The sequence below is a fragment of the Trachypithecus francoisi genome, unplaced genomic scaffold (genome assembly GCF_009764315.1).
Source record: "Trachypithecus francoisi isolate TF-2019V2 unplaced genomic scaffold, Tfra_2.0 Lachesis_group1, whole genome shotgun sequence".
Taxonomy (NCBI): Eukaryota; Metazoa; Chordata; class Mammalia; order Primates; family Cercopithecidae; genus Trachypithecus; species Trachypithecus francoisi.
The window spans coordinates 82,750,665-83,259,922 of record NW_022681454.1 but is presented as its reverse complement, the minus strand read 5'-3'; the positions used below and the strand labels follow the sequence as shown (position 1 = coordinate 83,259,922).

At 39.5% G+C, this 509,258-nt stretch overlaps 5 protein-coding genes, 2 long non-coding RNA genes, 1 other non-coding gene and 2 pseudogenes across 17 annotated transcripts; 3 read left to right on the top strand and 7 right to left on the bottom strand.

Moving 5' to 3' along the window:
• Window positions 1-14,024: 14,024 nt before the first annotated feature.
• On the bottom strand, window positions 14,025-56,162 carry CNGA1 (cyclic nucleotide gated channel subunit alpha 1). Its single transcript, XM_033214746.1, has 9 exons — window positions 56,139-56,162; window positions 29,886-30,006; window positions 28,660-28,776; window positions 27,102-27,164; window positions 21,133-21,174; window positions 20,942-21,049; window positions 19,927-20,034; window positions 18,647-18,753; window positions 14,025-15,875 (listed from the first exon to the last, which is right to left on the bottom strand). Exons 2-9 carry the CDS (start codon window positions 30,002-30,004, stop codon window positions 14,467-14,469), a joined length of 2,073 nt encoding a protein of 690 aa, XP_033070637.1. The 5' UTR covers window positions 30,005-30,006; window positions 56,139-56,162; the 3' UTR covers window positions 14,025-14,466.
• A 12,833-nt stretch (window positions 56,163-68,995) lies between these two features.
• On the bottom strand, window positions 68,996-103,389 carry LOC117085648. 3 transcript variants are annotated; one of them, XR_004438032.1, is made up of 5 exons: window positions 103,176-103,389; window positions 93,839-94,066; window positions 93,525-93,686; window positions 87,198-87,361; window positions 84,204-84,263 (listed from the first exon to the last, which is right to left on the bottom strand). It is a non-coding gene; the product is annotated as an uncharacterized LOC117085648 (long non-coding RNA). The 3 variants fall into 3 exon arrangements; XR_004438034.1 differs by lacking the exons at window positions 84,204-84,263; window positions 87,198-87,361 and adding an exon at window positions 68,996-69,054; XR_004438033.1 differs by lacking the exon at window positions 87,198-87,361 and having other exon boundaries at window positions 84,200-84,263.
• A 55-nt stretch (window positions 103,390-103,444) lies between these two features.
• Window positions 103,445-127,927, top strand: NIPAL1 (NIPA like domain containing 1). Its single transcript, XM_033214744.1, has 6 exons — window positions 103,445-103,581; window positions 112,416-112,682; window positions 117,896-117,952; window positions 120,810-120,900; window positions 122,672-122,832; window positions 123,353-127,927. The coding sequence occupies exons 1-6, from the start codon at window positions 103,536-103,538 to the stop codon at window positions 123,961-123,963; spliced, it is 1,233 nt and encodes a 410-aa protein (XP_033070635.1). The 5' UTR covers window positions 103,445-103,535; the 3' UTR covers window positions 123,964-127,927.
• Window positions 127,928-147,573: 19,646 nt separating this feature from the next.
• TXK (TXK tyrosine kinase) lies at window positions 147,574-215,656 on the bottom strand. Of its 2 annotated transcripts, XM_033214743.1 has the most exons (15): window positions 215,526-215,656; window positions 195,804-195,858; window positions 194,648-194,750; window positions 193,751-193,956; window positions 191,976-192,041; window positions 186,274-186,328; window positions 176,658-176,737; window positions 175,605-175,732; window positions 171,257-171,331; window positions 167,637-167,808; window positions 161,183-161,399; window positions 157,677-157,741; window positions 155,263-155,381; window positions 152,900-153,057; window positions 148,482-149,069 (listed from the first exon to the last, which is right to left on the bottom strand). In XM_033214743.1, the coding sequence occupies exons 1-15, from the start codon at window positions 215,539-215,541 to the stop codon at window positions 149,001-149,003; spliced, it is 1,584 nt and encodes a 527-aa protein (XP_033070634.1). In that variant the 5' UTR covers window positions 215,542-215,656; the 3' UTR covers window positions 148,482-149,000. The 2 variants fall into 2 exon arrangements, 1 of the variants encoding a protein (XP_033070634.1); XR_004438029.1 differs by lacking the exons at window positions 155,263-155,381; window positions 215,526-215,656 and having other exon boundaries at window positions 147,574-149,069; window positions 195,804-196,538.
• LOC117086427 lies at window positions 187,467-187,574 on the bottom strand. Its single transcript, XR_004438340.1, has one exon. It is a non-coding gene; the product is annotated as a U6 spliceosomal RNA (small nuclear RNA).
• On the bottom strand, window positions 214,642-217,086 carry LOC117085644 (annotated as a pseudogene). The gene has a single exon (XR_004438030.1). The product of XR_004438030.1 is annotated as a 60S ribosomal protein L37a-like (transcript).
• Window positions 217,087-217,551: 465 nt separating this feature from the next.
• On the bottom strand, window positions 217,552-218,975 carry LOC117085645. Its single transcript, XR_004438031.1, has 2 exons — window positions 218,289-218,975; window positions 217,552-218,165 (listed from the first exon to the last, which is right to left on the bottom strand). It is a non-coding gene; the product is annotated as an uncharacterized LOC117085645 (long non-coding RNA).
• Window positions 218,976-219,296: 321 nt separating this feature from the next.
• On the bottom strand, window positions 219,297-359,445 carry TEC (tec protein tyrosine kinase). Of its 3 annotated transcripts, none has more exons than XM_033214741.1 (18): window positions 359,333-359,445; window positions 310,135-310,320; window positions 261,421-261,525; window positions 256,536-256,617; window positions 255,408-255,536; window positions 253,715-253,755; window positions 252,932-253,104; window positions 248,296-248,361; window positions 239,615-239,669; window positions 233,197-233,276; window positions 231,889-232,022; window positions 228,692-228,766; window positions 227,766-227,937; window positions 227,433-227,649; window positions 223,393-223,457; window positions 220,941-221,059; window positions 220,695-220,852; window positions 219,297-219,542 (listed from the first exon to the last, which is right to left on the bottom strand). In XM_033214741.1, exons 2-18 carry the CDS (start codon window positions 310,270-310,272, stop codon window positions 219,459-219,461), a joined length of 1,893 nt encoding a protein of 630 aa, XP_033070632.1. In that variant the 5' UTR covers window positions 310,273-310,320; window positions 359,333-359,445; the 3' UTR covers window positions 219,297-219,458. The 3 variants fall into 3 exon arrangements, with proteins under 3 accessions (XP_033070632.1, XP_033070633.1, XP_033070631.1); XM_033214742.1 differs by lacking the exon at window positions 359,333-359,445 and adding an exon at window positions 354,249-354,340; XM_033214740.1 differs by lacking the exon at window positions 359,333-359,445 and adding an exon at window positions 332,478-332,541.
• Window positions 359,446-430,097: 70,652 nt separating this feature from the next.
• SLAIN2 (SLAIN motif family member 2) lies at window positions 430,098-501,828 on the top strand. Of its 4 annotated transcripts, XM_033214735.1 has the most exons (10): window positions 430,104-430,895; window positions 452,540-452,688; window positions 457,054-457,149; window positions 460,409-460,573; window positions 462,287-462,445; window positions 465,199-465,558; window positions 466,258-466,395; window positions 477,420-477,497; window positions 497,503-497,821; window positions 498,794-501,828. In XM_033214735.1, the coding sequence occupies exons 1-10, from the start codon at window positions 430,507-430,509 to the stop codon at window positions 498,858-498,860; spliced, it is 1,920 nt and encodes a 639-aa protein (XP_033070626.1). In that variant the 5' UTR covers window positions 430,104-430,506; the 3' UTR covers window positions 498,861-501,828. The 4 variants fall into 4 exon arrangements, with proteins under 4 accessions (XP_033070629.1, XP_033070626.1, XP_033070628.1 ...); XM_033214737.1 differs by lacking the exon at window positions 457,054-457,149; XM_033214736.1 differs by lacking the exon at window positions 477,420-477,497.
• Window positions 491,449-492,011, top strand: LOC117085641 (annotated as a pseudogene).
• Window positions 501,829-509,258: the final 7,430 nt, after the last annotated feature.

Genomic DNA, 509,258 nt, shown 5'->3' with positions numbered 1-509,258 from the left:
GAATTTCCCCCAGAGGAGGAAATGGAAACTATAAGAACCAAGAAAAAGTAATGTATTTGGTGTATTTCAGGAACAGCAGGCAGGCTCATCTGACTGAAAGAGAATGAACAGGCAGAAGAGTTGTAGGCAATTATATTGGAGAGGTAATCAAAAGTCATTCAATAGGCATGACTATGGTGGGAATTTTTTATTTAATTTTAAGCAAGTTGAGGCAAGGCAGTGACACAATCTAATAATGTTTTTAAATGATCACAGTGGTTACTACAGGGTAATGGACCATTGCTGGAAGGAAAGCAAGAGTGAGATTAAAGAGACCTGTTAAGATGCTACTGTACTTGTTTAGGTGAAAGGTGGTGGTTTGGACTAGGAGCAGAAAAGGTGAGTTATGGTCAGATTCAGGTTATATTTTGAAGATTGAGTTGACAACATTTACTGACAGATTAGATATTTATTAGGTATGAGACTAAGAGGCAAAGAAAAGATAACTCAAAGTTTTTCACCTGAAGGAGTGGTAGGTGCCGTTTACTAAGATAGAGAATATTAGGGAAGGAATGGATTGGAGTACAATATCATGAGTTCTGTTTAGGGTGCATCAAGTTCTCACCAAAGGATATATCAAGTATGTAGTTGAATATGCAAGTCTGGAGTTCAGAGGAGAGAGTGGAGATACAAATTTGGCAGTCTTCAACACGTAGACATTATAAAGTGTCATAAGATATATGAGCTCACTTAGGGAGTGAATATGATGGCTACACAATACTTTGATATTTAAAGACCTGACGATTAGGAGAAAGCAAGGGAGATGGACGTTCAGGCAGAGAACTGACCAAAAGCCAAGTGAAGAAAGTATTTCAAGAAAGAGGGAGTGATCATTTCTGTCAAGGGTTACCAAGTGGTCTAGGAAGTCTTGGACTGAGAACTGACCATTAGATTTAGCCATATAGGGGTCATTGGTGACCTTGACGAGAGGCTTCAGTGGAGTGGTAGTAGCAAGTCTTAATTCTATCCGATTCAAGAAAGAACAATAAGGAAAAAATTCTACAAGAACAAATGCCATGAAAGAGTTTTACGAGAAAGGAGAACAAAGAAATGGGGTGTTAACAGGAAACAGAAATGGGGTCAAGTATCTGGTATTAATATTTGAGGCACTGTACACTATTGGGACTATTCCATAGAGAAGGAAAAAATGATAACACATGGGAGGTGGAGCGGAAGATAGTAGAAAAGAGGATCTAGGAACTTTCGCACAAGTGAAAGTTGTAAACTTTCTATAGGAACTTGTAGTATTTGTCCATCTTGATATACTTATCTCAGACATTCTTCAGCCTGGCCCCCATCCTGCATACTGTAGTGGAAAGTCACTAAGATTTAATGTGATCTCCACTGCACTGGAGAATGCTTCTAGTTATTGTCATCAGAGTGCAGAGGCCACATGTCCATTTGGTATGGTTCCTTCAGGTGCAGTGGCTCTTTGTTCAGGGCTGTGTTTTGAGCATGAGACTCTTTTGGAAACTGGAAACTTCAGGTCTGGGGTCCATATTTCTCTTAGCCTTTGTGTTTCTGGACTAGAGTCCCATGTCCCCTCCCCATGACTATTTATTCACATATGGCAAATATCAGCCTTTTAGTTATTCTCTAAACTTTCTGATAAAATATATTCAGAGTTCATGAAGCAGAAGTGCATACAACTATCTATGTTCACATGCCTGGTGATTTTCTACAAATGCAAGAAAATATTTCTTAAAAGTTCTTTCTAATGAAACCAAACCTCTTTGGCATATTTTTGCAATTCCTTACTGGCTACAAAACTCCTTATGTAGGTCTCAATTGCATTTGATTTCTTAGAGCCAACCATTTTTAAAGTATAATTTGAATTATTCTACCCTAAGTGTACTCCAGCAGAATTTATTCACACTGAATTTATCCAATGGAGTTTATCCATACTAAGTAAAGCCCATCCACTGGTATCTGTCCTCTTTAGGCATTGTGAAATTACATGTGAATGGAACAATGGAAATACTGGTAATGTAGATCAATTAATTATCAGGTTTTCTTTTTTTTCAAAGTGAGGAGCTGGAAGTGATTTATTAAATTTTAAAATGAGTGGGGAAAATTATATTCCTATCCTAGAGACCCCCTGATAACAGTGGGCAAAAATGTTCATCCCTTGAGTACAACTGAGTGGCTCATCTATCGTTCTTCCTGTGGAGAGTAAGCAATGATACCACTGGGGGAGATCATGGAACACCATGGATTTTGGTGCCACCAAAATACCTGCACTCCTTGGTATCATGAATCTTTGTGACAAATCCAGGAAGCAGGCTCCTTGCTCTCTGAAGAAATAACTTAAGTAGCTCTTTGGACCAAGTCCAAGGCTGCCTGAAACTCAGCCCAGATAAAACAACAATGAACCTGAGTGGAAAGAGGAGAAGTTGGAATCTTTGTGAGAAACCCAGGAAACAGGCCCCCTGCTCTCTGAAGAAATAACCCAAGTAACTCATTGAACCAAGTCCAAGACTGGCTGAAGCTCAGCCCAGATAAAACAAAAATGAACCTAATTGGAAAGAGGAGAAATTGGCAATCTGACAAGAAATCCAATATCAACTCTTTTAAGAACCAACATTGTCAGGTTCATGAGTAATTTTGTGGTAAACTGCTATTTTCAGAATCCCAAAGGGATACATTGATGAAAAATGCATTCTTTCATCTCTAACCAGTCAGGAAATCAAGAGCCAGACATGAAATGTAATTCTATAAAGCATTGTCCCAAATTTACTCAACATGCACTCTGGCCAGCTTAAAGTAGAAACATATGGATAACAGGCATGTTATTGCCAAGTAGAACCCCATAAGGCATTCAACTTGGTCTGTGTAGAAAGCAATCAAGCCCAATGTCATAGTGAAGTAAGCACTGAACCCAGGGTCAAAAGTCCAGGCTTTGCCACTGAACTAGCTGCGTGAATTTATACTAAACTCTTCTCCTCTTTCTATTTTATTTGAAATAGTTCAAATATACCAAAAATTATAGACAGCAATATACAGTCATCTGTAGCTAGCTTTATCAAATCTTAACATTTGGATCAATTTGCTTCATATTGTTTTAAAAGACATGAAACAGCACAGATAGCTGAAGTGCTAGGTATTTCTCACCCTCCCTCCCATCTCATTGTCCTTCACTCCCACAGAAGCACTGCTCTGATTTCTTGCCTCTGCCATTCTCCTGGCTGACATTAAACTTCTGCATCATATGTACAGATTCATAAACACGATTTAATGCTGTGTTTTTTTTTTTGTAAGTTTTGTATAGGTGATATTGTGTGTACATATAAAAGTCAGCACTGACCAGGTGTGGTGGCTCATGCCTGTAATCCCAGCACTTTGGGAGGTCGAGGCTGGCAGATCGCTTGAGCTCAGCAGTTAAGACCAGTCTGGGCAACATGGTGAAACCCCAACTCTACAAAAATTCAAAAATTAGCCAGGCATGGTGTCGGGTGCCTGTAGTCCCAGCTACTTGGGAGGCTGAGGCAGGAGAATTGCTTGAACCCGGGAGGCAGAGATTGCAGTGAGCTGAGATCATGCGACTGCACTCCAGCCTGGGTGACAGAGCAAGACTTCATCTCAAAAAAAAAAAAAAATTCAGCACAACTGAAAGTGTCAAGAGCAGAGAAGAGACATTGATGTCTAGGTTCCAATAGCAGCAGTGCCACTTTATTTCTGTAGCTCTCATGCAAATTACTTAACTTGCTTGTGCCTGTGTTTCCTTATCTGTTAAACAAGTAACATAATGGAACCTATGTTATAAGTTTTTTGAGGATCAAATGCATTAACATCTCTATAAGGCATTTGAGACAGTCTCTGATACAAACCAAGCACTACCTGAGTATTATCTGTTACTATTCAAATGTTGTATAGTATTCCATTGTATAAACACATTCCAATTTATTTATCTAGTCTCCTTTTGATAGATAGGTTTTGTCCAATTTTTACTGTTATATATGCTCTTGAGAACATGTCTTCTTGTGCATATCTGGCAGATTTTTCTCTAGTGACTATACATAAGAATGAAATTACTGGGTTTGAGTTATTCCCAACTTTGACTCTACAAGATATTAACATATTACTCTGAAAAGTATGGTAAAAATTCCCACTCTTGGCTGGGTGTGGTGGCTGATGCCTGTAATCCCAGCACTTTGGGAGGCCAAGGCGGGCAGATTGTTTGAGCTAAGGAGTTCAAGATCAGCCTGGGCAACATGGTGAAACCCCATCTCTACTAAAAATACAAAAATTAGCCAGGCATGGTGGCCTGCACCTGTAATCCCAGCTACTCTGGTGGCTGAGAAAGGAGAATCACTTGAACCTGGGAAGTTGAGGCTGCAGTGAGCCGAGATCACGCCTCTGCACTCCAGCCTGGATGACAAAGTGATGTTGTGGTCTTTCTGCTTCTTAGCTCAGGTATATCCAAGTTCTTGTCACATGACCAGGAAGAATTTGGCACATGGACACTGGAGAGTGAGTGGAGTAGAATTTATTAAGCAAAAGGAAAGCTCTTAGCAAAGAGGGGATGTGGGATTCTGGGGGTGGTTCCCCTACCCAAAAGTGGGAAGGCCCCCAGCATGGCTGAGCTTGGGGCCTTTTACTGGCTCAGAATAGGGAGTGCATGCTGATTGGTTTGTGAGTATGCAAAAAAGATTAAAGTAAAGACACCACTCAAAGGTGGGCACAATAGTATAGAAAACCAATAGAAAAGGGTAGGTATATGCAAAGTAGGTGAAGGGTGGGGATCAATCAGAGGAAAGCAGGCCAAACGGAAAGACAAGTTCTCAATCCGGTCTGAGGATTCAACTTGCAGCTTGGCTTTCCGGCTTTAAATTGTCTTCAGCTTGGAGGTAGTGTTTCACTGGGGACCTGCCCCTATCTGCCTAGGCATGTGGCTGCCTCCTGCTGCCTTCAGTGAGACTCTGTTTTTTTTTTTTTTAAAAAACTTCCCACTCTCACTCAGTTTCTAATACTCGACATTCTCAACAATCTTGCTGTTGCCTGGCCATCATTTTTGTATTTGTAAAATGAGGATGGGTGGACTAGATGATCTCTGAGGCCTTTCTACATTCTCCATTCCCTTTCCTTGAATTCTCCACTGTCTTTCTTCTTCACCTAAACTAGTTCAGGGAATATCAAACTATTTCTTTTGAGTCTACACACCTGTTGATTCATATTTTATATTCTGAACAGTCTATAAACCTGGGCATCCAATAACACAGTTTCAGTTAACACGAGGAAGAACATTACCTAAATTTACAGTGTCCTAAGTAGGCTTATTTCCAATACTGTTAAATCAGTAGTTTTAAGACTTTTTAAAGCAATGGACTTTTTAAAAATAAAAATGTAAACTTAATTTTAATATAAATGCCGTTCGCTCCATTTTGTCCCCTTTTGTTTATCTATAGTACATGTCTTAAACATCAGTAAGCTTTTTGAGATGTAATTATTATTATTCCCTTGGTGAACTTCCTGAAATTAAGAAATATTCAAATGCTTCAATGTGTCTTATTACTTTACCCATTAAATTTAAATTTTAAATTTTATTTGATCATGTTTTCAGTTCAAACTAGTACATATTTTGCTATACTAAAATATTCTGGAAATACTTGTGTCAGAGAAATATTACTCTTTATTGCCAAAGAGCACTGAGTATACCGCTTGTAATCTCTAAACAGCGTCGGGCTTTCAAGGTTATAATTGTAGACCTACATTGCCACCTAATGGTAGGAAGCTTAATCACATCATATTTTAAGTTGGAAACGCGTTTTTTTTTAATGTATACCAAATGGTAAAGCAGTCTCTTCCTATGAGAACTCTATATTATAATAGAGTTGGCAGAAGAACAGGGTAAACACTCACCAGACACACTGACAAGACTAGGGATTGAATTTCTATTCCCTCACTGATCTCTGAGTCCTACCTCCTCTCAGACACAACTATTAAGGATCTTCAGATTTTATCCTACCCACCTCCCCCTCCTCACTCCTGCCCTTATGCCAAAACTGTTCTAGTCCTCATATGTTAAGATGCTAGTTCTGGACTACCAATTGGAGTCTAGAATCAACTTGGAATACGACTGGTGTCTGGGTTGCTAAAAAGTGAGTTCCTGCTTTGGTATCCACGGTATCCAAGTCAACACTGTTATCACGAATTTCCCTAAAGCTACATGTTTCCTGTCAAAAACAAAACAAAACAAACAAACAAAAAAAAACAAAAAAACTCCCTGATGAAGCTGGAATCCAATTATGAACCTCTGCATTGCACCCCAGGTGTCTGTAAACTAAAGCCCACAGTGCAGGTTAAGCACATCAGATTCCTCTCTACATGGAGGAGTCATGAAAAAAGGAATAGTTGGCTAAATTCTCCTTACCCCAAGACTTTGAGCCAAGAATCAGCCACCTGTAAAATGTAAGCATCAGCAAGACTATCCTTGGCTGTATCTCTAGCCCAGATGAGAGTCAAAGTATTCACCCTAGTCCTGGATGCTGTAATTAGGGATGCTTCTTCTTGGGAGCCAGCTCTGAGCCAGGTATGTAACCCTTATTCTCCCGATATTACCATATCTGCCTGGTATGAGTAGCCAGCAAGCCTCTTTACACTGTCTTAGAGGTTTTTATAACAGGCAAGACATGGCACAAAGAAAAAGAACCAAATGCAGATGAAGGAGAAGTGATAACAAGAATAAGAGGAAAAGGAGAACTCGTGTCAGGCAGAAATACATTATGGTATTATATACAACACACCCACTGCAGTGGGGTCGTGGGGGTGGTTCCCCTACCCAAAGGCAGGAAAAAGTCCCCCAGCATGGAGTTTGGGGCCTTTTATGGGCTCAGAATAGGCAGTGCATGCTGATTGGTTTGTGAGTACACAAAAAAAGATTAAAGTGAAGACACCACTCAAAGGTGGGCACAACAGTGTAGAAGGGTGGGGACATGAACCTGGAAGGCCGAGTTTGCAGTGGAGAAATACTTGCCAACTGATATTGAAGGAACAGCCAAGATGAATGGAAACACAGGACTTCAAAGACAAAATGTATAGTTCAGTGGATATTCTACTGGTATAACAGAATAAAATATTCCATCTGGTGGGGCGGTTCCAAGATGGCTGAATAGGAACAGCTCCAGTCTATAGCTCCCAGGGAGAGCAATGCAGAAGATGGGTGATTTCTGCATTTCCAACTGAGGTACCAGGTTCATCTCACTGGGGTGTGTCGGACAGTGGGTGCAGCCCACCAAGTGAGAGCCCAAGCAGGGCGAGGCATTGCCTCACCCAGGAAGCAAAAGAAGTCAGGGAATTCCCTTTCCTAACCAAGGTAAACCATGACACACAGCACATGGAAAATCGGGTCACTCCCACCCTAATACTATGCTTTTCAAAGGGTATCAGAAAATGGCACACCAAGAGATTATATCCCGTGCCTGGCTCAGAGGGTCCCACTCCCACAAAGCCTCACTCATTGCTAGCACAGCAGTCTGAGATCAAACTGCAAGGCGGCTGCAAGGCTGGGGGAGGGGTGCCCGCCATTGCTGAGGCTTGAGTTAGTAAACAAAGTGGCCTGGAAGCTCAACTGGGTGGAGCCTACCACAGCTCAGAGAGGCCTGCCTGCCTCTGTAGACTTCTGGGGGCAGGGCATAGCCAAACAAAAGGCAGCAGAAACCTCTGCAGATTTAAATGTCCCTGTCTGACAACTTTGAAGAGAGTAGTGGTTCTCCCAGCATGGAGTTTGAGATCTGAGAATGGACAGACTGCCTCCTCAAGTGGGTCCCTGACCCCCAAGTAGCCTAACCAGGAGGCACCCCCAGTAGGGGCAGACTGACACCTCACACGGCCGGGTACACCTCTGAGATGAAGCTTCCGAGAAATGATCAGGCAGCAACATTTGCTGTTCAGGAATATTCGCTGTTCTGCAGCATCCCCTGCTGATACCCAGAGACAGGGTCTGGAGGGAACCTCCAGCAAACTCCAACAGACCTGCAGCTGAGGGTCCTGACTGTTAGAAGGAAAACAAACAGAAAGGACATCCACCCCAAAACCTCATCTGTACCATCATCAAAGACCAAAGGTAGATAAAACCACAAAGATGGGGAAAAAAACAGAGCAAAGAAGCTGAAAATTCTAAAAATCAGAGCGCCTCTCCCCCTCCAAAGGAACACAGCTCCTTGCCAGCAATGGAACAAAGCTGGATGGAGAATGACTTTGACGAGTTCAGAGAAGAAGGCTTCAGATGATCAAACCTCTCCGAGCTAAAGGAGGAATTTGAAACCCATCGCAAAGTGCTAAAAACTTTGAAAAAAGATTAGATGAATGGCTAACTAGAATAACTGGTGTAGAGAAGTCCTTAAATGACCTGATGGAGCTGAAAACCATGACACAAGAACTACATGATGAATGTACAAGCTTCAGTAACCAATTCGATCAACTGGAAGAAAGGGTATCAGTGATTGAAGAACAGATGAATGAAATGAAGCAAGAAGACAAGATTAGAGAAAAAAGAGTAAAAAGAAACAAACAAAGCCTTCAAGAAATATGGGACTATGTGAAAAGACCTAATCTACATCTGATTGGTGTACATGAAAGTGACGGGGAGAATGGAACCAAGTTGGAAATTACTCTGCAGGATATTATCCAGGAGAACTTCCCCAACCTAGCAAGGCAGGCCAACATTCAAATTCAGGAAATACAGAGAACGCCACAAAGAAACTGCTGGAGAAGAGCAACTCCAAGACACATAATTGTCAGATTCACCAAAGTTGAAATGAAGGAAAAAATCTTAAGGGCAGCCAGAGAGAAAGGTCGGGTTACACACAAAGGGAAGCCCATCAGACTAACAGCGGATATCTTGGCAGAAACTCTACAAGCCAGAAGAGAGTGGGGGCCAATATTCAACATTCTTAAAGAAAAGAATTTTCAACCCAGAATTTCATATCCAGCCAAACTAAGCTTCATCAGTGAAGGAGAAATAAAATCCTTTACAGACAAGCAAATGCTTAGAGATTTTGTCACCACCAGGCCTGCCCTACAAGAGATCCTGAAGGAAGCACTAAACATGGAAAGGAACAACAGGTACCAGTCATTGCAAAAACATGTCAAAATGTAAAGTCTATTGATGCTAGAAAGAAACTGCATCAATTAGCGAGCAAAATAACCAGCTAATATCATAATGACAGGATCAAGTTCACACATAACAATATTAACCTTAAAGGTAAATGGGCTAAATGCCCCAATTAAAAGACACAGACTGGCAAATTGGATAAAGAGTCAAGACCCATCAGTCTGCTGTATTCAGGAGACCCATCTCACATGCAGAGACACACATAGGCTCAAAATAAAGAGATAGAGGAAGATCTACCAAGCAAATGGAAAATAAAAAAAGGCAGGGGTTACAATCCTAGTCTCTGATAAAACAGACTTTAAACCATCAAAGATCAAAAGAGACAAAGAAGGCCATTACATAACAGTAAAGGGATCAATTCAACAAGAAGAGCTAACTATTCTAAATATATACGCACCCAATACAGGAGCACCCAGATTCATCAAGCAAGTCCTTAGAGATTTACAAAGACAGTTAGACTCCCACACAATAATAATGGAAGAGTTTAACACCCCACTGTCAACATTAGATCAATGAGACAGAAAGTTAACAAGGATATCCAGGAATTGAACTCAACTCTGGACCAAGTGCACCTAATAGACATCTACAGAACTCTCCAACCCAAATCAACAGAATATACATTCTTCTCAGCACCACATCACACTTATTCCAAAATTGACCACATAGTTGGAAGTAAAACACTCCTCAGCAAATGTAAAACAACAGAAATTATACCAAACTGTTGCTCAGACCACAGTGCAATCAAACTAGAACTCAGGATTAAGAAACTCACTCAAAACCGCTCAACTACATGGAAATTGAACAACCTGCTCCTGAATGAATACTGGTTACAAAACGAAATGAAAGCAGAAATAAAGATGTTCCTTGAAACCAATGAGAACAAAGACACAATGTACCAGAATCTCTGGAAAACATTTAAAGCAGTGTATAGAGGGAAATTTATAGCACTAAATGCCCACAAGAGAAAGCAGGAAAGATCTAAAATCAATACCCTAACATTACAATTAAAAGAACTAGAGAAGCAAGAGCAAGCACATTCAAAAGCTAGCAGAAGGCAAGAAATAACTAAGATCAGAGCAGAACTGAAGGAGATAGAGACACAAAGAAACCTTCAAAAAATCAATGAATCCAGGAGCTGATTTTTTGAAAAGATCAACAAAACAGATAGACTGCTAGCAAGATTAATAAAGAAAAAAAAGAGAAGAATCAAGTGGATGCAATAAAAAAATGATAAAGGGGATATCACCATGAATCCCACAGAAATACAAGCTACCATCAGAGAATACTATAAACACCTCTACCCAAATAAACTAGAAAATCTAGAAGAAATGGACAAATTTCTGGACACATTCACCCTCCCAAGACTAAACCAGGAAGAAGCTGAATCCCTGTATAGACCAATAACAGGCTCTGAAATTGAGGCAATAATTAATAGCCTACCAACCAAAAAAAGTCCAGGACCAGATGGATGCACAGCCAAATTCTACCAGAGTTACAGGGAGGAGCTGGTACCATTCCTTTTGAAGGATTCCAATCAATAGAAAAAGAGGGAATTCTCCCTAACTCATTTTATCAGGCCAGCATCATCCTGAAACCAAAGCCTGGCAGACACACAACAAAAAAAGAGAATTTTAGGACAATATCCCTGATGAACATCCATGTGAAAATCCTCAATAAAATACTGGCAAACTGAATCCAGCAGCACATCAAAAAGCTGACCAAGTGGGCTTCATCCCTGGGATGCAAGGCTGGTTCAACATACATGAATCAATAAACATAATCCAGCATATAAACTGAACCAAAGAGAAAAACCACATGATTATCTCAATAGATGCAGAAAAGGCCTTCGACAAAATTCAACAACGCTTCATGCTAAAAATTCTCAATAAATTCGGTGTTGATGGGACATATCTCAAAATAATAAGAACTATTTATGACAAACCCACAGCCAATATCATACTGAATGGGCAAAAACTGCAAGTATTCCCTTTGAAAACTGGCACAAGACAGGGATGTTTCTCTCACCACTCCTATTCAACATAGTGTTGGAAGTTCTGGCTAGGGCAATCAGGCAGGAGAAAGAAATAAAGGGTATTCAATTAGGAAAAGAGGTAGTCAAATTGTCTCTGTTTGCAGATGACATGATTGTATATTTAGAAAACCCCATCGTCTCAGCCCATAATCTCCTTAAGCTGATAAGCAACTTCAGCAAAGTCTCAGGATACAAAATCAATGTGCAAAAATCACAAGCATTCTAATACATGAATAAAAGACAAACAGAGAGCCAAATCATGACTCCCATTCACAACTGCTTCAAAGAGAATAAAATACCTAGGAATCCAACTTACAAGGGATGTGAAGGACCTCTTCAAGGAGAACTGCAAACCACTGCTCAACGAAATACAAGAGGACACAAACAAATGGAAGAACATACCATGCTCATGGATAGTAAGAATAAATATCGTGAAAATGGCCATACTGCCCAAGGTTATTTATGGATTCAATGCCATCCCCATCAAGCTACCAATGACTTTCTTCACAGAATTGGAAAAATCTACTTTAAAGTTTGTACGGAACCAAAAAAGAGCCTGCATTGCCAGGAAAATCCTAAGTCAAAAGAGCAAAGCTGGAGGCATCATGCTACCTGACTTCAAACTATACTACAAGGCTACAGTAACCAGAACAGCATGGTCCTGGTACCAAAAGAGAGATATAGACCAATGAAAGAGAACAGAGCCCTCAGAAATAATACCACACATCTACAACCATCTTTGACAAACCTGACAAAAACAAGCAATGGGGAAAGGATTCCCTATTTAATAAATGGTGCTGGGAAAACTGGCTAGCCATATGTAGAAGGCTGAAACTGGATCCCTGTCTTATACTTTATACAAAAATTAATTCAAGATGGATTAAAGACTTAAATGTTAGACCTAAAACCATAAAAACCCTAGAAGAGAACCTAGGCAATACCATTCAGGACATAGGCATGGGCAAGGACTTCATGTCTAAAACACCAAAAGTAGTGGCAACAAAAACCAAAATTGACAAACGGGATCTCATTAAACTAAAGAGTTTCTGCACAGCAAAATAAACTACCATCAGAGTGAACAAGCAATGAGAGAAAATTTTTGCAATCTACTCATCTGACAAAGGGCTAATATCCAGAATCTACAAAGAACTTAAACAAATGTACAAGAAGAAAACAAACAACCCCATCAAAAAGTGGGCGAAGGATATGATCAGACACTTCTCAAAAGAAGACATTTATGCAACCAACAGACACATGAAAAAATGCTCATCATCACTGCCCATCAGAGAAATGCAAATCAAAACAACAATGAGATACCATCTCACACCAGTAAGAATCGTGATCATTAAAAAGTCAGGAAACAACAGGTGCTAGAGAGGATATGGAGAAATAGGAACACTTTTACACTGTTGGTGGGATTGTAAACTAGTTCAACCATTGTGGAAGACAGTGTGGCGATTCCTCAAGGATCTAGAACTAGAAATATCATTTGACCCAGCCATCCCATTACTGGGTATATACCCAAAGGATTATAAATCATGCTGCTATAAAGACACATGCACATGTATGTTTCTTGTGCCACTATTCACAATAGCAAACACTTTGAACCAACCCAAATGCCCATCAATGATAGACTGGATTAAGAAAATGTGGCACATATATACCATGGAATACTATGCAGCCATAAAAAAGGATGAGTTCATGTCCTTTGTAGGGACATGAATGAAGCTGAAAACCATCATTCTCAGCAAACTATCGCAAGGACAGAAAACCAAACACTGCATGCTCTCATTCATACATGGGAATTGAACAATGAGAACACTTGGACACAAGAAGGGGAACATGACACACCGGGGCCTGTCCTGGGGTGGGGGGAAGGGGGAGGGATGGATAGCATTAGGAGATATACCTAATGTAAATGACGAGTTAGTGGGTGAAGCACACCAACCTGGCACATGTATACATATGTAACAAACCTGGATGTTGTGCACATATACCCTAGAACTTAAAGTATAAAATAATAATAATAATAAATATATACCATTGGCATACTCTGATCAAGGTCTGTTTAAGTATCTGAAATGTCAAATTATCAAGAGGCTGTTTTTAGTCATGTCATTATAGATAGGGATAGAAATCTTCTAGTGATCTGTGTTAAGAAAGATTTTTTGAGCCACATCTGGGTTCAGCAGAAGCTGGCTGATCAATTAGCAATGTTTTCCACATCCACAGGCTTGCCGGATAGTTTCCTTTTCTTTTCTAAAACATCCTCTCATTAACTCCTTCCTGGTTCTCTACATGCATGCTTCTCAAGCTTTAACATGGATATGAAACACTTGCTCAGATGCAGATTCTGATGCAGTAGGTAGGGGTAGAGCCCATGGTTCTGCATTTCTGAGAAGCTCCCAGGTGATGCTCATGCTGGTCCCCAGAACTTTCAAGTCGCCTTTTTTAACCTTATGACAATTTCCCTTGTTAATTACCCAGAAATATTATTACTTTATCCTTTTTTCTTACTGCTGGTCAGGCAGAGAAGTAAGAAAATAGCCACTGCTGTCAGGTCTTAATAAGCAGAAAAAATTTAAAATTTAATATAAAAGATTCCTAAAACATTCTATGATTTTCAGTGTGATATATCTCTATATTTATATGTGTGTGTATACATATATATATTCATAAAGTCTGATTTATCATGCTTTTATTGGTAAAAAGTTTCTCTCAACCTCTCTTTCTCAGTCCTAGATTACAAAAATGATTGATTTTTCCTTAAAATGACCCTGAAGTTCTGCAAGATCCTAACTCCCTGCTAAATTATCAAATAACTCATTTTCACTACAGTTGCATAATTAATTTTACTTTATTGCAGTCTAATTTTTTAAAATGTTATCCCAAACATGATGTATATGGTAATTCTCAATTACTTCAAATACACTTCACTCAACAATGGAAATGGCATGAAAGTGAGGGATACTTATTCATTTTTATGAAGATTATTACATAAAACGAGCATATATGAAAAAAATCAGAAGATACAGACACTGACAAGTTAATCAGTTTATATCTTTGCACATTAGCAGTTGTGAAAAATCCCAAGATATAAAGCTTTTTTAATCATAGTATCTCTCAGAGAGGGTGTGGGCCTTGTACCTTGCACCAAAGCACACTTTTCTCATAGAAAAATTTCCCAACTGAGTCTTCCTCTTCTTTTAAGTTTTACTTGATGTCAGTCACAAGATCAGAAGGATCATGAGGCGTGTCCCTGTCAATGACCAGCTTTTCAGTTCTATGTAGAGTCAATGGGCCCACTTTCTACTCCAGGTCCCTCAATACTTGAAAATTCTGTGTCAATAAGCGGTTTCAGAAATTTCTCAACCTTGGTTAATCTTTGTTTCAGTTTCTGCTGCATGGACTCATACTCAGCCAAGATTCGGGCAAACCTTGTTTGCAGGCGGTCTACTGACCCCTCCATTCGAGTAACTTTCTCTTCAAGATCTTTAGGATCACTGCCAGCATTTGCAATGCTTAGATCCAGTAGACCATCCTTCATTAAAATCTGCTTCCCTTTCTCTTCCAGCATAGTTTTGGCATCTGGATACTCAGTTAGAGCTTCCATGAGGTCATCTTTTGAGAGACAGAACAGGTCTGAGTAGCCAATACTTTTAATATTGGCAGTTCTTCGATTGCCAGCTTTGCTCCCTTTAATATTAAGAATGCTGATCTCACCAAAGTAGCTGCCGTCGCTCAATACTACAAACTGAGTGACTCCATCATCTGCCACCACAGCGAGTTTGCCTTCCTTGATAATGTACATCTCTCGTCCAATATCCCCTTTCTTGCAAATATAATCTCCAGGACTGTAGACTTGGGGTTGCAATTTCAAGACCAACTCCACCAACAGACCAGCTTCACAATCAGCAAAAATGCGTACCTTTTTTAATGTGTCTAAGTGAACACTGATGGCAATTTCTGCTCTTAGTTTATCAGGTAGATACTTTAAGACTTCTCTCTCATCAACTGTTTTTTTGTTGGTCCACAGGTAGTCAAACCATTTAATAACCCTCTTTTCCATATCTTTGCTTACATTTCGAAAATGCATATATTGCTTGATAGCATCAATTCTTGCTTGAAATTCTGCTCTGGCCGCATTCATGTTGGAAATCATAGAACCTATGTTACCAACGATGGTAGCAAAAATTAGCACTCCAATTAGGAAATCAACCACCACAAAGACATACTCAGAATCTCTCACAGGAGGGGGTGTTTCACCAATGGTAGTCAAAGTCAGTGTAGACCAGTAAAGGCTGTATACGTATTTTCTAGCCAAACGGCCAAATTCAGGATCATTAATATCAGGGTAGACCCATGTATCATTTCCAAATCCAATAGCTTTAGAAATAGAGTAGTACACACATGCATTCCAGTGGATAATGATGACGATGTACATAACAAGGTTGGAAATCCTGAAGATGTTTGGATAGTTTGTCCTTGTTTCTGTTCTCTGGAAGAACTCAAACATACGAGAGATTCGTAATAACCTGTTTAATCTGATTTCTGGATAGTTCCACCCTAACTTAAAATACAGCAAATCAGTTGGTATCAGTGACAGAACATCAAGTTTAAATTGCAAGTTGGATTTATATTTATTTATGAGTTTAAGTTCTTCCTTTACCAGCAGTCCTTGTTCTAGGTAACCTAAAATAAAAAATAAAATAAATTCAGTGTTTCTCCTTTTTATGTAATTGTGAATTTTTGTGAAGTAACTGTCAATTAACTTTGTTGAGGTCAAAAGAAAAATTCATTTTCAATAAATATGACTTTAACAATGTAATAAAATACAAATATCAATCAACCTGTGGCTGTAGAAAATATTCTGCTGCAGAAATAAAAGGTAAAATTTTGGCCAGACAGCTCACATCTGTAATCCCAGTACTTTAGGAGGCTGAGACCCAATATCACTTGAGCCTGGGAGTTCGAGGCTGCAGTGAGCCATGATAGCACTACTGCATTCCAGCCTGGGCAACAGTGAGACCCTGTCTCCCCCGCCAAAAAAAGTAAAATTTTGTAAGTGCAAAAGTGAAAGTGTACGAATCTCTCAAGGTCTATCATCTCCATCCAGGTAAAGCCATTCCTTTTATGAGTAGTGTTCTTGTGATATTGTGAGATAAATATATATATATATATATATATTTGGTCCCTGGCACAGAACTCTTAAAACTCTTGTAATTTCCTAAGCAATATGGTTACTAACTGATTTTTCTTTTTTTTTTTTTTTTTTAGTCAGAGTCTTGCTCTGTCACCCAGGCTGGAGTGCAGTGGTGCAATCTCGTCTTGCTGCAACCTCTGCCTCCCGGGTTCAAGCAATTCCTCTGCCTCAGCCTGAGTAGCTAGGACTACAGGCACGTGCCACCACACCCAGCTAATTTTTGTACTTTAGTAGAGACAGGGTTTCACCATATTGGCCAGGCTGGTCTCTATCTCCTGACCTTGTGATCCACTGGCCTTGGACTTCCAAAGTGCTGGGATTACAGGCATGAGCCACTGAGCCCAGCCCTAAGTCCATCTTTTGTTGTGGTATTTGGTTCTTGACCCCAGTTCCTGAAACAGACTTCTTTATCCCTTGATGTTTCCTGGGTGATAGAAATGTCTTTTGTTCTGGCCAAGTGCAGTGGCTCACACCTATAATCCCAGTGCTTTGGAAGGCTGAGGCAGGAGGATCCCTTGAGTGCAGGAGTTCGAGACTAGCCTAAGTCTCTATGATATTACAAGAAAGAAAGAAAGAAAGAAAGAAAGAAGAAAGAAAGAAAAAAGAAAGAAAGAAAAAGAAAGAAAGAAAGAAAGAAAGAAAGAAAGAAAGAAAGAAGAAAGAAAAGAAAGAAAGAAGGAAGGAAGGAAGGAAGGAAGGAAGGAAGGAAGGAGGAAGGAAGGAAGGAAGGAAGGTGGGCGGGGGGGAGGGAAGGAAGGAAAGAAGGAAAAAAGAAAGAAAGAAAGAAAGAAAGAACTAGGAGGGTGCCACACCCCAGTTCCATGGGGACAAAAGCCCCTGTTCTCATGACTCTTCCCAGCTTTGCCCTATGTATCTCTTCATCTGGCTCTTCATCGGTATCCAGTATCATATCCTTTATTAATATAATAAAGCAGTAAACGTAAGTGTTTTCCTAAGGTCTGTAAGTTGTGCTAGCAAATTACTGGACCCACGAGGGAGCTGTGGGAACCCCAATATATAGTTGGTCAGTCAGAAGCACAAGCCACAACCTGAGACTTACGATTGGCATCTGAAGTGGGGGATCATCTTGGGAGACTGAGCTCTTAACCTGTGAGGCCTATTCTAACTCCCGTGAGTATGCGAATTCAGTTAAATTTTAACCCAGCTGGTGTTACAGAATTGCTTGGTGTGTAGAGGAAACGCCACATACATATTGGAGACCAGAATTGTATTGTATTGAGAGTGTAGTAATATACAATGCGTTGTTGTTTTTTTCCCCACCATACACAGTTCGTGGAAGGTTTCCTGAACACACTAGCAATGTGTCTAATAGCCCATGCCACTGCCTTGTCAGAATCCCAGCCCTACCCTGGATGCTTGGGTACTTACCCTGTGCTGTCTATTTTGCATGTTCTTGCCTTACCCCTTCAATGTGAAGCATAAGTGTCCCTTGAGGTTGCATTTTCATCTGTCATTCTTGCTCCCTTAGACACTTGGGATCTTCCCTCCTATGCTGTTACCATGGGCCTTGTGTGTTTTAAACCCAGCATTTCAGCCATCTGATACATTACACTAGGAAAGGGATTTGCTCCTTCTCCTAAACTGGCTACCAAAGTTACAAATATGACAGAGCGAGTGGAGCATTGTTCCAGGATACTAGTATTTAGAGAATGTTCGATTTTACATAATGATTCTTTAAAAGTTATAGTCTGTGTATACCGGTTACATTTGCGAGTGAAGCGTGGTGGAGAAACAATCAGCTTCTACCTACTTAACAGAAATATTTCAGAAGCTATCCCCTCTGGTCAATAATATCTCATCATAAACCACAAAGCTGAGCTAAATGCATTTTTCCTCCTTCTTATAAAATTTTGAATATGACTCTGCTGAGGACAATGACATTTTTCCCCATGACTCTAAATTATCTCCCTGTTAGGTAGCAATTACTCTTCCCCCTATAACTGGTAGAATATTTCTGCTCTCTCTATTCCTCTCGCCTGGCACAAAACCAGTGAACAAGATAATGGAGGAAAGCCTCATCTACTTGTCAAAAGGTTGCCTGGTAACTTCCTCTGAATCAGCTGGAGTCATCTAAGCCTGTGAGTTTATACATCGTGACTCTCGCTTTCACCTGTGCCTTTTTCTCTAGAACAGATTTTTGTGGGTTTACTTTGAAGAATACTTGGATTAGGAAATGTCAAATACAATGCCAGAGATAAAAGCATAAAATTTTAAAATATTCAAAACGGAACATATTTACCTGTCCTTGTTCGTACAAACATATCAATTAAATAGACTATGTCTGATACGTAATCTAAAATGAGCCAGTATTCTAGGTAATCAGATTGAAGTTCATCAAAACATGCTCTGTAAAAAAAGAAATACCTGTATAAATAAAAAAGAAATGTGGGCCAATTTAAGTAAAAGTTGTCTTTGTATATTTTCTTTATCATGGTGAGAAGCACAGCACACTCAGGCTAGGAGAGGTCCTTAGAGTCCTTTAATCAACCATGGCTTTCCCGAAACTTTCCCTGAGTGGTTGGATTTTGATCCTCACACTTCTGAATTCCAACATCCTTTCCATGATGCTAGTCAGCTTTGTAAAATCATCCAATAAGAATAAGTGGGTTGAAGGGTACAAGTATACAGTAAGACAGAAGGAATAAATTCAATGTTTGATTAACAGACTGTACATAACAAAAATGTATTGAACTTGGGTGATGAACACCCTAAATACCCTGACTTGATCACTATGCATTATATACAAGTAACAAAATTTCACACGTACCCCATAAATTTGTACAAAAAAATCTTTAAATAAATTTAAAAAATAAATGGCCTAAAACTAAAATCAAAATATGTTGGGTGGTTCACCTGGTGGATCACCTGGTTCATATTGACTATCTGTACCCAAAATGCTTTAGGAAATTGTGCTTGGTCTTGGATGAGGGAGATGTTTACCATCTAAAAGACACCAAATTCTTGATCTTTTTCCACTATTGGCAACATTTTTTTCTCATAGGCCAAAGAAATTAGTTTCTCCCAATGTTCTAATTAAGTTATTATACAACCAAAAATTTAAAAGTCTTCCCCTCCAACAACAGACACTGGGGTCTATTTGAGAGTGACAGGTGGGAGAAAGGAGAAAAGCAGAAAAAGTAACTATTTGGTACTAGGCTTAATACCTGGGTGAGAAAATAATCTGTGCACCAAACCCCTGTGACATGAGTTTACCTATACAACAAGCCTGCACGTATACCCCCGAACCTAAAATGAAAGCTAAAAAAATTTAAAAAGAAAAGTCTTCCCCTGACCCCTCCAAGCATCCCGGTACTGGAGACCCAGTTATACTGAGAACTGAAGCACCTCCTCCTGATTCCAGGAAAACACACTGAGTATAATCTAGCCTCTCTTTACCACCTGCAGTAGAGAAAGGTGGTGTGTCCTAAAAGGCTCTAAGTCAAATTGTTTAGTCAGTGAATTTGGAAATTAGGAATGGGGTGAGATCCACAAAAAAAAAAAAAAAAAAATTATAGACACCTGGCAATAACCATTGTCCAGTTGTACATAACAGGTAAGGTGATGCAAAACAGCCAGTTGTAATATGTGTTTCCTGAAGGATCAATAACCACAACTTCTTTCTTCTCCCTAGCAGCAATTAGAAATAAAGGGGATAGTTACCAAGATGCAAGAACATTTTTATTTACCATATTAAACATCGTTATGCCCATCAACCACAATTAATGAAATGGAAGTCAGCTGGAGAAGCTCACTCTGCAGTGGGAAGATTAGCACGGAATAAGAGCATTAGTCATAAGAAAGTGGTTAGTGAGGGGTGGATAAATAACGAAATGACCAGTCTTACATTAAAGCATACATTAAGTTTTTACTAAAGCCCTGGTTTCACTGCGATGCTGCAGTCAGTAGTATACTTCAGCCACTGAGAGGGAATAGTGGCATAGATCCGAGGCCCCCAACACCCAGGCTGTGGGCCAGTACTGGTCTGTGGTCTGTTAGGAACCCGGTGGGCCACACAGCAGGAGGTGAGCTGCGGGGCAAGGGAGCATTACCGCCTGAGCTCTGTCTCCTGTCCGATCAGCAGCGGCATTAGGTTCTTATAGGAGCACAAACCTTATTGTGATCTGCGCGTGCAAGGAATCTAGGTTGCACACTCCTTATAAGAATGTAATTAAAATAAAAATTAAATTTTTATTTCAGCTTTTAAAATGATGGTAGGATCCTAGAAACCTAATCCTCCTTGGAACCTAAATATTTCTCAGTGATAAGTTATCTTCACCAATGCTTAGGGAAGATAATTAACCATAGAGAATTAAGAATAATGCTATCATTGCTAATTTGAGGGAAATTAGAAAAAGTTTTAATTAACTTCTGATAATTTATGTTAAATGTTTATTTTTCAAGTTTAAAGACATTTAGTCTTTACACAGGGTTCTTTACTGTAAAATTTCTTTCTACTTTGTATTATGGAAAACCGTCCCTGCATCTAAAACCCATCAAAATTTCATTCTATTTCAATGCCAGTAAAAGTGCTTACTCTTCTTTCTTATCTTTGCTTTTCTCCTCTTTCTTTTTCTTCTCTTTGTCCTTTTTCTTCTTTTTCTTCTCCAGGTCCTTTTTATTTTCGTTTTTATCATCTGACTTGCTGAAAAAGTTAAGCAAGTAGTATTAAAATACAGAAATGTTATGGGCAGAAAAATGTGGGGGTAATTCTTGCCAAAGTCTTACCTCTTCTTTGCTTTTTTCTTTTTCTTTTTTTCTTCTGGTTCTCTAAAGAGAAAAATAATATATCTGTCACATAATCACAGTCTTCCACTCTGATTTACTTTCTTTTTCATCAAGCAAATATCTCAGCCTTGCATTCAAAGACCTGCTCCAGTGCTCAAAACCCATCTGGTCTCTTGCTGGAGATTTCTATCAAAAAAGGGGGAGGGACAATTATCTAGATAATAAACAAAAACTTCTAAGCTAATAGATGTGGGAAGTAGAAACAAATGGAGATGAATAAAGGCATAAAACCAAGGAGAAAAATTTAAGAAACAACAGCCCCCCAAGAGTGTTCTTCCAAAGTGTTAATGTATTAAAAATAATATTTAAAATTTAAGCTTCTTGACATCATTTACATTTATTCTTGAATAAAATCATTGAGAATTTTAAGAAAATGCCATCAATTTTCTTTAGGAGGAATAACCCTGACTGAAGTCATTTTTCATGAGTAATCAACAAGCTGTCTGGTAATATGGTGGAATCTCAATTATTAGAATAATTTATCAGATTTAAGGCCACCTTTTTCTACATACAATTTCTTTTTGAGTGGAGGTTGTGTAACTAGTGCCTGTTTCTATAATTAACTTTCTCTATCAGCAGGGGAATAGATTCTGAAGTCAGACAGACCTAGGGTTATAGCAGGCTATCCTTGTCAGCTCAGATGCCTTAGGAAATTTCATTATCCAGACATGAATGAAAAGGCATCTCATTATCACTAGGATAGTCAGAGAAGGCTTTTAAAAGGAGGCAGGTCTAAAGCTAGGCCTCAAAGTATGACTAAGAGTTGGAGAAGTTGAGAAGAGAGAGGATATTAGAGCAGAAAAATTTCTAAGTGCAATGGACTTAATCTGGGTAAGAATGACCCAGCAGAAGTGGAAAGCCTCTGTCGAGAAGAAATGGAAGATAAGATTGACAAGTAAGGTGAGGCTTAACATCTAAGATGGTCATGTACAAATAGGGACAGAACCATAAAGTTGGATAAGGAAGAATTTACTGCTATGGGAGTACACTTCTATGAGTCAAGATTTGACAGCCTACCATGGATCCTGAAGGATGATGTCGACACACTACTCAAATGGCTCTTGGAAACCTGGAAAAGATAATGGCCTACACAAAATGAAATAAACATTAACACCATGGCAGATGGTGGAGGAAGGTATCAAAAGACTCAGAAAAGTGGCATCTTGAAGTGGATACACTGTTTGGAAGATAGCCTACCAGCTAATTATGTTACCAAAGAGAGCTCAAAGGATGCAAAAGTGATGTGGAATAGGCTGGTGAGAGGGGCATTAGTAGCTTTGAGAAGTTCAGCGGTGCTATCCTCTGTAGGCCAGGGCTGATCATGGGAAATGCTGTTACAGAACTGGGTTCTCTGAGAGCAATAGGGTTAATAAGATCTAGAAATAACTGAGACTAATGGCAGTGCTTACCCATCAGAAGTAAGGTTTGTTCAGTAATTATAATGAGCATTAAGGTGGGTATGGTAACAAAGGGGCTTAACCTATAGACAGCTATGGAGGAAGTTAATAGAACACTGTATTCCTAGACAGATGGGAAGCCTGTTAGCTAGTTAGGGTATTATTTAATATATACAACCAAAACAAATCAGGAATGAATAATTAGGAGGTTGAGGGCAACTTATTCCATCAAAAAAATCAGAATCCTGGTAAGGGCATGGTGGCCCATGGCTATAATCCCAGCACTCTGGGAGGTCGAGGTGGGAGGATCACTCAAGCCCAGGAGTTCAAGACCAGCCTGGGCAACATAGCGAGACCCTATCTCAAAAAGTGAATTGATTCATTACAATTTAAATTTTTAAAAAAATCAGAATCCTTAGAAAAGTTCCAGATCTAAGCCAATACTTAGACCTAAAACCACTGACTAGAGGAGAAGCCATGACCCATGAAGAAAAACTCTGCAACACTATGACAAATATATTCCAGTAATGATTTCCTCAGTCTTTCTCCTAAAGAACCTATGGCCATTACTTAGATCACTGTACTCTGGGGGAAAAAAAAGAATACCTAGATACATTGAAGACTGGCACAGGATCCAAGTTGATGTTGACACCTAGGGACTGAAGCATCATTGTGGCCCCCTGTTAAACTTGAAGAGCATATGATGGACTGGTAATAATAGATTTCTGGATGAAATATGACTTATGGTGTTTCCACTGAGTCCACAGACCCACTACTATGTGACCATTTCTCCAGTTCCTAAATGTAAACGTGAAATGTATGTAATTCTTGAATATAAAAGTAGAATGTATGCAAGTTCCTGAATATTAAAGAGAAATGTATATAATTGTATAAAATCATGCATGGAGGAGTGGTGGTCTCTCTTAATTTCCCCATGTAATTCATCATCTGACTCCCATAAAAACTAAATAGAACCTAGTGGATGGCAGATAGACTATTGCAAAATCAACCAAGTAGTAGCCCCAATTGCAGCTGCCGTGTCCTATGTGGAAAATAACACAGAGACCCATTCTGTGATCATTTCTCCAGTTCCTAAACGTAAAGTGAAATGTACATAATTCCTGAATACAAAAGGGAAATGTATATTAATGGTCATTGGTAGAACTCCCACCCCTACCCCACTAGTTCCTTGGCTTGTGAGGAAAGAGGGGTAAGACCAAGAAGAAGCCCTTAAGCTGCTTCCCACCTTCTGTTCAAAAGCAACATTGCATCCTGGGGAGAAAAAGAAATTCCATCCTTAAAGACCTAAAGCATGCAGGGGAAGTGATCCCTCTTCATTTCCCCACATAATTCATCATCTGACCACTGCAAAAACCAAATGGATCCTAATGGACAGCAGTAGATGACTGCAAAATGAACCAAGTGGTAGCCCCAATTGCAGCTGCTGTGTCATATGTGGAAAACCATGCATTCACTTGATATACACTGCATACCTAAGGTTCTGGGTCAGTCATGTGAATGTCATTTTTCATTACTATCAGGAAAGAGGATCAGACATAGTTCCTACTCACATGGGATGACAAAGTATACACATCTACACTCTTTTCCAAGGCTATCTTAACTCTCTTTCCTACTGTCATGACAGTCTTGAGGGACTTGGATCATGTGGACATTTCTCAAAGCACCACATTAGTCCACTATGTCTGTATCAATGGCATTCTGTTAATCAGACCCTGAAATACGATTACCTTCCCAAAGTGCTGGGATTACAGGTCTGAGCCACCATGCCTGGCCTTCAGTACCCTTCTTTATGTCACTTTCCATGGCTGGAAATTTCCATTCCTTTTCCACTATGTCATTTTCCACTCAGCACCTATTTATCGGCCCCAACCTGTGGCCATATGTGGGGTTCTTTAGAAGGAGCTGATACAGCGTGTTGCATAGATGGGTCAGTTTAGAATGTGGATGCAAGCCAAAATGGGCTGTGTCTGCACCACAGCCTCACTTAGAGATGGTCTTGAAAGACAGTGTGAGGTTAATTTCCCCAATGGCACAGCTTCAAGTAGTATACAGTCATCTAGTTTGTATGGAAAAAGAAATAGTCCAAGCTGGGTGTGGTGGCTCATGCCTGTAATCCCAGCTCTTTAGGATGCTGAGGTGGGAGGATCACTTGAGGCCAAGGAGTTGGAGACCAGCCTGGCCGACATGGCAAAACCCCACTAAAAATACAAAAATTAGCCAGGTGTGGTGGTGCACACCTATAATCCCAGCTACTTGGGAGGCTGAGGCAGGAGGATCACTTGACTCCGGGAGATGGAGGTTGCAGTGAGTCGAGATTGCACCACTGCAGTCCAGCATGGGAAACTGAGTGAGATCCTGCCTCAAAAAAATAAATAAAGGAAAAAGAAATAGCCCAAATTAAGAATATACAAGTACACAAGAACTCATGGGCAGTCACAAATGCCTTGACTGATTGGTCAGGGACCTGGATGGAAAGATCAGGGAAAATATTTCAGGAGAAGAGGCAGACTGAATGGACATATTATGAGTGTGAGCACAAAGTTTGAAAAATCTTCATTTTTGTTTGTTTGTTTTTTGCTCTTAGTGAACCTATCTGTTACAGAGACCAATGCTATGACTCCAAAACAGTGCTTTCTCTTGAGGAAAGTAATCAGTCACTTGATGGCAAGTTAACTAAATTGGACTCCTGACACCATGGAAGGGACATCAAATATATTGATAAGAACTGACATATATTATGGCTATTCATTTGCTTTTTTGCCACAGGGCTTTGACCAGTGCCATTACTTAGGCGCATATGAAGCATGATCACTAGTATGAAATATTGCTTAACATCACTTTGGACCAAGGACTCGCTTTAAGGCAAAAAAAAAAAAATGTGGCATTGGACCCTGAGTGTGAGATCCCATGGTCCTATTATATGCTGCACACCTTTTGTCAGCTACTGACAAGATAGTTAAGGAGTGACCTTTTGAAACCACAGCTGAGGTGCTATCGTAGAGCTTATACTCTAGGAAGATAAGGTGCCATCCTCTAGGATACTGTATATATGCTAAAACAATGATCATTGTATGGTTCTCTATTCCTGTATAGAATGAATTGGTCTGGGAACTAAGGGGTCTAAGTAGGGGTGACAAATGCAAGAAAGGTGTGTTTCCCATTCTTGCAACTTAAGGATCTGTGGGTCTAGAGGCCCTGGCTTCCAGAGGAGTGATGCCTCTGCCAGGGAATGCCAGAGTTCCATTAAAAATTAAGCTATGGCTACTCCCCAGCCACTTTGGGCCCCTTATGCCAAGAAACCAACAGGCAAGGAAGAGAGTCACCACACTGGCAAAAGTTATTGACCTTGATCATCAGAAGTAGGCAGTGCTACTGTTATACAATGCAGGGAGGGGAGATGTATTTGCACCTAGGTGGTCTTTTGTTATTTTCCAGCCCAGTTTTGGTGGTAAATGGGCAAGTACTGTAGCCATGACTCAAGAAGGGCATGGTGACCCAGGGCTCAAGTCCTTCAGGGATGAGTGTCTGTACTGTTCCACCAGCTAAGTCATCTAGACCAGCAGACTCTAGAATGAGTAGAAGCGGAGAGGGTGAAGAATTTCATTTGAGGCCTCAAAACCACCTGCAGCTGCCAGAGACCTTAGTTTAATCCCATTAACTTTCCTCTTACAAGCTTTCTCAAGAAAAAAGAATAACCAGGATCCTGGAGTAGGTATTCCCACATAGGGTGAATTTTCTATATAAACTAAATGGATCTGAGCAGCACACGGGTGGGCTGTACAGTGGTTATGCAGGTGGTGCACAAAATTCAGGCACTCATTCTCCATTTGCCAAGAGTGTTGGTTGCTGTCAGCTCAGGTTTTCCTCTCACTTGGCTGGCCTTGGCTGAAGGAAACCACCATGCTCAAGGTTATGCTCCATCTTCTAGGGCCAACCTTCTTCCAGTAACTATTCATGGGTACAAAGGCCCAAGTCTATTACCTAAATAGGGACAACTCTAAAAGGTCATCCCTGCTCCAGGGATCCCCATTGAATCACATTGTACATCAGCTCTATTCTCTGAAGTTCAACTTCTCCCTCTCCCCAATACTGACCCCCAACTCCCTTCCAGATATTGTTCCCAAGACCATTCCCAACAAACCTCTGCATACAAGCCTCCATCTCAGAAACTGTTTCCTGAGGAACTTCACCTAAGACACATTGGCTCAAACTGGAAAGTTTCCAGGAGTAATGTATTTCACTTATTTTTCTCAGTCACTCTATTCACAAAGAAAGTCAACTGCATGAACACTAGAGACATGATGTCTTCTACATGTATTCAAATAAATGAATGAATACTACATTTCAACAAAATGGTAAACTATCATTGTGATTGTATTAGATCATTTGCTTAATAAATATTTCCTCTATAACAGATTCAGATATATTCCTACCTTTTTACTGGTTTTCTTTAAAACCAAAGCTTTGGTTTTCTATTGTAAATATACTTACTGTTCCTTATTGCTGCTGTTGTTCACATTAAAAAGTGCAATGGCACCAGGCAGGTACTGCTCTCTGGGAAATGAAAAACATGGAGTGAAATCACAATAGTCACCATCTGTATAATGTCCATGATAAGCAAACGGTCGGAAAAAACAAATTCTTTTCTGTTTCTACTCATTACTAAAGATGGTCTAGATGATATTGCAAAAACATATTATGAAGCATAAGGCATAAAAGTGTATCCTGAGCCTCCACGAAGCATGACTTGCCAAATGCCAGTGTCTTGAACAAACATGGTGATATGGTTTGCCTGTGTCCCCACCCAAATCTCATCTTGAATTATAGTTCCCATAATCCCCACATGCCATGGAAGGGACCTGGTGGGAAATAATTCAATCATAGGAGTGGGTGTTGCCTATGCCATTCTCATGCTAGTAAGTAAGTCTCACAAGATCTGATGGTTTTATAAAGGGCAGTTCCCCTGCACGTGCTCTCTTGCCTGCCACCATGTAAGACATGACTTTGCTCCTCCTTTACCTTCTGCCATGATTGTGAGGCCTCCCCAGCCATGTGGAACTGTGAGTCCATTAAGCCTCTTTTTCTTTATAAATTACCCCGTCTCAGGTATTTCTTCATTAACAGTATGAAAATGGACTATAATACACATGGTTAGTAAAGGCATATCAGTCAATGTTCATACCAAGAATTAGCTTAAGTGAACCAACCTCAGTGCCAGTAACTCCCAACAAGAGACCTAAGATGGTCAGGGAAAATAAGATGAGGAGAAAAGATAAATAAAAACAATGGGAAGGCTGGAGGTAGTCAGTGGGAAGAAAAATAGGAAAGAGGGGAAAAAGGGGAGGAAAAAAGCAAAGAAAAACTAATTATGTAAAACAGGTGGAAACCCCAGCTCCACACCAACACCACACCACACCCCTTCTGCAATCTCAATTCTGGTATCTGAAGTTTTCACAACTTCTTTATTTCCTACTAAGGATTTTTTGCTTTTCTCTTCTAGCACCTCTCTCCAGTGCTCTATTTTCTAAAAGTAGGACCAAATGGGATGGAGCATTTTAGAAAATAACAGCTAACCCTCTCACATGTACTTGCTTCGGGACCCTGAAAGAAGGATCAGAGAGAAACAAGAAATCAGAGAGGACTGGGTTTCTTAAGGGACAGACCCCAGTGGGTCTCAGGGAAAATGAAGCAAGAGTGTTTACAACTTGGAACCCCATGGCCATAAATAATCACTGGGCAGTGGCAGTGTTTCCCAAGAGATGGCATGGGTAGGAACAAAAATAACTCCTCCCGAGATCCCACATCTTGTCTAGATAGCAGAGGCATTTGACAAGTTTGCTCCTAAGAAGTAAAAGACCTTTTATCTAAACAACAGTTTACAAACCATTTATGTCTAGTGTTTGATTATTGGAATGCTAAGCATGTGGGAGTTATTTCTATTCTACTGCTCAAGGTCATCGCCATGGTCTGATTGCAAAAATTCAAAACACTGCAACCTTAGGCATAAATGGTTAAAAACAGGCACCAAGGGATGGATCATACTGCTCACCTCTGTGATGGTCCTCCCTTTCTGTGTGACTTATAACTAAAGGAACCCCTTGCATGATGGTTTTCATTCTCTGATTCTTCAGTTATAGAGGCACTGTCATCATCCTCAGAAAAGGAGCTACAGTCCAAGAGGAGGCAGAGAGAGATGCGTTAATGTTTTCAACCACTGTGGAGGAGCAATATTCCTCACTAGGGGGACAATTGCCTCACCTCTTTTCCTTCCCTCCTAAACTAACACACATAACAATTTTTAGTGAGCATGAAGTTAGAACTATACAGAATACATAGAATTATATAAAATTTATGCATAATTCAGTAAAATGCATTTAACTAAGAAACTACTTTCTAGGTTTTCCACATTTCTATTGTTTGATGCATTGATTGATGTTAATATTTATCAAATAGCAAGTGTGATATCTGGGACTTAGATCATATTATACATTTGAGTGAACTAGTTTTCTAACTAATGTTCCTTCCCACTAAAAGTAAATTTAACCACATTCATATACATTATATTCATTTATAGGGTAAGCACTTTAAATTATACTTTTAAATCACATTGCTAGCATTTCATACTTTGAGTACTTTTCACATATATTTATGGCAATGTCATCTCTTTAGATTCAAAATGTCCCATGAGGAAAAGCCCTGCCAGTGACTAAAGAAATGTTTGGCATAGGTGCTTAATAGGTGCTTCCAAAAAAGTGACCACAATAATATCTATGTTCAGGCCAGGCATGGTGGTTCACGCCTGTAATCCCAGCACTTTGGGAGGCTGAGGCAGCTGGATCACTTGAGTTCAGGAGTTCAAGACCAGCCTGACCAATATGGCAAAACCCTGTCTCTACTAAAAATACAAAAAAAAATTAGCCGGGCATGGTGGTGCGCACCTGTAGTCCCAGCTACCCAGGAGGCTGAGGCAGGAGAATTGCTTGAAACCAGAAGGCAGAGGTTGCAGTGAGCTGAGATTGTGCCACCGCATTCCAGCCTGGGAAACAGAGTGAGACTCCGTCTCAAAATAAATAAATAAATAATAAATAAATAAACATATAAGTCTGTGTTATTTGTTAGACAAGTTATGCCGTTCCAAAGTATGAATAAATTTGCTAAATTAAATACATTACAAAGTTCAAGGTTACAAATTATAAAGCTAAATTGAAATTAAACTAGTTAAATTAAAGAACTGTGGCAAATATTAAAAATGCATGGGAAAATGTTTGGATTTACCTGCATGCTCCATTTTCCATCTTTCTTATTTCCTTTTCAATATCTGGTACAATCACACTGGACATATTTACAAAGGACTGTTGTGTATTGACAATATTTTTCTTCATGGTTAGTTTCATATCTGAGGAGAAAGAAGTCTTATTAGTGGGAAGGATATTTTTACATATTTACATATATAATCAAAAGTTTCACCCTATGTGAAAAGTTTCACCTTTATCTGTTCTCATGCTGCTAATAAAGATGTACCTGAGACTGGATAATTTATAAAGGAAAGAGGTTTAATGGACTCTTCCATGTGGCTAGGGAGGCCTCACAATCATGGCAGAAGGCAAAGGAGAAGCAAAGGCACATCTTACATGGCAGCAGGCAAGAGGACGTGTGCAGGGGAACTCCCCATTACAAAACCATCAGATCTCATGAGACTTATTCACAATCATGAGATTAGCATGGGAAAAATCCACTCTCATGATTCAACTACCTCCCACTGAGTTCCTCCCATGACACATAGGGATTATGGTATGGGAGCCGCAGTTCAAGATGAAGTTTGGGTGTCCCAAATCGTATCAACCCTACCATTTTTCTAAGACTATAATACTGTCTATTTGCAGTTTTACACAGGAATTATTCTTTAATAGAATGCAGGCATGGCTTATTCCCCTAATTTCCATTGACTAGTTTTTTGTAAAATTTTTTTAAATTTAAGAATGTACTAGAGGTATAAAACATTTACAAATTTGGATTTATCCCAGTTTTGAAATACTCAAGCAATATAGTGTAGAACAAAACCATAGGGACCTCACATACCCATCAAGCAATTAAGTAACAGTAAAAAGCAGTAGATGTAATGGAGGTAATCAGCTGTGAATTTCTATAGGCATTTAGACAAAAAGAGTCCTAAGTGGTATTCAAACTTTAGAAGAAATAAAGATAAAATTGATCACATTTTTAGCAAGTCCCCTAAATTATTCAGATGCATATATACCCAAGCAACATATTTTGAAAACACTGGCCTAAACTCTAGTCAGGGCATACAATTTCCTCAGCGCAGGTAGAGGAGGCAGGGTGGAATCTCAATTCACTTTCCAGCTGCTCTCAGCACAGGCCATGCCCCTTTGGCTGCTGTCTGAGACATTGCCTTCTTCACTGGCTTCAGCTTCCATCCGACTATGATTTCTGTTCATGGTCCTCAGGAAGGATCCTTTCTCTAGTTTGAGGGTACTCACCTTGAGAATGTCGGTAACTGATGCGGGAAGGGGGACAGACAAGTGCTGGGTAGAGAAGGCCGGGGTCCCTGGCGAGGGCTCCACAGTCGGGCCTATGCCCTCGGACCTAAGTGAAAACAGGCACTCCTGTTTTTGCCCCAATGATGCATTTTCCGGGACCACTCTGGCTGCCACGTACCCCGCATCCTGTGCCCATACAAACCTGAGACCTTAGCGGGCACACACACAAGCGGCTGAATGTCGAGAGGAGCAGAGGAACAGAGTGACAGAGAATGACAGAGAGCAGCGGAGAGTGGTGGAGAGTAGCAAGATGGCACGGCGGAGAAGGAGGGAAGAGGCATCTGAACATCAAGAGGAGTTGTGTCCAGAACGGCAGAACTCCAGGGGAAGATCATCCCCACACCCCTCCACCTTCCCGGAACTCCAACTCCCCATCCCTCTGAAAGTCACCTCTACTGTTCAACAAAGTCTCCGCATTCATCACCTTTCAAACAGTTCATATGACCTGATTTGTCCGGGACTCCGGAAAAGAATGGAGGTGGGGAGGTTAACACTCAGCTGTCCCCGGACAGCAAGGCTAAAGGAGCTCACTATAACACATGCCCATTTGGACTCTGGGACCTGTCCGTCTGCGTGCTCCCCCTTCCCTCAGGGGTTTGAGCAGCGGTGAGGGAGGAGACCAAACAGATGAGCCACACCCCTGCCGCATGTCCTGCAACGGGAATCAGGAAACCTTCCCATTTTATAACCACATGAAAGATGACATCACCTGCTTCTTCCATGGCTTCCAATACTCGGTGCCAGAATGGCTCTGACTGCAGAGTGGAGAATGTTCCTCCCCTTAATTCCTTACTGGCCTTGATCACCTAGGCTTTGAGTTTGATACTTGCCCTTAAAAGAGTCAACCACTTAAAGAACATAGTTCTATTCAAAAGGAGCACATGTGAGGCACCCCTTCAGGGATTCCCTGGAAAACCTTGCGAGCCTTTTTGAGAGGGGTAAGCCTGACAGCCCTCTGGGTGTAGGTAGAGCTGAAATTCTGTGCCATTGATGACTATGTAAGTTTATTTGGATCCAAAGACTCCATGGGCCCAGGGACTTTTAAACTATATTTAAACAGGGTTGCTGTGTAAAGGTACCCAGCGATACAGCTAGACCTGTTGTTTATAACCATGCTTTATAACTATCCTTTTCTGATAGGTAAGTGCTCAATGACTATAATAGATGTTAAATAGTTTAGTATCACTTTTTCCTAGTTTTATTACTTAACAGTTTTGTGTACATGCCTCAGTGACTCAATTAGGAAATGAATTCTTGGAATCCAATAAAATTTCTTTTTCTTTCTTTCTTTTTTTTTTTTTTTGAGACAGAGTCTCACTCTATCATCTAGGCTCACTCAGCTCACTGCAACCTCTGCCTCCTGGGTTTAAGCTATTCTCCTGCCTCAGTCCCCCAAGTAGCTGGGATTACAGGTGCCCACCACCACGCCTGCTAATTTTTGTATTTTTACCAGAGATAGGGCTTCGCTGTGTTGGTCAGGCTGGTCTTGAACTCCTGACCTCAGGTGATCCTCCCCCATCAGCCTCTCAAAGTGCTGGGATTACAGGCATGAGCCACCGCACCTGGCCCATATAACAATTTTTTTAATGCTTGGGCTATGCTATGAAAACAGATTATTACTAAGGTACAAAGTGGTGTTCTGGCTGCAGTACCCTGCCTGAGCCATGCTGTTTCACACCTCTGTGCCTTTGCATGTGCTTTCCTTGGACTTCAAAAGTTCACTTCTCTTGAGTCCAAATAGGTGTTATCCATTGCTCAAGTCCAAGTCACTGACTCCTCACCCTTGATCTAGATAATTACTTCCTTCTCTTCTCTGCCACTGCATTTTGTACATATTTCAATTATTTTCCACTTGCTAAAATTGTTACACACACTGTCTTCACAAGGCTACAACCTCCTCTAGGAGGGAGACTTTTGTAACCCTAGCAGAGTGCTTGCGCATAATAGGTACTTAAGAAATTCTTACGGCATGAACAAATCTTGTTTTGTGTTTTAAAAACTATACTCATGAGACATTTCATTAGCAGTTATGAAAACTCACTGAATTTACAATGACTTTGAAATGGTTCCTAGGGTGACAGATATGGTGAATTGGCCCACATCATCCATTCTTCTCTCCTTCTAGTGTTCTTTAATGATCTGCAAAAACTGGAAGAGCTAAAAATCTGTATTACTCAGTCTGCTTTGCAGCTCAGATTCTGGACAGCACCTATGGCATTTAGGTTTAGTCAATTAAACGTATTTGTATGAAATTTGGAAGGTAGAAGTGAGGTGAAGACAATGGATCTTCCATTTCTGCTATGGCTGCCAGCAAGAACGGGCAAGGATGCATTGGGTATTCTGAGGCAGCTATCCCCATCTTGTTACTAGCTTTCCTGGTGCCAAAGAAAGGGCATCCAGGTGATGCTGGAATGCACCTAGCAGGAGTAGGGCAACTGTTGTGCCAGGTTGCAGTGGAAGTGACTCATAGGAATTCTGGGATGCTGTTCTGGAGTCATGCCCATGGTTCAGCCTAGAGCCCCAGCCCTTCTAATGACTGTTAGCATCTATTTCCAAGAATTAAAGCTCTTTCTATTGAAAAAGACCAGTGTACAACTCAGTTTCTGCAAATGAACAAATTACTTTCCTGATTTTCGATACATGAAGTGTTGTAGAACATTGGAAAAGGTTGTCAAAATGAGGGAAAGGAAGGGGGAGGAAAAGACAGAACGGGAAATGTGAAAGAAGAGGAAGGAAAAGGGAAGAAGGGAGTGTGGGAGAGGTGGTAGAGAAGAGAAAAGCAGAGCACATTCCTAGACTTTTTGTTACTATTGTTGTTGTTTGAAGAAAATTTAGGAGAAACATTAATGGTCAAACTGCCTTTTCTGCTGGCATTTAAATATCTACATTATGAGAAATTCCAGAATTTACTGCAAATTTCAATTTTTAAAATTTTTTTATTTATTTTAAGACAGAGTCTCGCTCTGTCACCCATGCTGGAGTGCAGTAACACAATCTTGGCTCACTGCAACCTCTGCCTTCCGGCTTCAAGTGATTCTCCTACCTTGGCCTCCCAAGTAGCTGGGATTACAGGTGCGTGCCACCATGCCTGGCTAATTTTTTTGTATTTTTAGTAGAGACAGGGTTTCACCATGTTGGCCAGGCTGGTCTCAGACTCCTGACCTCAGGTAATCCATCCACTTTGGCCTCCCAAAGTGCTAGGATTACAGGCATGAGCCACCACCACTGGCCTGCAAATTTTTACATTAGTCTAACCTTTCAAGATGATGAGAATGTTGTCTCCTTAAATATATTCATGGATCTTTTATTGAAGTGAGCAAAAATCACAGGCTGGGCATGATGGCTCACACCTGTAATCCAAGCACTTTGGGAGACTGAGGTGGGAGGATTGCTTAAGGCCAGGAGTTCAAGACTGGGCAACATAGCAAGATCTCCATCTCTACAAAATAAAAATAAGAATAAAATATTAGCCCAGAGTGGTGATGTGCACTGCACCCATAGTCCCAGCTACTTGGCAGGCTGAGGCAGGTGGATCACCTGAGCCTTGGAGGTCGAGACTTCAGTGAGCTGTGATTGTGTCACTGCACTCTAGCCTGAGAGTGACCTCATCTCTAAAAATAAAATGAAAATTAAAATGGAAATAAGAAAATCACTGATATTTGTGCCTGTAGTTCACGAACACTAGAGGCAATTTGAAGAAAGGTGAGTTTAGCAATGATGAGAAACATATTTATGCTGTTTAAAAGATCTCCCACCAGACATAGAACTGAACCGATCAAACAGTATTAAGGCTTCAAAAATTCAGAAATCTTGATTAGCTTTGGTCATTCTCCTATGTTGTAAGCATTTGATAATGTATCAGATAGATGTGTTTATAATTTTTTTTTTTTTTCAGACGGAGTCTCATTCTATTGCCCAGGCTGGAGTGCAGTGGTAGGCTCTCAGCTCACTGCAACCTCCACCTCCCAGGTTCAAGTGATTCTCCTGCCTCAGCCTCCCAAGTAGCTGGGACTACAGGAATGTGCCACCATGCCCGGCTAATTTTTTGTATTTTTAGTAGAGACGAGATTTCACCATGTTAGCCAGAAGAGTCTAGATCTCCTGACCTCGTGATCTGCCCACCTTGGACTCCCAAAGTGTAGGGATGTGAGCCACTGCACCTGGCTGTGTTTGTAATTTTTACATACACCTCTGTTTAACAATAACTTTGCTCATGCTGTTCATTTCGCAGGGAATTCTTGACCCTTTTTGTTCTCCCAGGAAACATCCTATTTGCCCTTCAAAAATCAGTTCATATATGCCCTGTGAAAAGACATCAATGAGGCCAGGCATGGTGGCTCACGCCTGCAATCCCAGCACTTTGGGAGGCCGAGGCAGCCTGATCACCTGAGGTCAAGAGTTCAAGAGCAGCCTGGCCAACATGGTGAAATTCCATCTCTACAAAAATACAAAAATTAGCAGGGCATGATGGCAGGTGCTTGTAATACCAACTACTTGGTAGACTGAGTCAGGAGAATCAACCCAGAAGGTGGAGGTTGCAGTGAGCTGAGATTGTACCATTGCACACCAGCCTGGGCAACAGAGCAAGACTCCATCTCAAAAAAAAAAACAAAAAAAACCCGTAGATGATTACTTGGGCACAGAATCCAGCACACCCTCCTTTTTGTTCCCGTAGTTCTGTGCATCTTCTTCTATACACGCTGGCTACTACATGGGTACTGATACGTCCTCCTCCCCTGCTAGATTGTGAGCTCTTCGGAAAAGTTCATGCAGGAGCTCTTGAACATAATACCTGACATTTACTAAAGCTTTTTAGCCTTAAAGTGAAATCAATTCTGCACCAAGTTTTAGTTGAGAACCTTAACCATAATCCATTATAACTATTTCATTTTTCATTTAAGTAATACAGAAACATAAGTAATAAAGTTAAAGCTACAAATAAATGTATTTTTATTACAAAAATAAAATCACTTGCCATAACAGAATTACTTTGTTTATAGAGAAATTAACAACATAAAGAAGAAAATGCTTGTGAAGAAGATTTTATATGATCAATCAACAAAGACATGAAGCATGAAGATTTTGAGAAAGGTTAGGAAACTATAGGGAAAGACAGGTACAAGTCACCAGGGAGAAAGTTGATGGCAAATGTGAGTGCTGGTGTCCGACAGCTTCACAAAAACTACAGTGCTTAATCAGAGGCAAAGGGAATAAAACAGAAACTCAAAAGAAATGAGAAATCAATAGCAACAACCAATGGTACACATTCATCTAAGAGCCTTTGGACCACCAAAAGTAAGTCAGATTTAATTAGTTCCACTAATCTATGTTTACTCTGGAAACTTGAAAACTTTGTGGCCTGAGTGTGCAAATAAAGTAAATTATCATTTTAAAAGTACATGAAGAAAAAAAGAAAACTCACCCCTACCTCACACCACCACAAAAATTAATTCAATATGGATCACAGACTGAAACATAAAAGCTAAAATTACAAAGCTTCTAGAAGAAAACATAGGAAAATATTCTCATAACTTTGGGGTAGGCAAGATTTCTTAGAAAGGGCACAAAAAAGATACTCAATCTAAAAGAAAAAAAAATATTTTGAGACAATCTCACTGTGTCACTCAGGCTGGAGTGCAGTGGCGCCATCTTGGCTAACTGCAACCTCCACTTCTTGGGTTCAAGCAATACTCCTGCCTCAGCCACATGAGTAGCTGGGATTACAGGCACCTGTCGCCACGACTGGCTAATTTTTTTGTATTTTTAGTAGAGTCAGGGTTTCACTACATTGGCCAGGTTGGTCTCAAACTCCTGACCTCAAGTGATCTGCCCACCTTGGCCTCCCAAAGTGCTGGGATTATAGGTGTGAGCCACCTTGCCCGGCTCTAAAATAAATTTTTAATGCATTGGATAGCATCAAAATTATAAACTTTTGTTTATCAAAAGACATATAAGAAGATGTAAAGGCAAGCCACAGATAATCATATTCATAGTACATTTATCTGACAAGACTTATATACATAATATTTATGAAATTTTATGCAAATCAACAATAAAAACAACCCAATAAAAATATAAACAAAAATCTTCAACAAATTCTTCCTAAAAGAAGATATAAAAATATTAGTCTACAAATAAATACAAATTAAAACCACAAGATACATTTTCACACCTAGTACAATGGCTAAAATTTAAAAGACCAAGACCCCAAATGTCACGCACATCACTGGTGGGACGAAGGACGGTACAACCTCTTTGGCAAACTGTTTGGCAGTTACCTACAAACACACAACTACTCTGTTTCTCAGTAATTCCACCATATGTATTTATTCAATTTAAGATGGATCACCAACCTAAACATAGAAGCTAAAATTATAAAGCTTCTAGATGAAAACACAGGAAAATATCCTCATGACTTGGGATAGGCAAGACTTCTTAGGGCACAAAAAAGACACTAAATCTAAAAGATATTTTTGATGCATTGGATATCATTAGAATTCCAAACTTTTGCTTATCAAAACACATATAATGAAATGAAATCATATGTATATAAAAACACTTGTACAAGAATGTTTTCATCAGCTATATTTATAGAAGTCCTAAACTGGAAGCAACCCATATTTTCATCAATAGAGGAATGGATAAACAATCTGGTTTAAAAGAACAATGAAATACTTTTCAGCAATAAGTAGAAATGAACTCTTTGTTGTTGTTGTTGTTGTTGTTGTTTTTATTATACTTTAAGTTCTAGGGTACATGTGCATAACGTGCAGGTTTGTTACATATGTATACTTGTGCCATGTTGGTGTGCTGCACCCATCAACTCGTCAGCACCCATCAACTCGTCATTTACATCAGGTATAACTCCCAGTACAGTCCCTCCCCCCTCCCCCCTCCCCGTGATAGGCCCCAGTGTGTGATGTTCCCCTTCCCGAGTCCAAGTGATCTCATTGTTCAGTTCCCACCTATGAGTGAGAACATGCGGTGTTCGGTTTTCTGTTCTTGCGATAGTTTGCTAAGAAATGAACTCTTGATACTTGCAACAACATGGATGAAGCTCAAAAACATGAAAGAAGCCAGATATAAGAGTATATGCTGCACACTTACATTTATATAAAATTCAAGGACAGGCAAAACATTGGTGATAGAAATAAAAATAGTAGTTGTCTAAGGGGGGTAAAATTTACTGAAAAGGGCACAAGGGAACTTTCTGGAATGAAAATTGGGGAAGGTGGTTACATGAGTGTATACAGTGATCAAAAGTCATCAAATTGTACCCTTAATATATGTGCATTTTACTCACAGTATGCAAATTTTACCTCAATTCTTAAATACAAAAATATTTGCATCAAAAATATTAAGAAGAAAGGCCTTGACCTTGGACTTCTCAGACTCCAGAATAGAAAAAAAAAAAAAAAAAAAAAAAAATTCCTTTTCTTTGTAAATTGCCCAGTTTCAGATATTTCTTTTCTTTTTTTTTTTTAAATACTTTAAGTTCTAGGGCACATGTGCACAACATGCAGGTTTGTTACATATGCATACATGTGCCATGTTGGTGTGCTGCACCCAGTAACTCGTCATTTATGTTAGGTATATCTCCTAATGCTATCCCTCCTCCCTCCCCCCACCCCATGACAGGCCCTGGTGTATGATGTTCCCCACCCTGTGTCCAAGTGTTCTCATTATTCAATTCCCACCTATGAGTGAGAACATGCAGTGTTTGGTTTTCTGTCCTTGCAACAGTTTGCTCAGAATGATGCAAAGGACATGTTCTCATCTTCTTTTATGGCTGCATAGTATTCCATGGTGTACATGTGCCACATTTTCTTAATCCAGTCTATCATTGATGGACATTTGGGTTGGTTCCAAGTCTTTGCTATTGTAAATAGTGCCACAGTGAACATATGTGTGCATATTTCTTTATAGCAGCATGATTTATAATCCTTTGGGTATATACCCAGTAATGGGATGGTTGGGTCAAATGGTATTTGTAGTTCTAGATCCTTGAGGAATTGCCACACTGTCTTCCACAATGGTTGAACTAGTTTATAGTCCCACCAATAGGGTAAAAGTGTTCCTATTTCTCCACATCCTCTCCAGCACCTGTTGTTTCCTGACTTTTTAATGATCGCCATTCTAACTGGTGTGAGATGGTATCTCACTGTGGTTTTGATTTGCATTTCAGATATTTCTTATAAGCAACAGAAAATGGACTAAGACACATCTAGTTACCTCCTCCTTGAAGCTATCTCCAATGTTCAAGGTGAAACATTAAAGATACAGCCCTGTCACATCCTTCCATCAGGAAACACAGGCTGCCTCTTGGGACCAGAGTCCTTCCCAGCCTCCCGTTGAGTAAGGTTGGGGATGGGGGCTGTGGAACTGTATTCTTAAAAGCCTTTTCTATGGATTCTGGATTCTGCCGAGTAGCCAGAGCTGAGAACCAATTATAAATAAGCTGCCCAGGCCGAGTGCTGTGGTTCATGCCTATAATCTCAGCACTTTGGGAGGCCAAGGAGGGCAGATCACTTAAGGTCAGGGGTTCCAGACCAGCCTGGACAACATGGTGAGACCCCCATCTCTACTAAAAATACAGAAATTAATCAGGCATGGTAGTGCATGCCTGTGGTCCAAGCTATTCAGGAGGCTGAGGTGAGAGGATGGCTTGAGACAGGGGGGTGGGGTGAAGCTTGCAGTGCACTCCAGTCTGGGTGACAGAGCAAGATTCTGTTTCAAAAAAAAAAAAAAAAAATGCTGTCCAATGTGGTGGGCACCAGCTCTTGTGGCTACCGAGCACTGGAAATGTGGCTAGTGAGACTGAGGACTGGATTTTAAACTTTATTTAATTTTAACTATTTGAAGTGATAATAAAGTTATTAGGAGACTTTTAAGTGTGTTTGTAACAACTTGATATGTGAACCTTCAATTTCAATTGTGAATTTTATAAATCTAAATATAGATTGAGCATTTACTTGGAAATTTAACATGTGAATTGAGATGTGCTGGAAGCGTCTGCATAAAAAAAGAATACAAGATATCTCATTACCGATTTTTAAAATATTGATTACGGCCGCTTACGCCTGTAATCCCAGCACTTTGGGAGGCCGAGGTGGGTGGATCATGAGGTCAGGAGATTGAGACCATACTGGCTAACATGGTGAAACTCCATCTCTACTAAAAATACAAAAATTAGCTGGGCGTGGTGGCATGTGCCTGTAATCCCAGTTACTCGGGAGGCTGAGGCAGGAGAATCGCTTGAACCAGGGAATCGGAGATTGCAGTGAGCTGAGATCGTGCCACTTGCACTCCAGCCTGGTGACAGGGCAAGACTCCATCTCAAAACAAACAACAACAAAAAAATTGACTACATGTTGGAATAATATTTTGGATGTGCCAGGTTGAATAAATACATTGTTGAAAATGAAAAAAAAAGTATATGTTTTTAGTGATGCTATTCTTTAATGTAATAATTTACTTGACAATTTACTGGGTTCTTACTCTATGCCAGACACAAAGCACTCTATTCAGGTAATTCTCACTACAAACTATGAAGTAAGTATTTCCTCAGGTTCTTACAGATAAGGAATGTGGAACTCAGAAAAGGTACTTAATTTGCCAAAAACATATAGCTAGAATATATACTCAATATAGTAGCTATATGAACCAAAGTACATATGATGCCAAAAATTTATGCTTTTAACTTCTCGTTACACTGATTCCTAATTTCCCCCAAATTTTTGGCACTACAGATGAGAAATCAAAAACATATTTAAATTTTAATATTAAAGTTGTCATAATTCTAGTATACCATTTCAATAATCCACTTTTAAACTTGAGGGCCACTGAACCTCAACAGGAAAAAATAAACCAAAAACTACGTGTATTATAAGTTTAAGCAAATAACACTAGTGTCTCAACTGACAGAAAGAACTGATATGTTTAAAACATAATAACTGAATTTTTTTTTTTGACACAGGGTCTTACCTTGTCATCCAGGCTGGAATGCGGTGGTGTGATCATGGCTCACTACAGCCTCAAACTCCAGGGTTCAAGCAGTCCTCCTGCCTCAGCCTTCTGTGTGGCTGGGAATACAGACACATGCCAGCACATTTGACTAATGTTTTTGTAGAAATGAGATCTCACTATATTGCTCAAGCGGGTCTTGAACTCCAGACGTCAAATGATCCTCCCACCTTAGCCTCCCAAAGTGTTGGGATTACAGACGTGGGCCACCATACCAAGCCAATAACTGGATTTTAAATTGAGTGATTTTGCTGGTGTTATTTGGTTTATATTACAAGGTGTGATGGCATTTGCAAAGTAGAATCATAGAAACCTAGAAGCAGTTATAATTTCAAGGGTCACTTGAGCCAACCTTCTACTCAAACAGGAATGCCACTATCATATTCCTGATAAATGATCACCTGGTCTCTTTTGGAACACTTCTGGTTGTGGGAACTTCCTGCCTTGTGAGTAGCCCCATCCATTATTGGACAACATTGTTCTTTAGAAAATTCATCTTGTTTTCCGATCCATTATTGGACAACTTTGTTCTTTAGAAAATTCATCTTGTTTTCTGGAATAACATTTGCTTCACAAACTGTGGTGAGGATTAAATGAGTTAAGTGCTTGGCATTATGCCTGGCACATAGTACGAGCCCAGTAAATGACAATTTCTACTATCAGTTTAATAAACATAATCCTCATGGTAGCATATACTTTTGAGTTACAATGAACTATCAATCATGTCCACCCATTTATACTCTGCCCTGAGAGAGTCCAAGGCAGGACCGTCCCCATCTGTTCTCAGACCTTTTCTTGCCAATTCATAGGACTCTTAAGTAAATTAAAATGAAAGAAAAATCATTTGATATAGAAAAATGTAGAAAACATATCTCATTATTGAAAGTAAAATTAATAATGACTTAAATTTTACAAAATGTTAAATATTCAAGTGAAGACAACAATAAATAATGCTTTCTATCTCACTCCAGTATCCAAACAACTAATGAAAATAACTAGCAGGCAGTAGTCAATAAATAGGAAATAAAGAATTTTTGTTATGTTTGCTAATGAACATGTACATATATTTTAAAATATAATTAAAGTAATTTTTACTGAGAAACAACTGCTTTCTAAGAAGAGAAATGCTTCACTGACTCCTTTTCAGCGTCAGAATGAAGACATGACTATTCTGGTATATTTCCCCACATGCCAACTCCTTTTTTTTTTTTTTTTTTTTTCTTTTTTTTTTTTTTATTATACTTTAAGTTCTAGGGTACATGTGCATGAAGTTTATATCATGTATAACTCCCCAATGCAATCCCTCCCTCCTCCCCCCTCCCCATGATAGGCCCCAGTGTGTGATGTTCCCCTTCCCGAGTCCAAGTGATCTCATTGTTCAGTTCCCACCTATGAGTGAGAACATGCGGTGTTTGGTTTCTCTTCTTGTGATAGTTTGCTAAGAATGATGGTTTCCAGCTGCATCCATGTCCCTACAAAGGATGCAAACTCATCCTTTTTGATGGCTGCATAGTATTCCATGGTATATATGTGCCACATTTTCTTAATCCAGTCTGTCACAGATGGACATTTGGGTTGATTCCAAGTCTTTGCTATTGTGAATAGTGCCGCAATAAACATACGTGTGCATGTGTCTTTGTAGTAGAGTAATTTATAATCCTTTGGGTATATACCCAGTAGTGGGATGGCTGGGTCATATGGTACATCTAGTTCTAGATCCTTGAGGAATCGCCATACTGTTTTCCATAATGGTTGAACTAGTTTACAATCCCACCAACAGTGTAAAAGTGTTCCTATTTCTCCACATCCTCTCCAACACCTGTTGTTTCCTGACTTCTTAATGATTGCCATTCTAACTGGTGTGAGATGGTATCTCATTGTGGTTTTGATTTGCATTTCTCTGATGGCCAGTGATGATGAGCATTTTTTCATGTGTCTGTTGGCTGTATGGATGTCTTCTTTTGAGAAATGTCTGTTCATATCCTTTGCCCACTTTTTGATGGGGTTGTTTGTTTTTTTCTTGTAGATTTGTTTGAGTTCTTTGTAGATTCTGGATATTAGCCCTTTGTCAGATGAGTAGGTTGCAAAAATTTTTTCCCATTCTGTAGGTTGCCTGTTCACTCTGATGGTAGTTTCTTTAGCTGTGCAAAAGCTCTTTAGTTTAATTAGATCCCATGTGTCAATTTTTGCTTTTGCTGCCGTTGCTTTTGGTGTTTTAGACATGAAGTCCTTGCCCATGCCTATGTCCTGAATGGTACTACCTAGATTTTCTTCTAGGGTTTTTATGGTATTAGGTCTAACATTTAAGTCTCTAATCCATCTTGAATTAATTTTCGTATAAGGGGTAAGGAAAGGATCCAGTTTCAGCTTTCTACTTATGGCTAGCCAATTTTCCCAGCACCATTTATTAAATAGGGAATCCTTTCCCCATTTCTTGTTTCTCTCAGGTTTGTCAAAGATCAGATGGCTGTAGATGTGTGGTATTATTTCTGAGGACTCTGTTCTGTTCCATTGGTCTATATCTCTGTTGTGGTACCAGTACCATGTTGTTTTGGTTACTATAGCCTTGTAGTATAGTTTGAAGTCAGGTAGCGTGACGCCTCCAGCTTTGTCCTTTTGACTTAGGATTGTCTTGGCAATGCGGGCTCTTTTTTGGTTCCATATGAACTTTAAAGCAGTATTTTCCAATTCTGTGAAGAAAGTCATTGGTAGCTTGATGGGGATGGCATTGAATCTATAAATCACCTTGGGCAGTATGGCCATTTTCACGATATTGATTCTTCCTATCCATGAGCATGGTATGTTCTTCCATTTGTTTGTGTCCTCTTTGATTTCACTGAGCAGTGGTTTGTAGTTCTCCTTGAAGAGGTCCTTGACATCCCTTGTAAGCTGGATTCCTAGGTATTTGATTCTCTTTGAAGCAATTGTGAATGGAAGTTGATTCCTGATTGGCTCTCTGCTTGTCTGTTACTGGTGTATAAGAATGCTTGTGATTTTTGCACATTAATTTTGTATCCTGAGACTTTGCTGAAGTTGCTTATCAGCTTAAGGAGATTTTGGGCTGAGATGATGGGGTTTTCTAAATATACAATCATGTCATCTGCAAACAGGGACAATTTGACCTCTTCTTTTCCTAACTGGATACCCTTGATTTCTTTCTCTTGCCTGATTGCCCTAGCCAGAACTTCCAACACTATGTTGAATAGGAGTGGTGAGAGAGGGCATCCCTGTCTTGTGCCAGTTTTCAAAAGGAATTTTTCCAGTTTTTGCCCATTCAGTATGATATTAGCTGTGGGTTTGTCATAAATAGCTCTTATTATTTTGAGGTACGTTCCATCAATACCAAATTTATTGAGCGTTTTTAGCATAAAGGGCTGTTGAATTTTGTCAAAAGCCTTTTCTGCATCTATTGAGATAATCATGTGGTTCTTGTCTTTGGTTCTGTTTATATGCTGGATTACGTTTATTGATTTGCGAATGTTGAACCAGCCTTGCATCCCAGGGATGAAGCCCACTTGATCATGGTGGATAAGCTTTTTGATGTGCTGCTGAATCCGGTTTGCCAGTATTTTCTTGAGGATTTTTGCATCGATGTTCATCAGGGATATTGGTCTAAAATTCTCTTTTTTTGTTGTGTCTCTGCCAGGCTTTGGTATCAGGATGATGTTGGCCTCATAAAAAGAGTTAGGGAGGATTCCCTCTTTTTCTATTGATTGAAATAGTTTCAGAAGGAGTGGTACCAGCTCCTCCTTGTACCTCTGGTAGAATTCAGCTGTGAATCCATCTGGTCCTGGACTTTTTTTGGTGGGTAGGCTATTAATTGTTGCCTCAATTTCAGAGCCTACTATTGGTCTATTCAGGGATTCAACTTCTTCCTGGTTTAGTCTTGGGAGAGTGTAAGTGTCCAGGAAATTATCCATTTCTTCTAGATTTTCTAGTTGATTTGCGTAGAGGCATTTATAGTATTCTCTGATGGTTGTTTGTATTTCTGTGGGGTCGGTGGTGATATCCCCTTTATCATTTTTTATTGCGTCTATTTGATTCTTCTCTCTTTTCTTCTTTATTAGTCTAGCTAGCGGTCTGTCAATTTTGTTGATCTTTTCAAAAAACCAACTCCTGGATTCATTGATTTTTTGGAGGGTTTTTTGTGTCTCTATCTCCTTCAGTTCTGCTCTGATCTTAGTTATTTCTTGCCTTCTGCTAGCTTTTGAATGTGTTTGCTCTTGCCTCTCTAGTTCTTTTAATTGTGATGTTAGAGTGTCAATTTTAGATCTCTCCTGCTTTCTCTTGTGGGCATTTAGTGCTATAAATTTCCCTCTACACACTGCTTTAAATGTGTCCCAGAGATTCTGGTATGTTGTATCTTTGTTCTCATTGGTTTCAAAGAACATCTTTATTTCTGCTTTCATTTCGTTATGTACCCAGTAGTCATTCAGGAGCAGGTTGTTCAGTTTCCACGTAGTTGAGCGGTTTTGATTGAGTTTCTTAGTCCTGAGTTCTAGTTTGATTGCACTGTGGTCTGAGAGACAGTTTGTTATAATTTCTGTTCTTGTACATTTGCTGAGGAGTGCTTTACTTCCAATTATGTGGTCAATTTTGGAATAAGTGCGATGTGGTGCTGAGAAGAATGTATATTCTGTTGATTTGGGGTGGAGAGTTCTATAGATGTCTATTAGGTCTGCTTGGTGCAGAGATGAGTTCAATTCCTGGATATCCTTGTTAACTTTCTGTCTCGTTGATCTGTCTAATGTTGACAGTGGAGTGTTGAAGTCTCCCATTATTATTGTATGGGAGTCTAAGTCTCTTTGTAGGTCTCTAAGGACTTGCTTTATGAATCTGGGTGCTCCTGTATTGGGTGCATAGATATTTAGGAGAGTTAGCTCTTCCTGTTGAATTGATCCCTTTACCATTATGTAATGGCCTTCTTTGTCTCTTTTGATCTTTGATGGTTTAAAGTCTGTTTTATCAGAGACTAGGATTGCAACCCCTGCTTTTTTTTGTTCTCCATTTGCTTGGTAGATCTTCCTCCATCCCTTTATTTTGAGCCTATGTATGTCTCTGCATGTGAGATGGGTCTCCTGAATACAGCAGACTGATGGGTCTTGACTCTTGATCCAGTTTGCCAGTCTGTGTCTTTTAATTGGAGCATTTAGTCCATTGACATTTAAGGTTAATATTGTTATGTGTGAACTTGATCCTGTCATTATGATATTAACTGGTTATTTTGCTCGTTAGTTGATGCAGTTTCTTCCTAGCTTCGATGGTCTTTACATTTTGGCATGTTTTTGCAATGACTGGTACCGGTTGTTCCTTTCCATGTTTAGGGCTTCCTTCAGGGTCTCTTGTAAGGCAGGCCTGGTGGTGACAAAATCTCTAAGCATTTGCTTATCTGTAAAGGATTTTATTTCTCCTTCACTGATGAAGCTTAGTTTGGCTGGATATGAAATTCTGGGTTGAAAATTCTTTTCTTTAAGAACGTTGAATATTGGCCCCCACTCTCTTCTGGCTTGTAGAGTTTCTGCCGAGAGGTCTGCTGTTATTCTGATGGGCTTCCCTTTGTGGGTAACCCGACCTTTCTCTCTGGCTGCCCTTAAGATTTTTTCTTTCATTTCAACTTTGGTGAATCTGGCAATTATGTGTCTTGGAGTTGCTCTTCTGGAGGAGTATCTTCGTGGCGTTCTCTGTATTTCCTGAATTTGAATGTTGGCCTGCCCTACTAGGTTGGGGAAGTTCTCCTGGATGATATCCTGAAGAGTGTTTTCCAACTTGGTTCCATTTTCCCCCTCACTTTCAGGCACCCCAATCAGACGTAGATTTGGTCTTTTTACATAATCCCATACTTCTTGCAGGCTTTGTTCATTTCTTTTTCTTCGTTTTTCTTTTGGTTTCTCTTCTCGCTTCATTTCATTCATTTGATCCTCAATCGCTGATACTCTTTCTTCCAGTTGATCGAGTCGGTTACCGAAGCTTGTGCATTTGTCACGTATTTCTCGTGTCATGGTTTTCATCTCTGTCATTTCGTTTATGATCTTCTCTGCATTAATTAGTCTAGCTGTCAATTCTTCCACTTTTTTTTCAAGATTTTTAGTTTCTTTGCGCTGGGTACGTAATTCCTTCTTTAGCTCTGAGAGGTTTGATGGACTGAAGCCTTCTTCTCTCATCTCATGAAAGTCATTCTCTGACCAGCTTTGATCCGTTGCTGGCGATGGGCTGCGCTCCTTTGCAGGGGGAGATGCGCTCTTATTTTTTGAATTTCCAGCTTTTCTGCCCTGCTTCTTCCCCATCTTTGTGGTTTTATCTGTCTCTGGACTTTGATGATGGTGACGTACTGATGGGGTTTTGGTATAGGTGTCCTTCCTGTTTGATAGTTTTCCGTCTGACAGTCAGAAGGAGTGTCTGTTGGTCTGTTAGAGATTGCTTGAGGTCCACTCCAGACCCTGTTTGCCTGGGTATCAGCAGCAGAGGTTGCCGAAGATAGAATATTGCTGAACAGCAAGTGTACCTGTCTGATTCTTTCTTTGGAAGTTTCCTCTCAGGGGTGATGCCACCCTGTGAGGTGTGGGATATCAGACTGCCCCTAGTGGGGGATGTCTCCCAGCTAGGCTACTCAGGGGTCAGGGACCCACCTGAGCAGGCAGTCTGTCCGTTCTCAGATCTCAACCTCCGCGTTAGGAGATCCACGGCTCTCCCCAAAGCTGTCAGACAGAATCGTTCGCATCTGCAGCGGCCCCGCTCTTTCCCCTAATGGACTGCAGCTGTGCGCTGTCCGCAGAGGTAGAGTCTACAGAGACAGGCAGGCTTCCTTGAGCTGCTGTGAGCTCCACCCAGTTCGAGCTTCCCAGCGGCTTTGTTTACCTACTTAAGCCTCAGCAATGGCGGGCGCCCCTCCCCCAGCCTCGCTGCTGCCTTGCGGATAGATCGCCGCAGACGGCTGTGTTAGCAGTGAGGGAGGCTCCGTGGGCGTGGGACCCTCCCGGCCAGGTGTGGGATATATTCTCCTGGTGTGCCTGTTTCCTTAAAGCGCAGTATTGGGGTGGGAGTTACCCGATTTTCCAGGTGTTGTGTGTCTCAGTTCCCCTGGCTAGGAAAAGGATTTCCTTCCCCCTTGCGCTTCCAGGTGAGGCGATGCCTCGCCCTGCTTCAGCTCACGCTGGTCAGGCTGCAGCAGCTGACCCGCACCGATTGTCCGGCACTCCCTAGAGAGATGACCCCAGTACCTCAGTTGAAAATGCAGAAATCACCGGTCTTCTGTGTCGCTCGCGCTGGGAGTTGGAGACTGGAGCTGTTCCTATTCGGCCATCTTGCTCCGCCCCCCCCCCCCCCCCCCCCCGCCAACTTCCTATTGTCATCAATAAACACTCTCTTTAGAGATCTCAAGCCTTATGACTAGGGAAGGGAGAATATGTAATTATTTCATTCATCATAATATACAGAAAAAATTACACGAGTAAAAGATTAAATAAGAACAGAAAATATAATTCCTATTGTCAGAACAAACCAAGCCTGGCCTTTGCTTAACCCTAAAGAAAAATGAGACACTTCCCTTGCCCTGTAATTTCCTGTTGGCCTAAGTATTCTACTTGGAAATTTTTTTATTAATCACTTTTAAAAATACATAACCTCTCTAAAAAATAGAAATTATAAACAGAAAAATAGAGACATTTAGAATTTATAATTATTAATAGATATTTTTCCCACTGGTTTTATGGTTTCCTTTTTAATCTACCTCAAATTAATTTTGGTGTAAGGTATACAGCAGAGATTTAGCTTTATATTTTCTAAATGGATAGTTGATATTCTAATTAGCATTTAATCAGTAATCAATAGACCATCTTTTCCCTACTGATCTGAAATGTTATTTTAAAACTGCCTTTCCAACTATAGAGATTTTGATGGAATTTGCATTAAAATCACAGAATAAATTAAGAAATTATTTTCCTTTACATTTTCAAAAAGGTTTCAATATATAGATTCTACATTTTTATTAATTCCTACATGTTTTATATTTGTTTTCCTTTTGTCTTTAACTTGGTTTTCCCTTGATGTATACTAACTCTTTACTTTTACTATGTCAGGAAATTATTTATTCTTTTTTATTTTGAAACTGACCACCTTATTGGCCTTTACAAAATTTTTTTCTAATAGGTTTTGTATTAATTAATTTCTGTCTTTGCAATATAATTATATTACTTACACAAAATTATTTCATTTCCTCTTTTAAGAAGCATTTAGTTTTAATGTCTAATTACCTTGACTAAAACTTCCAGAAAATAATATATAATAGTGTTGATATTCTGTTATTATAACTATCTTAACAGATATCCAGTATGGTCCTTGGCTTTATGAAAATGCCTCTTGATTTTCATTCTCAAGCATGGTGTTGTCCATTAGTTTGAGGTAGATGTTTTATTCATGTTAGGAAGTTTCCTATTTTTAAAATATTAGCTATGGGAATTAATGTTGGCTTTTTATTAGAATTTCCTTTGCTCTCATAGAAATAATCATATTTTCCTGTCAATATTAATATGGTGAACTATATAAAAACTTTTAACAGTTCTACAATAAACACTTCTTGGTTATGATAAGTCATTCTTTTTTTGTTTGTTTGTTTTGAGACAGAGTCTCGCTCTGTCACCCAGACTGGAGCACAGTGGTATGATCTGAGCTCACTGCAACCTCCGCCTCCTTGGTTCAAGGGATTCTCCTGCCTCAGCCTCCCAAGTAGCTGGGATTATAGGTGTGAGCCACTGTGCCTAGCCCTGGTAAGTTATTCTTTTTATATACTACTGGGTCCCAGCTGCTAATATTTTATTTTGAATTTTTCCACCTGTTTTTAAAGGTAAAATTACTCTGTAGTTTGAGAAAAAAATATTAATAGTAATTGCTTATTATTTTCATATACTTTCAACTCTTTTAGTATCATAGGATTATAGGCAAAACATCTGAAAAGAATAGAAAAATATATTCTTTTAGGGACTTTGTTGCTTTGCTGGTTTTCCTATGCATGAGTCTTTGAATTGAAATTTGTGAATCAAAGAGAAACAATTGCTTTGGAAAGCAAGATTCAACTTTCATATTTAACTGAGTCACACAAATTCCTTACCTAAGTGAGGATATAACAAACTACACAAAAATATACCAAAGCAATGGTTGAGAAAATCTTACGGGTAATTTGGGCAAAACAAATATGGAACATGAACCATGAATACATGGAAGCAGTATATTCTACTGATTGAAATCATGCTCTAGCTTGGGTTCAAAACCTAGCTTTGTCACTTATTAGCTGAATGAACTCAAGTGAGATTTTTTAACCTCATGAAACCTCAGTTTACACATTTGTAAACAGAATAATAATGCCTTCTTTATATAAAAGGGCAGAGAAGATACTCTGTGTACCCACATACACACACAAACCCACACATAATTAACTGTGTATTAGTGGTTCTTTTAATTTAAAATGAATATACTTGTGAAGCTTGTTTAAAATGCATATTTCAGGGCCCTATTTGCAGAGTCTGAATAAGGTATGGGTAGGGCACATAAATCTACAGCTTTATCAGGCACTATAAGTAATTCTGTTGCAAAGGATTCCTGAATCACACCTTGTGAAACATTACTCTGTGTTATTTGCCTTTAGTGCCTTTGGCCTTTTCTGAATGCTGTAAGTGGGAGAGAGAAAATAATGGTTAGGAAAGGCTTCAAGGTTGCTGTTAACTGTTTGATATTTCAGATCCACAAATCTGAAACCTGAGGATCAGCTCTTGCAAACAAAACTTACAAGCAACTATTATAACTTATCAGTATTTTTGTAACTTAAAATGAGAAATGTAGATATAAATTTGAAAAGTAATCAATAAGATTCACAATAATAATGACAAAAGGTAAGGAGAAAAACCAAATGTTGATGTCAACAAATGTAGAAAATGTGTTTTTCCAAAATTCAACACCCATTTATAACTAGAACTCTTAGCAAACCAGAAATAGAAGGGAACTTCCTCAACCCAATAAACAGCATGTATCAAAAATCTACAGTTAACATTGGCCAAGTGCGGTGGCTCACACCTGTAATCCCAGCACTTTGGGAGGCCAAGGTTGGTGGATCACTTGAGGTCAGGAGTTGGAGATCAGCCTGGCCAACATGGTGAAACTCTGTCTCTACTAAAAATACAAAAATTAGCCAGGCATAGTGGCAAGCACCTGTAATCCCAGCTACTTGGAAGGCTGAGGGAGGAGAATTGCTTGAATCTAGGAAGCAGAATTTGCAGTGAGCCAAGATCTTGCCACTGCACTCCTGCCTGGGCAACAGAACCAGACTGTCTCAAAAAACAAAAAACAAAACAAAACAAAACCAAAAAAGAAACTACAGTTAACATTATACTTAATGATGAAAGACCGAACATTTTCTTCCTAAGGTCAAGAATAAGACAAGGATATTCTAGAAGTAGTCAACATTGCACTGGAGGTTCTAGCACTTACAATAAGGCAAGAAAAAGAATACAAAGCATCTGAATTGGAAAAGAAGTAAAACTATTTACTTTCAGATGACATAATAGTGTATGTAGTCAACCATAAAATAAATTCTTTGGCATCTAGAAAAAAATGATTAGAACAAATAAGTGAATTTAGCAAGGTCACAGGACTGTAAAGTCAATGTAAAAATGAATTTTACTTCTATATAATAGCAAAGAACAACTGGAATATAAAATGAAAATTAAGAATATGGCGGGGTACAGTGGCTCACACCCGTAATCCCAGCACTTTGGGAGGTCAAGGCAGGCAGATCACAAGGTCAGGAGATTGAGACCATTCTGGCTAACACAGTGAAACCCCGTCTCTACTAAAACACAAAAAATTAGCTGGGTGTGGTGGTGGGTGCCTGTGGTCCCAGCTACTTGGGAGGCTGAGGCAGGAAAATCACTTGAACCCAGGAGGCAGAGGTTGCAGTGAGCCAAGATGACACCACTGCACTCCAGCCTGGGTGACGGAGCGAGACTCTGTCTCGAAAAAAGAAAAAATACACATGCCAAGCAATGAGTCTGTGCCCAACTCAATAAAGAGCACACATGTACAATGCACAGAGTTCTCTGCCAGTTGGATAAGGAACAAATCCAAAGATGAGTATGCCCCCAAAAGAGTTTACAACTAGTAGTGTAGCAGGGAACAAGCCAGGAGTACTAAAATGAACAAGTATTTGGCATCTATAAGAGAAACTTAGATAATTATTTGTAATTGTCAATCATCCTTTCCCCAATTTCTGAGATATTTTATTTGTTTAGAAATTAGTAGATATTTTTACAATGTCATAAGAAAAATATGATTGTTGAAATAACAGATATTTTTAATATTCTAGGGGAGTTTTTTTTTAAATCTTTTTCAGCCATATAATGAAAAAGGTCTACGAAGAAGATGGAGTTGGATCTTGAACCACAGTCTTTCAATCAGGTGTGCTAACACAGTGAATCTAACACAGTGAATCAGAAATCAGCCAATCAGAAAAATGGCTAACATCAGGTGGTTCAATAGAAGGAATTTAATACAGAGCATTAGTTACAAAAGTGTTAGTAATGTTAAATGGAGGACAGTGAGGAAACAGTGAGATTAATAATAATAGGATACTCCTACTACCCCAAGAGCAGGAGGCATAAATGCAAGAGGCTGCTTAAAGTCAGGAATGGCCAACAGGATCTGGGATTAGAAAGGGAGATACTCTCTGTTGGAAGATGAAATCACCATGGGAGACACCTCCTGAAACAATAAATTCAAGAGCAAACAGAAAATAAGGGGCCTGGGTAAGTAGGATTTATCAGGTGGAAATGGGGCAGGAGAAAGGCTTCCTATTCCAGGCAAATGAGAATTCATGTGTAAAGATATATATTGGGGGAAACTCCACCCCTGATATTTAACGTGGGTTCTTTTCTATTTCCCTAAGTGTCTCGGCTGGTCTGAGAAATAAAGGGAAAGAGTACAAAAGAGAGAAATTTTAAAGCTGGGTGTCTGGGGGAGACATCACATGTTGGCAGGTTCCGTGATGCTCTCTGAGCCATAAAACCAGCAAGTTTTCATTGGCAATCTTCAAAAGAGGAGGGAGTGCACCAATAGGGTGTGGGTCACAGAGATCACATGCTTCTCAAGGTAATAAAATATCACAAAGCAAATGGAGGCAGGGCGAGATCACAGGACCACAGGATGGGGCAAAATTAAAATAGCTAATGAAGTTTCGGGCTTGCACTGTCATTGATAACATCTTATCAGGAGACAGGGTTTGAGAGCAGACAACCTGTCTGACCAAAATTTATTAGGTGGGAATTTCCTCATCCTACTAAGCCTTGGAGTGCTACAGGAGACCAGGGCTTATTTCATCCCTTCAACTTTGACCGTAAAAGGCGGCTGCCCCCTGGGGGCCATTTATAGGCCTACCCTCAGGACACATTCTCTTTCTCAGGAATATTCCTCACTGAGAAAAAGAATTCAGCAATAGTTCTCCTATTTGCCTTTGAAACAAGAGAAATGTGGCTCTATTCTGTCTGGCTCACCAGCAGTCAGAGTCCAAAGTCTTATCTCTCTTGTTCCCTGAACATTGTTGTTATCCTGTTCTTTCCAAGGTGCCAGATTTCATATTGTTCAAACACACATGCTCTACAAAAAATTTGTGCAGTCAACGCAATCATCACAGGGTCCTGACACAACATACATCCTCCTCTGCTTACGAAGATGACGGGATTAAGAGATTAAAGTAAAGACAGGCATAGGAAATCACAAGGGTATTGACTGGGGAAGTGATAAGTGTCCATGAAATCTTCACAATTTATGTTCAGAGACTGCAGTAAAGACAGGCATTAGAAATTATAAAAGTATTAATTTGGGGAACTAATAAATGTCCATGAAATCTTCACAATTTATGTTCTTTTGCTGTGACTTCAGCCCGTCCCTCCGTTTGGGGTCCCTGATTTCCCACAACAGACATAGAGGCAGGAGATATTCCTATGGAATTCCTGTGGAAGCACATCTGGAGAATAGAAATTAAACTAGTTTAATTTCTACACACAGAGAAAAAAAAAGAAATAGGTCCGTGAAAGTAAGAGCACTGCATCAAAATAGGGGCTCATTCTTCTTTCTACATGAAATGAAGAGTCATTGAAGATTTTAAGGCAAGAGCATGACATCACCCCAGGTTTACTTTAGGAAGACTAATATAGTAGTTTTGTGTAAGGTAAAGTGGATTAGATGCACTATAAGTTCCTGCTATGGAGTCTCAACTTGGCTCTTAATACTGCTCATTAATCCTCTTCCTATAGCCACAGAAGCTTTTCCACGCCTTCTCCATTAGTGTCAGATCCTACTTCCATCTTCCACCCCCAAGAGACACCTCCTGCTTTAAGAAACTTTAGCCACAGTGGTCCCTTTACTGAGACAAATTTCTGGAGGCATGAGCCATGCCCAAATCACTAGCCAGAACCCCACTCCTAGTGAAGTGGTTTCCACAGAGCAGAAACACAGAGAAAATGGTTACTGAACTGATTTGGAGACTGGGAGAAATGAGAAAATTTTAGGAAACCAAACTAAGTTGTTTTTTTTTTTTTTTTTTGATGGAGTCTTGCTCTGTTGCCCAGGCTGGAGTGCAGTGGCACAATCTTGGCCCACTGCAACCTCCACCTCATGGGTTCAAGCAATTCTCCTGACTCAGCCTCCCTAGTAGCTGGGATTACAGGTGTGCACCACCAGACTCAGCTAAGTTTTGTATTTTTAGTAGAGATGGGGTTTCACCTTGTTGGCCAGGCTGGTCTTGAACTCCTGACCTCAGGTGATCCACCCGCCTCGGCCTCCCAAAGTGCTGAGATTACAGGCATAAGACACCATGCCCTGCCCAAGCTAAGATTTTAAAAAACCTGCTTGGTGACTATAATCCTACCATCTTCCATCATTCCTTCCATTCTTGCTTCTCAAGACAAAAATATTTATCAATACCTGCTAGCCACAGGAAGTGTACTCAATGCTATGAATACAGATATTAACAAAATATATGATATATGCCTTCAAGAATTTAATAGTACAGTGAATAAGACAAAAAGGATATGTAATAGATAAGTAATACTTTTGAAGGAGGTTCCCAGTCAGGGTCCCAACCAAAAAGAAAGGCACACTCAAGATAATTCTGGAAGAGGTTATTTCCAAAGAGACTATTTACAAAGATATTAGTATAGGGAAACCACAAAGGATGGTGCAGTAACCTCGGGTTAGAAGTAGCCAAACTGTTACTACCACTGGGATCCAAGGACAAGAAGAGGAATTTGGTGTGACCCTGGATGGAGGAGGAGTTATGCAGAATAACTATGAGGACAGTGACTTAACATTGAAGAACACAGCCAGCACAAGGCAAGCCCACAGGAAGAGCATAGCTGGGGTACTCAATACCCTGATCTCACCACCACCTCCCCCAACCCCACAACTGATAAAATTATCTCCTGCGAGGATTACTGCTCATGCCTGTAATCCCAGCACTTTGGGAGACCAAGGCAGGTGGATCACCTGAGGTCGCGAGTTCGAGGCCAGCCTCACCAACATGGTGAAAACGCGTCTCTACTAAAAAAATACAAAATGAGTTCAGCGTGGTGGTGCATGCCTGTAATCCCAGCTACTCAGGAGGCTGAGGCAGGACAACAGCTTGAACCCGGGAAGTACAGGTTGTGGTGGGCGGAGATTGTGTCATTGCATTCCAGCCTGGGCAACAAGAGCAAAACTCCATTAAAAAAAAAAGATTTCTCCATTGTCTACTGAATTATTGCTGTTTCTTCTGCCACAGTCTCAATCTCCCTTCTTCCCTCCCTTTTCCTGTCTTCCTACCTCTGGTACCTTGTTATTTTTATATTTTATATACTACATTGTATTTCATCTATGAGACCTCTTTTTGGAAGGAAAAAGAAGGTATTGGAAATCCTTAAACTCACACCTGTAATACCAGCACTTTGGGAGGTCAAGGTGGGTGGATCACTTGAGATCAGGAGTTCAAGTCCAGCTTGGCCAACATGATGAAATCCCATCTCTACTAAAAATACAAAAATTAGCCCAAACTCGCTTGAACCCAGGAGGCGAAGGCTACAGTGAGCCGAGTTTGTGCTGCTGCACTCCAGCCTGGGCGAAGAGCGAGACTCTGTCTCAAAAAAAAAAAAAAAAAGAAGAAGAAGAAACAAAATGGTATGCTACCATTTGTAGGAAATATACATATATATGTAAATATCTATATTTGCGTGTGTGTGTGTACTGTGCGTAAAGGAGTGGGGAGAATCTCTTTGGAAAAATGCAACCAGAAAGTGTTAACAGTGATTGTCTGCCTCTGAGGAAGGGGAAGTATGGGACTGGGCAATTGGAGTGGAAGGGAAAATATCTTTCACTGTATATATTTTATACATTTTGAATGTTGTATCATGTAAATTAATCACTTAGTGAATAAATATAGTGACCCCCATTTCAAAATGCAAAACAGCATATCATTATATAAGAATTATGAAATATTCATATATTCATTTTATATGAACTATAAAATATGAATTATATCATTCATATTTCTGCCACCAGGAATTAACAACTGTTGACTTCTGTCAAATTGGCCCTCAGTCCTTTTATGGCATGTGAAAAAAATAAAACTTTATATTTAAAGTTCTTTCAACAAACCGCGGCCAGTCACGGTCGCTCACGCTTGCAATCCCAGCAAACTTTGGAAAGACAAGCTGGGCAAATCATTTGAGGTCAGGAGTTTCAGACCAGCCTGGCCAACATGGTGAAGCCCCATCTCTACTAAAAATACAAAAATTAGCCGGGCATGGTGGCACGCACCTGTAGTCCCAGCTACTGGGGAGGCTGAGTCAGGAGAATCACTTGAACCTGGGAGGTGGAGGTTGCAGTGAGCTGAGATCACGCCATTGCACTCCAGCCTGGACAACAGAGCAATATTTTGTCTGAAAAAACAAACAAACAAACAAACAACAACAACAAAAAACCCGTAACCTCCCAGTCCCTTTCCTATTTCCCTAGGTGCAGTCACTACTGTGAGTTTGGTGTATATCCTTCAGGGTAATTCTTCATCCTTTTACGCACCTATAAGAGCTTTCATAACCAATGTAAAGTTTTGCACGTGTATTTTAAGTTTCCAAAGCAATATCTTCCTCTATGCATAATTCTGCAACTTGTGCTTTTTTCACTTGAAACCATTTTGGAAATTATCTATACTAATATACATAGAGCTATTTCATTTTACAATATTGTTCATTAATATTCTAGCATATAAATACATAATATTTTGTTCCCCTTTTCTATTTTTATTTCTTTTCTACTAATGAAGGATTGGTTGTTTCCATTTCTTTGCTCTTACTAACAATGCTGCAATAAAAATCCCTAGATTTAGGAGACTAAGTCTCCTTAGTCACATGTGCAAGAGTTGCAAGAGTGGTTCTCATGTATGTTTCCAGAAGTGGAACTGCTAGTTCTAGTTTCAGTTCACCAGAGCCAGCCAGATTGCTGCCCAAAGTTACTGTATCATTTTGAATTCTGCTAGACCTATGGAAGTATATCATTTTTTCCCATACCCTGACCAACATTTAATGTTGTCAGATTTTAAAGTTTTCCTCAGTCTGATGAGTGAGCATTTTTTACCCTATGGTTTTTGATTCACATTTACTAGTGAAGTTAGACAAACTCTCATGTGTTTATTAATCATTTGGATTTATTCTCTGTGAATTACATGTTTATATTCTTGGTCTGCTTTTTTGAGTTGGGTTATTTAATTCATTCAATATTTAACACATATTTAAGAAATACCTACTAGGTGTCAAGCATTATTATTGTCCCACAAGTAACTATGTACCTGACTATTGTCCTCTGACTATTAACTACAATTTAATTTTACTTTTCTGAAGCATAAAATCCTGCTATCTACTAAAGTCATGTGTGTACTTTAATAACCTGTAAATCCTGTAAGTCATTTCACAACAAATATTTGTTTACCAGTTTATGGCTCACATATAGGTTGTATTACATCACCCAAGCAGTAAACTACTTCTGGATAAAATTACAAACTGAATTGAGAAATCCAGTCTGAAAGGCTGATACAGTACACAGACTTTAAAGCACCAACTTTTTTTTTTTCTTTGAGAGGGAGTCTTCCTCTGTCACCCAGGCTGGAGTGCAGTAGCACGATCTCAGCTCACTGCAACCTCCACCTCCCCGGTTCAAGCGATTCTCCTGCCTCAGCCTCCCGAGTAGCTGGGATTACAGATTACAGGCACCCACCATCATGGCCAGCTAATTTTTATATTTTTATAGAGATGGGGTGTGGGGTGGTTCACCATGTTGGCCAGGCTGGTTTGAACTCCTGACCTCAGGTGATCCACCCACCTCAGCCTCCCAAAGTGCTGGGATTACAGGCGTGAACCACTGCGCACAGCCTAAAGCACCGTCTTTAAACAAGGATAGTTATATAGTATGCAGCTTAGAGCACTCACACACCACTGAGGTATTACTTGAAGATGGCCAAAGATTATTCAACATACAGAAGGCTTCCTGTATGCTGGTGGTTTCCAGAGTAGTATTCTGTGTGAATGCCCCTAAAGATTATTACAAGTGATGTATTTGTTATTTACATATTATTTGCTATATTGAAATTTAAAGTAAAATATATACCTTTGTAAAATAAACGATGCTCTCTTCTTCATTAGCTCAAACTTTTTCTAAAGAAGGTATTCTAATCCACCAACCAGTTAACCTCAGGATTTTTTTTTAAAAAAATAAAAAGTGCAGAAGAGTAGGCACTAAACTATATAGCTACCTCTGGACAGCAGGATTATATACTTCTGTTTTATATCAATTTTACAGAATGAACACATTAATTTTAGAATAAAATTATATATTTCAATATTTTTTCTCATATTCTTCCAAACAACTTGAAGAAATGTTCATGATACATTGCTAAGTAGAAAAAGCAAATTGTGGCCGGGCGTGGTGGCTCACACCTGTAATCCCAGCACTTTGGGTGGTTGAGGCGGGCAGCTGTCTTGAGCCCAAGAATTTGAGGTCAGCCCGGGCAGCATGGCGAAACTTCATCTCTACCAAAAATACAAAAAGTAGCCAATCTCATAACCTGGTCTCTAGACAGGAAAGAAAAGAAAAGAAAAGAAAAGAAAGAGGGAGGGAGGGAGGGAAGGAAGGAAGGAAGGAAGGAAGGAAGGAAGGAAGGAAGGAAAGGGGGAAAGAAAGAAGGAAAGAAAGAAAGAAAGAAAGAGAAAGAAAGGACTTTAAAAATAAAATTTAAAGAAGAAAAAGCAAATTGTGAAGTAATATTTATAGTATCATACCATTTTATTTTAAAAGTGTATATATGTACATAGAAATAATAAGCACTTTAATGTTAAACATCAAGTTTTTAGTGATGGGATCATCGGTATTTTTGTTTTCTTCTTTGTATTTATCTATATTTCCTCCTAATATATTTCTAAATGAAAAAAGTCATATTTTTAAAACAGGAGTCTGTTTAATATCAAAAATCATTTGTGTCAGCACCTTGGCTTTAAAATAATGTTTTCCATTATTGGGCAGGGTACATGTTGGTCAAAGGATACAATGTGGGGGGGCGGAGCAAGATGGCCGAATAGGAGCAGCTCCAGTCTCCAACTCCCAGCGCGAGCGACACAGAAGACCGGTGATTTCTGCGTTTTCAACTGAGGTACTGGGGTCATCTCGCTAGGGAGTGCCGAATAATCGGTGCTGGTAAGCTGCTGCAGCCTGACCAGCGTGAGCTGAAGCAGGGCGAGGCATCGCCTCACCTGGAAGCGCAAGGGGGAAAGGAATCCCTTTTCCCTAGCCAGGGGAACTGAGACACACAACACCTGGAAAATCGGGTAACTCCCACCCCAATACTGCGCTTTAAGGAAACAGGCACACCAGGAGAATATATCCCACACCTGGCCGGGAGGGTCCCACGCCCACGGAGCCTCCCTCACTGCTAACACAGCCGTCTGCGGCGATCTATCGGCAAGGCAGCAGTGAGGCTGGGGGAGGGGCACCCGCCATTGCTGAGGCTTAAGTAGGTAAACAAAGCCGCTGGGAAGCTCAAACTGGGTGGAGCTCACAGCAGCTCAAGGAAGCCTGCCTGTCTCTGACTACCTCTGCGGACAGCGCACAGCTGCAGTCCATTAGGGGAAAGAGCGGGGGCGGTGCAGACGCGAACGACTCTGTCTGACAGCTTTGGGGAGAGCCGTGGATCTCCTAACGCGGAGGTGGAGATCCGAGAACGGACAGACTGCCTGCTCAGGTGGGTCCCTGACCCCTGAGTAGCCTAGCTGGGAGACATCCCCCACTAGGGGCAGTCTGACACCCCACACCTCACAGGGTGGCGTCACCCCTGAGAGGAAACTTCCAAAGAAAGAATCAGACAGGTACACTCGCTGTTCAGCAATATTCTATCTTCGGCAACCTCTGCTGCTGATACCCAGGCAAACAGGGTCTGGAGTGGACCTCAAGCAATCTCCAACAGACCAACAGACAGTCCTTCTGACTGTCAGACGGAAAACTATCAAACAGGAAGGACACCTATACCAAAACCCCATCCGTACATCACCATCATCAAAGTCCAGAGACAGATAAAACCACAAAGATGGGGAAGAAGCAGGGCAGAAAAGCTGGAAATTCAAAAAATAAGAGCGCATCTCCCCCTGCAAAGGAGCGCAGCCCATCACCAGCAACGGATCAAAGCTGGTCAGAGAATGACTTTGACGAGATGAGAGAAGAAGGCTTCAGTCCATCAAACCTCTCAGAGCTAAAGGAGGAATTACGTACCCAGCGCAAAGAAACTAAAAATCTTGAAAAAAGAGTGGAAGAATTGACAGCTAGACTAATTAATGCAGAGAAGGTCATAAACGAAATGACAGAGATGAAAACCATGACATGAGAAATACGTGACAAATGCACAAGCTTCAGTAACCGACTCGATCAACTGGAAGAAAGTGTATCAGCGATTGAGGATCAAATGAATGAAATGAAGCGAGACGAGAAACCAAAAGAAAAACGAAGAAAAAGAAATGAACAAAGCCTGCAAGAAGTATGGGATTATGTAAAAAGACCAAATCTACGTCTGATTGGGGTGCCTGAAAGTGAGGGGGAAAATGGAACCAAGTTGGAAAACACTCTTCAGGATATCATCCAGGAGAACTTCCCCAACCTAGTAGGGCAGGCCAACATTCAAATTCAGGAAATACAGAAAACGCCACAAAGATACTCCTCCAGAAGAGCAACTCCAAGACACATAATTGCCAGATTCACCAAAGTTGAAATGAAGGAAAAAATCTTAAGGGCAGCCAGAGAGAAAGGTCGGGTTACCCACAAAGGGAAGCCCATCAGAATAACAGCAGACTCTCGGCAGAAACTCTACAAGCCAGAAGAGAGTGGGGGCCAATATTCAACGTTCTTAAAGAAAAGAATTTTCAACCCAGAATTTCATATCCAGCCAAACTAAGCTTCATCAGTGAAGGAGAAATAAAATCCTTTACAGATAAGCAAATGCTTAGAGATTTTGTCACCACCAGGCCTGCCTTACAAGAGACCCTGAAGGAAGCCCTAAACATGGAAAGGAACAAGGTACCAGCCATTGCAGAAACATGCCAAAATGTAAAGACCATCGAGGCTAGGAAGAAACTGCATCAACTAACAAGCAAATAACCAGTTAATATCATAATGACAGGATCAAGTTCACACATAACAATATTAACCTTAAATGTCAATGGACTAAATGCTCCAATTAAAAGACACAGACTGGCAAACTGGATCAAGAGTCAAGACCCATCAGTCTGCTGTATTCAGGAGACCCATCTCACATGCAGAGACATACATAGGCTCAAAATAAAGGGATGGAGGAAGATCTACCAAGCAAATGGAGAACAAAAAAAAGCAGGGGTTGCAATCCTAGTCTCTGATAAAACAGACTTTAAACCATCAAAGATCAAAAGAGACAAAGAAGGCCATTACATAATGGTAAAGGGATCAATTCAACAGGAAGAGCTAACTCTCCTAAATATCTATGCACCCAATACAGGAGCACCCAGATTCATAAAGCAAGTCCTTAGAGACCTACAAAGAGACTTAGACTCCCATACAATAATAATGGGAGACTTCAACACTCCACTGTCAACATTAGACAGATCAACGAGACAGAAAGTTAACAAGGATATCCAGGAATTGAACTCATCTCTGCACCAAGCAGACCTAATAGACATCTATAGAACTCTCCACCCCAAATCAACAGAATATACATTCTTCTCAGCACCACATCGCACATATTCCAAAATTGACCACATAATTGGAAGTAAAGCACTCCTCAGCAAATGTACAAGAACAGAAATTATAACAAACTGTCTCTCAGACCACAGTGCAATCAAACTAGAACTCAGGACTAAGAAACTCAATCCAAACCGCTCAACTACATGGAAACTGAACAACCTGCTCCTGAATGACTACTGGGTACATAACGAAATGAAAGCAGAAATAAAGATGTTCTTTGAAACCAATGAGAACAAAGATACAACATACCAGAATCTCTGGGACACATTTAAAGCAGTGTGTAGAGGGAAATTTATAGCACTAAATGCCCACAAGAGAAAGCAGGAGAGATCTAAAATTGACACTCTAACATCACAATTAAAAGAACTAGAGAGGCAAGAGCAAACACATTCAAAAGCTAGCAGAAGGCAAGAAATAACTAAGATCAGAGCAGAACTGAAGGAGATAGAGACACAAAAAACCCTCCAAAAAATCAATGAATCCAGGAGTTGGTTTTTTGAAAAGATCACAAAATTGACAGACCGCTAGCTAGACTAATAAAGAAGAAAAGAGAGAGGAATCAAATAGACACAATAAAAAATGATAAAGGGGATATCACCACCGACCCCACAGAAATACAAACAACCATCAGAGAATACTATAAATGCCTCTACGCAAATCAACTAGAAAATCTAGAAGAAATGGATAATTTCCTGGACACTTACACTCTCCCAAGACTAAACCAGGAAGAAGTTGAATCCCTGAATAGACCAATAGCAGGCTCTGAAATTGAGGCAACAATTAATAGCCTACCCACCAAAAAAAGTCCAGGACCAGATGGATTCACAGCTGAATTCTACCAGAGTACAAGGAGGAGCTGGTACCATTCCTTCTGAAACTATTTCAATCAATAGAAAAAGAGGGAATCCTCCCTAACTCTTTTTATGAGGCCAACATCATCCTGATACCAAAGCCTGGCAGAGACACAACAAAAAGAGAGAATTTAGACCAATATCCCTGATGAACATCGATGCAAAAATCCTCAATAAAATACTGGCAAACCGGATTCAGCAGCACATCAAAAAGCTTATCCACCATGATCAAGTGGGCTTCATCCCTGGGATGCAAGGCTGGTTCAACATTCGCAAATCAATAAACGTAATCCAGCATATAAACAGAACCAAAGACAAGAACCACATGATTATCTCAATAGATGCAGAAAAGGCTTTTGACAAAATTCAACAGCCCTTTATGCTAAAAACGCTCAATAAATTTGGTATTGATGGAACGTACCTCAAAATAATAAGAGCTATTTATGACAAACCCACAGCTAATATCATACTGAATGGGCAAAAACTGGAAAAATTCCTTTGAAAACTGGCACAAGACAGGGATGCCCTCTCTCACCACTCCTATTCAACATAGTGTTGGAAGTTCTGGCTAGGGCAATCAGGCAAGAGAAAGAAATCAAGGGTATCCAGTTAGGAAAAGAAGAAGTCAAATTGTCCCTGTTTGCAGATGACATGATTGTATATTTAGAAAACCCCATCGTCTCAGCCCAAAATCTGCTTAAGCTGATAAGAAACTTCAGCAAAGTCTCAGGATACAAAATTAATGTGCAAAAATCACAAGCATTCTTATACACCAGTAACAGACAAGCAGAGAGCCAAATCAGGAATCAACTTCCATTCACAATTGCTTCAAAGAGAATCAAATACCTAGGAATCCAGCTTACAAGGGATGTCAAGGACCTCTTCAAGGAGAACTACAAACCACTGCTCAGTGAAATCAAAGAGGACACAAACAAATGGAAGAACATACCATGCTCATGGATAGGAAGAATCAATATCGTGAAAATGGCCATACTGCCCAAGGTGATTTATAGATTCAATGCCATCCCCATCAAGCTACCAATGACTTTCTTCACAGAATTGGAAAAAACTGCTTTAAAATTCATATGGAACCAAAAAAGAGCCCGCATTGCCAAGACAATCCTAAGTCAAAAGGACAAAGCTGGAGGCGTCACGCTACCTGACTTCAAACTATACTACAAGGCTACAGTAACCAAAACAGCATGGTACTGGTACCACAACAGAGATATAGACCAATGGAACAGAACAGAGTCCTCAGAAATAATACCACACATCTACAGCCATCTGATCTTTGACAAACCTGAGAGAACAAGAAATGGGGAAAGGATTCCCTATTTATAAATGGTGCTGGGAAAATTGGCTAGCCATAAGTAGAAAGCTGAAACTGGATCCTTTCCTTACCCCTTATACAAAGATTAATTCAAGATGGATTAGAGACTAAATGTTAGACCTAATACCATAAAAACCCTAGAAGAAAATCTAGGTAGTACCATTCAGGACATAGGCATGGGCAAGGACTTCATGTCTAAAACACCAAAAGCAACGGCAGCAAAAGCAAAATTGACACATGGGATCTAATTAAACTAAAGAGCTTTTGCACAGCTAAAGAAACTACCATCAGAGTGAACAGGCAACCTACAGAATGGGAAAAAATTTTTGCAACCTATCATCTGACAAAGGGCTAATATCCAGAATCTACCAAGAACTCAAACAAATATACAAGAAAGAAACAAACAACCCCATCAAAAATTGGGGAAGGATATGAACAGACATTTCTCAAAAGAAGACATCCATACAGCCAACAGACACATGAAAAAATGCTCATCATCACTGGCCATCAGAGAAATGCAAATCAAAACCACAATGAGATACCATCTCACACCAGTTAGAATGGCAATCATTAAGAAGTCAGGAAACAACAGGTGTTGGAGAGGATGTGGAGAAATAGGAACACTTTTACACTGTTGGTGGGATTGTAAACTAGTTCAACCATTATGGAAAACAGTATGGCGATTCCTCAAGGATCTAGAACTAGATGTACCATATGACCCAGCCATCCCACTACTGGGTATATACCCAAAGGATTATAAATTACTCTACTACAAAGACACATGCACACGTATGTTTATTGCGGCACTATTCACAATAGCAAAGACTTGGAATCAACCAAATGTCCATCTGTGACAGACTGGATTAAGAAAATGTGGCACATATACACCATGGAATACTATGCAGCCATCAAAAAGGATGAGTTTGCGTCCTTTGTAGGGACATGGATGCAGCTGGAAACCATCATTCTTAGCAAACTATCACAAGAAGAGAAAACCAAACACCGCATGTCTCACTCATAGGTGGGAACTGAACAATGAGATCACTTGGACTCGGGAGGGGAACATCACACACTGGGGCCTATCATGGGGAGGGGGGAGGAGGGAGGGATTGCATTGGGGAGTTATACATGATATAAACGTCATGCACATGTACCCTAGAACTTAAAGTATAATAAAAAAAAAAAAAAGAAAAAAAAAAAAAAGGATACAATGTTTCAGTTAGGAGGAATAAGATCTGGAGATCTGTTATATAGCATGGTAAAAATAAATTTAAAATAAACATTTTCCATAATAATGTTTTTCATCTCACTCGGTCCATCTCAATATTTAATTACAGGGCTAAGTTTGTTTTTTTTAACATTTAACAGTGCTCAGGAAGTTGTGTAACTTCTAGAATGGGCTGTGCCTGCTCTGCCAAAGAGAAACAGCCAGTGCCTGAAAATAAAAATTACTTCTTCCACAAGGACTTAGTTTCTAGCCCTAGCTTTGTAGCAAATTACCTGTGAAACCCTGACAAAAAAATCTTTCTGAGTTGCAGGATCCTCTCTTCTGTAAAGTGGAGATAATAACACCTGCCCTGCCTATTGTAATAAGTCTCGATGAGGAGGTAATGAAAAATATGTATAAGGCAATATTGAAGGCTGTGAAAAGTTATACGTATACTAGTTGATAATATTCTTATGTGATCTCTAAGTTCACAAAGAGAGAACCATCAATTTGCTTAAAGAGACAAAGAAACTTAAAATGATTAATCTTTCTTTAATATCTTCCCCTGAAATACCACTTTGAGACTTTAATATTGTCAAAGCAACCATCAAAGAAAATAATAATTATCCTTATAGGCTCATAAGCCAGTTGTAATTCTCATGAAAAAGTAAAACAGAGCTGACAAAACACTGTTGCTATGTTTCCCCGGCAAACACAGGGACGTGCCACACTTGGTTGGTCAAACTGTTATCAATGTATAAAGAAAATCCAATACTTGCTCAGGAAGAAACAATTTTACCAAAGAGATCATTGTCATCATAATCATTATCATCATCTTCACAATTCACAGAAAATGTTAAAGTAGTATCTACTATACAATAAAAAGCTCAATTAATCAAAAGTCAATTAACTAAAACCAACAAGTAACCCAAAATATTTTCCAACACTCCTTTCTTTAAGCAAAATATTTTATAAGAACACAAAGTGATGTAAGAGTGTTTTAAACACCAGAACATGTAAGCATAATTAGAGTGAGAATTCTGTTTTTGTGCCCTGTTATTATAATCCCAGTGTCTAGAACTGGGAATATTTGTCAATGAATATTTGTTAAAGTTATTAGAACTATAAAATCATATATATTAATTATGATCCTGGGGCATCACAAGATCCTTCATTATCAAAGAAAGTTTACTTTAAAACCAATATGTTATACAATCAAGAGTAAAAACAAAGACTTTGCACAATGGTTGGAGACCTTAGTGTGTTATCCTTCCCACTTCTCTACCTTCATTTAATCAGATAGTATTCAGAATTCTGAATATTTGATTATAAAAATTATTAAATATTGATGAACTGAAGTAGTCCCTGCCTTTTATCTTAGGGTTCCTCAACCCAATATCTGTGTCACAATGAAATTTCTCTAGAAATTCATGCTGATAACAGGTGTTTTGGAAAGTCTTTTAAAAAAGTCCGTGAAATCAGTTGTGATGGCACCATCCATTGCATGCATTTCCTATATCTTAAATCACTCCTTTCTCCCTAAGAATTTACTTTCTTACACATATATCTATTATGGGTACAGGTGAATGTCTCACTTTCCCAGTATTCCGTAACCTTCTTAAGGTCAAGAAACTTACTTCGTTTCTCTTTATATCCCCTGAAAGAAGGTAAATGCAAATTTATCAATAATAACAATAAAGGTAAGTAATCATATAAAAAGGCAGATACTTAGAACCCAGCAAGGGAGGTTCCATTGACTGTAATTCCATGGAGATTCTGTCAGTCACTGTGAGCATTCAGCATTTTGTATAACCTTTTGTTCCTACTTCTTTCCCAAGTTTATACCTTATCCCTGAAAAGGGTACATTTAAAGTTTTGATATTTTCACTTACAAACAATTTACAGATAACATGTAATCCAATCTGTATTTCATTAATATTTTTTCTTCTCAACATCTGTTGAGCGCCCCGTATGACAGCAGCATCGTGTAGGTTGCTGAGGTATGGAAGTGAGAAAGAAAAGAAAATAGAATGTTGATTAAGACAGGCTTCCAGCCCTAGAGAAATTAGTAAGAGAAACCTGTAAGTGATAAAAATCCGATATGACAATATCATGTGTGCATAGGCCAACTCTGTTAGAGGTGGCAGAATCACAGAGCTCCCCAAAGCAGGGGCTATGTAATTGGATCTTGAAGGATGAACAGGAGTTTGCCAGACATTAGAGGAAATCAGCTTTCTGGGCAGAGGGAACAGTATGTGTAAAAGGTAAAGAATGAAGAAAAGAGTAAATATTTCTAATGGCTGGTGTTACAGGCTGAATTGTGTCCCCCCAAAATCCATATATGGAAGCTCTAACCCCAGAATGTGACGGTTTTTGGAGACAGGGCCTTTAAAGAGATGACTAAGTCAAAGTGAGACCATTAGGGTGGACCCGATCCAATCTGACTGGTGTACTTATAAGAAGAGGAAATGTGGACATGCAAAGAGACAGGAGGGATGATATGCACAAAGGAATGACTATGGGAGGACAGAGCGAAAAGATGACCATCTGGAAGCTAACGAGAGAGGCCTCAGAAGAAACCAGAACTGCTGGCACCTTGATCTTGGACTTCAGCCTCCAGAAGCGTGAGAAATAAATTTTTGTTGACCACCAGCCTGCGGTATTCTGATATGGCAGCCCTAGCAGACTAATACTGCTGGAATTAGGATGTCTGAGTGCTCATGGTTTCTCGTCAACACTTACATAACACAGAGAGCTTATCATCAGTGCACTGATCCATTATTTTATCATGATCCATTTATGTCAGTGTCTCTCCCCCAGACTTGAGGACAGGTCACAGTGAGCTCTAGTTTTTATTACAGTTCATTTAATGTCTCCAGAACATTATACAGTGCCTTATACAGGTTCATAAAAAGCAACACAATTTTTGAAATTATTGTATGTTATTGCACAAAACACTAGTTGCAAGTCTAATAAAAAAAGTATACATCTACACTTATCACTTTAATGACTGCATTTAAGTGATTTTTTTTTTTTTCTTGAGACAGAGTTTCACTCTTGTTGCCCAGGCTGGAGTGCAGTGGCACGATCTTGGCTCACCACAACCTCTGCCTCCTGGGTTCAAGCAATTCTCCTGCCTTAGCCTTCCAAGTAGCTGGGATTACAGGCATGTGTCACCACACCTGGCTAATTTTGTATTTTTAGTAGAGATGGGGTTTCTCCATATTGGTCAGGCTGGTCTCAAACTCCCGACCTCACGTGATCCACCCACCTCAGCCTCCCAAAGTGCTGGGATTACAGGTGTGAGCCACCGCGCCCAGCCCTAAGTGATTTTTATCCTATTTAATGATTCCTATGACAGTACAGTGTATACATTTATTATTGCCAGTTTCCTTTAGAATAATTTTATCAAGTCCCCTAAAAAAAACTCTCACAATGTACTTTAAAGAGATTTTGTTAATTTTTGGGTTAATTTTGGGAGAATCAATTGCTAACATATTAAATTTTTTTTATCACATGACAAGGGATGTCTTCTCATTTACTAATTTACTTAAAATTTGCCTTGTATGTCTTTGTAATTTTTATTAATTAAGCTAGGTACATTTCTTATTAAATGTACTCTATGTATTTAAATTTTTTATTTCTAAATAAAATCTGTTTTATTATACTGTCTAACTATTAATAATTATTACTGGTCTAGAGGAAAATTACTTATATATTTATTTTATAGCCTATCATCTTCCTATCTTATCAGTTTTAACATAGTTTTTAAATTGATCCATTTGGGTTTTCTGGATAAGCAATCATATTATCCATGGGTAATGATAATTTTCTCTCTTCAAAATATATATCTTATTCTTTTTTCTTGTTTTATTGTGTTGGGTAGAATTTATAGAACAATATTAAATAATAGATATTCTCTCAGGCACTCTTTGTCTTCTTGGTTCAGTCTCTAGAATTTCTCCTATTTTGCCCATTAATTTCAGATAATTTTTTCTTATTTTGTCAAGGAAGTTTCTTTGTAACAAATTTCCTACTTTATCAATAATATTTCATTGAATTTAATCAATTACCTTTTTATCAACTAAAAATTGTTAAAGCTCAAGTTGATTTGTAGATTGGAAAGGTAACATTTGAGAACCATTACCTGTAACGGTAAGCACTTGTCCCAGACTATCAAGTAGCTATATTAGCATTGTTCAAAATCTTGGCACAGGCCTGGCACAGTGGCTCACATCTGTAATCCCAGCACTTTGGGAGGCAGACATGGAGGATTCCTTGAGCTCAGGAGTTCGAGACCAGCCTGGGCAACATGGCAAAACCCCATCTCCACAAAAAATACAAAAATTCGCTGAGTGCAGTGGCTCATGCTTGTAATCCCAGATACTCAGGAAGCTGAGGCGGGAGGATCACTTAGGCTCAAGAGGCAGGGGTTGCAGTGAGCCAAGGTCGTACCACCGCACTTCAGCCTAGGCAACAGAGAAAGACTCCAACTCAAAAAAAAAAAAAAAATCTTGGCACAGTGGTTGTCTGCTCATGGGAAAGTATATTATATTTCTACTTTAAGGAAATGTAAGAAAGGACTAGCTGTGGAAAGTCTGCTTAATGCCATACCCAAAATTTATAAAATATGGCAGCCCAAATGTCACATACTATCACCTGAGGTAAATGGCTGTAGCATCCTATGGATTTACTCCTTTGATCTATTGATGGAGATATAGTAGAAAACAAAGGAAAGCTTCTGCCTAGGAAAATGCCTAGCATTAGAGTAGGAACTAAATAAATATTTGTTGAATCAATTAATAAGTAAAAAATATTTAGGGTGCAGTAGCTTTTGTGGAGGTAGTTCTTGGACACTTTTTTCAATTTTGCTCGCAATTTTTAGTCAACTTAATTCTTGATTCTTAACTTAAATTTGACATTTGTTTTTCTAGAAAATAATTTATGTTACCCAAACTTTTAGTTTTCAATACATTAACTTTATAACTTAAAAAATTACCTCCATGTAAAAGAGAGTGATCTTCAATGGCTGCTTTGTTGATATCTTCAATTAAAGAGGTTTCTTTTCCTTTTTTAAAACAAAAATTTATCTAAGGCCTAGGTTCTGTAATTTATACTTTTCTCATTAATTTCTAACTTTGACTGTGGCCTGTATAGTTTTTTGCTTTACTGAGATTATTTTTGTTCACAATGTTTACAAATATTCCGAGAGTGGAGAAAAGAGGGTGTATTCTCTATGGGACTAAGGTACAGCAGGTAAATAATAGGCCTTTTAATTTCATTGACACCCTGATACTTCACTCTCCACTCTCTTTTATTTGCTGAGCAGGAAAATGACCATGAAATGAGTGATTGGTGTTTATGGGTGTTAGCCAAGTGAAAAAATGAGTGTAATTGAACAAATTGATTAAACTATATATAAACAATAAGTCAAAATGTAAAAATCCCATTATAAGATGTATCTTTATTGATGGAAACATTTTAAAATCTTGGTTTAAGAGTGTTTGACTTTCCAATATAGAATGAAATCACTGATATTTTAAAACATGTAATCTTATTACATGATGAATGCAGTACTCATTTTTAATTAAAGAAAAACATGACAGTAATTGATAATTGATAACAATTTTTTCTTTTTCTTTTCCTCTTTTTTTTTTTTTTCTGATATAGCGTCTCTCTCTTTCACCCAGACTGGTGTGCCGTGATGTGATCTCGGCTCACTGCAAACTCGACGTCCTGGGCTCAAGTGATCCTCCCACCTCAGCCTCCTGAGTAGCTGGGACTACAAATGCGCGCCACCACACCTAAGCTAATTTTTGCATTTTTTGCAGAGATGGGGTTTTGCCACACGTTTCTCTCTTTCACTGAGGCTGGAGTGCAGTGGTGTGATCTCGGCTCATTGCCACCTCGACTTGCTGGGCTCAAGTGATCCTCCCACCTCAGCCTCCTGAGTAGCTGGGACTACAGACACATGCCATCACACCTGGGCTAATTTTTGCATTTTTTGTAGAGACAGGGTTTTGCCATGTTGCCCAGGCTGGTCTCGAACTCTTGGGCTCAAGGATCCACCTACTCCAGCCTCCCAGAGTGCTGGCATTACAGGTGTGAGCTACAAGGCCCAGCCAATAATGGTTTTTTCTGATTAAAACATACATGCTTATCATATAGAGTTATTTAAAAGAAGGCAAGGTGATTTAAATTCCACCTCCTTCATAGCCTAGTACTGTGTCCTTGGATGAGGCACTTAATCTTTTCAGACCACTTATTCATCTCTTTAGACCACTTATTCATCTCTGAAAGGGGATTTGCAGGTTGTTATAATAATGTTGATAAAGTATCTGATACTTAAGTTCCCAGTGAGTGGGAGCTCTTTTATAGGAGTGAATTCTTTAAGATTTACATGAGTTTGATAGTGTCCTATCTCCAAATATTTTAGAAAGAAAAATCAGTATATGACACTTCCTTTGGGGAAAAACATACCTGCCAAAAGTATTGTTTTTGACTTCTAAAAATTAAACTAAAATTTGTGAAAAGCAGGTAGCATTTACTATGTTGTGATATTCAGATTAGCAGAATCATATTGCCAGGTGGAGTATTCACTTACCTGTTCAAAAGACAGAGAAGTTAACAAAAATACAACCATCATCTGTATCTAGAGAGCACATCACATGAGAAGCAAAACAAAAGCTGATACTTCAATGAGTCAAAACAGAAGTATAAGCATTTGTGAAAAATATAACTATCATTATCACTGGGTTCTTACCTTTGGTTGTTTAAGTAACATAACTTTGTCTTCTAGAAGCGGAAGTCACTGGTGTATTCAAAACAAACAGGGATATACTGTAAATCTTGACATCATCAAAATCCAGGCCCCAATTTTTTAAAAACAATAAACATGCTGATTTTTCCCTTTCCTTAAAGATACACAAATGGCTAGTTTTCAAAATCATTCCCAGGGTAATAAACAGTTCTGTCGCATTGTCAAAGTAGGATTTTCATGACTCAGCATTGGATTTGCGGATTTACACATGGATGAAAATAACAGCAACATCATTATCCTTTGCTTGAGTCTGAGCCTATTAATATGTATGAGAGTTAGGAATAAAAGAGGGGTTCTCAAGTCTATACCTCTCAACAAATTTGGAAGTAAACCAAAGGTAATATTGCCTGATGAATTTTATTAAAATTATACCTCCAACTTCACCCAGGGTTATAATGTGGAAAATAGTGTCTAGGTTTTCTACAAAGTATAATTACATTTCAAATATAGTGCCACGATATTAAAAGTTATTTAAAATATTAATAGGATGAACTTCATTATTCATTGATCTTTTAATTGTGTATTTTATGGGGGAATTGCATATTTGACACATATCTGGTCAAGAAATAAAATAGGATAAAGCTGAGCTTGCCTGAAAGTATAATTCATACTTTTGATGCACAAAAATCATCACAATATTTCAGTTGGTGTCTCAATGTTACTCTAATAACCTAAAAGTAAATTTCCCTAAGAACTGTTTTATGCAATATATGACAGGCTACATACTCACAAAACTTTTGCTTATGGCTGAAAATCAGAATGACATGAAATAAATACTGTCTCCATTTAGCAAAACTACCTTTATTTCCATCTATTAGCTCCAAAAATACATCATGCATTCTCCACTATTTGCAATGATTTTCCTGCTGAACAATGAACAACCAAGTAACACTTATTGCCTCAGTTGAATGGTTTCAGCTCCAGTGGGGGTAGGAGACTCTCAAAAGAGGAGGCACCTCAAGATGCCTAGCAGAGAAAATTAGAGGAGTACTGTGTATCTTAGGAAGATTGACTTCTGAGTTCCAGAATTATAAAAATAAATTCCTGTTTCTAATATAAAACATGCTTCATAAAAAGATATTACAGAAAGAAAGAAAAGAAAATGGAAACATAGTCTTACTATTTTGGGATAACCAATATTAACATTTTTCTTACACCTACCATTATATTTTTTAAATTAATATTATTCTAATTTTATGTAATATTATATTATGATAATTTTTATATTGCTAAGTATCTAATGCATTCTTTTTAAGATTATATAATCTTCTATTGTATTTCATTATACCATAATTTATTGATTCATTTTCCTATTATTGGATTTTTTTCCTCTGGTCTAAAACATTTCAAAATGAATAGTCTTTTTTTTTTTTTTTTTTTTTTTTTTTTTGAGATGGAGTCTCACTCTTTCACCCAGGCTGGAGTGCAGTGATGCCATCTCGGCTCTCTGCAGCCTCCACCTCCCAGGTGCAAGCAATTCTCCTGCCTCAGCCTCCCAAGTAGCTAAGGTTACAGACGTGGGCTACCAAGCCCAGAAATTTTTGTATTTTTAGTAGAGATGGGGTTTCTCCAGGTTGGCCAGACTGGTCTCAAACTCCTGGCCTCAAGTGATCCGTCCACCTGGGCCTCCCAAAGTGCTAGGATTACAGGTGTGAGCCACTGAGCCCAGCCTCAAAATGAATATTCTTATTCTTCATTATGTACCTCTGTGACTAATTCATGTTTACTTAGAAAGTAGATGACTGGATTAAAGTGTATTAACATTTTTACGACTCTAAATTCATATTGTCAATATAACTTTCAGAAAATGTATGTTTACCTCTGTTTGACTCTATAAAGTCAAATAAATCACTAGCGTTTGTATTTTACTGCTTCCTTTCAACTCACATGGCAGTATCTTAAACCTATCTCTATGAAATTAGTTGTAAATTTGATAAATCAAAATTTACCAAATATATCATTTCTATCTAATTTTTTGCAATCTTGTACTTAAACACATAACCTTTAAGCAGCTAGTTTTTGATAAATCCATCTCTGTTATAAAAGTTCCCAAATTAACACACATGGCCTCTTGTGCCACAATTTAGCTTTATGCTAAAATTTTATTGTGTCTGTCCTTTTATATTATGCTCCTCTCTAAACTACATAATCTGCTTAAGAAAATAAGCCCTTTGGTGGGGCGTGGTGGCTCATGCCTGTAATCCCAGGACTTTGGGAGGCTAAGGCAGGCAAATCACAAGGTCAGGAGTTTGAGACCAGCCTGACCAACATGATGAAACCCCGTTTCTGCTAAAAATACAAAAACTAGCCGGGCGTGGTGGTGCGGTGCCTGTAATCCCAGCTACTCAGGAGACTGAGGCAGGAGAATCACTTGAACCCAGGAGGCGGAGATTGCAGTGAGCCGAGATCACGCCACTGCATTCCAGCCTGGGCAACAGAGTGAGACTTTTTCTCAAAAACAACAACAACAAAAAAAAAAAAAAGAAAGAAAAAGAATAAGCCCCTTGCCTTGAATACCATGGGAGTGCCTTAAATCTATCTCTATGAAATTAATGGTAAATATTTGGAAACCCATGAAGTAATCAACAGACACACAAAGAAATTATCAAGAGAACGAACTTAACTTTTTTCAAATCCTAAAACAATCCTGTGAAGTACAAAAGGTATCTACTTCATCTTTTGAAGAAGAAAATGAAGGCTGGGAGATGAGGTCATTTACCCAGTGTCACAATGGCTACTACCGTATCAGAGTTAGCTGTGATTCACACCCAGACAGGGTTACTAGATTTGGCAACTAAAAGTACAGTATAAGTATATATCAAATATTGCATGAGACAAACTCATTTTAAAAATTGGTTTTTTTTTTTAATCTGAAATTCAAATTTAAGTGGGTATTCTGTTTTTTATCTGATACCTCTATGTCTAGGCCTGTCTGACTTCAAAGCACCACAGTACTTTTGGCATCTGGAAGGTAAAAACATGGAAAATTAGTCAAGTCACCTATTTCAGCAAATTGCCTCTAACAGCAATAGCAAATAATTCTCGTATAGAAAAACATTTTTCACCGTTATTCAATTTCCTCATCTTTGCATTTAACGCACCTGTAAACTCTTAGCACTTTACCTGCATACAAATGAAAAATTTGATAATGCCCACTATTACTTTTTATAATATTCTTGTCCCTTGAGGCCCAGTGCGGTGGCTCATGCCTGTAATCCCAGCACTTTGGGAGGTGGAGGCGGGTGAATCACGTAAGGTCAGGAGTTTGAGAACAGCCTGGCCAACATGGTGAAACTTCATCTCTACTAAAAATACAAAAACTAGGTGGCACATGCCTGTAATCCCAGCTACTCAGGAGGCTGAGGCAGGAGAATAGCTTGAACCCAGGAGCCAGAGATTGCGGTGAGCCGAGATAGTGCTACTGCAGCACTCCAGACTGTGCAAGGCATTGAGACTCCATCTCAAACAAACAAACAAAATATATATATACACACACACACACATATATATATAATATATATAATTGTCTCTCACATCTAAGAAATGTTTTTTAATCACCCAATTTGGATCTAGCATTCATGAAAGTACTCAGACCAGACCTCTGTGGATCTCCTTCATATTTTCAACTTGATACTGCTTCTTGGGGAGTTAAGGTCTTCAGAAAATGACTGCCTGTTGTTGAATGTGGAAGACCTTTTTGCTCTTACATTCAGTGTTCACTTTACTTCAGCCTCTCTAATGCCAACTGTTGTTAATCCACTTTGGGGGAGTTTTCTGCGATATCTCCCTGGCCTTAAATATATGAGTTTTATAGTCCCAGAACTGAGTTTGAATCTCAGCTCTGCTGTTCACTAGCTCTGCGATTTGGAGCATGATAATGAACTGCTGGGCCTCAGTTGCAGCTTTCATGGAATGAGCATAATAATATCTAGTAGGTTTGTTGTGAGGATTAAAATGAGACATAGTAATATGAAGCATTATTACTGTTCCTAAAGCATTGTAAATACTTGAGAAAAGGCTATCATAATTTTAAAAAGACAAATATCAAAGTTAAACTTCATTTTATAATAATTGCATTGTCATAAATTTACATGGTTTCTTTTTAGAAGTGGAAGATATATTTTCTGGTTAGAAAATATACCAGGGTTAATCAGAGCAATCTTCTTGCAGTCCTACTTACCTCATACACAGATGATGTAATTATAATGAACATATCTACAAAGAAATCAAAATGACAAGATCCAGAATTCACTCCCATAGGTAGCCATGAATGTTTATTTTCTTCATGGTTTGCCTGTTACTTGAAACTTTCTTAAATGATTTTAATGAATTAAATAAAGCAGGGCAATGATTCTAGTGAACCTTTCTTCCTCCAGCCAACTTAAATCTCGGTCAATATCATGAAACTTATAGAACTTGTTATTATAAAACAGCTCTTCCACAATGAATCTCTCTCTCTCCATATTCCAAATAACTGATTTGCTTTATCTCAAAAATAAAGCAAATCATTGCCTTCTTTACTAGCTCTCATACTTCCTTCTTCTCTCTTCCCCACCCCCCCAAAAAAAACCATACTTAAGAATGAACTGAATATTACAGATTCCTGGGATCATGTGTATTAGTTGTGTGGTCTTGAAAAAATTACTTAGCTTTTTTAAGGTTCAATTTCCTTATTTGTAAAATGAAAATAATAACACCTACCTCAATAGGTTTTTATGAGACTTAAATGGATTTAGCATTTCACACACTGTCAGTATATAAAGAGGACACTTCATAATTGTGCTTTCTCTCCCTTTTCCTTCCTTCTAAAGTGTGGAGCACCTAAACTGGAGCTTTGCAGCATATTGCTGAGGGCTTAACTGTACCCAATATGCTGCAATGGGAGTTTTTGTAAGCAGGTATCTGTGGCTGTTAAGTAACTAAGTTGTTCCAGGTGCATTCGCTCACGCTTGTAATCACTTTGGGAGGCAGAGGTGGGTGGATCACTTGAGGTCAGGAGTTCAAGACCAGCCTAGTCACTATGGTGAAACCCCATCTCTACTAAAATACAAAAATGAACCAGACATGATGGTGCATGCCCATAATCCCAGCTATTTGGGAGGCTGAGGCAGGAGAATGGCTTAAACCCAGGAGGTGGAATTGCAGTAAGCCGAGATTGCACCACTGCCAGCCTGGGTGAAAGAGTGAGACCTTGTTTCAAAAAAAAAAAAAAAAAAGACACACAAAGCTATTTTATACCTTGTTTCTAAGTAATTTATTATGTAATTCTAGCAAAATATAACCAGGTGAAGTAATTTCAATTTATTTTCAATTTTCATTCAGTATTTTCATTTTTAATGAAAATCTGTTTTCATGTGTGCAGTGTTTAATAATGCAAAATAATAATCCTTCATAAAGGCGTTAAATTTGCTCAAATGTTTGTACTTTCATTTCACATATAATTCTTGAGTATCTACGGTGTGCTGGGCACTCTTTTGCGAAGCACAAACAAAAGTTCCTTCCTCAGAGACTCCACGGAGGCAGGATACAGGCAAACAAAAAAAAAAAGAGAGAGAGACAGAGAGATGATTACAAAACAGTGTGATAAAGGGCTGAGTGATTACATACAAGGAGCCCAAAAATTAGGGGAGGAAAGGAACTGAACTGGAAGGCTTTAGGAAGATTATCTTTTTGCTGAAATTGAAAGTAAGTAGGAATTTCATGTGCATATATAAAACTTACATACTACAATATTTTTCTGATTTATCCAAGTTTAAAAGGGTAAGAGTATTGTGTTGTGTTGAGTTGTGTTCTGTTGTGTTTTCCCCTCCAAAGCATGATTAGCTTGACCCTGTCTACCTATCACTGGATTTCTTTTCCTGGTACCTGTAGTAACCTTGACTGATAAAAGGAACACAGCTGCATTGGATTATCTATTTAGTAGGCTACTTTTAATCTTGTTCCCTGTCTTGCTTTGTCAGCTCCCTCTAAATCTTTATAATCCTATTTAAACTACCTCTAACTATAGATGCTCATTTGCATGACACTGATTCTCTGTATTTTTATTTCAAAAATTATATGATTTGAGGGATTCTGGCTCTTGATCCTAAGTTATTAAATATTTGATAGTCTGTCTTCCTACACACAAAGATCTTCAGCCGGAGTGCTCAATGATGTCTCCTTCATGTTTATAACCATAATCATTAAATGTCATGTAATTAATTGCTTAATATCTATTTCCCCTGTAGGAACTGTAAATGTCATGAGATCAGGAACCGTGTCTATGTTGCCCATTACTTGTCCATTATCGTATCTCTAGCATGCAGTTTTATACCATGCATAGTCATTTATTCAACAAATATGTAAATATTAAGTGACAGGCTCTCTTCTAAGCATTGCAGAGTCATTAGGTAACAAAACTAATTTCTGCCCTTGTGGAGCATACACTCTAATAAGGTGGGAAAGACAATAAATAAAGTAATAAACATATAAGCACTCAAAGTTGATTATTGATATGATAAAGAAGAAAACAAGGGAAAGAAATAGAAAATGATATGGGGTGGGGCAGGACTATCTTAGATGGGGTTTTCAGGAAAGGCCTCATTTAGCAGAGACCTGAATATAGAGACAGAGGTAGCCATGCCCACTTCTAGGGGAAGAGTTTGCCCAGCAAGAAAACAACATGTGCAAAGACAGAACTGTGGTGGAGTGTTTAACGAAAAGCAGGGAAGCCACTGTGGCTAAGTTAGAGGAAGCAAGGGGAAGAGGGATTTAAAGAGTTAAGGTCTTAGAAGATAGATCAGGTAGAGAACAGTCAGGAGGCAATTGTAGTAATTCATTCAGTGAGAGGTGAGCATGGTTCAGACCAGGTTGGTACAAGTGGAAGTGGTGACAACAGGTCAGATTCCAGATATATTTTAAGGACAGAGGCAATAAGATTTGGTGATTGATTGTCTGTGGGGTATGTGTGAAAGAGTGAAGTCAAGGATGACTGGATTTTCTGACTTAAAGCTACTAAAAAAGAGGTTGCAATCTGATGATACAGGAAGGACACAAAGAAAAGCAAGCTTGGGGTAGAGGGGAATTAGGAGTTCTATTTGAAAAATAAGGCATTGTAGGCTTTTTTCTCTCCAAAAAAAAAAGAAAGAAAGAAAAAGGAAAATAAGGCATTGTACACGTCAGTGCCTCAGTAATATTCATTGGAATGAATGAATTAAATACTTCTGTATTTTTTTGTACTTAGGATTCCAAACAAGAGGAAATGGAGGCTATACAGCTCTCAGAGTAGCAACGTTAATAGTAAGATAAACTCCACCTTAAATGGGTTGAGGAAAAAAATAATAATAATGAAATAAACAACACTGCCTTCCACAGCTCTTTGAGTGCAAAGGTTCTCATATAGATCTCATTGGCAGAGTCTGGGGGTCCAGGACTCAATTATATTATATTTAGTATAATATCATAATTTAGTACATACATACAAGTGTGTTCTTTTATGAGACAATTCATCAAATTGCCTCCTCAAAATAGCTAATGTGAGTCAATATATTCATTCATTCAGTGTACATTTATTCAGTACCTATTAACTCTTCCTCATTTAGAGACCTTGAGTCCACAGTAGTCATCCCTGGGTATACATGGTGATTGGTTTGGTTGAAAAAAATCCACATATAAGTAGGCCCACACAGTTCAAGCCCAAGTTGTTCAAGGGTCAACTTTAAATAGAATGTACAGGATTAAGAAAATGCTATTGTTTTTAGTTTAAAAAAAAAAAAAGGATGTTACATGCTAGACACTGGGCAAGGGAGTATTCATTAGATCCCCTACTGTGAAAAGCAATTTGCCTAGTCAAGAGTACCACCTTGGGACATTAGACAAACTTTGGTTAAAATCTCAAATTTTCTACTTGGTTAGCTGTGTTACCTAGGTCAAGTTATGTCCTTCATGATTTCTTAATTAAATGATCAATCTAATGTGTAAACTGCCAAAAATGAAGTGCTCCATCTATGGTTAGATTCCTGCTAATGAGCAAACTATCTTTGGTTATAATTTAGCTTCTCAGGTAGATTTGTTTACAAGGAAACTTACTAGTTACAGAATACGAGCATCCAATCTGTAAAACCAGATCCTTGAAAGTTAAGTTTATATGAAATCAGTCCCCAGAATTCCCTAATCACTAAACAAGTAAATAAAATAAAATTTTGATCACACACAATCCTACCTCTGGGAGTTGTACACTTACCAGGGTACTATCATGTCTTTTTAACTGCTGTTGCGTTAAAGTTTGTTTTATCTGATATAAGAATCCTGCCTGCTTTTGGTGTCCTTTTGCATGAAATGTCTTTTTCCACTCCTTTACCTTAAGTTTATGTGAGTCCTTATGTGTTAGGTGAGTCTCCTGAAGGCAGCAGATAGTTGGTTGGTGAATTCTTATCCATTCTGTAATTCTTCATTGTTTAAGTGGAGCATTTTGGCCATTTACATTCAATGGTAGTATTGAGATGTGAGGTACCATTCCACTCATTGTACTACTTGTTGCCCGTATACTTTGGTTTTTTTGTTTTTTTAAATTTAATTTCCATGTATTTGCATGGTTTTGAAGGTTTCTTTTAGAGTTGATTTCAGGTTTTATTTCACTGTGGTCTGAGAGTGCTTGATATAATTTCACTCTTAAATTTCTTAAATTGAGAAATAAAGAGAAAGAGTACAAAGAGAGAAATTTTACAGCTGAGCCTCCAGGGGTGCCATCACATATTGGTAGGACCATGATATGTCCCAATAAACCTATCATAAACTGAAAATATCGTAAGTTGAACACGCATTTAATACCCCAATACACCCACCATAAAGTAGAAAAATCATAAAACGAACCATCATAAGTAGAGGAACATCTGTATACTGTAGTCTAAGTTTTTGCTCATGAAAAAGTAGCTAGACTTCAAACTGGACAAAATGTACAAAACAACAACAGAAGTATGAAACTAGAGAAATGGGGGGAAAATGAGTTGAACCCTGTCCAAAGACCATTTTTAATCTGTGACATGAGAAAAGGAAACCAAGCACAACCCAGCAGTCTTGTTTAGCTAAGGAATCAGAAATATGACCTTGGAGATTGAAGTAGCTAGAATTTTCAGAGCAAAGTACTAGAGAAGAGGAAGCAATGTAGAGAAAGAGCCAGAAATCTGTGGAGAGGTCTTTTCCAGTCTTTGTGGAATGCTAATCTGGACATGCATAAATGAAAACTCCACAGACCGGACAAACAATAACTGCCAAGGTATTAACAGTTAAATAATCCCAAAACTCACACAGACCTTGGAGATATTCAAGTTACTACCTGTAGACTGGAGAGATTCAGTGAAGACCTCAGGCATTAATAATGCTTACATGAACTTGGCATGGTGACTCATGCCTGTAATCCCAGCACTTTTGGAGGCTGAGGCAGGCAGATCATTTGAGGTCAAGAGTTCAAGACCAGCCTGACCAACAAGGTGAAACCCCGTCTCTACTAAAAATACAAAAGAAAAAAAAATTAGCTGGGCGAGGTGGCACATGCCTATAGTCCCAGCTACTCAGGAGGCTGAGGCAGGAGAATCACTTGAACCTCGGAGGTGGAAGTTGCAGTGAGCAGAGATCACACCACTGTACTCCAGTTGGGCAACAGAGTGAGACTCTATCTCAAAAATAAATAAATAAATAAATAAAATAATATAAATGCTCACATGAAAAGCCACACTTTAATAGCAGGGCTAACCTAACTCTAGGTTAAAGGATACAGTACCCCCTTATTGGTGGTTTTACTTTCAACAATTTTATTTACTTGTGGCTGAGCATGGTCTGAAAATATTTAAGCAAAATTCCAAAAATAAACAATTCATAAGTTTGATGTATTATCAGAAGGTCAGTAGTAGCCTGATGCTACCTCACAATGCCAAATCATTCATCTCCTTCATCTCATCACATAGGCATTATATCATCTCACATCATCACAAGAAAGGTGAATATAGTATAATAAGATATTTTGAGAGAGAGAGACCACATTCACATAACTTTTATTAAAGTATATTGTCATACTTGTTCAATTTTATTATCAGGTGTTAATCTCTTTCCATGCCTAATTTATAATTTGAACTTTATCACAGGCAAAAATATATAGTGTATATAAAATTTAGTACTGTCCATGGTTTCAGGCACCCCCTGGGGGTCTTGGAACATATTCCCTGCAGATGAAAGAGAACTATGATACTCTCAACCTACCACATAAGTCTTAAAGGAAGCTCATAAAGGATCAAGCTAATTTCCAAATAATTCAAATTTCGTCCCCTAAGGAGGCAATAAAATCCAAACACTTCACAATATGGACTAATAATGTCTGGAATTCAATCAGAAATTACTAGACACATAAAGAAGCTGGAAAATGTGACCTATAATCAGGAAAAAAATCAGTCAATAGCTGCGTACCCAGAAGTGACAGAAATCATGGAATATGGCTGGGCACAGTAGCTCACACCTGTAATCCCAGCACTTTGGGAGGCCGAGGCAGGTGGATCACCTGAGGTCAGGAGTTTGAGACCAGCCTGGCCAACATGGTGAAATCTCATCTCTACTAAAACTTCAAAAATTAGCCAGGCATGGTGGCATTCTCCTGTAGTCCCAGCTACCCAAGAGGCTGTGAGGTAGGAGAATTGCTTGAACCCAGGAGGCAGAGGTTGTAGTGAGCCAAGATCATGCTCCTGCACTCTCCAGCCTAGTAACAGAGAGAGACTTCATTTCAAAACTAATAATAATAATAATGGAATTAGCAAACAAAGACATTAAAATATGTATTATAAATATGCTCAAGAATTCAAAATAAATCAAGTATACAATCAACAAATTTAAAACATAGGAAAAAATAACAGAACTTCCAGAAATTAAAATATCTGAAATTAAAAATTTATTAGATGTCTGTTCAGTAGAATAGAAAATGCAGATGATAAAATCAGTGAATGTGAAAACATAGCAATTGAAGCTGCCAAAATAAAGCAAAAACAGATAAAACATTGGAATCTTAGTAACTCATGGAACTATATTAACTAGATCAATATGTATAATTGGTACCCTAGAAGAGAGGAGGTAAAAACAAATATTTGAAGAAATAATGTTCAATAATTTTCCAAATTTGATGAGAAGTATAAAATGACATATTCAAGAATTTCAATGAACCCCAAGCAGAATAAAAACAAAGAAAATCACTTCAAGGCAAATAAAAGCCCAATTACTAACAAGTGATTTTTTTTTTTTTTTTTTTTGAGATGGAGTTTCACTCTTGTTGCTCAGGCTGGAGTGCTATGGTGTGATCTCGGCTCACCGCAACCTCCGCCTCCCAGGTTCAAGTGATTCTCCTGCCTCAGCCTCCTGAGTATCTGGGATTACAGGCATACGCCACCACCCCAGCTAATTTTTGTATTTTCAGTAGAGATGGGGCTTCTCCAGGTTGGTCAGGCTGGTCTTGAACTCCTGACCTCAGATGACCTGCCCACCTCAGCCTCCCAAAGTGTTGTGATTACAGGCATGAGCCACTGCACCTGGCAACAATAAGTGATTTTTTTTAAAAAAATTAAACAGCCAGAGGGAGAAAGTAGGCACATTACCTACAGTGCGGGGAGGAGGAGTGGAAAGGATAACACAGACTTGTAAATGAGAAACAATGTAAGCTTAGCATATAACAAAGTAATATTTTTAAAGAGCTGAAAGTAAATAAATACTGTTAACTTATACTTTTGTACCTAGGAAAATAGCTTTTGAAAATAAAGGCAAAATACATCTTTTTTGAACAAACAAAAACTGGGAGAACTTATTGCTAGCAAATCTACATTATAAGAAATATTAAAGGAACTAATCTTTAGCCTTGAATCCAACCACATCAATTTTTATAAAACATGTACTCAGACTAAAAACCTAATCAAAAGCAAAGATTTTCAGATTGATTACAAAAGTAAAATGCAACTACATGTAATTTATAAGAAATAAGCTTTAAATATAAAGACACAGGTTAGATATAAAGTGGGGAAAAAGCATGTCATAATAATAAATGCTAATAGGCTGGGCATGATGGCTCAGGTCTGTAATCCCAGCACTTTGAAAGGCCAAAGCAGGTGGATCTCTTGAGACCAGGAGTTCAAGACCAGCCTATTCACCAACATGTTGAAATATACATACTAAACATACAAAATTTAGCCAGGTGTGGTGGCATGCACCTGTAATTCCAGCTACTTGGGAGGCTGAGGTAAGAGAATCACTTGACCCCGGGAGATGGAGGTTGCAGTGAGCCAAAATTGCACCACTGCACTCCAGCCTGGGTGACAGAGCAAGACTCTGTTTAAAAAAAATGCTAATAACACAGCTGATTTAGCTATATTAATATCAGACAAAGTAAATTTCAAATCAGAAAGTATTGCCAGAATAAACAGGGACATTTAATCATGATAAAATTGTCAATTAATTAAGGAGACATAATAATCCTACTTGTGTTTGTATCTAATGACCAAGTTTGTAAAATTCATGAAGCAAAAACTGGCAGCTCAAATTTATAGACCAATCCACAATTACAGTTTATTTTAACACTCCTTTCTTACTAATTGGTTAAACAAATTTAAAAATTGGCAATAAACTACATTTAGAGCAAGCAACTTAACCCAATTGACATTCCTAAAACACTACACCCAGCAACTGCAGAATACACATTCTTTTCAATTTAACTTGGAACATCCACCAAGACAGATCATATGCTGGGCCATAAACCAAATCTCAATATATTTCAAATAACTATTATTGTACAGAACATGCTCTGTGTCCAAAAGAGGATTAAACTGATAATCAGTAACAGAAGGATATCCGGAAAAGATGCGGTTTTCTGAAAATAAAGCAACACATTCCTTTATAACCCATGGGTCAAAGAAGAAAGCACAAAGAGAACTTTAAAATATTTTGAAATAAATGATAATAAAAATATTATCATTATATTATATATCAAATAATATATATCAATAATATATCAAAATTTGTGGGATGGGGCTAAAGCAGTATCTGAAGGCAAATGCTAGATTTAAACATTTGTATTGAAAGAGAATAAAGGTTTAAAATCAAAGTCTAAACTTTCACCTTGGAAACTGGAAAAAGAATAGCAAATTAAACTCCAAGTAGAACGAAGGATGTAATAAAAGTAAGAGTAGATATCAATGAAAATTGAAAAATGGATAAAGAAAATCAATAAAGGTAAGAGCTAGTTCTTGTAAAGATTCATAAAATTGAATTCATAACCTCCTAACCAGACTGATTGAGAAAAAAATTACCAAGTGAGGTACAGTACTAGGCTGGACTGCAACATTTCTGCAAAGAGCCTCAAGCCCCACTTTGTAACTGCCCGAGGAGTTCTTCCTACATGCTACATAAAGACAGACCACAACACTGTAGTAGAGAAAGTTTAATAGACACAAGGCTAGTCATGCCACATGGGAAATGGAGTTTGTACTCAAATGATCTCCAAAGGTCTTAGGTCAGGGGTTTTTCAAAGCGGGGAAGGAGGGGGTGACCAAGTAATAGGTGCTTGCTGTTGATTGATTGGGGTGGAGATGAAATAGTAAGGAGTCAAAGCTGTCCTTCTGTGGGCTGAATTGCTTCTGGGTGGGACCACATGAGCTGGGTTGGCTGGTCCAGGTGGAGCCGTGGGTGTCAGACACGCAAAAAAAAAAAAAAATCCCAAAAAGATATCTCAAAAGGCCAGTGTTAGGTTCTACAATATTGATGTTATTTGCAGGAGTAATTGGGGAAGCTGCATATCTTATAATCTCTGGAATAATGGCTGGCAGTGGTTTATGTCTGCACCTTAGCAGGACTCAGGCTCCCCTCATCCCCACAGCCTGATGGCCTCCCATTAGCTTTACAAAAGTGAATGAGTTTTAGGATAAGATTTATTATCATTTAAACTATAGCCTAAATATCTTCCAAAGTTAGCTTGGCCCTGTGAACCCTGAAAATCTGAGACATGTCTCAGTTAATTTACAAAGTTTATTTTGCCAACGTTGAGAACACAACCCCATGACACAGCCTCAGGAGGTCCTGACAACATGTGCCCAAGGTGGTCAGAGCACAGTTGGGTTTTATACATTCTAGGGACACATGAGACATCAATCAACACATGCAAGATGAACACTGGTTCTGTCTGGAAAGGCAGGACAACTCAAAGCAAAAGCAGGAAGACTGGAAGCAGGGAAGAGGCTTCCAGGTTATAGGTAGGTAAGAGACAAATGGTTGCATAGGTAGGTAAGAGACAAACTTTTGAGTTTCTGATTAACCTCTCCAAAGGAGGCAATCAGATATACATTTATCCCAGTAAGCAGAGGGGTGACTTTGAATAGAGTGGGAGGCAGGTTGGCCCTAAGCAGTTACCAACTTAACTTTTTTCTTTAGCTTAGTGATTTGGGAGCCCCAAGATTTATTTTCCTTTCACATTTTCCCACCTTTTCTTTTAAAAAATCATTTGAAGAAAGCATTTTAGAAGAAAATGAGTCTCCGGTCTGAGGTTTTGTCTGATCTCTCATGGCTAGGATGGTTTATTCCTAGATGAGTAGGTCCTGAGTTATTTAGGAAGGCTCATTTTTAGCAGGTTGTGAAGTCTCATATCCTATAAAGAGAAAATAGGGGGAGGAAGGGAGAAAAACAAGAACAAAGGAACAATCCTGGAAAATGCATACAGGCCACACTACTCTGAAGTACAAACATCAACAGATAGGTAGTAAGTGGCTTATGTATGTAAATAGGTTGTTGTTATTTTCTTCTGAAGTTTAAGTTGTCTAGCATCTGTTCACAGGGCTTTATGAATGCACAGCTTAGTTTTCAGTGACTCCAAATTAGGATAAATACGAGGGGAAAAGAAGGAAAAGAAACTGAAAGCATTATTTTGAAGGCTTGTAGTCAAGAAAAATTAGAGAAGGGACTGGAGCAAGATGGCCGAATAGGAACAGCTCCAGTCTTCAGCTCCCAGCACAAGCTACAAAGAAGATGGGTGATTTCTGCATTTTCAACTGAGGTACCGGGTTCATCTCACTGGGGAGTGCCAGACAATCAGTGCTAGTCAGCTGGTACAGCCCGATCAGAGAGAGCTGAAGCAGGGCGAGGCATTGCCTCACCTGGGACGTGCAAGGGGGAAGGGAATCCCTTTTCCTAGCCAGGGGAACTGAGACACACAACACCGGGAAAATTGGGTAACTCCGACCCTAATACTGCGCTTTACCAAGGGTCTTAGCAAACGGCACATTAGGAGATTATATCCCATTCCTGGCCAGGAGGGTCCCACACCCACGGAGCCTCCCTCATTCCTAGCACAGCAGTCTGCGATCTAAGTGCACGGCAGCAGCAAGGCTGGGGGAGGGGCGCCCGCCATTGCTGAGGCTTAAGTAGGTAAACAAAACCTCCAGGAAGTTCGAACTGGGTGGAGCCCACAGCAGCTCAAGGAGGCCTGCCTGTGTCTGTAGACTCCACCTCTGGGGACAGCACACAGCTAAACAAAAAGCAGCAGAAACCTTGGCAGATGCAAATGACCCTGTCTGACAGCTTTAAAGAGAGTAGTGGATCTCCCAACACCGAGGTTGAGATGTGAGAACGGACAGACCGCCTGCTCAAATGGGTCCCTGACCCCTGAGTAGCCTAACTGGGAGATATCCTCAACTAGGTGCAGACCGACACCCCACACCTCACACGGCGGGGTACACCCCTGAGATGAAGCTTCCAGAGCAAGAATCAGACAGGAACACTCGCTGATCAGCAATATTCTATCTTCTGCAGCCTCTGCTGCTGATACCCAGGCAAACAGGGTCTGGAGTGGACCTCAAGCAATCTCCAACAGACCTACAGCTGAGGGTCCTGACTGTTAGAAGGAAAACTAACAAACAGAAAGGACACCCACACCAAAACCCCATCAGTATGTCACCATCATCAAAGACCAAAGGCAGATAAAACCACAAAGACGGGGAAAAAGCAGGGCAGAAAAGCTGGAAATTCAAAAAATCAGAGTGCATCTCCTCCTCCAAAGGAACGCAGCTCATCACCAGCAATGGATCAAAGCTGGATGGAGAATGATTTTGACGAGTTGAGGGAAGAAGGCTTCAGTCCATCAAACTTCTCAGAGCTAAAGAAGGAATTACGTACCCAGCGCAAAGAAATTAAAAATCTTGAAAAAAGAATGGAAGAATGGATAACTAGAATAATCAATGCAGAGAAGGCCATAAAAGAACTGACAGAGATAAAAACCACGACACAAGAAATACATGACAAATGCACAAGCTTCAGTAACCGACTCGATCAACTGGAATAAAGAGTTTCAGCGATTGAGGATCAAATGAATGAAATGAAGTGAGAAGTCTGAAGAAAAAAGAGGAAAAAGAAATGAACAAAGTCTTCAAGAAGTATGGGATTATGTGAAAAGACAAAATCTACATCTGATTGGGGTGCCTGAAAGTGAGGGGGAAAATGGAACCAAGTTGGAAAACACTCTTCAGGATATCATCAGGAGAACTTCCCCAACCTAGTAAGGCATGCCAACATTCAAATTCAGGAAATACAGAGAATGCCACAAAGATACTCCTCGAGAAGCACAACTCCAAGACACATAATTGTCAGACTCACCAAAGTTGAAATGAAGGAAAAAATGTTAAGGGCAGTCAGAGAGAAAGGTCGAGTTACCCACAAAGGGAAGCCCATCAGACTAACAGCAGATCTCACGGCAGAAACTCTACAAGCCAGAAGAGAGTGGGGGCCAATATTTAACATTCTTTTTTTTTTGAATCGGAGTCTTGCTCTGTCGCCCAAACTGGAGTGCAGTGGCCGGATCTCAGCTCACTGCAAGTTCCGCCTTTCAGGTTCACGCCATTCTCCTGCCTCAGCCTCCCGAGTAGCTGGGACTACAGGCGCCCGCCACCTCGCCCGGCTAGTTTTTTTTTTTTTTTTTTTTTTGTATTTTTTAGTAGAGAGGGGGTTTCACCAGGTTAGTCAGGATGGTCTCGATCTCCTGACCTTGTGATCCACCCGTCTTGGCCTCCCAAAGTGCTGGGATTACAGGTTTGAGCCACCGCGCCCAGCCTCAACATTTTTAAAGAAAAGAATTTTCAACCCAGAATTTCATATCCAGCCAAACTAAGTTTCATAAGTGAAGGAGAAATAAAATCCTTTACAGACAAGCAAATGCTTAGAGATTTTGTCACTACCAGGCCTGCCTTATAAGAGATCCTGAAGAAAGCACTAAACATGGAAAGGAACAACCGGTACCAGCCACCGCAAAAACATGCCAAAATGTAAAGACCATCGATGCTAGGAAGAAACTGCATCAACTAACGAGCAAAATAACCAGCTAATATCACAATGACAGGATCAAGTTGACACATAACAATATTAACAATAAATGTAAATGGACTAAATGGTCTCATTAAAAGACACAGACTGGCAAATTGGATAAAGAGTCAAGATCCATCAGTTTGCTGTATTCAGGAGACCCATCTCACATGCAGATACACATAGCCTCAAAATAACAGGATGGAGGAAGATCTACCAAGCAAATGGAGAACAAAAAAAAGCAGGGGTTACAATCCTAGTCTCTGATAAAACAGACTTTAAACCATCAAAGATCAAAAGAGACAAAAAAGGACATTACATAATGGTAAAGGGATCAACTCAACAGGAAGAGCTAACTATCCTAAATATATATGCACCCAATACAGGAGCACCCAGATTCATAAAGCAAGTCCTTAGAGACTTACAAAGACACTTAGATTCCCATACAATAATAATGGGAGACTTTAACACCCCACTGTCAACATTAGACAGATCAACGAGACAGAAAGTTAACAAGGATATCCAGGAATTGAACTCAACTCTGCACCAAGTGGACCAAATAGACATCTACAGAACTCACCACCCCAGATCAACAGAATATACATTCTTCTCAGCACCACATCGCACTTATTCCAAAATTGACCACACAGTTGGAAGTAAAGCACTCTTCAGCAAATGTAAAAGAACAGAAATTATAACAAACTGTGTCTCAGACCACAGTGCAATCAAACTAGAACTCAGAACTAAGAAACTCAATCAAAACTGCTTAACTACATGGAAACTGAATAACCTGCTCCTGAATGACTACTGGGTACATAACGAAATGAAGGCAGAAATAAAGATGTTCTTTGAAACCAATGAGAACAAAGATACAACATACCAGAATCTCTGGGACACATTTAAAGCAGTGTGTAGAGGGAAATTTAGAGCACTAAATGCCCACAAGAGAAAGCAGGAAAGATCTAAAATGGACACCCTAACATCACAATTAAAAGAACTAGAGAAGCAAGAACAAACACATTCAAAAGCTAGCAGAAGGCAAGAAATAACTAAGAACAGGAGCAGAACTGAAGGAGACAGAGACACAAAAAACCCTCCAAAAAATCAATGAATCCAGGAGCTGGTTTTTTGAAAAGATCAACAAAATTGAGGCCAGGCGCGGTGGCTCAAGCCTGTAATCCCAGCACTTTGGGAGGCCGAGATGGGCGGATCAAGAGGTCAGGAGATCGAGACTATCCTGGCTAACACGGTGAACCCCGTCTCTACTAAAAAATACAAAAAACTAGCCGGGCGAGGTGGCGGGCGCCTGTAGTCCCAGCTACTTGGGAGGCTGAGGCAGGAGAAGGGCGTAAACCCGGGAGGCAGAGCATGCAGTGAGCTGAGATCTGGCCACTGCACTCCAGCCTGGTGACAGAGCAAGACTCCGTCTCAAAAAAAAAAAAAAAAAAAAAAAAATGATAGACTGCTAGCAAGACTAATAAAGAAGAAAAGAGAGAAGAATCAAATAGATGCAATAAAAAATGATAAAGGGGATATCTCCACCAACCCCACAGAAATACAAACTACCATCAGAGAATACTACAAACACCTCTATGCCAATAAACTAGAAAATCTAGAAGAAATGGATAATTTCCTGGACACTTACACTCTCCCAAGACTAAATCAGGAAGAAGTTGAATCTCTGAATAGACCAATAGCAGGCTCTGAAATTGAGGCAATAATTAATAACCTACCAACCAAAAAAAGTCCAGGGCCAGATGGATTCACAGCCGAATTCTATGAGAGGTACAAGGAGGAGCTGGTACCATTCCTTCTGAACCTATTCCAATCAATAGAAAAAGAGGGACTCCTCCCTAACTCATTATATCAGGCAAAGGATATGAACAGACATTTCTCAAAAGAAGACATGCATACAGCCAACAGACACATGAAAAAATGCTTGTCATCACTGGCCATCAGAGAAATGCAAATCAAAACAATGAGATACCATTTCACACCAGTTAGAATGGCAATCATTAAAAAGTCAGGAAACAACAGGTGCTGGAGAGGATGGGGAGAAATAGGAACACTTTTACATTGTTGGTGGGATTGTAAACTAGTTCAACCACTGTGGAAAACAGTATGGCAATTCCTCAAGGATCTAGAACTAGAAATACCATATGACCCAGCCATCCCATTACTGGGTATATACCCAAAGGATTATAAATCATGCTGCTATAAAGACACATGCATATGTATGGTTATTACGGCACTATTCACAATAGCAAAGACTTGAAATCAACCCAAATGTCCATCAGTGACAGACTAGATTAAGAAAATGTGGCACATATACACCATGGAATACTATGCAGCCATAAAAAAGGATGAGTTTGTGTCCTTTGTAGGGACATGGATGCAGCTGGAAACCATCATTCTCAGCAAACTATTGCAAGAACAGAAAACCAAACACTGCATGTTCTCACTCATAGGTGGGAACTGAACAATGAGATCACTTGGACTCAGGAAGGGGAACATCACACACCGGGGCCTATTGTGGGGAGGGGGGAGGGGGAGGGATGGCACTGGAAGTTATACTTGATGTAAATGAGTTGATGGGTGCTGACTAGTTGATGGGTACAGCACACCAACATGGCAAAAGTATACATATGTAACAAACCTGCACGTTGTGCACATGTACCCTAGAACTTAGAACTTAAAGTATATTAAAAAAAAAAAACAAAGAAAAATTAGCATTCAGTACAAACTGTAGAAAATAATAAAAATTGAAAAAACATTAGGCAAGACTGGAATCTAAGAACAGGTATACTATAGTTTTTGAAATACAATTTTTTCTCTGCAGTTTCCCATTTTTACTAATGACAAATCATGGTAGGGCTGATTTGCTTTATTTTTTATTATTTATTTATTTATTTATTTAATTTTCTGAGACGGAGTCTTGTTCTTGTTGCCAGGATGGAGTGCAGTGGTATGATCTCAGCTCACTGCAACCTCTGCCTCCCAGGTTCAAGCAATTATCCTGCCTCAGCCTCCCAAGTAGCTGGGATTATAGGTACATGCCACCAAGCCGGGCTAGTTTTTGTATTTTTAGTAGAGATGGGGTTTCACCATCTTGGCCAGGCTAGTCTCCAACTCCTGAACTCATGATGCATCCAGCTTAGCCTTCAAAAGTGTTGGGATTACAGGTGTGAGCCAGTACACCCAGCCCTGACTTGCTTTATTATACCTGGCCTGATTATTTGTTTACAGTGCAACAAGAATAGTTTTTTTCATAGGCTTTTAAATTGGCTTTGATGGAACTTTATTCCATAGAAGAAATCTCAGGGAAGATTTTTTTAAAGTCAAGCCCAGTCATGGATTTGTCCCATCAAATACCTATGAGTTGGGTGAATTCTTTTCCTCTTGAGGTTCCAAGATAAACCTGGGGCTCGTGAACCTGTCAGAAAGTGATGTTCTTTACTCACCATAGGTAGGAACCCCGTACAGGGACTGGGTAGACAAAGGTATGAGGTCAGATTTCCCAAGGGGCTTGTATTGATTCCATAAGTCAAGTTTGATTCCTTAAAGCAAAGCACACCATCCCAGTAAAGAGCCTTGGTAAAATAACTAGTTTCTCCAATTGTGTCCTGTTACAAATGAAAACAGATTCTTATTGCATCTACACAAATAACTATATTGTTATAAGTTAAGAATACTCACAAATAGTTTCCAAATTCTGTAGAAATCAGGTACCAAGAAAGAAATATGCTCCAAATTTTATTCATAGGAGTATACTTACTCAATTGTTAAAAGCTGTAAATAGCTTAAACGTTTTCTTGGCTTTGAAAAACAAAAGGATCAGCACCATTTTAAGCAAAAAGTTAGACATATTCCTTCAGACTTCTATTAGTTTAGTCCATGCAGTTAATTCTTGTTCTGCTTGATATTCATGAATATTTCATCTCTCCATGAGTCCTGGAAGTTTTTCATCTATTCTGACGTCACAATCTCCAAAGTTATCAGAAACCTGCATTCAAGAGCACCTGTTAGAGTTTTATAAAACCACCTTCTAAAGAGAACCAAAAAAGACAACAATTGTCTGTGGATGACAAAAAGATTTAGGGCAGCCATAGTCAAAGACACAATTGACAAGGAAATTTGTTACCTCTGTTGCACACAATAATTTGACATAACAATTATAATTATTACTGATAATATACACTAAGTCATACTAGAATTATAGGAGTTTCCCATAATTTTAGAATACACACCAATAACATTTTTATACAAATACAGCCCAAAGAAAACCAAACACTATTTCTTATTTGACAGTGTTTCCTTTATAATTTTTATACCAAATAACCAAATATGTCATTTTTTGACTTTAGGGAACCTATTAATAACATCTTAAAGGATTAATTAGTTCAAAAAAGACATAAATTTTTTTTTTGAGACAGAGTCTCTCTCTGTCACCCAGGCTGGAGTGCAGTGGCATGATCTCAGCTCACTGCAACCTTCATCTCCCCGGTTCAAGTAATTCTCCTGCCTCAGCCTCCCCAGTGGTTGTGATTACAGGCATGTGCCACCATGCCCAGCTAATTTTTGTATTTTTTGGTACAGAGTTTCACCATGTTGGCCAGGCTGGTCTCAAATTCTTGACCTCAAATAATCCTCCCTCCTTGGCCTCCCAAAATGCTTGAATTATGGGTGTGAGCCACCATGCCCAGCCAAAAAAAGACATAATTTATAATTTGATTTTGGAAAGTTTGTCAAATATCAAAGGTTTAAAACACTTGATATCACAAAATAGGATTATAGGTTATTATAAAATAAGTCATTCATTTAACCAGAGTGATAACTCAAGGATTTAAAAAAAAAAGTGAAAACCTTCATTCTTTGAGAGAGGACACTTAATTTTCTAAACAATTAGCTCTAATAAAAACAGCATGAAGCCAATTAAATTTGTTTTTCAAAATTTTATAAACAATCTATAAAATTTTAACATTGATCATAAAATTTAACTTCCATAAGCCTTTTATAACCTTCATAACCTTTATTAAGGAGTTGGTTAATGCTTCAACTAAGTCTTATTAATTTGAGACAGGTGCCCATATGCTGGTCTTGAATAAGTGTGTCTTTGACATTAATGTTTAATTTAGAAAGAAATTGAACTTATTTTATCTCTTAAAATCGGCCCTTACAATCTCACATGCCCACCTCTTCCACAATAGTCCCTGGACTTTGAGGAGTTGAATGGCTTTAACTTCTGACCCTGTGTCTCAGGAATGCAGTTTATTTTGATTGGCATATTCTGATGCCAATCAAGGGAGCCTGAAGATGAGGCTTTAATTGCTGTTGGTGTTTTAAGATTTAGCAGGATTTGGTGTCCTTTTTAGACCCAGGAGTCAAAGCCCTGTAACTTAATGTCACAAGTACTTTAAAAGCACATACAGAAAGATACATGGATGTAATAACCTTACTTTAAAAAAAATTTTAATCTCAGTTTTTTTCCTAAGCAAACCAAAACTTAATAATAATGCCATAGGAATTATTTTTATAAAACCTAAAATCTGTTAGGCCAGTTACCAAAAGGCAAAAGAAAAGACCTTCACAGTGTACAGAACATTACGTTGGAAGAAAACATTTCCTTTAGATCTTTAAGAAAATATTGTTATCATCAGGCCACAACAAACAGAACTTGAGGAAACAAAAACTTATATGAGTTGAAGGACAGCATTATTATTTCACTCCTTTTAAAAGGGGAGAGAAAACCAAAACCGGCAAGATGCAATAAAAGTTTAACTTTAGGTTAAGATACAAATAAAACCTCTTATAATTTATTAAGAGTAAATCAATACTTTAAGGAACTTTTATTTTTCTAATCAATTCTTTACTATATAAATATTTTTGGTTTTTTTAACATCAAACCCAGTCTCTGGAAAGACCATTATAATTTCCCTTTAACTACAGACAACTTGATCATATAAAAGTTTTTGGATTTTTTAAATAAATTCCTTCATTGTGACTTACCCAGACCATTAATGACATGTTGGACTTTCCAGTTTGTCCTGAATATCCCTCTTTCTTAAACAACTAGTCATTTCATTCTAGGTCTAAATTTACCATGTAAGATTCTTTCTCATATAAAATTATTTTTCTTTAAGCTTTCTTACCAAAATATACCTCTTCATTTTTATAAGTTTCTTTACACCTCTCTTATTTCCTGGTTCCTTCTACCTTGTTTTATACATAACCTTTAAGCTTTGAATTAGAAAAAAATTGTCTGCCTTTTCTAAAAGGACACTTTTTTTTAGAAAGAATGTTTTCCGACAATATATTTTTATTGGAAAATACCTAAATAATGAAATGGTTTAGTATAACTTTAGATTCTAAATTATGACAAGTTTGTCTACAAGTGTTTATCCCATTACATCTATTTTATTTTATTCATTTACCTACATTATTTATGAAAACTGTGATAGTCATCATTTAAAGTTATGAAACTCACCTTTGCAAAATTCTGAGACAGTGAAAAAGACATGACCTGACTCCATCTTGCTTCTAACCTCCAAGCTCTCCTTGTTCATTCCCGAACTTTAGAAGTAATTTAATTTATAGTTTAACTTTGAAACAAAGACAGTAATAGTCCTTTCCCCCAAACAAATTTCCTTGCTGCCTGTGGATTAGACTGCCTAATGCCACAATATTAGAAGTTATGGTAATTTTACTAAATAATTCAAGATATGGCTATTTTCATTAAATCAATAGCAATGTCTTATGTATTAAAGGTTATGAAAGCAATCTTGGGCTGGGTTTATAGGTTTGTAACCCCTATGCCAAATTTTGACACCTTATAGTATTTGGCAGGGATAAGTATGAAATTGCTTGATTAATAAATGCAAACAAAAATGTATGCTGGCAATTCTTAAGACATTTCTAATATTACTTTATCAATAATTTTAAAGGTAGGTTATTTATTAAAGATTTTACAGCTGGGTGTGGTGGCTCATGCCTGTAATCCCAGCACTTTGGGAGGCCTAGGTGGGCGGATCATGAGGTCAGGAGATCAAGAACAGCTTACCTAACATGGTGAAACCCCGTCTCTATTAAAATTATGAAAAATTAACTGGGTGTGGTGGTGTGCACCTGTAATCCTAGCTACTCAGAAGCTGAGGCAGGCAAATCACTTGAACCCGGGAAGCAATGGTTGCAGTGAGCTTATATCATGACACTGCACTCTAGCCTGGGCGACAGAGCCAGACTCTGTCTCAAAGAAAAAAAAAAAGATTTTATTTAAGTCATGTAAACTTGAAAAAGCATTGGACAGTCACACACAGTGACTCATGCTGTAGTCCCAGCAGTTTGGGAGGCTGAGGTGGGCAGATCACCTGAGGTCAGGAGTTCAAGACCACCCTGATCAACATGACAAAATCCCATCTCTACTAAAATACAAAAATTAGCCAAGTGTGGTGGTGTATGCCTGTAATGCCAGCTACATGGGGGGCTGAGGCAGGAGAATTGCTTGAACCCAAAAGACAGAGGTTGCATTGAGCCAAGATCATACCATTGCACTCTAGCCTGGGTGACAGGAGTGAAACTCCATTTCAAAAAAAAAAAAGAAAAGAAAAAGCATTCTACTAGTCTTTCCTTTTTTTGATAAAGTATTTAATTTAAGTGCTTCTGTTTTTCTTTAAGCCAATTAGTTGGAGCTCTTTTATATATTTTCAGTAGTGAAACATTGTGTACTCAACACATAAATACATAGACATAGTAGGCATGCCGATAGAAGTCCATCTTATAGATTCATAGACTTTTGTTTTTCTATCTTAGACTTTCAGATTTTTGATAACCTGTTTCATAACACTAGGCAGTTGTCAGCTAAATAGCCATAAATTTAGATATTAAATGAAACAATGCAGGTGAAAATCAAATAGCAAAATTTACATCCTAAGGTATAGAGAGAAAAAGTCTAGTGGTGCTACAGGGAGATTGACAATGCATGCCAAATCAAACATAAAATTATAGAAATCTATCATAGGATTGTATAAGGAGACCTATTTTATTTAAATAGGGATTATTTATTGTTTAACTGGATCTCTAAGCTCTGGGCAGAGCCCACACTGAATCCTGGGTCTCCAACAAGATAATTATTTTAAGGTTAGACCACATGATGCTTTTACAGTGCAGTTTAAAAACAAAGGCATTTCTAAGTGTCTAAACTACACTCTTACTTAGAAACCCCAGAGTAGCCTTGGTTGCAATAGCTATTAATGAAGAAAACAGAATTCAGTCAACTAAGAAGAAAAAAACAAAAGTTAACTAAAAGAAAAAAAAAAAAAAAGACAAGGTCCTGGGACAGGAAAGAAAAAACAAACAAAACATGAAGGCCTTTTAAATACAAACATGCACACATACACACATACACATCTTGGATGTTAGCTTTTTGATTAAGCTGACTTTTAACCATTGAGTTCCTTTTTTAAAAAACTTTTTAAATCTCATTACTATTGTCAGTGAAAAGAGTTGAACTCTAAAATATTTGAAGAGATTTATTCTGAGCCAAATATGAGTGATCATGGCCCATGACACAGCCCTCAGGAGGTCCTGAGAACATGTGCCCAAGGTGGTCAGGGTGCGGCTTGGTTTTATACATTTTAGAGAGGCATGAGACATCAATTAAATACATTTAAGAAATACATTGGTTTGGTCCAGAAAGGTGGGACAACTCAAAACCAGGTGGGTTTGGGGGGGCTTCCAGGCTGTAGGCCAATTTAAACATTTTCTGGTTGATAACTGGTTGAGTTTGCCTAAAGACATGGGATTCATAGAAAGGGAATGTTTGGATTAAGATAAAGATTGCAGAGACCAAAGTTCTTTTGAAGTCTTAATAGTGGCGGCTCTTAGAGACAATAGATGACAAAAGTTTCCTATTCAGATCTTAGTTAATCGCTTTAGGATCAGGAGGATCTAGAAGAAAAAGATCTAGCTATGTTAACAGAGATTCTTTAAAGATGCAAATTCTCCCCTACAAAGAACCGCTTTGCAGGGCCATTTCAAGATATGGCAAAGAAACATGTTTTAGGGTAGAATAATTTTGCTTTTCTCCCTTGTCTCGTAATGTTATGTCAGAGTCAGGTTGGAAAATAAATCACGATATATAGGCTCAAATAAAACCCTTATAATGAGAATTTATGATTTGTAGGACATGACTCCACAGACACCTTAAACAGGAATTTGGGCAAGATAAAAAAATCAGTTTAGTCCTCACTATATTTCACCTAGGACAAATTGCTGCTATTTCAGAAGTAACAAGTATCAAACCAGAACAGGCTTGATTTAGGAACCAAACCCAGGGCTGTTTTGGCAGGAGACAAAGAAAAAAGGCACAACCTTAGCTATGGGGTGGGACCTTAGCAGTGTGGGAGGGCAGCCATTGCTTTCAGTTTGGCCTGGCTAACAAAAAGGTGGCTTTATGTAAATAAAGCCCCTTTAGTAGTCAAAATCAAAAATCTTTCCTCTTTTTTCCTTTTTCCTCCCCTCCACACCACCTTTTTTTTTTTTTTTTTTTAGAATTTAGCCACTTCTCAGGCCTTCTTCCCCATAATTTGGAACTTTCCTTTGGATTTGATCAAGTTGGATAGAGTTGATCAAACCCAATGGGAAAAAGGCCAAAACAACAATAAAAAACAGAAACAAACAACAACAACAACAAACAATTAAGCAAAACAAACAATGGCACAATTTATATGACCACTGAGTGCTCTAATGGTAATGAGAAATTAAGACCAGTTAGTTGTTAATCTTAACTTTAACCAAGACAAACCCCAATTCAGTTACTTACCTAGGGACAAGTCTCAGGCTATAGACTGCTCTCTACCATTCAAGAAGCAGGAAAACAACAACAACAAAAAATAAATAAAAAATAAAATACAAAAAAAAAAAAAAAAACTACTCCTCTTCCCTGTTGGAAGTGAGCCAAACTCCATAAAGGAGTCACCTGCCTTCCAACGTCATAGAAACAGGAAATGTGTCTTTCTTGATGGAAGCAAGTAAAACTCCAAAAAAGAGGAGTTGTACAGCAAAACAAACTTTAGATCTTGACCAAATTCGGGGAAATCAGGGATTCTCTGGAGGGGATGCTCTCAGACTTCAGCAAATTGTCCTATTGGTTTGAGCCATAAAATTAGCTCATGCTGGTACCAAGCACTGATAGGAGATTAGTCAAAGATCAAGGGCATCTCCACTCAGAATCCCTCTGTGGTTACCAAAATTTGAACCCCCAAAATTCAAGACAGGTCTCAGTTAATTTACGATTTATTTTGCCAAGGTTGAGGACGCAACCCCATGACATAGCCTCAGGAGGTCCTGACGACATGTGCCCAAGGTGATGAGAGCACAGCTGGGTTTTATACATTCTAGGGACACATGAGATATCAATCAACATATGCAAGATGAACATTGGTTCTGTCTGGAAAGACGGGACAACTCAAAGCAAAGGCAGGAATATTGGAACCAGAGATGGGGCTTTCCAGGTCATAAGTAGATAAGAGACAAATGGTTGCATTCTTTTGAATTCCTGACTAGCCTCTCTAAAGGAGGCAATCAGATATGCATTTATGTCAGTGAGCAGAGGTGTGAGTTTGAATAGAATGGGAGGCAGGTTGGCCCTAAGCCGTTCCAAGCTTCACTTTTTCCTTTAGCTTAGTTATTTGGGGGCTCCAAGATTTATTTTCCTTTCACAGCCCAATAACCCAGCAATAATTAAGGGAAAGGCAAGATGGAGGATGAATTAGCTCAGCTTACTGTTAAAATTTTCTCAGTGGTACAATTTTTGCAAAGGTGGTTTCTACTCCCCAGTTACCACCGTTCTTGCCTAGTCATCTTATTCTTTGCCACAGAAACCACAGACCTCCCAACAATGTAGCAACTCAAGGGTTAACCTTGACACAGCAGGAATCCTCCCAGACCTCCCAAAGCTCGAAAGACCTGTGGCCTTGTCCCTTGAGGCCCTAAGGCTCTACTGATCATTATTTATTTTGACCATCACCCCCGGGTCTAAGTGTCCTAGCACAAAAGACCCATAAAACAGAAGTTGGCATTTATTATCGCATTCTAATTTTTGAGTCAGAAGAGGAATTTTCCTAGAATCAAAGAATAGGTTAGTTGGAGATTTTTCTAGTGCTCTTCTTTTAATTAAACAAACAATATGCTTTTGGGAGGGAATAAATATCCTCCAAATTTATGTCATTAAAGACAGTGTGTGGTACTATAACGGTAATCTCCAAAGTCATCTAGAAATTGTCAATGAAGGAAAATACACATTTTAAATTTCTGCTAGACAACATTTAAACTGGAAAAACAGTGGTCTTAAATGAGTTTAAATATTTTTTTCTGAATGTTTTTCTCTTTATTTTCAGAATTGAAAAGCAAGAACTACAACAAAATACCTCTTACCTAAAATAGATCTTAATATGCAACTGGAATTAAATAAAGATACATTTTTTAAAGTCTGTTTTAGTTTTGTTTTTTAATGTCCAATTACCTAATGGGTTAAGAGCACATACTTGAAGCCCAACTTTCTTGGTTAGCATCTCAGTTCCACACTTACTGGCTATGTGTGCATAGGCCAGTTACTTAATCTTTGTGTGCCTCCATTTCCTCAGCTGTAAAGTGGGGGTAACAGTATCGACCTTACAGGATTTTCATGAAGATTTACAAAGAAAATATTTACAAAGAGTTTAGAATAGTGCTTGCCACATAGTAAATGCTATCCAAGTGTTTGTTAAATAAAAAATAAGCACCTTAGATCACGTTTACCATCATTACCAATCTTTGATAAAGACAAAATTTTAAGTTGGAAATCCAAAGAAAACGTTTAAATAGAAGTCTAAGTTTTAAGGCTTGTTATGGAAAATTGGCATACATCTCCCTCGCTTTCAACTTTCACCTATTCCACTCTCCATTGTGTTCCTTCTCTGCAAAGTCATCCACATGTATTATAAAAGTGGATGCCTTGGATTGGTATGTTGACTAATTTGTTCTTAGCTCTTCTCTCATCAGCCTAAGAACAAGAAAAACAAGATTGAGGCCTCTGCTATGAAACTCTTAGGTAATAAAATTAATAGCGCTGTTCGTGCCTACCTAGAACAAAGGCTACCTGAGTACATGAGAATATTTTCCTCAGTGTTAAAATGCCAGAGCACAAAAGCAACCCAGTTCTCCCTGGTGAGGCTTTGAGCCCGAATTGTTCACCGCCACCCCACCCCCCGCCTTTTTTTTCTTGAGACAGGGTCTCTGTTGCCCAGACTGGAATGCAGTGGTTCGATCATGTCTCACTGCAGCCTCCACCTCCTGGGCTCAAGCCATCCGTCCTTCCACCTCAGCCTCCTGAGTAGCTGGTACTACAGAATTACACCACCACACCTGGTTAATTTTTGTAGAGACAGGGTTTCACCATGATGCCCAGGTTAGTCTCAAACTTCTGGACTCAAGAGAGCCACTCGCCTCGGCCTCCCAAAGTGCTGTGATTACAGGCGTGAGCTACCCCGCAGCCTTGCCCACTCCTTGTTGCATAAATACCTGCTATCAAGTCTTCCAACCTTGATTTGGTTACTTAACCTCACTCTTTGCCTCTAATCCCTCATCTGTAAACTGAGCGTTAATAGACTGCTGTGAGATTTAATACATAATGTGCCTACATATGTATGGTATAACAAGGATATCATAAACATTAGTTATTAATAATTTGTGGGAATAGGTCTTTCCAGTTTGGGCATTGCTTTTCCCTTAAAGGTTTCTTTCAAATATCTCTATGACCCAGAAAATGGGGCAGGGTAGCGGGAGTTGCCTGCTGGAGACGGAATGGGGAGTGGATGGATATAGCGGGCGTGGACAGACAGCGACAGAAGCTGATAACAGCACAGAAGGGCAAAGTCTGCTCTACAGCCCCCAAAATAAACTTGAGCCTGGCAATCCGCGCAGAACCCCAGAGGTCAGCAGCTTCGGTGCAAAGCAACTAACATCTGAAGGCTTCCAAAAGCAGCAGAGCTCTCTCTAGCCGGGGAGACCTTTCGACCAGAGAGGAGCCAGAAGGGGGCCTCAGCGCAGTCTCCACTCCACTCAATTTCCGGAGTTACCTTGACTGGCTCTGCTCTCCGAAAGACGCCGTTGCTCTAAGAGGCGTGTCTGTGTTTCTCTAGTTCGCGGCTCCAGCAGCCGCGCCAAGGGGCAGCTGCTACTCCTGCCAGATACGCTAGTTATCACAGGCCGCCCCCAGGCCTGTGGGGGCCCTGAGGATTCGCAAGGAGCCCCGGGTCGCGGGACGCGGCTGGCGCTGAGGCCCCGCCTGGCCATGCCTATTGGCGGAGGCTGCTCTGGGGGCGGGGTCAGGGCGCCCCATTCCCAGACGCCGCAGCCGGGTCCGCCACAGGTGCGTGTGGAGGAGAGGCCCTGGTGAGGAGCCAGCGCTCGCGTTCCGGAAGCCCCCTCCTGGGGCCATGGCGGCACGGGTGAGGCTGCCGCCTGGAGAGCCCTGCCGAGAAGGTTTGTGTCTGCCCTGAGCCGAGGGACCTAGCAGCTGAGTGGCCAAGAGACCGGGTGGGCGGTCCCCGGATACTTGCGGAGACTAGAAAGGGGGGATGTACCGACTCTGAAAGTAGTCGTTCACTCATTCATTCATTCGGTCAGTCGGCCGTCCAGCCAGGCTTTCAACACTTAGGGGTGCCTAGGCGATTCGGGCTGTGCTGGAGAACCTGAGTGGAATAAGGCAGATGAGACTCCCACTCGATTCGCGAGGCCGACCCGTGTAAATTACCGCGTGCTGCGTGTGGGACTGGGAAACTCAGGATGCTATGGGAAGAATCCCGAGTCCCTCTGAGAAGGACGTTTCTTCTGACTCAGGCTCGCTTCCAAAGTCTGGGGCCGACGTCACCCGGTGGGCAGAGGGCGTGTCTGCCTGGGGCGCCCGTGGGAGTTCTGCGCTGCGCCCTCCTCTGACTCCCGGGGATCTAGCACAGCGAGAGCATCGCCTGGGGCCGCGGGGGTGGGCGCTGGGCAAGTCTGGGCCGTCCACATCTCTCCTCTTCCTTGGACATGAAAAGGTCTCCAAACCCACAAGCCTGTCTGACTCGCTGTGCAGTCACTCTTTGGCTGCTTAAAGCGAGAGCCGTACTGGAGAGGAAACCGGGAACCGGGAGCACTCGTTTGCAGGCTCTTCTCACTGCTTCCCGCCTGAGCCCTGTGAAATCTCTGGCCGAGGCTCCTTGCCCTTCGCCAGGTGTCCGCAACACTGGAGGGCTTTCTGCAGTCTCCGTACCGAAGGCCCCGATAAAAGTAAGGAAGGGGATAGGGGGAGCGACTGGAAGGATGTAGATATATTGAAATGATGGTTTTCACCATACCAAGGGGAAAGCAGCTTTTTAATTTACCTGGTAATGCAGTAAAGGGGAAGGGAGGCAGTGAAAGGCATGGTAAGAACTATATATACCCACACATATCTATAGTTCCCTTACATATATATATGTATATATATGTATGTATATACATATACACCTGTGCAAAGGTGCTTGCAACTTCCCTGGTTTCCTCTCCTCTTGACTCTTCCACCTTATTCCTTTTTAACAAGTGAGCTCGTCAAAACCATGCCAGCAAGGAAGAGAAGAGACATCAAATAAAGGAGAAAAATGCCTGAACGATTCACAAACTATTAAAAAAAAAAACAAAAAAACAAAATTTTAAGGCCGCTGGATCTAGAATTATTTTCTAGTCTTTTTTCTCAAAAAAAGCAAAAATGCCTGAACAACTCACAAACTATTAAAAAACAAAAATTTAAAGGCAGCTGGATCTAGAATTATTCCCTAGTCCCATTTTTTCTCAAAAAGAGAAAAAATGTGTGAACAATTCACAAACTATTAAAAAACAAAATTTTTAAGGCAGCTGAATCAAGAATTATTTCCTAGACAGTCAGGTTGTGTGCCCTTTTTCTAAATAATTTCTAACCCAGCAAATCCGACGGTTACTAACACACCCACCCTTGTTTACCCAAGGATCTGTAAGTAAGGAGGGTATATGAATTACACCCACTAAAGTGTTTGAGCTTCCGGATGTTTTTCCTGCTTTGCTTGTGCATTGAGTTCCAGCAAGAAACATTTAAGCTCCAGGCTTAATACCTGTGATTAACCATGGTAATTAATTGTGTGGAAAGCTGGTGAGAAAAACTTAGAAATCTGAATGCACGTTATTAGTAGTGGGAAGAGATTAGGCTTTGGCATCAGACAGTCTGAGCTGTAACTTAGCTTCCTTGAGCCTTTTGCCTGTCTATAAATTGGGCATCATCCCTCCAGTTTACAGTTCTGAAGAGTAGGTACAGGTGGGATTACATATGAACTATACCACTCAGAGCTTGACATGGAGTAAACAAAGACTCAAATTTTCACTTGTTCGTTCAAGTAACAAGAGTCCCATGTGCCAAGCAGTGGCATAGGTGCTAGAATAAAGGGATCTGCAAGACAGTCTGGTCCTAGACTCTAGGACTAGGTTCCTGCTCTCAGGCACCTTACTATCCAGAAAGCAGCTACTATGCAAGAAACAAAGTAATTTAAAAGATCGTTATAATAGTAGTAACGTATCAAGAGTGTTGGGATGTTTAGATTGGGTATTCAATGAAAGCCCTTTAAGAAAGTGATATTCAAGCTGAGACCCAAATGACAAGGTGTCAGTCATGAGATCTGAGGATAGAGCATTCCAGTTGAACTTCCATGAAGAAAAAGTTAACTTCATACTTTGGTTTTGACTTGTTTTATTTTGTTTTGTTTTTCTGAGGAGGGGTCCCACTGTGTCGCCCAGGATGGAATGCAGTGGTGCAATTTTGGCTCACTGCAACGTCCACCTCCTGGGTTCAAGCAATTCTGCCTCAGCCTCTCAGGTAGCTGCGGCTACAGGCACATGTCACCACACCCAGCTAATTTTTGTATTTTTAATAAGGGTTTCACTGTATTGACCAGGCTGGTCTTGAACTCCTAACTTCAAGTGATCCTCCCACCTTGGCATCCCAAAGTGCTGGGTTTACAGGTGTGAGCCACCCCTCACCCCACATTGGTTTTGACTTTTAAAGCTACAGATGCTTCAAAAGAGTCTCTAATCCAAAATTATCTTTAAAAGAAACAAATTCAAACATGTATGAAGGTTGTTATAAAACTGTAATTAAGCTGTATGAGGAAGTCTATTTGATTGGGAACATATGATGGAAAGTGAGATGTTCCTTTAGATTGGGAAGGAAGGGAAGGCCTCTCTGAGTTGCTTAGTCCTCTCACTTAGAAGAAGCTAGCTATGCCAGCCAGCACTCTGTAACAGGCTCAGGAACGGCTGCTTTTTAAAAAGTTTAAGTTGAGAAGGAACTTATTCTATGAAAGGAACAGAAGAAAAGGCAATAGTGAGGAATGAGGTTAGACAGCTGGAGACAGGATTCCACGGGGCCTTATAGACTATAGTGGGAATTTGGGGTTTTTTTCTGAATGAGAAGGGAAGCCCTTGTGGAGTTTTGGAAGGAGGAATGACAAGATCAGACCTACTTGTCTAAAGGTTCATTTCACCTGATCCTTCTCCCACCTACTCTTTAGCCACATCTCATACCATCTCCCTTTCTGTCACCCCAGGTAACCTGGCTGACCGCAGTTTCTTCAACCCCTCAGGGTTTCTGCTTTTAGACTTAGCAGAGAGGCTCTTTTGTTTAATCCTGTTTTAAAAAAATATATTCCTTGATGCTGCTTTTACTACTTGCCATGGCACTCTTAACATACGTATAGTTATTTGTTTGTTAATCTTATCTCCCCCCACTGGAATATAAGTGAGAGGGAGCATTGTTGTATTCATTTTTGTGTCTCCAGATTCTAGAAAATGCCCAACAGGTAGTACACCATACATATTTGTTGAATGAAGGAAAAGAAGATTAGTGTTTCAGAGAGGGGTGAGAGGGAGAGTAATGCAATATGATGTCAGAGATGAGGCAGTTTCAGAGCATGAGAAGCTTTAAAGTTCAAAGTTAGTGAGGAGTTGAGATTTTGTTAAGTTAAGATGAAAAACCATGACAGGGGACAGGGAGGATTAAGCCAGGGAGTGATATAACTTACTTCCCACTGGTTAGTGTTTGGAGAATAAATTGTACCAGACATAAAGAGATTTCATTCAGTCATTCCTATGCTAATATGAATAGGCAGGTATATCACATATTCTTGCTTAGGTTTCTAGGTCAACTGAAGGTTGACTGATCTAGATGGGGCTCACCTATGTGTCTCTGCTTCAGGTTACACGTCCACCTGGGTTTGGCTCCTTCATGTAGGATGAGCTCAGATCTGCTCCATGTGTCTTTATTTGGGTGCTGAGGCTGAAGGGAGAGCAACTCCTCAGGGAATTACAGAGATGCAAATGAGTAAACCCAACCACATAAGCATTTTTGAAATCTAGCTTCATATCACTTCTGCTGACATCCCATTGGCCACCAAATCACTTTCAGCCCAACATCAGGTGAAGCACCTTTGCCCACATTGGGAAGGGTAAGGGGCTGAATATTGAATGAATAATAATCCAAACTATCACAGTGGAATAGATGGTGAGACCCCCAACAGGAAATATCTTGCAGTGATTAAAAAGGTAATTTTATACAATCATTGACTTTCTTAAAACCAGATTTCTATTCCATGTAATAAACTGGACCATTTAAATTATTATTTATATTATTATTCTCTATAGGCAAATATTTGACAAATTATTTAAAGCATTTCATCCTCATATAAATGAATAATAAATTTCAACTGGCTTTTTCTTGTACTTTATGTTTTTATTTTTCTGAAATAGAATGCTGGATGGGATTTGGGTTACTTGGCCCGGGTTTTAGCAGTTACATAACTTTGGCCAGTGTCACTTAATATATTGGCATCAGTTTCTTTAAACTATCTCCCGTCTGTCAGTGTCTATGAGTTTAGAACTGGTCCATCAGCAACATTTATGAGGCACCAGTATGTAAGTAATTCTGAGAACAAACATAGATTATGATCAAACTTTAGAATCACTGAGTCAAAGTCCCTCATTTTACAGATGGGCAAACTGAAACCAAGAGCCATTACTCAACTTGCCCATGATTATAGATGGTAGATCTTCATTTGTAAATGTTAAAGGTGTGTGTATGTAAACTATTACACCTGTACGTAGAAGATAAATATTAGGTTGATCTATATGAAACTACTTGTCATAGGGTTCAAATTTTTCAGTTATCAATTTCATAGAGTTCAACGTAATAGAAGAACATTAGGAGTACTGTTTGTAGGATCTGTAAATTACTTAAATATCAACCAACTATAAAATAGAAAAATTAATTGTGTGATAGTTATACAGTGGAATTCTCTAGAACAGTGGGGGAAAAACAAATCCTGCAGCCACATGCATCCTGTCTTGATGAATCTCAAAGACAAGTCACCGAACAACAATGTCTTTATCATTACATTTTCATAGGTGCAAAAAGAGGCAAAAACATTTTCAAGATATATGGAGAAAATCTTTTTTATAAGCAAAAGAATGTTAAAGAGAAAATCAGGATAGTTATTAACTCTGAGGGGTGATGCTTTCTTAAATTGGCTGTTTGATACATTGGTGTATATATATATTTATAACATATATTTCCTAAATATTAATTGCTCTCTATTTAGAAAAATGACATCAAAGAAGAAATACATGTTCTTGGCTAGCAAGAGTATACCTTGGTATAGTCACTTTAGAGGATTATTGATGGTGTCTATTAAAAATGAAAAATAATGAATGTAGTAGATGTTCTCTTTCTGTGGAATGAAGTCTGGATTAAACTCCCTGGAAAATTACTGTGCTTACTTGAATCTTGATAAGCCAATTGTGACTTGAGATGTCTTTGATTCCCTTAAAACACTCCAAATTCCCTGCCCACACAACCTCCATTACCCATCTCTCCCCTTCTCCCGTAGGCCACTCCACATCCACTAACCCATCCTTTCTTTCCTCTTTCAGTCATATCTGCCGTAGGCTCTCTCCCTAACATGTTCCCAAAGCATAAAACAATTTAAGTCCTAAGGTCAGTAACCAGACAAGATTTTTATTATTTTTCCTGCCATAAAACTTGAAGCATTCATGCCTGCCAGTTACAATGAGAACTTGCAAAATGCAACAGTGATCATTTGATCTCCCTTATGACCCTCTGCTCCCACACCCCTTACAATGTCAGAAACATTTTGCTGTGTCAACAACTTAAAAGGAATATTGTTTCACTGGAATGAGATCCACCCACACTGATTTCAGAGACAAAGTTTTGGAATGGTTATGTTAACTGCATAGTAAATGACATGAATGCAGCCATGGAATTCACTGGTAAGTCAGGTCCAATATTTTCTCAGGAATGAATGTAATCAAAATTCTTACAAAAATATACTTAATCACTTTCCCTTCTTGGGGCTTGAATGAGATAAACATGGTGTGGAACAAGATTGCTAAGGGCTAACTTGCTTGAAAATTTGCAGCATCAGCCTGACCAATGTAGTGAGACCCCATCTCTACAAAAAAAACTTAAAAATTAGCTGGGCATGGTGGTGCATGCCTGTGGTTCCAGCTACTTGGGAGGCCGAGGTGGAAGGATCATTTAAACCCAGGAGGTCAAGGTTGCAGTGAGCTGTGATGGCACCACTGCACTACAGCCTGGGTGACAGAGTGAGACCCTGTCTCAGAAAAAAAAGAAATGAAAATTTGCAGCAGTTAGAATATTTAGTTTTGACTTTGAGTTTATTCTGGATTTCTGTTTCTTTGTTTTGTTTTCTTGTTTGTTTTTGTGGAGATCTCGCTATATTGCCCAGGCTGGTCTTGAACTCCAATGCTCAAGGAAACCTCTAACCTCTGCCTCCCTAAGTGCTAGGATTACAAGGGTGGGACACCATGTCCAACTTTTCTGGATTTCTGAAGCAAAGTTGGGTCATTTTCAAATTACAGAGATAAATTAAATAATAGTCATGAAAACCTTGAATTCCATTATTTTATTATTTTTCAGAGCTGAACTTCATGGGTGTTTCTTAACTTTGCATGTGGTAAAATTCAGGTGGCTTCATGAAGCTTTGCCAGAGGTACATAGGTCCACTTATGGAAGTCTTGTTGCTAAGACATCATTTGATCAAACAGCCTTTTGTTGCTTATATGCCTTAAGATTTTTGAAATGTAAAACTTTTCTAAGAATTGAATTACAAAATTGTATCTGATTAATTTTCCTTTACCCTCTTTTGTTTAGGGTAATTCATAATGGGAGAATTTGCCATTTTTAAGGGAAAAAAGATGGGAAGACAGAACATCTTGTCACAATGTCACCTTGTTGGTGTCTTTTCGAGTGAAGAACAGATTACAAAAATTTCTTACGTAGTGTAAAACTTCATTTCATTTTGTTTTCATTTTGTGTTTTAGTGTTTAGCCTCAAAATTCCAAGACATTTATAATAGTGGACTTAGTTCAGGGGATTTACATGCTTCTCTGAATCTCATTTTTTAAAAAACCTAATGATACTTAATTCATTTTTTATTAGATTCTATTTTCTTTAGGAGACAGTGGATTAATAGACCTGAAAAATCAGGGAAAGTGGTACAGAAAACTAAACTCACTTTTAAAATGTTTTCTGAAATATATAATTCTTCATGCCCATCAAATGACTCAACCAAAATAGTTAGACAGATTTCTTCTTCCTCCTCCTCCTCCTCTTCTTCTTCTTCTTCCTCTTCCTCTTCCTCTTCTTAAGTCGTCGTCTTCTTCTTCTTTTTCTTCTTCTTCTTCTTCTTCTTCTTCTTCTTCTTCTTCTTCTTCTTCTTCTTCCTCCTCCTCCTCCTCCTCCTCCTCCTCCTCCTCCTCCTCCTTCTTCTTCTTCTTCTTCTTCTTCTTCTTCTTCTTCTTCTTCTTCCTCCTCTTCTTCTTCTTCCTCTTCTTCTTCTCATCCTTCTCCTCCTCCTTCTTCTTCTTCTTCTTTCTCCTTCTTCTTCTCCTTCTTCTTCTTCTCCTCCTCCTTCTTCTTCTTCTCCTCCTCCTTCTTCTCTTCTTCTTCTTCTTCTTCTTCTTCTTTCTTCGTCTTCTTTTGTCTTCTTTCTTCTTTTTCTTTCTTTTCTTCTTCTTCTTCTTCTTTTCTTCTTCTTCTTTCTTCTTCTTTCTTCTTCTTCCTCCTTCTTCTTTCCTCCTCCTCCTCTTCCTCCTCCTCCTCCTCCTCTCCTCCTCCTCTTCTTCTTCTTCTTCTCTTCTTCTTTCTTCTTCTTCTTATTCTTTTTTTGGAGATAGTCTCATTCTGTCACCCAGGCTGGAGTGCAGTGGCGCAATCTCAGCTCACTGCAACCGCCTCCCAGGTTCAAGTGATTCTCCTGCCTCCACCTCCAGAGTAGCTGGGACTACAGGCACGCACCACCATGCCCATGCCCCTCTAATTTTTGTATTTTTAGTAGAGATGAGGTTTCACCATGTTGGCCAGGCTGGTCTCGAACGCCTGATCTCAAGTGATCCACCCACCTTGGCCTCCCAAAATGCTGGGATTACAACCATAATGCCCAGCCAATTTCTTTTTTCCTTTTTTGAGACAGGATCTTGCTCTGTTACCTAGGCTGGAGTGCAGTGGTGTGATCGCAGCTCACTGCAGCCTCATCCTCCTGGGCTCAAGTGATCCTCCCACCTCAGCGTCCCGAGTAGCTAGGACCACAGAGGTGCGCCACCATGCCTGGTTAATTTTTCAATTTCTTTTATGTAGATGGAGTTTCACTATGTTGCCCAGGCTGGTCTCAAACTCCTGGGATCAAGCAATCATCCCACCTTGGCCTCCCAAAATGCTGGTATTACAGGTGTGAGCTACCACACCCAGCGAATAGATTTCTTGCAGTGTGGTTTCTAGACTGAGGGTGCTATGCTTCCTCCCTACATTCAGGCCCCACAAGCCCTGCTTTCCAGTAGCCAGGCTGATAATGCAGAGTGAAGGGGATGTGACAGGCTGTGTTGAACTGCTGAGCACAAGCCAGGTCTGAACAGCTATTCGCTGCTCCATCAAGTTGCTGATTCGCCAGAACAAAGACACAAGTGTTGCCAGATCGAATTTATAGGGGGAATCCAGGCTTTTGTGTAAAATTGCTCATTTTTAAGTGATGACAGCTAAACACTTTAAAATCATTTTCAAAAATCTGTGCAAGCCAATTTGACAATGTCTGTAGGCCTGTGGGCCACCTGTTAAGGACTTCCCTGCATGTAGTAAAATGTTTCAGTACCATCCACTCAAGGCTCTGATTCCTGCAGAAAGCCAGTAAGCCTTAATACCTCTCCCTTTCATTCCTGACATTCTCTTCTTTCCTTTTTTCCAGGATATGTGCTGTCTCTGGTCTGTCAAAACTCCTTCCAGGCTTGGTGTGAGATCACAAATGTGTCACAGCTGCTGGCTTCTCCTGTGCTCTACACGGACCTGAATTCCAGCATAAACAACTTGAGCATTTCAGCAAATGTGGAAAACAAATACAGTCTTTATGTGGGCTTGGTACTGGCAGTAAGTTCAAGTATTTTTATTGGCTCCAGCTTCATCCTGAAAAAGAAGGGCCTCTTGCAACTGGCCAGCAAGGGTGTTACTAGAGCTGGTAAGAAACACATGCAACTAATGAATTTAAGTTTCTAACTGCAGAAATGATCCTGTTGTAAGGCCACATCTCAACAGTATTCTTATAAACTTGCTTGTGTAATTTATAGTTATTGATTTTTTCCATATGGATGTTAGAAAAATACTTAGGTCTTTTATTAAAATGAATAGAAAACTCATGGTTAATGAAGGGATAGTCTGGCAGACCCACTCAGCATCTTAAGTGTCACTATAAATAGCAGTCTAATTGTTATCCATTTATTGATTTAATAAATATCTATTAGGGGCCAAACACTGCTAGGGAAGGTTCCTGTTCTTGAGAATCTACTATCAAGGTAAGTAAACCTATCAGCAATAAAAAAGAATACACGTACAACTAAAAATTATCCTAGGCTACAATGATAATAACTCACTGGCTTGGTTTATCTTAGTCTCTGTCTTCTTGATGGAGTCAGCTGTGTCTCCCAGTGTCTGATCTCTGCCACTTCTCCAACTTCTGCTTTTCTCCCCATCACCTACTTTTCTCTTGTTCCTGGAATAGGTCTGGTTCTGTCCCACCCACAGGTCTTTTCCCATTGCCTGGAACTCTTCTCCCTGCCTCATTCAGCTGACTCATCCTTCAGACTTCAGTGTGAGTAACATCACCTCATAAAGGCCTTCCTTGACCATTCTCTAACAGCAGGTCTCCCCACCCCACCCCCATTATTCTCTGTCATTGCACTAATAGTTTCCCTCACTGTACCTAGGATAATTTTTAGTTGTACATGTATTCTTTATTGTTGCTGATAGGTTTACTTGCTTATTGATAGTAGATTCTCAAGAACAGGAACCTTCCCTAGCAGTGTTTGGCACCTAATAGATATTTATTAAATCAATAAATGGACAACAATAGAATTAGGCTGCTATTTATAGTGACATTTAAGATGCTGAGTAGGTCTGCCTGACTATCCCTTCATTAACAATGAGTTTCCTATTCATTTTCATCAAGTATACTTTAAGATCTAAGCATTTTTCTAACATCCATATGGAAAAACACTAAAGACTGTAAATTACACAAGCAAGTTTATAAAAGTACTATTGAGATGAGATTTGTACTATCAGAAAACATATGCTATATTAAAACAATTTGGTACTGGCATTAAAGCAGACAAAATCATAAAAGATAATTTAAAACTTATAAACAGACCCAAGTATATGTAACAATTGAATTTGTTATTTTAAAAAGTGGCATTTCAAAACTGTGGAGAAAGGACAAATCATTCCAAGTATTAAGACAATTGGGAAAAATTAGAGGAGAAAAACATGAAAGTTCTACTTCACACCATTCAGCAAAATACATTCCAGATAGGTTAGAATTTAATATAAAAATAAAATAATTTTTTTTTTTTTTTTTTTTTTGAGACAGAGGTTTGCTCTGTCGGCCAGTCTGGAGTGCAATGGCATGATCTCTGGCTTGCTGCAAACTCCACCTCCCAGATTCAAGTGATTTTCCTGCCTTGGCTTCCCAAGTAGCCGGGATTACAGGCATGCGCCACCATGCCCAGCTAATTTTGTATTTTTAGTAGAGACAGGGTTTCACCATATTGGCCAGGCTGATCTCGAACTCCTGACAGATGATCTACCCGCCTCAGCCTCCCAAAGTGCTGGGATTGCAGGCATGAGCCACTGCACCCGGCCAAAAAAATGAAATAATCGGAAAAAAAAAAAAAAAAAACCTGTAATCCCAGCACTTTGGGAGGCCGAGACGGGCAGATCACGAGGTCAGGAGATCGAGACCATCCTGGCTAACACGGTGAAACCCCGTCTCTACTAAAAAATACAAAAAAACTAGCCGGGCGAGGTAGCGGGCGCCTGTAGTCCCAGCTACTCGGGAGGCTGAGGCAGGAGAATGGCGTAAAAAACCCGGGAGGCGGAGCTTCCAGTGAGCTGAGATCCGGCCACTGCACTCCAGCCCGGGCGACAGAGCGAGACTCCGTCTCAAAAAAAAAAAAAAAAAAAAAAAAAAAGCCTTTTCTAAGCATAAAGATAAAGAATTCTTTTTTTTTTTTTTTTTTTTTTTTGAGACAGAGTCTCGCTCTGTCCCCCAGGCTGGAGTGCAGTGGCCGGATCTCAGCTCACTGCAAGCTCCGCCTCCCGGGTTTACGCCATTCTCCTGCCTCAGCCTCCCGAGTAGCTGGGACTACAGGCGCCCGCCACCTCGCCAAGCTAGTTTTTTGTATTTTTTAGTAGAGACAGGGTTTCACCATGTTAGCCAGGATGGTCTCGATCTCCTGACCTCGTGATCCACCCGCCTCGGCCTCCCAAAGTGCTGGGAAAGAATTCATTTTATATAAAGGAAGAGATTATATAGATTGAGAAAAAAATCCCATATGGAAACAATTTAAAAACTGAAACTAAAAAGTAAATGATGTATTGGGGAAAATATGATGAAATATGTGACAAAGTATAGTTTCATAATATATAAAAAGTGACTGCAGTCAATAAGTAAAAAGGTTAGTACCCTAACAGAAAATAGACATAGCATATAAACAAGAAACAAACAAAATAAGAAATGCAAATTACCAATAAACATACGTAAGTAAATATTGTTTCACTAGTACCCAAAGAGATACCAACTAGACAATAGTCAGGTCCAGGGTTGTAATATGATTCCAAGTTAGTTATTTGCCAATTTCTTAAGGAGAAAGTCCTAAATAAGCACACTTAACTACTTTGCAAAATAGTCTTCATAGCATATATATCCTGTTTAATTATAACAAAATCAATTAGGTCAAATGCAGAGGGTTAAGTATATTAAAATTCATAAGAAAACTCCATTTTCTATAGTAAATATAATGACATAAAGTCATAGATTAGAGTAGTAGGAAGATAACCTTTGAATACCTTAAAAGCATTTTGTCCTTTTCAGTAGATGAAACAGAAACTTGATTTCAGCATGACAAGGTAGAAAATAAGCAGAGTGCATCTACCGGATGCTTGTTATTCTCTCATTGACTAATCCAAACTCTCAAAAACTCTTATGTCAACCATCTTCTTCCCTTTACAGTCCTCATTAGTACCAATGTAATTTACTATTTATGTTTTCTGTTTTTAATTTTAACCATAGCTGAAATGAAGTATTTGTGTCCACACATCTGACTGACATAAATACGGTGAACCTGATGATTAAATAAAATTTCCTACAAATTAAGAAAAACTTATCATTTGTGGAAAAACAAAGGTGACACGGAAACATAATACAGGAAGTTTTAAGCAATCCTAAGCAAAAAGAACAAAGCTGGAGGTATCACAGTATCTTCAAATTATACTATAAGGCTATCATAACAAAAACAGCATGGTACTGGTATAAAAATACACACATAGATCAGTGGAACAGAATAGAGAACCCAGAAATAAAGCCGCATACCTACAACCAACTGATCTTTGACGAAGTTGAAAATAATATATGCTAGGGAAAGGCTGCCCTAGTCAATAAATGGTGCAAGGAAAATTGTAGAACAGTATATAGAAGAACAAAACTGGAGCTTATATATGACCATATACAAAAATCTACTCAAGATGGATTAAAAACTTAAATGTAAAACCTGAAACTATAAAAGCCCTAGAAGAAAACCTAGGAAAAACTTTTCTGGACATTGGCCTAGGCAAAGAATTTGTGACTAAGTCCTCAAAAGGAAATGCAACAAAAACAAAAATAGACAAATGTGACTTAAAGTAAAAAGCTTCTGCAGAGCAAGAAAAATAATCAACAGGGTAAAAAGCCTGCAGAATAGGAGAAAATACTTGCAAACTAAGCATCTGACAAAGGTCTAATACCCAGAATCTACAAGGAACTCAGTCAACTCAACAAGAAAAAAACAAACCCATAAAAACGTGGGTAAAGGATATGAACATACATTTTTCGAAAGACATGCAAGCGACCAACAAATATATGAAAAAATGCTCAGTGTCACTAATCACCAGAGAAATGCAAATTAAAACCACAATGAGATACCATCTTACACCAGTCAGAATGGCTATTATTAATAAGTCAAAAAACAACAGATGTTGGCAAGAATGCAGAGAAAAGGGAATGCTTATACTCTGTTGGTGGGGGTGTAAATTAGTACAACCACTGTGGAAAACAATATGGCGATCTCTCAGAGAACTAAAAATAGAACTGCCCTTCAATCCAGCAGTCCCACTACTTGAGGAAAAGAAATCATTTCATCAAAAGACACTTGCACTCAAATGTTTATTACACCGCTCTTCACAACAGCAAAGTCATGAAATCAACCTAAGTACCCATCAACAGAGGACTGGATAAAGAAAATGTGGTTTATTTATATACACACACCATAGAATACTACTTAGCTGTTAGAGAAATGAAGCCATATCTTTTGCAGCAACATGGACAGAACTGGAGGCCATTATCCTAAGTGCAGTGACTCAGAAACAGAAAATCAAAAGCTGCATGTTCTCACTTGTAAGTGGGAGCTAAACCGTGGGTACACATGCACATTCAAAGTGGAATAATGGACATTAGAGATTCCAAAAGGTGGGAGGGTAAAAGGGTAGAAGCAGGTGAGGGATGAAATACTACCTGTTGGGTTCAGTGTTCACTATTCAGGTAATAGATACACTAAAGGCCAGACTTGACAATAGATTGATGTAACACAACTACACTTGTACCCTTGAATCTATTTTAAAAATCAGGAAAAATAAAACAAAAATGAACTCCTGATTCATAAAAGAATAAAATGGGTGGCAAACAGAAAAATGCAGGTTGAAATGACATACTATTTTAAGACTATCAAATTTGCAAAGTTTTTTAAAAAATTGACATAACTTTTCTGGTGGGCAATTTCTTTAAAAAATGCATTTCCTCCTACCCAACAATTACACTTCTAGGAATTTATCCTGGAGAAATAATCATTCCAGTGTTACAAAGATGTATGTGTAGGGAGGTTCATGAGAGCATTATATTTATAAGAGAAACATGGAAAAAAATCTAAATGCAATTAATCCATTAGGGGATTTGTTAAATCATTGTAAATTGTTGGGCGGGAAAGCTTTAAAAGAGCTTTGGAAATGACCAAGTAAATAAGCTAAGAGACTTTAGTTTACTGACAACTTTTCTAACCATAATCCAGTACGCTTCCTAGAAGTCAATTCTTCAAACCTTCCTCCAGTGTAGAATCCATTTTTTGTTAATTTTTATTTTTTGTATTTTAGGACAAGGTGGACATTCTTACCTGAAGGAATGGCTCTGGTGGGTAGGATTGCTGTCAAGTAAGTTTTTAATACTGAGAATACTGTTTATTTGTAAGATAGTAAATAGGTTATATGAAATTTTTCAAAATTGGTTAATCTTCCTGTCAAGAATGGAACAAGGATGGAATTTAAGTCTAAAAATTTTTGTGTTAGTATAATATATTGTCCTATATATACTATTATATATGAATAAATTAATTTTTACTCTTATTTCCCACCGCCTGTGCTCTCAGTACTGTCTTGGAATGCAAGGAAAAAAGTTGACCTTTGAAATATTGTATTTTAACCACAGACTTGTGCTGTTTTCTTCACCATAACAATAGAGAAAAGTACTTTTCTTTCATGTTTTCCCACCTCCTAATTTGAACCTGTGACTATTGTAGCTGCATATTTTCTCAAGAACGAGTACAGTTTCCTTGCCAGGACAACAACACAGATAAGTGAAAGGCTTCTGTGGCTGCTTGGTACTGAACAAATGGAGAAGAAATGAGGGGTGTCAGCACTCTCCTTCCTCCCAGACCTGCTGTGAGGATTAAACGAGACTTTGTAGGATCTGAAAACACTTTCTAAATGCTAATGTGATATCCAAATAGAAGGCAGTGTTCATCTGCCTCAGCCACTTTTGCTGACTTCAGTCTCCCCACTAAGTGAAATTTTTTAAATCCTAAAACGGAAGCTCACCTCAAAAAGGACATCATAAATTCTCTCTGTAGCCAGGAGTCTTAAAGCTTCCCCTGAATTCCCCCAAACCAAGCAACACATTTCAGTATTTGCAAGATCCTGTTATGGGAAGGAACTGGGTACCTTTTCGTTAATAAATGGTGGAGTCTAAAAGTGTGATTAATGAAAATAATGTAAATATGTATAGCCCCTTTAGTTTTTGTTTATTGTAGTTTTTTTTTTGTGTGTGTTTTTTTGTTTGTTTGTTTGTTTTTTTTTTTTTTCTTTTGAGATGGAGTCTTGCCTGTGGCCCAGGCTGGAGTGCAATGGCACGATCTTGGCTCACTGCAGCCTCCACCTCCCAGGTTCAAGCGATTCTCCTGCCTCAGCCTCCCGAGTACCTAGGATTACAGGTGCACATCACCACACCCAGCTAATTTTTGTATTTTTAGTAGAGACAAGGTCTCACCATGTTGGCCAGGCTGGTCTTGGAACTCCTAATCTCAGGTCACCCACCTCGGCCTTCCAAAGTGCTGTGATTACAGGCGTGAGCCACTGTGCCCGGTCACCCCTTCAGTTTTTAGGGTACTTTTACATCCACTTTCTTTATTTGAATAAAAATTGACCAGGGCTATCTGGGAAGATTCCAGATAGGTATTTGGATCATTCTCTTTTTCTCTTTTACTTGCATCTCCCCACACTACCCATACTTTATAATGAAATTATAAGGAGAATATTATGTGACTACATTTGCAATTTTGCTTTCACCATGTAAAAAAGTTTATGTCAGTATTGAAGAGAGAAAAGCATACCTTAGAGATTAAGTAAGTGACATACATACAGTACTTTAATCATGAAGTCAATGTTTTCCTGGAAAGCTATTTATAAAGATAAAAATATAAATAATATAAAATATCCAAGGAAACCTTAATATTCCAAGAAAACTGCCACGGTTCTTTTTTTTTTTTTTCCTTTTTATTTATTTAGTTTTTTATTTTTTGAGACAGTGTCTCGCTCTTGTTGTCCAGGCTGGAGTGCAGTGGCTCACTGCAACCTCCACCTCGCAGATTCAAGCGATTCTCCTACCTCAGCCTCCAGAGTAGCTGGAATTAAAGGCGCTTGCCACCATAGCCGGCTAATTTTTGTATTTTTAGTCGAGATGGGGTTTTACCATATTGGCCAGGCTGATCTCGAACTCCTGACCGCAAGTGATCTGCTCCCGTCTAGCTCCCAAAGTGCTAGGATTACAGGTATGAGTCACCGGCCTCGCAGTGGTTCTTCCGATAAGAGCAATGTCTTAATTATTCTGTTCTGTAAGTTTAGATTTGTTTAATGATGTTTTCCTAATGGTGAGTACTCCTATAGATTTGGGGGGATGTAGCATAGCAGCCAGACAAACGGAAAAAGAAAAAAATTATGCTGGTGTTCCTTTCTCTCTCTACAGTAAGCATTTGCTTGGTGTAGTTGCCAGCATGAAATACTACATTCTGTGGGCAAGTTTCCAGCTGTGTTCTGTGAGAATAACTTGGCCCCAGTACAAGAGCCCAGCTCTTGAAGGGATTTCTCTCACTCTAGAAGTTATTTATAGCACACTATATCATGCAAGTCTAGAGTTCCTCAGATAAGAAAAAGATTACATTCAGGAGCATATCATGACTTTAAAACAGCTCCCTGGATCTTGTTAAGCTACCGAGATACTGTTACTTGCTTGTAGATCACTTACAATAGAAGCATATCTAACTTCATGGGCCTGTGGCAGGTATTGCTGGATATTCCCTACCTACACACCAGATTTAACCATTCCAATTTTCCAAACTGGTTTTGGTGGTTGTGGGTAACCTACAAAACTGTAGGTATTCTTGAGCAAATGAAAGAATTGTCTGCTTACTACAAAGCTACCTCTACTAGATTTCATCAGAGTCACCAAATGTGTCTTCAGTTAGCTAAAAATTTCTATTGAAAGCCATTTAAAATGGGTACTCATCTGTCACCATTTTTTGCATCTTTTGAGTTTGTATCACCTGGTATTACAGTTTGTCTGCATCTCTTAATATTAATTATCTCCTACCCACTATAAAACACATTACATCATTCTTTTTAGCTACATCTTCTCATGTCTTTGGGTTAAAAGTCCACTGCTTTGCATGACTTGTTTGTTTTTCTTTTCTGACAAGCAAGCCCATTTCTTATGTCAATATCTCTGCTTGCTTTCTAGTGGGAGCAGGAGAAGCTGCAAATTTTGCTGCTTATGCTTTTGCACCTGCCACCTTGGTCACCCCTCTGGGTGCTCTGAGTGTTCTCATAAGGTATGTGAGCAACAAGGAACTTGGCTTCTGTAGGTATTTTAAGACCAAGATAAACCATAAGAAACATACAGCTATGGATATCTAAAAGCAAACACACAAATCTAGACCAACCTGGACTCTAAAAGTCTAGATGAACCCAAATTATTTCTGAGACTCCTGGGAGGCTTTGGACAAGTCACTCAGCCTCAGTTTACTCATTCATAAAGTGAGAATAATACTTTTTCTTGCCTGAAATCACAAAAATAATTTGAGAAGACTGTAACAGTAGAAATAGGAAATAGACTGTCACATTATTATTTTAAAAACCTAAGACACAGTGAGTTTGATTTCCTACTAACATAAATGTGTTTTACATTTATAACAATGCATGAAGCGTAGAAGATTTTTTAAATCTCTCATCAGAACAAATTGCCAGAGTCCTGTCAATTCTTTTTCTTATCATAGTGGTTAATGACCGTAGTTATCAGAGGACTTTTAAAAGCATGGTGTTTTGGTTAAATTTTAACTCTCACTAAAATTCTTGCATTGTTTGCTGGATACTTCTGTTTGGAGACCCTGTATCTTTAGTACTGGAAACAGGAATAATTTTCCTATTTCATGGAATGTGTATCTAATTTTTCTGAGTTTATTATGATCCCAAATGAATGTGTTTAATAAGCATATACATTTTTGTCTGTTCTTGTCTTTTTCTTTTCTATTCATTATCAACCTCTAGTAGAAAACTTATTATTGAGCCTACTAAATTCTTTTTAGCTTCTTTATAGGATTGTTGTGAGAATTAAGTGAGTTAATACACATAAAGCACTTCGAACACTTGTCTATGCAATGAATAGCTAGTAGTAGTAGTAATAGTAGTGTCTTCACTAAGGCTGCAGTCCTACAAGTGGCCACATGAGGGCAACTTTAGGAAAGTACCTGGTAATTGATCATAATCTTGAGGACAGATGGGCACTTAATTGCCTTCATGGGGATACAGGGCATTAGAGGAAGGAGGCTGGTTTGCAGAAACTACAGCAACTGAAGCATTAGGAGTACCGGATAGGTCTAAGTATCAGAGCAGTAGCAGGTGGTAAGGAAGTATTTTGATATTTTGAAAATCTATGTCAAGCTTCTCTAACCCATGGCCCATGGGCTGCACGTGGCCCAGGACAGCTTTGAACGTGGCCCAACATAAATTTGTAAACTGTCTTAAAACATTATGAGTTTTTTTGTGATTTTTTTTCTTTTGCTCATTAGCTGTCATTACTGTTAGTATGTATTATGTGTTGCCCAAGGCAATTCTTCCAGTGTGGCCTAGGGAAGCCAAAAGATTGGATACTCCTGGTCCGTTTGATTGTAGTGGTATGAACTAGCTGATTATTAGCCCTGAGCAGAGTAATTTTTCTTTAGGAATGTATCTTTCTTTGAAACATCCATGGGCATACATATTCTAAATGTATCATGCCAGTAAGATATAAAAGATTTTCTATTTTGCTTGGCTTTACAGGAAAAGATGGGTAAATTGAAAATGACTTGAGTAGAACCTCTTGTAAGATCACTGAAAGATTATAAGATATAGAATATTGTAGCTTTTTAGATATAAAAACAATGAAGCATATTTGCCCATCAGTTCTGAGTTTCAAACCAATCTCGGGTTCTCAGTGTCATATAGCGTATTCCAGTCAGCCCATTGGGATACATGGTGGCATGTACCACAGTGTGACTTCTGAGCTGCCATGGAATCAAAAGGTAGTTGAACTATAGTGATTTTTTATTTTTTCTCTCCCAACAGTGCAATATTATCTTCCTACTTTTTAAACGAGCACTTGAACATTCATGGGAAAATAGGCTGCATGTTAAGTATACTGGGGTCAACTGTGATGGTTATCCATGCCCCACAAGAAGAGGAAGTCACATCTTTGCATGAAATGGAAATGAAATTGAGAGACCCAGGTCTGTGATTCACCCTAAAGAACCACTCAAATTCTACTCCACTTTTTCTCCTCACCAAATAGTATCTGTAATAATATTGCAATAAGCTTTCTACATTGTGGGCTGCCTTGTGGGTTGTGAGATACAGTGAGGTTTGATTATTATTTCTCCTGAAAAGATGGCAGAACTTATTTTTGTGTTCATGCTTCCCCTCTTACACAATGAAAGGGAGAAATGGGGATGGTAGAGGCAAGAGACATATTCAAAATCAAGTCTTTGCCACTTTCTTCCTCTGAAAATAAAAAATTTTACTCTGATAATATTTACCCTAGCTCATAGTGGTATTGGTGACATTTAAATGATATGTTTGTGAAAATTCTTTGTAAAATATTGAGAACTATGCAATATAATGTTGTTTTTAATTTGATCTCACTTCTATTTCTAAAATACCTATGCTCTTAAACTCATGACTAACAAGATTTCAGAAAGGTATAATCCTGTGAGCATTTTCTAACATCACATTCTTTTCTCCTCCTAACAGGGTTTATTTCTTTTGCTATGATCATAACTGTGATCTCCTTGGTGCTGATTTTGATTGTGGCTCCAAAGAAAGGACAGACCAATATATTGGTTTATATTTCAATCTGTTCCTTGATTGGAGCATTTTCAGTTTCTTCTGTCAAAGGCCTGGGAATTGCCATTAAGGAGCTGATAGAATGGAAGCCAGTTTACAAACATCCCCTGGTCTTTGTTTTGCTGGCTGTACTTGTGCTTTCAGTAACTACACAGATTAACTATCTCAACAAGGCACTGGACACCTTTAATACCTCTCTTGTGACACCCATTTATTATGTATTCTTCACATCCATGGTAGTCACTTGCTCTGCCGTCTTATTCCAAGAGTGGTATGGCATGACAGCTGGAGATATCATTGGGACCCTAAGTGGATTCTTCACTATTATCATTGGCATCTTCCTTCTACATGCTTTTAAAAATACTGACATTACCTGGAGTGAGCTTACATCCACTGCTAAGAAAGAAGCCATCTCTCTGAATGTCAATGAAAACAATTATGTTTTACTAGAGAACTTGGAGTGTTCAGCCCCGGGATACAATGATGACGTTACCTTGTTTAGTAGAACTGATGACTGAAGTCTCTAGAAACACTGAGTTTTAACCAATATGAGACACACGAAGAGGAAAATGAATGCTTGCTTCCTGGAAGAACTGCTAGGAAAGTTAGCATTTTTACATTTCTAACTAATTTAGATGTGAGGACAAGTAAAAATGCCATTTTTTTGGCAGTCGAATTTGAAAATCAAATTGATTATCCTCCAGAAGACTTCTGCTGCTTTTCATTTCTACAAACTTTGAAATACTCTCTAAGGATCAAAGAAGTCAAAGTGCTATATGTGTCTCAGAATAATCTCCTCATTCTGGTCACAATATCTTTGTCTCTGCCAGGTGGCTCTTCATTTCTTTGGTGGCTATTTTTAGACTCACAGTCATTCACCAATATAAAGTTAGCAGTGTTCTGACAGACACAGTATCAGTCATATTCTCCGTTGAGTCATAATTTCAAATTATTAAAACTGAGAAGAGAGGCCAGATACGGTGGTTCACACCTGTAATCCTAGCACTTTGGGAGGCCAAGGCGGCAGATCACTTGAGCTCAGGAGTTTGAGACCACCCTGGGCCACAAGGCGAGACCCTGTCTCTACAAAAAATACAAAAATTAGGCATGGTGGCACACGCCTGTAGTCCCAACCACTTGAGGCTGAGGTGGGAGGATCGCTTGAGTCTGCAAGGTTGGGGCTGCCGTGAGCCCAGGTTGTGCTACTGCGCTCCAGCCTGGGTGACAAAGTAAGACCCTGTCTCAAAAAAGAAAAAGGGCAAGGGGCTTTTGCTTTAAAAACTTTTGTTTAAATTGAGAAGTGAGATCACAGGTGTTTTGTTCTTCCTTCTGCACCTTCCTTCTTAAACTAGATAGCTAATTAGTTATTTTAAGAAAAAAGAAATTAAAAAAAAGCCTGCTTTATTTGTTAGTGGGCTAGAATACACAAGACACAGCCACCCATGAAGAGTTTATGAATTGTGACTCACTGACATACCATAGGAATTTACTACCAGTTGAAGAGGGAGAACGCAGGAAGAGAAAAATACTTCACATAAAGGAAAATGTTTTCTTCTTACAAAAGCACAGATACGTGATTGTTTTCACAGGTTCCATTAATTAACTCAGGTCTGGAAGACATAGGACAAAATGGAGTTTCTGAAGAAGTCCAGGTGAATTCAGCTTTGGAGTCACTTATGTTCATTTTTTTTTCCTTTCTTTTGTCCTAAAGGTTATTTTTCTTGTTGATATAGAGATTTTTGTAAAAGATTGCTACATTATTTCAGGATTATATCTTACACTTCAATTGCTCTCAAATGTTTTAACCCTAAAGAGTGGGTTTTCCACAGACTGGAAGCAACTAGAAAAATCTTTGTGAAAAATCTGAACAAATTATAATGTCTCTCTTGAAATTTTGCACTTTCACCCTTATTAAGGAAATTATAATTAGTTACTAACCTTAAAAAATAGGTATATTCTAATAGGATAGAAAGTTAACTTCCTGGCAAACAAAATACTAAGATCTCAGGGGCTACTGCAGGAAAATACCTTTTTTGCACATTAAAACGTTTATAAAATTTTCCTCTCTCATTTCAAACGCATGGCAGGAATAACATTTTTGGTAGTCTTTAATGTAATGGACAGATTTACTGTCACATTGATTTTATGGAAAATAAGTTGGCTATCCTATTTTTATACTAATCTTATTTTTCTCAAAACAAAAATCCTAACCAAAAAGTTGTCATTAAAAAAAAAAAAAGCAGGTTGACTGAATGTTTTTCTGCTCTAACCTTAAATGTTATTAGATTTGGTTTTTGTTTCTAAGCTAGCTCAAGACTACCCAAGGTAATAATTGTAAACTTTATTATTCAGAATTCAATTAAACTGACTTCGGCATTTCCGCAGTTCTATTAAACAATGACTGATGTTCACAATGACAACCTACCTGAGATGGCTGCAAGGCCCTAATGTTCTATTATACATTATAGTCTTTTCAGCATAGTTTAGTGTTGAGTGCAATTCTAATGCAGTCTACGTTTTTGAAAATCAGTAATCCATGGAAGGTCCATGGGTTGATACTTCAGGTCATATACGTGTTTACTCTGTTGATTGCTGTTCCACTTTACTTGTATATCAGATATATAAGCTATGAACACAAGTTTGTAGGAGAAGTATCTTCTGGCTGGGCAGTGGCTCACACCTGTAATTCCAACACTTTGGGGGGCTCAGGTGGGAGGATTTCTAGTCGCCAGGAGTTTGAGACCAGTCTGGGCAACAAAGCTAGACCCCATCTCTCTAAAAAATGTAAAAAATATCAGGAGGCTGAATCAGGAGGATCATTTGAGCTTAGGAGTTCAAGGCTGCGGTAAGTTATGATTGTGCCACTGCATTCCAGCCTAGGTGACAGAGTGAGACCCTGCCCCAGAAAAGTATCTTCTGATAAAGTGGCATTTGAAAATTGCAGAAATTTTAATATTTTTTTTAATATTAAGAACGTTATTGATCTCTCTAGGACACCTTCTTGGTGAGGAAATCAATGGCATTTTTCTTGACATCCAACCTGGGACTCTGGTGATTCTCTGTTCTGGTGAATTTAAGTTTCAGACATTTCTTTGTGTCATCTTTTACAAAGTGTTTGCCCTTGGTACGTTATGAGCAGGTCAAAGGTTCCCAAACACAAGGTTCATTGGGTACCCTGGACAGGAAATTGAACTGGTGTTGACATGTATGCATGCCCAGGAGGAAGACTGGGAAATATTTAATGAGTTGAAGTATGCTGAGAAACAATGAAATATTTGAAAACTGTCTACATAAAAGTTACTGATGCATTTTAAAAAATGCATTAAAAAAAAAAAACCAAACTGTTATTGCAAATCTAACACTAAAAAATTTTTGGCTGGGTGCAGTGGCTCACACCTGTAATCCCAGCACTTTGCGAGGCTGAGGCAGATAGATCATGAGGTCAGGAGTTCAAGACCAGCCTGGCCAACATGGTGAAACCCTGTTTCTACCAAAAATACAAAAATTAGCCAGGCATGGTGGCAGGTGCCTATAATCCCAGCTACTCTGGAGGCTGAGACAGAGAATTGCTTGAACCCAGGAGGGGCAGGTTGCAGTGAGCCAACATTTCACCACTGCACTCCAGCCTGGGTAACAGCAAGACTCCATCTCAAAAAAAAATAAAAAAAAATCCCAAATGGGAAGATAATGTCTAAGGAAGAGTAAAATGCTGGATCCCTATGTTCAGACTATTAGTCTTAACTAGTAGTTTATGTATATATTTTAATACTTTGTCATCATGTACATATCTTAAGATTTCTTACGTGAATATCTGCATGTGTGTTCTTAAGGATTACAAAGTTGTGCTCACACAGGACAAATGGAAAGATTTTCCTACTTCTGTAAAGATAAGTTTCATTATACTTTTGTCTTACAATTTTATTCTTAGGTCAATGGTTATTTATTATAAGTTCAGATTGCATAATTTTCATAAGACCCTTTAGATTTAGCACATGAAATTAACACATATTTTAAAGTATTAAATACATGGAAAGGATCTGGCATTATGCTTGATAATAGGCACTTAGTAAAATTTACTTTTCTTTGAATCAGCATTTGAATTCTTACAGTCTTGTCCCTAGAGACTTAGGACCATTGAGTGCCGATTTTTATACATTCATCTTTTCTCAATTTGTCACATTATCTCATTTTAAATAATGCGAGTGAAAGTGAATTCATCATACCATCTCAATGCCAATACAAAAGTATTCCAGCAAAAATGTTTTTCTTAATAAAACCAGAAAAACTGAACTAAATGCTATTTTCCCCTTCCAACAAAGCTTTGCAGAAAAACATATGAATATATGAAATATTCTCAAATATTTTGAATAAACTTCATGAAGTCTTATATTTTGCAAGTGTTTATACTGTTCATTTTAGAAAGTTTATAAATCTTAAATGTTTGTATATTTTTCATTTGCAATAAAATGTGATTTAATTATGCTTTTGAGTTCAGTTTTTAGTTTATAAATGTTAAGCATATATAATGGCAAAACTATTGCCATTTTGTTTTGAGATTAAAAGGAAGGTTTCAGGCTGGGCCCGTGGCTCATGCCTGTAATCCCAGCACTTTGGGAGGCCGAGGGCAGATCACTTGAGGTCAGGAGTTCGAGACCAGCCTGGCCAACATGGTAAAACCCTGTCTCTACCAAAAATATAAAAAATTAGCCGGATACGGTGGCACGCGCCTGTAATGCCAGCTACTTGGGATGCTGAGGCAGGATAATTGCTTGAACCTGGGAGGCAGAGGTTGCAGTGAGCTGAGATTGTGCCATTGCACTCCAGCCTGAGCAACACAGCGAGACTCTGACTCATTTCAAAAAATAAGAGAAAAAAAGTTTCAGGGTTTCAAAAAACAAACAAAAAAAAAAACTGCACTGATGTTAATGTTGCTATTTCACTTCCCTTGAAATTGAAATTTGTTTTTAGAAGCCTCTCTGCAAGACCATCTCCCATGTAACAACTTAAACAAAAGCACCTTAAAAGAATCCTTCTAAAGTGAACAAAAGCTCAAAGCTGTTAATAATAAAATCTCCCCTCAGAACAATAACTAGTATAAATATATTTGGCACCATGCTTTATAAACCCTCAGTGAGTTTTCTTCTAGCTCTGTGGAACTACAGCTTTGCTTAAATTATCTAGGGGCTGGGTGCAGTGGCTCAAGCCTATAATCCCAGCACTGGGAGGCCAAGGTGGGAGGATTGCTAGAGGCCAGGAGTTTTGAGGCCAGCCTAGGCCATAAAACTAGACCCCGTCTCTACAAAAATTTTTAAAAACATTAGCCAAGTGTGGTGGCATGTTCCTGTAGTTCCAACTACTTAGGAGACAGAAGTAAGAGATACCCTTGAGTCCAGGAATTGTAGGCTACAGTGAGTTATAATCATGCCACTGCACTCCAGCCTGGGTGACAGGGCAAGACCCTGTCTAAAGACCCCAAAAGAGGCTGGGTCCAGTGGCCCACACCTGTAATCCCAGCACTTTGGGAGGATGAGGCTGGCAGATCACCTGAGGTCAGGAGCTCAGGTGAGTTTCATCCAACCTGGAGGTTTCATCATGGCCAACATGACAAAACCCCATCTCTACTAAAAATACAAAAATTAGCCGGGCTTGGTGGCATGTGCCTGTAATTCCAGTTACTCGAGATGCTGAGGAAGGAGAATTGCTTGAACCTGGGAAGTGGAGGTTGCAGTGAGCCGAAATCGTGCCATCGTACTCCAGCCTGGGCAACAAGAGTGAAGCTCCATTCTCCAAAAAAACAACAACAGAAAGAAAATCTCTAAATTACCTCTAGAATGGATCCTGGGTAATGACATATGGCTCCTCCCGGAGTTAATTGTGCCTCGCAAACATCCAGAAAATAAACTCAAACACGTCCCATAGCTCAAGGCCAATAACACAGATTGTTTCAGGACTGGGCAAAATACCTTTGTAATTGACCAGTGGGTTCAACCTTACCCCACTGACTAGACAGAGCCAATTTATCAAGACAGGGAAATTGCAATGGAGAAAGTTATTCATGCAGAGCTGGCTAGTAGGGAAACAGGAGTTTTATTATTAGTCAAATCAGTCTCCCCGAGTATTTGGGGATCAGAGTTTTTAAGGAAAATTTGGTGGGTGGGGGGCCAGTGAGTCAGGAGTGTTGGTTGGCTGGATTGGGGATGAAATCATAGGGAGTAGAAGCTGTCTCGTGGCGAGTCAGTTCCTGGGTTGGGGCCACAAGACCTGATGAGCCAGTGTATCCATCTGGGTGGTGCCAGCTGATCCACCAGGTGCAGGGTCTACAAAATCTCTCAAGCACTGATCTTAGGTTTTACAGTAGTGATGTTAGCCCCAGGAGCAATTTGGGGAGGGTCAGAATTTTGTAGCATCCAGCTGCGTGACTCATAAACCATAATTTATAATTTTGTGGTGAATTCTTTAGTCCTACAAAGGCAGTCTATTCCACAGGCAAGAAAGGGTTTGTTTTGGGAAAAGGCTGTTAGCATTTTTGTTTCAAACTTAAAATATAAACTAAGTTCCTCCCAAAGTTAGTTCGGCCTACGCCCAGGAATGAACAAGGACAGCTTGGAGGTTGGAAGCAAGATGGAGTCAGTTAGGTCAGACATCTTTCACCGCAACAATCCTTAGTTATATTCTGCAAAGGCGGTTTCAGCCCTTCAGCTCAAAAGGCCTCTTTGTCGCTCAATTCACTTTTGCCTTTGTGTTCACTGCTAATGTTTCATTGTATTACCAAGAGTTTTCAATAAAAGTGTATTTCAATAAAAGAAATCTCTCCTCTCCTTAACCCATGGAACTGTAAAGCTGGGTTAGAATGGGTAAGACTTGGAAGGAAAAGAAAACAAATTATTACGGGAAGAATGAAATGAGGCTTTGTTTACCATTGTTAGCTTGCTCGAACTTAATTCCTTCTGAGTAGTCTTGCATGCACATTTTTAAAAGGCAAGGCTTTCTATCAGTTTTGAGTCTCTGCTTTCAGGATCTCAGGGCATGAATTTAAATAATGATGATTTGGTCTTTTCAGCCAATACTGAAACAGACTGTATCAAGTTTACCTGGGCAAAAAGGACCAGCATCAGTGCCATGTTGATTTCTCACTGTAAGAACCAAACTGGTTTAGAATCAGACTAAGGAATTCAATGCAATTCAGGTTACACAAAACAGTTCCACTTCTTACAGGGAGACCTGCTGATTGAAGATTAACCTGCAACAAAAAGGAAAAGTAAAAAGCCTGGAGGAACTGGTCAAACTAGATAAAGTGTTACACTCTTTGTTTTGCTGTTCAGTGTGGGATAGCAGGGGCTGGAGAAAGGAAATGCCTGCAATGTAAATACATGATCTACTTTCACAATATCCGAACAATTCACAGTCCAACAGAGTGAAGAGTAAACACTGCCATCAAATACATGTATGTGTCTGGTGTCTCTAAAAGGTCACTTCATCATCATGAATGAGAACATAAAGGGTGAGATGCAAAATACATAGCTAAGCAGAAACATGCTCAATTTCATTAACAAATAGACCAGATAACACTGACTTTAGTCAGAAATATACTCACCTGATTGTCATTTCTCGAATCAACCAGCAGACTCCACAAAATAAAAAATCTCCTTTTAAAATACTTGAATCTCTGGCTCTTTGCTAAGGTTTCATGGAATTCTGCATATAGTATAGCCTCCTGATGAGATTCATAGTATAGAATTCCACCAGTTTCTCAGCACCTCTAGTATTTTGTTCCAGAGTCCTGATACTATTGAAATCAAGTAAGGAGAAGCCATAAGCTCCCTGATAGGTTTTTGGCTCTGTGTTACATAGCATTGTATTCCCTCTGCTCTACTTAGCTTTGATTCATAGCTATTCTGGTGGCTGCAAGTTAACCAGGGATAGCCTATTGAAAAGCTGTTAGTCATCAGCATTGAGGGGATATCTTTCTCCCTATGATCCACTTTTTAAAAAACCTCACAAGAAGCCTCAACCCAGAATAAACATTTTATATAAAGTATTTAATCCAATGTTTTTGGCCCTGGCTATACATTTACCTTCACCTGCGAGGGTTTTTAAATCTACTTTAAAATTACCTATTCCTGTTGGGATGGTGGCTCATGCCTATAATCCCAGCATTTTGGGAGGCCTACACAGGAAGATGACCTGAGGTCAGGAGTTCGAGACCAGCCTGGCCAACATGGCAAAACCCCCATCTCTACTAAAAATACAAAAACTAGCTGGGCATAGTGGCAGGTGCCCTTAATCGCAGCTACTCAGGAGGCTGAGGCAGGAGAATCACTTGAACCTAGGAGGAGAGGTTGCAGTGAGCCAAGACTGCACCACTGCACTCCAGCCTGGGTGACAGAGTGAGACTCTGTCTCAAACAAGCAAACAAACAAATTAATTAATTAATTAATTTAATTACCTATTCCTTAGGTCTGTCTGATTCATGCCTAGGCCCCACCTCAGACCAATTAAATAGAACATCTGAGGGTGGGTAGGATCAAGATAACAATATTTGCTAAAATCTCCCCAGATGATTTGAGTATGCAACTAGGGTTGAAAACCACAGATCTAATCTAAGACCTTGCCTATTAGAAGTCACATCCCAATTTCAGAGTTGCTTTTAGAAAAGTGCTGAAATAATGATATACACATTCTGTTGTTGTGGTTGTTCTCAATTTCTTAGATTTCGACCATCTTTGAAATAAGGTACATAATCTGCTCCCACCCTCCCCTAACAATGAGAGTTATACTTTCTTGAAAAACAAGGAATTCAACAATGTTATTAACATATCTAAGGTATTTACATGAAAATTGACATAGAATATCTTTGCATTAGTCAGCTTGAGCTGCCATTAACACAATACCATAAACTAGGTAGCTTAAACAACAGAAATTTCCCACAACACTGGAGGCTGGAAGTCCAAGATTAGGCACCAGCAAGCCAGCAAGGTTCCGTTCTAGTGCAGCTCTCTTCCTGCATCTTTTTTTTTTTTTTTTTTTTTTTTTTTGAGCCAGTCTCACTCTGTCGCCAGGCCAGAGTGCAGCAGCATGATCTCTGCTCACTGCAACCTCCGCCTCCTGGGTTCAAGCAATTATCGTGCCTCAGCCTCCTGAGTAGCTGGAACTACAGGCATGTGCCACCACACCCAGCTAATTTTTGTATATTTAGTAGAGATGGGGTTTCACCACGTTGGCAGGGTTGGTCTCAATCTCTTGACCTCTTGATCCACCCTCCTCGGCCTTCCAAAGTACTGGGGTTACCAGTGTTAGACACTGCACCCGGCCTCTGACATCTCTTCTTTTCAGGGCATTAATCCCATCATGAAGATTCCACCCTCAGAACCTCATCTGAGCCTAATCACCTCCCAAAGGCCCCCTCTTAAATACCATTGCATTGGGGCTTAGGATCTCAACATAATGAATTTGGTTGGGTGAGACAGGGGACATATTCAGTCCATAACATTTTCACTACAAGCAATTCAACTAGTTCAAATAAATAAGTACATATTAGCTAAGACTTATCAAGTACTGAGACTGTTCTAAGTATTTCACACACAATCTTAATTCTAACAACTCTGTGAAATATGGGTTATCATGCCCATTTTACAGAAGAGGAGGCACAAGTTGGTGAAGAACTTAGGAAGCTAGGAAGTAGCAAAGCTGCATTTGAATGCTGGTCGTCCTTGGCATCCACAATAGCCATTCCTATTAGAGTCATCAATATAATTAAGGGCTTGATAAAGATTTCTAAGTGGATAGCCCACTAGCTGCCATCAGAAGAGTCAGCAGAAATGTAACACTTTAGGAATAAGACTTAAATCCTGTTTCTTAAGACTTAAATAAAGCGCTCTGATTTCTGGGGTGCTTGGTTTTAAAACCACCAATGCCTTGTCTCATATAACAAGTCTGGAAGTGGGCAACTCAGAATGAGTGCAACATCTCAAGAACACTAGGAGGGACCAGGCTTCTTCTATTTTTCTACATCATAGGTGGAGCTGCCAGATTTAGCAAATAAAAGCACAGGTCAGGACATCCAGTTAAACCTGAATTTCAGATAAAAAATGAAAAAAAAATTAGTATAAGCATGTCCCATAAAATATTTGTAACATAGTTATGGCAATAAAGAGTCTGACTTTGTTTCCTGTATTTGCTGACAACTTGCAAGCCCCAGCGTGCCCCTGCCCCTTCTGCCCTACACCTGGTCAAGATGATGAGAAAGTCAAAGTATTCCCTTCTTCCGTGACAGCTGGAAGTTCAAACCACACTGGCCTCAGCCCTTTCATAAAACCGCAAGGCAGCCTGCCCTCCCCACTCGCTCAACCTATTTTCAGACCTGCTTCTGCCTTGTGCTCCTCAGAAAGCCTCATTATTTGAGTCATAAACCTTTTCACATCCTCTTGGGGTATGGCATCAATAACCCCAATCTTTGAACCAAATTTGGGGTAAGGGGTTCATCCATTTCTGGGGTTGATGACAATATGGAGGGTGACCACAACACTTACACTAAAAAATTATTCATGGTTTATCTGAAATTCATATTTACCAGTTGTCTCATATTTTATTTGGTAACCGTGTCTCCAGGCCTTCATCTTCAATGCCTGTTTCCTCAGGGTCACAGATGGGCGCTCTACTTCCAGGTCCCAAAGCCATATTCCAAGCAGGAAGACACAAACACTGTTTTCCTTCTATTAAGATACGGGCTTTGTATTTGGGAAAGGAAGCCCTCCCCAGGCACTTCTGGCTATGTCTCACTACACGGAACTTTCTCATGTGGTATGCTTGCTATGAGAGGGTCCAAAAACTTGAGTATTTTAGCCTTCCAAAACATGAAGAATAAAGAGTTGTGGGTGACTTTTGGAATATAAACCCAGCATCCACTGGGAAGCTGTCTGTTGCCATATATTATGAGTATAATCCTTTTAAAAGACTTCTATTTACCCACAAGCTAGTTTTCCTCTTCCTGAAATCCTGTCAGTTAAGGGAGTTGGGGGACAAATGCCGCCCTGGGAGGAATGATGTGGTCCAAGGACCAGCACCTGTGTCATTACCTGAAAACTTGTTAGAAATTCAAAATCTGAAGCTCCACCACAGATCTCCTGAATCAGAATCTATGTTTTAACCAGGTCCCCAGGTGACTGCATGCATTAATGCATTAAAGTTTGAGAAGAACTGGCTTAGAACAACCCTAGTTTTCACATTTGCCATTGGAATAGCCCAGGGAGCCTTTAAAAATACCAATGACTTCCCTAGATATTTTGATTTAATTGGCCTGGGGTGCAGCCTGGACATCAGGATTTTTTAAAGCTTCCAGAAGATTTTAATAAGCAGGGATGTTTAAGAACAACTGCCCCAGAATAGCAACGTTCAACCCTGGCTGCCCATCGAAATCACTTGGGGTGCTTGGTTTTAAAACTACCAAGGCCTGGGTCCCCCAAGAGCATTTAAATCAGAACTGGGGGGATGGAGGGGGATGAGAAGGTGAGACACGGGTAATGGTATTTTTGAAAAGCTCTCAGATCATTCTAGTGTGTGAAAACCACACCAGGAAGAGGAAGTGAAACACCCACATTCTCCAGCCCAGTGGTTTGCGGGCAGAACAGGGAGAGTGGTATTACAGGGATTAAAGATACTGCAGGGGCAGGAGGGCCAGATAGAGGGTACTGGCAAGGGCAGGGAGGCTTGCACTCTGCCTCATATTCGGATTCCTGGAGGGAATTGCCCCACAAACTGTCTGGAAAGCAGCCATGGATAAACTCTGCAGCACAGCCTGATTCAGCAGGGGAATGAGGGTAGAGACAGGAGTGCAAAATTGTCAAGTTTTAGCTTTTTGAGCTATTCTCAGTCCCTGCGTGGTATGGATGGGACCCAGAAGTTCCCACATGTGCTCACGATGGGCCTCTGGAAGCAGCTGAGTTGAGTCATTTCCCAGAGAAATGACATGGCACTCACCCTTCAAGAGCAACGTGACCTGCAACCCAGGCTGAGGGGCCAATGAAGGCTGTGGCAGAGACTAAACTTATACCATAAGCCTGCCATGCCCGCAAGAGCTGGGGTGAGGTTAAGTCAGCCAGGGAGAACATCTGTGCCCTGGCCAAGTCAGGAAAGACCAGTCCACACCAGTCACCAACTCCACCTACGAAGGCTAGCAGGGTAAGCAGCAACTAGGATGATAAGAAACGTTGAGGAGACCAGTGGTGCCAAGGGACACAGCTCCAATACAAACAGCCCTTCCTCTTCACTTCACCACTGTGAGGTCACCTTGCCAGGGCTGAAAGTCACAGTCTGCATTGGAAGGGCTGCTAATTGCTAGCTGTTAGAATCCACTCCAATGAGTCTGTGTCTGTGTCAAATCAGTTAATTACGTTGAATGTCACTCCTAGATAAAGCTACCCCTTTCCCTGCCCTACCCAGATGCTATGTTGGGCAGAAACAGAAAAGGAAAAGCAAGACCTGAGAGACTACCCATTTTACTGAATGAGAATATTTTCATTATTGCACTGAGTTAAAGTTATAGGGTTAAGCTCAATCAAGTTTCCCCAGCCCTACCCAGCCAGTAGGGACACATGAGGAAATCTATAGAAGTTACAGGCAGAATAAAAGAGCTACAGCTCTATCTAACAGTAATGTGAGGAAATTTCCATTCCTGCTGTAGACATAAGAATAATCTGCCTCTTCTATGAAGTATTATTATTATTATTATTATTATTAGAGATGGAGTTTCGCTTTTTCGCCCAGGCTGGAGTGAAGTGGTACGATCTCAGTTCACTGCAACCCCTGCCCCCAGGTTGAAGCGATTCTTCTGCCTCAGCCTCTCAAGTAGCTGGGATTACAGGTGCCTGCCACCACGCCTGGCTAATTTTTGTCTTTTTAGTAGAGATGGTGTTTTGCCATGTTGACCAGGCTGGTCTTGAACTCCTAACCTCAGGTGATTCACCCGCCTTGGCCTCCCAAAGTGCTAGGATTACAGGTGTGAGCCACTGCGCCCGGCCCAAAGTATTTATCTGTTTATAAAATATGGATTTGTATTTCTCCATAGATGTATTCAGGTGTCTTTTTTTTCTATTAATCTGATGTTAGTCCCTAACATAGTATATTTTTCTTTGTCTATTTAAACAGAGAAAGGGAGATACAGAAAGTTGTGTGTAAACCCAAATTGCTCTGGAAAAAGTAAGATCTATACCAAAAAGAAGAAGGGCCAATGACCACCTGAGGTTGTCACGTGGAACCAGCGTGAACCAGATGAAAAAACAGCCCATTGCTCTATAGAAATGCAATGGATTGGCCCAGAATCCTGAAAGGAGGCTACCAACCAGATTGGATCTCACATCTCTGGGAAATGAAGCTTCTGGGTGATCCCACTACTTTTATTTCACTGGGTCATGCCGTGAATACTTACTTAGCCCAGCTCAGTGCCAGGCCCTGTTCTAGGACCTAGAGATGCCACACTGAATGCAACAGACAAAAATACCTGCCCTCACAAATGTAACAGTTGAAAGAGGGTGGGGATAAAAGACAGACAGTAGACCAAAGAAATAGGTTTAAAAAATGTATATGATTTGTGATATAATGTTAAGAGCTATAGAGGAAATTGATACAGAGAAGGGAGACAAGGAATGTCCATGTGGGGTTGCGATTTTAATCAGAGGTGGTCAAAGAAAGCTTCAAGGAGTGGACAACAGTTGAGCAATGACCTGGAGGAGATGGGGAAGTGAGCCATGTAGAGATCCAGAAACATTGCCAGCACAGAGAACAGCAGCAGGTGCAAAGGCCCTGAAATGAGAAGGGCCTGGCATGGGCAGTGGGCAGCAGGGAGGCCAGGGGCCACACAGGTGAATGCAAGAGTAGCAGGAGGTGAGCTCAGTGAGGTTGTACGTCCAGGTACAGAAAGGAAGCCGAGCACATTGCTCCAATCCAAGAAGATTCTTCAACTGCATCTTCAGCTTTCCCAGACAGCTCCATGCAGTGGAAGCCACCAAATCCACCACTACTTGTACTCAAGGAAGGTACCTGCATAGGATTGTCAGCTTTTTCTTAAGATCTTCTTATATTGTTAAGGCTGTCTAATTGTGAGAAAATTTGCCCCCAGATCACTTCAAAATGTGAAAGTACTAGAGAAAACTAAACCTGGCCAACCGGCACTAAATATTGACAACATTCTTTCAACTTACCCATCATGTTTGAGCTAATTTCCATTAGAAAAACAAAGGTCATAACTGAAGCCTTCCGATTTGTTACTAGAGAAGATGGTGGGGGCAGGTGCAGTGGCTCACACCTGCAATTCCCACACATTGGGAGGCCAAAGCAGGTAGATCACTTGAGGCCAGGAGTTTGAGACCAGCCTGGCCAGCACAGTGAAACCCCCATATCTACCAAAAAACACAAAAGGTAGCTGGATGTGCTCGTGCACGCCTGTAATCCCAGCTACTCTGGAGGCTGAGGCAGGAGAATCACTTGAACCCAGGAGGCAGAGGTTGCCAAGATCACAGTACTGCACTCCAGCCTGGGCAACAGAGTGAGACCTTGTCTGAAGAAAGAAAGAAAGAAAGAAAGAAGAAAGAAAGAAAGAAAGAGAGAGAGAGAGAGAGAGAGAGAGAGAGAGAGAAAGAGAGAAAGAGAGAAAGAGAGAAAGAGAGAAAGAGAGAAAGAGAGAAAGAAGAGAGAGAAAGAGAGAAAGAGAGAAAGAAAGAAAGAAAGAAAGAAAGAAAGAAAGAAAGAAAGGGAAAGAAAGAAAGGAAACGAAAGAAGGAAAGAAAAAGAAGGAAGAAAAGAAAAGAAAGGAAAAGAAAAAGAAAAAAGAAAAGATACTGGACTACATGCAAAATGGCCAGAAAGCAAGAGGGGAATTGGGAAAAGATGAGCATTTGGTATTTGTTGATTATCATTCCAGCATTTATCACTCCCCTTGCTAGACCCTCTGAATGGCTCTCATTTCCTATTTTCAAGGTAAATGGATTTCAGCCCTAGCTCTTGAGGAAACATGTGCCCAAGTCCAAACCAGTCAAAGCATTCCATGTCCCTAGCTACAGAGATTTGTTCCTGGAGGGCGTGTGGATCTGATCCAGTCAGAGAGAACCTCAGGACTCTGGTGGAAATGCTGGGACAGAGATGTTCTCTCCCTCTGGATGGTATAGTATGTCAAGGTAAGGTATGTGACCACAACATCCACTTTGATCTGGGAGGGGTGGAAGTGGAGGCAGCCTGAGACATGAGAAATGGAGCTGGAAGGATGATAACAGGGTGAGTGTCTGCACCCCTGGACTTTACAGTCACAGGGTCTAATGATACCCCTTTTAACCTTAGCACTGTTAACATTTTGAGCTGGATAATTATTTGTTGTGGGGATGTGTGGCCTTTGTAGGATGTTTAGCAACATCACTGGTCTCTACTCACTAGATTCCAGTAGCACACCCTGCCTGGTGGTAACAACCAAACATGCCAGTTCAAATTGGATTTTGTTTTGTTTTGTTTTGAAAGTGGCATGGAGCCACCCCGCCTCCAGAGAGTTATGATTCACCCACTTTATCTCCCTTCAACTAGCTGGGTGTGGCTCCAGAGGAAAAGAGAGGCTCAAGTGCCCATCTGAAGATGAACCCAAGGCCAATTGGAGGGGGTGGTTGGAGCCAGCTTCTCTCTCTCTGCTGCCAAACATGGGGGCAGTTGAGGCTCTTCACTCATCATGTCTTGGATCCCACCACAGAGGGTTCAAGGCCAGTAGAAAAGGGGACATGCAAACCAGAACCAAGGACCAGTCCCAACAATATCTGGGGTGAAAAAGGCTTCACTGGATATGCACATCAGGGAACCAGCTTGCAGGACTGGCCAAAATTAAATCTTCATGGGCCTGCTTTGTAGTCAACAGTAAGTAGCTGATTGGTTGCGTGTGGCCCAGCATACATCCCTCCAGATTCAGAAATCGTATTGGATACAGAAGGGTTTTGAACATTTTTTATGCTACAGATCTCTTTAGAAGTCTGGAGAAGCCTTCATACTCTTTCTTGGAATAATTTTTGTGTTTTTTCTTTCCTTTTTTTGAGACAGATTCTTGCTCTGTTGCCCCAGCTGGAGTGCTATGGCACAAACAGTTCACTGCAGCCGTGACCTCCTGGGCTTAAGTGATCCTCCTATCTCAGCCTCCTGAATAGCTGGGACTACAGATGTGTACCACCATGCCTAACTGGAATAATGTTTTTAAATACATAAAATAGAAGTACATAGAACTAAAAAGGAAATCAATTATATTGACATGAAGTTATCAAAATATTTATAAAACAAATGTGTGCTTTCATAATATGTCTTTTTATGTGTTAAATGACAAGATCTAGTGACAGTTCTAAAAACTATCACAACTTTGAAGTAGTGATGAATGTAAATTGAGAAAGTTGAAAGAACTCCCACATGATATGAAAATAATAGTTTTTCATATTTTGACGAAGTCCCAAAAACTTCATGTAGAAAGTATTGGAGTTTTGTTTGAATTCACATTTAGAATTATGGGAAATGCTAAAGGTTAGAGATTAATAAAAATAAAGATGTAGTTTTTTCTCCATCCAAGTCCATGAACCTCCTTAAACCCAGGTCAAGATCCTTTGGTAATGAAATAATCAGTGGTTCTCACCCCCCAGGAGACATTTGGCAATGTTCTAGAGACATTTTTGGTTGTTTCTCCTGGGGGAAGGGTATTGGCATCTAGTGGATAAAGGCAAAACATGCTGCTAAATATCCTCCAATACACAGCACATCCTCCCACAACAAAGAATTATCCAGCCCAAAATGTGAACGGTGCTGAGGTCTAAGAACCCTTGGATGTGGAGAAACTAGAGTCTGAACGAAGAAGATTCTCCAAAGAGAGTTGAGAAACTGCCCCTTGCACAAACCACACACCTTGTCCTTTGGAAGCCTGAAAACCATATTGCTCCTACTTGCACCCTCAGTGCTGCTAGTGTCTAGAAGATGTTCCCATGGTAACACAATTCAAGGAAGACACAGGAAAGAGCACAAGTACAATATGGGTAAAGGAACTGCATATGTTTTTAAGAGAAAAGCAACTCACTGATAAAAAGACATTTTGTTTGGTTTTGAAAGTTTGGAAGAAGTGATAAAGCATCTACTTCCCCACTCTCATCCCGGAAGAAAAGGGCAGGATTGTGATGCACAAGGTTTGTGCTTCTCACAACACCTAAGTTTCCCAGAATGAAAATAGTGTTTGAGACTTAGATCCAGTGAAGACAATCTGGATATCATTTTGTGACATCCAGGGTGGGTTGAGGGTGGTGCTTAAAGATGAAACAGAAATGTGCTGATCTGGAGGTGAGAGGCTGGCATTCCTGAGACTGGCAGTTAATACGAGGGGTGGTAACAGATTCCCTTCTTGATCGAATTTTAGTTAACGTTTCTACAAGCCCTCTTCTTATCTAGGCCTTATCTTAGGTCCATCTTTGGCCTGGCTTTAGGAAGAATCCTGCTAACTCAGTTGAGCCAGAAGTCCCCAGCCCTTGATATCTGATCAAATTCCTCATCCTTGATATCTTAATATCTTAGTACTTGACCTGCCTTTAGTTAGAATCTTGTTAAGCCAGTTTAGCAAAAATCCCCCTACTATTTCATATCTACTGACCCCAGCTGTCTTTGCCGTAGTCAGAGCTGAGTTCAGTGTGTCTCTACTATTTGAAATATTCTCAAATAAAGTCTCCCATATCATTTTAACAAATGTTAAAATAATTTTGTTTTAAGGGTCAAGGCCCAAGCTCTACAGCACTGAGAATGGGAAAGTGGTCCCAGAATATGTGAGAGGCTGAGCACTAAGGGATATGGCTTTCTAGAGAGCAGTGGCTAGGCCCTGGGGACTGAGCCCATAATCAGCAGGGAGGACTTCTGTGAGGGGGATCTCTATGCCCGACAGAAGCAGAGGACCGGGGCAGCTCATCCTGAAAGGGAAAAAACAATAGAATTCACAGGGCACTATGAAGAAACTGTATCAACTAATGGGCAAAACAACCAGCTAGCATCATGATAGGATCAAATTCACACAAAGCAATATTAACCTTAAATGTAAACAGGCTAAGTGCTGCAACTAAAAGGCACAGAGTGGCAAACTGGATAAAGAGTCAAGACTCATGGTGTGCTGTATTCAGGAGACGCATCTCATGTGCAAAGACACACATAGGCTCAAAATAAAGGGATGGAGGAAGATTTACCAAGCAAACAGAAAGCAAAAAAAGCAGGAGTTGCAATCTTAGTCTCTGAAAAAACAGACTTTTAACCAACACAGATCAAAACAGACAAAGAAAGGGATTACATAATGGTAAAGGGATCAATGCAATAAGAAGAGCTAACTATCCTAAATATATATGCACCCAATACAGGAGCACCCAGATTCATAAAGCAAGTTCTTAGAGACCTACAAAGAGGCCTAGACTCCCACACAGTAATGGTAGGAAAATTTAACACCCCACTGCCAGTATTAGACATATCAATGAGATGGAAAATTAACAAGGATCAGCAAACAAATTCAAAAGATAGCAGAAAACAAGAAATAACTAAGATCAGAGCAGAACTGAAGGAGATAGAGACACGAAAAACCCTTCAAAAAATCAATGAATCCAGGAGCTGGTTTTTTGAAAAGATTAACAAAATAGATGGACCACTACTAAAGAAGAAAAGAGAGAAGAATCAAACAGACACAATAAAAAATGATATGGCAGATATCACCACTAATCCCACAGAAATACAAACTACCATCAGAGAATAAATACTATAAACACCTCTACGTAAATAAACTAGAAAATCTAGAAGAAATGGATAAATTCCTGGACACATACACGCTCCCAAGACTAAACCAGGAAGAAGTTGAATCCCTGAATAGACCAATAACAAGTTCTGAAATTGAGGCAGTAATTAATAGCCTACCATCCAAAAAAAAAGCCCAGAACCAGACAGATTCACAGCTGAATTCTACCACAGGTACAAAGAGGAGCTGGTACCATTCCTTCCAAAACCATTCCAAACAATAAAAAAAGAGGACTCCCCACTAACTCATTTTATGAGGCCAGCATCATCCTGATACCAAAACCTGGCAGAGACACAACAAAAAAAGAAAATTTCAGGCCAATAAGCCTGATGAACGTCGATGCGGAAATCCTCAATAAAATACTGGCAAACTGAATCCAGCAGCACATTAAAAAGCTTATCCACCATGACCAAGTCAGCTTCATCCGTGGGATGCAAGACTGGTTTAACACACACAAACCAATAAACTTAATCCATCATATAAACAGAACCAATGACGAAAAACACATAATTATCTCAATAGATGCAGAAAAGGCCTTCAATAAAATTCCACACCCCTTCATGATAAAAACACTCAATAAACTAGGTATTGATGGAACATATCTCAAAATATTAAGAGCTATTTATGACAAACCCACAGCCAGTATAATACTGAATGAGTAAAAGTTGGAAGCATTCCCTTTGAAAACCGGCACAAGACAAGGATGCCCTCTCTCACCACTCCTATTCAATACAGTATTGGAAGTTCTGGCCAGGGCAATCAGGAAAGAGAAAGAGAGGGCATGCCCAAGATGGCCGAATAGGAACAGCTCCAACCTCCAGCTCCCAGCGTGAGTGACACAGAAGACAGGTGATTTCTGCATTTTCAACTGAGGTACCAGGTTCATCTCACTGGGGAGTGCCGGACAATTGGTGCTGGTCAGCTGGTGCAGCCTGACCAGCGAGAGCTGAAGTAGGGTGAGGCATCGCCTTACCTGGGAAGTGCAAGGGGGAAGGGAATTCCTTTTCCTAGCCAAGGGAAATTGAGAAAGAAATAAAGGGTATTCGAATAGGAAGAGAGGAAGTCAAATTATCTCTGTTTGCAGATGACATGATTGTATATTTAGAAAACCCCATCATCCCAGCCCAAAAACTCCTTAAGCTGACAAGCAACTTTAGCAAAGTCTCAAAATACAAAATCAACATGGAAAAATCACAAGCATTCCTACACACCAATAATAGTCAAATCATGAGTGAACTCCCGTTCACAACTACTACAAAGAGAACAAAATACCTAGGAATACAACTTACAAGGGATGTGAAGGACCTCTTCAAGGAGAACTACAAACCACTGCTCAAGGAAATAATAAAGGACACAAACAAATGGAAAAACATTCCATGCTCATGGATAGGAAGAATCAATATCGTGAAAATGACCATACTGCCCAAAGTAATTTATAGATTCAATGCTATTCCCATCAAGCTACCATTGCCTTCCTTCACAGAATTAGAAAAAACGACTTTAAATTTCACATGGAACCAAAAAAGAACCCATATAGCCAAGATAATTTTAAGCAAAAAGAACAAAGCTGGAGGCATCACGCTACCTGACTTCAAACTATACTACAAGGCCACAGTAATGAAAACAGCATGGTACTGGTACCAAAACAGATATATAGACCAATGGAACACAACAGAGGCCTCAGAAATACCACCACACATCTACAGCCATCTGACCTTTGACAAATCTGACAAAAACAAGCAATGGGGAAAGGATTCCTATTTAATAGATGGTGTTGGGAAAACTGGCTAGCCATATGCAGAAAACTGAAACTGGACCCCTTCTTTACACCTCATACAAAAATTAACTCAAGATGGATTAAAGATTTAAATATAAGACCTAAAACCATAAAAATCCTAGAAGAAAACCTAGGCAATATTATTCAGAACATAAGCATGGACAAAGACTTCATAACTAAAACACCAAAAGCAATGACAACAAAAGCCAAAATTGACAAATGGTATCTAATCAAACTAAAGAGCTTCTGCACAGCAAAAGAAACTATCATCAGAGTGAACAGGCAACCTACAGAATGGGAAAATATTTTTGCCATCTATCCATGTGGCAAAGGGCTAACATCCAGAATCTACAAGGAACTTAAACAAATTTACAAGAAAAAAAAACCCAATCAAAAAGTGGGTGAAGGATATGAACAGATAGTTTTCAAAAGGAGACATTTATTTGGCCAACAAACATATGAAAAAAAGCTTATCATCACTGGTCATTGGAGAAATACAAATCAAAACCACAATGAGATATCATGTCACGCCAGTTAGAATGGCAATTATTAAAAAGTCAGGAAACAACAGATGCTGGAGAGGATGTGGAGAAATAGAAATGCTTTTACACTGTTGTGGAAGACAGTGTGGCGATTCCTCAAAGATCTAGAAGCAGAAATACCATTTGACCCAGCAATCGCATTACTGGGTATATACCCAAAGGATTATAAATTATTTTAGTATAAAAATACATACATATGTATGTTTATTGAACTTAATGTATAATTTTTAAAAATAGTTAAAAATTGGAAATAACTCAAATATTCATTTAAATTAGAATAGATAAATAGATAAATATGTAAAATAATTATACAATTCAAGACAATGCAAAAATGAGAATAAATGAAGTACAACTACATAGAACAGAGATGGATGAAACAAACATATTATTGAGTGAAAGAAGCTAGGCACAAGAGAGTACATACCATAACATTCCATTTATAGAACGTTTAAAAATAGCCCATACATATCCAAGGTGCTGGAACTCAGGCTATTAATTACTCTTGGGTTAATGACAAATAGGGAAACAGAATGGCTTCTCGAATTCTAGAATGTTTTCTTTCTTTTGTTTTTTCTTTTTTTTTTTTTTGACAGAGTTTCACTCTGTTGCCCAGTGGCACCATCTTGGCTCACTACAACCTCTGCCCCCTAGGCTCAAGCGATTCTCACTTGTGTGCCTCAGCCTCCCAAGTAGCTGGGATTACACACATGTACCACTGCACATGGCTAATTTGTGGGTGTGTATGTGTGTTTAGTAGAGGTGGGGTTTCACCATGTTGGCCACGCTGGTTTCGAACTCCTGGCCTCAAGTAATCCGCCTGCCAAAGTGCTGGGATTACAGGTGTGAGCCACCACACCTGGCCAGAATGTATCATTTCTTGATCTGAGCCTGATTACAGAAATGTATTCACTTTGCCAATATGAATATACTCACGATTTGTGTACTTTTCTTTATGTATGTGTGAGCAAAGAGTTAATAGCGGGTCCATACCATTTTTCTCCCAGAACTAAGCCTGCCTGGGCAATTGTAGGTTTGTCTTCTCCCAGCACAAGTTTCTTGTAAATGACCCAAATTAAGATAAATTTGGAACGTTGGGTACCAGGGACAGAAATCCACTTTGTGCACTGTGAAACCTACAATCTATGGGACAGTACATGGGGCTGGGAGACCTGTGAATCGTAGGCCTATATGACTGGTGGGAAACTCAAGTAGAAGTTTCTTTGCATCAAGGCAAACCCCACATACCACAACCTCATGCCCAGCAATCATGCACACTCTTTAGGCAGGTGAGAAGGGACCCAAGCATCATGCATGCTTAATTTCCTGGCCTGTATCCTACTATAAAGTTAAGCAAATTTAGTGCCAGGCTAAATACTGTTGGATCTCATCAGTTTGCTTGCCAGTTCAACCATGTTACCAATACCATGCTGGTACCATGTGTTGTACTTCAATAAAAAGTTTACTAAATACCTTTATCTATTCTTGCCAAAAGGTTATTTTCATTGATTATATATTCTTCTTGGCCTCCAAATTCCTTCCATTTTTCTGAGCCTCCTCTCTGTCTGTTGACTTCCTATATTCTCCTTTTTAGGACTCTACAATCAACCCCTAAACCTCCTATTCAATTATTATACAGAGCTGTTTAAATATTGCACTATCTTCACCTCAAATGATCCAGAGAATCCTCATATCAGTAACTAATATTAAGATTGGTTGCAAAACATAGTTCCCTTCCAGGAGAAGTTGTGTAACTATCTTTTTTTTTTTTTTTTTTTTTTTTTTGACAGAGTCTCACTCTGCCGCCCAGGATAGAGAGCAGTAGCACGGTCTCCGCTCACTGCAACCTCCACCTCCTGGGTTCAAGCAATTCTCCTGCCTCAGCCTCCCTAGTAGCTGGGATTACAGGCACATGGCACCATGCCTGGGTAACTTTTCGTATTTTTAGTAGAGACAGGGTTTCACCATGTTGGCCAGGCTGATCTCTAACTCCTGACCTCAGATGATCCACCTGCCTTGGCCTCCCAAAGTGCTGAATTACAGGCGTGAGCCATTGTGCCTGGCTGACAACCTCTTAAAGAAACTTTTTTGTTTAGTTAAACAAAGAATGGTAAATCTTTTTTCATGCACATTCAAAATTCACACATTATCTGGACTCTTAGTTACCTAAGACATACCCCCAGTTATTCTTATTCCTAATTTAGTATCTCAAATTTTCCTGAGGTGTTAAAACAAAAGGAATAGAGCTTGCCTAGCACCTTAGAAGTGCTGCACCCTCTTAGAAGTGCCAGGCGCTGTCATAGTTGTTGCCCTCTTAGAATGATTTACCTCTGGGTGTCACTCTTTGCTCTATACCTGGTACATCTACAGTGATGGCAGATGCTCCATACTCAGTCCTGGCTTTTCAGAGTTTGGCTTTGCTGGTTTCTTTCTTTCTTTCTTTCTTTCTTTCTTTCTTTCTTTCTTTCTTCCTTCCTTCCTTCCTTCCTTCCTTCTTCCTTCCTTCTTTCTTTCTTTCTTTCTTTCTTTCTTTCTGAGAGAAATTGGCACTTCCAAGCTGAGTAAAACGTGGAAAGGGCAACTTACTGCATCCATATATTGATACTACATTATTTCCTATGTCATAACATTAACCTCCCTTCTGTCCGCTTTTGCTGTTTCGTAGTCTCACGTCTTCTTGAGCTAGACTATCTTATATAAATTCATATGTTATGTGAATTGAGATCTCAGTAATAGGAGCCTTCTGTCTCTCCTCACCATAACAGGAGTCATAGGAAAGGGGGTGTGATAGTCTCAGAAACAGACTAGCATCTCATACAAACTTGTTTCTGTTTTTGAGATAGGGTCTCGCTCTAACACCCAGGCTGGAGTGCACTGGCACAATCATGGCTCACTGCACCCTGGACCTCCTGGGCTTCTGTCTCAGCCTCCCAAGTAGCTGGGACTACATCACTACACCTAGTTTTGTTTTGTTTTGTTTTGTTTTGTTTTGTTTTGGTAGAGACGGGATCTCACTTTGTTGCCCAGGCTGGTCTCAAACTGGACTCAAGCTATCTTCCCACCTCAGCCTCCCAAAGTGCTGGGATTATAGGCATGAGCCACCACATTCAGCCCAAACATTTCTGAGACCACCACTTGAACTATTAAGTATCTTCTTGTACCTGATTCTCATTAGAAATAATACACATTTATTGAATGTCATTGATATATAAAGATACCATTCTTTGAGTGGGGAAATATAATTTAAAAGTCACAACTACTGACAATCAACAATTTAAACACTAATGAGAATAATAAAGCTTGTTCCCAGAGAACCATGATACAGGGTGGGAAAGTACACAAATAATGGGCTCCTGTTGTTAGACTTCATGGTAATTACACTTGTGTGTTCTCCAGTATCTTTCTTCCTATTGTACTCCTGAAGCACTCAGACTGATAAAGACAAATCTCTGATCATTCCTACAAAGAGTGCAGGCAAAGTTAAGATTTAACTGTGATTGCTGGTTGTTTCATCCTGAATTCAAAATCCTGGATTTCCGAAACAACGGAGCTTGATGTCCCATTTGGCTATCTTACTTTTGTCTCCTCTTCTAGAAAGAACAAGTCATCTTCCTGAAAATTACAGGAGACACTTACTATGACAAAATAAGGCCTCTGAAACTGTCTTATCTCACATATAAAAAGTGTAAAATCACAGAACTAAAATCAGGTTCTGGATTTTCCTGGAAATAGGATGTCACCAGGATCTGTTCAAAGGTGAGCTTTGGCTACATCTTCTAACAGTGTTTAAAACTCGAATGCAAAAAAGCTGCTTTCAATATAATCAGATATGTGCAAAAACAATTTGTTAAATAACATAGGAAGATCATATTAACAAAAGACATTTCCAGAACACTAACATTCATGTGGTTTATAAAGGTGCATTTACTATAAAGATCTACACAGCCCAAAAACATGAAATTCTTCAAGGGAGGCCCCTTTATCCCATGAGTTGGCAGAATTCATTTTCATCTTCTATGCATGGATCACCGAAGTGATGAATGTCACTCCTCTTCAAGAAGGAAACATTTTCAGCCTTGTGAAGGGTCAGGTTTTCATGTAACCTCAAGGGTTCCTGGGGCTATGATCATGAAGAGCAGCCACTATGAAGACTGCTGAGAAGCCTTTTTCACTTCTTCACATTCGGGATGTGAAATATTTTACAGAAAAATAAGAGTGTGCAAGTCCCTCTCACACATAGCAAAACGATTGTCTGCATACTCTTAAATTTTTAAAAGTTTTAAAAACTGTGATCTTTGCACTGTTTGCAAGAGTCAGCAACCATGAAGAAAGATATTCACCGTTAAGTGACCACATATGGTGAACATGTTCACAATAGGTGACAGTTTTGCAAGATGACTCTTTGAGTTGGCATTCTGTTTCGGGTCACCAGGTTTCCGCAATCTCTGTGAGAGCCCGCAGCAGCTCTGCAAAGGTAGGGCGGCCTTTGGGTTTCTGGAAAAGGGAAGTGGGGGTGGTTAGCTTAGCTTAACCCACTTATGCCAAGTGTTTCATTTTTGGAACGCTAAGCATGTGGGAGTTATTTATATCCCACTGCTCGAGGTCATCGCCAAGGTCTGATTTTTCACTCATGCAAAAACTCAAAAAATTGCCACCTATGGCATAAATGGGCTAAGGATCACTCAGAGACCAGCTCTGGAACTTGCTGACAGAGACCTGAATCCAGGCTGGCTCTCCAAAAAAAGGAAGAGAAAGGTATCTTGACCGACATACCACAGCATAATTGGTAGTTGAGTGAGGCGTGAGTATGAAAATGTTAGAGAATGCTGCAAAAATAAAATGGCTAGACCTGCAAACACTAGCCACATGTGGCTATTTAAATTTAAATTCCTAAAGATGATATAAATGTTTAAATTCAGTTATTCAGTCACGCTGGCCACTTTTCAAGTACCCAATAGCCAGAAGTGGCTACTATATTGAGTAGCACGGATACAGAACGTTTTCAGCATCTCAGAAAGTACTCTAGGACACCGCCATCCTAGAGACATATTTGGATGACTTGACATGTGTGAGGTAAAGAAAGGGCTGGCAGAAGGGGTATCTAGAGTACCAGGCTCCCAAGCTCAGTTCAGGGTATCTATGACACCTGAGCCATTATAGACAGGAGGATTTCAGTCAGAAAGCAAAAGGCATGTTTTCATGAGGGACTTTGAAGATCCTGGGGTACAGGTTGTGCTTTCAGTGTCAGTCAACAGAAAAATAAGAGTGTGGAAGTTCCTCTCACACATAGCAAAATGATTGCTGAATATTCTTACATTTTAAAAAGTTTTAAAAGCCTGTGATCTTTGCACAGTTTTCAAGAGTCAGCAACTCTAAAGGAAGATATTCACCATAAGTGACCCCATAGCCCTGGTCATGGAGCCAAGGATTGGAGCATTTTTTCCTACTTCATTTAAGGGTGTGGTTTGGCTCTGAGTCCATGAGGAAGAAGAGATGGCACTGTCAGCATCTTTGAAAACTGTGGGAAACAGAGTTACTCATAGTAGCCACATTCTCACAGGTGTCACCAACAGCAGGGTCAGCGGAAAGACACCCCTTTTCATGGCTTATAAACAGAGAGCCTCAATAAAATAAACAGAGTAGAAGACAGCACAAGTGCAAGTGAGGGTCCTCATTGAGACTCTGGGAATAAATTGTGGAGCTCTCTGAGGAACCCGATTCTACGCATGAATCCTGAAATTTGTCTCTCAAATATAACATAATCACTTTTGACTCTAATGCCCTAAGCACATGGGGTAAAGTTGTAGGCAAAATCAACTTTCGCACCTGACACAGTGGTTCACATCTGTAATCCCAGCACCTTGGGAGGCCAAGGCAGGAGGACTGCTTGAGGCTGGGGGAACAAAGTGAGACCCTATCTCTAGAAAAAATTTTTAAAAATTAGCTGGTCATGGTGGCACATCACTGTAGTCCCAGCTATTCAGGAGGCTGAGCTCGGTGGATTGCTTAAGCCCAGGAGGTCGAGGCTGCAGTGAGCTGTGATTGTGCCACAGCACTCCAATCTGGGCAACAGAGCAAGACTCTGTCTCAAAAATGAATAAACGTTTTCTTTTCTTTTTTTTTTTTTTTTGAGACTGTCTTACCCTGTCGCCCAGGCTGGAGTGCAATGGCGTGATTTTGGCTCACTGCAACCTCCATCTCCCAGGTTCAAACAATTCTCCTGCCCCAGCCTCCCAAGTGGCTGGGATTACAGGTGCCTGCCATCATGCCCAGCTAATCTTTTTGTATTTTTAGTAGAGACGGAGTTTCACCATGTTAGCTAGGCTGGTCTTGAACTCCTGACCTCGTGATTTTCCTATCTCGGCCTCCCAAAGTGCTGGGATTACAGGCGTGAGCCACCACACCTGGTCAAATCAACTTTTTCAAACAAATAAATCAACATAACTACACCATTGTATTAATCAATGTTCTGACTGCAATTTGAGACTAATGTTGTTTACATGGTCCTTCTGACAGCATCCTAACGATCACTTCCCTTCCTCCTTCTCTGTCTCAGATCCACTTATATATAACATCTCAATAAGTATTATATTACACACACACGTACATGAGTATTATTTCATACACAACGTATACTTCTGAGCTACTTACATTATTATTGCAAAGATGCTCCTAAAACAGTTGTTTGTTACTACTTACTGAACATTTTTCTGAACTTTTTTTTTATAGCTTACTGAACATTTTTCTATGTCTTTCAAGATTCCTTGTAAAGTAGTTAATATATGTAAGATATTTTCATACATTGGGGCTCTCTATAAATGTAATGCTTCTTGGAATATGAACAACCACATCACTCTGAAAATATTCAATATTCTAGTGTTTGTGGTTATAAATTGATAATCAAGTGCTTTATTTTTTCAGCCAGGAGGAAACTTCTCATCAAGCTGTAATTTTCTAGGCTGAAACTGTCAGCTGGAAAGAGAGTAAAGCTCTCAAAATCACAGGGAAGTTCACTGAGAAGGCAGGGGTATATTGAGTCAGTGTCCAGAGGTGGAACAGAAGCCCCTCTGGCTTTACTTCTAAGCTTGGCATTTCAACAAATAGAAAAACTAAGTTCTGGAGAGATTTCTTCCTGAATGGAAGTTCCTGATACACTTTCTGCCTCCATTACCAGTCTAGTTTAATCTCTAGCAGGAGTCCTGAGTGTCAGAAGACAGATGAAATCCATTACTATTAGTGTTAGAAAAGCAAGACAAAGGAAAGTTGAGTGAAGTAAATGGAAACACCATCTTTCTTTTTCAACATGGAAGTTCAACAAACCTCGTTCTACCCTTAGTTTGCACCATTAATTCTTTCATTTATTCTTTTATTTATTTATTTATTTATTTGTTTGTTTGTTTTGAGAGAGTCTTGTTCTGTTGCCCAGGCTGGAGTACAGTGGTGCAATCTCAGCTCACTGTAGCCTCTGCATCCCAGATTCAAGCAATTCTCCTATCTCAGCCTCCCAAGTAGCTGGAATTACAGGCGTGCACTACCAGGCCTGGCTAATTTTTTTTATTTTTAGTAGAGACAGGGTTTCACCATGTTGGCCAGGCTGGTCTCACACTCTTGACCTCAAGTGATCTGCACACCTTGGCCTCCCAAAGTGCTGGGATTACAGGCGTGAGCCACCACACACAGCCTCCATCATTTAATTCTTTTTTTTTCCTTTTTTTTGGAGACAGAGTCTCGCTCTGTCGCCCAGGCTGGAGTGCAGTGGCACGATCTCGGCTCACTGCAAGTTCTGCCTCCCAGGTTCAAGATTCTTCTCCTGCTTCAGCATCCCCAGTAGCTGGGATTACAGGCATGCACCACCATGCCCAGCTAATTTTTGTATTTTTAGTAGAGACGGGGTTTTATCATGTTGGCTGGGCTGGTCTCAAACTCCCGACCTCAGGTAATCCACCTGCCTCGGCCTCCCAAAGTGCTGGGATTACAGGCATGAGCCACTGCACCCGGCCCATTAATTCTTAAAGCTAATAAAACATCTAATCACTGAGGCTTGAGTAACCAAGAGTTTCTGCAAGAACCAATCTCAAACAGATAAGACTCAGAAAATGCACTGAATTCCTCAGATAAAAGGCCATTGTTCAAAACAAAATGGATTCATGACTTTTAGTGAGTTTGAGATAGAAATAGTACTTCAGACTCTCAGGATCATGACCAAGACACAGATGCCTTTTCCTGCCATGACAGAGTTCTGAAGTCATGTTTGTGATAATCAGATCTGCTCTCAGATGCTGGGACTGCCAACCTTCGTAGGAAAGTAACATATAGTTACTTACCTCATGCCAGCAGCTGTACATAACTTCATATATGGACATTGGTGCTAGGTGAGGGCGATATAACCTGAAGCCTTCAGAAATAGCTTCCACGACTTGCAAATTTGACTTATTTTCAAAAGGCATTTTTCCTTCTGTAAAAACTTCCCACATTAAAACTCCTGCAAACAAAAATGCATGAAAGCAAGGGGTTAGAGAGAAATGATTGCTTGGGAACTGAAAGAACAATTTCAAACTACAAGGCATTATTGTTGTGCTCCAGGCTTTGGGTTATAGCCATCCTGAATAACAGCGGTTCTATTAAGGAAGCAAATCATATGTACCTCAGTTTTCAAAGAGACCTGTAACCTGAAAATAATCTAAGTGAAAACAATGCCTTTCCTTTTCCATGGGTCTTGATTGCCTTCTCTATCAGGAGAAATGCCGGTAGCATTTCCTTTTTTTTTTTTGAGACAGGGTCTCGCTCTGTCACCCAGGCTGGAGTGCAGTGGCATGATCTCAGCTGGAGTGCAGTGGCATGATCTCAGCTCACTGCAACCTCTGTCTCCCAGGTTCAAGCAATTCTTCTGCCTCAGCCTCCTGAGTAGCTGAGATTACAGGTGCCCACCACCACGCCCAGCTTATTTTTGTATTTTTAGTAGCGGCGGGGTTTCACCATGTTGGCCAGGCTAGTCTCGAACTCCTGACCTCAGGTGATCCGACCACCTCAGCCTCTCAAAGTGCTGGGATTACAAGCGTGAGCCACCACGCCTGGACTAGCATTTTCATTTCTAAGTAGCAGTCATGTCCCTGCACTCTGAAATCAATAAACCTTTCTGTCATTCCATAGAAACTGACAGGATTATGTGAGCCTCTGCTGCCTACTTAACCAAGAGTTTCAGCCAGTAAATGGCATGTGTCCCCTTCTTCCTGCTAAAAGATTAGACTGCTGGGCAGAGCCCCAGGGTATCTAGCAGGGTCCAGTAATCATTGATTGATTGGTTAGTGAAACTCCTGCAAGAACTCCCAATTTGAGTTCATTTAATTATTCACTTATTCTACAAATATTTACTAGACATTGATGAGGCATCTGCTGGGGCCTGGAGATTTTATAAGTGTGAGATCAATCCATGTGCCTAAGGAGCTCACTGTTCAGTGAGGGAGACAAGTAGGTAAAATTCAGGGAGTTCTAACTGTTCTGCAACCTTCGATGAGGTCCTTATATTGCTCTTCATTGGTGTCTAAGATGTGGTCTCACAACCTAACTGCTCTTCAGTAGAGCTTCAAATGTCACCTGCTGAGACTATCATATGTCCATGGAGAGCTGATGAGATTAATGACACAAGCTTAACCTTATTGTATTTTTTTAAATTTATGTTTTAATTTTTTTTTAGGCAGGTTCTTGCTCTGTCGCCCAGGTTGGAGTACAGTGACACGATCCTGGCTCACTATAATCTCAAACTCCTGGGCTCAAGCAATCCTCTTGCCTCAGCCTCCCAAGGAACTGGGACTACAGGTACATGCCACCACACCTGGCTAATTTTTTTTTTTTTTTTTTTTTTTGTAAAGACAGAGTCTTGCTAGGTTGCCCAGGCTAGTCTTGAACTCCTGGTCTCAAGCAATCCTCCCACCTCAGCCTCCCAAAGTGCTAGGATTGTAGGCCTGAGCCACTGTGCCCAGTTTTAACCTTATTGTAGACAATAAAACTGACACCTTTCTGAGGACCCGGAACCCACAAGCCTCCAGGAAGTTCTGGGTGAAAGAGGATAGATAGATTTTTACATATTACCATTTCTTGAAAATCAACCTCGAAACTTCACTGGACGTGGGTCTATGGTGTCTCTTTCTCAATGAAGAACATTATCCAATATGAATATCAATTCACAGATCTCAAGGAAGCCTATGTCTAAATTCCACAAACTTTAAAGTTAAGGAAGTAAATGAGATGCCACCATTTTTTAAACTCAGGTTTTAAGTTCAGGTTAACAACTAAACAATTGGAAAATAGTCAAGCTGCTTCATAGTTTAGACAATGAAGTTTACTAATTACACTCTAAATTCAACAGTATCATAAGATCATTTTTCCTTCAAGCCTCTGCAGAGTGGAAAACTTGTCTGAGTTTTTTTTCTAGATCAGTAGACTCTTTGTTACGGTTTTACAGTGAATGCCCATGGAGGAAGGAAAAGATCCAAAAGTCACACTTATGTAAGAAGGTATGTGACACTAGTTGCCAAAGACAATCGGGACGCAGTTAGAACACATAGAAGGAAGAACAATTACAAGAAGACTTTTTAAAAAATGCTACATCAATTAGGAAATCAAAGTTAAAAATAACATATTGCCCATTTTATTAAATCAAGATCCAGCAAACATCAGATGCACTCACCAAATGACCAGACATCAGATTTACTGCTGTACTTATTGAAAAGAAAAACTTCAGGAGGGGACCACTTGATTGGGAACTTGGATCCAAAAGAACTGACATACTCATCATCCAAAACATACCTATAGTTATCAGATTCAAAGCACATTGTGTTAATTACTCCAAGCTCTATTTACTTCAAATCCCTTTAGTTAACTCTAAGTTGTTAAAAGACAAAGTATTTTACCCTAGAAAGCTTGTGGACACCTTCTTGTTAGTAGAGTGTGAAAGTGCCCTTGATAATGTTTCCTCCCCAAACCACGTTTCAGTTGTGTTTGTTTTATGTGGATCTCTGAAAATCATAATGCTGCTTCAGTTCAAAACAAGGCTCACTGTTTATGTTAATTATGGTAAATTCTTAACTCTACAAAGAAGCATGCTAACAACCAAGATTATAAAAAGGAAATAAAAGACCACTCTTCCCGGGGTGGGGAAAACAAAGACCACTCTTCTTAAAATGGAAATGAATGATTCAAAGTTGGATGTCGAATTTTCTTCCATGTGTATGTTTTTTTGTGAGGCATAGAGAAGGGGAGAAAGTAAAAGTATATGAACATAATGCTTCTGATGTGACAAATCTCTAATGCATTAGAATGGCCCTATATGGAAAGAAATCAAGAATAACTACCATCTCCTTAAAATAATAATAAGTTGAACCCTCTCTCTTTTTTGAGAGTTGTATGCAGGGATGTCCAAATGTGAGAAATTGGGGAGAAGAGACAAAAATTAACTTGTGCTTGTAGCCCCTTAAATATACAATATAGTGTTTTCACAGCATTTATTAATGCTGCCTCTACACTCCCACTTTTCTTTTTAATATACACTACCTCCCTCCACCTGTCAGCGCTTGATTGAGTCAGTGGTCATTCTACTTAGGTAAAGAATCAATAACAGAAAACAAAGAGAGAAAAACCATTGTCTATAGATTTTGAATTTTTCAAGTCTAGGCTCTTCAGAGAAGAAATATTGAGTTATTAACAAAATATCTTGGAAAATGGGCCATGAACAGGAGTGAGATCTCACTACCACCACTATCTAGAAAAAGATCCCTTGAGCTAGAGGAATGGGGGAGATAGAAGGGAAAGAAAAGGGGAGTACTAGACATTAGTAGGTCAGTGGGTTAGGGTCCTTTATCTTGTACCCTATAAGGGCTGCCCAAGTCACACAGCAGAGAAGGAAGCTCCTAGTCCCACATTAGGTTGGTGGGATTTAAAAGTGAAACAGAACCTGTGCTCTTTTCCCCAGGTAGAGTCCTCGGAAAGGCAGAAAGATGCCAATGAACAAATGGTGGATGTGCCCAGGTAAATGAGATCTGAGATCCCCACCATGGAGTTTTGTAATCATAAAGAATGCTGACCAGGTGAGACTGCTCACGCCTGTAATCCCAGCACTTTGGGAGGCCGAGGTGGGTGGATATTTGAGGTCAGGAGTTCAAGACCAGCCTGGCCAACATGGTGAAACCCTGTCTCTACCAAAAATTAAAAAATTAGCTGGGTGTGGTGGCATGTGCCTGTAGTTCCAGCTACTTGGAGGGCTGAGGCAGAAGGATAGCTTGAGTCTGGGAAGTCAAGGCTGCAGTGAGCCAAGGGAGCGCCACTGAACTCCAACCTGGGCAACAGAGCAAGACTCTGTTGAAAAAAAAAAAAAATGCCAGTTCTGAATGAATCTTGCAGAAAAAATCAGTATGGGTTAGCAGCTACCTGTTTGAGTGGCCAGCCAAAGACAAGACTGGAGGATGGTGGCTGCAAGGATGCCATGCACACAGATAACAAAATGGCCAATAAGCCACCTCCCTACCAGTACGATGGCCCCATGAGACCAAGAACTTTGACTTTGAAGCTTAGGGAAGCCAGAGAAAAACCCCAAATTCCCTGGAATTATATTTCCAGCACCACCCCAAAAAAGGATGCTCAAAATTTAAACTATATTGAGTTGTAGAAAAATATGGCTAAATTTTTCACACTCTTGAATTGTAGACTTAGAGTCAACTACTATACTTAATAATAGAAATGTCTGGTGAGGACATAGAAAAATCAGAGCTGAGCAAACAAATTTATTTCTTTTTCTCCCAAAAACATATGTATATCAGAAATGCTTTTTTCTTCACTTTTCTCAGTGGACCGAGAAATTCCTTTTTTAAGTTAAAAATATACCATAGTTTTCTTAAAAGATGCGAATAGTCCACAGTAAACATTTACCTCACAGCTAAAATTATACATGTCCTAAAATTCAAAGTGGGTCAGTAGGCCATACAACCAGGCCTACAACCTAGGAAGATAAAAACACAGTCTGCAGCATCTTCAGTTTATCAGTAAACAAATGTAAGATTCCCTCTTATGAGTAAACAAACAAAATACATATATATACATAGCACGTACCTTGTCATTCCAAAGTCCGAAATTTTTACTGTGCATGTTGAACTGACCAAACAATTCCTTGCCGCCTATGGAAAGAAGAAAAGAATCCAAGTTTGAATACAAGTTTTTATTTCAAGAGTTTTTCCTCTCCTCTTCCTTAGGTTATTTGGACCCCACGCTACCTGTCTGTGTGGACAGCCAAGTCATTTTTATGGTGATATCCATCAATGGTATAGATTCAATAGTTTGCCTTCATATTTTTTTTGAGACAGGATCTGGCTCTGTCGCCCAGGCTGGAGTACAATGGCACCATGTTGGCTCACTGCAACCTTCCCCTCCTGGGGTCAAACCATCCTCCCACCTTAGCCTCTTAAGTAGCTGGTACTACAGGCACACACCACCATGCCCAGTTAATTTTTATATTTTTAGTAGAGATGGGGTTTCACCATGTTGCCCACACTGGTCTTGAACTCCTGGGCTCAAATGATCCACCCACCTTGGCTTCCCAAAGTGCTGGGATTACAGGAGTGAGCCACCATGCCCAGCCTGCCCTCAATTCAATCTGAAAGATGATACAACTATAAATCTTGGCATAAAAATCGTGTATTTTTTTTTTAACATCTTTATAGGAAAGCCCAAAATACATAACAGATAAGGCATATTCAATTTATATCTTTGGGATCTCTAATACATAATAAAAATTAAGAAAAGATAATTCAACACTGATTTCACTCAAGGTAACTATTTACAGTGATAATTTCATATTTCTTAAAATTATCACAATGAACTGAATATAATGCTATGTAGAAACAATATATTTGAGGCCAAAGCAATTCATTTTCAGCAACTTAATCAAGAAAATCATTGATTTGATTATTTAGCCTCATGTAGGTAAACTAGATAAAATATTTGATAGAATTTTCCTCTTTTCAGCTAATGTGTGGTTCAATTAGTCAAGCAACAAAAGCAAGAAATTTGAAATAATAAATCACAAGGAACCAGTTTAGAAGATGCCAGCGAGTCCTAGCAATGACCAAACCACAAGAAAAGTCCTTGACAGGGAAAAGACTCATTGTTCACTGACATATTTTAAATACCATATAGGGAGATAAAATAGAACACAAAAGAAAATGAGCAAACAAGGGAAAAAACAGGAATAGGAGGGCCTGTCAGAAGCCATTTGGAGCAAATAAGATGACCAGAACTGTCACCCAATTGTTATCCACAAAGACAAACCTGCAGACTAGGAAAGTGAGCCAGGTGGAGTTGATACCATATTCACCTATTCAAAAATTTGCTCATTTCTCCTAGATGCTGGATACCGGGAAATGTGCCTTTAGGGAAATTTTTTTTTTAATGATCTATCTCTGTAATAGCAATAGTTAACATTGCTGAGCTCCTCTACATGCTAGACACTGTTTATTAATTCATGTAATTCTCCCAACAAACCCATACGAGGAAGGTGCTATAATTAATACCACTTCACTGGTTAACTAGCTTGCCCAAGCTCTCACAGCTAGTAAAAAACAGAGACAATATTTCAACCCAGCTAGCCTGGCTGTAGAGTAGTCGTTCTCAACCTCAACTTCACATGGGGCTCATCAGGGGAATTTTCAAAAAATATTGATGCCTGGGTTTCAGCCACAGAGATTTTGATTTAATTGGTCTTCGGTATGGCCTGGCTATTGCAATTTTTCTAAAAGCTTCCAAGCAATTGTAATGCACACCAAAGTTTGAAGTTTGGGAATGACTGTTTGCAACCTATGTTCTCAATCACTGCATGGCATCTCAGACATCTAGGCCTTGATCTCAAAGACTCTAAGTCTCATAAGATAGACTCTAGTATTTGTATAAATGATGTAAATAATTAACTATTGGGTGAAGCAGTAAATAGCAAATGCCCTGAGTGTTCCAAGCCACGGGTAGGATAAGCATACTTCCCAAGGTGTGCTGAGGCCAATGTAACTATGCCCCCTTTTTCTCCCCAAAATACTCCAGCTGGTACAGTGAGTAATATGATCACTTTGATCATGTGTGATGGAAGCACAGAATTACTTCCAAGGGGCGATATCAGGGATTTCTCATAGACTTTTCCAATTCTCATTTGAGTTAATTTTTAGATTTCGAAATAAGACATGGAAGGACATAAGGACATCAAGGGAATAGTGTGAATATCATGAATAAATGTGGAATGGACAGAAAGTGTTACTCAAGGGGAGGTAGCAATGCAGGGAAGCAGTGCTGTTAGCATATGGTTTGGGTAAGACAATCATTTATTTAAATAGGAATGTTCTGAGCATTAGAGAAAAAAATAATGTAGCATTTCTAGTCTCTTCAATAATGCCAGTAGTGCTCTTGCAATCCTGTTAGGGCCGAACTACCTCCACGTCAGGGGCCATTATGCCCCTAGGTGACATTCTTTAGATAAAGTTGGAGACTAAAACTGGAAATTGTTCTTCACTGTTGTATCTCCAGTGCTTAGCAGAATGCTTGGCATATAGTAGGCACTCGATACATGTTTGATTATGGGTTGAAAGGGAAAAAGGTGGAAGGAAAGAAAGAAGAAGGAAGAGAAGGAAGAAGGGAGAGTGGAAAGGAAAGGAAATCAGTTTTAGTCACATGATAAGTTAGGTGGTTAGTTAGTTCAAGGCATAGAGCAAAGCCTTACTTGGCTATGAAATCACCTTTGCAAAATTATGACTGAGAACCTAACTGACTCCATCTCGCTTCTAACCTCCAAACTGCCCTTGTTCATTCCTGGGCATAGGCTAAACTAACTTTGGGTGGAATTTACAGTTTATAGTTTAAAATGAAAATGATAACAGCCCTTTCCCAAACAAACCTCCCTCTTGCCTGGGGACTAGACTTCCTTTGTAGGACTAACAAATTAGCCACAAGATTAGAAATTACGGTTTAGGAGTCAGACAACTGGAGGCTACAAGATTCTGACTCTCCTTAAACTGCTCCTAAGATCAGTGCTTGAGCTATTTTGCAGACCCTGCGCTTGATGGATCAGCTGGCACCACCCAGATCGATTAACTGGCTCACCTGATCTTCTGGCCCCCACCCAGGAACTGACTCAGCATGAGGACAGCTTCAACTTCCAATGGTTTCATCTCCTACCTAACCAATCAGCTCTCCTGGCTCACTGGCTTCCCCCCACCCACCAAGTTGTCCTTAAAAACTCTGATCCCCTTATGCTCCGGGAGACTGATTTGAGTAATAATAAAACTCCAGTCTCCTGCACAGTCGGTTCTATGTGAATTACTCTTTCTCTATTGCAGTTCCCCTGTCCTGATAAATGGGCTCTGTCTAGGCAGCGGGCAAGGTGAACCCATTGGGTCTTTACAGCAACAGCATCAATGGGCAATTAAAAACAAAGTTACATTTTACAACAAATTGCATGAATAGGTAAATGTTTAAAAATTAAATCAAGGATATATTATTCAAAGTATTGAAAGTAATTGTCACGTCCTTCTGAATATTGGTATGATACATTTAAAAAAGTAAATTTGCACCATACTTACCAAATCCCTATGAATATAGCCATTCCTCTCCAGATATTCCATTCCTTCACATATATCCTGACATACACTCAGTAGCATTTCCTTCCTAAGCTTTCCTTTATTCTCCCTGAGATAGTTAAGCAGGCAGCCATTTTCCATGAACTCTGTCACAATGTAAAGGGGCTTCCGCTGTGTACAGACCCCATAAAGTTGCACTAGCTTTGAATGAGATAATTTCCTGGTGAAGAAAAACATACACCAGTGAGCAGAATTCTGTTTGCATTTTAAAATGTTTGAACACAACCGGTAATATTTACCATCTATTTATCACTCTCATTATCAAGATAAGATAAAAATCCACCCAAACACAGAGAAAGTAATGCAGCTTCCTTGCCACTTAATGCACTGAGAATGTGGGGTCAAGAGTTTGAGTGGTAATGCCAAAGGCAGTGTGGAAACAGAATATTACATGCACCACATTATATGTGTCAGCATTTTATTTTTCTCCTCTTCATTTTATAATCCTTTTGTTTCTTCATCACTGTTTATCCTTGCCTAGGTCGAGCAGATTTCCTTTTCTGTTCCTTGAATTCCAGCTTTCCTACCTGCAGCTGTCCAGATGAAAAATTCTGGACAGACAAGAGGGAGGAAAGAGTGACTAAAAAAAGAAAACAAAAATTAAATTCTAAAGCATGAAGTTCTTTAAAAGGAAATTTTTAGATAAAGTTGGAAACTAAAAAACATTTACCAACATGAAAACTTGCAGTGCACACACATACACACATGCGCCTTGAATGTTGCCTATTAAAACATACCCAGAACTTTTTAGTTATCTAGACTTCAAAAGTTTACTGGTTTTGTGTGCGTGTATGTAGAATATTATATTCAATCCCTAAAAGCCTTTTATACCAACTAGTCATCATGGAAAATAATATTCAAATTAACGCTTATAATTTTAGAAGACGTACCTTGTGTTAAATGTGCCTTGAAAATTTATTGCTTTTCATTCTTTTCATTCATAAATGTAAAATAAAATCAGTGACTTGGGAAGACTGTGTACCTTAACACAATGTATATGAATGATTTTTGATTCATTATCATAAAATTAGCTTGTGAAAACACTCCAGTTAATGAGGAAGAGAGGCATTCAGAGAACTTAACATTATCTTAATTTGGAGAGATATATATATATGTATTATATTTTGTCTGATTTACTTTTTGATTTCATAAAGTGTACTTTCAGTTAAGGGATGCAGTTTACATGTATATAGAGTAAGTGCAGAAAAGCAAGTCTTGAGATGAAATATTAATTTGCCACAGGAAATCCACCAAGTTGATACCCACATGGAAGCATTTGAGAATTGAAACATTACTGCATTTCCTTATCAAGATCACTGGTAAAAATATAACAGAAATCAGGCAAACCTTTATCAGAAATCAGGCAAAGACAAACTCTCATATGATTCAGTCTAACAAATATGACAAATATTTCTCACAAGCACAGAAAGATGCAAATGGAAAATCTACATTCTTGTATGTTATAACTCTAGGACTTCTTAATACACATTATTTCTCAGTTTAGAGAAGTATGTGGGATTCATCATAGGCCAAACACACATTTAAATTCATTTAAATTTGTTATTTAAATATTTTCAGATCCTTTGCAGGCTTCTCCAGTTCTCCTTTTCTAATTATTCTCTTTCCCTAAGTAATTGCATTAAGTTTCAGGGTTGTAAATATCATCTCTGGTGACCACTCTCAAGTTAATACCCTCCACTCTGACCTTTTTCCTGAACTCCAGACTCATATATTTACCTCACTACTTGATCACACCTAACAAATAACAGTCTTCTCAAATCCAACATGTCCAAAGCAGAATTCTTCATTTTTACTCCTAAACCTGTTTAGTCTTCCCCCATCTTTGTAAATGGTGCCACCCTTTGCCTAATATAATAATGTACACCAAAACCTTAGCATCATCTTTGTTCCTCTGGTTTCTTCTGACTACCTACCACATTCAATTTATCAGCAAGTCTTGATGACTTTCTCTCAAAAATGGATCCTGAAACAATTCTCCTCTTTCCGTCTTTTGCCCTCTAACATATATTAGTTTTCCAAGAGTGTGTTGATAATTATGTTCATTAAGATCACGTTTTTTGTGCCCAGACAGTTCACAGTTTTGATTTCAATTAGAAGCTCTAATGATGTTTTGTTGTGAGACTACAGGCAAATTACATAATGTAAACCAAAAATAAAATTCTAAGCCCCTAACCATCTGAATGGACTCCTCCTCTTAGCCAAGGGCATTCCAAAGTTAACCTGTAAAACTAGTTCAGGCCACGATGGGAAGAGGGAGTTGGACATGCCTCATAACCATTAACATCAACACAGACATTGAGACTGATAGAACAGACTCTTCAAGTCTAACAAGAAATATTTACAATCTATTTTCCCTGAAACCTTCTATCTAGAAGTTTCATCTGCATAATAAACACAGACCATCTGTGCTGGTCTCCACAGTTCTTTATAGTAACCCAGACATTCCTTTCCATTGATTTCAGTTCTTTGGATAATAACTCAACCAACTGTCAATCAGAAAATCTTTGAATCTGTCTAAGACTTGGAAGCCCCCACTGATACGGACAGGAGACAGGGAAATATTGGGTAGAAGAGGGCAGTTTCCCCAGGAGAGTCCTCACCCTCAAGCCTAGATACCCATGGCCCTAAATGAGAACAGCCATTCCCGTTTTTGTGCCCCAAAAGTTGCTTTTTGACCCAAAACGTCCCCTATCCTGTACCCATATAAATCGCAAACTCCAGGTCCAGAAGCAGATGAGGAGACGAATAGACAAACAGCAGAATTGTACAGCAGAGGAGGGGAGAAGAGAAGGAACATCAGGAGGAGTTCAGCTGGGCCAATCAGAGAATCGGCTATTGGATGGCCAAACTCCAGGGGAAGATCATCTTCCCAACCCATCCCCTGTCCAGCTTCCCATCCATCCTGCTGAGAGCCACCTCCAACACTCAATACAACCTCACATTCATTCTTCAAGTTTGTGTGTGACCCAATCTTCCAGAACACTGGACAAGAGCTTGAGATACAGAAAGTTGTCACACTGGCCCCCTGCCCTTGCCAAAAGGCAGAGGGTCCACTGAGTTGGTTAACCCTTAAGCCATCTGTGGATCACAAGGCTAAAAGAGCACACTGCAACAAGGACCGACTTGGGCTTTGGGAGTTGCAGACACCCACCCCTAGATGCTGCTGTTGGGTTAGAGACCAAAAGCACTCACCTTGATTCCTGCACCTGCCCATCTGCGTGCTCCCCATCGTGTAAAAGGTTTGAGATCATGGTGGCTGAACAGAGAGCCACACCTCTGTTGCATGTCCTGCAAGTGGGGGCCAGAAAACTCTCCTGTTTCACCACTCCCTGTTGTCCTGCCTTTCCCGACCAAACCAATGTATATCTTACATGGATGGATTGATGTTTTATGTCTTCCTAAAATGTGTAAAGCCATTTTTACATTTTTGTAGGCCGATCACCTTGGGCACATATCATCAGGACCTCCTGAGGCTGTCATGGGCATGTCCTTAACCTTGGCCAAGTAAACTCTTAAATTAATTGAACCTTGTCTCAGATACATTTTGGTTTGTAATAAGCCGGCTAAATTTTCTCTTTCTTATCTATAAAACTGGGATCTTAATAGAAGTTACCTCTTGGAATTGTGGTGAGGATTCATTAACTCATTCAATAATCCATATATGTCTTTTAAGCACCAACTACATGCTAGTCATCTTTTTAACACTCACCAGGTTAAACAGGACAAATAAATAAAAGGTTCTATTATTAGAGAGCTTGCATGCTAGTGGGGGAGAAATAAAACAACTACACATGAAGCTTCAGACTATGAAAAGGACTTTGATGGAACTAACATAAGGCGATACAACAGAAAGCATTTGGCAGTGGGTATGCCAGCTTAAACAGAGTAGTCAGAGGAGATCTCCTGAAAGAGGTGGTATTTAAACCACACACAGAAAGGAGCTAATATGTGCAAAGCTGTGTGTCCTTGGTAGATAGTATGTCAGTGCATGTCAACTATTTTAAAGATAAATATATTTGCAATAGGATGTTAGAATGGAAGATTTTCTGCCTCACTTTTTTAGAAATCAGGGATTTGTGTGTGTGTGTGTGTGTGTGTGTGTGTGTATGACAGGGTCTCACTCTGTCCCTCAGGCTGGAGTGCAGTGGTGCCATCATGGCTCACTCTAGCCTCAACTTGTTGAGCTCAATTGATCCTCCCACCTCAGCCTCCTGAGTAGCTGGGACTACAGGTGCTCACTACCATGCCTGGCTAGTTTTTTTGTTTTTTTGTAGAGACGGGGTTTCACCACGTTACCTAGGTTGGTTTCAAACTCCTAGGCTCAAGTGATCCTCCCATGTTGGCCTCCCAAAATGAATTGGGGGAAATATTGTCCTCAAAGATCCTGACCTCAAATGCCCAATGAGGCTTGTACCTTTCAAGAATTCTCTCATTCAGACATTAAACATCTTCAATTCTTTCTTGTTTGATAGAGATTCAAATATGGTTTTAACTCCCCCTGAATCACTTGTCTCCCATTCATTCTTTTTTTATTATGCCTATTTAATCCAACTCAGGAATACAATTTTTGTCCTTTAGGTGTAGAAAAACCATGGTAAGATGCAGACAGCTACAGGAAGCAAAGGCCAGATAGAGATAGGTGCCTGGGGCACCTAGGGACACAAAAACATCATTGGGAAGCTGATGTCACTGCAAAATTGTGTTTGTAACAACTTCCCTTGGAATTCATTCTATTGTAAGTGAATGGAAAGGATATTTTGATAGGACCCTCAGGGTATGGGTTGAGGGCCCCAAGGAATACACTTGCTCTGCCTTTGAAAGAGAATGAGTTCAGTTAATCTCCTCTGATTGTTGTTTGCTTATTTGTTTGTTTGTTTGTTTTTCTAGTTGGAGTCTACAAGTGTGGGTCAGAACTAAACTTCTCTGGAAAACAGAGCAGAATCTAAATACTGCCATCTGGAGTTTTTCTTCTTCACAGCATTGTTGTTCCTCTAAATAAATGTTGAACAAATGTTTAAAGAATGTTAACTTAAACTATGGTCAAATTATTGGCCTGTCCTGGTCCAGCTCAGGTTGTTACAGTTAATGAGCCACAGAAATGGGTTCAACTGAGTCAAAATGCTGTCCTGGGAAATCACAGAAGAGTTGTGTCCAGTGGTCTACAAAGAGCCACTTCTTTTAAAGCTCTGGACACTTATGTCCTCTGAAAGCAAATACTGTTTTATCCTTAAAAAAACATTAACTCTTTTTGGCCACTGGAAGATGCCCTTTCAAAAGATGATTAGTATATCACTACTAAGACATAACCATCATTTTTGCTTCTGGGAAAAGGAGAAAAAAAAACAGTACTTGTAAAGCACCTATTCTTGAGCTGAAAAGAACACACTTGCTTGTCACTGATACCGACAGGAGGCAGGGAAATACTAGGTAGAAGAGGGCAGTTCCCCAGAAAAATCCCCATCTTCAAGCCTGGAAACCTGTAGCCCTAAATGGGAACAGGCATTTTTATTTTTGTGCCCAGATGTTGCCCTTTCCAAGACTGTTCTAGCCTACCACACCCCTGTCCTGTGCCCATATAAACCCCAAGCTCCATTGGCAGGTGACAGAGCAGTGCAGCACAGAAGAAGAGAAGAGGAGGAGTGTCTGAACTTTGAGGAGTTCTGCTGGGGGCGGTTAGAGATTGGCTGCAGAACAGTCGAACTCCCAGGGAAGATCATCTTCCCACTCCATCCCCTTTCCAGTTCTCAATCCATCCTGCTGAGAGTCACCTCAATAAAATCTCTGCATTCACCATCCTTCAAGTCCATGTGACCTGATTCTTCCTGGATGCCATACAAGGACCCAGGTATCAAGAGGGCAGGATGCAAAAGGCTGTCACCCTGACTTTCCACTGAAGTGGTTAACACTTAGCCATCTGCAGATGGAAAAGTTAAAAGAGCATTGTAACACCTCTAGACACCGTCGTGGGACTGGAGCCCAAAAGCGCTCACTCTGGTTCACCTGCATGCTCCCCATCCCGTAAGGGGGTTGAGCACACAGCAGTTGAGTAAATGAGCCACCCCCTTCACAGGGAGTTCTGCAAAGGTGTCAAGGGAGTTCTCCTGTCTCATCACTTACATAAATTCTCTTATTTAATTCACACATTGATCCAGTGAGGTAGGTACTCTCATCCCATTTTATACATGAGGACATTGAGGTTTGGAAATATGAAATAATTCACCCAGGTCACACAGAGATCAAATAAGATACCTGGGTTACACAATGAGCTTGAGCAAAGTTGTGACACAAATCCAGGTGTGGCTGCCTCCAAAGCTCATGTTGTTTCCCTGACACCAGGGCATGGTATGATATTTATCAGTGTGTTGTTTATACGTACGTCATCACTTTGGCCTCTTCAATGAAATCCTCTTCAGACATGGAGCCTTCATTGATGGCCTTGATAGCTACCTGGATATGTGACCGCCATTCACCTAAATGGACCACTCCAAACTGACCGCTTCCAATCTCCTTTATAAAAGCCAACTCAGATGGATCTATCTCCCACTTTTCTGAAAAAGTAAAATATCCATGTTACAAGTAGAAAGAAAGAATGCTAAAATATTAGGGCTGGGAAATGTTTAGGAATTACCTATTATTTGACAGAGAGGTTAAAAAATGTATAAAGTGGAGAGGATCTGAGCCATTTTAATACTCTATGGCTTAAATGTAATTCAAGAACTCAAGTTTCAAAACACAAACTGTATTTATTTGGTGATGTTTGTATAACAAATTAAGGTTAGCAAAATGCACTCTCTGCTCCCAAATAGAACAGTGAACACACTTCTGTGCCTTTCTAAACTAAACCTACCAAAACTAGACCTGGGAACCAAAATATTTATGTTCCCAGTCTGCTTTTTTTTTTTTTTCCTGGTGAGTAAACTTGTAAGGTAAATAAAACTGTGATTTCAGTTCCTCCTGTTGTTCTTCTCACTCCATCCCTAAAGGGCTTTTCTCCCTTGGTAACTTTTCTTCTTAGGGAAAAGTCCAATGAAATCATTTAATAAATTCAGTGTTAGAAATCTAACCCACATATATCTAAGAGTATATCTGAAGTGAAATTTTTACTGTATATTTCTCATTTTATAGAAGCAAATCGGGAAAAAATAAACTATTTTTAAAATAACCCTCTTGAAAACTGTACCAAACTTAATGGTTTAGGGTCTCCTTTTTATACAGCAATACCACCATCTGCTGGAACTTTCGAATAATGCATTTAAAAAAGTTAAAGAATTGTAAAATCTGATAGTCCTTTCTACCAGCTGTGCAAAGTATTCTCCCTCCCTATAGAAGGTATGTTTTTTTTTTATTATTATTATTCTTTTTTTTTTTTGGAGACAGTCTCACTCTGTCACCCAGGCTGGGGTGCAGTGGCGCAATCTCAGCTCACTGCAAGCTCCACCTCTTAGGTTCAAGTGATTCTCCTGCCTCAGCCTCCCAAGTAGTTGGGATTACAGGCATGCCACCACGCCTTGCTAATTTTTTGTATTTTTAGTAGAGATAAGGTCTCACCATGTTGCCTAGGCTGGTCTCAAACTTCTGAGCTCAGGCAATCTGCCCACCTCAGTCTCCCAAACTGCTAGGATTATAGGCATGAGCCCCACACCCGGCCTCATAGGTATGTTTTTTTTTGTTTTTTTTTTGTTTTTTTTTTTTTGAGACGGAGTCTCGCTCTGTCGCCCAAGCTGGAGTGCAGTGGCCGGATCTCAGCTCACTGCAAGCTCCGCCTCCTGGGTTCACGCCATTCTCGTGCCTCAGCCTCCCGAGTAGCTGGGACTACAGGCGCCTGCCACCTCGCCCAGCTAGTTTTTTGTACTTTTTAGTAGAGACGGGGTTTCACTGTGTTAGCCAGGATGGTCTCGATCTCCTGACCTTGTGATCCGCCCGCCTCGGCCTCCCAAAGTGCTGGGATTACAGGTATGTTTTAAAAGTAACATGGGAGGATATATATTCATGGCCTTCAAATTGGCATGCATTTATTCAACAGAATATAACCACAAAGAAAAATATTGATAAATTATACTTCATAAAACTTCCGTTCATCAAAAATACCCTCATTAAGAAAGTAGAAAGTTAAGCCACAGAAGATATTTCTAAAATATACAACCAACATAGAATTCTTATTCTGAATATAAATAAATCAACTAGAGAAGACATATACTCTAACTTTTTTAAGGGTAAAAAATTTGAATGGAGTATTCTCTCATGAAGAGAATATCCAAATGGCCACTAAGCCAAATTGATCAAAATAATTAGTCATCAGGGAAATGTAAATTTAGACCATAATGAGATACACACACCAAATTGGCTAACATGTAAAAAAAAAAAAAAACCTTGAATAAAATATTGGCAAGGGCAAAGGTATGGAGCCACTAGAACTTATATATAGTTGATGGGAGTGTAATTTGGTATAAGCACTTTAGAAAACTGACTGTATCTACTAAATCTAAACATATGCATAGCCTATGACCCAGCAGGTCCAACATATACTGGAATGCAAATAGGCACATATCCAACATATACTGGAATGTAAATGTGCACTTAACTTCATCAAAACACACACAGAAATGTTCTTAACAATATTAATTTGTAAGAGTCAAAAATTGGTAACAACCCGAATGGCCATCTACAAGAAGCATGGCTAAATAAGTTGTGGTATGTCATGCAGTGTAGCACTGCACCACAGTGAAAATAAACCAGCCCTACCCAGAACCACGGATGAAATTCACAGATGTAATGAGGTGAGGAGGAAGTCAGACACAAAAAAATGCAGTGTCCAATTCCGTTTATATAACATAATCAAACCAGACAAAACAAATCAAGCTATAGACTTATGACTTATGAGTTGTACACTATTCTGTTTGTTTTTAAATTTTTTGAGTTTATTTTTAAGAAATAAAAAAGAACCATGTTTAACTTAAGTAAATTGTTAATGGTAGAACTTTGTATTATATATACTATCTGTGGGCCAGAGGACTAATACAGGCACCAATAATAGCCAGAAATCCTGCTTCCATCCCACTTAACTTAATGAGATCCTGAGTCCCAGTTACTTGTTTCCCAATATAATTGTGTTATTAGTTTTTTTTTTCAGTATATTCTGAATCCCACTACTGAGAGAAGTTTAAAGGAATAAAATGTTACCAAATTAGAAAATAGGATTCCCTGGCACTTACTTATTCTCACAGATTTACAAATACCACATTTGCTAGAAAGTGCTTCAAATTGAACTTTGTGCACGTTCTATTAGAAAAAAAAAAAAGATAGAGAAAATACTTTGAGCAGCTCTTTTTAGTAGCTTCTCTTGGAGAGGAGTCATTTCCCAGGCACCCTTGTAACCAAAGAACAACAACCCAAATATCCAAATGAAAAGAACTGTAATTTATCAAAAGGGTGAAGATTAAGGCTCCTGGTAATGTGACAGTAAAATCTGAAGTAAAACTGAAGCATTTCTCCCCAAAGTTTAAATTGTCCTTATGAGATGTACATATTTAAAAGTCTCAGAAGGGTGATGTAAACTTTGAGAAGAAATATTTCTAGATAGACATTTCAGAAGTGCTGATAGTTCAAAGAATCAATAGGGAACTTAGAGGAGATTCTTTTTTTTTTTCTCTCCCTCTTTTTTGAGACAGAGTCTCACTCTGCTGTCCAGGCTGGAGTGCAGTGGCATGATCTCGGCTCACTGTAACCTCTGCCTCCTGGGTTCAAGCGATTCTCTTGCCTCAGCCTCCCAAGTAGCTGGGATTACAGGCACCAAACCCGGCTAATTTTTTGTATTTTTAGTAGAGGCGGGGTATCGCCATTTTGGCCAGGTTGGTCTTGAACCCCTGACCTAAGGTGATCCACCCACCTTGGCCTCCCAAAGTGCTAGGATTACAGGTGTGAGCCACCACACCCAGCCGGACTAGATTCTTTACTACTGGATTTGCTATTTTACTTCAGCATGTGTGAACACTTTACCGTAGCTAAACCCAGCTGTGGCTGGTAAACAACTGCCCATCAGCCCAACTGGATATCGGAGACGGGTCATGAGACCTAAGGGGAAAGAGAAATCAATATTTCAAGCCTAGTTGCTAATACAGAAGAAAGAATGAAATATACTAGAAGATAGTATCATTATTTAAATAATTAGGCAAACAAAATTCATTCTACCAGTTAGTCCATTTGCTTATTTTCCCATTTGAAAAACATTTTCCAAAAAAAAAAAAAAAGGCTCATTGTATACAATTTAAAGAATCTAAGAAAGTATAAAGATGACCCCAAAAAAATCCCTCACAAAATCTTAGTATCCACAGAGAGATTGTTATCATCTCGGTGAACATTTTTGCAAAAATCTCTATGTGCATAATTGAAAACATGAACACATCCAATATATTTTACAGAAGTATAAATATTTTGTTAAAAGCTTTTTGCACTATGCATGTAATTGATATATGTCATTGACTATAAACAGAGCTTAAATTTATTTCCAAGATTTCACTATTATAAAATATGCCATATGTCCTTGAACATACATTTGTCTGTACTTCTCAAATTATCACCTTGTAAAATGTGATTTCCAGGTCAAAGAGTGCCCAGAAAGGCTATACTAATTTGTTCAACCACCAACGGTGTTGAAGTGTGCCCATTTTCTATACTCTTTTTTTTTTTAATGCATGGTAGAGCAAATGAGACTTCATTTGGTTCAGTAAACATACAGAATTCTATACATTAAATGTCTCTTTTTTTCTTTTCAGTGACCCACTTAGGCATACACCTTACATTTCAACTTAGTTTAATAATCATTTATTATTTATTTATTCAACTAATATTTATTAAAAGCCTGGTATGTGCTTTTAATAAAAGCTTTTAATAAAACACTATCTAGATGTTGGGAGACAGTAGAGAACAAGACTGACGATTCCTGCTCTCGTGAATATTACATACTAGTGAGAGGAAGAGAAAATAACAAGTGCATGCACACACAAGAAAAAGTAGATGATGATGATTCAGTGCAAGGCAGACCAGATAACATACAGTTACTTTAGAGTGGGTGCTCAGGAAAGGCCTTTCTGACAAGATGACAGCTCTGCTGACATTGACTGACGAAGAGCCTTCCAGGCAGATGGAACAGCATGTGCAAATGCTGGAAGACAGAAACGAGCTTGACCAGTGTAAGAACAAAAAGAAGCATATATTAAGCGCCTATTGTGTGCAAGGCACTCTTCTAGGTAGATTCCCAAAGATCACAGCAGATTCCAAGATTAGTAAAATGAAGACTCTGCCCACAGGGAGCTCTATCTCAGTGCAGGAAGACAGGCAAAGAGAGGCCATTCTAATGTGAAAGGAGTAAGTATTGTGCTGAAGATGCATATAGGGTGCCTTGGGACATAGAGAAAGAGCACTTAACACATTGTTTGACTCAAAGAAGTCTTCAGGAGGAAATGACTGAGATGAAACTAAAACATGGAGTTAACCCATGGGGAGAAACTATGAAGGACCCTACTTTCTAAGTAGAGGTAACAGAATGAGATGAAACTTAGAAATGTGAAGCATGATGGTGGGTACTTGAGCAAAACTCAGGAGGTAGAGCCAGATAAATTACACTGGAGAGGTAAGCAGTATTCTGGGTATGATGGGCCTCATAAGCCATACTAGGGAGCATTACGTTTTCTTGCAGGTGAGAGGAAGCTATTGAAAAGTCCCAAGTTAGGAGGGCACAGTCAGATTTACATTTCTTTTTCTTTTCTTCTACTTTTTTTTTTTTTAGATAAAGTTTCACTCTTGTTGCCTAGGCTGGAGTGCAATGGTGTGATCTCAGCTCACTGCAAACTCTGCCTCCCGGGTTCAAGTGATTCTCCTGCCTCAGCCTCTCGAGTAGGTGGGATTACAGGCATGCGCCACCATGACTGGCTAATTTTGTAGTTTTAGTAGAGATAGGGTTTCACCATGTTGGCAAGGCTGGTCTCGAACTCCTGACCTCAGAGGATCCACCTGCCTTGGCTTCCCAAAGTGCTGAGATTACAGGCATGAGCCACTGTGCCCAGATTTACATTTCTGATAGATCACTCTGATACTAGCAGAATGGATTAAGGAGAAATCAACAGTGGAGGCAATGAGACCAGTTAAGAGGCTACTGCAGTTGTCCAAGTGAGCAATGATTAGGGTGGTACTAGAAGGTAGGGAGAGGCAGGGATCTATAGGAGACACATTTAGGATACGAAATCAATTGCATTTGATAATTAATCAGAAGTGAGGTATTAAGAAGCATCTATTTAATTCCTATGCTTCCAACCCTTACAAGGGGCTGGATGATGCTGGTATTACCTGAGAGAGACAAAAGAAAGAGGACATTTGTAGGGAGAGTAATGGTGTAAGATGAAGCATCTATTTCATCAGTGAAGTTCAGGGCCTGCAGGATTGCAAGTGCCTTTGTCTACCAGAGAGAAGATTATGCAAAGGGAGATGCCTCAGGTAAGAAGAGAAGTGATCAGGGATGGATTCTGTAGGAAAACCACTATTTAAGGGAAGAGTAGAAGTAGGGCACGTTGGGAAGACCCACTAGGAACTTCTGAGTTGGAGAAGGCCAAAAAGGGGTGGTGTCAAACATCGAAGGAGCAACAAGTGACACTGCCAAATGTAGCAGAGAGGACCTGAACACATGAGAACTAGAAAGCACCACTGTACTGTCAAGATACGGGCCACTGGTCAAATATGGAGTGCTGAAAGCAGAAGACAGATCGTAGATGTTTAAAAAGTAAATGGAAAGTGAGAGAGTGGAGACAGTGGATGTGGACACATTTTTCCAAAAGTGCAACTTACAAGAGCAATGTGTAAAGGGAGAAAGAATTAGGGCAGCAGGAGAAGAGTTGTTTTTGTTTTTAGGATAAGAAAGTCTTAAGCATGTTTATAGAGTTAAGAGCTAAAGGGAGAAAGTCAGAAGAATAGAAGAGATACAGGAGAGAAAGGAACAGTGGATTGGCAGGTAAGGGCAAGAGCACAGGCATGCCCTCACTACTACTGGAGGGAATGAGGATGACAGGGCATGGAGACAGAAGAGGAGACGGAGGTCGCTCATACCTGGTGACTCTGGTGACTTCACTTTTCCTAGTGAGGTAGACAGATGGGAGATTTGCTAATAGGGCAGTGGTTAATTTTGGTAAAGAAGTCTTGAGAATGGTAAAAGTTTGAACAGGGAACAGGAATGGATACTTACCAGTGACTCTAAGACCTAGTTGAGGTTAAAGCCCTCATCTAACCTCATTTAACTTTTTCACCATAACCACTCTTTCTTAAGTTTTTTCTTTGGAGGAAGGAAAAAGAGGAATGTAAAGGAGAAAACTCAGAACTGACATCTTGACTCTATCTCTAGCTACAACTATGACCTTTATGGCCCGACCCAGATATTTTACCCTCACTCCTTAACCAAAATTCCAGTGACTGCCTGGAATATCCGTGTGAATGCATCCCACAAGTGGATAAAAATGTCCTTTGATATATTCCTGATACTTAGAACCAGTGTAATGGAAAAGTGAACTCTTTCCAAAAGGAATATTCACTTTTCATGAGAGAAATCTAAAAAAGAAATGCATGACAAGAAGTCAAAGTAATATGAAATGTTACAGTGGATTCTGAATTCTGCAATGCTGAGGTAAGAAGATTCCCCATGGGCTCAGAGTGGTTCAGCACAGGCTGAGCAAGGGCTAAAGGCCAGAGAGGTGATTGTAATTGTGCTGGAGCTTTCTGGGATCCTATATCTGTCCACAGATGATAGGTTTGCAAAAATAGCAATTATTGCAAACAATGGCTGGGAAGATGGGTTAAATATGTTTCTGGTATAGTTACGCTAAATTGTAACTGTGAAAGGCTGTATTCTCTGTGACTTTTCATATTCTCCAAACAAGAAAGAACAGAGAATGAGAGATATAAGGGTAATTTTCTATTGCAATTGTCTAAAGTAGAGAGCAGATTTATCAGGGCAAAGGAAAAGAAGCATCATTATTTAGGGTATTTGAAATCTTATTACATTTAGTCCTATGTAAATTTCCAGAACAAATGCATAATGATTGATGACTATTTGCTTCTCTGTCATCTATCATTTTTCTAACCTAGTAGAAATATAAGAAATTGACCTACCTCTTGCCCCCAACCAACTAGAAAAATGAAGAGGCACCAATAAGAAATAATTGTTCAAAAGATAGGTTGTACTTCAAGCGCTTAAACCATTTCTACAGGGAGATTTGCTCCTGTTGAGTGCCTGATACCAAAGATGCATTGCCCATCAAGGGCCTGGCTCCCTGACTCACCCAGTTTGAAGTTCCCCACTTACCGGCCGCATTGTGCTGGTGATACCAGATTAACTCGGGGATTGATTGAAAGACGTGTCTTTCACTCACGTACCACTGTCCTGAGTCATTCTTTTTTATCTGATAATGTTTTATGGCAGCCTCTGCACTTCTACAATCAAGAACATGTGAATTACTAGAAGAGTTAAAGATCACTTTGGATCTAAGCCAACTCATTAAACGACAGGACTCCAGTTCTAAAACTCATCCTAGCAACACTACACTGAGAAATGGATTGACTAAATTCAACAAGTGCCTCCCCATGCCAAGAAAATCCCTCAACTAAATTATTGGGGCCTTAGATTCAAACATAACTTCAGCCAAAGTTGTCTGAGTGACAAGACCAGTGTTCAAAAAAGTAGATCTCACAATTAATACATATAAGTACATACTGAATATCAAGTATTGGTTAAATGAATGAACACAAGCACTGTGAGCAATTGGAGATGTGAGACAAGAAGGGAGGAAAAACCAATGCCGGGTGCATTAGTTAGTAGGTTACTACTATGGGTAATTGGGGCTCAATACTTGTAGGAACCTAGGAGAGACTGCAGAACACACTTCACAGTTGTCCCACTGAAGTGCAAAGAAGCTGAGATATTTATTCACAAACTCCCTTTCTCTTTAATGTAGGGTTGCTCCTGGGATGTTACCTCTCAGGCACTTTCAGCCTAGCGGTAAGTCCCACAAGTTCCCACAGCCAGAGAACATCCTCAGGCAGACAGACACAGGAAGCTTTCTGAGTACAACAGAACTTTCTGCAAGTGAATCCCAGAACAGACCAAGGGATATGAGGAAAGTGCCCAACAGTGTCTACTACAACTTTACTTGATGGTTGAGAAAAGGAAGACAGGAGATGTTAAGAAATTTACCCAATGTCACACAGAGCATGCTAGGGACATATCACAGACTGGCTGGTTTTTCTAACTTCCAGGCCTACAATCTTTTCCCTAAGCTAAGCTCTCACTAACATTCTCTATGTGATAGAGACTGTCCCAGGGATTATTTCTATAGTAACCAAAATCACAAGTGCTTACCTTCTAGCTCCTGTAAATACGGAAATTGTGTAGGATCCTAAATGTCTTGAATCTCTGACAATAAATGCACCTTCTTTAGACTGCAAAACAAAATCATTTATTGAATAAGTCTATTCTTTCTTAGAAAGACAAACCTACAACTCAGGGATGAAAATCAAAGCTATATTGACTTACCATAAATAAGCAACCTACTATATTCTCAATATAAAGGATTAGATTGTCTTTGCAAGTACACAAAATCTTATCTCCCTTATAGATTTAGAAGTCACACCTGTAAAATAAACTGTAATTGGGACATGCATTTATAATGTATTTTAGAATATTGTTACTGATTTTTCTAAGAAAAATTCTCTATTTGACAACCTTGTACCCTACTATTTATTTTTGTTATATTGATCAGGATGATAGATTAAAAATCACTGTAGAATAGGAAGAACACTGGGACAGACTGACTGGATTGTACTTTGTACTTTGGAAGAAGAGCAACAGGGTGGCAGGGAAGAACACAGCTGGGGCAGCAGGGAGTGGGGAAGGACACCAGAGTTCATGGCAAGGAGGGAGAAAGAACAGATTTGGGGGAGTCTGAAAAGAAAAGCAAAAGAAACCATGTTAGTTGTAGTACGGGTATGGGAGAGATTAAAAGAAATGGTAAAGGGAAGAAGATGATCATAAACCTGAAGTTATATTATAAATTAGATTCCTATTAACACTTTTTGGGAGATGCCAATAAAGCTGTAAATTGTTTTCAAAGAATCTTGAATGTTGGATTGTTTTGATTCATTTGTTTGATATTGTAAAATGATTTAGCTTTACTGAGTGTACTTATGCTTATGAATAGGGAAAATACATCTCAGAATCTTGTCAAACCCATAGAAGCTTACACTTATAAAGTGCTGGTGTTATTTACATTGTGCTTGAGAATTGCAGAACTCAAATAGCATGGTCTGACCCTCAAGGTAAACGTATTACATTAAATAGAATCTTCTCCTTCTCATTCCAGATATTCACCAATTAAAACAGTTTGACCAAGCCTTATTCCCTGGCCAAAATGTTTTAATCAAAGAATCTCTTGCAGCCATTCAAAATAATAAAATCTAGCTTTTACTATATTCCTACAGTGGACAAGGGTTCTGTTACATACCACAGAGGACACGATGTAAAAGACAAAGATGAAAAAGTCAAGTTGAATGTATTGTGTATATGTATATAATACACACAAACAAGTATACAGAATATGCATATAAAGTTGCATATGTAGTGATCGCTTCATAGAAACAAAGTACAAGCAAGATTTCCTGACTACAAAGCAATAAAACCAGAAATTAGTAACAAACTCAAAAGTAAAAAAGCTCCTATCACCTGTAGATTTTTCAATTTTCTTCCTTCCTTTCCTTCCTTTCCTTCTCTCTCTCTCTCTCTTTCTCTCTCTTTCTCTCTTTCTCTCTTTCTTTCTGAGATGGAGTCTCACTTCATCACCCAGGTTAGGGAGCAATGGCATGATCTCGGCTCACTGCAACCTCTGCCTCCCAGGTTCAAGCCATTCTCCTGTTCTCCTGCCTCAGCCTCCTCAGTGGCTGGAATTACAGGCACATGCCACCATGCCCAGCTAATTTTTGTATTTTTAGTAGAGATGACGTTTCGCCGTGTTGGCCAGGCTGGTCTCAAAATCCTGACCTCAAGTGATCCACCTGCCTCAGCCTCCCAAAATGCTGGGATTACAGGCGTGAGCCAGCATGCCTATGCTTTTAAATTCTCTTTCACATAGCTCAAGGAAATTCAAATAAAAGCAAAAAATATCTAGAAAGTAATAAGGAAACTTCACATGTTAGTACCTCTGCTATGCAGTTCAAGCAGTACTCAGAAAAATAAATTTATAGTCTTATTACTTATATCAATAAACAATAGCAATAAAAATAAGCATATTTAACTCAAGAAATTAGGATTAAAAACTATAAAATAAGTCCAAGTCAAGTAGAAGAAATAAATTAATAAAGACAAAATAGAAAATAATAAATTATTAAAGTAAGAATATAATATGACTAGTAAATTCAAAGTCTGACTGCTAAGGAAAAAATAATAGACAACTGCTAATTAACCTAATCACTAAATAATGGTGAAAACCCATCAAAAATAATAAGTCACAAGGAGAAAATTATCAAGAATCCAGTAAAAATTAAGGAATTTACTTGATTCTATACAATAAATTTGGAAACTCGAATGAAATGTATAATAAACTAGCAAGACATAAAATTTACCAAAATTGAATGCAGAAGAGTTAGGAATCTTAATGGACCTGTTGAGTAGAAAAATTGATAGGGTTTTTAAAAAGCTACGACTTTTTTTTTTTTTTTTTTGAGACGGAGTCTCACTCTGTCGCCAGGCTGGAGTGCAGTGGCATATCTCGGCTCACTGCAACCTCTGCCTCCTGGGTTCAAGCGATTCTCTTGCCTCAGCCTCCGAAGTGCTGGGATTATAGGCGTGAGCCACTGAGCCCAGCCAAAAGCTACCACATTTAAGCAGTACTATAGTCACACGTTACAATGTACTGAACCTTAAAGAAAAAAAAAATGGTATAGAGATGAAACTATGCCAGAGCACATGACATGAAAAGAAGAAAAACTTTTCCGTTTGTATGTATAAAATGAGCTTAATATCAATAATCAACAACACAGCCAGAACTGTGCACAAAAGAGAAAACTACTGACCAGTCTTATCAATTTAAAACTTCTAAATAAAATGTTAAGAAACAAATCCAGTGGCACAAAAGAATGATATACCATGACCAAGAAGAATTGCATGACGAGTGTAAGAATAATTCCATATTTGGGATTTTATTAATATAATTTATCATATTATTAGGTTTGTGCAAAAGTAACTGTGGTTTTTTTCCATTAAAAGTAACTAAAAGTAATGGCAAAAACCGCAGTTGCTTTTGAACCAACCCATACAGCAGACCTAAGGAGAAAAACCACATGAACATCCCTAGAGATGTTGAAGAGCCGTTTGACAAATTTCAACTTCTAGTATCAATTTTTTAAAATCCTCAATAAAATAGGAATGTGTGTATACTTCCTTAACACAATAGCACTTAGTCTCAAATCCAACATCATGCTATATGTGGAAATCATTCCAAATAAAATCTCAAAAAGGGCAGGACGCAGTGGCTCATGCCTGTAATCCCAGCACTTTGGGAGACCGAGGCAGGCAGATCACTTGAGGCCAGGAGCTCAAGACCAACCTGGCCAACATAGCAAAACCCTGCCTCTACTGAAAATACAAAGTGGTGCCACATGACTGTAATCCCAGCTTCTTGGGTGACTGAGGCATGAGAATTGCTTGAACCCGGGAGGCAGAGGCTGCAGTGAGCCGAGATTGTGCCACTGCCTTCCAGTTTGGGCAACAGAGCAAGACCGTCAAAAAACAAACAAGCAAAAAAAAAAAAAAAAAACGGGAAAAAAGAAATAATGCCCACTACTATCGTCGCTGGCATGTCATACTGTTCTGGTGACACTAGTCAATTCAACTAAGTGAGAGGCAAACATTAAAAGTACTATATTAAAATTATAAAAAAGGAGTTGAAATCATCACTGTCGGCTGCTGATTGTATACTGAAAACCCAAGAGAATCAAGTGAAAACCTACTACATAAAACATTAGAATTTACCAAAATTATCAGTTACAAAATTAATTCACAGAAATAAAAAGCTTCATAAGTAAAAACAAGATATACTCATTTATGACACCAACACAAAAGATGAAATACTTTAAGATAAACTTAAAAATAAATATGCAAAAGTTGCATGAAGAAAACTCTAAAATGCTCCTGAAGAATACAAAAATGTCTGCTTTTCTCTTTAGGTGTTTAATATACCTATGGTTATTTTTCCAAGAGGTATGAATCTAATTTTAATTTTTTTCTATATGAATATCAATATATGGCTTCTAGAACAAAAGGGTCCCCAAACCTCATTGATTTGTAATGCCTGAAAATTTTTTCCCAATTTAATCTGTACATTTAATGCAACCACAAGATGATTCTGAAGTTTATATGGACAAAAATATATACTAATACACCCAGAATATTTCTGGGAAAGAATAACGAGGGAGGCTAGCCACACTAGAGACAGCCTCAGTACTTAAAACAGTGTGGTAGTCCTCTGTGAGGGCTGATCAATAAAACCAAGTAGAAAGCCCAGATATAGTCCAAAATAGGGATTTTGTTTATTATGACAGTGGCATCTCAAATCAGTGCACAAAAGTGGATGTTTGGTAACTATCCAGAAGAAAATAAAGTCAGATCCATATCTTACTCCTTACATTAGGAAAAGTTACAAATGGATCAAAGATACAAATGCGTAAAATAAAACCACTAAAGCGATCAAGAAACATGAGAATATTTTTTAACAACCTGGGGATGGGAAAGGCAATACATATAAAATTCAAATACTCTCCAGGCCAAAAGACCATAAGACAATAGAAAAACTGCAGAAAATAACGCCACATGTCACAAAGGGCTAATTTCCTTAATATAGCTACATAGGTCCTACAAATTCTGAGAAAAACCTCAAAAACCCAATAGAAAACAATGCAAAGGATATGAACAAAGAGTTCACAGAAAAGAAAATACAGACATATAAAATTTAGTATATAAAAATGCTTAGCATTCCCAGAATATGAGAAATGCAAATTAAATCCACACTGAGATCAGGTGTCAGAGAGCAAAGATCCAGACGTTTTCTTTTTTTTTTTTTTTTTTTTTTGAGGCGGAGTCTCGCTCTGTCGCCCAGGCTGGAGTGCAGTGGCCGGATCTCAGCTCACTGCAAGCTCTGCCTCCCGGGTTTACGCCATTCTCCTGCCTCAGCCTCCCGAGTAGCTGGGACTACAGGCGCCCGCCACCTCGCCCGGCTAGTTTTTTTGTATTTTTAGTAGAGACGGGGTTTCACCATGTTAGCCAGGATGGTCTCGATCTCCTGACCTCGTGATCCGCCCGTCTCGGCCTCCCAAAGTGCTGGGATTACAGGCTTGCGCCACCGCGCCCGGCCTGATCCAGACGTTTTCTATAAAGTGTCGGCTGAAAAGGCTATGGGAAAACAGACTCGCTGTTTTCTGGTAGACATATAAATTGATACAAATCCTACTGAGGACATTTCAATACCTGTTAAAATTAGAAATGTGTATTTTATTTACCCAGAATTTGCACGTTTGAGGGTTTATCCTACAAACCCATATAAATGGGAAAAGATATGTGTATAGGTTATGGATGGTAGCATTGTTTCAACAGCAAAAGAATGTACACTATCTAATTTTCATACGGAAGAATTGGTTTTAAAAATTGTGATACACTCAAACTAAGGAGTACTATGCAGGTATAAAATGAAGGAGGACACGTTTTGTGTACTGATGTGGAAAGATTCTAAATATATATCCTTATGTGAAAAAATAATATATATATAAATGTATATAGTATGCTATCATTTGTGTAAAAGTAGCAACACAAGAAAATATATTTGAACTTCCTTGTGTATGTGTTAAATATCTTGGAAAGGACACAAAATAAACTAATACTAGTTTTTCTGTGGGGAGGGAAATTGGTGGCTTGCAGACAAGATGAAAGAAAACTTTCCAAAATCTTTCGATTTTGAACCACGTGAACATACTGACTATTGAAATATGAAATAAATAAAAATTATAGGATATTGCTATGAATTGTTTGTGCAGTAAATTTGAAAATAAATTTAAAATAGGCAATTCTCTAGGTAAATATAAATTACCAAATATTTCAAAAAGAAAAGGAAATTCAATCAGTAATCACGTATCCACCTGCTTGTAAAAGCAGCATATCTGGACTATGTTACAGGACAGTTATAGTAGCTAACCATCCAATATAAACTATTCCCGAGATAGGAAAGACAGCCAAAGCCCCACCCCTTAACTCATTTTATGATATTAATGTAACCTTTATACTAAAACCAAAGAGAACAGAAAATTATAAGCCAGGCTCCCTTTTGAACATAACAGGATAAATGCTGAATAAAATACAAGGACACCCAAACCAGAATATGTATTTTAAATGCCTTGTGACAAGTAGGAGGGCCAGATGTATTTTTAAAATAAAAATTAGAAGGCCAGGTGTGGTGGCTCACGCCTGTAATCCCAGCACTTTGGGAGGCCGAGGCGGGAGGATCATGAGGTCAGGAGATGGAGACCATCCTAGTTAACACAGTGAAACCCCGTCTCTATAAATAAACAAAAAATTAGCCTGGCGTGGTGGTGAGGGCCTGCGGTCCCAGCTACTCGGGAGGCTGAGGCGGGAGAATGGCCTGAACACGGAGGCGGAGCGTGCAGTGAGCCGAGATCGCGCCACTGCACTCCAGCCTGGGCAACGAGTGAGACTCCGTCTCAAAAATAAATAAATAAATAAATAAATATAAAAATTAGAAAATACATAAATTAGAAAAACTTTTTTTTTTTTTTTTGAGGCGGAGTCTCGCTCTGTCGCCCGGACTGGAGTGCAGTGGCCGGATCTCAGCTCACTGCAAGCTCCGCCTCCCGGGTTTACGCCATTCTCCTGCCTCAGCCTCCCGAGTAGCTGGGACTACAGGCGCCCGCCACCTCACCCGGCTAGTTTTTTTGTATTTTTAGTAGAGACGGAGTTTCACTGTGTTAGCCAGGATGGTCTCGATCGAAAAACATTTTTAAGATAGAAAAAAATATGTATATTTTAAATATCCCATGCTTTATACACACATACACACTCATTTCTGATAAAGACCCAGATGTGGAAAGTAAATCCTTAATACATTTAAAAGAGGATAGAAATCCATTAATTACTTCAAGAGGAAGAAAAGTTTCTTATACTAAGAAGAAAAGAAGCATAGAAAATAAAGGAAAATTTGAGAAATGTGACCATATTAACCTTTTTAAATTCTATGCAAGAAAAGAAAACAGTATAAAGTTTTCCTAAAAGCCAGAAACCAGAAGAATATATTTACAACATATAGCTGACAAAAAAGATTGGTATTCAAAATATTTTTTTTTTATTTTTTTTTTTATTTTTTATTTTTTTTTGAGATGGAGTCTCACTCTGTCACCCAGGCTGGAGTGGAGTGGCATAATCTTGGCTCACTGCAATCTCCACCTCCCAGGTTCAAGCGATTCTCCTGCCTCTGCCTCCTGAGTAGCTGGGATTAGAGGCGCCCGCCACCATGCCTGGCTAATTTTTGTATTTTCAGTAGAGATGGGGTTTTGCCATGTTGGCCAGGCTGGTCTCGAACTCCTGACCTCAAATGATCCACCTGCCGTGGACTCCCAAAGTGCTGGGATTACAGTCTTTAGCCGCCGCCCCCGGCTGTATTTTTTAAATACAGACTTACAAGTTCAAAAGGCAAGCACTATAGAAAAGTGGACAAAAAATGTTGACAGGCATGTCACAGAAGAGTAAGCTCAACTGGTCTACAGACACTTCAAAAGTAACTCAGTTGCACTGGTAATCAAGAAAATGAAAAGGTATACAATTTCTCACCCAATGAATTAAAAATAACTGTGAAACTACTTGCCACCTGCTGGCAAGAATGTTGGGAACCAATTTATCTCATTCACCACAAAAGCATAAATTAGCATAACCATTTTGAATCATGTTTTGAAAATATCTAATAATGTTAAATCTGCACATACCCTGTGACCACATAATTCCATCTCGCCCTGTGTACAGAATTACATTTATAAGAAAATTCATTGCAGCACTGTTTGTAACAGTAACAAATCAAAAACATTTTGAATGTTTATCCACATTGAATACAATTTTATATAGTAATATCATGAAATACGCTAATATGCAGTTAAAGGAATGTATTTGATCTATTGTACCCATATCGATAAACTTTGAAAACATAATGTTTAACTAAAAAATCAACATACATATGATCTCCTTTCTATCAAATGGTAGAATACATAAAACAACATTATAGATTGTTTATGTGCATGCATATATGATCAAAATTTAAACACATGGAGAAAACAGGAACATACCCTTCTACTGTGATTGCCTCTAGGGAATGAGAGAGGACCAAAAAGATGAAGGGGGTGGGCTTCAACTTTATCTGTAATGTTTTATTTATTTTTAAAATGTCATGGCCAAATTTTAATATTTGCCATGTCTGGGTTGTGGGCCTGTGCGTATAATTCCCTATTTAAGTCTCTGAAAAGAGATGAGACCCTTGCCTTGTCTGGCTTCTTTTCAGATGCAGAAGCTCTTATACTGAATCTCCACAGCCCAGTGATTTGGGCCATATTACCTGTGACCAGTGTGCTAACTGCAGACCTCTTCTGGGACTTTCCTTCTCTCATTCTGCCCACCTGTCATAACATTTTATTTCTCCATGTTGGACCTATTAATGTCATCTTACAAAAGGCCATTTGCTGTGACCATACCAAGAAGATAGCATATTTTCTGCCACACTCAGTTTCCTCCAAGCAAGCGAGGCCTGTCCAACCTGCACCCACGGTCACCTGAGATGGGCCTGTGTCCCTCATTCTCTGCCTATAGCCCCTGCTATGAAGTGGATCTTCACTGTACCCTGAGCCATTACTGGCATTGAGTTTTGAGTTACAGAACTGATTCTTTCTCATTCGCATTTCTAGATTTCCTCAATATCCAACAGCAGAGCAAAATGACACACATACTCTTACCTAGTTTCTAGTTTTGACTCTACTTTCACCCACAGTTAATGTTTACTGACAGTTGGAAATTTAAACTATAGGCAGCTTTGTTTTGGTTTGACCTAAATGAGCAGTTTTGATATGAGTTTGATATTTTGGCTATTCTACTCTTTCCTTTGTTTCCAAAGAACAAAGACACTGCAGCAGCATGTATTTTTCTTTGTTTGTGTTTTTAATGAGTCTAACCTAAGTTCCTGAGGATCGAGTTTATACTTGACTGCCTTTGATGCAAAGATTATAATGAGCAACTCAAATACAGGACTCCAGACTGGGTGTGGTGGTTCACACCTGTAATCTCAGCACTTTGGGAGGCCAAGCCGGACTGATCATTTGAGCTCAGTAGTTCAAGACCAGTTGGGCAGCATGGCAAAACCCCATCTCTATAAAAAGTACTAAGAAACTAGCCAGGCATGGTGGCACACCTGTAGTTCTAGCTACTCAGAAGACTGAGGTGGGAGGACAGCTTGAAGCCCAGGAGGTCAAGACTTCAGTCAGCTGTTATCGAGTCACTATACCTCAGCCTGGGTGACACAGCAAGACCATGTCTCAAAAAAAAAAAAAAAATATATATATATATATATAGAGAGAGAGAGAGGGAGAGAGAGAGAGAGAGAGAGAGACTCCATTGGCTTGGCAGAATGCACCTTGGAGTGAGTGCAGGAGTCTCCATATGTTAGAGCTGAAATCCTTTCAGGAGAAACATATTTCTGAAATTATAATGAAAGTTGTTGGAAAACATGATCTAATACAAATATATCTGATTTACAGCTTCACATAAAATATATAGTTGGGATGTAATGATATTTTAGAACTAGAAAAGACAAGAAATAATATGCTTTTTTAGTTGGTTAAAGTCTTTATAAGTACTTCTCAGAAATTTTGAAAATGTCCACAAATACCTCTTGTCTCAATAGACGTTCTGCCTGATTTCTGGTAATGTTTCTATGGTACCACCTGTAAAAGCAATAAAAATGATTTTTAAATTTTATATTCAATTTTTTAAAGAAAAAAACAGGGCTTCATTTCCTTCATTTTTAAGAACTTACTTCAGATCTGATCTTAGAAAGTTGAGTGTTTTTTTTAAATTCAGATAAACAATAATATATCATTATGTGTTAATTAAGTTTAATATAATTTTATTTCCAAGCCAATATCTAGTTTATTCTATCATATCTCAATTCAACTTCCAATGTATACTTAGTATACATTATGAATGATTTAACTTCTTATAAATTTCCATGAAAGGTATGTGACAAAGACCTCATCATCTTGAACAAACACTGAGTTTTGGCAAACTAAAAAAATACTCATTTCTGTTTTTCCTCTCAGAAACTTCCTACTTACACGTTTTTATAGGTGCTTTGTTACACCTTCCAAAAATTAAAGCCCATTCTTACTTTTCTGACACTCCTAAGTGCATTACGTTATATATAGTCAGTAGTTAGTAGATGTTCTCACTTACAAGTGGGAGATAACAGGGGGAACACATAGCCATAGAGATGGAAATAATGGACACTGGGGACTCCCAAAGCAGGGAGGATTGAAGCGGGGTGAGTTGAAAAATGACTTATTGGATAAAAGGTTCACTATTTGGGTGATGAGTACACCAGAAACCCAATACCCACCATTACACAATACATTGTTGTTAGAAAAAAAAGAAAAAGAAAAAACTTGCACATGTACCCCCAGATCCAAAATAAAAATTTTAAAAAATCATAAAACAGAATACATGTAACAACCAATACATGAACTTGCCTCTGACACCCTCTCCCGCCCCATCTCTCTCCTGAGTCTCCCGTCACTCACTAAGCTTCAGTCTCATTGGAATTCTTTCCTTCCCCAGATTCACCAACCCCTTTTCTGCCCTCAATCATGCTGTTTTCTCTACATGAAACATGTCATTAAATGACTTTAGAATATCAGAAGTACACACAGTGAACATAATTAACTAATATTGTAAGCTAAACGTACAGTTTGATATGTTATACCTAGTCAATAAGCAAATGTTGTACAGGAAGGAGAAAGAAAAAATGGTAGAACAAAAGAGAGAGAAAGGAAAACCGAAAGGCTTTCACTTCAAAACAAGACTTTAAAAAAAATTTAATGCTTCACGAATTTGCATGTCATCCTTGCACAGGGAACATGCTAATCTTCTTTGTATTGTTCCAATTTTTAGTATATGTGCTGCCGAAGCAAGCACTCAAAAACAAGATTTTTAAGAAGATTTTAAACTTAATCTAATATTGCCAGATAGAAGTATGTGACAAATTCAAGATCCTTTAAAATAATTCCGAATTCTATCAGGCAGGAAAGAGATTGAACGAATGGAACTTAGAGGATGCAAGAGCCCAGTATTTCAGAACTTCATCTATTTAAATCAGATTATAAAACTTAGAAGAGGTTTTAAAGAAAAATATGTAAGTAAAACTGTAACTCTTATACCTAGACAACACTGATTACAACTAAGACCAAATGATGTGCATGAAAGAGTTAGGGACAGGAATCCTATTTACATTTTGTTTTAATCCGGCACGTCCAGCTACAGGTGAGTAGAAACATTCTGTATGTTATGTGAATACCTCTGGTCCCATGTCCCAATCTTAGATTTCTGATCAATAAGTAAACAGTATTGTGTTCTTGAATTTTTGATCTAGAAACTCCATTAGATCTGAGAAGGTGAATCTGCTTCCCTTAGTAAGTGACTTTCTAACTGTGAGAAGATTAAGGATTCCGTGTAGAGATAATGAGATGAATGAAACTCATGCTTCTGTGAAGTTCAGGAATAATCAACATGTTTGGTATTTAAAATATCTACTATTTTAGGAGAATCTGGCATATTAGATTTTTGCCTCTGATTTAAAGGGCATAATTAATTTTAAACTGGTTATTTGAAGTTGAAGATAATTTGACTCGTTTTTAAAATTATATTTATACAGTTAAAGGAACTTGATTTCTCACATTTATAAGTTTAGTTTATTAGATTTCCAGGATCATTTAAAGACTTGCACAGGGCTTTTTACAATTGTAAATTTGCCCTGTCAGGCATGTGAAGTACTTTGAAAGAAAACTGAATTTATTCAGTTTATTAATGCAAATTAAAAGTTTCCAAAAATTTAATTAACTGAGCTTATAAATCGGACTGATTGTTTAAGGATATCTAGTATGTTGAGTTTGAATTAAGCTGATTGTTCTTACTTTTTTAGATTTATATATAGTATATCAAATTTTATAAGTCGAATTTGAGGACTTTCTGAAAACTAGGTTTTTATGTTGTAATGTTGAAAATTCGGATATTCATTTAAAGCCAAAGTAGCCATAAATCTTTCTATGCACAAAGGTTCCCCTGAAATATCAGAACTCCACATTGACGCAGCATTCCTTCTACTATACCCACCCTCCCTCAACACACACTACCTGCTACCACCTTTAGACCTCAAGTCACTTCTTCAGACACAACCCAACATCCTCCATCTAAATTACATCCCCTGCCCTGTTTTCTTCCACGGTGTCCAATACTGTTCCTTCAAAACACTACAGTTTTTTTTTTTTTTCTTCAACTTTTATTTTAAGTTCTGGGGTACATGTGCAGGATATTCAATTTTGTTACATAGGTAAATGTGTGCCACAGTGGTTTGCTGCACAGATCAACTCATCACCTAGGTATTAAGCCCAGCATCCATTAGCTATCCTTCCTGATGTTCTCCCTCCCCTTGCCGCCCTCACCCCACCCCCAGCCCCAGGCTCCAGTGTGTCATAACACTACTATTTAAAATCGTACATTTATGGGCTGGGCACGGTGGCTCACGCCTGTAATCCCAGCACTCTGGGAGGTCGAGGTGGGCGAATCACGAGGTTAGGAGATCGAGACCATCCTGGCTAACAGGGTGAAACCCCGTCTCTACTTAAAAAAAAAAAAAAAAATTAGCCGGGCGTGGTGGAGGGCGCCTGTAGTCCCAGCTACTCAGGAGGCTGAGGCAGGAGAATGGCATGAACCCAGGAGGCGAGCTTGAGTGAGCCAAGATCACGCCATTGCACTCCAGCCTGGGTGACAGAGCGAGACTCTGTCTCAAAAACAAATAAATAAATAAAATTGTACATTTATTTGTGGACTTAGGGTTGTTTAATGTCTATTTTTTTCCCAAGAAACTGTAAGTTCCATAACTCTGCATATTTCATGTTGTTATATCTGGTATATCATAAGTGTACAATAAATACAGATGGAACAAATAAGGTGATTTGAGGACTGAAGTAACAAAGGAGTGCTGAATGCCTGTAATAATAGGCCAGGTGGACCAAACTGTAAATGTTTTTCCTGTTAGTGTCATAGTTCATGAAATAATAATAATCACTAGAATGTGTTGAATACTTATTAGGTAATAGATAGAATAGGTATTATTGTCTCTGCTTTTCAGATCATTCAGAGGTTTAGAGACATTATGTAACTCTGCCCTGAACCACAGCTGTCAATGCTGTCAGTCAATGCTGATGCCAGGATTTGGACCCAGGTTGCTCCCATTTATATACACATGCTCTAGTACTTAAACCTAGGGCAGTAACTTTTGTACAGTCATTAGAACAGTGCTTGGGACATAGTAAGTCATCAATAAATTTCAGCGATCAATAATGATAATGATTTTATCTGCATCTTAATAAAGCTGTTTTTAAAAATGGCAATAAAATGAAAAATTAGTTTTCTCATAATTGGAGTCATTTTAAAAAGGATGATTTTTTTTAAAAAAACTCATATATAAATCAAGGCCCAAGGAAATGAGGTAGCAGTTGTAACCCCAGAGTAGTATAATTCAGATGCTCCAACATCCACAGTATAAACAGGTTGTTATAGCCAGAGTCTAGGCCTTGTCTAAACAGGGTAATAACTGAGCAAATGCATGAATAACGAAAGGCTGGAAAGTAACATTCCTAGGTAGTGAGTGTCCATTCACTAACCACCAGGCACTGTGTTAGCTACCTTCACAAATGTCTCCTTTAATCACCTGTAAAATCCAAATTATATGAAAAAAGTCTCATTTTTCTAATTTTTCTGAGCAAGAGATTTTCATATATCTGTAAATACACACAAAATCTCCTCTGACCCGGCCTTGCAAGAGGCCTGTTTTTGTTGGTCATCTTCAACTCGGGATAGCAGTGAGACCTCATGAGGACACGCTCTTGAGTAGATAGCTGTGGAACTGTTTTTTTTTTTTTTCTTTTCTTTTCTTTTCTTTTTTTTTTTTTTTTTAATAGAGATAGTGTCTCACTATGTTGCCCAGGACAGTCTTGAACTCCTGAGCTCCAGCAATTCTCCCACCTCAGTCTCCCAAAGTGCTAGGGTTACAGGTGTGAGCCACCATGCCTAGCCTTTTTTTTTTTTTTTTTCAACTTTTAAAAATTGCCATGCTAATCTTCTCTGTATCATTCTCAGAACAATTTTAGTATATGTTCTGCTGAAGTGAGCACTTTGGAACTGTTTTCTAAGGAAGGTGAGTTCAGTCACCTGAGGACTTTGATTTACTGGAGATTAGAATCTCGGGAAGGGCTAAATGGCTCCAATAGAGACATGAGGCCCAGTGAAGGTGGGAAAAGAGAGAAGAGACCCTGTGATGGAGCTGAGGAGAGTGACTGGAGAGAGAACAGAAATAGCTACCGGAGAAATCTCATACAGTAATGTAGATGAGTCATCTGTCCTGAAGTCATCTCCTTCTCTCCTCCAATAAAGTCTACATTATTCACCAAAGCTTTCGAATTTGAATTTGTTTTAGGAGAGATGTACTGAGTTAGGCCTCTAGGTGGGCTTTATTAGTAGCAAGACCAACCAAGGGGGTTCTCTCATTCAATTGTATTTGCTGCCTGGTTCTCAGAGAAGCACTTGTCTTAATGCCTCAATGCATATATTACCTACTGCCACCTGGTGGAAGCATATGCTAATTTTAAGATAAGGGCCCAAACAGATGGAGGTGAGGGAGATGCTCAAACTGAAAATCTAAATTTATAAAAAACATATGACTAGTCTCAGTTCTACTGCTCTCTACCTGTAATCTATCAATCTTCTCATCTGCAAAATGAGGGGCTAAAAAAGTGATTGCTAGGATTTCCTCCATCTTCCAAATCTGTAATTGTAACAAAAATAGATTTCAGGCAGAACTCTAGTGAACATGCCAAATGGTTCTTCCAAACTACAGCATTAGCCTAGTTCTTATCTTCAGCTATTTCTAAAACACATAAAAACATGAGCCAAAATATAGTCATTTATCTATATGGTTAAGTCCATTTACCACTCATTGAAAATTTAATGTCATTTTCTAAAGTAAATTTTCCAGTTAAAATATATAGTAAAACAGGTACCAGATTAATGTTTGGTTTCAGACTGTCACTGTTAAAACAGAAAAAGTGGCTATACAAAACAGAACAAAAATAAGTTTAAGAAAAAGAAGTTTCTGAATTGACCATGATAAGGATCAAACGTCTCTTTATTATTAATGCTGTCAAATGTGTTACTTTCTTTTCCTTTTACAGACCCAAAACAGTATCTATACTTACAAGCTGCCAAAATGTCTCTGATGTTCATAGGTTAATCATAGGTTATATTTTGGAGAAGACTTACTCATATATTTCTAAATTCGTTATTTTGTTTTCAGTCACATAGTTGCTTGGGATTAAGCCTTCATTCCTACAACAAAAGAAAAAGCAAAAATCAAAATGCTTGGCATGTTTGTGACATTATCATGGCAACAATCCTTTTAAAACCTCAAGGATGTAGGGGGAAATCAAATTCATTTTACTGATTAAATTGCTAAAAGGAGAAAAGAAAGTTTTTTAAATTTCAAACTCAACAAAAATCTCTGTACAAGAAATATATTAAGATCCCAACTTGTAACATGAGTAGTTTAAGAGGTTTTATGACCCCATAATCTTTTCAGAGAGAAAAGGGGGCACTTAAATGATCATCTGATATCATAGTGACTGTGTTAAAAACACAGCAATTACAAAGACATTAGCTTCATTCTTTTCAATTGCTGAGGAGTATTCCATAGTATAGGTTTTCTAGTTTAACCACTTCCCTAGTAGAAGCAATGCTGTAAAGAAATCCTTGAACATGCCTTCTTGTACAGAAGTAAGAATATTTCTCAAAGATAGATAGCAAGGAGGGGAATCGCTAAGTCACAGGATATGTGCATCTTTCAGGATATGCAACAAATTGTCCTCAAAGGAGGATATACCAATTTACACACCTATCAGCATGGTAGAGGCTTCACTTTTCCTATACCTTAACCAACATTTGAAATTACAAAAAGATCTCCAAGACATATTATTGAGAAATAAGAGTAAGTTGCAGAATCATGCATAAAGTATGATAAGATTTAGGTAATGAATTCTACAAACAATACCATATATTTTGATATGTGTATGTAAGTGCATTGAAAATAATCTGAAAATGGATAACGGTATTTACTTTTGGGGAGACACTTGGGTTTGCAGGTAGTGGCAAAGTACAATTTTGATATTAATATGTGCATATTATATTTTTTAAAAACTCTATTCACTTACTGTGAAATTAAAAATTCCATTTTTAAGTCTGAGGCATGCCACTAGCATACCCGCAGGTGTGGCTAATTACACAGTCCTGAACCTACTAATGTCTCTTTTTCCACTGAAAAGTCTCCATTACATGTTGAGAACTGTTAAGAGAGCCACATCATTGAGAAAATGTGGTTGGAGAGGTATGTAATTACATGCTTATAATACTTGGATACTTAAAATATCCAAATCTTGGCAAATATCAGAAATCAATGCCAGCTTTCTCTCTCAGGAAGTCCAGATATTCCTCAGAATTCTTCTCAATTCAGGACTCCAGTCAGGCATTAACCATCTGTTGCAACTGACACAATGAAACCTATCTGCATCCCAGGATCTTTTCTCTTTCTAATCTACTTCAGCAGCGACTGCAATGTTTGCTTTCAAAACTTGTCATTGTAGAAACATAAAAGTGAATAAAATACTATTTCTGTTCTTACCTTAGAGCTTAACAGGAAAAAACCGACAAATTCCCAAATGAAAGCACAAATTAGAATAAGAACCTACATTGTCAGAATTTCCATTGTACAAATAAAGAAACAAAAACTCAGACAGGGTAAGTGACTTGCCCAGGGACACACAATAGTAAGCAGCAGCATCAGGATGTGAAGCCAGGTGTACCTGATTCTGAGACTGTGCCTGAAAACTACCTGAAATCATTGTTGTCTCATTCTCTCACATACCTTGGGGGAGAGGGTACAGATTCCATTTCATGCAGAGGAAAGAGTTATAAGCCTGAGTCACTAAATAGTCTTCTTTGTTTTGGAGGAATTGGATACGGACTAAGTTATGTAAGTGTCTTACCCCAAACGGTCTCTTGCCTTCCACCAGTGAGGATTGTATTTCTCCAGTATCAGGTATTCTTCTGCTCTCCTTAAGGCTAAATTACAGGGTTCTCTGGGCAGAAAATCATAAAGTGCCTTAACTTGGATCTTCTCTTCAGCAACCTCAGAGGGTGGGAGGGGAGGCAGTGGCTTTCGTTTTGATGGCTGCACACAGCCCGTGTTGGACTGTGAAAACCAAGAAATGAGTTGTTTTACAATCATTTTAATAATTTGTACTAAAAAATATAGGGATAAAGCATATTTGCCTTCTGCCTCACTTTTCTTATCCAGCTACACCAAGGCAGAAGCCAAGATGGGATAAATGTAGAAAAGGACTAACCATAAAACTCCTTTTGGATCCAGCAATACACTCATAATTTTGTACACTTTTGAGATAACAAGCTCTCTTGCCAGCACTTCGCTGGACTTTTTAATATCAAAATTCTCAAAAGATGATGTACTCTTCTTCAATAGTTTTACCTTGTTTTAAGGATTTTTTTCTCCTTAAAAGAAGAAAAATGGCCTTTTTCTTTGTGTGTGGCGGCAGCTCGTGCTTGGGTTTACCATACTTCCTAAGAATGCTGCTTCTCACTGCAGTGAAAACTAATCTCAGCCTCAAAATGACAGGAGCCAGAATATGTTTTTTCCCACTCATTGCCCATTTTCAAGTTCTGCCTGTAAATATAAGTAGCCTATTTTAACTAGTCTTTTCTTTTTCCTTTTACTTTCTTCTAGAACATTCCTTCACAAATTATTGAGCCCTTATTTTATGCCAAGCATGATACTAGATTCTGGGTAACAAACAGCACCTCGTGAATGAAGACTCTAAAAAGATAACCTTTTCCATTCCCCTCTTGCCTATCAAAATGATACTCACTTGCTTCTTATTTGACAATTGACTGAGCCATGGCCTGCGACGCTGGGTGTGTTTTTCTGGAAGCTCTTCATCTGGGCTCAGGCTTATCTGTGTTCTCACTTGTCTGACATTGAAAAGCAATCATGTTACAAATAATTATTTGTACAAAAGGTGTCTATACATCCACTAGATTTTCACAGAAATAGTAGAAACATCCAGGTCTCTTTCCAACTCCATTTTCATTTAGAAGACTTCCTAACTCCATCTCCCTGGGCAAATTACTAGTTTTAAGAACTTAAGTTTCCTTATCCAGGAACTAGAGGTGCTAAGAGCATAGAGCTGTTATAAAATAAAATTGAAAAAGCACGCCACATTCCCAGCAGAGTCTGGTGCATCTTTGGGGCATAAAATTATAATCATGGTAATAAAAACTTACTCTGTATCTGGCTCAGTGCTTGTCATTTTATATTCATTACCTCATTTGATGGTGTCTTTTTGTTATAAATAGACACGGTATAGTTATTAGGAACATAAGTTTGAATCCCAGCTCCACCATTTCATAATGTGGCCTTGGGTAAGCAATGTAACCTATCTAATCCTCAATTTCCTCATTGGTAAAATGGGAATTGTAAAAAAAAAAAAAAAAAAAAAAAAAAAAAAAAAAAAAAAGTAGGTGGTTTTGAGAACTGTATGAATTAATAAACATAAATCTTTTAGCATAGTATCTGATATACAGGACGCTCCTGTTAAATGTTAGCTTTTTCTGTTAACGTGCTGCCTTGGATTTACTTCTTACAGAGTCATTTACTGCCACTGAAGTATAAGATACACCGATAGTTTTGGGGAGACAGATAACTAAGATAGGATTCTTGCCCTTAAAGGGAAAAACTACATATTGGAGCACAGACCTATAAACAACATACATGAAATAAAAATTAAGTGGAGAACCATGCCACACAAGGTGGGAACACAATGGGATGAACAACTAAGTCTGAAGGATCAGGAAAGGATCCCAGATGACCTGACATTTGACCTAGACCTGAATTCAACAGGGAGAAAATGGAAGAAGGTTCCCAGGTAGAGAGAACAGCAGGTGCAAAGAGACATGGTGACTCCATAGGTATTAAAGAAACTGAATTAATTAATTTTCAAGAAATTGCCCTTGGAGTAGACTTACCGCTTCTGCACTGAACAGCAACAGCAGCAACAGAACACCGACTGGATGGTGTTATCTGAAAAGCAGGTCATTTCTCAGCTGTTAGAAAGCCATGAGTACATGATATTGAGGGAGTCTCTAAGGGATGGGTGATACGAATTACTATAAAGCATATGAAAGTCTCGATCGTGCCTTCCTTCACTAGTGGAAGACAAATAACTGTCACTAAAGCAAAAAATAAGTTTCTGGCACCTTGGCCAGTGTGGTTTCCCTTCTCAGGCTCTTCTCCTCTGGCCTGGTTTTCGCATTTCCTCAGTCTGTGAGTGATAAATGACCAGTGTATTCTCTTTTACCTTTGTCAGGGCTAATGTTCACTAACAAATGTACAAGAGAATAGGATTCCAAAAGTGATGCTCTCCTAGGAAATCTGTTAGCAGGGATTTTGAATTAGGTCTGTCGTATTTTTTTTAAATTAAAATGCTTAACACATAGGCTCTTTTTAAAAATTCCATCAACATTTCAGTGGGATGTTATTTCAGTGGGATGATTCTTTTATTTATTTCTTGCAATTAAAAATTGTTCTAAACCTTAGCAGCGTGTTAGAATTATCTGAGGAGCTTTTAAAATATTCTGGTGCACAGGTAATACCCTGCATACCCCAGACCAAAAAAAAATTAGACTATCTGGGGATGAATCTAGGTATTGGTATTTCTTTTTTATTTATTTTTTATTTTACTTTCAGTTCTGGGATACATGTGCAGAACAAGCAGGTTTGTTACATAGGTATATATATACCATGGTGGTTTGCTACACCTGTCAACCCATCATCTAGGTTTTCAGCCCCGCACGCATTAGGTATTTGTCCTAATGCTCTCCCTCCCCTTGCCTCCCAACCCCTCAACAGGCCCCGGTGTGTGATGTTCCCCTCCCTGTTGTCCATACGTTCTCATTGTTCAACTCCAACTTATGAGTGAGAATATGCAGTGTTGGGCTTTCTGTTCCTGTGTTAGTTTGCTGAGAATGATGGCTTCCAGTTTCATCCCTGTCCCTGCAAAGGACATGAACTCATTTTTTTTTTATGGCTGCATAGTATTCCATAAAACATATGTTTTAATAATAAGTTTAAAGATAAACTGAATATTTGAAGAAAGAACTAGCTAATAAGTCTAGGTTATGCCTAGACTTTTGTTGTCAAATTTCGTCATTATTTGATTTAAGTGAGATGATTTTCATTTTTAAAGTCCATAAATAAGCCAAGGGTGGTGGCTCATGCCTCTAATCCCAGCACCTTGGGAGGCTGAACCAGGAAGATTGCTTGAGCCCAAGAAGTTTGAGATCAGCCTGGGCAACATGGTGGAACGCCATGTCTACCCCAAAAAGCTTTTTTAAAAAATTAGCCAGGCATGGTGATGCATGCCTGTAGTCCCCAACAGTCAGGAGGCCAAGGTGGGAGGATCCCTTGAGCCTGGGAGACGGAGGCTGCAGTGAGCTGAGATTGCACCACTGCACTCCAGCCTGGGTGACAGAGTGAGACTCTGTCTTAAAATAATAATAATAATAATAAAAGACCATAAATAAATTTTGAATTTCAAAAGGATATTTTATTTTCATAGAACTTACATTTCCCCATCAGTTCATACTCATATTGATATCTGAAAATATTCTGGAGGCAGCAGAGTACCTTAGAGGTGAGCATTCACTTTGAGGGGGGACAGACCTAGGGTTTAGCCCTAGTCACCTGGCTGACTACATCTTGGATAAGTCTCTTTACTTATCTAAGTCTTAGTTTTCCTAACTGTAAAACTGAGGTAAATAGTATGTACTCCCTTTGAAAAGCCCTAGAAGGCAGAGATAAATGTCTAACTTTGTGACTTTGAGTAAACTAGTAAATGTTCTGTGTCTCAGTTTCCTCATCTGTAAAATGGGAATAATAGGATGGCTAACATGTAAGCCAATGGTGAGGACTAATTAAATTGATTCATGTAAAACACCTAGACCAATACCACGTATATGGTAAGAGGGTAATCAAGAAGACTGATTGTAATAGGATTGTGGTGAAGAACCAATTAGATAACATCTTTTAAAGTCCCTGGAACATAAAGGGAAGTATTATCAGTCAGGATCCCAACAAGAATCAGAAGGCACACAAACTGGGATATGTTGAGAAGGATTTATTTATAAAAGGAAGTATAGAGATGTAGGTAGAGCGTAGTAAAACTACAAGGATAGTGCAGGAATCCAGAGCTGTGCCATCACCACACCTAACCAAGTGAGGAGGGAAGGGAAGGTTACCAGAACCTAGAAGGCGGGGGTGTCTGTGGCCCAAGCCACCTGGAAAAGAGCACGTATCATCCATCCAAGGACACAGATGGCCCAAGGAGACTTCATAGCAAGAAAATCAGGAGGATTAATATTCTTACTCCAGTCTCCTCCCTCCCTCCTTGCTGGGCTCTCCATTGGCCTAACCCAGAAGGAAGCCAGATGGTTATATGTAAATCACACAGGAGCTAAGAGCAGGCTGGTGAAAGGCAGAGAGTGGACCAGCAGGGAGAGGGGCAGGCAAGAAACATCCAGCACAGCACACCCCTCAGCATCCATCTTTTCTTTCTTTTATTTTTTTAGACAGAGTCTCACTGTCGGCCAGGTTGGAGTGCAGTGGTGCTCTCTTGGCTCACTGTAACCTCCTCTACCTCCCAGGTTCAAGTGATTCTCCTGACTCAGCCTCCCAACTAGCTGGGATTACAGACGTGTGCCACCACACCCAGCCAATTTTTTATAGTTTTTAGTAGAGACAGGATTTCACCATGTTGTGCAGACTGGTCTTGGACTCCTGACCTCAAGTGATCTGCCCATCTTGGCCTCCCAAAGTGCTGGGATTACAGGTATGAGTCACTGCACTCGGCCCATCTGAAAGTGGATTCCTGTAGGATTTGGGTTTTTGTTTAGTCTGTTCTTTGTGGGGTTGCTACAGTTTTCCATTGACCAGGACTATTAAGAATATTAAGAAATGAAGCGAATACATTCCCTAATTTTTAAACAAAGTTCTCTTTGCCATAATTGTGAAGCACCAACCTAATTTTCCTCTATAAATCAGGATAATCACCCCAGCTACTCTGACCCCCTTCAGAGCCTATAAATTCAGTAGTACAAGGAATCCCATAGTGGCCAGAGGGCAGTTCAACTTTCAATATTCCTTAATAAAAGAATTCTTCTCTTGGCAATGGAATCTCCAAACCTACAAAAACCAAAGTCACAGGGAAAGTAAACAACAATACTCTGGTGGGCTACTAGATGAAATGGTGAGAGAGGCTGCTCCAATCTCCACCGCTTTGTTTCCAGACTCATGTATCCTGGCTATGGAAAAACAAAAGCATATAATGTATCCCGGCTATGGAAAAGCAAAAGCATATGATGCTTTAAGACATTTATTGCATCCTACAGGACCCTACCTGAACTTTGCAAGATGTTGTCTTCCAGATGTGATTGTAATTGAGCCTTTAAAAGGCCGTTCTTCTGTTCTATCAAGTCAGCTGCTTTGGTAAGGTATTCGGGGGCCACTGAACAAGCACCAGTGAGACTAAGAAAAAGCTAACTCCCTCCACAACATGGGTCATCTTGTCAGTCTCTGGTTATATCTTCCTATTCTGTCCCCGTTCTAAGAAATTCGACCACATCCCTTTCCCCAAGATCTCCTTGTCACCTGTCTTCCAATTTTGTTCCTTCCAAGTTCGCATTGGCAGACCAATTTGTTTTTACCATTGCCCGTGAATCAAGGTAGATCAATGTCTCAGACTATCTCTTTTCCTAATGAAGTGAATAAACTTACGTGTTTCCTGAAGTTCTGGGAGGACTTTATTCCAACACTATCTATCAGGCTACCTCTGAATGAGGCTGTAGTACAATGGCTGTTTCCTGTTGGTGTACATTTATGACACAGATCTTCCTGTAAATCAAGCCAGAAATTTTTCTCCCATAAGCTGTTGGAGAACTACCCAAGAGGCCACTGGTGTGAGTTGAAGTAGAAGCAGAAAGAGCAAGTACAATGTGAATAGATGTTGCATGCTTATGAAGCTTTCTTGAAGCTTCTGGATCTACTAGGGCCCATTTTCACATATGCCACTTCTGTATTAGGATAGAAAACTAGTATGCATGACCAATTTCATAGTCCATTGAATCAGATAACACACAGCTCATGATAAGCAGCTTGGATCACATAAATATTTGATGATCCATGATTAAGCATTTAGTCTTTACCAGTAGCAAGTCAGGAGCTGTTTTTTAGATGGAAAATATTCCTAAGGGTTTGTGCTGCAATTTTCTTATTGGGGCTTTCCTGAAACGCCATAAAGCCAGCATCTTGCCCTCTCTTTGCCCTTTATCCCAAGCAGTACCAATGAAAATTGGATTAATTGATAACTGAGTTATTTCTCCAGCAGAGGGTATCTCTGGACCTCTAAATATATGACCAAATAAACCCCAGACCCAACTCTGAATCTGCTTCCTAGAGCTACTTCTGATACAAGAGAAAACATGACATATTTAGATTAACTTTGAAAGGGTTATTTATAAAGGGATTAATCACAAAGGAGTGAAAACCACAAAAGATATACAGGAACCCAGGTCCAGCAGTAGTGGAACTGTCACCATCCCTAGGTTCAAAAGGACCAGGATGGGGAGACAGAGTAAAGTAGAGCAGAGATCACTTTGAGGAGATGAATGATCTGATGCTTAGGGACACAACAACCTCACTACAACTTCATTCCAGGGTTCCCAGTAGGTGTAATCCAATCAGAACCAGAGGGCTTAGGAGGACGTTGAACTAACCTTACAGATTTTTGTTTCCAAGATAGAGTTTAGGATGGAGAGGAATGATTATTAAAAGGTGGGGAACACTGAGCCATTTTGGAGGCTGGCTGCAAAATTTAATTCCTACACATTATCAATACATACTAGTTCCTTTCCTATCAAAGAAGTTGATCTTCCAAACCTACATTCATACATCTGTGACTTATCTTTCTCTGATTTGGACATCACCCGCTCAGTTGTTGAGCCATTGACACACTGATGGTCTAATGGGAAATCTCTCTTCTCTACCCTGGACATACAGTTCAAGTCCAAGCCCAGGCAAGGACTCATCTTTGCACCCACTGCTGTTTCATTGCTCCCCTCTGATTTCTCTCTTCCTTTTCTTCCATTTCTCTCTTCCTTTTCCTGCACCCAGAAATCACTCATTTTCCATGGTCCACCCAAAGACTTACTTCTGGAGACAAAAATAAAATAAATTACTAATTCCCAAGAATCTGCACTACATCATATTCTTTGGTGTTTGGATTTCAGCTGCTTCTGACTGTCCATTTTCATCTGCTGTGTCTGCTGGGATGAGCAAACTGCAAGAAATCACTCTTCGAAGAGAGGGTGCATTAGCACTTAAGGACTCTGTTGACTTTGGCAGGAATGGGTCTCATTTACATTCTAACCAATTTATTCCAGTGTTGTTTTAGAGCCCCAAATAGATCTGTATCTATCCAGGCCAGAGGATGCAAAACTAAATGTAGGTTACATAAATGAATGAAGTAGGTCAGAATAGAGTGTAGACTGTGGCAAACTGTTGTGACCAAGCCCACTTGGAGGTATTCAAATTCAAAATTTTAAAAATACTCCCTCTTTCTCCTATATCACCATTTTTTCCCTCTCTACTGGATCATCAACATACATACACACACACGCGCGCGTGCATAGTTACTTCAGCAATTAAAAACAAAACAAACTTCTCGTGTTCTTATTTCCTTCATTGATTTGCTCCCTATTTATTGTAAAATCTAGAAATAAGTCTCTCTCTTTTTTTTTTTTTTGGTTGAGACCGACTCTTGCTCTGTCACCCAGACTGGAGTGCAGTGGCTCCATCTTGGCTCACTGCAACCTCTGGATCCCAGGTCCAAGCAATTCTCCTGCCTCAGCCTCCAGAGTACCTGGGATTATAGGCACCTGCCACCACACCCAGCTAATTTTTGTATTTTTAGTAGAGATGGGGTTTCACCATATTGGCCAGGCTGGTCTCAAACTCCTGATCTCAAGTGATCTGCCCACCTAGGCCTCCCAAAGTCCTGGAATTACAGGCGTGAGCCAGTCCTCCGGCCCTAGAAATAAGGCTCTTTACTTGCTGTCTCCAACTGCTCTCCTTCCATTACTGGAAGGCTGTCATATCTACCACTTCTAAAAAAAATACTGCTCTTGTTAAGGTCGCCAGTGACCCATGCACCATTAAGTCCAATGGTCAACTCTAAGTCCTCATCTTACTGAACCTCTCTCTTGGCAGCATTGGTACCACCTCCCTTGGCTTTGCTCCTTGTCAGTCTCTTTTGCTGCTTTGTTCTCTACCTCCCTGACCTCTTAATAATGCTAGATTTCTTGCAAAGCATTTGATTTCTTCTTTTCTTTGTCTTATTCACTCTTTCGATTATCCCATTCCCTCCTGCAGCTTAAAAACCATCTATCAACTGATGACATCCAAATGTACACATCTAGCCCAGTTCTAATTAACTCCAGACTCACCTACCCAAATACATTCTCAAATTCTCCACTTGGATGTCTAGTAGATACCTCAAGTAAACAGGAGATGAAATCTGAACTCTTTTACTTCCTCCCTCCCCAAACGGGTTCAGTCACCATTCTCCATCTTGTCAAAAGCAATTCTGTCTTTCCAGTTGCTCAGATAAATAATCTTAGTCATCCTTGACCCCTCTCTCTCTCTCACACCCAGGCCAATTTATTAAGAAAGTATGCTGATTGTGCCTTTAAAAAATACAGTCTTCCCCAGTGTCCATGGGAGACTGGTTCCAGAACCCCCGACAGATATCAAAATCCACAGATGCTTAAGATGCTTATATAAAATGATGTAATATTTGCATATAACCTACACACTTCCTCACATATACTTTAAATCATCTCTGGATTACTTATAATACCTAATACAATGTAAATGCTATGTAAATCATTGTTACACTATATTGTTTAGGAAATAATGACAAGAAAAAATGTGTGTACATGTTCCATACAGACCCAACCATCCTTTTTTTTTTTTCAGAATTTTTTTTTCAACAGTTGGTTGAACCCAGGAATGTGGACCCTGTGGATATAGAAAACTGTTTACTCAAGAGTTTCCATTTGGGATGATGAAAAAATTTTGGAGATAGAGGATAGTTATGGTTTACAACAATGTGAATGTACTTAATGTTGCTGGACTGTACACTCAAATATGGTTAAAATGGCAAATTTTTGATATATATATATCAACACAATTTAAAACACACAGACACACACACTTATTGCTTTCCCCATCTCATCCATCACACCATGGATAAGCCACCATCACCTCACCTGGCTCACACCAAAAGCCGCCTAACTTCTTCCTGCTTCTCCTCCTCCCACTATGCTTTATTCTCAGCACAGCAGCCAAAGTAATTAATTTAACTCTTAAGTCAGATCGTGTTGCTCCTTGTCTGAGAACCCCACAATAGCTCCCCATTTCACTCAGGGTTATAGCTACATGTCCCACAAGAGCCTATAAAATGTTCCATGATCTGGCCTCCTGTTGCCTCTCATCTCCTCTGCAATAAGCTCCTGATCACCTCACTCAGCCACACCCCGATGCTGCTGCTGGAGCCATAGGGCCTGCTCTCACCAGAGATTCTTGGCTTTTGTTTTTTCGAGAGCACTCCTCCCTCCATTTTCAACTCCCTCCAATCCCTCCAAGTCTTTGCTCAAACCTCTAAGTGAATAGCTCCTTGATTTGTTATTGTGCCCATCTGCACTCCCTTTAAGGTTCCTCACTCTGCTGTACTTTTTCTTTCTTTTTTGGTGTATTTCTCATGTTCTAACATGCTGTGCAATTTATTTACCTTTTTTCTTTACTGTTTGTCTCCCTCACTAGTAGGTAAACAAGCATCTTTGTCTATTTTGTTCACAATTGTTATATCCCAAGAGGCTAGAACACTTTTTGACACAATGAATGCTCAATAAATATTTGTTCAGTGAATGAATAAATGAATGAATATGTTTGAAAGAGCACAAAATTATAGGCTTGCTCAGAAGATGTACCTGTCTGGATTCATTCCTAGTGGGAATTTGCAAATGGTATTTGGAACAGAACAAGCAGGTTCAATTGGAAGTGGTGAACAGTATGACCAGAGAGGAATAACTCAGTCACAAAAGTCCTTGAAATAAAGGAAGATAAGACCTTGGGAGTCTATGTAGTAGGGGGGCTTAATAGAACTGAAGATAGAGAACAACTTGGCCACAGGCCAAGCAAAGCAATCAGTTCTCAGCCTAGAAGCCATTGGAAAATGGTCCAACAAGATGAGCTCTGACCGTCTATGTAGCCTTCTGTTTTAATATAAACAAATTATTTATTATCATCAAAGCCTGCAAGTGTATATAATGGCCACCTTATTCTTGAGTAATCACTGGCATGTTACGTTATTCTCTACTTTTTTCTGTGTGCTTGAAATATTTCAAAACCTAAATTTATAAAGAAAAGGAAAAACCCAGAAAATCAAATAGGCCTGTGATTTGGTAATTAGGTACCCATTCTATGATTGACAGCTTTCTACATGTACATAACTTTTAGTGATAGATACAAAAGGATTTTTATTTCCCCAATTTGGCCTCTGTCTTACCTTTTCCCCCACAAGAATTATAATCTTCCTCACTATCCCCAGTAAAAAGCCTTCTGTCGCTTCCCCTCTCCGATCTTCCCATGTCTGTGAATGCGTCCACCGTAGAAAACTTAGATTCTTCCTGAGCCCCACCCTTTGTATTCAATCTGCCATCAATCTATCAATCTGTTCACAGGGCTTGGCTTTTTCTTTCTTATACACCCTTCCAATAAGCCAGACTAAGCCCTCATCAACGCATACCTGTAATTTGGCAATAATTCACTTAGTCCTCACAATGACCCTGTGAAGTAGATGCCTCTTTACAGATGAGGAATCTGAATCAGAGAGGTTATTCCTTACCAACAAAGGGCTAGTAAGCAGGGAGCCAGGATTTGAACCTGAATCTAGAGTCTCTGCTTCAAGTTGTCTCCTTCAATTCACCCTATATACCCATTTCCCTAAAAGCCTGCCTCAGCCAACTGCTCTTCATCTTCAGCATTTTATCTTCCCCCACTTTCAAGGTCTTCCACAAGTGACCTCACCCTGACTGCTTTAGCTTTCACCAATTCCTGCTGCACTAGCTTCTTCCGCTTGCTCTGTTCTCACAGACACATCGTGCATCTCTGCCTCCAACCTGGAAAGGAAGACTTACACTGCAATCCACTCCCATCTACTCTTCCTTTCAGTTCCCAAAGCACCTATGGTCAGTCCTGCCCTGTGGCTCCTAGTTAGGTACCACCTGAGATGATCATTTAAATTTCTCTATGTAGGCTTCATCTCTCACAGGGCTTCTCAATCTCACCAGTATCAACATTTTAGAAAGGATCATTCTTTATTGTGGGGAGCTGTCTTGTGTACCACTGAATATTTAGGGCATCTCGGGGCTTTATGCACTAGATGCCAGCAGCAACACAGCCCTCTCCCTTCTAACACCCACACCACCACCACCTTCCAATTGTGGAAACCCAAGTGTTTCCAGGCATTGCCAAATGTTCGCTGGGGACAAAATCAACCCCAGTAGAGACACTGGACCAGACTGCAAGCTTCTCTATCTCAGGGACTGCATCTTATCCTTTTTTTTATTTTTAATTGTTTTTGTCTTCTCCCTAGCTTCTGGCATCAGTGCCTGGCACATAACAAGAACTCAATAAATAGCTGTTAAATAAGACCCAACCAATATCAACACCCTTACATTACATCTGAGCTCTTTTTTTTTTTCCACTCATTCATCCTATCATCCAGTATTTCACAGTGTGATGCTGGCCACCGAGAAAGGCAAGACGATCGTGACCTTTTGACTGAGTGGAATGACAAAAGTGAAGACTGAGCTTCCAGAGCTTTAGCCAGCATTTGTGGTGGCTCATAAGTCTAACTTTTTATTCTAGACATATATTTTTAAATAAATGCTTATCCAAAATAAAGTACCAAACCATGAGATGCCAAATGAAATTATTAAAAACTTTCTGGCATTCAAATGTGTTTGTTTTTTTTCTGTATTAAAAGAAAATATGGGGTTCAGTAGGTTTTAGTATCAGGCAGACTTGCAGTCAAATCACTGCTTCCTTTTCTTGGAGTAACAATGTGATTTTGGGCAATCAATTCTAGAAAATGTAGGTAATAAAATCTGTCTTCTAAGAAAGGGTTTTCCCACTTCTACCAACACAGCCCTTACCATATACCAGGCATGACAGATATACTAAGATCTTACTATACTACGCTATGCTAACTTACTCACTATACTAACATTATGAATCCCATCTTAAAGAAACAGAGGGACAGAGAGCTTCAGCCATTTATCCAGTCACATAAAAAGCAGCTGAGCCAGACATCAAGCCCAGAGTCCATGAGCGTCACAATAAGACTATCCTTGTGGATGAGAAGATTAAATAAGATTGCAGAGGCAAACATCACTAGAACATACCAGCTACTCTCAGTTACTTTACCACTTTGTCCCCCAACCAGTTCCCTAGAACTCATTCAGCAACTATTTATTGGGTACTCACAAAATACATTTAAGGTAACCAAATAGGAGCAGGTATGGTTTTCCCTCTGAAGACAAAATGGAAGAAGAAGACTGAGTAAACCAAAGTGAATCTTCAGCTCCAACTCCTCTCTTCTGAGCCAACTCCACCCCTGACTCAAAGGCAGGTGTTTTCCCCATTCAGGACCCCAGGAGACTGACTGTCTCCCTGCTATCAAAGCAGGCCTCAGGAGAGGCTCTCACACTTTCTCTCAGTAAGATATAAATGACTGACACAATGTTAAATAGTAAACATGCTGTACTGCAGAGCTTCAGCAATGTCATGCTTACTGCAGTGCAGAGGCGTGTACATGTTTGTAAGCATGACATTTGTAACAGTCAGGGTGAACACAGAGAGAGGTTTCTCTTAAGGAACTGGCTCAGGCAGTTGTGGAAACTGGCAAGTCCAAAATCTAACAGGGTAGGCTGGCAAGCTGAAGAGTGAGAGAAGAGTTGCAGTTTGAGCCCAAAGGTGGTCTGCTGGCAGAAGTCCTCCTTGCTCGGGGAGGTCTGACTTTCATTAAGGCCTTCAACTGTGGATGAGGCCCATCCACATGATGGAGGGTGACCCATTTTACTCCAAGTCCACCAATTTAAATGCTAATCTCATCCAAAAAGTACCTTCACAGAAACATCCAGAATAATGTTTGACCAAATATCTGGGCACTGTGGCCCAGCCATGTTGACCCATAAAGTTAACCATCACAACACATGAAATTTAAAGTTTGACACTTGAAAAACACAGTATAAACATTTACATGAAGATTTTCTTCTGCCTCTGTCACCCCTGAAACAGTAAGACCAACTCTTCCTCTTAATCCTCTTTCTCAGACTATTCAACATGAAGATTATGAGGATGAAGGCATTTATCATAAGCCACTTTCACTTCATGAATAGTAAATCTATTTTCCTTATGACTTTCTTAAAGCTTTTCTTTTCTCTAGCTTACTTTATTATAAGAATACAGTGTATGATACACATAACGTACAAAATATGTGTTGATCAACATTTATGTTATTGATAAGGCTTCTGGTCAATGTTAGCTGTGAGTAATTACATTTTGGAGAACCACCTTGTTCAAGTGTCAAGAACTTTGTGAGCGTGTGTGTGTGTGTGTGTGTGTTGTTTTGTTTAGTTTGAGATAGAGTCTTGCTCTGTCACCCAGGCTGGAGTACAGTAGCATGATCTTGGCTCACTGCAACCTCCGCCTACCAGGTTCTAGCGATTCTCCTGCTTCAGTCTCCCAAGTAGCTGGGACTACAGGCATGCTCCACCATACACGGCTCATTTTTTTGGTATTTTTAGTAGAGATGGGATTTCACCACATTGGCCAAGCTAGTCTCAAACTCTCGACCTCAAGTGATCCGCCCTCTTCGTCCTCCCAAACTGCTGGGATTACAGGCGTGAGCCACCATGCCTGGCCAAGTCAAGAACTTTGAAAGAGAAATTGCTGGTATCAGTCAGCAGGCAGGAGTATCTGGGACTAGAGAAAGGCCTCCCCCAGCTCCCTGACCTCACAACACATGGCCACACCTGATAATATTCCCCTTGGTTTCTTCTGCAGCCTGGAATTTAGGAGAAAATATTTTCAAAATATTTTTGTTTTCCAATTCAATAGCAAAGACATTGGCCTTTAAAGAAAGGTACAGGCCTAACCTACCACTGCTTTAATTGTGACCCAATTTTATTTAATTTCCCCCAAAGACCAAGAACAGTGGTGAGCAGAAAGGCAAACCACTGCCTTGTTTGTGGTTCCATCCTCTACCCAGCAGAATTGCTGCCCCATAAATAATCATTGCGAGAAGAAAAATCACACCATGAAAGCCAAACAGCTCCCTGGTGTTCTCTTGCTTGGCATGACTTTCCAAGACAGCAGGCATCTTTATTTACAGATTGAAGTGTTGGGCCAAAATTCATTCCAATGCGCGTATCAAGGAGTATTCGATGCATGATCATTTTCAATTTACAGCAGCACAGGTGTTCTGAGTAAGTAGAGAGCGCCCTTCCACAGGCATTCTGTGATTACAGAAGCCATTCTTTGCCTTGTTTTGCCTATTACCCTGCAGAGAGAAAGCTCGTGAGCTATTAGCAAATTCCCAACTTAGGCTGGAACTCGTGCATATCAAGGGCCTTTGCCAGAGCGACAAAAATGCCCCAGAGATAGGCAATGATTATTTGCCTGCTGGAAGGAAATGTGGAAATAATATATTCAGGCTTGAAGATTATCACTGAAGGAGCTGAGCTTCCTCTCCCATGCTTACATCTGCGCTGTTCTTTTCATCTATTTCTTATTCCTCAGCAAATATCTCTCATGATGAGCCTCAGGCCAGCAAATCAGAAAAAGGGCATCGCATCAGATGTAATCTCTGTGACCTTTAGAAAATGGAACGTCTATCATGGGGTAGGCAGTTGGACCCCCCCATCCTTGGTATTTGTTTTTTCCTGGGAAGGATTTGTGCCCCTCTGTCCTCTGGGATAGGCTCCTATTGGTATTCTTTCCACCCCCAGAGGTTCCTGGGTGGCAACAGCTGGGCTGATTGGGAACAGGTTTCCACCAGGGGGCACTGGAAGAAAGCAAGAGTGAGAAGCACCCCTTCTCAGAACAGTTCCTAAGGTCACCTCTGAAGAGGACAAAGGAACAGATGTGAAGAGCTGTGGGGCCCGGGGCTGCGCGGGAAGCAAAGCCGCTGTCGCTTCCTCGTGTCTAATGTTTTGAAGTTTACATCATCACCTCCAGTTCATCCCCTGGCATTTCCGATGTTAGGGTTTCGTTTTGAATCAGTGCCTTGAGTGAAATGCATTCCTACTGAATTTGGTCATCATAATAACTGGCACATGGCTAATGATTTGTATTTAAAAACATGGCTTGCAACTGGCTGTTTCAAGAGCTGCCTTAACCCAAAGACCAGGCTTGTCGCCCAACCCAGGCACTCCAGATTGTGGTTTTAAGATGAGAAATGTCTGATACCCGCTGCTTTTGCAGTTGATGGGCTGTGGTGAGTCGGGAAGCCTTGAAAACTTGTGGTTTTGGAAAAATGGCTCTGGGTGACCAGAGCTGATTCTGTAAGTTTGCTGCAAAATATCCCTTTTTTTTCTTCCAGAAATTTACAGAAAGGCCAAACTTCCTCATTACTCTGCCATAAATGCCCACCACTACATCCATTTCTTCTCTTTTCTTTTTTTTTTTTGAGACGGAGTCTTGCTCTGTCCCCCAGGCTGGAGTGCAGTGGTGCTATCTCGACTCACTGCAACCTCTGCTCCCAGGTTCACGCCATTCTCCTGCCTCAGCCTCCTGAGTAGCTGGGAGTACAGGCGCCCACCACCACACCCGGCTAATTTTTTTTTGTATTTTGAGTAGAGATGGCGTTTCGCCGTGTGAGCCGGGATAGTCTCGATCTCCTGACCTCGTGATCTGCCCGCCTCGGCCTCCCAAGGTGCTGGGATTACAGGCGTGAACCACTGTGCCCGGCCCCACTACATCCATTTCTTAAGGGCCTTTTGAAGATAGGCACGTTTTAGCCACATTAACCTATGTTATCCATAACTAGCTTGGCTATAGCATGTAACTAGCTTGGCTATAGCGTGGATTTCTACCTCTGAACAGGAGTTAGAAAAGGCTTCCAAGTTGGAGTTAGACTTCTTGGTTTGGAGTTAGACACCACACCAAGACCCCACACCAAGGAGAGGGGAAAATAATAAAATTGGGACATTGAGTTTTTCACATAAATGTTTATTCAATTTAGAAACGTATCCTTTATTCTGAATTTATAACCTTTATGCATTTGGGGTGTGAAGTGATCCTGTGTCTGTGTTTGCACGGGTGTACATTTTTCCTTTTGATACTAAAATGTCCATTCTTCTAAGTGATGGTCTCCAGAGATGTTAGTTTTTCTAAATGTATGAATAAAATAAGTAATTTGTGTTAGACCTCGACTGTTCTGTTTTTTTGACATTATACTGCCCGTGAAACCTTAAAGAAGGGAGGATAACTACTTTAGGTGAGTCATTGGCAACTAAGAGAAAACAAGTACCTAGCTAACAGGACAACAAACTGATCAATTTGAGTGGAAGAGTGGTGCTTGACCCATCTATGGCCTGAAGGGGTGCTGTGTGGGGCAAGGAGATTCTAGAAGCCTGGGAAGCTGGATGGGGTCCCAGGCACCAGGGAAGATAATGGTTTCTGGGAGTAAAAGGTGCTGTAAGGAAAGGCAGAATCTTCCTGAAGATGACCGCTCATCTGTTTCTCAGCTTCCGCCAGGGCAACCCCCACCCCCACCCCCAGGCACGGACAGCAGCCACCCAAACCCTTGTTTGGTCTATGAGGCAATTTTTCTTTGTTTCTCAGAAGAGGCTGATGTGAGTTGGACTTTACAGGCACCTTGCCCACAACCTCTCCCCTCCCTTACATCTCAAAACAGTATTTCCTAGAACACTGTTTTCTGTGAGCTCAAAGTTCATAACAAGCTCGCAGACATCACACCCAAGACATCGAGCCAGCTTGTGATGTGAAGAAGCGCTCGGCCACAAGGCGCACGGGCGTATCTGGCACTGGGCCGGAAGCCATGCTGCTCACTGACCCTCGGTGGGCAGGAAGTGCGGGCGCTGCTGGCCTGGGGAGCTCCACAGAGGAGCAATGGGGGGATCTGCAGTAGTTACAAAAGGCGGCTGCAGTTATTACCAGACACTTGAGGCAGTGATGGAGTAGAAAACTGAAATGATTTAAAGGCAAAAGAAAAGACACATCTAGTGTCCATTTTAATCTTGAGCCTATTTTTCAGAAAGGGCATCAAACTCCAGCCCCAAGCAGAAGGGTGGCCAAAGTGGCCAAGTTCTTTTTTAATCTGCGGCTCCTCCTGCTTTTGCCACAGACTTAGTTATCTATTGTTGGAATGACTTAAAACGTTTATCTCACACTTTCTGTGGGCTGCGAGTTCTGGAAGGGTTTCGTTGGGTGCCCGTGGCTCCAGATCGCTCAGGGAGTTGCAGTCAAGCTGGGCCCAACCAAAGCTGGAGAATACACTTCTAAGCGGATTCCATGGTGCCTCAGTTCCTCGTGATGGGGATTCTCTACGGGCTGCCTGAGAGTGCTCCCAACAAGGCAGCCGGCGATGCAGGAGGCAGAAAGCCCGAGATCGCAGGAATGGGAGCCGCAGCCTCTGTAACCTGGTCTCAGAGGTGACGTTCCATCACCTTGACCATATTCTAACCACGAGAAGTGAGGTACTAGGTCCAATTCATACTCAAGGAGGAGGACTGCATAAGGGCCTGAATATCTGGAGGCAGATATCATCGGGCCATCTTAGAGGCTGCCTACCACAGCTACCCTCCTTATCTTCATATTTATAATAGTAATAATGGAAGGTGTGGACCTAACAAAGTTGGTCTGAGAATCAGATACAAAAAGGAGTAAGATAGGACTCCGAAAACAGAGGCCCAAGAAAGGCGGTGTGACCAAAATGTCCTTACCTTACTCACAGATCCAGTTATGGAGATGAACCCAGAAACCTGCCTTTTAACAGCACCCAAGGCATGCTTCAGGCACACCAAGACTTAGAAACCACTCTTTCTACTAAGTTGTAAATAAAGAAAGGCAGAGAAATTAGGCAAACAGGGGAGCTAAGAGGTGAACTTTTTAAGCCCCCAGCTGTTCTCCCTTGCCCTGTCCTTTAAATAACTCTCCTAGGCTGGATCTGTTCTCAGGGCAACTGTGAATTGATGGAAATGCTGGCAATACCAAGTACATTTCACAAACTGAATCTCACTGGGGCAGTGCCCGGAAATCCCACTCCAAATCTCCCATCAGTATGATCAATATCCCACGCTCCACAATTACTTTCTCCTACCCTATAGCAACCTTTGAAGCCAGACTTCTATGACAATACTTAAAACAACAAACGTTTTTGGCAAATGACCCTAACAAACACATAAACTTTTTTTAAAATTTTTTTTAAAGAGACAGGGTCTCACTTTGTCACCCAGACTGGAGTGGAGTGGTGCGGTCACAGCTTACTGCAACCTCAAACTCCTCGGCTTAAGCAATCTTCTTGGCTGGACCTTTTTTTTTTTTTTTTGATTAACAGTAATACATCTTGAGGCATCACTTAGCTGTCTCCTTGTCAACAGTAAACACTCATTGTTTTACCCAGCAGAAAATGTAGCCACATTCAGCTGCAATTGACAGTAGACAACAGGTGATTCTTATCATCAAATCAAATTAACAGAAGCTGGAAAGGAGAGTGAGCTTTCATCAAAGCCATGCCAGAGAGAATAATCCTCAAAACACCCCGCCAATAGGTAGTCCCTTATTTAATCCCTTGGGCAATCAAATCCTTGTCTCAACCCTCACAATTATTTATTTTATATATAACCGAATCCTTCCTGCTGTAATTTACAGCATTTTCTTTAGTTCTGACCTTGACGGAAATAAAGAGCAGATGCTCACACAGCTTTTAACATTTAAAGATTCTTAAGTCACTGTTGAGCTTGTCCTGCCAGTGGGGGTGGCAGGGGACACAGGTTGCTGCTTTTTCGCTTTTTCTGCTTTGCTCTGCTTGGCCTATATTTCTGTTAACAGGAGCCTTGTTCTTATCTGCGTGAATGGAAGACTACGAGTTATTTTCAGGTCAGCACAACTGGAATAATCTGGTCTTTTTTTTTTTTTTTTTTTTTATGAAATCTACAAACAATTGTTGGCTCCTGTGAGGGGATTTGGCTTAAATAGATGACATTTAAAAATTACAATCCATTTTTCCTTAATGCCACCTAAAAGTCAGAAATGTAAAAACTTGACTTTTTTGACTTTTTTAAGCTGGCTTTTGATTGCTTTAATCTGATATGACTGAGCTTTGTCTAAGCTTGGTTCCATCATCATCTAGTATTAAAATCAAAGACAGTATTTTCCTTCCTTATCTGCAAAATAAGGCCCTCTGAGTCTTAGAGATAAATTAACAAGTATTTCCAAAACTGCACATGGGACTGAATAGTCTTCCAAAGCAACTCCCAAAATAAAGTTCTTTTTTTGTTTTGTTTTGTTTTTGAGACGGAGTTTCGCTCTGTCACTGGGGCTGGAGTGCAGTGGCCGGATCTCAGCTCACTGCAAGCTCCGCCTCCCGGGTTCACGCCATTCTCCTGCCTCAGCCTCCCGAGTAGCTGGGACTGCAGGCGCCTGCCACCTTGCCCGGCTGGTTTTTTGTATTTTTTAGTAGAGACGGGGTTTCACCGTGTTAGCCAGTATGGTCTCTATCTCCTGACCTCGTGATCGGCCCGTCTCGGCCACCTTAAGTGCAAAATAAAGTTCTTAAAGCACCTCTTAGGTTTATCGTTTCTTTACATTTTGTTGCAAGGTGGCCAAAAAGGGAGTCGCCTGGGCTAAAGTTCTAGTTCTGGATTTTGTCCAGCATTTGTGGATCACGGTTGGCAGATTTATATGTATACAAATATACACATACACATACACACACTCCCTTTGAGAGCTTATTTATGTATATAAACATGTGTGTACGTATGTGTGTGTGTGTATGTGTGTATATATATATATATATATATATATATATTTAAGGCAAAAGGAAGAGCGCTTAAATCCCAAGTCTGGCAAGTCTCATACTTGGCCAGGTGTGGTGGCTCACACCTGTAATCCCAGCACTTTGAGAGGCTGAGGCAAATCATTTGAGGTCAGGAGTTCAAGACCAGCCTGGCCAACATGGTGAAACCCTGTCTCTACTAAAAATAGAAAAATTAGCCAGGCATTGGTGGCATGCACCTGTAGTCCCAGCTACTCGGGAGGCTGAGGCAGGAGAACTGCTTGAACCTAGGAGGTCAAACTTACAGTGAGCTGAGATCACGCCATTGCACTCCAGCCTGGGTGACAGAGCAAGACTCTGTCTCAGAAAAAAAAAAAGTCTCATGCTTAAATCCTGCGTCTAACAACCATGTGAGCTTTTGGTGAGATTTAAACTTTCAAAGGCACTATTTTCTTATTGGCTACATAAGAATAACAATTTTCACCTTGCCAGTTTGTAGTGAAGCTTTCAGAGAACGAATATAAAGGAACTGGTATAGACCATGGCCCATGGTAGGTGCTCAATAAATACCTTTATAAACAAACATATTGCAATTCTGATATGATGGCTGCCTTCTTATTTAGAAGACTATTCTGCTTATTTTTCTTTTTATTCTAATTTCTTTGGATTTATAAGCATCCCCACGGCTCTTTCAAACCAAGGATCTTCACAGATAACAGCATCTAGGGAATCTTCCTCTGTTCTCCTGAAACTAGCACTTATTTTTAACAGTGGTCTTATATTCTATAAAAATATTAAAATAACATCTTCATATGTAATATATATGAGGGAAAGAGACATTTAAGCCAGTGTTCACACTCGACCATGTTCACACTCTTAACCATGTGGAGACTCATGACTTTGACTCTTATTTTGGTCTTTACTCAGGCTCTGACTGCAGGTAAGAATCAGTTTTGCCTAAATTTCAATTGTTTGGGAAAGGTCCTCGATAACGGATGTCTACACAAAATTGTGAATAAATACTCCTGTGAAAATAAGGGTAAGTCTATATGTTTACATGATAAAGCAGATAATTTCAGAGTATAAACACAGTTGTGTTTTGACCTCTCTTCCTTTTGCCTTAAATATATCTATTTGTGTCTGTGTGTGTATTTATATATATATAAAGTTGCCAACTGTGATCCACCACTGCTGGAGCAAATCTAGAACTAGAATTTGGTCTCCTGGCCTTCAGCCCAAGGTTCATTACAGTCTCATTCTAAAAACAAGTACTTCACACTGATTGCATTTCTACACACACATATGTAGATTCCTGGACATTCTTTTTGTTTTTCTTTCATTTATTTTCTCAATGCTGAACCTTTATTAGAATTACATCACCACCGTGGTTCTTTAAATAAGAAACAAAACTCTGTCACAACATCTGAGGAAATTATCTTTTAATGTTCCCAAGCTCTGTGCCTTAGAAAAAAAAAAATCCTCTGCTGTTCAAGAAGAATAGGCCCAGAACAAGCCCCGAAAATAAACTGACAAAGCCCATCTTACTCACAGGAGGAAAGGATCATGGCAGCCCCTTCTGCAGGGAGCACACAACAGTCTTCAGTTCTTCTGCGGTGCTCCACTCACAAAAACACACCTTTCAACTGAAATCATAGTTCGCTCAAGATGTTTCTCACGGGCAGAGTTAACCCCACCTATTTTCCTGTTCTGAAAACCTCAGAAGAGTATAAATGACAACCCATGGCCTATATAAGAAAGCTCAGTAATCTCCATCCCAATCTCTGAGGGTGTCTGCTATTAGTCTCTCATCCCCAAAGGTGTGGGTGACTCGCAAACATCATTTTCAAGAAATCACAAAATTTTGGTAAAAGGCACCTTTAAAATCATCAAGTCAAACTGCCCTCTCTGGACTGGGAAGGAAATGGAGGCACAGACAGAATAAGGGACTTGCCCAAGGCCACACTGTGAGTGGCAGAAACAATTAGATTCTAGGCTCTGGAATATTGAGTTTAGAATGTTCCATCCTCCCACTCAGCAGACACTTTATTTGGGGGAAGTCAATCTAGTAATAACCCTAAAATGTGATTGGGGGATGGCTGAGAAATATAAAAACACCAACAATACAAAACACACTTGGGAGTTTCACTTCATCCCACTGGAAAGCATAACTATGTGTTAATTAATTAACAGAACAACTTTTTTTTTTTTTTTAACATAAATTAACCCATTTATTATAGGCCAGTGATGTCTCAAAGAGTAGAGGAGCATCTACTGGTCTTTCAACTCCTTCAGTCTTCTGATGGCGGACTTTATCCTGACAGCGGAAGTGGTATTTATTGTATGAACAGGCACCGCCGGCCACTGTCTTCATGCAGGAACCACAGTGCCAGATCCCCACAGCTCGTCTCTTCATCTTGGTTCTGCCACAGAAAGAGCAAGTGTACTTGGCGTGCTGGCTGATCTCAATTTTCTTCACCATTTTCCAGAGGGAGGCCCCATAGCGGGTCCCGTATTTACCGACGATCCCGACTTTCTTGGTACGTTTGGTCATGTCGCCACGAACCAGGTCCGAGCCCAGAGAGCAACAGAACTTTAATGAAGACACAGCATATTCCCATTGCCCTTCCAATCTCCTGTTTAGATTAAGGTCTCCTTAGCATTCTGGGTGATGACTGTTATTTTTACTTCCCTTTCTGCCTTAAGTTATGCTTTCATATAAAACCTTTTTTTTAAGTCTTAGTGAAAAATATTTAAAGATTTTTGAAGGAAATGTTCACAAATGTTGCCAGGAAAACATATCTTGTTTTCCCATAAAAAGCATACATTGACCATTAGGGCAGGGACTCTTATCTTCTCCTCACTCTCTTTCATACCACCTAGTACTTCCCATAGCTCCTCAAGGTGAAAAAGGAAGTATGGGATGGGAGGAGGGAAGGAGGGAAGGTCAGGAAGGAAGGAGAAAAGGCTGATAGTGATAGTAAGGTAGAGTGTGCCAGGACCGACTCCTTGAATAAGCTACAAGTCAGTTAAAAGTTGTGCATGGTTAGCAACCAAAATGCCCATTAGTGATAGGCTGGATAAAGAAAATGTGGTACATATGCACCATGGAATACTATGCAGCCATACAGAATGAAATCATGTCCTTTGCAGGGACATGGATGGAGCTGGAAGCCGTTATCCTCAGCAAAGTAATGCAGGAACAGAAAACCAAACACCACATGTTCTCACTTATAAGTGGGAGCTGAACCATGAGAACACATGGACACAGGGAGGGGAACACCACACACTGGGGCCTCTTGGGGGAGGGCAGATGAGGGGAGAGCATCAGGAAAAATAGCTAATGCATGCCAGGCTAATATCAGGAAATATATCAGGCTAATATCAGGAAAAATAACTAATGCATACCTAGGTGATGAGTTGATAGGTGCAGCAAACCACCATGGCACACGTTTACCTATGTAACAAACCTGCACATCCTACACATGTACCCTGGAACTTAAAAAAAAAGTTGTGCATGTTTTTGTCATGGGGGTATGGTTAAATAGGTAGACGAGAAGGAATGTGGCAGATTGTGATAAGGCTCAGAATAAGCAGTTTACTTTCTTCCATTATAAGGGGCACAGGAAAAGAATAAACACAGCCTTCAGTGGATGGACTGCCTGCTGCACAGACTCTAGACTGGCCAGGATGAAATGAAATGGTTCTCCAGGGTCAGAGTGAAGGTGCTGCCCAGCACAGCCAGTCTGTGTGTTCACCCAATGCTCCAGAGCAGACCATCGCAGCCTCCAGAGGAGACGGAACTCCTGAAGGGAAGGCACTGTGTCTTCCTCAGCTAGTTACCCCACCAACAGCAAGAATAATGTGTTGGGCAATAAACAATTTCTGGGTGACTTTTCTTTTCGCTGGCACTCATGTAACCAAGATAATTTCTTTTCCTTGGCACTCACGAGGAAAAAAGGCAGGCCCTAACTCCATTGATGTCTTAATAGAGCTTCTAAGGGTGAGAAATCCACACACAGAGTCTTGACAGCAGGGTCTCCTGTGAGGTACAACAGTCCCACGCATCCAGGAACCCAAGTCCAACCAGGCCTCCTGAAAAACGCACGGGAGGCAGCTCAGAACACCATGCTCGCTGTTTCTCTTGGTAGCTTCCTGGATCCTCCACCACAACTCGGGGTGCTTCCGGGTCCTGTGTGAGGTGGGGGCAAACTTTGTTGTGAACGTCACCTGATCCTTCTGCCCCAGAGCCCAGCACTTCCAATTATAGTGCCTGTGCCCCAGGGAATATTCTTAAGGCTTAGAGGTAGATTACCTAGTTTAATTTTCCATCTGATTCTGATTAGCTGCAGCCACCATGGGCAGGATTACATAGGCCAAATGCACGTGGTTAAGTTGCACAGGCATCCCCAGACACATTTACCTGAGTGAGGAGGGGGTGTTACTCATAGAAGAGTCTAGACTTTCTTCTCTTCAGGTATATTTGATGTTCAGGGGGAAATGAATTAACAGCTGTAAGGCACAGTCTCTAGTCCTAAGAAGGTGAGCTCATATACTACAGGATTAAAAGTTTCAATTAAAAGACAACTCGTGTTTCTTATAAATATATAACTTTATATATTACATATATTTACAATATACACAGCATACAAATATTGTTCATGTAATACTAAGAGCAGTCTTGAAAACTGAGATTTTTCAAAACAAAAGATGGGTACTTATTTAGGTGGGTTCCTGATTTATCTAGAACCCAATTGTAGACAATGTCTCAGGCCCAGATTTCTGTAGAAGTCAAGGGAAAAAGAAGGGTTGCTGGGTCATGACTCTAATACCCAAATACCCTGGCCTTCAACTGGCATCAGCTAACATGGTCCCATGTGTGCACCCCTAAATGGCCAAACCCTGGGGCTATACACAGAGCCTGGTAAAAAACTGTCACTCAAGTGCCTGAGGAATGAATAGAAATGAGTGATTTTACCATTTCTAAGGCAACAGAGTGTTTCTTTTTTTTTTTTTTTTTTTTTTTTTTTTGAGGCGCAGTCTCGCTCTGTCGCCCGGACTGGAGTGCAGTGGCCAGATCTCAGCTCACTGCAAGCTCCGCCTCCCGGGTTTACGCCATTCTCCTGCCTCAGCCTCCCGAGTAGCTGGGACTACAGGCGCCCGCCACCTCGCCCAGCTAGTTTTTGTATTTTTAGTAGAGACGGGGTTTCACCGTGTTAGCCAGGATGGTCTCAATCTCCTGACCTCGTGATCCGCCCGTCTCGGCCTCCCAAAGTGCTGGGATTACAGGCTTGAGCCACCGCACCCGGCCCAACAGAGTGTTAAGTGGAAACACTCTGGGAGATTCCGTCTAGAAGCAAATTCTTTATGTGTTTCCACTTTACAAGTAAAATCATCTACATGTCCAAGTGCTCAATAAATTAAAAGCCACAAAGTGCCCATCCTTCCTTGCGCTTTGGAATCTGGGAGCCACTGGTCACATCACTTATCTTCCAAAAGTTTCTTCACATTCAACTAGTTCATCTATTGTGCGCAGCAGATCTTCAAAAGAAGGCCTTCCCTCTGGTTTCTGCAATTAAAAGTCAAAGAGAAACTGTAGGTTCCAGAATCCATTCCAAAAAACCTCTCACTGCTCCAACTCCTAAACACAGCATATTACAGAGAGGCTTCACTGCTTTGGGACTGGGACATACAGGCATCTCCAAAGGGGTCTTGTCTCTACCCTAATCTACCCTGCATGTACTGCTGCTAGGCTAACCTTTCTAAGACACTGCTTTCATGTCTCTCTTCAAGAGACATGCCTGTGAAATCAAGTCCTGCAAATTTATAGGACCCTCTATAATCTGCCACTCCCCCACCCTCTTGTCACCCAATTTTATTCCCCACAAAATCCCTCACATGGGCTGTCTATTAAATAGGGCCACTATCTCCACTGTCGTGCACAAACAGCATGTTTATAACCACCTCCTTACCTTTGCTCAAGCTGTTCTCTCTCCCTTTAGCACCACTTCCTGCCCAGAATGTCTATGCCCATCCCAATCAACTCTTGGGGAGGCAGTACAGACAGTGGTTGAGACCCTGGACTTTGGAGTCAGACAGGCCTATACTGCTCTGTAGTTAAGTGACCCCAGGCAAGCAGCAACCTCATGACCCTTAATCTTCTCATCTACAGAGTGACACAGTCAAAGTATCTCCACTTCAAAGTGTTGTTTTGAGAACTAAATCCAAAACACTAAGTATAGTGCTTGGTACATAATACATGTGAGCTAATGTTACTGTCTTTCAGAAGTCATTTGGTATCTAACCTCTTTTAGGAGGTGACATTTCAATACTTCCAAAGACCTCGGAAAGTTGAGGTTTAGAGAAAGAAACCAACTCTGGTATAAAAATAGTATTTCAACTCTACAAGTGACCCAGTGAAAAAAGAGCTACTTCTCCAGGCGTATTCCCCAAGTCCGTAGCTCAGGCAACTATGGAAGGAGTCCCACTTGAGAGTGAGGAAGTAGCCTGAATGTATCGAGGTAGTTATTAGCATTTTCCACATCTTTACAACTTCTTCCCGTTATTCAGAATTTGAGTTGAGAGGGTTGGCTTCCTACCTAGAGCTTGAAATCACTATAAAGCATGCACCACCTCACTAGGCTATAAAGACTGCATGTTATCTATTTACCAAGCCCAATCCCTAAGAGATTCAAAAAGAAAGCACACAAAAAACCTATACCTCCTGCCAACATCTCAGCATCACTTCATATACATAGTTGGATGCCAACTTCGGCTGGTAGAGTCGGTGGCCTCGAGTAACCATGGTTACCACTTCATAATTGGTATATTTTTCAAAGGGCATTCTGCCTTCTGTGAATACTTCCCACATTAAAACACCTGGAAAAGAATAAGGATTACCAAATGGATGTATCCACTTCCTCCTCAGGGTGGACGGACATGAGGAAATATGGACCATGGATCTTACCAAATGACCAGACATCTGATTTGCTGCTGAAGCGGCTGTAATTAAACACTTCAGGTGGACACCACTTCACAGGAAACTTAGCACCAGAAGAACTTGTATACTGATCATCCAGAACATACCTAGAGTAAGACACACCATGGGTTTACACCTCTGAAGAACAATCTGAATTTTCTACTTGTTCTTTCATTTTTTTCCCCTTGCAATCAAAAACACAGTTGACTGAAGTCCAACAAGCATCCGGTTGAAGCTAAATGTTCACCTCAGTGGCCACACTTGGTGATTTCCAACTTCCTCTCAGCTTAATTTAAGTGCATGAGATGGATGCATCACCACATTACCATCTGCACTTTAATTTTTCTCTTTTTCTTTCTTTTTATAAGGCAATAGAGACAAGGTATCATAAAATAGTTTGCAAGCTTTTCTTTGTAAGCAATTCTGTTCTTTAAATAAAATTTAACCCACAGGCCCCTTATGTAAAAAATCTAAAGCAGAGCTGCTCCAGAGGAAGTGGTATAAAGCATCTAGAAACACACATGCTTTCAGCCTTCACAATTCCACAGAGTACACTTTAAAACTACAGCATATGAAAATAGCAAATGCAAAAAAAAAAAAAAAACCACAACACAAAATATGCCACATGTGAACAGTGGAGTATGCATTTATACATAACATTCCCACATACATACATGCACTCAAAACAATACTATATAACTTTTTTATGTGAACATACTATGTCCTTCTGGAAGAACATACAAAAACTGGTAACAGTGGCTAACTTTGGGGGAGAATCCTTGATTAGGGTTGGTACATGAAAAGACTTCAGCCCCTTCCATAAGGTGGGCAGCACATATTTACAAAAGGAATGTATTTCTGTATTATGTGTGAATATACCATTACTTTCTAAAAGCTTCTATGAGAAAATTTTCAAAGAATTGCACAAACGTCCTTTGCTCTGTAGACAAAGATGGTGACTCAGCACAAAGCCAGCTGCTGGCTGGCAGACAATGCCACTATGGGCTGGATCAAACTGTCAGCCAGGGGAGTGTGACTTTAGGGTATAAAGAGTGTTTTTGAGTGGTTGATACAAAAGTGCAGATTTTCCGAAAGCCTAACATATGAAGATTGAACATATGAAAGTGGCCGACAGCCTGCCAAATATATAGTATCTTTATATAAAAGCAAATAAAGAGCACTGGGTAATTAATATCCTAAGAGTTGGAAGTTCTGGTCCCATTTCTGACAGTAACAGTTTTCTAATCTCCCTGGGCCTGAGTTTCCTTAGGAGTTAAACTTGGCCCTACACGGCCTGGTCCTTGCCTGCATTTATAAGAATTCCTGGCGCTGCCCGTTGGCCAGCTACCCTGGCGCTTTTTCCATTCCTTGAGCAGGCCAGACGTGTCCCAGACTTCAAGCTTTTACACTTTTTCTTCCTACCTGAAATATTTTATCCTTTTATTTTCACCTACACTGGCTACTTCCTACCTTCTTCTCTCCAGACAAATCTCCCTATCTCAAAGAGGTTGTCCTGAACATCAGATCGAGTAGCCACCCTCACTCTTGCCCTGCATCATCACTCGGCAACACCCCAAATTATCTCTATTACAGGGATCGGTCAACTTTTCTGTAAAGGGCCAGATAACACATATTTCAGATCTGGCAGGCTATACAGTCCCCAAGACAGCTACTCGACTCTGCATCTGTAGCGGGAAAGCAGTCACAGGTAACACCTAAATGAATGAGCGAGGCTATGTCTCAGTCACACTATTTTCGTGGACAGTGACATTGGAGTTTCAGATTTTTTTTACATGTCATAATATTCTTTTCATTTCTGCATCCATTTAAAAATGTGAAACCCAAATGAAGTGTGGGTCAGACTGACAGCCACAGTTTACCAGTGTCGACCCTGCTCAATCATGTAACTTTATCAAGTCTTCTGATTCACCTTCTTCCTGAATGTAAGCTGCGTGCGGGCAAGGACTTGTAGGTCTTATTCTCTAATATGGTTCAGCCTATCATTATGCCTGGCACACAGCAGGCACCTGATTTTTTATGGGTGGATGTATGGATGAATGAATGGACAGACAGAGGAAGAAGCGACAAAAAATAAACTAAATACCTTTTAAAGGTATTTTATAATACTATTAAATTATAAAAATTAAGAGAAGAAAAACACTGCAGACATGGACATACTAAGAACCTCACTACCAAATATGTTTTTGTGAAAACAAAAGATTCTAGAAATCAAATCCACACCAGGAAACATAGTATATTTAACAGGCTATACTACCACCTAGTGGAGAGAACTACTAACATCGCAATACATACTTATTTTAATCTGAGAACCAGTTAACAAGATTTCCTTTCAGCTTCATCATTGCAAATTATTCCCACACTTATTAATTCCACCAAAAAAATGAAAACATCACCTAAAACCACATATACTTGGACATACCTGGCCATTCCAAAATCAGATACTTTTACAACTCCCGCCTCACTTACTAGACAATTTCTGGCAGCCTGGAAAACAACATTATGATGGTATATTAGTTTAAAAATTCCACCATTTAAGTAGGAAAATATAAGTTCTGTTCATATTAAATTTAGTGTAACATAGTCAACATTTGCAGAGGTGGAAATGTCTTTTAATAAGTTGTTTTTACCCCTATGGAAGTATTTCCATTGTGTATTTGACAAAATGAATAGAAAGGCAGGTCAGAAAGTCATATTTGCATTATTGTATAATCTTTACCAATTGTCTTTTTTTTTCTTCTTTTTTTGAGACAGGGTCTGCCTCTGTAGCCCAGGCTGGAGTGCAGTGGCGCAATCTTGGCTCACTGCAACCTCCGCCTCCCAGGTTCAAGTGATTCTTCTGCCCCAGCCTCCAGAATAGCTGGGATTACAGGCACCTATCACCACACCCAGCTAATTATTGTATTTTTAGTAGAGACGGGGTTTTACCATTGTGGCCAGGCTAGTCTTGAACTCCTGCCCTCATCCACCTGCCTCAGCCTCCCCCAGTGTTAGGATTATAGGTGTGAGCCACCACACCCGCCAACTGTCATTCTTAAACAAGGGCTAATAGAAGGGTCAACTCACTTTTCTCCCTCCCAGACCTGTTCTTATTAAACTATCCAATTTTCTTACTGACAATGAGAACATCTCTTGAAGTCCTTAATCCGGTTCTTACTAGGTGAGCTTAATAATACACAATCATCAAAATGAACCATCACAATGATGGGTGACCAATCTCTTACCCAATATTTCTGCTCAGTGATTGGTCATCTCATCCCAGTCAAAGAACAGGCTGGGTGCAGTGGCTCACGCCTGTAATCCCAACATTTTGGGAGGCTGAGGCAGGTGGAAAACTTGAGGTCGGGAGTTTGAGACCAGCCTGGCCAACATGACAAAACCCCGTCTCTACTAAAAATACAAAAAAGTTTGCCAAGTGTAGTGGCACACAACTGTAGCCCCAGCTACCTGGGACTGGAGACAGAATTGCTTGAACCTGGGAGGCGGAGGTTGCAATGAGCAGAGATCACGCCACTGCACTCCAGCCTGGGCGACAGAGCAAGACTCGGTCTCCAAAAGAACAGCTATGTGTGAATACAGTTTGTTTTTTCATTTATGTTCCCAGTATATTATAACATGATGTACAGAATTGGTCAAATACAATTGTGGATTATTTAATTTATATTTTCTTGCACATTCTTCAAGGTTACAAGGTTCAACAAAATAGCTTGATAGAAAGACATGGTATTTCTCAGAAGGAAGATATGATGATTTTTTTTTGAGACCGAGTCTCGTTCTGTCACCAGGCTAGAGTCCAGTGGTGCCATCTCGGTTCACTGCAACATCCGCCTCCCGGGTTCAAGTGATTCTTCTGCCTCAGCCTCCCAAGTAGCCAGGACTATAGGCGGCCACCACTACGCCAGGCTGTGTTTTGTATTTTTAGTAGAGACAGGGTTTCATCATGTTCGCCAGGATGGCCTTGATCTCTTCAGCTCGTGATCTGCCCGCCTCGGCCTCCCAAAGTGCTGGGATTATAGGCGTGAGCCACCACACCAGGCCAATAATATTTTAATACCATAACCCGTAGACCAAGATGTGTTTTTCTTCCTGACTGTTCATAATTCTATTTTCTCTGTGTGGCAACTGCACTTATATGAGGTTCCCTCTTGCTGAGTGCATTTTAAGAGTCTCATAGGCCAGGTGTGGTGGTTCACGCCTGTAATCCCAGCACTTTGGGAGGCCGAGGCAGGTGGATCACGAGGTCAGGAGATCGAGACCATCCTGGCTAACATGGTGAAACCCCATCTCTGCTAAAAATACAAAAAAAATTAGCTGGGCATGGCGGCGGGTGCCTGTAGTCCCAGCTACTAGGGAGGCTGAGGCAGGAGAATGGCGTGAACCCGGGAGGCAGAGCTTGCAGTGAGCCGAGATCGCGCCACTGCACTCCAGCCTGGGCGAGTGAGACTCTGTCTCAAAAAAAAAAAAAAAAGGTCTGTTATAAAATGAGAGTTAATGCCCATTCCCTGGACTGCCTGCATCTTCCTGCGAAAACACTTCACAACTCCACAATGCCTGCGCTGGATGGTCAACAGGATTCTTTACCAAGGAGACAAGAGCATCTGAAGTTTCCCATAAGGGGTGACACAAACCTACCATAGTAATACCAATATCACAGGCACAGAAATATGAGAATTGTTTTTGCCAAAATATCATCTGTCTGGAAGGTGTAATCTGCCACACCCATGTAGATATTCAGTTTTTATCAGTTTTGTAAGGACAAAACAGACAAAGGTTCTTAGTTCACGAGTTTCAATTGACAGAGATGTTCTTCGTCATCCCTGACATAATGATAACAATAACTGATGTTATCTACAGCATGTCTATTTTACAAAGCCCTTTGCCCCAGTCAAATAATGTGATCTTTAAAACAGTCTTGGAAGCCAAACAACATTATAACCCACAATTTACAGACACCGAAACTGAATCTAAGATAAGGTAAGTATCCCAAAACACACCTAGGAAATCAAGTGTTCCATCTCCAAATCTTCAACTCTCTAATATGCTTTAATTCTAGAGAGCATAGCATAGTAGTTAAGTAGGGACCCTAGAGCCAAGCTGCCCGGGTTCAAATCCTGGCTCTACAATTCACTTGCCCATTGGTAAGTTATTTTATCCTATTTGCACCTCAGTTTCCTCATCTGTAAAAAGGGAATAATAAGAAAATCTACTTCCTAGAATTATGATTAAACGAGCCTATATGTAAAATACTTATCAGAACAATGTCTGTCTAAGGTGACTGCTAACTTTAAAAAATGTTTTGCTAAGGCTGGGTGCAGAGGCTCACACCTGTAATCCTAGCACTTGGGAGGCTGAGGCAGGCAGATCGCTTGAGCAGATCGCTTGAGTTTGAGACCAGTCTGAGCAACACAGCGAAACCCCATCTCTACAAAAATTAGCCAGGCATTGTGGCACATGCCTATAGTCTCAGCTACTTGGGGGTTGAGGCAGGAGGATCTCTTGAACCCGGGAGGTTGAGGCTGCAGTGAGCCAAGATTACGCCACTGCACTTCAGCCTGGAAGACAAAGTGAGACCCTGTCTCAAAGAAAAAAAAAAAAAAACCTGTCTTAAAGTTTTTCTGCTTTCTAAAAGAAATGTATCCATGCTTTATCACTAGAAAGCTAAAACTAAAATACGGGAGGAAGTCCCAAATGAAAATTATACTCTTCTTGGTGAAAGAATTATTTTCTTTCAGGGGACAGACAGTGCTACAGATATGCTGAAAACAAGCATTTTCAGCTGATTATTTTCAGGGGACAGACACTGCTGCTAATATGCTGAAAGCATTTGTAAAGAACAGGTAGAGAAGAAAAACAGAGGGAAAAGAAGAATGGAGGAGAGAGTGAGAACAGGTGAGAAGGGAAAAATGGTCTCCATCACAATAATTTAGAACTGGTAACAGATTTCTTTTACTGGTATTTTGAGAAGTTAACATGAACCTCCATGTTTTCCCAGTGATTTGAGAGATTTTTTAAAAAATCCAAAGGATTTCTCTTATAGTTTCTGTTTATAGTGTAACTTGGTGGAAAAGAACTTGGGATCTAGTTAGAAAGTCAAGGCCAACCACAACTTCCCTATTTATCACAGTAGGCAAGCCGTTTCACTTCCCTGAAGCTAATTTTCTCATCTGTACAAGACTGATGGTAAGAGAATCCACTGTGAGTAGCTATCTCATGGGATTCTTATGGAGATCAAAAAATTAAAACATGGAAACTTGCTTGGAGATATTAACTAGGTAAATCATTAGACTGAATAAAGATCTTTCCTTTAAAATTACAGGGCAAGTTAAATTTACCAACTTTAAAAATAATGGTGAAAGATTGTTAAGAACAAACATTGGCTATTAATACATCATTGCACATTTGCTGAGCCATTGTTACAAAGGAATTCAGCCAATGAGTGGGAATGTGGGCGGCTAGGGTTACCAGATCTCTGTGGATGAAGCTGTTTCTCTCCAGATACTCCATCCCTTCACACACATCCTGACACATGCTCAGCAGCACGTCTCTACTGAAATGACCTTGTCTCTGTCGGAGGAAATTCAGAAGGCAGCCCCTTTCCATGAACTCGGTGACAATGTATATTGGTTTCTGCTGGGTGCATACACCATAAAGCTGCACTAACTTCGGGTGTGTCAGTTTCCTGGAAAGGAAGACATACATATATATAGTTACTACAGGAAAAGAAACTACCAAGTTTTTGGTGAGGGGCCACTTTTTAATACAAAAAGATGAGCCAGAAAGATGATCGCCACTTACATCATCACTTTAGCTTCTTCTATAAAGTCCTCCTCGCACATGGCACCTTCCCGAATAGCTTTGATTGCAACTTTGTACTGGGCTCGCCATTTGCCAAGCCTCACCACTCCAAACAGTCCACTTCCCAATTCCCTCATAAAGGTCAGTTCTGAAGGGTTAATCTCCCACTTCTCTGCATGACAGAAGGGGAAAATGTTCATATTTAAAAAGGAAAACGTAGCATGAATCAGAGAGGGGAAAAAGAACCTATAACCAAGATCAGATCAACCTCAGAATTACAGGATAACACTGTAATAATTCCTGGTAAAACACAAAAGAGACTTGAAACCTGCATCTGAACTGCCAAAGGTGGGGAGGATGAATCCCTTCTAACCAATGTGAAATGAAGAAGGCAAGACAATTCTGCACAATCAATAATAATAATAATAATATAGCCTGAAAGTTAAAGGTACTTTTGTCAAACAAACACTTCCTTCTTTACCACTCTTCCTTCTCAGGTTTTTTTTTTTTTTCTTTTTCAATTCCATCAAGTTGGAAATAATGTAATCTGCTGTTTTAAAGGCTTTTGTCAGAAGCGACAAAGACAACTAAGTCGGAAGCTTTCTTTCTTACCTCCATCCTTACTTAACGTTCTTGTAACCAATAAAGAAAGCTGGTGAGAACCAGGAAGAGCTTTGATTTATTTTAGATGTTAACACGATAATGCTTATTTTTTTACTGACAGAAAGTTTTCTATGGAATTATGAATAATGATGAAAACATAATACCTAGGCTGCTATGGTCTTAAGTATAATTATCTAAAAACTCATACTATAAACTTATGAAAACAGTTCCAGTATGTGAAATAGTATACATCCAAAGTTATCTTATGACAATGGATTCTTTTCAAGGAAAATCAGCTCATGCAACCACAAAATAAGAGTTACCATAGCTGAATCCTGCAGTGGTGGGTGCATTCTTCCCTTTCACACTAACTGGGTACCGAAGCCGGGTGACAAGTCCTAATAATCAAAGAAAGTGTTGCAGTCAAACTCATTCATAATCATTCTGCTTGGTCACATGCTACAGGAAACTCACTTATAAAATCCATCATTTATTCATTTATTGCTCATCCTCTGTGTGTACATACAGCACTGTACTATATGCTTTTATTCATTCAACAACCATTTTCTTTTAAATACTACAGTGTTTAACAGGCACCATGCTAGCTTTCTCTTTTTCCAAATATTTTAAAGGATGTTAAAAGGTTTCTAACAGTTATTTCACATTCTTTTCCAATATGAGAGCTGAACTATGAAAGGGAATTATATTAGCCTGCTAAAAATGAAAGTTATTCACCTGACATGACTCAGTATTAGCAATCTTAGCATAAAAATCGGGCTCTAAGATAGCAACAATTCGGAATACCAACTACTGGAAATCAGTGTGGATTTTTTAACCCAAGTTGCATACAGCACTAAATAAGAAACAGGAGGTGTCTCTTCCATAAACACCCATAGCACTCTGTATTTCCTCTACTACAAGATATCTCAAAGCAATTTAAAATCATCATGTACTTCTCTGTCTCCCCACAAGCGGTAGGGTCTCGGAAAATCAGGATCAGTGACTATACCTAGTCCACCACAGTCTCCCCAAAGTCTGGCTCTGTTTTTGGCATGCAGTAGGCACTTGATACATGTTTGTTGAATGAATTGAGATGACAGTGAAGAATAAAACTTATACAGGAATACAGAAGAAAAAATTAGGGAGCAAAAACACCAAAAAAGAAAAAAACAGAATGAGATATAAATTGATATGAAATCAGTTCCTCAAATGTTAAACACAAAGTTACCATATGACGCAGCATACCCATAACTAGGTAAATACCCAAAAGAAATGAAAACTTATTTCCACGCAAAAACTGGTGTACAGCTGTTTACAGAAGCATTATTCATAAGAGAACTAATGTGGAAACAACCCAAATGTCCATGAACTGATGAATAATAAACAAAATCCATACAACGAATTATTATTTGTATACCTAGCCACAAACCACAAACCAATTTCTAACAATGTGTTCAGGAAGTCCATCACAGCAATAAACATTAATGGCAATTTACATTGTCTAGAATTCCTAGTGATATTTATCGTCAGCAAATTTTTTCCTTAACCTCATTTTAGCTATAGTTTGTACATATCTAGGCTGTGTCTTGGCTTCCATAAGTAGATGAAGCATGACTTTCTAACACAACAGGTGGATGGTAAGATAATCCCCCTATATTTGGAGATAGAGGGGTTGATCCCGTCTCAACATTTAGCATTATTATACTAAATTTGAAACTGTTATTTTACTTAAGAGTTAAATGTAGGCTTGTATGCTGGCCTGAGAACCTAAGCATTCCACAAATATTGTGTTAGGCTCTGGGTTGTGACTCAATAATAAGTAGAAGTTATTGTGCAATTGCTATGTGTCAAGCCCTGTTCGTTTTGTTTATATTATCTGATTATTTCAGTAAACTTGTGATGTATGTTTTTAAAAAAGGGAATGGAATGCATCTACATACTACAACATGACAACGTCAAAAACAGTTATGTTAAGTCAGTGAAGCTAGTCACGGAAGACCACATATTCTGTAATTCCATTTATATGAAATGTCCAGAATAGGCAAATCTATAAGGGAGACAGAAAGTAGCTTAATGGTTGCCTGGGGCTGGGCTGGTGAAGGGGGGTGGGGTGGCAATTATTTGATACAAAACTTCTTCTTGGGATGATGACAATGTTCTTTAAAAAAAAATTTAGGTTATGCTGATAGTTGGCACAACTCTGTAAATATGCTAAAAACCACTGAACTGTATACTTTAAATGGGTGAGCTTTATAGTATATAAATTTTATCTAAATAACCATTATTATTACCTGGAAAAAAGTGAACAGTCACAAAATAACAGGCTTTGCAAAGGGTGCCTTCAATAAAATTTCAAAATTTTTCATAAGTTGGGTGAAGCACTTGGCTATCCCTGCCCAGTTACATTTTTAAAGTCAAAGGCTGGAAATCTTTCTATATAATCCTGTGGAACTTTAATTTTCATAACTGTGGTTTCTGTTATTTTTTGGTATTCAGTTTGTTCCCACTCTGGTGGTAGTGTACCAGAGATTCAAGAAGATGGTTAACTTGTAGGATATGATTACTCTAGTCTCTGGAAACCTACAGCACAGGACTGAATCCTGGTATATCTGGCATCTTCTGTGACTATTCTGAAATAGACATATCTTGGACTTTAGTATCAAGGACATATATACCACATAAATGTGAACTTTTTTTAACTTTTAAGTTCAGGGTTATAAGTGCAAGTTGGTTACATGGGTAAACTTGTGTCATGGGGGTTTGCCGTACAGATTATTTCATTACCCAGGTATTAAGCCTAGTACCCATAAGTTGTTTTTCCTGATCCTCTCCGTCCTCCCAACCTCTACCCTACAAAAGACTCCAGTGTGTGTTGTTCCCCTCTATGTGACCATGTATTCTTATTGTTTAGCTTCCACTTATAAGAGAGACCATGTGGTATTTGGTTTTCTGTTCCTGTGTTAGTTTGCTAAGGATAATGGCCTCCAGCTCCATGCATATCCCTGCAAAGGATATGATCCCATTCTTCTTTTATGGCTTCACAGATTCCATGGTGTATATGTACCAGATTTTCTTCATCCTGTCTATCACTGATGGACATTTAGGTTGATTCCATGTCTTTGCTATTATGAACAGTGCTGCAATGAACACCCACATGCATTTGTCTTTATAATAGAATGATTTATATTCCTTTGGGTACATACCCAGTAATGGGACTGCTGGGTTGAATGGTGTTTCTGTCTTACTGTCTTCCACAATGGCGGAACTAATTTACACTCCCACCAACAGTGTATAAATGTAATGTGAACATTTGCTATACACCACTGGAATAACTCATGTCCTAAGGTCAAGACAGAGCTTTTAATAAAGCTTGATATTATTTCTAATTATTCTTTGTATATATCATTCCTTTAATATGCAGTAATTTTAAATCAACCACATTCTACAATGAACTAATCACAGTATCTGATCATTTTAATCACTACCTTATATTTGAAGTAGGTTTTCACAGCTCACTTACCTGCTGCATTGTGCTTATGATATTCAATAATCTCAGGAATGGAGCCAAAAGCATGTTTTTCAGCTAGGTAATACTTCTTTGGAGATGTTGTTGTTTCCTTTATATGATAATGCCTGAAACCCGATGAACCTTCTCTAGAACAAAAATCAAAATGTGTCAGAACCAAGTTGAAATAATAAAACTTCATTCTTAAGGTGTTTTCTACAAGGGCAACCACAGCGTCTATCCATATGATTCCCTCTATTCCTGGCACAAATTTTACTTTCCCCATGTTCTTCTTAGCTTCATCTTTCATATTAGCATGTCAAAGTTTTTGAAGTACTCACTGAAAACATACATGGCCCTTTGCATGAGATTTTGAAAGAGAACATTTATGAATTCCACTTAACAACAGTTGGAAGTCTTAAAATAGCTATTAGCAGCTACTGCTTTTTGTTCCTGCTGTTGCATAAACTTACAAATGTCTAGAATACTTAAATCGCCAATAGCGAATAAATTACACTTTTAAACATTCAACTTTAGGTACCTTTCTAGAGCAGAGATCTTCTCTAGTCCTCTCTTGCTAAAAATGCTTTCAAGATGACTCCTGTTGCTCTTAGGGTAAAGCTCAGACTCATTGACATTGACATGAACTTGCCTCTGCTTCAACTCTCAGGCTTCTCTCTCCTCCCTTCACTCTGCTCCCATTCTACCACACAGCTACAACATACTTTTCAGTGACTTGAACTCACCACATCCTCTCTCCCCTCTAGGTCTAGGCAATTTCCTGGTCAGAAACACTCCGTCCCCTCCCTCTGAGTTTTTCCTGCTTACCTCTCAGGTCTCAGCTTGGATGTCATTTGAGAGAGCGTTCATGACTAACTCAATATGTGCCTGGGCTGTTTACCATCCCCCACCCCCAAACCCACCACACACACACATTACCCTCCCACATGGCACTTACTACCATCACTGTCTGTTACTGGACTGTAGCATCTACTAACCTACTAGTGGGCAGGGTCTCTGCATCCTTTGCTCATGATTTTATCCTTAGTGACCAGCACCATTCACTATAAATGTTTGTTGAATGTTACTAAAGTTATTATAGCCATACTCAACAAATATATATGAAAAACTATAGTGAAAATTACTGAAAATATAAATACAAAAAACAGTATATACACTTCAGAAATCAAGTTCAGGTTTTCTTTTTAATGGTGAAATGCTGCATTTTTTAATGAAAATTAGGAATTCATATAACGTACATAGGAAGTTCATGCAAAAACTCTAAATTATATAAAAAAAAAAAAAAAAGGTAGGATTACTCACCCTCCAAACTTGGTATAAAGGGAGACTGTGTACAAGCCTGGTTGACTGGAATCCCTTACCATAAAACCACCTTCTTTATCCTAAAATCCAAGTTCAGAAAAAAATTGTTTTATTCCAATTACTAATAGCATCGCCATGGAGAATACTGAAGAATCTAATATTATAATTTTATGATTATTATTCTTTCCCAGAAAATCTGCTTTGAAGAAGCACAACTTACCAGTAGGGCCCCTTGGTTTCTCCCACCCACAGGACTTTGCACTTCAAATTACTGCGCTAGGAGAGTAGTTAAAGAAATCACACTTAATTCCCCACAATCACAAATCCTCACGAATGGTGAGACATTTCAATCAAATAATCTCTCAGTGCCCTTCCAGAACTGAGAGACAAGATTTTGCAATTCCTGTAAGGCCTGGACATGTAGGAAAACTGTCATGGAAAAATATATTTCTTCATGATTGAGTTTCATTTCACACATTTTTCATATTTGTTATAAGCTTTGATTCTTGACTCAGTATGATTTTCAATCCACACTGAATTTTCCTATAAATGTCTCAGTGCTTTTTATAAGAATGAATTTAAAAATTCTTAATTCTCTAGAAGTTGAAGTTAAATATCAGTCTTTTTTTTTTTTTTTTTTTTTTTTTTGAGACAGAGTCTTGCACTGTTGCCCAGGCTGGCTGGAGTGCAGTGGCACGATCTCGGCTCACCACACCCTCCACCTCCTGGGTTCAAGGAATTCTCCTGCCTCAGCCTCCCGAGTAGCTGGGGCTACAGGCGTGCACCACCATGTCTAGCTAATTTTTGTATTTTTAGTAGAGACGGGGTTTCACCATGTTGGCTAGCTTGGTTTTGAACTTCTGACCTCCAGTGATCCACCCTCGTTGATCTCCAAAAGTGCTGGGATTACAGGCGTAAGCCAACATACCCAGCCAAATATCAGCCTTTACGAAAGGCGAGATGGAGGCACAAGTAACTTAAGCAGAGAAAATCAACAGTTGGAAACAATGCTAAAAGACTAAAGGTCAAATCTTTCTCAGGTTCCAAGCTGAAAAGCAAGAAATAGACCCTACGAACCTCAAATGCCTCTCTGTCCAGTAACACTACCATCAATCTCTAGTATTTAAATTGCTTTAAGATGAAAAGTGTGTTCTTTATTAGTTGAAAAATAAAACAAATTGTACTCTTATTCATAGGAAAAACAATGGAATTAAATAAGGCCCTACAAAAATCCCTGATAACAATTAGGGATAATAATTGTAACAATCAGTCAGTAAAAAGTATAACAGAGGCTGGGCACGGTGGCTCATGCCTGCAATCCCAGCACCTTGGGAGGCTGAGGCAGGCAGATCAGTTGAGGTCGGGAGTTCAAGACCAGCCTGGCCAACATGGCCAAACCCCATCTCTACTAAAAACACCCCATCTTTACTAAAAATTAGCCAGGCATGGTGGTGCATGCTTGTAATCTCAGCTACTTGGGAGGCTGAGGCAGGAGAATCGCTTGAACCCAGGAGACAGAGGCTGCAGTAAGCCAAGATCACACCACTGCACTCTAGTCTGGGAGACAGAGAGAGAGAGAAAAACTGTCTTAAATAATATAAATAAATAAATAAATAAATAAATAAACAAACAAATAAATAAACACACTTATTTATTGAAAATTTATTCTGTTCTAATGTTCTAGCATATCAATTTATTTAATCATCAAAACAGTCCTATTACATAGGTACTATTGTTATCCCCACATTACTTTGTAGGTAAGGAAATGACAAACAGAAAGACTGGCTGGGTAATTTGCACCACGTCACACAGCTACTAAGCAGCAGAGGCAGGATCTGGTCCCCAGGCTGCCATTTAGCTACTCACTCCGCTACATCTGCCTCTCACTGTAGGGTCTCCAGAGAGGCATGGAAGAATCCTGTGGGCATGGTTAGGTGTAGTTAGAATTAACCAAAGGCGGGAGGCCGAGACGGGCGGATCACGAGGTCAGGAGATCGAGACCATCCTGGCTAACCCGGTGAAACCCCCTCTCTACTAAAAAATACAAAAAACTAGCCGGGCGAGGTGGTGGGCGCCTGTAGTCCCAGCTACTCGGGAGGCTGAGGCAGGAGAATGGCGTAAACCCGGGAGGCGGAGCTTGCAGTGAGCTGAGATCCGGCCACTGCACTCCAGCCTGGGTGGCAGCGAGACTCCGCCTCAAAAAAAAAAAAAAAAATTAACCAAAGTCACCTACTATTGTTTTTTTAACATCAACTACAAAAACAAGCACTCAACAAAATCTTGATGCATGACACTAAGCAGGAGGTAAAATGAGAAAACATGAGTTTAAAAGACTGGGAACAATAGCTAAATAGAAAACTAGATCAGAAATGCAGAGAATTGTAGAGATCATCTTCTAGTCCAACTCCTTCTCTTACAGATGCGAAAAGTAGGCTAGAAAAGTCACAGGTAGACCCAGGTCCCATTACTCAGCACAGGGTAGTTCCCTCTATACATTTTACCCTTTCATTTTATTTATTTTTAAAGGTATAGCAATTTCAGCACATTTATTTCTAAATAGAATTAAACATCTATTAATGCTTTATTTATAAAAGATATTATGTAATATCAATGTAAATTATTTTAAAATAACTAACTTCAAGCCAAAAACAAAAAAACAAAAAAAACAAATACTTAAGTACTAAAAGTCAAGGCAGCAAATGATCAATCAGGAAGAAAGCATTAGAGTAAGCTTGCCCCTCATGCTAAGGAAAGTGAAAGTGTAACAACTGCAGCAAAATGAGGATGGGCCACTACAGGAGACTCTCCCTGGAGAACTCAGACACTGCAAAGACCTTTAACCAACTACTGGCTGGTCCTAGAACAGTAGTGTTTGCTACCAATTGATAACAAACAGTTGCAGATTTCTTTTTTCCTTCTCTACTCCCACCGCTTCACTTGATTAGGCTTTAATCCATTTATGCCTAGTGTTCCATTATTGGAACACTAAGCTTGTGGGCGTTATTTACATCCTACGGCTCAAAGTCATCAAAGGTCTGATTTTTCACACGCAAAAAATTTGCAACCTCCAGCATAAATGAGTTAAAATAAAAAGCAACAACTACCTAGGGAACCCTACCTAGGGAACCCCTGGCTGCTTGGATGGTCTAACTGCGGGACACAGTGGGTGATGACATTTCCCTAGCCAGGAATGAAGCAGAAAAAAATGAGTGACATTACTACCCACCCAGCCCTGCAGCAACGCCTTCATAATGCAAGGCATACATACACAAGGGAATTGTAGCCTTATGGCCTGGATCATTCTGGCTGTGACAGAGGTTTGGCCTAATGAAGGAAATTTACCAGGAGGGACAACCTCGTGGTGGTTAGTGCAAAGCCCCAGGGGCTTCTCTAAAAATTAAGAATGAGGTAAGCCATCTATGCTCAGGTTTTCGTGGGACTTGATAAAGCAATTTTTACTTCCAGGATGAAAAATAAATTGCTACAGGATATGCTGTGCTAAAAAAAGGAAAATGAAAACTATCTGAAAGGTGGCAATGACAATTCTTCATGAAAGCTATAAGTTTTCCTCCTGTGTGCCTGTATGCCTATATGTCTATATGTGTTATGTGTTTGTGACATTTCTATGTGACCTAAGAAAACATCTGGTAAATGAAATTAGTTTTTAAATTGTTGGTAAAATAAAATAGAAACATCTTCAGAATTTAATTCAGACATTTTGCCTAGATCTACTAGTCAGACAGGTTTAGGTTGTCTCTGCCTCAGGTCATAAAACTTCTGCTTCTGTGACGTTTTTGACACTTGTTTGACTTGTATATGAGCTTAATTAAAATTAATCACTTCCTAGATATTTTACTGGAAATTAGAACTACTAAGAGTTACAACTGGCTGGGCGCGGTGGCTCAAGCCTGTAATCCCAGCACTTTGGGAGGCCGAGACGGGCGGATCACGAGGTCAGGAGATCGAGACCATCCTGGCTAACATGGTGAAACCTCGTCTCTACTAAAAAAATACAAAAAACTAGCCGGGCGAGGTGGCGGGTGCCTGTAGTCCCAGCTACTCAGGAGGCTGAGGCAGGAGAATGGCGTGAACCCGGGAGGCGGAGCTTGCAGTGAGCTGAGATCCGGCCACTGCACTCCAGCCCAGGCGACAGAGCGAGACTCTGTCTCCAAAAAAAAAAAAAAAAAAAAAGAGTTACAATAGTAGTTAGTGTATATAATTAAAACTACTAGATGTAAGAGAAACAATTCTATATACACAGTGTATAAAGAAAGTAAGATGAATTTTTGGTGAAGAAGGCTACATAAAAGATAGGATATAGCTTTTGCTTAAGAAAAAGTCATTTTTTCTAGTTCACAGGTTATTTAAAGGTTGTTTCAAAATGAAGGAAAAAATGATATAGATAAAACTAAATGGGTAGGAAGAGAATGAAGAAAAAGAAAGGAAAGTCACGGAACTTGTCCCAGCAGGGAGAAAATCTTTAGATGGTTATTAAAAAATCAAATGAATAAAATGGAAATTTATGGGGTTAAAACAAAGGTCTTAATACAATACTACTGAAGGTTGTGTGGACCAAAAGGAGCCCCTGCTGGTTCCGCAACATTAAAGAGCCCAAAATTACTTTGCTATATCCCCAGTCTGCAGAAACGTAAAAAGCTAAAAGACAGAGATTAGAATGATAAGGCTGACCAAAAATTGTTTCAGGGCAAAACTAAAGCAGGTTAATCAAGATAAAAACTGACAAAAGGGGCAGGGTCCCTTGGTTCAACCCCCTGCTGGGAACCTAAAGCCTTCTGCACAACAGAGGGTAAATTGTTCTGGAGGTAGAGAAAAGAAGTTCCTAGGACTAAAACATAAAAACATAAGGGTTTATAAGACTATGAAAGTTGGAATGTTTGAACAGGTTTTATGTAAAGTAGCTGTGTCTCCTTTATCTAAATGTTTTATGGGAATGAACATTGTATTTGACTGGGGAATGTTTCTTCTACTGTAAAATAGAGGGCATGTAAACCTGCCCTTCAAGCAATATTAATTGGACATGATAAATGGGAGCCAGTATGACTGTCCAAGCTCATAGTATAGAAAAAGTTGGAATGCTGGTAGGGACAAATTTTCTACTTGATAGTCTTTTGTTGAGTGTTACTAGGTCTTATGGCAAAAGCCAGTTAGCACCTCCCAGTGACAACTACTGGCACTCTGGACTAGAGAACTTCTACTAGAGGGGCATTTACTGCCTTGCTATGGATGCTAACTATAGCTACATCTACGACTGAAGAACATAAAATGCTCTTGACACCTGAAATATCCGTGCTGTCTCAGGTGATGTCAGAGGAACACTCTAATGGAGATAGCAGTATCTAAAAGAGTTCCATCATAAAATGGAAATGGTTGATACAGGATCACATTATCTGGTGGGTACAAGGAGGAGACACTCATGAGCAGGGAGTCTCACTAACCCAAAGACTGACTCTGGAACTGTGTGAGTAGCTGCTGGATTCTACAGTGCCCAATAAACAGCTCTCAACTGACCAAGCAAGAGTTGCTTGGTTTGTGGATGGCGGTTCCAAGGTGAATGGACAACAACCTGTGTGGAAGGCTGCTACTCTGAAGAAGAGTCAAGAAACTGTGTTTTTGTGTGTTCTGAACTATTTAAAGCTTACAGCAATTGAGTAAAGTATACTTTTGAGAGCCAAACTGAAGCATTAACCTCTACCTGATTTCTCCAAAATTTGGAAGCTATTTTTGAGTATTCTTATTTTGCGGCAATATAGTTACTTGCATAAGTTCAATAAGCTATGTTTTCTTTTGTAACAGGACACACTGGGGAAACCACTGCTATAATAACCACACTGGTTATTTTACCAAGGCTTTGGGCATATGAAATTGTAAGGGCCAGTTTCAAGGGGTAGCAAGTAGGAAAACAGCCTGTCACATGGCAAGAGTGATGTAACCTTGAAGTGAAACCACAGTGATGACCAGTGCTTGATCCCCACTTACCAAGGTGTTCTGCAGCAAGGTGTTTAAACAATGCTTTCATAAAGATGCTTATCTAACCTCACCAGTGGTCACATGTGCTGGTAAGAAAGGCTGAAGACATGCCCAGCTGCACGTTTTACCCTAAAAGTTTGCTATATAAAGAATATTTTCTGGAAGGCAGGTGTGGGGATAACTGCCCTGAGGCCACAGGGCCACCCATGATTACTTCTGTTTGTAAGTCCCTATTAAATATTTCTTTCTAGAAACTGAATTTGTCAGTCTCTTTCTTCAGTCTCTGAGCTCCCTTAGCCTCTGGGAATAGTTTTGCATAGACTTGCTCACTGCTGAACAAATTTAGAAAGAGAGATACGTGGAACTACTTATTATGGACTCACTAAAATTAATTTGCCCTTAAGCCAAACCCACAAGTACAAACACTTACTTCACTGCGGAGGAGCTGCTCTGCCTTGCTTCTATTCATATTTCTGCAATACCATCTGAACAGAAAAAACAATACATTTCAGGCCTCAGGTTTTTAGGACATATTTTATTATTTTCAGAATTAATAAGGTAATTCTGCTCATTAATAATAAATATAACAAATAAGAACAAGATATCACTCATAATTTCAATGGACAACTAATAATTTTGATGTATATACTTCCAGACTTTTTCTACTCGTATTTCTATGAAAACATGTATGTATGCCCATATTCTTATGTTTTATTAAAGTGAGATCAAACTACATAGGCTATACTATAATCTGAATTTTTCATATAACATTATAGGATATTTTTGCAAATCAATATAAGTCTACATATGATAGTATGCATGTGCCATAATTTATTTAAGCTATTCTTCACTGTTCAACATAAAAATCATTTTCAATTTTTCACTACTAGAATCACGGCAAGAATGAATTTTACTCTACTGACTCAAACATGCAGGAAGTGTCACTTTGTATTACTGTCTTTAATTCAAACTAAATCTTATTCCAAGCCCTCCTCCTATCAATATGGCAGCAGATTTCATCTCAAGTCATAATGGTGGCTCCCTCAATGAATTTCACAAAGGTCCTAAGTGAAAAAAGAAACAACAAAACATAAGCACAGGCCTCCTGGGTCTTCAGACTTGCTGGTTTCCAGCAGAGCCCCAAGTCCTGTGGTTGCCCAAGACTCTATTATAGAAATGTCTGCTATGACCAATCAGCTGGTCTTCCCTCCCATGAGATCATTCCACTACCCTGTGCCGCATCCCAAGGCCCTGCCAATCTGTACCTCTTCTTTTTTTGAGATAGAGTCTTGCTCTGATACCCAGACAAAAGTGCAGTAGCGCAATCTCAACTCACTGCAACCTCCACCTCCCGGGTTCACACGATTTTCCTGCCTCAGCCTCCTGAGTAGCTGGAATTATAGGCATGCACCACCACACCTGGCTAATTTTTGTAGTTTTAGTAGAGACAGGGTTTCACTGTGTTGACCAGGCTGGTCTCGAACTCCTGGCCTCAAAGGACCTGCCCACCTTGGCTTCCCAATATCCTGGGATTACAGGTGTGAGCCACCATGCCTGGTCCTGTACCTCTTCTTATCCTTTAGAAAGCCCTTTTCTTGATGCTGTCATTAACCACTTCATCCTGAGAGATACTCGCCTCTCTGTACTTGCCCCAGCATAATCGATCCCTCCATGTGATTTAAGCAAACAGGCCATAAGAACATGAACTTAGACAATTTTTCTTTGGCCTTTGGTTTTAAACTTATTTTGTTAGATCCTTACTCGTTGGCAAGGAATTCTCCACCACAGTCATATACCCTGAGACTTCAAATGTTATAAAATCAGCTCAGCTCCTCTGGACATTTAAATTTCCCAGTACTGCTTCAGCCTTCCATAAGAGAACCAATCCCAGCACTTTGGGAGGCCGAGACGGGCGGATCACGAGGTCAGGAGATCGAGACCATCCTGGCTAACATGGTGAAACCCCGTCTCTACTAAAAAATACAAAAAACTAGCCGGGCGAGGTGGCGGGCGCCTGTAGTCCCAGCTACTCGGGAGGCTGAGGCAGGAGAATGGCGGGAACCCGGGAGGCGGAGCTTGCAGTGAGCTGAGATCCGGCCACTGCACTCCAGCCTGGGCGACAGAGCGAGACTCCGTCTCAAAAAAAAAAAAAAAAAAAAAAAAAGAGAACCAGCACCTGCTTTTGGCCCAGCAAAAACCCTAAGATAGGGAAACATAGGCCTTCCCTGACTGAAGAAGGGAAAAACACAAAGAACAAAAAAGACAATACAAGTTCTTTTTCTGTCCAGATTCTTTTATGTGGTAGCCAAATGCAAATTACAGCCTCAATCCAAGCTAAAGACTGTTAGACATTTTAATTGGAATCTGAGGTATTGAGCCAGGCCTCAGAATTGTCAACATCTCATTACATGGACCCTGTTTTATGAAATGAGACCAAGTTCAACAAAATTGCAGTTGTGATCAACACATTTCTGAATGCAATTGAGAAATATAATAAATCAGGAGAACAGAATTCTGTCCCTAATGCTTTTCCACTGATACAAAGAAACATTTATCAAGTGCCAAAAACATTCATAAAAATTAACTAAGGAAACATACGTGGAGCTTTAATTATGAATTATAAAGTAGCAGGATTTGAGAGATTGAGAAAAAGTTATTAAAAACAGAAGATCCGGTCCATCTTCACAATAAGAGTAAGCAAAGGTGGTTTCATCTTGGGTTCAGATATAAGAAATCAGTGAAGCTAAATTGTAGCTCTCAAGAGGAAACTAGACATAAGATACTTAGAGAAAGGAGGAGGCCCCTTCCTCATCTACTGTATTCCAGCTCCTCAGAAGGAGGAAAGAAGGAATCCACTGCACAAAGGGAAGGCTCTTGAAAATCCTGTTCTGAGGGGTCATTTTTAGGGCATTGACAAGTTCCCTGGAAAGGATGTTCCCTTCTTTGGGATATCAATTCAGACCTTTAAGTGTCTGTTGAAAGACAGAAAGGAGGAAGGAGTCATACACAAATAGATGAATTAACTCATGGTCGGGATTTTCTAACAGTTCAGTTCTTGGTGGCTTCTTTCTCCTCTCCTGTGATTATCTATCTCCAGGCAAGAAAAAAAAAAAAAGACAACAGTGGCTCCCCTGAATTCTCCCATCAGGAAGAATTACACACACAGGTAAAATGTGACACAGATACCATACACCTCTATAAAGGAATACCTGAGGCTGGCTAATTTATAAAGAGAAGAGGTGTATTTGACTCATGGTTCTACAGGATGTACAAGAAGCATGGTGCCAGCACCAGCATCTGAAAAAGACCTCAGGATGCTTCCACTCATGTCTGAAGATGAAGGGAGCTGGTGTGCAGATATTACATGACAAGATAGAGAAAGCAAGAGAAGACAGAGGCACCAGGATCTTTTTTTTTTTGAGACAGAGTTTTGCTGTGTCACCCAGGCTGGAGTGCTGTGGCACGATCTCGGCTCACTGCAACTTCCACCTCCTGGGTTTAAGTGGTTCTCCTGCCTCAGCCTCCCAAATAGCTGGGACTACAGGTGCATGCCACCACGCTCAGCTAATTTTTTTTTTTTTTTTTTTTTTGGAGACGGAGTTTCACTCTTGTTGCCCAGGTTAGAGTGTAATGGCGTGATCTCAGCAACCTCTGCCTCCTGGGTTCAAGAGATTCTCCTGGCTCAGCCTCCCAAGTAGCTGGGATTACAGGCACCCGTCACCATGCCTGGCTAATTTTCACCATGTTGGCCAGGCTGGTCTACTGACCTCAAGCAATCTGCCCACCTCAGCACCCAAAATACTGGGATTACAGGCATGAGCCACTGTGCCCCGCCCAGGCTCTTTTCAACAACCAGTTCTCGTGGGAACTAAGAGTGAGAACTCACTTCCTTGAAAATGGTACCAAGTCATTCACCATGGGGGAGAGCTCCACCTCCATAATCCAAACATCTCCCCGCAGGCCCCTGCTCCAACACTGGGGATCAAATTTCAACACGAGACTTGGCGAGGTCTCCAGATCCAAGCCACAGCAGTCAGGTGCTGCTCTAAGTATGTTACATTTATTACCTCATTTCATCCTCACAACTCTTAGGAAGTTAAGTGGTATTATCACCACTGTTTTGCAAATGAAAAAATTGAGAAACAGAGAAGTAAAACATATCTCAAGGGCATACAGCTAGGAAACAGCAAAGCCAAAATTGAACCAAATGTCTGGTCTCAAAGCCTGTGCAGTATTAAAATGGTTCCTACTGACCTTTTTACAGATGAGAAAACTGATTCTAAGAGGTTAAAATTTGCCTACTGTTACGCCAATCAATGGGTCCTGAAGTAGAACATACACCCAAGCCTAATTTCAATGCTGGGAAATTGAAATATTGCCAGTGCAGCAGTCGGGAGACAGGGGAAAGAGGGCTCAACAGTGTTGCAGGAAGTCAGGGACCCCGAACAGAGGAACCAGCTGAAGCCATGGCAGAAGAACATACATTGTGAAGATTTCATGGACATTTATTAGTTCCCCAAATTAATACTTTTATAATTTCTTATGCCTGTCTTTACTGCAACCTCTGAACATAAATTATGAAGATTTCATGGACATTTATCACTTCCCCAATCAATACTCTTGTAATTTCCTATGCCTGTCTTTAGTTTAATCTCTTAATCTGTCATCTTCATAAGCTGAAGATGTATATCACCTCAGGACCCTATGATGATTGCGTTAACTGCACAAATTGTTTGTAGAGCATGTGTGTTTGAACAATATTAAATCTGGGCACCTTAAGAACAGGATAACAGCGATTTTCAGGGAACAAGGGATATAACCTTAAAGTCTGGCTGCCTGTGGGCCGGGCAGGACAGAGCTATAGTTCTCTTATTACCGAAAACAGGTAAGAGAAATGTCGCTGAATTCTTTCCCCAGTGAGGAATATTAATAATTAACAGCCCTGGGAAAAGAATGCATTCCCAGAGGAGGCCTCTGAAATGGCCACCCAGGAGTGTCTGCCTTATGCAGATGTAGATAGGGATGAAACATGCCCTACTCTCCTTTAGCGCTACTAGGCTTGCTAGGATTAGAAAATTCCAGCCTGGCGAATTCTAGTCGGACGGGTTCTCTGTTCTTGAACCCTGTTAAAATGTTTATCAATGACAATGCGTACACAGTGGGACGTGGAAGTTCATTAGTGATTTGAGTTTCACCCTGACCTTGTGATCTCGCCCTGACTTTCTGCCTTGTCATCTTTTGTTGCCCTTGAAGCGTGTGATCTCTGTGACCCACACCCTATTCGTACACTCCCTTCCTTTTGAAAATTGCTAATAAAAACTTGCTGGTTTTATGGCTCAGGGGGCATCACGGAACCTACCAACATGTGATGTCTTCCCTGGACACCCAGCTTTAAAAATTCTCTCTTTTGTACTCTTTCCCTTTATTTCTCAGACCAGCCGACACTTAGGGAAATAGAAAAGAACCTACATGAATGATTGGGGGTGGGTTCCCCTGACACAATGGTTGAAAGAAAAACCTTTGGCCGGGGGAGGTGGCTCACTCCTGTAATCCCAGCACTTTGGGAGGCCAAGGCAGGTGGATCACTTGAGGTCAGGAGTTTGAGACCAGCCTGGCCAACATACTGAAACCCTGTCTCTACTAAAAATACAAAAATGAGCCAGGTGTGGTAGTGGGCACCTGTAATCCCAGCTACTCAGGAGGTTGAGGCAGGAGAATCACTTGAACCTGGGAGGCGGAGTTTGTCATGAGCTGAGATTGAACCACTAGACTCTAGCCTGGGTGACGAAGTAAGACTCTGTCTCCAAGAAAAAAAAATAGAAAAAAAGAAAAGAAGAAAGAAAGAAAGGAAAGAAAGAGAAAGAGAGAGAGAAAGAGAGACAGAGGGAGGAAGGAAGGGAGGGAGGAAAGGAGGGAGGGAGGGAGGAAGGAAAGAAGGAAGGAATTCGAAAGCAGTGGGTTGAAGAGTAGGGATTTAAAAAAACAGCATGCCACAGAAAAGCTTTATTAGAGGCTAATACCTTCTGATGAAGGAACTATACATCTAGAAATTAGACCCTGAATTTGTAGGTCATTTGTCGATTGTTCTTAGATATTAAAACCCTAATGTGAATTAGTTTTTCAGATTAGCTAGTTACCCCAAAATAGCAATGTCAATAAGGAAAGAAGAAGTTTGAGGGCATTTCACCTTTTAACCAGGGAAGGCCAGACCCTTGCTAAGCCTTGAGAATGGGTGAGAATAAATCATGGAAAGAAGACAGGAGGTAGAAACAAAGGAAAAACATAAAACCAACCAGTTATACACCTTAGCTTGTTCTCTAATTTTGCCCCTTCTAACTATGCCACCCACTCAAAGCCTTTATCCTAAGTTTTTTCCAGTCCTAAGGGCCCTTTCATTTCTGTCACCTTCTCCCTTTCCTGTCTTCCCACCAAGAACATCCTCTAATTAACCATCACAATGAATCTGCTTTCTTTTCCAGCACTGATCTCTCTGATCTTCTCCTCCCTACACTGTTGACTGGGTATGGAGGTTTGAACTAGGTTACTGATAACACTGGGAGCTGCTGGCCTGGAAATCCTGAGTTCAGCCCAGTGACAGTCTGTGGCCTGGGATTCCTCCTGGGCCCAAGCAAACAGCAGAAGAACTATTCACTCCACAGCTGTCAGAGGCTTTCTTTCTTTTTTTTTTTTTTTTTTCTTTTTTGTAAATTCCTGAGAACATTTAAGTTGTTGTGATGGTTAATATTGAGTGTCAACTTGATTGGACTGAAGGATGCAAAGTATTGCTCCTGGGTGTGTCTGTGAGGGTGCTGCCAAAGGAGATTAACATTTGGGTCAGTGGACTGGGAAAGGCAGACCCACCCTCAATCTGGGTGGGCACAATCTAATCAGCTGCCAGCACAACCAGAATAAAAGTAGGCAGAAAAACATGGAAAGACTAGTCTGGTTTAGTCTTCTGGCCTACATCCTTCCCCTGTGCTGGATGCTTCCTGCCCTCGAACATTGGACTCCAAGTTCTTCAGCTTTGGGACTCAGACTGCCTTCTTTGCTCCTCAGCTTGCAGACGGCCTATTGTGGGATCTCACCTTGTGATTGTGAGTCAGAACTCCTTAAAAAACTCCCTTTTATATATACATCTATCCTATTGGTTCTGTCCCTCTAGAGAACCCTGACTAATACAGTTGTGTTACAGGATGGGCTGTGGCCAAAACAAAACAAAGCAAAACAGAACATGGAGTAGGAAGACAGAATAGGGTCTCTGCCTGCCCTCATGGGAACAGGTTTCCTCTTGGTCGTCTGCCAGGCACGGTACAAAGGCCATGTGGACTCCCTGGCCTCTGAACAGAATGCAGTGGCACTCCCATGCTGGAGACTGAAGTCCAGAGTTATGCAGAGGAAGAAAATCTCTCGGAAGAGAGAAAATTTCCAAATTACGGTACATTTGAAACACTCGTGGCCATAAATCATAAACTTCAGTATTGAAAAGCCTCATTTGAAATCACACGAGTCGTAAAACGAGTTCTCATATTTAGATAAGGATTATCTGGCTTCCAAGCATCTTCTTTCCCCAATTTCAATCAGTTCTCCACGCTATCACTTTAAAACCAGGCCCAAGTTTTCACCTTTTAGCACCTTCCCTAATTCTAACGATTTTATAATTTTTCCAAAAATCTATTTGACTTAAGAGCAGAAATGCTACTTTATTTATATGTTGTTTATACTCTCTCCTACTTCTAAAATTACTTTGAGGATCACACCCCACTGAGCACTGTGGCTTTTCGAATTTGTTAACCTTTTCTTAGATGTTAAGGTACACTTATAGTATAGCAAGTGACATGAAGAAAAGAAACAGCTTGTTGTTGCTGTTGGTTTTTGTTTGTTTGTTTGTTTTTTGAGACAGAGTCTCGCTCTGTCGCCCAGGCTGGAGTGCAGTGGCCGGATCTCAGCTCACTGCAAGCTCCGCCTCCCGGGTTTACGCCATTCTCCTGCCTCAGCCTCCCCAGTAGCTGGGACTACAGGCGCCCGCCACCTCGCCCAGCTAGTTTTTTTGTATTTTTAGTAGAGACGGGGTTTCACCGGGTTAGCCAGGATGGTCTCGATCTCCTGACCTCGTGATCCGCCCGTCTCGGCCTCCCAAAGTGCTGGGATTACAGGCTTGAGCCACCGCGCCCGGCCTGTTGCTGTTGTTTTTAAGGAGGTGAATGAAGCATCAATACAGCACCTCAGAACGACAATAAAAGAGCATTCGATGTATATGAGCCTCACATTACAACTTAGCCATACACTGCTAGTGGGTATATAAATAATACAATTTATCTCGAAAGCAATTTGATAGCACGCGTCAGGAGCCTTCACAATGTTCATGTATAGCCTTTAGCCCAGCACATAGATTTTAGAGATCCAGTTTAAGATAAGAAACAAGAAGTTACCCCATTTAAAAAAAAAAATATATAGACAAGGTACCTAAGACAACCTAAACCACACAAATAAGGAAATGGTTACATAAATTATTGGACATCTACATGCCATCTGCCTGGTTATGTCCCTAAGGCCACACATAATGCTTGATACATGCTAACATCTCAGGAAATATTTAATAAACTTATGATCAAATGAAATAAAATGTAGCTAGGAAAATGTTTTCAAAGAGTATTAAAGTGTATGAGGAAATAAGCATGATTCTATCTTGAAAAATAGTAAAAAGATTGAAAGGAAATATACTAATGTTGACAAAGGTCAACTCTAATTGATTTAATTTTTTCTTATTAACATTTCTACTCTGGAAACTGTTCTTATGTCCTGAATGAATGGACATGATCTGTATTTCAAAGTCAGCTAATCTGTGATTTATTTCAAATCAATTCAATTATACTTACGTAATTTATGTACATAAGCTTATGTAACTCCATTCACACAGTAACTTCAGGAAAAATATATTATAGAGATTAATTCTCAGTCTTCTACCACATCAGACAACTGAATTAAGGATATTTTAGCACCCACTCCCTTCAAAGAATCATGAAAGATATCCATTAATCTTCAAAATGCCTTACATAATTAGGAAAATGAAAACTTTCTGATTTTCCATTCACAAAATAAACATTTACTTACTCATATTGATCTAAGTTGTTTGATTTCTTTCCCGTTACATAATTACTTGGGATATATCCTTCATTCCTAGAAATAAGAAAAGTACTTTAGATAAACTAAGATTACTTTACTGGGAGGTTATTAAAAGAAAGAACGATTATTGCCTTTTGAAATAAAGCATAATATTGCTTAAAGCTTATAAGAAAGACTAGCTGACCCTTCAAAATTCAGTATCTGTAATTCATCTGACATTTTACAAAGTACTTTCACTTTTGGTGCCCACAAAAATTCTGGGGTAGGCAGGCATTATTGTACCCATTTTCCGGTGGGGAAACTAAAGCTTAGAAAGATTATGGGATTTTTTTCCCAAGGTCCTAAAGTTAGCCAGCAACAGGACCAGAACTCGAACTCTGGACTTGTGACTAGGTCCTGTGCTCCTCCGACATTCCACAATACTTCTCCAGAATTCACAATTTTGGTGATATGTGTTAAAGAAACCACTAATTCAGAAAAGTCAAAGTGCTGGATTAAAAACACCCACCACTCTAATACCTCAATAGTTCTTATAGAATAGTTTCTCAAAGGATAACTCCTGGCCTTTGGGTCATTATCACTTGGGGCACTTGCTAAAACAGCAAATTCTTGGGTCATAACCCAATCAATGCAAATTGAGAAGACCTATGCCAGGTCAAAAAAGGTCCGATTTTACCCCAAATGACTCTTACACACATCACAACTGAAGATGCACTCTCAGGCCAGTAGGAGCTCAGGTTTTCAGCATAAGAAAAGAGATACACATATAAAATTTAAAAATTGAGTAGAAACCTTATAATCTTAAATTTGAATTTAAAGTATTAGTAAGAACTCATAATACACACACACATACACACGTGTACATATAGGTAGCTCCGTTGCACTGAGAAAGGCCTAGAAGGAATGGCAATCCAGCAGCAATTAGAATCTTAGCATCACCACTGTCTCTATATACCATTTGTGACTAAAAGGAGCCAGTCCTCCTTAGAAAAATGTCAAATTGTGTCCAGGTGCGGTGGCTCACGCCTGTAATCCTAGCACTTTGGGAGGCCAAGGCAGGCAGATCACTTGAGGCCAGGAATTCGAGACCAGCCTGGCGAAACCCTGTCTCTACTAAAAAATACAAAAATTAGCTGGGCATGGTGGAACATGCCTATAACCCCAGCTACTTCGGAGGCCGAGGCACAAGAATCACTTGAACCTGGGAGGCGGATGTTGAAGTGAGCCGAGATCACGCCACTGCACTCCAGCCTGGGAGACAGAACAAGACTCCGTCTCAAAAAAAAAGAAAATAAAAATGTCAAATTGTAAGTTTGGCCCCCCAAAAAATACAAGATAACTTGAGTCATTTCATTGAGCCAGAAAGTAGGAAAGAAAAACTAACAGGGTCCTCTACCAAAAACAGCTACCATCGACCTAAAATTGGCCAATTCAAGCAAAAAGAATAATGGTGGCAATGGATTGGAACCAAATATATAAGTATCCATAATAACACTAAAAATAAACTGTTGGTTACCATTGTTATTACAAGAGAAAGCTCAGTCATCAATTCATTATTCGGAAAATCAGTAAAAGTTTAAGAATCCAAATTTCATCTTTCCTTTCCTTCATGAACTACATGAATTGGTAGATGAGGCAGTTCTTCTTTAGAGAACTAGTAAATGCAGATGGAATGACAAAATTAGGAAATCACCGTTTTGTAATCCCTAATGAAATAATGACTCTAAGAAAGAATCATTAATGAACTCCCAAATCATCAGGGTAAACACCGATGAAGAACTTTATGACAGAGGAACAAGGCAGACACCTGAACCACTAAGCAATCTTAGCATTATTAAAAGTAGGACAGCCAGATATCACCTTCTAATGTGATCAAGCCTCTAGCTCTACTTGCCAGTTCATAAGAAATACAAGAAACACAGGCATATTAAGTGACAGCACAAGAAAACAATACATTTAATCTAGATTATGGCTCATGTTAGTGTTAAATTACTTGCTTTCATCAATAAATCAAAAATGTAGAATAAGAGAAACATAAGAGATATATTAACCAAAATGCAGTGTGTGGGTTCTGATTTGAACAAATCAACCGTAAAAATAAGTATTAGCACTAATCAGGGAAACTGGAATTACATCATTGGTTCCATCCTTACACGTGGGCCAGAGAAGCTCTTGCTCTGACCCCACACTTTTGAGAGCTCTGTGAAAGTGCATATTCCCTCTGACCTACGTTCCCATGCTCCTTTCTAGGTAACTAGGACCCCAGAATTCCCTGCTCATTTCCAAGGCCTACATGGGCCTTCTACTGGGTCCATCTTCCAAAAAACAAATTGTGCTGGCTGGCCATGTGCATTCCCTTTCACTGGGGCCGAAGGTGTGGCCATGATGGGGGATAGCTTTTGCAAGCCACGTGGTAAGAGTATGGGTTTACAGGTTGGAAGATCCATATGGTACACAAGAGACAGAGCCAGGGCAGGAGGGAAGAAAGAAGAAAGGTAGCCCCCCAAAGCCAGCTTTCCATGCACTACAACATTCTGGCAGAGTTCTAAATCCAAACCATGCCTTTCTTGTCACTATGAAAGGGTATTTGTCAAGTTAGAGGATAAAGTTTGTTAGCTTGATTTATAACTTCTAAATACTTAGATAAATGTTATGTGGATTTTCATTTGTACTCTTCCTCCAGGTCCAAAAATATTAAGGGAAAGTCTACAGATGATCTTATTTAAAATACTATGATTAAGAATGATAATGATGAAACTATTCACAATAGCAAAGACTTGGAACCAACCCAAATGTCCATCGATGACAGACTGGATTAAGAAAATGTGGCACATATACACCATGGAATACTATGCAGCCATAAAAAAGGATGAGTTCATGTCCTTTGTAGGGACATGGATGAAGCTGGAAACCATCATTCTCGGCAAAGTATCGCAAGAACAGAAAACCAAACACCGCATGTTCTCACTCATAGGTGGGAATTGAACAATGGAACACTTGGACACAGGAAGGGGAACATCACACACCGGGGCCTATCATGGGGAGGGGGGAGGGGAGAGGGATAGCATTAGGAGATATACCTAATGTAAATGACGAGTTACTGGGTGCAGCACACCAACATGGCACATGTATACATATGTAACAAACCTGCACATTGTGCACATGTCCCCTAGAACATAAAGTATAATTTAAAAAAAAGACCAAAACACTTCTAATATTAAACATTGTAACAAATGTGAGCTATACATATGTATAAGAAAGATTAATAAAAAGAAGATAACTAAAAAATAAATAAATAAATAAATAACATTTACGAGGAAAAAAATGATAATGGCGGTGTTTTTTTTCTTTTAAGTCTTTAGAATTTAGATTTAGGAGTGAAATAACATGATGACTTGAATTTACTTTTAAATATTCTAGAAAAAAAGGAAGGATTTAGACTGGCAAAATGTTAGTCATTTTTGAAGTCAAGCAACAAGAGATTCCATTATACTATTACATACTTTTTGGACGTCTGAAAATTTCTACAACAAAAAAAATTAAAAATAGAAATCAATCTTACACAGCATCTGATAAAGAGAAGCAGTGACAGCCTTCTTGTAAACATGGAATAAAAGGTTAAGAGTTGCAAATAAGTTAATAATGCACAGCAAAACAGCACTCAGATATGCACCATGCCTAGGAATCAAGCAGAAGAGAAGGATCCTGCCTAAACCAGAAGTTTCCACTGCTTCTCCAGAAGTGAAATGAGGAACAGCGACTTGAAATTGGGACTGGGGCTGGGACGTGAGAAGGCAGGTAGAAGAAAAGTGTTCTCTGGCAGGACAAAAACTTCTCCTCTTCTCATCCACTGGAACTCAGAGTATAAGTGGGACTGTACTATAGAGGTAAACAGAGGATACAGAGTTTGCTTATGAAGCCTGCAAGATACTCATACCCTATAGTTACCTCTATCTGCCCATACATTTATCAATGACAGGGTTGAAAGGACTGTTTTCTTTAAATCCTAAATTGTCTTGTACAAAAAAAAAAGCTTGCTGTTTAATTTCCTGCATGTACATTTGTATCTATTATATATATATATACACCCAAACACATGCACACACACATAGACACACACATACATATATATATTTTCTTTTACTCTTCCATATATTCATGGAGACAGAGAGAGAGAAAAAAGTGAGAAGAGGCTTCATTACACTGTGTATGTGTATGCATACACACACACACACACTCATGTGTACATATATAGAGAGAAAAAGTCTAAGAAAAAATGACAATAAACTATGTCTTAGAAAGATCTAAGATTACTTACTTATGGCAGGTGGGGACAAAATATAAAATTTAATTTCCCTCAAGTTCAAAATAATCAAATTAAACGTGTATCAGATGAGAAAGAGACCAATGTATTCTAACTTTTGAAAAGAAGTGATTGTTCAATTTGCATTTATTGAGGGACCACTAAGAAAGGACTGTGTTACTACAAAGTAATAAGGTGTGCTTCCATTTATGGCTGGTGGAATAAGTCTCATTACACGATAGTTACGACTCATCTTCTTCTCACTCAACACTTGACTCCCACCCACCCACTGCATGTCACACACAGAGAGGGAATACTTACCCATATTTATCTCTTGCTCTCCACCAATGAACATCATTCTTTTCTAAAATGAGATATTCTTGGCCTCTCTCTAATCTGAGATCATGTCCTTCTGTCGCTTGGAAATCATACATGGCTACAACGATTTCTTCACTATTATCTTCTTCCAGTGGAATTGGTGGGGGAGGCCTTCGCTAAACAAGGAAGATAACATTTGAAGATTTAGTCTTCTATATGAAACCGATCATGAATCAAAATGCTAAATGAGTCATACTTCACCACAGAATAAACCTCAAGTCTACTTACTATAATCCAACAAACTCTCATGAAGAAGAGTATTGTAATTCCTGTTTCATAACTAAGGTAACAATGATTTAAGTAACCCACTCAAAGTCACTCATATCAGATGAGGTCTTGACTGGGTCCAAAGTGCATGTTTTCTCCACTATACCCCACTCCTGAAAGGCATATCATTATATCAGCGAAGTCACTTCTTTGTCACACTGTGGTCTTAAGACTGAACTATTTCTCTAAAGTCCCACTCCCTTAATACAACTCGTTAAGTGGAAATAGAGGCAAAATGCCAGATGATAACAGGATCTCCAATGATAAAATCTCATACAATTAAATTGGTATTATTTGACACCACAAAAAATTGAAATAAGCTACAGCACATCTGTTTCTGAGATGGTCCTAGGGGAAAATTGTGTCACATCAATGAATAAACCCCATACTCAATAAGCCACAAACACTATCAAAACTTAAAATGTAAAGATTAACTATCAAAAGCTAAAGACCACCTACCTTCTTTGTTTCTGGTGCTGGAGGTAGTGCTTTTCTTATACCTGAAAATGCCAACAACAAAAACAGGTTAAAATGCTATCTACCAATAATTGATAAATATAAGATATTGGCAGTTTTAAGGAAAAGTGGGAATTAACACATAGACAAGCAGCACACTCTAACCAACTCTGGTGTATGCTGCTTGTATCTCTATTCTAGAACAGAATTAAAAACTGCTATTATAGCTGGTTTGTATTACTGACTTTCTGAACAGACTATAAATGCCACATGGATTGAGGCCAGGCCAGTTCTTTGTAATCCCACCACTGCATAAACTGAGGACTCAACAATGCTCATGGAATCAAACGGTACCTTGAAATCATGACAACACTGAGAAATTAATCAGCTTTGACTGTCCCTTCCTCTACAGTCCACAGTCCTAGAGTTTTGGCTGACACATGGCTACCCAAGATAAAGACTGTTTCCCAGCTAGGTGTGGCAATGGAACCAAATTCTAATCAAAGGACTCTGTGTACAAATGGGGTGTGCATTTTTAGATCTCATCCCTAAAAGGACTTCCCATGGGCATCTTTGACCCCCTTCTTTCTGCCTCCAGGAAGAGAGAGACTGCTAGAGCTGGAGCAACCTCAGGAACCACTGCAGGAATACCCCCAGCCCCAGATCACCCACCTATCACCTGTGGGTTATTACATGAGACTGAAATAGTTCAAGTCTATTTAAACTATTACAAGACTTAAACTAGTCTACTCTAGTTTAAGTCACTGTAACTTTTTGCAGTAGGTCAGATGGTGCATTCACTAGTACCAAACCTTAAGACATTAAAAAATATATAGGGAACAATAACAGCCTTAGAAACTTGGGCTTCCTCTTTAATGTGCTAAGTTAATGTCAAGATATCGCAAGAGAATCAGGGTGCCAGAACTCATAGAACTAAGGGCTGGATAGACTGAGAAAGTCATCTGCTCTGGTCTCGTTCATAATACAGCATCCCTGCCAAGTAGTAGTTCTGCTCATATCCAGAAGCTCTGTCACTTCTGAGGGACCCAGTGGGCATTCTGCATGGCACCAGCAGGAAACAGTATATCCAATCATTACTATGGGTGTCCTATTACAGCACTAGTAACTTAACAATCTCCATGTATTTTTAGCTTATGACTAAGGGTCTCTCATTCCCAGGATTTATAAGGGTCTTTGGTGTCAAAATTAACCTTAGACATTGTTGTTCATCTCAACATTTACATATGAGTATCATTATGACATCTTACTGTTCTAACAGACTGAAGCCACTACTGAAATCCATACTGCTACACCCCATCAAAAGGAGAACAGCCCTAATCAGACTGTGGATGCACTCCTACATGAGGTTTCTAGCTCCACATCTTGGTTTATTTGTTGAAGAACATTAATGCTTTTCAAAGCTGCTGACAGTGCCACATTAGGCTCAAACTTTCAATGGATTCATTTTGAACAAGATTCAGTATTGTGATAAAAGCTTCCTAAAATAGACCTTTTGATTCCATGAGAAGTTCCCACTATAACTAAATATAATTTTTCTTAAAAAACACACCTACCCTACATTTGCACTGTACTAGAAAGTGTGCTGTACCTAATCAAAACCATGTCACTTTCTTACCATACCAATAATATGTTCATTCTAAGCACAATATAATTATGGAATAAAATGAATACTTACTGCTCTCAAAAAGATTGTATTTTTCACATCCAGGTGCTAATTTTTCAGTTTGTCTACAACACTGATAACTTCCATCTGTCCAGAATTTAGGATGATATTTAATCATAATATTATTGTTGCTCTTTATTTCTGTAATTCACAGATATAGTAATGATTAGTGAAATACAAAAGTGACTACAGAATGTTTCATAAGTAACAGTATCAATCATTTCTTATTCCTTGGATACTATGTTTACTATAAGAACTCCCTTAGATCATACGACTCAGCATTCAGAAAAGCTCCATAGTTCTCTTTGACCTCTTCTTTATTTGTGTGTGAAGCACCCTTGTTAGCAGAAATGACTGCTGCTACACCAATGATGGATAAAGGCAAAAGTCAACCTGCCACCATTTTGTTCTGCAGGAGAAGCAATGAGGACTATGCAGGACAAATTATCCATTTAAACCCTTCATGAATATGTCATTCCATCCACACCAAATGTTGACTACATGGGCACTTTCTTAGAAAATATCAAATTCTGGGCCAGGCGCAGTGGCTCATGTCTGTAATACCAGCACTTTGGGAGGCCAAGGAGGGCAGATCACCTGAGGTCAGGAGTTCAAGGCCAGCCTGGCCAACATGGTGAAAGCCTGTCCCTACTAAAAATACAAAAATTAGCCGGGCGTGGTGGTAGGTGCGTGTAGTCCCAGCTACTCAGGAGGCTGAGGCAGGAGAATCGCTTGAACCCAGGAGGCGGAGGTTGCAGTGAGCTGAGATCATACCACTGCACTCTAGTCTGGGCGACAGAGCAAAACTTCATCTCAAAACAAAAAACAAAAAATGAAGACACCAAATTCTGTTATCATAAAAGCTTGTGCTTTATCACCTTCAGATATATTACACATTAAATGAGAGTGTGCTTTTCTTAGAAACGATATGCTACTAGAAAAAAATCAGATTTTAAAAAGGGAAGTTATCTTCAATATGCTGGTATCACAACAACAGCATATCCTTGGAGAAACACTTACTGTAGATTAAGAGATTACAAATGCAATAGATATATTAACTGTATTTCTGTCTGAGTGATAACAGTATTACATCTATCTCCTAAAATTATATACAGAGTAATATTTCATTGTGAGTTTTACCTTCTTTTAACTTCTTCACCCACAGGTCCCTGCTTTGTGGACTAGGTGCAAAAATGTAAAGTGTGTTAGCATCATGAACGACCTAAAATAAAACAAAAGATGGAATTGGTGAGGAGGACTTAGACACAGCACTTCTGTCTAGCACAGAACCCTTGGTTGCTACAGGCACCAATAAATGATTCTCAAATAACTGAAAGTCAATAACTTCACATCCAGAAAACCCAGATTATTTTCTTACAAAAGCACATGGACTTCTTCATTTCTACATTAAGTAGAATACACATTTTGCAAAGGACCATGTTTTATAGAAGAAAAAATATAAAGGCCAGGATACTTCATTAATCTCAGTATTTCTTTCAATCTAATTAACTGAAGTTCCTTAGATAAATTTGGTGTAACAGAGATTCAGTATTTCTCTAAATAATATTTTAGATGAATGGACTACTCCTTCAGCATCACTCTTACAGCTTCCTTTTGGCACTATCAATAATTGCAGTAGCTAAATGGATTAAGTACCAACTACCCCAGCACTGTGCTGTGTGCTTTACAGACCTTAACTCAATCCTGCCATCAAGGTACGAGTTTTTCTATTTTATAAATGAGAAAATAAAGGCCTACCCAGTCCCTCATTCTTGTGTAACTTCAGCAGGTACCACTCACGCACCACGCACTGCAGATGCTGTCCCCTGATGTTGTACTGCCTCACCCGCCCATCGCCATTTGGCTGGTAATCCAGAAAGCCAGAATTCAGATTCCAGAACCCAGCCTCTTAACCACAGTGCCTTACTTAGAGGTAGTCCTTGGTGGGCAATTAAATAGTGTTATTTTTAACATTTCTAATATTAATAATAAGATAACCCAGGGAAACTAAGCCAGAAATTTTGTCATTTTATTCTTCATGGTCAGTCACGAGGCAGAAAAACGGTCTAGACTGGCTAAAAAGTAATACAAGGCTAGAAACCTCCCTTTGTCATGTCCACACCCACTGCATTGAAAACCAAAACCAAATAGCTCTTTCACTGATAAATGGCTATCACTGACCATATTCAATAGATAATTCCTTCTTGTTCATTTAAATCAAAGGAATGTACTTTCTTTTTTTTTTTTTTTTTTTTTTTTTTTTTTTTTTAGAGACGGGGTCTTGCTGTGTCGCCCATGCTGGAAGGCAGTGGCGCAATTACAGCTCACTACAAGCTGCAACCCCTAGGCTCAAGTGATCTTCCTGCCTGAGCCTCCCAAAGTGCTAGGATTACAGGTGTGAGAGCCATGGTAACCAGCCAGAAATGCATTGTAATAGTAATGTGAACACCATAGAACAAATGATGCTATATACCATTCCCGTAAGACACAAAAATGAATCAGACATGAAGCCTATTTCCAAGACAAATACAGAAATACCTTATACAAGACAGAAATGAGCCATGATATCAGACGGATAAAGTGCTAAAAGAGATGTGAAGAGACATGTTTCCTCATTTGCTCTATGATTTTCACATCTATGTGGGCTTGCCCACACAACCAACTCTGTACAGAAGGAACCATGCACCATGAACTACTCATTCTGAATTGACATTGAGATGTCTGGAAAAGACTGCTAGGGCCTTGGACCTTCCAGAAACCTGTAGTGTATTGTAATAACAATTTAATTTATTATAATAACTTACCGAGTCCCTACAATTAGGCTAAGCACTTTACATGCATTGCGTCATATCATCCATACAGCAATCCAGTTCTTTCTTAGTGTTAGAATCCTCATTTTTCAAATGACAAAACCAAAGTGGCTGAGGTTAAGTCATATGAGTAGGATATTTAACCCCCAAATATCCCTTGACTGTTCCCCTCCTGGAATCTGCCTTTCCAGACTCCAAGCAGTCTAACTTCCCCACAAAACTCATCTCATGTCAGTATCATGAGCCTTTAAAACTTCCTTAAAGTTTGTTAGACTAGCTAACCTTTTTTGGTTAGACTAGCTAAGCAAAAAAAAAAAAAAAAACCTAATCCAAATTCAGAGTTTTGATAACTAAAACTATCTTGATATGTTACCTAGCTAACTTGGGGTATTTGTATTTCTATGAGAAGTTTCTAGGAATAGTGCCCTGAGCTCAACTAACAAGCTCCTACTTTTGGCATCTCAGGTTGTTTGGTAGGCTGAAGAGATGTCTGTGGGCCAGTATCTCCCCGAGCAAACTTCAGACCACACCATGTTGGCCTCCTTCTGAGGAAGAGGATCCAGGGAGCTGCGTTTCTCAACGCCTTAAGTCTTGTGCTGAGTCATCCTACCACAGCAGAGGCTGTTGGGGAGGGAAGAGCTTTGCAAACTTCAAGTGCAGAAACCATTTAAACAAGGAGGGAATACTCTCCCTCAGTAACACTACCCACTCGTAGTTACCCACCCTCCTATTTCTATCTTCCATCTACTCATTCATTTATTCCATATACTTATAATAATAGTGTGGTATAGGAGAAACAGCACAGACAAAAGGTAGACAGATCTGGGTTTGAAGCCCAGGGAAGACATGCCAGCTCCTGAGGATCTCCCAGCTGCCATGAGAATGACTCATCTAGAAAAGCATGAAGGAGGAACCATCCCATCTAGGCAGCTGGTGCGGATTCCCCACCATTTTCTCCACCTGTCCCACTTTCTTTTTCCAGTGTCTTTTGAAAACATCTACTTCTACTTTCATTTTTTTCACTTTGCATCTGAACCTAATGTAAAATTTCTTTTTTTTTTTTCTATGAAAACATGAAACTAAGATCTATACTTTCTTAGTTATACTTAAGTTATAATAAGAGAGGGTATTTTTCACCTTTCAAATCATGCTGCTTTAAACTATATAAAGCTCAAGCTTATCCCTTCTTGATTAATTTTTCAGATTGTTTTTGAACTTTTCTCATATTTATTCATCTCAACAATTTTAATAGTTCAAGGATGGAATGCTTTCTGTTCTACTTGTATTATCATTCTTAAAAGCAACTCAAAACTTGCAGAGTGAATATCTTTTTCTTGGACAGCAAAAATCTTAATTCTGGGTCCAGAATCATGAGAGCCACAGCTCCCCCATGCTGTCAATCCCTAATATGTCTAACAGCCATCAAAACTGTGGTAGGAGGCCAGGTGCAGTGGTTCATGACTGTCATCCCAGCACTTCGGGAGGCTGAGGCAGGCAGATCACTTGAGGCTAGGAGTTTGAGACCAGCCTGGCCAACATGGTAAAACCCTGTCTCTACCAAAAATACAAAAATTAGCTGGGAGTGGTGGTACATACCTGTAATCCCAGCTACTTGGGTGGCTGAGGCATAAGAATCGCTTGAACCTGGGAAGTGGAGGTTGCAGTGAGCTAAGATCGTACCACTGCACTCCAGCCTGGGTGACAGAGCAAGATTCCATCTCAAAGGGGGGGAAAAAAAAAGAAGTGTCGTAGGAATGGTTCTCTGATAATTTCAAATGAAATTACAGAGACACATACACACATACATAGACACACACACACACACATTATATATGCATTAAACATACTTAAGAAGAAGGTTTAAATTCATTTTACTTCTAGATCCAGGTGGTAGGTATAATATTAGGTGTAATATTAATAGCAGCAGCAGTAGTAAGAGAATAGTAATAGTAATAATAGCAACTATCACTTACCTTGCTCTTATTATGTGTCAAAGCTATTTATACATCACGTCAGTTAATCCTCACAACAACCCTGTGAAATTGTACTATTATTGTTACTATTCCCATTTTTCAAGAGAGGAAACAGGCACAGAGAGGTTAAGTGACTTAGACAAGCTCACATGGCCAGTAAGTAAATCAGGCAGTTTGACCTCAGAGTCACCTCTCTAAGCACTTACTGTCCCTGTCCTTCACTCAGAGAAATGGTAGCAATAAAACAAGGAACAGGGAAAAGGAAAATTAAATGTAGCCCTTCCTCCATTTGTGATGTTGCCACCCTAGTGGAGAATAAGCCAGAAGCTTGGATATTTTAGCTCACTGCTTCCCAAACATCTTCATCCCCCAAAACTGGTAAATGTATAATTCCAATGTAATTGGTAACTTCATATGAGCAATTAAAAACAAGCAAAAACTCTACCACATTGAAAAAGACTTTTGTAACTTTCCTTTCAGGACACAGTGAGAACACAGCCATGGGTAAAAGGTGACTTTCACTAGGGACATTCACTGCTTAAGGAGAGCATAAAAACATCCTTGAGCAGGGAAGGAAGTGGTGAGGTGCTGGGGAGGGGCTAGAGCTCCAGATTATCAGGATCCAACTCTACACTCCTGAGTTCTCAAGGCACGTGGGAAACAAGACACCAGCATGAATGCGGAGTAGCTCAGGACGGGGGACCCTCCTCTTCAGGAGAGGAGATGTGCGCACGTGTGCTTGGCAGGCTTTTCATTTACAAGGTGACCTTGGAGAAGCTATTTAACAGGTGAGCACTGATTTCCTCAGACATAAATGAGAATAATGAGACATTTACCTCCCTTATGCAACAGAATCATTGTGAGGGGAAAAAAATAACATGATTACTCCAAAGAAATATAGTTTAATCAATATATAAGGCTAATATTATTTTTTTAGCACAAGCAGCTTTTTAATCTCATTTCCTTTTGAGGATAACTCACGCCTTTCACTTCTCAGTTTCTCAGATTCATAGGGAAAACTTCAACCCTGACTTTTCAGTCTTAGCCCCGACTCCTTAAGAATCAGATAACGTTTCCACAAAGACTTAGGCAGTTCATGAAGAAAAGTCATAACTATTAAAGTGGCAAATTAACCTAGAAATCAGCCAATCAGCCACTAAAGCAAGGACAGAAAACTGTAATGTCAAAGAGCAAACATGACTAAGCCCACCACTGCACTGCCACAAAAATACATCAGCTCACCTGAAATGGATACTTATTTTGACAGGGAATGACACCATCATCATTCTTCACTATTTCCACACACTTGATTTTTGAAACATCAATAAACCCCTTTCTGTATTTCTTCTGTTAAAAGAAAAAAAAGAGAAGTATTACGACCATAAGACATAAAAAAAATTAACAGTATTATTATTAATGAAATTTTGCTCTGATTCAAAATATTGTAATTTCTTTAAAATTATCTAAATCATGTTTCCCACTAACTTCTAAAATTATTCAAAATACTAACACTGTGATTATTGTAATCAAAATTATTAAATCCTTTAATTTATCAAGATGAAACTGTTCTGTCCTGCCCCCATAAAGACTCCAGAATGGGCTGGGTACGGGGCCTCATACCTGTAATCCCAGCTCTTTGAGAGGCCAAGGTGGGATTACTTGAGGCCAGCAGTTCGAGACCTGGCCAACATGGCAAAACCCCCATCTCTACTAAAAATACAAAAATTAGCCAGGTGTGGTGGTGGCCACCTATAATCCCAGCTACTCAGGAGGCTGAGGCACGAGAATCACTTGAACCCAGGAGACGGAGGTTGCAGTGAGCCAAGATTGGGCCACTGTACCTCAGGCCTGGGCGACAGAGTAAGACTCTGTTTCAAAAAAATAAATAACTCCAGAACAGAAAAACTCCCTTTCATAGCTACCTGCCCCTGCCAGATACACAAGTTGTTCAACTTCTTCACGTTCTTGATGATAGTCCCCCAAAATAAAGTGTCAAAGACCAAGTCAAGCAAAATTCCATTTACTCAATTACATATGCAACTTCCAGCCAGCTCTGTTGTCCCCTTCACTGGGGTAGATGCCTCCAGTAGAGGCAGCAAACAGAACTGAGAGTTATGTGAGACGGACTTAAAATATTCACAAAAAGCTTCCATTCAGAGTCCATTATTAAATATTCTAATTTTCTTCCCCATTGCCTGCCCTCCCTGCCTGCTGTAGATCTGCCTGTAGCAATTAACTAACAGCCCATTAAGACTCCCCGCTCCAAAATCATCCACACCTTTAAGCACAGTTATCCCACACTTGTAAATTTATCCTAGGGAAAAATCCAAAAGAAGACAAAGCAGTATGTGCAAAGATAATATAATACAGCCACTAAAAATTATTACAAACACAATGTAGAAATAAAAATGCATTTGCTGAATAATATTAACAGATGAATTCCACACAAAAGTTACATAAAGACTAAGGTTACTTTTTCTTCATTGGTAGGTATTCATATGACAAAGAATAGAAGAAAAAGAGAAATGAAGAATGTTGTATTTGAGATGCCAGCCATCCCCTGGTGTTAGTCATTGAAAATTATTTTATCTAATGTTCTGAAACCCCAGCTCTGGCCACAAGCTTTGGGGTCCCCACCCCACTCCCAGGAACCTGCTCTGCATCCTCATTGTCACCACAGGACTTCCACACCTGCCCCATTCACCTGGGCCATCAGCAGTTCCCATCCGACTAGAGGACTTTGGCTGTCATCTCCCCAGTGCATATTTATATCCCCCAACATATGCACACACTAGAACCCCACACCCCCTTGACACTTGATATGGTCTGGCTCTGTGTCCCCACCCAAATCTCATCTCAGAATTGTAATCCCCACAATCCCCATGTGTTGAGGGCAGGACCTAGTGGGAGGTGATTGGATCATGGTGGCAGTTTCCCCCATGCTGTTCTCGTGACAGTGACTGAGTTTTCAGGAGATCTGATGGTTTTATAAGGGGATCTTTCCCTTTTACGCGTTTCTGCTCTCTTTCTCTCGCCTGCCACCATGTAAGATGTGCCTCTTCCCCTTTTGCCATGATTGTAAGTTTCCTGAGGCCTCCCCAGTCATGCAGAACTGAGTCAATTAAACCTCTTTTCTTTATAAATTCCCCAGTCTTGAGTATGACTTTATAGCAGTGTAAGAATGGACTAATACAACAGTTTTGTCAGTCCCTACTTCCATCCACACCTTTCCCCATTCCCTTCACACCTGGCTATGGAAGGTCACACACACAATCCTAACTGCCATCTCTATGCCCAGTCAGGCCTTCGCTGCTGCTCATCAGCCGTCCTGTATATCTCTAGTGAAGAGAATCCGGCGGCCTCCAGGGTCACTACCAGTGCCCTCAAAACTACAAACTTCACATTCCCTTTGCCTCAGTGGACTCCCTCCCTCTCTGCTTTACAGAGGAGACAGCAGCCATCCAGGGGTACATCCCCAAATTCTTCCTTCTGCAGTTCAAGAACATGCTACGATTTTACCCTTTTTTCTTTTCTTTTATCCTGTCTCAAAGAGAAAAGTTAAAAAGACACAATGGTTGAGACACTATCGCTGGCACTGAACACGTGTTATTTCATTCTGTGCTCACAGTATCCCTGTGAGGTACACATAAGTTGATTCTTTTATTTATTCTGCCAGCAAACACTATGGGACACCAACCTAACAGGGCAACAAGTACCGTGCAGAGTGCTGGGGTTTCAAAGTTATGAAAGGAGGGTTGAGGGTCTCTTCAAGAGGATTTTACCATTTGATGGGTGGAAGGGGAAGAGGGATGATTCACAGTCTAGTAATGATCAAGCAATGCTCTCTTCTGGTATCCTACAGAGTGGGGCAGTGATGGGGCCACGAGAAGATGGGGAAGTTTCAGGAAGGAAGTGATATTTTGATTTTATTTTTAAAGGATAAGTATGAGTTTTCCTACAGAGACAATGGAGGGAGTTTCAGGCTGCAAAACAACAAAGTGCTGAATATTTAGGGAAGAGAAAGAAATTCACTGGGGTTGAAGCTCAGGGTGGTTCAGGGGGCGTGTGGGAAATGACACCAAAGAGGCTATCTGAGGCCACATTAGGAAGATGCTTCTGCACCAGCCTTACAAGCTTGGATTTATCCTGAGCAGTTTTCAATGGAGAATCAGGAGTGCAGTACTGGGGTGTGTGTTTAAGAAGATAATGATTACCAGCAGGTGAAGAATGAGTGTTGACAGGGAGGCTAGCTTGGTGACTGCTGTAATAGTTCAGGTGACAGATGAAGTTCTGAACCAAGTCAGTGGCAGTAAAGTAAGAAGAGCAAAGACGCCAGAGAATTTAGAAGGCATAGTTCACAAAACTTTGTGACCATTTAGAAATGGGGATTAAGAGTAGAGAAGGACTGAGGGGGGCTAAGGGATTTTGAGTTTGAGTGACCAGGAAACACGGACGCTGTGAATTATGAGAAGGAACACAGAAGAACAGATCAGGTACGAGGAGGCAGGGCTGAGAAATGTTCAAGTGACAATTGAACAACCAGGTGGAAGTTAAAATATGGGTCTAGAACTCAGAAATGCTTAGCACCGTCTTTATAGATAAAGATAATTGTGCTGCAGAAATGCTTAGCGCCATCTTTATAGATAAAGACAATTCTGCTTTTCACAACACATATGCAGCGGCAGCTTATTCTAGCCACATCTAAAGGTAACCCTGGGAGGTTAGGCAGGGCTGAGGAAAAAAAGGATTGGAAGGGGCTAGGCACCGTGGTTCACTCCTATAATCCCAGCACTTTGGGAGGCCGAGGAGGGTGGATCATGAGGTCACGATCTGGCCAACATGGTGAAACTCCATCTTTACTAAAAATACAAAAATTAGCCAGACGTGGTAGTACGCACCTGTAGTCCCAGTTACCTGGGAGGCTGAGGCAGGAGAATAGCTTGAACCTGGGAGGCGGAGGTTGCAGTGAGCTGAGATAGCACCTCTGCATTCCAGCCTGGGCAACAGAGTGAGACTCTGTCTCAAAAAAAAAAAAAAAAAGAAAGAAAGAAAAAGAAAAAAGAAAAAGAAAAAAGTATTGGAAGGGATAAAGGATTCACCATAGGGAACAGAGAGTTACTGAGTGAGGCGTGCTGTCCCATGCACTTTCTCCCCGAGCCCACTTTAACTCCTGAGATGCCAGCTTTCTAAAGCTTTTCCACAGAGGGGCCCTTTAGGAATAAGAGCTTTAGGAAATGATTTCTGAGCAGTTACTGTAGAAGGAACACACAGTTTTTCCTCCATTTAGACTATTCTTTAGAATTTCTTCAGTAAGAAAATACTTCATGATTCCTGGTGCATGCTATATGCTATTGTCAATATTGTGGCCCATCTGGGTGCAGTGGCTCATGCCTGTAATCCCAGCACTTCAGGAGGCCAAGGCAGGCAGACCACTTGAGGTCAGAAGTTTGAGACCAGCCTGCTTAACATGGGAAAACCCCATCTCTACTAAAGATACAAAAAATTAGCCAGGCTTGGTGGCACATACCTGTAATCCCAGCTACTCTGGAGGCTGAGGCATAAGAATCTCTTGAACCCAGGAGGTGGAAGTTGCAGTGAGCCAAGATCACACCACTGCCCTCCAGCCTGGGTGACAGAGCAAGACTCCATCTCAAAAAAATAAAATAAAATAAAATAAATTGTGGCCCAAGGAGAAATATCCAAGGTCATTACCTTTTTTCGTGTTATATTTCCCTCCTATTCTATAGCCTTTGCCCTGTTTACTAGACTGAAAATCATGATGAAGCTGAGACTTTCCCTGACTCACCTTTGAATCCTCTATGAATCTTCTGAGCTAAGAAGACCACCTGACACTTAGAAGATACTAATTCAACAGTGTGCTAACCCAGTATGCAAAGAACCATGGGCAATACTGTGTGTGTGTGTGTGTGTGTGTGTCCTCTCTTGCACACTTTGCAAAGTTTGAAAATGGAAGTAAGCAATGACCATTTTATATATCGTAAACCAGCATATATGGGAAAACGAGGCAGAAAGATTAAATATAACTTGCTTTAAACTACACATCAACTGAATGGCAGAACTGGGAGTTAGATGGAAGAGATTTTGTCCCCCAGCAAGACTTACAAGGTACACTGTTTTCCTTTAATTTCCAGAATACTCTGTATTTTAATACAAACATCCATCCTAATTTAAAGAAATTAAATGAGAAAAAAATGTATACAAATAACCAGGCTGGTCTCGGGTGATCTGAGAAGTCATTTATCTCAGGACACCCTCTTGTCCTTTTCCCAAGGCATCCGGAGTCTCCACCATGCACAGGAAAAGGCTTGCCAGGGTGTCCCTCCAATATTCCAAATGATTCGTCCCTTTCCCACATCACAAATTTGATTCCAGATGTGGCTGTTCCCAGGGTCTTGCGGCAGAGGAAATCTCCTATGTGAATCACGTCTTCATTGCAAAAGGGCCTCAGGGAAGGAGCATGAGCTTTGGAAACAAGCAGATCCTGACTTGTAGCCTCTGCTTTGCCACTTATAAGCCATACAACCTAGGGCAATGCCAGTTTTCCCTCTGTGCCTCAGTTCCTTTCTCCATAGAAACAGGTCAATGCTGCTCTCTTTGCCAAGCTATCAGCAGGATTAAAGATAATGTTCATAGTGCTGAACAGTGTCTGACACATGGAACTTTGTGATGGTTAATTTCATGTGTCAACTTGAGTAGGCTAAGGGATACTCAGATGGCTGGTAAAACATTATTTCCAGGTGTCTGTGAAGGTGTTCCTGTAAGAGATTAGCATTTCAATCAACTGAGTGAGTAAAAAAGATCCACCTCTGCCAATGCAGATGGGTATCATCCAGTCCGATGAGGGTGCAAATAGAACAAGCAAAGTCAAAGGGAAAGCGGAACTCTCTCCTTAAAGTTGGGATGTCCATCTTCTCCTGCTCTCAGACTTTGGTGCTCCTGGCTCTCCAGACTCCAAGGCTTCCACCAGCAGCCTCCTACCCTGCTCCTGATTCTCAGGCCTTTGGACTTGGTCTGAATTACACAACTAGCTTTTCTGTGTCTCCACATTGCAGATGGCAGATTGTGGGACTTCTCAGCCTCCATAATCAATCGCATGAGCCCATTTCCATAATAAATCTCCTCATATACATCTATATATATCCTATTGGTTCTGTTTCTCTGGAGAACCCTGATTAATACAAACTCACTCCCCAAATGGTAGCATATACTATCACTTTTCACTGTAACCCTAGGAAGTTGCAGGAAACTGAGCACTAAGAGGCTATGGGATTGGCTAAGGATTGTAGAGGCTGAGCCAGAATTGAACTAAATTCTCTCAGAAACAGTTATGCTTTTACCTGACTCCAGGTCTCTCAAGCTTGAATAGTTATGGACTTTTATTACAAAAAAAAGAATATTATGTTCATAGCTAACAATTATAGAACACTCACTATAAACCAGCACGATGTTAGCCTCTTAATGTGGGTATTCTCAATGAATTCTCACAGCATTATAACATGAGAATTATTGTCACCCCCATTTTGCAGATGGAGAAATCAATACATGGAGAGTATAATTAACTTGCCCAAAGTCACACAATAATCCAGAATTTGAACTTTAATTCCAATCCTAAATTTGTAAGTGCTACCTATACCTAAGTAACTTGATATCATTTAACTACATGCAAACAAATTCAGTAGAAACTTCTTAAACTTATATAGCTCGTATACAACTATAAAACCAAAGCAAGTTCACAAATTAAATACAAACAAAACTATACAGCAAATAAAGTGAAATTAACATTACTTGGATGTGACAGATGGGGTGTTGGCTGGAACTGAATCTCTCTCCCTAAGTAGTTGTCTTGCCATCCACATGTTTATATTATTGTGTGCCACATGACACCCTCTCCCACCTCTTTTCTCAATTTCAATTATAAAGTACCTCTGTTTGTACATACATTGCTATCCTATCATTAGGCCCCATTTTGCACCAGTCAATTGTTTTGTGTTCAGTCTGTCTCTGTTCTTTCTCAACAGACCAGAGCAATTAAAACAGATCTCAAACACGAAACCAAAGCAGACTGCTGAAATGGCATGTTTAGCAACAAAGGACCAAGCACACAAAAAAATAAACACACACACACACACACACACACACACACACATTCAATATTATTGGGGGATAAAATATTTCATCAAATTAAGAAGACAAAATTTAGAAATTGCGGTTTTCAACACATGCATAGCACTAAACCTGTGGCTAACATTCATTGCATTCCCTCACGATAATTTGCATTTAATTTGTGAACTTGGTTTAGTCCTTCAGTCATGTTCATTAAATATTGACTGCAGTGTCCTTCTACCATCTGCAAGGCACAGATACCAAAGTAGCATAATAGAGACTTGAAAACACACACACACACAATCTGTTGCCTTTATGGAATGTACAAAAACCCAACATCTTCTAGGGTTACAGAGACAAATGATCATATTTACAATCAAAGTTTTGGTGAGTCAATAGTGAAAGACTAAAGAGTTCCAGTTAACTGTTTAACAGAAAAGAAAATGAATGACGTATTCTACTAAAAATCCCAAATGACCCTAAAAGGCCTATTCTATTCATACATGTAGTCTTTTCCCTTTCTACTCAGAACAGATTTAAAAGAATGGGTCTTAAGTACAGTAGAACACATTAACTAAGAGAAACGAAAAAAATCTTGGGATAAATTTGACATTTTTCTTGTGAATACTGGGAATAATGTTTACACAGAGCTTTCTAAGATAAGTCAAATGAATAGAATTTAAAGGCACTTCCAATTTGGTGATTCTATGAGAAACTGCCGCCTCTTTACCAGGGACAAAATTCTAACAAAAACTTGGTATTCCATTACTTGGTATCTCATTATTTTTTCCTCCCTTTAAACTAGCTTATAATAGTAACTTATATAGGTGATTTATATTTTATAAAGCGCTTTCACACTAAAGAGAAAAAGAAAAATATTAAGAAACCAGTAATAATATATATAAGTATGGCATAATTTTAAAGATTATAGTTTTTAAAGTAATATCCAGAATAAAAACAGGAAGAGGAAAATCTCTATGAGAAATATGAAGGCAAAAATTTCATTTCCAAAATCACAGAATAATCTTGATATAAGATCGTGTTGATGTAGGCAATTATAGTTTCTAAAGACATACTTTCACTGCATTTAAAATTCAAATGTTATTTTCTCCCCTTAAGTGATCTTATGACCACTTAAGACTTTTCTATACCTCCTGGCAACCCTCTTCATAACTCCCCTTCGTGGCCCCAGAGCTAAAACCTATCACCAGGTGTGTTTTATTAGAGTTGAAAGCAAAACTTACTAACCTATGTGTTTTGAATTAAGTCTAAAAGTGATTTAAATGGTTTAATTCTTAACATTAGTAGAAATTACAATACATTGTGTAAAAATAAATGTATACAGATCCCTTACTGCCTAAGTTTCATGCAATAGACTTCTGAATTCAAGGAATGCCAAAATTAATAAATTCAATCCAAAGATTACAAATTCCCTTGGAGCAAGGACTATGCTAGTGATCTCTGATTGCCACATTTTTCCTCCCCTTTCTGGGAAGTTGGCTCAGCTAGATTGCACTTCCTTATCTGCCATGCACCTAGGTGAGGCCATAAGACTGAGTTCTAGCCAAGGGGGCATGGAAAGAAGTGACATAACATTACTTCCCATCCTCCAAAACCTTTCACACTATCCTTCCTGTTCCATCCCCTTCCTTGTCGCCCTATGGGACTCAAAAGATCCATGGAAAGATTGTGGTGACTGAAAAACAATGAAGCCGTTAGATGGAAGAGGCCTGGGTCCCTGAATCACCATGTAGAAGGCGGTTATATATAATGTAAGGAAGAAAGAAACTTTCTATTGTGCTAAGGCAGGAGTTTCAGGGTATTCTAAGTTATAGCAGTTAGCTATCCTGAATAATATATTCTAGATTAAGAGTACTCTGCACCCAGCTACTCAATGCCTCAGAATTTTTATTGATAAAGAGACATGTTGAACTAAATCAGTGTTTCCCAAAGAGTGGTATGGTGGTTTCTGAGGGTTTTTTCCTTTATAATCTTCATTATTTAATTTTTTCCACGCTCACAGCAACAAGAAGCAGCAAACTTTCTTCCCAGTCATTCCAATACCTCTCAAACATAATATAACCATTCAAGTGTTCTCCTACACCTTTTAGAATACTCATACAAGCATATGTATGTATGCTATATATACATGTACACATAGACATAAACATAAACTCATATGTGTGCATTCACATAATTATACAAGTTCTTTCATTTATATTTGGGATTGTGTTGCATTTTTTTCATTTTTATATACCACAGACGTCTCAGGTCAATACATACAGGACTAAAAGGAATTCTTTTTAATAGTACTATAACTTTAAAGAAAATGTTTTCTTATGATGATGCATAAGATGCATGTATGATGCATAAGCGCACACACACATTAATTGCCAGGAAAAAGACCAGTTAAATATCTCAAGCTGAGGTGGTTTTAGGTGGAACTTGGATAAACATTTGTAGTTACTGTATATAGTTTTATGATTACCTTTTATTCATGGTTTTCCATTTACTGACTGACACAGTTTCCTTTTCAAATAATTGTGTCTAAGGAAAAAAAATTTAATTATTTAAAGGAAAACATTAAATAAATAGTGCTTTACAGATGGCACATATATGGCAAATTCATGTAAGTAGTATAAATAATGGCTGAAGTTTGGGCAACAGTGGCTGAAATTATCTCTTTATTTTGAATTCTAACATCCCTTGACATTTGTTATTTTGTACCTGTCACTGTATTCCTCGACCACCAGGGCTGCCTAACACACCTTCCAGCACTGACTTACACATAACAAGATTCAATCTATAGGGGTATGTTCAGGTAAAACCCCCATAAAGGTTACACACACTAACTCTCAGTCACCTCTCCTGAGATGTAAGCATTTCCAGACAAATCCAAAATGCCTACTTATTCCCACCCCCCAGGATTCAATACATTTTACTGAAAAGATACAGAAAATGCAGAAATAGACAATGGATTTTTATGGCAACATTTGGCTTCTGGAGATAGATCTCCCACCTGGACACATTTTCAGCCTAGAGTGGTGCATGGGGAAATGTCTCACTAGGAAATAAGAATTTAATATGGAACTCAGTGTTGGCAGTTGGGATCTGAATCTGGCAGCAAAATGCAAAATGTGGTGAATGGAAATATGCTAATTCATAGTATCTAATTTAACCCACATTCAAGCAATAAAGAATAATAGGTAAGACTTATAATAGCACTGTTTGCCTGGTACTGTCCTATGGTTTATGCATATCAACTTGTTTAAGCCTTCCAATGACCACTATACCATGTTACCTCTCCAAAAATAGCAAGAGCAAAAACATCTGTGGGAAACTAACACTAGGTGACAGCAACAGAAAGGACTCCCACTTTGCAGATCTGTGAGGGAGGACAGTCCCTGGCCATATCTAGTATATGAAATATCTACCATCTGCTTAGCACTGGGAGCTACGCATCATGGGAAGTAGGGTGCTAACTACCACCACAAACATTAATATTTAGATTTGAAAGCAATAACATGTAAATACTTCATTTGTCTTAGGTACTTTTCCTGCAATTCTAGTGAGTATGTATGCTGACTGGAGACTTGTTCAATACAGTCTGAAATGCTAGATGAGTGTTTATCAGATTATAACTATGAATTTCCCCATTTAAAAACCTAAATTAACTCTGCTAACTGCTACATCTAAAGTTTAAGCTTTCATGGAGCCAATTTCTAAAGAAACAGAAGCCCACAGAGGCACCCTCTACAACAAATTCCAATTCATCATTACACATTAACAAAACGCTCTTACTCTCCATGTGTCTGCTAAAATGATCTTCCCAGGTTCACTTGGAATTTTACTGAGAGGTAAATTTCTCTGACTCCAGGATTTCAGACCAATGTGATATCAGAAACCTCTTTAGTAAGAACCAAAGAAATATGGGATAGATTTCCCACCTACAAAGCATTTATAATCAAGGTAGGAAATAACTCATGGACACCATTTTGACACCCTAGCAAGACTAATCAAAGTACCCAGCCAAACTTATTTAAAATTTCAGGCAAGAAATAGAAAGATAATCACAGAGCAGTATCTGTGGATCACAACTGGATCCAGAGTGCCAAAAAGCCTCAAGTGCAAGAGACAATGGTGATTTGATTGTTAAAGGAAAAAGGACTGGATATTGCTATCTCCTGAGACTAATAAGAAGTGACTGGAAACAGGCTGGCAAATGTAAATGACGCGGAAACTACAAAAATGTTACCCTAAATATAAAATCAGAAGTTATTAGGAAAGTTTAAAACTGATGAAGAACTTGTAAAGTTGATTGACTTTCAGAGACATGTATTTGAATAATATATACAGCAATTGACTATGCTGCTAGGGGACTTTTTAGAAAATTTATTGAACATGCCACAATATTCTCAGTATCGTCTCAATGTTTTAACACAGCAGAATCAATATGACATAATGGTGGAGCACCCAGGCTTCAGTGACTGGCAAGCTGTGTTTAAATGCCAGCTCCACGGCCCTATACAAACTAAATAACCTCTTCTAGTCTCTATTTCCTTATCTGTAAATGGGGATCTTAAAATTATTAAATTAACATAACCTATCTCCTAGAATATTTTCAGGATTAATTGTGAGATGCTCACAGGCACATAGTACAATTTATCTGGACCCCCACAATCACTTACTGTCAGTTATTTAGTTTGTTTTTGCCTTTAAATATAAGACTTAAACAATTTTTCAGCATTTAAACTTTTTTCTGATATATACAGCCTTAATTTTTAATATTATATACTAATTTTGTTATACAATTCAATAAGAAAAAATATTTAATAAGATCTTTTTAATATTTCACTGGTATTTACATTGTTTTATTAGGTAACATACCAATATTTTTTCACTTTCTCCTTAAGGATTGAATTCAGTCAATATTCCAGCAACTCAATAAATACAGGAGTAGACAGTTAAGTTTGGCTATAATGCATAAAATATCACAGAACAAACTAGGGAAATAGGATAATAGCAGAACCATTCTTTCTCTTAAAACAGAATAATATTTTAAATAACTATTTTTAAAAGTAAATTGGTCTTATTTATCAATTATCATAGAAATGTAGGGAAGGCAGGGCACAGTGACCACCTTGGGCAACACAGTAAGACCCTGTTTCTACAAAAAAAATTTAAAAATTACCCAGGTGTGGTGGTGTGCACCTATAGTCCCAGCCACTTGGGAGGTTGAGGCAGGAGGATTGCTTGAACCCAGTTCAAGGCTGCAGTGAGCTATGATAGCACTACTGCACTCCAGCCTGGGCGACAGAGTGAGACCATAAAAGACATGCAGATGAAGTCTAACAACCACTCAGGACAATATTTGCTGAGTAAATACTATATGCTAGATAATGCACTAAGCACAAAAGACATGGAAGCATATGTCCACACAAAGACTGATACAAAAAGTTCATAGTGGCTTTATTTATAATAGTCCAAAACTGGAAACAACCCAAACATCCATCAATAGGGGAAACAAATTGTGGTATAGCCATACAATGGAGCATTTCACAGTAATAAAAAGAAATGCAATATTGTTACAACCAAATGAATATATGTCAAAATCATATGCTGGGTGATAGAAGCTAGTCGAAAAAAGACTATCTGCTATATGAGTTTGTTTATTCTAGAATTCCAGAACATGCAAACCAATCTATCATGTCAAAAATTAGATCAGTGATGACCTAGGGATGGTGGGAATGAAGGGGGAGGTGTGAAGATAAAGGGGCATGAGGGGTTATGGGCATATTCAGTATTTCAGTTGTCGTGACGGTTGCATGGATGTCTATCTAATGTCAAAACTCATCAAATAATGCAATTTAAATACATGCAGTTATTGGAGCATGTCTAATGTTAATGCTGTATAATGCTGAAAAAAATTTGGCCCCTGCTCTCGGGAACTCTGAAGTCTGGGGACACTTGGAAACTATAAAATTCTTTGGTAGTAATTTAATGTTCTAAATCATAAGCTTAAAACTGCAATAACAACAATGGTAAAAGAAAAAACTGAGGAGAAAGATTAAGCAAAATAACTCTGGTTTATAATGGGCCAGAAGTAGGTAATTGATCAGCTTTCATTTAAATGAGGGCTCTGTTCTAGTATTTATTCCAACTTAGAAAGAACTCACCCATCCATTTGATTCACTCGGTCTTAAATGAAAATAAATAAGAAATAAAATAAATTCAACAACTCCTACCAAGGCTGCTGCTTGGTCCTAGCCTTCTCTTTATCACCCCTTCTTCAAGGCAGGCCTAATAAAAGTCACCAACTGGATGCTCAGCAAAGGCACAGCCACTCCCTCTCCAGCACCTGCAGCAGAGCCTGGCACCTGGCAACCTGGTGCCTAGCAGGTGCCCAATAACTTTGTTGAATAAGTCAATGAATGAGTGAATAAATAAATAGGAGGGGACTCAACTAAGTGGAATTGTTAAGAAGCTAGGCTTTTCTCAGGTCTAATTTCACAATATCCAATTGTAACCAGCACTTTTTCTTTTCCTTTTTTTCTGATTTTTTTTTTTTTTTTTTTCTTTTAAGAGATAGGGTTCTTGCTACATTGCCCAGACTGAACTCCTGGGATCAAGCGATCCTCCCAACTAAGCCTCCTGAAGAGCATAACCAGCATCACCACTTTTTCTTAACTACACCATTTCCAAGAAGAGTTTTTGCTTTTATTTTTTATTTTCTATCTTTTTTTTTTTTTTTTTCTTCTGCTGCAGCTCTCTCAGACCTATACCACACCAGGTGCAGCACAGGCATGCCAGGAATCTCCAGGACCTGCTTCATGGAAATAATCCCAGACTCCGCTTCCTCTCCTCTCTATTCCATCAAAGTGTACTGCTGCACACAGGAATAGCCAAGTGACAGCCTAACTGTCCCATTACAATCTTCAGAGATAAACGTAACTACTGTCAAGGGAGAAATGGTTATCATTGAATATGTTACTGAGCATCTTTTGGCTTGTTTGTTTGTTGTTTTGTTTTGTTTTTCTTAGCAGCAAAAAAGAAGGCAGGTCCTTTAGCTTAGGTTTCAGTTCTTAGGTTTCTATGGTTAATACTGACTAGTAGCACTTTGCTTCTCTAGTAGGAGTGTGTGTGTTCTGAGCTTTCTAGAAAGCACTTCATGTGTTAGGGTTTTTTTTTTTTTTAATGATACTTTATATCTTTATGAAAGTGGAAATAACTAGAATCACAAAAACATGATTTCACATCAAGAAGAACTTGGGAGACATAACTTTGTAAGTTTCTGTTGGGTGAGAGTTACAGATGACAAACGGGACAAGATAGAAAATGCAATTTCTGGGATAGATGGTGGGTGGCAGGGGCAACAAGTAATTCAAATACGCAATGGCCAAATCTGTGGAACAAAACCTACCACTGCAGCCCAAGGGGAACACCATTCCCACACCACCTCCTAGTATCCCAACCATGACCAATGGATTGAAGAAGTGATAACTCAGAGCAGTGACAGCCCTGAGGGTGGGAACCCTGTGGCAATTCTCCTAAAGCCTTCCCCTGGGGCTGGATTTCTGGAAAGGAGCATCAAAAGGCTCACAGCCTCTTGGAAACTGCCTCTACCCTGCCCACATCTAGCCAGTTCTTCCTCAAAGAAGAGTCTCACTCCCTGCTTATCTGATGTTAGTGGAGGGCACAGAGGCATGCACACAATTATGAACTGGAAATATAAATTACTTAAAACTGAACTGAGCTTTGCTAGAGAACTGCAAAAACAGAACATTAACCCGGTCTTTAAATCAGCTGCTACTTGGCCCTATATATCTCTCTAGTTCTCTTCAACGTTAAAGAGATCACATTGCAGTTTGTTTTCTAGATGTCTTTAAAATATTAAACTGCATATAATGGCAGCTTCCCTATACCCTTTGCTACCCCCTATAAGAGAAACATCCCCTCCTTGTTTTCAATGAATACAGTCAGCCTTACCAGGTAAAATTTCTTCCTCTTGCTTCTCTACTGGGAAGTTTGATGAGTAGATGATAAGAGTTGGAGGGAGTGAGGAAGTGGGCCCAGGGAGAAGGAATCACCATAACAGCACCCACAAGAAAGAGAAAATGTATTTTAGAGCCAGATCTCTAGTAGCAGATGATGAATTGCCCATCAACTCTCCCCTCAGTAAAATACTCAAAGAGAAATACACAGAATTGCCTCATTATGTATTCCATAGGTTTTTGTGGGTTTAATGCATGTCAATCACTGCTTTTACTACAGTTTCTACAGGAATATTCATTCAACTGGTGTTGCAAATAACCAACTTACAGCAAACTTTTGTAATACAACCTACCAACTGGGAACGTTCTGTAGATAAAATTATCTTTAAAACGATTTCTTCCACTGACTGAGTGCTTGATGATATTAAGGAAGTTCTGTTGATATTTAGCCGTGTGGTGATGGCACTAAGATTCTGCTTAAGCTGGGGGCTGCCTGACTTCTGGAGATGAGTACTGAACCATCTGTAGAAGAAATGATGTGGTTTCTGCAAGACCATGGGAGGAGGAGGGATTTGTTACAGATAATGAGGTGGGAGGAAGTGGGACTAGGGGGACTAGGGTTACTTGGCTGGGTGATGCATATAGCGGTTCACTGTACTATTCTGTCTACTGTTGAGTAAGTTTTAAATATTCTATGATAAAAGGTTACAAAATACTTCTCAAATATTTTTTAAAGCCTGATCAAAGTCGTAGCTGAATCTACTTACAAACTTTTTTTTTTTTTGAGAATAAAGAAAGAGCCCATTATAAACCAGTAAAAGTAGAGATGGCACATTTCTTAATTGCTACTAATAAAGCTTTTGCTATCCTTGTTGTAAAGCGTAGACTGGGCTCAGAGCAGGAAGCAAGCCTTAGAAACAACAACAATCCCTATGTTTACACAACTGCTTGTACAGGTCATGTGTGCACAGCTCCTTGCATTCATCAATCTTAAAGTGCTCCATAATTAATTATAGAACCACTGACTCTGCCGAAGTAATGAGTCATTTAGCATTTGCAATTTACTGTTGGGTAAATGAGGCACTGAGGTTAAACAAATTGATCAAGGGCAAATGAATAAGATACAGAAACCTAGGCTGCAATGCTATACTCTTCGCTGGCTATCACAGCTAGGAGCCTTAGTTAAACTATTCGTCCCCTCTTAGTCTGCTCTTGCTAATGCAACTAACTCTCAATTGCTCCAGTGAAACTAACTCTCACTCATCCATGTTGCACAGGGGACTGGCATGCAAGCTAGTAGACTGAGTGGGGAAGATCCCTACTCAGTGTGGGCAGGCCCTCTGGTTTACACGTCTTATATCTCCCTGGGCTAAGAACCAGCAGCACTCCATAATAGAGCTTACTATTTAAAAGCAAAGAGTCTGAAGCCCAACTGTCTGAGTTTGAATCTCAGCTCTGATACTTACTCACTATATCTCCTTGAACAAGTTACTTAACCTCTCTGTGCCTACATTTCATTAGCTATTAAATGGGATGAATAATAGCACCAGAACTTCATATGATTGCAGTAAGAACTCAAAGAGTCAATTCATGTAAAGCTTTTGGAAGAAAGCTGACAAATGGTTTAAGTGCTTGATCAATTTAGCTACTAATAATATTTTTGAAAAGCATACTAGCCCTTAGGAAAAATAAAAGCAAAAGCCACTAGTTTTGATTAAGGAAAGATCCTCACACCTACCTTCTAAACTCCGAGAAAGATCTTCTGAGAATTGATGTTGAATTTGACTATGTCTTATAAAATAAAAAGCCATGAATGAGATGTTTCCTCAGGTCATGACAAATATCAGTTTTCTAAAATTACAGGAGGCCATAATAGAAATGACCAGTGTCTACCAATATCCACTCTTTTCAAACAGAAAAAGAAATTAACCTTTCCTCATGGGTTTTACAATTCTGTTTTTAAAATGACAGTTGATGTTTCACATGATTCCACTATTTTTACCCTTTGAGGCTGTTATTTTAGTTCTGTCTTACAGTACGAAACCAATACTGAGCCAGCCAGTGACTAGATTAGCACTTCCTTTTTACGTTAGGAACAGTTGATCTCTGGTAACTCACAGCCTTTAACACACGATACTTAGGAGCATCTTTGGTCAAAAATTTTTCTTCAAAGCATTAGAGTAATGTTACAAAGACATATTTTGCCAGTTTGTCAGGCTGTCTCGACGGCTAAGTCATTCCGATGAATATAAAGATGAATATATGTCTGATCCTCCTATAAACACACAATTTGGATAGCCAAAAAATATCACAAAGCTATCCAGAGGCAGCACAGAACAATGGTTCAGAGCTCTGGGAATCAGGCTGCATGGGCTGGGGTCCCAGCTCTGCCACATGCCCACTCTGCAACCTTGGGCAAAGTACTCAACCTCTCTGTTCTTCAGTTTCATCATCTGTAAAATGGGAATAGTAACTGTATCTGCCTCATACAGTTCACAGGATTAAAGTTAATACTTACAAAGCATATAAGACCATGCTAGGCACATGGTAAGCACACAAAAATATGCCACTTTGGCATATGGATTGAGTTAAAGGCACTTAAAAATAAACAGCACATGCAAGAAGGGCACTGTGATCTTCCTTGTTCTTCTTGAAAACATAAGATTAAATCCCATGAAAAAGGTGCCCTCCCTATACCAGGAGGATGAAAGACATTCATTCTGATGGGGGTGGGGAGTTGAGGCTGAGGGAAAGCTGTACAAACTTTATTATACTAGTCCTTATCTTGCTACTTTTCCACAATTCACTGTCCTAGTCCTGAAGTGAATTCTTATACTTTTATGTTGACTTAGCATCCATTTTGAATAGATTCAACTTTTTCATACCCAAAGCAGGGCTCAGTCATCCTTGACAGTTCTAGTTCCACGCCACACCCAAATGGTTCAGGCCAGCAGGCAGAGATAAGAACTTAAAGGCATCTCTTCTGTCTAGCAGACAGGCTTCCCCACTTTATCGAAGCTTCCCTTAAAAGCACCATTCAGGCATTTGCCCAGGAACTTAAAGTGACCCCACACCCTAGCCCCTTATATATACTGCCGATTTGCACATGCATTTTCTCTCTCTGCCTGACTCCATTCCTGCCTCATGCAACCCGGGGATGGAGGACTGCCCTCCCAACCCATTCCGCCCTTCCTGTCCAGGATCTGTAAGTAAAAATCTCTGAACTCGTTTCCTACCTGGTGGTGTATTGAGTTTGCACCTTTCATTTGAAGAACCAGTGGCTGCAGCTGCCTCAGGCCATGCTTTCCCAGGAATCCTGGGGGGAATATCAAGTCAGGCTCCCAGCACTAGGGTGATGGTCAGGCAGGTATAAGCTGGACGTGGGTCAGACAAGAGCCACAAGAGTGACTGCCACACAAACAAGATGAACAAGTTCCCCATGTGAGGGAGTCCCCAGGTTCCAGGTGAGCCGACTAGGCATAAAGTCATCCTCCAAGCTAAAGAAGTATCCCATGAAAGGGACACTGTAGACATTCATGTCCAGCTACCCCGCATTTCCCATCAGGACAGGGTTGCTAGCCAACCTGGTACTGGAACTCCATTAGCGAGAAGCTTTCAAAATAGCCCCAACTCCTTTTTCCTATCACATCTTTACAATTTACCAATTTACTACTCTGTCCAACATAATATATAAGCTTTCAACCCTTACAACTTCTCTGGTCTTTATTTTCCTGGTAAAGGCTCCCACGTACATGTAAAAATTACTAAATAAAAATTCTATGCTTTTCTCTTGTTAATGTCTCTTTTGGCAATCTAATTTAAAAGGCCCCAGCTGGAAAAACTAAGACAGGCAAGGGAAAAAAATATTTTTTTCTCTCCTTCACACAATAGAAGTATATTTAAATGTTTTTTTTAAAAAGAAAAAACTAAACTAAAAAAGACCACAGAGCCCTTCTGTTTCTAATCCCAGAAGCCAGTCTTGATTTTCACTGTGCAAAATGTATATTCAAAGGTACCAAGGAGATGATAAAGAAAATAATGTTTTCCATTGTCTCTGTTTTTAAGGTAGAAATGTTTTCATTCTTAAAGCATCTTTTAAGCCAATGGACAGAAGGGTTTCTAATATTCTATTGGCCAGAGGCTTACATACAAATGGCCTGGCAGGGCAGGTATTTTCTCCTTTTACAGGTGAAGAAACAGAGACTTAGAAAGTTTCATCAACTGCCCAGTTTCACAGCTGGCAAATGACAGATCTAGATTCAGAGCAGATCCGCCTGGCTTCAAGGCCCACAGCATGTCCTCTCAGGAAGCCACCTCCTTTCAGGATAAACAGCATTAAATGAACCAGATCTGATGATTCCAAATTTACTTCTCTAACCCCAACTTCTCACTTGCATCTTGATTCTGTATCTCTAAACTACCCAGGAAGACATCTCTCCTTATCTCTTTCATTTACATCTCTTTCACATGACACAAAACAAATCTATCATATTCTCCTTGAACCTGGATTCCATTCAATCACTCAACAACCACTGCACTCCAGCCCGGGCTACAGGGTGTTTTTTTTTCTTTTTCTTTTTCTTTTTTTTTGAGACAAAGTCTCACTCTGTCACCCAGGCTGGAGTGCAGAGGCACAATCTCGGCTCACTGCAACCTCCGCCTCCTGGGTTCAAGTGATCCTCCTGCCTCAGCATCCTGAGTAGCTGGGACTACAGGTGCACACCACCACGCCTGGCTAATTTTTGTTTTTTCTTTAAGTAGAGACAGGGTTTCACCACATTGGCCAGGCTGGTTTCGAACTCCTGACCTCGTGATCCACCCGCCTCAGCCTCCCAAGTGCTGGGATTACAGGCGTGAGCCACCACGCCTGGCCAAAAAGAATGTATTTTTATATCCTGAAACTTAATGACAATGGCAATATTACTAACTTTTCTTCAAGGCTTATCATATGCCAGGTTTTGCTTTAAACTTATTTAGTGCATGTTGTAGATGTATAATTTCAATTGATCACTATAACAGCCCTCTGAGGTAGGATGAGTGCTGGGCTACGTGATGCCTTCACCTGCTTTGTGAAGCTTATAAATGAGAATGAGAGAAAGAGACGGAAAAACTAATTGCATTAATAATGTATTAAAATAAAATAGAGATAGGTGGTGCAAAGTAAAAGTGCAGGATGACATTATACAGGGAAATCTAATCTAATCTAATCTAATCTGGAAGATCACAGCAAATATACCAAGGAAGTAATAGTTAAGCTGAAACCTGAAAGAAGGGGAGAAGTTAGCCATTCAAGGGAGGGGATACATGGGTTCTAGAGAAAGGACATAAGTAATGTACATGTTCCAAGGTGCAAAGGAGGTGGTACCTTCAAGGAAGTGAAAAACAGGTGGGCTGGAGGGTGGGGAGTGAGGAGAAGGAATTGCAGATCAATGTGGACAGGTTGGCAGGCTGCTGGACCACACAGTGTCCCATAGGCCATGTTGAGGACTTTTGAGATTAAAGTTTGGATAATAACTTCTTATAGGGTTTTAGGTAGGAGAGAGACATGCTTGTATTTGTGTTTTTAAAAGATCACTCAGCCATTGGATACAAGAGACTGGAGAGGAGCAAGAGTGGAAAGAGGAGCCCATTAGGATGTGGCAGAAATTGCTAGTTGTCTGCTTACGATATCCATTTCCCACTAACAATGGAACCCTGATTTTGGTACACAGAATAAAAGACTGTACTTCTCAGCTCCCTTTGCAACTAGGTTTAGCCATGTGGCTAAGTTCTGGTCATTGAGATCTAGGCAGAAGTCTTGAATGGAACATAAGGCAAAGCTGCTAAAGGGATCTGACTCTGGTGGGAGATGTCCCTTCTTGCTTTTCTGCCTTTCTTCCTTCCTCCAGCTTGCGATTCAGACAAGATGGCTGCAGCCATCTTTGGCAAAAACAAAAGATAAGCTAGGATTATGGAGAGTAAAGACAGGATCCAGGATCCCTGGATTGTATCCACTACAGCAATTCTAGACAGCCCACTTCCAGTTTTTGGTTTGGTTTTTCCACACTGAGAAAAAGAAGAAACTTTATCTTGTTTAAACGATTACTTAGGGATTGTGTGTGATACATAGCCTAACCCAATCCTAACTGACACAGAGGCTACTGTATTCACCCAAGAAGAGGTAGTGGTGGCTTGGATCATGGTGGTGGCAGAGATAGGAGGAGAAAGAGCAGGACTGAGATATATTTAGAAGGTGGAACCAATAGAACCTGTTGAGAGTCCAGACAAGAGAGGGTGAGGAGAGGGGTAAGTTTAGACAGACTCTGAGGTTCCTGGCACAAGCAACTGGGTAGACCATGGTACGAATTACTGAACTAGAGATTACAGGGGTGGGGGACATCTTGAGATTCTTTTCAGACATTTGAACTGAGACACCTGTGAGAACTGGGACCTCAGAATAGATATCAGGCTGGGAAACAAAGACTGGGAAAGTCATCTGCACACAGAAGCTAACTGAAATCACTGGAATGGATGATGTCTTCTAAGGCAAGTACAGACAGAAAAAAGAAGCCCCAGGAAAGAACTCTGAGGAACACCCACATGTGAGAGGTGGGCAGAGAAAGGGCAGCCCTTGAAGGAGACAAGAAGTGGCCAGAAAGGATGAAGGAAAACCATGGATTTCACAGGAAGAGATACACACTAATTATTTACCGCATAAGCAAGAAGGGCCGTGGGCTATTGAAGCAGCAGGGAGAGAGAGCTGCTCACTGAAGTTCTAAGAGCAAGGACACGGGCTCTCAGAGGAGGATCACAGACAGCCAGGAGGAGGCTAAGAAAGTGGGGGAAGCAGAATGTTCTGAGTCTGGTGAGGTAGGAGGCATGTTCCGGCCTCCACCTGGAGAGACAAGCTGGGGAAAGACTGTGGAGGGATCTCCATGCCAGAGGAGGGGACGAGAAATCATTCCCTTTCTCCCCAGAGAACCAAGAGCCCAGTCAGTGGTTCCTCAGCTCACAAAGGCAGGGAGAGTCACAGGGGAAGCCCCGAGGCTGCCAGATTCCAAATACTGTGGCTTATTCGGAGGTGGACAGGTTTCTACCTAAGATACTGGAACTTCTTTGAAACAATTATCTTCAGTTTTGCATTCTTAAATAAATAAACGTGTAAAGGTATATGGGGTAGAGGGCAAGAAATTTTATTTACCCAAATCAGTGTGAACCATCAAAAAGAACAGATTTTTAGGCCACGTGCAGTGGCCCATGCCTGTAATCCCAGCACTTTGGGAGGCTGAGGTGGGCAGATCACTTGAGGTCAGGAATTTGAGACCAGCCTGGCCAACATGCCAAAACCCTGTCTCTACTAAAAATACAAAAATTAGCCGGGCGTGGTGATGCATGCCTGTAATCCTAGCTACTTGGGAGTCTGAGGCAGGAGAATTGCTTGAACCCAGGAGGCAGAGGTTGTAGTGAGCCAAAATTGCCCCACTGCACTCCAGCCTGAGTAGCAGGAAAAAAAAAAAAAAAAGGATTTTTATATCCTGAAACTTAACAACAATGACAATATTACTAACTTTTCTTCAAGGCTTACCATATGCCAGTTTTGCTTTACATTTATTTAGTGCATATTGTAGTTGTATCATTTCAACTGATCCCTATAACAACCCTCTGAGGTAGTAACTATTTATTGTCTCTGTTTTACAGATGAGGAAACTGAGGAAGAAAGTGGCTATGTTCACTTGCCCAGCATCATATAAGCTAGGGAGTGACAGAACCCAGGATTTGAACACTGGCTGTCTGACATCAGAACTAATGCTTCTGGTTTCAAAAAATCTGCTTTTCCTAACCACAGAAAAGAACATTGCTGGCCATTACATTAAAGTAAGCAAAGGGAAAATAATTATGCAAAGCTGCAGGCAGGAAAATAATTTTCACTTCACTTGAGAACTGAGTGAACTAGCTAGACAAAGGCGAGCTGAGTTGTTTTTGTTTTCTTTAACTCAGTCTATCACAGTAACTAAGAATAAAAAGAACTTGGATTTTATGGCCAGGCGCAGTGGCTCACACCTGTAATCTCAACACTTTGGGAGGTTGAGGCAGGGCGATCACTTGAGGCCAGGAGTTTGAGACCAGCCTGGTCAACACAGTGAAACCCTGTCTTTACTAAAAATAGAAAAAGTTAGCTGGGTACAGTGGTGTGCACCTGTAATCCTAGCTACTGGGGAGGCTGAGGCATGAGAATCACTTTAGCCTGGGAGGTGGAGGTTGCAGTGAGCCGAGACTGTGCCACTGCACTCCAGCCTGGGTGACAGAGCAAGACTCTGTCTCAAAAAAACAAAAACAAACACTTGGGTTTTAGACAGCTCATGGTAGCACCAGTTTGCTCATTCTCAGAACTGTTCCTCTACACAGAGCCCCCTGCAATGTGCTTCTCACAAATGCATACTGTGCAGACCATTCAGTCAGCCCTGCACATGAGAACAAAGGAAGGTGTAACCCCAACATAATGGTCCCCATGTGACCCAGACACTGGGGTCAGGTGCACGAAACTGTTCCACTTTTAGTCCAAACTCACTGATGTATAACTGAGTCTGAGACAGGGTATCTGGGGCTCTGGAAAAAAAGAACCAATATTTCCACCAGAGACACAAATAGCAGGCCTCAGCATTTCAAATGAAGGCTTTTAAGCGAGAAAAGTTACCAAGAATTCATAGTAGGGGTTCATGAAGCTACACTGAGATGTCTAAAATAAGTAGTCATAATTCATCAGAATTTGAAAGAGCCACTTTGGGCTAACTCAGAGAAACTTGCAAGCATAGAGGCACTCGCTTTACAGGCAGCACAGACACGAGGAGGAGCTGAGTATCCATGGGAATCTGTACAACTCAAGGAGCCATTATTAGAAACCACCATATATCAAGTCCTATGCAGGCGCTGGGGGAAGGAGGATACAATGATAAGTAGACAGGATCTCCTTCTCAATGTGCTTTCCTATATTTGCATTTGGTCAATGTGCAGAAAACAGTTAACACAGCAGGCCTGACACTGCTATTCTTAGCCAGGCTTACTTGCCTTTCTAGATTGGCCCTTGGCTGGCATCTGGGAACTTGAATTTGGGGAGGGTCCCATGATTTCCAGCAGTAATAAGCGCCACAAGGTGTCTTAACGGTTTATACAAACAAAATGGTTCATGCTGAACACCTGCTTGCCTTCTGGGAGTCTGGAACTTGGGCACATGCTAGGCAGAGGGGCCTATGTGACCAGCTCCCAGTTAAAAACCTTGGACACTGAGTGATGAGTTTTCTGGTAGGCAATATCTCACCTGTTGTCACAGCTCACTGATGGAGGTTTCAAGCCCACCCTATGTGACTCCACTGGGAGAGAACTCTTGTAAGCTTTGGAAGCTTGCGCCTGGTTTCCTCCAGACTTCACATGCCTTTTCCTTTTGCTGATTTTGCTTTGCATCTATCTCTTCACTGTAATAAATGATAGTCATGAGTACAGCTATTATCTAAGTCCTGCAAGTCAGCAATCTGCAACCTTTTTGGCACCAGGGAATGGTTTTGTGGAAGACAATTTTTCCATGGACTGGGGGTGAGGGGGATCATTTCAGGATGAAACTAATTCCATTTCAAATCATCAAGCATCAGGTTTTCACAAGGAGCACAAAACCCAGATCCCTCACATATACAGTTCACAACAGGGTTCGTGCTCCTGTGAGGATCTAATGCCGACACTGATCTGAAAGGAGGTGGAGCTCAGTGGGTAATGCTTGATTGCTCACTGGCTGCTCACCTCCACCTGCACAGCCCAGTTCCTAACAGGCCACGAACCAGAACTGGTACTGGTCTGTGGTGCAGGGGCTGGGGACCCCTGCTTTAAGTCCTGCTAGCAAATCATCAAATCTGGTGGTGGTTTTGGAGATCCCCACCCCTGACACAGCTGGTTAACTAGAATGAGCTTCAATGTAAGAAAGACCTGGTTTAAATGCCAACTTTAACACTTATTAGTTGCGAATCATTGACTTAGTTAATTAAGCTCCCTAACCCTTAGATTTCTCTGAAAACTAAGATAATACAACTTGCCTCAGAAGACTGTGGTCAAGATTAAAGAAGTTGTAGACACTCAATAAATATTATATCCCTTTCTCTTTAGACTAACATGTGAATGGCACCCTCTAGGGTTACACAGTACCTGGCCTGCACAATAGCAGGCGGCCTCAGTGAGGCTCACTTCACCTGACTCTTCCTTCCACTCACTGGTGTGCTGGAGTCAGCTCATGCCAGCTCATGAGAGCCCACTGTGCATGCCGTTCCCAGCTCTGTGCTCCATGACGTCATGTAGGGGCCGGAGAACTGCCATCGTGGGAGTACTTATACCATGAAAATTGGCAAATGCTGAAAATCAGGCTTCTTCCTCTACTCCCAGTTGCTAAATATATACTATTACTAGCATATCACTGTCCCCTGCATTTTAAAAATCAAATAAAGAGGAGGTTCCCACCAGACGGGAGGTTTTATAGCCTATATGCATTTTTTAAAATAAGCTACATATAAAGATGCTCAACGGTATTAGCCATAGGGAGAGGCAAAATCACAATGAGATACCACTTCATGCTCACTAGGATGGCGATAATCAACAAGAGAGATAATAACAAGCGTAAAGAAGGATTCGAAGAAATTGGAACCCTCGTACACTGCTAATGGGAATGTAAGAAGCCACAGCTGCTTTAGGAAACAGTCTAGCAGTTCCTCAAAAGGTTAAACATACTCCAAGCCAAAGCAATTCAGCTCTATATCCCAGAAAAATGGAAACATATGTCTACACAAAAACTTGTACATGAATATTCATATCAGTTCTATTTCCAGTAGCCCAAAGGTGGAAACAACCCAAATGTCCATCAGCAGATGAATGAATAAACAAAATGTGGTCTACCCATGCAATGGAGCCATGAAAAGGAACAAAGTACTAATATATGCTACAACTTGAATGAACCTTGAAAACATTATGCTTAGTGGAAGAAACCAGACACAAAAGTAACATATTGTGGGATTCTACTTATACAAAATATCCAGAATAGTCAAGTCCATATAGACAAGAAGTAGATTAGTGGTTGCCAGGGGCTGGGAGGAACAGGAAATGAGGACTGACTTCTAAAGTCGGACAGTTTCTATTTGGGTTGATGAAAAAGTTCTAGAACTAGATAGTGGTGATTTTTTAACAACGTTATAAATGTACTTAATGTTACTGAATTGTACACTCTAAAATGGTTACCAGAGTAAATTTTATGTTATGTGTATTTTTCCACAATAAGGAAAAAGAGATATTAAGAGAGTTAGACAAGCCACAAAGTACAAAGCACACAGACAATGAGCTTCATTCAGAAGATGTATTTTTATACCTTTTAAAAACAAATAAGAAAAAGACAGAAAACCTAAGAAACAAAATGTAGAAATAGGTATTTCGATAGAGACTAAATGTCAATGGACAGTGAACACATGGAGATTTGCTTATCTTCATTAGTGTTAAGAGAAATTGCAAGTTAAAAATATAGTGAAATACCACTACACACACACCAGATAAAGCAGTATTTAAAAGTGTAAAATATCAAAAGTTGGTCAGGCGTGATGGCTCACACTTGTAATCTCGGCACTTTGGAAGGCTTAAACAGGTAGATCGCTTGAGCCCAGTCTTCAAGATCAGCCTGGGCAACACAGGGAGACCTCGTTGCTAAAAAAAAAAAAGTCAAAAAAATTAGTTGGGCATGATGATATGCACCTGTAGTCCTAGCTACCAGGGAGGCTGAGGCAGGAGGATTGGTTGAGCCCAGGAGGTCAAGGCTGAAGTGAGCCATAATCACTCCACTGCTCTCCAAGCTGGACAACAGAGTGAAACCATGTCTCAAAAAAAAAAAAAAAAAAAAAAAATCCACAAAGTAAGAGGAGCAAGGGTTCAAAGGGAGGAGACAGAGATCTTCTGCACTGTTGACAGGAATCCAGGAAAGGTAGAATTTGAACTAGGCCTTAAAGAATGTGTAGGATTTAGGTAAGCAAAAAAGGATGGGCATTCCAGGTCAGAAGAATGGACCAGGTGGTAGGAACATGAAAATAGAGTTCAATAGGAATCAGTTTGACTGCAGCAGCACAGAACCATGGGGAAAAATATGGAATGAAGCTGAAAAGGTAGACTGAGGCCCCAGAAGACAGTCTGACAGACTAGTGATTCTGGAATTTATCTGGCAGGCATCAGCTGCTTTAACCCTTCACGTCTTGAGTTGCTGGGATATTGCTTGTAACTACAAACCCTGTGTGTCTCATTCCCAAATGTCCTTTTAGGCTCCTTGTATTCCTCTGAAGTAAAGGTATTCTTCAAGACATCCTTAAGGAAAATATGTTTTCAACGTTGTAAAATAAACACGTTAAAGAATTTCCAGACCAGGCATGGTGGCTCATGCCTGTAATTCCAGCACTTTTGGAAGCTGAGGCAGGAGGGTCACTTGAGTCCAGGAGCTTGAGACCAGCCTGGGCAACAAAGCAAGACCATGTCTCTACAAAAAAAAAAAAAAAAAAAGATTTCACCATGCGTGGTGGCACATGCCTGTAGTCCTATCTACTCAGGAGGCTGAGGTGGGAAGATCACCTGAGCCCGAAAGGTTGAGGCTGCAGTAAGCCATGATTGTACCACTGCACTCCAGCCTGGGCGACAGAGCGAGACCTCGTCTCAAAATAAAAAAACAAAAATCCAGGATTTAAGCATAATGGATTGATCACAAGCTATTAACTCCTTTCCCTTATTGCACTCCATTAAAATGATAGGAAAAGGATTTTTTAAAGCGTATTAATCCCAATAGAAGAAGAGAAGAGGAAATTGAATGAAAGATAACACCACCATTTGGAAGAAAGAAGACCAAGGCAAACAGAATAAGCCAACATGCCCATACCTACTGATGAGGACCCCAATGAGAACAGAGTGATACGTCCATCTGTGGTCCAGGCAGGTTCAGAACTTGGCCTCCCAGAGGCAGGGGTGAGGCGAAGAGCCAAAGTCTGAGCAGAGGGTGGGAGTGGCAAGTCTCCTCTATCCCACTTAGCTAACAACTGCAGCCAGCACATATGAATGCTTAATAACCACTTCTCCATCTGAGAATCATAATATTTGACCATGAAAGGGATTCTGGTGAGCAGACAGTCTAATTTCCTCAGTTTAGGGTGGAAACTGAGGCACTGACAAGATGCACGACTTCTCCAAGATCACACTGGCTAGCAGAGCCAGAACTAACTCCAAGCTTCTAACTGCCAGTTCACGTTTCACTGTGCCCTGGCATGGCAACATGCATGAATAAGCAAAATCTTGTCTCTCCCGTCTCAAAACCCTCCAAAATCTATCTGTTACTTAAAAAACAAAAACAAAAGCCAAACAAACAAAAAAATGAATTTGCCCAGCTCTCTGGCCGCCTCCTCTCCCATGCCCACCCCATTCCACCTCAGCTCCTCTCCTTCTCTGCTGTTCTTTGAGCAATAAAGCATCTCCCACCTCCCTGGGGTCCTTTGTACTCTTGGCTTCTCCGTGGTCTGTCCTGCTCTTCCTAAGGTCTCTGTTCCCTACCTACAAAAACAGCATGCAAGGCCCCATCTCTCTCATGCGGGGGGTATTTACTGGTATCTGTACGCTGTCAGAATCTCCCATTTAGGAGGTAAGTTCCAGGAGAACAGGGCATTTACCTTCTACACTAGTGTGTCCACAGAGCCTACAAAAGTACTGGGCACAAAGTAGGTGCTTACAATATTTTTGTTAAATGAAGAGATTCAAGTAAAAAAGAATTTGGGTGGGGGGCAGCTAAGAAATTCAAGTAGAGATTTCCATGGGTGCCTTCCAAGTTAGACAGGCTGGGTTTGAATTCAATTATCCCACCGTGGTAGCCACTATGAATTATAAATCTAGATTTCTCTAATTCTAAATTTGTATTCAGTCAATTCAGAAAGTTTAAGCTTACTGGGTAGATATATTCCTCCACCCATCAATGCCTCCCTCCAGAACATACAGCTTATAACTTTCTTTTTTTTTTTTTTTTTTTTTTTTTTTTTTTTTTTTTTTTTTTTTTTTTTGAGACGGAGTCTTGCTCTTTCGCCCGGGCTGGAGTGCAGTGGCCGGATCTCAGCTCACTGCAAGCTCCGCCTCCCAGTTTTACGCCATTCTCCTGCCTCAGCCTCCGGAGTAGCTGGGACTACAGGCGCCCGCCACCTCGCCCGGCTAGTTTTTTTGTATTTTTAATGGAGACGGGGTTTCACCGTGTTAGCCAGGATGGTCTCGATCTCCTGACCTCGTGATCCGCCCGTCTCGGCCTCCCAAAGTGCTGGGATTACAGGCTTGAGCCACCGCGCCCGCCAGCTTATAACTTTCTTAGCATAGAAAGTTTTAACCCCATGCTTTTAAATGTTCTTGTTTAGCATTTAAAACGCCATTTTAATTTTTTTCATTTTTTTTCTTCTGATAATTTGGATTAAATTCAATAGAAAATAACCCTTCCGGCCGGGCGCGGTGGCTCAAGCCTGTAATCCCAGCACTTTGGGAGGCCGAGACGGGCGGATCACGAGCTCAGGAGATCGAGACCATCCTGGCTAACATGGTGAAACCCCGTCTTTACTAAAAAAATACAAAAAACTAGCCGGGCGATGTGGCGGGCGCCTGTAGTCCCAGCTACTCGGGAGGCTGAGGCAGGAGAATGGCGTGAACCCAGGAGGCGGAGCTTGCAGTGAGCCAGAATCCGGCCACTACACTCCAGCCTGGGCGACAGAGCGAGACTCCGTCTCAAAAAAAAAGAAAAGAAAATAACCCTTCCATAACAAAGTTGATGATAGAAAACTATGTCTCTATGTAACAGTTAAACGTAGCATAGTATAATGGTTAGTTACAAAATAAATTTATAGACAGACACTGTGCCTCACTTTGGGAGGCTGAGGTGGGAGGACTGCTTGAGCCCAGGAATTTGAGACCAGTCTGGCAACATAGACAGAGCTCATCTCTACGAAAAAAAATTAAAAATAATAAATAATTAGTCGGGCATGGTAGCAAACGCCTATATCCCAGCTATTCGGTAGGCTGAGGTAGGAGGACTGCCTGAGCCCAGGATTTTGAGGCTGCAGTGAGTCGTGAACGTGCCAATACACTCCAGCCTGGGTAACAGAGTGAGACCCTGTCTCAAAAAAAATAGATTTATAAAAAAATCAAGCTTGATGATATATTAACAATAACTAATTACAACATATCATGGGGAAAAAAACCTATTCACAAGAGTAGCTAAAACCATAAAATACTCAGGAATACATTTAACAAGAAAAGTATAGGACTTTTAAAACAACAACTGTTTAACTCTATTCAGGGAAACAAAATTAATAGATTAAAGTAGAGATATACCACTTTGTTTTTCAAAGGAAGAACTTCGAGAACATAAACCAATTGTAAACGTGCTTGTTTTTAAACTGTTTTACAGTGGAAATGTTTGAGAGTATTTCACTGGCAGAGTTTGTAGATGTTGTCAGATATTAGAACAAATGAAATGTTATATGCTCTACAGAGGTAGATCCAGATTTTGAGGGACCTGAAGCTTAAACACTTTGGAGGAGAAGTCTTTGTCAATTAAAAATTAAAAATAAAATAAAACTAGAATGCAAAATCATAAATGCAAAAGCTCCAGGGCCCTTCTAGAGGCCTTATGAAGGGCTATGGAATTGAAAGAGCCTAAAGCTTAATTTACTTTAACTCCATAGCAGACCCACCTCTGTTGTCATAAAAATGTAAAGTTGGCCAGACTCAGTAGTTTATGCCTATAATCTTGGCACTTTGGGAGGCTGAGGCGGGCCAGGAGTTCAAGACCAGCCTAGGCAACACTGCAAGACACCATCTCTACAAAAATAAAAGTAAAAAATTAGCAGGAATGGTGGCACGTGCTTGTCATCTTGGGTCTTAAGAGGCCAAGGTGGGAGAATCCCTTGAGCCCAGGAGTTTGAGGCTGCAGAGAGCTATGACCACACCACTGCACTCCAGCCCAGGTGACAGAATGAGACTGCCTCTTTATTAAAAAAAAAAAAAAGAAAAAAAAAAGAAAGAAGAAGAAGAAGAAGGAGAAGGAGAGGGAGAGGGAGAGGGAGAAGGAGAAGAAGATGAAGAAGCCTGGGCGACAGAGCGAGACCTCGTCTCAAAATAAAAAAACAAAAATCCAGGATTTAAGCATAATGGATTGATCACAAGCTATTAACTCCTTTCCCTTATTGCACTCCATTAAAATGATAGGAAAAGGATTTTTTAAAGCGTATTAATCCCAATAGAAGAAGAGAAGAGGAAATTGAATGAAGAAGAAGGGGAGGAGGAGGAGGAGGAAGAAAAAGGAAACAAAAACTAAAACTGAGAAACCAACACCACAGTTATCACACTGGCACCCTATCATGTGTACCACTGGCAAACATCCAGAGAAAAACACCCACAGCAGATGACCCCCAACAAAGTTCTGTGAACATGGTTCAGAGATGTCAAAAACATGAACCTACCTGAGGTATGCATTTCTACCAGTTACCAGAACTACAAAACATAACCAGACTACCAGCAGCACAGATCAATTTAAAGAGTGAATTACCTGTGATTAGTAACCTAGTAACAGAATGACACAATTACACTCATTGCAGACACATTTATATCTGGGAAAAAACAGAGACAAGAGCAAAGACTGAAACGTATAAAGACACAATGGGCAACAATGCAACCTACCTTATGTATATAATGATAACAGCTGCTTACATGCACTTACCTACCAGGAACTATCCTAGCCACTTTATCTATACTGATCCATTTACCCCTCACAAACACCTATGAGGGAAATATTATTATTCTCCCCAGTTTAAAGGTGAGACACAAAGAGATTAAGTAATTTGTCCTAGGTCACGCAATTAATAAACAACAGATTTAGAATTTGAACCCAGATAATCTGGCACAAGAGTCCATCCTCTTAGTTTCTCACTCCCTAACTTCACAGAAATTCTGTAAACTCAGAGATGGACCTAGACTACAACTGAAGTTTCCTACAATTAAGAAGGAACAGAATACAGCTGATGAGCTGATTCTAGAACTTCAAAAAACATATTATCTCATCCAGTGAATTTTGGTCTTGTTTCCTGCAGATATTTTAGTCAGAACACCTATCATTAGAAAGTGATTGTGACATCTGAAAATAAAAAAATCACTCTGAGGTTCAAAAAAATGTTTTTTAATTGTATCTGATCATTAGCATCAAGCTATTCATCATTTTCCAAGAAAATTCAAAGTTTTACTATTTGTCCTTATATTGTACTACAATCAGTCCTAGTCAGGATAAGTTAACCCAAAAATAAGCTTACTTTACTATTTTCTAAAGTGTTAAACTAGATTACAAATATATTGCAGTAGATGTCCAGTACAAATATATTGCAGTAGATGTCCAGTACAAATATATTGCAGTAGATGTCCAGTACAAATATATTGCAGTAGATGTCCAGGAGTCTTCAACTGTGACATTGTTTCTCTGCTATTGAGATAGACAATGAACACGAATAAATTCATCTTTGAGTCACTTGTGAGTTTTCTTTAAGATGAATCACTTAAAGTATATACGAAATGTACCATTTAACAAAACTCACTTTAAAGTTCTTGAGCCTTACCACCTAAGCATAACCCTTTTCAGCTTCTTTAATATAAGCATTCACAGGCTGGGCACGGTGACTCATGCCTATATCCCCAGCACTTTGGGAGGCCGAGGGAGGTCGATTGTCTGAGCTCAGGAGTTTGAGACCAGCCTGGGCAACATGGTGAAACCCCATCTCTACTAAAAATACGAAAAATTAGCCAGGCATGGTGGCACGCACTACTCAGTAGTCCCATCTACTCAGGAGGCTGAGCCACAAGAATCACTTGAACCCAGGAGGCAGAGGCTGCAGCGAGCAGAGATCATGCCACTGCACTCCAGCCTGGGTGACAGAGTGAGACTCTGTCTCAAAAATATATATATATATGTGTGTATATATATGTGTATATATATATGCATTCACAGAAATACTTTCCTTCTGCTGGTCTCTTCTGCACAATTCTAATTTACTTAAATGCACAGGGTTCCTACCACCTCACATGGGTACAGTGCAAAAAAAAAAAAAACAAACATAAATGAACAACTGGTAAAAGCACACCCGTTGCAAGGTTTGTTATCTATACAGCCAAAGAAGAGAAGGAGGAAGGAAACATGAATAGAGGTGGTCAGTGAAGTTACTGTTTAAGGAAGTCCCTCTTTGTGGGAAGTAGAACAGTGTGGTTTAACAGCACACTCGCCTGAAAGATAAGACATCTTGGTTCGCCTCCTCAAATGGGATGTCACTTCACAGAAGACTATCCCCTAGTTTCTTCACTTGTAAAACAGATGGTGGGGAAATCTGTGGGTTGTTTACAGTTATACTTCATGGGGCACTGAAGACAACAGAGCAATGCAAGTGTGTATACAAAACACTGATATTTCCATGGGATCTGTACTATATAAAATGTAAGAATAGTAGGAAACCTTGAAATACTCTAGGCACAACTGCCCCATATTACACTTGGAAGCCCAGTGTCCAGTGAAGTTGAGAGTCCTGTGGGCAAGTGCAAACAACAGTGGCACACAAGCAAGAACACCAAGTCTCAAGAGACCCCCTTCACAGCACAGCAGAGGTAGTATAAAAAAGTATGTCAGGCCAGGCGCAGTGGCTCAAGCCTGTAATCCCAGCACTTTGGGAGGCCGAGACGGGCGGATCACGAGGTCAGGAGATCGAGACCATCCTGGCTAACACGGTGAAACCCCGTCTCTACTAAAAAAAAAAAAAAAAAACACAAAAAACTAGCCGGGAGATGTGGCGGGCGCCTGTAGTCCCAGCTACTCGGGAGGCTGAGGCAGAAGAATGGCGTAAAACCCGGGAGGCGGAGCTTGCAGTGAGCTGAGATCTGGCCACTGTACTCCAGCCTGGGCGGCAGAGCGAGACTCCGTCTCAAAAAAAAAAAAAAAAAAAAAAGAAAGTATGTCATTATGAAGCCACAGAGGTAGAAGTATAGCTTAAACAGATTGTAAGCTTAATGAGGCCAGAACCATTCATCTTTTAATTACTCCATCCCCAGCACTGGGTACACACTCACTAAATCTTTGTTGTACAAGTGATGAAGAAAGTAAAACAAATGAGCTGAGTCTCATATTACAAATAAAAGACTCTTCTACCAGGAAATTACAAACATATTCCTCTCAAAGGCACAAAATTTATATTTTACAATCCAATGAGGAAGGAGTTTTACCTATCCATATGACTTTTGTAGTCACAAATAAAATTAACAGCAATGCCTATGTGATTGCTTGGAATAAAGACAGAATGAGAAACATGTAATCTAACTAGGTAATGGGGAAAAATTCCTTTCCAATAACCTATAAAAATCATTTGCAATTTCATCTCAGTCTCTTGCTTACTCGTTTAATTTTATTTAACAAACAATATTGCACATATTTTGCAGTATTTTCTTTTCAGGTGCTTACCAATGTAGAATCATGTAAATCTTTGAGACAGTTTTCTAATATTAAAAGTAAAAAAGGTAAATGAAGAGCTTTGGTAAGAAGACCAAAATGGTATTTTTATTTGAATTAATAATCAGAGAACATTAATATTTATTTATCTCAGAAGTACAGTACATTCACAAAACTAAAAGGTAATAAAATCATAAGTCCTCCTAAAAGGGTAATAATAGAATTAATTGCTGAGTAACACAAGTGTTTCTAAGCCCCTTTCTGCATATAATTTTCTACATGTACCTGACCAGCATCAACCTATGGCTAAGAGTTGGTGTGTCTGAAATAGCTTTAGAAACAACTCAAAATGTAGTTTCACTTTCTCAAATTGTCATGTGATTTCTTTTGACAGTTGATAACTTTGTGTATAACAATGTCCACATGTAGTTTGGGGGAGAGCTTAACACTAATAAATACTGAATTAAAACATACCCTTGTTTTAGATTTTTTTTGAGAGAGAGAGTCTTGCTATGTTGCCCAGGCTAGACTTAAACTCTTGGGCAACATAGCAAGACTCTGTCCCTGAAAAAAAAAAAAATCTCTGGGTGTGATCCTCCGACCTCAGCCTCCTGAGTAACTGGGAATACAAGTGCTAGCCACCATGCCCAGCTGTTTCTAAATTTAAATAATGCACCACTTAAAAAAATAAAATGGGACAAAATTACATGGAGAATAACTCTCACAATGTGAGATATTTATATTAAAGATCTTTTTGCTTACTTTAAATATTTATTGATCATTACCATTGTTAATTACTACCAACAAAAACTTTTTTAAAAGGCTAATGGGTACGAGGTATTGTGAGTGATATATTTAAATTACAAAACAACTCCTTCCCTCAAGGAGATTATTATGTAGTCAGTGAGGAAAAAAAAAAAAGCAATAATAATATACATTTAACAGGAAATTAAATTTAAACAGGAATTCAGAAAGGGAAAGGCATTTATAACCAGAGGGGCGTACAAAGCCTCTCACTTAAAAGGATTTGAGACGAGACTTGGGTAAATAGACAGGAGAAGGAGAAATGCTAGGCACAGCAGGACCAAAGCTTCAAAGGTAGGAAAGTGACAAGAACAGAGAGTCCCAACTTATGGTTTGACCTAATGATTTTTCAACTTTATGATGATGCAAAAGCAATACATGTTCAGTAGAAACCATAATTCATGTACCCATACTACCATTCTGTTTTTCACTTTTAGTACAGTATTTAATAAATTACATGAGAACTGGGCGTGGTGGCTGACACCTGTAATCCCAGCACTTTGGGAGGCCAAGGCCGGTGGATCACTTGAGCTCAGGATTTTGAGACCAGCCTAGGCAATATGGCAAAACCCTATCTCTGCTAAAAATACAAAAAAATAGTCAGGCGTGGTGGTATGTGCCTGTGGTCTCAGCTACTAGGAAAGCTGACATGGGAGGATTGCTTGAGTCCAGGAGGTGGAGGTTGCAGTGAGCTGACATCGCACCACTGCACTTCAGCCCGGATGACAGAGCAAGACCTGTCTTGAAAATAAAAATAATTAGGTCGGGCACGGTGGCTCATGCCTGTAATCCCAGCACCTTGGGAGACTGAGGTGGGTGGGTGACAAGAGGTAAAGAGTTCAAGGACAGCCTGACCAACATGGAAAAACCCTGTCTCCACTAAAAATACAAAAATTAGCCAGGCGAGGTGGAGCATACCTGTAATAACTACGTGGGAGGCTGAGGCAGGAGAATCGCTTGAACCTGGGAGGCAGAGGTTGCAGTAAGCCAAGATCATGCCACTGCACTCCAGCCTGGGCTACAGAGTGAGACTCCATCTCAAAAAATAAAAATAAAAATAATTAAAATAATTGTATAAGTTACATGAGATATTCAACACTTTATTATAAAAAGGCCTGTGCTGGGTGCAGTGGCTCATGCCTGTAATCCCTCTCCTTTGGGAGGCTGAGGTGGGTGGATCATTTGATGTCAGGAGTTCAAGACCAGCCTGGCCAACATGGTAAAATCCCATCTCTACTAAAAATATAAAAATTAGCCAGGCGTGGTCGCATGCATCTATAATCCCAGCTACCTGGGAGGCTGAGGCAGGAGAATCACTTGAGCCTGGGAGGTAGAGGCTGCAGTGAGCTGGGATTGCGCCACTATACTGCAGTCTGGGTGATAGAGTGAGACCTTGTCTCAAAAAAATAATTAATTAATTAAATAAAATAGGCTTGTGCTAGATGATTTGGCCTAACTGTAGGCTAATGTAAGTGTTCTGAGCATATTTGAGGTAGCCTAGGCTAACCTACAATGTTCAGTAGGTGTCCCAAATACATTTTCAGCTTACAATGGATTTATCAAGAGGTAACCCCATCGTAAGACAAAGAGCATCGGTATTTGCAAGCAAAGGCGTCTGAATAGTCACTAGATGGTATCCATTATAACAACCATATTATTGACACTGTACAGTTAGTGTCCTCATCCACTTGGCAACCCAGACACACCCTTTCCAGAACTAAGGTAGTCTACTCAGAGAGCATGATCCAGAAATATCCAATCTGAGCTTGGGTCCAGGCTTAACAACAGCTCACTAGGTGACCTGGAGCAAATCATCTCCTTATCTTCAGTTTTCACAAGTGAAAAGTCTGGAGGTGATTCTTTAAAGTCTCTTTAAGTTCTAAAATTGTATGATTCCTCCTTATTACTAACAAGTCAACTATCTCCTTGTATGGATCCCCTTGTTTGCTTTACAAATCTTTATAGGCCTCAGAACAGAACAGTTCCACAAATACACTAAGCCCCTTGAAAGGGGGTCTTAGCACATGCTGTTTCCTCTGCATTGAATAGACTCTCTCTGCCCATCATTGCTCACATTCTCACCCTTGGCCAAGTGGCCTTCCCCAACCTCCACCCTTCAGAAAAAAAACAAAACAAAAAAAAACTGCATACAGGTCTACATTCTTGCCACCAAGGATTCCTCCACTCATAATTTGGTCTCTTTTTAAACTGTCTTCCAGGGTAAATGCTATCATCCCTATCTTCAAAACAAACACTCACTAGAAACTATTAATTACAAGGAATTAATTTCAAAGATTTCTAAGAATTCCTCAGCCCAGTAGTTCATAACATAAAAGGAGAAATACAACTCAAGTTATATAAATTGTGATGTCAAATGCAGTTCTTTTTTAAAAAAAATACAAGAAGTTATATACATTTCAAATTAAGACAATTTTTTTTCAAGATAGGCAGGTAGGAGAAGAGGGGTGAGTAGAAACACTATGTTTATTTCAACTACAATGCCATTTTCCAAATATTCTAGGAATCATTCTTTTTGTAATTGCCTTCAGTTCCTATGGCACAGTCTTGAATATGTTCAGTGGGAAAATAGCTAAATAAAACTTTGCTTAAAACTTGACTTTTTGATATCATTGAAAATTGCTGAGGGACAAGTCTTATAACTAAATTAAATTAAGTAATACCATTTCTGAACAACAATGCTGATTTTTCATATAGTCTTTGTCGCATCATAATACAAATAATCAAATGAATAAAACACAACTATCACAGTCAGATCAAAGAGTGTTTTTCAAGATCTAGAATACGTTTATTGCTTCTACTCTTAAGTTGCAGGAGGACCAAACCTTTGATTAAACTCCCCTCTTCATTTAGTAGTAATTACCCCATAAAAAGCTTTGCATGCCTGATAACTGTTCTAATACAAAATAATAAAAAATTGAGCTAGAAGGGGAGGAAATGAGAGAGATGGTCAACAGTAACAAGTGATTTTTTTTTTCTTGAGATGGAGTCTTGCCTTGTCACCCAAGCTGGAGTGGAATGGCACGATCTCAGCTCACTGAAACCTCTGCCTCCCGGGTTCAAACGATTCTCTTGCCTCAGCCTCCCGAGTAGCTGGGATTACAGGCGCCTGCCACCACGCCTAGCTAATTTTTGTATTTCTAGTAGAGATGGGGTCTCACCATGTTGGTTAGGCTGGTCTCTAACTCCTGACCTCGTGATCCGCCCACCTCGGCCTCCCAGAGTGCTGGGATTACAGGTGTGAGCCACCGCGCCCAGCCAGTAATAAGTAATTTTTACTTATCCTAGTGAACCATGCTACAATAATTTCTTTAGTGGGGAGGGGCACCTTCAGCTCCTAATGATAACCATGACAATGAGAGTAGGAGAATAGACTATACTGATTTTTAAGTTTGTGGACTCTTACGTGAAGTCATTGTATGGACTCTTACATGAAATCACTGAGTAGTCATGAGACAGCTGGCATTTTATAGTATGTAACAAAGGACAGCATTTCTCCCATATTATCTCTTCCTCTCACCATAGATATTTTAAAACTTTATATCTTAACCAACTGAATGCAATGTGTGATTACGGATTAGATCCTGGACTTGGGGCTGGAGGGGCAGGGAGGGTGAGGAATAGCTATACAGGCATCAGTGGAACAACAAATGAAATTTGACTATAAGCTCTGGATCTCCGGATTCAATAACAGTATATCAATGTTAAATGTCTAAATTTTGATTACTGTACTGTAGTTATAAAAAAGAATGTCTAAGGGTATGGATGGAGGGAATGTTAGTATCCCCCTATTCTGTCTTAAATAGATTTCAGCTTCCTAAAGACAGTGAATATCATTAAAGGAAGGTAAACAATTTGGCAAACTAAAGGAGTAATACCCTTGGACTTCGGACCTGGCATCATGGCCTCTTGAAGTAATTAATGACAAGAAAGGTCAGATCCAGGAGAGTAGAATAAAAACACAGATAATGAATCAGAAATGGCAGAAGAGATACAAGAAAGGAAACTGAGACACAAAGAAGAAAGTCGATACCACCTAATTTCAGAAACAAAGAAACTTGAGTGTCTAAGAATATGAGTTTTCAAGGCATAATATAGTTGAGAATTTCCAGAGCCAGAATAATCCCATCACACACTAACGATTATATGTAGTATTTAGAATCATGTCACTTTTGTTGTTGTAGTTGTTATATAGAAGATGGCTTGCTTTGTCGCCCAGCCTGGTCTCAAACTCTCTACCTCCTTATGTGTCAGGACCACAGGCCTGAGACACCACACCTCCCAGAGTCATAGCACTTTTTACAAGCTGGTAGACTGCCTGGTAATCTCTATCATTTGATGCAGATGCTTCCAGTGGCCCAGTAGTACAAGAAATTATTCTTTTCCCACTCCACACCAACTCCCCAGAACCCTAGGAAGTGCTAAAAGATACAAACCTTCAGGTAAAGATTAGAAGGACCCAATAAACCTATAGTTTCCACTTGGGGAACTACCTAACATACAGATATAACTAAGGGAGAAACATCAGATCATCTCAGAACCTCAACAGACTCTTATCCCTATATCACTAAGTCTCCAGGTTCCCAGGACTGGTCAAGAAAAATCCAATATGACCCAGGAGAGCCTATACAGATGAGAGATTTCCCAGGGTGTTTAAGAGACTCATGTCATCATACTTGTAAGTGATTGCCTGCCTCCACCATCATGTTTGTTAACCTAGGTAAAAGATTAAAGTTTCAAGCATCTCATAACAAGAGAATGCTCAATTTCGGTACAACCAGATTAAACAAGAGAGGCACTGTGGGCGGAGGATTACCTAGGTGCCGAGGCAAGAGACTGAAGGCACAAACTGCTTCAGTGTAATAAAGAAAATAGTTAGAATAAGAATAGTTATAATACAAATTAGATATAGAGAGGATCATGAACAATTATCAATCATTACTATAAACATTATTAATCATTAGCTTTTAATATTACTCTTTGTTGCATTACTAATATAACCTAGGAATAACCGGTGGGTATAGGGTCAGGTGCTGAAGGGACATTGTGAGAAGTGACCTAGAAGGCAAGGGGTGAGTCTTCTGTCACACCTGCATAAGGGTCACTTGAGGGTTCCTTGGTCAAGCGGTAATGCCAGTGTCTGGGAAGGCACCTGTTACTTAGCAGACTGCAAAAGGAAGTCTCCTTTCCTTGGAGGAGTCAGGGAACACTCTGCTCCACCAGCTTCTTGTGGAAGGCTGGATACTATCCAGGCCTGCCCGCACTCATCCGGAGGCCTAAACCCCTCCCTGTGGTGCTGTGCTTCAATGGTCATGCTCCTTGTCCACTTTTCATGGTCCTCCTGTACTCCTGGTTCCTCTTTGAAGTTCATAGTAGATAGCAGTAGAAGAAATAGTGAAAGTCTTAAAGTCTTTGATCTTTCTTATAAGTGCAGAAAAGAAAACACTAACGTATGCTGCCTTCTCTCTCTCTCTGCTTTGGCTACCTAAAAGGGAAGGGCCCGCTATCCTGTAATCAGGTGACTTGCTTCACCTTGTCAATCACTTAGAAGATTCACCTTCCTTACTCAGCCCCCTTGTCTTGTGTGCAATAAATATCAGTGAGCCCAGCTGTTTGCGGCCACTCCCAGTCTCCGCGTCTTAATGGTAGTGGTCCCCTGGGCCCAGCTGCTTTTTCCTTATCTCTTTGTCTTGTGCCTTTATTTATTACAATCTCACGTCTCTGCACACAGGGAGAACACCCGCTATGCCCCATAGGGCTGGACCCTGCAAGGCACCTGTGGCATTTTGGGAAGAGCACTGAACTTAAGAGTCAGAATATCAAGGTTTGAATTCTAATTCTTCTACCTATTAGCAGTATGACAACCTTTCTGATTGTCATGGTTTACAACATACATTTATGTCATGGTTCACAACGTACATAAATCCTAAATTTATCCTAGAGATGGGGAGATGGGGAGACCTCAATCCTAAATACATTTGGGATTGAGGTCTCCCCATCTCCCCATCTCTAGGATATCCAGTGTATCCAGCCATGCAACATGTTCTGAGTACTCACTCTGCCCTAGGCCCACAGAAATACAAAGATGGATATGAACCCTGCCCTCAAAGAGCTTGATATGGTTTGGCGATTTGTCCCTTCCAAATCTCATGCTAAAATATAATCCCCATTGTTGGAAGTGGACCTAGTGGGAGGTGGTTTGGGTCATAGGGGGCAGATCCCTCATGAATGGCCTGGTGCCCTCCTAGATGTTAATGAATGGGTTCTCACTCTGAGTTCACGTGAGACCTGGTTGTTTTAAAAGAGCATTGCATCTCTCTTGCTTGCTTCATCATGTGATACACCAGGTCCCCTTTGCCTTCCATCATGATTGTAAGTTTCCTAAGGCCCCATCAGAAGCAGATGCTGGCACCATGTGATTTGTACAGCATGCAGAACAGTGAGCTAAATAAACCTCTTTTATTTATAAATTACCCAGCCTCAAGTATTTCTTTATAGCAATACAAATGGACTAACACACAGCTAAAAAGAAAAGAAAAATACTTCTTCTATACTCCCTCAGCACTTCTGACACCAAATGTGTGGCAGGGGGTGGGGTATCCACACCAGCCAACTCTCCAACTCTTGGCACACTCCAATTGAGTGTCCTACAATTTAACTCAATTCCGACACTAACTGCTCAGAATTAAGACAAACCCTACAGACTAAAGGATCACTTCCGGAATACTGCCCTCCACTTCAGATGTCAATCACAAGTAGTGGATCCCCAGGTTACCACAACTTCTGTCTGACTTGGCTACATATGGAGGTTCCCACAACCCCCTCCTTGGGTTCAAGAATTTGCTGGGACAAATCACAGAACACAAGGAAAGTGTACTTACTATTACCAACTTATTACAAGGATATTTTAAAGGATACAAATGAACAACAGGATGAAGAGATACACAGGGTGAGGTCCAGAAGAGTCCCAAGCACAGGAGCTTCTGTCTCCATGGAGTTTGGGTTATACCACTTATATGGTTTGGCTGTGTCTGCACCCAAATATCATCTTGAATTGTAGTTCCCATAATCCCCAACGTGTTGTGGGAGGGACCCAGTGAGACGTAATTGAATCCTGGGGGCGGTTACCCCCATGCTGCTGTTCTCCTGATAGTGGGTGAGTTCTCACAAGATCTAATGGTTTTATAAGGGGCTTTTCCCTCTTTGCTCAGCACTTCTCCTTGCTGCCCCCATGGGAAAAGGTATGTGTTTGCTTCCCCTTCCGCTACCATTGTAAGTTTCCTGAGGCCTCCCCAACTATGCTGAACTGTGAGTCACTTAAACCTCTTTTCTTTGTAAATTACCCAGTCTCGGGTATGTCTTTATTAGCAGTGTGAGAACCAACTAATCCAACCATCCTCTAGCACATGCACACATTCTTGTTCACGAATCTGGAAGCGCTATGAACCCCTTCAGTTAGGGTTTTTATGGAGGCTTCACTACGTAAGCATGATTGATTAAATCTTTGGCTATAAATGATTATTAGCTCAACCTCTGGTGCTTCTGCCCTCCCTAAAGGTTGGAGGGTGGGGCTGAAAGTTCCGATCCTCTAATCATGTGTTTGGCTCCCCTGGCAACAAGTTCCCCCATCCTAAAGTCACCTATTACTTTCCAAAAGTCACCTCATTAACACAAACATAGCTATGGCTGAAAGGGACTTGCCAAAATGTATATTTCTTATTATATTACACTATCACGGGAGCTTAAAATCCAGTAGGTAACACAGATATGTACATAGTCAGGTAGTCAAGACACCATAACAAAAATGTGTACAGAGCACAAAGGGGAGGAGGATCCATTCTACTTTGGGCAGGGGAAGAGAGAAAAGGCTTCTGAGAAGATGGGGATTGAACTATGTTAGAAAAGACAGGTAAGTGTTCCCCAGGCACTCAACAAATTTTTGATAGATAAAATAGACAGTGGCTGGATAGATGGATCCTGGCAGGCAAGCAGAGGAGTATGTCACTCCAAATAAATTGAAGAGTATTAGCAAAGGCACAATGTGAAAGAGCAACTGTAAGTAGGAGACATAGCCAGGAGAGGAGGAAGAAGAGAAGAAGAAAAAATTGCATCAGGTACCTTGTCTTCCAGACTAAGGAATGTTAACTTGATCCTAGAGAAGCTATGCGTTTTGCAGATGAAAGATGAAGATCCAGAAATTGGATCAAGTAGGGCAGTAATCCACCTAAAACTGGGGTTGGGAGCTGCAATAAGCCTGAAATAGAGAGAATTCACCAATATGATGCTTAATTTTATGTGTCAACTTGAATGGGCCATGGGGTAACCAGATTAAACATTGCTTCTGAGTGTGTCTGTGAGAGTGTTTCCTAGTGAGATCAGCGTTTGAATCTGTGGACTCAGGAAGCAAACTGACCTCCCCACTGTGAGCAGGCATCATCCCACCCTGACGAGAACAAAAGGTAAGGAAAGAGGAATTCACCCCTTTCTTCCTGCCTCACTACTTGGGCTGAAACATCCCATCTCATCATCTCCTGTCCTCAGACTGGGATTCACAGCATTGGCTGTCATGGTTCTCAGGCCTTCAGACTCAGACTGAACTGTATCACCAGCTTTCCTGGGCCTCCAGCTTGTAGAGAACAGATTGTGGAACTTCTTGGCCTCCACAATTGTGTGAGCCAATTCCTCACAATGTATCTCCTTTTATGTACATACATACACACATACACATACATATACATACACAGTATCCTATATATATTCTTTTGGTTCAGTTTCTCTGGAGAATGCTGACCGATACAATAGTAACTGGTAACAGATCCAATGTGTGTTGGGGTTGAAATGCTGATGAAACAGAGGAGTTAAGAGTGTGAAAAGATATTATGTGTCAATTATAAATTTAAAAATTAATTTGGGCTGGGCGCAGTGGCACATGCCTGTAATCCCAGCACCCTGGGAGGCCGAGGCGGGCGGATCATGAGGTCAGGAGATCGAGACCATCCTGGCTAACACAGTGAAACCCCATCTCTACTAAAAAATACAAAAACTTAGCTGGGTGTAGTGGCGGGCGCCTGTAGTCCCAGCTACTGGGGAGGCTGAGGCAGGAGAATGGCGTGAACCCAGGAGGCAGAACTTGCAGTGAGCTGAGATAGTGCCCCTGCACTCCAGCACTCTAGTCTGGGCGACAGAGCAAGACTCCATCTCCCAAAAAAAAAAAAAAAAAAAATTAATTTGAAGAAAGTATAAAGACAATATATATGCAAAAAAATGTTTTAAACTATAGATTGGAGAAAATTATTTTATAAAGTCCAATGAGACAGTGGTAGATCCATGACAAAAACCCTCTCAAGTGTTAATTCTCTTCCATCACAAAGAAAATTTTTTTTAAAAAGTTATAATTGAAAGTAACAAATAAAAATATCCATAAAACTTTTACAATAAAATGTTATCTGTATTATGGAGCGCTAACTTCAGATGTTTAGAATTTTTTTTCAGATTTTCATTGAAACATCAAGATTATTTCAAAGATAGGCTTTGAAGAAATACACCTGCAATTTCTGGAAGGTGTGTGCAATCTCTTGTAGGCTGTATGTTGTGCAAGTTTTTAATCTTTCTAAGCCTTACTTCTGCATTTTGAAATTAAGTCTAACAAGACTCAATACAGAATTTTTTGAGAAATAAGGGAAATAATGCATGTAAAGTACTTAGCACAGTGGTTAACTTGTACTTAGTGCTCAATAGATTGTATCATTTTTACTACTAATGTGCAGAAAAGAGCTAACACAGCAGGTTCGAGGCTGCTGTCCCAAGAAAGGCCTGTTTACAAGGCTGATCCTTGCCGTGCATCTTGGAACTTGGACTTTGAGAGGGTTCCACTATTCCCAACACTGATGAAGTGGCTCACTGTACCCAAACTGTACAATGTAGTTCATGCTGAAGACCTGCTTTCCTTCTGCAGTCTGGAACCTTGGTACACTAGGCACAGCCTCCAACAAAATCCTCGGGCACTGAGTATCTAATAGCATGACATTTCACAATTGTCACAATTTGATGCTGGAGGAATTATGCACATCCTCTGGGACTCTACTGGGATAAGATTCTTGGAAGCTTACGCCTGGCCCCACATGCCTTTTGCCTTTGCTGATTTTACTTTGTATCCTTTTGCTGTAATAAATCATAGTTATGAGTATGACTCAGTGCTGAGTCCTGTGAGCTGTCACAGTGAATCACTGAACGTGCAGGTGGAGTTGGGATCCCTGGCACAGTGAGTTTCCCCATTCCTTCAACTTTGTAAGTTATTTGCCAGTTTCCACGCTGGGCAGTACAACAAACAAAAAGCCAACCAAATTAAGAGCTCCAAAGTCCAATTCTAAAAATTCCTGATTTCTTAGCTAACAATAGTTGCAAATGTACACACTACTTCAATTTTTTAAATTCAAATCTCAACCTATAGAAATCGATTCCTCGTTTTCTTTCTCACTATTATTTGTAGATCTTTTTCCTGATCAAACTCCCGCACTGCTCCTCCCTGGCTCCCATCTCATTATCCCACAGAGCCTCCACTGAAACATCAGGTGGTCTGTTCCCTGTGTCATTTAGCCCCCTGACTAGAAAGCAACATCACTTATGACTTCTCCAGTGTCCTGTGCTCTGTGTTATCCTGAATAGGATCAAATAATATAAACTTCCAGGAAGATCTTTTTTCAGTTCATTGGAATATGAGGAAATATACATGAATTAACTAACTACCAGAGAGAAAGGAGGACAAACTAAAGAATGACCCACAGCAGAAAATGAAATACAGGTTTTACAAAATTAGACTGAGGAAATGGTTTAAGTGAATTTCTTGTCATCTAGAATAGGATTTTCAGCATATTTCAAAAAGCACAGAAAGGTTTATTACATAATAGGAAGAATTTCAAGAAAAGCTTGCTGTCATCATGTTGAAGAAGCTGTCCAGGGAATAAGGAGAAGATGGATGTCTTCTGTCTGACATTATGAACTGAGAGTTTTAACAGAGTATTAGTGGCACTTGGTGGCCACAAAGAAACCACAAATCACAGTTACTAGATCAATCAATAGCCTCCTCATTGTTTTTCTATTGAAAATAGGAGAACTATGAACAATAAAACTAAATATCTCTAGGGCTATTTTATTCCTGAATGGCCCCTGTGGTTCTAATTTACTTCTGGAGTCACAGTTTTTAACAAAAATTATTTTGAAAAACCTGTTGATTTGCAGAGATTTCTCATGTCACATCTTTTTTTTCTCTTTCTTATTTTTCCTTTTTTAGATGGGAGTCTCGCTCTGTTGCCCAGGCTGGAGTGCAGGGGTACAACCTCAGCTCCCTGCAACCTCTGCTTCCTGGCTCCAAGTAATTCTTCTGCCTCAGCCTCCAGAGTAGCTGGGATTACAGGCACCCACCACCATGCCCAGCTACTTTTTTTTGTATGTTTAGTAGAGACGGGGTTTCACCATGTTGGCCAGGCTCATCTCGAACTCCTGACCTCAAGTGATCCCCCCACCTCAGCTTCCCAAAGTGCTGGATTACAGGCATGAGCCACCACGACTGGCCCTCACATTCTTTTTTGAATCGCAGCTTCCAGGGATAGGGAGATGGAAATCAGAAGATTGATCTGTTCATGTCCTCAGTAAGACTCCCAGTCAACAGTAGGCTATCAGTAGTTAAGTCTGGGGGCAGTCAAAAGCTATATGCAGATTTTTGACTGCACGAGTGTTGGTGTCCCTAACCTGCATTGTTCAAGAGTCAACTACATATTGAAATCAAATTATAACAAATTATTACCATATAGCAAAAATGTGTAAATGTTTCCCTTAAAATCTGTTTTAGGTTTCAAAATAATTCACATTTCTGGTAACAGTCCTTGTCCAAAACACTTTTGGATTTTTTAATTTTTTAGATTTAACAAAGCAAATATAGCACATATACCATATATTACATAATAGTCCCAGCAGGGACTAGGGCAGCTCCACATAATCAAATACATTAATATTTCTGCACACATATACACATACATATACACACACACAGGTTTTGTAACTAAGAGTTTTGAGGTTTTGGTTTTCAGCATTTGGGGCACTTAAGGATAAAGGAGTATGGTCCTAAATTACATGAACCTGCAGAATACCACAGGTCACAATGACAAGCCACAGCAGAAATGAAGAGTTGAGGACCATCATGAGACACAATGCCATTCCATCTAAAATGGGGGAAACCAAACCACAGAGAAATTAGTGGGAGAAAAAAAATACAACTAAATCAACTTCTGAGGAAAATACTCTAGAAAAAAAAAAAAAAAAACAGAATTAAAACTAAACCAGGGCCGGGTGCGGTGGCTCATGCCTGTAATCCCAGCAGTTTGGGAGGCCCAGGTGGGTAGATCACTTGAGGTCAGGAGTTCAAGACCAGCCTGGCCAATATGGTGAAACCCCATCTCTACTAAAAACACAAAAATTAGCCAAGTGTGGTGGCGTGTGCCTGTAAATCCCAGCTACTTAGGAGGCTGAGGCAGGAGAATTGCTTGAACCGGAGACGGAGGTTACTGTGAGCTGAGATCATATCACTGTACTCTAGCCTGGCAACAGAGCAAGACACTGTCTCAAAAAACAAAAAACAAAACAAAACAAAAAAAAAAAAAAAAGAAAGAAAAGAAAACTAAACCAGGATCACCAACAGTCCACTGAAACCAACTGCATAACAGCATACGGTTAACCATGGGTAACTCAGCCCCTGGTCATTCCCTGGAACCCAAGGATATTTCTAGCAGAGATGGCAGTACGTGGCAGTACTAGCAAATGCCACACCCAACATGTCAGGAGCAAAAGAACCAGAGGTGACTGCACATTCAAGGCCTCATCTAGCGGTGGAAGGAGAAGCTAAGCCACCCACAAGCCAGGAGTGTGCTAACCATACATTCGCCTGTGCCATGTGCTCACTGGCCAGGTTTTTTAGTGAGCTGCTTTCTCCCTGTTGCCATCAAGGGAACTTTGTAGTAGCTACTTATCACAAAAACAATGAATGTTTAAAAACTCTGCTTCAGGTCAACTTCGATAACGTGTTGAGTCCACCAAATCACTAACCAGTTTTAAGTAACTTCTACTTAATAATGAAGAAATATTCATATAAGGCAATGGACATGGATACAATTTATATTTGCTAAAGAAGACTTTGATACATAATAGCCTGTTTACAGGAGAGAGCCATATGTACAATACACCTTACAAATTCCATGAGGATCTAAAAGTAATGTAATCTAATAGATTAATTCAGTAGGTAAATTATAATAAACCTATAATTAACAGATTTGTTAATTTATATCTATATTCTAAACTTCATCTTTCAAATCCAAATGATAATAAATCATTACTTCATTAACCCAAAGCATTTTCAATAAGATTGGAGAGGGAGGCAATATTATAAAATCGTTATCCACACAGAAAGCAGCAAAGTAAATCGTGATTGTCTCCTACCTCTGCTCGACCCTCATAGTAGGTTAGCATGGACTTTGTAAGTACAAAAAGTCTCTCTTTGTAGTTTAAGGGCGATGTCTTCTTTTTCTGCTGTGATCTTTTAATAAGAATCTCCTCCAAAATAGTGTTAAAATTCATCTCCGTCTTCTGATTACTCCTTCTCCTGCCACTGAAGATCCCAGTATTCTACAGTGAAAAAAGAAACAGTTAAAATGTGACAGTTTAATTTTCTATGGATGTTGCCATTTCAAATTACCAAAATTGGCTTCACCCTCACCCCTGCTGGAGCAGATGAGTGTTGATCTCTGTGCCCGAACTGAGAATGCCTGGGGCACAAAAATTCAACCTCCTCTCCTTTTCCAGTCTCCATCCTGCTCCTCCACGTCTCATCATTTCATGGGAAAAATCTAATCAAGGTTCTTCATGATGATGATTCATTCCTTTTTACCTCCTCCTACCCTTAGCTTTCTGGTGCACTCCTACTGTTTGATTGCAGGGAACAAATATCTCAGATGGAAAAGCACATTTCGTCCACTGCGTGGCTGATTTACACTGGCATTTGAATTGCTTCAGGATCTTGGTTCACAAAACAGACAACCTTACAGACACAGCAGACTCATGAACAAAATGAATTAGCATAGTGGTGGATATGATTCATACTCCAGCTCTGATAAGGATGTAATCTCAATGAAGCATCCTAGTTACCAGTGCCACAGGGATGTTCTCTGGTGTCTACACTACCATGCTCCAGAGTTATCTTCCCAATGGCTCCTGTCTCCACCACAGGAGAAATGGAAACCCACCAGTCATACTTAACCTGCTCAGGGCAGAGTCCACCTGGATAAGAAAGTCTCAGCCCTCTAACTCCAGGCTATCCATACCTAGACTAAGCCTTTTAAAATTCAACACTATTTAACTATCTGAAAACCCAAAGATATTTTAAAAAAAGGCCTGAAGATTAATATTTGAGACAAGTTGAACTAATAACAGCCGCTCCTTCGCTTGCCTCCACCGTGCCTTTAAAGAAGTAACTGTGGCTGGGCACAGTAGTTCACGCCTGTTACCCCAGCACTTTGGGTAGATTACTTGAGGTGAGGAGTTCAAGAGCAGCCTGGCCAACATGGCAAAACCTCGTCTTTACTAAAATGACAAAAATTAGCTGGGCGTGGTGGCGCATGCCTGTAATCCCAGCTACTCAGGAGGCTGAGGCAAGAGAATCACTTGAACTCGGGAGGCGGAGCCTGGAGTGAGCCAGACAGCACCACTGCACTCCAACCTAGGTGACAGAGCAAGACTTTGTCTCAAAAAAAATAATGAATAGGCTGAGAGCGGTGGCTTATGCCTGTAATCCCAGCACTTTGGGAGGCCGAGGTGGGTGAATCACCTGAGGTCACGAGTTCAAGACCAGCCTGGCCAACATGGTGAAATCCCATCTCTACTAAAAATACAAAAAATTAGCTGGGCATGGTGGCAGGCGCCTGCAATCCCAGCTACTTGGTAGGCTGAGGCAGGAGAATCGCTTGAACCTGGGAGATGGAGGTTTCAGCGAGCCGAGATCTCACTACCTTGCACTCCAGCCTGGGCAACAAGAGCAAAACTCTGTCTCAAAAAATAATAATAATAAATAAATAAATAAATAACTGCATACTAAAGGACAGAGGCAAGAAGAGTCACATGAACAGCATTAAGTGGCTCTCTGACAGCACGGCCGGTAACTGGACAGGGTTAGCCACTGAGGAATTCCACCATCTTCATACCCAATTCAACACCTCCAATGCACCCTTTAATTTCCTATTACTGATTGGTCATCATCCAATCAGGCCCCTCCATTTTCTGTAAGGTTCCTTTATAACAGCTTCACTCTGAACATCAGTTCCTTCATTTATAAAGTATGTAAGGAAAGACCACAGGTCAGTGTGAAGTTTAAATGAGATATGGGCAAGAACTGACTATGAAAACACTACACAAATGTTTATCATCATTTTTAATTGCACGGTTATTTTCCTCGCTCAGAGCATTACAATCCCATATCTGGACCATGAGAGTAGCTTTCCAATTGGTCTTCATTTCCTCAAGTTCTTGCCTCCTTTTATTCAAACTACCTATCCATCACTCCCATTGGATCAATCTTCAGAAATTCAGCACTGTCATTTTACTCATCAGAAATCCTCAGTGTCTCCCTGCGACCTGCAGAGTAAAGCTAAAATTCCTTGGTCTGACACTAGAGACTGTCCACATTCTGGCTGCAGCCTACCGGCCCATCTTTACTTCCACCATATTCCAATCAAAATAGTCTTCCAAATCTCCAGAGATTCCCCTCACAGCATTCACTCCCTGGCCTAGTGGACTCTCTACTTTCCACCTATGAAGACTATACCAGCTCAAAATTCCCCTCCTTGATGTTGTCTCTCCTAATGACTCCTATTAATTAAAAATCTTCCCACTCCTGGGCCATAATTTCTGTCACTCATCATAGAGCTAATCATATTCTGCTATGTCTACAGCAATTAATGTACATATTTTTAATTCTCACTTAGCTGTTAAGGAATGGTTCTCAACCTTAAGTGTATATTAGAATCACCTAGGGAATTTCATTTTAATACAGATGTCTAGGCTCCACTTCCAGATTTTTTTATTCGGTTGGTCTGGGGAGGAGCCCCGGGCATCATGATTTCATGTACAGATAGAATTGAGAGCCACTATCTTAAAGGAAGACACTGGGCTCTTGAAACTCTTAATCCCACTCCCAGTGTCTACAGTAGCCTCTCAGTAGCAGCTAAATCACAGAACTAATTAACCCAATAGCCACCTTAAGCTAAGGAGTCACAGAAAAGCTCTTGCCCCTTTTGCATCGAAGTTGGTCTTCCTTATTCCATATTAAAATTTTGGCACTCCATCCTTCTTTCCTAAGAAACTGTCAGAATGCAAGTACCATTTCTTTGGAAATTATCTTTTCATCTTTGTGCAACACATTTTCAAGGGTGAAAATGACAACTTATAAGAATGGATACCAGGGAAAAGCAAGCAATGCTTTCATAAACGGGCCATGTGCAAACATGTAGTTCCCAATACAGTGAGCAATACCATTGTTAACAAATGGAAGGCAGACTTTTGGAAGGCCCACAAGGATAAATGGGGCGGGACTCATAGGCAGTTCTAGAAGCAAAAGGTCTCAACATCGGGGCAGAAGAAACATTCACGATGAATGTCCTGGGGAAAAAATCACCTTATCTGTTCATGTGTGGTGGATCATGCCTGTAATCCCAGCACTTTGGGAGGCCAAGGCAGGAGGATCACTTGAGGTCAAGGGTTCAAGACCAGCCTGGTGAAAATGGTAAAACCCCATCTCTATTAAAAATATAAAAATTAGCTGGGTGAGGTGGCGGATGCCTGTAGTCCCAGCTACTTGGGAGGCTGAGGCAGGAGAATCGTTTAAACTGGGGAGGCAGAAGTTGCAGTGAGCCAAGATCACACCATCGCACTCCAGTCTGAGCAAAAGGGCAAGACTCTGTCTAAAAAGAAAAAAATCACCTTATCTGACTTATATGTGCAATTACTTGTCTTATACAGAATCATACCATTTAAGTTGAAAGGAATCTTAGTTCACCACCTAATCTATCTCCCTCAAGAAACTGAAGTTCGGAAAAGTTAAATGGCTTACTCAAGGTCACACAAGCCAAGACTAGAAAAAAGTCTCCTAGTTCCTACTTACGGGCTCTCCCTACCCTTCTATCCCATACAATTAAAGTCCACCACTGTTGTTATAATTCACTGGCCAATGGGAAGTCCTGGCCAAGAAAACTACTAAAGTTCAGAGAGACACAAATGAAGGAAAAGTCTCCTCATGTACACTTCCAGCCAAAGATGGAGTGCTGAATGCACACTTTGCATTGGCTCCTTCCTGAAATTCCATTAAAAACAGTTCTGTTGTTGTTGTTAAGGAACTGACTCTCAAGGAAACAGAAAACAAAAAAAGGAAAAAACAATAGAATTTTGGAAACTGGAAAACAAATAAATATGTGGCAGGCCCCACTGAGGTGAAGCCTGGAAACAACTCAATTTCTTCTGCAAAACCTCCAAATAGCTCAAGAATCAGCAGAATATGGTATTTCTAGAAGTGGTGATGAAGAAGGGATTAAAGCAAAAGAATTTTTGGCAAACCAGTTTAAGAAACAGAATCCCCTGGCACCAAAAGCCAAAATTGACAAATGGGAACTAATTAAACTAAAGAGCTTCTGCATAGCAAAAGAAACTACCATCAGAGTGAACAGGCAACCTACAGAATGGGAGAAAATTTTTGCAATCTACTCATCTGACAAAGGGCTAATATCCAGAACCTACAAAGAACTCAGACAAATTTACAAGAAAAAACAAACAATCCATCAAAAAGTGGGCAAAGGATATGAACAGACACTTCGCAAAAGAAGACATTTATGCAGCCAACAGACACATAAAAAAACACTCATCATCACTCGCCATCAGAGAAATGCAAATCAAAACCACAATGAGATACCATCTCACACCAGTTAGAATGGCAATCATTAAAAAGCCAGGAAACAACAGGTGCTGGAGAGGATGTGGAGAAACAGGAACAGTTTTACACTGTTGGTGGGATTGTAAACTAGTTCAACCATTGTGGAAGACAGTGTGGCGATTCCTCAAGGATCTAGAACTAGAAATACCATTTGAGCCAGCCATCCCATTACCGGGTGTATATCCAAAGGATTATAAATCATGCTGCTATAAAGACACATGCACATGTATGTTTATTGCGGCACTATTCACAATAGCAAAGACTTGGAACCAACCCAAATGTCCATCAATGATAGACTGGATTAAGAAAATGTGGCACATACACACCATGGAATACTATGCAGCCATAAAAAAGGATGAGTTTGTGTCCTTTGTAGGGACATAGATGGAGCTGGAAACCATTATTCTTGGAAACCATCATTCTCAGCAAACTATCGCAAGAACACCACATGTTCTCACTCATAGGTGGGAATTGAACAATGAGAACACTTGGACACAGGAAGGGGAACATGACACACCACAGCCTGTCGGGTGGGGGAGGGGGGAGGGATGGATAGCATTAGGAGATATACCTAATGTAAATGACGAGTTAATGGGTGCAGCACACCAACATGGCAGATGTATACATATGTAACAAACCTGCATGTTGTGCACATGTACCCTAGAACTTAGTATAATTTAAAAAAAAAAAGAAAGAAACACAGTCCCCGATCCTCTCCACTTCCATGCCATATAGATCTAGGTGACTCACCCTCCTCAACCCTGGGAGAAAACTAGAGGTTTATTTCTGAAGACTATAAAATGTAGGGTCTCTATCCTGGGAGAGACTAAGTACAGTTGTGGCTGGGATTATCACACTGAAAAGGAGGAGCTTAAGTGAAACTGTACAAGTGTACATAACAATGATGAGGCTACTCAGCTGTCTTCTTCCATCTGGCTCCAGGACATCAGGACTGGACTAAGGGAAAAATCTTGAAGACACAGACATAGAAGTGTCCCCCTAAAAATGGCACAGCCAGACTACCCTATAGTTAAGCCCACAGTTAGCAAGGCCCCACTACTATGCATGAAGCTTCCAATTGACACTTTTTTCTTTTTTTTTTTTTAACAAGAAGAGGTCTGGCTATGTTACCCAGGCTGGACTCAAATTCCTGGGCACAAGTGAACTCCCTGCCTCAGCCTCCCCAAGTAGCTGAAACTACAGGTGCACATGACCACGCCCAGCTCAACTGACTTTTTAAAGTCCCACTCTGATAAATGAGAGGAAGCCAAGGATCACCAGACAATTGAGGAAAAATTATAATAGGAATCCAAGGTCAAAGAACAAATGCGAAAAAAGCAAGTTGGAAGAAACAAAAGTTGTGCAGAAAAAAAGAAAATGTTAAAAAAAAATAAAATCAAAGAATTAAGGGGAATATACATGCATGAAACAAGGTCAAGATGTGGCCAAAATAAGAAATAGAGGGCCAAAAAAAAAAAAAAAGAGGAGCTATTAGAAATCAAAAATAAAACAGCAGAAATTAAAAACTCAATGGAAAGGTTAGAACATAAAATTGAAGAACTCTCCCCAGAAAATAAATAAATAAATAAAATTTAAAAATTAAGAAACAGAAAACATAATGAAATTACGGAACTCACCCAGAAAGTTCAGCATCTAAAAACCAGAAGTTCCAGAAAGAGAAAGCAAACAAGAGTAAGAAAACAATCAAAGAAAATTTTTAGGAAAATTTCAAACTGAAGGTTATTTTCAGATTGAAATATAACCAAATTAAGGCACTTCTTGTAAAATTTCACAACTATGGGGATAAGCAAAATATTCAGCAAGCTTAAATGTAAATTTCATAAAAAGGATCAAAATTCAGAATGGTAATCATCAAGGGTAATGCTAGAGAGTAGAAGACAATGAAGAAAAACTCAGAAAGAAAGTGATTTCTAACCAAAAATTCTATAATCAGCCAAAGTGCCAATGAAGTGACAGGAGAATAAAGACGTTTTTCAAATATGCACAAGGCTTTAACAATTTTATCTCTTGTTCACCTTTCTCAAAAAACAAGTTGGGGATGTAGCCAAAATACCAAAACAAAGCAGGAAGCCAAAACAGCAAAAACCACAAGAATTTAGGAAACAAACATTCCAACACAAGAAAGAGGTAAAGGGACCCCTCCCCCAATAGATGCTGAAGGGAAATCCCAAAATGAACGACACTGAGCAGCTGGTCGAGAGTACAACTAGTCCAAACTAGATCAGGTAAGGAGGTTCTTCCAAATAATTCTTCTAGGAGACGAAACTGAATGCATGGGGAGAAGATTTATAATAAGTTAGTAAAATTTAGCCAACTTTAAAAAATAAAATAATTCCAAGGGAAAACAAAAAATTGTTTAGAAAAGGAAAAATAATCACAGGTATGCTACAGAGTTCTGCTACAAATAACATCTACACCGTCATAATCAGGTAAACAATAGTGATAATCTTACTACTAATATAAATATATTGGGTGTGAGAGCAGGAAGTATGTTCCCGTGTGGGTGCGGGAGTACATTATGAAAGAGAGCTATTTCCTCCATGGTAGTAGGAGGAGAAGGAGGAAAAGGTAGAGGAGGAGGAGGAGAAAACCAATAAATAGTATCTACAATTTAAAACACAAGAAGTAGCAATGTAAAGCATGTTACTTAGAGACTGTCAAGAGACAAAATTACGACAAATTTAGTAAAAGTGACTTTTACTCACAATTCATGAGTCAGGTTAGCCTCTATTCTGTAAAACAGACCAGGGCAGAACTATGGATTTTATAAGGTGGGAACAAGGAAACAGAACAATAGGGGGAAAAAAGCTGATTAGTAACATAAAGTTACTTCAGGTTACTTTTTTTTGGTAAAGATTAAAACAGAGGGGACTTCCTTATTACACTGATTCACGTAGACTGTAATCTCCTGTTTTCAAGGGAAAAAAATGGTCTATTTGGGGATCTACCTGCTCCCTTAAAGCTTCAGTTTGATTATGCAGCATTTAGCATGAGTGACTTCATTTCTATTTGGTCTGGTTTGTTGGGGCTTAGTACAGGAGCTCAGTCCAAAACAATGGCCTTCCATAATTTTTGTTTAATAAGATACAGTGAGATGAAAAAGCTTGAAAAACTGAAAATGATTCCCTCTGAGAATCAGAATATCATTGGAGAATAGCAGTGGAAAGGTATATGTTCTACTCTTCTGCCCTAAATAATAAAACATAAAAACCAGAGGAAGAGAATCCCATCTTCAACGAAATAAAAAGACAGCCTTTACTCCCAAACTACAAACTATGAAATACCTGCTAAATGCTGTGAAATCTCGACCAAAATGGGGGAGGAAGCTGAGGGTAGATTTTCCTAAAAGTAAACATCATTGTCCTGGGAAGTCAATCTAACAACCTTTGATAAGATCAGTGAAATCAGGAGGAATAAGCAGACTATAGGAGAATCAGAGAGTATCCCTATAGAATTACTATTCACACAGAAAAATAATAAAAATCATTATCATATTCATTATTAAACTTTTACTACTTGGCACTGTGTTACAACCACTAAGCACTTTCAATGTATTGAATCACTTCATTCTCTCAACAACCTTCTGAAGTATGTACTAGTACTGTCTACATTTTACACACCACAATGTAAGAATAAGAGCCAGGCTTTAATTTAGGCAATAGAATTGCAGGACCTACACTATTCACTACACTATACAACTTCTCTAGTGAAAAGGAAGGTGGAACGGAAGGAAAAAGTTTAATGAGGTACCACTTCCAGCCTCCTAGTTTAGGAGATTGCTAAGTGCAATTGGATTCAATCTCCAGATTTCAACAGAGATAGCCTATGACTTTCAGGGCATCACTAAGAGCCACACCAAACTCTCAATCCGAAAACTGAAGGGAGACGTCCTCTCCGAGCAAGAAAATAATAGGTTTGATGTTCTAAATGTTAAAATGAAGATGAAACAAAACTCAGGATTCCAGCTTTCTCTCCTGGCTGTTACTAAGGATTACAAACATCTTTTTAAAATAAAACTCGACTGCAACATAAGCCCCTTTTCTCTGTCTCATTGGAGTTGAACACAAGAGTACTATTCCCTTTGCCTTAGCGGCTAACTGCTGAAAGTCTGAACATTTTAACACATTGTCTTTGAACACTAATACTCCGAGGTAGACGACGGAAACTGTCACTGTATCACCAGTGAGAAACCCAAACCACCAAAGTTATACTGTCTATCCAGCGTTGCAAATCTGAATATCTGACTAATACGCAGTTTCACAGTCCAGCAATTTTAGCCAATAGATCTTAAAACCTTTTTCATCATGAGAGATTCTGCCTGAAAACAAATAATTTTTTATGGATATGCCAATGGCCCTGATCTGATCGCTATGCATTGTATGTATCAAAACATCACTACGTACCCCACAAATATGTACAATTATTATTTGTCAGTTAAAAAAGAAAATTAAAAAAAGAAAATAGGCCAGGTGCGGTGACACACCTGTAATCCCAGCACTTGGGAGGCTGAGGTGGGCAGATCACTGGAGGCCAGGAGTTTGAGACCAGCCTGGCCAACATGGTGAAACCCTGTCTCTACTGAAAATACAGGCGTGGTGGCATGCATCTGCAGTCCCAGCTACTCGGGAGGCTAAGGCATGAGAACAGCTTGAACCTGGGAGGCAGAGGTTGCAGTGAGCCGAGATCACACCACGGCACTTCAGCCTGGGTGTTGGAGTGAGACTCTGTCTCAAAAAAAAAAAAAAGAAAAAAGAAAAAGAGAGGAGAGAAAATAATAACTAAAAAAAAAAAAAAAAAACCTGGTGACTAGAACAGCCTATCCTAGTCAATATGGCTTTTCATACTATTTTAAGTCAAGGGAACAGAGCTGCTAAATGGGAAAGGAAATCAGAGACAAAAGAAAATAAAAGTGACTGTGAGTTACCAAATTATATTATGGAATGGACTATAGTAAATAAGAAAAAAAGGGCCCTGATAACAGAGTTGGGAAAGGATGTACTATTTACAAGAGCAAGCAAAGAGTGATTAGAGGTTGTTGAAATTCTCATCTCATTAGGTTAAGTCATATATTATGTGCCACATTTTGCCAATATCCAGCAATAATTTATCTATAGAATTAGTAATATTATGTAATTCAATCTAATACTTGGTGATGTTCTAATATTATTAAAACTTAGTTAAAGCCCTCAGTTCACAAACTTCTACATCAGAACAGGTGACCTTATTTCACATCTCATCACAGGTTTATGACAAAGTTACCATTTGCAATCTCATCACAAGTTTGTGACAAAGTTACTATTTGTTTGCCATTTTAGGAAATTTGTGCAAATAAACATCAAACTGACCTTAATCTGAGAAATCAAATGCTGTGGTGCCTGTCAACAGTATCAATTCAAAAGTACCAAAATGAGTAGTTATTATATAAGAATAAATCTTACCACATTCTCTTCTATAACATATACTCTAAGCTTAAAGCCCCAATTTTCTTTTGTAAAAGGGGATTACATAGCAGAAATACAACAAAGGAAAAAAATACTAGGATGACTTCAATCAAAATAGAGTACATTCTAGGTTCCCCATTTAACATCATGAATTGGAGCTATTCCAGGATTAGGCAATGTTTTTGTGCTCAGAAGGAAGTAACACTGTACACCTCTCTCTTCCTGAGCTATTAAACAAAGGCACATGTGATAACCTGTATTTTCTTAAAGTCTTATATATTTCTCCTTTCAGCCAGTTGATATGAGGCAGGCTATAACGTTTTAAGTATTCATCTGCTAACCTGTTGAAGGTAGACACGGTGAGGAATCCAAGCACCAAGAGATCTCTAGTAAAACCCTTATCTTTCATTACCAAGAGCATCTAAAGAGAGTATAAGAGAAGTCCTCTTGGGACAAAAGGCAAAAGTTGAAAGGCTGGCTGATTTCTCATCTCTCCTAATACTATATTCCCCACCCCAGTCCACTATCATAGGGTAGGTGATTATAGCATTGGATTAGGGGACACGTGAAGCTAGAAACAGACTGAGAGGTGCTGCCCTAGGAATAGTTGTTCCTTATTGTCCATATGCAGATATATGCACTGATTTAACTCCTTTAAGACAGGTTTGGGTCTCACACTGCAGGTCTTCCCTGTGTGTCTTTGGCTATAATCAGGAATGAGGGCCTCCCCTCTCATAAGAAAGAAGGAGATAAAAAGAGCAATGGATGCAGAAAGAAGCTTTAGAAAAGATACTATGTGCAATACCTCCAAGAATCTAACAAACTTATTTATTATACAGAAGATTCATATTTAAGTGGTTCTAGAGAGAAGCAAAAATTTTCATAATATTAAAATATCCATTAATCAACTGACCACTTTGGTCCCAGTCAAGTATCCTTTCCACATTACTAGGTTTTGCTTCTTTGCTGTCATCATCTCTCACTGAATGAGAAAGGCAACAGTCAACAATACAATTGCAAATAAAATATCAAATCTTCCAAAGATGAGGCATTTCAAGAAGTGCTGTTGGAGAACCACTCCAACCACACTCAATGACACTGGGAAATAAGGATCTTAAAGTTAGCTAGTTAAGCCGGGCGCGGTGGCTCAAGCCTGTAATCCCAGCACTTTGGGAGGCCGAGGCGGGTGGATCACGAGGTCAGGAGATCGAGACCATCCTGGCTAACATGGTGAAACCCCGTCTCTACTAAAAATACAAAAAACTAGCCGGGCGAGGTGGCGGGCGCCTGTAGTCCCAGCTACTCGGGAGGCTGAGGCAGGAGAATGGCGTGAACCCGGGAGGCGGAGCTTGCAGTGAGCAGAGATCCGGCCACCGCACTCCAGCCTGGGCGACACAGGGAGACTCCGTCTCAAAAAAAAAAAAAAGTTAGCTAGTTAAACACAATAATAACAACACAATAGGGGAGTCAAAATCAGACTAATTTTTATAATTAAAATATTAAGATACACTGTGGCAGACTGCTTCTTACCTCTCCCCACCCACGCCCCCCACGCACACCCCCACACACCAATTCATTCTCCCCTTCTTTCTGCACATAGGCTGGAATATATTCATTTATAGATTTATATTTCCCAGCCTTCTTTGCAGTAAAATGTGGCCATCTGACTAAGTTAAGGTCAAAAGGATGTGGGGTAGAAGTTATATGTACCCCTTCCAGGCCATTTTCAACTTAAAGACAAGCTACTTCCCTGGATTTAGGGCATTTTCCAGCCTCCCACTGGCAGACTCAACTTCCCTTATGCATACCAGCATTACTCCGAAGGTGGGGAAGAAACAAGATGGAACCTGATCCTGGAATGACTTCATGGAACAGAGGCTAGACTAGTTCACTTACTTTGTGAGAGACAAGTATGTTTCTATCTTATTTTAGAAATTACATATCATGATACCTTTGTTACAGTGGGTTAACATTTATTCTATGGAACAGGAAAACCATTGCAAAAACTGGTAAAACTTTCTAATGCTTTTGAAAAAATAAAAAGGCTCTCTTTCAAATTGTGCTGACAAACTCACACGTAAAAGAAGTCAAAATTTTAATCATACATTTTTGTCAGAAAATGATATCAAGACAATATTAGATTCACTTTTTTCTATGAGTTAGTTACTCAAGAGAAAATATGAGATAAACATATTTTCACTTTATTTTTCAGGATAAAGCCTGAATCATACCAGGTTTTTTCTCTTTTACTATTTACTGTGAAATGTAACTGGATTCTCTTTAAGTGGCAAATTCTGACACCAATTCTCCTCTGATGAGGGAATTCCTTGTATAAAAGGAATATTTGTCTATTTCTTGCTACTGCAGAGGGAAACAATAACAAGCGAAAATAAGACAAAACAAATTTCTCAGTGGGTACAACGATTTTCAGTGCCTTTTACTAGGAGAAAGCATCAGAGTAAAGAATGTTTGGAAATTATACATAAGATCACCAAATACCAATGTTTGTTCCTTGGCCACAGTATTCTAAATTATTTTTAATACGAAACAGTCATCCATGTCTATATATTCTTTTCTCAATGTTTTTAAAATAGGAATGAAGAGTCCAAGTCATTAGTGCATTCAATTTTTTTTTTTTTACAAATGATAAACTTTCTTTAACAACAACAAAAAAATTTAAGAACAAAATAAAAGAGATTCAGGAGGGTCTGACATATATTTAGTCTTAAGAGACCTCTCAGCTGAAATGTATGAGATAATTATGGCAACTTGAATACTAACTCAATATTGATGATATTAAGGTTAATGGGTAATATTTGTTTAATGATATCAGGACTTAATGATATTAAGACAGTGTTTGGTTATGATTTGCTGTGAGTGTGTGAGAGTGTGTGTGTGTGTGTGTGCTGGTATGGTGATTATATTTTTCAGAGTTCTTATCTTTTAAAGATACATACTGAAAAATTCACAGATAAAATAATGTCTGTGATTTACTTCCTAATCTGAAGGGTATGGAAGAGTATAGACAAAATAAAATTGTTCATGAGTTGATAACTATTGAAGTTTAGTGATAAAAACTAGGGGTTCCTTATATCATCCTATTTCTATTTATGTTTGAAATTTTCCACAATAAAAAGTGTTTAAAACATATTTACAGGAATAACATAGTTTTCCATGTCCCAGTCGTCACACACTTCAGAGTTGATAAGAAAAAAGAGAAAAGGGTAAAAGAAGGAAGAGAAAAGAGGGAGGTGGAAAAAAGTACCAAAGCAGACAAATAACGCAAGAAAAAGATGGGTGGGCTCAACGTCCCCAAGGACCATTATTACTGCCCTACCTACTTCATCACAAATACCTTCCAATGGTCCCAGTGATTCTTGTGAGCCAGCAGAGCCTTGTGCTAATGTAATCTGCACTACCTCTTCTCAGACATAAAGGAATATGTGATTTCTAGCTCCCCAAAATAAAACCACAGTCTAATGCAACATTTGTCCTCATTATAACTCCTCTCTTCCCTCTATGTCCTTTCCATTTCCCCGTTCAAGTTCATGAAAGCTGAAGTTCTTTCTCAAGTCTACATCATGTTAGAAAGAAGATTCTCTACAGAACAACAAAGTGCCAAAGCACAGTGGGCAGTCAGGCAAAGTGAGTATATTCAAACTGCAGACTTTTTATAAAAGAATCATTAGAAAGATTACCAAAGGTCAGCATCATAACTGGAACTGCAGAGCACACTAGATCATAAAGGCACATTTACCAGACAAGTATCTGCCCTTATTTCTAAAGCTTATGGAGCTCAGTTAATGAAGAAGTTCAAAAACTGAAATGCCAGCTGTTACATACCTGATCCCTAACAGGAAAAAAAAAACTGCTAAAAACACTAATTTCGTAGAAAACATTCTCATAGATGATTTGTTACAAATAAAAATTATAAACTACACTCAAAAAGTATCATGGATGTATGTCATAATCTAACTACTGTTTGGAAAGTATCTAACGACATTGTCATATGTCCCATCTCTGACGAAGTAAATTGATAATGAACTTTCCTGTTCTTTGCTCTATTCATCATTGTCATTATCTGGTCCACTTATGATATGTAGTGCTGCTGTTTCTGTTTTTTAAATACATGTAAATTCATTGACACTCTTCTTATGGGTCTACGTCACCTCCCCTCCCCCTGAATTGCAGTAGGCTTGTGACTCCTTTGACTAATATAGTACAGTAGAAATGTCTGAGACTAGGATATAAAAGCCCAAGTAGCTCCTGCTTGATTTTTTTGGACATCTAGCTCTTCGATTATTCTCCCTCTTTGAACCCAGCCACCATACTGAGAAAAGCTCACTGCAAGTAGAGAAATCACATACAGTTCTATTGCAGAATTACTGCTGAGCCCCGCCTTCAAATCATCTCAGCCTAGAAGCCAGACACATGAGTGAGAGACCTTCAGATAATTCCAGCTCTTTGTGGTTCAAGTCACCCCCAGCCATTAAAGTTTTCCAAGATAAGAGCCTTGACATCCCCACTGTGCACTAATTCTTAACCTTCAGAATCCATGAGGGTGATAAAATGGCTGTATCCCTTTAAGTCTTGGATGATTTCTAACACAGCAAAAGTTTACCGGGACATATAATATATGATAGCATTCTTGGCCACCTCATTCGTGTTTCATCCATCTCTTATCCTTGTCAATTTTCTTCCTTCCCTCAAATGTTTCCTCTTCTTCACTCAACCATCTTTTTACCATTTTCAGTTCATGAGCTAATTTGTCCACAGAAATAGTTTGAGACATTCATGATTATTCATTCTGACATTTATTGCACAGTCATGATGTATTAGGAACCATGCATGAGGCACTAAGGTGGTTACAAAGATGAACAAGACATGATCTTTGTTCTAGAGAAGAATGGGAAAAGAGTACCTTAAAAACAACATATGACATTACAATCTATTAAGGACTACAAAAGTGGTAATGTACAGTGTCTTAATATATTGGTAAAATAAGTCAATGTCCAATTTCTTCCAGTGCTGTGTGAAATTCTGAAAATCAAATTTACTTATATAAGCAATATGGACCCACAACAAAATAAATGTTTGTGTACACATTACACGTATACATAAATCTCAATTCTGTTACATATCAATTTCTCAAAAGTATATTTCCAAGTCTTTTTTTCCTTCTGAGTATTCTGTCTTACACAAACCACACAAAATAAAATATAATATTTGGCATGATCTAGCCCCCAGAACACTGCCTGAAACACATTGGGTATTTGGTAAGTATTTATCGGATGACAGTGATTTCACTTTATCTAGCTTGCTGGTATTTACTTCAGAAGCCAAATCTCAAAGGCAACAGAAGCATCTACTTCAGATCTTTCACCATTTGTAGTTCCTCCTACTATCACTAGGCAAATTTGAAAGAAAACTCTTATTTCAAAAGTCACACAGATAAGGAGGGACCATTGTATATTCATTTGCATCTTAAATTAGCAAAGTCTTGGAATCGTAAGTCAATAAACAACTTACAGGATCATTTTTTCTCGGAGATGCCCTTGATGATGAATTCTGTCCTATGCAGGAAGTTCTTTCTTTCTGAGGGGAGCCAGAAGCTCAGAGATACTATCTCCAATGTGTGAAGTGATGGTATTTCAACCAAGCTCTCATGCTCTTATCTATTTAATATGAAAAGTTTTTATCCACCATAATTCTAAATTTTCTATTAATAATAAAGTGAGCCTCATGATGTAAAGGAACACTCTCTGCCCTTAACTGACAAAGCAACTGAGGACCAAACTTACAAACTCTATGGGCCTTGTGATATCTGTAAGATTAATGGGGCTGAGGCTGATAACCTCTAATGTTGTCTTTAGCCCCCAAATGTAATTATTCTATGTAGCTTGATCTAGAAACCCACTGTTTCTCATTTTACTACTGTGTTAAACAGAAAATTCAACCACTGAGAGGGCAGGACTGTACCTTTTGATATATTAAAAGATCCAATTTTTAATCTATTTCCTGACACCACTGGAGAAGACATAAGCAATGGTTCCTTAAACATTATCCTGAAGATCTTTTTTATCCTGATGTCACCTGATGTCCAGTATCTTATTTCACTCATTATTTTTACTGGAACTTCTGGCCAAGAACCCTGATTTTAGTGGAAGGAACCTAAACAGGTAAGTCTGCTTAACCTGGCTCTAAATCTTAGCTTTGCAATTTATTCACTGCATAACTTTACACACGTTACTTAGTTCCTTAGAGACTACTTTCTTTTTTTTTTTTTTTTCTTTTATTATACTTTAAGTTCTAGGGTACATGTGCATAACGTGCAGGTTTGTTACATATGTATACTTGTGCCATGTTGGTGTGCTGCACCCATCAACTCGTCAGCACCCATCAATTCATCATTTATACCAGTATAACTCCCAATGCAATCCCTCCCCCTTCCCCCTCCCCCCTCCCCATGATAGGCCCTGTGTGTGATGTTCCCCTTCTCGAGTCCAAGTGATCTCATTGTTCAGTTCCCACCTATGAGTCAGAACATGCAGTGTTTGGTTTTCTGCTCTTGAGATAGTTGGCTAAGAATGATGGTTTCCAGCTGCATCCATGTCCCTACAAAGGACGCAAACTCATCCTTTTTTATGGCTGCATAGTATACCACGGTGTATATGTGCCACGTTTTCTTAATCCAGTCTGTTACTGATGGACATTTGGGTTGATTCCAAGTCTTTGCTATTGTGAATAGTGCCGCAATAAACATACGTGTGCATGTGTCTTTATAGCAGCATGATTTATAATCCTTTGGGTATATACCCAGTAGTGGGATGGCTGGGTCATATGGTACATCTAGTTCTAGATCCTTGAGAATCGCCATACTGTTTTCCATAATGGTTGAACTAGTTTACAATCCCACCAACAGTGTAAAAGTGTTCCTATTTCTCCACATCCTCTCCAACACCTGTTGTTTCCTGACTTTTTAATGATTGTGATTCTAACTGGTGTGAGATGGTATCTCATTGTGGTTTTGATTTGCATTTCTCTGATGGCGAGTGATGATGAGCATTTTTTCATGTGTCGTTGGCTGTATGAACGTCTTCTTTTGAGAAATGTCTGTTCATATCCTTTGCCCACTTTTTGATGGGGTTGTTTGTTTTTTTCTTGTATATTTTTTGAGTTCTTTGTAGATTCTGGATATTAGCCCTTTGTCGATGAGTAGATTGCAAAAATTTTCTCCCATTCTGTAGGTTGCCTATTCACTCTGATGGTAGTTTCTTTTGCTGTGCAGAAGCTCTTTAGTTTAATGAGATCCCATTTGTCAATTTTGGCTTTTGCTGCCATTGCTTTTGGTGTTTTAGACATGAAGTCCTTGCCCATGCCTATGTCCTGAATGGTATTACCTCGGTTTTCTTCTAGGGTTTTTATGGTATTAGGTCTAATATTTAAGTCTCTAATCCATCTTGAATTAATCTTTGTATAAGGAGTAAGGAAAAGATCCAGTTTCAGCTTTCTACTTATGGCTAGCCAATTTTCCCAGCACCATTTATTAAATAGGGAATCCTTTCCCCATTTCTTGTTTCTCTCAGGTTTGTCAAAGATCAGATGGCTGTAGATGTGTGGTATTATTTCTGAGGACTCTGTTCTGTTCCATTGCTCTATATCTCTGTTTTGGTACCAGTACCATGCTGTTTTGGTTACTGTAGCCTTGTAGTATAGTTTGAAGTCAGGTAACGTGATGCCTCCAGCTTTGTCCTTTCGACTTAGGATTGTCTTGGCAATGCGGGCTCTTTTTTGGTTCCATATGAACTTTAAAGCCTTTTTTCCAATTCTGTGAAGAAACTCATTGGTAGCTTGATGGGGATGGCATTGAATCTATAATTACCTTGGGCAGTATGGCCATTTTCACGATATTGATTCTTCCTATCCATGAGCATGGTATGTTCTTCCATTTGTTTGTGTCCTCTTTGATTTCACTGAGCAGTGGTTTGTAGTTCTCCTTGAAGAGGTCCTTTACATCCCTTGTAAGCTGGATTCCTAGGTATTTATTCTCTTTGAAGCAATTGTGAATGGAAGTTCATTCCTGATTTGGCTCTCTGTTTGTCTGTTACTGCTGTATAAGAATGCTTGTGATTTTTTGCACATTAATTTTGTATCCTGAGACTTTGCTGAAGTTGCTTATCAGCTTAAGGAGATTTTGGGCTGAGACAATGGGGTTTTCTAAATATACAATCATGTCATCTGCAAACAGGGACAATTTGACTTCTTCTTTTCCTAACTGAATACCCTTGATTTCTTTCTCTTGCCTGATTGCCCTAGGCAGAACTTCCAACACTATGTTGAATAGGAGTGGTGAGAGAGGGCATCCCTGTCTTGTGCCAGTTTTCAAAGGGAATTTTTCCAGTTTTTGCCCATTCAGTATGATATTAGCTGTGGGTTTGTCGTAAATAGCTCTTATTATTTTGAGGTACGTTCCATCAATACCGAATTTATTGAGCGTTTTTAGCATAAGGGCTGTTGAATTTTGTCAAAAGCCTTTTCTGCATCTATTGAGATAATCATGTGGTTCTTGTCTTTGGTTCTGTTTATATGCTGGATTACGTTTATTGATTTGGGAATGTTGAACCAGCCTTGCATCCCAGGGATGAAGCCCACTTGATCATGGTGGATAAGCTTTTTGATGTGCTGCTGAATCCGGTTTGCCAGTATTTTATTGAGGATTTTTGCATCGATGTTCATCAGGGATATTGGTCTAAAATTCTCTTTTTTTTGTGTCTCTGCCAGGCTTTGGTATCAGGATGATGTTGGCCTCATAAAATGAGTTAGGGAGGATTCCCTCTTTTTCTATTGATTGGAATCGTTCAGAAGGAATGGTACCAGCTCCTCCTTGTACCTCTGGTAGAATTCAGCTGTGAATCCATCTGGTCCTGGACTTTTTTTGGTGGGTAGGCTATTAATTGTTGCCTCAATTTCAGAGCCTGCTATTGTCTATTCAGGGATTCAACTTCTTCCTGGTTTAGTCTTGGAGAGTGTAAGTGTCCAGGAAATTATCCATTTCTTCTAGATTTTCTAGTTGATTTGCGTAGAGGCATTTATAGTATTCTCTGATGGTTGTTTGTATTTCTGTGGGGTCAGTGGTGATATCCCCTTTTTCATTTTTTATTGCGTCTATTTGATTCCTCTCTCTTTTCTTCTTTATTAGTCTTGCTAGCAGTCTGTCAATTTTGTTGATCTTTTCAAAAAACCAACTCCTGGATTCATTGATTTTTTGGAGGTTTTTTGTGTCTCTATCTCCTTCAGTTCTGCTCTGATCTTAGTTATTTCTTGCCTTCTGCTAGCTTTTGAATGTGTTTGCTCTTGCCTCTCTAGTTCTTTTAATTGTGATGTTAGAGTGTCAATTTTAGATCTTTCCTGCTTTCTCTTGTGGGCATTTAGTGCTCTAAATTTCCCTCTACACACTGCTTTAATGTGTCCCAGAGATTCTGGTATGTTGTGTCTTTGTTCTCATTGGTTTCAAAGAACGTCTTTATTTCTGCCTTCATTTCGTTATGTACCCAGTAGTCATTCAGGAGCAGGTTGTTCAGTTTCCATGTAGTTGAGCGGTTTGATTGAGTTTCTTAGTCCTGAGTTCTAGTTTGATTGCACTGTGGTCTGAGAGACAGTTTGTTATAATTTCTGTTCTTTTACATTTGCTGAGGAGTGCTTTACTTCCAATTATGTGGTCAATTTTGGAATAAGTGCGATGTGGTGCTGAGAAGAATGTATATTCTGTTGATTTGGGGTGGAGAGTTCTATAGATGTCTATTAGGTCCGCTTGGTGCAGAGATGAGTTCAATTCCTGGATATCCTTGTTAACTTTCTGTCTCGTTGATCTGTCTAATGTTGACAGTGGAGTGTTGAAGTCTCCCATTATTATTGTATGGGAGTCTAAGTCTCTTTGTAAGTCTCTAAGGACTTGCTTGATGAATCTGGGTGCTCCTGTATTGGGTGCATATATATTTAGGAGAGTTAGCTCTTCCTGTTGAATGGATCCCTTTACCATTATGTAATGGCCTTCTTTGTCTCTTTTGATCTTTGAGGGTTTAAAGTCTGTTTTATCAGAGACTAGTATTGCAACCCCTGCTTTTTTTTGTTCTCCATTTGCTTGGTAGATCTTCCTCCATCCCTTTATTTTGAGCCTATGTATGTCTCTGCATGTGAGATGGGTCTCCTGAATACAGTAGACTGATGGGTCTTGACTCTTTATCCAGTTTGCCAGTCTGTGTCTTTTAATTGGAGCATTTAGGCCATTTACATTTAAGGTTAATATTGTTATGTGTGACCTTGATCCAGCCATTATGATATTAACTGGTTATTTTGCTCGTTAGTTGATGCAGTTTCTTCGAGCCTCGATGGTCTTTACATTTTGGCATGTTTTTGCAATGGCTGGTACCGGTTGTTCCTTTCCATGTTTAGGGCTTCCTTCAGGGTCTCTTGTAAGGCAGGCCTGGTGGTGACAAAATCTCTAAGCATTTGCTTATCTGTAAAGGATTTTATTTCTCCTTCACTGATGAAACTTAGTTTGGCTGGATATGAAATTCTGGGTTGAAAATTCTTTTCTTGAAGAACGTTGAATATTGGCCCCCACTCTCGTCTGGCTTGGAGAGTTTCTGCCGAGAGATCTGCTGTTAGTCTGATGGGCTTCCCTTTGTGGGTAACCCGACCTTTCTCTCTGGCTGCCCTGAAGATTCTTTCCTTCATTTCAACTTTGGTGAATCTGGCAATTATGTGTCTTGGAGTTGCTCTTCTCGGGGAGTATCTTTGTGGCGTTCTCTGTATTTCCTGAATTTGAATGTTGGCCTGCCCTACTAGGTTGGGGAAGTTCTCCTGGATGATATCCTGAAGAGTGTTTTCCAACTTGGTTCCATTTTCCCCCTCACTTTCAGGCACCCCAATCAGACGTAGATTTGGTCTTTTTACATAATCCCATACTTCTTGCAGGCTTTGTTCATTTCTTTTTCTTCTTTTTCTTTTGGTTTCTCGTCTCGCTTCATTTCATTCATTTGATCCTCAATCGCTGATACACTTTCTTCCAGTTGATCGAGTCGGTTACTGAAGCTTGTGCATTTGTCACGTATTTCTCATGTCATGGTTTTCATCTCTGTCATTTCGTTTATGACCTTCTCTGCATTAATTAGTCTAGCTGTCAATTCTTCCACTCTTTTTTCAAGATTTTTAGTTTCTTTGCGCTGGGTACGTAATTCCTCCTTTAGCTCTGAGAAGTTTGATGGACTGAAGCCTTCTTCTCTCATCTCGTCAAAGTCATTCTCTGACCAGCTTTGATCCGTTGCTGGCGATGAGCTGCGCTCCTTTGCAGGGGGAGATGCGCTCTTATTTTTTGAATTTCCAGCTTTTCTGCCCTGCTTTTTCCCCATCTTTGTGGTTTTATCTGTCTCTGGTCTTTGATGATGGTGACGTACTGATGGGGTTTTGGTATAGGTGTCCTTCCTGTTTGATAGTTTTCCTTCTAACAGTCAGGACCCTCAGCTGTAGGTCTGTTGGAGATTGCTTGAGGTCCACTCCAGACCCTGTTTGCCTGGGTATCAGCAGCAGAGGTTGCAGAAGATAGAATATTGCTGAACAGCGAGTGTACCTGTCTGATTCTTCCTTTGGAAGCTTCCTCTCAGGGGTGTACTCCACCCTGTGAGGTGTGGGGTGTCAGACTGCCCCTAGTGGGGGATGTCTCCCAGTTAGGCTACTCAGGGGTCAGGGACCCACTTGAGCAGGCAGTCTGTCCATTCTCAGATCTCAGCCTCCGTGTTGGGAGATCCACTGCTCTCTTCAAAGCTGTCAGACAGAGTCGTTTGCGTCTGCAGATGTTTCTGCTGCTTTTGTTGTTGTTGTTGTTAACTGTGCCCTGTCCCCAGAGGTGGAGTCTACAGAGACAGGCAGGTTTCCTTGAGCTGCTGTGAGCTCCACCCAGTTCGAGCTTCCCAGCGGCTTTGTTTACCTACTTAAGCCTCAGCAATGGCGGGCGCCCCTCCCACAGCCTCGCTGCTGCCTTACGGTTAGATCGCAGACTGCTGTGTTAGGAATGAGGGAGGCTCTGTGGGCGTGGGACCCTCCCGGCCAGGTGTGGGATATATTCTCCTGGTGTGCCCATTTGCTTAAAGCGCAGTATTGAGGTGGGAGTTACCCGATTTTCCAGGTGTTGTGTGTCTCAGTTCCCCTGGCTAGGAAAAGGGATTCCCTTCCCCCTTGCGCTTCCCAGGTGAGGCGATGCCTAGCCCTGCTTCAGCTCTCGCTGGTCGAGCTGCAGCAACTGACCAGCACCGATTGTCTGGCACTCCCTAGTGAGCTGACCCCAGTACCTCAGTTGAAAATGCAGAAATCATCGGTCTTCTGTGTCGCTCGTGCTGGGAGTTGGAGACTGGAGCTGTTCCTATTCGGCCATCTTGCTCCCTCCAAGACTACTCTCTTATCGGTAAAATGAGGATGATGATGATACCAACCCTAAAGGATTGTCATGAGAAGTAAGAGAAATGCACATACAATTCCTTACACACAGCAAACACTCAGGAAAGCAATTGGTCAATGGTCATTGCCTCGTCTTTATTCTGTATTGGCTCACATTTACACACTCAACAACTGCTAACTGAACACCTGCTAAATGTCAGATATGTTATCAAATAAAACATAAAATATGGTCATTAAGATACTCATACCCTAGTAAAAGGGACAGACAAGACAGAAGCTAACAATTTCATTACCATGGGATCAGTGCTAGACCACAGATGGTTACAAGCTTCAACTCTGCCTGGAGATAAGAGGTGGAAAGATCACTCTTAGGTGGGAATTGAACAATGAGAACACTTGGACACAGGGTGGGGAACATCACACGCTGGGGTCTGCTGGGGGGTGGGGGGCTGGGGGAGGAATAGCATTAGGAGAAACACCTAATGTAAATGACGAGTTGATGGGTGCAGCAAACCAACATGGCACATGTATACCTATATAACAAACCTACATGTTGTGCACATGTACCCTAGAACTTAAATTAAAAAAAAAAAAAAAAAAAAAAAAGAGGTAGATGAACAGCAACAATGATGCCTGGGCTGGGCTAAAAAGCTGAGTAAGTTGGTAGATGGTGAGGCAAAGGCACATCCCAGGTCAACGGCTCAGTGTTGTGAAATACAAGCTGAGTATGAAGAAATCAAAAAGTAAAAAACAACTTCTATTAATTTAAATATATCCATTTTAATATTCCTTCCTTTCCCCACACTCAATCTACATATACACATTTCTACTATTAAAAAGAAACTAAAACTGTGTATTAGTCCATTTTCACACTGTATGATAAAGACATACTCAAGACTGGGCAATTTACAAAGGAAAGATGTTTAATTGGACTTACAGTTCCACGTGGCTGGGGAAGCCTCACCATCATGGTGGAAGGCAAGGAGAAGCAGGTCACATCTTACGTGGATGGTGGCTGGCAAAGAGAGAAGCGCTTGTGCAGGGAAACTCCCCTTTTTATAACCACCAGATCTTGTAGACTTATTCACTATCACACGAACAGCATCGGAAAGACCTGCCCCCATGATTCAATTACTTCCCACTGGGTCCCTCCCGCGACACACGAGAATTCAAGATAAGATTTGCGTGGCAACACAACCAAACCATATCAAACCCAAAATGACTTCTTTGCAGTCTTATGTTTATTTCTTCACTTATTTTTCAAGCAAATATTTTATTTAAACTCTACTGTATATCAGGTACTGTGACAGGGATACAACATTCAACATGGAAAACACAAGCCCTGCCTTCCCCAAGCTCATACTTCTGTGGAGTTTTGATCTAATTCCTCAAAGAGCCTTCCCCTGCAACATCCTTCTTCTCAAATACCACACATAGGACAGAGAGATATTGTATCTCAGCCATTAGATAGCTGACTATGAGAGCTGGGCACCCTAAGATTAGGGATCATTGGATTCAAACTTCTCAATTGAGAGGTGAAATACTTCAAGCCCCAAACAAGCAGAGTTGAGAGATATCACCTCCCTCCCTTTTTTCATTAATACAGTTATCAGTACCTTCATCTTTAAAAATTAGACCAGGCATGGTGGCTCACGCCTGTAACCTCAGCACTTTCGGAGGCCGAGGCAAGAGTATTACGAGGTCAGGATATTGAGACCATCTGGCCAACATGGTGAAACCCCGTCTCTACTAAAAATACAAAAATTCGCTGGGCATGGTGGTGTGTGTCTGTAATGCCAGCTACTCAGGAGGCTGAGGCAGGAGAATCGCTTTAACCAAGGAGTCGGAGGTTGCAGTGAGCCAAGATCACGCCACAGCACTGCAGCCTGGTGACAGAGCGAGACTCCTTCTCCGGAAAAAAAAAAAAAAAAAAAAAAAAATTAAGCATTGACTATAACTATTGTTTGAGAACTCTAGATTAAAATTATGAGTTTTCCAAATAGACTTCATGGACACACACACACATACACACAAACACACACACACACACACACACAAAATCACACAGTCCTTTAAAGCTTCACCCCACTCAGTATTTAATTTCATTAAATAAGTTAATACACAGAAAACACTTAGAATAGTTACCTGGCACATAGATGTCATTTAAGTGCTTACTATCAGTATTACTGTTTTAACTTAATCTTCATAGCATTACTATTACTATTAATCGCTAAACATTAAAATGGACAGGAGTAGATGGCACTTTGGCAGGTACCGTTTTATAAATGAATAAATAAATGCTGAGATAATATATCCAAAATTATAAACACAACAATAATACCTTTGAGACTAGAAATCTAGTATCCTTATTCTCAGACTTCTAGGAAAAAAGTCTGGCTACATTAAAATAGCTGAAGAGCTACATTTAAAAACATTTACTTTTGGCCAAGCACGGTGGCTCATGCCTGTAATCCCAGCACTTTGGGAGGCCAAGGAGGGTAGATCACTTGAGGTCAGGAGTTTGAGACCGGCCTGACCAGCATGGTGAAACCCCGTCTCTATTAAAAATACAAAATTATCCAGGCATGGTGGCACACACCTATAATCCCAGCTATTCGGGAGGCTGAGGCACAAGAATCACTTGAACCCAGGAGGCAGAGATTGCAGTGAGCCAAGATCAAGCCACTGCACTCCAGCCTGTGTAACAAGAGTGATGATCCATCTCAAAAAAAGAAAAACTGTTTTTATGGATTTATCATTTTTATCTTGTCTACTTAGAGAGAAATTGAGACGTGTTTCAATTTTAAAAATACACGAACAAAATTTAACCAAGGAAGAATGAGATTTTGCACGGCAAACTACAAAACATTGTGGAAATAAATTTAAAAAGACCTAAATAAGGAAAGACATCCCACATTCATGGATGAAAGACATGGTATTGTTAAAATGGCAAAGCTTCCCAAATGGATCTACAGATTCAATGAATTCTCTATTAAAATCCCAACAACGTTTTCTGCAGAACTGGACAAGTAAAATTAATAGACAAAACAATCTTAAAAAAAAAGAACAAAGTTGGAGGACTCACACTCCCAATTTCAAAATTTACTATAATGGCATAGCAATCAAAACTGTGTAGTACTCCATAAGGATAGATATATAGATCAACACTACAGAATTAAGGGTCCAGAAATAAATTCACACAACTGTGGTCAATTATTTTTGACCAAGATGTCAATACCATCCAATGGGGAAAGAAAAATATTTTCAACAATGGTAAAGGGATAACTGGATACAAATAAATTTGGACCTCTACCTCACACCATACACAAAAATTAACTCAAAATGGATCAAAGATTTAATTAAATAACTAAAATTGTAAAACTCTTAGAAGAAAACATAGGTAAAAATTTTCATGACCTTAGATCAAGCAATGGTTTCTTAAATATGACATCAAAAGCATAAGCAAGTAAAGAAAAACAGGTAAGTAGGACTTCATCAACTTAAAAATTTTTGTGTGACATTATTGAAGAAGGTTACAAAAAGCTCCCACAGAATGAAAAACCTATTTGCAAATGATGTATCTGATAAGGGTCTAGTATCCAGAATATATAAAGAACACTTACAGTTAAACAAGAAAAAGACAACCCAATGTTAAAATGGGTGAAGGATTTGAATAGACATTTCTCCAAAAACATATATGAATGGCCAAAAAACATATAAAACATTTTCAACATCATTAGTCACTATGGAAATGCAAATTGAAACCATGAGACACCACTTCATACATACTAGGATGAATATAATCCAAAGAATAGAAACTGAACAAGTATTAGCAAGAATGTGGAGAAATCAGAACCCCTCATACATTGCTGCTGGAAATGTAAAATGGTACAGTCACTGAGAAAAATAGTTTGGCAGTTCCTCAAAAGTTAAACATAGAATTTTCGTATGACTCAGCATTTCCACTCCTAGGTATATACCCAAGAGAATTAAAAACACATTCACACAAAAACTTGTATATGAATGCTCATAGCAGTACTACTCACAACAGCCAAAAAGTGAAAACAACCCAATGTCTGCCAACTGATGAATGAATAAACAAAATTTGTATATTCATACAATGAAATATTATATCATTCTACCCTAAAAAGGAATGAAATACCGATATATGGTACAACTTGAATGAACCTTGAAAACATGTTGTATAAAAGAAGCCAGATACAAATGGCCACAAGTTGTACTGATTACTTTTACATAAAATGTCTAGAGTAGGTAAATCCATACAGGCAGAAAGTAGGTTACTGATATGGAGGTGTGGGGTTTCTTTCTGGGATAATGGAAATCTTCTGGAATTAGATAGTGGTGATGACTGCATAACATCATAAATATAGTAAAAATCACTAGACTGTACTCTGTAAAATGATTTAAATGGCAAATTTAAAGGAGGAGTCAGAGACCAAAAGGCAGAAAGTAGAAAATAGAGTGGAATTCAAACTTATGCAGGGGTTAGTTCTTAGTCAACACATAGGGTCAAAACTGAACACAATTAGCCTTGAGCCTTCCACAGGAGACACAGGTCACACTACAGACTGACACACTCTCTCTGGATATGTACAACACGGTATCAGCAGAAGTGTCCAGAAGCACTGGAATTTCTATCAGTTAGCTTTTGATTAGAAGAAAAACAAAACCCACTCCATAATGAGTGGTGTACAAATAATAAAAGCATATTGTTTCTCATGATTCTGCAGGTCGGTTGGGCTTTCCTAGCCTGGATATCTAGGGTGGCCTCATTCACACTTCTGGCACTTATAAGCTATCAGCCAGGGCACATGTGGCCTCTTGAACAGGACAATTTGGGCTTGCTCCTATAGTCCTCAGGGTCCTAAGTGCAGTAAGAGAGAGCATGCCCCCAGGACACAGCACACTGCATATCTCTGAATGCTTTACATTTATTTGCTCTTGTTTCACTGGCCAAAACAAGTCACATGACCAAGCCCAGCATCAGTATGGGTGGCGACTACTCAAGGTGAGCAGACACTGGGAGGGGAATGATGCAGGCCTTTTTGCAAACAATCCAGCCCACAGAAGAATCAATTTTGGGTTTTTTGGTTTAGGACTAAAGTATCTGGCATGGGCCTAGAGGTCAGTTTGTATAAAAAGATATGTATCTTTTTTTCGAAAAAATGCTCATCATCACTGGCCATCAGAGAAATGCAAATCAAAACCACAATGAGATACCATCTCACACCAGTTAGAATGGCAATCATTAAGAAGTCAGGAAACAACAGGTGTTGGAGAGGATGTGGAGAAATAGGAACACTTTTACACTGTTGGTGGGATTGTAAACTAGTTCAACCATTATGGAAAACAGTATGGCGATTCCTCAAGGATCTAGAACTAGATGTACCATATGACCCAGCCATCCCACTACTGGGTATATACCCAAAGGATTATAAATTACTCTACTACAAAGACACATGCACACGTTTGTTTATTGCGGCACTATTCACAATAGCAAAGACTTGGAATCAACCCAAATGTCCATCTGTGACAGACTGGATTAAGAAAATGTGGCACATATACACCATGGAATACTATGCAGCCATCAAAAAGGATGAGTTTGCGTCCTTTGTAGGGACATGGATGCAGCTGGAAACCATCATTCTTAGCAAACTATCACAAGAAGAGAAAACCAAACACCGCATGTTCTCACTCATAGGTGGGAACTGAACAATGAGATCACTTGGACTCGGGAAGGGGAACATCACACACTGGGGCCTATCATGGGGAGGGGGGAGGAGGGAGGGATTGCATTGGGGAGTTATACATGATATAAACGTCATGCACATGTACCCTAGAACTTAAAGTATAATAAAAAAAAAAAAAAAAGATATGTATCTTTAACCACAAATCACATTGAGCACTGTGAGATGCTCATGGAAATCCACTGCAGACTTAGGCAGACTAAGAGGGCAGTAGGTTCATATGCCTCCAGCACACACCCCTTCTGGGGTGTATACTCATCAGGTGGAAAGATGAATAGGGTCACCTGCACTCTTTACATTGTTCTTTCTCTCTCTCTTTCTGTCTCCTCTTTCTTTTTTATGGCTGGCCCACAGAGTTGAACTCCCCTAATTCATATATGCTTCAATTCTACTACACACTGAAAACCAGAAATCTGAAACATTTTGTGTAATTGTGTGTTAAGCTTGGAGCTTCTCAAAATATCAAGGATTAAATAATTTTTTGAATGCTTCATAGTATAATAATGTTTATGATAAGATACACACCAGCTTATCAAAAGAAAAATTTTCCCTGTCACTAAACTCCAAAGAGAAACTAGTTTGTGGGATTATAAAAGATAATGAAAGATATTACACAATATCTTCGATAGCAGTTTGGACAGAAATTACAAAAGCATTCCTCAACAGGCTACTTCTTATATTAACATTTCACAACGGCTTAGTAAATAAAGCCTTAGTAAAGGCATTCCTACCTGGGCTGGGTTAAATAGGTTACTATCTGGTTAACTCAAGAAATAGGAATAAAGTACAGAAATAGGTAAATCAGGAATATGATCCTTAGTCTGTATCTGTTAAATATTATCTCAAGACCACTTCTGGCAAAACTTGAGTGAAATTCAGTTTAAGATATACTCTCCAATATGTGACAGATATGTAAATCTTATGTTAATAGTAATATTGTGTAATATAATTTAAACAGCACATTTGTAAAAATTTTTAAATGCTAATATGTGCCTTCCTGATAGGCCAAGTATTTTATGGTGTACTTGGCTGAATGGCCCAAAGTAACAGGAAACAGTCCCAAAGACCTATGGCTTCACACAGGAAGTAATTACCTTTGGAGATTCCAACTTCATCTGCTTTAAGCCCTGCTTCTTGACTTCATGATCTTTCTGCTAACCCTGAGCTGAAACGTCTCAGATTACTATAACTAAGAATTACTTACTTATAGTATTTCAGTATTATTTCTGCCAAATCAGAAGGCTGTACATGGCAGAGTGGGACAATTGTAGTTTTCAGTTCACAGCACAAATTATACAAGTAGACACTAATATTTTAAATGAGTGAAATAGAAAAGCACATTCAACGCACAATGTGAGTCTTATCAGTTACGCATAGACTAGAAGACTTCAGGGTGATTGGCTGATGCATTTCAGTAGATCCTAGCCAAGGCATGCATCCTGGAATTCCAGCTGAGCCATCTATAGGTTGATAACTCCAAAATCTACATCTTTAGCTTTGACATTCTCCGGAACCTCAGATTGCTGTATCCAACTGCAAACCTGACATCTTTATTTAAATATCTAGCAGGTATCTCAAACATAACACCACTTAACACAGAGCTCTAGATAGTCCCCTAAATTTTGCTCTTCATCCAGTATCCAAGTAAATGGCCTCGCCATCTCCCCAGCTGCTCAGCCAAGTATCTAGGCATTATCTCTGATTCATTCTTTTCTCTCATACTCAAATCTAATTCATCAGCATGTTCTTTGGACTGTACCCCCAAATATTTTCTGAACCTATTCAAGTTTCTTATTCTTCACTACTCTCCCATTAGTGCAACAGACTGATTGGAGTAATGGCCCCAATTTTTCATATCTCCTTGTATCTTTTCACACCTGTCTGAATCCCTGTCCTTTGGCAATGCCCTCCCACACTGACTGTGGATATACCTATGTAACTTACTTTGACCTATGGGACACTAGCAAACTTGACACAAGCTGACGCTTTAAAACGTGTGTGTTTGTTTCTACTTCCTCTCTTGCTTCTTTGTGATCACCATGAGAATACAACTGGCCAGCCTGAGGGTAAGCCCAAACTAGCCTACTAGAGGGATGTAATGTACAAACGGAGGAGAGCAGAGTTGATCCAGACATCTCAGCTGAGACCATCCCTATACCAGTTGACAGCCAGCTGGCCCCTCAAACATATCAGAGAACCCAGGCAATATTGCAGAGCTGCCTACCTGACCCACAGTGGATCACAGACACACAGGCAAGCCCAACTAAGATCAACCAATCCCAGCCAAGATCAGCAGAATTACCCAGACATACTATACTCATGAGAAAAAATAAATCCTAATTGTTGTATGCTGCTGAATGTATGGGACTGTTTGTCACACAGGGTTACTGTGGCAATAACTGATATAGCCATCATTATTCCTTGCCAGAGCTACTGGAATATCCTCCTAACGGGTCTCACTACTTCCTTCTTATCTCCTTATAATCATGTTTCCATGCATCAGTAAATACAATCATTAAAAAACATAAATCAGTCTGTGTCATTAGCCCTGCTAAAATCCTCCAACGGCTACCTGCTAAAACCCACACTCCTTAACATAGTGTATGACCTACTTCTCTAGCCACATCTAGTACCACTCCCCAGTGGCCCACTATGATTCAACCACACCAGCCTTCTTCCTATTCTTCAAATACAGCAAACTCATGGCTGGGGTCTTGGCACATGATGTTCTCTCTACCTGGAAGAGCACTCCATTTCTTTCTCCCTCCTCTTTACCCATTTCTCTCTTGCCAGTTCCTTCTTATAACCCAAATTTTAGTTTAAATGTCACTTCCACAAACAAAAGACCTTCTCTTAACTACCCAATCTAAAGTAGACAGCCAGTTACTCTCACTACGTTATCCTGTTTTAATTATTTCCATGGTACTTATCACTGTGCGACATTTTTCTTGATTATGTGTTGTTTTTATTGTGCACTCTCCCCACTGGTTGTAAGTTTCACAGGAAAGGAACCTGGTCTGTGTATTCACCACGGGGTCCTCAGCTCCTAAAGCAGTTCCTTCACATAATATTCATTAAATACTCAGATTGAATTGGACATGATTTGATTTACTTATGATTGAGGGATAACTCTAAGGAGTATGCAAGTGGAAGAACATAAGAGAAAGAACAGCCTTTATTACAGAAAGAAGAGGGGTGGGATGATATTGTAAATGACAAGATCAAAACTTTATTGGGGTGATTGCAAAAGAGGAGGAGGAGTAATTAAAATGGTTTCAGAAAGCTCATAATAAGACTATGGGTTTTAGAGAGAAGAAATAGTAGAAGTAAATATTGGATTAATGTTACCTGACATAGAATAAACAAATACATCAGATCCTTTCTAAGATCTGGTTTTTACAAAGAGGAAGAAGCAAGGCAAGCTATAATGTAAGGGAGAAAAGACCAACTGATTCTGAGAGGAAAATACTAAAGCAGAAAAAACATTTCACTAGATAACAGAATGCAGTTCACAGCCTGGACTCTGAAAACAGCCTAGAATGGAAGCTTTGCTCTGCTCCTTATTAGTTATATAAACACCAACAATTACCTGTCTGAGCTCGCTTCCTCATTTATAAAATAGGGTAATAATTATGACTTCTTAGAGTTGTAAGAATTAAATAAGCAAATATACATAAAGTGCTTCATATGGCACCTGGATTATAGTAATTACTCAGCATTAGTGATGACGACAATAGTGGTAGTGGTGGTGGTGCTGCTGATACTAAAGTCAACCCTGCTATTGTTGATTAAATTGGCAAAAGCCACAGTATCTCACTGAGTCTGTTGAGGCTGCTTAATTTTTTTTTTTTTTTTTTTTTAATTTTCAGGCATTTCAAGTTGTTCCTTCTTACCAAGAAAGAAATGAGCACAGAACCAGAACCTAGAGCCAGAAGAACTGGGTTCTGTCCCTGGTTCTGCAACTATCTAGCTGGGTGATCTTGGGTGAGTCAGCAACTTCCCAGACCTGAAAGTGTCCTTGTCATCAGCTCTATCCATGCCCAAGGCAGCAGGTCCAAGAAACATTCTGTGAAGAGGTAGAGGTACGGACGTAAGATAGAGACATAAAGGCAGAGATACAGGCCGACAATCACTCTACATCATTCCATTCCAGAGCAGAAAAAGGAATATTAAATACCTTAACTCAAGGCTTCCCAAATCATGTTCCTCAGAACACTAGGAGCTGTGGGATGACAACATGTGCTTATATCAGACCATAATCTCATAAGTGTAGGAACACTGGGTGACTTTATTCTCTACTCTAGGACCATTGGCCACCAGAGTACTCAAAACATACTATCATAGCATGCGTTTACTGCATGTTTGTTGAATAATGAACAAATGAATGAATGGACAAGTATATTTGGGAAAAGCTGGGTTAAACAAGATCAAATTCGTCCCTTGTATGCATGTCTCAGAGGCTTTAATAGGTGAATCATGTAGAATGCAGCACTTCCCAACCTCATTCGATCATAGAACTTACTCTATTTCCCCTGAACCTCGTTAATATCTCCCAGAGTTGTAGTCTATAAAACACAGTTTGGGAAACATCTGAGGCTTACATAATGTAAGTCATTTTTACTATCGTGAAATACAGAAGTTATCTTACTTTTTATTCATAAGGCAATAAAAAGGCTAAGTAACTTGATTCATATCTAGTATGTAGCTGTCGTCTCCTGGCATCCTACCCTTTCAAAATCTCCCATCATGCCGGCAGCGCCTCAAATCTGTCCCCGCTCCTAAGCAGCAGCTGTCCTGTCTCATATCCTCTGCCCTTCTCCCTGCTCCCTCATAACTACTCTGTCCTGAAAATCCTTCCACCTCTTCTTCTACTATCTCCTCTCACTAAAACCCGCAGTCTTATCATGAGCTTTCTTAAACTGTTTTAATTACTCCTCCTCACCTTTTACAATCACTCTAATAAAGTTTTGATCTTGTCATTTAAAAGATCATCATTCCCCTCTTCTTTCTGTTCTTTCTCTTGCATTCTTCCACCTGCATACTCCTTAGGGTCATTCCTCAATCCTAAATAAATGTAATCATGTCCAATTCTTTTTTTTTTTTTTTTTTTTTTTTGAGACAGAGTCTCACTCTGTCACCCAGGCTGGAGTGCAGTGGCACAATCTCCGCTCACTGCAACCTCCTCCACCTCCCAGGTTCAAGCAATTCTCCTGTCTCAGCCTCCCAGGTAGCTGGGACTACAGGCATGCGCCACCACACCCAGCTAACTTTTATAGTTTTAGTAGAGATGGGATTTCATCATGCTGACCAGGCTGGTTTTGAACTCCTGACCTCAGGTGATCCACCCGCCTAGGCCTCCCAAAGTGCTGGGATTATAGGCGTGAGCCACCGAGCCTGGCCTAATCATGTCCAGTTCAATCTGAGTTCCCTTTTCCTTTCCTACCACTTGTGTCCCAGGACTCAAGCAAACAAACATACCAGGCCTTTTCATATCCCTATGTATCTGCTCGAGTTGTTCTCTCTGGAAGGCTCTTCCCTCTTTATCCACCTGTTGAAATCCTATTCATTTTTCAAGGCCCTGATCATAGGTAATCTCTTTTATGAAGTCTCCCTTATTTTCCACTCCTGTCATGATTAACAACTCCCGTTAACTATCCCCAAGACAACTACACAATTAATGCAAACATAAAAAGTTGGTTGTATCTATGAATGTAGAGATAGCCAAGCTGGGAGATGACCATGAACCAGGTGAGTCAATCAGGGAGAATGACGAAGAGCTTGGTGGCAAAAGGAGAGACAAGGAGGGTATCTGCATGAATGGTTTGAACCCTAAAGGACAAAGGGGTTTTGCATGAAGGCAGAAAAGTGATGCCCTAGAAGTGGCAAAGGGAAGCTAGGAGTAGGTTACAGCAGAGAGAGCTGCAGAGAAGGGAATGCTGTTATTCTGTGGGGAGGCTGCGGTGTGAGAGAGTTGATTCACAGTGGAACAATGCTCTCAGAGGGTCACCGGAAAGATTTGGGAAGGCAGCCAACAGAAGAATGGAAGTTCAAAATCATAGGAGGCTTGACAGTACATAGAAAGAGAGTTGATCAGAAAGGCTGGTGGCCAAAAAAAACTGGGGATAAGAGGCAAGGCCTCCGCCTAAACTGGCTGAGATCCCAGATGGTGTCAGAGGCCAAATGAGGTTAGCATTCAATAGTCTTTGATCAGCATCCAAAGAGTAGGTTGAATGAGTAATTTTTCTGATGTCTATGAAGAACAGATTTCTCTAATGTTCTACTCATGGCAAAATCCTTTTCCCACCCAGGTCCATTTGTGGGCTATGCCATAGGGCAGGATGGAGGGGTGGAGGCTGTTGGTGAGGAGGTGTTGGGTGTGGGACCTCCTTTCACTAGGGCAGGGCTTATTGACCTAAAAGGTACAGAGCAAACTGAACATGGTGCAGAGTCTACAGGGATGAAAGGCCTGCAAGGCACCAAGTAGGCACAAAGGCCAAAAAAGTAGTGGATGACCAAGGGCAGACAGACAATGGCATAGGGAATCCAAGACAAAAATACTCATCTTCTGAAAAGTCGATATAGTATTAACCAGGGTTCTTTCAAATGCACATAATTAGAATTAAGCAAACTACAACAAAAGGAACATATTGGCTCACATAATTGAGAAGTCCTGGCACAGCTGACTCTTGCACTTCAAACAATGCTGAGTGTGCTCTCACCACCGTGCAGTGCTGCTTCTCACTCCACGGCCTCATTCTCTTATACTGCGGCTTCCTCCATGGAGCAGGGAAAAATGACCACCAGTAGCTCCAGGTTACATCACTCCAGGTTAAATCCCAGAGGAAGAGTTTCGCCTTTCCTAAATGCCAGCAGAAGAGTCCCATTGAGCCAGACTGGGTACATGCTAACCCCTGAGCCAATCACTTGGTCAAGTGGAGGGACTGCTCAGATTGGTCAAGGCTGAATCACATGATCATCCCTGGGTAGTGTCAACTCCACCCAAACCACATGAATTGGGGACAGAGTAGTTCCCCAAAGGAAGAAAGTCTGGGCAGACAAATAATCAGTCCATTACAGCACAGTCACTTGTCAGGAAAGCCCCAGATACCAAAAGGGCACTTGAGAGAACTTTGAAGTCAGACAGAACTGGTTTTAAAGGTCAGCTTTGACATTTACTAGCTGTATGACCTCAGGTAAGTAATATAACTTCTCAGTAACTCAGGTTCCTCATTGTAAAATAGTACCTACCTCCTAGAGATATTGTGAGAGGACTAAATGAAATAATTTACATAAATTGCTAAGCACATGCTTGATACAAAGTAAGTGATCAATGGCAGCTATTATTAGTAAAAATAATAATAATGACAATTAGTATTATCAGAACAAGGGTACCACATGAAGGGTGATCTGTGACTCCATGAAAGAGAGGGCAAGGTCGGCATTTGGATAAATCAGCCCTGGGTCACATATCATCAAGGACAACTGAGGACACAATGCAGAGGCCCAAATACTGAGTCAAAGCTAAGATAACAATTCAAATCAATAAACATGCTGAGCACCTATTGTTCACTAAGCACTGGGAATATAATTATGAGTAACACACATATGGCTCCAAGGTAAACTACCATGAAGAATGACTACGGCTCTGTGACAGTATTTCTGGAGGAGGAGAGGTTGACTGAGGCTGCTTCTACCCTTTCAGCCACAGGCAGGGCACTGGAGTAGTGCTGAGCATACAACAGAACAATGCCATGGGACCAACTGCCAGAATGTGAGGAAGAAACAGAAAGGCTACAATCCACTGCCCACCCTGCTAAAAATAACGCCTCTGTGGCCGGGCATTATTATGTAATTATTATGTAAGCATGGCTTACATCTGTTATCCCAGCACTTTGGGAGGCTGAAGCAGGTGGATCTCTTGAGCCTAGGAGTTTGAGACCAGCTTCGGCAACATGACAGAACCCTGTCTCTACAAAACATTAAAAAAAAAAAAAAAATTAGCCAGGAGTGATGGTGCCTGCCTGTAGTCCCAGCCACTAGAGAGGCTGAGGAGGGAAGATCGCTTGAGTCTGGAAGGTCGAGAGGCTGCAGTGAGCTGATATTGTACCACTGCACTCCAGCCTGGGCAACAGAGTGAGACTTTGTCTCAAAAAAAAAAGTATTTTTGCATAAATTAGGAAAAAGTGTCTCTTCTTTTAAAAACTTTACTTCTATCTTCCTAAAAACTGTTGCAGTAAATAAGCAAATCCACTGAGTCTACAATATAAAATCCATCTCAGAATTTTATAGTGTATAACCTGCACATTATATATAGCAGTGCTGGGCATAGGCCGGGAAAATAAGATGGATGCTGAGAGGAATCAGGAGTTAGGGATGGGCATGGAGTGTCTAGGAGTCCCCGGTCCTTAGGAGACAGAGAGTAGCTTTTGCTATAGAGCTGCACTGTTCAATACGACAGTCACTTGCCACTAGCAGCTAATGAGCACTTGAAATGAAGCCAGTGTGAATGGTGAACCACGTTTTTTATTCAATTTTAATAAACATGAATTTAAAATGTAAAACTTAAGCAGTAAATAATATATTTTTCCATTAATCACAACCTCATTGTTTGGTAGAACTACATTTCACTCTATCTGCTGCATTACAAAAGATGTCCTGTACTGTATTTCTCCCGAGTTATTTCTAGTATCTCAATAATTTTATATGATTACATGAAATTATAATATTTTTATATATGGCTTACATGAAATATATTATTGTTGCTTTTTCCTTTTTTAAGGTGACTACTAGAAAATTTTAAATTACATATGTGGCTTAGAGAATATTTCTGTTCAACAGTGCTGCTATGAAGACATCTTAAGACCTATAGAGTTAAGGGGCTTGGGGTGATACCCAGAGAAACTGACTGCTTGGTTTTATTTGAAGCAGGCCTTCATATTTCCTTCTAGGTTGTCCAGCTCTGTTTACAAGGAGGGAAAATATGACAGAGAGAGGAGAGGAGCATAGCTCAATGAATGGAGCTCAGCAGAGTTCTGGACTCCAGCTCCACCACTTACCACTTACCAAGTGTTACAGAACCTCCCTGAACTTCAATCTCTTCATCTGTAAAACGCTGAAAGTAATCTTATCCACCCTAAGGGCTGCCTGGAGGATTAAACCTGATACTCGATGTAAAGAGCTTAGCATGCAGCCTGGCACATCATATATGCCCAATAGATATTTGGGATGTTACTTGGGAATAAAGAAGGTGCAAATGATTTCCTTTGTGTTATTTAGCTCAGTTTGCCATAGTACAAGAGGGTGCACCCTGTCCACATGCCTCCTCATTTATCTTTCTAGAGTGAAAAGTTGGATGGAAGTATTTTCCTCAGTCTTCTATACCATTGATAAATGTATTTGCTTTCCTTAAATCTGTTATGTCTTTAAGACACATTAATGAGCAGTGAAAAAATTATCTTAGATGCTGAAGTAACATGAAAATGGGTAAAACTGGCATTTAATTATTTGTGCCAACAGCTAACATTAGAAATTTTTGTTCCAAGTCATAAAGTTAGTGAATGTTTTCAGTTAAGACTTTATAATATCTGAATCTCTTTCTTGAATCAAACATTGGAATGTACATCTGCATGTACAGATAGATTCATTTTCTCTAAATGCATATTTTTGTTGTTTTTTTTTTAGATAGAATCTCACTCTGTCACCCAAGCTGGAGTGCAATGGCACAATCTCGCTCACTGCAACCTCTGCCTCCCAGGTTCAAGCAATTCTCCTGCCTCAGCTTCCTGAGTAGCTGGGATTACAGGCATGTGCCACCACACCTGGCTGATTTTTGTACTTTTAGTAGATACAGAGTTTCACCATGTTGGCCAGGCTGGTCTCAAACTCCTTAACCTGAAGTGATCCGCCCACCTTGGCCTCCCAAAGTGCTGGGATTACAGGAGAGCCACTGCATCTGGCCCTAAATGCATTCTTTATTTCTCTGCCATTTTGCATAGACTTGAGATCAACTGTTCAGCTTTTTCATGTCCCAAAGGGTTCATGTAGACTGTATACTCCCTCTTGTATGTAATTTATTTTAAAAATAATAACCAGACTAGTTCAATCATATCTGTATTCTGATAAACATTCTGAGAAATGTCCAACTGTGCCTAACCTTTGTTCATCTTTTAGCCCTCTCCTGAGTCCTGATTTTCAAAAATAATTTTCCCAACTTCTTGCTGACTAAATTTACTTACCAGACTTTGTGTGGGGTCTTTTCAAAATCACTTGGAAAATCAGTTTATCCCTGGCTTCCCTGATTATTTATTTAATTCTCTTTAAGAACTCTAGTGAATTTGTCTAACATGGTTCCCGTCTTTCAAAGGGGCATCCTCTCCTCCAAAATGTTGTATTTGCTTAAAACAGTATAAATCCACTTTCCCTACACATACACTCACGCAGAATTTATTTTAGAGTTCATTCATTCCACAAAGTCCAAGGAAAATTCCTACAGACACTACATTAAATTTACCATGAGTCTAAGCAAACCATTATCTTCTATGAGGCTCTCTTTTCTCATCTATAAAATAGGCATAATATACTTGCCCTTTGCCAAATAGAACAAGCCATCTCCTTGTTCATGACTGTGTATAAAACACTCTCAGAGAAGCTCAAAGTCCTTTACAAGCATTAGGCCATGAATCTTTCTAAAGTGAACTGTTAATTATGTGTCATTATAGTTTGTTGAATAGATGCAAAACCTGAAGTACAGGAAAATAATTCCAGTTAATAGTTAACTTAGAAATCCATGCAAGGTAATGAAACAGTGTGTACAAAAACCCCCATGACTCGTGTTTACCTGTGTAACAAACCTTCACATGTACCCCCAAACCTAAAATAAAAGTTAAGAAAAAAGAAATCCACCCAAGGCTTTAAACATTAGACCACGGTATCTAGACAGATGACAAAGGGGCCGGGCGCGGTGGCTCACGCCTGTAATCCCAGCACTGTGGGAGGCTGAAGCCGGCGGATCACTTGAGGTCAGGAATTTGAGACCAGCCTGGCCAACGTGGCAAAAGCTCACCTCTACTAAAAATACAAAAATTAGCCGAGCATGGTGGCACATGCCTATAGTCCCAGTTATTCGGGAGGCTGAGGCATGAGAATCACTTAAACCCAGGAGGTGGAGATTGCAGAGAGCTGAGATCATGCCACTGTACTCCAGCCAGGGTGACAAAGTGAGACTCTGTCTCAAAAAAAAAAAAAGAAAGAAAGAAAGAAAGATGTCAGAGGAAAAATCTGAACAGGAGCTCACTCCACCGTAGTTCTTATCAAGAAACTACATTAATGCAGAATTCTCTAACATTGCTGGTTGCCTTGCATACCTTACTGAGCCCTGATTACCCAAGCAGTAGAGAAATGGGGCAATGGATAGGAAGGTTGGAATTTCCTGAGGACATAAGATGCCTTCCTGGATCACACAAAGTTTCATAAACCCTAGACCAGGTACTGAGGTCAAATGTCATTGCACAGTTATATAACAACTCTTCCATGTTTTGTTACTGATTCTTGGAAACTTTTCCTATAGATATCCAATAAGATGAAATGAGGCTGCACACATTACCAACAAGAACACAGCCTCTGCAAATGTTACCTGTCAGGTTCTTCTAGTTTTATCTGACCTATAACTGGGTACGTAACATGGCCTCAAGCGTTCTGGCTCTTCCTGTCCTCACATAACAGAGATACTGTTATTCTAAAAGGTCAAAAAAGAAAAATGGAAACTTCACATAGCTAGTGAGTTATTTTATGACCTTCTAAAACTGATGAATAGAAGCTAGAAATCAGCCAGGTGTGGTGGCTCACACCTGTAATCCTAGAACTTTGGGAGGCCAAGGTGAGAGAATCACTTGAGGTCAGGAGTTTGAGACCAACCTGGCCAACATAGCAAGACTTCATCACTACTTAATTTTTGTTTCAATGAGCTGGGTACAGTCGTATGCATCTGCAGCATCTGGTTGAAGCCAGAGGCTGAAGCTCAAACCTTCTATTTGAGCCCAGGAGTTTGAGGCTGCAGTAAGCTATGATGATGGCACCACTGCGTTCCAACCTAAGCAACAGAGCAAGACTCTGTCTCTAAAACAAAAAAAAAGAAAAAAAAAATTTAAATGTCCAACAACTGGGGAGTGGTTCAAAATACCACTGTATGCTAACATGAGAGAATTACCCAAAGAAAATTATGCATGGACTAATTACAATGTCATAAAGTAACTATCAGTGTATAAATAAAGATTATAGAATTTGGAGTTACATAAACAGTTGTAACATAATGCTCCTTAATTATTTTCTAGAACATTGCTAAAGATTTATTAAAAGTCAGATGATAATAGAGATGACTGGAAGGGGATTCACAAAGATTCTCTCTGGAATGGTTTCAGGGTTATTTTTAATTTCTTCTTTGTAAGCTTCGATATTGTTTACGTCTTCTAACAAGGAATATATAAAACTCAAGAAAATGACAATTTTTTTTCATGATGGCAAAGAGAGTCCAAGGAGCACACCAGGTGTCTGAGAACCTTGGTGGCACCCAAAGATCAAACTTTTGCCTGAGGGAAGCAAGAGGGTGTGTCAACAGCTCTGAGCCTAAAAAATGTCTTCTGGCTAGGACTCCGGAACTTATGAACAAGAATTATTTTGTGCAATGCTTCTATAACTAGTTTAAGTATGTGACAAAGACACTCACAATCCTTAAAAAAATTTAGAAGCATGTATACCTAAATTTACATGTCTGACAGCATTCAAACCCAGTTAAATTGTTTTTCAGTTTCCCTGCATGGTTAAAGGATCAAGCATTTTTATCACCCAAGCAGGAAAATGAAGAAATCAACTGCCTTCTATGAAACAAAAATAACCCTAATGGTAAAAACTAACTTTGCTGCATGCTTAAATCATATTGACAGAAAAATGAAACTTTAAATCACTCTTATAAGAAAAAAAGCCAGTTTCATTTTTGGGGCAGTCATGTGGTTGAAACATAATATTGAGGAGTATATGCGGACATTAAGAGTTTCTAAGGAAATAGTAACAAAAGATATCATTGGAATTCCACGCAGGATAAGAGAAGAAAAATCAAAGGTTTTTCCTACTAAATCACATTACAACGTCACCAAAATTAAAAATAAAAAGAGTGGGATACTTGACAGTGAGTTTCGCATTGTAAGTATCTCATATAGTATATGACAAGTTAAAGTTTGTCACTTTGATACTCTATTGTAAGCATTTCAAGGTTAAAAGTTTTAACCTTGAAAAATAAATGACATATAGTTACAAAAGGAAAAAGTATATATTGTAGAAATCCAAACAAAAGTGTTCCTCCTTTAGAAACATAAAACTGATGAGATAACATAAAGAATACTTACTTCCCTCCCTCCTCCAAAAGCCATTCCTTGTAGCCATGAAAACCAAGATAATCATAACACTATGCTAAGAAGAAATATGTGGATGGAAAATAATGATAATAATGTATGTTGTCGTTTCAAGAATGTTTTCAGTGAAGAATATTTCTAAATAATACAAGAAACAATACGCTTAAGAAAACTTAAATTGAATGCTCTATATTTCAATCCATATATAGACAAAGTGATATGAAAGCCTAATCAAGAATTTAGAGAATTTAGATTGTTGGGTACAACTTGGGTAATTATCTTTTTTTTTTTTTTTTTTTTGAGACAGAGTCTTGCTCTGTTGCCCAGGCTGGAGTGCAGTGGTGCGATCTCAGCTAACTGCAACCTCTGTTTCCTAAGTTCAAGAGATTCTCCTGCCTCAGCCTCCCAGTAGCTGGAATTGAAGGCACGTGCCATCAGACCTGGCTAATTTTTGTATTTTTAGTAAAGATGGGGTTTCATCATATTAGCCAAGCTGGTCTTGAACTCCTGACCTCAAGTGATCCACCTGCCTCGGCCTTCCAAAGTGCTGGAATTACAGCCATGAGCCACACTTGGCTCAAATATCATTTTTTCTTAACTGTAAAGTATCCAAAATTATCTAGAAAAGTCATTCAGTATATTAAGTACTTGCTTGGTACTATGCTTTCCCTAGGAAAGAACTTCTGTGAAGACATAGCACATTAGAGAAAATCTATACTGCATGGAAAAGGGAGGTTCCAATGACTTCAAAGGCTTTGTTTAGAAAAGGGAAAGATGCTTGTGGAAGCACAGTGTGAGGAATGAACTCTGCAATATCCCTACTAGCCAAGCTTTTGTTCACAATGGTGCCTAGTGGTACCTGCCGAAAAAGCCTTTTAAACCACCTGTCATCCTCCAGAGATAAAGTCACTACTGCACTCACTCCATTGTCACAGTCGCCAGCACTTCTGTTTTCTGTATTGCCAATGCATAGCTGCCATCATGGGAAGATAAGAGCTTTGCTTTTTCGGCACAGATAAGATGACTTAGGAACAATTATCCTCCTACTTTTGTGGAAATTGACTCTTGTCATCATGTGTGTAAACATAAAGAATGCTGATGCAACTGGGAGAGCATGCTGGAAGTTCACAGGCCATTAAGAGAGCCTGAGGAATGACTCAACTGATAAAATAACGTTGGGGAAGTTGTGATCATCCACAAATGGCAGGGTAGGTCAGCCCAGCCAGAAACAGGAACTTGGTGCATATTCCAAGAAGGGCACAAGTGGAAAAGGGAAGTAAGGGCGCTGCTGCTGTTAAGACAGTTGTGTGATAAACTGTCCTCCAGAAGGAAACAATGATAATTTCCATTGAGGCCACATGGCCATCAATGACACCAATCCCATCTTTCAGATTAAAATAATATTGGACTTACAGAAGCTGCACTTCACTGAAAGGTAAAACATTCAGAGGTCGAGATGGCAGAGTCATCCTAAACAAAGTGAATTCAAGAAACAGGACCAATAGGCCAGGCAGTGGCTCACGCCTGTAAACTCAGCACCTTGGGAGGCCAAGGCAGGCAGATCACATGAGGTCAGGAGTTCGAGGCCAGGTTGGCCAACATGGTGAAACCCTGTCTCTACTAAAAATACAAAAATTAGCCAGGTGTGGTGGCGCACACCTGTAAGCCCAGCTACTCTGGAGGCTGAGACAGGAGAATCACTTGAACCTGGGAGCTGAGATCGTGCCACTGCACTCCGGCAGTGACAGAGCGAGACTCTGTCTCCCCTCCAAAAAAAAGAAAGAAAGAAAAAGGAACAAGGGCTCTATGACCAGTAACCTATGTACCACCCAACCTAAGATATAGGTTTTGTCCCCTATGACCACTACGATCAATTGGTAGTGGACACTTGGAGTTGTATATGAAGGCATCTGAGGTCCAAACTGGACTCAGCAGCCCAGCCTTATCCGAAAATGTTTCCTATGGGCAGAGGAAGGGGAAAATGGCAACACACTGCTATGACTGAATGGTGCCAGTCTCTGGATAGAAATTGGTAAAGAAATTATATTCCAGCCACTATTAGCAGACTGGACAAAAACCCCTACTTTCTCTCCCTTCTGAAAGCCTAAGACAATGACAATAAAGAATTTTTTTTATTTCATGTATCAATCAGCAAGGATGGAGAGAATGAGTGAAGAGACAATAGCAAAAACATTTTGGTGGAATAAGCAGAAGCCAAGAAATAATCTGATTTACACCATGGAATCTCCAAAAGGTTAAATAATTAAAGGCAATTGAACCCTCTATAAAAAAAGGGGGTGGGGTAAAAAATTAGTGACTTTTTAAAGTCTTTTTAAAAAGCTGGATCTCACAGATCCCTTTGGCCACTCCAAGCAGTTAAGTGACTGTCCCTTCTCTACCCCAGCAAAAAACCTGGAGTTTCCTCCCTACTCCTTCACCCTTCAGGGAGTCTGTACACAAACAGCGTAAAGGGGTTATATGCACATCTGCTTACTGGATGCTGAGACTTCCAGTCTTCTTCTCCATTTAGTTCCCAGATTACTGGCAACCAGGCTCTCCGTCAATCTCTGGGGGCAAGACTGGAAAAGCCTTCTCTGAGGACTCTCACCAGCCTAAGAGGTAACGACAACAGAGGTTTCCCAAATAAAAAGCCCAGCCAGATCCCCCTACCATGAATTCCCCAGTCAACAAGCTCATCCACATCTTCAGGTTTTGTTTGTTTGTTTGTTTGTTTGTTTGTTTTTGAGACAGAGTGTCCCTGTGTCATCAGGCTGGAGTGCAGTGGCACCATGTTGGATCACTACAACCTCAGTCTCTCAGGTTCAAGCGATTCTCCTGCCTCAGCCTGCTGAGTAGCTGGGATTACAGGCACATGCCACCACGCCTGGCTAATTTTTTTATTTTTAGTAGAGACGAGGGTTTCATCATGTTGACCAGGCTGGTCTCAAACTCCTGACCTCAAGTGATCTGCCCACCTCGGCCTCCCAAAGTGCTGGGATTACAGGCATGAGCCACCCTGCCTGAACCCCAGATCTTCTGCTTCTTAATCTCCCTCTCAAGTATTAGCAGATAACCAAAGGCATTAGTTACACAAGGAAAACCTCTAACATGAAAGATAAGAAACCTGAACAAATGAAAAGACAAAAGCCACTAGGGAAATTGAATCTGTGCAGGAAGGAAAAAAAGTTGCTCCAAAAAATCATTAAGCTTCTCAGGGAGAAAGGAGAAGACACTGACACTATAAAACAAAAACCAGAAAGAAATAGACACACAAACCACACACATACAGATACATATGTATATATTCAGGCAACCAAAAAAATAGAGATTTTGATTTTAAATAGTCATGATTACAGTCATGAAAAACTTATTTTTGGCCCAGTCCAAAATAGCCAATATCTAAACAATATGAGTTTCTCATAGACACAAAAAATAGAGCAGGAAAAAATTACCAATGAGAGAGAGAGAGAGATATATATATATATATTTTTTTGAGACACAGTCTCACTCTGTTGCCCAGGTTGGAGTACAGTGACTCAATCTCAGCACACTGCAACCTCCGCCTCCCAGGTTCAAGTAATTCTCCTGCTTCAGCCTCCTGAGTAGCTGGGATTACAGGTGTGAGCCACCATGCCTGGCTAATTTTTGTATTTTTAGTAGACACAGGGTTTCACCATGTTGTTCAGACTGGTCTCAAACTCCTGACCTCAGGTGATCTGCCTGCCTTGGCCTCCCAAAGTGCTGGGATTATAGGCATGAGCCACCACGCCTGGCTACCAATGAGATAATGTAAGAAAACTTCCCAAACTGAAGAATGAAAGTTTCCAGATTCAAAGAGCCCAACTGAATGGATGAAAACAGACCCAAATCTAGGCACAGCGTTGTGAAATTTGTGGACTCTGGAGACCAAGAGAAAATTCTATAAACTTCCGGAGAGGACCCAGCAAATTGTAATCTGTACACAGATTACAAGAAAAAAGCTGAGGAATTAGTACAGTTCTAAATTTCTCAACAGCAATACCACAAAGTGGAAGTCAATAGAACAAGTCCTTCAAAATTGCCATCTTAGAAATCTACACTCAGCCAAACTATCAATTGTCAGTGGAAAACAGATATTTTCAGGCATCTACAGTCTCAGAAAAGTAGACCTCTAGGCATCCTACTCCAGAAAACTCCTTTAGGATGGGCTCTGCCAAAAGAAGGGAGTCAACTAAGACTGAGGAAGACATGTGCTACAGGTACCAGGAGATCCAACACAAGAAACAAATGATGAGAATCTCCAGAGTGATAACAAAGGGAGCCCTTGGAGTGACAAGTGTGCCGAAGTACCGAAGGCACCCAGTCTGGATTATAGCAAGCCAGTAGGCTCAGGAACAGCTTCATCAGGAAAACGAAACTGACAAAATACCTGGTCAATTGAGGGAGAATTTGGAAAACTGGCCAAGAGCTGTGGGTTTAATCAACGAAGAGCACAAAATAAATAAAATAAACAAATCTATTATTAACTCCAAGGAAAATAAAAAAGTTATGCTTAGTCACGCCTGTAATCCCAGCACTTTGGGAGCCCAAGGTGGGTGGATCACCCTAGGTCACGAGTTTGAGACCAGCCTGATTAACATGGAGACACCCCATTTCTACTAAAAATACAAAAATTAGTTGGGCGTGTTGGCGCATGCCTGTAATCCCAGCTACTCATGAAGCTGGGGCAGGAGAATTGCTTAAACCCAGAAGGCAGAGGTTGTGGTGAGCCAAGATCGTGCCATTGTACTCCAGCCTGGGCAACAAGAGCGAAACTCCGTCTCAAAAAAAAAAAAAAACAAAAAAAAAATTATGCTTGGCTTAGCTGTGAATTTTGATCTAACCATTATTCAATATTCTGTTTTAACGACTGCAAGAATGGGAAAATAGGGAAGTTGTACTTGTGTTGGGGGTTGGAGGGAAAAAGAGAGCCAACTCATCATCTTCCACAGTGGGAAGTCAACAGATAATGTTTAAAATTGAAAAATTCAAGAAGTATCAACTACAAGCAACAAATGCCAAAGAATTACAAGTGGTTGTTTCTGGAAAGGGAGAAATGTAACTTGGATAGAAGTTTATAAACCATAACAAAACAAACTTCGGCTTCTGTGCCCACACATTTTTACATTTGTTTGCTTTTTCTTTGTTTCCCTAATAACAATCTGTTTTGAAAAAGCCCATCCTTGTTTCTCTAAACAAAAGAATATGTAATTTTCTACATCTAGACTACAGTAGCTGTGGTCATCTGAGCTCTGAGCAGTCAAACATGGTGGGGAAATTAATTGTTACAATCTAATCCCAGAAGAATTGGTTGAGCTGGGGTACTGACAATAAAGCAAGCCCAAGCAGAGGCGTGTTTGGAGGTGGAGGTGACTACTAAGCCCCTCCCCTCTGGGTTGTTTCTTATTTTTCCACAAACCTTTTATAATAGCATAACCATATCATACAGGATAATTTTACAATTGCCAGTGACCATGAGCCAATTTCACTCTTTTCCAACAGACTTGAATGCCCAATTTATGATCATAATTAGTCCAACCAAGGCAGCTGGACCCCAAGACAGTTGATCTGGGTTTGACTTCAGTAACTCCACTTTGCCTGCTGTAGACTGGACAAGAAGGGAGCATAATAAAGGCTCTGAAGCAACAGACATCTAAGGAGCATCCATGGGGAACCAGCACCATGCTGAAGACCAACACTCATGCTGACTCTGCAGACCAAGTACCCCTGCCCTGAACAATATGGTGATTCTTCTAGGGGTGACAATCTGGGAGGGGTGGGGTGAAAGCTGAGGAGCTGGAAAAGCTGGGGCAGGGAGGAGAGGCACCAACCTGGTCAACTGGGAGGAACCTGTAGGCAGAGGTGTGGCTGGAGGCCCAAAGCCCAGTCTCCCAGCACTCTGGATGCCTGGAGGAAGGCAGAGAGGCCAGTAATTCTTTCCCAAGCATAGAAGTAGGCCAGACCCTGCTCACAACCCTTCCAACCTCCCTGTCAAGGATCAACTTAAGGAAGCAAAGTCTGCCATTCTCTGAGCTTTATTTCCCATGGTTTGGTAAAACATAGCTCCTGCCCTTGAGTAACTAGCTGCTGAGAAAACATGATTATCTTGATAAAGAATAAAGTAGGTTGAAAATGCTAGAGCATACATTGATATTCTATATCCTTTCCTATTTGGGAAGATGTGAAAATTCTAGTTGGACCTATGTGGGGCAAAGGCATTGCCAACTAGAGTAGAGCGCTGACTGCAAGAGTTTACAACACTTGGCCTATACAGTTCCACAGACCAGAATGTACACACTCTTGTGAGAAGAGTCAAGATCATTAACATAAACACACCACAGTATCTGCATTGGCAAGAGTGTAATATATGGATCAGATTAACTGGAGTATGAGGAAAGTGTAAGTCTTTCGTAAACATTGAAAATGTAACTAAACCAAAAAATACTTTCAAATACATAATGTGAAAGTTACCCAGACTTCTATTTTCCCCTTAGAAATAAATCATAATATCCCTTACTCCAGGTGATTATTGCAGAGTAAGCAGCTACCAGTGTCAAGATCTAAAACTGTTATATCCCAAACTCTATTTGGGAGATCCGCTGGTTTGTTTCTCCCCAGCTCTTTAGTAGAGAATAATCTAGAAGTGAGTAAATTCTTAGAATTTCCCAAGAGGAAAATGAGCATTCACTGGAAAACTACAAGGAATACACGCAAAACTTATAACTATTTTGGATAATCTTCAGATCCACTTAGCCATCAGCCATCCTGTTGTTCCAAGTTAACATTAAGATCAGTCTTTCGAATCAAATATTCCAGTTTCCAAAGAATAGCAATGGATGAGATTGTTTCCAAACGTGGTACACAACACTATGTTACACGTCCACGGGAAAATAAAATAAAATCCACAAGAAATTTAGGATTAAAGAAAATTAGGAAAGTGCACACTCCCAGGTCAAGGCACTAGTTTTTCCAAGAAGTACATATATTTGCAGGGCACCTGTTTTCAATATTGAACCACAACTTCCCGGGGCGAGGTGGGCGGGGGATTGGGGATGGGGTGGGGAAGAGAACGTGAACTTGACTGGGTGCGGCACTCGGACATGTGCAACTGCGGAACATCTTGGCCGATACTGCCAAATTTCAATCAAGATCGAGCCGCCGCCCAACCCGAGAGGAGGCAGCAGCCCTGCCCGCCGCTGGGACGTGACCCCAACGCTGAACCTGCTGCGGGGCGGCCTCGGGCCTGGAACTTCAGGAAAAAGGGGCGGGTGTTCCTTAGGAGAGGTCAGTGCAGGAGTTGGGGAGGTGGAGAGTCGACCGCCGGCAGGAAGGGGAGGCTGCGCACAGTGCGCACCTGTCCCTCCTTCCCGGACCGAAAAGGAGACCCAGACACGGCGCTCCCGCGGTCACCGTGGCACGGAGGGGAGAAAATCCTTCCCCGTTTCCGTTCCTCGAGGGGCGTGTGGAAGCCACCCTTGCCGCGCTCATTCCCGTCCCCACCCGTCCCCGGCCGAAGTACCACACTCCCAGGGCTGCCCCAGCCGGCCCGCGGCGCCCTACCTGGCTGAAGCGCGGCGGCTGCGCGAACCTGGGGAGACTGCGAGGTGCAGTCTGTGCCGCGAAGTCCGGAGCCTAGTGCTCCAGAGTCCCGAGCAAAGTGCCCCGCCCCGCCCCCTGATCGTCCCGCCCCGATTGCTCGCCCAGTGGACGCCCGACCCCGCCCCTGATCGTGCAGGCCCGCCCAGTCGTCGATCGCCCCGCCCCTGTCACTTGCGCCCTGGGTGGCCTGTTTGCGCAGCCCTGCGGCGATTTCAAGGGAAGTGACCGGAATGGGTCGGAAGTGCGTCCTGGTGAGTTTCAGGGAGCGTCCCTTAGGTTTCCGGGGGCGGTGTTGAGCCTCCCTAGCCCCAGGCTTCCCATCCCAGGAGAACCGCCCCTCGAGGCTCGAACGCCCCCAGCCAGGAGAGCCCCGAGCAGTGCCATCTGTGGAAGACTAGGCGCCTGTCGGAATTAGGTACCTCACCTCCCCTTCCGCTAAGTAGTGGGAGGCCAGGCGGGTGACGGGGGGCAGTGGAGCCATGCAGCCTGTTTTACCAAAAGAGTAAGTGGTTTTCCTGTGAAACCCGAGGCAACAGTGCATATCTGATACACTTAGAGGGTCACGTGCACTGTTAATGTGTTAACATTAAACTTGCTGAAGAGTAGAAAACACATATAAGACTTACCTGTGTGTCAGGCACTGTTCTAGGTACTTCACATGTACTAAAAGTTCTCTGATATTATCAGAATCCCCCATTTCACATACGATGCAAGTGAGGCAGAGAGAAGCTAAATAACGCCTAATGTCACCCAACTAGTAAATTGAGAAGCTGGGTTGAGAAGCTGGGCTTCAAATCCAGGTCTTCCTCCTCTGTAGTCTCCACTGTATCCACGGCTATCCTGAATCAGCAAAATCTGTGTGCATCCTATACCAGGAACTGTTCCCATGCCTGGGGAAGATGAGGCAAGGGCTCCGCCATTAGGGAACGTTTATTCTAGTGTAGGAGAAAGACAACAAGTGATTGTCTAAAGTTTAAAAATCAAGCTGTTAAAGAATGAAAGTTTGATTCAGAAGTCTTACTGAGGACTAGAGATGGAGGCCTACAGCCCTGAAGGAGTCTTTTAGAGATTCTAGCAGATCCCTGCAACACAGAACTTCCCTTCTCAATTTAGAAACAGTTGATGAAGATTCAGTATGTGTAAAAGCACATCACAGTTTGGGCTTAAGAGTACATCTGTAGGCCGGGCGCGGTGGCTCAAGCCTGTAATCCCAGCACTTTGGGAGGCCGAGACGGGCGGATCACGAGGTCAGGAGATCGAGACCATCCTGGCTAACACGGTGAAACCCCGTCTCTACTAAAAATACAAAAAACTAGCCGGGCGAGGTGGCGGGCGCCTGTAGTCCCAGCTACTCCGGAGGCTGAGGCAGGAGAATGGCGTAAAACCCGGGAGGTGGAGCTTGCAGTGAGCTGAGATCCGGCCACTGCACTCCAGCTCGGGCGAAAGAGCAAGACTCCGTCTCAAAAAAAAAAAAAAAAAAAAAGAGTACATCTGTTTATAGATTACAGAAGCATAATTGCTAACCTCATCAGACTTTATCTTAGGTGCAGTAAAAGGCAAGAAGGGCTCAGGCAAGAGACGTGGGGGATCCTGTGTTCTATCTCATTTTGTCTTCAAAGCATCTTTCCGCCAGCTGCAGATGGTCAGGGTCAGGGGCTGTGTGAAATTATACTGAGAAGCAGAAATGAGCAAGCATGGCTTCTTAATGTTTGTTACTTGTCTCACATAATCAACAGACAAGTAAAAAATTAAACCACTTTGTGAGGTGTCTTGACTAAAATAAAGCAAGATGTTGGAATTGAGAGTGAAAGGAAGAGGGAGGCTACTTTAGATATGATGTTACTTGGAGGCTTCTCTGGAATAACAGCGGAGCTGAGACCTGAATGATAGGACAGACGGCCAACCCAAGGCTGAAGCTAAGGGAATGGCAAGTGCTTTGATACTTATCACACCTCATGCTTGCTTGGGAGTTAAAAGTAGTGCCCTCCTATATCATTTCTCCTTTGACCACTGTAATAACCCTGAGAAATCTAACAAGATTCCATTTAATACAGTGGTCCCCAACCTTTTTGGCACCAAGGACTGGTTTTGTGGAAGATAATTTTTCCATGGACAGGTGTCAGGAAGAGATGGTTTGGTGATGAAACTGTTCTACCTCAGATCATCAGGCATTAGATTCTCGCAAGGTATGCACCACCTAGATCCCTCGCATGCACAGTTCACACTAGGGTTTGTGCTCCTAAGAGAATCTAAGGCCAAGGCTGATCTGACAGGAGGCAGAGCTCAGCCATAATGCAGGCAATGGGGAGTGGCTGTAAATACAGATGAAGCTTTGCTCACTTGCCTGCGGCTCAACCTCTCACCTCCTGCTATGCAGCCCGGTTCCTAACAGACCACAGACCGGTACTGGTCCACAGCCTGTGGGTTGGGGAACCCTGATTTAACAGGGAAAACAGTAACAGCAACAACAACTGAGGGTTAGAGAGGTTTCAATGACTTTCCAAAAGTCAGACAATTAGCTAGGAAAAGGGGAGATGGGAAGAGGGCACAGATTTGGACCAAAGCCTTCTGATTCCAAATCCTCTCTCCAGTGAGGGCTTTGAGTATAATGACCAGTACTTTGAATGAATCTAGTATAATTTCTTTTTTGTGATCTACTGTCTCCTCCCTGCCCCAGTCTCTCCCGCCTCTTGTCCCATTCAGGTACTTGTTTTGGCTAGTTAACATAATTTCCCCTAGTGCAGATGTACTTTGAGGGGACAGGACCATAAACCATCTGAAACTGTATACAGAAAAACTGTGTTGGGGGCAGGACAGACTTATAGATATATAATTATAGTAATACAGTTAATTTTCTCCCAAGAAAAATGCTTATGTATGTATATTTTTAAGTGAGAGGACTTAGAACTTTTATCATATTGACTGATCCCAAAAAGGCATGAGCCACTGCCTTAAGGAATTAACTGATATTATGATGATTAGAAGAACCAGTTTCCAATTCGCTTTGCCTGTTCTTGGTAGGTGATGGTAGCTCATATTCTTGACAATGGTAATGAAGATCTCAATGTTTATGAAGTTTGAAAAGGCAGAAAACCCAGACCCTCACAAAATTTCTTCATAAAGTTTAAATTAAAAGAGACAAGTGTCTATATTGTCCCTACTAATTCTCAGAAAAACCAAAGAGAACAGATCTGTAAATAAAACACCTAGATCAACATAATTCTTAATATGTTGGGGTAATTTTCATAAAGTTATAGTTTTCTAAATAAGACATTTGTTACACTATCAATCATACAGTTTAAGTAGGCGATTGCCACAGGTATACCATCCATAGATCACATAATAGAGAACAATGGCAATTGTTTTCAGCAAAGTATTGAGAAAGAGACAGAGAGACAGAGGCAGAAAAAGAGACCATTAGGGAACTTCAACTACATTAAGGAAAAGGTGTAAAAACTGAACTCAGAATGTGGTGGGATTAAAAACAAAGATTTAGTCTTTCTTTGATTTTATTTTTTAGGTGAAAACAGAATACTACATTCGGGCCTATATAATTCAAACTTTTACATTGGTCCCTAGTCAAAAGAAGGAATCTAGTAGTGGACTTAAAGAGATTTCTCCCCTTGCCTCCAAAAAGAAGACTCAAACAATATTAGTATCACCATCTTTATTTTAAGAAAATCGAGATACAGGAAAAAAAGGTATTAATATAAACTTCTTGGGAGACAAGACTCTCCCTTCTTACATATCGCGATGGCTTCTACAAAGTTTATTCGTTTAGATGATCAATACCAGGTTGACATAATTTCAGTTCCTTGAGAGAAGAAAATGCCTCTTTTTAACTTACATGTAGATTCCACATGGTACAGAAGAAGACATACAGAATCAACCTGGAAGGTTTGCAAAAATATATGTGTATATATATTTGTATTTACAGCTTCTTGCTTTTTCTTTTTTCTTTTTTTTTTTCTGAAATGGAGTCTTGTTCTGTCACCCAGACTGGAGTACAGTGGCACAATCTTGGCTCACTGTAACCTCTGCCTCCTGGGTTCAAGCGATTCTCCTGCCTCAGCCTCCCGAGTAGCTGGGATTACAGGCACCTGCCACCACGCCCCGCTAATTTTTGTATTTTTAGTAGAGATGGGGTTTCACCATGTTGGCCACGCTGGTCTCAAACTCCTGACCTTGTGATCCACCCGTCTCAGCCTCCCAAAGTGCTGGGATTTACAGGCGTGAGCCAGCATGCCCGGCCAGCTTCTTGCATTCTTTTGTGCAAGTCACTGGTTTTATCTTGTAACCTTCTTCCTACTGAAAAGGAACCTGGCCCATCACAGACAATTAATACATTTGTTGATGAATAAATGATGACAACAATGATGATAATGCAGACCTTATCAGTTTTCCATAGAGAGTCTGTTCCTACATGAAGATGACTTCATTGTGATCCTGTGATATGTCTGCTTCTCCTTCCATCATGTACTGAAAGTAGTTGCTTCTTTAGAACTATTGCATAGAAGGAAGGAGTTTCAAATGTTGGACACAGAATCAATAATCATATTTCTGGGAAGAGATGCTAAATAAATAATTCAAAAGAAATAAAAAGCATCATATGCAAAGTGTATTTATAAGATCATCATTTATAATAAAATAATTAAATGTCCAATAATAGGGAAATGTTTAAGTAAATATATATTAACAGTATGGAATGTTAAGCTGTCATTTAAAATTACCTATGTTGGCCAGGCACGTTGGCTCACGCCTGTAATCCCAGCACTTTGGGAGGCAGAGGCGGGTGGATCTTTTGAGCTCTGGAGTCCAAGACCAGCCTGGACAACATGGAGAAACTCCATCTCTACTAAGAATACAAATATTAGCCAGGCTTGGTGGTGCTCGCCTGTAGTCCCAGCTACTCGGGAGGCTGAGGTAGGAGGATTGCTTGAGCCCAGGAGGGCAAGGCTGCAGTAAGCTGAGATCATGCCACTGCACTCCAACCTGGGCAACAGAGCAAGAACCTGTCTCTAAATTAAATAAATAAATAAATAAATAAAATTATCTATGTTAATGAAAAAGAGACGGGAAATAAAACTTATGAACAAGATTGTATTTTTTAAAGTAGAACACAATGCTTTGAGTACCTGTAATTGCAACTAAATACAAATTATGTGGAGGAAAATTGAAAAGTAAGAATTATGGTTAACAGTTATTGAGGGGATTCCCTATGTGCCAGCATCCTTTCTAAGCATATTAGATTAATTCATCTAACTCTCACAGCTGTGTGAGGTAGACTATTGTTATCTTCATTTTACAGATGAAGAAACAAAGGCACAGAAGGTCTAAGTAATAGTCCAAAATCACAGTTACTGAGTGGCAAAGCCCAGATGTGAACATAAAACAGTATAACTCCAGAGTTTACATTTTTAACCTTTCCAAGCTGCCAAAGGGAATAATCTTCGAATCATGAATGATGTTTATACATATATTTCTTGTATAATGTTTTTATGTTGGTTTGATAGTAACTGAAAATTTTCTCAATGTTAGAGTCAGAAAAGAAGATATAGAACCAGATTGTGCTTAGCAAAAGAGACAGTGAGTTTCAAAGGGGTCCAGTCTCTCAGCAGCTTGATAGTTTATAAAAGCTGAGATAAAATTAGTTGTTCTGTCACAGTAAAATGACATATTGAGTATTATTCCTATAAATAAAAAGTGTTCTCTGGCCTGAGTGCTTGAACAGGCTGTTTCCTCTGCCTGGAGTGCTCTATCTCCAGATCTTTTTGAAGTTACCTCCTTCGCGAGGGTGACAGCCATGAAAATGCACGCATCACTACAATAGCAGGATACTGAGAATACACTGGTGAACAAACCAGACAGAACTCCCTGTTGTGGCGGAGCTGACGTTCTGGTGGAAGGTCATTCAGAATTTGATTTAGCTGCGAGTAACAGCACCCCCTTGTGGTAGGCTGAATAAGGCCCTCCCAATGATGTCCACATCTTAACTCCCTAGAACCTGAGTATAACTTATGCCGCAAAAAGGTCTTTGTAGACGGGATGAAGTGAAGGATCTTGAAATGAGATTATTCTGCACTATCTGGGTGAGTCCAGTGTAGTTACAAGGGTCCTTATATGAGGGAGAAAGCAGGGTGTGATGAGATAAGTAGAGGACAGAGTAAGAGAGAGATTAGAAGATGCTACACTGCTGGCTTTGAAGATGAAGGAAGAGACCACAAGCCAAAGAAAGCAGAAACCTTCTAAAAGCTGGCAAAGGCAAGAAAACAGATTCTCTCCTAGAGCCTCCAAAAGAAACCAGATACCTGGATTTCACCCCAGTGAAACTGATTTTGGACTCTGACCTCCATAATGGTAAGAGAATAAATTGGTATTGTTTTAAGCCAATAAATTTGTGGCAATGTATCACAGCAGCAATAGGAAACTAACAAGAGCCTTAAATACAGAGCATCAGGGTCAGGCTGGCATGATGTTCCATAGTGTCAGGGGCCCAGCTCCTTCTTTTTTTTTTTTTTTTTGAGACGGAGTCTCGCTCTGTCACCCCCCAGGCTGGAGTGCAGTGGCCGGATCTCAGCTCACTGCAAGCTCCGCCTCCCGGGTTCACTCCATTCTCCTGCCTCAGCCTCCCAGGTAGCTGGGACTACAGGCGCCGCCACCTCGCCCGGCTAGTTTTTTGTAGTTTTTAGTAGAGACGGGGTTTCACCGTGTTAGCCAGGATGGTCTCGATCTCCTGACCTCGCGATCCGCCCGTCTCGGCCTCCCAAAGTGCTGGGATTACAGGCTTGAGCCACCGCGCCCGGCCGCCCAGCTCCTTCTGTCTTTTCATGTAGGTGGAAGAACCTGGAGGGAAGTATGAACAATTCCAGGGACAATGATGTGAGTATGCAGCCATGCATTCACCCATGTAGGTGTTTCTCAAACCTGAATCAAGTAGGAAACCCTTTTAAACAAAACATTTTCATTTTAACTCACTTAAATATATAAATATAAAACTACTTATTTATTCTTTATGTGTCTGGCATTTTATACATACTTAAAATCAAAATAAGTTTTCAAAATAAATTCAAGCAAGATTACAAAACCAGTTATTGAGACCACACACACCCCTACCCCATGTTTTCACCGAAGGCCACACAGAGAATGGTAATAAGACATTCCTATTCCTCCCAGTCAGGGAGGTACCAGTGGAGGCCTAGTGGGGAGATGGAACTCCCAACCCCATCCAGCAGTAATGAAGAGCACCCCACCCCGAAGTGTCGATGGAGGAAGAGTGGGAAACCTGGATTTCTAACCCTACCTGGCTGTAGGTAGAGGAGATGACCTGCATACCCTCCTTGCCCTGCCAAGACAGTGTCAGAAGAAGCCAGCTAAAACAAAAAGCGTAAATAAAATCCAGAATCTAATAACAGAATACCCCAAATTTTCTGGTTTTAATTGAAAATAATTCACTATACCAAGAAACAGGGAGATCTCAAACTGAATGAAAAAGATAATCAATACATGCCAACACCAAGATGATAGGGATATTAGAATTATCTGGCAAAGATTTTAAATCGTCCTCATAAAACTGCTTCAATGAACAATTAGAAACATGCTTGAAACAAATGAAGAAAATAGTCTCTGCAAAGAAATTGAAAGTTTGAGTGAAGAAATAGAAGGTATAAGAAAGAGCCAAATGGAAATTTTATAAGTGAAAGTACAATAACTACAATTAAAAACTCTGTTCAGGCCAGGCATGGTGACTCATGCCTGTAATCCCATCACTTTGGGAGGTCGAGGCGGGTGGATCATGAGGTCAGGAGATTGAGACCATCCTGACCAACATGGTGAAACCCCATCTCTACTAAAAACACAAAAATTAGCCAGGCGTGGTGGCGCATGCCTGTAGTCCTGGCTACTCAGGAGGCTGAGGCAGGAGAATTGCTTGAACCTGGGAGGCGGAGGCTACAGTGAGCCGAAATCACACCACTGCACTCCAGCCTGGGTGACAGAGCAAGACTCCATCTTGGGCCGGGCGCGGTGGCTCAAGCCTGTAATCCCAGCACTTTGGGAGGCTGAGACGGGCGGATCACGAGGTCAGGAGATCGAGACCATCCTGGCGAACACGGTGAAACCCCGTCTCTACTAAAAATACAAAAACTAGCCGGGCGAGGCGGCGGGCGCCTGTAGTCCCAGCTACTCGGGAGGCTGAGGCAGGAGAATGGCCTAAACCCGGGAGGCGGAGCTTGCAGTGAGCTGAGATCCGGCCACTGCACTCCAGTCCGGGCGACAGAGCGAGACTCTGCCTCAAAAAAAAAAAAAAAAAAAGACTCCATCTCAAAAAACAACAACAACAACAAAAACACTCTGTTCAGCAGAATAGATGGGACAGAGGAAAGAATCAGTGAACTGGAAAATTGAGCAATAGCAGTTACTTAATCTGAACAACAGCAATTAAAAAAAAAAAAAAGAATAGTCCTATGGGACTATAACAACAGATCTACCATTTGTGTTTTCAGAGTCTCAGGAGAAGAGGAAGAGGACAGGGCTGGAAAAAGTACTCAAAGAAATAATGGCTGAAAACTCTTCATATTTGGCAAACTGAGTTACCCTCACACAGGATAAACACAAAGAAATCCACACTAAGACACATCATAGTCAAACTTCTTAACACTAAAGATAAAGAAAAATCTTGAAAGCAGCAAGAGAGACATAACACCTTACCAATAGGGAAAAAAACAATTTGAACAACAGCATATTTCTCATCAGAAAATACAAGAAGGAAGTGGCAGGGAATTTTTTGCATGCTGAAATAAAATAACTGTCAGACAGCCAAAAATCCTATATCTAGTCAAAATATCCCTCAACAATTAAGGGAAATTCAGCCAGGCACGGTGGCTTATGCCTGTAATCCCAGCACCTTGGGAGGCCAAGTTGGGTAGATCACTCGAGGTCGGGAGTTTGAGACCAGTCTAACCAACATGGTTAAACCCCATCTCTAGTAAAAAATATAAAAATTAGCCGGACTTGGTGGTGGGCAGCTATAATCCAAGCTACTCAGGAGGCTGAGGCAGGAGAATTGCTTCAACCCAGGAGGCAGAGGTTGCAGTGAGCTGAGATCACACCATTGCACTCCAGCCTGGGCAACAAAAGTGAAATTCCATCTCTAAATAAATAAATAAATAAAGAGAAACTTGAGACTTTCTCAGATAAAAGAAAATGAAGACAACTTATCATTAGCTGATCTACCCAAAAAGAATGGTGAAAGGAGGTTCTCTAAACAGGAAGAAATCAATAAAAGATGGAATCTTGAAAGGAAAGAATAAAAAACACAGTAAACAAAAATACAGATAGAGTAAATATTCATTTTCCTCTGCCTTTTGTAAGTTATAATAGATAATTGAAGCAAAAATTTAACACCAAGACCAGGCACAATGGCTCACACCTGTAATCTCAGAATTTTGGGAGGCCAGGGTGGGAAGATCACTTGAGCCCAGCAGATCCAGAGCCCAGCCTGGAGAACACAGTGAGACCCCATTTCTACAATAATAATAATAATAATAATAATAATAATTTAATTTAAAAAAATAAATTTTAACACTGAGTGGTTCTAAAAGTATGCAAAGGAAATATTTAGGATATTTATAAATGGAGGAGGTTAAATTTTAGTTCTTTTATAGGGAGCTAAAATTTCCACGTTTCCCTCAAATGGAAAAATGATAACACCAGTAGAAGTTTTAATAGTGTGGCCAGGCGCGGTGGCTCACTCCTGTAATCCCAGCATTTTGGGAGGCCAAGGTGGGTGGATCACCTGAGATCAGGCATTCGAGACCAAGCCTGGCCAACATGGCAAAGCTCTGTCTCTACTAAAAATACAAAAAAAAATAGCCAGGTGTAGTGGCACACGCCTGTAATCCCAGCTACTCAGGAGGCTGAGGCAGGAGAATCACTTGACCTGGGAGACAGAGGTTGCAATGAGCCAAGATCATGCCACTGCACTCTAGCCTGGGAGACAGAGTGTGACTCATCTAAAAAAAAAAAAAAAGTTTTAATAGTGCAAAACTAATCATTTAAAAAGCTACATAAAGAGATATACTCAGAAGCACTATAGATAAACCAAAGTGGAATTTGAAAAGCATTCCCATCTCAACAACTGATAGAGCAAGTAAACAGAAAACTAACAAGGGTACTCTACAATACCACCACCAATCAACAGGATCTAATTGACATTTAGGGAACACTCCACCTAACAGCAGAATACACATTCTTTTCTGCTGAAAATCACTGAAATCATATACATTGTGTTCTCTGATCACAGTGAAATCAAACCAGAAATCAAAAGTGGAAGGATAGGTGGCTGGCAAGATGGCTGAATAGGAACAGCTCTGGTCTGCAGTTCCCAGCAAGATCAACACAGAAGACGGGTGATTTTTGCATTTCCAACTAAGGTACCTGACTCATCTCACTGGGGCTGGTTAGACAGTGTGTGTTGCCCACAGAGGGCGAGCCAAAGCAAGGTGGGATAGCACATCACCTGGAAGCACAAGGGGTGGCAGAACTCCCTCCCCTGGCCAAGGGAAGCCATGAGGGACTGTGCCGTGAGGTATGGTGCACTCTGGCCCAGATACTAGGTTTTTCCCACAGTGTTCGCAACCCACAGACCAGAAGATTCCCTAGGGTGCCTACAACACCAGGGCCCAGGGTTTCAAGCACAAATCTGGGTGGCCATTTAGACAGACACTGAGCTAGCTAGCTGCAGAAGTGTTTTTTCGTACCCTCGTGGCACTGGAATACCAGCGACACAGAACTGTTCACTCCCCTGGAAAGGGGACTGAAGCCAGGGAGCCAAGTGGTCTAGCTCAGCAGATCCCACCCCTGTGGAACCCAGCAAGCTAAGATCCACTGGCTTGAAATTCTCGCTGCCAGCACAGCGGTCTGAAGTCGACCTGGGATGCTCGACCTTGGTGGGGGAAAGGGCGTCCACCATTACTGAGGCTTGAGTAGGTGGTTTTCCCCTCACATTGTAAACAAAGCCACCAGGAAGTTTAAACTGGGCAGGGCCCACTATAGCTCAGCAAAGCCGCTGTAGCCAGACTGACTCTCTAGAGTCCTCCTCTCTGGGCAGGGCATCTCTGAAAGAAAGGCAGCAGCCCCAGTCAGGGACTTATAGATAAAACACCCATCTCCCTGGGACAGAGCACCTGGGGAAGGCGTGGCTGTGGGCACAGCTTCAGCAGACTTAAACATTCCTGCCTGCTGGCTCTGAAGAGAACAGTGGATCGCCCAGCACAGCGCTTGAGCTCTGCTAAGGGACAGACTGCCTCCTCAAGTGGGTTCCTGACCCCCGTGCCTCCTGACTGGGAGACACCTCCCAGCAGGGGTCGACAGATACCTCATACAGGAGAGCTCTGACTGGCATCTGGCAGGTGCTCCTCTTGGATGAAGCTTCCAGAGGAAGAAACAGGCAGCAATTTTTGCTGTTCTGCAGCCTCCGCTGGTGATACCCAGGCAAACACAGTCTAGAGTGAACCTCCAGCAAACTCCAGCAGACCTGCAGCAGAGGGACCTGACTGTTAGAAGGAAAACTAACAAACAGAAAGGAATAGCATCAACATTAACAAAAAGGATGTCCACACAGAAACCCCATCTGAAGGTCACCAACATCAAAGACCAAAGACCAAATAAATCCACAAAGAGGAGGAAAAAGCACAAAAAGCCTGAAAATTCCAAAAAACCGGAATGCCTTTTCTTCTCCAAAGGATCACAACTTGCCAGCAAAGGAACAAAACTGGACAGAGAGTGAGTTTGACAAATTGACAGAATTAGGCTACAGAAGGTGGGTAATAACAAACTCCTCTGAGCTAAAGGAGGATGTTCTAACCCAATGCAAGGAAGCTAAGAACTTTGAAAAAAGGTTAGAGGAATTGCTAACTAGAATAACCAGTTTAGAGAAGAACGTAAATAACCTAATGGAACTGAAAAACACCGCATGAGAACTCTGTGAAGCATACACAAGTATCTATAGCTGAATTGATCAAGCAGAAGAAAGGATATCAGAGATTGAATATCAACTTAATGAAAGAAAGCGTGAAGACAAGATTAGAGAAAAAAATGAAACAGAACAAACAAAGCCTCCAAGAAATATAGGACTACGTGAAAAGACCAAACCTACGTTTGATTGGTGTACCTGAAAGTGACAGGGAGAATGGAATCAAGTTGGAAAACACTCTTCAGGATATTATCCAGGAGAACTTCCCCAACCTAGCAAGACAGGCCAACATTCACATTCAGGAAACACAGATAATACCACAAAGATACTCCTTGAGAAGAGCAACCCTAAGACACTTAATCGTCAGATTCACCAAGGTTGAAATGAAGGAAAAAAATGTTAAGGGCAGCCAGAGAGAAAGGTCGGGTTACCCACAAAGGGAAGCCCATCAGACTAACAGTGGATCTCTCAGCACAAACCCTATAAGCCAGAAGAGAGTGGGGACCAATATTCAACATTCTTAAATAAAAGAATTTTCAACCCAGAATTTCATATCCAGCCAAACTCAGCTTCATAAGCGAAGGAGAAAATTATAGACAAGCAAATGCTGAGAGATTTTGTCACGACCAGGCTACCTTACAAGAGCTCCCAAGGGAAGCACTAAATATGGAAAGGAAAAACTGGTACCAGCCACTGCAAAAACACCAAATTGTAAAGACCGTCGATGCTGTGAAGAAACTGCATCAACTAACAGGCAAAATAACCAGCCAGCATCATAATGACAGGATCAAATTCACACATAGCAATATTGACCTTAAATGTAAATGGGCTAAATGACACAATTAAAAGACACTGACTGGCAAATTGGATAGAGTCAAGACCCTTCGGTGTATTGTATTAAGGAGACCCATCTCACACGCACAGACACACATAGGCTCAAAATAAAGGGATGGATGAATTTTTACCAAGCAGATGGAAAGAAAAAAAAAAAAAAGCAGGGGTTGCAATCCTAGTCTGATAAAACAGACTTTAAACCAACAAAGATCAAAAAAGAAAGAAGGGCATTACATAATGGTAAAGGGATCAATTCAACAAGAAGAGATGTATATGTACCCAATACAGGAGCACCCAGATTAAAAAGGCAAGTTCTTAGAGACCTACAAAGAGACTTAGACTCCCACACAATAATAGTGGGAGACTTTAACACCCCACTGTCAATATTAGCTCAACTAGACAGAAAATTAACAAGGATATTCAGGACTTGAACTCAGCTCTGGACTAAGCAGACCTAATAGACATCTACAGAACTTTCCACCCCAAATCAACAGAATATACATTCTTCTCAGCACCACATCGCACATAGCCTAAAACTGACCACATAATTGGAAGTAAAACACTCCTCAGCAAATGCAAAAGAATGGAAATCATAACAGTCTCTCAGCCCACAGTGCAATCAAATTAGAACTCAGGATTAAGAAACTCACTCAAAACCACACAACTACATGGAAACTGAACAACCTGCTCCTGAATGACTACTGGGTAAATAACGAAATTAAGGCAGAAATAAATAAGTTCTTTGAAACCAATGAGAACAAAGACACAATGTACCAGAATCTCTGGGACACAGCTAAAGGAGTGTTTAGAGGGACATTTATAGCACAAAATGCCCACAGGAGAAAGTGGGAAAGATCCAAAATCAACACCCTAACATCACAATGAAAAGAACTAGAGAATCATCAGCAAACAAATTCAAAAACTAGCAGAAGACAAGAAATAGCTAAGATCAGAGCAGAACTGAAGGAGATAGAGACAGATAAAATCCTCCAAAAAAAAATCAGTGAATCCAGGAGCTGTTTTAAAAAAAAAAAAAAAGATTAATAAAATAGACCGCTAGCCATTCTAATAAAGAAAAAAAGAGAGAAGAATCAAATAGACACAATAAAAAATGATAAAGGGGTATCACCACTGATCCCACAGAAATACAAACCACCATCAGAGAATACTATAAACAACTCTATGCAAATAAACTAGAAAACCTAGACTAAATGGATAAATTCCTGGACACATACACCCTCCCAAGACTAAATCAAGAAGAAATTGAATCCCTGAACAGACCAATAACAAGTTCTGAAATTGAGGCAGTAATTAATAGCCTACCAACCAAAAAAAAGCCCGGGACCAGATGGATTCACAGCCAAATTTTACCAAAGGTACAAAGAGGAGCTAGTACCATTCCTTCTGAAACTATTTCAAACAATAAAAAAAGAGAGACTCCTCCCTAACTCATTTTATGAGGCCAACATCATCCTGACACCACAACCTGGCAGAGACACAACAAAAAAAGAAAATTACAGGCCAATATCCCTGATGAACATCGATGCGGAAATCCTCAATAAAATACTGGCAAACCGAATCCAGCAGCACTTCAAAAAGCTTATCCACCATGATCAAGTGGGCTTCATCCCTGGGATGCAAGACTGGTTGAACATATGCAAATCAATAAACTTAATCCATCACATAAACAGAACCAATGACAAAAACCACATGATTATCTCAATAGATGCAGAAAAGGATGTTGATAAAATTCAACACCGCTTCATGCTAAAAAAACTCTCAATAAACTAGGTATTGATGGAACATATCTCAAAATAATAAGAACTATTTATGACAAACCGACAGCCAATATCATACTGAATGGGCAAAAGCTGGAAGCATTCCCTTTGAAAACCGGCACAAGACAAGGATGCCCTCTCTCACTACTCCTATTCAATATAGTATTGGAAGTCCTGGCCAGGGCAATCAGGCAAGAGAAAGAAATAAAGGGTATTCAAATAGGAAGAGAGGAAGTCAAAGTGTCTCTGTTTGCAGATGACATGATTGTATATTTAGAAAACCCCATCATCTCAGATCAAAATCTCCTTAAGCTGATAAGCAACTTCAGCAAAGTCTCAGGATACAAAATCAATGTGCAAAAATCACAAGCATTCCTATACACCAATAATAGAGAGTCAAATCATGTGTGAACTCCCATTCACAATTGCTACAAAGAGAATAAAATAACTAGGAATACAACTTACAAGGGATGTAAAGGACCTCTTCAAGGAGAACTACAAACCACTGCTCAAGGAAATAAGAGAGGACACAAACAAATGGAAAAACATTCCATGCTTATGGATTGGAAGAAAAAATATAATGAAAATGACCCTACTGCCCAAGGTAATTTATAGATTCAGTGCTGTCCCCATCAAGCTACCATTGACTTTCTTCATAGAATTAGAAGAAATTACTTTACATTTCATACGAAATCAAAGAAGAGTCCACATAGCCAAGACAATCCTAAGCAAAAAGAACAAAGCTGGAGGCATCACACTACCTGACTTCAAACTATACTACAAGGCTACAGTAATGAAAACAGCATGATACTGGTACCAAAACAGATATATAGACCAATGGAACACAACAGAGGCCTCAGAAATAACACCACACATCTACAACCATCTGATCTTTGACAAACCTGACAAAAACAAGCAATGGGGAAAGGATTCCCTATTGAATAAATGTTGTTGGGAAAACTGGCTAGCCATATGCAGAAAACTGAAACTGGACCCCTTCCTTACACTTTATACACAAATTAACTCAAGATGGATTAAAGACTTACATGTAAGATCTAAAACTATAAAAACCCTAGAAGAAAACCTAGGCAGTACTATTCAGGACATAGGCATGGGCAAAGGCTTCATGACTAAAACACCAAATGTAATGGAAACAAAAGCCAAAATTGACAGATGGGATCTAATTAAACTAAAGAGCTTCTGCACAGCAAAAGAAACTATCATCAGAGTGAACAGGCAACCTACAGAATGGGACAAAATTTTTGCAATCTATCCATCAGACAAAGGGCTAATATCTAGAACCTACAAAGAACTTAAACAAATTTACAAGAAAAAAAAACAAAACAAAACATCAAAAAATGGTGAAGGATATGAACAGACACTTCTCAAAAGAAGACATTTATGCAGCCAATAAATGAAAAAAAAGCTCATCATCACTGGTCATTAGAGAAATGCAAATCAAAACCACAATGATATACCACCTCATGCCAGTTAGAATGGCAGTCATTAAAAAGTCAGGAAACAACAGATGCTGGAGAGGATGTGGAGAAATAGGAATGCTTTTATACTGTTGGTGGGAGTGTAAATTAGTTCAGCCATTGTGAAAGATAGTGTGGCTATTCCTTAAGGATCTAGAACCAGAAATACCATTTGACTCAGCAATCCCATTACTGGGCATATACCCAAAGGATTATAAATCATTCTACTGTAAAGACACATGCACACTTATGTTTACTGCAGCACTGTTCACAATAGCAAAGACTTGGAACCAACCCAAATGCCCATCAATGATAGACTGAATAAAGAAAATGTGGCACATATACACCATGGAATACTATGCAGCCATATAAAAGGATGACTTCATGTCCTTTGCAGGGACATGGATAAAGCTGGAGACCATCATTCTCAGCAAACTGACACACGAACAGAAAACCAAACACTGCATGTTCTCACTCATAAGTGGGAGTTGAACAATGAGAACCCATGGACAGAGGGAGGGGAACATCACACACTGGGGCCTGTTGGGGGATGGGAGACAAGAGGAGGGATAGCATTAGGAGAAATACCTAATGTAGATGACGGGTTGACGAGTGTAGCAAACCACCATGGCACATGTATACCTATGTAACAAACCTGCATGTTCTGCACATGTATCCTAGAACGTAAAGTATAATTTTAAAAAATGGAAGGATAGCAAGAATATCTCCAAACAAATACTTGGAAACTAAACAACACACTTGTAAATAACCCATGGATTAAAGAAGAAATCTTAAGGGAAAAAAAAATACTTGGACTTGAATAAAAATGAAAATATAACATATCAAATTTTGTAGGATACCAGCTAAATAGTGTTGAGAGATAAATTTATAGCAGGAAAAGCCTGCATTAGAAAAGAAGAAAAAGTTTCAATAATCTAAGCTCCCATTGTAAGAACCTAGAAAGGGAAAAGTAATATAAATCCAAAGCAAACAGAAGAAAGGACATAATAAAGGTAAAAGAATAAATAAAATAAAAAATTAATAAAAATAATATAGATAAAAGATAAATCAATGCAAATAAAAACAGAAAAGCAATGGAGAAAACCAGAGGAAGAGTTGGTTATTTTAGGAAGTCTCTAAAATTGACAAATATCTAGCAAGATACTACAAGATAAAAAGAGAGAAGACCCGAACTACCAAAATCAGGAGTGAAACAGAAGCCATCACTAGAGACTCTTCAGAAATCAAACAGGTGATAAGAGACTGCTACAAACACCTCTCCACACATAAATTTGACAATTCAGATAAAATCAACCAATCTTTTAAAAGTACACATTACCACAACTAAACCAATATGAAATAAGTGAGTTGAAAAGCCCTATAACTATTGTGATATTATGATACATATATTGGTTTTTATCCAGTGTTCCTGGCTAACTTCCATTGCCCTTGTTATAGTCCTTTGTTATAATGTTGGGGCACTTTAGGCCTCAGAAAGCAAAATCTCCCTCTCTAACCTTCTGCCCTCCTTTCACCTGTTTCTTCTTCTCCCCAAGGCAGGAATCTTCCTCTGCCTTTCAGTCTTGGAGTTGGCCATAAAGGATTCCTCTGACCTACCCTATCAGACTGTAGATTTTCAGACCTACATTTTAGGAGAGGTCCTGTCCCATACCCAGAAGGAAGAAATGCTACACAGAGAGGTTAAGAAGAATCTGAATAGGCAGGCCTTGCTGTGTTCCTCCGCTCAATTAGTGTTAGTTCATATCCTCTTTTGTCCAATCACATTTCTACAGGACTGTCCATGCTTCAATCATTTCTATCCAATGAAATCTCTATAGAAGGCCCAAGGGAACTGATGAGGTACGGAGAACTTCCAGACAGCAGAACACATGGAGGGTTCTGGAGGGTGGTGTGCCCGGAGAGGGCGTGAAAGCTCCACACACTGTCCTGTATGCCTTTTCTATACATCCCTTTATCTATATCCTTTGTAATAACCTTCCTGATAAACCAGCAAATGTGTTTCCAAGTTCTGTGAACTGCTCTAGCAAATTAATCAAACTTAAGGAGAGGGTCGTGGGAACCTCAGTTTATAACCTTGTTGGTCAGCACAGGTAAAGCAACCTGGGGCTTGCAATTGGCATCTGAAGTGGGACTGAGCCCTCAACCTGTGGAATTCTAAAGCCATCTCCAGGTAGATGACATCAGAATTGAATTGGAGGGCACCCAGCTGGTATCCACTGCAGAACTGATTGCTCACTTGCTGGGGAGAAATCTACTGGTCACAGAAATCTTCTGTGCTGATTGTTTTGTGGTGTGAGAACAGAGGAAAAATAGTTTGAGTGCTTTTCACTCAACTGTTAAGGAATTGAATACATAATTTTAAAACTCCCCCAAAAGAAATCTCCAGACCCAGATGGTTCGCTGGAGAATTCTAAAAAATGTTTAAAAAAGAATTAACTCAAATTTTTAATAATCTCTACCAGAAAACAGAATAGGAAAGGATACTTCCCAGTTCATTATATAAAGCAGTATTACCCTGATACCAAAACCAGAAAAGTTACCAAAAAATAAAACTACAGACCAAGATGCAAAATTCCTTACCAGAATATTAGCAAATAATGTTCTGTCATAGATAAAAATAATTGTATACTATGTAATATAGTTTGGTTATTTGTCCCCACAGTTCAACGCAATTCTTGTGTTAACTGGTGGGAGGTGGGACCGATGGGAAGTGTTTGAAGAGGGACTGGGAGAAGTGCTGATCCCTCATGGCTTCATGTTGTCTTTGTGATAGTGAATTCTTATGAGATCTGGTCATTTAAAAGTGTATGGCTCCTCTAATCCCCTTGCCCTTGCTCCTGCTTTCGCCACATAAAATGCCTGCTCCCACTTTGCCTTGAGCCATGAGACTAATACATTGCTGGTGGGAATATAAAATGGTACTGCTACTCAGGAAAACATTTGGACAATTTCTTTAAACATTAAACATGCAACTACCATACAACCTAGCAATTGAACCCATAGGCATTTGTCTCAGAGAAATTAAAACTTACACTCACACACAAAAAAACTGTACACAAATGTTTACAGAGGACTTCTTCCTAATAGCCAAAGTTTGGGACAACCTATGTGCCCTTCTAAAGGTGAATGGTTAAACAAAATGTGTGCTGTGTATCATACTAAGGAGTATCACTCAGCAAGAAAAAGTAACAAACTATTGATCCACACAACAGCTTAGATAAATCTTTCGAGGATTATGCTTACTTTAAAAAGCCAACAAAAGAAAGGTTACATATTATATGATTCCACCTACATAACATGCTTGTAATGACAAAACTGTAGAAGTGGACAACAGATTCATGGTTGCTAGGTTTTCCTGAAGGGGTGGGGCAAGACGGAAGTGGCTATGGCTATAAAAGGGTAACATGAGTGACCTTTATGGAGATGGAAATGTTCTTTTTTTGACTATATCAATATTGACATCCTGGCTGTGATATTGTACTACAGTTTTGCAGAGGAAAACTGATAAATGTGAACTCTCTCTGATTATTTCTTACAACCCACATATGAATCTATAATTATCTCAAAATTAAACATTTAATTAGATTTTTTAAATTAATAGCTAATAATGACAATAGCCAACATTTATTCAGTGTATGATCCTATGCACTTGATCCACTTAATCCTGATAACCACCCTATGGCATAGCTACAATCATTAGTCCCATTCTACTGATGAGAAAACTGATGGTCAGAGTTATTAGGTAACTTGCTCAAGATTACATAGTTAATGTAATTGGTAGATCTTTGATTCAAATTCAGGCTGTCTGGCTCCAGAGTCTGATCTTGACCACCATGCTAGTATTTAGGCAACTGTACATACCCAGCTTCTTCAGTTTTCCTTGAAATTCACATCCATATTCCTGCTTGGCAACTGTTAGCTGGGAATCAGTAGCTGTTGCCCCCTTTAGGCAGGGCATTGTAATACATTTGCCACAGTCTCCACTACTCTATTCTAGAGTCTATTTTATTACTCCCAGTTCACTTTTACTCATTAATATTTACTTTATCTGTCAGATCCTGTAGGTATTTAAATTTTCAGACCCTGGCATGCAACATTCATTACCTTGGGCTTGCAAAATAAAAAAGACACGGAGAGAAAAATCACATTTAATTAAATATTTAAAAAGAGTATTAAAACTATATTGACTTAAACCTAACACAGAAGAACCATTAGAATTAACATTAACACTGAATTGTAGAATGTTTTAAAAGTAACTATAATAAAGCAAATGCAAATAAATACTGCTAATGTTGTGGCTTTTTTTAAGCAAAAATAAATCTTCCTATGGGTCTGTTCATACAATTAATTACTTAGTTTGTTTCCAAACTAACTGTTGCTAACTCTCTTTCCCTTCCTTACCCCCACTGTAGTCATTGTTAGCGTCCTTCATAAATCCTTTTGACATTTCCCTTTCTGGACGGAATCACCCTGTCACCCAGGCTGGAGTGCAGTGGTGTGATCTCAGCCGGCTACAAACTCCACCTCCCAGGTTCAAGTAATTCTCGTGCCTCAGCCTCTTGAGTAGCTGGGATTACAGGCATGTGCCACCATGCCCAACTAATTTTTGTATTTTTAGTGGAAATGGGGTTTCACCATGTTGGTCAGGCTGGTCTCGAACTCCTGACCTCAAGTTATCAGCCTGCCTCGCCTCCCAAAGTGCCAGGATTACAGGCTGAGCCACCCTGCCCAGCTGACATTCCCCTTTCTCTTAGATTCACAGGTCATCTTCTGCCTGAAAGCTTTCTCTTGGTTCTCCTATAGGGAGTAAGCCAGATGCCAAAAGAGTTATCCCCAGGGAGCTGCCACCAAGCAATGATGGATAAGAACTGGAGGATAAATACCCTGGTTTCCCTGCCCCTTGGGTGGGACAATTCTGAGGCATGTGCCCAGTGGTTCCCAGCAGGAGTGAGGGCCACTTGCCCTCAGTGATAACCTGTTCACTAATAGTCTTTATTCACTTCTCCCCCTTCCTTGTCTCACTTCCTCAGTCCTTTACAAGTGGTTTCTGCAATCTCCTCCCAAATAAACCGTTTATACTAAAATCCTTATCTTGGGATTGATGAGTGTTCATCGTAATCTAAGTAAGATGCTCATCCCAGGAAACAGAGATCAGCACGGTGTCTTTAAACACCCAGCCTCACCCAGGAGGAAAGTAAACATTTGTAGGCCGGTCATGGTGGCTCACAACTGTAATCCCAGCACTTTGGGAGGCCGAGGCAGGTGGATCATGAGGTCAGAAGATCGATATCCTGGCTAACATGGTGAAACCCCATCTCTACTAAAAATACAAAAAATTAGCCAGGCGTGATGGTGGGCGCCTGTAGTCCCAGCTACTTGGGAGGCTGAAGCAGAATGACATGAACCCGGGAGGTGGAGCTTGCAGTGAGCCGAGATCGCGCCACTGCACTCCAGCTGGGCAACAGAGCGAGACTCTATCTCAAAAAAAAAGAGAAAAAAAGAAAAAAAATCGCTGTATTCCTAACCCACTGAGAAGGATTAAGCTGGGTGGTTTTAGATGGACAGATAATATGGTCCAACTTTGAATTGAAAAGGGGTGAAGTGAAGGCAAAAGCATGTGAAGCCTCAACTCACATCCTTTCCTCCTGTCTCTGAAGTCATCTAAATCAGAATCTCCAGTCACTTTACACTGATGAACCCCAAGTTGCCAGTTAACACCTCCAAGGGAAGCTGTAATGGGCTGAATTATGTCCCCCCAAAATTCATAGGTTAAAGCTGTAACCCCCAAAGTGGCTGTATTTGTAAATGGAGACTGTCAGGAGGTAATTAAGGTTAAATGGCATCCTAAGTGTGTGGTCCTAATCCAATAGGACTGGCATCCTTATAAGAAGATAAAGAGGCGTGAGCCACCCTGCCTGGCAGAGGCGGGCAGATCATGAGGTCAGGAGATCGAGACCATCCCAGCCAACATGGTGAAACTCTTGGGGAGACCAGCTCGGTTGGGGAGACCTTAACCCAGCGGCGCTAGAGGAATTAAAGACACACACGCAGAAATATAGAGGTGTGAAGTAGGAAATCAGGGGTCTCACAGCCTTCAGAGATGAGAGCCCCAAACAGAGATTTACCCACATATTTATTAACAGCAAGCCAGTCATTAGCATTGTTTCCATAGATATTCGATTAACTAAAAGTATCCCTTATGGGAAGCGAAGGGATGGGCCAAAATAAAGGGGTGGGTCTGGCTAGTTATCTGCAGCAGGAATATGCCATTAAGGCACAGATGGCTCATGCTATTGTTTGTGGTTTAAGAACGCCTTTAAGCAGTTTTCCACCCTGGGCGGGCCAGGTGTTCCTTGCCCTCATTCCAGTAAACCCACAACCTTCCAGCGTGGGCATTATAGCCATCATGAACATGTCACAGTGATGCAGAGATTTTGTTTATGGCCAGTTTAGGGGCCAGATTACGGCCAGATTTTTGGGGGCCTGTTCCCAACACTCTGTCTCTACTAAAAATACAAAAATTAGCTGGGCTTGGTGGTGCATGCCTGTAATCCCAGCTATTCGGGAGGCTGAGGCAGGAGAATCACTTGAACCAGGGAGTTGGAGCTTACAGTGAGCCAAGATCGTGCCACTGCAGCCTGGTGACAAAGTGAGATTCCATCTCAAAAAAAAAAAAAAAAAAAAAAAAAAGAAGAAGAAGAAGAAAGAAACACCAGGAATGTGTACACACATACACACACAAAACCAGGTAAAAAAGCCAGGTGACACAGCAAGAAGGTGGCAGTCTGCAAGCCAAGGAGACAGGCCTCAGGAGAAATCAAACACCTTGATCTTGGACTTGTAGGCTACAGAACTGTGAAAAAAATGTGTTTCTGTTGCCTTAGCCACCCAGTCCATGGTATTTTGTTATGTTTGATATAGCCCTAACAGACTAATGCAACAATCCTCGACAGATAGGGGACAACCTGATGTTTATATGTAAGGTTTCCACCTCCAGTCCTTCAAGTGGAAATTCTGAAAGGCACTTAGTATGCTGCTCAGGAGGTTTCAGCCGAATCAAAGCCCTGTGGCACAATGCATTCACCTCCATAATCCATAACACACCCTCATAGTGGCATGACCTCCTTCCCTGGCTTACTCCCACTCCTATCTCACACCTATTTTCTGGGATCTCCCTAAGCATACTGCCCACATAGAAGTCCTTAACTCCAGCTCTGCTTTTGAGGGAACCCAACCTAAAACAGAACCTGCCCCTAGACTGAAAATAGGGTCTGGAGTTTGGAGGGACTTGTAGGAATGGCAGCTCTTAAGGCCCCCACTCAAATGTGGTTCCAAATGAGCTCTGAGAAGCACCAAGCAAAGGTCTACTTCATTTACCAGTCTTTTCCACCAGAGTCCCAGTGACCAGCAGCCACATCAGGGAAAAGAATCAATGGAAATGAAGTCCACGGACTAAGCATGGGCCCCAACATTCCTGGACTGTGTAAGCCTGTGATTCTTGTAGGATTCCATGGAGGGGAGTAAAAGGGCTTGAATAATAACTGAGATTTGATTTCCTGCAAGGTTTGCAAAAGAGGGCTCCAAGTGGGTGACATTTGGTTTAGACTAATAAGGAATATGACCTTTCACTCTGGTGTTATGAACTCAGTAATAGCTACAACTGATTACATAAGAAACTGAGAAACTGAGATCAAGGCATGTTCCATGCCATCTCCAGAGGTCCCCACCCAGAAGTGCTCAACCAAATTAATTCCAAATTAAGGAGGTTTTGTATTACATGTGTTTATAAAATGGAAGAAATTTTTGCCTCTTCCCTTCCCTTTTCCCCCAAGACTAATTTAAATATAAGTAATTTAAAAGTTAGGAACTCCGTTTTGCTGTGTTTGTTTTTCTAATAGTGTATGTGATTTCATCCCATTGATAACACAACATGATGACCAAAACCAAGCTACACTACCTTAGTTTAACTTATTTCTTGGCTTCTGAACAATAGTGGGAACAAAGCCCATAGGAAAATTTGGCCTTCCAGACATCGTTGTGATGATAAGGAAATATGCTAGAACCAATGGCGGCCCTCTGAATCATTTTTAAGAGGTAAAAATTAGTATCTTTTTCCTTTAAAATGAATTTCTTTCTCTCTTTGCCAACTTTGAGTTTCTTCATTTTGAAGTTTTCAGATATGGACTATAAATTGTCTTCTGTGGGGTTTCTTCTTAATTGCCTGCAAAATTTCATGAAATTAGCACCTACTGTATACCTTCTCCTTGTATCCAGCTAGGAGACTCTCATCACATTGTTGAGTGAGTGAATAAATGAATACATTTCACTTTGTGGAATATGGGCTAATGAAGTCAATTATACTTTCAAAATAGCGTTTTATTCTATGTGGCTGAGGCCATCTGCTCTTTGTAATTTCCTGCATTGTTAACTTTAACAGAAAAAGAAACATCTTAAGACTTGTACCCTATCTATTGGACATCCTTCCATCATAATGAAACTCAAGCAACCCTTCTGAGGCTGAGAGAAACATTCAAATGGACAACTCAGGATATTACGAGCTCCTATCATGGATCCTAAGTGTAGGTATTTAGATTAAGTGTCAAACAGCAAAGTAGCATGAGAATTTGACTGCTTCAGGTATAGGTAAAGTTAGAGGGGAACAGTGCGGGACAGAGAAGTTAGCGTCTCTCCTTCTTGAATGACCCAGAGCTAGCTAGCTCCTGAGGTCATTGAGAAAATAAACCCCCTGCTGTGTTTAGAATGAAATAGAAAAGTTCAGAATTCACAATAAAAACCAGCAAGTAATATCATAATATAGGTATGTACATATATCAATGGTTTTGTTCAAAGAATATTAAGTGAACAGTCACAATGATGTATAGAACAAATTTCAATTGCTATATTTACAAATCCACATACCTACTATATTAATATATTTTTTAAATTTACTCAGTTCTTTAACTTAAATAAATCCACTTAGTAAGGAAACCGAAAGTGCCCTCTACCTCATCCACTTTCAATCTCCACCTCCGACTCGGCCCCAGGCACTCAGCACCTAGCTCCTTCACGCAGCCCCCTGCTGTTGGCCATCAGATAAATCCTCCTCACTCAGCTTGGGCTAGAGCTTTCTCTAGTGGTCCCAGGTGTAACTCCCAGCATGCTGTGGGAGTGAACTGTTGTGATGGACCGGAGCTCTGCCAAGTGGTCTGTCCAGAGCAGCAGCTGTCCAATATAAATATAAGATGAGCCACACATGCAGGCCACATGTGCAATCAAAAGTGTTCTAATAACCACATTGAAAGAGGTAAAAAGAAATAGGCAAAATTAATGTTAATAAGGTATCTTATTTAAACCAATTTATCCAAAATATTATTGCTTCAACATATGATTGGTACAAAAAATTATTAAGATGTTTTACCTTCTTTGTACTAAGCTTTCACATTTTTGTGTATATTTTATATCTACAGCACACCTCATTTTGCATTAATCACTGTCAAGTGATTAGTAGCCATATGTGACTAGTGGCCCCAGATCTAGAGCATACCATGGTAGTACATTCACAGAAGGGTGAGCAGGGAAAACAACATTGTGTTAAATACTCCCAGGCATCACACTTTGCAAAACACTACCATTGGCATTTCCATAGCCTGAGTTCATGATATAAAGGGATACTTAGTCATTTTATATTAAATGAGATTCCTTAATTGACTCTAAAATTGCCCACAACCTCCTCAGAGGGATTAATTACCCTGTCCTAGGAAAGATCTTTCATAATGCAACAGATGCACCTAGATTCATCATAGTCTGAATTGCCGTTCCTTTGGGCCATTGCTGAAACTAAGAAAAACTCTGAACTGGAAGCATTTGGTTAGACAATGGGTTCTGTTTTCCCTTCTATCTCCCGGCAAGTTTCGCAATTTTACAATCCAAAGCTGGATTATACAATTTCAAAGCTGTTGGTTGTCAATTAGCTGCTCCTATAGTATTTATACTGTACTCTAATTCTTACTTCAGGCCATGTGCATAGTCAACATGGAGTGTGAAAAAGACTATTTAAAGCATATATCCATTTTTTTAAGTTATCCTCACTACATGTAAAAATAGCATACACCCTGCCATCTTGAGTGAGAATTGTTTAGACTAGTCACACAGTTCTGCTATCTGAATCCACTAGGCCACAGAATTGCTCAACTCTGTTTGCCATTGACAATATAGTCTGCTTAATTGTGCATGTTCTGTTTTATGTTTCAGTTTTTCTGAAAATAAAGGATACGAAAAATAACTGGTTATTTTTTTGTCATCTGTAGGCCAATGAGTTATGAAATCATAAAATAGATTTACATAAAATAGAATTATAGTAGATGAAAGGATTAGTGGCTCTTCAGGCAAAATCTGTTATATTTTAGATGAGGATAGTTCTTTTAAAAGTATCTACAAGTCTTGATCTGGATTTTAATCCAGAGATTTTTGAAAAATAAGATATTTTGAATTATTTATGTTGTTAAGAAATAAGTAAAATAATTTTAACATCTCCAAATTTAATATATTTGCTTAACAATCTTTTTTGTTTTTTTTGAGATGGGGTCTCACTCTGTTGCCCAGGCAGGAGTGTAGTGGTGCAATCTCAGCTCACTGCAGCCTTGACCTCCCAGGTCCAAGCAATCCTCCCACTTTAGCCACCTAAGTAGCTAGGACTACAGATGCCCACCATCATGACTGGTTAATTTGTATTTTTTATAGCAACAGGGTTTTGCCATGTTGCCCAGGCTGGTCTCGAGCTAATGAGCTCAAGTGATCCACCCGCCTCGGCCTCCCAAAGTGCTGGGAGAACAGGCATGAGCCACCACACCCGGTCCTTAACAATCATTTATTGAATCTCCCAGGTGCAAAGAAGACTGATAGATACAGAGACCATAAAAACAAACAATTTGATCCCAGTTTATATTTATTCTAATACATTATGATGGCAGTTTACATGATTTGTAATGCTTTCAATAAACATCTAATAATATAGCTAACATGTTATTTATAATACGTAAAGATACTTTCGTGGTTAACCACAGTGATGACATTAGTTAAATAACAAATTTAAATTTCAGCCAGAAATGAAAGCATTATAATAACATAGCAGAAGAGATTTTATGACAAATAGAAGGAAGACTTCCTGATAAGAAAGTTATTAAAACACTAGAAGGGCTTACCACAAGAGAATGGGATCTTTATCTATAAATTTAGGTTATTTCTTCATTATTCAAGGTCTGTTCAAGGAAATGTACCTGCAAGCAATAAAAGACATTTCCCTATTTGTTTTAGTGAATTCATTTTTTTTTCTACTTACGAAAGTAACCACAAGCATTTTGGAAAACATAGAGATAAAATCTCACCGCAACCCCACCACTCTAAACATAGCCAAGATTAGCAATTTAGTATTCTTCATCTCTGTCTTATTTTGTATATAGACAGTTTTATTTTATATAGCTTTAATCATGGTGTAAATACATTTTTCCTATTCTTTTCACTTCCTGTGACATAATTGTTTTTTCGTGCAAAACCTAATATTTGGAAGGTATGAGATGCAATGATTTTGTGAGGTGTTAGTCCCATTATTTTATTCCCCACCCCACCATTATTCATGGCAATCTTTCCCATTTGGACTACAGGACAAGAGGCCACCATCTCGGTGGGGTCAGGCAGTGGTCAGTTCTGGGTGTGAGAATAAAGATGCTGAAGTCTAGCTTTTTAAGTTTATAAGGAATGTCCAGATGTAAGGCTATAAACAAAAATGTGAAAGCAAGTGCACCCACATCCCCATCACCAAAAACCAAAGGAAGGAACAAACCTGTAGAGGATAGGGAAAAAAAACTGAAGGGGAATCCATGGGGTTTAAGAGCTGGTCACCTCCTTCAACCCTCACATTTCAGTTCATGTGTGTGTGGGGCTAGGAAACAAGTATTGGCAATGGAGCTCCTCCTAGGGAGGTTTAGGGGCCTCTGGCAGAGTATAATGTGCCTTCATAATCCTGCCTGAAATTCTGGTAGTTCCACCAAGTCATGGAGAAGTTGAGGAGAAGTCTAGAAGGGGATGGTAGGACCCTGCCAGATCCAAGATTCCCACAGACCTCAAGAACACTGTTTACTTGAATACTGCCAGGCAATGAACTCCAGCGAACAGGTGTGGGATGGCTTGGAGCAAGCTGGGATTCTAGGCAAACGGGTAAGCAGTGGATGGTTCCTTCTTCGCTGAACATTCTAAAAAGACATGCATGAACCAGGAAACAGCTGGAGACATTGTGCTAGCCATCCTCTAGGAGAGGGACCCCATTCCCTCTATTGTACTCTCTCTTTAAGCAAAGTGAGTATGAAAGTGGCAAATGGACTGCTTGAACAGTCTGAACTTAATTGCCAGCTATTTTGGGGAGTGCTGAGAAAGCTAGCTGCCCAAAATCTGGAGACTTGTGGGAAGATGAGTTTAGATGCCTCCTGCTGCAGAGAGAGGGGATCCCCAGTTCTAGCCATTCTCATTTCTGGGCCTTCAAAGTCATTCATCAAACGTATTTGTCTACACATATATCCAAGGTTTAATACTCTCTATATTTGTTTGTAATTTAGGCATCATAAAATTCTGAACTTGCTATGTAGAATATGAAATTGCTAATGGAAGATTGTTTAGTTTTTTAAAAAGACTAGCAGTCTTTAAATTTCTGGCTCAGATAGGCACTCAAATATTTGTTGAATGAGTGAATGTAAGGATAATAGAATATAATATATTCCATTTGGGATCAGATTATTAGGCTATCTAACATTTATGATGAATCAGGTTCATGAAAAAGTGTTAGTTAAATAATTCTATCTACTTAACCTCAATTTTATTTTTGATTTAATTTTTTTTTTTTTTTTTTTTTTTTTGAGACAGAGTCTCACTTTGTTGCCCAGGCTGGAGTGCAGTGGCATGATCTTGGCTCACTGCAACTTCTGCCTCCTGAGTTCAAGCAATTCTCGTGCCTCGGCCTCCTGAGTAGCTAGGACTATAGGCACACACCACCACCCCTGGCTAATTTTTTGTACTTTAGTAGAGATGGGGGTTTCACCATGTTTCCCAGGCTGATCTTGAACTCCTGAGCTCAGGTGATCCACCCACCTCAGCCTCCCAAAATGCTAGGATTACAGACACGAGCCACCACATCTGGACCTCAGCTTTAAAAGCCAATCACTATTCAATTATCCATGAATTTATCTAAATATTTTTTATTTTATATTATAGTTTCAGACTATAGAAATTTTAGGGATAACAATTCTCAAAAGTTTATATTTTAATGATATTAATGAACCCTGTATTAGTCAGGGTTCTCTGGAGGGACAGAACTAATGGAATATATATATATATAAAGGGGAGTTTATTAAGTATTAATTCATGTGATCACAAGGTCCCACAATAGGCCATCTGCAGGCTGAGGAGCAAGGAGAGCCAGTCTAAGTTCCAAAACTAAAGAACTCAGAGTCCAATGTTCAAGGGCAGGAGGCATCCAGCATGAAAGATGTAGGCTGGAGGCTAGACCAGTCTCTGTTTTCACATGTTTCTGCCTGCTTATATTTTAGTCGCACTGGCAGTTGATTAGATTGTGCCCACCCAGATTAAGGGGGGGTCTGCCTTTTCTAGTGCACTGACTCAAATGTTAATCTCCTTTGCAACACCCTCACAGACATACCCAGGGTCAATACTTTGTATCTTTCAATCCAATGAAGTTGACACTCAGTATTAACTATCACAAGTCCACTCTTTGTCAACTTGGACTAATACACATCTCCTGAGATCACACATAATCTTCAAATAAAGATAATAATAAGGTCATAATTACACTTAACATAACGCAGCTATCCTTCATACAATGAGAAACACACCAATCACCAACCCAAATACTATTACATAAAGTTAATACTTAAATGCTGATGTGAAGTCAATAAATCTTATGTCACATGATAAAGAAGAAAGGAAATAAAATGAAGATATTTTCTTAGTATAGGTGTATACATGCACAAACATGTTTTTAAGAAAAGAAGGAGGAAATACTCATGCCAATTACAGTCCTCATTTTTTGCAGCTGGGCACATGGTCATAGCTGGTATTGATGACTACCTTCTACTACCTATTCTGTATTCCCTTTGCCTTCAGCAAGCACCTCAGCAGGTCGTGGTGACTCAAACCTTCATTCCTGAAGTGTCTGGACCATTTTTAGTCCTGCCTGGTTTGGGCTGTTGTAGTTTCCCTTTGACCTTAATCACAGGGCATGGTAATACTAAGAGACGCCCTAAGGATACCTTGATTATGGAGTAGTAGACTGATTTTATCTTGATAGTCTAGGTCAGTCACCCCAGCCAACACTGTAATGCTCTTCTTAGCCTGTTGACTTAAAGGCAGGAGGAGCCCAAAGTGTCCAGGTGGCAATCTTAAATTTCAGTTTAATGGAATCATTGTTGTGTCTCCTCGTGGCAGTGTTCCTCCCTCTGGAACTAAGACCTCTAGGCAAGCAGAATGTAACGTCGTGGGAACAGGAAGAAAAAATTGTGCTAGTGGATCAGTAGGGGTGATGGTGAGTGGTGCCACTTTCGCTTCCACCCCTTGATTCCTGAACCCATGAATCCTGGCTATGAGAGAAACAGTACCATATATTGGATGCTGATTCAGAGCATACATGGGCTTCTGGAGAGCTCTGCCCCAGCCATGCAAAGTATTGTCACCTAGTTGGCATTGTAATTGTGACTTCAAAAGGCCGTTCTACCATTCTATCAATCCAGCTGCTTCAGGATGATGGGGGGAACTTGGTAAGACCAGTGAATTCCATGAGCATGAGCCCACTGCTGCACTTCTTTAGCCATAAAGTGAGTGCATTGGTCAGAGGCAATGCTGTGTGGAATACTGCAACAGTAGATAAGGTGTTCTGTGAATCCACAGCTGGTAGTCTTGGCAGAAGCATTGCATGCAGGATAGGCAAACCCCTATCCAGAGTAAGTGTCTATTCCAGTGAGGACAAACCTCTGCCCTTTTCATAATGGACGAGGTCCAATATAATCAACCTGTCACCAGGTAGCTGGCTGATCACCCCGAGGAATGGTACCACATCTAGGGCTCAGTGTTGGTCTCTGCGGCTGGCAAATTGGGTACTCAGCAGTGACCGTAGCCAGGTCAGCCTTGGTGAGTGGAAGTCCATCTTGCTGAGACCATGTGTAACCTCTATCCCTGCCACCATGGCCACTTTGTTCATGGGTCCATTGGGCGATGACAGGAGTGGCTGAGGAAAGAGGCTGAGTGGTGTCCACAGAATGGGTCATCCTATCCACTTGATTATTAAAATCCTCCTCTGCTGAGGTCACCTGTTGGTGAGCACTTACACGGGATACAAATAGCTTCACAGCTTTTGGCCACTCAGAGAGGTTTATCCACATACCTCTTCCCCAAATTTCCTTGTCACCAATTTTCCAATCATGCTTCTTCCAAGTCCCTGACAATCCAGCCAAACCATTGACTGCAGCTCATGAATCAGTACACAATCACACATCTGGTCATTTCTTGTCCCATGCAAAGTGTACAATCAGGTGCACTGCTTGAAGTTCTGCCCACTGGGAAGATTTCCCTTCACCACTGTCCTTCAGGGATGTCCTAGAAAGGGGCTGTAGTGCTGCAGCTGTCCACTTTCAGGTGGTGCCTGTACATCATGCAGAACCATCTGTGAACCCTAGTCTTCTCTTCCTGTCAACTGATCATAGGGAACTCCCCATGAGGCCATTGATGCAGGCTGGGAAAGAGAAGGCAGGGTGGCAGGAGTTGAGACCAGGGGCATTTGAGCCACTTCCTCATGTAACTTACTTGTGCCTTCAGGACCTGCTCGAGCCTGATCACGTATATACCACTTCCATTTGATGATGGAAGTGCTGCTGTGCAGGAAGCATCTAGCATGGGAGAAAGATGTAGGCTGGGAGGCTAGGCCAGCCTCTCTTCTCACATTTTTCTGCCTGCTTATTTTCTAGCTGCACTGGCAATTGGTTAGATTGTGCCCACCCATTAAGGGTGGGTCTGCCTTTCCCAGCCCACTGACTCAAATGTTAATCTCCTTTGACAACATCCTCACAGACACACAGGATCAATATTTCGTATCTTTCAATCCAATCAAGTTGACATTCAGTATTAATCATCACAACCCCTATCTGTCATCATATACAAAAATCAAATCAAAGTGTATTAAAGACTTACATCTAAGACCTCAAACTATGGAACTACTACAAGAAAACATTGGGGGAACTCTCCAGGACGTTGGACTGGGCACAGATTTCTTGGGTAATACCCCACAAGCACAGGCAACGAAAGCAAAAATGGACAAATAGCATCACATTAAGTTAAAAAGCTTCTGAACAGCAAAGGAAACAATCAACAAAGTGAAGGGACAATTCATAGAATGGGAGAAAATATTTGCAAACTACCCATCTGACAAGGGATTAATAACTAGAATATATAAGCAGCTCAAACAACTCTATAGGGAAAAAAATCTAATGATCTAATTTTAAAATGGGCAAAAGATCTGAATAGACATTTCTCCAAAGAAAATATACAAATGGCAAATAGGTATATGAAAAGATGTTCAACATCACTGATCTTAAGAGAAATGCAAATCAAAACTATAGTGAGTTATCATCACATCCCAGTTAAAATGACTTTTATCCAAAAGTTAGGCAATAACAAATGCTGGTAAGGATGTAGTGAAAAGGGAACCCTTGTACACTGTTGGTGGGAATGTAAATTAGTACAACCACTATAATGAACAGTTTGGCGGTTCCTGTAAAAACTAAAAATAAGAGCTACCATATGATCCAGCAATCCCACTGCTGGGTATCTATCCAAGAGAAAGGAAATCAGTATATTGAAGAGATATCTGCACCCCCATGTTTATTGTAGCACTGTTCACAATAGCTGAGATTTGGATACAACCTAAGTGTCCATCAACAGATGAATGGATAAAGAAAATGTGGTACTTACAAACAACAGAGTGCTGTGTAGCCATAAAAAATAATGAGATCCTGTAATTTGCAACAACACAGATGGAACTGAACGTCATTATGTTAAGTGAAATAAGGCAGGCACAGAAAGACAAACTTCACATGTTCTAATTTATTTGTGGGAGCTAACAATTAAAACAATTGGACTCATGGAGATAAAGAGAATGATGCTTACTAGAGGCTGGGAAGGGTAGTGGGGTTGGGGTGGGGGATGGGACAGTAGAGGGGGGATGGTTAGTAGGTACAAAAAACTGGAAAAAATGAATAAGATCTAGTATTTAATAGCACAACAGGGTGACTATAGTTAATAATTTAATTGTACATGTTAAGATAACTAAAAGAGTATAATTGTATTGTTTGTAACAAAAAGGATAAATACTTGAGGTGATGGATACTTCATTTACCCTGATGTAATTATTACACATTGTATGTCTGTATCAAAGTATCCCATATGCCTCATAAATATATATACCTACTACATACTCACATAATTTTTTAAATGAATAAAAATTAAGAGTTTAAGGCTCTTAGGTGCATACAATATAAAAGCTTTATCAAGGGAAATTTTGCAGTAAATAGCAAAAACCTTAAAAGTTTGTGTACCATTTGATCAAACAATTCCATTTCTGGAATTGTATTCTAAGGAAATATTTATGGACATGTGCAAAAAGTTATTAAGAATGATTTTCATCAATGTTAAAATTTTAACATAAAAAGTTGGAAATGACTGGGAATATTTATGTACATTATGCCCCAATTCTGTGATAAAATATGCATGTTTTAAATAAATATTTAGCAATATAGCAAAATGTTATAACAAAAAATAAATTTATAAAATCGATGGACTGTATGATCTCATCTTTGGTTAAAATGAATTGCTGCATGCATAGAAAAAATACTGAAGTCATGTTCTAAAATATTAATAGTTGTTACTTCTGGATGATATCTTTATAATTTTTACATTTATGGTTTCTTTTTTTTACATTTTCTACAACAGTACTATATTTTCTATGATCAGATTTTCAAAGCTTTTATAAAAAAACTATTTTTTGTAACAATTATACTAAATTTAAAGTCATACTTTTATATAAGAAATAAAAATTTAATCATTTAAGAATAAAAAGTCCTTAATCCATGTTAGAGATTATCATGAAAAATGAAGAAAGCTTCCCATATAAACATGAAAAGAAAACATTAAAGGAAGTGATAACTTGATACAAGTTTCTGTCTGCCTCACCCAGCTGGAAGTTAAGCCCTCTATCCATGGAGCATCAGTAAAGTAAGGGTATAATTTTTAGTATTAGTAATAATAGATTCTTGCAAACCTATTATGCAAATTGCTTTAAAGCCAAAATAATTCTTTGAATATAAATTTGGCTTTAATTCTATAAATTTAAAGAATTAATTTGGAAGCAAGATGGGTACTGTATCAACTTTGTATATATCCTATTATTCAAGCATTCAGCAAGGTGGCATTGGGTATGAGCTATTTCATTTTGGATAAGAAAAGTGGCCAGCCATCTAATCCTTCCAGGAAAGAAATTTTTTAACATACGGCAGAGTGTGAGGCATCAGGTGTTATAAATCCCAGTTGTCATTCACACAACTAGCAGGCTGTTATGAGAAATATTCTGGGTATTCCTATCCAGTCGTGTGATTGAAGACTTAGTGTCTTTTTTGTTAATTTATTCTTATTATTAAAAAGTAGCATATTCCAGATTATTAACACTTCCCTTTTCCATTAAACACACATTTCTTCTAAGAATAATGTAAATTATGATCATTGTTAAGCAACAAAATCCCATCTACCTCATTCAACCCTTGCCCTCCCCAAATAAAACAAAACAAAAACAGATACTAAAACTGTGAGTTGTTCTGAACTTTCTCCAGTTAGCTCGGGGAAAACATTTGCCTAAACTGCAGCTTCTTGTAGTCACTCTTAAGATTTCCATCTATGTTCAAACTCTAAGAATTTGTCTCAATTTCTTCTGCTACCATAGGCATTGGTAGGGATATAGAACTAGGGAATATGTATCACAGCCAAATAGGTCTCATCCAGGTACTCTCTAATGCTGCTTGTCTCATCTTCAAGACATACAAAAAATTAAACTGCATGGTTAGTAATTTTAGCTATATTAAATTTAAAACTTCTACTTAAACAAAAGCACTATAAATAAAGCGATCAAGTAACAGGTAGGAGAAAATGTTCACAAGGTACAGAACAAAAGATTAAAATTCACAATAAATAATGCTTACAGATGAATGAGAAAATGACAAATGACCCAGTAAAAATGGGCAAAGGACATAAACAGGTATATAAGAGAGAAAATCCAGAAGCAAAAACATATCAACAGAAGCTCTGTCTACTACAAATTAAGAAATGCAAATTTAAGCAATAAGAAGAAAAAAGTTCACATTCTTCTAGTTGTTAACAAAGTATAAAGTCTGATAACAAGCACAGAAGGATGTGAGTTGCTAATAGGCATATAAATAGGTACAACCATTGGAAATCAATTCGATACTACCTAGTAAAGCTGAAAATGTCTTTACACCAAGACTCAGGTTTTTTAGTCCAGAGAAACTTGCCTACATATGCACAAGGAAGAATGTATAATATAAGAATGTTTATTACCTCACCCTTTGAGGCAGAAATAAAGAAAATAAAAACAGTCTAATTCTTCACTGGTTGGGAAATAAACAGTATGTAAATATTCATACAGTAGGTTTTCATATAGTAGTTAAAACAAGTAAATCATAAGTACATGTATACAGTGGATCAATTTCAAAAATTTAAGTAAAAATGAAAGTAAATCACAATAGGATACAATCAATATGATACAATATATACAAACATTATTTTGTGCATGTAAAATTATACACAAATTATATCAAATTGAATGTATCCTACTGTGATTTATTTTTATGAACATAACTTTTTTTTCCTTTTTTTTTTTTGAGACAGAGTCTCACTTTGTTCCCTAGGCTAGAGTGCAGTGGTGCCATCTCAGCTACTGCAACTTCTGCCTCCCATGTTCAAGCAATTCTCCTGCCTCAGCCTGCTGAGTAGCTGGGATTACAGGCACACACCACCATGCCTGACTAATTTTGTATTTTTAGTAGAGACAGGGTTTCACCATGTTGGCCAGTTTGGTCTCGAACTGTTGACCTCAAGTGATCTCCCCGCCTCAGCCTCCCAAAGTGCTGGGATTACAGGATGAGCCACCATCATCCAGCCTACTTAAAATGTATATATATACACACACAGTATATATAGAGAAAGCATATATACAGTATCTATATATAGTGTGTGTGTGCGTGTGTGTGTGTGTGTGTCTAAAACATAAACTCATGCATGGCAATAATACATTATTGACAGGAAATAGCTAACCCCAGGGAAAGAAAGCAAAGAGATGGAAGTATGGTTTTAGTTATGTCCTTAATATTATGTATCTATATTATTTTATTTATTTAGAGAAAAAACATTCTGAAGCAAAGATGGTAAAATGTAAATATCATTTAAATTCAGATGGTAGGTAAATGGTTGTCTAATATTCCTTACTGTATACTGGAAATATTTAATGATGAAATTAATTTTTTATTTAAGTTGTTAATAAGAAAAACGCTCAAATTGTTTGGGGAAATACAAAAGCAAGGCATATTGAAGCAATCTGAAAAGGCTCAAGTTCATTAATAGTTCATTTTGCTCCCATAACAAATACTTAATGTAACAACTCCAGTTCAGCCGGAAGAACATCTGTTTTTCAACTTATCTTGGTGAGAGGGGCAGACCCATTTTCTACTTATCTCCCATGACAGTGTGACAATTCAATTTTAAAAGGTTTTCCAGGCTTTCTTTGACCTTACATTTACAAGTCAAAAGACAGATTTAGGCAAGTGAGCAAGTCATTCATACTTCAAATCAGTTTTTGTTATTTATTCAAATTTTTTGTTATATTTACTTCTTGTGTTTTTTGTTTGTTTGTTTTGAGACAGGCTGGAGTGCAATGACATGATCTCAGCCAGGTTCAAGCAATTCTCCTGCCTCAACCTCCCAAGTAGCTGGGACCACAGGCGTGTGCCACCACGTTCAGCTAATTTTTATTTTTATTTTAGTACAGACAGATTTCACCACATTGGCCAGGCTGGTTTGAACTCCTGACCTCAAGCGATCAGCCCTACTCGACCTCCCAAAGTGCTGGGATTACAGGCATGAGCCACCGCGCCTGGCCTTTTATTTCCTTCTTTGGGTTGCTGATTTATTTGTTTGATTTTCTCTGACATTGTATACATTTGATGAAAATGCAAACCAATATAATTTAAGAAATCCCAAACTAAAGAATCACTTTGTACCATGGGTAACCATCACAGTAGCAACTGGTTCAGTCAATAATCATTAATGGGTGCCGAAACTGGTGGGCAAAAGTTCAATGGGAAAGAGTATATAGTCTCGAAGTATCTCACCACAAATTACCTTTTAACTTTAAAGGGAAAAATAGTAACTTCAGAGTGGAGAAAACAGGCAGACATCACTTTAACCAACGTAGCATCATGACTACTGAGACAAACCAATATTATGTGAACTGATGTGTATATGACACAACACATTGAGATTACAGCATCACCTCTGTGCTAACCCTAACCCAAATGCATAACCCGAATCTAAGCATGAGGTGACATTAAACAAACCTAAACTGAGGGACATTCTGCAAAGTAACTGGTCCATATGCTTCAAAAATGTCAAACTCATGAAAGACAAAGAAAGCCAGAGGAATTATTCCAGATGAAAGAAGACAAGAGCGACATGGCAGCTAAATGCAGTAAGTGACGCTGGACTAGACTGGACTCTGTCACAAAATTGTTTGTATTTTCCTAAGAATGACATCATTGGATAATTGGTGATTTTGAGTAATTTGTTTCATGTTGCTTTTGTTGAGAAGCCTCAGAATACAAATTTAATATAAAATACTTAAGGTATTTACACCATAAAACAAGATTAAAACTGTGAAAACATTAGTCTCACCTTGCCCCTGTGTAAGAATAATCCAGTTCTAAGAGATGGTTCTTCAGACTTTGCTCTCAAAAATTACAAACAATTCTCATAGTAACATTGACAGAGAATTTCTAATATATATAGGTCCTGAATATATTACAGATTTCATAAAATAAATTTGAGGACTGTTGGTGGAAGCTCAGTAGCTAATCTATTCTACCGAAAAGTTGAAAAAGGAGAAATGATTAATAAGGCTGTCATAACCAAACAATATGAGTTGTATAGCTTATACCAGCTTTCAGAATTTCACTTAGAAACACAGTGGCAATCAGTCTAGTATCTTGACTTTGATGCAATGCATTCTACTTCCTGTATCATTTAAATGTAGTGAAATTATTATGAAGATGAGTGTTACACATCCCAGTTTTTTGGATAATGCTCTCCATAAATTTTATATATTGACTGCAATGCCAATTATAGTTAAAGGCAAGCTTGTTTCTCATTAACTATGTAACTTCAAGCTAATTACTTGGCTTCTTTGAGCCCTAGAACCTGAATTTGTTATATGATAGGATCAGAATCTCTTGTCTTGGAAATTCTTTTCAAGTCTAGTTGTGGATCATTCGAGATTTCAGTCAATAGTTAAGTTATCCATAAAAATGATATATTTCTTCTAAAGCCAAAATGGAAAACCTCTCTTCTTTAAGAGCAATTCCTTATGTTAGCTTATTTTATGAAGTATTTTAGATACATGAAAAATGTATAATTAAGAATAGAACAAACTTCTATGTACGCACCATCCAACTAAAATACAGAACATTACAGTTTGTTATCTATCATGTTGGCAAAAATCCTCGAGTCTGACAAAATGCCTTATTATCAACTCTGCAGGGAAATAGACACTTTCACATATTGTTGGCAGGAATGCAAAAACAGTATGATGGAAACTTGGCAATATCTAGCAAAATTACATATGCATTTAATCCTGGACACCACAATCACCTTTCTAAATCTATCTCAGAGACATATAGGCAGAAATATGAAATGATGTATATACAAACTTATCCATTGTAGTACTATTTGTAATAGCAAAAGATTGCAAACAATCCAAATGTTCATCAATAAAGGACTAGTTGAAGAAATAATGATGAAATACTCTTCCACTATAAAAAATACTCTATAAGATGCTGTGAATTGCATACAGCATGCTAGCTTTTGTTTAAGAAAGAGGGACTATAAATGTATGTGTATGAGTGTGTGTGGAATAAGCATTTTTTAAAAGTAATAATAGAAGGATAAACCAAAAGCCAATGAAAAATGATTACTTATAGTGGAAGGAAAAAACAGGAATCAGAGGATGACAAATATGCATAAGAAAAGATGTTCAACCTCATACATCATTAGGGAACTGCAAATTAAAATGAGATACCACTACACATATATTAGAATGGCTAAAATTCAAAACACTGACAGCACTAAATGCTTGTGAGGATGTGGACAACAGGAACTCTCATTCATTGCTGGGGGAAATGCAAAATGGTAAAACCACACAGGAAGACAGTTTGACAGTTTCTTACAAAACCAAGCATACTCTTACTATATGATCCAGCAATCATACTCCTTCATATTTGTCCAAATGAGTTGAAAACTTATATCCACACAAAAAGCTATATGTTAATTTTTACAGCAGCTTTATTCATAATTGCCAAACCTTGGAAGCAGACAATGTCCTTCAGTAGGTGAACGGATGAACAACCTGTGGTACATCTTTACAGCAGAGTATTATACAGAACTAAAAAGGAATGAGACATCAAGCCACTTAAAGACATGGAGGAAACTTAAATACATACTGCTAAGTGAAAAAAAAAAAAAAAAAGAAACAGTCTCAGTAGATAATTATGACTGCAATAATCCACCCTTATCCACAGTTTTGATTTCTGCAGTTAACCAAGGCCTGAAAATATTACATGGAAAGTTTCAGAAATAACTAATTCATAAGCTTTAAATTGCACACTGTTCTGAGTAGCATGATGAAGTCTTGTGCTACCCTGCTCCATCCTGCCCTGGACCCAAAACATTCCTTTGTCCAGCACATCCATGCTCTATATATTACCATATATATTCGTTACTTAATAGCTGTCTCTGTTATCAAATCAACATATACAAGAAAGGTGAGTACAGTACAATTAGATGTTTTGAGAGAGAAAGCATATTTATATAACTTTTACTACAGTATATAGTTATAATTGTTCTATTTTATTATTAGTTTTTGTTGTTAATTTCTTACTGTGCATAATTTATAAGTAAACCTTATTATAAGTATGTATTTGTAGGGTTCTATACTATCCATAGTTTCAGGCACCTTCTGTAGGTCTTGTAACATATCCCTTGAGGATAAAGGGGGACTACTATGTATGACATTCAGGAAAAGGCAAAACTATGGATACAGGAAAAGGTCAGTGGTTGCCAGGCTTCTGGGGAGGGATGAATATTGGAACATAAGGGATTTTTAGGGCAGTGAAATTACTCTGTATGCTATTGTAATGGTGGATATGTCATTAGACATTTTTCAAAACCCACAGAATGTGCAACACAAAACAACAAACCTTAATATAAACCATGGTCTTTAGTTAATAACAGTATACTAATGTTGGCTATCAATTGTAATAAATGTACCACAATAATGCAAGACATTAATAACAGGGAAAAAGAGGAAGGCTTTTTGTAAACCTAAGACTGTTTAAAAAAAAAATCTGTTAACAAAAAAGAAAGGCAGGGGACACGGACTGGAAATAAACCTTCTCAGATGAAATCTGTCATATGGTTTTGACTTTCAAAACATGTAAATGTGGCTATTAAATAACCAATTACTTTAAGAAGAAAATAAAAGAACAAAGCAATCCCTAAAAATCTAAACCAAATTGAGACAAGCGAACTTAGCTCTACAGCAAGTTGGTGGCACGACCAAATAGAGAAGAGCTCTGTCTCATGACTGCAAAAGGAATATTTTGGCTTTCATTTTTCTGTGAGATATATCCTAAAGACAAAACATCACAAAGAACTGTAACCTGTATTTAGTCATTTTATTGTTACTTACAACATTGGGGTTGCTATTTTGAAACTGTTATTTTAAAAATACCTATGATACTGGGTGTGGTAGCATGCACCTGTAGTCCCAGCTACTCAGGAGGTTGAGGCAGATTGCTTGAGGCCATGAGTTTGAGGCTGCAGTGAGCTATGATTGTGCCACTGTACTCTACCCTGGGCAATATAGCAAGCACTCTACCCTGGGCAACATAGCAAGACCCTATCGCTAAAATAAATAAATAAATAAATAGCTACATATACCAAATATATATTATTTATATGGTAGGAAAAGACAAATAAATGTTAATGTTATTAAAAACCAAGACTTTTAGCTTAAGAGAACAAGACAAAATATTAAAAAGTAGGTGAAAGTTCTAATCTTTAATTTAAATAGAAAATATCAGTACGAACTCATTATTTACTTTTCTTCTTCTAGAAAACAGTTATTTCCGAATTCTGCCCACTGGAAAAGGTCTGGAAGTAATAATAACTTAGTAGCAACGATCATCCCTAGCGTTCAGATTATAGTCTTCAAAGACTAAGGAAGCAGGGCCTTTGAAGAAATGGCTGATTTCATATAGAATAGGAAATACACATCCTGAGCCTGAGACCACTTGCTATGCCTGAAAGCCAGAAAGCTATCAGAGACTACTAGGGTTATATCAAATTAATGAAAGAGTCAAACTAAAAATGCTCCACTCACCAAAAATGGCAACAATTTGAGCATCAAAAGAGAATAACAAGACACTTACTATATGATGCAATTGAGTAAAAGAATGCAGAGACATGATTCTATTTTTAGGAATTCCTAGAAAAACCTAATATATAGTGACAGGAAGCAGATTAATGGTTGCCTAGGGCTAGAGATGGAGTGGAACTGACTGCAGAGGGACCCAAAGGAATTTTGGGGGGTGATAGAAATATTCTATATTCTAGGCTGGGCACAGTGGCTCATGCCTATAATCCCAGCACTTTGGAAGGCCAAGGCAGGTGGATCACTTGAGGTCAGGAGTTCAAGACCAGCCTGACCAGTATGGTGAAACCCCATCTCTACTAAAAATACAAAAATTAGCTGGGCATGGTGGCAGGCACCTGTAATACCAGTTTCTCAGGAGGCTGAGGCAGGAGAATCGCTTGAACCCTGGAGGCAGAGGTTGCAGTGAGCCAAGATTACACCACTGCACTCCAGCCTGGCGACAGAGCAAGAATCTGTCTCAAAAAACAAACAAGCAAACAAATAAAAAAAGAAATATTGTATATTCTGATTGTGGGAGTAGCTATACAGGCATATGCATTTTTCAAAATTCATTCAACTGCAGTTTCTAAATGAGTGCATTTTATTGCATTTAAATTATACTTCCAATAATATTGATTTAAAAAAAAGGAATAAAGACTGCAATGAATAGAAATCATAAGTGTAAAAATCTCAGTGTCCTTAATAAGTCTTTTTAAAAAATCCTCTTTGTTCACCAATTACCAGGATACCAACTGCTACAGTTTGGAATATTGTTCCCTCTAGATCTCATGTTAAAATTGAATACCCTATGTTGGAGGTGGGGCCCAGTGAGAAGTGTTTGGATCACAGGGGCAGATCCCTCATGAATAGTTTAATGCTCTCTCCCAGGAGTGAGTTCTTACTCAGTAAGTTCTCATGAGAGGCTGTTGTTAAAAGGAGCCTGGCATCTCCTCCGTTTCTCTCTTGCTTCCTCCCTCACCATGTGATCTCTGTACACACCAGGTTTCCTTCACCTTCTACCATGGGTGGAAGCAGCCTGAGGCCCTCACCCGATGCAGATGCCTGTACTGTGCTTCTTGTACAGTCTGCAAAACTGTGAGCCAAACAAACCTCTTTTCATTATAAATTTCTCAGCCTCAGATATTCCTTTATAGCAACATACAACAGATGAAGACACCAAATCATTATTCTAAAAATCGATAAATGTAAGTTATCACTTACCCTGCTTTTCTTATGTGGGCCGGACTTCAAGGTACCTAGTGGTTGAGGAGGGAAAGTTCTTTATTGAACAATTACAGTTAATAAATGCAGAAAGAATGATAAAATTAGAAAATTACTATTTTTGAAATATTTTACAAAATGATGGATCTAAGTAATAACCATCAGTGGTTTCTAAAACCATTAGGCGAAAGATAGACAAAGATCCTTAATACTATATCTATTGATGAATCAGGTCAACCACATTTGAACCACATTTAACTGATGGATAACCAGACATTATGTGCTTCTTGATGTGATACAATAGGAAGTATAGAGCATCATATATAAAGTATCTTACCTAAATAAATAAATCTTAAAAACTGAATCAAAAACAAACCTCTAAATCTTACTGTCAGCTTGTAGGAAGTACTATTTTGTACTCACTAAATGAGAAAACGTAGTGAGTCTGAGCTTAGCAAGCTTAGTGAAGATGTAGAACACTGGAAACTCTTACACCCTGCTGCCAGGAATGCAAATTGGCCCACGCAGTTTGAATTCCACAACACATACAAAATGGGGAAAACCACCTCCTTGCCACTAGATGGTGCTTATTGGCTTTTGAGTAGTTTATTGTATTGTTTTCTATTACATTGCTGCATTCCTCTTTTTACTTCTGGTGGATCACTGGAGGAAGGGACTGGGCACTAGGGACTAGAGCCTCACCAGAATGTTGTCACTGGGATCCCAAAAGCCATAGCTGCTGTGGAACTATGTTGCCCCTGGGGACACATCTCTGAGAGCTGTTGTTTCCCCTAGCCACTTACATTATTCAGTTCCTTAGCAATATCTATCTCTAATCCTGTGTCAAGGGTATTTTTCTGAAGAATATATTTTTCAATACAGTCTTATTATTTTTAATTATTTCACATAATATCTGTGCTCTCTATTTACCTTTTTTAAGATAACTTTGAAATTATAAAATATGGTACAAGAAAATCCTATACATACTTCACCTAGGTCCCAGGTTCACCAGTTATTATCAATTTACCATTCTCTCTCTCTCTAAATCATATGTACATAATTTATATATGCCATATATAAATTACATGTATTATTTTATATAATTTTTATATATTATATATAATTTATATATTTTATAATTTATAGATATGTATATAATTTATAGATATATTACATAATTTATATATAATTTATATATTTTATAATTATATATAGTATATGATACATAGTTTATATATTATGCATATATATACATTTCTAAACCATTTACTAGTGAGTTGCAGACATAATGCCCCACTGGCCTTATAAACACAGACACTATTCTATAAAACCACAGCATACCCATCAAAATCAGGAAATTAACATGGATATAGTGCTATCTAATGTACAGACCCCTTTCAAATTTTACCAATTATCCCAATAATATCCATTATAGCAAACATACAACAAAACAAAATAAGAAACAAAAAACCCACAATTGTTTAAAACCCTCTTTCCCTTTCACCCTTTCCTTTCTGTTCCAGGACTCAACCCAGGATTATCCACAGCATTTAGTTGTCATGTACGTATCTTCTTTAATCTGGACAGCTCCTCGGGCTTTCCTTGTCTTTTATTATCTTGACATTTTTGAAGGCCAGATATTTATATCACCTTCCGTTTGGGTTTGTCTCATATTTTTTCATGATCAAAGTTATGATTTTGCAAGGCAGGACTATCACAAGTGACACTGTGTTAGTGCATCATATTAGGAGGTGCACAATGTCAGTTTGTCCTATTACTGGTAAATTAACCTTTATCATTTTGTTTGTCCACTGTTAATCTTATAAATAAATATGTTTAGCTATTATTAAATAATTTACAAAGCATTTTATGGGGAGCTACTTTGAGAATATGTTAAGTACCTTTTCTCTCATCAAACTTTAACTCACTATTTTGCCTCCTATTTTAGTATGGTTGTTATCAAATGGTGATTCTCTAATTCCATTATTTATTTATTTATTTTGAAATGGAGTTTTGCTCTTGTTGCCCAGGCTAGAGTGCAATGGCGTGATCTAGGCTCACTGAAACCACCTTCGGTGTTCAAGCAGTTCTCCTGTCTGAGCCTCCTGAGTAGCTGGGATTACAGGCACCCACCACCACACCTGGCTAATATTTGCTATTTTTAGTAGAGACGGGATTTCACCATGTTGACCAGACTGGTCTCGAACTCCTGACCTCAGGTGATCTGCCCGTCTTGGCTTCCCAAAGTGCTGGGATTACAGGTGTGAGCCACCATGCCCGACCTATTATTTCTTTTACATTAACTATTTGGCTTAAATTGCAAAGAAGAGCTTTCCATTTATTTATTTATTCATATCTTTGTATCAGTATAGGTTCATGGATTCTATTTTATTCAATGACTTATAATCTGTTACTAATGTTACTTATTTTGATGTTCAAATTGTTTTATATTTGGCAAGTGGGATCCCCTTCAGTTTGAATCCTTTGTCATTTAATGTGGTTCAAATCTACTTTGAGAGCTTTCTTATTTTCTGGTGGAAGAAGATGTTTCACACTCAGCTTATACTTTCATTGGCACAGCCCTGAAACTGGTGACTTCTCCATGAGCCTTGGTTCCTTTTAGTAAGGTATTTAAAAACCAAGATGTGGGTACGAAATGTGCTTATCGCTACAAAGATGCCACTGTTCACAGACCCTCTTACCAAACACAGCCAGAGAATACAGATTCCTATCTCTTTCAAAATCTATATTTGCATATTAATACCACTATGAGATCACAGAAGTATCTATAATTCTAATCATTTACCACCGACTTTTGTTTTTGAGATGGAGTCTCACTCTGTCCCCAGGCTGGAGTACAGTGGTGTGATCTCGGCTCACTGCAACCTCCGCCTCCTAGGTTCAAGCAATTCTCCTGTCTCAGCCTCCCAAGTAGCTGGGACTACAGGCACTTGCCACCATGCCCAGCTAATTATTATATTTTTAGTAGAGACAAGGTTTCACCATGTTGGCCAGGATGGTCTCAATCACAGAGTTTATTCTAGCCTTTCCTCTTTCTGTATTTGTTCTCCTTACTCTGTAAGAAAGTTGTCTTTCATTGCCCTTAATCTATTAATTTTCCCTGTAGGTAATCAATATTCAGATGAAGTGAATTATCTCCTTGACAGAAACCACCACACCATATCCACAGTTTACTTCCTCAGCCCCAGCCCCAGCCCCTCTAAAATTTTCAGGCACATGACATCAGTCTCCCTACCCCAAATGATCTCCAGTCTCTCACGATTTCTACCTTCCCTGCACTGTGCAAGTAGGATCAAGCACCAAGGCCTGACTATCCTACCTCCTAAATTTTTCCTGAATCTGCATTTTCCTCTATGTTCTATGTGATTGTATGCCTAGGAAAACCTTGCCAACTGCCTAGCTAATCATTGATGTCTTTGAGAGAGCTAATATAGTCTTTCTCCCTCTCCCTCTAATTTTTTTGACTTATTAAAAATTATTAAGGGTTGGCCAGGCACAGTGGCTCACGTCTGTAATCCCAGCACTTTGGGAGGCCAAGGTGGACGGATCACGAGGTCAGAAAATAGAGACCATCTTGGCTAACACGGTGAAACCCCGTCTCTACTCAAAACACAAAAAAATTAGCTGGGCGTGGTGGCCGGCGCCTGTAGTCCCAGCTACTTGGGAGGCTGAGGCAGGAGAATGGCGTGAACCCGGGAGGCGGAGCTTGCAGTGAGCCGAGATAGCTCCACCGCACTCCAGCCTGGGTGACGGAACAAGACTCCGTCTCAAAAAAAAAAAAAAAAAAAAAAAAATTATTAAGGGCCTTATTAGTCACAGGTAAAGATCAGCATATTTCCCCGGCCATGCTTGTTATCGTCCTGGTAATTATTCAAAGCGTTCAAGAATTGAACGTGAGAAGTTAAGCCTTGGTCCTGGCCCACAAAGTGGGGAGAATGATAGCCAGGTGACAGAGCTATTTTAATTAAAGGATGGAGGGAGCGGGAGAAGGTGGGAGGCCATTTCTGTCAGTTCAGCCTCACTGGTGGGCTCCTTATCCTCTAGCTTCCAATCCTAATCTCTAATGGGTAAGATCCAAAGCTCAGCTCTTCTCTCCTATTCTGGCAGGGATTAAATTCAGTATGAATCAGCTACTAACTAATTGCTGAGCTTCTATGGGTAACTCAGGTTGATTCTGCACTCTTTCTAGTAATTTACCCAGGAGTCCAGGTGACCTGTACTTGTCTTTTAACAATTTTGCTTTGTCAACCATCTTGCTTTATCACTTCAGAGCTGATGTAACAGGTGAGTGTGGGGTAGGGTTGAAAAAAAGCAACCTTTATTCTGATTATAAAAGAAATCATTACATTATAGAAATTGGAGAAAAATAAAATGAAGAAAAGAAAAATCACCTATAATATCACAACCCCTGATATAATGTTTTCCAGTTTTTGCTATGGTTTTATAAAATAAACTTGACATTATAGTAAGTATTCACCTTTATACTGTTTTTCTTTTTCTTTCTTTCTTTCTTTCTTTTTTTTTTAGAGACAAAGTCTTGCTCTTCCACCAAGGCTGGAGTGCAGTGACACAGTCACAGCTCATTTTTGGCCTCTTTGAACTCCTGGGCTCAAGCAATCCTTCTGCCTCAGCCTCCTGAGTAGCTGGGACTGTAGGTACAAGCCACCATGCCTAGCTAATTTTTAAAATTTTTTTTGTAGAGACAGAGTCTCAAACTCTGTCTGCTGGTCTCAAACTCCTGGCCCCAAGTGATCCTCCACTTCAGCCTTGTTTTTTTCTTAACATTATAATATAAGCATTCTTCTATTTAAAACTTATTTTAAAACATTAATAAAAATATAGATGTGTCTAATTTCACAAGGCACAAATTTTTTACACGGAGGTTGTTTTCAGTTTTTTACTATTATAAATATTTCCAAAATAAACATTTATGTACATAAATCATTTTTCCACATTGATAATTACTTTCTTAGGTTAAATTGCCAGATCTAGAATTATCTGGCCTAAATCTGTGAATACAGTTAAGCTCTTGGAGAATATTGCCTTATTGTTTTTCAAAAAGCTTGCTGTAATTTGCACTTTCATGCGCTGTGTATGAGAGTGAGTGCTTTTTTCACACCCCAAACATTGCACCTTAAAAAACAGAGTAAGAAGTAATATGATGAAAAGGGGAGACATGAAAAAGGGACATCAAGCCGTCACTTGAGAGAGAACATTCGCTTCTGAGTTCTCCCCTTCGACGTGAGTATGTGATGGGGCTATTTAGCCATTCTGATCTTCTTGGGGGCCTTTAGCCTTGTCTTATGTACATGTCTAGGGAAACAAAAGATCTGAAATAGTAAGATGCCTCGGTGCTGCTGGAATTTAAACTTACCATTTGACAGGAAAGAGAAGGAAATTAGATTGCAGAGGATGGATACTTTGGAACATCCTTCCTCCCTCCTTTTTTCTCACTCTTCACATCTGACCAATCAACAAATCCTGCTACTCTGCTTCCTCTCTAGACACAATAGCCTCCTAACAGATCTCCCTCAAGTCCATCCTTCTCCCAGAGTAATCTGTCTAAAGCACAAAGTCAGCCATCACCAGCCCCACGAACTCCTTTGAAATACCTTCAAGGATGCTTCTGCTTACAGAATGGAGGTGAAGCTTTTTACCCTGAAAGCAAGGGTGTCCTGACTTATTCCCAACCTGTTATCACTCCTTCATCTTTTCCTTTCTCCTTCCTTGTACATTATGCTTAATTAATAGCAAATACTGGTAGTTACTGCCCAAACACCATTCTATTTCTTGCCTCTAAATCGTTCGTTCCCACTACCTAGCCTAACTTTCCTCATTCTAATAATGACTAGGGCAGTATTCTATTCAAAATATTCTTTTTCAAAAATATTAATCGCCCACCCCTGGGGTAATATCATACTTCCCTGCTCCACAGAAATCAGGTTTGGACACATAATTCATTTGGACCAATAGTATGTGGGCAGAAGTTATGTTTGTCACTTCCAAGCAGAAGCTTCACAAACCAGAATGTGACTTGCTTTGGGTTTTTTTTTTCTTTTTCCCTGCTATGAGATCAATAATGTTCTAGAGGCTGCTTCATCAGCTTGGGTCCTAACATGAAAATATTGGCAATCTGGAATATATATGAATGAGACGTAAACCTTGATTACTGATAGCCCCTGAGATGTTGGAGTCATTTGTTACTGCAGCATAATGTATCCTATCCTGACTGATATACTGGCCATCTCCTAATCATTCTTTCAGACTAGTCATTACTTCTATGAGGTTCTGTACATGTATAGCTGCCTAATACTTAATGATACAAATAAATGTTTTGTTTGGATGATATGGTTTGGATCTGTGTCCCCACCCAAGTCTCATGCTCAATTGTAATCCCCAGTGTTGGAGGTGGGGCCCAGTGGGAGGTGACTGGCTCATGGGGCAGAATTCTTATGACTGGTTTTGTAACATCCTTCTTGGTACTGCATAGTGTGTGCATTCTCACGAGATCTGTTTGTTTAGAAGTGTGTAACACCTCCTCTCTCTCTCTCTCTCTCTTTCTCTCTTGGTCCTCCCCCTGCCATGTAAGACTCATGCTCCCACTTTGCCTTCTGCCATGCTTCTAAGCTCCTTGAGGCCTCCAGAGAAGCAGAAGCCACTATGTTTCCATATAGCCTGCGGAACCATGGCCAATTAAAGCTCTTTTCTTTATAAATTACCCAGTGTCAGGTATTTCTTTATAGTAGTTTCAGAACTGACTCATACATTGGGGAAGGCTCCATTGCATGACGTTTGGCAAAAACAGATTCTGCCTCCCACTAAGGAAGCCAGAAAGAGCAGATACTTGCTCTCCTAGACTCCTCACAGCTAGGGAAGTACCATGTGACCTAAGGTCAGCCATTTGGAAGTTCCCTGCTCAGGATTTAAGAGTTTTGAATCAAAGAAGCAAGGACAGGACAGTAGAACATTAATTCTGTTGCTGGAGGCAATATCCAGCATCCAGTGGAGTGACAGTAGTGAGAACAGAGTCAATGGGTGAGAACAAGTGTCCAAGATAAGCAGACTGTTCCGGTGGTATCTCTGACTGAGTCCCAGACTGCCTAGTCCCCTCAGTTCCTGTTCATTTTCTGACTCTGCTCCTCCAGTTTTCCCAATGATTCTTTTCTTTTTCCTTTTTTTTTTATTTTTTGAGATGGAGTCTCACTCTGTCACCTAGGCTGGAGTGCAGCGGTGTGATCTTGGCTCACTGCAACCTTCACCTCCCAGGTTCAAGTGATTCTTCCACCTCAGCCTCCCGAATAGCTAGAATTACAGGCATGAGCCATCACGCCTGGCTAATTTTTTGTACTTTTAGTAGAGATGGGGTTTCACCATGTTGGCCAGGCTGGTCTCGAACTCCTGACCTCAAGTGATCGCCTGCCTCATCCTCCCAAAGTTCTGGGATTACAGGCATGAGCCTCCACACCTGACCTATCATGGATCTTTGCTGAGAAAACTTACTTGAGGTCTGTAGCTTTATCTGTATATTGTATTTACATCTCTATATGAAACAGAGCGTTTCAGCTCGTTAATACTCCATAATTGTGAATGAAAATTAAATAGCAGGTTTCAAGTTGGTAGGGAACCTATGGCAATGCTTGAAGAGGAGGGGATCAAATAAGACATGGAATTGTGAGAGAAATCCACCTTAACATAATTCAGGTTAAATTTGGATATTTTAATATTTGTAGTAATCTATCACATCCACACTCTTCAGGGAAGGTCTGAGAGTTGAGTATTGCTTAGAAGGAAGGGAAAGTTGAGAGTAGAGAAATGCTGTGTCTCACCTCTGTTGCATGCACTTAAAAGAGATAATTTATAAATGTCAGATTTGGATTACTGTGCTATTCTATTTTAGCTTCTATTTTTGTTACTTTTATTAAATTTTCTTCTCTTTTATTGTAATATCTGATTATTTTATACGTGATAACTATGGACAGCAGAATTTTTACAAACTTATTTCCTGAAACTAAAATGATAACCATTTTGGAAAGTGCTTTTGGATGTCTAGTTAATTTGAAGATGGACATGTAACCCAGAAATTGTACCTGTAGGTATATATCCTAGAGAAACTCTTACATATATGCACAAGGAGATACATACAAGACATATACAAGTGTGTACTTGCAACATTGTTGGTTATGTCTTCTGTTAATAGAAGAATAAATAAATTAATTGTGGTCTATTTATTGAACAGTATACCATACAGTAGTGAAAAAGAATGAGCTAGGGCTACATGTATTAACATGGGTGAATCTTGAAACCACAATGCTGAGGGAAAAAGAAGATTGCATAAGAATACCAATAATAGTAAAAGAGCATTTGAAACAGTGTGGCATAGTCATGCAGATGTGCTGGTATCAGACTCCCTTGGTTCAAATGTGCTTCCACTGTTTACTGACAGTAAGACCTGGGCAAATCTCTAACCTTGGTTGGCCTCCAATTTCTTATCTGTAAAACAGGGATAATATTTTCCACATCTTACGGTTATTGTGAAAATTACAATAAGTTAGTACTAAAGTACGAAGAGGAGTACATAGCACCATTATTTTTATGTATATTGTATAAGAATGTGTACATATTGGTAAACATATATACAAATAAATGAGTGAAAATGACAAACACAAATTCATGATAGTGGTTATCTCCTGGAAAAGGAATATTTATTGATCTGTGGTGGGTACATGATGATTTGTTGTTATTCTTCTTATGCCTTTGTGTATGACTGAACTATTTTATGATAAAATTTATGGGCCGGGTGTGGTGGTTCATGCCACTTTGGGAGACTGAGGCAGGCAGATTACAAGGTCAGGAGTTCAAGACCAGCCTGGCCAACATAGTGAAACCCCTGTCTCTACTAAGAATACAAAAATTAGCTGGGCATGGTGACATGCACCTGTAATTCCAGGGAGGCTGAGGCAGACTTGAACCTGGGAGGCAGAGGTTTCAGTGAGCTGAGATTGTGCCACTGCACTCTAGCCTGGGTGACAAGAGCAAAACATTGCAAAAAAAAAAAAAGTATACATCTATATAAACTATACGTATATTTTATATACTTTTAAAATATATATATTTTATATATGTTATATATATTATATATATATTTTATATATATATACACTTTTTTTTTTTTTTGAAACAGAGCCTCACTCTGTTACCCAGGCTGGAGAACAGTGGTGCTATCTCCACACACCGCAACCTCTGCCTCCTGGGTTCCTGGGTTCAAGTGATTCTCCTGCCTCAACCTCCCAAGTAACTGAAATTACAGGCATGCACCACTATACCTGTTGCGGGAAGTCAGGGACCCCGAATGGAGGGACCAGCAGAAGCCACAGCAGAAGAACATAAATTGTGAAGATTTCATGGACATTTATTAGTTCCCCAAATTAATGCTTTTATAATTTATTACGCCTGTCTTTACTGCAATCTTTGAACATAAATTGTGAAGATTTCATGGACATTTATCACTTCCCCAATCAATACTCATAATTTCCTTTGCCTGTCTTTAATCTCTTAATCCCATCATCTTCATAAGCTGAGGATGTATGTTGCCTCAGGATCCTATGACGATTGTGTTACCTGCACAGATTGTTCGTAGAGCATGTGTGTTTGAACAATATGAAACCTGCACACCTAGAAAAGGAACAGGATAACAGCGATTTTCAGGGAACAAGGGAAATAACCATAAAGTCTGACTGCCTGCGGGGCCAGGCAGAATAGAGTCATATTTCTCTTCTTGCAAAAGTGAATAAGAGAAATATCACTGAATTCTTTTTCTCATCAAGGAACAGCCCTGGGAAAAGAATGAACTCCCAGGGGGAGGCCTCCAGAATGGCTGCTCTGGGAGTGTCTGTCTTATGCAGTTGTAGATAAGGGATGAAATATGCCCTGGTCTCCTGCAGCACCCCGAGGCTTGTTAGGATTGGGAAATTCCAGTCTGGTGAAATTCTAGTCAGACCGGTTCTCTGTTCTTGAACCCTGTTTCCTGTTAAGATGTTTATCAATGACAGTGCGTGCACAGTGGGACAGGGAACCTCATCAGTAGTTCTAATTTCACGCTGGCCTTGTGACTTTGCCCTGCTCATTTGCCTTGTGATATTGTATTGCCCTTGAAGCATGTGATCTCTGTAACCCACACCCTCTTAGTACACCCCTCCCCTTGTGAAATCCATAATAAAAACTTACTGGTTTTGCAGCTCAGGGGGCATCAGGGAACCTGCTGACAGGTGACATCTCTCCCGGACACCCAGCTTTAAAATTTCTCTCTTTTGTACTCTTTCCCTTTATTTCTCAGATCGGCCAACACTTAGGGAAAATAGAAGAGAACCTCTCTTATACCTTTGTGTACGACTGAACTATTTTATGATAAAATGTATGGGCCAGGCACAGTGGCTCACGCCTGTGATCCCAGCACTTTGGGAGGCCAAGGCGGGCAGATCACAAGGTCAGGAGTTCGAGACCAGCCTGGCCAACATAGTGAAACCCCTGTCTCTACTAAAATACAAAAATTAGCTGGGCATGGTGGCACATGCCTGTAATTCTAGGGAGGCTGAGGCAGGCTTGAACCTGGAAGACCGAGGTTTCAGTGAGCTGAGATCCTGCCACTGCACTCTAGCCTGGGTGACAAGAACAAAACATTACATAAAAAAAGTGTGTGTGTGTATATATATATATATATAATATACACATATTTAATATATACATACTTTTAAATATATATAATATATACATATATATATACACACACACACACACGCACACTTCCTTTTTGTTTTGAGATAGAGTCTCACTCTGTTGCCCAGGCTGGAGTGCAGTAGCGCTATCTCCACTCACTGCAACCTCCGCCTCCTGGATTCCTAGGTTCAAGTGATTCTCCTGCCTCAGCCTCCTGAGTAGCTGAGATTACAGGCATGCACCACTACACCTGGCTAATTTTTTGTATTTTTAGTAGAGACAAGGTTTCACCATTTTGGCCAGGCTGGTAACTCCTGACCTCAAAGTGATCTACCCGCCTTGGCCTCCCATAGTGCTGGGATTACACACATGACCCACTGCATATCTGTTCTATTTTATGATAAAATTTAAATCGAATGAAATTTATTCTTAAAACTACAGTGTAATCAAATTTCTGAGAAATTGGAAACTAGAAGAAAAACTCCAAATTATACCATCTTATCCCACAATTTTAAAAATTAAGTAATTTTGCTGGGAGCAGTGGCTGACGCCTATAATCCCAGCACTTTGGGAGGCCAAGGCAGGAGGATCACGAGGTCAAGAGATCAAGACCATACTGGCTAACATGGTGAAACCTCATCTCTACTAAAAATACAAAAAATATTAGCTGGGTGTGGTGGTGGGCACCTGCAGTCCCAGCTACTCAGGAGGCTGAGGCAGAAGAATGGTGTGAACCTGGGAGGCGGAGGTTGCAGTGAGCCGAGATTGCACCACTGCACTCCAGCTTGGGCGACAGAGCAAGACTCTGTCTCAATAAAATAAAACAACAACAACAAAAAAACTAAAATAAAATAAAATGGAAATGAAAATTAAGTAATTCTTCCAACAACTGAGTGAGATTGGTGAATGAGAATGTTATTTTTGCAGCATTCTTCATATAGCCAAAACATGGAATCAATCCAAATGGACACCAACAGGAGAGGGGATAAACACAGTGTGGTATATCCACACAATGGAATACAATTCAGCAATAAAAGAGGAATGAGATGGTGATATATGCTACAACTTCAATGAAATTCAAAATCATGCTCAGTGAAAGGAGCCAGACACAAAAGACCACATATTATATGATTCTATTTCTATGAAATGTCTAGAGAAGGCAAATCTGTAGAAGGAAAGAGTAGATTAGTGGCTGCCTAGGGCTTCAGAAGGAACAAGGAGTAACTGCAAATGAGCATGAAGTTGGTGGGACAACGGAAATATTCTACAACTTAGTGATTGTGTTGATTACAAAACTTTGTATAATTACTCAAACTAATTATACACTTAAAAGGGTGAATATTATAGTATATAATATATGTCAATAAAGCTATTTTAAAAAGCAGTCTTGGCCAGGCACGGTGGCTCATGCCTATAGTCCCAGCATTTTGGGAGGCCAAGGTGGGTGGACTGCTTGAGGCTAGGAGTTTGAGTCTAGCCTGAGCAGCATGGTGAAACCCCATCTCGACAAAAAAATTCAAAAATTAGCCAGGTGTGGTGGCAGGCACCATCTACTTGGGAGGCTAAGGTGGTCTCGAGATGGCCTGACCCCAGCAGGTTAAGGTCGCAGTAAGCCAAGTTCACACCACTAAACTCCAGCCAGGGCAACACTGCAAGACCCTGTCTCAAAAAAAAAAAAAAAAAAGAAAAAGAAAAAAGAAAAACAGTCTTAAAAATAGAATAAACATTTATGTTTGGGTGGGAAGGGAACGTTATTTCCATTTATAGGCATGAGCATGGAAGTATATGATCCTGAGAGAACCCAGAATCCTACTCCCTATGTCAGCAGAAACTCCTTTCTGTCAGCGTATCTGTGAGAAGGCCACCTTGGAGTAAGACACTTACCAACGTGGAATTGCCACAGTTAAAAATAAAAAAATAGTAGTGGTGGTACTGTTGGCTGAGAGAAAGCCTGAGATGGTGCTCCTAGTTCTTCGTGACCTGTGCGTGGTTTACAAGAGATTTAGAAGTTCCTGTATGCCCTGATTTGCGGAGGGTGAGCACCACGCCTGATAGAGTGAACTGAAAGAAACCTGGAGATTGAGATTCTGGAACCATGTATCATATATATGTTGATAACCCCCAAATTTATATCTCCAACTTAAATCTTGTACCTAACTGTAGGCTCCCATCTCCAATGACCAACTGGGTGTCTACTCTTGCACAGAAAGATCAAACTAAACAAAGCACCAAATGACACTCTTCATTTCTTCAGCCCTAAATCTCCTCCATCCCACTACTCTCCCTGATGGTCACCCTCTCTCCTTTCCACCCCTCACCCATATCCACTGTCCCAGTCTCTTCAGCATGGAATCTACTTTCTCTATCACCACTGATATGGACAGGAGACATGGAAATACTCGGCAGAGGAGGGCAATTCCTCAGCAAAGGCCCCACCCTCAAATCTGGAGACCCACAGCCCTAAGAGGGAACAGGCATTTTTGCTTTCACACTTAGAAAGTTGCCTTTTGGCCTACCACACCCCCCTATCCTGTACCCATGGAAACCTCAAACCCCAGACTCCAGAAGCAGACGAGGAGATGAGGAAATGGGGAGATGAGGAGACAACCAGACGAATGCCATGGCAGAGAAAGAGAGAAGAGAAGGAACCTCTGAATGCCAAGAGGAGCTCGGCTGGGGGTGGTCAGAGAGGAGTTTGGCTGCTGGATGGCCAAAACTCTAAGGGAAGATCATCTTCCCACTCCATTCCCCTTTTAGCTCACCATCCATGCCACTGAGAGCCACCTCCACCACTCACTAAAACTCTGCATTCATCCTTCAAGCCCATACGTGATCAAATTCTTCTGGGACATTGGGCAAGAGCTTGGGATACAGAAAGCTGTCACACTGGTCCCCTCCTTGCAAAAAGGCAGAGGGTCCATTGAGCTGGTTAACACTTACGTTGTCTGCAGATGGCAAGGCTAAAAAAGCATTGTAACACTGAGGCTGCAGGCACTCACCCCTAGACACTACCATGGGGCTGGAGCCCAAAGCACTTGTCCCCACTCCTGCACCTGCCCAATTGTGCTCCCTCTCTTGTCAGGAGTTTGAGCAGTAGTGGAGACCGAATGGGCTAGCCACACTCCTGTCGCACATTCTGCAGGGGGAATCAGGGAACTCTCCCTTTGCCGCCTTTGCCACCTTTGCCACCACCTGTTCTTGGCCACCATCATTTGTCTCCTGGATGAAGCAACAACTTTTTAACAGGCCTCTCTGCTTCCACTTTTGCTTTCCTCCAATCTATCCTCCACACAAAAGCAAAGCTCATTGCAAATTGGGTCGTCACTCAAGTGCTTAAAACTCTTCAACAGCTTCTCATTGTACACACAATAAATCCAAATTCTTCACCTTGGTCTGTAAGGCCCTGAACAATCCGGTCCCCACCTAATTCCCTACAGCACCAAATGGCATTCTTCCCCTTACTTACTACATTTACTTATGTTTGTTCTTCTCTCAATCTTCACAATTCCCTAAGCTTTTTCCATCTCAAGAGTTTGGCATCCACTGTTTCTTCAATTTGTACCAATCCTTCACCTTCTCATCTTTCAAACTTCAGTTTAAATGCCACTCCCTCAAAGTCACCTTCCCCACTCATTCTATCTAAGGAAGCTTTCCTCTTTACTCTCTGCCTTCATTCTTCATTTGTTTTCTTCATAGCACTTCTCATAATTTGCAGCTATTATGTATTGGTTTATATATTGTTTATACAACTTCCCTTACAAAAATTGAAATTCTATGAACCATATGCCGTTCACTATTGTAGCTCCAGCATCCAACATACCTGGAATGCTGTAGCTGCTCAACAAATGTTTGTTAAATGAAAGCACTTAGAAAATCACACAGATATTTCCCCCTATTGTCCAATTTTCAGAAAGAAACAATTTTGTTGGCCATATCAGGGCAGTTTTGATTATAAGTAATAGAACACCACCTAAGCCTAAATAAAAGACAGACTTTTTTTTTTTTTTTTTTGAGAGGGAGTCTTGCTCTGTCGCCCAGGCTGCAGTGCAGTGGCGCCATCTGGGCTCACTGCAGCCTCTGCCTCCTGGATTCAAGTAATTCTTCTGCCTCAGCCTCCTGAGTAGCTGAGACTACAGGTGCACGCCACCATGCCTGGCTAATTTTTGTATTTTTAGTAGAGATGGGATTTCACCATGTTGGCCAGGCTGGTCTTGGACTCCTGACCTCAAGTGATCTGCCCACCTTGGCCTCCCACAGTGCTGGGATTACAGATGTGAGTGCCTGGCCAAGAGAAATTTTAATACGCAGACACACTGTTCTCCCAGGAAGCTGAAGGGCAAAAGCATAGGTATGTCTTAGGAAAGAACTCAAAGCAGGAATTACTGCAAGGTAGAGAACTCAAGGATTTTGCCCTACTTGCAAGCTATCAAGTTAGCCTGCCTCAGTTTCATGGCAGAAGACACAAGATTCCTTCATTAGAGACAAAGGACAATGTATCACTCATAGCAATAGTAGCCAGAGTATTGGCATTTGCTCTGGTTTGCACAAGGAGACATGAAGAAAGCCAGGTGGGGCTTATACACCCAATGGGCTGTGTTACCAGTGAGAAACTCTGAGTTTAGGGAACCCAAATCTTTATAATGGTCAGTAAGTACCTGACCTTTGCTCAGAAGGGACACATTACCTTTATTTATCTTTATATTGGATAGTAAACAAATTTGCTCTTTGCTCCACAGGGATAAATTATCTCTGTTCTAAGACTGTTTGCTATGTAAACATCCCTGAAATGATATTGCAGAACAAGAGCAGCCAGTGCCACATCACAAGATGTGCAGAAATGCAAGCGATCCATGGAGAAATGTCTCCCTGTTAACAAGCAGGTGTGGAGGAAGAGCTAAGCAGGAAAAAACTATAAATATCCACCATAGATACATCTCTGGAGCTGTGGTACCTTCTACAGTGGCTAAGGCAATGAGTCTAGCACTTGTTACAAATGAATTCAGGGAATATTCATTAATTTGTATTTTAGAAAACATTTACCATTAGATTGTTTTTCTTAGGAAAAGCATTGATATCTCTAAAAGGAAATTTTGAAAACAATATTAATGTGTCACAACAATATATATGAAGGAAAACAATTTAAATTGCTGTCAATGATGAATTTGAAATAATTTTTTCATGGACTCTTATTTTTTATTTTCTGTTTCTGTTTCTTAAAGAAATATTGTAGCAAAGGGGAAAGTAGGCTATTGTTTGATGTTTTTCCTGCTTGAGGGAATCTGAAGTATTCTGATTCCATATGAATAAAAAAATTGGAACACTTATAGATACTTTTTAAAAATTCTAAGGCAGAACTAAGGGGATTGAATACCCTGGGAACTCTCAATAACCATTTCAGATATTTTTATTATATTTATACATGCTTTTGAAATTCTGGTTAGCCACAATTCTGTGGATGATGAAGTCATAGTCTTAGGAGATGAATCACTAGCCAAGGCTTACTGCTACCGGTATAAACTTACTCTATAATTTCTCTCTGCCTGATTGTTGTAGAATGGTAGCTTGTAAGTAAACCAGTGATTTATTTGTTTATTGTATTCAAATGATGAATTTGAAATAATTTCATTGATGGCCTCTCATTTTTAATTTTCTGTTTCTGCTCATTAAAGAGATACTGTAGAAAAGGGACAAGTAGGCTATTGTTTGATGTTTTTCCTGCTTAAGGGCAAGCAACTTGTCTTAAGTTGTTGAAGCCATAATACATTGGCCTTGAATTAGTTTAACTGACTTTATAGAAAATTTAGCATAGCAATGAAGCACTTAAATATTTAGTAAATTAAGAAAATGGTCCTCAAATCAATTACAATACCAGGATTTTAGATCTCAGTGAAGGATGAATATTTAGAAGCTTCCTTCCCTCTAAATCAGTGTTAATGCTTTTTTTGTCTGTCTCTGAAATTTAAGAAAGATAATCCCTGTTTTTTCCTTGTTTCTCCCATTTCTAACCCAAGAGAAAATGAAACTATTTCAGTCATATTTAGCAGTAGAGTTAATTTACTAGCAAATCTAAGTGGAACAAATTACACACTGTTTTTCATGTGAGAAAATATGTTCTTAAGTTAGAGGACTATTTCAATAACAAATATCCCTTAGAATCTACATGCAAGACACTAGCTTATCTAATGAGAAAAGTCAGAGAAGTAAAACAACAACAAAACAACTTCACATTCTTTAATATGTTCATTCAGAATATTAAATGCCATTAACCAACCATCATTATTATAAAATTTACTATTTAGATAAGTGAGTTTTAGTACAGTGCTATTTAAAGTATGGAACTGTTACTGGTGTGTGATAAGTACAGAAATTGAGACCAAGCATTTGGAAACCTAGAGCAATTTGACATAGCAATCTTCTGTTGAATCTAATAATAAATTTTTTTTTCAATTTTTCAATTCTCCTATGGAGAATGATATTTGGAAATACAAATAAGAAGACTAGTTCTTACCACAGATAGTTTTAGAAACCTGTTTTAGTATAAAGCCATCATTTAGTATAAAGTCATCTATTATTACTATTACTCTGAAGTGGTTACTGAGCATTACAGCAGTAGGTAGGATTATAAGTTGTTTACTAAATATGCTAGATTTATTGACTCATGTATTTATTTATTGAGAATCCAAAATACTTGAAGTACTTGATGAAGTTGATGTCCTAACCATTGCCTCTCCGCCCATATTCTCTCTTGGAAATATTACAGGATTCTGCTCACTTCTGACTCTAGCCTCAGCATGCTGTACCATGGTGGGCTAATATTAGTTAGTCTAGTAATACATGAGTCTAATATCATGTCATCTAAGAATCTGGAATTGGGAAACTGAGAGACTGAGTGATTAGGTCATAGGAGGCACATGAACTGAAATGTCACCAGTTGTTACAACACCAAACCCAACGCCACATGTAGGCTGATGTTAGAGAACATAGAACATGAGTAAGCAGAGGTTCTGAGATAGAAAAAGGGGAATGGGGCAAATGGCAAACATGCCAGAAACAGAGAGAGCAATCCCAACAAAATGTAAGTCAGGTCCTGTCACTCCTTGGCTCAAATCCTGCCTTGTCTTCTCATGTCACACAGAGTAAAAGTCAGTCTTCACAACTGACTACAAGCTGTAAGGAATCTCTCCTCCTCTCTCTGACTTCATCTTCTACCATGCTTTTCACATTCATTGCAGTTTAGTCATCCAACCTTGTTCTTCCTTGATGCCAGGCACATTATTGCCTCAGGGCCTTTGTACTTGCTCTTCTGCTTGGTATGCTCATATGCAGTTTCCTGCCTGGTTGGCTCCCTTACCCTTCTTCAGAGTTTTGTTCAAACATGATCTTCCAGGTAAGGACTGCCCTGAGCACCCTACTTAAAATTGCAATCCCAGCTGGGCGCAGTGGCTCGCACCTGTAATTCCAGCACATTGGCAGGCCAAGGAGGGTGGATCACTTGAGGTCAGGAGTTCAAGACCAGCCTGGCCAAAATGGTAAAACCCCGTCTCGACGAAAATAACAAAAATTACCCGAGCGTGGTAGTGAGCACCTGTAATCTCAGCTGCTTGGGAGGCTGAGGCAGGAGAATCACTTGAATCAGGGAGGCAGAGATTGCAGTGAGCCGAGATTGCGCCACAGCACTCCAGCCTGGGTGACACAGAGAGAGTCTCTCTCAAAAAAGTAAAATAAAATTGTAATCTCGGCCAGGAGCAATGGCCCACACCTATAATCCCAGCACTGTGAGAGGCCAAGGCGGGTGGATCATCTGAGTCCAGGAGTTGTAGACCAGACTGTGCAATACAGCAAGACTCCATCTCTACAAAAAATAGAAAAATTAGCTGGGCGCGGTGGTGTGTGCCTGTGGTTCAGCTACTCTGGAAGCTGAGGTGGGAGGACTGCTTGAGCCCAGGAGGCAGAGATTGCAGTGGGCTGAGATTACACCACTGCACTCCAGCCTGGGTGACAGAGCAAGACCTTGTTTCAAAATAAATAAATAATAAAATTGAAATTCTGCCCCCACCACACTCCCTATCCTCCTTTCCCGATGTATTTGTTTCTCCATAGCACTATTTCTATGCTTTTCACTCTATTCCCTCGTTCTCCATTTGTTTAACCTTTTTATTGATTTTGGGCTTATTTTTCCATTGTATCTTTTTACAAACATAAGCATTTATGTATACATTTTCATATCCTTTCCTGCTTCTTGTGCTAAAGGTGTATACCATAAGCACCATTTTGAACCAGTTTTCCTGGAGCTACATGGAGATCGTCATTCCTTTTCTTTTTATTGATGCACAGTCCTCCATCATGTGGATGTATCATAGTTTTTTAAACTAGTCCCATATTGATAATATTTGGGTTGTTCTCAGTCTTTTGCTATTGGAAGTAATACTATAATAAATAGCTATGTGCATAGGTCATTATATACTTTAGCCAGTTTACTTTTAGAATAGATTCTTAGAAGCAAGATAAGCGGATAGCTCCCTTTTTAAATTGAGATGATACAAGAGGATTTCTGTTCATTATATCCAACAAGTCATGATTAAGATTGCTACCTATCCCTGTAGGTCCACCTCAAGTGACCCTTCTTCTGGGAAAACTCTTATTCCAGGCAGAAGGAATCTACTGCTAGTTCCCTAATAGGCCCTCAGGTAAAAATAAAAAACAATCCTTATATTTTATATTCTTTCTTGTTCACATCACTCACATGGTACTTTTTACATGCTGCTTTGTATATACAGTAATTTATGTACCTCTTATCTCCTTAAATGGACAATAAGCTGCTACCGAATAAGGAGCATATTCTTTTTGATGTTTATCATCTCTGGTCCCTAACAATGTGCCTTGCACTGGTAATGGATGACTGAATGAATAAGTACAACAGGTATTTGTAATCCTGCACATGACAGTGCCCCATATAAAAGTGTCCATGTGATTTATGTTTCACATAACATGCCAGAAAAAAAATCTCAAGTGGACTAAAGAGTTGAATGTAAAAAAGGTAAAAAAAAAAAAAATAAGAAACTATAAGAAAAAAAAAAAGAGGTGATATTTATTACCTGCTTAGAGGTCAGTTAAAGGATTGTTTGAGCCTTATGCCTTTACTTTTTTTCTTTTTTCCTGAACTAGTCACTGCTTGAGAAACTTACACCTTTAAATAAGACTGACACAATAAAATGAGCCTGGAGCCTTCCAGCACATCATTTTGGATCCTCTTAAATAGCTCCTGCCCATATTCTCTCATGGTAACAATCCTAGCCGGTGGCACTTCAAGGGATGATTAAATGTTCTTGCCCAAATCTAAGGCTCGAGTCAAGCCCATTGTTACAGCCATGTGGAAGATCTGGCAACTGCATTATTGTGCTAAGGAAGAACAGCAGCTTCTGTGTGGAGGTTGTGGCCTTTCGACTGAGTGTAGGAGGAGTTATTTGTTCTATATTCATATGCCCTGCCTGGACTCTAACAGGCTACACCTACTCTTAAAGGGGACCTTGTGCAACATTATGATGTAGCTCTGAATGCATGAGAGGTGAAGAGATAGAAAGGCATGTCTTTTATCTTTGCTTTTGGAGAGGTTGGAGAAATTCATTGCCTCCCACGAAGACTGCAATCCCAGCTCTGAAAGCGGTACACACTCTCTGTCTGCCCTATAGTATATGAATACCCTCTCCCTACCAGGATGATTACAGTTAACACCGTGATCTGCCCTGCAGTCACTGCACAGCAGAATTTTGGTGATTTGCTCATGAGCTGTCTACAAATTATTCCATATCATGATTTGAGTCCAATATTCAAATAGTAAGCAGAGCTGCTAACTGCAAGCTGTATCTGACTCAAGGTGAACTAAAATACAAGGCCACACCTCCTGATCAACTGACCTGGGCTGCAAAAATAGGCAATAGAAAAAGCTCAAAGAACTTGGGAGGATTCTCCTGGTAGGGAAGAGGAAACCAGTCTTCCAATAATGCAGTCCTCCAGTAACACAGCCATGACAACAGACAATGCAGTTCTGTTGGCCATTGCTTCACGTGCAGGTGCCCTATGTGAGGTAAACCATACCCACTGATAACAGGGAGCCACCTGTGCCATACCCAACTATTCATCTCTACTCTGCCCTGCCCAACACCTTACACTCATTTTTCTAGAATAGAGTGAAGATGTGAGATGAAGGCTATCTGGTTTCCAGGAGCTCTGGGAAGATAGAATCTGTTTACACAACGATGGACTCTTCTGCATTAGGGAGCTTTGCAGTTTGGGCTCTAGTCCAGCAGATCTGGTTACCAATTTGTCTCAATGCTGGAAACTCACAACCTTGCCAAGTCACAGAATCTCTAACCCTTAAATGCAACTGTTTCTTCCACATGCCCTTTGCAAAGGGCATGGAAACAAAGGTTGCAGCTGCCTGCAACTACTTTGTTTTGGCATTCACAAGGAATCACCCTGTTATCTAGCATTGAACCCAGTACACCTGGCTCTCATCTGTTTCCCAGGCTCTATACTTTGGCTTTTCATGTCTGCTTCTAGTCTTCCTTATATCAGGACCCGTTCGAATTTTTCTTCTGTTGTATAGGCCCAGGACTCTTGCCGCTAAATTCTGACTCTCAGATCTTCTTGCTTTGTTTATTTTGGTGTTATTACTGTCCTGGGTAAAAGACTACTTCTGCCCCCATAAAACTCCTACAGGCTAGGCTCATTCACTAACTTTTGCAATGAGAAGCTCAGATGCTGAAGCTTTATTTCAGCAAACTGCTGACTGATGGGTCTTCAGCCATTCCTACCTCTCTCCAGCACCTGGACTACTGCCCAAGTATACAGGCAGATTTTGAGCAAGAGATCTAGGAACTACCTCCCTCTCTCTCTCTTTTTTTTTTCTTTCCCAAGATGGAGTTTTGCCCAGGCTGGAGTGAAGTGACACAATCTTGGCTCACCGCAACCTCCACCCCCCCCCGGGTTCAAGCAATTCTCCTGTCTCAGCCTCCCAAGTACTTGGGATTCCAGGCACCCGCCACCACGTCCAGCTATTGTATTTTTAGTAGAGACGGGGTTTTGCCATGTTGGCCAGGCTGGTCTTGAACTCCTGACCTCAGATCATCCACCTGCCTTGGCCTCCCAAACTGCTAGAATTACAGGTGTGAGCCACAGTGCCCGGCCGAACTACCTCCCTCTCTAAAGAACTGATTGCTTCAATGCTGGGTTCCAGAGTTGCTGAGACATCATATCTGGCAAACTTGCTGTTAGAGGAAGATTGTGTTGTTGGTATCGCAAAGGCTATGACCCTTAATTTCTCAACATTATCCCTCAATCCCCACCCCAGATGGTAGCTGACTAGGTATCAATACTCTTTTAAGTAAAAGAGTGGAGAACTCATCATGCTTATGGGCCAAAGTGCAATTCTGAAGTCAGAACAGCTGGGTCTAACTCAGCTCCACTACTTCCTGGCTATGGTATTGGAAATTATTTAACCTCTCTATATCTCAGTTTCTTCATTTGCAAAATGGAGATGATGATGATAATAGCAGCTACCTCCAAAGACTAATGTGAGTTTTAAATGAATTATCACTTGTCATAAAAGTGGTTAATAACTATCAGCTGCTATTATTATTGGGCCAATTTGGAGACCTGGATATTTATAGAATTAAATTTCCAGGGCACATATAACTGTCTACATAAGAAGGATGATGAATAGAAAGTAACTTTGTAGACATACTCGGGCAAACTGAACAGTTGATGATGTCAGTTGGGGTAATACTCCAGGAGTTTCCCAAAGACTCAGAAATGGAATTCTCTACAACTTCCTAGGAGGCTAATTATGTAAGCATCTCAGTGGCAGCTTAATTTACTTTTGCTTGATACAAGTCTCTATGTATAATCTACTCTCTCCACCACATCTCTAAGTCAATACTAAGAATAATGCATTTTAAATCCTAGGGCAGATTATTGAGACTTATCTTATTGACTTGGATATTTGGATTATTCCAAATTTTCTTCCATCTTTGAATAGTAGTTTCTTTAGAACATCAAACACATTCAGAAGTGGTTCATATTCCACTCTTCCAACTTCACTGTCCTACTGATACACTACTTAAAGAAAAAAAAGAAATAATATATGTTATTTAAGAGCTTATCTTCCCATCTGCTGCCAGAAAAAGGGTGGAAGACAAGGTATTGTTTCATTTTGGATAAGACAGCAGCTTCTTGACAGTTCAAGAACCTGTTCACCGTCTGCTCTGATCACAGACTTACCTCTACATCCCCAACAGTGTGATAGGGGACCACCCTCTAGACAGAGAATCTCCCTAAAAAAGCCCCCCTTCATTTTGCCACCAAGCGTTCAATTCAAAATTTCTTATATACCTAACCTTTAAGGTTCCTGGAACTCCTTTGTAAAATTGCATTGTACCAAGACAGTGAAGAAGAGGCCTCTTGATTGACCAAAGGGAGGCACATCTGGAGGAGGGATGCTGGTGAGGAACAGATGAAAGAGGGTAAGTAGAAAATAACTGACCATGTGTACCTATGAAGATTAAATGGATGGACTGTCTAGTGAAATGATCTGTTGTGTTAAAAAATGGATGGATTGGATAGCAAAGGTTTTGTCAAAGAATCTGAGCATTTTCTTTTTTTTTTTTTTTTTTTTTTTTTGAGACGGAGTCTCGCTCTGTCACCCAGGCTGGAGTGCAGTGGCCGGATCTCAGCTCACTGCAAGCTCCGCCTCCCGGGTTCACGCCATTCTCCTGCCTCAGCCTCCCGAGTAGCTGGGACTACAGGCGCCTGCCACCGAATCTGAGCATTTTCTAAGGAAATGCAAATATTTCTGTGTCTAGCAATTTCTACTACTTTTTAGCATGTGCTTATATAGACACACACACACACACACACCCCTTGATTTAGGATTTTAGGATGGCTAAATATCTTTAAGCCAATGAGTAATAGTTTTTCATTCTAAATACTTTTAGTGGTTTGTAATATTTTCCACTTTGTCAGGAGTTTCACTAAGAGCTAACCTGCATGTAGGAGCAAGTTGTGAAAACAGGTCACACCTGCTCAGAAAAGAAACAAATCCTTCTTCCGGCAACAATCCAAGCTTATAAAACACACACCTAAAAAGCTAGTTGGGTTAACTGGGATGCATACTTCAGACACCTACTAGCTCTGCTCCTTGTAGCTATATAAAAGTCACTTTTAGAGTGACTTTAAAAAAACATGCTTGGCCGGGCGCGGTGGCTCACGCCTGTAATCGCAGCACTTTGGGAGGCCAAGGCGAGTGGATCACGAGGTCAGGAGATCGAGACCATCCTGGCTAACACAGATGAAACCCTGTCTCTACTAAAAATATAAAAAATTAGCCGGGCGTATTGGCTGGCGCCTGTAGTCCCAGCTACTCAGGAGGCTGAGGCAGAAGAATGGCGTGAGCCCAGGAGGTAGAGCTTGCAGTGAGCCGAGAGGGCGCCACTGCACTGCCGCCTGGGCGACAGAGCAAGACTCCGTCTCAAAAAAAAAAAAAAAATTAAAAATAAAAAACATTCTCTAACACTTCTGAGTCACCAGAGAAGACAGGGTATCATAGCTAACCTGAAAGAGGAAGATCCTGGCAAGGTTAAGGATAGAAAGGAAATATTCTTGTCCTTATGCTTCTCAGTGAGAACTTAAAACTCTCTTCTCAGCAATTCTTAGAGGCTGTTGGCTCTCAGGAGGTGGAGAATGACCTAGTTTTAAGGATGACATATATAGTATGACATTGCTCTTTTGGAAGGAGAAAATGTAATTTTAAAAGTCAACCATTCAAAACAATTACAAATTTCCACTTCAATGATTTGAGATATAACCATATTTATCTAAAATTCTCTTTTAGGAGGCTTCACTTAGCCTAAATCCATTCTCTCTCTCATTTAAAAAACATGTATTGAGCACTTACCATGTACTAGGCACCGTTGTAGGCAGTGTTTTAGGCACTGGAGATATAACAGTGAACTCTGTTCTCATGAAGTTCACATTCTACTGGGGAGAGACAGGCAGTGAAGAAAAAAAGAAAGAAAAGGAAGGAAGGAAGGAAAAGAACGAGAGAGAAAGAAAGGGAAAGAAAGATGTGTCTGAGAAAAAATGAAACAGGATTAAGAGGATGGAGAATGATACGGACGCTATTTTATGGAGAATCATCATAATGAAGATAGTGATTTTAGGTGCTATTTGGGCAGAGACCTGAATGAAGTGACGGAGTCAGTCACGTGACAACGTGAAGGCAGGCTAGATACTAGACAGATAGAAAAGTAAGTGCAAAGTTCCTAAAGTAGAAACATGCTTGGCTTGTTTGAAGAAAATCAGGAAGGCCAGTGTGGCAGAGTGATGGGGGAAGGGTGTTAATGAGATACTTGCAGAAGTGCTGAGTATCCAGAGCCTTATAGGCCAAGGAAAAGACTTTGAAGTACATTGGGAAGCCAGTTGCTTCTGAGGATTCTGAGCAGGAGAGTAACCTGATGAGACTTAACACAAAGGATCATCTGGTTGCCATGTACAAAAGAGACTGTAAAGAAGCAAAGTGGAATGGCTCATTAAAAGAGTACCACTGTAATCTAGACAAGAGAAGATGGCAACTTGAATTAGAGTCATAGCAGTGGAGGTGCTGGGAGGTAATTAGACATATTTTGAATGTAGAGCCAGCATGACCTGCTTAAAGATTGGATTTGGTGGGTGAAAGAAAGTGAGGAGTAGGGATTATCCTAAGGTTTTTGGTCTGAGCATTTAGAAGAAACGAGCTGTCATTTATTGGAATGGTGATAACTACAGGACAAGCAGATTTAAGGGTGTATGTTGTGCAGTGTGTGTGTGTGTGTGTATGTATGAACTGAACGTTGTCTTATACTTAAGAGGCCTATTAAACATCCAAATACCTAGATTGGTGCCTGCCACATAGTGGATACTCAATATTTATTGAATGAAAAAGGTAAGATATTGAGTAAGGCAATAGAATTTAAAAATCCAAGTATATCTATCCACTATGAACTTCTCTATATATCTAAGTATATTTACTCTTATGTTTTGCAACTATGAGAACTCATCAGAATCCTTTACTTTTTGATCGTGGAAGAGATACTGGAGATTCTCCAACTCGCGCATTTTAAAGTAAATTAAGGACCAAAGATTAGAGAGCAGCGATCAAGGTCAAGCGCATTTATGCTACCGCTAGAACCCGACATCAGGCTTTCTGATTCTTAATTCATTGTTCCACACTACAACAAGCTTTTCTTGCCCCACAAACATTAGTGCTAACTTCATAATGTCCGGTGAACTATTCTTTTCAAGAAGTATATTTGAACGGTTCTCCTTACAGAAACTGACTAGTTGGAATCTATTTTACAAAGCACTGAATGTAAGTGAAAACTGCTATACGTGAAGTAGTCATGATTTTTAACCCTCTGGCAATAAGTTCAGACTGGTCAGAAAAAGCAATGACATTTAAATGAGCATTACATAGATAATATATATTACTTGACAATTATGTTAGCAAACAATCACATCCTTTGACTAGGTCTGTATAGCTAGAAAAATACTCGACTTATAGTTAGCCAGTTTTTTAACTGTTTTTTAACACGTTTTTTGCTACGAATAAATAGCTAAGCAAAAATGAACGTCTCCTTAAAGCAACAGACAAAAACAAACGAAAAATAATTCTTAGAAAAAAATTCAGTTTTTTAAAAAGTGCAAACACCTATTGAGAACTATTGATCAGGTAGTGCTAGAATATGCAGAATAATCAGATCTTCGTGGAATTGTCAGGAAGAGGTTTCCTGAATGAGTGAGTATGGGATTTAAGAAAGGGAATCAGATATGGCAGGCGGAGAATATGATACTAGAAAAGCTAAAGGATAGAAGCAAGCCAGTCATGGCATGAGTCCACACTCAGGTGTAACAGGACTGGATCATTGTTATTAAACTAAGGGTGGAGGCGGCAACTGAAGAAAAGCTGCAAACACAAGCCAAAGCAGTTCACAACTGACATCTGAAGACCAATGAATGTGATCAAAACAAAGCATTTAAGTTTTGTTTGGGTTTGCTGCCACATTCTAAAGGTGGACTTCACATTCATACAATTTTCTGCATTCTTCACTATCTGTCAGCGTATTTAAGTACTTTTAATACACAACTTTTAAAAAAGTCAAGACACACTATGAGGAACTTTTTCCGAAGAAAATGATCCAAAGAGCAGAGTGTGAGTCAATAAACGGAGAAAGGGAATAGAGAAGCGGTTTACTATCCCCCGCTTCCGCCCCTGTGTGCTGCAAACTTTAAGCCGGGAAAACTATGTTTTAACGGATGAGATAATGCCTTTAAAACTGCTTAGCACAGTGTCTGGCCAGTAGGAAGCACTCAAGCAATTATGATTATTATTTTGACCTTAGATCTCTCTTAACGGTCTGAAACTGGGGTTTATTTTCAGGGGAAGAAACAGGACACAGGCAGTCTCAGAGGATCCCGCCAGCCGAGACAATATCCAATTAAAAGTCGGCATCGATTAAATATTTGCTGAACAAAGTAAACTGTCTCTCCACCGCCGGGCTGAGCGCCCACTCGAGATCTGGCCCGGAACAAGGGCAAGACTGGCTCGCGGGTCCCACACTCCATGTAAGGGGTGGAGAACACCCCACACGCCCAGGCCAACAGGCAGGGCTGATCGAGGGCCGCGTTAGCCACCTCAGTCCCGCCCGCGGCGAGCCGTCTTCTCGCCTCCCGGCCTGCAGGAACCCTACCTGACCAGCCCGGCCCCGTCCCACATCCGCCGACACGCCCCTTCCGGCCTAATCCACGCCCCTCGAGCACCGGCCCCGCCCCATAGGCCCCGTCAGTGGCCCCGCCCCGCCGCGAACCGGCGCCCGGTCCTCTCAGCGCCCGCCGGCGGCCGCGTCCACCCCCGACGCTCTGAGGTCACCGACGGGGCCGGCCCGCGGGGGGCGGAGGGACGGAGGGAAAATGGCGGCAGAGGCCGGATATTGGCGCCGCCTCCCCCAATCCCGGAGCCGGCGCAGATGAGGCAGCTCGGCTGGGGCCAGCGGCGCTTTGGAACCCGAGGTGGGGGGACCCTGGCGGTGGGGCCTGGTCTTGCTATATGCCGGCGCCTCGGCTAGAGTGAGTGGCGGCGACGCCTCTTTCCTCCGGCTCTTTCCCTGTCGCTGCGAGAACGAGCGGGCGGCGGAGGCGGCGGGGCCGGGATGGAGGACGTTAATTCCAACGTGAACGCGGACCAGGAGGTGCGAAAGCTGCAGGAGCTGGTGAAGAAGCTGGAGAAGCAGAACGAACAGCTGAGGAGTCGCTCTGGGGCCGTGCAGGGCGCCGGCTCCCTCGGGCCCGGCAGCCCGATTCGGGCCGGCGCGTCCATTCCCTCCTCCGGCGCGGCGTCTCCTCGGGGCTTCCCCTGGGGCCTCAACGCCAAGTCGGGCGGCGGGGCCGGGTCGGGCCCGAGGCGGACGAGTAGCGAAGAGCTGCGGGACGCCACCTCCTTGCTGGCGGCGGGCGAGGGCGGCTTGTTGGACGAGGTGGAGCCGCTGCGGCCCGACGAGCTGGAGCGCCTGTCAGGCTGGGAGGAGGAAGAGGAGAGCTGGTGAGCGCGGGGCGCCGGGTCGGAGCTGGGCGGGGACGGACCCGGGGGCGGAGAGCGTCCTCTGAGGGTCCCTCTGGTCGGGCGCCTCGCTTTGTGTAGTCGGGTCCGCTCTCCCGTGGGGACTCGTGGTTTTCTTGCTTTGGCAGAGGGAACCTCAGCTGGAGTTGGGGGTTCGAGGCGTGCGCAAGTAACAGGGTTGTAGCTCGTTCTCCTTTGGATTGTGGACCTTCTGGGTGCTGGACCCTATTGGGGTCTGTGGATTGGGGCGCCTTGAGAAGGGCTGTTCGCCTGGGAAGGAGTCGGAGGTGGGAAACTGCTTTGTAGGCCGGGGTCCTGCTTTGTGTAAGATACTGGCTTTCGGATGGTGGCCCTGGGCATTTTGGATGTAGGAGTGGGGTCTGCTTGATGAGGTATCACCAGGTGTGGGGGGTCGGGGGCAGACAAAGTCGTCTACGTCTATGCAACGGTTGGTGTTTGGGACCCATGTCTGGCAGGGATGGGGAGACCGTGTGAATCAGCACTCCCCTTTGGGTAGTGGGGTAAAGCTTGCTTTGTGTGAAGAGGGCAGAGGATGGTGCTGCTTGTTTTCTTTTCTTTTTTTTTTTTTGTTACTCTTTGTGTGAAGAGTCAAGGGTGGAACAAGAGCCCTGGCTTTTATGTTCTAAAACGAGAATTGAGTCTGGCGTTTTGCAGAGCTCTAAATTGACAGTTATCCATCTTTCATTTCCACGTTCCTCCTAGGAGCAGAGAAAAAGAGTCCTATTTAATAATCTAAACCAAAGCTGTATTGTCATAAGCCACTTCTTGATGAAATTGTGACCCCCCCACCTTTATATTACTTTCATAAATAGGACATGGGAGGCTTTTCCCCTCGTTTTATTATAAAGATGTGTGTGGGAAATTATTTGTCTTAATTAATTTTTCTTAAAGTTTTAACTTTTAGTTAAATATCTCTGCTCTATTGAAATTAAAACTTCTAACTTAGTGAAATCGAAATCATGCATAGACTCTGTTATTGTAGGGTTGGAACTTTTCATTGTTCTGAGGTAGTTAAGAGCTTTTCTGGATTCAGGCCCTGGTTTTGCCACTTACTAGCAGTATGACCTTGAGCAAGTTACTCTGAGGCTCACTTTCTTCTTCTATTTGATGAAGAAAATAATAGCACTTACCTCTATAGAGTTATGAAAATTTAGTAAGATAATTATGTATGCATTTAGCGCTGGATCTGGCACATAGTAAACTGTCTTAAAACAAGCTGCTATTTGTTACTCTTAAGCCTAGTTACTTAAATTAAGAAACATGATGTTCTTGTAAATCAAGAATCTTACATGATGTTGTAGGAGATTCTGGAGATTCTTAAGTGTTGATCCCTGTTCATAAGGCAGTTACAGTCTTGTTGAGAACTAAGTTTTGGGCAGTTAAATAAACTAGAAAGTGTACAGTGAATTACCCAAAGAGTGACAGAACAAAAAGTGCTGACAGTACTCAGTAACTGGGAGAAAAATAGTGGTCCAAAGTAGTTGGGCCAGACTTTGAGGAGGAGGTGGCTTTGCAGTCTGGAAGTGAGTAAAGAGCGGGAAGGGCATTTTGTGCTCTTGACAGCTAAAAGAGCAGAGTCAGAGGTATTCGTAACTCCCTGTTAGGAAGATTTGAGTAACAGGATTACTCTTGAGTATATGATGGCAAACCTTTATTACCAAGTGATATCAAATATTAGAGCTGACTATGGTAGTGACAGTTTTTGATATAAATGTGAAATTACTTTCTCCCAAAGGAATCTTGGGTATGCATGCACTTTAAAAGAATCCAGAATCTTGTAAATATTGTCACATGGCTCTTGCAAGTGATGATAATAATGATGCTCATAATAATGAGGATTAGCTGCACCCATCAGCCCATTTTAGATTATGTATTATTAGAACACATTGAGTCCACTCAGAGAAGCCGATTAAGTCTTTGACTGCTTTGGTTCCTGAGCATGAGTTTTGTTAAGGTAAAGTAAGTCTTCCTTAAATACTGTGCCAGGAGTTTCTTTTGACGAGATGATTCCTGCTTACTGCTTTGATCCTGGCTTCATATCTTGATCTTATAGGTGTCCTGTACTTTTTCTGAGATTTGTGTGAACTGTAAGTTGGATATAAATAATATTTAAAATGCGTTGGGGTATGTGATTAGGGTAAAAGTTGTAGGGGGTGGATGTCAGTGGCAGGAAGATTCAAAGGCAGTATTTTTTCCTTTTTTAGCAAGCTAAAAATCTACGTTCTGTAACTTCTAGCTATTCACCTTCCTTTTCATCTAGAGGAATGTTTCCTCCCGAGTGTATGTGCCACAAAGTGCTAGTTCTGAAGATGTCAGTAAGTGCTATGTAGAAAAAAAGTGGGTGGGTTCCGGGATGGAATAAGTGTGGGAAAAACTGATTCTACAAAAATAAACAGTTTTCTTTAATGCTGGGCTCTTGGAAATGCTAATGTGTTTTGAACATAGTAAATCTCTAGGGAGTATGGTTTGGTCCTAAACTTAATTGAGCTCCCAAGGAACTAGTATCTTATGGAACGCACATAGAAAATAGTGCTCTACAGCAGTCACTTTCACACTTTTTTTTTTTTTTTTTTTGGACCCAGCTTCATGATAAGAAATACATTTTAACTGATAATCAGGAATTCACATCTATATGAATAATGTATATGAATAACTGAAGCAAAAGTTTGACAAAATGTTGATTACTTTTACTACAAGTGATGTGTTCAGGTATTTTCCTTTCTATTCTATTTCATTAGAATAAGAATGCTGGTAACTACCCAGCTAAGCTGATTTTGTGACCCATTAATGAGTTGCAATTCTCACTTTGAAAAACACTGTTCTAGAATAACTCAGAAAAGCTTAGGGATGAGAACTAGCATCATTGTGCATCACAGTGTGTCATTCTGTGCCAGGCAGCTTGTAAATATTTTTTGCCTCTAATTTTATACATTTATGAGATAGGTAGCATTTTCTAGGTAAGAAAACTAATCTCTCTCCAACCATCAAATAACACACTAAATAATGGCACCAGGGTCTGAATCCAGGTCTTTATACATCATAGCCTATGCTGTTCCCACAGTATTTTGCTTTTTCCAAATATAATCTCCTTTTCACATGAATGACCTCTTCACATATTTGAAGACTACTGTGGTGTCACTGCTGACTCCCACACACTGTGAGCATTCCCTTGTCTTTTTCCAGTATATAAACCCAGTTTGTTTTATCATTCCTTAGATAATGTAATTTTCTGATCCTTCAATCCTGGTTTTTCTTTTTCTTAATTAACTCTAAATTGCTCATTGTCATTATACATGGTTCCCAGAATTGTACCCAGCATTTTAGATGATATTTGATAAGATGGAGAGTGTGGTAGGTATGAACCAAATGCTGTTTTGTTTTTTTTTTGACTAAATACTTCATTGCAGTTTTAACTTCTATTACTTATGCTTAATATGAGCCCGAAATATCAACTTCTCTCCCATATATTTTATACATAAGATGTTAAACTGAGTCTTCCTAACTCTATTTTTTGTGTAATGGTTTTTTTTAGCTTAAATATAAGGCTTTCATTTTATATTTTTTTAGTTATGCTTAGATTAAATATAAGGCTTTTAAATTTCCTTTTGTTAGTTTTTATTTAGACATTTAATATTATCCTTTCTGATTTATTTGGTCATCTTTATATTTGGTAGGCATATCTACCGTGTCTTCACTCAAATTATTGATAAGAATAAATTACTCTGGGCCAGGTGTGGTGGCTCACGCCTGTAATCCCAGCACTTTGGGAGGCCAAAGTGGGCGGATCACGAGGTCGGGAGATCGAGACCATCCTGGCTAACACGGTGAAACCCCGTCTCTACTAAAAATACCAAAAAAAATTAGCCAGGTGTGGTGGCACATGCCCGTAGTCCCAGCTACTTGGGAGACTGAGGCAGGAGAATGGTGTGAACCCGGGAGGCGGAGCTTGCAGTGAGCCGAGATCTCGCCACTGCACTCCAGCCTGGGCGACAGAGCGAGACTCCGTCTTAAAAAAAAAAAAAAAAGGGATAAATTACTCTGAAGTGTGCACGTCAGACTCACTCTAGATTAACACCAGTCTATTAAACAACACACATGGTTGTTCAATAATTACTAGTTCTATCTTTTATTGTCAGGCTCATATGACATTTTGTGTGGACATTATGAAAGATTTTTGTCAAATGCCTTGCTATAATTAAGCTATTCTCTGCCTATAAGATTCTCAACTACAGTGAAGAATACTACATTACTATTACCAGCCTATTAAAATAGCCATTGCAGTTGATTTGTTTGGACTTGTTTATGATGAATGTTCTAGCTAGCATTTCATTTATTCACTTTTCTTCACAGACTTTTTTAAATCCAGTTTTGAATTTTGCAAAGAATCAATTTGGTCTGGACTTTCTAGACACTGCTTATTTTTTTCTTTAGAAGTTGCCATATTTCCTTTCATCCAGACTTTTGATCCTGCCCATGTTCACCATTATATTAGTGATAAAATTTCTATTCCTTTCCATCATTTGGAGTGGTAGGCCTAAGCCCATTTTAAGCTACATTCTGGCTCACTAGATCAATTTATCTTAGGTTTATGAAGACACTTCAAATTCATACTGACTTCTCATCAATAACTTTTGTTGATAAATGTCCCATTTCAGAGCTAGGTAGGTATGTGGTTTTTATACTTTTTTGTCACTCGTGGCTTTTCACTGCTGAGAGTTGATTTATTGTATGGCCTCTTTGTTTATGTATGCTTTTTTAGAGGGCCATTGGTAAAATTTGCCTGTAATTTAATTTGGTAAGCCTAAATTAATAAAGCAATTTGTGTAATTATCACCACTTATCTGAATAGTTTGGCAGTCATTCACTGATTAACATACTAACATCTTGGAAAGTTTTATGTTTTCTTAACTCTTCTGTACCAAGGAGATGTTATTTTAAAGTAATGTGGTTTGCGTATGTGTGTGGGTTAGATGAATCAGAAGTTAAACCTCTAATAAGCTTTCTATTTCCCTTTTTTTTTTCTTTTTTTTTTTTTTTAAGAGACAGGGTCTTCCCATGTTGCCCAGGCTGGCCTCAAACTCCAGGCTGGTCTCAAACCTCAGCCTCCCAAAGTGCTAGGATTATAGGCATGAGCCACTGTGCCTTGCCCTCTATTCCATTGTTAGCAGTGGTTTTCCAGTCATTCTAAAATGGCTTTAAATTTTTTTCTTTAATGGAACAAATACTTAGAGTACCTGTGTGCAACACAATGTTGGGAACACTGAGAAACATGATAATGCAAGTTCTTAAAAAGTAGAACTTGGCCAAGCAGGGCCCCATGCTTGATAAAAGTATATTACAGTCACTGTGATGTGCTCATGTTGTATATGCCAAGCATTTTGCAAGACAGCAGTCTGCAGCCTTTTTGGCACCAGGGACTGGTTTCGTGGAAGACAGTTTTTCTGTGGACCAGGGATGGGGGTATAATCTACAGCTCACTGCAGCTTCAATCCCTTCCCACCCCCCACCCCCAACCATTCCCCAGCTCAAGTGATTGTCTTACCTCAGCCTCTTGAGTAACTAGGACCACAGGCGCGTGACACCACGCCTGGCTAATTTATTTTTTATGTTTTGTAGAGACAGGGTCTCACTATGTTTCCCAGGCTGGTCTTGAACTCCTGGGCTCAAGTGATCCACCTGCTTCATCCTCCCAAAGTGTTGGGATTACAGGCGTGAGCCATCGTGTCCAGCTCCTTTACACATGTTAAATCATTTAATGTGTACAATTTGGAGTTGTAATTATTATTATTGTTTTTATTGTAAAATATACATAACAAAATTTACCATGTTAATAATTTTTAAGTTTACAGTTCAGTGGCATTAAGTACATTCACAATGTTGTGCAGTCATCACCACCATCCATCTCTGGACCTTTCATCTTCCTCAGTTGAAACTGTGTACCCATTAAATAGTAATTACGTCTTCCCATGGACTCCAGCCCCTGGCAACTACCATTCTACTTTCTGTGTCTATGAATTTGACCACTCTAGGTACCTTGTATAAGTAGAATCATTCAATATTTGTCTTTTTGTGTCTGGCTTATTTCATTTAGCATTGTCTTCACAGTACATCCATGTGGTAGAATGTGTCATGTTATCCCTATTTTACAGTAAAAGAAGCTACACCCCCCACAGTCACATAGCTAATAAAGTGAAATTGAGATTGACACCAAACCTAAAAGTCAAGTCTGATGAAGAACTATTGATCTTGATTTATTTAGCCTATAGATATTTAGCTTGGGTAAGAGAACTTTTTGAGTATTTGAAGGACTCTAATAAGGATTATTATATAACTTCATCACTAGACTAATAGGTGTAAATTAGAGGCAGGCAAATTTTGATTTCGTAGAAGGAAGAATTTTTTAATAGAGCTGTTTTTGGATGATAAGGACTACCCTAAGCAAATTTTTGGAAATAACCTTCAAAAGACTGCTGAATGCTCTTGTTGTGGGCGATGTTACAAAGAAGTAAAAAAGTTGAATTGGGTGAATTCTAAGTGTTCTTTTAATTCTGTTGCATTCTGTGTGGGAGCATAAGATACCTTCAAGACAGGCTGGGCATGGTGGCTCACACTTGTGATCCTAACACTTTGAGAGGCTAAGGCAGGAGGATCACTTGAGGTCGGGAGTTTGAAACTAGCCTGGTCAACATGGTGAAACCCCGTCTCTACTAAAAATACAAAAATATTAGCTGGGCTTGGTGGTGGGCACCTGTAATCCCAGCTACTTGGGAGGCTGAAGCAGGAGAATTGCTTGAACCTGGGAGGTGGAGGTTGCAGTGAGCTGAGATCGCGCCATTGCACTCCAGCCTGGGCAACAGAACAAGACTGTGTCTCAAAAAAAAAAAAAAGATACCTTCAAGACAGAGTGCTAAGCTTAAGTGTGAGGAGATATTTAGCAAAGGAAGCATCATGGATGTTTTCCCTTTAAGTCTGTGGCACATTTCTCTGAATATCTTCCGTAATGGCCAGTTGTTTTCCTCTTGAGGGTAGGTTTGAATTTTGAAAACCATTAGAGTCATTATCTTGCCTGGTGAAAAAAATGAGTTAGCAGGATATTTAAAAGTCCTCAGCAGTCCAGCACTAATTTACCTTTTTCCTAGATTTACTTGCTTTTGCCAGAACCTTCAAGAACTTTTATGCCCTTTGGCTTTTGATGTTCATCCGGTTTTTCATCCTCCTCCCCTTACCAGATTTTACTTATTATTCAGGTACAATGCAGATTTTCTTTCCTTTGTGAAATTCTCCTGAATTTTTAACTTGGTTTACTTCTTCTTCATTGTTAACCTATCACTGTTCATATATCCTTTTTTAGAGTATATTTAATACAATCACCTTGTACTTTGGTCTGTGTAGTCTAGATTGTGAGCAGTTTAAGCAGGAGGACGGTATCATATTCATCTTTGTTTTTCTAAACAGGACCACAGTATAGTAAGAGTTCAGTGATATTAATTTAAATGGTATCAATCTATCAGTGATGTTAGGTTAAAATGAGGCAAAGCTATAAAACAATGAGACCAAATTTCTTTTTTTTTCTTTTTTTTTTTTTTTCTTTGAGGCGGAGTCTCGCTCTGTCGCCTGGACTGGAGTGCAGTGGCCAGATCTCAGCTCACTGCAAGCTCTGCCTCCCGGGTTTACGCCATTCTCCTGCCTCAGCCTCCCGAGTAGCTGGGACTACAGGCGCCCGCCACCTCGCCCGGCTAGTTTTTTTTTGTATTTTTAGTAGAGACGGGGTTTCACCATGTTAGCCAGGATGGTCTCGATCTCCTGACCTCGTGATCCGCCCGTCTCGGCCTCCCAAAGTGCTGGGATTACAGGCTTGAGCCACCGCGCCCGGCCCGAGACCAAATTTCTTACGTGACACTTATGCCAGTTACAGATGAGATATTTCTCACAGATTCTGAATAATGGCAGTATCGAATCTGTACTTTCCCATGACAAATTAAAGAAGAAAATACTCTCTAGATGTAGTGTCTGATTTTTAAAATAAATTTAAAAATTAGCCAAAGTACTGGCATGGCTCTGTTTAGTAGGATTACAGAAGCACTTTGTTTTAAACTTCTTCTTTGTACCTTTTGTGATTTCCAAGTTTTCTGGTAAGACATGAATTGCTTTTATAATTTTTTTTTTTTTTTTTTTTTTTTTTTTTTTGAGATGGAGTCTTGCTCTGTCGCCCAGGCTGGAGTGCAGGGGCACAGTCTCGGCTCACTGCAACCTCCGCCTCCCGGGTCATGCCATTCTCCTGCCTCAGCCTCCCGAGTAGCTGGAACTACAGGCGCCTGCTACCACACCCGGCTAATTTTTTGTATTTTTAGTAGAGACGGGATTTCACTGTGTTAGCCAGGATGATCTCGATCTCCTGACCTCTTGATCCGTCCGCCCAGGCCTCCCAAAGTGTTGGGATTACAGGTGTGAGCCACCACACCTGGTCCTGCTTTTGTAATTTAAAAAATCCTGTTGATAAAATTTAAGTTGGTTTTATTACTCTGTGATCATGTGGGGATCATAATATAATATGATACATTAAAAGCCTTTTTACTTGTAGTTTTCCTTGTTAGTGGTAGTAAGATTATATATCACAGATGGATAAATTTTGGCTTCAATAAATATGGTTTCATTTATTGAGTAACTGCCATAGGTGGAGCACTATGCCATAATGATAGCATATTTTTGATAGAATTGGAACCCAAGACATACATATGATCTTATCATCCATTATTCTTGTTTGTTTTAAATTTAACAGTTTAATTGGGCAAAAAAACATTTATTGAACTGGGTAGCACCCAGGACCGAAAGTGGTTTAGAATGCTTCTTATAATGTTCTTAACTTTACATTTAAAAAATTAAATTCCACAAGTGTAACTATTAAAACATTTATCAGATCTACCTAAATAAATCATGTAGTCTGTTTTCATGAAAAACACAACTTTGGTTTTTAGGAATATCAGATAAGGAACACCAAAGTTGTATAGCTCACATCCTGTGAGCCTTCTGGATCACTGATACTGCTACCACTCCTCAGTCACATCTTTGGGGCCACCCTGTATTCAAATTCCTATGCCAAATGGCCCAGGGAACCTGGTGCTGATACCCTGGTAGCCCAAAAAGGCTACTTGCTTTCTACTTCCACTTATGCAGCTCCCTGCCTCCTTACTCTTCTGCTAGGAACATATCTATAACTATAAAAATTCATGTAATTTTGACATGATTTTCTAAAAAAGGCAATTTTGGCAGTAAATAGCAGAGTTAAGTAGTATCTTAATGTAAATAGTTTGCATTACCTGAATACACTATTCCTTATAGTAATTATCTGTACTTGCCAGAGCACATTGCATGTGACTCCTGCTGGGCTGATTTTCAGTAGCAAAAATGAATTTGTAAAAGAATGTAGGTTTTAAGGCCTTGGTAATAGTAAGTTCTTATTTCACCTCTTTCATTTACTCGAAATTATGTCTTCTGAGATCTTTCATTTTGGGATTGAAGTTATGGAGGAAATGAACAACTTTAAGACAAGCTAGCTTATTTAAGAGGAAGACTTTAGGTCTTTAGGAGTGGCTCAAAGATTGCAAAACACAGTTCACTTTGATCTGGGAAAGGTCTCACATTCTGGAATAAAATAGAAATTAGAGACTTTAGAGAAAAAATATTGATTATATCTCCTTGAAATGTGAAGAATAATAGATGCAAGATAATGTAGTACCATAGTATCACATATGAAATTTTTAAAAATATTTGGAAAGATAAGACAAAGAAAGTTGTATTTAGTTAAAAATCAGGTTTATAATTCATGAGGATGAATCAAATCATCTCCCACTTCTTCAGTGTACTAGACTGTAACTCCTCCCCCACACATCCCTCCACTACTCCATTCAGGAGCTTCTGCTCCTCTGTGAGACAGTAAGAAAGTACCCAATTATGTGTGGCTCTTGAGGCTTATTTTGTTTGGAAAGTGTAAATGAGAAGCAGGAGTGGGCCAAGCTAAGTCTGTAAGTGACCCCTGACTCCAGTAAGCCTGAGGAGTGGGATTTAATAGGTGCTCTCAAGTTAGGTTTTTAGTATGCGTTTAATACCTAATTGGTACTATATAGTGATAATCAGACTAAATTGTGTGTTTTTGCTAATACCTATTTAGTAGATACAGAAAGAATACTTTAGTAATTTTAGGCTGTGAATGCTTGTATCTTTTGAGTGGGCCTGCTCATTTCTCCTCTGAGTGGGGGAGATAGTGAATCTTGTGTTGACCTGTCACAGTGAAATTCTTATTTGCCATTGGTTATACTTAGGACTGATCTGGAATGGATTAAAAAGCAAAACCCAAAAAAACTGATGAATCCTAGAAACCTGAATGTAGAGGTTTGGAACTTGATGAGCAGGTACCGTAAGTCTTGATGGTAGTGCACCCTGTGAGTGAAAGAGGCTAACAACCCTTATCTGAGGTATAATAATCTAGTTTTATCTTAATTCATCTTCAAATTTCTGTCTAATACCATGTCTGGCCAGTGGTAACTGCTGTATAAATATTTGTTTAAATTACTGAGTGGAGCATAAGCTTTCAGGGTGTTTCGAGTTTGGCTAGGAGACAGAATGAACATAGAATTCTGTTCTCTCTGAAACCAATAATATTTTCTTTTTTTTTTTTTTGAGGCAGAGTCTCGCTCTGTCGCCCGGACTGGAGTGCAGTGGCCAGATCTCAGCTCACTGCAAGCTCCGCCTCCCGGGTTTACGCCATTCTCCTGCCTCAGCCTCCCGAGTAGCTGGGACTACAGGCGCCCGCCACCTCGCCCGGCTAGTTTTTGTATTTTTAGTAGAGACGGGGTTTCACCGTGTTAGCCAGGATGGTCTTGATCTCCTGACCTCGTGATCCGCCCGTCTCGGCCTCCCAAAGTGCTGGGATTACAGGCTTGAGCCACCGCGCCCGGCCACCAATAATATTTTCTAGAAGAAAGATTTATATGGGCTTAAAAGTGAGAGCTGGGACTTGGATTTGGGCACAGATGGAAAGGTATTTTTTGCTGTCTGTGAGAATCAAGATGTTTAGGGAAAAGAGCGAGTGATACATTTGAGTAGGGTAGAGAAAAGGCCTGTGAAGATACTTAACTAAAGGGACATTTGTTAGGGAACAAGTGAGAAAGTTGAATCAGTGGGTTGGAGATCATACTGTGAATGGCCTGTGAAAGCTAGGAGGAGAGTTTTTGAATATAGAATGCTCTTAACGAAATGGCATTTTGGAGAGGTTAGTGTGTAGTATGTAGGCGAGAACACAAGTCATAGCTACCTTTATTGGCTAGAAAACAGCCTCTGAGGTTTGCGTCCACCTCTTGTGCCCTGAAGTATTCAAACCAAAGTATTGAATTCAAACCAAAGTATTGAATTCAAACCAGAGTATTGAGTCCACAGCGATACTCTTTCCATTTCATACCAACTACTTATGTGTTGCATGAAAACCATCACATCACATCAAGCTAAATGATTAAAGATTAGGCCATTTACCTAAGAAGGAAATAATAGATATCATTTTGGTTTCAAGATCGTTTAGTTCCAGTTAAAAAAACATTCACATTGTTTAAAAATGTCATTTTGATCTTATTAACATTATTATAAGAATAATCCCAAAGCAGAATTTTGCAACATTTGGGTCAGATAACTCTTTGTTGTAGATGCTATCCTGTGTGTTGTAGGATGTCCAGCAGCATCCCTGGCCAACCAAAAATATCTCCAGACATTGCCAGGTGTCCCTTTGGGGCAGAATTACCACAGATTAAGAACCATTGCCTTAAAGAATACTTCTGGTATGGTGTCAGAGTGACCAGAAATAACTACTACTGTATTGCAGTAATAAGTTTCGTATTGTAGTTACTTTGCTCCATTTACATTTTCTAAGTCAGAAATAGTGCTTGATATGGTTTGGCTCTGTGTTTCCACCCAAATCTCATCCTGAATTGTACTCCCATAATCCCCACATGTTGTGGGAGGGACCTGGTGGGAGGTAATTGACTCATGGGGCAGTTTCCCCTATACTGTTTTCATGGTAGTGAGTGACTCTCACAAGATCTGATAGTTTTTTCCGAGGTTTCCACTTTTGTGTTTTCCTCATTCTCCCTTTGCCTACTGCAATCCATGTAAGACGTGACTTGCTCCTGCTTGCCTTCCTCCGTGATTGTGAGGCTTCCCCAGCCATATGGAACTGTAAGTCCAATTAAACCTCTTTCGTAAATTGCCCAGTCTCAGGCATGTCTTTATCAGCAGCGTGAAAACTGACTAACACAGTGCGGTTCTAAAAATTAAGAATAAGTCAAATGATTGGGCACTACTTGAGAGTCAACGGAGCACTAACCAGATGAGATGTCAGAACAGTATATTTAAATTAGAACTGCCTTGGGGAAACTGGAATGAATGGTCTCCCAAGAAGTAATCATCAGACATTTATTGAATACCTGCCATAGGTGGAGCATTATCTGTAATGGTAAGAAATAGTCGTAAGAACTTTGATGGCTGGAAAGCCTCATGAAAGCTTCAAAAAAGACTTCGTGGTCAGTCTTGAAAGGCAAAGTAAGGCTAGGTTAGATAAAGAAAACTTTTTTTCCCCCCTTATAGTGAAAATAACTATGAACAAAGAATCCATAGGTTAAACTCTCCACAATGCATGAAACAAACATTTATTTGGTCAGTGTGGTTGCACACAGAAGGTTTTTTTTTTTTTTTTTACTGGAGTAAAGATCAAAGGACATAGTTTTGAATCTGATAACACAGAATTTTGAAAAATTAGCCTTGGAGTATATCTGATGGGAAAGTTTTTAAGCTGTGAAACAGTGGTATGTAGATCTGTGTTTTAGAGCGTAAGTGGTGGAGTGTAGATAGATTGGAAATATGAAAGTCTGCTAGGTATGGAGAAAACCGTTAAGATTATTGTAACAGTCCGTACTTGATGAGATGGGGCCAAGACTAGATCAAGGTCAGTGGAAATGAAAAGGAAGGGATAGATTTAACAAGGATTTGTGAATCAATAGGATATATTAATTGAATATGTAGAGAGAAAACAGTCGATATTGGCTCAAAAAATTTCATTTATTGACTGGAAAAGATGATGCTATTTTGAGGGTTTTGGGGGGGCGGGGATGTCCATAAGAAGCAGTTTAGAGCTCTGTGACTGACACCAAGGAGAAAGACTAGACGTATTAGAAAATTATGTATGTCCAAAAACCAGTAGTTGGTTATGGCAAAACAGCAACAAAAACTTTCAAATTAAAAAAATGTTATCTGATAAACATAGAATAAAATATAGTAGGAACAGGTATTTAGTTGTATCTTAAGAGTTGATAGAATAACAAAAAGATCCTGGGCTATATAAAGTGAAGGAATAGAAGAGCTCATTTTTACACTATATGTGCATTTTCAGACCCTCGAATCATCACATCTAGCTTTGGTAATTAAACAGTTGTAAGTGATATAGAAAAAACTGATGGGAAAGGGAAAAAGTTAAGGGATTAGAGTGGTTAAATTTAGCCTCTTACAGAAATTGGGATAATTTGATTACTGTCACTTGGGAGAGAGATCCTTGTTAATTGTTATGGGTATTTTTTCCCCCCTCAGGCTGAGTCTCGCTGTGTTGCCCAGGCTGGAGTGCAGTGGAGCAGTCTCGGCTCACTGCAACCTTTGCAGTCTGGGTTCAAGCGATTCTCCTGCCTCAGTCTCCCGAGTAGCTGGGATTACAGACACCCACCACTATGCCCAGCTAATTTTTGTATTTTTAGTAGAGATGGGGTTTCACCATGTTGTCCACGCTGGTCTCATCCTGACCTCAGATGATCCACCTACCTTGGCCTCCCAAAGTGCTGGGATTACAGGCATGAACCACTGCGCCCGGCCTGTTACGGGTATTTTGAAAGGAACAAATAATGAAATGATTTATGATTTAATTATGAATTAAAATAGGAAAAATTTGATTCAGCTGATCTACAACTGTGGTAACCAAATGGTTAGGACCAAGAAAAAATGTAAAATTTTCTTTTTTTTTTTTTTTTGAGAAAGAGTCTTGCTCTTGTCACCCAGGCTGGAGTGCAGTGGCGCCATCTCAGCTCACTGCAGCCTCCACCTCCCGAGTGGGTGACAAAGAGATACTGTCTCAAAAAAAAAAAAAAATAGTGGTTAGTTCCCTTGTAATGATTGTTCTAAGGGAAAAAGTGGCATCTTGAAAGGCCAATTTATTCCTATCACATTTTAACAGCTTTATCAAGATATAATTTATGTACCATAAAATGCACCTGTTTAAAGCATATTGTGGGCTGGGCATGGTGGCTCATGCTTGTAATCCCAGCACTTTGGGGCTAAAGCGGGTGGATCACTTGAGGTCAGGAGTTCAAGACCAGCCTGCCAACTTGGGAAAACCTGGTCTCTACCAAAAACACAAACATTAGCCAGCATGGTGTCGCACACGCCTGTAATTCCAGCTACTCGGGAGCCTGAGGCATGAGAATCACTTGAACCTGGGAGACAGAGGTTGCTGTGAGCTGAGATTGTACCACTGCACTCTAGCTTGGGTGACAAAGTGAGACTCTGTCTCCAAAAAATATATATATATATATATATATATATATATATATGAAATAAGAAATAAAGTGTACTGTGGTTTTCAGTGTTCAATAGTTTTTAATATATTCACAGAATTGTACAACCATCACCATAATTTAGTTTTAGAGTATTTTCAGCATACCCAAAAGAAACCCCGTGCTCATTGGTAATCATTTCCCATTCCTTCTCTCCACCCCCTCATCCATCCCCAGGCAACCACTGATCAACTTGTCTCAAATTTGCCTATTCTAGACATTTCATATAAATGGTATCGTACAATCTGTGATGTTTTGTGACTGGCTTCTTTTACTTAGCATAATGTTTGAAGTTCATGTGTAGCATTTTTATTGCCTCCAACACATGTTTAAATGTCTCTTTTCAAATTGTAAATACCAACTCAAAAAATTCAAACGGGACAAAAATCAATAAAATATAGTCTCTTATTGTAATGAGTGTAAGGGATAGAATTTCCTTTTTGACGAGGGAATCTAAATGTCTACAAAGATACTTTCTTAAAACATTTTGCATCTATGTTGTACATAGTGGAGACACTTAATACAGTCTTATTAGAGATGTTCCAGGAAGGTTTTCCTAAAGAATTGACATTTAAGCTGATACTCAGTAGAAAATAGAAAAGAGCTAGGTGAAGTTGAGCAGGGGAGGGTGAGGTAAGCAAAAAGTGGAATGAAACTTGTTGCAAGGGGAACAACATGCACAGATGACCTAGAAGCAAAAGTGTTGAGCTTTCCAGGAATAGAAATTAATTCCATATGGCTGCTATTTAAATTTGTGTGGTGGAGGAAGGTGAGAAATGAAGCTAAAGAAGATCTATGACAGTTAAATCATTGGTTAGGTCTCAAGAGCTGTGGGCATCATTTTTAGAAAAAAGCTCCATCTTAAGGGCAGAGGGAAACTGGCACAGAATTTTTAGCAAAAGAATACTAATAAAGTCAGATTTGTATTTTAGAAAACACTGACTGCAGTGTACAAGATGAATTTGAAGAGCAGGCAAGTCCAGAGATTTGCAAAATTAAAAAAAATTTTTTTCCCAAAGTTGTTTTATCCATTCTTTGGCCTTTGCATTTTTATATAAATTTTACGATCAGCTTGTCAGTTTCTGTTAAAAATGCCTGCTGAGGTTTTCTAGGGATATGTTGATTCTACAGGTCAGTTTGGTGGCGTTAACATCTTGTCAGTCTTGTGTTCATATCTATAAACATGGTATATCTCTTCATATGTCTTCTTTTAATTTCTCTCAGCAGTGTTTTGTAGTTTGCAGTGTACATCTTGCATTTCATTTGTTAAATTTATTCCTGAGTATTTTATTCCTTTTGATGCTGTTGGGAATGAAATTGCTATATCTATTTCATATTCAGGTTGTTTATTGATAGTGTTAGGAAATACAATTTTTTGCTTATTGATCTTGTGTCTTATGACCTTGCAGAACACATTTGTTATATAATTTCTTTTAAGAGTTTTGGAAAGGATTTTCTATGTGCAGGATCATGTGGTCTGCGATTAAACACGTTTTACTTCTTTCTTTTCAATCAGGATGGCTTTAGTTTTTTTTTCTTGCCTTACTGTACTGTATATCATTTAATAAAGTATGAGAGTGTACATCCTTGCCTTATTCCCAGTCTTAGGAGAAACTATTTGGTCTCTTACCATTAAGTATGTTTTTCTTAAAGAGTTTGTGTAGGATTGACATTGGCATTATTTCCTTAAGATTTGATAGAATTAATAAATGAAAAAATGTGGACTTGAACTTTTCTTTCTGGGAAGGTTTTTAAATTTCTTTCTTTCTTTTTTTTTTTTTTTTTTTGAGACAGAGTCTTGTTCTGTCACCCAGGCTGGAGTGCAGTGACTGGATCTCGGCTCACTGCAACCTCTGCCTCCTAGGTTCAAGTGATTCTCCTGCCTCAGCCTCCTGAGTAACTGGGGCTACAGGCACGTGCCACCATGCCTGGCTACGTTTTTTTTTTTTTTGTATTTTTAGTAGTGACGGGGTTTCACTGTGTTAGCCAGGATGGTCTCGATCTACTGACCTTGTGATCCACCCGACTCAGCCTACCAAAGTGCTAGGATTACGGGTGTGAGCCACTGCGCCAGGCTGGTTTTTAAATTTCTAATTCAGTCTCGTTTATAAGTCTATTCAGGTTCTCTTTCTTGAGTTTTTAGAGTTTTTTTGATAATTTATGTTTCCTAGGGATTAATCTGTTTTATGTATTTTATTGGCATTAGGTTGTGCATAATATTCGCTTGTATTCCTTTTAATGTCTGTAGTGTTTGTGGCAATGTCCTCTCTTTTGTTTTTGATAAGTTACGTTTTTTCCTAGATCAGTCTCACTTAAAAATTTATCCTTTTTTTGTCTTTAAAAAAAGAATAGGCCAGGTTTTGGAGGCTGAGGCAGATGAATCACTTGACGTCAGAAGTTTGAGACCAGCCTGGCCAACATGGTGAAACTCCATCTCTACTAAAAATACAAAAAACTAACTGGGCGTGGTGGCAGGTGCCTGTAATCCCAGCTACTCGGGAGGCTGAAACAGGAGAATAGCTTGAACCTGGGAGGCGGAGATTGCTGTGAGCTGAGATCGCAACAGAGCAAGACTCCATCTCAAACAAACAAAAACAGTAAAGCAGTTTTTCCCCCTATAATTTTCCGTTTTCTATTTCACTGATTTCTACTTTAATCTTTATAATTTCCTTCCTTCTGGCTACTTTGGGTTTATTTATTTATTTTTATTTTTTGAGATGGAACCTTGCTCAACATTGCCCAGGCTGGAGGGCAGTGGTGGGATCTTCGTTCACTGCAGCCTCCACCTCCTGGGTTCAAACAGTTCTCCCTGCCTCAGTCTCCCGAGTAGCTGGGATTACAGATGCCCCGCCCCCACCGCTAATTTTTGTATTTTTTTTAGTAGAGATGGGGTTTTGCCACGTTGACCAGGCTGATCTTGAACTCCTCACCTCAGGTGATCCACCAGCCTCGGGCTCCCAAAGTACCGGGATTACAGGCATGAGCCACCGTGTCCAGCCTACTTTGGGTTTAATTTGCTCTTGTTCTAATTTTTCAAGCTTAGATTATTGATTTTAGACCTCTTTTCTTTCCTAAGTGAAATTACAGATTTTTCTCTAAGCACTTTTTGAGCGTCATCACATAAATATTGGTATGTTGTGTTTTTGTTTTTATTCAGTTCACAGTAGTTTCTGATTTCCCTTGTGATACATTATTTGACTTTATTTATAAGTATGTTTTTAATTTCCAAATATTTGGAATTTACTAAATTGCTTTCTGTTGCTGATTTCTAATTTAATTCCATTGTGGTCAGAAATCATACTTTAAATAATTTCAGTTTTTAAAAATTCAGTAAGACTTGCTTTATGTCCTAGCCCATGGTCTATCCCAGAGAATGTTCCATGTGCAATTAAAAATGTGTTTTCTGTTGTTGGATGGAGCATCCCATAATCCATAAATGGTTAAGTAAAGTTGGTTGATAATGTTGCTGAAGTCTTCTGTATTTTTTCTGATTCTCCATGTAGTTCTTTTTTCAGTTATTAAGAGTCAGCTATTGAAACCACAAAACAAAATTTCTGAATTATTTTTCTTTTCAGTTCTATTACTGTCATTAGGTATGTTTAAATTTATGATGTTATATCTTTCTGATGCATTGAAATGTCCCTTTTTGTTTCTAGTAATTTTTTGTATCTTAAAGTCTATTGTCTAATAATAGCCACTCCAGTTCTTATAGTTACTTTTTCATGGTCTTATTTTTTCCCATTCTTTTGCTTTCAACCTATTTATGAATTTGAATCTAAGATGTTTCTTTTGTAGGCACCGTATCGTTGTGTCTTGTTTTTTAATCCAGGCTGACTATCTGCATGTGAATAGGATGTCCCAGTGCCTTGTTTGCCAGGTTGGAGGCTCAGCTCCCCATTGAGCCTCCATGACTTAATTTTAGTAGTAATAGGATAATGAAGTAATGTTTGTTTTTTTAAGCAAGTAAAAACTTGTTGAATCTCAACCTGTTTTAGGTTGCATTAACTGTAAATAAACTTACTGTGTTCATCAGAATTATGTCCCTCTTGATTAAATCATATTTAAATCACTTAAGAAATTAAGTGTCAAAATGAAAAAAAATGTTTTTAGTGGGCAAAATGGTTATTTCGAACAAGTCCATGTGTTTGTAAGAAATGAGCAAAGAATATGATATATATTGTTATTACCAATAGATTTATTTATAATGAGAGTTTACTTAGGATTTCCTTTTAAATTGAGAGACTTAAACAACTCGGTCCTGCTAAAGGTGAATTCAGTTATGTGATACAGCTCAGCTCATGTGTCCTCTGGCAGGTTTAGAAGTATGTACTTTGAAACCTCAAGCAAAGGTTACCTGACCAAGGAATTTTGTGCCAATATCATATGAGCCAACACCCTTTGTTTTTAGACTTCAGATAAGAGGATAGAGTGATACAGAAAGTTGGTGTATCCAGGGCTTACTGAATCATTTTCTCCCTTTTCATCACTATGAGTAATTATGGACAAGTTGCTTTAATCTGCTAATGGAAGGAAGGAGCATTTTGTTTTCCCAATTAAGGGAGCAAGTTACAGGAATGGGAGAAAAAATAGTTTATAACGGTGGGCTCAGCAAGTCTTGGTTACAGATTATTGATAAGGGTAGAAAATAAGATGGAGCAATCCTAAATTACTCACAAGTTTTTAGTCTTTATAACTGAAAGAATTATAATGCTATTAACAACAGGAAAGAAATGAGGGATTTGCGGGGTGGGGGGGGCAGTTGTGATATTTTAGTTGGTTTTGAATTATTGTTGTATTAATTTAGTTTGTAGCAGTTTCTGTGTTTTTAAAGATGCCAAAGCACGTTGCAACTTTTTAAAAACAGCTTTATCAAGATATAATTTATATACCATAACATTTATTAATAGCTTATAATCAGCATACCATAAAAAGTCATTATATGTTAGTGAATTTAGTATATTTACAATGAACAAACTATTACCATAATTATCACTACTGTATAATTTTAGAACATCTGTATCACCCTAAAAAGAAACCTCATTCCCATTCCTACCTCCAGCCCTAGGCAACCACGAATCTCTTTTTCTGCTCCATATGCTTTTCTAGACATTTCATATAAATGGATTCTTAAGTGTCAGAATGCATTCACTGAACATAATGTTTTTGAGGCTTTTTTTTTTTTTTTTTTTTTTTTTGACAGTGTTGCTCTGTTGCCCAGGCCCGACTGCAGTGGTGTGATTGTGACCTCGGCTCACTGCAACCTCCACCTCCTGGGTTCAAGTGATTCTTGTGCCTCAGCCTCCTGAGTATCTGGGATTATGGGCGCCCACCACCACACCCGGCAAATTTTTTGTATTTTTAGTAGAGATGGGGTTTGTATTTTTAGTAGAGATGTTGGCCAGGCTGGTCTTGAACTCCTGACCTCAGGTGATCCACCCGCCTCGACCTCCCAAAGTGCTGGGATTACAGGCATGAGCCACTGCACCCAGCCCTGCTTTGCACTTTTTAAAAAGGAATTTTATAGCCAGCAGTAGGGGGACTATGTACTTAGTACATGTGAGCCATGTGGGTAAATTATGTAAAACCAGTAGGAAAAATATATATATTGAAAGAGTAGTGATAATGTCATAAAATTGTTTTATTATTGTTTATTATTCATCTATAGAGGTTTACCTTGCTAAACATTCACTGACATAGGATATCAGTATGTAATATTTACCACAGTTTTTAAAGTGGAGTTGCTGAGGTAGAGATTTTTGTTAAGGAATCTTTGCAGTATTTAAATTGGAAAGAGAATGAACCCCATTGATTTCGTTTTGAATTGATAGTTATTCCATAAATCGAGATTTTATTTCACTATTTTTGTCAAATGAATTTGGATTGTAGACTAAAGAAATGGTCATCTACCCCCATTAGTTAGCCTTGATGATCTTGATCAAAACTAAATAATGCATGTGAGTGACAGACCTAAGTTATAGATGGGGAAAAGAGACAAGTGATGGAAAAGGTACTGTTGCCACTAAAAGTAGTTTGTCTGTTATAGTTCTGTAGATATGCATTTATTTAAATATTTACAGTGAAACAACGCTTCATATTATTACACTAACTTGATTAATGTAAATGTGAAATTATTCCTTATTGAAATCTTTCACTAGATATACAGTATCAAAGCCTAATTTTGCTTCATAAATTCCGCTTAACGTGTCTTAATTTGAAAATCACCCTGGTTAGAAATCAATAACTATTTGCATTTTTCCTAAGGAGTCAGACTTGAAATAAATTAATAATAACTGACATAATCTGGATTAATCTGAGAAACATGATGTAGAAAATTTATGTACACGCCTCCGTATTTTCTGCTCAACTTTTCCCTTCTGTATACCTTCCCCATTAGCTTATAAAATACTGTGTCTTGGTTCTTTTCTGACACTGAAGCAATTTAGTAATTGATTCACATTTAGTTATTTAGGGTTTAAAGTATTGCTTTTCTCCAACACATTGTCATTTGAAAAGAGGACTACAAATTGGATACTGCTTAACTAAAAGGAATGAATCACTAATGGTAGATGTTTGTGTATGTGGTGGCAAGGGAAATAGGTGGAGAGCAAGGAATTTAGCTCCTCCTCCTGCTTCCTAGCTAGATTTAATAATATGGATATATTAAGGAATTAGTCAAGTACTGTTGAAAATAGAATAAACTGCTGGAAAGAAAGGTGTTTTCTCATAGTCTTAATAAAATACCTACTTTAGGAATACCTCATTTGGGTTCACTTAGTATTTGAAATTTGGATTTATATTGATTGTTTTACTATAATTTCCTGTGCAGTAAGTAAGTGTGGGTGATTTAAAATATACTCCATGATTTTTACTCCCTTCTCCCCTATTTAAATTGATCCAAAGGGATCCCTGTTTTATATAACCTCGTGCTTAATAAGGAATTTTCTGTTTTTTGTTGTCTTCTTCTAGGCTGTATTCATCACCAAAGAAAAAACTTACACCAATGCAGAAATCGGTTAGTCCATTAGTTTGGTGCAGGCAAGTTTTGGATTACCCAAGTCCTGATGTTGAGTGTGCTAAAAAATCTCTTATCCACAAACTTGATCAAACTATGTCAGGTATGTCTATAATTTTACTTGTAAATTCATCTCTTTGCTTTCTTTAGTCAAAAACCATACATGTTGAGCAGTGTGTTTTTAGGAAGCAATTCTTTGCTTGGAGCATTTTTCAAATTTCATTGTTCATACGGTCATGAGAGTTTTTCCCATATTCATATAACCCTGGCCTATCATTTACTTAATAGCTTTTTAAAAAATCTTGTTTTTATGTAGCCTCATCCTAAAGAATAATATCCATGAAATAATGAATTTTGTATGATAAGCTTTTTTTTAAATACAAGTTACGTAACTATTAAAATATAAAATATCTGGTGTTGTATAAAATCATCTCACATTCCACTCTTTGGGGAAACTGGTGTGGTAGAAAGATACAAGTGGAGAGCTACAGAGACCTTGTTCTCACTCTAGCCCTTAATTGCTCTGTCACTGCATTATTTGATTCTGTGAGCTCGGTTGTCTCATAAGAATGATGAGCCTTGAAAGGTAATTTTAAGGGTTAAGTGTTATGTGAAAGAGCCTAGCATGTTTTCTGGCTAACAGTAAGTGCTGAGTAAATGTATTCATTTCCCTTGTTATGTAAAACTAGTTGGCATTTTAGGTTTAAACCGCTTTTATGCTCTTTTGTTTAATAGCATTTTCACAAAGCTGACAAAATGTGTCTGTGGCTATTTATGACATTTAATGTTGCATGCCAGTGTGGGCAGAAATGTAGGAAAAATATTGTTTATTTCTTCTTGTATTTCTCTCCGTCTGTTTTATGACTCTTACTGTTTTATGAAATAGATAGTAAAAGATGGATGCATGATTAGTTTTGTTTTTGTTTTTCTGCTTTATATTTACTTGGCAGCCATGTACTTAAAATTACTTATTTTGGCTTTATTATAGAAAACAATATGTGCCTTGTGGTTAGACTTTAAGCTGAAAATGGTCACAAGAAGCAGAGGGGACAGTTAAAGTGGCATACATAAAATGAAGTTTATTTGGCTATAAGGGGTAGTGATTATTACATGCAAATAACTTATGGGATGTTATTACAGAGGTTCTGAATCTGGGTCAGTTTTGACACTAAAGTATTACTTTTCCTCTATGAAAATAAGCTGTTTTGTTTTTGTGGTTTTTGTTTTTGTTTTTGTTTTTGTTTTTTTTGATACGGAGTTTCGCTCTGTTGCCCAGGCTGGAGTGCAGTGGTGTGATCTTGGTTCATCACAGCCTCAGCCTCCTGAGTAGCTGGGACTAAGGTGCCCACCACCACTCCTGGCTAATTTTTGTATTTTTTGTAGAGATGGGATTTTGCTGTGTTAGCCAGGCTGGTCTCCAACTCCCGACCTCAGGTGATCTGTCTGCCTCGGCCTCCCAGTCTGCTGGGATTACAGGTGTGAGACACCGTGCCTGGCGAAAGAAGCACTTTTGATAAAACAATAGCCTTTATGTGATTTTTTTTAAATGTTTAGTATGACTGTCAGCTTGTTTGTTTGAATTGTACCCTGGAGCTTGATTTAAGTTATATTCATAAGAGATTATTCGAAATAATGTAGACAAGCTAGTAGACCATTTTAAATAACAACATTTTCTGACCAAATTCTGGCATTAATGTACTACTTAATGCCACAGAACTGTAAGTATGGAAATTTTCTGACTATGTATTGAGAATATTCCTACAGAAGGAGCATGATTGAAAGAAAAAAGAATATTCCTAGAGGGCTAGGTGCAGTGGCTCACACCCATAATGCCAGCACTTTGGGAGGATCACTTGAGCCCAGGAGTTCAGAACTAGCCTAGGCAACATAGTGAGACCCCGCCTCTACAAAAAATAAAGAAAAAAGATAGCCAGGCGTGGTTGTGCGCCTGTGGTCCCAGCTACTTGGGAGACTGGGGCAGGAGGATCCCTTGAGCCCAGGAAGTTCTTGCAGTGAGCTGTGTTTGCACCACCGCATTACAGCTTGGGTGACAGAGCAAGACCCTGTTGCCAAAAAAAAAAAAAAAAATTTTTTTATGTATCTTAGAAACTGTTTTCAGTACCCCACCTTAGAAATAATATCATTTACAATTTAATTAGGAATTTTCATCATTCAACAGTATGTATTGAGAATCTGCTATAATAGGCATTGTTCTCAACACTGAAATTATGGCAGTGAATATAATAGACCAAAAAATGCCTGACTTCTTGGAACTTATATTCTTATAAGAGGAGTCAGACAGTAAACAAATAAATAAAACTCTGGCAAACTTTTTCTGCAAAAAGCCGGATAATAAACAATTTTAGTCTTTGTTGCCTGTAAGATCTCTGTTGCAGTTACTCAGCTTTGCTCTTGTAGCATGCAAGCAGCCATAGAATATACATCAATGAGTGAGCATGGCTGTGTTCCAGTAAAACTACTTACAGAAACAGGTGGTGGACTAGATTTGGCCTGAAGGCTATTTTACCAACCCCTGGTTTAAAATGTCCTAAGGAGTACGAATTATTAGCAATTGGTGACTAGCAATTTGGACTTGAGGGATAAAAGCAAAGCTGCTGCACCTCAGAAATAGCAATTTTGAGTGAGTGGCTTTTTGCTTTATTGTAAGGAGGATATTAGGAGTGTGTAAGAGAGGCAGTTACTCTTGAACCATAACTAGATGTAATTAAGTACTGCATCTGTTTAACATGGTTTAAATTTTATAGCTGTATTCATGGAACAATAGCTACAGCTATAAATACAATGTCTATTTGAAATATATATGTTTAAAATTTTTTAAGGAAAAAAATTTGGCTTTTACAAGTTTGAACTTTGTAATTATAAGTCCCCCATTTCCCAAGGATTTTTTTTTTTTTTTTTTTAAATGCACTGTTTTGGTAAGCAGAACTTCCTAGGAACTTAAGTACTATATTGCAACAGAACAGTTTCTACTCCTTCACACTCAGGTTCTCTGCAGTGCACTATCACTCTTTCCTAAAATTTTCTTCACTTGTTTCTTTTGATAGTGTATTGTCTTTTTAACCCTCATTTACCCTCCCTGCTCTTTTCTTTTCAGTCTTCATTGAAGGTTCTTCCGTTTCCGCCCATATTTTAAAAATTGTCATAAAATTATATAATACAAAATTATCCATTTTCACCCTTTAAAATGTACAGTTCTGTGGCATTAAGTACATTCACGTTACTGTGCAACTGTCACTATCATATCCAGATGAACAGAACTTTTAATCATCCTATACTAAACTTTTTCATCATCCCATATTGAAATTCTGTACCCAGGTTAACCAATAACTTCCCATTCCCTTTGCTTCCTCTCTGCCTGTCTTTTAAGTTTAGGTTGCCCCGGGTCTCTCTTTTGCCTCATGTATATCCCTGTGTTGGTGTTTGCATCTGTTTATATCGTGTCTAGTATCACCTCTATTGAATCACATTCATTCGTGCATATATTCAAATAGTTTTTAATGCAAACCTGTTAAGTATCAGGCTTTGGGAAAAGGGTGGAGGTGGGGTGCTTTATAAAGAAAAATGAACATTGTACTGGCACTTAATGGAGTTTTATCATCTAGTAGGGGAAACATACCACAAATAATCTTTTCAGTGATATATATATATATAATAAAGGAATAAAGGTATAGTGCTTTGAGAAATAGGAATTTTCCCTTAGGAAATGATGTTTGACCTGAAACCTTAAGATTCAGAACAATTTAAGTGTGCTAAGAAAGAGATGGGGCCGGGCGCGGTGGCTTACACATGTAATCCCAGCACTTTGGGAAGCCAGGGTGGGTGGATCACCTGAGGTTGGGAGTTCAAGACCAGCCTGACCAACATGGAGAAACCCTGTCTCTACTAAAAATACAAAATTAACCAGGTGTTGTGGCGCATGCCTGTAATTCCAGCTACTCGGGAGGCAGAGGCAGGAGAATCGCTTGAATCCAGGAGGTGGAGGTTGTGGTGAGCCAAGATTGCACCATTACACTCCAGCCTGGGCAACAAGAGTAAAACTCCGTCTCAAAAAAAAAAAAAGAGATGGAGTAGAGCATTCCAGATAAAAAGAAAGTCATGTGCAAAGGTTCCATGTGGGATGAAGCATGACATATATGAGGAAGTCGCTGGAGAAGAGTAAGGAAGGGAGAGATGTGAGATAAGGCCAGAAAGATACATAGGAGCCAGACTCTGTAAAGCCTTATAAGCCATGTTAAAGATTGTGGACATTATTCTTTTTCTTTTTTTGGAGACACAGTCTTGTTCTGTTGCCCAGGCTGGAGTGCAGTGGTGCAATCTTGGCTCACTGCAACCTCTGCCTCCTGGGTTCAAGCGATTCTCCTGCCTCAGCCTCCTGAGTAGCTGAGATTACAGGTGCCTGCCACCACACCCAGCTATTTTTTTTATTTTTTTATTTTTTATTTTTTAGTAGCAACGAGGTTTCATGATGTTGGCCAGGCTGGTTTCGAACTCCTGAGCTCAAGTGATCCACCTGCCTTGGCCTCCCAAAGTGCTAGGATTACAGGTATGAGCCACTGCACCGGGTACCCAGCCAATTGTGGACTTTGAGAGCACTAGAAAAATATTGAAGCGTTTTCTACAAGGGTGTAGTGTATGTGGACAGGAAGGATGTCATCAATTTTATTTTGGAAAGGTTATTCTAGTATGGAAAGTAGGTTGGAGAGGGGCAAGAGTGAATGTAAGATACTTTTGAGGAGGATTGATAATGATAGACCGTATGTGCTGAATAGAAAGCATAGTAGTAAAGGTGAAAGGATATGGTAATAAAAAGGGAATGAACCAAATATGAGGAAATGGTGGACAAGAATATCAGTAGTGATTTCTAAGTTGCCAGCTTCTGCGACAAGATGAATATTGGGATCATTCTGGAAGAGAGACCTTTGGAAGAGAATTAGATGTTAGTGCAAAGATCATGAATTGATCTGATATGTTAACTTAGATACATTTGCCATACCCAAGGGGAGAGACATTAAATGGGTGATGTATATAGGTCTGAAACTCAGAGGAAAACTTAAGATTAGAAATATAAATAATGAGGAGTGTTTAGTGTAGAGATAATAATTGATGTTGTATGATTGAGATTCCTTAGGAGAAAGAATATGGCATAGAGTGAGAAGATAAAAAGGCTCAGAACTTTGAATGCTAGTGATTAATAACTAAGTAAAAGAGAATAAACTCCAGAGGAGATGGAGGAGGAGGAAAAAGATAGAATTTAGCAACTGTATTTCTGTACAGGTTGATAGTTCCAAGATCATGCCACATACCTCATACTAAATATATATAAAATATTGTTTTGTCTTGCGTCTTGTCTCATGGTGAATATGTACAAAACTACATGGTCCAAATTACTGCACTGTCTTAACAGAAAACATATGTTCCTCCTCCCCAAAACCACTCTTCTACCAGTAGGCAAACCAGACATTTCATTCCACTGATTTCTTTTCTTTAGCAATCCTTTCCAGTTTTTAGTATCTATCCTTTTGTTCTTTTTTTCCTTTTTTCTAGTCACCGTGTACCACCTAGTTCAGTCTAACTTATTTAACATCAAGATTTTCATCATTTTTTTTTCCTTAACACTGATCGGATCATATCGCGCTTGATAAAATCACTGATAGTTTTGTCACTGCTACTAAATAGGTTTAGAAGCCTACTACATAGGTTTCAGACTTCTGAGGGTCTGGGTAAAGCACATACTTTCCATACTTTCAGCATCAAATCAAGTTACTGCTCATCGTCTCAAGACTGCTTCAGTGCATCTCCTTCCAAAAAGCCTTACCCAGTTTCTCTCAGTTGTAATGAATTATCCTAACTCTTCCTTTCCATTGCCCTTTGGACCTTTATGATAGTACTCATTTCATTTTGCCTTGCAATTTTTGTTGTCTCTGCCTGTGCTACTTGGCTACAAGCCTCTTAAGAGAGAGCACCATATCATATTTATTGTATATATTCTACAAAGTGCTCTTACCAGTGCTCATAAATATTGAATAAGCTGTGGATGTTAAAATATGAAGGAAGGGGCTGGGCACGGTGACTCACGCCTGTAATCCTAGCACTTTGGGAGGCCAAGGCAGGCGGATCACCTGAGCTTAGAATTTCGAGACCAGCCTGGATGGCAAAACCTTGTCTCTACTAAAAATACAAAAAATTATCCAGGCGTGGTGGCACATGCCTGTAATCCCAGCTCTTTGGGAGGCTGAGGCACAAGAATCGCTTAAGCCTAAGCGGCAGAAGTTATAGTGAGCTGAAATCACGCCACTGCGCTCCAGCCTGAGTGACAGCGAAATTTGTCTCAAAAAAAAAAAAAAAAATATTGAAGGAAGAAATAGTATTTTAAGTGTTAATTTTTTTTTTTTTTTTTTTGAGACGGAGTCTTGCTCTGTGGCCCGGGCTGGAGTGCTGTGGCCGGATCTCAGCTCACTGCAAGCTCCGCCTCCCGGGTTCACGCTATTCTCCTGCCTCAGCCTCCGGAGTAGCTGGGACTACAGGCGCCCGCCACCTCGCTCGGCTAGTTTTTTTGTATTTTTTAGTAGAGACGGGGTTTCACCATGTTAGCCAGGATGGTCTCGATCTCCTGAGCTCGTGATCCGCCCGTCTCGGCCTCCCAAAGTGCTGGGATTACAGGCTTGAGCCACCGTGCCCGGCCAAGTGTTAATTTTTTAAATATGTGCATTTGATATCTTAGTCCTACTGTTCTACATTTATTTAATTGTATATGCATAGCACAGTTTTTTTTCTTTTTTTGACAGAACTAGTCAGGTTGGCTTTTTTTTTTTTTAAGGATTTCCCATGTTTTGACCTTAAACTGGCTTCATAATAGTCGGTATTGCTTTAAAAAAGAAAATCCAAACTTTGCAAAGGCTATTTAAACAACTTATGTCTTAGCTTTTTAAAAAAGTCATAGGTTGAGTGCAGTGTCTCACCTCTGTAATCCTAGCACTTCGGGAGGCCAAGATGGGAGGATAACTTGAGGCCAGGAGTTTGAGACCAGTCTGGGCAACATGGTAAGATCACATCTCTCCAAAAAATATATATATTTTTTTTCAAGACGAGTCTCACTCTGTCGCCCAGGCTGTAGTGCGGTGGCACGATCTCTGCTCACTGCAACCTCTGCCTGCTCACTGCAACCTCTGCCTCCCAAGTTCAAGTGATTTTCCTGCCTCAGCCTCCCAAGTAGCATGCACCACCATGCCTGGCTAATTTTTGTATTTATTTTATTTTTTTTTTAGTAGAGACAGGGTTTCACCATTTTGGCCAGGCTGGTCTCAAACTCCTGACCTCGAGTAATCCACCCACCTCAGCCTCCCAAAGTGCTGGGATTACAGGCGTGAGCCACCATGCCTGGCCCAAAGAATATTTTTTAAAATAAAAAGTAATACATTTGTTACAGAAAAATGAGAAAACATAAGTATGCTTTTATATTCCATTTATTTTTAAAGGTCACTCAGGATTGATACAGCAAGTATCAAAGAATAAACTTTCCAACATGGTTGAAGTGAATTAAGTGGCCAATAATCTGTTTAGGAGTTACTTTTCCTGCATTATTTTTGTTGTTTGGTGTGGCTACGGTTTTATTTGCATACACAATTTAAGATAATAGAAACAATTTGTTGGGATTATTGTATTTTTCTCCCACTACCATAAGAATATTTCTTCAGTTAAATTGAGATAGAAATGATTTAATTTTCTAATAGGAAAACTTTAGAAATGAAATGTTAACTTTTTCTCAGTTATTAAATTTGATTTTCCCCTTCTCATTAATGCAGCTCTCAAGAGGCAGAATTTATATAATAATCCTTTCAACTCTATGAGTTATACAAGTCCTTACAGTCCAAATGCCAGTAGCCCATACAGCAGTGGCTTCAATTCTCCATCCTCAACACCAGTGCGACCTCCTATAGTCAAACAGCTTATACTTCCTGGAAATTCAGGTAAGGAGAAAATGATATGGAGCTATTAAGGACTGTTTTTTAGCTTACTGCACTGTATCAGAAAATAACATTCATCTGTAGTTCGAGTTCATTTTACTTATGAAACTTGTAACTGGTTAAAGAAAATATCATTGAGGAACAACTTAGCACCAGGTACTATATCAGGCACACATAAGCCAGTGTGTTTTATACATAAAATTTTTTTTAGCATGTACCTAAAAGTTTTTGAGTCTGGCTTAATTAAATGGGTTACAAACATGATTCTTTTAATCAATAGATCCTTATTGAACAGCTTACTTGGGTTGTAAAAACTCCAGAGTTAAAACCTCTTTATAGGAATTTTAATAAATTTTGATACTGCAGCTAAATGATAGTATGAGGTTAGGGGTGAATGTACCAAAAGAGTGAGAGGGGCAGTAAATGATGTGAGAAGGCCAGATTTCTATCAACCAGGGAAAGAATGTTCTGCGCTGGTTCTTTGTGTGAGACTGTTAGTGTGTAGCCTACTCTTCACGAATTCACCCATTCATTTACTCTTATTGTCGCTAAAGCTGTTTTTATGGCTGATTATTATAACTTCCTTAAAAATTAAGGTTAACCACCTCAAATTTTGACCTCTGCACTCCCTAGTCTAATGATCCTGCTCTTTGCTTAGTATATAGGTTGTTACTTGCTACTTACTTCACCTACGATGATACCATGTTAAAAAATTTAAGCTGCAATATTTGTTTAAAATAGGTAATTTCGTTCAGGCATTATTTGAGCCTGACCTTGTAGTACTTTTAATATCATGTGCACTCTGCTCTTCTTTCTTTGATAGTATAAAGATTAATTATTCTGTACTCTTCTTGCTCTCCTTACATGCTTTTCATGTTGGAGCTGACTGTTATGGTGAAGAATAATGGAAAACAAGTGTTTCAGATAAATCTGTAATAGAAATATTAGTGGCAGTGTTGGGCTTTTATTATTTAGTAAAAGTTGGTGATCTGATGAAAATATTTCATTAGAAACAAGTTAGACTTTTTTTGGATGTGTGTATTCTTTATCCCTCTGGCCTGTTTTCTGTCTTGGTTTAGAATGATAAAGTACTTTTTAAAAATCTAGTCTTTTTTTTTCATCACATCTTTCGTGCTTCACTACTAAACTTCAGAGAAATCCTTAGATCCCCATTACTAATTTGGCAAAGAAGTTTTATAAACATGGCATAATGTAGGAGAAACAAGCCTCATGGTCTTTGTTCCTAAAATCTCTAAGGAATCTAATTTTATTCAAATTATAGTTTTCTCATTTAGAAAAATGAGGGAAAAGATGATGGTGTTTGTTAATGACTGTGAATTCGAGTGAAGAAAACACTACATCATAAACTTATCTATTTATAGAGCAGTTTCATTGGCTATCTTGTGCAAGTTGAAATCCTTAACATATAGTTATTGAACACCAATTACTTGCTAGGCATTGTGTTGAAAGCTGAATTGTTACATAAGAGAATAGATACGTTATACTTAGATGAAAATATGTTTATGCCATAGCATATAAAGGAGTCTCAGTAGCCCTCATTTTTCTTAATGAAGTCAATTTCTAATTTCAGGGAATTTTTTAAGGAGAAAAGGCAGAACAAGAATGAATTAAAAGATATAATATCAAGTTAGTTACAGTAGGCATTTATTCAATAGTTGCTTTACCAAAGTTTGAATTTTTTTCTTTTTTTTTAAGGTAACTTGAAAAGCTCAGACAGAAATCCTCCACTCAGTCCTCAGTCCTCTATAGATAGTGAGTTAAGTGCTTCAGAATTAGATGAAGATTCAATTGGATCCAATTATAAGCTAAATGATGTAACCGATGTACAGATTCTAGCCCGGATGCAGGAAGAAAGTAAGTATTCTAATTTTTAAGAGTTGAGGTTTTTCACTATTGCATAATTTCGTTGTATATTGAATATGTCTTAAAGTGTTGTGAGGATAGTAATGTAGTGAAAGTAGAAATGTTGCGGTAGACATTTCAGAGGCTTAGTCGACATGTGTACATGTTTATTCATCAACGTGTTTTCAGAGTCCATTTTTTCATAGAGCAGTTATGCTGTGTGAGGGACAAAGAATAGTATTTATGCTGCTCTGCTTCTATGACTGGTTTTCATACCCTGCATGTTACTCTGCACTGGCACTTACTCTTGTAATTGTTATCTATTACTCTTTGTGTTTTTAGTGTAAACCAGCATTTCTCAATTTTTTTCTTTTTAGTTGCTCCCCTAAGGAGCCTTGTTAAAAACTCTTTTTCCTTTTCACCCATACTCCCCATGAAATCTTAATACCACAAGATATACTAAGTATTATGAGGGCAGTATACAATTATGACATCTAGGAATTTTTTCACACCCCAAGAACCAATTTTTGCCCTCTTGGGAGTAAATATCTCCTCACTTGAGAATACATGGTGTAAACTATAAAAAAGACCTTTAGGAGAACATGGAATTATGACATTAAATTAAATGAAGCATGCGATGGTGCTTTGCAAAGTGAACCATGAAAACTTTTTAGGTCACAGATACCTTTGCAAATCCTATAAAAATTATAACTCCTTTTATCACCAAAATGTACATATGCACAAAATTTTTAATACTTTTTAAAGGGTTCATGGCTGCTGGCCCTGGTACTCATCTGAAGGTAGTTATTCTTGCCAATGCATTTCATTAGAAGATGCCATCTGCATAACTATGAAGTAAGAAATCTCTCTGAAGTAATTTCTTTAACCTTTACAGTGAAAAGAATCCTTGAAATACATATTTTGACAAGTCTTGACAGTTGGCTGAGCGTAATGGAGCATTGCTACGGTTTAGTTCAAAAACGTTCTGTTGTCCGTATATATAATAGGTTCTCTTTAAATATGTGGTAAGCTTTATCAAGCTGTAGCATTTATTAAGAAACTAAAGTGTTTCTTATTCTGCTGATTCACTTCCCATTTGTGTACAGCTACCCCTAGGAAGATAGAAGGACTTAGTGCTTGCTTTATTTAGCCCTACAACCTAATAGCAGAGTACTCTTTTCTTCTGTAATTTTAATTAACTCCTCACTGAGATGGTGGTATTTTCAGCTGGTTAGGGGCTGGTTATTGTTGTGAATGTGAAAAAATAAAGAATGCTGCCTAATAGAGCAAGTTCTCTCATTTATTTGAACCCTGGCTTTTTAGATCCTAGTATTTTGTTAGAAGCTCAACCAGCTCTTTGCTTGGTTTTGTATTGTGTTTTGGTAACAATAGAAATTTTAGTCTCTAATAATTTTTTCTAAACCATCCACATGCATGAATATTTATTTTCCTGGTGAATAAAAATAGTAATAAAAATATATGTGATACTTCTTGAAAACTACAGCTTTTTTTTTTTTTCTTAGAGATGATTTTTCTTTTTACAGCATTGTCTTTTGTAATGATTAGAAATGTAGAATTACAGATTTGGGCAGTTGCCTGGTCAAGGTCCTTCATTTTTAGATGACAAATGCAAGATCCTATAGTGCTTGTGATTTCCTTAGGATCCCCTTGTTAGGAGAGCCTACATCGGGAAGTGGGTTTTTCTTTGCTAACAGTGCTGTTTTCATTGGTCTGTTGTCTTTTGTTAGGTGACTTTGGTGCCATGTTGGCTATAACTAGACACTAAGTAACTTGTTGGTTACTATTTTGGTTCCCAAACTGACTGAAGGGCTGAGTGGACTCTAGGAATTTATAGTTTTGAAGATACCCTAGGGTGATTCTCATCCACTAGTTTGATGAACCATGTTGATAGCACTTTCTGTGTGTGAATACATGACTTAAGGATTTGAATACCACTTTATAACAGATCTTTTTGACTGGAGTTCTAATAGTTAGCAGGATGTGCTCAGAATATTACCTAAATTTTATACGTTTGCATTGGAGTTTGTTTCTTCATTGACTGTGTTACGTATCAACTTTTTTTCTGTTGTTCTAGAAGCATCTGTACTATTTGAAGGGCTCCCCAGGTTGCTTGGGTGTTTTCGAAGGTATCAAGCTATATAAGAGAATTATTTGAAAATTCTTACTTGAAGACTTAGAATTTAAGCTTGAAAACAAACTTAAAACAATAAAAATGGAAGTCTCTTGGGTAGTGAAGCAATCAAGATTTTGTTTGTGCCCAAGTACTGGATTCCTATAAGTGGGCTAGAAGTTTCTTTGGTACTTTATCATCTTCATGAGTAAGATTATTTTAGTAATTAAGTATCCAAGTAGTTTTATTTACTCACATACATATTCTTTTTCCACTGACTGGATGGTAATTGTTTCCCCCTCGATATTAGTCTCAAATTTGGATTACTATCTTTAGGGGTAGAAATATTTTTAAATTTATGATTCTACCATGTGAGACAGATTTCAGCTTTAAGAAGAAATCTGGAAATTGGGCATTGGTTTATGGGATTTCATTCAATTTAAAAATAGCCTTCAGATGTGATTTATTTCTCCTTATATGGGCATATAAACCTATATAAGTCTAAAAGCAGAAAGGGAATTTTCTTTTACATTTAACACCCTTTTTGAGTTTCTTAGTGATAACCTTTTACTTTAAATTTTAAAAATATTTAAATGTTTAAAAATATAATTTAAATAACATTCATTGTTGCCAGGTCTCCGGCAAGAATATGCAGCCACCACGTCTCGGCGCAGTTCTGGTTCATCTTGCAATTCTACAAGACGGGGTACTTTTAGTGATCAGGAACTTGATGCACAAAGTTTAGATGATGAAGATGACAATATGCATCATGCAGTATACCCTGCTGTTAACAGGTTTTCACCATCACCACGCAATTCACCTCGACCGTCACCCAAGCAGTCACCCAGAAATTCACCTCGTTCACGATCTCCTGCTCGGGGAATAGAATATAGTAGAGTGTCCCCACAGCCTATGATTAGCCGCTTACAGCAACCTCGCCTTTCACTTCAAGGCCATCCCACAGATTTACAGACAAGCAATGTTAAAAATGAAGGTAAAACAGCAGATTTTACTGATAATTAGACAGTTTCTGCTAGCCTGTGCAACATAGCAAGACTCCATCTCTAGGAAAAACTTTTCAAAAGTAGCTGGGCATGGTGGTGCACATCTGTAGTCCTGGTGACTTGGGAGGCTGAGGCTGGAGGATTGGTTGAGCCCAGGAGTTCAAAGCTACAGTGAGTGATGATCACACCATTACACTCCAGTCTGGGCAACAGAGTGAGACCCTGTTTTCAAAAAAAAAAAAAAGTTTCTAGATTAAAAAAAAAAAAGTCTCCTTTATATTTCACTATGAAAGTAATACAATTTTTGCCAAGTTTTTGTATTCCAGATAAGTGAATCAAGAGTTTAGTCAGGTTTACTATTTTATTAATAGTGATTCATTACAAAAATAAAAGAGAAAGTGAATTTCATTCTACTTGGTTGTTTTTGCTTCATTGTTTTACGAAATTTACCTGTATTTAGATTTTGATTTAAATATATAATTTGTGGTTATCTTTAAGGGTTCTCATATTCTACCCACTTACGGATCCTAGATTGAGTTGTTTGTTTTTTTAATAAGACAAGTCCTTCCTGTTTTCTTATATAAAATAAACAGAATGTTTGATAATTTGATTTCTGAATGCTAGTTAATATTTTAATTTTCTCCATCTGAAAGAATATGATTTTTTTTAAAATTAAAATTCTGTTGCAGAAAAACTAAGACGCAGTCTTCCAAACCTGTCTCGAACATCTAATACACAAGTTGACTCAGTGAAAAGCAGCAGAAGTGACTCAAATTTTCAAGTGCCAAATGGAGGAATACCTCGCATGCAACCTCAGGCTTCAGCCAGTAAGTATCCTTCTTATGCTTTCTTGTATCAATTAAAGAGAAATGAAAATTTTAGATATTTGTTTTGTGCTGAAAAACTGTTTTAAGCCATAACTGTAGTAAAATTCAGTGTTTATTAGTTGCTGGATGATAATCAAAGTTATATTACAGTTGTAAATTTTCTGTGTAGGATACTTGATTCTGCCAGTACATCTGTCTATACAAAACTCTGGTCTCTCCAAAATTTTGAAAATAAGCAAAGTGTAACTATTAAAGTAGGTGTAGCTTTTGCTTATAGATATTAGAATTAGAAATAATAACCAGTATAGCGTCCAAAAATGTATGTCCCTTAGTATGTAAATTTTCTTTAATAACCTCCACTTTAAAAATATCTAGAAGTTTATTTGGTTATTACATAATTTTAGAGTCATACTCAAAATATTATCAATTGTTCAAACCTGCGGTATATTAAATCTATTATCAAAGTTGGATTGTTGAAGTTCTTTTCTTACCAAAACAAAAGTATACCAGGAGAACTCTTGGACGATCAGAAAATAAAATTTTCTGCATCTGTTGAGGTAAAATTTCTGGTTTTGATTTAATTTTCTGTGTCTGTTAAGGCTATTTTAATGAAGAAATGCAATGTTGAATCAATATGTATGCCAAATTAATTCATAATCCTAATCCTACTTATAACATAGATTAAAATTTGAGATAAATTGCCAGAAATCATCACTTTTTAAGAATTGATCAGGACTTATCTATTTAAATTATCTTTCAGAAAACAAATTCTTAGAGTTAAAACTAAACTCTTAGAAAGGTGAATTTTAGAACTATAGTAGAAACAATACATGTAGATTATAATTTTTAATAAGTTTTGGTCATTGGATGGATACTAACGCATGAATGTGACAGTATTTTTATTCAGCTATTATTTGTAATAAATACTTGAGTTTTTATTTTGTGGCAAGTAGTATGTTAAATGAATACAGGCATTCCTACTATAGCACAAAATATACATTCCTTGAAAACCTCACATTCTGCAGTATTACACAATACAAATGATGGGATGATGAGGAGTGGAGGGAATAGTCCTGGAATAGACCACTGAAAACCCAACCAACTTTCTTAGAAAACTTTAATAAAAACAGTAACTATACTAGCACAGTTAAATTCATGTTAAATCTTTATTAAATACTCCAGGAGATATAGAACTTCATTTTTAAAGAAAGATTTGAAGGTAATGTGATGGAAAGGAAAGGTTGAGACTGTTGAATTAAGGAAACGTGTGCAACATAGACAAAGATCAGAGAGAATCATACAGTAAGAACATATAGGACAAAATAGCCAAACCTAGCCAAGAAGTAGTGATGTGGGAGTAAATGGGCATTGTGTGCGTTAATGTACAAGTTGATTTTAAAGGAATGGAACACTTTCAGTAAATTACTTTTTAACTAGGATAGATTTGAGCATGTAGTCAAAACAGTTTTAAATAAATGATTACAGTTATTTTTATGATTTTATAAATGCTCAGTATTATCCCATGTGTTTCACAGCTCACATCAGTCCCGTGAGCTGTGAGACACAAAGGATGCGTATTCACTTGGGTCCTTGTAGGGACACAAGGGATGCTTATTCACTCAGGTCCTTATAGGTACACAATAGATGCATATTCTCCTAGATCCTTGTGGCATATTACTATCAGTGGTTGAAGTGAAAGCTGTGTTATGTTCTTTCATTTTCTCAAGGCTATGAAGAAGTGATACAAACAAGAGTTGACTGTTTGCTTATAACTTGTTAATTAAACAATTAAAAATGTGAAGGTATTTAACCCTTTTTTCATTTTCATCTTTTTTTTTTCTTTTTTTCTTTTTTTTTTATTGAGACAGTCTCACTCTGTCACCAGGCTGGAGTGCAGTGGCACAGTCATGGCCCACTGCAGCCTCACCTTCCTGGGCTCAAGTGATCCTACCTCAGCCTCCTGAGTAGCTGGGACCACAGGCGTGCGCCACCATGCCCAGCTAATTTAATTTCTTTGCACTTTTCCTTTGCCCTGTTGTGTTTAGCTGACTTCATATACTTCATGTTAAGCTGTTGTTACTTGGTGGCTCAAAAATCAAGTCTAGCAGGAGTTTGAGACCAGCCTGAGCTGGTCTCTAAGATATCGTTTTTTAAAATTAGCTAGGCATGGTGGTCACATGCCTATAGTCCCAGCTACTTAAGAGGCCGAGGTGGTAGGATTGCGTGAGCCCGGGAGTTTGAAGCTGTTGTGAGCCATGATCATGTTCCTGCACTCTAGTCTATTGAAAAAAAAAAACAACAAAACAAGCTAGGAAAAAAACTATATTTGAATCAAAATGACTTCTGTGATATATTGACAAATTTTCCTTGTGTACCAGGTGCATATATTACTTATATAACAGAAATTTTTATTATACTGTATTTAGATGCATAATCTTATTTAATCGTTAGAACAATTCTGTGAAGGAGGTATGATTATTACCATGTTTTACAGATTAGAAATCGAAGCTTTGAATGGCCAAATAAACTGCCTCTGATTATACAGCTTACAAGTGGCAAGTTAGAATTTAAACCCATGTTGATTCAGCTTGAGCATTGGATCTCACTAGGTGAGAGTCTAGATTCACCTAGTGAGATTTGTCACATCTGTGGTTTAGACCATGATATAAAAATTATCCAGAAATATGATTTCCATTTTTCCTGAGATTTAAAATTCTAACATTTAAAGTACTGTAGAAAATTGTTACCCAGAGATTTGTAAACCACATTTATTCAGCTAGATATATGCTAAAACCTGTTTTTGTAGCAAATTACATTTTAAGCTTAGTACTCCAAGTCTTATATGATATTGTGAACTCTGTAATTGACAGTGCGATTATAATACTCTCTGTGATACTAATAAATAGCATAGAAAACAGGAATTCACAAAACACTTAAAATGAAAGGAAGGATAGAATTTGAGCTTTATCTTCAAAATGGTGAGTGATACAGATTAACTTAATTTGACACTTGAGAATATCCTGTTTCTGGCTTCTTTTTTCCCCTGACACATTTGGCTGATGCAAAAAAACACCCACAATGTTAATGTAACAGGAAAGAAAAATAGTAAATCATGAAGGTTAAATAATAAAACTTACGTACATTATAAGCCATGCTTTTATAGCATATGAACAGATGATCCAAAACAATGTTTGTACTTGGCTTTCAAAGATGCTGTCGTGTTTAGTTTGAATTGTTACATTGTGAATTTCTCAAAACTTTACATAATACATGTCCAAATGGCAACCCGGATACTTTCTTTTTTTTTTTTTTTTTTTTTTTTTTTGAGATGGAGTCACTCAGTCGCCCAGGCTGGAGTGCAGTGGCACTATCTCGGCTCACTGCAAGCTCCGCCTCCCAGGTTCACGCCATTCTCCTGCCTCAGCCTCCCAAGTAGCTGGGACTACAGGCGCCCGCTGCCACGCCCGGCTAATTTTTTGCATTTTTAGTAGAGACGGGATTTCACCGTGTTAGCCAGGATGATCTCGATCTCCTGATCTCATGATCCGTCCGCCTGGGCCTCCCAAAGTGCTGGGATTACAGGCGTGAGCCACCATGCCTGGCCCGGATACTTTCTAAAACTAGCTATATCTATATCCTCTTTACCTCATCCCCTCATACGTGCTCTATATTTGAACTATTCTAGCATGTCAAAGCTTTATGGAAATGAAAAATAATTTTTTACAAAAACAGAAGAAAAAAGAAAAGGTTGGGAACCTAGGATAAAAATGTGTTTAGAAGTAATGCATTGTCTGTGTCTTAAACTTAACAGTGATTGTTTGCCTTCTCTAATGGTAGAATTACCATTGTGTAATTATAATCACCTGCTGATACCCTATAGTTTTTTTTTTTTTTTTCTGTAGGTGAATTACTTTTCCTTTTTTCCTCAAGTTGATAATTAAGAAATATATATAGGGAAAACACAATGGGATTCCAATCATTGATTTACTTTTAAGTGGAAAATATGTATGCAGTTTGGTAATGGTGTATTTCAATACTTGAATACATAGGCAGAAGAGAAAGTAATGTACCATGTTTTTTTTTTTTTTCAATTGTATTTACTTGTTTATTTCTATATTTGTGGCTATAGTAAAGCTTATAATTAAAATGCCATATTTGTTTTGGTATAGAATTATACTGTTCTCAAAAATGTATTTGGAAAGTAGTAAATTCAAAATATTAGCAAGTTTAAAACTTAGTATAGTTTACTTTAAAATATTTAAGACTTTGTTGTAGTTTAACATGAAGCAAAAAAAGTGTTATCGATTTATCTTGAAATTTCCTATATATTTGATACATGAAATATATACATAAGCATTCTTTTAATTAGTATATGTAGTTTTCATAATAGTCTTTATTTTGATATATAATTTGTACAGTTATAATAAGCTTTATATACTTTGTACGTGAATTGGTATTTTGTGTTTTTTGTGTAAACTTCAGTTGTTAGTGTAACAGATGTTGCATTTTGTTTTAAGTATTTATTTTTTCAGCTCTTAAGTGGTAAAGCTTTGGTTCTTACTTGCTGGTCTGCATGAACCTAACTTTGCAAGGTTGCTGTTACTTCCACCTAAGGGATCACTTCTTTTGCCTTGTTACTATGCCAATCACTACTTTTATATGCTTATTTGCTGTGGCTGCATTATTGTGGATGCTGGCATTCAAATATGAGATTTATGAGAGTTCTAATGTATTTTCATTTTTATAACTATTACCAATTTTTGACTTCTATATCTGGAAAATACAACTTAAAAAGTCTAAGAAAACCAGAGCATTGCAGAGTTCATGGATACATGTCAGTTTCTTAGTTTCATCAATTAAAGGAAGGAATGTTTGTGAGAGACAGTTTTTCAAAAGGCCTTGCTTTCTAAGACTGTTAGAGCACAGGTTTAGCAGAAAGTTTAGTTTCTAGAAAGTCATAGGAATAATTGGTTGAGAAATGAGGGAAGGGAGAAAAACCCAACACAATCTACTGATTTGAAAAATAATAATCAAATTTTATTTTTTTGTATATGTTTAAATGTATTATTTCATTTAAACCTCACAAATCATTTATTTTTATAGAAAGGGAGCAGAGATCCATATAAATTATATGAATTGTACAAGGCCATATAACTAGGGAGATGGTGAAAGCAAGGCCAGATTTCTCCCTTTTCCCAGCTCCTCCCTGAGTCTCCTATTTTCCTCTTCCTCATTGTTTGGATGAGATCATGCTGACCTAATTACAAATGAGTACATCTTGGAAAACATTCTTGAATGACTATCAGACCATGATTCGAGATTAACTAAGTATTTTGTGAATTATCATAGAAGAGTAAAATAATTCAGTGTAATATTATCCATTTGCTTACATTTAACCAGACAGAAGAATATTTTTGCATGGAATACAGAGTTATACCCCAGAGAAAATGCATATAGGATCAACATTCTACTTTGGACCTCTTACTGAAGAAAGAAGGACGAGTGTCCAGAGCAGTTGTCAGCTTATGCATAGCCATCCTGTTATGAGACCCATGAGGAAGGAATTCCCATCCAGATTTCACTTACTACCAAAACACTAGTAGATTACACTTGAATTATACATAATTTTGAAACACAAATTGAAACAAATAAGTCATGATTAGTATGTGTAATGTGCTAATCTAAGAATGAATGAAACATTTATAGAACATCTATTTAAGTAGTGCAATGATGTTGGCTCAGTTATCCAATCACAAGGACACTTTATAAAAGTAGTTTTTCAGGCCTTTCCCCCTGGAAATTTAGATTGAATGCACTTGGGATAGGGACCCAGATTCTATATTTTAGAAGCATCTCAGCTGATTCTGGGGGCATGTTCAACTTTGAGAACCAGTGGGTTAGACCCTGACCGTGGTGGACCTTGAATGCTTAGTATAGAGTTCTAGATTTTATCCAGTGGTCAGTCACTTATGTGTTCCTTAATTATTCAGTCGATATTATTGAGTATACGTTATATTTCCAGCGCTGGGAATATAAATGTTAATAAAACAGCCCATGCCTTCCAATAGCAGGGAGTGTTAGGCAGGAACCTCTGTGGGAACAGAGGACAGGCATTCAACAGTGTGATGGGATTTTCAGGAAAGATATTAAAAGATATTTCAGCCAGCCCAGGAGGAGCTTATATGAGTTGCCCAACAAAGAAAGGAGGTACAGGTTTTCCCAACAGTGGGATCAGTAATGAAAAGTCTTGCGAATGGCAGCCTGAACATAGTGGTTTTGTATAACTAAAGTGTAGAGTATATGATGGGTAAGGGAGTGGGTACAGCATCCCATGAGGGATGATAGCTGTAGAGAGAAGACACGCTGTAGCAGTATTAAAATGTCATAGGATTTGAATTTCATCCTGTTAAGTGGGAGGAGCTATAGTAGGTTTTTAATCAAGGTGGTTTCTTAGAAAGTTCACTCTAATATCAATGTGGAGAATAGATTCAGTGAGGTGAGACTAGAAACCACTTAGGCTATTATTGCATAATCTAGGCAAGAAATTAAGATCTGAAGACACAGCAGTAAGGGAGTGAGGGTAATGAGAGCTGGATGAATTTTTTTTTTTTTTTTTTTTTGAGACTCTGTCTCTCAGGCTGGAACGCAGTGGTGTGATCTCAGCTACTGCAACCTCCACCTCCTGGGTTCCAGCAATTCCCCTGCCTCAGCCTCCCTCTCAGTAGGTGGGATTACAGGTGCACACCACCACGCCCGGCTAATTTTTTGTATTTTTAGTAGAGATGGGGTTTCACCATGTTGGCTAGGCTGGTCTCGAGCTCCTCATCTTAAGTGGTCCTCCCACCTCGGCCTCCCAAATGACTCTAAATCAAAACTTGTAAGCAATAAAAGATTTAAACAAAAATAAGGATATGGGACAATGAGATATTTTACCTAGTAATAATTAATCTTCACTCACAGAGACTATGCTTGCTTAGTATTTAGCACCTAGAGAAGCTAATTTTTAACATCCTCCTGTATATGAAAAATCATGTTCAGTTACCATGAAATGAAATGAATTATAGTACTAATGGCCAGGAAAAAATGCAGTGAAAATATTCTTCTCTTGAAATTGTATTTTATAACTGGCAGTAAAAAATAAATAATAAAATCACCATTATAATACAAAAAAGACAATTGGTTAATAATTTGAAGTTACATTGATCTTTTTTTAAGAAGGAAAAATGTTTTTATATGTTGATCTGTCATAGTGGTGAATAGTATAGCTTTCATTTTTGAAAACTTAATAACTTCTTCAGAATTGATCTTTCAATATTGCATCTATCTCTACTCTTGTTGGAAGAACACTATCTTTAAATTTTAATTTTGAAAGTTTTTTTTCATGAAGCAACTGCTACACAGAGAAAATCTTCGACATAAGGATGAGTTCAGCAGAGAATCTTAAAATTCCATTCTCCAGTAAATTCCAGAAATTGCCATACTTTCCATGCCTTTAGTTTTGAGGGATCAAGTCTAATGATTTTTCAATGTCTTGGCAGTTAAAATATTTTAAACACAAGCTCAAAATCCCATACAATGACAGAATTGAGGCAACTCCAAATCCTTTCATTTCCTTTAAAATTCACTGTACCATTGTTTATTTCTAATGTGATTAAATATAATAATATATTGTACCACAGGGTTGGAGGCACACACTTCGCTGAAGTGAGCTTGAATAATTTCAGATTGCTACCAACTTTCTCTTGAAAGGAACATGTATAGCCAAATCCACCGGTATCGGGGAGACTATAAGTAGAAGACTGTAATTGGGAGCTTTCCTAATTAACTCTTACATGAAGTATGGTATTTATTAAAGCATAAGTCATAAAATTCGTGCTTATTTAAAGCTTACATATATGTTATTAAAACTCAACAGTTCTTTATAGCTTAGACCAACTTTTTTTTCAGGGAGGAGTGCTTTTATAACTGATGTTTGTTGTTACTGGGGCATGATGATAATAGAAAGCAGACCAACTTGGTTTTATTTTTGTTTCTAAATTGCATACAGGCAATACAGCCACTTATTGCCTACTCTTGGGGAGGTGAGCAGCACTTTCACCACCCTTCCCTTGATGTACATGAATAGAGTGAAAAGGATTAAATATAGGGAGACCACGAAAACACCGATTGGAATCCAGAAATAGGGTGTGATGAAGGCCTGAATTTGGTTATTTAGGAGACACCAGGAATGTAAAGGAAGCGATACATTTAAGAAATGACCAGAGATTAATAAATGGAATTTAAAATAAGAAAAATTTGAGCTAGAATGACTTGGACAGTGGTGTTTTAACAGAAAAGAGATTTTTTTAAGGAGCTGGTTTGTGGAGGAAGACATTATAATGGTAGCATGAAACAATAATTATTTTGCACTAGCATCTTTGCTTCTCACAGTAGGTTATTGCTGAAGTGGAATTATGTAAATATTAAAATAACCAAGGAAAATTTTAAACCATAAATACTTGCAAACAGCTAACACACTGAACTCTATTATTAGAAAGATTCGAAGTTTCACTTAAACTACTACACTTTGTCATTTAAAAATAATTTTGTCTTAGAAAACTGATCAAATTAAGATAATTCAGAATAACATTGGATTTTTGTTATTTGAGTAACGTTATATGACAGTGGTATTTTAGGAAAATCATTCATTTCATTCTTTCTGTATCAAGTGAATTTAGAGTTTACTGCCTGGTTCTGTGTGTAATCTGATTCTTCAGATTCCCAGTTCAGTTTTTGCTTGTCTGTAGATAACCGTTGTTAATTATAATCATACGTGAAACTTGAGGGATAAATAGGGGTAGAGTCCATTGGAGTCACTGTAGCTATTAATTCAAATAGGATCTTTCCAGACGAGTTCATTATAGACATTATTTAATATTGAATCCTTAATAAACTTTTAAAATGGTTAATAATGTGGACTGTGGTGTGGACTGTAGTGTATGTTCAATTGGTTACATTTTGCCCTCATTTATGCCACCCAACAACTGGCCTACGTTCTGTTCTTCAAACATACAAGGCATGGTCCTATCTCAGTATCTTTTTCCCTCTATCTGAAATGCTTTCCCCACATACCTATGTAGCTTACTTCCTATCCTTTTTCAGATTGCTATGCAAATGTCATCTTAGGGAAATCTTTCCTGATCACTCTATTTGTAATTGCAACTTAAATTGCCTACTTCCTGTCCCTCTTTTCTACTTAATTTTCTCCTTAGCAGCTATCACTATCTGGCAGGCCATATATTTTACTGCCTCATTGTCTATCTCCCCTTTCATAGAATATTAGTTTCATGAGAGTAGGAACTGTATCCATCTAGTTGCCTACTGAATACATTATACCTAAAACAGTATCTGGAATAAAGCAGATACTAAACTATTTGAATGAATGAAAAACAGGAACAAGTGAGTGGATGAATAAAAATATAAATGGTTGAAAACATGTATGAATATATATGTAGATGAAAAATACTCTGATAGTAACCTGTATTTTTGTGCAATAGAAGTAAGATAACCCATTGGCTAGGCGCAGTGGCTCATGCGTGTAATTCTAGCACTTAGGGATGCCAAGGCGGGCCGATCACTTGAGGTCAAGAGTTCCAGACCAGCCTGGCCAATATGGTGAAACCCTGTCTCTACTAAAAATACAAACATTAATACAAAAATTATGGCAGAACCTTCATCGACCATGCTGAATGGAGTGCAGTGGTGCAATCACAGCTCACTGCAGCCTCAACCTCCTGGGCTCAAGCACTCCTCCCACCTCAGCCTCCCGAATAGCTGGGACCACAGGCACAGCACCATGCCTGGCTTATTTATGTGTGCGTGTGTCTGTGGGTGTGTGTGTGTCTGTGGCTGTGTGTGTGTAGACAGAGTCTCCCTATGCTGCCCAGGCTGGGCTCAAGCGAATCCTCCTGCCTTGGCCTCCTGAAGGACTGTAAGTGCTGGGATTATAGGCATGAGCCACCTCACCTGGCCAAGAAATCTTACTTCTTTCTGATAATGTATCAAGTATCCCTTTATCAGCCCAATAACGTTTATGCAATCTGCCTAGATTTAGAGTGACGAGAGCTCTCTTTTTTTGCACATAAATACTAAAGGTATATGAAATCTGACTTTGAGTAGAGTAACTAAAATATTTTAGAACCACTTAAATACACTGGTAGGTGTGAGACTCATCAGTCTGTTAGAGCCATAGTAACTGTATATTGGGGAAATTGGAACCACTTTATTTTGGATGCCCCTGAGCTGCTGCTTACCTGCTAATTTTGAGTTTCAGTGCAGTTAATAGATTAGGAGTTTGGAAGAAACATGGAAAGCTTTAAAAGGTAGATGGTCTGACTCCTCCAAACCCCTCAACCCACACTAACATTATATACAGTGCTCCCCACCTGCATACATATGTGCACAGCTTAGATATGGTGCTTAGATATCCAAAGTCTGAGGTAAAAAATTAGTTGTACTCTACAAGATGATATTGAACATATTAAAGCTACTAGATTGTGACTCCCCAAGGACCTGCTGGGTTCTGAGTTTTCTTCTTTTTGAGTATGCAGATTATGGTTTCACATTAGAGTAATTCATCTAACAATAACTGCTTTGCCAAAATCTGCTTTTTTTGCATTAAACAAGTGCTGCACTTTATACTGTGTGCTTGTGTTCATCACTTTTATCTTTGTATTCTTTGTATCCCTAGCATGTTTGTGGTGGTTTGTTTTCTCTTTGATATTTTGACCAATTGACATATTGGAGATTTTCTCATCTATAAGAAACTCTTTTAAAGTTTATGTTCTTTCCCCTTTTCTTTCCAACTTAATGCACTAAGCATCACTTTAAAATTCTTTTGCTTCTAGGATTCTAACATATTTGCACCTTATGGCTTCTGTTCTTTGATAATTTTTAAGTTTGTATTAAAACATTCAAGTTTATAGACGCAATAGCCTTTATCTTGTACTTCCAGGCAAATATTACAGTTCCTTATTTTTCAACAGCTTCGCAAAGGCTGAAAAATTTGCCTCGCACTTCCCTCAAAGCCAAACAGTTGCTTCAAACTTCATCTACAAAAAGAGGTAACTACAACCTCTTACTCAGTTTAAAATTTCAGCAAATGATCTAGTTAAATCTTAAGCCATTTGGCATACTGAGTCAGTGGTGTCTGTAAGGCACATTTTAGTCTTATTTTGAAAAATAATAAAATAATGAGGATTTATTCTGTTATTTGGATAAATCCAGAAGAAACATTTTCTACAGAGGTATGTATCGGGTTGCTTTTCTCAAAGGAGTAAATGGTATATAGAGAATATATTTTTCTTACCAACTTAAAATGAAAGGGCATCGTTTCAATTTTATGCCAACTTAACTTCATAAGTGCTTTAAAATGAACCAAATGTCAGACATTCTGTATGTTGATGTTTTTTCCTTGGACTTTGAGTTTTAGTTTTACTTATCTGTATAAAATAGGAACACTTCCACATTAGAAGGTAGTTGAAGTTAAATCAGAAGTTGTGGTTAACTGATAGGTCTGGAATGTTTATGGAGTTGTAGCTTTCATAACAATAGTTGAAGAAATATATGAAGGTTGTACATCAAAGCTGTCCAGTATTGGTTCCAAGACGCTGAATGGGCAGCCAGACAGAAGAAGAGTTAAGAGAAAGCAGTGGGATTGGATAGACCAACAGTAATAAAAACAAACAGGCCTCAGAGGAAATGGTATGAAACAAAGAGGAAAAATGTTTTCCGTATCCAGAACATGTAGGTTTTCTGATAGCTTTAGACCTCAGTAAATAACCAAAATATGTAACAGAGGTAAAACACTAAAGAAAATTGCGCAGGAAGAAGAAATTAGATTTTTTTGGGAAAAAAAAAGATTTGGTTATGTTTACAAAAGTGCTATAATACAAGTTTTGGCAAATTTACTGCAAATGTTTTTGCAGTGATTTCTTGGATTGAGTATAATTTAAGGAAATTGTTTTAGATAATAGAATTTGAAGGAAAGTCAAATAGGCAAATAAAAAAGCAGAATGTATGAATGTTTGTGTTTTGATTATCGGAAGTTGACCATAGGCCTCCAATATGAATGTTTGATGGGAAAGGAAGTGACAAATAGGGGTCATTATAGAAAGGGTTTTTTATGTACTTATTTGGGAACTGTAGGCTTCTTTTTTTTGAGACTTCTCAATATTTTTTAGTACTTCCATGGCTAGGTGTGGGAGGCATATAAAAACGTGAACCTGAAAACACTGTGGTATCTAAACTAGGGCAGGAGATCACTATACTGTAATAAAATAGTAGAAGATTTTAAGTTGATATACATTTTGTGGTTTGCCTCTGTAAGCTGTTTCATAATGTTTTTTGGAATTAAGTAGGTTTACATAACTTAAAATTTTTACCTAAAGATTTCATGTTGCTCCATTGATCAGGTTAAGAAAACCATAACTTCTAGCTGAAATTTTAAAACTTGTCTATAGGGGTTACATTATTTTTATCACTCCAAGCCACCAAACTGCCTACCCTCTGTGATAAGATGACAGGAAAGCCCAAACTTAGAACTGTTATGAACTGGAATTCTTGGCATCTCTAGCTGTCTTATTGACTTAGTAAAGGGAAAGAAGTGGGGGGGGGGGGGCGGGGGCGGGGGGTGTGCTATTCTGTTTTGTTTAATCTCTTACTTATTTAACTTGATCCAGACTTTTATATTTTCTGATTGGTATTTTGACGTGGGCATTACCATTACCTACCTCTTCTCTATAAATTTTTAACCGGTTGAGAAATGGACACAGGTATAAGGTAAGATTTAAAATATTAGCTTAATTATTGATGAAGCTGAAGTGGAGGATATCTTTTGGATCCAAGGTCAAAATGGATTTTCTGATTTCCCCTCATACCGAGACATTAAAGGGAGGGGTCTGCATTGACTGGCAGGAGTCTCTTCTCTTGTAGGGATGTGAGGCACTCAGGAGACAGAGGCCACCTGTTCACAGGTATATTTGGCATATTAAACGTGTCCAATAAAGAAACATGGACCAACATATGATAAATTGGCACACAAATCAATTTATCCATCCTGGAGATGAACCTGTACCTAGAAAGCTAATATATCATAGGGCTGACAGGATCATGGGAGGAGGAAAAAGATTACTTAGCCATTGGAAATGTAGCCACTTTGATTTTAATTGCATTTAGTAGTAGCAGGTATTTGAAAATGGAAAGTAAGAACTGTGTTGCTTGACAGACTCACTCCATAAGTATTTGTTGAATGAATATAGTCATGCTGCTAAAGTAAAAAAAAAGGGTGGACACGTTCTTTGCATTTTCTTTTTGCAAGTTTTTTGTGTTTCTTCAGCCTATCCTACCCTGAAGAAAACAGTCCAGTCTATGTTTTTAAGACTTCATGGAAGTGACTATTTAAACTGCTTTAAGAAATATTTTATTTATTCCCTGTTGTTGGGCACTTAGTAAAGTGGAGGTAAATAGGGCAGAGACCTCACCAAGCCAGGGGGAAAAAAATGAAGACTAATTAGACAAAGTGAATGCAGAGATAACAGGATATTAGTTCCTTCTTAGTTACCTCTTTCCTTCTAAACACCCCATTAAAAAGTGGGCAAAGGAGATAAACAGACACTCTCAAAAGAAGACATTCATGTGGCCAACAAACATATGAAAGAAGGAAATACAGAAGGAAAGAAGCAACAACACTTATGTTTTGCCTGTTTAGAAGGAAAGAGGCAACTAAGAAGGAATTAATGATGGTAATTGTTTAATACTCTTCACTATATTTTGAGATACGTAATTCTGTAAAGAATGTCAGTGGTAGTTTAATGGGAATAGCATTGAATCCATAAATTACTTTAGACAGTATGACCATTTTCATGATATTACGATACTGATTCTTCCTATCCATGAGCATGGAGTGTTTTTCCATTTGTTTCCTCCCTGATTGCCTTAAGCAGTGGTTTGTGGTTTTCCTTGAAGAGGTCCTTCATTTCCCTTGTTAGCTGTATTCCTAGGTATTTTATTCTTTTTGTAGCATTGTGAATGGGAAACCATTCATGATTTGGCTCCCTGCTTGCCTGTTGTTGGTGTATAGGAATGCTAGCGATTTTTGCACATTGATTTTGTATCTTGGGACTTGGCCGAAGTTGCTTATCAGCTTAAGAAGCTATTGAGCTGAAATGATGGAGTTTTCTGGATATAGAATAATGTCGTCTGCAAACAGAGACACTTTGACTTCCTCTCTTCCTATTTGAATACCCTTTATTTCTTTCTCTTCCCTGATTGCCCTGACCAGACCTTCCAATACTATGTTGAATAGGAGTGGTAGGAGAGAGCATCATGGTCTTGTGCCGCTTTTCAAAGGGAATGCTTCAGACTTTTGCCCATTGAGTATGATATTGGCTGTGGGTTTGTCACATGTGTCCCTTTTTATTTTAAGGTATGTTCCTTCAGTACATAGTGTATTGAGAGTTTTTAACATGAGGGGATGTTGAATTGTATTGAAGACCTTTTCTGCATCTATTCAGATAATCATGTGGTTTTTGTCTTTCGTTCTGTTTATGTGATGAATTACATTTATTGATTTGCATATGTTGAACCAACCTTGCTTCCTGAGGATAAAGCTAACTTGATCTTGTTGGATAAGCTTTTTGATGTGCTGCTGGGTTCAGTTTGCCACTATTATATTGAGGATTTTTGCATCAACGTTCATCAGGGATATTGGCCTGATGTTTTCTCTTTTTTTGTTGGGTCTCTGCTGGGTTTTGGTATCAGGTTGTCGCTGGCCTCATAAAATGAGTTAGAGAGGAGTCTCTCTTTTTCAATTGTTTGGAATAGTTTCAGTAGAAATTGTACCAGCCGTTCTTTGTACCTCTGGTAGAATTCAGCTGTGAATCTGTCTGGTATTGGGCTTTCATTGATTGGCAGGCTATATATTACCTCTTCAATTTCAGAACTAATTATTGTTTTATTCAGGGATTCATTTTCTTCCTGGTTCAGTCTTGGGAGGGTGTATGTGTCCAGGAATTTTATCTGTTTCTTCTAGATTTTCTAGTTTATGTACCTAGAGGTGTTTACAGTATTATCTGATGGTTGTTTGTATTTCTCTGGTCACTGGTGGTATTCTCCTGATAATTTCTGGTTGTGTCTATTTGATTCTTTTTTTTTTTTTTTTTTTGAGACAGAGTCTTGCTCTGTCGCCCAGGCTGTAGTACAGTGGCACAATCTTGGCTTACTGCAAGCTCCTCTGCTTCCAGGGTTCAAACAGTTCTCATGCTTTAGCCACCCAAATAGCTGGGATTACAGGTATATGCCACCATGCCTAGCTAATTTGTTTGTATTTTTAGTAGAGATGGGGTTTCCCTATGTTGGCCACACTTGTCTTGAACTCCTGTCCTCAAGTGATCACCCACCTTGGCCTCACAAAATGTTGGGATTACAGACGTGAGCCACTGTGCCTGGTCCCTTTTCTTCTTTATTATTCTAGGTAGCAGTCTATTTTATTAACTTAAAAAAAAAAAAAAAAAGGCTTCTGAGTTCTTTTTTGTTGTTGTTTGTGTTGTTTTAAGAGTTTTTCTTGTCTCTGTCTCCTTCAGTTCTTCTGCTAGCTTTGGAGTTTGTTTCCTCTTGGTTCTCTAGTTCTTTTAGTTGTCATGTTAGGTTGTTAATACGAGATCTTTCTAGCTTTGTGATGTCAGCATTTAGTGCTGTAAATTTCCCTCTTAACATTGCGTTAGCTGCATCCTGGAGATTCTGATGTGTTGTCTCTTTGTTCTCATTAGTTTCAAAGAAAGTCTTGATTTTTGCCTTAATTTCGTTGTTTACCCAAGAGTCATTCAGGAACAGGTTGTTCACTTTCCATGTAGTTGTGTGGTTTTGAGTAGATTTCTTAATCTTGAGTTCTAATTTGATTGTGCTGTGGTCTGAGAGACTGTTATGATTTCAGTTCTTTTGCATTTGCTGAGGACTATTACGTGATCACTTTTAGAGTAAGTGTTGTGTGGTGATCAGAAGAATGTATATTCTGTTGTTTTTTGTGTGGAGAGTTTTGTAGACCTCTAGCAGGTCCACTTAATCCAGAGCTGAAACTGAGTTCAGGTCCTGAATATCTTTGTTAATTTTCTATCTCAATCTTCTGTCTAATATTGTCAGAAGGGTGTTAAAATCTCTATTACTGTGTGGGAGTCTAAGTCTCTTTGTCGGTCTCTTAAGAACTTGCTTTATGAATCTGGGTGCTCCTGTATTGGGTTACATATATATTTAGGATAGTTGGCTCTTCTTGTTGAATTAAAAACCCTTTACCATATGTAATGCCCTTCTTTATCTTTTTCAATCTTTGTTGGTTTAAAGTCTGTTTTGTCAGAAAGTAGGATTGCGACCCCTGCTTTTTTCTGTTTTCCATTTGCATGGCAAATTTTCCTTCATCCCTTTATTTTCAGCCTATATGTGTCTTTGCATGTGAGATGGGTCTCTTGAAGACAGCATGGGTCTTGACCCTTTATCCAGCTTGCCACTCTATGTCTTTTAATTGAGGCATTTAGCCCATTTACATTTAAAGTTAATATTGTTATGTGTGAATTTGATCCTGTCATCATGATGTTAGCTAGTTATTTTGCAGACTTGTTTATGTGGTTGCTTCACAGGGTCACTGGTCTGTGTACTTCACTGTGTTTTTGTAGTGGCTGGTAGTGGTTTTTCCTTTCCATATGTAGTGCTTTCTTCAAGAGCTCTTGCAAGGCAGAACTGGAGGTGGTGAATTCCTTCAGCTTTGCTTGTCTGAAAAGGATCTTATTTCTCCTTCCCTTATGCAGCTTGGTTTGGCCAGATACGAAATTCTGGGTTAGAAATTATTTTCTTTAAGAATGTTTTCTGTTGACTCCCAATCTCTTCTGGCTTGTAGGGTTTCTGCTGAGAGGTCCTCTGGTAGTCTGATGGGCTTCCCTTTGTAGGTGACCTGGCCTTTCTCTCTGGCTGCCCTTAATTTTTTTTTTTTCCTTCATTTTGACCTTGGAGAATTTGATGATTAGGTGTCTTGGGGTTGATCTTCTCGTGGAGTATCTTACTAGGGTTCTCTGGATTTCCTGAATTTGAATATTGGCCTTGTCTTGCTAGATTGGGAAGTTTTCCTGGATGATATCCTGAAGTATGTATTCCAGCTTGGTTCTGTTTTCCCCATCTCTTTCAGGTACCCCAATCATTCATTGGTTTGGTCTTTTTACATAATCCCATATTTCTCTGACTTTTTGTTCATTCCTTTTTATTCTTTTTTCTCTATTCTTTTCTGCCCATCTTATTTCGGAAAAAAGTCTTCAAACTCTGAGATTCTTTCCTCCGCTTGGTCTGTTCTGCTGTTGATACTTGTTACTGCATTGTGAAGTTCTCATGTTGTTGTTTTTCAGCTCCATCAGGTCAGATATGTTCCTCTCTAAACTAGCTCTTCTGGTTGTCAGCTCTAGTATTGTTTTATCATGATTCTTAGCTTCTTTGCATTGGGTTGGAACATGTTCCTTTAGCTCAGCAAAGATCAGAACCCTACATCTGTCAATTCAGCTGTCTCAGCCTCAGCCCAGTTCTGTGCCCTTGCCGGAGAGATGTGGTCATTTGGAGGAGAAGACACATTCTGGCTTTTTGAGTTTTCAGTGTTTTTGCGTTGATTCTTTCTCATCTTTGTGGACTTACCTACCTTTGATCTTTGAGGTTGTTGACCTTTGAATGGGGTTTTTGTGGGGTCCTTTTTGTTGATGTTGTTGCTTTGTGTTTTTAACAGTCAGGCCCTTCTTCCGTAGGGCTGCTGTGGTTTTCTGGGGGTCCATTCCAGACCGTAGTCACCTCAGTCCCTCCTGCATCTAGAGGTATCACCAGTGAAGGCTGCAGAACAGCAAAGATGGCAGCCTGCCCCTTCCTCTGGGAGCTCCGTCCCAGGGGGACACTGACCTGATACTGGCCTGACCACTCCTTTATGAGGTATCTGGAGACCCCTGTTGGGAGGTCTCACCTAGTTGGGAGGAATGGGATCAGGGTCCCACTTACAGAAGATGTCTGACTACCCTTTGGCGGAGCAGGTGTGGTGCTCTTGGGGGAGCCCCCTTTGTCCAGACTGTCCGGACTCTCCAGAGCTAGCAGGCTGGAAAAACTGTTGGCTGAACCACAGAGACAGCGGTTGTCCATCCTCCACAGGCTCCGTCATCAGAATTTCGTTCATATAACCCTGGCTGGAGTTGCTGAAATTCTCACAGGGAGGCCTTGCCCAGTGAGGAGGGATGGATCACGGTCCCACTTAAAGAAGCAGTCTGGCCACGATCTGGCACAGCAGCTGTGCTGCATTTTGGGGAACTCCTGGTCTGGACCACCTGGACTTCCCAGAGCCGCTAGGCTAGCACAGCTGACTCCAACCACAGCGATGGTGGTCACCCTTCCTCCTAGAAATTCGGTCTGTGTCAGGCAGTCTCCAGCCTGCTACCACTGGCTAGCTGGAATTCCAAGCCAGTGGGTCTTGTGAGGTGCTGTGGGAATGGAGCCCACAGAACACTGCTGCCTGGTTCCTTGGATTCAGCCCCCTTCCTAGGGTAATGCATGGAGGGATCTCCTGCCTTGCATGAATTCCTGAAACTGGAGTATGCAAAACTACTGGGTCTCCATGAGTGCCTGAGTGACCATTCTGCCGAGACTCCACACAGCTTTGTGCTTTGGATCCTAGGCCATGGTGGCGTGGGCTTGTGAGGGAATCTCTTGATCTGTGGGTTGCAAGAATCTGTGGGAGAAGCGTGGTTTCCCGAGTCAGGGCAGGGTTGCACAATCACTCACCACCTTTCTTGGCCGGTGGTGGGGGCTCTGCTGGCTCCATGCTGCATCCAAGTGGGCCATTGCCTCATCCTGCTGTTTTTCCTCGCTCTCCATTGGTCAAGCTCTTCGCCTAGTCAGTCCCAGTGCAAGAACCTGGATACCTCAGTTGAAGGTGCAGAATACACTCACTCTTTTCTTTCCTCTTTTCATTCCTCTCTGTGAGAGCTGCAGACCACTGCTACTTCCAATTGACCTTGGCCCACCCTCCGACTTTTGCATTTCTAATTATTAGATTTTAAAATGCCTTTTGATATTAGACTACCTGAAGATGGAGAATGAAAGAATTTTGTGATTACCTAGAAATCAAAATTAAAAATGTCTTTTCTGTCAGCTGACAAGTATTTATTGAATCTGTATCATAAACAAGATACACTCATTATATCTTTTCCTCTTTTCTTCTCTGTTCTAGCCCCTTTGCTTCTCCTCTTACAGTTGTGTTCAAAAACTAGCTTCTGACACATACACAGACTTCTTTTTTTTTTTTTTTTTTTTTTTTTTTTTTTTTTTAGGCGGAGTCTTGCTCTGTCGCCCGGGCTGGAGTGCAGTGGTCGGATCTCAGCTCACTGCAAGCTCCGCCTCCCGGGTTTACGCCATTCTCCTGCCTCAACCTCCCAGTAGCTGGGACTACAGGCGCCCGCCACCTCACCCGGCTAGTTTTTTGTGTTTTTAGTAGAGACGGGTTTCACCGTGTTAGCCAGATGGTCTCGATCTCCTGACCTCGTGATCCGCCCGTCTTGGCCTCCCAAAGTGCTGGGATTACAGGCTTGAGCCACCACGCCCGGCCCATACACAGACTTCTTAGAAACAATTAAAATGATAGTTGTTGTTTCCCCTCCTATGATTTTGATATGTAAAATTTGAAGAATGAGAAGAAAGAGTGTGGAGGCTGTTGTTGAGGTTCCCTCCAAACACACATTCCTGTTAGACCATTTCATGCTATTTTTGGAATGATAACTGAACATTATAGGTTTTATTTTACATTTAGACTTAATGTTTTTATGGTTTTCTAAGGCCTTTGTCTTTCTCTGTAGTTAAATCTTGATTACAGCCGTCAATTTCCCTTGCTGAGAAAGTCCTAGGTCAAAATTTTCTACTCTCTGAAATTTGTACCTTAATTTTTCCAGTTAAGTGCTGACTGCCTTTTAGAATATGAAAGTTACAGCTCTTGCCGGGCGCGGTGGCTCAAGCCTGTAATCCCAGCACTTTGGGAGGCCGATACGGGCGGATCACGAGGTCAGGAGATCGAGACCATCCTGGCTAACACGGTGAAACCCCGTCTTTACTAAAAAATACAAAAAACTAGCCGGGCGAGGTGGCGGGCGCCTGTAGTCCCAGCTACTCTGGAGGCTGAGGCAGGAGAATGGCATAAACCCGGGAGGCGGCACTTGCAGTGAGCTGAGATCCGGCCACTGCACTCCAGCCCGGGCGACAGAGCGAGACTCCGTCTCAAAAAAAAAAAAAAAGAAAGTTACAGCTCTTTAAAGTTCACCTGTATCCAATCAACCTCATTATATTTTTATTGTTCCCTGACCCACTTGTTTATAGATAAGTCAAAATGCTGCTACCATGAAACATTTTTTCCAGTAGTATCACTACAGCTTAGTATACCTCTTCAGATCCTCTCTAATTTCCCCTCCAGTTATACATTAACTTTGTTAACATATTTCTCTCCATACCTTGATGTTCTAGGACTTGACTTATTCTTTCATAGACTGTATTGCGTTTATCTAATAATTTAGGGATTAATAAATTTCCAATGATTGCTGATTTATAAATCTGTTTTTAAACTTTATTATTTTTAAATAAAACATGAAATCAGAAAACCAATACACAGTTTAATTAATTCTTATAAGGCAAACACCCTTGTAACTACCATCCATATCAGGAGACTAGAACTTGGCACCTCAGACATCCTCCACCTATCTGCTTCCAAACACAACCCTCTCTTGACCCCTCCCCAGAAAGTATCTACTCTTCTGAACTTTTATAGCAGTCACTTCCTTTTTTGTATAGTTTTATCATCCAAGTTTTGAAACTAGTTTTGCCTTTTTGATACATCTTTTTAAGTTTCTCTTACTTTATAGTTTTCTTCCATTTCTTTTCTCTGTCTCATTGTTTCTTTGAAGAAACCACCAGATCATTTGTTCTGCAGAGATTCTTACAGGCTGGATTTTGCTGATTACTTTTTCATGGCTTTGTTTAGCAAGTTCCCTTGTATTTTCTATAAAGTGATAGTTAGATATAGGCAGTTAACTAAATTATTTTGCTATTTTTGCAAAACTGTTTTTTTTTTTTTGCATAGGTAGTGGTGCTTCTTTATCCAAAGGTGCATAAAGTGGGGTTTCCTCTTTTCATGATGTTAGCAGTCATTGATGTGTAATGCCTAGATTCATAATTCATTTGGTCTTTTTATCTAGATGTACAATGGATATTTTCTTTTTCTTTACAATAATTTACTAGAATATGTCTTAGTATTGATCATTCTGAGCTGCTTTTCCCAGATTCGGGGTGTGTTCTTTCATTATAGAGTAGCAAACTTTTTTTGTTTTTCAGAAAAGTTTCATTGAATTGTAGTTTTTTATATTCTGTTCTCTTGGTTTGGTTTTCCTTTTTGTGGGGACCCCTGTTGTACACATGTTCAAGGTTCGTTTCTTGTTTCTATATTTGTTGCCTTCTCTTGAATTATTTTTTTCTTTCTTCACTTCTATAAAAGTTTGTTTTCATTGTCTGTTTCTCTTACAACATTATCTATTGTGTATATTGACTCTTATGTTTCTCCTTAGACTTCATCTTAAAATGATTCATTTTATAGCTGATTCCTTCCTGAGTTCCATCAGCTCATTTCTGAGTGTTTCTCTCTCTGATTTATGCTATTCTTTCGTATCTTGTAGCAATATTAAAATATTTTTAAAATTTGAAATATTAGATAATTTCATCTTTGTGTGTGTGATTTCTTACCATGATTTCTGGTAAGGTTTCACTTCTTGTAGAAGTGTTACTTTACTCCTTATTTATTCTTTTTTTCTTGTAATAACTTTATGTGTGATTTGACTTCAGTCCTTTTCTATTGCTCATTTTTCCATGAAATTGATTTTTCTAAGCACTTAGCTTGATTTAAGACTTACTAATTTTATGGTTCTATAGCTCTGTCTTGTATTTGGAAGTGTTCAAAAACATGGCTGCTTCTTTTCTGAGATTTCTTTCTTTTATTCCCTCCCTCCACTTTCAAAGTTTATCCTTTCTTAAAGTGTACTATTTGGTGTTTTTTAGTATATTCACAGAGAGAGAAACCATTACCACTATCTTATTTTAGAAGATATTTATCACCCCCATAAGAAACACCATACTTATTAATAGAACTCCTCATTCCTCACTTCTTCTAGCCCCTGGCACCTGCTCATCTACCTTCTCTGTCTCTACATTTGCCTGTGTTGGACATTTAATATAAATGGAATTAAACCATATATGATCTTTTGTGACTGGCTTCTTTTACTTAGCATAATGTTTTCTAAGTGCATCATTTTGTAGCATGTATCAGTATAGTCATTTGCTGCATAACAGCGTTTCAGGGCCAGGCACAGTAGCTCATGCCTGTAATGCCAGCACTTTGGGAGGCTGACGTGGGAGGATCATTTGAGCCCAGGAGTTTTTGAGACCAGCCTGGGCAACATAGTGAGACTGCATCAGAAAAAATAAAATAGCCAGGTATGGTGGCACGCACCTGTGGTCCCAGCCACTCAGGAGGCTGAGGATTGGAGGATTGCTTGAGCTTAAGAGGTTGAGTCTGCAGTGAGGTGTGATTGCACCACTTCCAGCCTGGGCAACAGAGCAAGAGCCTATCTCAAAAAATCTAAAACCAAAAAACCGACATTTCAGTCAACAATGGATCACATGTACAATGGTGGCAATTTCTGTCACCTAGTACCATCATAGACCTTCCAGTGGGACAAGATGTGAAGGTGGAAGATAGTGATATTGATGATCCTAACCCTGTATAGGCTTAGGCTCATGTGTGTGTTTCTGTCAGTTTTTAGCCAAAAAAAAAAAAAAAAAAAATTCAAGTAAAATAAATAAAGATTTAAAATTAAAAAACACCTGTGGAATAAGGATATAAAGAAAGAAAATTTTTGGACAGCTGTACAACATGTTTGTGTTACAAGCTATGTGTTATTACAAAAGAGCCAATAAATTTTTAAGTTAAAGCTTATAAAGTAAAGTAGTTACAGTGAGCTAAGATTAATTTATTATTGAAGAAAAATAATTTAGTGTAGCCTAAGTGTGCAGTGTTTATAAAGTTTGCAGTAGGGTACACCCTACTCACTTACCACTCACTCAACTTCAGTTCTATAATCTCCATTCATGGCAAGTGCCCTATACAGATCTACTGTATTTTGTCTTTTATAACATTTTTACTGTACTTCTTCTATGTTTAGATATGTTTGGATATGCAAATGCCCTTCTGTTACAGTTGCCTACAGTGTTCAGTACAGTAACATGCTGTATTGGTTTCTAGCCTAGGAGCCTTATACTATTTTTAAAAATTTTTTGTGGGTACATAGTAGGTGTGTAAATTTATGGAGCTCATGAGATATTTTGATACAGGCAAGCAATGTGAAGTAATAACATCACAGAGAATCAGGTCCCCATCCCCTCAAGCATTCATCCTTTGTGTTACAGACAATCCAATTACACTCTAAGGTATTTTAGAATATATAATTAAGGTATTGTTGACTATAGTCACCTGGTTGTGCTATCAAATAGTAGATCTTTCTCTATTTTTTTTTTTGTACCCATTAACCATCTCCACCTCCCCCGGCCCTGCCATCAACTGTTCCTTATAGCCTAGGTGTATAGTAGCCTAAATAACTTAGGTTTGCGAAAGTACACTCTGATGTTCCTACATGGACAAACTTGCCTAACGAGTCATTTCTCAGATCATATCCTCATCGTTAAGTGACACATAACTGTACTTTGTTTCTTTTTATTGCCAAATATTCCATTGTGTGGATGCACCACATTTCGTTTAGCCATTCATCACTTGGTGGATACTTGAGTTGTTTCCACTCTTTGTGGAAACAAATTCCTATTGTGAATAATCCTTTGGTCAGGCCCAGTGGCTCACGCCTGTAATCCCAGCACTTTGGGAGACCGAGGTGGGCAGATCACCTGAGGTCAGGAGTTTGAGACTAGCCTGGCCAACATGGTGAATTGAAATCTCGTCTCTACTAAAAGTACAAAAATTAGCTGGGTGTGGTGGTGGGCGCCTGTGATCTCAGCTACCTGGAAAGCTGAGGTAGGAGAATTGCTTGAACCCAGGAGGCAGAGGTTGCAGTGAGCTGAGATCATGCCATTGCACTCCAACCTGGACGACAGAGCAAGACTCCATCTCAAAATAATAATAATAATAATGCTGTGAACATTCATGCACAGGTGTTTACATGGACAGACATGTTTTCAGTTCTCTTGATTATATACTTAGTGGAATTACTGGATCATATGGTAGCTTTATGTTTAACATATTAAGGATCTGCTAAACTGTTTTCCAGAATGACTACAACATTTTAGAATGTCACCAGCACTGTGTGAGGGTTCCAATTTCTCCATCTCCTCAGTAACACTTATTGTCTTTTATTTTAGCGATCCTGGTGAAGTGTTATAAAGTGGAATCTCATTGTAGTTTTTACTTTGCATGACTAACGTTGAGCATCTTTTCATGTGCTTATTGGCCATTTGTATGTCTTCTTTGGAGAAATGTCTATTCAAATTCTTTGTCTCTGTTTTGTTTTTTTTTTTAATTGAGTAGTAGCATTCCTTTATATATTCTGGATTCAAGTCCCATATCAGATCCATGATTTGTAAATATTTTCTCCTACTCAGTGGATTTATTCTTCACTTTCTTTATGGTATCCTTTGAAGCACAGAAGTTTTTAATTTTGATGAAGTATGATTTATCAATTTTTGATCTTATGGATCACACTTGTGGTGTCATAAGAAATCAGTGCCTAACCCTAGTCATTACTCCTGTCCCTTCTGCTCTACCCAGCCTGCTCTTCCCAGACGTGAATCCGCTGTGTTTTCCCCTTTGGTACTTAGAGCTTTCTGTGGCCCTTCCCTTCCCCAAGTCTGGCTCTGCTTGTGGTATCCTGCCCTCCTCCCCATCTGGCCTGCAGCACCAGCACCAAGACTATGCTCTTCTATTCCTTTTTCAGTCCCTGTGGGCAAGGATGTGGACCTGGAACTCAAGAATGACCCGCATATCTGTGGATCCTTCCATTCTGCGGATCAGTATCTCAACATCAAATTAACTAACATCAGCGTTACAGACCCTGAGAAATAGCCTCACATCTTCATTAGGGGCATAGTGGTCCAATATGTGCAGTTGCCAGCAGACAAGGTAGACAGAGTTGCTGCAGAATGCAGCAAGGAAGGAAGCCCTATAGCAGAAACAGTGATGGCTCCTCCTCTTCCTCTTCCCTCTTCCATTGCTGACCCATAACCCCAGGTCCCAGCCTAGGACCCCTGACCATGAATACTTGAAGCAATTTTGTTTCGTTGGTGTTTTTTTTTTTTGTCGTTGTTTTAACTAGTGAGTGAGTGTGTGTATGTGTGTGTTTAAGGGATGACTGGATGAGAGGGTTAATAGGGAACAGCTCTCCTTGTTGAGAAGGGGAGGATAAGTAGGCTGGGAAACTTCAAAGCCTTCCTAGTCCTCAGCATCTGCCTTTCTCACTACTTCCCTAGAGATGGGGCGAGAGTTTCCTAAGAACTTTGTAGGGTTAGCTCTTATATTTAGGTCTGTGATCCATTTTGAGTTAATTTTTTAATAGTGTGAAGTGTAGGGGTCCAACTTCATTCTTTTGTACGTGGATATCCAGTTGTCCTCACAGCATTTTGAACTCTTTCCTGCTTTTATCTGGACTTCATTTTCCTTTATCTGGAATGTCCCTGTTCTGCTCTATTTGGATTATCTTCTGAGTTTTTTTTTAGCTTGAAGTTTTACCTGGAAGAGGGATTTGACTGGTTAATTTTAAGAATTCATAGCCACTCATGTTCCTCCTAGACCTTACAGTAGACCTCTTGTACTCATTCACTACTGGAGTGTGCAAATCCCTCCCAGTTCACCTTCTGTTCAGCATTTTTTTTATATGAGTACTTGTTTGTTATTTTGGAATTTTCAGGACATTGAGATATTCCTCTACTTCCTTCTGCGCAGATGCTGATAATTCATGTGGTCTTGTAGTTGTCAGTGGCTTCTTCCTACCCACTTGTATTTTGGGGATCATGGAGATACTCCATCACCTGATTTTACTATAGCTGTTGTAAATGGGTTTTGGTTTGACCTTCCTAGTTAGTTGCTCTGTATGTTTTTATGGAGAGAGTTGAGAAAATTCGTAAATTACACCAATGCTGATACCACCTTTCAAGAATCCTCATAATTATGTTTCTTAATCTTGACATTGACATTTTTTCCCTTTTCCTCACTAGATACTCTAAGGTTAGTTATATGTTAGATAATTTATTAAACTAAAATACAATAAGTTATATAGGTATAGATGTACAGCTGTTTATATATACTGTGTACTAAAACTAATGTGTCTCTCAATAAATCTTGATATATATTTTGATACATAATCAATTCCCTAATTTTGGAAATGTGGCTATTTTGTTAAAAACTTCCCCTGTCAGGATGAAGATATCTAATGAATGTTAATAGTTCCTGTATTGTATGTTTGTATATACACACACACATTCTCTCTCTCTCTCTATCTCTCAGCTTTTGTACCCAAAGGGTAGTTACAGTTTTCAGTTGTATAAAAATATTTCTTTTTAAAAAGTTTATTTATAAAAGTCATTATTGAGGTTGGGGCAGTTATCTTGAAGAGGATCAGTTCCAAAGTTATTTTCTATTTAATAGAGTAAATTCGAAGATTAAGCTGTAAATGTTTGCTGGTAGCTTATGCATTCATATATATCTTTTTGTATTTATGGAAGAAAAGGTATTGAAGCCCTGTTCTCGGGGCATTTTCTGCCTCTTATGTTTAATACATTTTTCTAATAACTAACAAAATTTTTGTATGCTTACAAAAATAGTAGTGAGTCATGTACATTAATGGAAGAAGAAATCAAAGGCTTCTATGTCGGTTTTTTTTATGGTTACTTGTCAGCAATTGCCATTTTAATATGCTTTGGAGTCATACCTTATAAAACCTGCCTAGGATGGTAACCCCACAAATAAACTTTCTGAGTCTGGTTGAAAATTAGTGTTGATAATGACACTTTGGCCAGGTACGGTGGCTCACTTATAATCGCAGCACTTTGGAAAACTGAGATGGGCAGATCACTTTAGAGGCCAGGAGGTTAAGAACAGCCTGACCATCATGGCAAAACTCCATCTCTACCAAAAAATACAAACATTATCCAGACCCGGTGACGTGCACCTGTAGTCCCAGCTACTTGGGAGGCTGAGGCACAAGAGTCGTTTGAACCTGTGAGGCAGAAGTTGCAGTGAACCAAGATTGTGCCACTGCACTCCATCTTGGGCAATAGAGTGAGTCTCTGTCTCAAAAAATAAATTTAAAAAATGTTGATAATGACACTTTAGTTTCTACCCCCAGAGATGTTTCTCTTTTGGTTCCTGGTAAAGAATGCTGATCTGGGAATCAGCAGACCTGGGTTCAGTTCATTTATAACACGACATCCTGACTTTCCTGTTTATTTGCTCAGTTGGCTTCTGTGGTTGTGGTAATTTCCCTTGTCCATGAAGTGAGAGGGTTAGAGTACATGGTCAGTAATAATTTTTTTTACAAGGATTCTTTAACTCTGTAGTGAGATAATCATATTTAATTCATCTTCTTCTTTAGCAGCCAGAACTTATTTTTAAATACTTATTGTATCAATAAATTGTGATTATTATTGATAGTGTAGAGACCATTGAATAATTGAAATGATATAACAATATAGTAAGGCATAGGTGACAAGGAGATATTTTTGTCCTTCCTTTGTTAATAATGGAATTCATATGTGTTTTAATAAATGATGTTTCCCATTGGTCATGATGACCAGTGTTTGGCAGTGTGTTTATTTTTATTACTATATACTTACTGGGCATTTATAGGTTTTATAAATTATGCAGCTAATGGAAGTTGTAGTTTGAAGGAAGACTGCTCTGTGAAGACAACTTGGAATATCTAACTTTTGTATTGCTAGGTACATGTTGGATATATTTTTGTAAAGCATTTTGTATTCGGTGATTATCAAGCTAAAAAGATATGTATAATTTATTCAGTTTTTTTCATTTTAGGGTTAAGTGCATGCCTGAATTATAGAAACCTTAATTAGAAAGCAAACTTAGCACAATTATTAAATACTTATTGAAAGAAAAAATATTTTAAGATATGAATTCTCTATTACACTTCGTCCTAATTTGGAGATAACTTAGACACCAAGGTTAGGATTCTTAGTCATGTCATTTTTATAGAGTTCTCATTTTTGCTCAGAGCAGATAGCTCTCCTTCACAGTATGCCTGACTCGAGTGTAATTCTTGGTATTCAAAAAGAGTAAAGAGAAATTGTAACTTGTCAATATCAATTTGGGTAATATATTTTGGGTAATAACACGTTTGAGTTAATTTATAAGGAAAGCCTAGAAGACTGTTCTGTGTGGCATTGTTGAATATCTTTCTAGGAAACTCATCTGTAGCAGGCTAAAGCAGCCCTATTCTTTAGATAAGAAAGCCACAGATAAGAATGCCTTACAATTTGTTTAATATTTTACATTTTACTAACAGTTTACACACTTATTACTTGTTTGCTCTTCACAGCAAACTTACATTGACTGAGATTTATTAGATTCATACGTAAGTGGTTTTCTTTTTGAGCAATGCAATTGGTATGGTATTTTTAATCTTGATTTCTAATGTTCGTTGCTGGTGTATAGAAACATAATCAGAGTTTGTATTTTTATCCAGTCCCGTGACCTTACTGAATTCACTTATTATTTCTAGAAGCGTGTGTGTGTGTGTGTGTGTGTGTGTAGATTCATTGGGATTTTCTGTGTAGACATCATGGGGACAGTTTCTAACCTCTGTGCCTTTTATTTTCCTTCCTTCCTTCCTCCCTCCCTCCCTCCCTTCCTTCCTTCCCTCCCTCCCTCCTTCCTCTCTCTTTCTTTCTTTTCTTCTCCTGCTCCTCTTCCTCCTCCTCCTTCCTCCTCCTCCTTCCTCCTCCTTTCTCCTTCCTCCTCCCTTCTCCTTCCTTCTCCCTCCATCCATCGTCTTTTTTTTTTTTTCTTGCTTATTGCACTGGCTAGAATTTCTAGTGGTAAGAGCATATGTTCTTGTCTTGTTCCTGGTCTTAGGGGAGGTGCATTCAATCTTTCTTCATTAAGTGTAATATTAACTGTAGGGTTTTTGTAGACGTTCTTTATGAGGTTGAGGAAATTTTTCCTATTTCCATTTTTTGGAGAACTTTTTTCATTACTGTTGAATTTTGTCAGATGCTTTTTTTGAGTCCACTGTTAGGATTCTGTGATTTTTCTTCTTTATCCTGTTACTGTGGATTACACTGATTGTTTTTCAAATATTGAACCAAACTTTGCATCTTGGAATAAATCCTACTTAGTCATGGCATACAAATCTATTTATATATTGCTGGATTCTATTTTCTAATATTTTCTTAGGGATTTTTACATCTATATTTGTAAGCAATATTGATCTGAAGTTTTCTTTTTTGGTACTGTCCTTTTCTAGTTTTGGTATCTCGGTAATACTGGCTTCATAAAAATCAATTGGGGCATGTTCTCTCCTATTTTGTGATGGAGATTATGTTGAATTTGTGTTCATTCTTAAACAGTTGGTAGAATTTCCCAAGGTTGCTTCCAACCTCCAACAAACATTTGATCTGCTTCTTGTTACCATAAATTAGATTTGACTTTCCTCAAATTTCTTTGTAACACAACATTCTACAGTGTGTGTGTGTGTGTATACACATGGACTGTTTTGTGTCTGGCACTCATTTCATTCAGCAAAATTTTTGAATTCATCTTTGTTGTATGCATCAGTAGTTTACTCCTTTTTATTGCTGAGTGGTATTCTGTTGTGTGGTTATGCTACAAATTGTTTATCCATTCACCTGTTGATGGACATTTGAGCTTTGTTCAGTCTTTGGCTGTTACAAAGTTGTAGTCAAGTCTTTGTGTGGACATAAGCTTTTTTTCTGTTTTCCCTTTTTTTTTCTCTTTGAGATAGAGTCTCGCTCTGTCACCCAGGCTGGAATGCAATAGTGCAGTCCCCGCTCACTGCAACCTCCTCCTCCTGGGTTCAAGCAGTTCTCCTGCCTCAGCCTCCCGAGTAGCTGAGACTACAAGCATGCACCGCCACGCCCGACTAATTTTTGTGTTTATAGTGGAGACGGGTTTTCATCATGTTGGCCAGGCAGTTCTCGAACTCCTGACCTCAGGTGATCCGCCCACCTCGAGCTCCCAGAGTGCTGGCATTACAGGTGTGAGCCACCGCGCCTGATCTTCTTTTTTTTTTTGAAACAGAGTCTTGCTCTGTCACCCAGGCCGGAGTGCAGTGGCTTCATCTTGGCTCACTGCAGCCTCTGCCCCTCAGGTTCAGGCAGTTCTCCTGCCTCAGCTTTGAGTAGCTGGGATTATGGGTGCATGTCACCATGCCCGGCTGGCTTTTTGTTTTTTCATCACTTTGTGCTTTGTGAAGCACAGCAATGGTAGCACTTTTTAAAAATGATTTTTAGTTTCTAAATTTTTAGTTACAGTGTCAATAATGTGGGATTTGGACATAGAGCCTCCAGGTACTTGATACATGTTTACATGAATGTTTCTTTTTGAGGGAAATATGTTTCAAATTCTAGACAACAATTGGATAGGCAGTCTGTTTTTCACCTCTAGAATGGTCATTCACATGTGGCCCAGATTAGTTGCTACAGTGAGACAGAATCCTGCAGTGCCTTTTCTCTTCTGGTATTATGCGTTCCAAGCTGGCCTATTTAAAATACTGTTGTCAAAGACAGTTGTAATCCTCTCAGTACTTGGTTATTTAGAATTCAGTTACCTTTTTTTCTTTTAGTAGCCCAGGAATAGCTTTTATTTTTTGCATTGCTATGAAGTTTCCTGAATACACACGTACTAGTGACCAATCATCAGCTGTAAGTTAAAGCAATGGTTTCATATATATATATAGATTTCCACTCAAAAATTGGCTTTTCTTTGCTATTCCACAGTACCTTCTCCAGGCAAATTCCGTTCCCCTGCAGCACCATCTCCTTTGGCTCTTCGGCAACCAGTGAAAGCATTTAGTAACCATGGCTCTGGTTCTCCTGGTAGCCAAGAAATAACACAGCTCACACAAACCACCTCCTCACCTGGGCCTCCTGTGGTTCAGAACACAGTCTCAGCAAATCCTCCCAGCAATATCAACAGCGCTACTCTAACCAGACCCGCAGGGACAACTGCAATGAGAAGTGGCTTGCCCAGACCCAGTGCCCCTTCTGCTGGGGGCATACCAGTGCCTCGCAGCAAACTTGCACAGCCTGTTCGCAGGTAAGTGGCAAATGTTCTGTTTCAGCGTTCTTGAGTACCTGAAAGTGGATGGACTGGAATTAATTAGCTTCATCTCTATGTTTGATAGTAAACAGAAAGTCATGGTGGATTCCCACCAGAGTTTTAATACAATTTGAATGAAACATTACTACATTGTTTTTAAGAAATCCTCATTTGGGAATCCCACTTTTACCATTTTGGTTCAGATTAAATGTGTCCAGTTGCCTAACATGATTAAGCATCTCAGAGGACCCCTAGAAAAAAATTGGTTAGAACCACTCAATTTGATTGTGATATTCATTCATTTTGAATCGAATTATATTCAGTGAAGATGATAAAGGTATATTGGAATATAGAGTGATATTTAAGATAAAACTTAGAGCTACTAAGTCTGAGTATAATCTATAAGCATGGTTTTCAAACCCTTATTCTACAATTCAGAATTATCTGTGAGATTTATATAAATGTAGGGTCTAAGTTTTACCCTCAGAGAGTCTAACCTATTTAATGAAATTAAGTAATTTGCCTAAGGCCACATAGCTAATAAAACTATGAGTTCCAAGTATGTCTGACTTTGGAGCTCTTTTAATCACTGTCCCATACTGCCTTTCTAGTGATGCTGACACTGAGCTTCTCATATCACCTTCATCATTCTGCCTCTCAAAATAATAAGTAAATGATAAGGTTGGTTGTCTATGTGCTTGAGAAAAGGTGAGACCATCTTTTCCCTTCTTTGATCTAGTAGCTATGTTAACAAAACGTGAAGTCATCTGTTGTCCAGTAAAACTTGGAAGTTGTGAAAATGCAGAGTGTTGAGAGGTTGTACTAGTACCTGTTTAGAGCTTTTGCCTTGGTACAGCCTTCATGGGATCATGATGCCACCTGAGGAGTAATTAATATATGTATGAGATAGTATGTAATACTTCATAAAGACATTTATCAAATTTTAGTTGCAAAATTGCTTTATTTCAGATCCTTGCCAGCTCCTAAAACCTATGGTAGCATGAAAGATGACAGTTGGAAAGATGGCTGTTATTGACCAGCAAAGACAAGAATGCAGAAGTCCACGGCTTCATGGATACCCTTCACCAGGCTAAAAAACAACTTTTATATGCAGACTGTTCAGATAAGACTCTTGGGATTTATAAAATCCCAGCCCTCTCTGTCTTAATTAGCACAAACTGACAGAGATCATCAAACAGCACTTTAATGACATTTAACATCAGATGTGTTTGGTAATCATACAATCACTCTCCATAGAATCACTTTTAGTTTTGTTTAATAGAAACTAGGTTGATTTTTTAAAAATATTTGACAGAGGCCAATATCTGGGCAAATACTTAATGGATGCCAAAGAGAAATGCCCATTTGTAAATGAGAAAAATGCCCATTTGTGCACAAGAAAATGGTGAATTCAAGCTATCCAAAACTTCACATTCAACCTAATTTACTGTATAAATAGTATCAATAAATATTTGTGTTAATGAGAACTAATATTCTGACTAATTATCTAAAGTGTTTCACTAGTACACCAGGAAACTACAGATTGAGATTAGGGGGTGGGAGGAAAGAAACCTGGGCTAGAGATTTAAAACATTCCTAAATTTGGGAGAATTTCAGAAATCATTTTTGCAGATTCATTAGAAAAATTATCATTTAATCTTAAGTTTTGGATGTAGCTCACGTATCACCACCACCAGATAGCGTTACAGCACGCATCCATCATGTTGCATTGACACATCAAACTTCTGTTTGTTTGTTTTGATTGCCAAAAGGGCTTAATATCAGTTGTACAATCTTTCTAAACTTTATAGTTCCTGGCTCAGGAAAGATGGCCTTTGCTTCAGCCAGCTTCTTCGCATGCTGTTATCTTTACAGAACTAAGAGATCTTGTTTCTATTAGCAGGTTTTCATGATAGGAAAGAACAAGTAGTGTGTGTCTTTATTCTTGATACAACACCACCTCAGTGCTTACAACCTGGAACAAAACCATACAATAAGAGAGAGGGGGAAAAAAATCTATGCACTTAACCTACAAAATCTCTGGTGATGACAGTTGTATTGTTGCTATTACATGGCATAACGATCTATTACGTGGTAGGAAAATATAGCCTGCTAAATCCTACTTATGTTGATCCACTTTAAACTGAGTAACTGTATAAAACATCTCTTGAAAATTCTTTCCCTTTTGACTTAGATTCTGCCTTACATTAATTTTTGCATTTTTGGTAACAAACCTACTACATATGACTCTAACCTGATAAATACTTGCTCTCTAATGGCTCTTAATAAATCCTTGAAATCGCCTATTTCAATTTTATCAGACTATTACCAGAGTAAAACTTTCTTCTGTAGCAGGCCTCTCATTTTTTATTATGAGGTCTGTTTTTAAATCCTTAATTTGAACAGCTCTAAGATACTGTCACTTAGGTCATCTAAAAGCTTTTAGAGATTTGAACATAAGTTCATTTCCTGTTCATCAAAGACATTCCGTAAGTTGGCAAAAGAAGTTGGAAGAGAGAAAATGGAAGACTTGATATTCATGATGGCATTAAGGTTGATAGGTTGAAAGAATGATAAAAACTTAAAACCAGGACCTCCATTCTGTCATGACTGACACCATGGTAGTCTGTCAACTTGACCAGTGGAAAGTCATTCATTTAGCACAAGCAGCTGGAGATTGAAACTGTCAGTACTATGTATTTGGTGTATAATGCAAAGAAGAAACTTTATCCTTGAATTTGAGGGTGATGGGGTGGGTCAGGAAAGGATGGCGCCAGAATTCTACATGATAATGAACTAAAAAATGTTGCTTTTCAGAGGAAGATAAAGCATCTTCTTTTGGGAGGGGGGTATCTCATGTCTAAGTAAGTAAAAAAAAGGAACTAGCTACTGTCTCTTTTAAAAACCACGTACAAAAGCAAAACAAGTCTCAGTTTTCAGTGCAACATTTCAAAAAATATATATGCTGCAATCTAATAATTGAAAGGAATTTTACCTATTATGAAACACATTACATTTTTTAAGTTAGATAATCAGTTTCAAAAGGAGTATTCAGGTTAGTTAACTTTGTTTTTAAATGGCTGCATCAGAAAAAAATGTCTATTTTTTTTTATTAAAATATTTCATCACTTGTTAAAACGTATTTTGGATCTGAGTTTGGTAAAGTATTATTTTACATGCTTTTGTACTACCACAGACTGTTGACTTTTAGTTTCCTAAAGAGAAAAATTGCCTTTTTACCAGAAAGCCTTTGTATATCGCAATTTTTCTGTTTGGGAAAATCTAAGGATTTACTGTGGTTAGTCTTACAGAAGAAATGTGGATTTGATAAACTAGTGCCTATGATTTTAACTTATGTTTGATATATAGTAGTAAGGGTTTTATGAATGTTGATTATTTTGTGCCAACAGCCCAGAATTGTCACTTATATGTAAGCAGAAAACAATGAGCTCTGCTTCCAAAGTTATTTAATTTTCTCAGTGTTTGAATGTTATTTTTTGTAAGTGTGTTAATAAAAGTGTAAAGAATTGGAAAAAAATATAAATATTCTTAACTCAAGCATTTGCTGGATCATTTTTCTACAAAACTTGTTTGTATAATATAAAACACTCTCTGAAGAGTTGACTTTTTTTCAGTTTCGTATCCTGGAAATCACATTTTGTAAAACTGGGGACCATTCATAATTGTCAGATACTTTTTAAAATTATCTCAATACATCACTTTTATAAGAAAAAAAGTTTTTTTGAAAGAAAATTAGATACATATGTGGCCCCAGATGTTTGTATAACTCTAGAATGATCTAGACTATGTATGTTTAAATTAACTTTTTGTTGAATGTACAGGTGTCCATTTTTGACGTTACGCATGGTCCTTTTAGATCACATGACGTTTGATTTGCAAACATTTCTATAGCCGAACTTGTATATGTGATTGCCTCCTTAATAAACAGCCTGACCATAATGTTTATTATTAAATTTATATTCTTTTTTTAAGTGTTTAGTTAATCTCTGGATATGGTAAGATTCCTTTTTTTCTCTCATTTGCCTACACTTGGTTTTAATAAATTGTTCAGTTGAGTTTTTCTTTAAACACGGAAACCCAAATCGTATTACCCTTTCAGGCTTAGCCTTCATGGGGTTGGATTATGTCTTATATTTTCTCTGTCAGAGTTATTTCATTTGTGGATTTTACTTGGAGGAAATTTATGGTTTACTGTAAATTGATTTGTTCTTGGAACTTTTTCACCTGCTGTGAATTGATATCTAGTTAGAAAAAGCTAGCATTTGCCTACATCATAACTATATATGATATCTAGTTAGAAAAAACAAGCAAAAAGCTATTACGAGTTTCCAAGAGGAACAATTAATGTATTTTCATGCCAAATGCAAATATTTAGGTGATCACGTATATTTTTTCTTGTATGAATGGAAAAATCAAGAATTGTACACTGTTTAATGAATTCTCCATATTCCTTTAGGAGATATTTGCTTTGCAATTACATGTTACAATTAGAATAATTACCATTAAAATAATATTACATGTTACAATTAGATTAATACTGATGAGAGAGTGGAAAAAAGACACCCTTCTGTTTTTTTTCTCTCAAGCCAGTCTAAAAACTTGAAGAGCCATTTAAAATTAAATGTCACTATACTTGAAATCAATACATGAGAAGTTTAAATCTGTTACATACTCAGTGCAACAGAAGAACCCATATGGAGGTTCAACCACTAATGTATTTTGAATGATCCTAAATATAAGTCTTGGGTGGCTAAATGGCCCTCTGCTTACCAGTCTGAAAATGAAACCAATTATACTCATCGGCCTTATTTGCTGTAATACAAATTGGTTAAAACTATGTTAACTGAATGCCAGTTTCAAACAAATTATCTATATTAAGTCATCTTAATGTTTTCTCTTTAAAAGTAAGAAAAAAATCTTTTTCTTCTGATTTCAAAAGTAATAGAAACTCATTGCTGTAGAACATAAACTAAAAATATTAAAAAGTATAAAGGTGAAAAATGATAGTTGCCTGCAATCCCATCATCCGGAAATATTGAAGTACTGTCCTTCACATGGTTGTAACATGTTAAGTGGAAGGGTAGGTCTTTTTTTTATTTTTTTTATGAGAAAATGTTTCTTTTAAATAAATGTTTCTTATATAAAAATGTTGACATGTGTTTGCTTTTGCACAGAAGTATACATTAACTGCTATTGAAAGCTTGGCATATATCTTAATTCCTGATTTTAGATATTTCTTGATAATAGTATATGTATTGTTTGTGTTGTTTATAACATAATTGGTTTTTTACAATTTATACTTTTTTTTTTTTTTTTTTTTAAACAGAGTCTTGCTCTGTTGCTCAGGCTGGTGGAGTGCAGTGACATGATCTTGGCTCGCTGCAACCTCTGCCTCCCGGGTTCAAGCAGTTCGCCTGTCTTAGCCTCCCAGGTTGCTGGGACTACAGGTGCATACCACCATGCCCAGCTAATTTTTGTATTTTTAGTAGAAACCGGGTTTCACCATGTTTGTCAGGCTGGTCTCAAACTCCTGACTTCAATTGATCCACCCACTGTTGTACCTGCTGTTGTATTTTTACCTGCTGTGGTACTACCACAGACTATTGACTTTTAGTTTCCTAAAGAGAAAAACTTTTTTTTTTTTCTTTTTTTAAGAGATCAGGTCTTACCATTTTGCCCAGGATGGTCTCAAACTCCTGGGCTCACGCGATTCTCCCGCCTCAGCCTCCCAAAGTGCTGGGATTGTAGACATGAGCCACCATGCCCAGCCTCTACATACTGAAATTTGAGACATATATAGTAAATTATAAAGAAGAAAAAGTACTTAATAGGTAGTCAGCCACTTAAATTTGAAGATAATGTATTTGTTTCTTTTTCCTTCTAAAATTGTAATCATTTATGCTTGACAGTTAACTTTTCTTAAGTCTGAATTCATAACTACCATGATTTAGATGGATTCTGCTGCTACAAAAAGCCATTTAGTTCTGGAAAGAGTATATAAATATTCTAAACCTTTTCCAAACTGTATTATTGTAATCCTTCATATCGTATCCTTTATTGATATTTGAATGTTCCCCACCACCGCCCCTGCCTCCCATCCATCATGAATTGACAGTATTGATTGAGTACAATGCCAGTTTTAAAATACCTTTAAAGAAATAGCAGGCACAACCAAATGAAGAGTTAAACTAGTCTCTAGTAGAGTTCTTAAACTTGGTCACCTGAAGGGCTATTAAAACAGATTTCTGCACTGTACTCCCGAGAGTTTCCAAGTCCAAAAATTCTAGGGATAGAGTTCCCAGGGCAGATCAGGTGCACATTACTGGACTAATTGACTGGGGCTAGAGGATTGGGGTTAAGGTAGAACACTAGCTATGGTTTTCTACTGTGAAAATCATATGGATGGAATGGGGAAAGACCATTATCCCTGAGGGTGGTACTGTCCCCAGAAAGTAGGCAAGGTCTTAAGCAAGCAATATAGTAGGTGCACATCACAAATGTCTCAGTGCGTATTACATAAAATGATTACACCATGTCAGTGGTCACTGACCTGGAGGAAACATTTGTAGTAAGAAGAGAAGTTTCTGGTAGTATTTGAGCTTCTGGCTCAATTGTTCATGAGGTTCTGTATTATTCCTGTCCGTGGATTCCACTAGGCATCTTGGTATGCTCTTTAAAGATTCCCCTTAGTACATTGACCAGTTTAAGGTAGGGTTCTGTCATTTGCAAACAGAAGGAAGAGGTAATTTTTCAAACGTTTTTAAAATTGATACATAAAGTATGTACAGAAGAGTTCGTGCAACTCAAATGGTCAGCTCAAGGAATTAAATTACTACATGTGTGATCACCATGTAGACAAGAAATAGAATGTTCACAGCACCCCAAAAACTCTCCTAGTGTCATCTGACAATCACTACTTACTTCCCCCTCTACAAAGATAACAGTTCCTGACTGGGTGGGGTCACTCACACCTGTAATTCCAGCACTTTGGGAGGCTGAGGTGGGAGGATCACATGATCCCAGGAGTTCAAGACCATCCTGGACAACATAGTGAGACCCCTATATCTCAGAAAAAAGATAACAGCTATTCTGACTTTTAACGTTGTACAGCATCAATGCATTATACAACATCTCAAATCAACATGGTCTGCCTATAGGTCAATACTCCAGTAAAATTATAATGGAACTGAAATATTTCTATCACCTAGTGACATAGCCCAATGCATTACTCACATGTTTGTGCTGATGCTGGTATAAACAAGCCTGCTGTGCTGCTAGTCATAGAAGTATAGCACATAATACTTGATAATAAACAACTTTGATACTGGTTTACATATTTACCATACTTTATTGTTATTTTAGAATGTACTCCTTATTTTTAAGTGAACAGCCTCAGGCAGATCCTTCATGAGATACTCTAGAAAACATTGTTATGATAGGAGATGACTGCTCCATGCATTTTGTTACCCCGAAGACCTTCCAGTGGGACAAATGTGGAGGTGGAAGACAGTAATATTGATGATTTTGACCCTGTGCAGGCCTAAGCTAATGTGTGTGTTCATGTCTTAGTTTTCGACAAAAATTTTTTTTAAGGAAAAATGTTTATAGAATGAGATATAAAGAGAATAATGTTGAACAACCATACAATATATTTTAAGCTAAGTATTATGAAAGAGTCAAAAAGTGAAAACTATAAGTGATAAGGTAAAAACCTTGCAATAACCTAAGATTAATTATTAAAGAAAAAAATTATAAATCTAGTGTAGCCTAAGTACAGTGTTTTATAAGTATAGTAATGTTCTAGGCCTTCACATTCACTCACCGACCCACCTCAAGCAACTTGCAGTTCTGCAAGCTCTGTTCATGTTAAGTGCCCTTTACAGGTATCTCATCTTTTATCTTTTATATGGTATTTTCACTGTACTTTTTTTATGTTTAGATATGCAAATACTTACCATTGTGCTACAGTCGCCTACAATATTTAGTGTAGTTAAATGTTGTACAGGTTTGTAGCCTAGGGCTATATCATATTGCCTGGGTGTGTAGTGGGCAGGCATCTAGGTTTGTGTAAGTACACTCTGATGTTCCCACAAGGGTGAACTCAGACCTACCAATGCATTTCTCGGAATGTATCTGTGTCAAGCAACACATGACTGTAATTTAGTTTTGCCTACTTTTGAACTTTATATAAGTAGAACCATACAATTTGTATTTTTTCTTCTTTGAAGGCTAATTTTTTCTTTGAAAGCTAAAAATGATTTTCTCTTAGCCACTAAACAAACATAATGTGAGATTCACCAATGTCGCTGATGTCATTGTAATTTGTTCATTCTCATTGCTGCTGTTATATGCCATTGTATTAATATATCACAGTTTGTCCATTCTCATGTCAAGGACAGTTGTGGTGTTTCCAGTTTGGAGCTCTTAAAGTAATGCAGTTTTGGATTTCAGTATAGTCAAAATGACATAAGTCCACTGAAGCCTCTCCCACTGACTAAAAATTCTGTACAAAATGTAAAAGACAACTGAGAACACTGGGGGTGGGGGGGGGGGGGTGGGGGGGAGGAGTAGGATAGAAGACAGAGTCAAACCTGCAGAAAAGAGCCATACAGGGGTGAACTTCTCTTTCTCCCCTCTTCTTTCTTGACCCTGAGCCAAGGGAGGGCACCCGGAAGAACTGTCACAGAGGCACCTCTGGCAGATTAAACTTTGAGGAAAAACCCAAAAGATCAGCAAAAGGAGTTCCTGGAAGCTAGAGAACGTCAGGGGAAATCCCCAGGTTTTTATGTTTTCTCTCATGGCTTGTCGTGGGTAAGCCCTCAGGTAAGCTGTTCTAGCAAGTGGTGCCAACAGTTAAAATGGATGGAAGCACTCTCTCTCGGCAAAGGAAATGGGAAAAGAGCCTTTGCAATCTTGAAGACTGTGGAGGTCATCTGCATTTTTCTCTATTTACTCTCTGTTCTGTGTGTGGGAACTGCATAGTAATAGTGATGGAACTAAAATTCCAAGCAAAACCCTTGTTTCTGGTCAGAGGACAGCGTAATGAATGGGCTGTCTTAGGGCATGATGGGGAAAACCAGAGAGAACAAAGCAGAAGGAATCCCTTTTTTGTATGTGTTAATTAGTACAAGCTCTAAGCTTACATACTTAGGACAGACCCAAAGCAGCACAGCAGAGGCTTTAGGAACTAAAGTACAATTTAAACCACTGGCCAAGACAGATTACTGAGCAGTACATGTTAAGACTGATCCAATATAATATCACCCTTTGAAAACAACTGGGAACCACAGCCACAGAAGATGGCAGAAAACTTTCAGTATGAACCTATATGGGTTTATTGTCAAACAAAAATCAACATTCTCCAGAATATTTTGACAAGACCTAGAGTCTAAATTATAATATTCAGAATGTGCAGCATTTAATCTAAAATTACCTGGCATACAAAGAACCAGGAAAATGTGATACATTCTCAAGAAAAAAAAACATGTCAACACCAATATGATCCAGATGTTGGACTTACCAGTTTTAAGGCAGCTATGGAATAAGCACTCTTAGGAAAGATAGAAGTCCTCAGGAGAGTAGAAAAAATAAGAACCAAATAGGAATTTTAGAACTGAAAAAAATATGTAAAAGTATTTAAATGTGATGGATTCAACAGCTGACTGAAGATGGCAGAAGAGTCAAGAAGTGGAAGACAGCAATACCATTTATTCAATCTGGAGAACAGAGAGACAAAAAATTCAAAAAATGAGCAGAGCCTCAGGAACCTGAGGGCAACATTGAAGGTCTAACAGTTGCGTTATTGGAATCCAGTGGTAAATTGGCTCTCAAAAGGTTCTTTCTTGTATTGTTTTCCAGTGCCCAAGTGCATCCATTTGGGTATTCTCTGTTGTGAAGTCTCTTTCAAATCATTTGTCTGATTTTACAAGAGTTCTGTAGGTATTGTGGAGATAGATAGATAGATAGATAGATAGATAGATAGATAGTTTTTAGTAAAGTTGTTTGTAACCCTTTTTAATGAATGCAGGATCTGAAGTGACGACCCCTTCATTCCATGTGTTAGTATTTGGATCTCTGTCACCTTCCCTCCCTCACTCTTTCCCCCCCATCCCCTCTTATCAGTTCCACCAGGGGTTTCTTAAGTTTAGTCTTGTAGTTATTAATTTGTTGTGTCCCAGGACCCAGTCCTTGGTCCACCTCTCTGTCTACTCTGTCTACGCTCTTGCAGTGTTTCATGGCTTAGAAACCATTTGTTGTATGTCTGGAGACCCCAGACTCACATACCAAACTGCCTTCTCAGTGTCTTCATTTGGATATTAAACAGACAGCTCAGAGTGTACCTGTGCAAAGCTGCAATTCTGATCTTGCAAACCTGCTTCATTCATCTCAGCTAATAGCAATTTTGGAGTCATTCTTTGTATCTCTTATCCCTCACTCGCTCTCTTGCTCTCTCTCCATATACACCTAACCAATCTGTAAATAAATCTCATTGATTCTACCTTCAAAATAAATACAGACTCTAACCACTTCCTTGCCTCAACCCTCACTCCCACACAGCCACAAGTGATCCTTTTAAAATGTAATTCAGTCATGTCAAACCTCATCTCAAATCCTCCAGGGGCTCACCAAGTATTTATTGTAAAAGCCAAAATGTCTATTGCTCCCCCTACTTGTTTCTCTGGTATTATCTCCCTCACTCCACTCCATTTCAGCTTCCCTGGCTCCTGGCTCCTGGCTCCTGGCCTCAGGCACATTCCCACCAGAGACCCAAGAAAACACTTGCCTGTTTCCTCTGCTGAGACACTATTTGCCCCAGCTGCCATTATGTCGAGTCCCTTACCTGCTTCAAGTCTGCTCATGTGTCACCTCCTCAGTGAAAATTGTGACAGCCCCTCCCCCAGCTTCTAATCTTTTTTTTTTTTTTTAACCAAACTCTCTTTTCCATAGCACTTATCACCTAGCATCCCACATAATTAGCTCATTATCATGCCAACTTTCTCTTCTCCCTCCACGCGGCACATACACGCGCATGCATGTATACTGTATATGGTTCTTGGAGGCAGAGATCATTTTTGTTTATCAATTCTTGGCAAATACTGAGACCAGTGCCTGGCACATGGTAGGCACACAAATATTTATTGAATGAAAGCATTGCTGTTGGGAGTCTCTAGAGAGCAACTTGAAACACTTAACAAAATTTAAAACATACCTTTGGCCTGGCTACGGTGGCTCACACCTATAATCCCAAGTTTGAGAGGTCAATGCTGGAGGATTGCTTGAGGCCAGAAGTTTGAGACCAACTTAGGCAACATAGTGGACCCCATCTCTACAAAAAAAAAAAAAAGAATGTACTTTGGACCCAGTGATTCTAATAATCTATCTTATGAATATACCTGCATATGTGCTTGTATAG

Coding starts and splice junctions, on each gene's coding strand:
- CNGA1 (XM_033214746.1), bottom strand. CDS start 30,004: ATGAAACTAACCATGAAGAAAAATATTGTCAATACACAACAGTCCTTT. Junction 21,050..21,132: donor AAGAAAAAAGCAAAGAAGAG/GTAAGACTTTGG, acceptor TAACTTTTTCAG/CAAGTCAGATGATAAAAACG. Junction 20,035..20,941: donor AGCAAAGATAAGAAAGAAGA/GTAAGCACTTTT, acceptor AATTGCTGCTAG/GGAGAAGAAAGAAGTTGTGG.
- NIPAL1 (XM_033214744.1), top strand. CDS start 103,536: ATGGCGGCACGGGTGAGGCTGCCGCCTGGAGAGCCCTGCCGAGAAG. Junction 103,582..112,415: donor TGGAGAGCCCTGCCGAGAAG/GTTTGTGTCTGC, acceptor CCTTTTTTCCAG/GATATGTGCTGTCTCTGGTC. Junction 120,901..122,671: donor GCTCTGAGTGTTCTCATAAG/GTATGTGAGCAA, acceptor CTCTCCCAACAG/TGCAATATTATCTTCCTACT.
- TXK (XM_033214743.1), bottom strand. Junction 194,751..195,803: donor TGCTGTTCAGTGCAGAAGCG/GTAAGTCTACTC, acceptor TTTCAATGTCAG/ACAAGTGAGAACACAGATAA. Junction 155,382..157,676: donor TCGGACTTTGGAATGACAAG/GTACGTGCTATG, acceptor TGATAACTATAG/GTATGTTTTGGATGATGAGT.
- TEC (XM_033214740.1), bottom strand. CDS start 332,501: ATGATTTCTGCATTTTCAACTGAG. Junction 227,938..228,691: donor CACTGCAGGATTCAGCTATG/GTAACTCTTATT, acceptor TCTGTCATGCAG/AGAAGTGGGAGATTAACCCT. Junction 227,650..227,765: donor GAAGAAGCTAAAGTGATGAT/GTAAGTGGCGAT, acceptor CTTCCTTTCCAG/GAAACTGACACACCCGAAGT.
- SLAIN2 (XM_033214735.1), top strand. CDS start 430,507: ATGGAGGACGTTAATTCCAACGTGAACGCGGACCAGGAGGTGCGAAAG. Junction 460,574..462,286: donor TATACTTCCTGGAAATTCAG/GTAAGGAGAAAA, acceptor TTTTTTTTTAAG/GTAACTTGAAAAGCTCAGAC. Junction 465,559..466,257: donor AAGCAATGTTAAAAATGAAG/GTAAAACAGCAG, acceptor ATTCTGTTGCAG/AAAAACTAAGACGCAGTCTT.